Source organism: Malaclemys terrapin, chromosome 10 (assembly GCF_027887155.1).
Source record: "Malaclemys terrapin pileata isolate rMalTer1 chromosome 10, rMalTer1.hap1, whole genome shotgun sequence".
NCBI lineage: Eukaryota > Metazoa > Chordata > Testudines > Emydidae > Malaclemys > Malaclemys terrapin.
In genome coordinates this window covers 83,988,721-84,425,976 of record NC_071514.1, presented here as the reverse complement: position 1 = coordinate 84,425,976, position 437,256 = coordinate 83,988,721, and the positions used below count along the sequence as shown (strand labels likewise).

General features: G+C 47.8%; 8 protein-coding genes across 26 annotated transcripts; 3 read left to right on the top strand and 5 right to left on the bottom strand.

Moving 5' to 3' along the window:
• Positions 1–322: 322 nt before the first annotated feature.
• Positions 323–135,401, top strand: PKD1 (polycystin 1, transient receptor potential channel interacting). 5 transcript variants are annotated; one of them, XM_054041460.1, is made up of 46 exons: positions 323–842; positions 55,430–55,501; positions 57,003–57,074; positions 58,690–58,859; positions 61,016–61,684; positions 62,491–62,674; positions 68,098–68,312; positions 71,204–71,319; positions 71,404–71,530; positions 73,816–74,090; positions 74,660–75,409; positions 77,638–77,769; positions 79,580–79,755; positions 80,577–80,710; positions 81,576–85,201; positions 86,247–86,393; positions 89,113–89,256; positions 90,497–90,776; positions 93,706–93,922; positions 95,558–95,717; positions 97,273–97,425; positions 99,631–99,775; positions 100,737–101,336; positions 102,541–102,697; positions 104,601–104,853; positions 105,629–105,824; positions 107,131–107,301; positions 108,087–108,230; positions 108,975–109,185; positions 110,308–110,434; positions 111,407–111,523; positions 112,117–112,166; positions 112,602–112,804; positions 114,203–114,302; positions 115,656–115,774; positions 117,165–117,367; positions 117,977–118,171; positions 120,901–121,040; positions 122,787–122,914; positions 124,443–124,617; positions 125,389–125,514; positions 125,907–126,081; positions 127,220–127,507; positions 129,254–129,388; positions 129,839–130,153; positions 130,815–135,401. In XM_054041460.1, exons 1-46 carry the CDS (start codon positions 589–591, stop codon positions 131,451–131,453), a joined length of 13,185 nt encoding a protein of 4,394 aa, XP_053897435.1. In that variant the 5' UTR covers positions 323–588; the 3' UTR covers positions 131,454–135,401. The 5 variants fall into 5 exon arrangements, with proteins under 5 accessions (XP_053897435.1, XP_053897432.1, XP_053897434.1 ...); XM_054041457.1 differs by having other exon boundaries at positions 112,602–112,810; XM_054041459.1 differs by having other exon boundaries at positions 86,244–86,393.
• A 936-nt stretch (positions 135,402–136,337) lies between these two features.
• On the bottom strand, positions 136,338–179,217 carry TSC2 (TSC complex subunit 2). 13 transcript variants are annotated; one of them, XM_054041346.1, is made up of 42 exons: positions 179,198–179,217; positions 177,148–177,312; positions 176,467–176,553; positions 175,254–175,364; positions 174,338–174,482; positions 173,520–173,637; positions 172,263–172,311; positions 171,511–171,636; positions 171,139–171,212; positions 170,398–170,524; positions 168,686–168,829; positions 168,186–168,323; positions 167,548–167,651; positions 166,675–166,756; positions 165,499–165,654; positions 165,033–165,149; positions 163,945–164,067; positions 163,486–163,592; positions 162,708–162,861; positions 161,303–161,425; positions 160,261–160,395; positions 159,371–159,560; positions 158,804–158,897; positions 158,362–158,464; positions 158,040–158,134; positions 155,683–155,814; positions 153,950–154,114; positions 152,956–153,108; positions 152,643–152,755; positions 151,971–152,168; positions 150,901–151,116; positions 149,109–149,177; positions 146,652–146,809; positions 145,711–146,213; positions 144,737–144,812; positions 143,609–143,695; positions 142,873–143,059; positions 141,616–141,755; positions 140,426–140,504; positions 139,191–139,282; positions 138,832–138,930; positions 136,338–138,154 (listed from the first exon to the last, which is right to left on the bottom strand). In XM_054041346.1, exons 2-42 carry the CDS (start codon positions 177,283–177,285, stop codon positions 137,984–137,986), a joined length of 5,478 nt encoding a protein of 1,825 aa, XP_053897321.1. In that variant the 5' UTR covers positions 177,286–177,312; positions 179,198–179,217; the 3' UTR covers positions 136,338–137,983. The 13 variants fall into 13 exon arrangements, with proteins under 13 accessions (XP_053897321.1, XP_053897323.1, XP_053897322.1 ...); XM_054041348.1 differs by having other exon boundaries at positions 153,950–154,111; XM_054041347.1 differs by having other exon boundaries at positions 155,683–155,811.
• A 124-nt stretch (positions 179,218–179,341) lies between these two features.
• NTHL1 (nth like DNA glycosylase 1) lies at positions 179,342–194,034 on the top strand. 3 transcript variants are annotated; one of them, XM_054041358.1, is made up of 6 exons: positions 179,342–179,456; positions 181,107–181,357; positions 186,440–186,610; positions 187,366–187,525; positions 191,108–191,213; positions 192,333–194,034. In XM_054041358.1, the coding sequence occupies exons 1-6, from the start codon at positions 179,342–179,344 to the stop codon at positions 192,454–192,456; spliced, it is 927 nt and encodes a 308-aa protein (XP_053897333.1). In that variant the 3' UTR covers positions 192,457–194,034. The 3 variants fall into 3 exon arrangements, with proteins under 3 accessions (XP_053897333.1, XP_053897334.1, XP_053897336.1); XM_054041359.1 differs by lacking the exons at positions 179,342–179,456; positions 181,107–181,357 and adding an exon at positions 181,365–181,459; XM_054041361.1 differs by lacking the exons at positions 179,342–179,456; positions 181,107–181,357 and adding an exon at positions 184,943–185,013.
• A 634-nt stretch (positions 194,035–194,668) lies between these two features.
• On the bottom strand, positions 194,669–291,866 carry NHERF2 (NHERF family PDZ scaffold protein 2). Its single transcript, XM_054041411.1, has 7 exons — positions 291,198–291,866; positions 281,057–281,317; positions 211,933–212,112; positions 205,185–205,338; positions 202,525–202,568; positions 201,610–201,672; positions 194,669–197,671 (listed from the first exon to the last, which is right to left on the bottom strand). The coding sequence occupies exons 1-7, from the start codon at positions 291,405–291,407 to the stop codon at positions 197,513–197,515; spliced, it is 1,071 nt and encodes a 356-aa protein (XP_053897386.1). The 5' UTR covers positions 291,408–291,866; the 3' UTR covers positions 194,669–197,512.
• Positions 291,867–318,337: 26,471 nt separating this feature from the next.
• On the bottom strand, positions 318,338–322,190 carry NPW (neuropeptide W). The gene is made up of 2 exons (XM_054043099.1): positions 321,444–322,190; positions 318,338–318,705 (listed from the first exon to the last, which is right to left on the bottom strand). Exons 1-2 carry the CDS (start codon positions 322,028–322,030, stop codon positions 318,684–318,686), a joined length of 609 nt encoding a protein of 202 aa, XP_053899074.1. The 5' UTR covers positions 322,031–322,190; the 3' UTR covers positions 318,338–318,683.
• Positions 322,191–344,500: 22,310 nt separating this feature from the next.
• Positions 344,501–365,091, top strand: ZNF598 (zinc finger protein 598, E3 ubiquitin ligase). The gene is made up of 12 exons (XM_054042688.1): positions 344,501–344,867; positions 348,312–348,424; positions 350,448–350,577; positions 352,795–353,006; positions 354,307–354,524; positions 355,090–355,207; positions 357,132–357,310; positions 358,178–358,259; positions 359,023–359,771; positions 361,068–361,203; positions 362,538–362,682; positions 362,864–365,091. Exons 1-12 carry the CDS (start codon positions 344,685–344,687, stop codon positions 363,209–363,211), a joined length of 2,613 nt encoding a protein of 870 aa, XP_053898663.1. The 5' UTR covers positions 344,501–344,684; the 3' UTR covers positions 363,212–365,091.
• Positions 365,092–365,099: 8 nt separating this feature from the next.
• SYNGR3 (synaptogyrin 3) lies at positions 365,100–404,121 on the bottom strand. The gene is made up of 4 exons (XM_054042689.1): positions 403,807–404,121; positions 386,498–386,735; positions 375,486–375,628; positions 365,100–370,731 (listed from the first exon to the last, which is right to left on the bottom strand). Exons 1-4 carry the CDS (start codon positions 404,107–404,109, stop codon positions 370,522–370,524), a joined length of 894 nt encoding a protein of 297 aa, XP_053898664.1. The 5' UTR covers positions 404,110–404,121; the 3' UTR covers positions 365,100–370,521.
• Positions 404,122–419,622: 15,501 nt separating this feature from the next.
• Positions 419,623–425,706, bottom strand: GFER (growth factor, augmenter of liver regeneration). Its single transcript, XM_054042037.1, has 3 exons — positions 425,494–425,706; positions 424,372–424,583; positions 419,623–421,807 (listed from the first exon to the last, which is right to left on the bottom strand). Exons 1-3 carry the CDS (start codon positions 425,704–425,706, stop codon positions 421,645–421,647), a joined length of 588 nt encoding a protein of 195 aa, XP_053898012.1. The 3' UTR covers positions 419,623–421,644.
• Between the last annotated feature and the right edge of the window lie 11,550 nt (positions 425,707–437,256).

Genomic DNA, 437,256 nt, shown 5'->3' with positions numbered 1-437,256 from the left:
TTGTGCAGCCCACAGGAGAGACGGGATCTGGGGGGCACAGCACCGGCGGGCAGAACTGCCTCTTTCTCCCTCTCTTTCCCTCTTCCCTGGCGGAGGAGAAGGCAACTTCCCGGGCGTGCTCGGCTGTGAGCTCCCGCCGGCGAGGGGCCGGCGGGGGCGGCTGCTGCGGGGGCAGAGGGGCCAGCAGGGGCTCGGAGCAGCCCTGGCCGCCGAGGGCCTGGCTTCCCTTCCCCACGCCGGGCGGAGGGCGGAGCGGGGCGGAGCGGAGCGGGGAGCTGGCGGCGGGCCCCGGGCAGAGCCGCGGGGCACTGGGCTCCAGCTGTCAGGGCGGAGGAGGATGCTGGCGCGGCGGCCCGGGCGGCGGGAGGAGGAGCCCTAGCCGCGTCCCAGGCCAGCGCTGCAGCGGCGGGCAGGACACAGCGCGCAGCCCGAGCCCTGGCCGGAGGAGCGCGATGCGTCGGGGCCGCGGAGCCCAGGCAGGGGCCATGCAGCGGGCCGGCCGGTGCTGAGCCCAGCGCGTCCCGGGCCCGGGGCTGTCCGGGCCGGGGGGATCGGCGGGCCGGGGCCATGCCCTGCCCGCAGTGAGCGATGCCGTTTGGAAATGGACACACTGGATCACAGCGCAAACATGGCGTCCCCGTCTCGGGCTGGTGCCTGCTCTGCTGCCTCCTGTGCGGGGGGCTGGCCGCGGCCAGGGGCCCCCTCGCCCCGAGCTGCCAGCCCTGCGGCCCCAGCTGTTCCTGCGCCGGCGGCAGGGCCCCGGGCTCCTGCCTGGTGAACTGCTCCTCGCGGGGGCTGGAGCAGCGCCCGGCCAGCGGCGTCCCGCCGGCAGCCACCGCTCTGTAAGTCCGGCTGCGCCCTGGGCGCACGGGGAGGGGGCGCACGGGGAGGGTCCTGGGGGGGGGGTCCCCCACCCGTGCACGAGCCGCCTGCGGCTCATGAAACAAACTCCCCGCTCTGCTCCCTGCGTGCCGGGAGGTGGCGAGGCTCGGGGAGCTGCTGGCACCGCCCGGCATTGCGGGGTGGTAGTGGGGAGGTGTGTGGAAGGCAGGTCTCCCCCTCCTCTTGCCCCAGCAGGCGCTAGCCTCCGCCGGGCAGCCTTGCTTTGTGGTCAAAGGAAGAGGAACGCGGGGGGTACCACTGACCTCTTGTTTGCCACCAAAGCTGCGGTTGGCACTGGCCTGGCACTGACGGCCAGGGCTGAGAGCTAGATTGCACGAGGCATAAGCATTCCTTCCACGGTGGAATAATTTTCTTTTAAAGCTGTGAACGTTAGCAACCCCCATCCTCTCCCCCACCCCAGCGGGGCTGGGATCTTTCCAAGTGAGCCGGGTCCTGAAATCTCACCTTGAAGAATTGGAGGTGCTCTGGCGGTGTTAGTAAACTTTTCTTTCCAGCAGTAGTTTTCCTTGTCTTGCAGGGGGGGTTTTGTAATAGAACTTGCTGTGATTTATGCTGGCACAGAGATCATATGTATGACAGCAGAGGCAAATATGGAAAAATCAAGGGAAGATTGCTTCGTACTAGGTGTGCAAGAATTTGAAGGTGTGCAGAACTGTACTTAGTGAAGCATGTGATTTAACTAAGAATGATACAGTGGCCAGGTGGAGAAATCAAAAGGAAACAACTCCAGCATCTGTAAATGAAGGCGGTCCAATGCTGCATGTAACTTCACACAATGGCTTCAGTGGGACAGCTCATGTGAATTATGTTACTTGTGTGTAAGTAACAGGGCTGCCAGCAGGAGCAGGACACTGGATTTGATGACCGAGGAAGCCCCTTCACGTCCTATGTTATATGTGTAACTTTGCTGATGACACCCACAACCAGGGCTAACATGCATAAACTTACTCACATTCATAAGTGTTGACAGAATCAAGCAACTGCCTTGCGACTGTGGGCTTAGATCTTTGCAAAGACTTCTGCATGTGCTCAACTTTTTGCATTTTAAGTGGTGTGCAGACTTTGCAAATATTTGCAAGCTCAAGACCATAGGCTTCTACCAGGATCCTGAATAACAGTGTTATGGTTACGCCAAGCTTTTAAGGTGTTCTCTGGTACGTTAGAGAAAAATAACAGGCCGTTCCCTTTTGCTTTGGGTTTAAGGAGGTGTGGTACAGTGGGTTTCAGAGAACCCCAGTGGAAGTTACGGAGTGAAGGCCCTATCTATAAATGGAACCCCGTGGCCATGATTCGAGCACTGGCTGCGTCAGGGGCAGATACACAAATTCAAATGTTTGATCAAAACTTCTAGAGAGAAGTAGCAGCAATGCAAGGTGATTAGTACGTTTCTAACTGGCTTTTGATTCCATGACGTTAATGACCAAGTCAAGTTTAAGAATCATGCTGATCTCTAGAACGGTTCGGTCCGTTAAATAAACCTGCTAGTCCAGCCTTTTAAACAGGTTGAAGAGGAGCTGTGGGAATTGTTATTTTTTCTTTTAATGAGTGAGTTCAGATCAGTAGTTGTCCTACATAGATAAAACTTTTCAGGGAATAACTTTTCTGTTCTTCAGGGGACAAAACCCTCTCATAGGTTTTGTTGAAAAGGAAACAGACACCTAAATGATATTTCCCTGTGCAGGAAAAAAGTTTCAGTTTATCCACATCCTATTGATATTGCAATAAGGTAAATATCAGCTTTAGTGTTAATGTTGCTTAACAATGATTTTTAAATCTGTGAAGCTTTAAAAAGCCATTGTTTTGCATAATTCTACTGGCAGTCCCGGAAAGCGTGCAGTATTCGGGAACCTATACAAGCTGTAAGTCATTCACCTTTTTGTACTTTTTTTAAGAATTAAAAAAAAAATCACAAACACCTTTGAAAACTTTATAATGTGGATCAAGGGGACAGACCTAGCGTAGCTTCGGAGAGAACGACAGCTTTTCATCTAGAAGTGGAGGTGTGTGTTTTAAGTATTTTCCTACAACAAAATTAGAGTATTAAGTGTTTCTTTTACTGGGAGATTTAAATTGTAGAAACATACTCTGGCCCTAGGATATAAAAACACGTTCCTTGAAGTTGTACATCTTGCTAAGTTTTTACATTTATTTCTTAAAATAAAGTAGAGAGTGAATTTTGCAGAAATCCCTCAACTGGGCAAGATTAATTTTTATTGATTTACTGGTTGCGCGAACTGCACAATAGGCAGAGTTAGACATATGTGATGGAGGTTCTGCAAATGTAATGTTGCTTTGGACAAAATAAGTGGTGTATAAAATTGGCCTCTTCTCATAAGGATCTTTAAAAGGCTTCTGAAGACAGTGATGAAGATTAAAAGTGTCACTGGAACGTCAGTTCAAGCTTTCTAAAACCGAGTTGGGGTTATTGTGGCGGCTTTATGGGTATTACTAATTTTGCGAGTGAGTGCTTAAGACAGCTAATTATTGTTCAGCTGTGTTGCGTGGTAAAAGCACCCTGAACAATTAGGATGGGTCCTTAATATATACAAGAGCTACTGGACATCATCTAACTTAAATACTCAAAGCATGTTATACATTCCACTGGAGCAAGCACATTGAAACCTCAAAGTAATATTATTAGCAGCAGGATTTTTCCTATTTTAATTTATGTGAAATTATTTGTTTACAGCCCTATTAATGCGAATGGTTCACAAGAAGAGTGATCTTTGGAATTCACAAATTTGAGCGATATCTGAATTTGCAAAGGGATCTTTGGCAGGAAGTGGATCATTTAGGTGCACAGTAAAGGCTCTGTTGGGGATCAAAATATGTGTTTTTAATACTTTGTCTCTTGGCATAAGTTGTGGTGAAGTTGTGCCCCTCCTTTGGAAATGCACTACAGAATTTGGATATGAAATACAGAAAGATACAGTGTAGGAAGATTGGTAGCCTATTTGACCTTCTAACAGGGAGAAAGCGTGAGCATGTAATTATGGGTGTCATAACTGTATGATAAGAGCTATAAGAGTTCAATTACTCCAGGGGTGCATTTAGCCCCCCATCTTTACACCCCGCAAGATAGGAGGGAAACTCTACAACCTAACCATTATGTGCTTCCTTTATCGACTATTGACAGATAAGACAGTTGGACTTAAATATTCTGCTTCCTATTCTCATGTAATGGCTTGCAGTGATATTTTGTAGCAAGAAAAGTTGTATAAATAATTTTTAAACACAAAATGCAGCTCCATCAACCTTTATGAAAGCAGTACTGATCAGCAACTATGAACCCTGAAGGAATTATATAAACTTTGTGGTGAAGTCCTCAATTTAGCAGTTCTGCACATATTAACAGTCCCACTGAAGTCAATGTGATTACGTGTGTGCAAAAGTGTAGAATCAGAGCCTAGGATAGGAATGCTCGTGATAAAACCTCTTTTGGCCAACATAACAGACACGGCCTTTTCTTATTCTGAATTGCGAACACTGAGGGAACGGTTACCATGAATACAGAAGAAATGCCACATCCAAAGACTCACCAAGGAAAACAAGTACTGCCAGAAATAGAGTATGCACACCTAGATGAAAGCAGTCTCCTGATCCACTTAATAGCAACATCAAATCAAAGTTAGTCACCCTATAAGGCAAATAACTTGAAGACATCTCATATAAAATGTCTAAACAAACGTAAGAGGAAAGGCTATTGTGTAAACTGATCATCTTCAGTCCTTAACGTAAAAAGGTACTTTAAATGCAAGAGTTTTCAAGTGGCAACCCTGGTCGTTTTGTATGTTCACCCCAATTGAGAGGAATTCTGATACTATCTTAAAGTGTTCTTCTCCCATTGGTTGTGGATTTATGCAAACTTTTTGTTTGGGATCTTAGATCTTTTTGGTGAGACAGATAATCCTGATTTAGATTTCAGTTGAGATCAGAGACTTGTTTTCTTTCCCCTGTGAATATTTACTGTTTCTGACACCTCTGCAGTATCTTCGTGACTCTTTTTTTAAATACAGGGATTAGAATCTTGTCCATAGAAATGCCGGTCTGGAAGGGAACATGAAAAGTCATCAAGTCCAGCCCCCTGCACTGAGGCAGAAAACCTAGGCCATCCCTGACAAGTGTTTGTCCAGTTGGTTCTTAAAAGCTTCCAGTGACAGGGATTCCACAACCTCCGTTGGAAGATTATTTCAGAGTTTCACTACCCTTATTGTTAGAAAGTTTTTCCTAATATCTGACCTAAATCTCCCATGCTGCAAATAAAGCCCATTGCTTCTTGTTCTACTTTCAGTGGACATGGAGAACAATTGTTCCCAGTCCTCTTTATAAACAGCCCTCAGCATATTTGAAGACCGTTATCAGATCTCCTTTTCTCAAGATTAAACATGTTCAGTAGAAACTCATGTATTTGTCCTTCGGTGATCCATAATAGTAGTAATTCTTGGGTGATACCACTATCAGAATGCTGCAGCAAGGTCTTGTTGTTGCTCTTACGATCTATGGGCCCAAACCTGCCGACACGCACATTTCAGTAATTCCATTAGCTTCAGTGAGACGGCTTAGGCGGGTAGAGTTACTGACGTGCGTTAAATCTTTGCAGTTTTGGGACCCTGTATTACTAATTTAACCCTGCTTATTATAGGGGGATGTGTCAGCAACCCCTATTTTTATGTTGCCTAACAAATCTAAGCAAACCCTGTCCGTATAAATGTATTTTAAGGATGCAGGCACATATATTTTTTGTTTTTCCTAACTCGGTTATTTGCATGACTTGGTAAGTTTCAGTAGGTCTCCGAGTCATTAATAGAATTTATTTATTTCTATTTCAACATATAAACATAAGAAATTCCTATCCAAGATTCAAGTCATGCTTGACAGGTAATGAAAAATGAAATCCAATTAAAACAAAGCAGCGGTAGCAAAACACTCTCTCTGTACAAAAGCAGCTAGCCCACAAAACCAAAACGTCCCTACGTTAGTCATGAAAAACCTGAATTTCACTCAAAGAAGTATCCGTATCGCCACCTAAACGAGAGGTTCTGGTTTCCTTTTTTTTCCCCAAAGACAGACTTTTTTTTTTTAATTAAAAAAAACGAGCGCACAAGTTGAGGTGCAGGAATAAAATTAATTAAAAACAAAATGAACTCAGTCTATTGAAAGGACAAAACTGCATGAGGTACAGAAGGAAAACATGTCCCAGTTAATACATTGAACAAGGTAGGGATTATGTAGTACGTGATTGACGCCAATGAGCTAAGATATTAGTGCGGTGTCACTGTCATGTCTGTTTTGTTTAAAGCAATGCCCTACAGTGGACTACAGAGTTTGCTACTCTCCTTCCAGATGTTTCAGACAAATTACCCCTATATCTTAAGTGTTCGTTGGCTTTTTATTCTGACGTCTAACTTTGGCTTTTTGTCCGCTGCTGGCATAGAGCATTTTAGTAACAACAACAACCTACTGTTTGGGGAAAACACTGTCAGTCTGAGAGATGGCGTTAGAGCGGTTTCTGTGTATTTGGTTAGAGAATTTGCCAAGCTGCCATGTAGAAACTGGGGCGACAGAGAAATCTCTTGCCTCCTCGACTCCAGCCCAACCATTTAAGAATTTGCACTTAGTAATTCAGCACAACCAAATGTGAACAAGAGCAATAATTTAAGGAGACAAACTAAGAAACCACAGCTAGACACCTCAAATGGGTGGAGTGAATACAGAGCTCACTAGAGACCCAGTTCTGCTGCAATTCAGTGATGCAGGATCAGGTCCTAAGTATGTATCAGTGTTTGGGAAGAGGCTTTGGAGGTACCTGGTGGTGTTTTGCTCCTATATATTTAAAGAGTTAAGAAACAGAATTTTAACACCATTAAAATAAATCCAGCTGTGGGACTTGCTTGTTCATTGTTTTAAAATGATTGTGCTAAATAATTTCTTGACCAGTTAATCATTCCTTGCAACAATCTATTGGGAGGGATAATGGGTAGGGTGAGTGTGAGGGAACGCCTTATCTTTGTACAATTCATGTGGCTGGGTTATCCTGAAATTCAGGTGATGTTTAGAAGGTGTTTTGCTTTTGTGTCATTAATTTTGTTTTTCTCTTTCTTTCTGCAATTCATTTTCCTTGTGTCACTTCCCTCATTTTAGAACTAATTGCATTGCTTATTCCACCACCCCTTTAATGCAGCTCCTTCTTGCTTTTGCATTTTGAACTGAAAGCATGGGCCCAATCCCAAACCACTATTCACGCAGGGTGGCCCACTGGTAGTCTACTCACATGAGTAAGGCAAGCGAGATTTTTCAGCTGCTTCGTTCTGCTCTCGCACCATGGGAATCTTTGCTGTTTTTAATCCTACATTTTAATCAAGCGATTTTTAAAAAGTCACCGGTTAATGCTTTGCTCCCTGTTTGTAGTTGAATGGAATTCCTTGTTGTATCTCATTGTGAATTATTTTCCCCACAGTGGTTTCTGTATTGGATTTCTGTGTTTCCCCTCTTCTACTTCTCCAGGCCCTGTTCTTCTTCTTTATGGATGCATTATCCTTATTTAACACTGCTTCCCCATCACCTATCTATGGACTGCCTCCTGTCAACTTCAAAGACCTGAGGGCCAGATCGACCCCAGTTCTATTGATTCGCCTAGCCTAGCCTAGCCCAACATGCATGTACAGAGCAGGTCACCTTCCCCTTTAGTGGCTGGTCCACAAAGAGGATGAGGCTTTTGAACTAGACCCTTCTTTCTGTAAGTTACATTCACATTCAGGAGAAGGCTAGCTAGGTTTACATCTTACAAGGCTCTTTTACTAAGGGCTTGTATACACTTGAAAGACTACAGCGGGACAGCGACTGTAACGCTTCAGTGTAGACGTTACCTATGCCAAGGAGACAGGTTCTCCTATTGGTGTAGGTAATCATCTCCTCAAGAAGCAGTAGATTGACAGAAGAATTCTTACATCAATTTAGCACTGTCCACATGGGAACTTAGGCCTGGTCTACACTACAGAGTTAGGTTGATGCAAGGCAGCATACATTGACCTAACTATGGAAGCGTCCACACTAAAATTTCACTCCCACTGACATAATCATCCCGCTACGCCAACTTAATAACTCCACTTCCCCGAGTGCCGTAGAGTCAATGTCGATGTCACTGTCAGTGTAGACATGGTGTTGCCTACATTGACTGTTACTGGCTTTCAGAAGCCATCCCACAATGGGCCACGCTGACAGTACAGTCGGTACAAGCGCTCCGGGTGAGGCTAAGCACTGCCGACACAAGGAGCGTAGTGTGAACACGCAAAAGCGATTTAGTTAGTGTGGCAGCCGTATGCCAACGTAACTTAGGTCAACATAATTTTGTCGTGTAGACATACCCCCTTAGGCTGTCTTAACTACATCGCTCAGAGGTGTGGCTTTTTCACACCACCGAGTGCTGTTGCTGGGTTGATCTAATTGTCTAGTATAGACCAGCCCTAAGATACTGATAATAAATTCCAGTTTAGCTTCAGCAAGACTACATGCGAGGTATAAATATTTTACAATGCATTGCAAGCCAAAAACTGAATTGTAAAGGGTAACAAAAAAAAAAAAATTAAAATCATGAAAAGAGATTTAAAGCATTTGGTCATCAGTAACAGTGTTTGCAATTTCCAATATAACCATGGGTAGCATTTCTTGTGGTAAAATTGCAGAAACCATGACTAGAAACCAGAATTTTGTTGTTTTTGTATTCATCAATTTTTAAGAGCCATGCAGCTGATGGATTTTAAAATAGAAATAAACATTATTTTCTAGAGAGTCTGACTGGGAGGAAACTTACCTATTAACCCTGTAGTGAATAGGTTAGCCGAAAACACAGACCACCACTGGTTGTGGTCTCATATCTCAGAAGCTAAGTAGCACCAGACCTGGTCAGTACTTAGATAGCATGAGAGCCCAGGAAAGTCCCATATATGGCACAATGGTTTTAATTTATTAGATAACACTTCTCTGTGCCAGTGCTCAGCCTGGTGTTACAGTGCACTGGTTTGTACCAGTGCCATTTTTGGGCAGAGATGAAAAAGGAGGTGTGGACTGTGTGTGGTAATGAAAAGTGCCAGGGGGATTTTAGTAAGAGCAGGGACAGTAACCATGGTAACATGCTGTAATGCCAATTTGGTTTATACAGGCTGCCTTCCTGAAATCCCCACTCAGGTTTCAACTGATTCAGTATTCTTCACTTCCTGTCCTCAACTTCAGCATAGCACTGGTGTGTGCTGCTAGTAAAACAGTAGCAACCTCCTCTGGGGTGGGCATGTCAGAAGCTATGGGCTGTGCAGGGAGCCAGGGGCCCACGTGGATGGAGCCAGTTGCAGGATTGGGAAGATATCCCAAAGCTATTTACAAGTTCTCTCAAGCTGAGAGGCATCATAGAAGTTTGCCTTTGTTTTTCCTATCCCCAAAGCACAATTTAAACAACGTTTACCAAAACGGGAAGGGCAGAGAACATCTGGCTGCACAATATGGAATTCAGGACAGGAACAGCATGCACCGCTAACAGCTTAGTACCCTAAGAAAAGCAAGTTAGTGTGTCATCATGGGATGGGAGAGACTGGACTGGCTGACTTTGACAATAACATAACAGAATCTGCTGAACAGATTTTTGCAAGCTAAGACCATTCAGAAAAAAACAAAAACAAACCAAAAACTCATGATGAAAGAAGCTTTGAAACCCCATGCCAGGAACTCATAACTGTCTTACCCATCTCAAATTGCGTTCAAGTCATCATTTCTTGTCTGATTACATTCCAGTTACTGTTAGGCAACGGGGACAGAAAATCCAAACACTAGCCATGTGTTCTAGGCCAGAGCCTGCTAGCGTGTGAGTAACATTTTTGTATTGAGGGTACACGCTATAATGGGAACCAACCAAGGGTGCTGGAACAATGTGTATAGTGTGGGTGCTGAGAGCCGTTGAACCAAACTGTAAACCCTGGATATGATGGAAAACACTTCAAGCCAGGGGGTGCTACCGCACCCCCAGTTCCGGCACCTATGGAACCACACGCGTTCCTCGGTTGGAGTTTGCATGCGTTGAGTATCGGAACTGGGATAATTTGAAAAGTGTTCATGCCAAGACACTCAACCCCCTCTACCCTTTGACAGAGAGTTACAGATTATGTGTGACCAGACTCACACTGGCTCAGATTTGTGTCTTTTTTGCAGTGTTGTGGGAAAAGAAGAAAACTGTGTACAGAAAAAACTAAGACACCGGGGGCTGGATTCCGCCTTCACTTACAGAGGCCTGCTGATGTCAATAGGCAGAATTTGGCCAATGATGATACCACCGTCTCTGTAATAAAGTCATTGTTAAGGCACAAGGCTACCTTGCTTCTGCTTTGAAACTGGGGTTCCCGGTGAGGAGTTGGCAGGATGGGCTAGAGCCAGGAATCTTGAAAACGGCTCTGTGCAAGTTTCCCAATGCAAATGTCACTAATGACATTCTACTTGGACTTGCAGCCCCTTTGCTGTGCCAGCCTTGGGCGCTACACAGCTCTCTACCCATGCACTGCAATCCCTTGCCCTCCTTGTACCTTACCAGTAGGGCTTCATGGTGCTCAGAGCTTCCCCAGTTGCAGCTGCCTCAAGGTCTTCCTTGAAAGGGTGGGGGGCTTGCAGACCACTGAGAAGCTAACAGCGTCATTTACAGCAAATTCTGTAGGCAGTGATTTGAACCTGCCTTCCCTGCAGTTTTGGTGGGGCAGAAAATGCTGCACACCATCCATTGTGGCCTTTAGTTTGTAAAATTCTTTGGGCTCTATAACCAGCAGTCAGTATTTTTCAGAAACACCCCATCCTGTTAGCAGGTGTTGATCCTACTAAGAATGGGTTAAGTGGGTTCTGCTGAGGTAATTGGCTTGTAGCCCCCAAGAGATGGGAGTGGCTCTTGGAAGAGAGGATGTAGGGTGGGGGCTGAGCAGTTTCAGAGGAGGTACCCTAGAAGCACCCAAACTTGGGAAGGTCTGAGATGAATTTTTATGCTGTGCAGATAATTTCTTTGTTCAAAAAGCCACACCCTAGGAAGGAAGTGAAGTGATTTTCTGACTCTATAGTATGTGGAGTTTTAGATCAAGTTGGTAAAAGCATCTGTTTACAGGTCCCTTCAGGAGTATGCTTGGATGTAGCAGTACAATTCTCACTTGGGGTGCAAGTGGTCCTGGGTTGTATATTTAGATACCAAGGTGATGGGTACATTGTAGAATCATCTAGTCCAGTCCCCTACACTGAGACAGGATTAAGTATTATCCAGATCGCCACTGACAGGTGTTTGTCTACCTGTTCTTAAAAACCTTCATTGACAGAGATTCTACAACCTCCCTAGGTAATTTGTTCCAGTGCTCACAGGTAGGAAGATTTTCCTGATGTCTAACCTAAAATCTCTCTTGCTGCAATTTAAGCATGTTATTTCTTGTCCTATCCTCAGAGGCTAAGGAGAACAATTTCTCCTCCTCAAACAACCTTTTATGTACTTGAAAACTGTTATCATCAAGTCCCCCTTTAGTCTTCTCTTCTCCAGCCTAAACAAACCCCATTTTTTCAATCTTTCCTCGTAGGTCACGTTTTCTCGACCTCAAATCATTTTTGTTGCTTTCCTCTAGACTTCCTCCAGTTTGTCCACATCTTTCCTGAAGTTTGGAGCCAGAACTGGACATTATACTCCAGTTGAGGCCTTATCAGTGCTGAGTGGAGTGGAAGAATTCTGTCTCGTGTCTTGCTTACAACACTGCTGCTAATACATCCCAGAATGATGGTCCCTTTTTTTTTTTTTTTGCAATGATATTACATTGTTTACCAATATTTAGTTTGTGACCCACTACACCTCCTAGGTCATTTTCTGCAGTGCTCTGTCCTAGGCAGTCATTCCCCATTTTGTGTGTGTGCAACTCATTGTTCCCTCCTAAATGAAGTACTTTGCATTTGTCCATCTTGGATTTCATCCTATTTAGTTCAGACCATTTCTCCAGTTTGTCAAGATCATTCTGAATTTTAATCCTATCCTCCAAAGCACTTGCAACCCCTCCCAGCTCGGTATCAGCCGCAAATTTTATAAATGTACACGCTATGCCATTATCCAAATCATTTATGAATAGATATTGAATAGAACTGGACCAAGGACAGATTTCTGCGAGCCCCCACTCAATGCACCTTTCTGGCTCAATTGTGAGCCATGGACAACTACTCTCGGAGTATGGTTTTCCAACTAGTTGTGCACTCACCTTTATAGTAGGTTCGTCTAGGTTATATTTTCCTAGTTTGTTTATGAGACGGTCACGCAAGATGGTGAAGATATATGAAATCTGCTACTTCCCCCCCATTCACAAGCTTGCTACCCTGTCAAAGAAGGATATTAGGTTGGTCTTGATAAATCCATAATGACTGTTTCTTATTACAGTTCTAGTGCTGACAAACATTGTTTGATTATTTGCTCCATTATCTTTCCAGGTACTGAAGTTAAGGTGACTAGTCTATAATTCCCTGGGCTGTCCTTATTCCCCCTTTTTATAGATAGGCGCTATATTTGCCCTTTTCAAGTCCTTGGGTCTCTTTCCCACCCTCCATGACTTCTCAGAGATAATTACTAATGGCTCAGATCTCTTCAGGCAGTTCCCTAATTAAATGTCCATTATCTGTCTAGATATTTGAAGGGTGCTGTTCTGCAAACACAAAATCATTGCGTCCCTGGAGAGACACCAGGAGTTATTGTACTGACAAGAACACATGGGCCCCTCTAGTAGCTGAAGCCAGATATTGTTCCTTTTATTTATTTATATCTGGCAGGCTCGTGGCGCTTGGAAGAACGTTTAAGTGGCTATTTTTTACTTCTCCGTTCATCTCCTTGTCTTATAGCTGGGCTGGTTGTGGTCAAGGGTGGCATCCCGTTTCTCCTTTCCCAGCATGGCTTAACTAAAACAGATGTTCCCATTCCTAACACTCACGTAATGCATTTCCAGCATTAGATCAACACTGGCAAACAGGCTGTGACGTGTGTGGAGGGAAGATGTTGTGTAGCCCCTTTGGCCCTGCGTCTCCCCGCCAAACTTTGGTTGTTATTTTCGGAGTTAGCCACACTTCTCTCTCTCTGAAATTAACCAGAGGGGTGTAGCTCACTCCCCCAGTCGGCTTTGAAAATTGCCACCTGTGCGTGTGACACAAAGCTGGTGTCTCTTTCCTCCCCCTCCTCCCATCTCTGGCAGCGGGGACAGACGCGGACTGTTCCTCCAGCACGCATGGTTGATAGGGGAATGTTCACGGGTTTTGCCTCATGAGTTGCTTCTGTGCTGTTGCCTAATGGTTTTCACATGCAGAGGGAGGCTGCATTTCTGTTTTCCAGCAGACTGAACTGTCTGAGCCGTGTTCTCTCGCTGGTGCCAGGCGGGTCCATGGAATGATAATCATCATCATCACAGGCCTCATCCACCCAAGTTCTGAGTGCACAGCTGCCGCGGCGGTCTAGGGGCTCTCCAAGGGCAGCCCCGTCTTTGGGAAGCATCTCCCCTTTCGCTCTAAGGGGCTGCAGGACTAGTACCACAATTGGGAACAATTAAAACTGCATCACATACAGACTATACAGTCCCAGACAGAAGGGGAACAAGCCAGATCCACTCCCAGGGGGTGGGTTTATGACCTGGAATTGCCCAGCCAGCCCCTCCACCGCCAATCCTTAGAGGTCTCAACGCCCCCATTTTACTCCTTTAATCCCCTCCCTCTTTCTCATCAATAACCCTCTCACTTGCCTTCCTTTCTCCTGAACTGTATTGTGCCTTGTCATGGTCTACAAGCATAGATCGCTCCTCAAAAGAGCTTATGTAGCATTAGCTATAGGGCAAAGTCAGTCCTGTACACAGGGGCCTATGCTCCACCTAAGTCCTCAAGATAGGACTTAACTGGTGCCTAGCTCTGCAGCTGGCCCTCCGTACAGGGGTGAATTTCATTCTTACCCTGCTACAGCAAGCACCGAACAGGGTCAGAAAGCTTTGTAAGAGGGGCAGCTTTTTAAAAGGAGGAATTGGAGTGAAGAAAGGGGGGGGGGTCAGTTGGAACGTGGGAATTCATAGCTTCCAGGGCCAGAAGGGACCATTATGATCCTCTAGTCTGACCTCCTACATAACACGGGCCAGCGAACTGCCCCAAAATAATTCCTAGGGCTGCTCTTTTAGAAAAACATCCACTCTTGATTTAAACATGGCCAGCGACGGAGATTCCCCCCCGACCCTTGGTGAGTTGTTCCAGTGATTGATTACTCTCACCATTCAAAATGTACACCTTCTCTCTCATCTCAGTGTGTCCAGATTCCATTTCCAGCCTTGGGATTGGGTTACACCTTTCTCTGCTAGACTGAAGAGCCCAGTATTACATATTTGTTCCCCAGGTAGGTACTTACACAGACTGTGGTCAAGTCACCCCTTAACCTTCTCTTCGGTAAGCTAAATGGAATGAGCTTCTTCAGTCTATCACTAGAAGGCAGGTTTTGTAATCTTTCTCCTGGCTCTTCTCTGAGCCCACTGAAGTGTATTTAACATTTTGTATTGTGATAATACAATAAGGGATCAGGCCCCTGTTGGGCTAGACACAGTATAAACCCAGCAGAGAGATGGTCCCTGTCCTGAAGCACTTACATTTTTGCACAATTACTTGCACTGTAAGCCTGGCACGTAGACAGTTTTGCCGGTTTCACAAACAATCCCTTAAAACCACACCGCGACCTTCTTTCAGTTATTTCTGTCTTGCAAACCTGTCTTTGCACCCAGCTGCTTTCAGCCCATCATACAGTTTCAAACTTTTTTAAATTATCCCCCCCCCCCCCCCCCCCACACACACACACACTTGAATGGGTTCCTGGAAACTGGAGATTTAAAAATGGGAAGTGCTTGTCTGAAATCTGATGCAGTGATTCCCGAGGAGAATACTTTCCATTTGGAAAGGTCTTGGCCCCTTTCCAGCGCTCTGTTAAAGTTGTTCTAGATGGTAGCTCATTATTGCTACCTCAGTGGGTTTTATTTAAAAAAAAAAAAAAAAAAAAAAAAAAAGGGACTGTTACATAAGCAACAAGTTGGCGAATCTATTAGTTGTGCTCACTTCTCAGCTATTCCACTACATGAAGTGACTGGGGGGGTTGAGACGCACTGAGACAAACAGAGTAACATTGGCCAGAGATTCATAAGTAATTAATTAAATCTGTGCAGATCAAAGGTTTCTATCAGAGTGTGGGAATGTTAGTTTACTCCTACAGAAGGAAAACAAGATCAGTGGCCTTTATGGAGCAAATTCTGTACTGACGGGCAACCCTGGAGTCAGTGCAGAATTTGCCTCAAACCTCTTTAAAAGTCTAGTGCAGACAAAGTGGAAGTAGCAGAACTGTGAGCTGCAAGGAGAGTTGCACTATTTCATGTTAAGAATGCAGGTTTTTTTAAACCTCCCCTGTAGTTTATTTAGGAGAGTGAAAAGTGGATTGGGTTCATACAAATAGTAATGAATGGCCCTACATTTACAAAGCTAACTTACGATTGCTGCTCCCACTACTGAAATGCAGCCACCTCTGGGTGCAACATGGCGACTGTTTTATACTGCACGTGGCGCATGCCAAGGAAGTTATCCAAATGGAACGGGAGAGGTTTGTTAGGTAGGCAGAACACAATTCCCCCATGGGATTTGGCAAGAGCTGACAGATCTGTTCTTACAAAGGATGCTACAAGACCTTCACAGGTGGTCAGGGCCTCCATTCAAACAGTGGCACCTCCAAGAGGTCCAGGCCCCAGCACCCTACCCTAGAATTGATTCAGGATTGAATCTGGAGGCAAGGTCACCCTCTCCTTAGTCACCACATGTGAATATCACCTTCCCAGTATCTGCTAGTAGAGTTACAATTTTGCTATTCTCCGTAGAATTTATTCCTGCTCACTTGGTCGGATTGCACCTAGTAACTCCATCGATTTCAATAGTGGCTCTGGATTTGCACTGAACCGAGAACAGAATTGGGCCCACAGACTGCAGTGTCCAAAGGGTTAACTCCGATTTGCCATCTTTTCTGGAGAATGAAACACTAAAGCAAACCGCTGTGTTCTGTCTTCCCATGGATTATGTTAGACACCTCAGAGCTTGCAGCCTGGTCACATGAAGTTAGAAAAAATTGGGAGAGGAAACTGTTTGACAATTTATAATCCCCACCCTCCCCCCTGAGACAGAGCTTTCCCCAAACTAGAAGCCTGCAGTAACTGCTGAAGACAGACCTTCCACAATTCGAGAGCAGCCAGCACAGAGGCCAGAAGTCTCTTCCGGCTGGCCGATGTCCCTCTGCCCAGCAGTACGGGTTCCTTTTCTCAAGGAACTCTGATCTCTTCCACGTAGCCCTGGAGTTTAGCTCCTGTTCACTCACACACAGACAAGGAGGCGAAAGCGGGGCCTGCAGTATTTTTAAAACTCAGTTGCTGCAAGTCTGTGGAGAGGCAGGACTGGGAATGGAATACTGTAGTGAGCAAGAGCGGTTGTAAAACAAAAACAAAAAACGAGGAGTCCTTGTGGCACCTTAGAGACTAACAAATTTATTTGGGCATAAGCTTTCGTGGGCTAGAGAAGCCGTTAGTCTCTAAGGTGCCACAAGAACTCCTTGTTTTTTTTTAAGCTGATACAGACTAACACGGCTACCACTGTGAAACCTGTCACCATGCAAGAGCGGTTGTGCGTGTGCACATTTGAATGTGCAGGGATAAAATGTAAATAGGCAGCAAGAGTTAGGGACCAACATTGCTCTGAGCAGCCCGCTCTTTTCCTTCTACCAAACAGAAGTGGTATAGCTCATTCCCTGCTCTGTGCTGGGAGGTAGCGCTGTCTAGTGGTTGGAGCAGGAGGGGAACTCAGGACACCTAGGTTTTGTTTACAGTTCTGCTGCTGACTTGCTGTGTGGCCTTGCAGAGGTCACGACCTTTTGGGGGGTCATTTCCCCATGAGGATGATGCTTACCTGCCTCACCGGGCTATTGTCATGATTACTTACACAGTATTCATGCTTAGATGCCAGGATGCTGTATAAAGGCCAAGGATTATGAATTCCTGTTTGTGGAATGCTTTGTGGCCCGTTGAAAGGTGCTTTGGAAATACATAGTGTTGTCACGTACTAAGTCCTGGTCCAACTGCGGTGAGCCCCATGAGAATGAACCACATATCCCAGTTTGTCTTGGGCACACTCACCCATCGCTGCCTTCCAGCCTCTGCACTAGTTTTCACTCATGCCTGGCAGCTTTCTAGATGCAAATAATGCTGTAATTCCTTTCAGTGGCACATGACCACACATCCAAGCACAGTTGCCCAGGGCAGAATAATTCACCAAGCCCTCATGCCTAGAGAGATTGATTTTTCTTTAGCAAGTTTTAACACAACTCCAGGTTGTTTGGGGGCAGGACAAGGTAAGACAAATGCATTTCTGAACGAAACATCCCCCATCCCCTCTACCCCACCTCCCCAATTCACAGTCAGATTTGATTTAGCCCAGGAATATCTGCTCCCCAGAAGAGACTGTTCTGTTGCTAGCTCTGTCGGCTAGGTGGAGATGGCTTGCTGGGGATAGAGAGCATCGCTTTCTCCTACATCCCATTGCACCAGGGCTCCCCAAGCAAAGCTGTGCAGAGGAATTGCTGTAAGCCAAGGCCTGGAAGTGGGGAGCTTGAGCTGAAGATAGCCCTGTGTGAGTTGTAGACTGGGGTTACTGGAGGAGAGGTGAGAAGAGCAGGAGCACTGAATTATACAGCAGCAATGCATGCTAGGACACTAGGGGGTTGTGCCCTTTTATTTCCCATAGGTAATTCCCCAGTGAAGTCAATGGGATGTGGGGAGTTTAGGGTTTCCCACGCCCAGGAGTACTGAGGGGAAGGGTTTTCAGTTTATTCCTCCGTAATGGGACTTACCTCAGTTATCTAGTACATCTGCTGCTTCAGTTTCCATTCTGGTGTGCCATCTGCCTCTTGGGGTAGGCTACTTTATGCCTCAGTTTACCTTCTGGCTGGCTGATTCCATGCCATTTAAGTGCTTTGGCCATAGGGTCAAAGCAGAGAGACTTTATCTTTGTCACACTTCCTTGGCCCTCCCTAACCTGTCACCTGCACGCCATCTGGTGCCTCCTTCCACCCCTCTCTGAAAACCCCAATGATGGAGTCCCAAGCAGGAAGCTAGCACTCAATTGCCCTCCCCAAACCTCTCTGCTTTGCTAACAGTTGCTTCCTTCACCCTTCCCTGGGGTCCTTTTATAGGAGCCTGCCTCTCTCTCGGCTTTTGCATGCCCTGCTTGGGTTGCTTCCCCAGCTGACCTGGTAGTGAGCCCCACCTCACCCCACACCCCTTACAATACTTCAAAGAACAACCCCCACCTAGTTAGCTAGCTCACTCTGTTGGTAGGGCAGGCTTCTCCTTATATTCCCTGGCACTCCTTCCCAGAATGCCCTTCTGCCCCAGCCCACAGTCACATGGTGCCTGGAGGACATGCCCCACCAGTCCTTGTGGACTACATCCCCCAGAGTGCCCTGGTGTTGTGCTGGTCCCCCACCAGGGTAGGCCAGTCGTCTCCCTTAAAGGAACCAACACCCCATTGCAATCCCCACAGTTGGAGAAATTTCAAAAGTGCAGCCCAGTGAATTTTGGGCATGCGCTCTGTGTAGTGGTGGTGAACAGTGCGGTGAATAAAGCTGGGCTGAGGTGACAACACACAGTAATACACGCTCGGCCTGTCACATCACACATACTGTATCTGTGAGCCTCTGAGGCCCAGTCTTGGCAAGCGCTTATGCATTCGCTTGCTTGAGTAGTTTTAATGGCGCTATTATGTGAGTGAAGTGAAACTGGCTAGGCAGGCAGTGTTGTCTAGTGGATTGAGAACCAGTTGTACTTCAGCAAACCTGGGTTCTGTTCCTGGCTCTGCCAGTGAGCTGGGGTTGTTTTCTGCACGGCTGTTTCCCATCCCACCCTTTACTTGTCTTGTCTGCATAGATTATAAGCAGCACCAACCTCCCCACAAAGAGCCCTTTGAGGCAGCATCTACCTCCGTGCGTGTACAAGGCCTAGCACGCTGGAGCTGTGATAGCAGTTATTATCCTTTGAACTGTGGGGGCACCTGGAAACGCCAGCCCTGGTGCATGGCGCACTGTACAGAATCACAACAAAGAGACAGGCGGTTACAGACGAAGGGCCCACCCGTGCTGTCATAGTATAAATAATCGGCCTGTGCGTGTTTTCAGGAGCAGGCCCTAAAGTGGCTCACCAGCTTGCGCGTCTGATATAGAATGTATTACCGTATTTAAAAGCTATAATATGGAATAGCTGCTGCGTGTAATGTCACATTCCTGCTGGGAGCTGCTTTTTAACGATAGCTGATTAAAGCGAGAGGAGAGGAACTTGTCCTCTAGCGAGCATGCCCCTTTCTGCTCCCGGACAGGGGCTTTCAGTACTCTTCCTGGGCATTTGATAACGTCTTAATCTTCTGCCTAGGTCATCAAACAAACTTTAAGGTGGTAACGGAAGCTTCACTTAGCATCTGGGACACTGGCTTCCAGAATGGAGTTTCTTTTGCCTTTTCAAATGTGAAACACATTGCAGCAGCAGTAGCATTGTCTTATTCATAGATTCATAGATTCTAGGACTGGAAGGGACCTCGAGAGGTCATCGAGTCCAGTCCCCTGCCCGCATGGCAGGACCAAATACTGTCTAGACCATCCCGGATAGATATTTATCTAACCTACTCTTAAATATCTCCAGAGATGGAGATTCCACAACCTCCCTAGGCAATTTATTCTAGTGTTTAACCACCCTGACAGTTAGGAACTTTTTCCTAATGTCCAGCCTAGACCTCCCTTGCTGCAGTTTAAACCCATTGCTTCTGGTTCTATCCTTAGAGGCTAAGGTGAACAAGTTTTCTCCCTCCTCCTTATGACACCCTTTTAAATACCTGAAAACTGCTATCATGTCCCCTCTCAGTCTTCTCTTTTCCAAACTAAACAAACCCAATTCTTTCAGCCTTCCTTCATAGGTCATGTTCTCAAGACCTTTAATCATTCTTGTTGCTCTTCTCTGGACCCGCTCCAATTTCTCCACATCTTTTTTAAAATGCGGTGCCCAGAACTGGACACAATACTCCAGCTGAGGCCTAACCAGAGCAGAGTAGAGCGGAAGAATGACTTCTCATCTTCTTTTTTCTTTATGAAGCTAGCCCAGGAAGGCCCACAGCAAGGATTGTGAGTTTACTGTTCAGATGAGACGCGAGGCCTCAGACAGGAGGGTCAGAATCGCCCTTCTGGCGGACTCAGTATTCACACCGTTTCTCTTTTAGCTTCTTAAATTCCTTCCTCTTCCCAGCTCAGGGACTGGTAGGCCACAGGCCTTAGACAGGTGTTCTGCTTCTCCCCAACAGTGGTCAATGCTGGGTACTTCAGAAGAAAGTGTAAAACCCTTTCCTTTGCATAATGCACCTACTTGTGCAATGCTGCACCCTGAGGGAGAAAGGTTTTCCCAAGCCCAGCTAGGGTTCAGTTTATGCCGTGAAATGTGAAGGCATCAGTCCTGCAAGAGCCAATATCCAAGCCTACTGCCGGGGAGGGGGACAAGGGGGTAATTGCCCAGGGGTCCAGGCAATTTAAAAGGGCCAGGGGTCCCCGGCCACCACAGCTGCTGCAGTAGCGACCGGCTGGGAGCCCTGGGCCCTTTTAAATTTCCTGGGGGTGGGGGCCGCAGGGCTCCTAGGTATGTGTGGGGTGGTACCGGTGGCAGCAAAGGCAGCCAGGCGGGCATGTGGAAGCCCTGGCCGGGCCAGAAGAGTGCACCGCGCAGCTGGCAGCAGTTCGCTGGGCACCAGCCAGTGCGGGCGCAGCACTGCCCAAATGTCCAGCGGCTCTTTCTAGGGGCCCATTGACTGTTCTGCCATGGGCAGAGCTGTCCCTAGGGTATGGCGAATTGGGGCGACCGCTCCGGGCCCCGCGCTTTTCGAGGCCCTGTGGGCTGGTGCGATTGGCCAGCGCGGTCGGTCCTGGAAGTGACAGATTCGTCACTTCCGCCCCGCACCCCCCTAGGGACGGCCCTGGGGCCCAGAGTTGCTGTCGGCGGGCCTGCTACTATCCAAGCTTTGGGACACTCCGAATCCCTGTGAGACACATGCTCGTGCCAGCAGGTGAACTGGCCATACGTACTAAAGGTCCCAGATCCTCATTCGCCGCTTCCATTTGACATCTGTGTTGACATCTACAGGAGTCTTGTGTACCCAAATGCTGGACAGGATATGGCTGTTAGTTGCCTCTGGCAATGACTCATAAAGCAGTATAATCCTCCTTGTAAGAATGGTGGAATCATTTATGATCCTCTAATCCTGCATCACTCAGCCCAGGATCTAAAGAATTTCTATCCTGGCAGCCGTGGATGGCAAGCAGGCCAAGGTACCCCCTACTGTCTGTCTTTGAGCAATGAGCAAGAAGCCAGCCAAAGGATTTTATGAAACGTCATCAGCTCCGCTGCCTATTCACTTGTACCAAGTCAGGAGGGAGAGGAGAAACCGCATTTCAAGCCACTGTAAATCCATAACAAAATGGTTCACTTTAAATGCAGACACTAGGCTGCAGCTTATGTGTCTGGGAGAACCAGAGGAGCAGAATCCGGGAATTGTTATCAGTTATAGAGCAGAAGTACCTAGAGCCCCAGCCAAGAATGGGGCCCCGTGGTGATAGGCACCATCCATGAACATCATAAGAGACAGGCACTGCCCTGAAGACCGTAGAATGGAAATCGCCAAGACGAGAGAGAAAAAGGAACTGTTATTGCTGGTCTGCAAAAGAATGGAGTGATTAAGTCACTTGCCCAAGGCCCCACGGAGAATCTGTGTCAGCACCTGGGACTGAATCCAGCTCTTCAGAAGCCTAGTCCAGTGTCTGACCCATAAGGCCACCTTGATACCCCCACTCTGCCCCATTGTCCATGATTGATAGTCAATGCAATCCTCATGGGATGCAGGGATAGCGATGAATTACAGGGACATACCCAGAGCAGAACACTGGTTCATTTGGCCCAGTCTTCTACCTTGGGCTGAGGGCTGTACCTACTGCTTCAGGGGAAACCAATCTCAACCATTTTGCACTATGCCTAACTCAATAGTGGGAGGGAGAGCTCAGTGGTTTGGGCATTGGCCTGCTAAGCTAAAGGTTAGGAGTTCAATCCTTGAGGGATTTGGGGCAAAAATCTATCTGGGGATTGGTCCTGCTTTGAGCAGGGGGTTGGACTAGATGACCTCCTGAGGTCCCTTCCAAACCTGATCTTCTATGAATAGATGAATTTAGGAAGAAAAATGACCTTCCCAAATCAGCTTATTCCTTGCAATGTGAGGCTTGGCTTCCTCAAAGGCATGTCGGCATCCACTGTGAAACAAGCTACCAGACTGGATGGGGCAGTGTTCTGCTAACATGTTATAATTCCCTATGACATCAAAATATAATGACAGAAAGTGGCAACGTGCACTAATATCTCTCCAGAGTAGTACCATAAAGCCATTAAATCAATTGGCAGGTAATTAATATATTAAGCTAGGGCACCGATTCTGGGTCTGCTGAACACAGATGGAAGTTTGTACATTGGCCTGTTTCAGGTAAATATGACGTACATCCCCAGCTACAATATGCAGTGACCTCCCAGTGCATGAGCGGAGCGGCAGCTCCTGAGTTGATGTCCCCACTCAAACCCTGCTCGCTGCAGCCTTCCTGAGCCTTTGGGTGCGGATCCTAAGTATCACCTGTTGAACTTAACTGTGCTTTGGGGAGTGTTGCCTTGTAGAAGTTTTTATATGCTGATGCTAAGGCCCTGATCCTGCTGTGCCGGGGTCTGCCCACACTGGACTTGGGCCTAGCAGATTTTTCTTATGCTGAGATAACTTCTTTGTGGTGGACTCTGGGACACAGGCTCTATCTAAGAGAGCATGGTGTGACATGAGGGCATGACATTTCATCATTAACTTCTTGTGCAGAAGTCCCCGATTAATCATTACCACAGTTTAATGGGCTTCGAGTTTAAACCCAGAAACGTCCGCAGCACCTGACCAGTCCGTTGGCAAAGCCAAAGGGATATCAGATGTTAGCACCCGGAAATGGGGCGCGGCACTCTGCAGGGCAGGAGGGAGTGAACAGCAATGGTTAATATGTAGATCAGAGTTAATCATTCATTGAACGCCATAGCTACAAACCCCCTCCTTGGTAGCTGTGGGGTGTGTGTGTGTGTGTGTGTGTGTGTGTGTGTGTGCGCTGCAAAAAGACAATTGGTCACCAGCATCAGATAGGAAAGGAGATGCAACATGATCCCTTTTTGGATCCTTACAAACCATAGCCCTGATAAGTGGAGAATTTTTGGTCCTCCTCCAGGCAAGAGGCCATCTACAGGAGGAGATGCTTGAATGATCTAATAGGGATGAGCAAACATCTCCTGTTGCTGGACCTTGGCCAGTGCTGGGAAACTTGTTGTACCTGCACTCAGGCACATCCCACTTCAGATACAGTTGCTGATGACCAAAGAGGAAAATTAAAGGTCTTTTACTGGCCAAGATCTGAAATCAGGGATCTGTGTTTCTCCTGAAACAGTGGATGGCATCATCAACACCTAAAGCAGCAGCAGAAGAATTGGTTTGAATTAATCTGGTGGGCAGGAGGTGCTTTCTTAGAAGAGTGCATCATCCCACCTCCCTCAGGTGTTCAAAACTGAGTTGGGATCCCCCAAATCATGAGACTGGCTTAAAAATTATAAGACTTTAAAAAATAATAAGATTTTGGGTTATTTTTCTTTGCCGTCTATTTTCAGAGTCTTCGGGTTACACTCAGGTCATGTTTTCAGGCTTTTCTTTGCAACCAGGAGGGCTAGAAACTTACTTTAAAAAAAAAAAAAGTGAGAATCTCATGTAATCACAAGACTCTGAGAGCTGGAGCTTTAAGGAAAAAAGAACATCAAGTATCATGAGACAGCATCACAGAGTACGTTTTCTGTTGGTGATCTGCTGTTGGGTGAAGGTGGGGCAGCCAGCTGTTGTTCTGAGCTAGATATAGTTACAGCTCAGGTTTAGGCTGGATCTAAGGGTTCAAGACTGAGGCCAAGACAGTGCTGTGTCTGAGTTTGGATTAAGTGATGCTGAAGCCCTTGAGGGCCATTCACACAGAATTTCTCAGGTGATCCGCTAGATCTTGTGAGACTTCTGCTATCTTGGATGGAAATCACATCCCCATGATACTTCAGCACTGTCTAAACCGGAGCCGGATAAGATCCAAAACTGGAAGGAGCTGGGCTTGGATCCAGGGCTTTGAGTCTAAACCACCCCCACTCTCCTCCCCACCCCATCCCCCAATGATATACCCAAAAGCTGAAGATGCTTCGATCTGAAGTTCTGGTTTGGGCCCATCTTTGCTTTAAAGAGAGTGTCCTCCAGATTCAGGGTTTGTTACCTTGGGTATACTCAGGGGTGAAAGTAACTTAAAGGACTTACCGGGACGCTGGAGTCCTGAGCGGGGGCGTGGCCTCAACGGGAAGAGGCGGGGCCTTTCAAGATTTAAAGGCTCTGGGGCTCCGGCTGTGGCTGGGAGCCCCAGGGCCTTTAAATCACCCCGGAGCTACCAGCTGCAGAGGTGAATGGGAGCCCCGGGGCTCAGGGGTGAATTAAAGGGCCTGGGGCTCCGGCCGCCGCGGAGCTCCGGGCCCTTTAAATCACCGCGGGAGCCCAGCTGCCAGAGCTCCGGCGGTGCTTTAAAGGGCCTAGGGCTCCCCGCACCGGCTGGAGCTCTAGGCCCTATAAATCCCCACCCGAGCCTGGCTGCCGGAGCTCCGGCAGGGACTTAAAGGGCCCAGGGCTCCCTGCAGCAGCTGGAGCCCTGGGCCCTTTAAATCACCACCGCAGAAGCCGGTCCAGTCTGGCACGGCGCACTGGCTCTTGCTGGTACCCCGTACCGGACCGGACCGGCTTACTTTCACCTCTGGGTATACTCCAAACCTGGTCTTTCTTTTGGAGGGGGTGGATTGAGGGAGTGAGCTGGTTAGATTTGGGGTGTATGGGCATTCCCTGGAAACTCAATGTCCTGTAGCTTCAATATACGTTTTGTGGATATTATTCTTTGTATTGTATATTTTAATTATTGCAGAGCACCTAAAGATGAAGGATAGATGCCCCCCTAGAAACTCACTGTGTAACCGTTCCCTCTCCGTGCCTCAGTTTTCCCACCTGTAAAATGGGGATATATTTACTAATATTTAGGGCTTGGCTACACAGGGACACTCAGGAAAGTTCATCTGAATTAACAAAAGATGTGAATTTAAAGTGGATTAGTTAAACTGCACTAAACGCCTGTGTGGATGCTCTGACTCAGAACTAAAGTGGCCTTAATTTGATTTAGCTTAATTCACTTCCAAAGTGTGGTTTAACTAGTCTCCTGTAAAAGTCAATTTGGATTAACTTTCCTGAGTGTCCCTGTGTAGACAAATCCTTATTTCCTGACATCCAAGGCAGATTGTGGAAACGAATGATGTAGGGCCTGATTCTGATCTGACTTATAGCCATTTTAGATCACTGTAACTCCATTGCCTTCAGGGGAATTACTCCCAATTTGCACTGTTATGAACGCAGAATCGGGCTCTTCACGGTTGTGTACACTTGGGGGAATTCTCATGCCAAGTCCTCCTGCCATCTGTTGCTCAAACAAATGCTTTGGATGTGTCCGTCTAATGGACGTAGACTGATTGCCTGTGTTGTTGGTCTTTTCAAATTTGAAACGGCAAACCCTAATTGCTCCCTGCAAGTTACCAGGGCTCCTTGGGCAGATTCTCATTAGACAGTATGGTTAATGGGGGGATCAATGAAAGTTTTAAAATGCCTTTGACAGGGTGTTGAACTAGGGAGGATTTCTCTGAGATTACAGGCTCCAGTTGGCAGGGAGAAGTTTTGCTTTATTATATATGCAAAGTGTGAGAGAGCTCAAACATCCTCCCTCTGCGTTTCCAACCCCGTGGGCTAGGAGCAGAGGGTTTGGGAGAGCGCTTTCAGTGAGACGGGTTTGGTAATTACAACAAAGTGAAAGGTTTCATCGCTGGCAGTTTTCCTCATATTGCTTTCTGGAGACTTGAGCAGTGTCAGGCCAGAGGGTCAGGGAGTGACATGGTGTTAGGGGAAGATTGCACAGCAACTTGGGTGGAGGGCACTGTTTATGCTGGCCCTGGCCCTTTAATGCTCTGGGTACTCTCAGTGTCCAGTGAGGGGAGTTGGGAGCAGCCCTTCCCACCTGTGCAATGTGCAGCATCTGAAAAGCATCAGAGAGAACCTTTGAAGTGAGACCATTTTGTGGTGCCAGGGGTGGCTACCCCGTGTCCACTCCCCTCCCATCACATTGTGGCTGACCAGGCTGCCTGGCAGGCACTGGGCAAGCCCCAGTGCGTTGACTCCCTTTTCAGATCCCAGGTAGAATGAATATGTTGCCTGTTTCCAGCATCCTCTCGGAGCTGCGTCTGCGCTGGGAGGAGCCCCTGGCAGCAGCTCTGTGGTTGCAGTGCTCGGGACGTCTCTTCCATTCCTTTCCATGCCATCAGGGATATGCCCGCTCCAATTTGTCTCCAGCAATAAGACGAAGCCACATTCTGGCATGAAGAGGAAGGAGAGAAAACGAGAGGATTCTATAATCAATTCGAAAATGGCCGCAGTCTGCAGCTCGGAGGCCTTTGAGTGCCAAAGACTTTGAAGGAAAGTGCCGGTTCCAGAGGGCGTTCCATGAAACCCGCTCTCTTTTTCTGTCCATCTGTCTCACTTCCTCTGTTTGTCTTGCTCCAGATCCCACTTCGTTAAGTGTGGGAAAGTGACCAGAACTTTAAAATAAAAAACCGAGCCGTGGACCACCGGTGCCAAAGCCCGTCCTCAGCAGCACTGCTGTGAATGCGGTTGAAACCAACTGGCATGAGTGGAGTTTCTCCAGCTGGATGCTGGTGTTGCTGACAGTGAAATACAGCCCTGTGGTACGCCCTGGTGTCATTTCTGCCCTGACAGTAGCAGCCCCCTAGCGCTCATCAATTCCCTTCTCTGACTGAATTTTATCCTTCCATGTCATTTTCCATTTTCCTGGGGAGATGCCATGTCTGGAGACGCTGTGGCTCAGCGCGACTCGGGCCAGGCAGCAGACTTGTCTCTGGGTCCCACCTCAGCGACGCGGCATCTGGATGGGTCCCTTCCCAGCTCCCCGCCCCACACATCCCACAATGTGCAGGGTACATCATTCAGCTGTTGTTTTGCAGCTCCACTCCTCTCCTTCCTGCCATAGTGGAGGGAGGGAACCAAAAATAAGCCAAACGAGAGTGAAAAATAACGTGATGGGTATTAGTCACATCACACAGTGTGTCAGCAGTCAACCAGCACCATCAAATACCTAGGGGGATCCAATTTAAACGCCTAAAAGCCAGAAAATCTGGAGTTAAAGCCTGATTCTCTGCTCCTGGAACTGGCCCATTGTAAGGTCAGCATTACTGCAGCCCACCTAGGCCAGGGAGGGGTAGCATTTTAATCCATTAGACCACTGTCTCTGAACCTTTTTGATACCAGGGATTGGCTTGCTGCCTTCCTACACTGTGTCAGGAAGATCTCAGGGACCAGCGCCGGTCCATGGACGGGTCATTGAGAAACACTGCATTAGACAGTTATTTTCTAGTCAGTTATTTTACTGGCTGACATTTTTGCACAGCAGGAAAATAAAAACAGCCTCAGAGACTAATTGTTATTTACTCACATTGGACTGAATGTAGGAGTTGGGATTCAGCCACAAAAGTCATAATATTTGATGATCGTGATATTCATTTTGTAACGTTTTCTCTCTCAGTAGAATGGAATACTGAATTCCTTGACAGCAACAGACACACAAACAGAGCCTGCCAGACACAGACAGTACACCCTACCCACAGAGATAGAGTATAATTGTGAGTGCTTTGTCCAGCCTGGTTTTAAACGTCCCTTCCCTTGTGGAGACTGTTCTATGCTCCATCACATCCCATTACTAGTAACATTCTCCAGATTTCAGCTGTGGTTTTGCCTTGCTCCAATTTCATCCCATGATGCTTGTTGCACCTCGTGATGTTTGTTCCATACAGACACCTGTGGGGAGTGAGGGCTTAGCCGAACCTGGAGTTACTCTGGAATAGCTAGTGCGCTTTAAATTCACACCCGACCTTAACCTGAATTAACTTTCCAGTGTAGCCAAGCCTTGTCCCCACCCCTGGACATTCCTGGAGAGGAGCTACGTTGCTTTTCTAATGATGACATTCCCAAGAGGGAAGCCCTCAAGGCTTTGGTGTTTCTGCCTGGGCAGGCGGTGTCCAGGAAGGAGAATTCACGCGTTTTGTTCTGTGCAGAATGCCCAAGGCTGCAGCTCCAGGGCCTGGAACAGCTCACCCCTGACTTGTGCGTTTGCATTTTCTCCAATGCGTCTGCGCAGGTTAAAGTGGAACAATTTACCCAGGCTCACAGTAGCTTCTCTATCACTGACGAGGTTTAAATCAAGACTGGATGTTTGTCTAAAAGCTCTGCTCTAGGAATTATTGTGGGGGAAGTTCTCTGGCCCAGGCTATGCAGGAGGCCAGACTAGATGATTGCAATGGTCCCTTCTGGCCTTGGGATCATCTAGGAATGCCAGACCGTCTCTCCTGGCACAGGTGCATCACCACATTTCACAGCAGAGAGTTCCCATGAGCACATCCTGCCAGATGCTGACTGACTCCCTGATTTCAGCCAGAGATGGGGGCTGCCACCTCCTGTAAACTGATTGTGTGTGATATGCTGACCTGGGAATGGTCCCACCAGCTCAGCAGAGGGAGACGAAGTCTATCGCACTCCCCCATGGGGAAAAGCACCTTCCCAGCCTGAGATGGGAGGATCAGCTTTAACCCAAGCCACGAGAGCACTGGCCATCCCAGTTAGCACCTCTCTTTACAACCCACGGTGCTGAGAGTGTGCAGCTAATCCCTGTCCTGCTTATAACAAATTGCCTCCACTCTTCGCTGATTCCTGCTGTACACCGCTGAGTGCCTCCCACTCCGTGCCACGTGATCCTCTCTTCCCCGAGGCCTCCCACGGCGCATGGGAGCGGAGCAGCCTGCTTGACTATGAGGGTCCCTAAGCGCAGAACCAACCCCCACTGATTCTCCTCTTTCTACACACGTTAGAAAGGGGGTGTCTCGACTGGTGAGGCTGGAGCAAGAGAAGAGCTTTGCAAACCTCCTGGCAGCTCAAGGAGTGCCGCTCTAGTAGCAGGCAGCCCCAGAGTGGGTGCTTCCTTTGCCTGGGTGCTCGCTAGGGAGGAGGTTTATGCCAGCCATGCAGGCAGCGTTTGGAGTTTTCTTGGCAAGACAGTGTTGTTGGCTTTATCCTTTCAAAAGGAGAAGCCGTGGCTGGACTCTGTACTGTGTATAACTGTAGCGCCTTGGGCAGAATCCGAGTGGACGGTGCTGACGTAACAGGAGGGCAGGTATGTCAAGCTAAAATCTGTCAGGTTCGCAGGGAGAACCTGATAAAGCCTGGGTAAAATCCTGTCCTTCCTTGTCAGACAAATTGGGGGTCAGGGCGGCATGAGAAGAAAGGAGCCGTGCCCACTGTGTAGTAGGTATAGGAATCATGACCAGGCACAGTGGCTCGGGACATCCTGTGTCAATCTCAATGAGATTAGCAATTCTTCTTCGCTTCCTGTCCTAAACCCTCATGTCATGTTGCTCTGTGCTGTTATCCAGCAGCAGCTGCATTTTAGTTGTGGGTTACACAATCCCTGTGTACAGTTTATACTTCAGTAAATAGATTTGCAATGGTCTTTTGGGTCTTTGAGGATGAGCGGCGCAATGGAAACATAAATGGCTATTATTATATGGGAAGGAAATCTGTTATTTCACTGTCCTGACTGTGATTGTGATTACACTGCCGAGTAATTTTTAGCTTTGGCAGGAAGATGATTTAACTTAAGACGACCAAAGATGTAGCTTAATGGAGAACCTGCCATAAATCTTGTAAAACGATGACATCGTCTCAGGCGCCATGCTCCGTGAGAGCCAGGGCAGATGTTCTTTCCTGCCATACGGCACTGATGTAAGGTCTGATTTATGAACGTGATGGTTCTTGATGAGGTTTCAAGATGGCTGCGAGGTCAGAAGATCACCAAGGGCATTTACAAACAAAACAAAACCAACCCCTCCATATGAAGCAATAACAGGGAGGCTGGGGAGATATTGGGCCCCATGTTTACATTGCCCACCATATCCTGCCTACGCTTGGTAGCTTGCCAAACTCGATGGCATTGGTGCTTAGAAGATGACACTGCACTCATCCAGACTGGTGTCCCTTCTGAGTGCTACACAGCTTCTGGGGTACATGCTACAGGAAAGCGTGCTGCATTGCTTGGCTTGGTTGGAGGTGCTCTGCGTTTTCTTGGACTTGAAAATGCTCAGGTTTAAACTCTCCTTTCTATTTTAAACCAGGCAAAATTTGCTAACCCTTCTCATTTGTCACCAAAGGCCTCTTGCACAACCTGGTTTGTTTTTCTTCCTAGTATATTAAGACTACGTGTGCTAGGTTAGATTTTTATTCAGAATCGTTAAAGGGAAAAGCAGCCCAAGATAATCACGGGAGCCTGAAGCGAAGTGCGAAGCTGAAAAAAAAAAATCATGAGTTAGTTATTCCCCAGTTTTGTACTGACCACAGCTGAAAAGGAATTAATTTCCTAGTTTTCTTTTTTACTTGGCAGAGAATGAAAAAAAGAAAAGAGATGTAAGTCACACTAAATAAAATCTGTAATAGGGAATGTGTGTGATTTACCCAAAAAAAAAAAAAAAATGTGATGGTCTTTGTCTCTCCCCCCATGGGACCTGTCTTTGTGGCTCTCTGAATGTTTGTTTATCCTTTCTTAATCCTCGTGCTGTGCTGCATGACAACTGCGGGTAACAGAAGTGGGTGAATACCAAGAATTGTCTGGGGCTGTCCCGAGAGTTGTAACTAGGAAAATGGGGTACAACTTGAGCAAGGGGAAGATTGACACTGATTTAACAGCCTATGGACTCTTCTCCCAAGGGAAGGGGTTGGGGGAGGAGGGAGAGGAAGTCTCATTGCTTGAGCCATTTGTGATTAAAGTGGACAGAACTCTGCCAACTAGACTGCAGGCGGCAAACCTGCCCCGGGGAAGGGTATGGATTAGATGCCATCTCTGTTTCCTCTGGGGCTTTGGATGAAGTGTTGTGTTTTGGGCTGTTGCATTCATTGACTTCAATGAATGGTTGTGTGCGAATGCCAGAGGGCAGAATTTAGCCCTCTGAGCTACAATAACAGTTCCGATGAACTTTTATTTTGGGTCCAGACAGCAGTTTAAGCTCCCACATTGACCTGCCTGTAAATATTTATCTGGGAGAGAAAAAGCCTTTTGGATTTAAATAAAAGAATACATAATGTGCCCTGGGTGAGATTCACCCTTTGGCAAACGGCCGACACAAACAAAGGCCGATGAACCATTTAAGCCCCATTTTGAAGTCTTAAGTAGGATTTAAGTGCTGTGTAGGCCTTATGCTTGTCTTCAGCACAGGGGAGAATTTCACCCCGTCTGACTAAAGCACCGCCTCTTGTCACATTGCCCACCATACAACAACCCCATAGACGCCATTTGTGTAGAAGCTATGCAGAAATCATGTGCTCTGCTCTAGGGCTCCCCCTGCTCGCTCTTCACAGCAGCACATGTTCTCGCTACTACGGTTAACACATCAGAAAACAAATGCACCACCAAAGCCGTGGGGAGGGGAAGATTGCCAAAAATAAAGAATACTTTTTTTTAAGGGGGGGTGTGGGGGAAAGAAAGATTCTGGTTGTGAAACATCAACTTTCCCGCTGTAGAAGGTTGAATGGTCCAGTCTGTGTATTTATGCTGGCAGTAACCGATCCCTGCAATAACAGCCGTACCCTGTTTAGCTTTGCTACTCTTTAGCGACTCTGTGCCAGGACTTATTGGACTCCCCCGGACAGGCATTTAGAAAGTCTTTAAAGAACCAAGACACAAGAAACCAAACCAAAACAAAAACAACCCACCGAGTCTCTGGAGAAACTGGATTTGTTTAAAACGAAATCCACCGTAGGGTGATCTAGTGCAGTAGATGTTTAGCATGACAGCTTTTAACAAGATCAAGAAAGGGATATCTCCCTGTAGCATTTGCAGGAATTAAATCATTAGAAAGATGAGTGGAGCGGCGAGACTATTTTCTTTCCCCGAGGAGGTTTAGTCCATGTTATGATGATAAAAAGAAGGGGTTGCAGGTTTCAATCCTGAGGGGGGAAAGAAACAGACCTCGTTAGGAAACTTCCCTTGGAAGATCTGTAACAGGATTTATAATCTTGGGGTAATGAAATTATCCTTTTTACGATTCACTGAAGATGGAATCAGATCAGGATTGATTTAATTTAGGGGAGCAGTGTCCCTTTCAGAAAGGGGTCCAGGGACGGTAGCTTGCAGGAGTGTACTCCCACCTTTGAAGGAGAGGGAGGTGCGTAAGTGTAGCCACAGAGTTATTCTCTCTCCCAGCCTCATTCCTGGAGCCCCCGTGCTCTGAACGGGCTGACGGCATCAGAATAAAAAAGGCAACAGGACTCTAGAGCAATGCACCCAAAGGGCAGGATTTCCAGATGTCACTGCGGAGTCTGCAGCCAGGGCGGTAGTATTTCTCACTCAGGAGGGGCAGCTGAGTCTCTGAGCACTTCCACCAGGGGACAGACCAGCCAATTGCCCCTGGCTGTCTTTCCCCTGGGAATTTGCTGATTTAGGCTCTAAGGAAAATCTTGGGTTTCTATCCCAGCTTTCGTGTCTGTTGACTGAGAAAAAGCCTAGCGTTAACCATGATCTCCAATCCCAGGAGAAGCCAAGGCCTGCTTCTTAAGATGAGTTTCTGCTGCATGGCTGTGTGCTCCTGTCCTCTCTCCCCACTGCATTGCCCCCTGGCCAGAGGGGAGCTGGATAACGAGGCAAAGGCCTGCTGGTGTTTGAGAAAGCCCAGACCTGCCACACCAAAAGAGAACAAACTAGGAGATCAGACCCTGGCCTGAAAGATAGTGCATGTGGGAGGTAGACAGAAAAATGGGGATGGAGAGAAAGTGGGGAGCAGGGGCAAAAAAAGACTCCAAGATATCCTTTTCCTCCCCCCTCCATCCAACATTTCCATCTCCCCGTCTTTCCCTCACTCCCATATTTCACTATTTCTGCTCTCCTCCCACAGTGTCATTCTCCCCACAGCCTAACCTTTCAGAAGCTGGCGGGGGCAGCAGGACAGAGATCCCCCTCTCCCCCAAAGCCTAAGGGGAGGGGAGGGGGAGGCACCAGCGGGTAGGAGCAGCTGATCCCCAGAGAGTTCTTAGTTCACATGGTTCCCAGGTGGCCAGTGCAGGGCCAGAGCTCTGCTCCTGTTGCCTGGAAGCTCCTGGGTACTCTACTTGATTGCAATCAGCATCATAATTGCTCAGTGCTTTGGAGGGCCAGGCCCCCTGTGGTCACTGGGTGGCGGAAGGAGTTGCTGAGCGTTTAGTTTGGGGTTGTTTTGGTAGGCTTGTGAACAGTGTTGGCTTGACAGGGATAGGCCCCCTCCTCAGAACGCCCTGACCTGCATGAATCAGCTCCGGGGTGAGAGCGGAGTCTGTACTCCGTGGCTCGTTGGTTTCATGGTCCCACTGATGCGGCTGCCAGCGAAGATGCTCGTTTGTGCCTGCACTGATGGCAGTTTTGTGATGTGGACATCAGTCTACTAGGGACTGGGCTGAGGCCCACCCAGCCCATTACACCTAGGCCACCAAATAATAATAATATATGGAGATATACCCATCTCCTAGAACTGGAAGGGACCCTGAAAGGTCATCAAGTCAAGTCCAGCCCCCTGCCTTCACTAGCAGGACCAAGTACTGATTTTGCCCCAGATCCCTAAGTGGGCCCCTCAAGGATTGAACTCACAACTCTGGGTTTAGCAGGCCAGTGCTCAAACCACTGAGCTATCCCACCCCCCTGTCAGGCAGCCCTGACTTCCTCCCATTACACCCCTGGGCAGCTTGAAACGGATGAGCAGGAAATGAGGGGGGAGACATGCCCCTCATCTGAGGTTAGCTGGTGCCTGTGTTCATGTGGGCCACCTACGCGCCAGGATAGCGAATGATACGCAATGCCCTAACCATGTGGATCGATAACTGCTGTATGTGTTTGGGGCCCATGGCCGTTTGGGTTCAGAACCCCCAAAGAAGGGCACCTCCAACCCTTTTGTTCAGCGCGAAGTAGGAAGAGAGCACCGTCGCTGAGGCTCTCTCTTCTCAGGCACCTGTCCTTCCCCCTCCACCCTATCCCCAGATACTTACTTGAATGCACAGCAGTGGATTTATCAGCTGCTAACATTTGGCAGAACTGCGGCCGGTTATTCTTCCCAAGCAGATCTTGTTAAAATCTTAGCTCTCTCCTATCTGGACTTTCAGCTTCTCAAGAAAGTTAGATGTGCAACTCCAGTTTAACCCCTGAGCTCCAAATCCTCCCTTCCAGCAACATCGGGATCTCACCACCCCCATTGCAGCACAGCAGATGTGCTAGCGGTGCCATCCGGGCCTGTTGCACATCAAAGAACTGCGAAGGTCTCTCTCTAACCCCCGGAGCACATGGAGCTAAATTGATCTTTGATGTAATGCCATCAACTGCTATTTGACAATTCTTCCCTAAATACCCTGTGTTTCCTGCTGCATTTACCTTCCCTGTCATTGTCGGTTATTAGGGTCCTTTGTGTGAAAACAGCCTGGATTGGTGGGTGGAGTCCACCAGAACAACGGATGGCCATCCTTGCTGAGCTCCGGCATAAGGGACAGATTGGTTATGGTTTCCCATGCTTGAGTACAAGATGCTTTTGTAGGACGCAACAGCTCCTCTGAATTCATGCCCCACGGTAGGGTTGAATGAACGGCTAGTTCCTTTTGCTTTGTACTCATTGTGAGGCCTAGCCTCCTGCACAGTGGTGTTTTTTTTTTTTATCTAGAACATTCTGACTATGTCACAAAAGATCTTCTAGTGCTAAGAGGAAGTAAAGCAACCACCCAGATTATTAACGCCAGAAGCATGCAACGTCATTCTGTCCCTAGAACCAGCCGATCTCTATTCGGTTCTGATCGTTTCTTTTTTTAGAGGGAAGATATTTAAGGATCCTCAGCAGACATATTCCAAATACATTCAGCGTAGAACCCGCCAGCTCAAACAACCAGATTACAAATACCTGGGCGGGGAGTTCCTATAACTCAGTGAACACTGGAACTTCAGAATTAAAGGAAAGGACTGTCATGAATAGTTTTGTAAAAACTGTTTTTAACCTGGTCTCATGGTTCAAAAGCAAGCCTAGGAGACAAGAGACCTGGATTGCAGTCCTCATTGCAGTCCTGTGGTTTTGGATAAGTCACGTAGGCCAAAATTATTATTGTTTAATACATTAATTTATGAATTCTATTCTGGTACCAGCTCAAGGTTCTGACTGTGAAGCAGGGCCCACTGTGCCAGATACTGTGTGTGTACACACACACACACACACACACACACACACACACACACACACACACACACACACACACACACACACACACACACACACACACACACACACACACACACACACACACACACACACACACACACTCTCTCTCTCTCTCTCTCTCTCTCTCTCTCTCCCCCTGCCCGTAGAAACCCTCTTTACATATGATGAAACAACTAGTGGATAAAACAAAGAAATGGGTAGAGAGAACAAGGCAATCACTGACAGAATCCCAAATGGCTTGATAGGTGGCAATGACAGCACACCAACTGCCTAGCCATTCTCAAGTGGTTTGTAGGCATCATGGCAAAGGTGAATTGTAAGGGTTTGAAAGAGGACAAGGGAATGGGCTGTTTTTGTAAAATGAGGTGCTCCTCCCAAGCATAGGGGGCTGCAAGGGAGAAAGCCCAGAGATGTCTGATTGAAAGTTGAACTCGGGGGTAATAAAGGGACATTTATAAGCGTGAACATTTTCAATTTGAGCCGCTTTGGGTCTACTGTTCAGATGTGCTGGGCCCCCAGAGCTCCTATTGGCTTCAGCTGGAGTTCTGAAAAATCAGGCCCTGGGCATTCCAAAAGAGAAGGCCACTTTTGAAAACATTGGCCATCCCCTCTGTGTGTCGCTCCCGTTCCCTCTGGGCGATGGGGTTAATCACTCACCGTCACACTTCTGTCCTCTCCCCCCCTCCCTGCCCCAGTATTTTGTTGTTTAAAAAAAAAAAAATCATCCCAGGCAACATTTCTACTTGCATTAGGTTTTGTTAAACCTAAAGAGAATTTGGGGTTTGTAGCATTTGACTGTGTGCGTTAGGGGCACTTTGCTTTTCGGGAGGAGAAAAGAAGAACAGCTGGACACTCTCATGGGTTGACTGACAGCAGATTTCATTGCAACATCATGAGAGATCAAAAACTGCAAAGCTCAGTACAACTCCAGGTGCTGGAAAGCAGCACAAGGACAGTTGACTAGGTCCTTGTCGGATCAGTGGAACAAGTCCTTTGTTGGAGAACGGTGACATCATGCACGGATAGAGGGCAAGCACCTGGGTGAAACAGATCCAGCTTGGAGCAGGGACTCACCTGGTCTGTCCAGTGCCTCAGTTTCCCTCCTGGTGCTGCTTCTGTTGTGACTCACGGCAGTCATCTATTGGCTCCCAATGTGGGTAGGTCACTGAGGTAACTTAGCTCGCTGGCCAAGTCACAAAAATCCCCCCTTTCCAGAGTTAAGGACAGTCCAAAAGAAACATGGCACCAAATCTTCCACCCCAGAGTTTGCCAGACATAGCTCTTCTTCTCAGGGACTGTCCTCTTCCTGCACAGTCTGTAGCCCTTCTCCTGGGCTCAGCTTCCAGCCTTCCTGGGCTCCAGTCAGGCCCTTCTTCCCCTCATTGACAGGGGCGGCTGTAGTACCTCACAAGGCGGTAGCATAGGGAGAACCCACACCCACCTTCTACTATGGACCACCAGCCCTGGGACCTAAGCCATTGAGTTCTGTGCTCGATAACTCACACTGCTCTGACTTTCCTTCCCAGGACCTCTTCCTGTGTGCTAAGCCTAATCTTCTCACTGCCCTTTTCCTGGCTGGTTTCCTACTCTTTAATAGAGCACTCGCTCTAGGTCTGTTCTCCCTGGAGTCTCTCCTGAATGCCCACAGGCTGCCCTTATATCTCTCAGCAGGTCTGTTCTCAGTCACCTGTTGCCAGTCACATGACCCTCCTACTCATTCTCATCGCCTGTGGAGGTAGCTAGCCAAGCACAGGCAAGGCTGAGCCCAGCCCTCTTAGAAGCCCAGCTCACCTGATCGGCCCATCCTGACTGTGATATAGAAAGGCGAGCAGCATAGGGCCTGGCTACATTCCAGACCTCCTCCTCCTGAGGGATCCCTGAACAGGGATCCCAGCCACCGTTTAGCAAACACCCCGTGTTGCAGGGCACTAGGCCTTTGCTATGGTGGGACAGTCCCACAGCCCAGGCTTCTGCCTGAGCCTCAGTGTCTGTGCTGTAATTTTCTAACCTCACAGCCTGAGCACCGCGAACCCAAGTCAGCTGACACGGGCCAGCTGTGGGTGTTTCATTGCAGTGTCGACATACCTACAGATGGCAGACAGCTCTGAATCAGTCTTCAAAATCAAACGGCTTCCCACTCCATGACCATGCAGCTGCCCAGACGTTTGCAGAATGAATGGCTAAAGCATGTGGCCCAAAGAGCATTTTTAGGGTTTGCTCTGCTGTTGTGAGCTGTGAAAACACTTCCTCGCCCAGGTGATTATAAGAAGCTGAGTCCCTAGCCCTGTCTGTCCCAGGGATTTTCTGTAATTAAAAAAGAAAGAACGCAGCTGGAAGAAATATTTGCTTAAGTGCTGACTGAAGCCATCGGAAAGCAACCCATTCTGGAGGTGGGCACTTTCCCTCTGGGCCAAGCCTCAGTGTGCCGGCTTCAGTGGGAGACACATGGAACCTGTGGAGGGGCTTCCAATCCCGCATGGCTCTCTTTGTGGGAAATATAAAAAGTGAACCGAGAAGTGTGGGGGAGAGAGAGAGGAGCCGTTTTCTAAACTGGAGGTGGATGAATGTTACATAACGCACCGAGCTGCTCCAAAGACACATTCTAATGATTAATTTGAGGTTCTGGCAGCCGCTTCCCTGTAATAATATTTTAAACATTACTTTTCCACTGCTGCTTGCCAGGGATCGTTATTTTGTGCCGTGGAGGCTGTAAAATTTCACTTCAAGGATGGGTTTCACTCCCGTTACAAAATGTGTCTGGAATGTGCAGATGTTTCCTTCGGGGAATAGAGAGCCAATCCGCTGCAACACAATGTCCCTATTGGGAGGACTCAACATGCTAAAACGGCCCTATTCACAAAATCACAAACAAACATAGGCACACACGACCCTGTGGGGCTGTACCAGTGCTGGGAATGTCGCTCGGTGCCTTTTAAATGTACAAAGCCCACCGGCTCTGCTGGAGCCGCAGAACGCTCTGAGCTCGGCTTCTGCCAGCACGTGGACAGACACATGTGTTGGCCTAGCCGAGAGTCCATATTGCTGCCTTTTGTTAGCTGGGAGTGTTGTTTGTATCATTGGACGTTTACACAATGCTATACGTCATTATTTTATGGGGAATGGCTGAAAGAACCATGAATAATTTGGCTAGCAGGGCGCAAGGTACCTGAAGAGTGTAAAGATGAAGGAGGGAGAGGAGTTGTTTAGGATAGTCTGGAAGGAGGTAAAACAGGAAGGAATGAACAAAAGAAAGTTTTGGTTTAATTCAAGAAGATTATGACCTGTTTGTTCCCGCAAAGGAAATGGACGCCCCATCGGTTGGGACATTTTAAACAGGGCTAGACCAAGCCCTGGAGAATTGTAGGGAACAATCTCGCATGGGAAAGAGATGACTTAGCGGCTCACTCCGTCTTTCATTTCTGTGATTTTCTTTTTCAATAGTATCTGTACTGCGCAGGATCAAAACACGCTGCTGGGAAGTCCATCGGTGTCATTGGAACTGGCCCCCATGGAGCTCTGACACGGGGTCATGAACACTACACTAGAAAGCTGTTAATGCTATAGGAATCCTCCTCCCAGCCCCACTTTCTTGCTCCCCATGGCATTGAGCATTTTGTGCTTTTTCTACAGCTGCATTTGCATCTGCTACAAGATCGGAAAAGTCATTTCACTACTTCGTATAAAGAAAGCATCGTCTTCACCGCCTGGGTGGTGCTGGTTGCAACTTTCAATGATCGTGCTTGGATTGTTTTAAACCTTGACTGGCTACTGATCCCAGCTCCCAGGGGCCCTTTTCTGTTTGCTTGTGTGTTTCTAAATTATTACTGATGAAAGGCACCGGATGAGAATATTTTTCATATGGACAGAAGAGATGCAACAACAGAGCCAGATTCTATTACATCATGCCTGTCCTGAAAGGACCCCACCTCTACGGGTGATAATGGAGTTCCATCAACTTGACCTCTTTGGGGAGAAGTTCATTTGGGGTGTTGGGATTGGTTTTGTGATGGGGACACCTCATTCTTTCTGCTCAGTACCAGAGTGACCAGTATATAGAGCTATCCTTATCATTTACCCTTATTAAAAAAACAACTTGACTTAGAGGGGAACTGAAGGCATTTACAAATAAATAAATAATATGTAACTTACGGAAAAAAGGAGAAGTTGATAGCAATGACTATCAATTAGAAGCTAGGAATAGTAGAAAACTGATAAGGGAAGCAAAAGGAGACAAGGATAAATTTATGGCCAGCAGATTTAAGGACAATGAGGAGTTACAGTTTATTAGAAACAGAACTCAGAGTTAATAAAGAAGTAAAGAAAGGTAATCTAATTAATGCCAATCAGCATGGATTTATGGAAAATAAATCTTGTCAAACTAACTTGATATCTTATATATGTGTCTCTGTATATGAGATGACAAGTTTGGTTGATAATGGTAATAGTGTTGCCGTAAAACTTTCGACTTAGTACCACACAACAATGTGATTAAGAAACTAGAACAATACGGAATCAATTCGGCACACATTAAATGGGCTGAAAACGCCTAATGATATGCCTCGATGATACGCAGGGATTGGTTCTTGGCCCTATGCTGTGTAACATTTTGTATCAGGGACCTGGAAGAAAACAAAATAATTACTGATGAAGTTTGCAGCTGGCACAAAGATTGCGGGGAGTGGTGAATAATGACAAGGACATATAGAGCGATCTGGATCGCTTGGTATCCTGGGTGCAAGCAAACAATGTGTTTGAATACAGCTAAATGTCAAGTCAGACATGTCGGCTATACTTTCAGGGTGGGGGACTCTGTCCTGGGAAGCAGCGACTCTGAAAAAGACTTAGGGGTCGTAGTGCACAATGAGCTGAACATGGGCTCCCAGTGCAATGCTGTGCCCGAAGGGGCCAATGCGATCTTTGGAGTCATAAACGGGGGGACTCTGAGTAGGAGCAGAGAGGTTATATTATCTCTGTATTTGGCACTGGTGCGACCACTCCAGGAACACGGTGTCCGGTTCTGGCATGTCCACAAGTTAAGGATAATGTTGATAAATTGGAGAGGGTTCAGAGAAGAGCCAAGAGAATGATTAACGGATTCGAAAACCTGCCTGATAGTGATAAGCTCAAGGAGCTCCATCTCATTAAACCACAGTCTATAAGAACCTACATGGGGAACAGTAATCGGATAAGAGAGGGCTCTTCAATCTAGCAGACTAAGGTATAACATGAGCTAATGGCTGGAATTTGAAGCTAGAGAAATTCAGACTAGAAATAAGGTGCAGGTTTTTTTAACAGTGAGGATAATTAACTATTTGATCAACTTACCCAGGGTTGTGGTGGATTCTCTGTCACTTTCAGTCAAGACTGGATGTTTTTCTAGAAGCTATGATCTAGTTCAACTGCAGCTATTGGCTTCGAAGCCAGAATTAATTTATGGAAATCCTATGGTCTGTGTTATATAAGATATGAAACTCAATGATCTCAATTGTCCCTTCTGGCCTAAAAACTGGATGAATCATCCTCTTTGCTTCTTGTTACTGAAGAAAGCAGATTGCCAAGGAAAGGGGAAAAGGGAAAGGGTTCCTAGCTTATCCCCCCAGCTGACTAATGTACTGGGAAGGTCGGGGTGTTTTAGAACATCTGGAAGACCTGTCTGTCATTTATTAGACCACAGAGAGTAGACATAACACTCCGACTGCAAGGAAAACACAAGCTGGACTTCACAGCAGCCCATGGTTTGGCTTGTTCTAGTGACCTGAACATGCAGCCGCTTGTCTCTTGCTGTAGCGTGGCTTTGGATTTGTTCAGTCAACATAATTGGGGGCGGGCTCTGTGTTTGTTCTCAGCATCACTGTTTGCCCAGAGTGTGGCACCATTTATGTTAATCTGTTTTTAGATGGATTTAGTATCGGTCTGACAGCCCTGAAGTCTTCTGTCTTGTATATTTGCAGGGCTGACGTTTAGCTGGAGAAAATTGCAGATAGCTGAGCACTTGTCCAGCACAAAGTAGACTGCAAGACATTTCCAAAAGTTATTCTTGGTCACTAGCTGCCCGGGGCCATAAATGAACCAATGACCTGCAGGTAGACGGCACCACATCTCTATTACCAGTCCTAGCCTTTCCACTACCTCAATTATTTTTAGGTTACTGCCCAAGTTTAGAGCTAAATGGCATTGGCAAGAGACCTGAACAGAAGAGCCTTTTAAATCAGAAGAGAATAACGTTGATAAAAGGTACCAGAAATAAAATCTGCTTGCCAGACACACTTAAAATAAATACAACAAAACCTGTCTTAAGCAATACCCTAGGGGTGTGCAAAATGTGATTGCCTGGTGGAAGTTGCCCTTAACTAAACAAAATTTTACTGGAAACCACGTGAGGAAGCTTTAGAGGGGTAGTTTGAGATGGGGTTGTTACTTTGTTGTAGTTATTTGGCTACTATGCCAATATCCCCTCTGTCCGCTGATGACCAGAAAGTCAGACCTGCTTAGGTTCTTGTGACTCTTGTAAAGAGAACCTAAAGCACTAATATAAGCACAGATAACGAGGAGTCCTCTTGATCCCAAGTGACAGGCACTTGTGGTTTGGGAATTTTGGAGCAGATCTCACGTTCTCCATGTGACCCATGGTTTGCAGAACAGCTAATGAATAAGTTGCCACAAAATCATTATGTTAGGTCTGGTTCTCTTTAATAGTCAGGCCACTTTCCACCACTCTGGCAGTGTAAAGGGGTCTTAAAGTGGGAGTACATTATATTTATACCCACTTAGGGCCTGTTGACACAGCTAGAGTAGTACAGGGTGGTCTTAGTGTAAACGAGAATCAGGTCCGTTGTCCCTAGTGCAGGTGTAACCGTATCTTGAGTAGCTTCTTCCCCTGCATCTTCGTTACAAAAATTTTGAACCAGGGATGCCCAACTTTGCCTGTTGTTAGTAGATCAGTTTGCTAAGAACTATTAACTTCTCAGTCCTTCATGAGCTCCCCCTGAAAGGAATAATCTTGCTGCTTTGTGGCTACGGCTTTCCTCCCTTTTAAGTATAGTTAATGTCAGATTATATGCTAGAGATGCCCTCTGATCTGTTATCACCTGCGCACTTTCCAATCTCACCCCTTTCTAGCAGCCTTTCCGTTTTAGCTCAGCCACAAAGTCAGTTGGACATTATTGATTTAAAAATCTGCTATTAAACTAAAAACCCCACCGTTGCATTTCAGATGAGCACGTACCAGCTACTCAAACCAATGATATAGCGGAACCAGGGGGATAGCAGAATTACATGGTTCAAAGGTCTCATTGCATGTTAATATCTAAAGTATCTTAGTGTTCCCCTGGTGAAACAAAATGTGGATGTCCTAAGAGGTTTCTACAGTAACAGGCTATGCAAATATTTACTTCGTATCATGTGGGGATGGTTGCCAACTTGATGTGTTCTTTTTGAGAAGATTTACCAGGATTTATCTCCATTTTCTGGAGTTAGCTCCTTCCATTTAAGCGAACTGAGGTCCTTTTTATATCCTTTAAATAGTCTCTGAAGCTTCTTGCATCTTAAAGCCTTGTTTCTGGTGCTCATTCATTATATATAGCAATGCTCCTGGGGCTGGGGAAAATACTACAGAATTTCACATTATTTATTTCAGGGAGCCCTGCTTGTTTCTGGAACCTAGAGGATACCGCTTCAGCCAACCTGGCTGCACATTACCCTGCTAAGTCTGGTCATGCTGAAGGCCATGCTTCACTTTTAACCAAAGGACGTGTAGATACAGTTTTCTTAGCAGCCCACCTGCATAGCTCCTAAATGGCTAGTGTAAGGTAACAATCTAAAACATCCCCCAGCTCCAGGAGTTGAGCAGACTGCCCTCTTGCAACCCTCCTGGTTTTTGAGAGAACAGGGCTGGGCATTGGGAAGAGAGCACATCATCACTATGGGGTTCTTCCAAAAGTTCGCTATTGGGGGGAGAAAGGTGGATATCTTCATGGAAAACTATTGGGTTCAGCGTGCAGGCTTCTAACCTTATTCCCACCCCACCCCTCTTCCGTTCTGCTGTGTCTGCTGGGAAGAGACACTGTTTTAACATAGCTTTAGTTTCTTTGCAAACTTTTGGTGGAACAAATGTATATTTTCAGGGCTGACCCGTAGCTGGATAAAATTGCAGACAGCTTGTTTATATGCAGCTCTAACTGTGACTGTTAACACAGTTTAAATATTTGGGTGGTTGGATTTCCAAACTGTAAGGTCCTGTCTGTTTTGGTTTTAAAACATGATTTACCAGGGAGGGGTTGGGCCATTGGAGTGTGTCTGTATGAGTGAGATGAATTAGGCACAAGCTCCGTTTCATGCTAACGAGAGTCACCTGGTTAGATCTCCCATGAGAGAACAAGCCCTGGAGATGCAACAGTGGGATCATATTGTTTGAGAATGTCTGGATGACCAATCAGGTCACATGATTGGCGGAACAATTGGGAAATGATCTTAAAAGTTGTGAAAACTACATTTTTAACAGGGAAGGTTCCAAACTTGGGACTAAAAGTCAATAGCAAAACTCTCAATGACCTCCATGGACGTAGGAGGCGCTCAGTGAGTCACCAGTGTCCTGTTGCATTTGGCTTCATTGTTTAAATGTTGGGAACAAGAAGATGAAGGAAATTATAATCTAAAAATAGCTTGGAAAATGAACTGCGCTGCAGGTCCCGAGCATCTCTCCAGTTCCTGGGAGGGCATGCTGTGAAAAGTCACCCCCCTCCCCATCTAATTTGGGAGGAGGAGGTATTGCATGGTGCCCTTGCACCCAAGTGAGTGAATCAGCCCTGCCAAAGATGACATCACTCCATGAGGTAACATGTTCCCTTTGTCCGAATGGCTTCATCTCTGATCGCTCTCATAACCATATTTGGGAAAGTCTGAGAAGTGTTCTCTGGCCAGAGTGACGTTCATAACCGCTATTTAAATCTCAGATAGACTTCAGACAGATCCCACCTGGAATTACAGATGTGTCACTAGCTTAGGGTGACCAGACAGCAAGTGTGAAAAATTGGGACAGGGGGTGGGGGGGTAATAGGAGCCTATATAAGAAAAAGACCCAAAAATCAGGACTGTCCCTATAAAATCGGGACATCTGGTCACCCTACACTAGCTTGCCTTTGCCAGACACTTAAAGAATACAATCCGAGGTTTACGCTGGGGAGAACACATCGGAGCATGCCTGGCAACACACCAACATCCTGTCACAATGCAAAGCGAGGGAGGGAGGGGTGGTGAGCACAGGGGCTTGCAGGTCAGGACTGCTGGCTTCCATCCCTGGCCCTGCCTGTGTGTTGCTCTGTGATCTTAGACGCTAGGCTTCTCCGTGTCTCTGTTTTGCTATCCGTGAAATGATTACTTAGTTGTAGGATAGTAGCACTGAGAGGGTCTGTAACTGGTTGCCCTTTCCATAATCAGTCATTTGCTGCCTTAAAGTTTCCCTACCTTTAATGCTCTGTCACAGGCTTTAAGTTCTCCCCTCCCCAGCATAGGAAAGAGGCAACAACTCCCAAAACAAAACCTCACAGCCCTTCCCAGGCTCAGACAGCCCCCTCCAGCCCTTGGTACAGGGCTCTGCCGACAGCCTTTTGCCCTTAGTGCATGCGTCATCACAGCCCTCTCCCTAGGGAAACTTCAACCAACCCTTCAGCCTTGGTTAGGGTTGTCCATTCCCTTCTCCAGGAGGGGCAACTGAAGGTGCAGGGGAGCCCAGTCCATCTCTCTACCCCAGGCTTCAGCCCCAAGGTCCTTACTCCAGCCTCACCTGTCCACAACATTATTCCATCAGGGCTACTCCCTGCCCTGCTTGGGGTAGGCCTTTACCCCAGCCCCACGTCAAGCTGTGCCTTCCTATGACTCACAGGCTCTAGCCCTAGGCCACTTCACTGGCTGCTGAGAAGCTCACCTCCTCTTAGATCTTGCGTCTACACTAGCTTCCTCCTGACTGAGTGGAGTGTTGCTTTATATAGTCCCCACAGGCAGTCACATGACCCTTCCCAGCTAGATCTTAAAGGATCCACGCCCCAGTAACAGGAAGGCTGCTAGCACGTAGCCTTGCAAATCCAGCTCACCCATTGCACTAGATGCAGTGTAAACAGAGAGTAATAGATGGTCCCTGCTCCAGAGAGCTCACAGTCTAAATAGATAGGCCGGACAAAGGGTGGAAGAAAGGATGTAGCATCATCCCCATTTTACAGAGAGGAAAATGAAGCCCAGCGACTGGCCCAAGGTCATACAGTGAGTCTGTGGCGGAGCAGGGAATTGACTCCAGATCTCGTGCGTCCCAGCGCAGCCCCTCAACCAGAACCCGTTCTTTATCCCCTACGGTTATAACAGCTACCTTGCAGGGGTGTACGTCAAGTTCTTTGCAGTCCTCTAATGAGCGGTGCTGTCCGAGTACAAAGCGTACAGAACAGTGCAAAAATTGCTGTGTCCTTGCCTTGAATTTTCAGGCCAGGAACTGCGATTTTGCTGTGGAAAAGTTTGCAGGGGAACATTGTGAAAAAGGTCTTCTTGGTCAGCACCCTTTCTGAGAGCTAAACATTGGGCCAGAATTTGTGACTTGGATTTTTAAATAAAAATGAACAAACCTGTTTGTTTGGTTTGTACATTAAATTGGCATTGTACCGTGGCTGCCTTGGGTGAAAGATGGCCCTGGTCTCACAGTACTGTTGATCCCAGGAGGCAGGTGTCCAAGCCAATGCTCACGCTCGGCAGTTGCCCTGGTCTAGCCCCAAGTCTCAATATATGTCTCTTTTCCTTTCTCTGCACCGCGCTCTGTCTGGTACATTTAATCCCTACAGATCCAAACATGCTTTAGAAATTGATACCTGTAATAGAATCACTGGGATTTCCCTGTAGTGAAATGCAGCCACCTCTGGGGTGGAATGCACAGCACACAACAACGCTATACAATAGTTTGGGACAGAAAGGGTGAAGTGTGCAAAGGACCCGCACAGGGCATATGCATAAATTCCACTTCAGCTCTCTGACGTGAAATGGGATTGAGCACCTTAATCTATTAACCTCATTTGGTAGCCCAGCCTTAGCCAGTATCTACCTGAGTCGGACTGAAACCAGCTATCCCGTGGTGAAAGGCTCCACATCCTACCCCCACCTCCCCAGCTTGTTACAATGCCAAGAGAGCGCCATGCAGCACTACTGCTGAGAGAATATTCGTTTCCAGACTGGAAGTGGGGACATTCCTATATATAGCATGAGTCCATAAGTGTCACTTCCCCAGGGCCCAGCTCCAGATTTGTAACGAGACTTATTTTTTTAAAATTTCAAAGCCGTTGTGGCATAAATCTGGAACCTCCCTGCTGCACACAAGCCCCGTTGCTTCCTTTCTGCATCGTAGGAGAGGCGCAAGCCAAAAAAACAAAAAAAGAATCGTCAGCTAAAAAACACATTTTCCTGGCTCAAGTGTGCAAAAAACACCTAGGTTTTTTTCCCTCCAGAAGCCCTATTTTCTGGAAAGGCTATTATGAAAGTGAGGCAGCACCCGGACATACTCTTTTTACGCAGGGGCACTGGCCTGCATTTTCTTCCCATCTACTACAAAAGCATTTGCCATGTTAACACCTACTGCGGCATGCCTGCTGTGTAGGCAACCTTAGATAGCAGTCCTACGTGGTCAGCTGCTCTGTGTGTCTGTATTTTAAAAGGGGGCATTTCAGACAGTTTAAATATTTTGCATTTCTGTTCTCCCGCTCCCCTCCCCCCCATGCAACTTGTCCTCCTGGGGGCTCCATTATTGTGTATCACATAATTGTGCAATCTCACTTTTGGGAGGGAGTGTGAGCTGATGGTAAGCGCAGAGGACTGGGAGTGAGGACCCCCCCCTCTGTCAGTGTTGTGCTGCAGCGCCTTGAACAAATCACTTAACTTGTCAGTGCCTCAGTTTACCACTCTGTGAAACTTTGTTAAGGAGAGCTGAGTCTTGCAAGGGGCTGCGTGCCCTCAGGATTCTGAAGGAGCAACTCTGGAAATGTTTGGGGAAATAAGCAGAAATTGCTGGTTGATTCTCCTCCCTCCCCTCTATTAAGCAGGGAAGTTACATTTAAATAAACCTTCCGTGAACAGAATGTTAAGGTTACAGTTTTAAACTCTCAAAAGGGAGGCAATGCACACATCCTGGGGCTCAATTCTCTTGTCAGATACACCTGCACAGTTTCCAGTTTAACTTCAATGCGGTTCCCCTGATTCACAGCAGGACCTGGACTTATCTGCACCCTGTGAATGAGCTACAGTTAGTGCAAGCACCTTACCACACTATATCTTTGCCATGCCTTTTCCACCCATGTTGTGGGGTGGGGTGTGTAAATACCCCTTCCTCCCGCTGGGATTTTCCAGGCTCTACTGACACTGGAGTTGTGATCTCACTCACGCGGGCTGCCCCACCCTGGCCGTGCTGAGATGAGATGTGTTTCTCTGGGCTGAGACATGCAATGGGGTTTTGTTGCTTGTGTGCATGTATCCTGGGGGCTAGGAGGAGCAGGGCAGTGTGTATGTGTCGGGGGGGGGGGGGGGGGGACGACGGACGACGGGAGGTGCGGGAGCCCCATTGTGGGGACATTAGGAAATGCATCTTCAATTGTTCATTTGGGAATTACATGAAAGGAGGGGAGACTTTCTGGGATGGGGATGCAGTCATGGGGAGGCACGCCCTGCCCTCCAGGTCTGCAGGGAAACCCTAGTCTCTCCCGAAGGACAGGGAGCCCAGCTGTTGAATGTGTGCACCTACTTGGTTCCTTGAACTGGCACTTAGCCAGGGATGTGCTCCTCTTACCCCAAAGCCCTAGAGCAGGGGTTGGCAACCTTTCAGAAGTGGTGTGCCGAGTCTTCATTTATTTACTCTAATGTAAGGTTTCGCGTGCCAGTCATACATTGTAACGTTTTTAGAAGGTCTCTTTCTATAAGTCTATAATATAGAATTAAACTATTGTTGTATGTAAAGTAAATAAGGTTTTTAAAATGTTTAAGGAGCTTCATTTAAAATTAAATTAAAATGCAGAGCCCCCCGGACCGGTGGCCAGGACCCGGGCAGTGTGAGTGCCACTGAAAATCAGCTCACGTCCCGCCTTCGGCACGCGTGCCATAGATTGCCTACCCCTGCCCTAGCGTGTCCTGTAGGGACCAGCCCTATCCTGCCTGGGAAGATCTAATAGCTTTTTCCCCTCTGTAAGCGGCCTATGAGCTTATGCACCCCCGGGTGCTCAGAGTTCAGGCCCCGCTGGCACTAAGGGCCTCTTAGCAGCAGCCACGCAAGGCTGAATCTCCCTCACTTTCCCTAATACTAGGGTGACCAGATAGCAAGGGTGAAAAATCGGGACAGGAGGTGGGGAGTAATTGGCACCTATATAAGACAAAGCCCCAAATATCAGGACTGTCCCTATAAAATCGGGACAACTGGTCACCCTACCGAATACTGATGGGGCTTTAATGGACTCTCAGAGTCCTGACTTGCTGGTGGGTCTTTTAATGAAACAAACAAGGCTTGACTGTGGCTGCTTCTGCTTCTGAGTCCCTCCAAACCCTGCCCCCTGCTCAGGGTCGTGTGCTCCATCCTGCTTCAGAAGGGCAGGGAAACTCCTTTCTCTCTGGGTTTGTTTTCTTCCCTGGCCCAGTGGCTTTTATTTTTGTAGCTTATAAACTCGAAGCTGGTTTATTAATGAATCACTGCAGCCCTCTGTCAGCCTGCACACAAGCCTCTATCTGTGCAGACAGTTCTCTGTGGCCGTGGATGCTTTTCCCATTACTGTTCTGGCTGGATTCCAGGCACCAAAAGGGCTGAGAAAGGAGTGATCCAGCGTAGCTCTTTTTTTTTTTTTTCCCCTGCCCCTCTCTTCCCTCCCCTTCTGCTTCATGAAAGGAAGGCGGGATGGGCCTGTGAATGACATAATGGGGGTATGACATCAGTCTTGGCAGCCAGGGGAGGCTATATTCTGTTTAACATTATGTGTTCTTTGGACTAGGGAAGACGGAAAAAAAAAAACACATTGAAAAAGTCTTTTCCCCACAATGCTGCAGGAATTAACGCAATGGCTGCCCCAGCCCTGCAGAGCATTAGTTGGCCAGTGTAAACCGAACAGTTTGACCGCTGCAAACCCTCCGCCTGTCTAAACTTTATGAATGAACAAAGCAGCCACCAGGCACCAGACCCTGCTGCTGGTTTCCTTCTTGGTCTGCTCAAGGGGTAGCAGATAGCAAAGGGGGGTTCAGATAAAGGGACCAGCTATCTCTCTCAAGTGTGTAACTGGTCCCCATCCCTGGAGTATCAGCACCTCACAATCATTAATGTATTGATACTCACAGTCTGCCTGTGCTGTAATCCCCACTGTACAAGTGGGAAACTGAGGCACAGACAGACTAAGTGACTTACCCATGGTCACACAGGGAGCCTGTGATAGAGCAGGGAACCAAAGACAGTTCTCCCAAGTCCCAGGCTAATGGCCTAACCACCGGCCCATCTTTCCTCTCTACAGCTTTGTCTGTCCCATTTGAACCCAACTCCAATGGGCTTTCGGCAATTTTGATAAAATTTGCTTAACTACATATGTTTATTGCCTCAAGCATCTCTGAGCTTCCTGGTCATTTGGGGAGCTGTGAAGAGAGCTCTTGTGGTGTAGTATTTCCAGCTCAGTTTTTATTCCTTCATAGTAATAACTGCTCTTTTACTGTGCCTTCCAGCTAAGGCTCACAGAGCATGTCACAAAGACAAATGCATTGATCCTCACAGCCTCCCCGGGCAGTAGCATGATCCCCATTTCACAGACAGGGAAACTGAAGCCGATGTAGTGACTGCTCAACCCCTGAGCCATTTTGTTACCCAGGAGACAATTGAACTAATACTCTTTTTTTTTCAAATGAGGGCACGTGACAGCCTGCATGCTGGTGAAATTTCAATGAAGAGCCTTGTTCTTTTGCTGGCTTTTGCTTGGCTTTGAACCTGTTCCGAATTTCCTCGGTCCTGGCAAAGAGATGGGAAAATGTAGCCATGGCGGTTTGTGGCACCGGATGGCTGCGTTTTGGTCCCATCCTGCAGCCTTAGTGTGGGGTTTTATTGGTCGGTAGTTTCTTTCCTGGCATGTTTCTTTTTATGCTGTAACCTTGTTTGGTTAAGAAGCAGCCCTTCCCATGCCGGTAAGGCATCAGATAATTTTCCATACGTGCTGCAGAGAAAACAGTGGGAAAAGACGATCAGTCCTTTGGAAATGCAGCTGACCAAGAGTGACCTCCTTGTGCCGGTGGGACCGTGTGTAATCTCACCATTCTTCTCTCACCCATTATTACCTGTCACCAGGAACCTCGCTGCTGTCACAGGCCTTGCACAGAAGAGATCTGGTGCTGCTTAAAGTCGGGGAGATTATTTTAATCTATTGTTGGCTCAGCGAAGCCATGGGCTGACCAGTAGCCAGTGAGGGAATAATGTTTTGGCTTGGCCGTGGATTGTGGTGCCCTCTAGTGGTAGGACTGCAGGGAGGATAAAAGCCTTACTAGCAGGGCTGGTTAAAGGAGCTATCTTTTAACTCAGGTGGTAGAAGTCTGGGGTTCTGGAGTCAAAGGGGTTGGATCTGTTGCCCATGCTGCAATATGTGAGGTATAATCGAGGACTCCGAGTTGGCGGAGCTGTAATCCGTCTGTAAACAGCATTACACGCTGCCTGGTTGCTTATGCTGGGCAGTTTGTCTGGAACTAGCCCAGGTGGAGAGAAGCTTCTTTTGACTCCCTGCCCTTTCATGGGGCAGGCCAGGAGGGTTCATCATGCCCAGTCTTGGTACAGGGCAAGAGTGAAGTGTAATAATCCTGGGCTCTTCGCCAGGGCTCTTCGGCTGTATTCCTTGGGCTGGCCACGGAACCGCTCTGTGCTCTAGGTTTACTCTTTGACAAAACAAGGAGAATGATGCTCAACTACCTGAGGGAGGGGGGGTGTTTGTAGGGCCTCACAGAGGAGGTGGAGGGCCTCAGCACTGAAATAACATTGGCAGATGGATGGGTAGGAGCCATGTTGCTTTCCCAGAGTGCATCATTTCCCTCAGGGGCCTGTCTGAGGCCTGAAAGAGCCTGAAGCAATGAACTGTATGGTGAGGAACACCAAAGGAGCCCTGAGCAGACACTAGGGTGTGGAGGATAATGGAGGGGAAGCCAGGAGGTTTGGGGCACAATAGAGGGGAAGCCAGCTAAATCTGTCAGGTACATTAGGGAGAACAGGAACATCAGCAGGTATCATATGCCGCCTGCAACCCCCACCTTGACAATGACGTTATCCACAAATCTAACAAGGCCGGGAAAAGCCGTTGCCTCTCTGCATGGTGCAGGCCAGGCAGCGCTTTGAATGGCCAGTCATTGACTCTGAAGGTGCGACTGTGCGGCAGCACGTCAGTTTGTCTGGGAGGTGGCTGTAGTTTTGGGGAACAACGTGTGGGAGCTGTCAGGGCTGAAACACTATCTCCCTCTGCCCTGCGCCTGAGGTGCTGTCTGACAGCATAAGCGGGATATTTCCAGACATCTCAAAGGAGAGAACTGAAAAAGAAATACTCTAGCTGTCTCCTAGTTATTGCAAGGAAATTAATTACCCACTGTGTGTGCACCCCTCACAGAAGGTACACGGTGCTTGCTAAAGACTTGGCTTGCTGTCAAGCCCATCCTTTCACTGAAGGTATGTAGTGTTTATGCACAGAAATCCTTAATAGCCTGGCTGTTTTCTCCTGTAGGTTAGCTGGGGTCCAGTAGCAGTGAGTAGATAGGTGGGGGCCAGGGGGATATCCAATACTAGCAATGGTTTTGGCTAGAGGCCAAAGGGAAATCAACTAAATAGTCTAGGACTATTTTGGTGAAAGTGACTGAAGTGGCACGCAGCCAATCTCAAGCTAACCAGCCTCACGTGGTTTCAGGAGAAGCTGAAGACGTTTAAACATTTGAGTGCTAGGGGCCCAGAAGTGGAGTGTATTTTGAAAGCGTGTTAAAGGAACACGGTCAAGATAACAATCCCGTAGTTGAGAAATATCATCCGTCCCTGTGTTACACGGGGTTGAGGAGGGGAGGGGTGCGTTAGGGTCCTACAACCAAAAGGATTTCAAAATTGTAAGTCACTTTCCACCACTGATGCTGGGGGGTTTTTGTTTTGGGGTTGTTGAATTGGTTGGTTGGGTTTTTTTGTTTGTTTGTTTTTGTATTTTACTTGTTATTGGAGCTGGTCACATAATGCAAAAAAAAAGTTATCCGGAATTTTATTGGTGACATTCACTTCAGTTCAGAGGGTTCGTCACAAGGCCTATATACCGCTTAAGTCCCACTTAGCCCATAGAGCTGGCTGGCTGCACAAGGATGAATTTCACCCTCCCTGCATAATGGCAAGTTTGGTGAATACACTGTCAAATAACACCAGATGAGCTGTGCTCATCTTAGCATCATTTTGTGTTAATAGTCAGTTCCACATTTTCTCTGCTGCACTGGCACAACACAGCTGGGTTTGGGTTGCCAACATCTGTGTTTTATTGCAAGTATCATGTTGTTAGATGTGTTTTCTTAAAGCCCCAGACCCTGGAGTCATGTGATTGTCTGAGAACCTCTGCTTTCATTTTAAAAGTTTTCAGCTCTCTTAGTTATGGAGAAAAGCAAGAACACTTGACCCCTAAAGACTCAAAAGCCAGGAGGCAAATGAAACCAAAAATATTTTTTTAAAATGGCATCATATTTAAATCAATCTTTCCATTTTTGGAGGGGCCTGACTCAGAGTTTTTGAACATTTGAGATTGGCAGTACAAGGCCTCCAGCACTGAAGGGAGAAGGTTTAAATCCACCCAAAAGTCTTATTTTCTTTTTTTAAACCTTCATGAAGCTATCTTTTTCTGTCAGGTTTTGTAAAACTTTTTAGAAAGGGTAAACTAAATTTATTCGCAAGCCATGCAAAAGCCCCCTTGTAACTCTCTATACCTGTCCTCAATGAATCAGATTGTGATGCAATGATTATGGGTAATATGGGGACAGAGGTGCAAAGCAGAGACCCAAGGAAGATAAACTAGAGAAATAAGACAGCATCTCCATGGGGAAGGGATTAAACCTGTCTTGACTGGAGCAGCTGGGATCCAATTCCAAAACTCATTTTTTTGTCTTGTGAGTAGGAGTTGTAAATGGTTTTGGAAGTAACTTTGATGTCTGGAAGTTAAACGCCTCCTACACAGAGTGCAGCTCATGCATGTTTGTGAGAGTTTAGCTTCATTTTCTGCTATTATCTGGCTAGCCTGAGCAAAGGAAATGCATATTGATTTGACAAACATCGCTGCTGGCTTCTGCCTTTGTGCATTTCTTAATTGTTGTTTTGCAACACTCATGTTCCCTTCAGTGGGCTGCTGGAAATTTCTTCTAAATGTGCTATTAGCTTGGAGGAAAAATCCCCCACGTAAAGACACCCCAACTCCCCAAATAATGCCCCTTCCCTGTTAGGCATTCCTGTCACTAATCTCCCAACAACCCTACATTCCTGTGGTTCCAGGACAGTTTTCTGTCTGTTATTTGAGAGGATTGTTGAATTTTGGACTGTGATTTTACCTTGTGTGTTCGGTTAAAAAAATATAGACCAAATGTAGGTGTCAGATCCATCAGGAGGATTAGAACTTGCCGAATGAACTCAAAGATGCAGCAGCAAAGGGAAATTGCAAGGAAAGAATTCAGGGTAAAAAAAAAACGGCTCTGATTTTTATTCTTTAAGTGGCACCTCTGGAACTTAGGAGAGCTGTAGAATGGGCCCAGTCCTGTCAGGAAAGCACATGACACCTTGAAGGATCAGCCCATTGTGCTTATTCCAACCCCCTTTTCAACCTGATAGTGTAGCTGGTCCACCATTCAAACAGCTAGGAGAACTGTTGTATTTACTATTAGCTTGCTAGCTAGGTTATTGGTATTATATTAGTGTATTAAAGGGTCCCAGTCAAATATTTTAGGCTCCCAATTTAGGTTTTGTCTTGTGTTGCAAAACCAAATATAAATAGTAAGGGGTTTTTGCTAATTTTTTAGACCATAATTGCAAAGATTCTCTCTCTTTTTTTTACTTAATCTTTTTCTTGCTGGTGTGGTGTTGAACCCATTTCATTGGGTAAGAAATGAGACTCATCAGGAACTGAAATGGAAACTGACTAGTTTGTTTACTTTTAAATGTCACTTAGGGAGGACAGTGAAACAAAGGACATAAATTGAACAGTATAAATCTTGTAAAGTGAATGGGAGGGTGGAAATAGTTCCAGTTTGAATAAGGTGCAGGTTATTAGTAAAACAGGGAAGGGTTTAAAATGGTTATTTCCCCGGTGTTCCTTTATATAGAGTTCAATACGGCCCCTGTATTTACTTTAAAAAAAAATATTTTGTTACTTCTCCTCTTCTAGGTTCTGCAGTCATTAAAAAAGAAAAAAGATTTTTGTATTTAATTTGAATGCGTCACTCCTGTAATTAATTACCAGTTCTTTGGCACTGGCAACAGTAGATGAAGGTTCCACAGAAAATTCTATGTATAACTTAATAACTACTTTGTCAAAATTATTCCTTAAAGTAATTTCTTTATGAGGCATATTTTAGACTTCAGTTTTAAACTGGTGCCTGAGAATTAGTAATAAATTTGTCATGCCTGTAATTATTTTACTTTAAAAATGTTATGGGGGTATTTTTTTGTGTAGTGATAGGCCTAATTCATATCGACACATAGTGCAAAGCTTGGAGCAGCGGATGCTTTATAGCTGGGAAAGGTGTTATTTTTGGCTGGGAGAACTGTTCCGTTTTAATACACCAAGAACTTACTTTCTGTCTGGAATCTGGATGGAGTTTGGAGACAGTCTTTTCTAAGCCTCCATGGTGGAAGACAGACACAATGAACTTGCATGATAATAAGCTGCACTGTTTTCTTTCTTTAGGGATCTTTCCAATAACAAGATCACCATTTTAGATGTTCAGGCTTTTCAACATCTGACTTCCCTGGAAGAACTGTGAGTACATGTTACCCCTTTGTAGTCTTATGGCAGAGTTAAGGCATATTTGAGCAGTTATGTAAAAATCCCTTTTGGTGTCTGGCAAGTTACCCTTGTTCCATAACACTTGCTTTGACCTTCCTGGCCCTATATCCCCTATGCCCAGGGCTCAGATGCATCAAAAGCCCTTTTTTTACTGTTTGACACAAGCCTAATTTGGCCAGTACAGAGTATTTGCACAGTGCATTTAACTGTATGAGCTAGTGAATTACTGATTAACTCTCCTGGCATTCAGGAGTTCAGATACAATTTGATTCAACCCAATGACCAGGCTGGTCGATGGTAGAATGGTCCAGTATTGTAAATGGAGACATAATAAAGGACTAGCCCTGGGGATAGTGGTATCTCAGCATGTTGGCAAGGAGTTTTAGAACTCAGTGCCCAAATCCCACTGAATTTCTTGGTCTTGGGCACTTAACTGTTCTGAAAAGCCCAGCTGCTTTCTTCTTCCACGTTGTCCCATCCACTGATGTCACCAAGACCGCTTGGAGAGGGAGACGAAGGTGGCTTGTTAGCGAACTCCCTGGTTTGAATGCTGCTCAGGTCAAAAGTAACAGAGTTGTTATGAGCTGGTGGATTTTCACTGGCGAAAGGGAAGGCGCTGGTGTCTCTCAGTCCAGTCCCTGCTAGGAGGTAGGGACCCAAGAGCCACCATCACAACCAGCACTAAAAAGCCCATTTGGCAACCCCAGCAGAGAGACCAGGGTGGAGCAGCCCATGGAATCAGAGCACCCCTTTTGCCCCTAGAAGTGGGGTTCCTCCCAGGGCATAGCTGAGATGAGCTGGTGAGGCCTGTGCCAAGCCTGATCTTTGGGTGAAGACAGGCTTCTGTCTCTAGGATGCCAAGCCAGCATCTTTCAGCGGCACAAAATCCACATAGAAAAATAACAAGAAATGGACCCATGATAAGGAAACAGAGAGGTCTCGTTAGACCAAAGAGAGACCTGGGACAAGATGGTCAGCTTACCTTGTCCCATCAGCTGACGCTCTGTGCCTCGGTTTCCCCTCTTGCCCTGGGACCCTCCACCCTGAGCTCTCTCCTACTGGCAGCAGGTTGCCTCTTTTATAGCAGGTCTTGTTCCCCTGCTGAAGTCACATGACCTGACTGAGTCATGCACTCCATCTATAGACTGCCTCTCCCCAAAACTCCGCCTTAAAGAGGCCACGTCCCCTTAACAGATGTGCTGCCTAGGGCCCGTAAGGGCCAGCACCTTTTTACATCTGGTTTATTGACTTCTTCACCCCCGAGGGTCTGTTGGCTCCTAGAACCAGAAAGAGAAGGTGGGCTGATGGCAGCACTGTACCGTTAATGACTGTACCTTTGAGATGAAAAGTCCTAGAGCCGGGCCCCCAGCTATCCAAAGCTCAGATTGGATTTTCATCCTGTAAGAATGGCAGAAAATTATTTTTATAATTATGAATGATTAAACTTTCCTTTCCCATTTTCCCTGTGTTACAGAGATATAAGCCACAACATGATTTCTACGTTAGAAGATGGAATATTTGATAATTTATTTAATTTAAGTTACATGTAAGTTCTTGTTCCTTAATCTTCAGCTCTCTGAATATGGCTCTTGTTTTCAGAATTCCCTTCCCCGGGCTCCTGCTGTGTCTCAGCTCACTTAGGGTCTGTCTACACTGCAATCAGAGGGGTGACTGCAGCACGGGTAGACATACTTGAGGTAGCTTTTATCTAGCTAGCGCCAGTATCAATAGCAGGGAAGCAACAGCAACATGGGCTAGCTGCTTGAGCACATATCCAGGGTCCTTGGGTGGGGATTATACACCCTGTGCTGTTGTGGCTTCACTGCTCTCATTATTCAAGGTAGCTAGTTCAAAGCTAGTGCGGTACGTCCGTCAGACTGACAGCTGCAGTTGTGGTGTAGATGTACCCTCCGGCTATGTCTACAGGCCCCGCCGTTTGGTCTGGGAAGCTGTGAACAGCTGTGTGCACAGAAGTGCTGCACCGTAACTCCCCTGTGTGACTGCTGTGGCGCTAACTAAAATGCTCCTAGTTCACATGAATGTGGTCGTGTTTCAAGAGGACAACGTTAACACCAACTAGGAACCTTTTCGTTTGCGCCTGCAGCATCCACAGGGGGAAGTCACGCTGCAGCACTTTGGTGGGCAGTGCTGTTCTCACCCCTGTAGTCAATGGGGCAGGGTAGACGAGCCCTCAGGGAGTTTGCAACAGCACAAGTTTTTTAACTCACTGTTAGCATTTTCAAAGCACATGACTCCAAGAAAAACAAAATGGCTGGGAGTGGCGAGGCTAAATCTCTGCTTGACTTCCTACTGTGGGGCAGGAGCATGGACCTGGGACTCAAAGAACTGCCTGCAGCGGGACTGGGACCCACAAGACCTGCAGCCATAATAGTGGGAGCGAGATTAAAGAATAGTTGCACGCAGGACTCTACTATCTAGCTCTTACATAAATAAAACCCACACTAGGAGCATGTGGGTCTTTGTCTTCTTCTAGTGGCTGGGCCACAGGTTGAGAGATCAGTACACTTGCTACATGTACCAGCAAGGGGATTTAATTCTTTAGCTCAAGCTTGTGCTTTTAAGACAAGAGAACTGGGTTCAAACTGGCAGCATAACTACAGTTGGTTATGCAAACATCTTCCCAGCTCTGTCCTCTTTGCAGCTGAATGCCAAAGGCTGTAATTTAGGCCAAACACAACTGCAGTTAATGTTTCCATCTTTTCATTAAACCACCACAAGGCAAAACTGCCACTACGTTCGCATTTCTTTTTTGATAGATCAATTTGATTCTCGTAGATGTTTTTTAATGACACTGTAAAAAATCTCCCTTAGCTACAGAGGTTGCCGTTGCAACCAACTGATGTTAGAAGGCAGACTATTTTGAATATAGGATTATGGCTGTAATTTACTTCTAATTGCAACAATTATTTGTATTGTGAGAAAAAAGTGCTTGCAATACTTGCCTAATTCTAGCCTTTAGAAAAATCATGTTAATTATTGCTTGATTCTCTATTCATTAACTCCCCTAGTGAGTCTTTATGAGACATTTCCTTGGAGTCATGCAGATGGGAACAGGGGGATTTTTGTGATGGTGTAATTAACACTTATCGTAAGGTTCCCATTGTCAAGTTAATGCATAATCTTTCTCTACTCTATTCTAGAAACTTAAGTCTGAATCCATTTCTTTGTGACTGCAAACTTTCCTGGCTCCCCCGCTGGGTGGAAGAAAGAAAAGTTAACGTTAGTCGGCTGCTGGATACAAAATGCGCCCAGCCTCCTGAAGTGGCAAACCTTCCGCTTTTCAATGTTTCATTCACCAGTGTTACTTGTGGTAAGGAAGGAGGATGGGCTCTGGTTTATGGTGAAGGTAAATCTAGTGGAAACGTTGAGATCAAAGAGGCTGATATTCCTCTAAGGACTCTTCCATCCTGCAAGTCATCTCAGCTAGTTCTCTTCTAGCCCACTCAGTAATGATGGCTCGTTGGTGAATCTCAGACGAGGTCCTGGTAGACTGGAATCCGTATCAGTAACGGGGCTCCTCTGTTGTCTGTCTCAGCAGAGAGGCTAAGGATTGGATGGACCGGGGGCAGGAAGGAGATTCCTCCAAGCTACCTTAGAGGCACATTGGTGAGGCAGTGAGGGGGAATTTTGTGCTCCGGTTGCCCATGTCACACCTGTGGCATGGACAAAGAGGGCTTCATCTTCCCAGCAGCCAGCACCTTTCAGCAGCACGTTTTTGCCTAAATACGCGCTGCATTTCACCTTTATTTTTATCTCCGCTTCGCTGCTCAGACCAGAGATCAGTGCCTGCCACGCTGGTGACTTTATTAAGTGAGACCCCATTCACTGAGAAGAGGGCTGAGACCAGTAAACTCATTACTCACAGGCTACCAAAGCAACCACCAGATGGTGGCCTCTATGTCCTTTTTCCTTAAGCCCCAATTCATCAAAGCAAGTAAGCACGTGCTTAACAAATTGAAATCCCTCTGAAGTCAATGGGACATTAGCATAGGCTGAGTAGGGATGGAGATGAGCAACTGCATAAGTGCTCTGCTGAATCAAGGCCTTAATCTGGACAATAGACTTTCCTCTAAGGCAGGGGTCTCAAACTCAATTTACCTTAGGGCCAGGGCCAGTCCTCAAATCCTCCCAGCGGGCCATTGTCACTCATGCTGCCCAGAACCCGCCCCCACCAAAAAAACCTCCGCCCTCCACCTGCCCAAGGCTCTGGGACGGAGTTTGGGTGGGGAAGGAGGTCTGGGGTAGGGGATTGGGGTGCAGGCTCTGGGAGGGAGTGTGGGTGTGGGAGCAGGTCTGGGGTGCAGGCTCTGGGATTGAGTTTGGGGGCTCGAGGGGTGTGGGGAGGGTGAAGGAGGTGCAGGCTCTGGGAGGGAGTTTGCCCCAATTTTTTTTTTGATTGGGGCGGCAAAAAAGCCAGCGCCAGCCCTGGTAATTGGGCTGGTATTTTAAACAAAGGTACTTTCTAAGCATCTATAATCGTAACAAGGGGCTTTTCTCGTGCATTTCTAAATAGGTAGCATGGCTCAATGACTGTACTGAGCTTTCAGCGAGACCAGGGCAGGCAGAGGGGATCGTTATGGGAACCGACGTGAGGACAGCAGTGTTGAGATGTTTTGGGAGCGATGTTGTAGCAACAGTCAGAAACAGACCAGTAAACATGCCTCGATTGCGTGGGCAGAATTGGACGGGAGGCAAGGAAATCCCAGCTGGGCTGAGGCTGTGTATGCTGCAAAATAGTGTGTGTTTGTGGCAGGGAAAAAACCCCCACCCCTCTTAGGCAGGTCAAAAGTTAGGGAACACAAGTGAATAAGTTACTGCCCTGGGAATGGGATCTGGTGTGTGTGTGTGTGTACACCATGTGACTATGTGTATGTACCCATGTGCCTGTAGGTTTATATCCTCTGCTTTTCCACAGCACAGGTCTGGCATGGGTTAGGGCAGCAGAAGCTTCACCCCGATACTGCCCTGTTGGGGTGCCAGTGTGCATGCACCTCTGCTTGGCTGGGTCCGGGCTTATTGCTCAGATACCAGTGAAGTTAAGTGAATGGCACCAGGAGGTGCAGAGAATTGGTGGCAGACCCAGGAGGAGAACCCACCTGCCACGTGCTAGCCACACTCACTCCTAAGCAGGGACTCGGGATGAGAGCCGCTTCATACTCTGTGGGAGTGGAACATTCTCTGTGGTACTCTTTATTTACTGTGCCTTGCTGCTCCATAAATCTGTGCTGATGGCCGGGTATTCCTGTTGTCACCGCTACAAAGGGATTGGCAAACACCACGGGTGGATTAAAGGGTTCCCAAGCAAGACTGCAATAGGAAATGCTCAGAATAGAAACCCTCCGCTGTGTAGTCTCCCTGCAGCTCACAGCCTGGGGGAAGTCCACATGCAGAGGTGTGGTGTCTAACTGAGGGTTATGGCCTGGCGTGGTTAGTTTGCAGCAGGCTTCTCTGTTCTTTCCCCTCTAGGAGCTCCTTACATAGCATGCTTGACCGACAACTCCACAGGGGCAGCCAATTCCGTCATCCTCTTCACGTCCGTACTTTCCGCAAACCTCAGCGAGGAGACCTGCAGCGCCCTCTGCTATGCTAAAGCCCAGGAGTACGGCGGCTTCGGCGACCAGGAGCAGTGTCTGTGCGGCGTGGCCCTTGAACCAAATTCTTCCTCCGGTTGTTTGCCGTTTTGCACGGAGGACTCTGCTAGGCGAGCCTGTGGTGGCCCTTCCCTTGTCCGCTCTATCTTCCCAGCACGGCTGCACGCCTCTTTCCCAGGTCCCCGCCGCCCTCACGGCCTTCACCACATGTTGGCCTTCAATGTCAGTATTCCAGTTGCTGTCAGCACTTTACAGTGGGACTTCGGGGACCAATCAGGGCTTCTCAACACTACCAAAAACGTAGCGCTCCATCAGTACGCCTTGCCCGGGCGCTACAACGTCACCGTCACCCTCTTCATGGGCGCCAGGGTCACCTCCGTGCAGACGGACGTCGAGGTGGTGGCTCCCCCAGAGCGGATAGACCTGCAGTGTCCTACCCTGGTCCGGACGAACGAAAGCCTGGACCTACGGATCAGGAATAGGGGCGGCACCGGCCTAGCAGCTGTGTATAGTATTACTGCAGAGAATGAAGAGCCAGGCAAAGGTGAGTCGAGTTTGGCTGATGAGGTGCCTGCTGAAGTTGGGTTGGGCTGGGTGGAGGGAAGAATTACACTGAGAACTGGTTCCTCCAAAAATTCCTTCCTTTCGAGGCCCTGCCAGCACCGGGAATGAAGGGCCCGCGTGACCGCTGCCCTACATCTTGAGCACTTATACATTACTGCCAATTGGAGTAAGAACTTCTGGTGGCATTTTGCACCCACGTTGCACTGGTGGAAAGGAGTGCACAAGACACAGGGCACCGGAGAACCAGATAGACCGGGCATTCTCAGTACCCAGGGTTTCTTCCACGCCCCCAGCACCTTGTTAGTCATCTAGTCAGTCTCACTAGGTGTGCCCTGGAGAACCCTTGTGTGGCCATGCCCATCTGCACTACAGTATCTGAGCACTTCAAGCTTCTTTTCTTTACATCTTCCTCATATCCTTCCCTACCGCATCCTCATTCACTCTTCTCTAAATTCCTCCTGCCTTAGTCATGTTTTCACATGCCCCAGATTATGTAACAACCTCCACTCACTACGGCCCATTCATAGGGTAAGAACCCACGCCTCTCAGCACCAAATGCACAAGCCCCTGCTGTTGGAGCTAAGGGAGTAAGACAAAGGGCTGGTACTTCTAGTTGGTTCCTTATCATCTATGTAGGCCAGCCACTAGAGAGAGACATGGTCACACCTGCCGAGCTGATGTCTTACACTTGCATTATGGGGTCTTGCCAGTGGGTTGGGCGTCCCACCTTCCAACACGTGTCCACCTAAGGGGCTTCAAGCTTTGTTTTTCTTCCCGCTCATACAGTGATTCACCCAATGTGCCCGTCAGATGGCCTGGTCTTCCCTGGCAACAATCACTGCTACCAACTGGTGGTGGAGAAGGCCCAGTGGCTGGAGGCCCAACAGCATTGCCAGGTCCATGGTGACGGAGAGCTGGCTTTTGTGAGCAGTCCTGAAATTAAGAGTTTCTTGGTCTCTCATGTCATCAGGTTAGTGAGTGCAGTCACAGCTGGGATTTGCTATGGGCAGGGTTGTCGCCTGGTGCATCTTCATGCCATTCTCACGGTATCCACAGTCCAAGGGGCACCTGTGCTCTGCAGGGATCGGCAGCAGACAAAGGAAGGGGTGTTATGACCCCAAGGTGAATTTACCTGTTGGCTGGGCATAGCTGGCTCTGCTGATTAGCCCCCCCCTTACTCCCTGGAGTGTCCGGGACCATAGAATCATAGAGTATCAGGGTTGGAAGGGACCTCAGGAGGTCATCTAGTCCCACCCCCTGCTCAAAGCAGGACCAACCCCAACTAAATCATCCCAGACAGAGCTCTGTCAAGCTGGGCCTTAAAAACCTCTAAGGATGGAGATTCCACCACCTCCCAGGGTAACCCATTTCACCCTTCACCACCCTCCTAGTGAAATAGTGTTTCCTAATATCTAATCTAGACCTCCCCCACTGCAACTTGAGACCATTGCTCCTTGTTCTGTCATTTGCCGCCACTGAGAACAGCCGAGCTCCATCCTCTTTGGAACCCCCCTTCAGGTAGTTGAAGGCTGTTATCAAATCCCCCCTTACTCTTCTCTTCTGCTGACTAAATAAGCCCAGTTCCCTCAACCTCTCCTCGTAAGTCATGTGTCCCAGACCCCTAATCATTTTCATCGCCCTCCGCTGGACTCTCTCTAATTTGTCCACATCTTTTCTGTAGTGGAGGCCCCAAAACTGGACACAATACTCCAGATGTGGCCTCACCAGTGCCGAATAGAGGGGAATAATCACTTCCCTCGATCTGCTGTCAATGCTCCTACTAATGCAGCCCAATATGCCATTAGCCTTCTTGTCAACAAGGGCACACTGTTGACTCATATCCAGCTTCTCATCCACTGTATTCCTCAGGTCCTTTTCTGCAGAAATGCCGCTTAGCCAGTTGGTCCCCAGCCTGTAGCAGTGCATGGGATTCTTCTGTCCTAAGTGCAGGACTCTGCACTTGTCCTTGTTGAACCTCATCAGATTTCTTTTGGCCCGATCCTCCAATTTGTCTGGGTCACTCTGGACCCTATCCCAACCTTCCAGCGCATCTACCTCTTCCCCCAGCTTAGTGTCATCCACAAACTTGCTGTCCATGGGTGCAATCCATCCCATCATTCAGATCATTAATGAAGATGTTGAACAAAACCGGCCCCAGGACTGACCCTTGGGGCACTCCGCTTGATACTGGCTGCCAACTAGACATGGAGCCGTTGATCACTACCCGTTGACGCAATGATCTAGCCTGCTTTCTATCCACCTTATAGTCCATTCATCCAATCCATACTTTTTTAACTTGCTGGCAAGAATACTGTGGGAGACTATATCAAAAGCTTTGCTAAAGTCAAGATATATCACGTCCACTGCTTTCCCCATATCCACAGAGCCAGTTATCTCCTCATAGAAGGCAATCATGGTCAGGCATGACTTGCCCTTGGTGAATCCATGCTGACTGTTCCTGATCACTTTCCTCTCCTCTAAGTGCTTCTAAATGGATTCCTTGAATACCTGCTCCATTTTTCCAGGGACTGAGGTGAAGCTGACCGGTCTGTAGTTCCCCAGATTCTCCTTCTTCCCTTTTTTAATGATGGGCACTATCTAAAGATGGGAGAAGTAGTGCAATATGTCAGGGTTACTGCAACCATTCATCAGAAACCCAGCCTCCCAGGGAATGTCTTCTTGGTGCTTGGGGATGGCAGAATATAGTTGCATCAGGGTTACTGCATCCAATGAGGAAAGCGCTGAGGTACGTCTGGGTGAAGGTGGAAGGTCGTCGCTGAATGAATAGGAGGAAGGTACTGGAATAAGCACAGCCGTACCGCAGCATCCCTGTCTGTGACCTTGGAGTGACGACTGAGTTTGTTAGGAATTAAATCCCGCTAGAGAAGCATTTTATTCCGGTTTATTGCATATGGATTATTTGAAAGAGACCTTGGAGACCCCAGACCCTGTCTGCTCTCTGTGGGCATTTAAGAACTCAGGTCCTTTTAGTGAGGATCAAAGCTTGCCCTATGTTCCTTAGCTACAATTTCCCAGCTCCCCTAACTTTGGCAGCGCCCTCCACCCCAGACGTGGCAGCAGGGCTCTGCATGTCCAGTTTGCAAAGTGCTTCAGGAATCGTGGGGACAGGAGGCAGGCGCCATAGAAAGAAAAGGTTGATGCTGTAAGCCTGCCTCTCTCTGTTGAGTCTCACGCTGCTGCCCAGTCACATGGTGTCCACCTCAGCCAAAGACCCTTTTGAGACAGAGCAGCCCACGTCCCCAAGTGTTGGGCTTTGAAGGCATCTGTTCCACTTCACAGCCAGCGCTTTCTAAACAGGCAGCATGGAACGTGTCAGCCTTTGATGAAATCCACCCCACAAATGCCCTTTCTGCAACCAGCCATCTTAAAGGGGAAGTGCTCAGACCTTCCCAGGGGCCTGACAGCTCCATGCAGATGCAGATATTGGCGGGGGCTTCTTAATAAACACGTCCCAGAAAGCACACGAGACTGGAGCAGCTGCATGTGATGTAGCCTTTGAACAGGCCTGCCCTGGGCCCAACAGCCTTTCTCCTGAACTTGTTTTCTTGTCTTGCTCCATTCACACTGGGATTGATCCTGAGATTACAAACATGTGCGCCCGGCAAGGCCAAGTGAGAGGAGCCCATCCTTTCCGAAGGGTTAGGAGCTGGTCACTCGATGCACTGATTTATCTCGCATTGCGTGCAGGGCTTTTGATGGACTGCAGTGGCGATGAAATCATGAGACCTAGAAAGGAGCGAGCCGACCAAGCTGTTTCCCAGCTGCCGCACCTCATTGTTCTCCACTCCGGCTCCCTTATTCTCTTTATTTATTTATTTATTTATTTATTAATCCGTTCAGATAAACATGAATGAGATGATTCCAGGATGTGATTTCCCTGGCGATAAGAAAGAAATGAAGCATAAGCCATGTTTTTTTGGAACGCGTGACTTCCAGGGTTTCTTGTGGGAAAATGACAGAAGCAAAAATCTGTTTCCCATTAGCGCACCCGGCAGTTACGGTCACTCTCTTCTCTTCCTCTCTACTGTCATTTGATGATCTTTCCCAGAACCTGTGTGCTCTGAACCAGTTCTCCCCACCAAGAACCAGGGCCCTGTGAACCAGTTCCCCCACACCTACAATCAGTGACTCTCCCCTTCCAAAATGCTGGAACTTTTCCTCTCCCTCCAGTGACCCAAGGCAGACAGATCATTAGTTCTCAAGAAATGCTGCTGGAATAAAGAAAGTGCAATCCAGCTCCTACTTCAACGGAGAGAATTTACCCTCATTTAGAGACACTGGACCCACCAGCCAGGGAGGGGGCAAGGGAACTATCCAGCCAATCTTGGTTTGTTTCTTTCTTTTTTTTAATTTTTTATTTTTGATGACTTGCAGTTAGATCATAGCTGGAATTAGAAAAGGAAAAACTCTACTGGGTTTTACTGCTGACAGCAAATAGGCTGTTTCCTAGCCCGCTCTCCTTAATCCCTTCCAGTGTTTCAGGAACAAAGCACAGCAATTATTTGTTTTTTAATCTGATTTGTGATAAAAATTACTGATTCACAGAACAATTATGTTCATCGTCATTTTTCAATATGACCTCATTAATCATAGCTAAGGCTACAATTTAATGACGGGTATTTTTAGTAAAAGTCATGGACAGGTCATGGGCAAGAAACAAAAAATCATGGCCCATGACCTGTCCATGACTTATACCATAAATACCCCTGATTGAATCTTTGGGGGGGGAGGGGCACTGTGAGGGGGGCAAGTCCGCGGCACCAGCTGTGTGGGGAGCCCGGGAGGCCCATTGCCAATCCCGCCGCTGCCTGGGGGGGAGCCCCGGGGACCCGCTGCCGATCCGGCTGCAGCCTGGAGGGGAGGGAAGCCCCGGGGGGCCAGCAGCTGTTCTGGCCACCATGGGGGGAAGCCCTGGGGCCAGCCGCTAATCTGTGGCTGCTCCCGCCACCCCTGGGGCCAGCCACATCGGGCGCTGCTCGGGCAGTCCTGGGGGCCAGCTGCTGGGAGCTTCCAGAACAGTGGCTGGTGTGGCTGGCTGCAGGGGCATCCAAGCGGCTGCCTGCAGAGCTGCTCCAGCAGCGGCCAGTCTGGCTGTCCCCAGGGCCGCCCGAGCAGCTGTCCCCAGGGCGACTTTGGGGTCAGCCACACCGGCCACTGAGGAAGTCACGGAGGTTGCAGGAAGTCACAGAATCTGTGACTTCCGCAACCTCCATGACAAACACGGATCCTTAATCATGTTATCTGGTACAGACTTGGTGGTGGAGAGACACCAATTATCTCCTTAGACTGCTCTTTGCAAAGCACTACCTTGTGAGCATCTCAGATTTCAAAAGTGAAGCAGTGATGGGTGCCGTTTGGAGGGGATACCTTCGAGGTGATGGTACAGGTGGTGCAGGGAAGGTCGACGAGCGATGGAACAAAGGCCTTAGCATACGAGCACTATCTTTTGGGTGAGATGTAAAGCAGAAGTTCCTGGCTGCCTTTGACCAGTGGAGATCCTACAGGATTTTCCACAAGAGCCAACTTTGGTGGTCAGCCAAAATTCCAAATTGGGCAGTTATATTCCATTGACCTAAAACAATACTGGTGGTTTCCATTGTATGGGACATTCTTCTTCACTTCCACGTCCTACATTGCTTTGCTCTTCTCTTGTATTCTACCCCAGATGTTGCTGTTTCAGTGGTCAATGATGCATAATCGATATATTATTATATATTTCGGTAGTGCAGCGGAACCCCTGTCGTGGGCCAGGATTTATCAGAGTACGGTGTTAAACTCTGCACCAATGCTATTCCCAACTCCAGTGTTACTGGAGAATACTGTAGTAGCTTCTCTTAATGAGAAGTTCGTATAAGTGAAACGCGAGGTTTATAAAAGATACAGGCAGCGCTGACAGGTAATGGAAATTCTCCTTTATCTACAGTGCAGCTGTTCAGGAGAACCCACGTTCTATCCCTGGCAACATCAGGAGGTTCCGAGTGCAACTCAGTGACGTGTGAAGATGCTACATGGTCCCAGCTTTGCTATATTATTATATGGCAGATTCTGGTAGCGCACCCATCACCGTGGCATCTGAGCTCCTTACGAGGCAGCTTGCCTTATGAATTAAATGCCTTTAACTCATCAGCAGGTCACAGTATGGTTTGCTACTTAGGAGACTGTCTTTCAAGAAGCAGGTGCTTGAGATAGAATGAGTATCACAATCATGTAGTAATTAAAAGGGCTCTTTGAATATTGACTGACCCATGGATGGAAGCTGTTGTTGTTATAGTTATTTTCATCAAGAACCCTGGATGGGTGGAGTCTGTCCCAGATCCTTTCAATACTTGTGATTTCCTGAAAATTCTGGCATTCCTTTGCATTGTTTTGAAGGGGCCTTGACGTCTGGATCGGATTCAATGATTTTGCAAGTGCTGGAGCTCAGCAGAGGGGCGAAGGATTTAATCTGGAGAGCTGTCAGAACTGGCTACCAGGGGAGCCCCATCCATCAAACGCTGACCACTGTGTCCGGATGGGCCCGACGGGCCAGTGCAACACCGACCTGTGCATGGCCAAGCACAGCTATGTGTGCGAGTACAAGCCAAAAGGTGAGCTCTCCCGCTGCCCTGCTCTCAGCAGGCCTTCTGCACCTGGGTGCTGGTTGGAGGTGGCATGTGTCAGTCCAAAGGGAAGGGCCTCATTGTTTTTCTGGTGAACCATCATCTTTGTTAGATGGAAGTTGGGAATTTCCGAGCCTCTTACAAATGTTCTGGACATAAAAGCATGTTCTGTAGAGTCCCCAGAAGGAAGGCAGAATGGGCCAAATGGCCTATTTTATTGCCACCTACAATATTTGAGCGCGCACTAGTTTGGAAGCACAGATACCAGTCTTGAGTGCATAGAATAGGTCATTGCTCACTTCAAGTCTGACCCAGTAAGTAGGACAACCCATTGGTTTGTAATTCAGACACGACTAGCAGCCCTAGGAGGGCAGCCAACCGACTCGCCATCAATTGGTGTTTCTCTTGTGGGTTTTGAAGCAGGAAACGTGCACACTGATGGAGCTGCAGCCCAGCCCGCTAACCCTTCCCAAATGTCTCAAATGTTCTCTAAAAATACGCACATACTGGGTTATCGCCCAAAGACACGGCCTCATATTCTGAGTAAAACACACACAAAATATCTTGGAGAAACATGCCCTCAGGCCGTGGGTCTTGAAGTGTATAGTCGCCATATGTCACAACAAACTCCCTCTCACTGCTGGGAAGTTAGGGAGGAAGCAGGGCTGGCTCCAGGCACCAGGCACCTAAGCACATGCTTGGGGTGGCACCTGGTAAGGGGCGGCGGGGGGATCGCGGCGCGGCATTCCGCGGGGGGGGGGGGTGAGCTCCGGCAGCGCGGTGCTCTGGGGGGGTAGGTTCCGGCGGTGTGGCGCTCGGCGGGGGAGGGAGCGCGGGGCTCGGCGCTCGGGGGGGGGGGGGGTTCCAGCGGCGCTCAGCACGCGGGGGGGCGAGCTTCGGCGCACGGGCGCGGCACTGGAGGGGGGTTCCGGTGGCGCTCGGCGGGGGGGGGCGGGCTCCGGCGCGCGGCAGGGGGGCGGCGCTCTGGGGGGGAGTTCCGGCGGCGCTCGGCGGGGGGGCGGCGCGGTGCTCGGCTGGGGGGGTTCAGGGGGCGGCGCTTTTTTTTGCTGCTTGGGGCAGCAAAAAAGCTAGAGCCGGCCCTGGGAGGAAGACAGAACAAAACAGGGCTGCACCATGTTCTTTTTCATGCTTTGTTCTTTTTCTGTGTTAGCGGCTTGTGCAGCACCCCAACGGTCTCAGCCTAGAAAGGGGGGGCATTTTACACAGGCATGTCCTAGGATTTGATTGGATATTTTTTTCAGTTTGCCCGTTAAGGGCAATAAAGGAACCAAGGCGGCAAGTCTCAGAGCCCGGGTCAACAGATTCAGACTCATGGGGCTCGGCTGCGGGGCTAAGAATAGCAGTGTAGACCGTGGGGCGCAGGCTGCAGCCTGGGCTTTCAGACCCTCTCCCGCGCGCAGGGTCTCAGAGCCCAGGCTCCAGCCCAAACCCGAATGTCGACACTGCTGTTTTGAACCCCACAGCCCCAGCCAGTGGACTCTGAGACTTGCTGCTGCAGGTTTTTTAGTGCCGTGAATAAGCTGAATAAGGAAAAGAGGTGGGGGTTAAGTGAGGGTTAGCTACACTCCTGGGTCAGCTTTGACCAGCTAAATTGAGGTGAAAAAGGTGGAAAGCTGCATCTACACTAGGAAAAAGTCAGGGTTAGCTAACCTCGACTTCCTTTCCTAATCTAGAAATATCCCAAAAATCTGCTAGCACAGAGGACCCTCTGCCCTGTCCCTGACAGTGGTATATCTGTACCCCAGCCTGGGATGGAAAGGAATGCCGGGATGCACAGGGTTACCGTCTCTGAGCTCACCAGGCCTTCAGGGCTGGTTCAGCTCCTGTCTCTCCTGGAGCCGCCAGCTTTGTGGGCACTTCAGGGCGGCTGCCTTCCTTTCCTGCACCTGCTAGAGCTGCAAATGTTTCCTCTGTTTGGAGAGCCACGGTCAGGTTCCCTGAAGTTCATGAACATGTTGGAGAGCCAGGGACAAGCTTTGGGTGTGCCCGTGCCAAAGCTGGAATGTGCATTGGCTCCAGGCATAGGGTGGGTATCTGGCCGCCTAAGGTGCCACCTTTCAGGGTGACTCTGAGTGGAGAGTCCATTGCGGGAAGAAGCCATCTTAGCAGAAGACCCCACTCTCATGCAGCATAAGAACCCCCCCCCCCCCCCCATCACACAGGCAGCAGGAAGAAGCAGACTGGCTGGAAGACACATTCCTCACCCCAGGGAGAGGGAGTGGAAGACAGAGGAGGAAGTTGGGAATAAGAAAGAGAATAAAGATGGGAGGGGGCTCAGATAAAGTGTAAGGTAAAGAGATGGGGGGGACCCACCCTAGCTGTGAAGAGAGGTCCCAATAACTGCTCCCTGATACAGTACCCCAAGGCCTGCCCTGGTTGTGAGCAAACCTGAGCTAGGTGAGGTTATTTTGATGGAAACCAGGTGGCTTTGGTTGAGTTTTACGTAGAATTTTGGGGGCTGCATTTATACCCAAAAATTCAACGCAAACCTCAGGGCGTGAATCCCGTGTGAAGGGGGACGGGCAGCGTTTGCAGGATTCCCAGAAGCCGAAGCCGCTGACCGTTGCGCGGCTCTGTCATCGCGCTGGGAACGCTGCAAACATTAATTACACAGGCTGGGAAGGGAATCAAAACCACAGCGTGGAGAGAAAGGTAACTGAATCATAACCGCAGCTGCCTCTCCCCCAGAACTGAGGAATCATGTGATTTGAACTGCTCCAAAACCCATTTTGTAATTCCCCCTGTGATGGGTGTTACCGTTCCGATATGTGATGTGATCTAGCGCGAGCGGGGCCGAGGCACAAACACAGGCCTTGCTGGCTCTCACCGGCTTTGCCTAATGCTTCCCTTGAAAATAGGAATTCTCCTGAACGCTGAAAACTTTTACGTGGGCGACCCTGCGTTTGACACACCCAGGTCTGTGAGATACGTGACAAGAGACGCATCGCTGCCGGCTCCATTGGACACTGTGGAGGTAAGAAGGGCTTACATCCTAGCCCCGTGGAAGGAGCTCTGTGAGCAGTGCAGCAAGGTGAAGGCCTTGGGTTTTGTTTTCCAGACGATGGTGTTCCCCAGTTTGGCGTTTCAGCAGGAAGCATTTTTAACAGCCCTTGAGTTTGTGACTGAAGAACTGCAGCGGTCTATTCACGTGAGGTTTCAGGTGCACAGACCAACACGCAGTGAAGGTACAACATCTCCTCTCTTTCCCTGACTCCAAGTTATTTTAAAAGTGACCCACACTGGGTTTGTGGCCTTTCCTCTTCTTTTGAAAGGAGGCCTGAGAGAGGCTTTATGGTGTTTATTTTTTTTAATCTTGAGCAGTTTCAGGTGAGGTCTCATCTTCCTTGGTTTTGCTGGGGAATGTCCTGGGGGCATCTCAGTGCATGTGTATCGTGAGCTCTCGCCCTTCGATTGGAAGTTTGAATCTTTAACACAGTCGCCTGTTCCGCAAAATCTGTGTTGGGCTTTGGCGTTAAACTGACAAAACAAAGACCCTTCCCCTTGCCATGGCTGCGGCTTCCCACCGCTTCGCTTCTGGGATACCGCTGGCGTCACTCGCTCTCTGGTCCCGCGGCGCCTCCTGGGCCAGATAGGACCTGGAGTTTCTGAAGCAGACATCAAGTGAGAACCCTCCCCACTCCTCACACAACAACCAATGGAGCCATTCCGGCCTTCTCTCCAAACCACAGAGCAGCTAAAAAATGGGCCAAGCCTCCAAAGCTCTCCAGCCTCCTGTATTGGCAGGGAGTCTCCCGCTTGTGAATGAGGGGAGGCACTCTAGACCATGTCTCAATGGTTAGAGCCCTGGAGAACTGAAGCTCTAAATTATGGAGACCCCCAGGAGTCCTCCAGGACTCTAACCATAGAGATCCTGCCTCCAGGATAGCCCCCAACCCACATGACATAGAGATAGGAATAGAGCAGTGGGCAAATGTGAGGGAGAGACAGACACTCTAGCTGCCAGACACTCTATGGCTTTGGGCTGGTTGTGTGGGGAATATTCTTCTCAGAGTCTAGGGTTAGCGTGTGTGTTGCGTGGGGCAGGGGGAAACTTGAGGTGAGGTGAGGAGAAGCTGGGGAGTGGGGAGTGGAACCAGGACAGCGATGGGGAAGATGGAATCAGTCAGAGAAAGGGGATAGGTGGGGAAATGCAAGAAAGGATTTGCAGTGGAGAAGGAGTCATAGAGGAAGTATCTTTGGATGGTGAACAGAAGAGGGGATTTATGCAAAAGAGAGAACGACTATTTATCAACTATAAAAGTCAGGGCATTACATCATTAGCATACGGTCTGCAGCTTTTGGGACCTCCCCCCCAAACAGGGGTGGCACAAGCCCATTTGCTTTCCTCTTTAATATCCAGGTGGATAATTATTATTTAATTATTCAGAATGCACCATTTCCTGTAAGCTCGAGGGGGAAACAATGCTGATTCCCAGAGCAAGACACAGAACCGTGTTGGGAAAGGCCTAGAGTGCTGCACAAATCCCCTTTCTGCGCATGCTCCTTGTGTCTGCCTCACAGTCAGTCAGCGCTCGTTGGACAAGAAACCTCTGTAACACCCAGGCACTTTAATGCTGGGACAGTTTGTAGGGGAATTACTCTGTGGCCGCTGGCATGAAAATAGATGCTGCGGATTCTGCCGAGCCGGTTCATACAGTAACTATGGCAACTGCACTGAAGTTGCCCCAACTTTCGCTAGGTCTGCATTTGGTCCAAGGTTGAAGCCATGGGATGATATTTCTTATAATGGATTGCAAAGGTTTCCTTGAGGAATTGTCGCATGTCATGAAGTATGAAGACTAACCGGATCTTGGGCAAACATGAATTCACCTTTTCTACTTGAAAATGTCACACCATGATGGATTGTGCTCTATCTGTCCCAAAAGTTAACAGGGGAGAAAAATTTTTCCCGACCGTGAAACAGGACAATAGATTCTTATAATTTTGGCTGAAGAGGGATGAATAGTATGGTCTAACAGGCCTTTTCTATGAGTCTCAGTGCAACTGTGCAGAAGCCACAATTTTTGTGGGAATGAATTTTCCCACAGGAAGGTTTGATGCAGTCACACAGTCCACAGTTGTGGGGAAAAAAAAGATATTTTGACATTGGAAAACGGATATTCTGACATCTAAGCGTTAACTTGTGAAAACTAACAATGCATTTTCAACGTTCACAGCCAGCTCTGCTCAAAAAAATGGGTCTGCTTTTGCTTGGAAATAGCTCTAAAATTGGAAAAGGGACCATTTTCCCCCTACGAACTGTGCAATCTTAATGAAATTTTCCACTAACATGGTCAATTTTTGGCCCAAAGAGAAAATGCAGTTGATTGACATTTTTGACTTTTTCAAATTCATGGAAAAAATGTGAGAAAACCTTGAATTTTGAGTATTTGGGGATTTTATTCTTAATTTAATTCTACACAAGTATGTGCCTGAGCTATCAGATTTGTTCTTTCCTCCCGCCTTCCAGGTTACAAGGAGGAAAAAAACGCTACATATCCATTCCGCACTTCTCAGGATATTGGGAACTGGACACTACTTGAATGCCCTGCTGGTTTCCAGTGGTGTCACTTGACTAACACATGTTTGTCGCTAAGCAGTTGCTGCAGCCCAGTGGAATGTGCCAATGATTCCATCACCAATAGCACCAACTCCCTTTCTTGGCACAATGAAAGCCAACTCAGCTATGAACTCCTCAAAGAGTTTCTCTTCATTATACCAGCTAACACCTCTGCTCAGTATCTGGTAAGTGCAAATTAACTGGTATAACCAATGTGTGGACAGGGCTATTTTCCTTGGGTACTGAACTGTGGGTCCAACCTGTGTGGCACGTGTTCTCCCCATTTTACATATGGGGAAACTGAGGCACAGAGCCGTGACGTGACTTATTCATGATCCCACAGCAGGGAAGTGGCAGAATCTGGAATAGAACCCAGGAGCTGTGACTCCCGTTTCCTTCCTCTAACCACTCCCCCAGTAATTTGTTGCAACAATAAAGTGGATGGAAGGGTCAGTTTTCAAAGCTTTGTGCAAGATTTTAACAGGGCCACGCTCATTGCATTTAACAAGAAGGTTGAACTGTAGAATAAAACGGATGTTTATCTCAGTTTTCAGCACATCCGATTCATAGCGGCAAAGAGGGTGACATTTTAAAGAAAGCTCCCTGAGCTACTGGATTTGCTGTGGTCTTTATCCTGGCGGTAAATCCAATGGTAAACTTTCTCCCCTGCCCAAATTTGGGACTGGTGATGGGGATGGCGGTGCCTGCTGAGAATTTAAGCCATGGAATCAAAATAATCTCTACCCTTTCACAGGTGATGTTTAAAGGTGAAGACACCTTTGTCAGGCCTAAGGATGTCTTCAGCATCCAGCACGATGCAGCGCCAGGCTTGTTCCTCCAGTGCCGGCCAAGTACACGATCACCTTACAGAATGAACTACTTAAGCACAAATTCTTCTGACTGGGTGCCCAGCCTGTCCGCCAACCTCAGCGGTGCAATCTGGAAGAATGATACCGTGTGCTCTCTCAGGGTTCTCTATGCCACTGAACAGGTGATGCCGCTTATCAGTCAACACAATCCCGGGCTGGAGCATCACGGCCTCTACACCGTTAAAGCCACGGTAGACAATGGAGTCTTTAGTGCCAACTTGTCTTGCAGTTTCTGGGTCACTTCTCTGGTGTCAGGCCTCCGTGTCATTTACCCCTCTCCTCACAGTGGCAAAGTCTATGTGCCAACTAACCACTCTTCGCTGGTGGTGAAGATCTCCTCCGGGGTGAATGCAACGGCAAGCTGGCTTGGCGAGAACCAGACCTTCCCCTTCGAAGGGGCTTGCCCCCCAGCCATTGTTCCACTGACAGCAGACTGCACCAGGGACACCAACGATACGTGGTTCTCGGTGGTCAAGCTGAGTGGCGGTGGGGAGAGCGTGAGCACCAGGTTGCTCATGGTGGAAAACTCGGTGAGCTCCCAGAACATCACTGTGGAAGTGAAAATGGAGGAGCCCATTAGAGGACTCAGAGCGACCCCTGACCCGGAAACCAGAGTCTTGCTAAACACCCGGGTGGTGAGTCATTGCACTGTTGTTAAATTATTAATAATGTTTTCATTGCGACCTTTAATGCGAATGCTTTGGGGTTGGGAAACAGCCCTGATGTAAACAAGGTGGATCACCGGTGCACTACTAATCAGGACCTGCACCTCCATGCGATCTGCCCCATTTTATGCATGTCAGATAGGGCTTTTCATCCCATGGCAAACTGCCAACACAGCTCCTCACTAGGGAAGATGTGGATGCCCCTGAATTAGGCGTGTAACTTAGCAGTACACCACCCTAAATACCCCAGCATTAGGGTAGGAGAATGTTAGCTCGGCGTTTCTTTCCTTGCTCCCATAAATTGCCCAGATGACCAGGTGTATTGTGGAAGATCAGGGTTCATGTTCCTCTGACTTCCTTTTGAAGTTCTGATTTGCTATCACAAATTCCGTCCACCTGCCAGCTGGAGCTATATATACTTCCTTTGCCTACCCAAGCCCTGTAATTATCCTGGTGTCTTCAGTCCTTTTCCCCACTGCAAAGTTAAACCCTGCTCAGAGGCCAAGGAATCGTTGTTTGGTAACTACCCATCGGATCTGTCAAATGCTCTGTTTTAATCTTTGGCTGCTTAATGGCAGAAAATATGCAAGGTTGTGCCTGTCAGTCTCACCTCACCAGCTGGTCTCTGCAGCTGTTGGGTTAAGAAGTCTGATTGTGCTAATGAGACATGTTCTAGAGGAGCAGGAATCCAACCCCAGCCTGCCAAGTGCAACTGGATCTATTTAGGCTTTGGGTCGGGTATTTCCTAGTGAAAAGGGTCAGAGGTTCAGTTCAGCGAAGCAGCCAAAGCGTGGCAGCGTCTGCAAAGTTATCAGAGCCTCTTGGAGCAGGAAGGAAGCATAGTCTTGTGGACAGATCTCCAGGGAAGGGGGGTAGTCAGGAGACCTGGGTTCTGGTCCCAGCTGTGCCACTGGTGAGCTCCGTGAAGCATCAGTCTCTCACTGCCTGAATTTCCCCATCTGTACAAGGAGGCTAAGGAGGCTCACCCACCTCTGTAAATTGCTCTGAAACCTATGTTTGAAAAGTGCTCATTACTATTATCTGGAAAAACAGGTTTTCTAGAACATCCCATTAAGTGGGACTCTTTCCTTTTTTAAGGCATGACAACAGTGGGGAAGACTCGACAGCAAAATAATTTAGATTGTGAATTCTTTGGGGCAAGGCCCTGGTCTGATTACTGTATGTGATGTAAGAGCCATGCTTACCTAAGGAGCTGTAGGCTGGGATTTCAGCAGAATTTAGCCCCCCAACTCCCACTGACTTTTAGTGGGATTAGGGTATATCCCTCCTGAAACCCCTTGGAAAGTCCCAGGCATAAGAACTAATTTTAGGAAAGACTACTTTGAAATGACCTTGAAAGGAAACCCAACAATAGTCACAGTGTTGTTGTTATCCCCTCAGCTGAGAGTCTCCAAGTTTCTTTCCCTCTCTTTCGCTTCTCTGTTTGGAGACTTGTACATTTGATTGAACTAGCGGCAATAAACAGGATTTCAGGCTCCCCAGTGCCGACCAGGAGCTGGAGAGAGAAAGATATCTGACCACCTGAGGAGGGGAGATTAGCTTGGACTATGAAAGAGCTAAAGGGACTAAAAATAAATCCTACTGTTTACTTTCCATTCACACTAAAAACGGAATCCCCCAAAATACAGTAACTAAAAGGCAGAGTCTAAAGGATGCAGAAACCGTTTCTTGTCCTATCAGCTGCTTTCAGTGAATCTTGGACTAGCCTGGAAGATTGAATCTGTTCCGTCTCCTGTTCAGTTGGGAAGTGCCATGTATGCTTCTTTCATGCCCTAGTGCAGAGGTTCTCAACCAGGGGTCTGGGGCCCCCTGGGGGGCCACGAGCAGGTTTCAGGGGGTCCTCCAAAATACACCAGAAAGCAAGGTTGGCGTTAGACTCGCTGGGGCCCAGGGCAGAAAGCGAAGCCCGAGTCCTGCGGTGCGGGGCTGAAGCTGAAGTCCGAGCAACTTAGCTTCGTGAAGCCCTCTGTGGGTTGGGGCCCAGGGCAATTGTCCTGCTTGCTACCCCCAACACCAGCTCTGGCTTTTAATCTCCTGGATATGCAGAAAAACAGTTGCTGAGGCCCAGGGGGCCCGTGGAGTTTTTAGAGCATGTTGGAGGTGTGGGGGGGAGGGGCTCAGAAAGAAAAAGGTTGAGAACCCCTTGGTCTAGTATGAAGTGTCCTCGTACCTTTCAGAGCTACATCCCTGTGATGGAGGCCGGGTCGGATGTGACTTTCAGATGGACGGTAGACGATAAGCCATCTTTCACTTTTTACAACGTCGTCTTCAACGTTATCTACCAAAGCCCAGCTGTGTACAAGCTCTCGGTAAGCCAACGCCTCTTCCGTGGCACCGTTTCAGGTCTGCTTTTCCATTGGGGTTCCACCAGCTGAAAAGGGAAAACAGTGGTTTGATTAATTCTGCCAACGCCCTGCTCCAGTCGCAAGCCAGTTGGTAACGCAGGCTGTGCATTGCAGCTTCCTGAAGAGGTTTTCGCTGCACTTGCAAAACTGCTTAGTCTTTAGTTTTGCTCTGGTGAGAGCTTCCTCTTGTGTCCTCCACTCCACTGCTCTCTCCTCTCCTCCCTTCCCCTCTCCTTCTTTCCTCGCCTTTGTTCTTCTTTTCCCCTCCGCTGTTCTTTGTTCCCCACCCCCTTTCTCATTTTCTTTTCCTTTGTCCCTATTATCTCCGGGTCTCTCCTCTGCCCATTTCCTTTCTCCGCTCCTGTCCATTCTCCTCCCATGTTGCTTTGCTCCTTTCTCCCAGTTTTCACAGTTCATCTTGGTCCCCTTTTCTGACCGTTCCGATCTTTCTTCTCAGCTCCCCTCCAGCTTTGCCCCCAGCTCTCTCCTCTCCTCCATCCCTGCCTTGTCTCATGAGAAGTGCTGAAGCTGCACTTGGCACGCTTGCGTCCTGCGCCCTCTGTTATGTCTGGAGCTACTCACCGGAAGCTGCTGCTGCTCCATCAGTGGCTCTGAATGCCTGTGCACAGCAACTTGCTAGCGACAAGGCTCAGACAGAGCCAGCGAATGAACGATCGGTAAGTTCAGGGCTGGAAGAGTCTCCTGGGTCGTGTGCACTTGTTGAGTTTCAAGGCACCAGGGCAGAAATTCCTCTCCCTGATTCCAGAATCCAGTTCCCCCTTGAACAGACCTAGCAGTGGAGCCATGACAGCTTCACGGGGAAGATTATTCCACTGGGCATGTGACTTTGTGGTCATGGATGCTTTCTAGTTTGAATGGGCCTCTTCCGACTGCCTATTACCCTGACTCCCTCTCTTTCCTTTCGTTACTCCCCCTACCACAGTCACACTTTCTTGCCAGCTCTCCCCTGAGTTGCTCAGGCCCTGTCCTTTCCCTCTCCCCAGTCCCTTTCAGTGTTTTCCCCTGGACTCTTTCTGGTTTATTGGAGTCTGTCACGGGGGCACTCACCACCAGGGGTGCCTCCTCCTGGCTGCTCTGGGGATTAGCTCTTTCCAGGTCTGAGATCCCCTTCTGCCACTCAGTCTCTGCAACTGGGTGCTTGTTCTTTGTGACTTGGCTTTCCGACCAGGTCACTACACGTATTTCCCCTTTCTGGGGTATCAAAGTATTACTAAGTCTCTGTCCACACTAGCCATGTCAGGCAGTCTGCCCACTCACTGCCCCATGGTGCCACTCCCTCAGGGGCTGGCCGGGGAACCCGGGCCCGCCCTCTGCTCTGGGGGCCTTCTCCTCAGCAGCCAAGGTCTGCCCTATCCCACACCTTGCTGCTTTTCCCCTGAGTCTTCCCTACCTTTCTGGCTCTCCCTCCCAAATTCCCTTCTCCCTTTATAGTCCCAACCACACCTTCCTTCCCCCTGGAGCCTTCCTTCTGTTGCCAGTCCCTTGGCTTTAATGTAAGCCCCGCCTGTTCCCTCACAGATAAGTTTGCTTCCAATTAGTGGCCTCTCGCCTAAATCTCTCCCCTGTTTGCCGCTTAATTGGCTGATTGGACCCGCCTGGCCTAATTCCGCTCGCTTAAGGCCCGTTTGGGGAGACGCCCCATCCCAGTGTCCCTTTAGCACCGTGAAACCAGATCCCTCTTTGGTGCTGTACTCCCAGGAGCGTGGTGAGGTAACCTCAGAGCCATTCCATTTGTCCTGCCTGTCCCTAACAGCTCACCGCGTCCAATCACGTCAGCAATGTCACAGTTGATTACAACGTCACAGTGGAGAAGATGAATAGGATGAAGGACCTGACCGTGTCTGAGATCCCACTGGTCCTCCCTCAGAACTGGACCGTGGAGCTAACCGCCAGAGTACAGATCGACTCGGCTGTGGACGCTGCTTTCTTGTGAGTCCTTTGCACGTTGCCTAAACTTAGGGTCTGACCGTGCACAGCTCAGGGGCTTTGCCATGGCTGATTTCTCACCCGAGGGCCCATTGATTTCAAATGGGTATTCGGCCTAATTCACAGGCTCTGGCTTATTCTTTCCTCAGTGCTCATTCAAGGCAAATTCCTATTGATGATGTCCCCCAGAGCTTGACTGAGTGAGGCCTTTGCTAGGTGATCCTTTGGCTCTGTCTTTGTTCCTCACCTGCTCAGAACAGAATCATCACAGAACTCCCTGTGCAGTGTCTCTGCTCTCCTATGGGATGTGTTTTGGCACCAGGGAAGGGCGTGCTGGTATTTGTAATGCCGGGTTTTTGGAACAGGAGCCGAGGGATGCTTAATTGGAGCAGGACCGAGGAGTCCTGGTAAAGAAATCTAAATACAGTGGTACCATAACAACAAAATCTGGTATTTACAGAGACTGATTTTGAGAGGGGCTTAGCATCCCAGCGTTCCCATTGGTTTCAGCCGGGGTAGTGGGTGTTCATTGTTTCTGGAGGTCAGTCCCATAATGCCTTTCTTTCGCAACACTTGTTATTTGGTTAGTTAGAAGTGCCTCCTTCCCTTTCTCTAACTGCCACCATACTCCTGTCACCATGGCACCACGATGGGATTAGAACAACTCACGTTGTGATACTCGGCAGTACCCGCTGCGGTAGCTCCCTGGGTAACCACAGTGTTGTGACTGTAGCAGAACACTGGGAATAACACTGGGGCTGCTTACAGGATTCCACTATGTAACGACCACCTCATGATCTGCATGTCTGCTTTCCTCTCCCCAGATGGGATTTTGGAGATGGTGGTCATGAAATTTACCAGTTTAAACCTCCATATAATGAGTCTTTCCTCATTCCTGATCCCAGCGTCCATCAGGTTGTGATCGAGCACAACGTTTCGTACACCTATCAAGTACCAGGTAAGCTCTGTTTGCATAGCCTGGGAGAAAGAGGCTTATGCAGTTTTACTGCACTGGGGGCTACAGGGGTCAAGAGCTTCAGAAAGTCCTAGCACCTCCACACTAGAGAATGATTCAGAGGCCTGCATGTATCGTTAGTTTCTTTCTTGATTAAACGCCCTCCACTGTTGGTGCTGCTGGTCATTGGTTGTAATAAACAACAGACGAAGCCCTGGCAGAAAATTAGTATCAAGGAAGGTGCTGATGAACACAGGAGGCAGGACTGGATGATCAGACATCATCTCTGACTGTGAGAACCTGTTCACAACAGCAGTTTAATTTCTCCTCTGGATTGCTGGTTCAAATCTAGCCCAGACTGGAAGTGACCAGAAAGTGTCACCATCCGATAATCTCACTGGATGTGTGTTCACATCATAGAAACTATGCTCATTGGCCCAGGCAGATTTCCTTCTTGGCAGTCTCAGGAGATAGGCCAATAGCAGAATGGCCCGTGGAGACTGAACTTCCCTCACATCCAGGGTTCGGGTCAGAGATGAGGCACAGTTGCAGGGCACAGGTAGAAGCAGCATGCATGGCTACTCTCTGTTCGTCCACTATTATATGGATGAACAGAAAAAGAATCAGTCTCCAGAATTGTCAGGCTGGCCTCCTATATAGGTAGGCTGGCCACACATGCATGTCCTATTTTAATGCACCCTTAGTGGTAATGGGAAAAAGAAGAGAAATACAGCACATGTGTGGTGCAGAAGCAGAGCAGTGTCTACCTGGAATGTTTTTAACCTTTCCCATGAGGCCGTTAAGGCCTGTGGTGGTCGCATGGACCCCTCCAACATGACTGCCCATGTTCTGCTCTCTTCATCTGCAGGAGAATACACCCTGGTTGTTCTAGTGTCAAACAGTTTTGAGAACCTCACCCACCAGATCCCGGTTCATGTCCACACTTACTTGACTGACTTGACTGTAGAAGCAGATGCAGATGTCCTGGTCGTAGGCCGGCCTGTCACCTTCAGAGCCTGTCCGCTGCCATCCCCCTATGGAGTCTGGTACACCTGGGACTTTGGGGATGGCTCCTCGCTGCTGTTGGAGAGTCAACCTAGAGTGACCCACAGCTATCAGACCAGGGGGGTATACAACGTCAGCCTGACAGCCAACAACACGATTAGCAGCGTGGAGACACACCAGCGTTATCGTGTCTTTGAAGAGATCACTGGGCTGAGAGTTTCATCTGACGAGGTGGCAGAGCAAGGCATCTCAATATCAATAAATGCTTCAGTGGAGACAGGGGACAACATCACCTGGATATTTGACATGGGGGATGGGACCATACTGATGAGCACGGTGCCAGAGGTAGAACATAGGTATGAAAAGGATGTCAACTGCTGCACTGTTAACGTGACAGCTGTGAATCCCGTGAACTCTGTTTCGCAGACTGTGCCTGTCCGAGTATTCGTCCTGGAGGTCCTCAAAATAGAGCCTTCCTCTTGCATCCTGGAACACCCCAACGTACAGTTCACCGCATATGTCTCGGGGAACTCCGAGAACTACATTTTTGACTGGACCTTTGGAGATGGCTCGTCCAACGTCACTGTTTATGGGGACCCCGTGGTAACACACAACTTCACCCACAGCGGAATCTTCTCTCTCTCCCTGATTCTCTCAAGCAGTGTGAACAAGGCGCACTACTTCACCATCGTCTGTGTGGAGCCGGAAATTGTCAATGTCACGCTCCTACCCCCCAAGCAGTTTGCGAGCCTTGGCAAAGAGAGCAATTTCCAGGTCAGCGCCATGCCTCTGTACCAATACAGGTACCTCTGGGACTTTGGAACTAATGATTCCGCTAGGTCCGGTGGGACTGAAGTGAGTTACACTTACAAGAGCACAGGGGTCTACCTGGTCACAGTAACTGTCTCCAACAATGTCTCGTTCAACAATGACACGGCTTTTGTGGAAGTCCAAGAACCAGTTGGGGTAGCGAAGATTGAATACAACGGGACAAGGGTTTTGGAGCTCAACGAGATCTATCTGTTCTCCGCCCGTGGGAATGGGACCAAAGTGAGCTACCGCTGGGACTTGGGGGATGGCAGTAACCAGCTTGGACCGATCATCACCCACTCTTACAACAACACCGGCAACTACACTATCAGCTTGACTGGCTGTAACGATGTAAGCAACAGTGAGACCAAGCTCAACCTCACTGTGAAGAGGCGACTCCAGGGGCTTACCATCAATGCCAGCAGGACTGTGGTGCCACTGAATGGGTCAGTGAGCTTCGTAGCCACTCTCCTAGCCGGCAATGCTAGCCGATATTCCTGGATCCTGTGCGATAGGTGCACACCCATCCAAGGCTCCTACACCATTTCCTACACATTCCGGTCCGTGGGGACTTTTAATGTCATTGTGACGGCGGAGAACGAGATCAGCTCACTGCAGGACAGCATCTTCGTCTACGTCTTGCAGCAGATCGAAGGACTGCAGATCGCCAGCAGCGACCTCGTGGAAGATGCCTATTTCCCAACCAACAAAACGCTTCATCTGCAGGCGGTGGTGAGAGATGGGACAAACATCTCTTACAGCTGGACGGCCTTGAAGGACAGCACCCCCGTGCAGACATTCAGTGGGAAGATCTTCTCCTTGAGCATCCTGGAGGCTGGGAACTACACTATCTATCTGAGAGCCACTAACATGCTGGGAAGCACAGCTGTTAACAGGACAGTGGAGTTCATTGAAAGTATCGGCCTTTTAAAACCTTCTGCCTTCCCCAATCCGGCTGCCATAAACGCCTCTGTTAACATAAGCACCAGCGTAACCAGTGGCACTTGCCTAATATATATTTGGCACCTGGAAGAGGATTTCTCTCCTGTTACCATTGAACCCTTCATCATACATTCTTTCCAAAGACCTGGGGCTACAGCAGTCACTGTCACCGCTGAAAACAAGATTGGTTCCACTAATGCATCGGTTTACATCTTTGTACAGGAACCCGTGGTGGGGTTGAGGATTGGGACTGCAGAGCTGGACTGCAGCTACGTCCCATCGGGCTCCATGGTGACCTTCAGTGGTGAACTCGAAAAGGGGACCAATGTGACATGGCTGTGGGAGCTGCCAAAAGGCTTGCAGACTGGACAGACTGTGGCGGTGATGTTCCCTAAGGCGGGCTTTTTCTCTCTCCGTCTGAATGTGTCCAATGACATCAGCTGGGCTGTGGCCAGCAAGAATATCACAGTGCAGGACAAGATTGACGGGCTGGAGCTTTTTGTGAGCAAGAAGGTGGTGGAGCCTGGGGAACAAATCGCTTTTGTGATCAGCATGTCTTCTGGTTCCTCCGTGAGCTATTCGGTGAACATAAGTGGGGGCTACTCCGTGGTGCTCAATGGTTCTAGGTTCACCCATGAGTTCACCGAGAGCGGTGACTACCTCGTGATGGTGATGGTGCAGAACCAAGTCAGCCGGGAATGCGCACAGGTGCTTATCTCAGTACTGGAAGCCATCCATGACCTACGGCTTGTGAACTGCTGCGAGCTGGGCATCCCAACGGGAACAAAAAAGACCTTCACCGCCCAGGTTGGGAGTGGCTCACGGGTGTCGTACTCCTGGCAGTTCTCCTTGCAGAAAGAGCACGGCCGTGCCCTGGTCAGCTTGGCGGGCAGAAGTGTCTCCTACGCTCCAGCGGCTCCAGGGCTGCTAGAAATTCATCTCAGTGCTTACAATGACCTGGGGAGTTTGAACATCACCAGAGTGATCCAAGTCCAAGACCCAATCGTTCAAATCTCCCTTAAGCCGGCATTGTCCTTTGTGAACAGGACGGTATTGTTTGAAGCTTCCGTGCAGCCCAGCGCATGGCAAGTTGTTTTCTGGTGGAACTTTGGCGATGGTTCCCCAGCTCAAACCACAGAGGTGGCAGCTGCCAACTACTCCTACCTGAAGGCTGGAGATTACCAGGTGGAGGTGAACGCCACCAACCATGTCAGCTTCATGACAGCCCATCTCACAGTCACCGTCAGAGTCCTGGAGTGCGAGGAACCGGAGGTGGAACTAGCCCTGCCACCACAGGTAGTCATGAAACGATCCCAGAGGAACTACCTGGAGGCGCAGATCGACCTCCGTGGCTGCGTCAAGTACCAGACCGAGTATCTGTGGAAGATTTACAGAGCACCCAGCTGCCTGCACTTCGATGACGCCGACAGGGTCCACCTGCTGAGCGTTGACGTGAGCCGGCCCCAGTTGGTCATCCCCAAGCTGGCCCTGGCAGTAGGAAACTATTGCTTCGTCTTCTTTGTCTCCTTTGGAGACACCCCACTGTCCAAGAGTATTTTTGCCAATGTGACTATGACGCCGAGTAAGCTGGTCCCAATCATCGACGGGGGATCTTACCGCGTGTGGTCCAACACTCGGGACTTAATCCTGGATGGTGAGAAATCCTATGACCCTAACCTGGAGGATGGTGAACAGACGCCACTGCTTTACCGGTGGTCCTGCACGTCTTGCTCCAAGGTAAGAGAATCTGCACTGAAAAAGACGGTGATAATTAGTTGCCTTGCAGTAGTACCTAGAGACCCCAACCAAGGATCAGGGTTCCATTGTGCCAGGCGCTGTGCGCGCACACAACCCATTTTTGTGTCTGGGCTGGGAAGGCATAGAGGGAAGAGTTCGTAACTGACTCTCAGTAGGATCACAAGGGAAGTGGGGGTGGCCTGGTACCCAGCTCAGAAAGATGGCACAAGATTGGTCGCAGGCGTCTCGGTGATGGCTTATCATGCCTATATGCTATTCGTATGCACCGCCCCGAGCATTTGCAGTGAGCCAAGGAGCATTCCCTGCATCTGCCATTGCACCTGGCCTCTGGTTAACTGTTCTGGTGTGGCTGCTGCTTTAATCTTCTGAAGGCATTACAAGGACAGGGGCCAATTTACAGTCTAGCAGGCTCGAGTTACATGTGTGTTCTCTAATCCTGCTCCCATTAGAGTCATTTCAAAACCTTCCACTTCAGCAGGAGCAAAATGAAGCTTTTGAAGGATAAGCACAAATAACAGTTGGGTACAGGACACTGTTCCTCTCTGGTCGGCACATCGAACCAGTCTTGGCCACCAATAAAAAAAGATCTCCCTTCAGAATCTCATGGCAAACTCTCTCGATGAATATTGTCTTGTTGACCCCGAACTGTCTTGTTTATTGAAAGACCTTTTCTTCGGTCTTTTCCACTTTCTAAATGGAGGTTTGTGCATCAGACTTAGCGTAGATGTAAGCACTCTCCTTTTTCTGCCTTCTGTTAGCATATTTACAAGGTATTTAATCAAGAATTAATTTTTAAAAAACGTGGAGGCCAGCCAAAATATAGGGGTGTTCCAAGAGTTGTTTACTAACCTGATGGCAAATACAGTGTGCTTACCGGTACCCCACCCTACCTCCCCAGCCACAAACAAGGGGTAATTTATAGCAAGAACTGATTGTGTCGGAAACTGAACATATTGGCTACAGACAAATGCAACGTGCATCAGTGCAAAGAAGGGTTTGAATGGTCTTTTCTCCTCGCAAGCAGAGCTCGCCTGCAGGGTGCTCGCTGCACTTCAGTGCCACAGAAGGGGTCAACACCATTTCCAAGGTAAAACTAGAAGCAGATGTGGAATATACGTTTGACCTCAGTGTCTGGAAGATGGGTCTGAATCCCGAGTCTACGAATCAAACCGTACGTACCTCTGTCCTCACTGTGCGTGTGTGTCTGCTTCTGGGCACCAGGACAACACGCAGGGTTCACACTCTCCTTTCCAAGCAAAACTCCAGAGCTAGCCAGCTTTTGGGATACCCACAGTCATAGGTAGGTCCCGAGTCCTGCTCCTCTCCTGACCCCACTTTGCAGGACAGTAACAAACGTAACAAGGGACTGTGAGCTTGCTGTTGTCTGCATTAATTGGGGAGGAAGCAGAGAGAGGTTGAAGGAGAGATTTGCCTTTGATTCCTCCCAGAGTCCTAAGCTCGGTCCACGGCCCTCAGGGGGACATATACCATATACTCAGTGATGGACACACTTTAAATTTCCAGGGGGCAGCATATCTGCTGACAACGGTAAAGTGTTTTGTTGGGTTTCCTACCGTAGGCCTTTTATGAAGATCACGCTGTCTCTCGCTCTCTTTGTCTGCATGCGCCATGTTAATAACCGGATCATTCATGGGTCCAGTTCACAGCAGATCAGATTCTGAATTTGCAGTGGTTGAGCTGCCTTAGGAGAATATGAGGATCCTACAGCCCACGGGATTAAGAACTGATCCAGCAATGTGCCCAGCACTGTCGTGCCCCAGCCCTACTTCCACTTAACAGCCCTGTGCCCTTTCCAAATTGGCACCAGAAGGGCGAGCTTTAGGAGGGCTGGTACTCGCTTTTGCTGTCAATCGTTCCTACCCCTTTTTTCCTTTTTAAAAAATAAACAGAAGGTTTTTTAAGGGCATGTTGTTTATGTCAGATTAAACCAAACACTGAGCGCATCTGCAGTCCGACAGCACTTATGGCTTATGTCAGAAACATTCATCATGGTGCGTTTGGCAATTAAGAGACGTAGTTAGTCTGAAAGTGGAAACTCTTACTGCCTGGATTTTTAAACCAAAGCCGGAGGATAAAGAAAAAAAAATTTAAATTGATAGTCTTTCAAGGACATTCCGTACTATCAGCTTTCCATGCATGAGCGCAGAACAATGAATCCAGTGTCATAGGAAATTTGCAAAGGCTGGAGGAATGAGGGAACCTTCAATGCTCTTCCCCTTCAGTTGGTGGAACACTTCGCTTTTAACAGCCTGCCATGTTAAACAATGTCTTTATTACTGCCTTTCTTTACATTCAGAATACTCATTATGCTAGGGCCCAGGCAAACTCCGCACCGTGCTGCTTGGTAGGGGATTAAAGGCGTTTAGGAGAAGTACAGAGATAATACTACACTAGCCAGGGGCTCTGAGGGAACGGGGATCCTGAAGTTCTTATCCTGCACAGTGCTTTGTAGGAGAGGCGTGTTAGAGGTAACCAGTTGTAGGCGGTGAAGTTGAGAGGAAAGTCCGGGACAACACACCGTCCCGTGGAAAAACTGGCTGTCCTGCACAGCAGAGCAAAATGCATTTGATAGCCAGTAGGAGCTGCTGTTCTAGCTTCTTTATCATTTCTCATGTCTTTCAAGGGCATTTTAAAAATGTACACCTCTACCCCGATATAACGCTGTCCTCGGGATCCAAAAAATCTTACTGTGTTATAAGTGAAACCGCGTTATATTGAACTTGCTTTAATCCGCCAGAGTGCGCAGCCCCGCCTCCCCGGAGCACTGCTTTACCGCGTTAGATCCGAATTCGTGTTCTATCGGGTCGCGTTATATCGGGGTAGAGGTGTATTTAGAATGCTGACGGTTTATACAAAGTAGTGACAAAGAATGCACTGAACAGAGCCATGCAGGCCCAGGGCCAGATCCTGAGACCCAGCACAAAGGCCCAGGCTGAGGATCTCAGCGGGAACAAGAGAGGAAAATGCTGCTGCAGGACCAGGGCTCACTGCATTCCTCTTCCATTGGGAAGAATGCCCAGGGGCCTAGGCAGGCACAGAGCCAGGGCCTGCCCTGCACCCTCTGTGTATTGGAGGACAGACAACTCCCATTGTTCAGGGCTCGGTGGCAAGCAGGGGGCCAGTCCTGCCTCCCCCTTTTCACAGCTAGTTTCACTGGCTCAGGGCTCGCTGCAGAGGAAGGGCCAAAGATTTGGCCCAAAGAAAATCAAGGCGAGTTGCAGAAGTTTCCAGGGCCAGATGCATGCCAGATGTTTGATCTCAGATCCAACTAGACCTTCCCTCTCCCAGTTAGATGTCTTCTCTACAGAGCACAGGTTAGTCTTAACTGGGATAAGAGTGATTTTTTTTTCGAAGGATGCCTAATCTTTCAGAGAACCTCAGTTTAGTAACAGATGTACTTAGTAAAACCACAAGAGCCATCTTGGCATCCTACCCAGGACTATACACAGAAACTTTTAAAGCAACCCGTTAAAAAAAATACGGAACAACAAAATCACCTAGTCTAGCCTGGATCAATGTAGGGAAGTTCTAGAGATCCCAGCAGCGTCGTATCTAGGCCCTGAAAGTGAAATCCCTATGTGGCTTATTCATGGCTTGTCCCACTAAAGCCCTGTGGGAATCCTTAAGTGAACTTGCGCAGTGCACAGGCCCCGTGCTGGTCCCTCTGCAGTGGGGTGAATTTCACCCTAAATACGTGTCATGCTGAAATGGAGTGAGCTCCCGTGCAGAGAACTGGGCACAAGGACGTTTGCAAACTAGTTAGAAGTTGATAGCAATATCCCCTTATGCTTTTGTGTGTGTCCTAGTTGCATCAGGCATGGAATGGACGTCTCCTGAGTTGTTCTCTTGCCGTTCTTCCCTCCTCGTAGGTGTTGATCAAGAAGGGAAGGGTCCCCATTGTGTCCCTAGAATGTGTTTCCTGCAAAGCCCAGTCTGTCTACGAAGTCAGCAAGAGCTCCTATGTCTACCTGGAGGGCACCTGCAGGAACTGCCAGAACGACTCCAAGCTTGGGGTAAAGTGGTGATGGGGAAGCCGTTGCTGTTGGAGGCAAAATCGATCCCTTTTGTGTTAGGGGGAGGGAGGGGTAGAATTAAGTGAAAAATAACACGATCGATGTAAACGCCCAAAGAGAAACAGAGTAGCAGGGCTCTGAGGCCTTGCTCAGCGTGTCCCCTTCATCCAGTGCAGTCCCCTGTGAATCTGCAAGAAGCCTGACCTCTTAGAGCAGGGTCTGTTTGTAGTGAACCTGGGGGAGGGGCTCTGACCCCATCACAGAGCTCCCCCCCCCATGTCATGCCAGGCCTTGCCACTGTAGAGCCCGCAAGTTTGCTGCAACTGCCGTTCAAACGGAGCCGCTCAGGTTCTGTCAGCAGCAACTCCACCAAGTGAGCCTTCCCCTAGCCATGCCCATATGGGCTGTGTGAATTGTGTCCCAGTGGAGAGATCTTCTCAGTAACTGCCCTGGGAGTTGCAGGAAATGTGGCCTCCCTCCATCAGAGTGGCTCACCGCTACCCAAGGGCCATTCAACCCCTGATGCCCCTGCCACGGCACTGTCAACCTGGGCTCACGTACCAGGAGCTCATTTCACGTTCCTTTTGATCAAGATTTTAAAGTGTTTTCGCCTCTCTGCTCTGTGGCCTGCGTTATTCTGGCTCAGGGGGTTGAAACATAGATCGCTCAGTCTGTTTTCTTCACCTCCAGCCACATTCCCCTCCCATCCGCGTACTGGGCTATATGGTGTTGGATGAAACAGGCTTTGTAAGTGAAAGTCCCACTGGAAACACCCAGTGAGCTGAGCGGTTTCCTGCACGGTGTTTTCCGGCCGCCTGTCTCGGTGTGTCTCGTTGTCACAGTTGTACGTTTGTACGATTGACAGGAACAATGCAGGACACAGTCAAAAAGCAATTGTAGCCTGTAAAAGCAATGTTATCCTCAGGAGATTCCACCACTGTTTAATTTGATTTCCTGTGTTTTGTGTTGTGTATTATGAAATATTTTGTCAGTGGATGATGTAATCCCAGAGACGAAAGTGGATCTCACAGTGGAAATATTCCCACCAGACAGTTTGGAAGCTTTCCAGTTCTTGTTGCTTCAGCACATGAGAACAAAGCTGAATTATCAACTGCAAATTTGGCAGCCTTTACCTCGAGATTCTATTTTTTCCCCTATAGACTCAGTCCAAAAACATTTTAGGGACATTACTTCAGATTAAACCAGAATTTCTCCCGTCTTTCTTCCTTCATCTCTGTAGAGATGGGCAGCACATAGCTTTAAAAACAAGTCTCTCATCTTGGACAAAACCACTACCTCCACTGGTAACACCGGAATGAACCTGGTCTTACGGCCAGGGGCCTTAAAGGATGGGGAAGGATACACCTTTACCCTTCACATCACTGACCTCACAACGGGGGAGGAAGGTTACGCCTCCATTGACCTGCTCCCGAACCGGCCCCCGATTGGAGGATTGTGTCAGCTCTCTCCGACCGGAGAAGTCAGGGCGCTGATGGCAAAGGTTCACTTTGAATGTGCAGGTGAGAGTGTGGTCATGACAGTGCCAGAGATTAGCCTGGCATCTCTACTGTTCATCGGTGAGTGTGTTTCTCACACCAAGTGAGTTATCCAGATGCATGTATTCCTTGGTCCCACAGAGTTCTCGCTCTTTACTCTCAGCTCCACGTCTATTCCTAAGGGTACCTGTAGGTAGGTCAGATTTTTCATAAGCAGACCCTTAGGTTTGCAAGTACTAGACTGCAGGCCCCACTCAATTTTGGTACCCCAAGCATGCACATTCTAAAATTCATTTATGCACACGTTTTTCACATCTAAATCAAGTATCCGAATGCCTGTCAAGCTAGTTGGTGCGAGTGGATTGGCTGTATAAACCTGGGTTTTGGGTGTGGGGAAAAAAGTGAGTGCCCAAACTTACATCCCCACATTCACACAACTCAGAAACTGGACACCACTTAGAGGCCACTCTGAAAATGTGGCCTGAATGATTTCATTTGGCTTTCCCCACCCAAATATAGTTTCCTTTCCTGCAAGTTATTTCTGACACAGTCACAGAGACAAAAATATCTAGCCCAATGATGCAAAAAGCTGACTGGTCCCTGTAACATATTGCTGTGGGCCTGCAAGTAAGTGTCTCTGAAACTCCCCCACTTCTCCCCCAAATGATTAGTATTAGAGATTCATGCTTTATTGTACGTGAATGCTGGAATTCCATGTTTCCGATGGTAGGGCAAATTGGTTTCTAGCGCTAGTCATTCTTGTGATGGTGATCACATTGCAGCTTAAATCAGGTGGAAAAGCAAGAGGGTAATCCGAACGATGCGATTTTAATGTCTGGTATATTTTGATCTGCCAGCGCTAATTATGAAAACTTTGTACCTTTGGCATTATGGGGTTTGTGGCTATTAGTTGTAATATATGTTAAGCAGGGACAAACTGCTGGATACAAAATACAGATCAGTGGGCTATATCCAGTGTAATAACCCATTCATTCCTAAGGCTGGTGGACTATAACAGGCTTGCACTGAGGTCTCAAGCTAATAGCAGCTTTTACAGGGCTTTTGTTTAGGACATTATATCTAGTCAGGGACCTTGGCTCTGCAGTACAACAGAATCGTCCTTGTTTTGCTGCTCTTGAGTTATGGGGAGTGCGTGGCTATTCCCATGGTGGCGTGTTGATTTCTCTAGGGTCTCCTGAATTGTTAAAAGCTCATGCTTCAGGGTTTCAACTGGCCACCTCTAGGGGGACAGGAAAGGATATTTGACCCCCAAGGTATTCTGGGTTGTTTGGGGATTTTTTGTTAATCTCCTTCCTCTGAAGCATCCAGGCTGGCCACAGCCGAAGCTGGGCCGTGGGGTGGGCTGGCCTGGCCATAACTCTGAGGTGGCACCGAGCAGCCTCTCTCTCAGGGGCTTGGTTGGCTGGTTCTTGCTCACATGCTCAGGGTCTAACTGATTACCATAGGTGTGGCCAGGAAAGACTTTTCCCCCAGGTCAGACTGGCAGGGACCTTGAGGAGTTTTTGTCTATCTCTGCAGCGTGTGGGCGCGGGTCGCTTGCCAGGATGATCTGGGTATATCATCCCTGCCATTGCAGGGGCCTTGGTGAACCTTGGTCTTGCCTATCCTCTGCCCATGACACATACTAGACTAGGCTCCTGTGGGCTGTGATACTTTGGTCTCATTTCAGTGGTTGGGTTTAGAGCGTGAGTTGATGGCCTGTGATATACAGGAAATCAGACGAGATGGTCCGGTGGTGCCTTCTGACCTTAAACTCTATGACCAAATGTTCTGGGGCCCAAAACCCACAACAGAAAACCCCTCAACTTGAGAGAAATCCAGCTCAGAGCTTTGTACCTCAGATCCCTCTATCAGTTCTCTGGAGGCTTTAGTTCAGCCTGTCCCACCCTGTCAGGGCAGCAGGGACACTCGCTGTGGAGGGGGTGATGAGTAGGGCTCTACCAAATTCATGATCCATTTTGGTCAATTTCAGAGTTATGGGATTTTTAAAATTGAAATGTCACGATTTCAGCTATTTAAATCTGAAATTTCACGGTGTTGTAATTGTAGGGGTCCTGACCCAAAAAAGAGTTTGGAGGGGCGGGGGGGGGGGGTTCGCAAGGTTATTGTAGGGGGGGTTGGGACCGCAACCCTTACTTCTGAGCTGCTGCTGGTGATGGCGCTTCCTTCAGAGCTGGGCGGTCGGAGAGCAGCAGCTGCTGGCCGGGAGTCCAGCTCTGAAGACAGAGCCACCACCAGCAGCAGCACAGACGTAAGGAGGGCCTGGTATGGTATTGCCACCCTTACTTCTGCACCGCTGCTTGCAGGGTATTTCCTTCAGAGCTGGGTTCCCGGCCAGCGGCCACTGCTCTCTGGTTGCCCAGCTCTGAAGGCAGCGCCGCCGCTAGCAGCAGCTCAGACGTAAGGGTAGCAGTACTGCAACGCCCCCTACAATAACCGCCCGGCCAACAGCCTCTGCTCTTCGGCCACCCAGCTCTGAAGGCAGCGCAGAAGTACGGGTGGCACGACCATGTCCCCCCTAAAATAACCTTGTGACCCCCCTGCAACTCCCTTTTGGGTCAGGACCCCCAATTTGAGAAATGCTGGTCTCCCCGGTGAAATCTGTATAGTATAGGGTAAAAACACACAAAAGACCAGATTTCACGCGGGGGGACCAGATTTCACAGTCCGTGATGCATTCATGGCCATGAATTTGGTAGGGCCCTAGTGATGAGGGGAAAGAGGCAGGGGGAGTCAGCAATGTAACTCTGCACAGTATTATGCAAATCAAGGGACAAGAGTAACAGAGGGGAGAAGAGAGGGCACGGGCCGCTGTTAATGATGGATTTAAAAGCCTGATCCCTAGTGGTCAAGACAATGGCTGCAGCTACAGGCCTGGCCTGGGGGGTGCGCTCGGATCCCATTGACACTGCCCGGTGTGCTTGGCTTGCAGGCTGGAGAGACACGGAGGACGAAGAGGCCCCCTTGGTGTACATCCTCCTGGCCACTCGCTGCAAAGCGGGGCAATGTGAGGAGTTCGGCATGTACAAAGGCAGCCGCTCTGAGCACAGCGCCTTCCTCCCACCAGGCTTCAGTGCAAACAGCTTCCTCGTGTATGTTTCTGTGCTCGTGCAGGATCAGCTGGGAGCTACGGTCGTGGCCCTCAACCGGTAAGGTGCTCCTATTACAGACAGGGGAAGCAACAGGCCCACGGCCGCATGGTGAAGTAGGGGCCGAGCTGGGCACAAAATCCAGGAATCCCAAATCACAGGCCTGTGCCCTTGGCGGGATAACAAAGTGCGGCTTAGCAGCTGTGCAGTGGGCATGTCTGTTCAAGGGCTATGGATCCTTCGTCAGCTGGGTTCCTGCTGCAACCGTGCCCAGCTCAGAAACCCCCCCAGCACTGGTGGCAAATACAGCATCAGTGAAATATTGGGCCACAGAGACTGAGCTCCAGGCCTTACAGGTGGTCTCTCAAGGACTGAGTTAAGGCATAGTGGGATGGGAACTTGCATTCCAGCTGCCTCCGTCATGCCTCGGCTGTAGGTGGAGGAAGAATATCACACTTCCTCAGGCCCTCACAAGCACTCACTTCTCTGATAGACACACACAAATTCACTCTATTTTTAACCATCTGTCGATACACACTTCCTCTCCTCATTCATTTTAATCAAACACAAGCACCATTTGGAAATCATTTAAAGACCTCTTCAGGTACGTCTTAAGTTTTACCTCTCCGCTAATAGACGTGCCTGCTAGACCAGTAAAGCTCGATGAACGCGACCTTGTTAAGAAAGATCAAAAAGGCCCCTGCACACACATTTCCCCTCACCTGAGTTACTGTTCCCGTGGCCATTCATCTTGAGTCACAGGCACGCTTCCCTTTTGAGGCAGGATGTCATTTTCTGGGAGATCTAGCTATATATTTTTTACGAGTAATATTGTTCGAGGGCAATGCATCAGGCAAAGAGGCTGTGACTGACTCGCATTGCAGTTGGGTGGGAGAAGAATTTAATGTTCCTTTCGTACCCATAACAAATGGCTGCATTATTAGTAATGGCTTACAGGGAAAGACAAATGAATAAAGGACGCCTGGGCCCATTTATCTTGGAGATCTCCCTGCTTGTGCTGCGAGCGTGCTCTGCCTCCTGCCCCTCCTTTGCAGCCAGAACCCTTTAAAGAAAGTTGGAAGCAGCAGGGAGCTGTGCTCGGAATAACCTTGTGTCCCACTGCGGACAAGCAGGGGCAGAGCTGTGTTTAGCTCAGGTGGGCGCACTCCTGTGTTTGGAGCTGGGGGTCGCTGGGGCAGGTCCCAGCATGGGCTGATTTCTGACAATCTCATCTTTCATTCAGTAGTGAATAAACACAAGCCCCACAGTGCATTAACCTCATGCATTGGGCCCCAAGGGACTAAATCCAAGCTGCAAGTGCCCCCTGGACTCTAGAAGATCGACACCTCTACAATCTACGTGGACTGAAGACAGTTCTTGGGTGCTTCTTAAACACCCTAAAACTGAACCCAGATCTTACTCCCAGGGTCAAACACCTCCCTTCTGCCAATCCAATGGTTACGTGGAGTTACGCAAGGGAGGAATTTGGCCCCTTATCTCAACTATTCAGAAACAGGCCTCCCCTCTCTTGTAAGACAGGGGTCTGAGAAGAGCCGGTCCATGCCCGGGGTCCGGTGACGCTGAAAGGACATTCTCTAGGCACTGCCGGGGGGAGGTGGGGAGGAATATGCCCATCGCCCTTGGTTCCATTCGACAGTCTGCTCTTTACAAACCGAGCGCTTCTTCCCCTTCCAGCTCCATGACCATCACCCTGCCAACCCCCGTGGCCGGAGTCCACAGCCTCTCTCACTGGCTCTACAATCAGACCGACACTGTGCTGCAGGGCTTGGTGAAGCAGGGGGACCCGCAGCACGTCATCGAGTACTCTCTGGCCCTCATCACCATCTTAAATGAGGTAAAGCAGTGCTGTCTGACCTGCTGCCTGGCTGGCTACCAGCTCTGGTTGGCTGGCCACTCGTTATCCAGTCCATGAGCTCACCTGGGGCCTGAGGTAAACTGACCGTTTCACCCGGTCTCCCAAGGAAGTTAGGAGATGTCGGAGACCTGCTGTGGGATGCTGGGCTGTGCTGGAGATCTGAGTGTGTCCCAGTCACATGACCTGTGTGAGAGCAGGGGGCATCAAGGTAGGCCCAGGAGAGGGAAATGTACCCTGTACCCACTCTCCGGCCTCATAGCCTACTTTCCTCCTCCGGATGCAGCCAGCCTTCCCTCACTGTCTTTTACCCCCAGTTTAAACACTGCACTTACCAATAGAAACCTTAGTCTGAGCTCCCCCTTGGGCTGGCTGTTGCAAAGCTCTCCCTCTCTCACTAGCCTTTCATGCACCTGAGTGGGTGCCACTGAGACCTGCCTGGCCCAGCTGCCAGGATGAGTCAGCAGAACGGCTCTGCACGTGCACACAGGGCCTTCCACGGGTGCCCGACACGTGGCCACAAAGTACAACTCATGATTTTTCTCTCTTAACCATCATCTTCCCAGGCTCCCCCCACAACTCCCCCAGCCCCTTTGTTCATTGTCACTCATATCTCATTCAGGGCCCAGTCCTAGCAGGTGCCCAGCTCCCATAGATTTTTGTGGATCCCTCTTTCTTGCCGCAGATGAGCCTCGTCCCATCCTTTAGAGCCTATCAGTGTTGGTCCCTCAGGGAGTCAGCACAGGGCTCTCCCTTCCCCATCCCTGAAGGACTGAGCACACGGCTTCCTCAGCAATCCCAGACCACTAGGTGAATGGGGAACAAGAGAACAGGCCCTGAACTCCAGCCTTGGCAGTACAGTGGGCACAGATGCCTGTGCCAATCTAACCCACCTGGATTGTCCATAGCCTAAAATTGTGTATCCCTAAGACACTGTAAAGAGTCACTGTGCAGCCGGGGAGCCCAATTTTCAAAACATGGCCACTTTCACAGAGCATCCGGATCTCCACCTGGGTGCCCCGCTTTGTGCTTTGCTGGGTAAATGCCAGTTGTATGCACCTAGGTACCAGTTTAAGCCTGCAGAACAGGGGTGCCCTATTAAAGTGCCCATTTGAATCACAGAATTAGACTGGAACACTCTGTTGAAAGCTGGGCCCACCGAGTGGCCCAACAAACAACAGCACAGGCAAGAGAGAAGATCTGGTACGATCACACAGCAACGTTGAAAAGTGACCAGATGGAGAGACACAAGAATGTTCTCGTAGCTGGCAGAAGCTGCAGAGGAGAAGACTCTTTCACGGAGATTGTTTCCTGTCCTGCTTCCAGTTATATTTTCCACTGGCAGCAGACTGCAAAGAGGCTTTTTAACTTTCAAATTGTATCCAGCAGCAGCCCTGGCTGTGCCTGCCGAGAACCCAGATATCAGAGACTCCCAGCTGGAAAGTCATTAAATGCTGCAATGGAAATTTGTGGTTGAGTGCTAAAGCTCGTGTTCTGCAAGCTTCTGATAAACCCCCCTGCTTTTGTTTCCCCTAAGCACGAGCACTTGATGCGCTCAGAAGCCAAGACCGGGGACGAACTAGATCTTCGCACCTGGACGCGGAGAAACATCACCGAGACCCTCATCTCCCTGAATGTGAACACGGTGGACGATATCCAGCAGATCTCCGCTGCCCTTGCTCAGTGCATGGTATGGGACCCTCCGGCCTCAGTCTGCTCTGACGCTGAGTGATGGAAAGAAAGGGTAGCTCTGGCCTTTCCTTGTTCCGTTTCAGCTTCGCGCACATACACACACGTTGATCATATACAGAGGACAGGTATAATTTGTCGGTGACATCTGTAGGGCGTGTGTGTTTCTAGCCATCCATCTTTAAGTGCAAGCATTATCGTCGCTACCCTTTTCTCATCTATCATTCTCGAAAGGCAGCGAGAGATGAATGCGCACTCATCCCCTGCAGATGTTACCGAAGAATTTATACCTGTCCTCTGGAAACAGCCCTAGCACAGTTGCTTGGCAGCAGGAGGCGGAGCCTGTCATCATTTGAAGTATTGCATTCCACACTGTGGCAGCCTAGCCAGCGCCGGCTCCAGGGTTTTTGCAGCCCCAAGCGGCGGAAAAAAAAAAAAAAAAAAAGCCGCGATCGGCGGTAGCTCCACCGCGCCGCTTTCTTCTTCGGCGGCAGGTCGGCGGCAGGTCCTTCCCTCTGAGAGGGACCGAGGGACCCGCCGCCGAAGAGCCCGACGTGCCGCCCCAAGCACCTGCTTGCTGAGCTGGTACCTGGAGCCAGCCCTGAGCCTCGCCCGTGGGCCCCACTTCCCAGGGCTTGGGCTGCTCCCTGTTGGATTCAGGAGGGGCTTTTTATGCTTCATCAGCTGGGCATCAAACGAATGAGCCCAGCTATTTAATGGGCTTGGCTTTGGGTGGCCAGCCAATCAACCGCCTGCTCTTCTTCCCCTACCTCTCGAAGGGAAGCGAGGCTGTGCGTGCCCATCACCGTCATTTCTGAGCACCTCCCTCACACCCATAAATAGCTCCGCAAGCTCGCCCATTGACAATGCGGCCTGCCATGAATCCAACAGCCCGCTGCTCTCAAAATCCTTGTCCCAGGACCCCCTTTGCTTCGAACAGCTCATCCTGGGATCCTTCTCGCCAAAGCCACTGCTTTCTCTTCTGCCTCTGTCCCCGCCCTGAACTCTGGCCCCATGCATCACTTTCCTCTGCCGGATTTTACTAGCACAAGACACACTCGACCTCTTCTCGTGAGCCTGCAACCCAGCACCTCATCGGACTGCAGTGGAGCTGGTCAGGGAATGGAAGTCTTGTCCCGTGGTCAGGTTTGACATTCCCAGATTAGTTTTGGCTCCGAGCCAGAGCAAAAAGCCGAAATAGCAACCCAAAAAAAAAAAAAAAAAAAAGGCTTTTTTGCTGTTCTCTCCCTTCCTTCCTCTGCTCTGTGTAACTCGTTTTCATCTTACATGCTGCTGCTGTCTCTTATTTAGATAGTAAGATCCTCAGGGTAGAGAGAGGTCCTCTTATATCTCTGTAAATGGTGCTGTATATTAATGTACAAATACAAGCCCATGGGGGCTTTCACACCCCTTTGTGCTGCAAGTCGTTCTGACATCTGTGGTGAAACCTCGGATGACAAAAAGAAGAGGAGCTAGGAGATGGGTGGTGGTAACTGCTTCCATGTGTTTCGTAGCTTATTCCCATCGAGCCCATGCTTTAAACGTAGAACATTCTGTTTCTTAGACACATCTGGGAGTGGATGGGAGGGACGGTCATCAAAACTGGGTGGTGAAATCCCTCCCACAGCTCTAGGACATGTTTGAATGTTGGAGATGGATCCACTTAGAGCCAAATCCTGCTCCCGTTGAAGACAATGGAAAAAACCCAACCGCCTCTGGTTGTCTTCAACAGGAGTAAAATTCAGCCCTGAGGTAACAACTTGAAAGAAGCAACAAGAGACACATTCACTCCTGGTGTCAGAACCCCAGGGACTTGGGTGCCCTGCCTTGCGTTGGTACCACTAGACAGGCTATTATTGCAGTGCGAGTTGCCTAGGAACTACAGTGAAGGGAATTCTAGACGTCCAGTAGGTAGGTGGATTATGGTAGCAAGTGAGAGGGGTAAGTAGATGATTGGGGGAAAAAATGGACTTGGTTGTGGATAAAGTACAATCTGAAGAGAACTATTAGAGATGTGGCACACAGGGTGCACGGTCCCGATCCAGCAGCGCTCCCAAGCACAGGTTGAACTAGACACATGCACGTAGTCTCAGAGCCAGAGCGCTCAGCACTTGGTAGGACTGAACCCAGTAAGTACCATGCACAGCTGCTACTGCCGTTTATACAGAGTTGATTTCGCTGGATTAGCCTGCATTTCTAATGGCAGGTGGCGAGCAAGGAGCTTCTTTGCAGATCATGTCTGACCGGGACCTTGAGCAAGCTGGAAAGCATGATGGCCATCCTCCAGGGCGAAACCACTCAGGGCATCATGACACCGACAGCCATTGCGGACAACATCCTCAACATTACGGGTCAGTTCTGGGGGCCCCCAAGCAACGGGGACGTTCTCTAGGCGGTGTTCAGGGCATGGACGTCACTGCATGGGCGGGGGGTAGATTTTAAAAAGATGATCAGGGAAGGACCAGGCTAGAAAAGCTGGGAAAGGTTTCTTAGGCCTTCTCCCGGCTGGGAGATGTCCTGAGCAAAGGCTGCCTACAGCTAGTGTTTATCACAGAGGTGGGCCAGTGCCAAGCCCTCCATTTGAATAGCATCCCCCCCTCCAGGCGTTGGGGGAAAATCTGAATCTGTAGGTTGGGTCCACCTGTAATTTATCATCTCTCCGATTTTCCCACTGTCATCCTGCTGGTGCCTGTTCCCTGCTGGGGCATTTGAAACTGACAGCCCCTGAATTAATGAAGTCGTTGGTACTCTAGGGAACAGCCCGGTTTTAGGAAGCTTGAGGATAACAGAGGCAGCTTCCAGATGTGTGGGCTGCCATGCACAGCATCAAATTGGGCTTCATCCTTGACAGATGTGCTTATGGAAACTTCATTGGCCTCTGACATCACCTTCAGGTTACCTTTAAAGAAAGGCCCGTTATTGGCATGCTTGCAATGGGCTGCGTTTGTAATGGCATTACTCTTTATAGTTCCAGCGGTTTGTTATATCGGTTCTATGTGTCTATTTCCCTCCATCCACTTTTCTCGCAGCCCTTTCACAGAAGGAAGAGGAAGCCCACATTAGGATCTTGTAACTTTAGATCTTAACCACACCATAGGTTAGAGAAAACACAACGATGCAGAAGAGCGCTGTATGTTTAGCTATGGACGATGGAGAGCTTTCATTGTGGAAGGTCCTGTGTCACAATGCTGTAGTCCAATAGAAAGCCAGTAAGGAAGGAGGTTTCCTGATGGTTGTGGGAAGGAGTTGAGTGTTGCCTAGATTGTGGTCCTCACTGCTATTCCGTTTGCTATTTTACCTCTCTCCTTACAGGGGACTTAATACAACTCGTCAACACAGTTCCACAGGAGTCAAAACTCCAGGAATTGTGCAACGATCCCCACCGTGTGCTGGTAGCTTCCAAAGCCTACAGCCTGTCCTCCAGCCTGATGCGCATCCTCATGAAGTCCCGGGTGCTGAATGAGGAGCCCCTTGAATTGGTGGGAGGAGAAATCGTGGCCAAAGGCAAACGGTCTGATCCCCTCAACTTGCTCTGCTATGAGAACACGTTGGACTGCCAGTTCTCCATCCCCCAGGCCTTCAACACCACCTTCTCCGACCTGACCGACGTGATCCAAGTCATGTTCCGGGTGGACTCCAACCCCTTCCCCTTTGGCTACATCAGCAACTACACCGTGTCCACAGAGGTGGCCTCCATGGAGTTTCAAACCAACAACGGGACCCAGATTCCCATTGGGAGTCTGGACGCAGAGAAGGCCATCACTGTGATGGTACTGAACAATGCCATGACGAACATCTCCGCTGGCTCCGCAATCATTCAGGGAAAGACTTCGGTGAACCTAGTTGTTACGACAGAAAACAACAACAGAGAAGCAGGATTGCATTTCCAGCTCACCTACAGAGTCTTAAATGGTAGGTACCGCACTTTTTCTGCTGTTCAATATACTTTTCATCTGAAGGCCAGAGAGAGCACAGGGCCCGGGGCCTGCATGCTAAACGGGATCTGCTACAGGGCAGGGACCAGTCAAGCACAACACACGAGCATGGTGCAGCAAGGGATCAGGATTGAGAGCTGCACTGCAAGTCACGGCCATATGGGAGTCACTGTCCCCAGTGGGACTAGAGCTCAAATCCTTTGCTCTCCAGGAGCACTGGCCTGAACCACTGGAGCCAAAGGAGAATCCTGTTGGCATATAGCAGCCTCAAAGCTTCGTCCGTGTGTTCCAGTGACATTGGGCAGGGTAGATGCTTTCCAAATGCTTGGAGTCTAGCTGCGCTAGGACTGGTATATCATAGTCTCTGTGGACTTCCAGCCACTAGAGGGTGAGAGGATCATGCTTAGGATTCCCATTCCCTGCTGCAGAGGGGAGGGGGGATACCTAATTAGGGAGCCAGTCGCACTCCTCTGAGCCCAGGAGCTGCCGTTCCACCCGCCCCTTCCGCGAGGTGCACAAGCGGTGGAGGAAGTTCCTTACTCTCACCCCTGCGTCCCTGCAAGAGCCTGGCAGAACCTAGCCCCAGGTTTTACTAGGGCATGTCAGACACTGCAAGATACGCTACCGTTGTCTGGCTGCTCTCGCCCTGCACACCTGGTGCCACTCTCCTCTTGCAGGAGGAATGTCAGGCGGGTCTGGGCCTGTTCCCGCTGACTTCGCTGACCCAGGGTCAAACCCCAGTCGAGCATTTCCCCCTTGGAACACAAATGCGAATTGAGCTGCGCGGCGAGAATGGTTCGTGGGTTACCTCTGGCGTTAGTGACATGCTAAGATACAGCGGGACTGAGCATTTGTTCCTGAGCACCAAAGGCCCAGTCCCGCGCTGTGCAGAGCCACCTCCCTCCCTGCTGAGGGCAATGGGAGCGGAAGGCATGTAAACCCTTAGCAGCAGGTGCTCAGCATCTCTCAGGATGGATCCTTCCAACCAGTCCTGTATGGGCTGCTGACACTTGAGCATGGTACCAGGAGCAGTAGCACTTAACATTCACTTCTGTAAATATCACAGGTCCAATCTAGCAGCCCTCACTCAAACAAGACACCTGCTGAAGTCAGCAGGATTGGGGCCCACGCTGGGGGTTTGTAAAGGGCTTTCCATTCCCTCTCTTCCCCTTGCTGCCCAGATCGTTACATCTCGAGCGAGCTGGAGCCGTTCATCGCAGCCTACCTCTCTCCCTCGCCTGCGCCCAACGAGCACAACTGCAGCGCGGCCAAGAAGATCGGGCTGGAGGCCGTGGAGAGACGGGACCACAAGCGCTACACTTTCTTCATTTCCCCAATGTAAGAGAAAACAACCCCCCCCCCCCCCCCGTGTAACCCCTAGCCCTGGCTCTCGCTCGTGGCTTTAGACCATAAGCTTTTGGGGGCAGCTTACCCATTCTGGCGTCAGGCACATCTGCTGCTCCGGTCGCCCCTCGCTCCAAGTCTCGTTCCTGCCGGCATACGTGTCCCTCTGCTGGTAGGGCAGTTCGGTGCTTTTCCCCGTCTGGCCAAACTGAGGAGGTGTCTCCTTCCCGGGAAAGCAGCATCCCAGACAGAGTCCCAGTGTAATTACTATGACCCGCCCGCTCAGCTTCTTTACTAGGGCCCAGCCTCCCTTGAGCACCTGCCCAACTTCTCCTCACTCCAAGGGAACAGCCTCTCAGCGCTGCAGCTCCTTTCCCTTCAAAACCCCCTCCCTCCCCCCCCAACACCCCCTCCAAGCAAGCCTTCAGCACCCCTTCTCCAAGGTCAAATTTATTCACAGTACTGAGGCAGGGGTCTGCACCACCTCCCTCTCTGGGGGTCACCACTGCAGGGGGCTCATTCCCCAGAACTCAGTGGCTCCTTCACCCTGATGATGCAAGCTGAGTAAGGGGCTTCCTTCCACCCTCCCTTTCAGGGAACACCTACGTGAGCACCGGTGCCAACCTAGACCTCAACCCCACATCGCGAACGTGCTGCCCACGCCTCTTCCTTCTCATGCTCCAGTCACCCCCTGGCCCCATGTGGATTCTGCTCCGAGGCCCCAGCCGGGCTCCTTGCCCTTAGCCCATCCTGGCTGTTGCTCCAGGTCTGCCCGTCCGTGGACAGCTATTATGGGGCAGCCTTATATACTGCAGTCACTTGACTGTCACCTGCCCCTTTCCTAGCAGAGCTTGCTCCCAGTTTGGTCATGTGATCCAGAGAACTACACATCCCAGAATGCCTGTGCCGTGGAACTGCCCTTAAAGGGAACAGATGCACAGATCCCCTGCTATACAGTGCCAAAAACTTTGGGTGTGGAGGAGTGAGCTAGGCACTGGGTGGTCCTGAGTTCTAATCCTGACTCTTGACTTACTGTGTGGCCTTCCGCAAACCACCTTTGGCCTCTGTTCCTCATTTACCCCATCTGTAAAATGGGGCTATTGATATTCACCCACCTACCTGCCCACGTAGATCACTTGGCACTTTGAACACGTAAAGTTCTATATAAACGTTTAGTATTATTATTGTACTGTTAGATTTTGGGATCCAACCTTTCTTGTTTATTGCATTAATCATTGGTACAACTTCAGTAGTTGAAATATTTCTTTTTTTTTTCCACAGCAATAAATGTTTACGCCTCCCGTTATTTATGAACCACTCCTAGGTGTTACCCAAGAAGAAAGTTGGTGGACTGGGAATAGGTGGGGCCAGAGTAGAGCCACTGCTGTGTAATTTAGCACGGCTTCCAGGGCTTTTGGTAACAAGATTCTCAAAGAGGGATTCATAGTCTTAATGAACAAATCCTTTCCCAGGCCCACTATGAAAGTGTCACCCGGGTCAGGGTAACACAGTTAAGGGGTGGTGGGGTAGCTGTGCAAGTCTAGCCACCGATTCGCTTTTGCAAAAGAGGAGAATGTGCACTATAATTAGTGCATCTACCACACCGGGCTCCTAGTCCATGACTAACAGACATACAAACAATAATAAGTAATAAAGCCTTGGGGAGCCCATGAGTTCCCCCACAGCAAAAGGACTCTGTAACTTACTCACTATTAGTAGGATCCGTTTTCCTATGTCGCTTTGCACAGAAGTTGGTACTGAGTCAATTGCTCGCCACGCAGCAGGGCTGTTTGCATGGAAAGTCACTTGTGTGCCATAGATCGGCTCAGGATAGGGGTTCGCGGCTCATCCAGGGGCTGGCGGGTAAGCAGCCCCGTGCTTGCTCTTCTCTTTTTAGTACTGATGACACCACCAAGGACTATTACTTCAACATCACAAACCATTTCAGTTGGTCGCCGGTGGAGGTGACCCTGAGTTTGTACACCTCCTTGTGCCAGTACTTCAGTGAGCAGGAGATGCGGTGGAAGACGGAAGGCATCATCCCATTGGAGGACACCAGCCCGGATCAGGCTGTGTGCTTAACCCAACACCTGACAGCCTTCGGAGCCAGCCTGTTTGTTCCCCCAAACTCCGTCCAATTCATATTTCCTGTGAGTAAAAACAAAAACCAGACACTGGCGCTTTCCTGCACACTGGATAAATTAGCAGCTTGCTGACTTTTGAATGTGCCCGCTTGAAAAAACAACTGCTGCTCTCAACACATCTCACAAGCTAAGTAGAGTCATGCCTGATCTATGCTTGGATGGGAGACCAACCAGCAAGACCAAGGCCCCAGCATAGCCCCCTTGGGAACTTTGCTGCTGGAGGTGCCCTGTTTCAGAGAGATGTACACATCGGTCCTGACCAATTGTAGTCATTAAAAATCCCATAGCACTTTTACTGAGCGTAGGGTGGTTAAGCCCCAGGGTCCTGGCCAAATTCTGGTTGCATTTTGCTTACCTTCTCATTTTTGCCACAGAGTTCTTCCCTTCCTGCCCAAAGCTGTTGCATAGTTTTGTTTTACACTTTTAGAGGCTGCTCCTGCCAGGTGCTCTGTGCCTGAACTGATGGAGTTCAGGCTTCTGTGTAGCTCTGTAAGTGACGTCAAGGGGAGCTACAGGCGTTCAGCACTTTCCTGCATGAAGCCCTGGAGAACAGCTGAATTCCACTCCAGAGGTGGATGCATTTCAGCAGTGGGCAGGGTGATTGATGTGCATACGCATAGTCTGTACTCCAGTTAGGGAGCCTGCAGGATGGACGTCACTATGTAAGATGAAGATGTGTGTTACTTATTGTTATTGCAGTCAGTGAGGAGCGAACGTGAGGCTGTGAAGGGAGGAGGTTGTGGAGGGAAAAGCATCTTTCAATATCTTTCATTTTGCTTAGCCTCCTGGCCCAGGTCTCAACTACATCGTTTTGCTGACATGTGCCGTCTGCTTTGTGACATACTCTGTGGCCATACTGATTGTGCACAAACTGGACCTGATCGACATTAACCGAGTGGGAGTGATTCCGTTCTGCGGGAAGAATGGGATGTATAAATATGAGATCCTGGTGAAAACCGGCTGGGGCCGAGGATCAGGTCAGTAACAGCGTCACTCTCTGGAATGGCTGACCGTGGGGTAGCTCCATATTAGTCCTTTGAGACTTCTAGGCACCGCATCACAGCGAATCGCCCTGCATGGCACAGAACTTTCCCAGGGTTCTCCAGAGCAGCGAGGGAGGGTTGCCCCTGAGGATCTGGACGGTGTTTCCGGCTCTGAAAGGGACTGAGTTATTCTGCCATGGTCCGGCTCCTTCTTGCAATTCTGCTGAAAGCGTCCTTGTATGTCTTTGAGACGTTTTCAGTTCAGGCCAATTCAATGCGACTTCAAAAGGAAACAGCCCTCAGGTAAGTGTCAAATATAAATATGATCCACAGAGGACGGGTCTTCATACTGGGCTTGGGGCTTGATCCCGTGTCCATTTACCAGCCCTGCCTGTTCCTGATCGGGGGCGATGACTCCGCAGCACGATGCCCTCTTGCTCCTTTCTCCCGGGATTAGGCACAATTTCTCCTCCTCTCATTTTGTGGAGATGTTGCTCGTGGTTCCCGATCGTTTCAGGGAGAGCGTTGAATTTTACTCCAGCTGGCCCTTTGGGGCCAGCACTGCTATAAGACAGTGAGTTGGATTCTCTCCTGCTTTCTGTGCGTTGCCAGCACAATTAATCGCTTCACTCTGGTCCCTGAGTCTCTCTTAGCAGCGAGGAGGAAGGAGGCAGAAAGCTTGGGCTGGGATAGCAGCCACAACCGCTAGAAACATCATCTTTGGACTTTGAAACGCGAGCGGATATAATCTGGGAGCGTTGATTGAGCGTCTGTACAGAATGCCCTGGTGTCACTGTCGGATAGCTGCTCTCATTGGCGCCAATGGCTTCCCTGGGAGCAGGCTCATGCCCTGTCACCATGTCTGGGTCCTTATAGGCGAGCAGGGGACATTTAGGTGGCCCAGGTGAAACAAGGAGTGTCTGGCAGCTGGTCCCGGGGAGTAGTCAAAGAAAACAAGCCGTTCAGCCACTCCGTGGAAAGAACATCCAGAACAAACATCTCCTCCCACCAGGATGTCAGCAAGTTAAAGAACATTAGCTCACATCCCATCTCAGAAGGAAATATACTAAAGCCCATGTATCAATCCGATCTCACCAGCTGACTCTTCCAAGCTGTGTGTAACCCTATCTCTGGGTGTGGGGAGGCCAAGCCGCAACCATGGATACAAGCATGTTAATTTCTTACGGGTCTCTGGGTGGCCTCTCAAAAGGGCCATTTCATTTGGTCATAGGGTTGGGGGGAGAGAACTCTGCACTGGATGGGATCTGCCAAACTGAGCCCTCCTATTAACTCCTGCCAGGTACCACCGCCCACGTGGGGATCACCCTGTATGGCGTGGATAATAAAAGTGGTCACAGGCATCTGGATGGGGAGAACGCTTTCCACCGCAACAGCCTCGATGTTTTTCAGATTGCGACGGAACAGAGCCTGGGCAGCGTCTGGAAAATCCGCATCTGGCATGACAATAAAGGTGAGGCCTGGGCAGGTGTGCCAGGTTTGGACAGCTGGGACGATCACCATTGGGTTGGTGATTTACACTGGTGTAAGATCTGAATCAGACCTATGGTATTCGATATTCTTGCAAGGTTTCTGCCTGTGCCACTCTTGGCTACCCCCAGAAATCCTGCACGAGCAGCCATTCTTGCACGGGGGATTGTGCTGGGAAGCTGATGAACTCTGATGGGTAACTAAGAACATTCACTGCCTTAGGACACACCGCACTGTGGAGAGACATTATTGTCCATTGGCCACGGCCTGGGGCTGGCAGCCAGGGGACTTGAGCGCTTTCCCCAGCTCTGTCACTGCGTTTCCTTGGGAAAGTCTCTTCAGGCCACGTTTGCCAAAGGATTCTAATTCTGAGTGCCCAACCATAGACATGTAGGCTGACGTTTTCCAACGGGATTGCCTGGAATTAGGTGTGTAAATCTATGTGCAAGCCCCAAAATGATTTTCACAGATATCCTTGGTGCCTCAGCTACCGCAGATTGGGGCTATATTCTAGTTACCTACATTTGTAAAGTGCTTTGAGATGGAAGTGTCTGTCTTAGGCCCTTCCAGAGTGGCCCATCCCATAGCGCCTGTGGGTCACCCAGTCCCGTAGGGATGAGGAGTGCGATTGATACGCATTACTGACTGTTATTACTCTCCTGAGCTCATCCCCGGGGCTGTGCAGCTATTGATACTACGTGGCAACCCTGTGCAGCTGCAGAGGGATTGTCTGCCATGAGCCACGTCACTCTGTTTCCCTGCTCTTAGGACTCAGCCCTTCTTGGTACCTGCAGCACGTCATAGTCCGAGACCTGCAGACCAGCAAGAGCTACTTCTTCCTGGTGAATGACTGGCTGTCCGTGGAGAGCGAGGAGAATGACGGCATGGTGGAGAAGGAGGTCTATGCCGCCAGTGAGTGCTTGGCTGCTGGGACACGCGGCCTGGAACATTCAGTGTTCATGGGATACAAGGAGGAGGGCAGGGCAGGGCAGTTCCTGGGATTTTGGGGCTTGTTATTTTGTAGGGAATGTCAAAAGAGTGACGGTATGGACGACATCATGGGCTCCCAGTCAATGCCCTCACGCTGACTTGAGATTGGAGGTGCCATGCTGGCTTCTTTCTGCCTTTTACCTGCTCTGGCTCGGTCTTCTCCACTACCAGAGCATACATGGCAAAGAAGGCGGCCACAATGAAACCCCAGCTCTGAGGGATGGGTCCTGGCCTCACCACACAGACCCCCGTGAACCCCAGCTCTGACGGATGGGTCCTGGTCTCACCACACAGGCCCCCGTGAACCCCAGCTCTGACGGATGGGTCTCGGCCTCACCACACAGGCCCCCGTGAACCCCAGGACTGAGGGATGGGCCCCGGCCTCACCACACAAGCCCCCATGAACCCCAGCTCTGAGGGATGGGTCCCGGTCTCACCACACAGGTCCCCGTGAACCCCAGCTCTGCGGGATGGGTCTTGGTCTCACCACACAGGTCCCCGTGAACCCCAGCTCTGAGGGATGGGCCCCTGTCTCACCACACAGGCCCCCATGAGCTCCAGCTGTGAGGGCTGGTGGATCTAGGGCACAGAATGGCCTCCTCTGCAGAGCGTGGCTGTCACCTGCTCATCTCAGCCTGACCCTGGCTCTCTTTTCCCGGCATTCAGGTGAGACGGAATTGAGGAGCTTCCCTCGGATCTTCGTGGCGGAGCTGCAGCGGGGTTTCTTCGAGAAGCACGTTTGGCTCTCCATGTGGGACCGGCCCCCACGCAGCCGCTTCACTCGGGTGCAGAGAGCCACCTGCTGCTCCGCCCTCATCTTCCTCTTCCTCTGCGCCAACGCCGTGTGGTACGGCGTGGTGGGAGACGTCAATCTCAGGTGGGCCGCACATCCTACCGTGCTGCTCCTGGTCTCTCGGGCTCACCTTACCAAGCCTCTGCCCTGGTCTAGCACCACCCATCCCATGTCCTGCCTGGTAACGGCCTGCGCAGTCACCTGGCTGTGTGGCACGCGGACCATGATCCTGTGACGCCCCAGACCCTTGATCTATCACCTTCCTACGATCCTCCATTTCCACCAGTGTAAAGGAAAAGGAGCTCCCCGACCTCCCTATCACAAGAATCTGTGAATTGTTCCCATGCTCAGATACCACTAGGATGGGCATCATAGAATAGCCTGGATGGAGAGATCTTGCTGCTCCCTCTCTCTCTTTGGCTCCACCCCCCCCCTCTTATTTTTGCCTGTAGAGAAATATTTCAGACCTTGCCAATATTCTCCCTCCTGACACTTGTGATGGGGCTAAGAAGCAGCTGTGAAGGTGTCCCGCTTGCTCTGGACACAAGTGCCAGGTGTGGGGACTCCTGGCAGAAAGCAGCAGAGAGACACAGCTCCTGGGTGGAATTTTTCCAATAGCCCAACCCTGATTTGTTCTGTGGTTCGGGACTTGGGAGGCTTTTTATATCCTGGGAAAAAGCAAAGTAACAAAGCATCTAAAAATGAGCCCGAGAGAGAGAGGGACAGAGCAGGTCAACAGCAGCTGCAGTCGTTTGCTGCATAATCAGAATTTCACCAGACCACAACAGCCCTTCACTTTGGTACTAATAACGCCATGCGAAAGGCTTTCTGCTCCAGATCCTCCAAGTTAGGCAGGTACCTTTGATACGTTTGAGGTACCATCCATTTCAAATCAAATCCTGTTGATTTAGGACCTAAATACCTGTGAGGATCTGAGCCTAAGCCAGGGCTCTATTCTGCGCTCCTTGCACACCCAAAACTCCCAGCAATGTCTTCTCGACAGTGTCCCTTTGAAAATGGCTTTTCCCTTCCAAACGCTGGCTCCCTAGTTCAAGTGTCAAGTATCAGGGGGTAGCCGTGTTAGTCTGTATCTATCTGTATCTGTTAGTCTTTAAGGTGCCACCAGACTCTTTGTTGTTTTAGTTCAAGTGGTGATACAAGTGATGTTGGTTCTGACATCTTTCTCCTTTTCCTGACCTTCTCCAGTCACGTGGCTGTTTCCAACCTGATCCCACTCAGCGTTGACACGGTGGCTGTTGGTTTGGTGTCCAGCGTTGTGGTCTATCCATTGTACCTGGTCATTTTATTCCTCTTCAGGATGGCTCGTAGCAAGGTAACAGGGAAGAAAAATCACTGACTTTCAAGGGGTGTTTTATGACAACAGATTTGCTTATAGCGGGCCAGCATCTGTCATCCTTACTCCCATTGTGTAGTATCTTACTTCAGGAGTAACAGCATGGACAGAAGTAAGAGGCACAGAATCTGGCCCATAGCGATGCTACAGAAGCGTTCCGTGCCCATACAAATAGCAGCTTTGATTCTCCTTTCACTCACACCCTCCTAAATCAGGTGTTGCTCCTCTGCGTCCAGTAGGCTGCCGGGGTATAAATGATAGGAGATCCAGTCCCACAGACACATCAGGCAGGTGAGACCAGAACAAAACTCCAAGTGGGAATATGCCAATTGTAATGAAGAACGATGGGAGGCGAGCACCATAGGAGAGACTCTCAGAAAGTCGTGGGGGGTGGGGGAGGGGATGGACCCAACCGGAATCAGGACAGGAGAACTTGTGGCACCTTAGAGACTAACACATTTCTTTGGGAAAGGTGCTCAGCAGGCGATTGCGAGCTGTCCCTGTGCTGGTATGCCCTTGGCGGGGGGAGACGTCAGACTCAGGGGCACCATGCAGGCACCTGGTGTCATTTGACTTGTAAGCATTGGCCGGTGAGAGCTGCCCTGGGAGGTAGTTGAAAAACCCACGTGGGTTTGGGGCGCTCCCCTGGTTTTGCTCTCACTGTTGCCAGGCAGACCAGGGTTGCCCGTTTCAGGGTGCTGATGGGGTCACGCGCACGGTTGTGTTACCAAGCCATTTATTTGCTGGTGTAACACGTAGGGCAAGTCAAGAGCGTCTGCTCGCTGATCTAATGGATGGGGCAGCCGAAGGAGGGGCTGCGGCCTGGAGCGCCAGTGTAGGTGGTGCCAGACCTGAAGGGGAGGGAGTGGGGCCATACATTAATTATACAAGCGAGACCTATTTCTTAGCCAGAACAATGGCCTCACCCTCCCCTCCCCGCCTCTTGTGCAGGCGTCCATCAGCCACACCCTGACCCACTCGGACCAGCAGTCCTTAGAGATCGATAACTACCTGGACTCCTCCTTCCTGGAGAGCTCCTTCCTCACCTTCCCCGGGATCCGGGCCGAGGTAAGCAGGCGACGGGACAACTCTCTTGCCTAACGGAGGCACAAAGCAGGCAGTTCCGAGTGCTTCCCCCGGCCCATCCGCGCACCATTCAGCCTCCTTCTGTCCCTGTGTGTGGCTGCGGAGCGGTGTCATGAGTTAATGCGGCGGGTACAGGGAAGAGTGGGAGCTGGCACACGGTACGGCCCCTGGCTGAGTCCCTGATGCGTAAGGGAGGGGTGGAAGCCATGCAGAGTGAGAGCAGCATGCTCTCAGGCCCCCACCTACCCAAGGCACTTAATGATACTCAGCATCCATCCAGCGCTTTCTGTCCGATACACGTTAATGCCCCGATCGGCCCGGCGCCCCCTCGCCTTCTACAGTGGGAAATGGAGGCAGAGGGGGCTGTGAATTGCCGAAAGACATAGAGCGAGTCAGCATCGGGGCCAGTGAGTGACTGAGTGCCTGGCTTCCAGTCCTGTGCCCAGACCGCGAGGCTGGCCCCTCCCTGCTGCCATTTCCCCTGCCTGACCCCCCTGGAGAGCCCCTGGCCCTGCAGTGTTGATCAGCTCTGATTTTAACCAAAACCCAGCCAGCATTCTGCTCCTTCCCCACAGGCCTTTTCCGAGCAAACCAAAACCGACTTGTTCCTGGACGATTCCAAAAGGTGAGCAAGCTGCCGGGGATGAAAGCCAGTAGGGATTCTGCATTTGTACGGGCTCTGGGCACGTATGCAGACACTTCCTTTCATGGAAGACAGTCAGTTGTGGGTGGGGGAGTCTGAGACATCAAGCCCTGATTAATGTCAGTGGGCAAAAGGCTCCATTTTATTGTGGTTGGTCATTTTTTGTGGCTAAGAGGTGAGGCGCATCTGCCAGCTTTATTGCCACCACAGGCTGCATTTTGATTTCTCCCAGGGGTAGGGGTTCTGCCCTGCTTGTGTGTATTGATTAGCAAACGCAATAAATCAGTGCGTCTGGAAGGCAGGATGCTGGCTTCTGATACAAATCCCCCTGGAGAACATTATCCCGGCTATTAATACACAGCGCTCTGTCTCCCACTGCCAACCTGGGAACATCCCGCTCTGCCTTCTGTCCCACAGTCTGATTCGGTGGCACTCCAACGAGGCCCTGCTCAACTGGCCAGATCTCCTCAGCGACCCCTCCATCATGGGCAACACCATCCAGAAGCTGAAGCGGGGACGGGCCAGCCGCCATCTGGGGCTCGAGGTGCCTCTGCCGGCCGAGGAGGACAGCTTGTCGCTTGGCTTGCACCAAGGGCAGACCAAATACTTCTCTGCCTCAGGTGGGGGTGAGCAGGGCGTGCTTTGCTCCGGTAGTGCTGTAGGGAGGGGCATTTGGCCTTAGTGATTCCCTGCTGTCTAGTACTCGCTACCGTGGTCAGTTATGCCTGGACACAGACTGAGTAGGGGGAGTTTTGTGCATCAGAACCCCGCTTTATTTCTGGTCCTAAAGTCAGTGACTCCTCCAGTTCCCTGCGTCCAATGCGCCAGCCTTCACACCCCCTGCCCTTGACCACTGTGAAAGGGGACGGTGCTAAGATAAAAGTCCTGGGCCCAATCCCTTGACTCCTACAGGCAATTGGGCTGAGCGAGGGCGTCTGGATTCGGCCCATCTATCACCGATGGCGACCCTCATAGCCACAGGGTTATCGCTGCCTCCTTTGGCCAGGGCACCCTGCGATGACTCCTCAGGTCTGGCTGACGGAGCAAAAGGCCATTTGGTTCAGCCCAAGTGTTGAATGGACCCATTAGACCTTTCTCCTTATATTGGGAGTCCGAATCCAAAAGCGATCAGAACGGGTCAAGGACTCGGGCCTGCAGCAAGTCACTGGCTGCAAACCCTGCTCAGAGCAGGCGGCCCCAGCCCTCAGGGCATGGGAAGGAGGCACTCTGGCCCTCCGACATCACACTGCTCCCGTGTCTGAGCATGGCCTGTTCCTAGCCTGGCTTGCACCCCCCACCCCCACCTGTCCTGGGCCACCAGCCAGCTTTCATCCCAGCAGAGGAGGCCACACTGCACTTTAACTGAAAAAAATCCCCCAGGTCCGGGTTTGCATTTGCCTCGGAGCTCTTTAATACGGGGCCTTTAAAAGCAGAGGAGCTAACGCCCTAGGAGATGGGCGGCAGAGAGCAATCCTGCGCTGACCCAGGGCAGCGGAGCTGCAGACCTGTTTGCTGTCACCGCCTGGCCCATCGTCAGGGCTATTGCAGCGTGGGCAGGCAGTCAGACTCCGGGCCCAGGGGCAGCTCTTACGCCCGGGGGGGAGTCCACTGAACCCACGGCATTACCCTGCTGTCAAACCCTGGGAGCAAGGGGAGACTCTCACACCCAGGGTGTCTGAATTCCCCAGGGACCTGCGCATCCTCATCCATGAGCCCCTGAAGTGACCCTAAAAGATTGTGCTCCCCAATTCGTGCATCCATCCAGGTGGCCAAGTAGGTTCACACTGGGCGCAGGAGTGATACTGGGGGGCAGGTGGGGAGCCATAGGAGGAGGTTCAAGGTGGCTGTGCAGGAGGGGACCCCTATAGCTTCACCTGTGTGGAAACTGGCCTGAAGTCCTCCCCCATTCCACCGAGAGGTGCTGGGAACAGATCGAGCAGCCCCGTTAACAGGGAGAGGGAGTTGGTTAACGCTTGGGGGGCTAACTTTCCCGCCCTGCTGTTGTCTGTCCCTCTCAGATGAAGATCTGATACGGCAGATCCTAGCCGACGGAGCTAGCGGCATCTCCCAGGATACGGGGCAGTACGCCAGAGCTGAAACGGACTTGATCTCAGGCCTGTAAGTACACAGGGAGAAAAGAGTGCTTAAACAAGGTGTGGCGCTTGAGCGCTTCCCGCCGGGAATGTGGGGGACAGGGGCGACGGATTCTGCCTAAAAGAGGGTGGGCCACGAGGCTCTGCCCCCTCCTTGGCCCCGCCCCGCCCCTCCTCCTCCCCACGAACCCCCCCACCTCAGTCAAGCCGGAAGCCAGAGCCGGACTGGGAAGCCCGGGCCCCTCTACCTGCCCAGTGTGGGAGGGGCCCGAGAGCAGCCCCTGGCCCATGTCCCCGCCGCCCCCCATGTGGCTCCTACCCCGACCTGGCTCCAGCTTCTGGCATGGCAGGGGCCCCAGAGGGCAAAGAGCCGCTTCCGGTCCCTGGTAAGAGCCACGGGGGGCTGCAGGCGAGCACCTTGGTGAAGGAGCCTCCAGAAGCAACAGAAGCGTCTCTGTAGCCATTTCCTTTGAGCTGCTCCGCGAGTGCCGCTGGTGCAGGTCAGCTCTGCCCGAGAGCAGCTCCACAACAACGACGCTGGGGAGAGAGGATTTGAACCTCACCATGACTTTGATCAAAGCCCCTCTGTCCAGAGCCCATCCTAGCCCGGATACTGCTCTGTGCCTGGCTGACTGCGATCTCCCAGTGTCTGGGTTTATAGCCCAGTTTAAACAGTGCCAGGAAAGTAGCAGGGACTCTCTGCCTCGCCATGCCCCTGTAAGATATAAAACAGAGTCCATCAGTCTGACCCGGCTGCGCAGGGTCTGCGTTGGGGGCACCGTGGGCAGGCTGCTGGAAGAGCAATTTCCAAAAGTCAGCAGCAGAAACCTGAGCAGCCTTGCACTCCTGCTGTCCCTTCTCTGCAGGCGGTGACTCAAACCAGGTGGCCCAGTGGGACGTAGGCAGATCCCACTGACTGATGCTGCCGTAACTTGTATCTTGCCCGTGACTGCAGGGCATAACGGTAGTGATTCCCATTGAGCAGGCTGGTAGCAGGGAGGACTGGCTCTCTCACGAAGCACACACCTTTAAAAAGAAGAAAAGCTTCTAATCAGCCACAGAGTTGCCTGAGGCTGGTGCTAGATTAAATGTCACATTGCTTGGGCTCAGAATCCTCTCTCTAGGGCCCTCCGAACCAGGCTGCCGCTGGTTTGCTTACCACAGAGATAGGGTGACCAGATGTCTCGATTTTATAGGGACAGTCCTGATTTTTGGGTCTTTTTCTTATATAGCCTCCTATTACCCCCACCCCCTGTCCTGATTTTTCATACTTGCTGTCTGGTCACCCTACACAGAGACCGCGTGTCTGATGGAGTGTCTCTTGCAAAGCAAACCCGGGTTTAAGCCCCATGCTAATAACGTTGATTTGCCCTGGCAGATCCAGCGTGTTTGGGGAGAAGACAGAGACCATCATGCTGCAGCGGCTGAATGAGAAAGGACAGAACATAGCAGCCCCTCCCAGGGAAGTGAGCAGATCTGCCAAGTCTACATGGACAGGTACTGGGCGGGCAGGGCCTTCTCTGATGTCAGTGCCCAGTGCAAAGGACATGCTCCCTGAAACAAGCTAGGCAAAGAAAGGAGCTCAGATGTTATGGAAATAAGGGGTGGATAAGCAGATAGACACAGACAGACAGGCTGCCGTGAGGTGCACCCCTTTATGAGCCAGGTTCAGAAGGGGGCATGCTACTTGCATACAATTCTCCAGCTCTCTAGTCCTTACCATGTCAGGATCTTTTTCCCTTTGTTCCCTGGGCTCTCGTTAAAATCATCCTAAAAACCCCTTCTGGAAAAGCCTTAACTCGGCATGTTGTGCTCAACAACAAAGCCACCACTCCCCACTCCCACAGGGGGGTTGATTGCAGGAGCAGGTTACCAAGGTGAACTAATTAGACCTGAAGGTAGGGGAGGGTCCTGATGTCAGCGCAGGGGAAAGGGAGTTAGAACTCAAATGAAAACTCAAACCAGTTAAACAAGAGCGAGGGAGAAGGAAAGGAGACTTCGTGCTGTGACGTATAACATGGGCAAACAAACAGTCCACACCGTCTCCCTACAGGCCAGCCTCTCCCATGGCCAGGAGGCGGAGAGCTGAACAGATGGGAGACGGGTCATGGGTGGTGATAGGTTCTTGGCTTCTCCACTTAAGGGTCCTGGTAAGGCGCTAAGAGCAGTGGCTTTCTTAGCACGAGCTGTCCTGCTTTCAGAGACACCCCCCAGAAATTTCTTGCACTACAGCCTCTCTTCTCAGTGCAGAAAACTGAACATGGAGCCGGGGTTCTTGGGCCTATTAAAATCCATCCATTGGTTTTACCTGAACTACTGTAGTATCTGATTTGTACAGCATAGTCACACGGCTGGAGGAAAGCGTCTCTCTGTCTAAGCAGCCCCTCCTGGACAGGGTGGCTTAGAGGCATAAGCAGCCGGTTAGGAGGAGTCAAGACTCCCGGTGACGTGCGGGTTCAAAGCCTCGCAGGGTCACCCTTGTCCTTCCCAGGTAAACGGAACGAGCTCCTTGGATTGGGTCTTCCGGGTGACACCTTAAGCCAAGGCTCTGGCTGGGCATTAAAGATCCCCTGGGCCTTTGGTAAGATTTGGTGAGTGAGGGCCAGTGTCTGGGTCAGAATGGCTGCCCTGCCCCATGTCCACACGGTGCAGTTTGCAGACGGGTGGCTACTGCCCTTCGCTTCAGGGAGGGATGCATTCCAGCAGCGAGCTATGGATGTGGTCTGTCCAGCATGGTGGGGGAGAGGGGCCGCAGAAATCCGGACGATCCGTCTAAAGAGCACCCAGGTTTCTGAGGGCTCCCCACAACGGCTCGGGTCTCTGGTAGGGCTGGCGGTTGCCGGCAGCACCGTTGTGGGATTTCAGCCCCTTGCTTTGCTCCCTGCAGTTGCAGACCACGCGTTCAGGAAGCGCCTGCTGCCGCATTGGTGCTCGTACCTAGCTCACGCCGTCAGCCTCCTCCTCTTTGCCACCTCCATTGGGGTCTCCGTGTGGATCGGAGTGGGCTTCACCTCCAGCGTTGCCCTCATGTGGCTCATCTCAGGGATATTCAGCTTCCTGGCATCCTTCTTGGTCTGGGAACCTCTGAAGGTAAGGAGGGGTGTGGAGAGAGAGAGAGAGAGAGAGTGTGTAATTTCTTTTCCAGGTAGCTGAAATTGCTTAATGTCTCATGATCTTCAGTATCCACCAGTCTAGGCTGCACAGGGTCCTGCTTCTCTCTCTTTCATTCCCCTAAGTTACTGCAGATTTTGAAAGGGGATCAGCTCTGATTGAACTGGCACCGAGAAGCCCTCGGCAAGCCGTGAAATGGTTCAATCTCTCTGCCTGTGGCAGGGAAGCATCTGTGGAAATTATAGCGGTGTAAAGCTGGACCCTCTATCACTGTTGTGTATCAGGCCGTACAGCATCCGGCGTTGGGAGAACGGATGTTCTTCCCCACCCCCAGCACAATTCGATGGGGCAAACGGAGACTAAATCTCAGATGGCAACAGTCAGACAGGCTTTACCTCAGCGAGGAGAAATCTGTTAGCACAGACCCATGGTCGGCTGCCATGGAGATGCATGGATCCAAGTCGAGGCCGGCTCCTCTATTCAAGCTTGAATCCATGTTGGGAACAGCGAAGATGTTCCCTACATGGCCTTGTGCTGGTGGGGTTGCTATACAGGTGCCTTAAAGCCCGTTGATTTCCTGGGTCACAGGTTTTGCTGGAAGCCCTTTATTTCGCACTGGTTGCAAAGCGCCTGCACCCGGAGGAAGACGACACACTGGTGGAGTATCCATTTGTCGAGCACGTTTCAGAGAAGATCAACAAAGTCCGACCTCCTCAGGGATTTGCCCTTTTCCAGGCCAAGGAGGAGGCCAGGAAGGTCAAACTGCTTCACAAGATGCTAAAGGTAAAGTGCCTGGCAAACTACCTGGAGATCTTTTTTTGATGAGATGACAAGTTTGGTTGATAAAGGTAATAGCGTTGACGTAATAGACTTTGATTTCTGTAGGGCACTGGACTTGGTACCACACAAGACTTTGATTAAACAACTAGAACGATATAAAATGACCGTGGCACGTATTAACTGAATTAAAAACTGGCTCACTGATACGTCTCAACATGCAACTGTAAATGGGGAACCATCACCGTGCAGGTGTGTTTCCAGTGGGCTCCTGCAGGGATCGGTTCTTGGCTCTACGCTATTTAACATTTTTATCAGTGACCTGGAAGAAAACCTAAAATCAGCCCTGATAAAGTTTGCAAGTGACACAAAAATTGGAGGAGTGGTAAATAATGAAGAAGACAGGTCACTGATACAGAGCAATCTGGATCGCTTGGTAAACAGGGTGCATGCAAACAATATGCATTTTAATAGACTAAATGTAACTATCTCAGAACAAAGAATATACTTACAGGGTGGGGGATTCTATCCTGGGAAGTGCAGACTCTAAAAAAGATTGGGGGGGTGATGGTGGGTAATCAGCTGAAGCTGTCCAAAAGGCCTAATGCAATCGTGAGATACATAAATAGGGGAATATCAAGTAGAAATAGAGAGGTCATTTTACCTCTGTATTTGGACTGAGTGCAATCACTGCTGGCATCCTGTGTCCAGTTCTGGTGTCCACAGTTCAAGAAGGATGTTGATAAATTGGAGAGGGGTCAGAGAAGGGCCATGAGAGTGATTAAACAAGATTAGAAAACCTGCCTTATTGTGCTAAATTAAATAGATTGCGCTTCTGGAGTCTAAAAAGAGATGTTTAAGGGGTGACGATTACAATCTAAATACCTAGATGGGGAACAAATATTTAATACTGGGCTTTTCCATCTAGCCGAGAAAGGTCTAGCACAATCCAATGTCTGGAAGTTGAAGCTAGACAAAGACAGGAAATAAGGTATCAAGTTTGAACAAGTGAGGGGAATTAACCATTGGAACAATGTACCAAGGGTCGTGGTGGATTCTCCATCAGTGACAATTTTGAAATCAAGATTGGATGTTTTTCTAAAAGACCTGCTCTAGGAATGATTGCAGGGGGGCAGTTCTCGGACCTGTGGTATTGAGGAAGTCAGGCTAGCCAATCGCAATGGTCCTTCCTGACTTTGGAATCCATAAGTACCCTGGATACTCCTCCCTGCTTTCTACCTTACTGAGACTCTGAGCTTGGGCCCAAGGTGCGGCCTGGCCCCTCCTTGCATCAGAGTCCACCTGCAGTAACGGGCCATGGAACGTGGGCTGCTCCAAACACCATCTTTGTGACTGCAAGCTGCCCAGCCTAGCAAGTGAGCACCACTGAATGGCAAGCAATAGCACTGCCCTGAAAGGGTTAGGAACCACTGACCTAAAGGACACTCCTGCTACGAACCTTATATCAGGTTAGAAGAACAAAGCAAAGAAACTAACTGTGCCTGCCTGTGCGGCTTATATGAAGGGCTGGGTGAGTCTTTCCAGACTTGGAGGCCCACCGCACAGGTTTTGTTTAAAAGTGGGAGGAATGGCTAGAGCACGGGACTGGGACTCAGGAGACGTGGGTTCTCTTCCCAACTCTGCCACTGGGTTGCTGGGTGACCTTGGGCAAGTCCCTTCCCAGGTCCATGCCTCAGTTTCCCCATTTGCACAATGGAGTGATGATCCTGACCACCTTTCTAGAGCGCTTTGAGATCTGTGAATGAAAAGCATTACGTCTGAGCTACATGGTGGGGTTCCAAATCTAAGGGCATGTCTACACTTACCTCCGGAGCGATCAATCCAGCGGGGGTTGATTTATTACGTCTAGTGAAGACATGATAAATCGACTGCCGAGCGCTCTCCCGTCGACTCCGGTACCCCACCGGAGCGAGAAGCGTGGGCGGAGTCGATGGGGGAGCGTCAGCCGTCGACCTACCGCAGTGAAAACACTGTGGTGAGTAGATCTAAGTACGTCAACTTCAGCTACGTTATTCACATAGCTGAAGTTGCATAACTTAGATCGATCCCCCCCAGTGTAGACCAGGCCCAAGAAGAACGGAACTATATCCTCCCCGTGAAATCAGTTGGTTTGGAGTCAAAACATTCCCTTGCAGGGCTGGAGACACAACAGCTCCGGCCTTGGGCACAAGAAAATGGAACAGGCCCAGTGAAATGCAAACAGCCAACCAGCTGTGAAAAGGAGCTTCCATCGCTTTAAAGATCTTTCCCTGTTAATACTCCCAGCTGGTGCTAGCAACACAGCCGGGGTTTAAAAGCTGTGCTGTGTTGAACTGGGCGCTATCCCTTTCAAGAACGGAAACCCCGCTAAATGGGAAGCCGTTACATAAGCAGCGCTGTCAGCATGGAGCGCGCCAGGATGTTGTGCAATCTGTATTGACTTGAACATGGCCGGTTTGAGGAAAAAAATTGTTACGAGGCCATGGTCTGGGTCTGGATTTCATTTAACGGCAGCTCCCATATGGAAAAAAAAAAAAAAAAAAAACATACCAGGATGTTGGGGCCTGCTCCTGCTCCCAATGGGGGTCTTGTCATTGACATCCAAGGCGAGCAGGGTCCAGCCCATGGGGCGCAGGACAGCTTCATGTGCGCAGCCCTGCTTCTACTGAGGTAGGCACCGTGCCCTAGGCTGAGAGCAGCCCCCTTACTGCCTGCCTCTGTTTTCTGCTTGCCAGAGTTTCCTGATCTATATGTTGTTCTTGCTGGTGACCTTGCTCACCAACTACGGCGACGCCTCCCGCAACGGCAGGGCCTTCCTCTTGCAAAGCTCCCTCAAGCAGCAGCTCGGCAGCGAGGAATTCCTCCGCATCAAGAGGTAATTGCAAAGCCCCGTGGGTTGTTCCATCCTCCGGGCCAGGCAGCCTCAGGCTGTGCACTGGGGGGTTCGCGCTGGAAGTCAGTGAGCAGACGCGTTTCTATACCTGTCACAAATTACACACATGCAAATACCAAATCATCTGTGGTCGCTGCTCCCATTCGAACGGGACAGTCACCGGTGCGTCCAGGCTCCTGGTGTTAGACAGGAGAGACTGTCCCTTCACTAACTGTATTGCTCGGGTTCCTTCTCCCATCATTAGGCACCCAGGGATGCACAAAATCCTCAGTGCTGAGGTGATAATGTACGTGTCCGAGTTGCCAGATGTTAATTTTAGAAATTCACCTTGGGAGGTCAAGGATAGTTTTATGACTGACACCCAGCGCAGGAATTCAGGAGGAGATCTGTATTCTAGTTCTGCCTCCATCACACCTTCCCTGGGGGGCACGTCCTTTCATTGCTTGGTGCCTCCATTTCCCTGTCTGTAAAATGAGGATAGGGATTCTGTGAGCTTTAATTCATTAATGTTTCTAAAGGATTGAGCTCCACTGTTGGAAGGAGCTATACAAATGGGGGGGGGGGGGAAAATCAGTTGATACTTCTCTTTCTGGTATCTGAGCAACGAATTCAGAGTTGCAGCATCAGGACAGACTGAGACGACCTTTAAAAACCACAGCTTTAAAGAAGATTTAGCAATAAAGAGGCTCATGAAAACCAAAAACAATCATCTATTCTATAAATATTAAACCCTATCATTCCTTGGTGCTCGTAGCAAGAGGACGATTTCCTGGTGGGGTTTTCAGGATGTTATCATCCCTGTTGTCCAGAAAGGCTCTGGTGCCCTTCTTAGAATTAGTTCTGTCCTTGTATCAGCCGTCTTGATTGTTCCACAGACAAATGAGACTTAGCGAAGTTAGAGCCAGAATCCATGTTACATCTGATTCACAAAGATAGATCCCACTGACGTCAGTACAATTACACTGGTTTACAAGTGGTGTCAAACGAGAGCAGACTCGGCTCCTAGTGACAGGGAGACCTGGTTCATTTATACTGCACTGGCAGTGGACAGGGGCCTTGCCATGGGAGCCGATGTCTGGCTACACCCCACTGCAGGCCTCTTTACACCACAAGAATGCTGTGAAGTGGCTTTAATGTAAATGAGAATCAGGCTCAAAAGATTTCTGCGGGACACTAATTTTGTGAGGTTAGAGCGACACGGGATAAAACCGAACAAAAGGAAAAATGAGATCTAATGGCCAGATTCACTTTGTCTGTGGGTTAGTTTCCCAAAGGAAGTGGTCGAAGCCTCATTTCTTCGCTCATTCGAAGCGAGGATGGATAAAATCACTCCAGTATAACACTGGAGATCAATTGTGCATTGGCCTGGAACTAGAGCAGATGTTCTGATAGGTCTCTCAGCCCAATCTTCTGTAAGAATATTCTGAAGCAGGGGACTAGTTTTACCTTGAAGGGTTTTTGCATCCCAAATGACTATACTGTGTGATCGCTCAGGGGATAGGATAGCAGTCTGGAGGATAAAGCCTGCCTCTGGCTGCGCTGCTGGGCCACTGAAAAGCAGTGGAGGTCACCTTTCCAAAGCTCCGTCTCCCCCCAGTGGCAGGATGCAAGCTTTCGGACAGAGAACTCCTCAGAACCAGAGCTGGGGGTGGGGCTGGGCTGAGTGGAGACGCTTTGTTCTGCATTGACCGGATGAACTTTCCTCTCTTCTCCTCCCTGCATGCACAGATCCGATGAGTTTTGGGCGTGGATGTCGCAGGTCTTGTTGCCCTCTCTCTACAATAACCAGTCGGGGCGAGAGAGCTGCAGCACCATGCTGGGAGTGCCACGGCTGCGTCAGCTCCGCCTACAGGAAGGTGTGTGACTGCCGGCGTCCCTGGTGACACCGTTGTGTGTTTGGGAGCAGTGGCGCCTCCCCGAAGAGATTCAGATCAATTAGACAGGGAGGGACAAAGCTGAGAGCCGGCTCTAGTTTTCTAGCCCCACAGTAGCCGGCTTGCACAGCGCTGTTCTCTGCAGACCTTTGGCCAACGAGGCTGCAGGTTTGCTCCTGGTTATCCTTACGCCCAAGAACACATGCCAGGTACGGTACAAAAGCCAAAGACCCGGGCCCTGCCCGATTTCAGACAGGATGCAACAAGCCAGGGTGAAAAGAACAGGAGTACTTGTGGCACCTTAGAGACTAACAAATTTATTAGAGCATAAGCTTTCGTGGACTACAGCCCACCTCTTCGGATGCATATAGAGTGGAATAAATATTGAAGAGATATATATACACACATACAGAGAGCATATCTCTTCAATATTTATTCCACTCTGTATGCATCCGAAGAAGTGGGCTGTAGTCCACGAAAGCTTATGCTCTAATAAATTTGTTAGTCTCTAAGGTGCCACAAGTAATCCTGTTCTTTTTGCGGATACAGACTAACACGGCTGCTACTCTGAAGCCAGGGTGGTCAGCCGTCAGGATGGGGCAAGCTGAGAGGGAGCCAAGTCTGTGCCACGTGACTCACGTTCTCCGGTGCTCAGCCCAGTAGCTCAGTTATGGATTTTGCATTTATAAATAAATGATGTGGACTTGCTCCTTCTCTAGGTCTGGCCGGGGAAGGGGGAACTGGAGGGGAGGGTTTAACTGAAGCAGGAGGAGGGAGAAGCTGTAGAGGACTAGCTTTCTGAACGGGGATGTTCATATGGCCTGTAACGGGTTTCCCTACTCACTGGTGGCTGGGTCTGGGGAACAGCTCTCATCTGGAACAGTGCCCACTCCATCACTCGCTCACCCCGTAGCCTGTCTCGCTCTCCAGAATGGAGGGTGCTCTCTCTTCGTGACTCAGCCCTCCAGCCAAGTCACTAGGTAGTTTTCCCCTTCCGGAGTCGCTATGTCCCACTGGACAATCCACCCGGCAGTCTTCTGTAATTCCCGGTCTGTGCCATTTCCCCAGTGGCTGGTAGGGGAGCCCGGGCCTGCCCAGTACTCTGGGGTCCAGCACAGGGACCCGCTATCCAGCAACGACGGTCTGCTTATTTCCAAACCCCATTGCTATTGCCCTCTGCTCCTTCTTACTTCCCTTCTCTTTCTCGGTGTTCTGGCCTGCCCCTGGGGTCCGACTCAAGCTCCCAACTGCTGGGGAGTGGCTGCAGCCTCCTTCCCCAGCAACCCCTTCCGGTCTCAGCTTCCTAGCTTTGTACCGGCCCAGGGTACAGCTGAGCTTCACCTTCCATTAGCGCTTGTCTATCCAGCCTAGTCCTCCCCCAGATGCAGTCCACTAGGCTAATTACCCCTTCCAAGGTACCCGAACCCCTTCAGCTAGGTGCAAACACCCCAGCACAGGCCGTCTCATGTCTCGTCACTGCCAAGATAACATGATGCTGGCCTCTCTTCAGCAGAATGCCTGGATACCATTCATGATTTCCTTAGCGGGACGGATGCATCTGCTGCTGCGAAGAAATGCACGTACGAGTCTAACGGCTTTAATACTGACGATTATGCTGTTGGCTGGAAGAGGGTATCTGTAAATTTGACACAGCCGTGGTCCTACTCACCGCCTGACCTAGCAGGGTACGAAGCTGCGCGTTCCACATGTACATTTCCTGTTCTGGCTGCAAAATCCAGTCACAGTATTGGGTTCTTACGGCCACTCCGTTTCCAGCGGTCATGTCAATTCAGCCAACTGCTGCCCCCGAGCGCCAACCGAATGAACAATACGGAAGGCCTAGTGCTGTTCTGACCACCTGCCAGCTGGTTTTGTTCCTTAGCCGTTTGATGGGCATGAATCATGCAGCCCCATTTGTAATTTTCTGGCGCGCGCACTGCATGGAAGATAGAGTGGAGCGCTGTGTGGGTAAGCGAGTGCCACCGTGAGGTACTTTGCCAATGCAGAGGAGGCACGTGCCGGGGGTACCGATATTTCAAAACGTCCGTTTAAGAGCAGGAGGGAGTTAGAGCAATTTAAAACCTCAGCAAGGAAAGTTTTGCATATTGGCGGTAGCTTCCCGTTACTGCCGGTTAGAGGGGCTCAGGAGACCGGTATAAAAGCTGCTCCTTTAGCTTCGGTTCTAGCATTCGGTTGGCTCTGGCTCATTTCTGGGAGGTGTGTTAAGAGGGATTTGGACGGGGCTGGGCTAGGGCCTGTTCTAGTTGTTATGGTTTTTGTTTGTAATTTCTCACATGCCCTAGATGCATTAAATAAGACACTTACTGTCAGTTCAAATCCTCCGTTTGCCATGAAAGTAAAACAATGCAACTCCTCCTGGCTTTGCCTGAGTTATGACGCCAGGTCAGCAACTCCCCACCCCCAAAATGCAACCAGCGGTTCCTCTTCTTTTGCAGAGTCTGGTACTGGGGCTACGTCTCTATGTATGACAGCGGAGGTTACATCCAGGAGCTGGGACCCACACTGGAGGAGAGCAGAGCGCAAGTGGACTATCTTCAGCAAAACAACTGGATCAACAACATGTAAGCAGCTGGCAAGGCAGCAGAGGGGGGAGCCCGGAGTTTGGCTGTAACCTGGGAACGGTACCAAGCCCTAATCTGTATTTTTCAGTGCAGGTAGTTGAGGTGCTGCCTGCCAAGCCTAGAAGTATTTCGGGGGGAGGGTGGGGGAGTTATTCAGCCAGAGGACCTCCCTTTATCTTCCCTCATTGCGCGGTCAGGCTGTGTCCATCCAACCAAGGCAGGCAAAATGTGTTCCCCTCTGCGGTTCCTTGGTGGGCTTCAGATCCACTCACGGTGCACACCCGGCCTCTCCTGCCCCAGACAGGCCCTGAGCTGCTCTGGCAGCCCTTGCCCCTATAAAATGGTGCCACCTGACATGACGGACACCATCGCCCGCGTCTCTGTCCCCACAGGAGCAGAGCGGTCTTTGTGGAGCTGACGCAGTACAACCCCAGCGTGGACCTGCACGCCGCCGTCACCCTGCGACTGGAGTTCCCCATGGCGGGGCGAGCAGTGGCCGCTATCGCAGTGGGGCCCTTCCCCCTGCTGCGTCTCAGTGGGGGAGTCACGCTGCAGCTTGTCATGATGGTCAGTTCAGCAGCCTTGCTCCTCTCAGTCAGGCCTGTGGAGAGAAAATTGGGGCTCCCATCACTTTCGTTAGGCCCACCCCCATTTCTCCCCAGTTACAGGCTTTTGCGGGGGCCCTGCGCTCAGGGTCCTGGTCCCATTATCCCTCCTTGGCAGCCCTGCTCTCAGTTGCAGCCTTAGCACAGTGGATGGACATCACTGGGATCTGGCTGTCGGAGAGTTACTCAGCCCTGTTCTGCCTGCTGCTATGATCCTGTTTCCCAGACTCACTCAACAGCTGTGCTGTGGAAGGGCTGTCGGGGACCCCCTTTTTAGGTTGTGCTGTTGGCTCAGGAGAATAGTTGCCTTTCTCCCATGGCTCAGAGTCACCTGACTGATGGTTTCCCACCCCCATTGCTGGGCCCAAAGCCCGCACGCCCCCGTCACCACTTCTAGTACAAGGGATACAGTCACTGAATACCTCCCTTTTGGAGGAGTGTTCTTTGGGTGGGAGAGGGAAAAATCCCCCCTCAGGCAGAATCCAAACACATTTCACCCTCTCCTCTCATGGGCGACTGCTAACAGATGAGGCCTATGTACCGATGAGGGACACTTTGGGGCTGTGGCATGGGCAGGGCCCTCTGACAGACAAAACCCCAACTTCCCAGGAGCCTCCAGGTGGGCACGGTTTGCCCTGGGGGATTGGGGGAGAGTCATGAAGCCTTGTGCTTTGATCTAACCAAGGCTGGGCAGGCCCTGAGGGTCTAACTGGAACTGCTGCTCGAAGGCGAGGCCTGGTCCTAAGTTAGCTCTCTGGGCTGGGAGCGCTGAGGTGACAGTACACTTGGCCCCTCAGGAGCCAGAGAAAGGGAGAGCCCTGTCTCACACTCCAGTGCTCACCTATCACCAGCAAGTCAAGGGAGTTACACCAGGGACAGATTTGGCCCCATATTCCAGTGGCAGGGTTGCAGCCATAACAACATCATGCGAGTTGAAGGCCAGTAATATGGGCCCCATTGTGCCATCACGGGACGATGGCCCCGCCACTGCTCCAAGGGGCCAGTAGGCAGTGCTGTGAGGAAGGACTGACAGCACTGCGGTTCTGTAATTGCAACCCACCTCTTTCTGGATGAACTCTTCCTCCTCCCCTACATTACAGGTCTTCCTCATGGTGTTTGTGGTCTATTTTGTGGTCTCCGAGTCCCTCTTCATCAAGAAGGAAGGCAGGGCCTACTTCGCCTTGTTTGGGAGCTACAGCCAATGGCTGCTCACCCTTCTGACCACCTGCACCGTGGTGGTGCACTTGAGCCAAGCCACCATCGCTGACCAGCAGTGGGCAAAGTATCTGAAGAACCGCAAGGGGTTCACCAGCTTTTACCAGGTGGCCTTCCTCAACTCAGTCTTCAACAGCCTGGCCGCCTCCCTTCTCTTCCTGCTGACTGTAAAGGTATGGCAGTGGGCCTGCTGTGAGGTAGGGCTAGGTCTTGAAAGCACTTCATGCAGGTGGGGTAACACTTGAGTCAGCCACGCCTGTCCCAGGTCTCCTTTCCTGTGCAGTGTTCGTTCCAGAGCACGAGTAGTAATTAGATCCTTGTCTCTCCTTTATTAAGAGTAGTACAGACAAGTTAGACAAACACGTGTCTGGGATGGTCTAGATAATATTTAGTCCTGCTATGAGTGCAGAGGACTGGACTAGATGACCTCGCGAGGTCCCTTCCAGTCCTATGACTCTATGATACTGCGGTAGAGCCGAGGAACCCCAGCCATCTCACTGTCCAAAACCCAGCCTTGAAGATGAAGGGGTGACCATCAGATGCCCATTTGTGTAAACCAACCAGACAGATACGGAACCAGTGAAACACAAACATGGAGTCATGTTCGCTCACTTCTCAAAGGAGAACTCTGCTTCACAGGCCAGATTGTCAAAAGAGCTCAGCTCCCAGCCACTCCCCAAATCTGATTCTACTTGTTGGTACTGAACTCTTTTGAAGATCTGTCCATGAGAACTTCGACAGTATAATGCAATACACCAGCTCTTATAATATTCTGATCTATAAACCTGGGTTAAATTACATAGTGCTCAGTCCCCAGTTTGTATAGGAGATGAAAACTTGACCATATTCTCTTCACTAGATTTACGTACTTGGGACTCTGGTACCCAACCGTATTTAATGAATAGTAATGGTAGTGAGATGTAGCTTAAGTGCAGCTGCAAACCAGCTGTTCAGAAAAGGGCTGGTGATGCTCAGCAAACCCCCAGAAATGTGCGCTAGGCGCTGTACAAATAGAACAAAGATACTCCCTTCCCCTTAGACCGTACAGGGTCAGACAAGAGACAGACAGGGGAACACACCCACACAATGCGACAATGCTGGCCAGCATAGTAGGCCAATCATTTCTACACACCAGCTGCCTAGCCATTATACTGGTCTGTGCTCCAGCAGAGAGCCACACAAGGGGTTGGTTTTATCCTTTGAAGCCTCCCCCTGCCCTAGGCCAGGCTGTTACAGTTGAGGAAGTAGCACTTGAATTAGAGCTCCCTTGTTATAAAGAGGCAGGGCTGCTGGCAGGACGTTCTCTGCAAGGGGCCCTCGATGCGGAAACGTCCTCCCCTCCCGCCCCTTAACCAGAGCCTGGATGTATGAGGCTAATAGACACATTACAAAGCATTAACATGAACTAGGTACCTTTTAGTTCACACCCCCAGCATTCACGCAGGGGGAAGAGAGTGCAGCACTGCAGGTCACGTCTCTATAGTCTGAAGCACAGGGCCATGCAGACAGCTTTAGGCTCTCAGGTCACTGATCAAAACTTCACTCACAGTTTGGGGAGGGGACCAACGTGGCAACAGACTGGCAGAGTGTAATGGTTACCCAGGGGGCCGGCAGGAACAGCACACGCTGGGGACTCTTGTTCTGAAGTTTGCTGTGTTTATTTAAATGAGTTTGAACCCCTCAACCGAGGGCTGCTTAAGCCAAAGCAGATGTTTTAGTGGCTGGGGTTGAAAACAGACTGAGGGTACGTGGACCTTCATCAACCACATGCCAGCTGTGTAAGTGGACCCTGAACACCGGGCGCGCAGTGTCTGTTTCTTTGCAACAGTGCCCCGGGGTGGAAAGCTACCCCCGAAACACATGCAGCAGATTCCTTGATCCACACGGGTATAAACCTGGCTTCTCTTCTTTGGTCTCAGGCTGCCCAACAGCTGCGCTTTGTCCGGCAATGGTCCGTGTTCGGCAAAACCCTACAGAAGTCCACGAAGGAGCTGGCTGCTGCAGGGCTGGCCTTCGCGCTGCTCGTCCTTGCTTATACCCAGCTTGGCTTCCTGGTAAATATTTATTTGTATGATACAGTCAAGACTCACCCTACACTGTGCATTGCTGGGGGAGAGCTACTTGAGTAGCTACAAAGGGAAGGGTTAATTAGAGAGACCTCCGCTCCGATCCAAGCCAGAGCATTCTGGTGAGTGAGTCTCAGCTCCTCTGGCCACACTGCAGGTGGCCCCTTCCTGGCCTGCTGCAGAGGCATCAGTGACAGAGGGGACCATGGGGATGAAACTCCGAGAACTCCTTGAGGTGCCATTGGCTGGGGACACAGGGGCAGCCCATCAATGTTGTAGCCGATCGATGGAGCAGGTACAGCTGGGGATGCTGCCGCTTGCCCGCCTTTGCAAGGCGCTCGGAGGTCTGGGCCCGACAGGCAGTCTCGAAGGGGCAGTCTGGCCACTCTGCCATTGAGACAACGGCCTTCCGTTGAAACCCCTGCGTTTCCTTCGCAGCTTTTCTCCTCCTGCTCAGAATCCTTCCACAGCTTCAGCAGCAGCCTCCTGCTCCTCTTGGCTGCGGTCCGCGGCAGCGTGAACCTCCGGCTCGGTCTGCCCGAGCCCTCGGGGCTGTACTACCTGTTCTGCGCCAGCTACATCGTCCTGGAGATGTGGATCGTGCTGAGGCTGTTCGCCGCCGTGCTTGTCCACAGCTACCGGGAGATGAATTTCGAGCTGTACCGCCCGGCCTTCGAGCCCCAGGACTACGAGATGGTGGAGCTCTTCGTCCGCAGGCTGAAGTTGTGGATGGGCTTCAGCAAGGTCAAGGAAGTAGGTGCACAGTCCCAACTCAGTGCAGTGTGCTAGCCGGGGGGGAGGCCCAGGCTCCTGGCTGGTGGATCATGGCCGGAGGTGCAGGTCCCCTGGGGGCAGCCTGGGATGCATGGTTTTGCAGTGTTTTGGTCGGCCTTTGCATTCACAGGACCATGGGGGCCGGTGATACAAACACACTGATTGTTTCCCCCATTGCAGTTGGCAGCGGGGTGGGGGCAAGCTGTGACAGGCCACTGCCCACAGCAGTATGGGTCACGGGCCACCACTGGCAGGAGCCGGAAGGATTGGCAGCAATAACTGGTGTCCCAGGTAGAGGAATGGTGGCCGTGCGCATGCCCTGGCTGGCAGGAGCAGAGACTGCCTCCAGCATCGTCCCCGGCATGTCCATCTTGTGCCACCCGCACTGTTCAGTTTGGTTTCTAATCAGGCTGGTGGGTATATAAACCCCCCCACCCCCTCCTCATTTGGGCCACCCCACCATCCGGCCAGGCCAAGTGGGGAGCACTCTGCAGTTGGAGACAGTCATTCAAGGCTGACATGAAGAGCTCACTCCCATCCCTCCTGCTGGGGTGGAGCGGGCGCCTACAGGGCGACAGGCAAGGGTTCACGAGTGCCTGTTTTCTGCACTAACCCTCTTTTGCTCTCGCTTCCCTTCCAGTTTCGGCACAAGGTGAGGTTCGAAGGGATGGAGCCATTGCCATCCCGATCCTCCAGCGACAAGTCCTTCCGGGGTCCCACCCCCAGCGCAGCCTCCGACAGCTCCAGGGCCTCCACCTCTTCAAGCCAGCTGGATGGGCTCAGCCTGGCGCTGAGCACCAGAGAGAACTCAGAGGTGGATGCTGATGTCCAGCGGCTCCTCTCCCTCTTCGAGATGTTGCTGGCCCAGTTTGACCGAGTGAACCAGGTGACAGAGGACGTCTACCGCATGGAGCAGCAGCTGGAGGACTCTCAGAGCAGGAGGACCAGGACGAAGTACATCCAGATGACTGAGGACCTGCTGAGTCGGTACCGCCTGGGTTGCACAGATCAGGGGCCACAGGGACTTTATCCTGAGAACTTTTCCAACACCGACCTGCACCCTCCCCGAGACCCTCTGTTGCCCTCCCATCCCGCCAGCGCCCTGGGTGTCCTGCAGAGCAGCACAGCCTGTGTGCCCAGCCGGATAGTCCGAGCCAGTAGGGGCCTCAGTGTGGCTTCTCTACTCTCCCCGCACAAGACGTATGCCACCACGACGCCAGTGGTCAGGAAGAAAAAGCCACTGCGGGCAAAGAACAAGGTCCACCCCAGCATCAAGTAACTGGAGACCACGTGCAGTGTCTCTGGGAAAATACCTCACTGCGCCACCCCTGGAAAGGCGGAGAGATCCTCGTAACATGGCCCGAGAAGGTTCCACCACAGCTCCGGGTCAGAAACGGAAGTCGCAGGGAACCGGCGTGGAAAGCTGAAGCACTCATGCCACACCAAGGACTGGGGAGCCACTGTGCCTTCCTGGGTTCTTGGCCAGCTTAGATGCTAGCAGCATCACTGCCGCCTCGGGACACGCGGCTAAGAATACAGGCGTTGCCCTGAGCCTCCCAAGTGCCTAATGGAGATGGACACAGCCACTGTGTGTTGTACATACTGGCAGCTTCTGTTACCTAGGTGCCTCCGTTTCCTGTTTACTTTAGCGACGGTTTCACAGCTTTTTGGTTTCGTTGGAGACTGTTTGGCCCTTCAGTCCAGGACAACCTAAGAGACCCTGCTTCACCAAGGCGGCCAGATGAGAGAAGCCGCAGGGGTCTCACCTAATCATATTTAGCGTTGGCAGCAAGAGGAAAAGCAACATTAATCAGGGCCATATTAAAAAGAAGCGTCTCTCTTTTTAAGTGACCCTAGCTTCAAACAACATGAACAGATTCCAAAAGCAGAGGCCTGTTATTGTTCAGATGCTTTATCAAGAACTGCTGCGAAGTAACGTGAATGGTGCGAGGAGCAACTCAAGCAGGATTTCCCGTGCTCAGCTGGCTGCGCCAAAACGGGAAGAGAGGAGCTGAAATTGCGAGGCATTAGGGTTTAACGGACTTTTGGATTCACAGACCAGACACACTGTGGGTGGAGGAAAATGACAGGTTTCAGGGGGCTATTTAATTCAATCGTTGTACTGGCATGAAGAGAGAGAGACCGTATCTACACCCAGATCAGTTAGTTTTCAGTATTGGCTAGTGTTATCCTCCAGCATTTGGTACTGTTATTTGTATTTAAAGAAATTCAATATTTAAAGAATATGAATGACCATGAAATCCACATTAAGCCACCGCTTCCAATAATCTGCCAGTCTTAGGACATGGCAATTAGTGACAGCTCAACCAAAAAGGTACTGGAGACCTAGGGGGGGGTTCTTCTAATTGGTCACTTAAAAGAGGGGGCTGCCGGCATGCTGGCTCCATTCCGGCCCAGCTCCCCTTTAGCTACTGATCTTCCCCCAGCCAGTGGATTGAATGGGTAAGTATGGTTCGTCGGTTGCTTGGTTTTTATAGTTGAAGGAATGTATTGACATATGTATTTTTTTTTGGTTTACTTTTTTGTATGTACTGCCGAGCACTTTAACAATGCTTTCCTTGGCTAACAATGACACATGCGACCTTTTTAACGAGAATGGAATAATATATCATGAAAGCAGTATTTTTTTGTTAAAAAAAAATCATAAACGGAAATGAGCAAACGGTAATGTGAACGCAGTTTCCCAGTGAACCATCCCCAGCTGCGGCCCCCCCCTCAGGGGCTGGGTGCCAGCTAACAACTCTCAAACCTACTCCCCAGCACTCTTAGGCGCTTCCAAAGAGGAACAACAAACGCATTCAAAAAATAAATGCACCAGGTGATGCAGGGAATAAGCCACCTGCCGGCAGAGGCAGGTGGTGAGAGATAGGGGCGGATGGTTCTTGGTTTGCTTCTGTCTGGGACAGGAAGATGTATCCGCTCCTACTCCAACCTGCTTCCACTCCCCACTTTGCTGTAATCCACAGTATATCGAGCTACAGCTGTGCTACGCTTGCTATGCCATGGAGGTACTTGTCCAGCACTACCTTTTAGAAAATTGGCGTGGGTAACAATCAAATGCACCTATTCTGGGCAGCCACAGCCTATGTAAATTATTTCCAGCTATGCTAAGTGGTGCAACCATCAGCCAAATCTCCCTGGCAGCTAGTGCCCATGGAAACCCCCTGGCCAGCCCGTGTTCACCTCACCCTTGTCATTCCGTGTTATGTATATTGTAAGTAATTTATACGGGGTTTTGAAATGTATATATTTGCTATATTTTCATAGCATCGGTACCATGTTTGACACATGTAGATAGGAGACAGAACACTGTTGTCAGAGTTATTTAAAGGATGTATTAAGTGCTTCTTTCTGGGAATGTTCGTTGTATATAAAGTATTAGGTGTCAGAGTGCATGTGGTGTGCGTGCTCTCGTGCCAGATGAGGTGCGGGCCGGGCTGGCACTACGGTGGAGCTGAGAGTGGCAGTGGGATCTCTCGCGATGTACTAGGTGTTGTTCCCACCACATCTTGCTCAAAGCTTTTGAAAGGTAATGTTACGCTAGGGAGCTCTTCAAAACCAAAGGCCAATATTAGCAGGGGCCATTGTTCATGGTTAGCATCTCGTTAGACTCCATCTAGCCTCCATTGCTGCCGCTCTTAGAAGACACTTCGCTTGTAACAGAGCTCCCCTTTCCCAGCATTGCAACTACCTAATCCAGGGGAGGAGAGAGCCCTAAGCCGGGAAGTCTGTGCACCTTTCCAGCTAAGTAACTTTACAAAGGCTAGAGACAGGGTTTCCCTAAAGACACTTCCATTGGAGTTAGTTCTTCTTACCTTTTGCTGCTTATTCTCGCCCCCCTGCTCCTGATGCCTCTCTCCTGCTGTGCGTGTGAGATTGTTTGCACACAGCGTTGTATTCCAACAATCCACAGACTGGATCCAGGTTGACTTTCCTTGTGCTGCTCTCCCCACCTGCTTCCCTCTCTGTGGAGACTTGAGCAGCAGGCCTGGGGTTTACAGCCATGGAAGTTACTCTTGTCGTTTTGTACTTGTTGAGTTAGTTGCGCAGAGGACGGAACTAGGCGAGCAGTTGCAGAGGGCGTGGGGGAGGGATTAGCGGGATGTATAAAGAACGTTCTCTTTACAACGGCAAGGTGGTTTGGTGGTGATAGGAAGGGGATGAAAGAACAGCAAGCCAGGGGTAAGTAGAGCATAGACGGAAGGAAATGGAAGCAGGAACCATAGGTGATGGAACAGCTGTGGTTAGGGCAGGGCGGTGGCAAAAGTTAAGTGTTTGGAATTTTGGAAGCGGCATCTGGAGTGGGAGGATACGAGTTGGAAAATGGCAGGTGGATGTTATGGGCACCCATCCCTTAGCTGCAGGTACTACAGTCACTAAGGACAACAGTGCCAACAAAACGGTTGGCACGGCCTTTAGTAAGCTCGTAGGTGGCAGCAAAGGTTAACGTTAGGATGCTCCCAATGTGAAGAGCCAGGTTTTTCTTAAGTTAGGCCTTAACGTGAATGAGTTTCTTATCCAGCTAGCTGTGTGCGCGTGTGTATGGTGGTGTGAATGAGTCTTACCAAGTGCTTCTTCTAACTGCAGAAGAGCAAAGATGGGTTAGGACAACTGCCCTACTACTTTCCTTGGATCCCAGTAGGTGGAGCAGCTCTAGAGCCCACGCAGGTGTTTCAGAAAAGCCGGACACTTCAGTCAGACAGCTTTAAAGCGATCATAGTTCTCATAGGAGAACTTGTTTGTACAGAGCCTTTAGCCACAGGTATGGGGTTCCTTGAAGTGTCACAGTTAAGGTAGCAAGTATACGAAATCTGAGCTTAGCTGCAGCCAGAACTATTAGTCATGAGATTATACTCCTTGTCAACAGCAGTACGTTTGACTTGCATCCCTAACTCATAAATACTCTTGAATGTATATTTCGTGTTTATAGTCACCAAGAGATGGTTTCTTATTTATTGCCTTAAGTCTCACAATGATGCAATAGTATCAAGCTGCTTAATACAGAACCCTATCAGCTAGTTACGGGGTGGGGGCTGGGGGTGGGAAATCTAGATCATGCTTTTTGTAGCAATGGATGATCAGGAAAGGAAGGATGGAAGGAAATAGTGCCTTCTGGTCAACGTTACATTTGCAAAAATAGCCTATGTTGTAACTGTGGGAATGTTTCTTCAAAATGACAATGTCAAATAAAGACCATGGACTGCTAAGTAAATGTCTGCTATGCGTTTCTTGAAAGCTGCCACGACATCCTCTTTGCCTCTTAGCAATCCAGATGCACCACTGTCTGAAGTGTGCATCTAGGAGAGACTGTGCTGCAGTACGACAGACAGGTCTGAAAGCCGTTCGCTTCAGAGCTAGTCCAACTCGGCAACTTCAAATACTGAGTAAATTCAAACCCGTGAAAAATACCTGGTTTTGTTTATTGGTAACAAATTGGTAGCGGGGTAATTAATCCATGTTACTTCATTAAGGAGCTTTGAGATCTTTGATAGATGTTCTGCTTCAAAACAAATTCAGAATTTGCTCTGTGTAAGAGAGACTCACAGCTGCTTGCTTGTGGCTGAACATGTATCTGGTGCATGGACTCAACATAGGTCACATGTGGCTCCATGTATGTCACTGGGAAACACCAGCATTCCTGCAACTTCAGCAAGTGGTTACACACCATTATGTATTTTAACATCTGAAAAATTCATAGAAGGGGAGTCAGCATCTTACTTCTGTGTCACTGTTTCAAATCCAGCCCCAGGTAGCAGCACCCAAAAACTTTACCAAGTGGTGCGTCTGGGAATGGAGTCCACAGGTTTTCAGTCCAGTGCTGCTCAGACACGAGTCTACACTTCACCACTGGCCTCCTTAAAGACAGTCTTGAGAGGCCAAGGACTGAACAGGCCATGAGAACTAATCTATGCTTATGCCTAGCGATCCCTCCCAATCAAGGCTGAGGCAAACTGGCAAGGTAGTGCGGGAGTTTGTCCTGCTGCCGTCGCCCATCCTGTACCTGTTCTTTGGAATGCGTATGGTACCAGACACCTTTCACAGGTCAGATGGAAACGGTCTTATTGTCAAATGACGGAGCAGATTCATCTGGAGTGGTTCTAACATGCAACACAAGAGGTTGCCCATCCCAGTAAGAACCCAGTAACCATACAAATACTTTTATTTCATTTACAATTTATAAACACTCAAAACAGGACGTACACATGAGTTAATGGACAGTCCCACATTGGTCAGTAGCTCCCCTTTCCCTCCCTCCAAAAAGAATTCTAGCTTTTGATTGCTTTGCCTGCGATTCCATTCAAATTACTCAGAAGTTACCCAGTCACTAAAAACTGCTGTTATCCAGTCACTGAGTTTAGCGAATTAAGAGCTCGTCACTCGTTTGATGAGGACAGCAGTCACTGAGGAGTGACAAAAGCACACAGTAAAGTAGTCACAGTACGTTCCAGCTTACATAGCTTCTCCCATTATGGTAGTGTAGTGTCCCATTATCTTTCACCACAAAACATGCTACTTCTGAAAGACCTGGTGCACATCTGCATTAAAAGGACCCTTTACATACAATCCAAACTGCTGGCTGCCAAAGGTGGGACCGTCACCATATGACAAGTCCAATATGGCGATGCTGCCAACCAACCAGAGCCAAGGGTCATTTAAAAGGGAAGAGGAAATTTTGCATTTGAGGAAAGATTTCTGGCAAGGCCACATTATAGACCAGGTTAAAGACCAGTCAAGTGCAGCCTGGTCACACACTGGGCTACCACTCACCTCTCTGAAGCGTGTGTGAATACGCACAAACAGGTCAAGTTACTTCCTAGCATCCTGGCCACATTCTTGGGGACCATCTTGCTGCCCTTGGAGTCAATGGAAGCTTTGCCACTGACTGCACTAGAAGCAAGGCTGGGCCTCTAGCTAAATCCTTTGCTCATAATTTCCAAAACTGGGCCCAAATTGTCTTTGGAATCCTGGGTTTAACGGAGTGTTCATTACAAGACAGTTTATTCACGGTCAGCGATTTCCATACCAGCTTTGATTACCATTCTGCCTCTCTCCACTGACCTGCAGACATCTCCCTACTTATATCATTAAGGTCTGAGAGAACAATTTCACTGGAGTGGGAGGCTCATGGAGATGTCCTCAAGCGAGGAGATCTCCTGGGAAATAAAGGTAGCTGCAGTTTTTACAGGTAACTTGTGAAGCTAGTGGACATTCCTATAATTAGAGCTGGTGTTAAGAACTAGTTGGAAAGTGCATGCAGCTCTCATGAATGCTAATGGAGCTTTTCCACCCATGTAGAGGAAATGGAGATCTCAAGTGTCCAGAGACTGTGAAGGAAGCTTTCATTTGGTTGGGTTAAAACACCATTTGCTTCTGCATCGTCCCACCAAGTGATGAGTGGGGAACCGTCTCCTGGCTTGCTGCTTTGCCTCCTCCTGCTTAGAGAAATGCTTAAATTTTGCAAGAAAGCTGCTAGCAGAGATGGATCCCTTTAAACTTCACTGCATGTCTCTAGCCAAATAAAGACCAAATTTATAGGCTTGGTCCACTCTGGGATTCTCCAGCTAGGGTTGAAAATCCTCCTTTCCTGATGGTGGGCGACTCAAAGTCAAGACGACGATGTCTATCAGAGTCACACGGCGGTCCAGTAACTAGTTCACACGAAGGTAACATAGCCACACCGAGTTTGCCAAGTCCCAGTGCTGAATTAGTGTGCAGGGTCAAGAGCGTTCACTCCCCTCTTCCCCCCTCCGCCGCATGCCCGAGGGCAGACGCTGATCACATGGGGATTTACACAAATTCTGTGAAGTCATCCACCGAGGAGATCAGCCTCTTTCTCTGCCCAGTTTCATAGGTTGATGCTGGGTCCTGTGGTACCTGGGGAGGGGGTTTAGTAAGAGCAGAAGGGTGCATTTGCATCAGGGGGAAGCCAGGTGTCTGGTACTGGGTTTCCTCTCGGATCTGAAAGAGTGTCACAGAGGAACAGGTCAGCAGGATATCCCCACAATTCCCCGTCGGCATGTTAGTAGGTACAGCTCCCCCTATTGCCACTTGGATCTGAACACTGCATCACACGCCCAACCCTGCAGGACCTGGTGTCCTCAACTCCCACTGTAGCCAATGGAAATGGAGGGCTCTTTAGCTGCCTGTAGCTTCAAACCCTATCTCCCCACATGTCATTCTCACTAGAGTTTGGTTAGTCTGAGGGCTTGTCTGCACTTACGCGTGGCAATCGATGCATCGGTGGTCAGTTTAACGAATCTAATGAAAACCTGCTACATCGACCGCAGATTGCTCTTCCGTCGACTCCTGAACTCCACCGGATCAAGAAGAGTAAGGGGAGTCGATGGGAGAGCGTCTCCCGTCGACATTGCGTAGTGTGGACCCAGTGGTAAGTAGATCTAAGCTCTGTCGACTTGAGTTACGCTATTCACGCAACTCAAATTGCGTAGCTTAGATCGACTTTTCCCTGTAGCGTAGACAAGGCCCGAAGCTTTCAAGGCAGACATCCCTTTAACTTATTCACAGGCCTTTGACAGTTCATTCTTATTTTTTCCAGATATTTAGAATTGTGCTTGCTGGTGCTAAGCGTTCCAGATGTGCAATATGTCAGGGAAGGAAAAACAAACTTGAATTACCCGGTGCCTAAGCCTCTTGATATGACGAAGCCTCGCTATCCATTTGGATGGGTAAGTATCTGTAGGATTCGATCTGCTATGGTGAACCTGGGAAGCCATCTGATTCAAGGGAAAAGAAGTTTTAAACACAGCTCCCATGACAACAAGAGTAATAAATTGTTACACAACATAATTAGTTTAGTCGTTGAAGTTCAACTCAGTCTGTGAAGTTCAGATGCTTCTGACTCGACTGGTTATTCAACAGATAGAGCTCTGAGAGTTTAATTTCTTGGCCAAGTTGCATTCATTTCCCTGGGGTGGCAGAGCGTGATCCTAGCAGAAAGGTAACAGTCCTTGAAGAGAACCCAGACAGTACTCACATTAGCATGCAGGGCCATCTGGCGGGCTACAAACGGCAGGTTCTTATCCGAGACAATCTTAGCAACACTTGTGTCCACCAGCCCTTCCATGTCTGTATGTTCAAACGGAAAAGATTTAAAGATCGTCACTTTAAAAGGTGAAAAGCCAGAATTAGCCAGTAGTTATATGTACTGGGATGTGATAAATTCAGCTTCATGAGGATTTCCACTATGAGAGTCAAGGTAGTGAGAAATCAGAGTACATTTTACTCTCCAATCGACTGCCTTGAAAAAAAGGTCTCCATAAAGTATTATAGCGTCTATTGGAACACTGCTCAGGGCACAAGGGTGCAATACTCTGGGGGCTCCCGAGCTCTGACTGCTCCACAGAGAAGGCCTTTCCCAGGAACCCTAGTCACAATCCATGATTCCCCCAAAACACAGAGGCAGGGGCAGAATATTCATAGCTATGTTTCTCAGACTGGAAGGGGGTTTCATTAGAGACATGCATTGTGGTGGGGCGTGGGGTGTATGGTTGGCCTCTTGTTTATTCTACATGCTGGGGATCCATGTGGGATCCGGTAAGGCTGCAAAAGTCCCCCACACGGCCCTAAACGAGGGAGTACGCCCTGAAACAGTTGCGACCCCCCCTCCAACTGATGTTCAAAAGAGCCAGGAGGAGCCATGTCCAGCTCTCAAGGGCCACTCACTGCACTGCGGGGAAGGGGGACTAGCCACCAGGATTTCTTCCTCCAACCTGCCAAAAAAATGTGTCACTATATCGGTGTGCAAAGCAGAAGCCAAAATGGGGGCGTTCTGGTCACCGGCTGGGACTCCATGCATCCCCCTAACTAGAAGATAGCTGTCTTATGGTCCAGTGGGGAAGAATTACTGATTGGCTGCATCCCCAAATACTAGGTGGTGACACAATTTTGGAGCATTTCTCTTAATGGGCTCCTCTAAAGGGAGCTGGAAAGCTTTTATTGGGAGTACAAATCACTGTTCAGGAAGGGTCTACCTAAGCCAGGTAAAATGGCAATATGGGATGTGCGGTTACAGGAGGGGATTGGCTCTGAATACTTAGTCCTGCCTCAGGGCGGGGGACTGGACTAGATGACCTATATTGAGGTCTCTTTCAGTCCTACATTTCTACGATTCTAAAGTTTTACCACCTGGAGACTTGTACAAACATTCCAATGAAGTTAAGGAAGTTGTCATGCGAACCGGTAGAAACATTGTTCGAGAACTAACCCTACCTTTCCGACACTGTAAAGTCACCAGGTTGCAGTCATAGTCAAGCGGTGTGATTATAACATGCACAAAGTTGAATTGGCCCTAGGGAGGAAACAAAATATTGTAACACAGAAGCATAACACACACTTACAGGCATATTTTACTGGCAACCATTATGACATCTACAGATGCAATCCACTGATGCAGTCTGAATACAGCAAGGTAAAAAGTCCCAGTTCATAACCAAATAGTCTTTAGACCAGCGGTGCCAGTTAGGAGGCTGGGGGAGGGGAAGCATTCCCCCCACCCCAGGTATTTGCACTCGCTAAAGTTCCACAGGCCATGGAGCCGTGCAGGGCAGGGTCCGACCACTTTTAAGCAGAGGTCCTGTACTAATCAGTACAGCTGTTGGCGGAGTGGTCTGGAGTGTCGCTTGGCTGCGTGGTTGCAATGCCACTGAACTAGGACCTGGATGCCCCTCCATGCAAGCAGAGCCAAATTTCAGTGAGTGGGGTTGCAACCTGGTGCCTAGGTTGTCTGTTCCTGTACAGCAGAGTGCAGGGGAGTCTGCCCAGAACTTGGCTCCTGGCGACACTGGCTCGTGCACTGTGTGGGTAACAGAGAGGAGAGACTCCCTGGCTGAAGGAGAATCAGGGTCCCTGCGGGAGGAGGGGGTGAGGGGAGAGACCAGGACTGGAATTTGCCCCCACCCAAAGAAATATCTGAATTGGCGTCACAGCTTTAGATGACACATCCAGAGATTAACAATTTTACAAAGAACCCATTGCTGCCACGCAAGTGGAAAGTCCTGTTCATCTTTGGATGCTTTCCAGTGAGCTGCATCAGTCCAACAGATGTTTAATAAGTAGGGCAGCCCTACCGAATTCACGGCCATGAAAAACGCGTCACAGACCGTGAAAGCTGGTCTTTGGTGTGCTTTTACCCCTATACTATCCAGATTTCACAGGGGAGACCAGCATTTCTCAAATTGGGGGTCCTGACCCAAAAGGGAGTTGCAGGGGGGTCGCAAAGTTATTTTAGGGGGGTCACGGTATTGCCACCCTTACTTCTGCACTGCCTTCAGAGCGGATTTAACTAGCTGAAATCATGCAAAGTATGATTTTAAAAATCCTACGACCGTGAAATTGACCAAAATGGACGTGAATTTGGTAGGGCCCTATTTATACACAGACCCAAGTATAAACTCTTGTACCTTTATCGTTCCCAATTTAAAGTCTTCACCAGAATCGTTATAAACTATGGAAACAAAGTCATTCCCAAGGTGCCTCTTCTTGTCGCAGCGATATTTATCCAAATCCTTCGTGGGCATCAAAGTCGCAATGTGAAAAATGGCTGGGGGGGGGAGGGGAAAATCAAGCAAACAAAACCAAGCTGGGATAGAAAATAGGAGATGCAACTAATAACTTTACTGCAGGTGATGCTGGAATAGACAGATTGATAGGATACCTAGGATCCTATTGCGATAATGTTCTGTACATGGCATTTGTCTGAAAGTCAAACTGACAGCCGAACTTTCATGCTGTGCTGCTTTGACAAATCTGTGCCGCTTTGTAAGAGCTGAACACTGTCGGCCAGCTCCTCAGACCCCATCCTATGCTTTGCACTGCACTGGGGACATGTCAGAGTGCACAACGCTGCAGCCAATTCTCAGGCCGTGGAGAAGACCTTATGGGACTTCTGAAACTGGTGTAACTTGGGAGCAGCCCTTAGTCTGCTCCCAGTTATATCAGGGCCAAAACGGCCAATCTGGCCCGCAAGAGTTAGCCTTCTCAGATGCATTCCCTGTTACCCTACATTTATTAGCACACTTATCCCAATATACACGAGAGATTTAAGGAAAAAGTCCCTTACAGCAATTTCTGTAGGACCACAGCAGCATAGATGAGGAGAATCTGCCTTGTACAGAAAGAATTAAGTACCTTAGACGTTTAAATGTATTTCTTGTCACTGCCGATTGTGTGATGCTGCTGCGTTAACACCCAGTTACGAGATTAACATTGACAACAGCACCCAGCTTTAAATATCATTCTCTAAAGAAACATTGGCACAGTTTCGATGTGTGCAGCTGCTAGAATACCTCATCTGGTTTCTGGTAATCCAGTGGCCCATGAAACAAGACTAATTTGCCGCAAGGACAGACATAAAGCCATGTCTCATACGGTCTGTATGGTCAGAGTAAAATGTGAGATTTTTTTGCCTAATATAAATGTGTGTGTCAACCTCTCCCCAATCATCAGTGCAGAAGATTAAACATATTAAACAATACGGAAAGGGAGCCCAGGCTGCCTCAGGAAGCGGGTAGGAAATCCCTCTCTTTACCACACCCCGAACACAGAAGCAATCTGGCACCACAGGGTAAAGTTTAACGGTGTACAGACCCACTGACTTGTGCATTAAGACATCATTCCTGTCCCCCAAGAAGTGTAACCCTTTACTTGGGATGCCCTACCTTGCATAATGTCATCGTGCCAGCAGTAGGTAAACTGACCATCCTCCCCAGACACGTCCAGACCACCAAGGTAAATTTTATCAGGCTGACAATCTTTGAGTTCAATGAGCTTCCCTAAGCCAGTCAGAAACTCCGTATATCTATAGGAGCCATGTTCATTCGACAGAATAGCGATCTCATTGTTGCTCTAGGAAAAAAAATGGAGTGTCTCATATAGGAGGTTCAAGTACCTCCTCGCACCTTCTGACTGTTAAAACGTATTCACTTCCTTACAAGTTCTGTGAACCGACTCCGCGACTGGCAAGCGGAGCACAAGGGCAGACTCCGTACAGGCAGAACAGGTGGGTGACAAAAGTGTTCACCGAGTCTGGGCTGGGCTAGCAGAGTATTTGCTTAAAAGCCTGAAAAGCTTCTAGAGCTGGCCACGTGGAAGAAAAGCCAATGTCACGAAGAGTCACTCGGAAATGAGAGTAGCAAAAGATACAGTGGACTAAGTGAAATATAAGCCCCGTTGCTGTAAAGTTGCACAGTCGGGGCTTGAACAGCACTATGAACAAGTACTAAGGTGAAACCTCAGGCCTCAAGGCATTTTGCAATCGCTTGGGCACTCTCTGTATAAACTGGGAAGCCACAACACAAAAAGAAGCTACTTTAAAATGGGTAGAAATGACTGCAGTTCAAGTGAAGCTGCTTGGCCTCTAGTGAAAGTTATACTTTTGTATGTGTCAGAACTCACCTGTCCTTCTCCTACATAGAGCACGGCAATCTTGTGGGTGTCATAGGAAGGAATTTGATCTAGGAGCTGCACCGAGCTTTCAAATGTCTACAATTAAAACATGTCCACTTTGAATTAAAACATTTCTTTGAATGGCACTGATAAGCAGCCCCACCATAGACCTTGAGGGCATATGTAGTAAGAAATTCCTGATCGTCACACAATTATTCCTTGATAAACTTCTTTAAGGTATTCAGCACAGAAAGGCACATATAATATTAGCTTCCTACTGATACAAATAAAGAAGCGTTTAATAGGGTGTATTATTCCTTTTTCTGTTTTTTCTGTTTCATAGTAATTTAATCTCCTGACAACTGAATGTATTTGAAGCACCAGCCATGACAACTTCTTACCTCTAAGCACAAAGAACTCACTGCAGGGTCAGTTCTAGAAAACACCTTTCTTGGGTACTGTCACACAGAACAGTACTTTAGCTCACACATTATTTGTGCATCTCCCAGCTGGTTTGCTACTTGGACCAAGGAAATGACAACCCAAACTCGTATTTTACTAGTAGGTTCTCTACGCTTTGTGCCATCTCTACAGCGCTGTACTTCCCCACCGAACACTGGTTTTATTCTGGTCTATTTCTGTGATGGATAACTCCCCTTGGCCACTCCCAGTCTGTCATATTGGTCCCCACCAATGTTTTAGCCACCTTCTCCAACACACACTGCCCAATTTCACCCAGTGCGATTACCACCAAAGAAACAACACGCCTACTTGTTTGGAAGCTAGTACTATGGGGGCAAAAACCCTGCCCTTGGAGAGCAAATATGCTGCTTGGCAAGCTAATTGGTCGCTGTTAGCTCTAGGAGTGGGAACTGAGCCATCTCATTATAGCAGTACATCAGCATTGTGAGAAACGGAGAGGGGAGGGAAATGACAATCCATAATTACAAACAAGGGTCATCAGTTCATCGGGGATAGCCAAGATTTTACATCTCCAGCAGCCGGGCCATTAAGGAACAACCCATAACTGCCACCATCCAGCCTCTTGATTTGTTAATTAGTGTCTATGTAGCTTTTTAAAAGCAAGTGTGATTAAAGCAGTCATTCCAAGTGTGCATGCTTAAAATCATTGCCTACCTCATTTGGCAACAAAAGGGGCTTGTTGGATTCATCTCCAAAGAACGGGGAGTGGTATAACTGTAAAAACACAAAGCTAAGAAGAGAAATTAAATCCTGTTACCCTACAATAAAGCCCACATCAATCAGTGGCATACAACCGCGCTTTAGGAGAGCTCTGAGATTAGCTGCTCACAGTGCAGAATCCCTCCATTGACGGCACGGCAGGTATTTGCTCCAGCTACAGTTTCTGTATATGCACACACTGTACCATAAAATCAAATACCTCAACAGAGGCAGCAGCATGGCTTCCCTACACCAGGAAGTGCACTGGATCTTTATGAAAGACAAAGGAGTGGAAATCAAATCCTGTCTCAGGGCCATTGTTTTATTTCAGACTTAGAAGATTAATGAATTCTCTTAGGCTCTCGACTCCTCTGAATAAATCACAAATTAATATACCACCAGCAAGGTAAAAATCTTCAAATTAGTGCTCTGGGATACTACTAGGCTCAAACCACCAATCTAATTTACGTTTCCCCCCACTGTTCATGCTGCTTACCATTTTGCATTTCATTCATCTCGGACAGAGAGACTGCTCTGGTTCACTGGTTTATAGTTAATTTGCTTTCTAGCTCTCTTGCATTCAAATTGCACGGGTGTGTTTTGATTCCAAATGGGGAGGAATGTTAATCCAAATTAATTGTTTTTAGCAACAACAACAAAAAGTTTAGAAGTTGAGATGTTTGCCACATTTCTTTTTGCCCAAAATTCAGGTTACAGGTACTAAAACACGGATTCAATTATAGAAAGTTACACCTCCTGGCTGTTCAGTTTTAGGTTTTGTAAGATCCAGAAAACCTTTTGTGTGTTGGATTTAAACAAGTTTAGCTAAACCTCTAAAAATCTTAGTTCTGAGACATGAGTTAAAATGAAGTTTACATCTGGAAACACCATAAGCCCTTTTTAGGAACCTCCCGCAACTACCTACCCACCTTGGGTTTATTCCAGGTACTTTCTCGGCATTGGAGGCTGCTGTCCTGCTCTTGAAGGCATCTCTCTCTATCCTTTTGCCTCTCCTCGAAGGGGCTGAATCCGAGATGGTGTACCCTCTAGGACGGTGGCCGTTGGGTGAGCGGGGAGAGGAAGAAGGGACGCTACAATCCAGTCTGGCTGTGCCAGTTATTCCAGCGTCATCCCCTCGGCTCAGCCAGCTACTGGCCCCTTCTCCTTCAAGGTTCCCAGACTGAGATTTCGATTTCAGTTCTGTGCTCAGCCTTCCAGTTGCTTCTTTAGTGTTTGTGTCTTTGAGGACTTCCTGCAGCGTCTGAAGCTCCGGGGAAGAGCTGGATTTGCTGAGTGGCTGGGAAGGCTGGAAGGAGAGTTCTTCCAGAGTCCTGCCATCCTCTGAAGGGACAACCCTGCCGATAGGAATTCCGCCGGCCACCAGTTCGTCGGATTTCAGAGATTTCTCTTCTTGACTAGATGTTGAAGAGGACTTAAAGAAAAAGTCAAAGAAAAGCTGTTTTTCTGAGTAGCACCTTGACAAAACCCACAAGAGAACATGCACGGAAAAGGCACCAGTGGACAGGGAGAATATCGCCACCACTAAATACACGAGACTAAAGTATTACCGCTTCAATATAGGCAGAGATGGCCTAACGACCAGAAGGACAGAAGTCTAAGCCCTGAGCCCATACAGTTACCATTTCTCCTGTGTGTGCAAATGGCCAGCAAGGCCTTAGATTGACCATCTGAGCACACAATCACTGCACGTGCAATCTACCCAAGTTCAAAGTCTTTTGCTATAGTTAAAACAATAAAAAGTGCAAATGGAGAACACATACAAATCTGCAGTGTATATTAAAGCCCCTTCTCTGGCTTGGGACAGAAAAGTTATTAGACTGGTATTCAGCCAGCTGCGTGACAGCCTTACCCTGCTGTAAGCCTTGTGCGGTTTGCTGAATTTCTCCTCAGCCATGGCTTGCTCAGAGCACACAGCCTTAAAGTCTTCAAACTCTTGAGACACCAGGGAATCGGTTTCTTTTAAATCCACTTCCAACTGGCTCCCCTCTTCCAGAACTACCGCCGATTCTACCAAGACACAAACAGAGTAACTGAGGCATGTAGAGAGGAGTGGCACGATGGGACCCCATCCTTTCCTCTGAAGTACCAGCCTTTTCCCTACTAGGATTTTAGTGGAAGGCCATATTCAATGTGTGATACATCATATATCTTTGATCACAGAGTGAGGACTTTAATGGCACACCAGACTTGCTAGAGGTCTCCCCTCAATAATTGGTCGACTTACCCTCAGACCAAAGGGTTGTAGAACTGCTTTGTCACACTAAACGCAGTGGTGCCAAACTGTTACTAATGGACAAGTAATGGAAAGATAATGGAAAAAACGGATCCTTGCGCATATTAATACTCAAGTATCAGGACAGACAGTAACTAGAGAGATGTAAGGAAGTGCAAGGCTAGCATTAAAGTTTGTTATTAAACAGGCAACGAAAACATAAGTTCTATGCAATTGTGGAAAAGAATAAGCCTTGTATTCATTCTTGTATATAACAAATGCTCTCGTGCCTTATACGGAGGGGGAGACAAGAAAATTTACTAGAAGCCATTTACTTGCATTTTGACCGTTTTCTCAGTATGCTTCAGTAGAAGCTAAACAGTTTAGCCTATGCCTTATTAAAGGACAGGAGGACATCATTAATGCATGTATTGCAGCAATATTGGAAAAGTTTGCATGTGGTTTCCAATCAGACAAATAGCTAATTATATAGACCAGACTGAAAGAAAGCTCCGTGTAAGCGCTGTGTATGGCGGAGAGGTTAGTGGAAGGGGTAACCAAGTGTCTACTATACACAGTAACCCTGAACACAGGACTGCATTTGACTGATGACTTCTGTTTGCCTTGGTTTTTTTGTCCTGAGGAAAAGGCTGAAGTACAGGAGGCTTCCCATTATGTACACACAGAATTGGAAGACCAATCTGAAAGGCTAAGATTTGTTTTCCAAAGTAAAATTAAAAAAAAAAAAACTTTAGCGCACACACACACAAAAAAGATCAGCAAAAAAAAAAAAGGCACGAAAGCAGCTTTTCCTGGATTGATTTCAGCTCGCAGGACCAGTTATTTCAAGAAGCAATTAAGAGTTAGCATTGCACACACATACCTTCTAAAAAACGTGCTGATCTGGTTAGCTGTCCAAGCCAGAACACACCTGCACATACTCTGTGGTTTTCACTTCCCTAGTTCTAATATTACTGCCAATTTCGCTGGTGTTTTTAATTAATTTGAATGTTCAGTAATTGCACTGTAGGGGGAAGTAGGATAATATGAGCAAAGAAGAGTAATGTATTGCAGCTTCTGTGTGTCACTTTAATAGCATTGTGCCAATACAGTAATCCAGTTATGACTAACCCAGCTATTCCACATAGGATTTTCCACTGAAGGAAGGTGGGATTTAATTCATCTAATTAAGCATTGCAGGCCAAATGCAATGCAACTGCTGTGCTTAGAGGTATCCATTTTGATTACCATCTACAGGTCTGATATATTTAGGAAATAGATTATAGTCCCAAAGCAAGAGGAAGATTTTACACAGCTATTGAATTTACAGAAAGCTACAATTTGTTATATATTTCTCCTTGAAACAGATTTTGGTTTTTGTTTTAAAAAAAAAAAAAAAAAAAAAAAAAAAAACTTGTAACCAGCAATTATACTGTAGTTTCAAACTTAGACTTTCTAACCAGCTTCTCCTTTCCGATTCTTTTCCCACGGCCAGTTTTGGTTGAATGCTCAGTGCAATGAGAAGCACTGGATTTCATTTGTGTGGAGTTGTATATGCAGCATCGCAGGAGCTATTCCTAGAAGGGGGAACCTTCTGAATTAATAAACAGAACACAAACCCAATTACAAGATCTAACTGAAAAGTTAGGAAACACAGATCTTTTATGATGTCACTCTATAGTCTGACTTCTTCAGATGCAAGACAAGTGCACTGAAGAAGTGAGGTTCTTACCCACGAAAGCTTATGCTCCCAATACTTCTGTTAGTCTCAAAGGTGCCACAGGACCCTCTGTTGCTTTTTACAGATTCAGACTAACACGGCTACCCCTCTGATACTCTATAGTCTAAGTCTCATGAGCTATGATCTCACTCAACCCAAAAAAAGGGTTCCATTAAAGTTACTCGTGCTTGCAAATGTCGTATCTGGCTTGGACTTCTTCATGCTAGTCAAGATCCCATTCGTCGAAGGTAATGAGACCAGCAGGGACAAACAGGAAACATGGCAGGGTGATGAGGTATGAGGGAGACAGTTTCTATGAATCAGAGGTGTTCTTCTATGGCAATATTTTTTTTTCCTTAAAGATATATATATACCTGCCCAGGATATGCTCCTGTGCAACTTTCCTTGACAACTGGACTGGTACATGGAAGAGAAAGAAGCCACTGCAAAGGGAAATCAAGTGAGCAGCTACATCAAAAGGAAGGAGAGACTATATGAAAAAATTAAAAAGCACAGAGTTTAATGTAACCAGGAGCCTATTTAAAAAATAAAATAAAAGCAAAGAACAAGCTGGGAAAGTCTCACTAGATGTAAAAAGGGAAAACTTAAGGGTCGAGGGTCTCATTGACACAAATAAAGAGGCATAAACACAATCAAACAATCAGACTCAGAAATTGTTCTCTGGGAAAAAAGGAGTTTCTGATTTGTTTGTTTTAAATCGACAAGAGGGGTCAACTTTACTAGAGTCCCAGCATAAGCAAGAAATGAGCCCAGCCAGCCAGTTTCTGCAGTACACAAATTTTGCAGGGGTCATTTAAGTATGTAGGAGAATTTAAACAGCAGGATATGGATAAAGGTTCACACAGAGAGAGATTTAACCTCTTTAAAAAGAATATATACATTGGCATTACAATCTCAACACTTCTTAAATAGAAGTCTTTGTGCCAATTGATTATGGTAAGTTTGTAGTAAGACATCAGCTGAACATGAATATGGCTGAAACAATTCACTGCAGATTCAAAACTCGGTGTGAGTGGTAGTCAACAAGCGGGTCTCAAGTTGGCTGCTTTTAGCTTTTCCAAACTGATCAGGCAGCATTTGTCTAGACACCAGAATCTGCAGGAGTTCATAAAAATCAAAGAGCCTGCTGGAGCAGATGAGTGTTAGAGGGGAAAAAAAAATTTAAAAATTCACCATTCAATTTTGCCCTCCAGTTTTAACTGCCTGGGTTTTTGCATGCACACGTTTTGAAAGACTAAAATCAGATCCTGCATGTGCAAGGCTTAATAGCGAAGCTGAACCTGGAAATTGACATTTTTACTGGGCTCCCAGACAACCTGCACTACGGCTGACACCAGACAGTCTTGTCCACTGCTTACATGGTTCAGTCTCAAAGTTGGAAGCAGCAAGGCCATTAGATTTGCTCTGAACAGGGTTAGCTCACAAGGTTTTAAATGCCAGCGGTCAGTCGACATTAGGACTCCCAACATTACTAACACCAGTGGAGCTGTACCAGTGCTAGTGGCAGTGTAAAGCATGCCCAAGGCCTCCTTGGTGCAGAGAAGTGGATGTTTAAAAAGCCCACCACTAGAAAGTCAAATGAATAAAACACTCAGGACTCGAGACCGAAGTCAGTGCAGAGGCAAACACCCCCGCTATTAACATGATGTGCGCTCTGCCACATCATCCTGAAGACTCTTGCGAAAGAGAGCAACAATGACTCCTGAGCGGGAGGGTTTGTAGTAGGCCATTATCTTAGTAACCACTGCCCAACAGAGAAATCTATGCAAGAGGTAATTAAAAACACGAATGCTGGAGAAGAAGATCCATCCAGACACATGGACAAGCTTTGGCTCAACCTTAAAACAAGCAGTAGACCAAAAAATAGGCTCTGGTCAGTTTCACTCAGGACACGTTTAGCTTGAGACCACTAAGAAATAGCTAAGGGGAGCTTAAGGAAAGGGATTACCTCACTTCTAATGTGCCATGGGAGATCAGGAACGGCTTATTTCACTGAATACTAAGCTCATGAGGAGAGCTGAGCCGTCCCCCCATCTTGTGCTTTGCAGCCTCTGCAGTAACTCATGATAGAAGACTGCTGTAGTCTCACCACGTTTTATACTAGCGAGTGCCGGCTCTCTGGGACACGCTACGTTAATCTCTCACCTGTATTGGAGCGCTGCAGAAGGGATGGTTTGGACGTCCCGGTGGCCAAGCTGGAGGAAGGGACTGAGAGGGACTTGTACAAAGCCGTCTCTCTGTGCTCCTTAAAGCGCTCTGCAGCCATGAGCGCGTTGGATAGCTCCTGCAGCGGCATGTTGTTTATATCTGACGAGAAGGGGCTGAGCGGGTTCTCCAGGCTCATTAACCAGCTTGTGTTACCTGGAACGGAGGGGAACAGTCAGGAAAGTTAGATATTCTCTCCTTTCGGAGACAGAAAGTTCAAATAGCCGAACTCAGCAGCATCAACGGCCCTGGGACTTGCTGGTAAAAAATTAGGCTGAGTAGTTCTAGGGTTTTCTTGACAGTTAGCAGCTGACTTGGTTAATTTCACATTTTAAATGAGAATCAGTCCCCAGTGCCGCATGCTTCTCTCCTCCCCAAAACTCTTTAGCCCTGACGTTTTAGCTCAAAGCCGGCTCCCTAAAGGTTTTCAACTGCTGGAGTATTTTAATTAATGATAGAGCAATTTTAAATGATTCTCTCACAAGACAACTTCAAGCTGAAATATGCAAGTCTTGCTTCCATGTGGCTTTTGGAATGTATTGGTGTCCAGGAATTTTGGGATTGCCCTGGTTTTTTAACCTTCATGCCTTCAACACCATTGCTACTCCTTCACCAACAGCAGTCGTGCACTTATTTATTACTCCAGCAATGGGCCTTGTTCGCACTTTGGAAATTAGATTTAGAAGAAGGAACCAGCGGCGCTCAGAAATGTCAGTACCATAATGAACAGATAATTGAGTGCCAACACAATGCCCACACCCACCAGTGCAGCAGGATTTAGTTTACATAAGGATTTTACTCTTCTCACAGGAGCGTCTTACAACTTTGCATCATTAAAAGGTGCGATTTCCAAAGACCTGGCTGACAAATTAAACACGAAGAACGGAGAGGTTAAGCAGCATGGAAGAATTCCATTTACATTTAATGACACGGATATTTTTTCTATGTAATCCCAATTTCTTAGCAAGCCACAGCTCAGAAGCCCCTTTGTGCAGTTGGTTAAGGCGTACCTGTGGGCCTCCGGACTAATATTTCTGCCCAGCCCTGTGTCAGCAGTGGGACATATGCTGCCAGGTTTGTTTTTTCTTTCTGCAGAGGAGCGTGGGCACCAGGAGTGGCCTTCTCTGTTCGAGGTGCAGAAGCAGCAGGACTCCGTAACCCCTGGGGGGCTGAGCTGTCTAAAGCACCAACACGTAAGGCATGACCACCTGGCAAAACAAAAGACATGGAGGGTAAGAAAGGAGGAACCCAGGAGCTCAGTTTAGAGACCCATAACTGGACTCAGTGCCAAGAAAACACGTAATAAACAGTTCTCTGCACTTTGATAGCATATTTGATCCCTATATCTCACATGAATGAACTGTACATTGTGCTGGAAACCTGGCAGAGGTATCCATTGGTCTCTTAAGCCAGGGGAATTGGCTACTAGAGATGGCTTTACTGCAGGTTTCACCATGCAAACAACGGCTAAGGCCAGCAGGCAGAAATCAGCCATTCAGGAAGCCAGCATTCATTGCTGCTACTCATTCTAGGTCTTCATTACTAAGTACTGGGTCCTGTGATCAGACCACTCTGGCCTTTTTACATGGCCAGAGTTTAGGTCTGAGAATGGACACGCCGATCAAACGTGCCCACTAATGGCTGCAAGGCTCCCAGGACAGAGATGCGCTGAGACTGCTTACCGGACATCGACCGGACTCTGTCGCGAGCGCCTCTGCACACCTGCTGGCCGGCTTGAGATTCCAGTTTTGCTGGAGCTTCTTTAGTTTGTCTCACTTGCAAAACAGGGTCTGGACTGTGGGGGGGGGGGGAGGGACGGGGAACAGGGAGAAAGGAGGAGAACTAGTAACGTGGTGGGTTATAATTCATACCAGACTGAAATAGATCTGATCATTCCTTGTATTTACAAAACAGTTCCTTCAAATCAGTTCTAACACAATGATTTTTAACTGGCTTCATTAGGGAAAAGAATGTTAAAATAAGAGTGACGTTTACCTTGACTCTGTGCTGGTCTGGAGCTCTCCAGAGTCCAGGCCCAACAGTGACCGGGTCCCTGTTCCAACACTTGTCGTGATGGTCACTAGCTTGTTACCAACCAGCCACGTCTTTGTCCTTCCTCCAGCCAAGAGGAACTCTCCCACAGGAGACCTAGAAATACAGGCTGGAGTGAATACAACTCACATACGTTGCCCAACACCTGAGATTCAGCCGGGAAGTTATTTTCTGCATTGGGGTTGAAAAAATTCCTGCTCTTTCCGCATTTAAATGACATTTCTTGCAAACTGCACCAAGGTAAAACTGGTAAAGCATAAAAATTCTCCATCAGGATGAAGGACGCACTGCCTCCTATGTCAATTACTTCTCTGGCTTCTAGACAGCATTGCAAATGTATTCCTGACCTCGATTCAGCTGACCACAGCGCAGCAGGCCTTATCCCTGCTACACGACTCCTTCCAGGATACCAAGTTAGACTAAAACTTCAGTGTTTCCAATTCATGCGGCACCTTTCATCCTGAAGGATCCCCAAACACAACACACACAGACACACAGTCTCCGATGGGAAGGAAAGTAGTCATCTGGCAAACTGCATTACATTGTGGGAGATGAGGAGGGTGAAATTTGGCCCACTGGAGGCAAACCTCTGCTCATAGGGAAAGCGCTTTGGGTGTCTCTAACAACCTTTCTGCTCTGTGTGGTTTTTGAAGGTTTCATGCAAAAAGACTACATGGTTTTCAGCATATCTACTCTGGAAAGGCTCAATGCTGAGGCAGTCCTGACAGGATTTGATCCACAGTGCTAGGGGAGTTTTGTGTCGCCAGACTTCATGCTAAGTCAATGAAGGTTTTAGCCAGAGGGGATGGGTTAAGCCTATGAGACTTGCTGTGCTCATAAGAACCTGACATTGGATCCAGCAATTTCCTGCTGACGAGGCGAGACGTATCTTTAGGCCAAAGAATAGTTAACACCAGAACAAGTAACTGACTCCCACCTCTTGGGCACCGCAGTGAAATTTGAAAAGACATATCGGGCCATCATATCCAGACAGGTCTCTGTGAGTTCCAAGTGGAGGTTTTTTAAGTTGTCATCAGCCTGAGCCATCGAATTCTCATCTGCAGAGCCCAGGCTTGAACTAGTGATGGATGTCTGTATCCTACTGAGAGAGGGAGTTTAGAGTGTGTCAAGTTACACTGCAAAACAAATACAGTACTGTCATCGGATCAACACTAAGCCACGGAGCAATCCGCAATACATGCACATGCCACAATAGGTTTGACTACGTCCATATGCATCAAACCCAGGGCACATCAGAATCATTCTCAAATCACCGATATCATACAGTCACTGAAGATGACAGCTATGTCACCCCAGAACTGACAGCTCATCTTGAGAAAGAAACGGAAGCATGGTTGACGTTTGTGCAATTTGAGCAGGGTGAGCTTTAGGAGGGACGTGGTGCAGAATAGCAAGGCAAACAGCAGCGTTACATATATTGATTTTAAATTGCAGAAATAAAATTCAGAGTTCTGTAAAATCGAGCTAACCCAGTGGCAAAAAAAATTGCACTCTGCACACAATTAGTGCATTGATATAAAGCAATTCTGTCTTCAGGTAATTGTATTTTAAGCAATGCAATTCTGAAACAATTGCAATAGCAGGCTGCGTTACAGAACTTGTTAGAAGGAATGCCTCGAACCCAGTCGTTTGCAAAAAGACTTGGCTGCACCTCAGCTGGGTTTATATTACGCAGCAACTTCTTTGGCATCATTAGATAGTAATTATTTAAATGTTTTGTTACCTATAATTTAAATATAAATAGAAGAGAACCATGTAATACTGTAGTAGACTAATAGGGACATTAGATTTTGAAGTGTCAAATGCATTTTCACAATAGTCACTTCTACGCCTCTCCCCCCACCCCTAACATGTTATCACAAACAGGGAAAATATTTGCAATGCAATTCCAGTGACAGTCTGATGCTTATTTCCTGTAGCCTAACAACATTCATTTTCAGGTAAAGAAACTTCTAGCCATCATATTCCTAGCCAGCAATTTAATATTCATGGGACAAATTCAGAAACAGGAGAAAAGGATTTACAATTTTTAAAGATGTGATATGGCCAAATCAAGAGTCAATGACCAAACTATTTTCTTCGGTCATGAAAAAATTAACCATTTTGTAAGGCCTGCCCTTCACGGCTTTGTCCCTTAGATACAATATCCTGGAGATGCGTTGATGGTGAGTCACTTTATATCAACAGACTTCTCTGTGCCTTCTTCCCAGCAATAATCAAATGAACCATTCTCTCTGCCTTGCAGGGAAGGTTTGCACACAATCCTAGCAGAAAACTGCGACATTCATGCTTCAAGTTGCCTTTGGAAGGCTGTAATTTAAAAGCCATTTAACAAAGACTCAAACTTGCACAGAATGCAACCTTTTTATCCTTGATTTTTACTCCGCAATAAAAGCAGCTTTCGTGAATAGAACACCACTGAATCAAAGCACAGGGCAATGTAACACCACCACAACCAGCATTGGTAAACCACAGGACCTCCATGAAGCTTTTCCAAAGCACATTTTGTGGACAGGACCCAATTTTTATTTTCTGAAGAGGTCATGCAAGCATCCCGCATGCAAGCCCACCCTGCCCCCACCCACCCTTGCAGCAAAGTTTCCAAGTGCAGATTTGCTCTTGGATTCTCCCCCTTTAAAGTGCCACTACCTGCGGACCACATGTTCTGACACACTGATGCTGCGGGATCGGAAGGCATCAACTGCAGAGGGTTCTTTCAGCTCTTTCACTGGAGGAGAGTTATTCAAGCCTTGCCTTGCATTTTTGGCTATTCTTAAACTACTAGGTGAAGAAGCACCAAGCCCCGAAAGAGGTGTAATTGCACAGGTCACAGGAAGGGAAGAAATCATTGTAGGGATGGAGGTTGAAAGGTCACAGGTCACAGGGTCAATATTGGGGAATCCCAGAGGGTGATGTAAAACAAAACAAAAAAATGTCAAAAAGGAAAAATTAAAACATAAAACCAGGCAGAGTTGAAAGCATAAAAATCACTTTTGAAAACAAGATTTTAACAAACACTACAAACAAATGAAATTAGTACAAACAAAAACTGATGTCCATGATAGTTGGAATACTACACTGCACTGAGGAAGAGAAAATAGGTTTGCACTCAGATTTGGTATCAAGGTTTCTCCAGTCTGAAGAGCTGGGCTTGTTTCAACTTCCCATTGTGTTACTCTAACCAGGGGCTCTCCTGCAATATGATTACCATTAAATAAGACTTGCATAGAGACTTTATCATAGTGCTTTTCATACACTAAGCCTCAAAATATCCATTTGAGACAGGCAAGTATCTTTGTTCTACCTGTCTGGAAACTGAGGCAGAGAGGTTAAAAGTCTTGCCCAATGTCTGAAGTGAGCCAGTGATTAAGCTGGAAACAGAACCCAGGTGCCTTGACTAACCAGAAATAGTTTCTCTCAATTGAGAGAAATGCAGACACTCATTTCAAGTGATCTCCTGCCTTGCTTATGTGTAATTACAAGCATGAGGAATGAGGTTCTTTTCCCAAAAGGCTTTGGGACATTGGACACGAACCAAGCTTTCTAATTTGTCCTCAATGAAGTCAGACCCATGGACCTGATCCTGAAAACCCTTACTCACAGAAACAGCATCACTGACTGGGACTTCTTCCATAAACAAGGGTTTGCAGAGGAGTCCACGTTACTATCCAATTATAGTTTGCTTCCCCTAAGAGAATTTTGCAGAACTAGCCATGCTGATCCGATTATGTTAACAAGGGCAACACCTTCCAGAATTAGTAGTATTCCAACCCAATGAAATTAAGTAGGTTTTGGGAAAAAGACAGATTAACAAACTGCAAAATGAGAGATGATTGGCAAAGGTGTCTATTCCAAATTTTAAAAATGAAACAAGGAGATGAAGGATTAGAGAATATTAACTTGCAAACACAAGACAGAGTTTACAGCTATGGCATTAAAGAGAGGATGGTGTTTCTTTGTTACAAGATCCTTATTATACTTCGCAATTAAAGGAGAGGCACTCTCCCCAGAGCATTTAAATGTTACTATGGCCTCACTGCAGAGAAACGCTGACGCAAGGTCAGTGAACCAACGCAAAGAGGAGTCCAGTGGATAAGCCACCTTTGCAAAACACTGAGTGACTTCCAAACTACATCTTCCCTTCCCTCTCTGCAGATGCTACTTCAAAATATCAATGGCTGCTTCGAATAACATGAATACTTGAATGGACTTCAGGGTTCTACCTGTATTGATGTACTGATTTCAAAACACTCCTTCCTTGTGGGATCAATTGGTTAAGATACTTCACAGTGAGTTGCCTGTTTTTAAAAAGTGGACACTACCGCCTCTCCTCTTATGAAACTGAAATCTAGACTCTACTGCCATATAGAAACTTTCCACGGCAGACTGGTTTGTCATTCTAGTTTTTTTTCCTTTCAGAAGGGATCAGAGATCCAGCACTCTCTTCTTCATAGAATAATAGGGCAGCAATAGGTCAGATTCTGGATCTACCAGAGTTTAGACTGGGCAAAAATAAAGTGGTGGCTCCCATAATCCACCCAACGACTCCAGTTTGTCCACATTGCTATTAAAATGATCCACAATGAAAGAATTTAAGCATTCATTATTAAACTATCATTAAGATGCAGAATTAACAAACCACTGAGATGAACAGAGCATGCACCCCTCTCGCTATTTTTTTTCAGCCAGCACTATGTTGATTCACATTCAGCTGACAGAATTATTTTTAGAATGTAAGCTTACATTCTGCAGAAGTGGATGGGGGCACCCAGTGATGTCTTAGTACGAATACATACCATTAACCACCAGCTCGTTCTGACCTCAGGTTTAACAACAACCACTCAGACTGTGTCTTAATGCAGAACATTCTGGTTATCAGAAAGATTACACAGCACCTTTAAGGACACAGACAGTTCTCTTCACAAAGCACCGGAAAGCATTTGGCATTTAAACAGCTCCTAATGAAGAGCTACCCATAGCCCCAACTGGAATGGAATACAATTTACCTTTTCGGCCTCTCGTTCAGACTTGTACTGCGAGCCCTGAAACTGTCCTTCTCAGGGGTGTCATCAAATGAGAGGAGGACGTTTGACCGCAAGCCCTGCCAATTTGGACACACAGAAAACGGTTCAAACCGTTGGTATTTGCAGCCCACTTGCCATGAGCCAATCCTCAAGAGCTACATTTGATTTTGAAATTCTAATGTAATAAGTACAGGTGAGTTATTTTGATGTCAAATAGAATCTCTGTAAATTGACAGCAAGAATGCCCACAGATTGCAGTTCTCAGAGCACTCTTTGTATTGCAAGATCCAGCCATAGCTGTTACCTTTGTAATGTAGGGAACAAAGTCTTTCCGGAAGGGCAGGCGACAGCGGATGAACCACATAGCGATCACATGGTGTGCCAGGCACACGATGTACTGGTTAAACCTGAACAGGGGAAGATTTCAGGAGTTTAGTGGGGCAATCTGAACACATTTCAGAAGAGATGCAGTTCAATTTTAATATTACAGAGGTGTGGGAGAGAATACTACTGTACGTTCAAGGGGAAAAGGAACCTGGAGTGCAATTAGCAACACACACTATTTGTCTTGAAGCTAAATCTGGCCCTCCCTCAGCAAGAAGACCCATATATAAAGGTATCACAAACAACTATATTTTTCCTCTGTAGATCTTAAAACACTTTACAAAGGTAAGTCAGTCATTTCCCCCAATTTACAGATGGGGAAAAGGAGAGAACAACAACAACAAAAAGACTGGTGAACTTACTTGGAAGGATTTGTATAGGGCAGAGAGATGGCAAACACGCTCGCATACTGCTCAGCTGCAAAGTTCCTATAGAGGTGAGGTAGCCTGGCTAGAGCTGAAACAGTTCAATACGAAAATCATTTGCGAAGTCTGGATGAGAGCACTTTGTTACTGACTCAGAATTTAGCTGAAGCATCCAGCGGTTTCTAAACCATTGGTACCAACAGGAAAGTTAACGTTACATTATGTTCTGTAAATAGTATTTTGCAAGGTGTAAGCTATAAGGAGGGAAAGATAACCGCTGATTTTCCAGTTCTCTAATGTTTTAATATGTAAAGCATGTCTCTTTTTTCTCCGTCTGCATGTGCATTAGGTTGAGCAGCTGGGTTACGTGAGCAAGAGTAGACTATCTGTTAAGATTTTATGGCAGTTGCAGCACTGTTACAACCTGTTCTAGGGTTCACTGTATTTCTGGTATTTGACCTTAAACTAAACCAAGATGATGATACTCATGCTAAATAACACAGTTAGCCTTTTCACAGCCCCACTGAAGAACATAGGTAAAACACAATTTCCACTGCAACTTACTTGAAAGAAATTCTAAGAGAGGTATTGCCATGTTTGCTGTAGCAGAAATGTGGGTTAACTTGACTATCAAGACTGGCAGTGCCTTTATGATGATGTCAGGCATCTCAACGCTGCATACTGATAGAGCCACAACGCACTGGTTTGCACAGCGATAAATTAAGCCATGTTCCAGGCAATAAACCATTTCACGCTAGAAGAATAGAACAGAATATGCTCGGTATAATAAAATAAGACCAGGATCCATCTGCACTAGCCTACAACAAATCTCTAGCATTTCTACATACTAAAATGCTAGTTGTGTGTTGGTAATTGCATTGCTAGGGCCAGCAGCTAAAAGAATTTTTACCAAAAATGCACTAGCAATTTGAGACTACAATCTCAAGAGAGAGAAAAAAAAAAATCACAGGTATTTCTGCACTGCTGGACACATCTTGGCTCTAAATCTTAGATGAGACATTTGTCATCCTGAACTTTTTGAAATAATCAATTTTAAGATTACAGTTTCTGACAGAATAAAAAGGGACAAAATGTTTAAGGCTTTTCTGCTCCCTTCTGATGGTTATCAGGGTCTTTCAGACAGGGAGAAAGAACAGAATGACTATGCAGGGGATGGCAACAACAAAACTGACTATACAAAGTGCTATTAAATACACAAAGCTCAGAATGTGAATAGAGTTTTACTAACTTCTCTCAGTTACAGTCATCCTACATTACTTTTACTTACAATGGGTACATTGTTTTCTGGCAGAACTGCCCCTTTATATGTCCAGTGCAAATGCTTACAGAGCAACTGTACATTTAGTCTCCAAGTCTGAGACAGGCTGGCATTAGAAAGTGCACTGGAGACAGACTCAGATTTCACCTCCCACAGCCCATCCCATTGATAGTACCTGTTTAGCTTTATCCAGGTAATTATGGTAAGATATCAATGCAGTCAACACTGGAACCACAGCCAGGTGCAAGTCATTGCGGGAGAACCCATCTGGAGCGCCACGCAACCTCTCAGCTGTCTTTTTGTCTGTAAGCTAATCAGTTACACACAGGGCTTGAGTACATTGTGTTTCACGTGCCTTTTCAATTCAGGTCTTTTGGGGCATATTTTCATAGTACAAGAGCAGTACAGGGTTCCTTATGAAACAATACTAGCTTCCAGGTCCCAGAGCTCAATCATATATGTACTAGGATCTGGATGCTGTATTTGGAGCATAATCTTCATAGTAAAACTATGAAATAAATCCCTTAGCTAACTTTGCACAGTTTTAGGGCTGGTCTACACTGTGGGGCGCGGGGGGGGAGGTCTGATGTAAGATACACAACTTCAGCTACAGGAATAGCGTAGCTGAAGTCGACGTACCTTATTTTGACTTACCTCCCATCCTCACGGCACGGGATCGACAGCCACGGCTCTCCTGTCGACTCCGCTACCGCTGCTCGCCCTGGTGGAGCTCCGGAGTCAACGGGAGCACGTTCGGGGATCGATATATTGCATCTAGACTAGACGCGATATATCGATCCCCGAGAGATCGCTACCCGCCGATCCGGCGGGTAGTCTGGATGTACCCTTAGTGTGGGGGAATGGATTTTCAGGAGACCATAATATACACCTAGAACCCCAAAGCCTTACATGCAGGTCAGTTTGTTTAGGTTTAGGCTCAAGTGTCCTCAAAACTCACTCAATTTATGGATACACTTTTACAACTATATTCTTTAGCAATTGAAACATATGGACAGTTAAATATCTAAAGGGATTTAATTATCCCTAACCCAAAGTTTTAAGCTAAAGGAAAGGGGTCAAGTTGCTGGTGAGGGGGAGGAGGGACAGATTAATCCCAAAAATATAGGGTATAAAATAAGGAAGCCTTAAAGCAAACACATTTCTATTAGAAGTGAAGTTGTGGTGTCCAGACCCCAGGAGGACACACTGGTTATTACCATGGAGCAGAGTGCAGAGCACAGCTGGTCCAGGTTGCAAGGGGAGGTTAAAAATAGGACTTTGTAGCGGAGAGACTCCGGTAACTTGTTGAGAACCAGTTTCAACACCTTCCAGTCTGTCTCCTGGAAAGAAGGGAAGAGGGTTTAGTAAGGAAGAAAATAACTTTGCATGATTTATATGTTAAATTTGAAAATAAAGCCCATCAAGTGTCAAACAATGATTTGTTGTTTATTTCTGTGATCCCTTGTTTCTCCAGCCTTGTTAGTTAACAAAGATCCTGCTCTTATTTGATGCATGGGTTGCTTCCAGGGTTCCACCCAACTGCATCCTCTAGCTCAGATGTAGCATGGACATTTTGATGCCATAAAATGGACTGATCTCCAAATAGATGGTGAAAACAAGCAGAAAGAGTCCAACCCAGGCCTTTTCTACATATGCTTCCTCCATCCGCCAAAGCAAAAACATGATTCTAGCATTCAAGACAACTCCTGGTCCCAAAAAACGAAAAAGTTACTGTCCAGAACCAACATTATTGCACCTCATTATTTCCTTTCCATGCTCAAATATCTAATGGTCAACAGTTTGTCAACTTAAGTTGAACTTCTAATTTTGGGGGGGGATTATTATTAGTTTTAAATCCTCCTTGAGAAGCAGGGTGACATTTTTCCTACTGGCTTTTGGCCTCTGTTAAATGGAAAAAAAAAATTCACCCTTATTTCCTGTGAAGCAGAATCCAGTGTTGGTCTGCTTGGATTAGGAAGAGTTTTACTTGTGGCCCTCCTGGTGGCTGAAGAGTTGTAGAATCACACACAAACAATTTTCGGATGAAAGTTCTGGATTTCTAGAAGCTATTTAGATACCCTCGGCTGGTGTTGGGCATCCTGGATAACACTGATTGCTAGATCATTTTAAAACACAGGCCGGTCACATTTTAGGTTTAAATATAATTGATGATGTTCTTTTAAGAAAAATGAAGCACAACAGTGTATTAATTGGCTACACTGTGAAATGGTGGGTAAGTCTCAAAGATTATACTGTTGAGAAAAGATTCAAAAAAGCATCCCATCAGACAATTTTTAAAGCCCTCTTTGAGTAAACAGATTAGGCTCAGCACTACATATATGCCGTTTAATCGGCCACCACAAGTGGACGAGTTAAAAACTCTATTCCTGATTCTTAGTGTTACGAGTGTCATGATCTTCCTCAAGAAATATCCATTTTAAAAAGATTCAATGGGAATTTTTTTGGGCATAAAGGGGATAAAAAGGTGACATTTTGGAACATTTCAGCATCAACATTCCAAACGCTTGAGTTTTAGACATGTTTCTGATGTCCTTCTTATCAGTACTTAGAGCTCCAAATGTGTGCACAGAACTCCACTGTAGATGGAGTTCATCAACGTACTTGCTTCAAACACTGCAGAAGGACTCGGAAGAGCAATGAGTAGGGCAGGTAGCCCATCCGAAGAGTGGCATTCTGGGAGGAAACGCTGGGGCTTCCTGATGGAGGGGAGAGGGTCCCAGCAGGTTTTTTCTCAGACACCCTCTTCTCTGGTTCTCTACGACATGGAAATACAAACCAGGCCAGCGTTTCAGTAGCCACACCCAGACACGAAAGCAAGATGAGAAATGCATATGCAAAGCAACAGATTTCAGGGAAGTGACCAAGCCAACTAGTCAGACGCACGCATCGCTTTATTATCTACAACAAAGGCTGCTTCTCTAAGTTCCTTTGCAGAGATCTCGCTGTTAAGAGGGTTAAGTTAAAGAGTCAGTTACTACCAGACTAGGCTGTGCAACTTGAAGTAGCAGCATTTCTACAGATCACTGTACCGCATCTTAGTGTAAAACCAGATTTCTCAGTCTCCTGGCAGGAAATTGCAAACAAGGGATTTGTAATCTTTTGCAGAGTAGCTACGTAAATCGCAAGGCTCCAGTACACAGAACTCTGAGGCTCCTGAGAGCTCTGCATGCCAAGGATTTGCAGGACTGGTTCCGAAGTTATTTACTAGAGGGAACTGCACCCCCCCACGCCCCCCAGCCATAACTATGAATGTGGTCTGATAACTGCTGATCAGAATTTGGGAGATGAGAAGAGTTGCTTAGAGACTGTGACAGACTATTAAATACACACGTGAGAATGTCAAGATTTCAAAGATACTACAATGCAATGAGAAACATACACCAAGTCACAGAGGCAGTAGGGGCTAAATCTCACTGCTCCATCCTTGTTGGTCAGGCCAAGGCGGTGGAGGGAGTCCGCTCGAAGCATCAGCAGAAAGTCAAATGCCTGCAAGAGAGAAGATTTCTCACTGCATTCTGGAATGACTCAAAACCTCTGCTGATGGAATATTCCCCCCGCTTCTCACCACTCAATCTGCTGTCGTTCCTGGCCAGCAAGAAGATTTGCTCTGCATTGGGGCCGATTCTGTAGGGGCTTCCACTCCCTGAGCTCAACGGCTATGGAATTTATTAACACAGCTAACGAACATTTTACTCCAGCACTGATTGTTCTACAGCTACAGAAGTATGCCGCAGAGTACGCAGTAATAAATTCCTACCAACGCCCCATCTTCTACCCAACTAAAACCTTAGCTCAGCCCCTCCTTCTATCATAGTGTTAGGAGAGAGCCTATCCATACCTGCAATCGGATGCTGCTAGCAATCGGGAGGCGGTACACGTTCTTATAGTGGAGCTCGATGTGATTAATAAGCATATCATACACCCGAGTGGCATGGCTGGCAGGCAAGCTGTACAGCTTCGTCTACAGAGGCACAGAACAACAGTCAATAGATGCACTGAAGGTTTACTTGTTAACAGAATAGCCCATCTTTGGTCAATCGGCATCAAAGAAAGGCAATGTGAGCTGTTCCTGAGGCCAACACGAACAGATGAATCCTGGGGATCTCACACACACAAAATCCCCAAACAGATCCATCTTCCCGCTTTTAAGAGAGCGCAGCGCGTGCGCATTATGGACACCGACATTTCTATGAAAACTGTTTGAGTGGCAAATTTGACCTTTAATTTATGAATGACCCGATAAAGACGTTGCTTGGGGGTATAACGCTATACTCCACTGACGCTGCTAGTAACATCAATAAACAAAGGGCAGGGCAGGCTTTGAGACGGCCTGAGAAAGTGGTTGGATCCTGAGAGGCTAACGTCACTTAAGTTGTTCTTGTAAAATTTCCACCATCTTGAATGGTGAGTGTCTGGCAATACAAGAGATCTGTGTAGTTTTTGCCCAAGGTAGCAAGTGAATTAGTGAGATTTCTGCTGAGAAATTTCAGTCACATTAGAACTCTTCTCATTTTTTATCTAATCTAGATCCAGAAAGTTACAGGTGTGGGTTTGGATCTGGAGATCTGAATTTCTTTGGGGTTAGGATTCAAAAAGATTCGGATTTGAGAATCCAGTTCTGGCTCCTTTTTAGCTGGACCTTAGGAACAGATCACCAAAACATTTACATTTATGACATGCTGGCTATTAGTAGATAAAGATTTAATATTTAATACATCATATGCAAGGTACCCAGTCAAGAATTGAACTAACCCAATCATGGCTAAAATATCCCCTATTCTGTTAGTTTAAAGAGTGGGACAAGTGAATTAGTCTATGAAGTTACAGAAGAGAAAGAATTTGTTATTGGGAATTGACTGGCCAGTAAACAAAGCCCTAGAGAACATTGTTTTAAGGGAGGGATTTTTAAACGCTCCACAGTGTTACCTGGAGAATTACCAGGAGGCCTAGAACAGCTGTCTTCACATCCTCTAAAGCAGCAGAATGAGATAGAAAGTCTCTCTCCTCCAGATCAACCGGAGCCCAAAGAGAACGTGCAGCCACCTTTTAAAAACAAAAAGGAGAAATGCCCTTTAAAACCCACATTGGGCACAATGAGACCCTGACTTAATTCCATGCCAACAGGTCAGAAAGGCACAAAATAAATGGTCCCACTGAAAGTCTCCTAATATCGTAGATGAGCTTGGACGTGCATTAGCAGAGCTGGTTCCAAAGCACCTTTTTCCTTTCCATTAGAGCTCTGGTTTCCTCCAAAAACCAGGAGTCCTACACCACCCCCTTGGATCATATAGATAATTAACTGTTAGCCAATCGCTTTACTGGAGACCAAGGAAGGCGAAGAGATGGAGACGAAGTTACTGGAAGTGTCACTACCGAGCAAACGAAGCCTCACCTTTTCTATGATATCAAGCAAGCTGTTAAAGTGATGCGTGTTGCAGCCCTCGGCCAGGTCCACCAAGAGCTGAGTAGCCAGTTTCCGGACTTGGTGGTCTTTATCCTCTGGAATATGTGCCAGCTGTGAGATCACTACCACGTTAATCAGCTCCTCCTGTAATAGGATAGACTGTTCAGCAAAATGTCTCCCCGCTCACTCTTATTAGTGAGTTAACACAAATGTATATCCATGATCAAGGAAGCACGAGGTCATACTAGCTTTAGCCTTCATTACCTAATTGTTTAGTCTGCTGGATTTCTTCCTCCAGCCTATTTAAATCTCTTTCTAGGTCATCTCTCCGAACAATTAGACTATTGTTGAACTTGGACTCGGCAGCTTAGGTCTTTATCAATCTGCCAAAGGCTCTGTAGCTCAACTTCAGCCGACCCATTCACATGGGATTCACAGGCCTTGTTTTTCAGAGAGGCAGGAAACAAAGAGGCAGCAGCAAGTTTAATAGAACTTGGAGGAATCTGAGCAGTGCCTCTCCCACTTTCCTTGCATCAGACACACCGAGCAGACATTCCTTTGAGTTAACAAGCAAATCAAGCAGGGTTCACTGGGCTCTGCTCTATCACAGCGCCTGCCATCTTGGATTTCAATTAAAACAGAAACACTGAGTCGAGTCAATCCACTCATGTCAGATAATATCTTGGCCTCATCTTGGTACAAACGAAACTTTATCTTTACCCAAACCAGATTAAATCTCCCATCCCCAACACTAAATATATATATATATATATATATTTAGTAAAATGAATGGAATTGACAACCTCTTTGGGAAACCTTAGGACAGAGAAAGAAGGTATCCACAAGATGCACAAGGTGAAAATTAAAAAAGCACATTGTCAAAATAGACCTGCTAATATCAACTCCCATTATACATACACCATATCAACAACAGACTTAAAAAACGCAACTGTGGACCGCATTTAATAGGCAGGTCCTTCCAGTCACATTGCAGAGAAACATAATTACAGTGTCCTGTATTCTCAGAACCATTGGACTAACTCTTTAGAATGGCAGAAACTAGGCCTGATGAACACACACAATTAAGCATCAGAAAAACATTTCCACCACCCATTCCAGATCTCCAATTCCAACACCCCAACTAAATATCAATAAAGTACAAACCTCATAAAACTGTCTGTTAATGCTCAAGACAAAAGACAAGACATCCAGAACTTTAATCCGAACTGCACTACGACACTCGTTCCTAAAAGGGAAAAAACAAACCCAAAATGGACAAAAGAGTTTAGGTGGAGGACAGAGAGTATGTTGTGACAAACTCCCTTTTTTCTGGGTTAAAAACGTTACAAGCAAAGGCCACGTGAACCTTCAGTGAATGTTCTCTCCATATGAAGTTGCAACACCAGGCAGACAAGGTGCTACCATCAAGAAAAACCTGGAGGCTGTCTACAAAAACAAGAGCTCCTGTGGTAGCAGATGGGCAGCCGGACCCATCTCCAAAACTTAAGAGTCAACCAGGGAGAGCATGTGTGAATGGGAGACGGACTCTGTGCCCCAACTTTAGAACCACATACACAGGGGTGAAGTGGTCTTTATCTTAATTTTTTAAAAGGAGCCGAAAGCTCTGGAGATATGAGGGGATCATTCTAAAACAAGAAAGCCTGTTCTAGGGAGCGGCCATTGCAGAACCCCACACTACAGGATATTGTCAAATCAAAAGCATTCCTGACATTTAGAAGGTAGGGTTGTAGTTCTGATACCAAGGAAGATACCATGCAATGGAGCACAGGATAGTTAATTAGAGAGGTGAAGCAGCCAATGGCCACCCTCCACTTTGTTAAAAGAAGAAGGATGATAAAGAAGCCTCAGTTGGACAAAAAGCAAATCCTGCATTCTGGAACCACCCCCATATTTCAGCGGCCATTACTAACATTAAAGAGATCCAGAGAGGAAGATTGTTTTAAACACAGACAGTTCATTAAACAGACTGCACACACATTGAAATAACCTTTTCTTTTTAGAGCTGCAGTTTCCTACCTGAAGAACCTCTCCATTAACATTTTCAGGTTATGAATCCAGCCATCCTTGGCAGGGTGAATAGACTGAGCTTTGTACGTTATTAAGTTTAGTAGAGAAGATTCCTTTTAAAAAAAAAAAAAAATGTAAGAATGGTCCAGTGCTTACCTACAGTGCATGCATCTCCCATCCTCCCACACAAGGGGCTGTGAAGTCTTCACTGTCGCTTTATAACATGCACTATTTTATAACTCCCGCCGCCCTTGGTTGTATGGGATAAAAATCTAATATTGATGAGGGCAATAAGAGGAAGGATGGTCTTGTAGGCACTCAGATTGGGACTCTGAAGTTCTGGGTTCAATTCCTGGCTCTGCCAGACTTCCTATGTGACTTTGGGCAAATCATTTACTATCCCTGTACCTCAGCTCCCCATCAGTAAAATAGGAATATTGAATGTTTCCTGTGTGTGTCTTGTGCAATTTGGGACAGGGACTGTTCCTTACTATGCATTCATGCAATGGCTCCCAAAATGGACCCCAGATTTTGGGTGGGACCTCTAGACATTACTATAGTACAGAGAAACATTTCTAGGAGGTTTAAAGGGGGGGGGGGAACCCACAGTAGGCCACATTGACTTGAGATGGGAGAGAAGGTCTTACAGGTCTCTGATCAGCACATCTCTCCACCAGCTCAAAGTATCTCTCCTCAGACCCATGGAATTCGTTCTGGTCATAGAGTTCTTCTACAGTAGTCAACAGAGCATGTACAATGGACTTCAAATCCTGGTTCTCTATACTCTGAAACACAGACAAGGCCGCTCTAAATGGTTTCTTTTTAATTACAAAGCATGTCACAATTGAAATAAGAGTGTTGACTGAGAAGTACCAGAGTCAGAAGTTAGGCCAGACCCACACTCAATCCTCTTCCCTTCCAACACCAAATACCTCGCCACCTCCATGACAAGCACAGCTCCACTGACAAGAGAGCCCCAGGGTCAGACATCAAGTCTATAGGCTGTGGCAGGGTACATGCTACCCCCCATTAACAGCAGAAGCCGTACAATGCTTTTCGGTATTAAAAAATAAGAACATTTTATAAACCAAAATACTTCCTACAAGATGTTTTTATAACGTATATCAAGATTTGGCTCAATACCTACCTGTAGCTGCTGGAGTAATCGCTCAACGATATCCAGAAGAATATCCCAAGTGACAGCCTGCAGCTCCTTCCCATACTTCTTGATTAATCTGGTTATGGACAGGACTATTTCATACGATACAACTGCATTGGGACAAGTCATGGCCTGGAACACAAGTTCCTCAGGTCAGTTAATGATCTGTAACCTTCTTAAACTGAAGTCCATCAACATCCTACATATTAAGAAGTTTAGCTGAAGGGCTCAATCCTTCCATCAACCTACCTACTGCCTCTCAGGGAGGTGGTTTAACAACAGGAACAGAAACCCTTCTGTTGCTGTAGTAAGTGTCTACACTGAAATGCTACAGTGACACAACTGCAGCATGGCCACTGTAGTGTTTCAAGGATAGACAAGCTCAAAGTCTGAGGCTACAGCTGCAAAAGCCAATCAAAGATGGCCATTTTATAAGCACAATAATGTATTCCCAACAGGTGCAAGTCAGATGTTAAAATGCATCCCTGGTTCCACATGAACAGGGGGTTGGAGACAGTGCTACCAGCTGCACATGACATGACATACACCCCTCACTGGAGTACGTAGTTCAGTTTAGAACATGGTAACTCTCGTGGTTTGGCTGAAAGGTCCCCAAATGCTGAAGAGACAGTAGGATTTTGTAATGAGACAACTCAATCTGGTCACTCATACCAAGCCCATTATAGGAAACTTCTAATATTGTTTCAGGGACTCACTCTCTGGCCTAAAGCATAATCTACAGATCAAACATACAGCGTGGCCAGCCAATAAGGGAACCTTAACACCATTCCTTTTGTTGTGGTTAAAATCCATTACAAAAATAGCCTTGCCATCTCCTAAAGTACAGAAGAGGGGGCCCGAAAGGTGGGCAGGCTGCTCCCAATTTAATATCGTACCAAGGGTTTAGTAAATGCCCTGGTAGAGAGGTGATCACAGTACAGCTTCCAGCACTAACACCCAGCCGGTCAAATGCTTCGGCCGTCTCTCAAATAGCTGCAGTTTCCATTAACAGGCACTTCTGCCAACAAGCTCATAAATCTTAATCCTCCCCTCAGGGTGTCTCTCCATTTAAAAAATCCCGGCACTAATAAAATAAATAAAAAAAAAAAGAAGTGTCACACTTCACTTTTCATTGATGCGGACTTTGTCCCCTCTCCCTGCATTTGTATGCTGTAGACTGGAATCTACTTGCAGCAGGGATAGGATTTTTTTAGCTATCTAAACCATCTAGAATGTTGTTTCTGGTTCCTCTGTGTCCAGTCCTCTGCCTGTGCACACAACAGTTCACTCTGCTGAGGACTGAAATGCTTTAGGTTCAACCCACGTTATGGGGTAACTGGGTGAAATTAATGGCCTGTGTTAAATCAAGTCAGGCTTGATGTTTTAATGGTCCCTTCTGACCTTAAACTCTAAAGAACTATGAAAAATTCAAGAATTGCTACGTGGATCAGTAAAATATTTCCAAACGAAGCATCAGTTTAAGCTTGAAATAGCTATTGTCTCCTTGTTTCATGTGTTCCCCCATCTGTCTCTATCCAACTGTTGGCTTTGGTCTTATAATTAGATTGGAAGTTCTTTGGGGCAGAAACTGTCTTGTTGTTCTGAGTTTGCACAGCCCCTTGCACAGCGAGGTGCTGGTCCACGACTGAGGCTCCCAGGCACTATCACAAGATAAAAGTTCCTCCCAAGTACCACTTTACCTTGAGAAATGAGGGCAGCACTGATGTAGGTGAGTTCTTGAGAGAATACAGTCTGTGTGCACCCCACAGAGCCATTCCGACAAAGAAAACTGTTCCTCTCAGTAATGCTGCATCCCTCATGTAGGCTCTAAGACAGGGTGCAGAAGGTAAGCCAAGATTTTCTTAGATCACACTATTGCAGCAGGTTTAGTTTTAGAGTACAAGACTCATGCAAAGGGAAATGAACAATACTTAGTACTTCTAATTAATCAGAGCATCTTAAAGGACTTTAAAACCATGAAGACTAACCATTTAGGCTCTGTTCTCATTTTACTAGTGGGGAAACATAGGTAAATAAATAAATATAAAAATAAAATAAATATATGGAGCTATACCTATCACCTAGAACTGGAAGGGACCCTGAAAGGTCATTGAGTCCAGCCCCCTGCCTTCACTAGCAGGACCAAGTACTGATTTTGCCCCAGAACCCTAAATGGCCCCCTCAAGGATTGAACTCACAACCCTGGGTTTAGCAGGCTAATGCTCAAACCACTGAGCTATCCCTCCCTATCCCTGAGCTATCAAGGTTAATTAACTTGTCCAAAATCACAAAGCAGTCATAATTTCTAACCACTACACCACACATGACATTTTGGGTCTGCTCCTGCTCCCATTAGAATCTGTACGTCATTTATTTCAGGCAAAGCAACACTGACTTAAAAAAAAAAAAAAAAAGCTATTTAATAGCATGATATTCCATACCTGTCTTCCATGATGCGGCACATGTTGTATATAGCACTGTGCCCCAAATGGGTTCCCAAGAGATTGCGCATAAGCTAAAAAGCAAGTATTAGAGGATTTTCAGAGAAGGTTTTAGTAGGTCATTATACAGCTTCAGGGTCCTGTCAGTCAAGAGAGGTTACATTTGCAATTTAATAATGGATAGTGTAGCATTTAATAAACTAGAGAAGTGTGGTATATGCTCTGCTCTCCTCTCAAAGAACTATTATAATCATAATAAAGGTAACTGGAGTCTAGATTTTTAACATACTAATATCCAGAACAATATTGCTTTAATGAGAAAACTGTGCATGGTACATGAACTCATGTCAAGGGAAACGAAAGGATTCTGACCTTCCAGCATGGCTCACAAAGCTCCTTAACGTTGATGGTGCGGCACAAGGTGATGATAAATACCGGGAGGCTCTCCGAGGGCAGGCAGTTGTAGCAAACCACAGCATCTAGGACCTGCAGGGAGACCTTTGTGGGGGTGAAAAGCACAATGGTTACTCACTTCTCCCTTGACCTAGCATTGAAATACAGCAGGTTAAACTCTGTCTTGACTTACGGCCACAAAACTCCTCAGAAGTCAATAGGGATACACCAGGTGTTCATCAGTTCAGGATGTAAACCAAACCATGACAAGGATGGTTAAGCAGTGAAGGGAATCCCTTAGCAAGATCAACCTGGTTCCTTTGTCCCAAGGTTTTATGACTAAATTAATAACTTAGTAACTGTACAGTGCTTTACTCAACCCCAAAGTGCTTTACAGACTTAGTTAATCCTCACAATATTGTACTGTCCTCATTTTATAGGTGGTGAAACTGGAGTAAGAGAGGGATAAGTGACTTGTCCAGTTAGGACTGCGACTCACGATATCCTGGTTCCCACCTCTATGCTCAGACATGTAAGTCATAATGCCTCTCTCCACCCAACGTCCAACAATATAGTAAGCTCCACATTTTGCTACAGCAGCTTTCCCTAAAGGAAGAAAATCCTTAGGAACCCTAGAGAGTTTTGGTCTAGCTACTCAAAAGCGGCCTGATCTGTAATGGATACAGTTCTACAGAATGTAATCGATATTAGAAGAGGCTCCAATTACTGACCTCTATGTCAACCGATGAGGATGTCTTAACGCACAATAGGCAGATCATACTGTTGGAGGAAAACGGAGTTAAATATGTTTATTTTAATCAAATTTAACAAATGACCAAAAAAAATTGTCCAAAAGTAACACAATTAGATTAGTGCAGAAGTTTGCCCTGTTGCTTTCCTGACTGTGGCTCAGTTGATAATACTTCGGGGGATATGCTTAGTGTCACCAGCCCTTTTCTGAACAGTTTGCAGCTGCACTTAAGCTACATCTCACTACCATTACTATTCATTAAATACGGTTGGGTACCAGAGTCCCAAGTATGTAAATCTAGTGAAGAGAATATGGTCAAGTTCATCTCCTATACAAACTGGGGATTGAGCACTATGTAATTTAACCCAGGTTTATAGATCAGAATATTATAAGAGTTGGTGTATTGCATTATACTGTTGAAGTTCTCATGGACAGATCTTCAAAATTGCTCAGTGCCAACAAGTAGAATCTGATTTGGGGAGTGGCTGGGAGCGGAGCTCTTTTGACAAACTGGCCCGTGAAGGAAAGTTCTACTCTGAAAAGTGAGGAAACATGACATTGAGAGACTCCACATTTGTTTTTCATTGGTTCCATATCAATTTGGTTGATTTACACAAATAGGTTTCTAAACTGTCACCCCTGCATCTTCAGTTCTGGGTTCAGGAAAGCGAGATGGGTTCTTTCAGGTTTAAGCATCACTGAGCCATGACGACTAAGCCAGCCAAGTTCTACCTTCACATACACCCACTCACCCCGCCATCTTCAGTGCAGTTACACAGGTATAATTCTGGGCAGAATTTGGCCCTGCAACTGGAATCTATTGAATTATTCTGCTGACAGGAACATAATCCAGAAACAGGATCATTTTCCCATAGCTCTTTAGAGCCAAAACAGCTAAGAATAGCAAAAGAATACATTTGCCAGAAAAGTCAGCTCTGACAACCACATACGTTCTGAAATAAAAGCACCTTGGTGCCATTTTTAATCACTTTTCTGACCACAGCCACACTCATTCTATTTCAACCGATACCCTTTCCACACCTTTCCCCCCACAAAGCACACTTGCAGAGGCTAGCTGGGTCATTTGTCACCCAACTGGTCAGTCTATGTATACAAAACAGATTTGCACGTGCAAATAGATACACCTGGAGGTCTGTTGAAAATTTAGACCACTGAATTTATCCACAAACACCGCCCAGCAATTTAGAAACAATAAGTGTTAATAGTTTAACCTTACTGGACCATATCAGCAACGTAATCTTCCAGGTAACAGCTGTTGAACTTGACCAGGTTCACTAGAACTAGAAGGAATTCTGAAGACAACCCGACATCCATCCACTGCAGGACAAACTCAGCTAAAGGAGAAGGAAGTGGTGGTGTTACAACATGGTTTCAATCCAAAAGTGCTGCAAATTCCCTTCTGGCCCTACTTGCTGAAAAAGAGATCTGTCCTTTGATGTATTTCCAGCTACATAAACTGCTCCCTGGAAGGCAATAATAAAGAGAGAGGGTCGATTGACCAAGGCTGCTATTTGATCTATCACACTCTTCTTAGCTGTTGCTTACAACTGACTTGCTCTCATATCCCTTATCTTGCTATAAACTGCCACATGCATTGAATTCACATTTTTTATGAATTTGCTAAGTTTGCCTGGAACGAAACACATTGCAGATGTAAAACAATGTCAGATGGATTGTATTAAGTTTGCCACAAGACGGCAACAACAGAAAACCCTCCAAAAATAAACAGGCAACAGTTTAAAATTAAGAGAACTCCCCAAACTCAGATGCAGAACATCCACTGGTTCGTCACTACTATAAAATTGTTTATCACATCAGCATGGGAGAATTTGTACCCTAAGACTTTACACAATAATGTAGAATAGTACATAATTTTTATGCCCTATAGAAAAGCCATGGAATTTTATTTTTAAAAGGTAAAACCAGCATAATTTTTCAGCATGATTTTAGAACAACGGCATTGCAACTTTTGGACAATCCTATGTCAGAATCTGAAAACAACAGCAACCCTCAGCATTTGTATGCAACACCTACCCAATTCTTCCTCCAGGTGAGTTATGGATCTTCCATTATCCGTGAGAGCCTTGAATACTGCAAGCCGTTCATGAAGATCTTCGTTAGAAGGATAATCCTTGATAACCTTAAAGAAATGTGCTCTGAGGATCCCTAGTCTCTCACCCTGAAAGGAGAAAAAATTGTAGTGTGAGACACAATAGCAACAGAAAACTAGACTTATTACAGACCATGATTAGGAAACTATAAGAATGTTCTTCACACTTTAAAAGCAAACGTTTTCCCCCTTGAGCTGTGCGAGTGTCTACTGAAAATCTTCCCATGGTCTGCTGGGAAGGCAGTCAGTTCTCCTTAGCCTCTTACAGACGTTTATCAAGCTGTCCCCACTGACCCCAGACAGCTTTTCCAACGTTCAGCAGGCCCAGAACCCCAGATGCGGAAAGTGGCCCACGTAGCAACAGCCAGACCACTAATTCCAGGACTTGCAAAGGAAATGCTACAGACAGCACTGCTCCGTGGGGTGCTGTAATAGCTTGAGGATTCATAATGAGCTTGACTGGATCAGACTGAAGAAAAGGGCTCATGTACAAAATTTGCCTCGATGCTTGGCATACCTGCCTGAGCAGGGATGCTGCAGGTCAGGAGTAAGGTGCTTGACACAGCTGTCTAGATTATACAGTGCCTGCCGCATTGTGCTTGAATTCAGCCACTGCAATCACTCCCCCTTTTCAGGAGTACAAAATTCCTCCCAAATTAAAAAAGAAAAAAAGGTTAAACTGAGAGTCAAGAGAATTAATCAAACTTGAACGCAAAACTTTTCCTGTTCACTGTGCTGGACTAAGCTAAAGAACGAGAAGAATGTAAATGGCAGGAGGCAGCCAGCCAGTGCTATTCATCTTGCTCCATGCAAGCCCTATTTGGAAGGGGGAGGCTTTACCTGTCCTTGAATGATGGCCTTCAGCAGGTGAAGCACAGCATGTCTGGCTTCTGCTGGTAGCTCTGGCTGCAGCATATCAGCTACCACTTTCCATATTGCTTCCACCGCATGCTGTAAGTGGACATAGAAAGCAACAGCACAATTTATTAGATAGCTATCGTTAGCAGGGTTAAGCTTCTTCTAGGGTCTTCCCCCTACGATGCAGTCACTTCTTGAATTGGGGCAAGTTACACTGAGAAGAGTTAACAGGATTCATGCCTCCTAGCTTCCTAATGCCCTCCTCCCTGAGTGCTACTTCTACCCACCTCTCTTATAGCCAGAGTGGACTTTGTGAGCCACATCTGCCCAGCGAAAGTTGGCCTACACAAACAAAATGACTGGACTGGCTTCATTCATACCATTAGCCATTTCCATGCAAGTCTCTGTGTGGACGCTTTTGTTTTGAGTTTAACCAACATGACAATCTGATATAAAGAGCATCTAATGCAGAGACTTGCACAGACATAATTAAGAGTGTGAATTAAAGCGGATTTAAAGTTATTTCAGTGCCTGTTTGTTCGTAGAGCAACTCTAGGTCAAAAGGAACTAGTGGACACTTCCCTGCAGGACTGTAACAGCTACTAATAAGGTTAGGTCAAGAGCAGAGTTCCACCACCCTACAACAGGTGTTATAACTTTGGTGTCTTCTTTTAAGCACCTCTTAAACTACTTGTCCTGGAAAGCCTTTCAATGATGCTCTCTCTGCTTTGCTTCAGAGTGTGAGCTCTTTGTTGTACAGTTTATGTTTCCACTGTCCAAATCAACTAATTCAAATTCATAGATTCTAAAGCCAGAAGGGACCATAGTAATCAACTCATCTAACCTCCTTCATAATACAGGCCATAGAAGTTATTTGAAATAATTCGAGGTTGAACTACAGCCTGTCTTTTAGAATAAGATCTAATTTTGATTTAATAATTGCCAGTGATGGAGAGTCCTCCACTACCCCTATTAAATTGTTCCAATGATCTTTGCAGCAGGGATAATTGATTTCTTATAGGTTTGTACAGCACAATAAAAATGCAAGATATAACTTTCTGGATTACAACGATTATAACAATGTTAAGGTAGGCCAAATTACCTAAGCGTCTTGTGACAAAAGAAGTCCAAGGCTGTTGCTTAAAGCTTATCTCAATCCTCCCAACATTTACCCTACACCTGACAGCAAACATACCTCTTCAAATTTTTTGGTTTTTGCTACTTCACAGATCTGACCAATCGCACGTATCCGGTTATGTAATCCACACTCTACGCTCAATTCCTGAAAAGAAGAATGGAAATAATTAAGATAATCCAGGCTCTGCCTTTCTTCATGAGAAATATCCCTCTCCATCTCTCAAAATGACCACTTGGACCATTATAAAATTAGCTCCACATTGTCTAAACATTTTTTTTTAGAGCCTAACCATTAGTCACCCCCACAGAGATGCACTCAAATGAAGCTGTAACCAACATCAGCAGGTTAAAACTCATGTAAAATGATGAAGAATGAGGGGAAAATGGAAAGTGTGCTCTAATTTAGACTAATATAATTGCGTTTTACACTGACACACCACCTTTCAGCCAGGCATCTCAAACTACCCAGACATGTTAACTAATTAAGACTTGGCAATACTATGAGGTACGTAACCTAACCCCCATTTTATCTATGATTGACCTGAGAAACAGGTAGGATAAGTGAATTGCCCTAGGTCACAAAAGGAGTCAGTGGCAAAGCTGGAAAAAGAACTCAGGAGTCCCGTTTCCCTGTCTCCAGCTTTAACCACCAAGTCACCCCCCCTCCATTTTTGTGCTCATCGCCCATTAATCTCAGTTTATACTCTAAACTCAGTCCTCAAACCTTATGACAATTTACCTTGAGTATTTCCGCAGTGATGATAAACTCTGTTTGCTTGCCCTCTGATGATTTGGAACTAGCCCGGGATGGTCCCAGACCTAAGAGGCTCTTAAACTTCTCCTTTAACCCAGGATCCTTGTTTTGCTGCTTCGCCATGGTTGACAAGAAAGCACCAAGAGGCCCCTGCATGCACAAAACAGTTCTATATAGAGAGCTGTAGACAGAACCTATGAACCAGCAAACGCTGAAATCCATCTCACTTTTCAGTGGGATATTTACACACAGCTCTACTGTCGCAAGTCTTTGCAAACAGGCTAAGGATTGAACTCCCTTCAGATCAGGGAAGAGAGACACTGGCAGGTGCAATGCTGTCAGGTATGTGGGACACTTGTGCCACTGTAACCATTGCTGGAACATGTCCTGGAGCTGGCTAGGGGACTTCCTTGTCTAGGGCAGCACTTTCCCAGAGGGTTGTATGTGCAATAAAGCAGCACCAAATGCCTGACCAGCACACATGTCAATTTTAAAACTGCTGACCTGTTTTATTTTATAGGAACTCATAAGGTGCTTTGCTCCCAGGCTAAAAACCTTGTATAGTAAATTTCATCTCAGAGCAAATTTTGAAAGTGGCTATAAATGAAAAAAGGAGGAGTGATCACAAAAGTGTTAAACTAATTAAATATTACATCACACCAACTAAATGGGGTGTTAGAGGGAAACAAGGAGTAGGTGTGTCAATCTCAACCAAAAACAGTGAAGGCCTTCAGATGCCATTTCTCCCACAGCACCACAAAACAGACTCCCATTAGACCAGATACAGTTTCAGTGGCTGCTACAGAAATACTGCACGTGCTAAATAAATATACTCTTCATCACATATGCCTCCTTTTTGTGAGAAAGAGGGTTCCAACTCCATAATGGGTCTGTTGTCCCATGAGTACTGGGAACAAGTTAATCCCCAACATCCACCATATGTATTTTGTGCGGGATCCCTTTATAAATCCCTCACAGCCCCAATATCTCACTTATCTAGGTGGGGTTCCCTGTACAGTTCCTGCTCTCCCCCCACCACCGCACATATCCCAGCTCCCTAGAGGGACAGGCCCCTTCCATAATCCCTTCCCACATAATCCCCCATCCTATCTCCACTAGACTTGTCCCCTACATGTCCACTCCCTAGTACCCATAGAACCCAGCTCTCATGGGAAGACCACTACATAACCCCCTCCAATCCCCAAGATCCCAGCTACTTATAGGGGGTCCTTGAACAATTTCCCCCAGAAAAACCTCACTGCCTCCATGGGCGGGCCCTGTTATGATCCCCAAGTACCCACACCCCAGCTGCTCATGGGGGGGGGGGAGGGGAGGGGAGGAGATGCTCCCATAACAAACCCCACGCCCGTACCCCAGCTTCCCAGGGGATACCCTCTTCATAACCACCCAGTGCATCAAGCCCCCCAAATCCCCAACCCCTCTGGGGGGGTGACCCCACATACCCCCCAAACCCCATCTCCCCAAGGAGAGACCCTCCCCCAGCCCCACAGGCAATACCCCCCCTACTGCCCTCCCCAGCCCCTCTGGGGGGGTGACCCCACATACCCCCCAAACCCCATCTCCCCAAGGGGAGACCCTCCCCCAGCCCCACAGGCAATACCCCCCTACTGCCCTCCCCAGCCCCTCTGGGGGGGTGACCCCACATACCCCCCAAACCCCATCTCCCCAAGGGGAGACCCTCCCCCAGCCCCACAGGCAATAGCCCCCTAGTGCCCTCCCCAGCCCCTCTGGGGGGGTGACCCCACATACCCCCCAAACCCCATCTCCCCAAGGGGAGACCCTCCCCCAGCCCCACAGGCAATACCCCCCTACTGCCCTCCCCAGCCCCTCTGGGGGGGTGACCCCACATACCCCCCAAACCCCATCTCCCCAAGGGGAGACCCTCCCCCAGCCCCACAGGCAATACCCCCCTACTGCCCTCCCCAGCCCCTCTGGGGGGAGGGGCCCCCTCCGCGTAACCCAGCCCCCCCGCTGCCCGGGCAATACCCGCCAGCGGGGCCCCGGGGACACTCACCCCTCCGGCCAGCAGGCCCAGCCCCCTCCCCCCGCACACAGCTCCCCGCCCACTCCGGCCGGATGGGCCCGCCCCGCCCCTTCCGGGTAAGGCGGCGCACGTGACTGCCGCGCGGCATGCTGGGGCGTGTAGTCCAGGGGAGCCATGTGCGCGGCAGCCCCGCGTCCCCTGCGGGCTGGCGGCTGCGGCGGGAGGATGGTGGCCAGGCGGCTAAGCAGGGCCGGGGGGGAGGCGGCAGCAGCGGCAGCAGCTGCAATAGGTACGAGGGGTCAGAACCCAGGCTCTCCCCCCCTTTGCGGGGCTCCCCCAGTAGGAACTGGGGCTGAGGGGGAGATGGAAGTGGGGTGCATGGAGAGGGAGGGGATAGAAGAGGAGGGGGAGGGGCTGGGAGATGGAAGTGGGGTGCATGGAGGGGGAGGGGCTGGAAGAGGCGGGAGAGGGGCTGAGAGATGGATGTGAGGTGCGTGGAGAGGGAGGGGATAGAAGAGGGGCTGGGAGATGGAAGTGGGGTGCATGGAACGGGAGGGGCTGGAAGAGGCGGGAGAGGGGCTGAGAGATGGATGTGAGGTGCGTGGAGAGGGAGGGGATAGAAGAGGAGGGGGAGGGGCTGGGAGATGGAAGTGGGGTGCGTGGAGGGGGAGGAGATGGAGGGGGGGAGGGGCTGAGGGGGAGATGGAAGTGGGGTGCATGGAGAGGGAGGGGATAGAAGAGGGGCTGGGAGATGGAAGTGGGATGCATGGAACGGGAGGGGCTGGAAGAGGCGGGAGAGGGGCTGAGAGATGGATGTGAGGTGCGTGGAGAGGGAGGGGATAGAAGAGGAGGGGGAGGGGCTGGGAGATGGAAGTGGGGTGCGTGGAGGGGGAGGGGATGAAGGGGGGGAGGGGCTGGGAGATGGATGTGAGGTGCATGGAGAGGGAGGGGATAGAAGAGGGGCTGGGAGATGGAAGTGGGGTGCATGGAACGGGAGGGGCTGGAAGAGGTGGGAGGGGGCTGAGAGATGGATGTGAGGTGCATGGAGGGGGAAGGGGAGAGGACTTGGGGAGGGAATGGAAGAGCTGGGGGAGGGGTGAGAGATGGAAGTGGGGTGCACAGAGGGGGCTGGGATGTGGATTTGGAAGAGGCTCCGACATGGGGGGGGGTGACTGGCTGTGAGGGGATGTGAATTCTGGGGGAGGGTCTCCCCTCCTGGAGCTGCTGCCTGCACCCACCTACCCCCGGACCCTGTGCCGTGACTGTTGTGGGAGCATTGGCCCAGCTAATCCACCTCTGAGCTTCCACTCACAGAGGCTACCGGTGGAACAGCCCCATCGGGTCACCAAGCCATCCCCAGCCAGGAGGGCTGTCCTAGATAGGGTGACCAGACAGCAAGTGTGAAAAATCGGGATGGGGTGGGGGCTAATAGGAGCCTAAATAAGAAAAAGACCCAAAAATCGGGACATCTGGTCACCCCAGTTGTAGACCCCACAGTAGGGGACATTAAACTGCCCCTGGCATGACCCAGGAGACAAGCCTGCTCCAGCGTAGCCCTGGACTGGCAGGTACCCGAGCTAAGCGCTGCAATGGCTCAGAGGGCAGCCCTTTGCCTGTGGTCCAGCCCTGTGCAGAGGCCAGAGACATGTGATCGCATCTCATGCCGTTCTGCTGTGTGTGCGCGCTGTTACGTGTGAAAGGGGCCGTTTTCCAATAAGTCCTTAGACAGTTCATGAGTCTACACTGGAAAACTTGCCTGATGTGTATGTTGTGGACATGGTTGTGTTCCTGATGGGAGGGCTTGGGGGACAAGCAGGGGAGTGGTGGAACCTTAGCCCCACTTTAGGCTGCATGGCTCCGCTGTATTGGTGTAGGGCGGAGCTTGGCTCTGACTCTTCCAAAGGCTATGGGCTGAAAGTCCCTTTTTCACCTCTTTCAGGAAGTCGGGCCCACAGCACAGCAACCGTCCCATTAAAGAGCAGCGGGAAGGGGAAGAAAGTCACCGTTCTGTATGACTCTTCGGAAGGAGGCGTTACTGAGGAGGAGGAGACTGACTCCAAGAGACTGAAATGGGAGCCGGGGAACTGGAGGCAGCAGCTGGATAATATCCGGGAAATGAGGCGGAAGAAGGATGCTCCGGTGGATCAGATGGGGGCTGAGAAGTGTTTTGACAGCAGCGCGCCTCCAGAGGTAAAGCACGCAGCTCAACCTGAGAGCGTTAGCGGAGCCACAGACGATATTGTGCAACTTTCTCCAGCTGTAGAGATCAAACTCCTTCATGCTGGAGGGCAGGTATCCTACCCTAGTTTTACAGTGGTGCCGCGATTTGCCCAGGGTGTGTTTGAAAGGTGTGAGAGCTATAGGCCATGAGAAATGGCGTAAACTCTCAGAGAGTGGTTTATTTTGCCAGATGAATGATGTGTTCTCCTTGGCGGTTCTTTGCTGGGCATCAAGGATGAAGAACTGAGATGAAGAAGGGCTGGTCCATGGGGTGGTCTCTCATCCCATTACCTGAACTTGACCATCCCTTTCATCAGCCCTGATCTTGATGCCTCTGCTTTGACCGTGAGCGTTACACCAAAAAAGAGACTCTCCCTGGTGGAAACCAGTATGATGAAGGGTTGCTGTGCTCCGACTGAGCTTCGGGAGATTTTATCCTTTGGTCTGGAGGCCCAATGAGAGCTAGTGGCAGGTCACTGTAAGCTAAGGGGTGGGCGCTGTTTCAGTGGGGGGGGCCAGTGACACAGAGTCCAGCTGGAGATCCATGCCGTTCGTTTTGCTCCTCGCAGCCCTGCACACAAACAAACTTTGTATCCCCTACTGCTGCGTGGTAGGAGAGCACGTAGACACACAGTGAGATAATTGTATCCAACAACCATGTGCTTAGAAGCCACATCCAACAAAGGCCAATGCAGGCAGCCCTACCACACAGAGCTAAGTATTTAGCAAGTCAGAAGATGAGAACTGGGGGAGGGAGGCTTGTCCTCACCTCTTGTTCATTCTGCCTCTACGAGCATCTGCCTTTGTTCATTCTCTAATAATATGTTAAGTGTTAGGAACTCTAGGGGGGGAAAAGACACACCAGAGGAAAGGGGCTCGGCAGCTGTGTGGATGCTGCCTTCTCCCAAGTGCAACGTGTGTGAAGGGAGCTCCCTTCAGTGCCAGGTTCTGGAGACATGCTATGGAACAACAGTGTGAATTCCCCCAGCTGTTCTCCACTCAGGCAGCAGCTCCGACATAGGGAGAGAAGTGGAGTGGCCAACAGAGCTGTGCAAAACAGTCCTCCTGATCTGGAGGTTCATTTTTCACTCAAAACTTGAACCAGGTTTTGTAGAGTTTAAGGCCAGAAGGGACCGTTAGATCATCTCCCTTGACCTCCCACATAGCCCTGCTAATTAATTTCACCCAGTTACCCCATACTGACCCCTTAATTTGGGTTAGACTGAAGCATGTCAGTCCTCAGGAGACTGAACTGTTGTGTGCCAAAGGCAGAGAATAGGAGACCGAGGTGCCACCACGAACATGCTATATGCTTTAGATGGCTAAAAAACGGTCCCTGGTGCAAGTAACTTCTAGTCTGCAGCCCACAAACACTGGGAGGGGGACAGTCAAGGGTAACTGGGGACAAAAAAGAACTAGATAACTTCATGGAGGATAGATCAATCAATGGATATTGGCCAAGATGGGCAGGGACTTAACCCCACACTTGGGGCAACTCTAAACCTCTGACTGCCAGAAGCTGAGAGTGGAAGACGAGTGGATCACTGCATAACTGCCCTGTTCGGTACACTCCCCCTGAAGCTCTGGTACAGGTCACTCTCAGAGACAGGACACTGGGCAAAATGGATCATGGTCTGATTCAACATGGCAGATCTTATGTTCTTAATGAAGAGTGACGTATGCCACATACGTGGTTTTTATTAGTGACATGATTTTTTTTTTTAATTCCATCTTAAATGGAGACACTTGCTGATGGGAAGATTAAGGTTTGTGAGCCAGGGAGCAAGGTGATGTCTGGTTTTGAGTGGAAGCCATGGAAAAATATTCTGGTGGTCCCTGCCAATTGCTGTAGGCTGGTGGCTCATAAAGGCAGCTCCAGAAATCCTTTTGGGAGTCGTGGATAAGTCATATCTAGCTGACTGGTCTCCACAGCCTCCAGCAAGGGGAACCAGCATTGAGAGGAGCCGGGAAACCCACCTCTTCCCAAAACAAATCAATGTGAGCATTACTAATGGGATTCTCTCAGCATGATTGCTGATTGTTACACCGGTTTCTAGCAGGGAACTACAATGAGGCATCTCGTGTAAAGGTGATAGGGAGGGAAGGAAGTTGTGTGTCCCTTTTGCTCTTCTCTGTTGGATAAAGGCAGCCTGCAGGTCTACACACACTGATGCCCCAGTTTAATGTAAGTTCTAAAGTGACTTCAGTTAGACCAGGGCAAAGGCTGGTTGGATGCTCTTATTGGAGGTTAGCTGAAGTTCATAAGGGACAGCTTTAAGAAACTGAAATAAGCCCCTCCAACCAATTTAAGAGCACCCACCCAGGAGTTTGCAGCAATTTAAATGTGTTTAAAAACTGATTTCAAGTTAAACTGGTGCCACTGTCTCAGGTGGACAAGGCCTAAGTGGGTTATAGGCTGTTGCCCTCCCCTCAGCCCAGGAAGGATTAAATGCCTCGCCTAGAGTCTGTCCAGACCCTTCCTTCAGGGCACAGTTTATTATGCCAATACTAAATTTGCAGAGTAACACAAAACCAAGCTGTTCCCCTGCGCAAAACTGGCTGCAGGGGCCCAGAGGCCTTTCTCCTTGGGTCTCTTCCTCCTGCTGCAGGACTTGTCTTTCTGCAGTTTCTCCTCGGCTGAGCTCTTTCAGCCTTTATAGGAAGCACTGGGGGCCCCTTTTCCAGCTGGGTCTGATTATCCCTTTTACCAGGCCCAAACCCTTTTTCTTAAAGGGGCTCTGCCTCAGAACAGGGCTGGCTGACCCCATTTCCCCATCACCCATAAAGGGACAGACCACCCAGTTACACACAGCCACAAAGGAGTCTGGTACTGGTTTAACTAAAGAAGTGTGAGTTTGTACCTAGAGCACGCAAGATCTTACAATAATAGACTTGCCGTGCCCTTTGTGTTTGGCTGAGTCTAGACATGTGGTTTGGGAGAGCTCGCGGCCTGTAACGGAAGAGGCACAGGTGTTGTGTTGGCCCTCTACCAAAGGAACTTTTGATTCCATGTCTAGATATTTGAGTTAGATAGTAAGAGTTTTAAACAGTCTGTGTGCAAATCCCTGCTCAGTTGTGTTTTTTTTCTTAGGTGGCTTATCTGATGATGTAATCCTGCCAGTTCTCCCATCAGCCACAGAGTTTTGCAGGATCTAAAGAGCAGACCAGACTTAAATCTTTTAACACAAAGAACAAAGCAGAATTTTGGCGGGGGGAAGAAGAAAACTTTCTAGGCTGCTTTTATGCACTATAAAGGAGCAAAAAAGGACACAGATCTAGTATTTCTCCCCCTTAGTTCACCATTAAGAAAACATTTGTTTAAAAACGCAGGCGTGCTTGGAATGGTGCTGTGCTTCCCCAAGTCGCTGGCACAGAATCAGAGGCCCAGAATGACGCCGTCCTCCGAAGGGAACATCTGCACACGTTTGCATCGGTACAAACAACAAACCGTGGTGCAGCATTGCGATGGGAGGCTGCAGGGAGACTCTATCAAATGGCATTGTTTGTGTGAGAACATTTAGATTAAAGGGCAGGCTGACTCTGGTGATCTCTGCATAACAGCTGGAGCAACGTATACTTGAGCAGCCCACAGGGCTCCAAAGGGAGGCCATTGAAGATGCAACTGGGTAGATTTATTTGACATATTGCTCTTCTTGTAATCTCTGGCCCCAGGACTGGGGTCGTGTCCTAGTCTGAAGTCCCTAGTGAAAATGGTTAGCTTCTGCTTTAGTCTGAGACAGCGTGTGACGCCGTAAAGACACAGCAACCAGCACAAAGTGATACTCTGGGGTTAAAGAGAACCACAAGTCATCACTGGGAAATAACTCTTTTCCCTAAGGGAATAGACTTATTCCTTCCACGATAAAGCTAGGCATTGTAATAACCCCTAGCACAATAACCCCGGGCTTTTCCGGCTGCTGGCCAGAACTTTCAAGGGCTGTTTTTAGGGGGTTGAGGAGCCTGAGGCTGGAATTGTAGCCCAAATGTTCTGCAATCATCTTAGTCGCTACTCTAACCCCCAGCACCGGGTGCCTGGCTGGGAAGACGGGGTCTGCAGTGCAGAGTCACAGGGAAGGAAAGTCTAACTCAGCAGTAAAGCAGGAAATAGACACCAGGTCAAATCCTGCTCCGTTACACCAGAGCAACTTCACTTATTTCAGTGACGTGCCTCCCGACTGACGCTGGTGTGAGATCAGAATTCAGCCAATGAGGGTATTTCTGGTGACCGTGCCGCACACTGGACAGTGTTCTGAGGCCTGAGTCTGGAGAAACACATTCATCTGAGTGAAATGCTCTGTCCAGAGTAGTCCAGCAATTCAATGTCTCATTACATATTTGATTTTAATTTCTAAGGGCTTGTCTACATGGTGAGTTACTGTGCGGCAAGTCAGCATGGGCCCCTGCAGTGCACTAGTTTGCTGCACTATAACTCCCATGTGAGTGGTGCTACAGCGCAGTGACTTTCACTGCAGTGCCCATGTGGGATGTTACTGCGTGGCAAGCTGGTGCACTGTAGATTCATGCCCTTAGGCTGGGACTTTCAAAGAGGCCTGTGGGAATCAGGCACCCAATCCCATTGAAATCCAATAGGAGTCAGGTGGGTGTGACTTAGAAGCACAAATCCCATTGAAAGTCAAGGGCACGTGCTCCTAAATCACGTAGGCATTTCTGAAAATCCCAGCTCTATCTTTCGCTGTCAAGCCTGCGGAGATGCCGATTCCATGGATATGAACTCCAGCAAATTATTCTAATATCGCCCCATTGCTTTTCTGTAAGCCATGATTACCTAAGAGGAAAACTTTAGGGGTTCTGGGGAAACAGAAGTAGATACAATTTCTGACTCTTTTCGACTGCAATCTCTTTTATTTAAATAGTAATAATAAGGTAAGAGCTGAGGAGAGGCCCATATGGCACATATTGATACGCATGTCACATGTGTGTATGTGTCGCTATACCCCACTGACTTGCAGACCCCAGACCCAGAACTTTCAGGATCCTAGCCCTGTCTCGTCAAGGGGTCTCTGACACTCCATCTCCCATCTGATCCTCTAGGTGATGCGCTATCAGGTTCTGCTGTCGCTGATGCTGTCCAGCCAGACCAAAGATCAGGTGACCTCGGCAGCCATGTTGCGCCTGCGGGAGCATGGCCTCACGGTGGACAACGTTCTGCAGACAGACGACGTGACTCTGGGGCAGCTCATTTACCCAGTGGGATTCTGGAAGGTGAGAACCAGACCATAGTGGTTGGAGATGGCCGTGTGTCTAAGCAGAAGTCGAATGATGCCCCTGGTCCCAAAACTGTTGGCGTTGTCTCAGGAATATCCGAGGCACAAAGCTATGAGTCGGATCGGGGTGGTTGGATCGGCTTTTGCAAGCTTCACCCCCTTCTTCCATAAAAATTATCCATATGACCTGTAATGGCAGTTGGGAACCACCTCGGTCCTTGCCTATTTATTTCTCTTGACTTCTCCCAAAGCAATGCCCCTTGTTGTCCCGTTCATGTTCCCTACCTCTCTTTCTCTCCTTTGCTACTCTCGCCTCTTCCACTCACCTACTAGCAAGAACGCCTCTCTTTTCTCCCTTTACGTGTATTTCCTTTTTTTTTTTTTTCAGCTCACCATAGACCCTCTTTTCTTCCCCCTTGCTGCAGGCAATCATGCATCATGTCCTGCTTATGAGAGACTCCATACTAATCTGCTGTAATTTGGAAGCTGTATTTTATCCCAGTTTTAGCAATCTGTATCCAGGACAAGAACGCACTCATTGGTATCATCCCAAGCATGGTTAGAAGTTAGAGCCGATCACGTTACAGCTTCTTGCTTTTTAGGATAAATCAAGGACATCTTTTGTATTTTCCTCTACAAACTCACGTCTGTTCCCTCAAATTAAGGAACTAGTCCTATTGGCTGGTACATGTTTCTCCTTTCCATTTCTTGGATGGGAACTTAGCTCCTATGCTGTTTGCTTTCGTTTCCCAGAACAAGGTGAAGTACATAAAACAGACGACCGCAATCCTGAAGCAGCAATACGGAAGTGACATCCCCAGTACCGTTAGGGAGCTGGTGAACTTGCCGGGAGTTGGGCCCAAGATGGCCCACTTGGTCATGAACATTGCCTGGAACAACGTGACTGGGATCGGTATGTTTTTGCAGTGTGGAGGGCGCTGGTCTACCATGATCTGCCCACTCTTCCCAATCCTAATCTTTCCCGATCCATTGCTTGTAACATAATAATACCTTGCTCTTATAGGGAGCTTTTCATCCATAGATTTCAATACCAGAAGGATTCTAAGGCTGGTGAAGTCACTTGGGCTAGTCGCTTATTCTGCCTGGATTTACTTATTTGCAAAATGGGTCTAATTGCTACCTCCTAGGTGTGCTGATTAAGAATAAAGGCATTGCTTAATGAATAATAACTAGGGATGTGTGGTGACATGTATCACGCTTTAAGGTCCCCTGATGAAAAGTGCAAAGCAACGGCGATGTAATTCCACGATACCTCTGTTAAATAACAACATATTTTTTGTTTAAACAAATCTCACTTCGGAAACAGTTCTTTCAGGCCAGCTGGAGAAGGGACCGAGGAGGTCTGATTTTTGCAACTATACTTAGAAAGAGCTTAGTTGCTGACGGTCCCTGGGAGGATTTTGTTTGAAACTGGCTGTTTTAGGCTGAATTGGCATTAACTTGAATCCCTAGGCGCAGGGTTCCTTGTGGAATTGTCAGACAAGAGGTTTGTGGTAATCAGTGTCTCTGTTTCTTTGCCCCATTTCTGGTACTGGAAACTTACAAAAGTTGGAGGCCTAGATAGCCCTGTATTCAGGTCCTGTTTCGATGTCTTCAGGTGATGGGGCTTATCATTTGAAGCTTTCTTGAATTTATAGTGGGGATGGGCCTCAGAGGCTGGGTTGGATTGGAGTGAGGTTCTGGTAGCAATTGTACTCCTTCATTTTAAAGGAACAGAATCTGGGTAAGGCAGGATTTTGATTTAGCTCATCAAGGCCAGCAGGTGGCACTGCCGTACTGGCTTTTCTGTTCGGCTAAGACGGAGCTCCAGGTATGCATCAAGGTCTCTGGGGACAGATTAATATTCAAAGTGTGTTTGCTGCTTAATCCGAGAGAGTCATGGGAAACCTGGTAATGCTACCACCTGATGAATGACGCCCGCTTGGAGTGAAAATTCAATACCGTGTTCAACACAGGCTACAACGGTGTGGTTGAAACTCGGCTTTACCGAGTGTAGTTCTTGCACTAGACTGGCAAGCTTTTGAGTCTGTTGTTCCTTCTGAACAGTTAATCCGCTGTTGGGGAGGAGAGTCTAGAGGGAGCTCTGATAGCTTTCCAAGGAATTGTACGCACTGTTTTGATTTAGAAGCAAAGCTACACACTTCCTGTTTACAGCAATTTCCTGGGTTTTGTTCAATTAGCAACAGAAGGACCGGTCTGTCACTGCTGATCTAACAATAGATTACTTTTGTGCTAAGAGCCTTTCATCTGAGAGTCTCAAAGCACTTTTCAAACATTCCCTGAGCCTTCCAAACTCTTTGTGTAGCATTATTAAATGCATATCCTGGGGAAAGTAGGGGGCAGCGTTTGCAGCTTGCCTACTGTCAGCTGAGGCCACTGCAGGAAGAGAACCCAAAAGTCCTGGCCCCCAGTCCTGTGCCCTGACCTGCTAGATCACACCACCACAAAGAAAACTGTTTATGATGAAACAAACTAAATCAGATGGGGTGGCTGTCTCACAGTGTGCAGCCTGCGGCCCCAGTCTGCTCAGAGTGACATTGTCCTGGGGAAATCATGGCTTCTTTCAAAGCCACGTCCCACTGTCCCACCACTTTTGGGCCATGTATCGAGAGAGGAGCCACCTCGCTATAGCATCCTCGTAAAGTTCTTGAGATGATCAGCGACATCTCGTGACTTAATAATCGTGATCCCTGCAGAGAGTTAACCCCACTTGATGCTGAGACCCACCTAGCAAACCCTCGATGCAGAGAACTCCCCCGCTGAAGTCAAAGGGACTTCTTGGATCAGGCTCCCAGGGAAGAAAGGTCTTTTTGATTACGTGAATGTGTGCGCGTGTACACACCTCTGCCCCTTCCCCCTGATTTATCATAAGCTAATAATCATCCTTCAAGATGGAAGGAAAATGGCCAAACTCCCGGCTGTGGACTTTGGGGCTTGGCGGCTGCTGTTTCCTAGCCCTCCCATATTAATCCATTGGCGGTGCAGATGTCATGGTTGCAGCTGGAAAGGGCTTTGACTTCCTGGTTTGGAGCCATTCTGAGCTGGCTCGCATCCTTTCCTGACACCCTGTCTGGCCGTCCTGCTTAGACACTGTTCTGTGGCTTGGCAGGGCTCATCTCTTACAGTAACCCTCAGCCTGGAGTGCTGCTCGCCCTGGTAGATGATCAGTGCGAGCATCTGGGAGCTCGGTGCTTTGGTAAATCAGTGCACTTCTGTAGGTTCCGTTCCTTGAGGTTCCTGGATTTGAAAATCCTGCTCTAGCACTTTTTTCCTTGCTGCCTACTTAAAGAATAAAGTACCGGTAACTTAATTACTGGGACAAAGTACATCTTAAAACACATGAGTATTATTTAATTAATGCTGTAAACATTGGCTACTTCATCACTGAAATACAAATATTGTAACAATCCTGACCTTTGAGGGCTATATAGGACATGCGCTGGCTGCCTCGGGTTCAGAATGCTGCTAACGATGCTGGTTTTGTCCCACAAAGCCCTAAAGGGTCTGGAAGCTGTCTGAAAGATCAGCTGTGTCCCCTGCCTGCTCTGAGATTGGCCTGGTAGCTACCAGAGCAGGGAGAATGAATAACTCTGCCTCCTCCACCCCCAAGATGTTTAGTCATAACTCCAAGCAAGTCTTGGTTTAATCCATGTTCTCATATGGAAGTGCCCAAAATAAATTGCTCTGAAATATGCCAGCAAGTAGCCCCAACACACGGGCAAGACACCAGGGACATGGACTAGCTGGGCAGTGTTAGGGGTTTCTCGGGTTGGCAGAAAATTCAGAGGAAAAGGCAAAGTCTTACCTTGCATTTATCCGAGAACTCCGGGCCAGGGTCCTTGAGAGAGGCAGATGGTCCAGTGAATAGGGCAGTGGCCGGAGAGTCGCTCTCGCCTCTGCTGCTCAGCTGTGTGACCCTGGGCAAGTCACTTCCCCTCGGTTTCCACAGCCACCAGGTGGGCATGACGACGCCCCCTTTCCTGTGGAAAGCACGCTGAGCTCTATGGATGAAAAGCACCCTACAAGAGCGTGGTGGCATCAGTGAGGCCAGCTCACGCGCTCCTTGCCGTCTCGTTGGTCAACTTAGTGCCGGGGATACATAAAACTAAGGAAATATCTTCAAGCCATCTCAAGCCCCAGATCTTGGCACTTCTGAATGGCAGACTGAGAGGTGGGGGGAAATTGTCTGTTTCACACTTTCACCATTGGCAAGACCTTGCTGTTCCTTCTTTATGTGGATTTGTGACACACACACACACCCCACACACTTACTCCAGCCATGGTACTCTGCCTCCCAGGGCCCTACTTTTGGACAGCAAAAACCCACTTGGCATCTGCCCTCAGATGGCAGAACCTCCCAATACAGACTGGTGCATCTGCTGTGGGTCCTGAGTTGACTGCTTCTTTAACGCCTTAGACCCTGCTCCCTCCTGACCAGCTGTTCCCTCCTGACTCTAACCTCTCTGCTCCCCAGGTGTGGACACCCATGTGCACAGGATTTCTAACAGATTGAAATGGGTGAAGAAGGAAACTAAAACCCCCGAGGAGACCAGAGTGGCGCTCGAGGATTGGCTGCCCAGGTGAGGTGTCTCATGCAACAGGGGAATCTGGGCTGGTTTTCAGCTGCTGCTTGGCTCTGAAATCCTGACAGACACAGACACCCCTCCCCTCCCCTCCCCGTTGTAATCTTCACAGGAAGCTGCCACTGGCATTCCTTTCCCCAGTACCAGCTTGAAGCATCTTTTGGTCGTTGCTGTGGTTTATGGCAACAAGCGGCTGCCACATCCAGCACACAGAACCCTGCGGAGCTGTTTCCTTCCCTGCCCCGTGGCGTTTTCAGTGAGCCTGTCCCCTCCCCTTGTCACGGACGCCGCAGGGAAGGAAGCCTGGCATTGCAGTGCCTGGGCCTAGGACTTGGCCTTGGGTTATTTCTTGTTTCCCGGGGAGCCGCATTCGTTCAGCTGTTTGGACGGTTCAGAGATGGCAGAGACTCTAGTCTGTGCTGCTGGACTTGTTCCCTACAGTGCATTCTCTACTGTCCAGTTTGGTTTAACACACCCAAGGCCATCACTTCCCTTGGGAGGCCATTCCACCATCCAGTAGTGGTGATCTGTCTGCCAATCTCCTCAGCTGCAATGGAGTATGCCAGGGATGAACTCTGGCCTATACCTTAAATGATCAATTAGTTTCTCTGTGTATCAGAGACTCATAACAGGTGCTGAACAGGAAGGAAACCCCACCAAGTGCTCCAGCCCAGCACTCCATTCTGTGTGCAGTGGCCTCTGGAATTTGTATGCTGCAAGGCCCAGCTATGGGTGCAATGGGGATTCGGTGCCGGGCGGTAGCACAGCCCTAGTGTGAGCTCAGGTTGAAGCCTGTCTGCTTCATCCAGCGGTGGGAGTAGCTGTGTATGTGCCTTTCCCCTGTTTGCACCGGAGAGAGGAGAAAACACAAAAGTTACTTTGGCTGCTCCAGCCCACAACGGTCCTGGCCCCCAGCCAGCATAGCAGGACTGGGCTCTGGGAAAGTCTGCGGGGCGGACGGGAGCTAGGGCTGGAATATTCCTCCGAGAGGCTGAGGAGCTAAAACAGTTGAACTGTTGGTAGGAAATGAATTAAAAACCTGAGCGGTGCTGGGCTGCTTTTCAATCCTGCTCCGCAGCAGCATTTACCAAACTCCTCTCCCTTCTGGGTCTGTAGGGATCTCTGGAGTGAGATAAACTGGCTCCTCGTGGGTTTCGGCCAGCAGATCTGCCTGCCTGTGAACCCTCGCTGCAAAGAGTGCCTCAACAGACACATCTGCCCGGCTGCTAAGAGATGCTGAGGGGATGGCTGCTCCTCCTAGAGCAACAGCTCTGCACCGGGGTTGTGAAGCCGCTGGACTCTGAGCCCCAGTAAGACTGCATTGGGCTTGGGGAGAGACATAGTGCTGCAGAGAGATGGGATGGGAATGCAGCAGCTACCCAGCGAGAGCAGATCTCTGAAGGGGAAAAGCGCTCTCTGAAATGCAGCCGTCCTGCTGAGCTCTGCAGGAATAGTCCCTCGGTGTGGGTGTCTAACACAAACACTGCACAGAGACAGTGGGAACGGGGAAATGTTACACACTGCGGTGTCTGGTGCAGCTGGAAGGAGACTTCCGCCAGCTCGGGGACTGGCCCTGCCCAGAGTCCCTGCCTCAAGCTGGTTGGGCACAGACTGGCTTAAGAAAGGTGGTTTTTTTCATTAAGGTTTTACTGACAACTCTGCAGCGCAGGAGGGAGCCGTGGTGGCCTCAGCCACCACTGGCGGGCATAGGGACTGAGCATGGCAAGGGCCAGCTGGAGGCAGGGCGGGGAGTATGGGGCAGCCCTCCACGGGGAGGGATATTACATTCAAAAGGTACAATTCAGGCTTCACAAAGATGAGCCCAGCCACCCCGACCAGGACGTTGGGGCTTCGCTCGTAGCCAAGAACGGGGGAAGCAGCGAGAGCGATGCAGAGACTGGCCAGCAGGGCTGCTCTTAAGTTCAGCTTTGACAACGCTGCCCCCCTCTGAACACTCTCTCCCCATGGGATCTCCTTTGATCTTGGGCCCTGATTCAGGACAGCACATAAAGCAAGTCTGCCGGATTTAAGTACATGCATAAGTGCAGCACTGGGGATGCTAAAATAGCTCTGTTTCTGATCCTGGGGCCCTGTCTGCCTTTCAAAGGGTGCCGGATTGCGAAAGCATTTTTCAAATGGGTAAGAAATTTGGAGTGGTCAGGTATTTGAATTTCGGGTGGGGTGGGAATCAGTCACAGAACCACCCGTTCCAGTAGCAGCTGTGGCGCTTTGGCTTAATCAGATGATAAATATTGTTTTGACTGATCCTTCGTGTGTCCGGCTTTAACCCCTAAAGAATTGAGGGCCTATTGGATTGGAAAGAGGAGAACACCTCAGCCAGCTCTGTCACAGCTGGGGGTGGGGAGAAGGAAACAGAAAATCCCCCTAAATACTGCAGGAATTTCCCATAGGACTCCAGTGTGCTTCCAAGCAGCTCTGCACTGAAGTCCAGAGTGTCAAAGGGATTTAGGTGCCTTTGAGGAGTTGGGCCCAAACTGGGGAAAACTTTGCTACTGAAACTGTTAAGATTCCAACAACTTGTTCTTGCACTAGTATTGCACACGCTTTGCCTGGCACAGGGGCAAAATCAGCAATGGGCTGGAGTGGAAGGGCTGCTTTATTCTGATTGCATAATACTACGTAATCTTGATTACAGAGCGGTTACCCACAAAGCCTACACCTGCGGTGCTCTGACCTGACCTGGCCGGGTTCTATGTCTCAGGCATAAGCACTGCAGATTGGGAATTTCAGTCTCTGTATTAAAGGTGGGGACATACAGAGAGGGAAATCTGGCTTGTGCTTTTTTTTTTTTTTTTTTTTTTTTGGCTTCTTTCTAATGTTTAAAGGATGGCTGCAAAGTTATGCTCTCCCTCCCCCCCTACACACACACACACACACACCCCGAAACTGAAGTCTCATCTACGCTGAGGCCTACTTAAAACTGGAGCAGTAGCGGGTGCATAACATCAGAAACACCAAGGAAGAGAGCTGATAGAAGTGATTTTTTTTTTAAATAACCTTTTAAAATGTTTAGTTTATGCCTCTTTATCCCCAACACTTGGGCAAAAAGTTCTTTGTGCTAAAGATTCACCATACCCAGCTTTTTCCAATTAAGGGTTGAGAAATATGGATTTCAGAGTCATGAAATGAAGCCAATACTAGACATTCCTAAATTTAAAGTAGTAGTAAACCAAAAATCAAACCTTTCAGACCCCCTTATACCTCCAAGAAGCTAAAAAGGGCACCAACAGTTTTCTTCCGTTGCAAGTCACCGTTCTAAGCAACGACAACTATTAACCCATCGCAGAACTGCAGCAGTTGTTTGGCCCACTCTTCTAACTAGCCAGTGGAGGGAATGGAATTTAATATAACACGCTATTGTGCTTCCTTTCTGATGCTCTTTACAACACCAAGACTGAAATGAAGAACAGACTAATTACCCTTTTAAGCTGTACATGGCAAAACAAAGTTTATTATTGACATTACAGTATCCATTGTCTTTACAATGCAGATAACAACTTTATACTTGTATTGGTTTTTCAAGTTAAATGTACAGAAACTGAATAATTATTATTACAGAGCTACTAGATGTCAGAAATAGCGATAAGTGCTTTAACCATGAGCCATTTCCATGGACTATGCAGCGATAATTTTAAAATCTTATTGGTACATATTTGCATACCTGATTTATTTTGATCAGCATTAAAAAGAAAACACAACCATGCTATTTTCCCCTCGACTACGTTGGTTCTGACTTATTTACAGGCTTTTCGAGAATGACTTCCTTGTTTGCTACGCTGTATTTTAACACCTACCTTGCAATGTAACTGGGGAGGTTTTATCCCTAGCAGACTCGCATACTGTAGTTGGAAGTACAGGGATTGAAAGCAATCTGCATATCGTGAGTGTAAGATTCTTGTGTTACGGACTTATTAGAGTAGCAACTGTTTGTTGTGGCCAACAGCAAGTGGCCCCCTCCCTCCCCCCCCCCAATCAAATTTTCTTCTGAAACGCAAGGTAAGAGGCCAATGTGAGACTCCTGTAGGGAAGAAAAGCTCTAAACTTCTTACTAACCCTCTCCAACCTGGTATCCGTCCCAGGGTTTACAGCCAAACACTTGCAGAGATTTCTTTCCAAGATCCTATTTGCATCCATTTGCCCCACTAACACTGTACATCCTCCCTGTCTTCAGTATGGTCACAGCCTCGCCCTTCACTGGTCCCTGCAAAGAAGCTGAACACCCCCTCCGTCCCCTCCCCACAATGCTGCGATACATCCATCTACTGAAAGGAACAGTAAATGTTATAAGGCACCTTTTTTAGCTCAGTATTACGAAATATACACAGAACCTTCACAAGACCATAGTGCACAAAGTCAAAGGCCACTTGTTCATTATACAGAGTCTGAGGGTAACCTGGGGCAACAAAACTGAACCATGTGCTTTATCGTAAATAACTATTGCAAATCTTACATTCTTGCCCTAGTGTGTCGTTAGCTGGAGGGTGGGGGTGGGGAGTGGTCATTGACCTAAACTGTCTGCTCTGCCCATCCCCCACCCCACCTGCTTTTTTAATACTATTTTTGCCATTGTTACAAAATACATGTCAGCCAAAAAGGCTGTTTTGTTAGCTTTCAGTAAAAAGGCAACGGGAATCGTCCCGCTCTCTACGGCACAGATCCAGCCCCAGTACAACTCCACTGCCTGGAAGCCATTAGTACACGTTTAATTTAATCTTCGTTAGTGTCCCTCGTTTGAAGCCCGAGGTAAGTAGTGAAGATTTTATACTAGTTTAGTCATGGCTATGTCGGATAGCTTTAATGGTACATTTTATGGAACTCTCTAACATTGAGAGCAGGGTGTTTTCAAAGAGGGGCCTAAAGCCAAAGCAGTTGTCTGCTCCACCAACCCCGCTGCCAGTTTAACGGTTAGCAATACGGTGTGGACCAGCGGATCGTATTCCATCTTCCTATAAGACAATCCACATGCCAGATCACATTGCTACAAGGGGCCCGGCCCAGCCCAACATAAGACAACAGAGAGCTTGCTTGTTATTTTTCCAGGTTGGCAATGCAGCTGGTGAGAGATCAGCAGGAAAATGTGAGAGGTTTAAACCCTGAGTCAGGAATAGCAAAGCAGGTTCGGGTTGGGGCTTGGTTCTGAAGCCAGCGTCTGAGTGGACGAGCCACCGCTGGGTTGCTCCTGCTTGAAGCCCTGTTTTCATGAGGGCCTCTCAAAGCAAGGTCTTCAGGGATTTCAGTTCCCAGCTGATGAGACACTTGGTTGTGCTTCTTTGAAGTCTGCCTGAAGAACCATGTTTCCAGTGTCTCATTGAGTTTGTTCTCGCAGGGCTTCCAGTGGAGATCGGGGACAGAAAACCTTGCGTGTGGATGTGCTAACAGGAATCACAGACATTCCTTTATTGTCGGGGGGGGGGGGGGGGGCTTATTCCCCTCCTCTCCTGCCATTTCTGCATTTTATTATGCACATCTGAGGCCTGGGTTGTTTGGGCTACTAGGTTTTGTGGGATTTTTTTGTTTTGTTTTTAAGTCCTACCATCTTCTCAACACCCAGAGTTTGTTTTGAGGGGAGGCGGGGGTGGAGCACAGAAGGGAAAAGGTTTGCTGAGAAAAGGGCTTTTATTGCACTGGTTAAAGGGATCCCGGGGGAGAGCGGTTCCAGCATTAATGAGAAACAGATGGGGAATTTTCTTTTTTACACCAAAAACAAACAAAAAACCCCACCAACCCTTCTAAATCAATAGAGAAGCCAACGAGAGAAATGTATAGCCACTGACCAATCTCCCACCTTGTGAGTATTCAACACTGTAGCTCAGAGTGGGATTTTTTTCAATTTTTTTTTTTTTTTTTTTAAAACAAACTAGATTATTTTGAATTGAAACGAATAAGAGTTTGCCCTTTGGGAGCCCTCGGCGCGAGGCTTTTAAACAGGAATGCATAATATCTCACCGGGGATTCTGCGGCTGGGGGAAGCTCAAAATAGTAAAAACTGAAATAAAGCAGGTAAGAAGGAAAACTGAAATCTTTCCAGTCTTTCTTCAGCAGCAATGTGGGAACCGCAGGCAGCCGGGTAAGTGCTGGGAGGAGCTTTGGTCATCTTTCTACTGGAATCACTTGTCCATAAACGACCCTTTTTTTAAAAAATTTGCCTTGCAAAAAGCGACCAATGAAGAGCAGAGCACAAAGCGTCTTGGGTCGACAGCCAGGAAGGGGGCTGGTGCGCGTTGGAGATGTTCAGTTTGGAGGGTGGGGAGAAGGGGAAGACCTGCCGTCCTGGCTCAGAAGTTGCTGAAAATCTCCCGTTTCTTGTTCCAGTCCATCTGCGGAGCCCTCTTGTTCACCCGCTTGGCGCGCGCTTTCTCCTTGGCCTCTGCCGCAGTCGGGCTCAGGTTCAGGCCACTTTCCTCAAATGGGTCCTTCTTCTCAGACTCTCCCTCCTGCAAAGAGGAAGAAGACATGAGAAGCTTTCCTGTTACGGTGTATTGCGGTGTAGTATGTTGGGTGGTATAGCTGTGACCATGGAGTGAAATGGGCATGGTTGGGTGCAACAGTGCCCCCTGCAGGAATACAATGGGCTGACTGGGGTGGGTGTCTGTGTGTCCGATTACATCCCCCGCTGGAGAGCACATCAGGCCTATGCCTGTAATTGTGGTTCTCTTGCCCTCTAGTACCTCATCTACATAAAACCTTACAGAGAATTAGGGCAGATTCTCCTTAAGGGTATATGATAGGAAGCCCGTGTTTGTGGAGCAGACCATCGAGTTTGTCATGTTTGTGGTTTAAGTGGCGACCAGGGTGTCTTTGTGGCCAGAGATTTAATTACAATACTGGAGGGGAAAAAATGCCCTGAAGAATGTGTTGCTGCTGTTACTGGAACTGGAAAAGCAGAAGCACAAAAATGCGGTGCCGTTGCCAAAGGTGAGACGAAACCACGTTTGGAAACACAACATTAAGCCCCTAGTGACAGTAAAAGCTTTTATAAGAGAAAGTAACATGGAATAATGGCAGGCTCTGTGGAAGCACAAACTTGCTCATTACAGTAGGGCATGTTTAACTGAGGACCACAACTGAGTTGCTGATTTGGTTACATTACAGGCTTGGTTCACTATAGCTCTGGTGTTCAGAGTGGATGTGAACCCTCGCTGATTTTTTCCAGCTAGATGGCTGTAAAAAGGCCACACCTAGCACTGCATCTCAAAGCCACCAGGTATTACAATGCAAATATTTGCTTACAGGCGACAGCTCTGCCACATGTAGTGAGAATAGCACCTTGGGAGCTGCCCAATAAAAAGCATAACAATCCAACATTCTTTTTGCCAATTCAGTGGGATATCTAGGAGAACTGGGTCCAATGCGTCTTGTATGAAACTTGATTCATAGCTTCCTCCTCATACTACTGATGGCTGCCACCTCAATAAACACTCTGAGCAAAACCCCAGTGGCCTGTAAGTTCATCTCAGCCCTCTGATTTCTGTAATGGGCAAAAGCTGGACTTCAACTCCTTAGGGAACAATTCATATGCAGGATGAAGTGCTTTCAGCTAAATATCTATTAGTCTTCTGAAGAGACATTTTACTGCAGGCCTTAAATTGCATTACTGCACTTCCATCTTCATGCTAAGCACAAAGATTATTTAATTGGGACTCAAAGTCCATTAACTTGCTGTGGCAGAGCTTTGGAGCACAAGGAAGTCTCTTTTCTGCTACGACATCTTTAGTTAGAACGTTCGTATAATAGACGGGCTGTATATGGAGCTTAATTTAAAGCGGACAGCTTCAGTAACCGCATTTGCATTGTGTAGGTTTTTGTGAGAGATCCAGCATTCAGGAAAGAGCTATAAAATGATGCTCAAATGTTGGCAAGACATTCGCATTTTCAGCACGGTCATAAAAGCACGAAGCTCTTAGATGGAAAATGGGGCTAAAGGCCTGATTCTTCATTGCCTTGTGCAGTCATTTACATCAGGAAAAAGTGCCAAGTGCCACCTGATCTGAATAGTAGCTCTGTTGGACCTTCTCCCCTGAACCCACCGAACCGAACTGAACTCCACCATGAGGGTCATCTTATCCTCATTACCCGGCCCGCTTATCTATACCTATGCTTGCCTGTAATTCCTGTATGAGTGATGTACCCTCACTGCTTGCTGACTGTACCTTCATTCATCCACCTTATACCCCCCCATTGGGGATATTGCCAACTGTATGTGTTATGTGCTATCCAGTATCAAAATACTAACATCCCCCCATACTCTGTATGTTACCCCCGATGACTAATAACTGAAGTTTCAACACTCTGTATCATCTATTTGTCAAAATTTTGTACTCACTTTGCCCTGCTGGAAGTGATTTCACCTGGTGCAGTAAAATGGAGAAACACACCCTTCAAGTTTAAGGGAAGTTTTTAGAGCCATTTGTCTGCACCACTCCCACTGACACCATGCAGCTGAAACTCCAACCGACACGTCAAACGTTTACCCCCAAATGGCAATGGCCACTTTTTTCAAATGGAGGTGTCCGAGTTAGGCACCTGAATGAAAATGGCCAGATTTCAGGGATACAGATCACCAATTCTTCCACTACTTCAGTCCCTGAAAATCAGGTCACTTTTATTAAGCGCCTAGCTATGAATTCAGATGCCTGACTTTAGGCACTCATGTTAGAACACTTTGTTCATGATTTTTTAAAAACTGATTTATTTTGGGTGCCTACATTTTTAGACATGCAATTTATGACACCTTAAAGGGACCTGATTTCAGAAGGTGGGTGCTCAGTATTTTCTGAAATTTGGGGCTCGTGAAGATATTTCTAGTTGGGCACAAAAATCAGAGACATCCAGACGCAAGTCACTTTTCAAAATCAGGGCTTTTGGCCAATGCATTTCTTTATTTTTAGTGAACAATTCCAAGGCATGACAAGAATGAAAGTTAAAGGACACTCAACTCAAAACTTTAGAAATCACTTACTTCTTTTACTAACCACATGCTAAATTAGTAAAATGAGAAGTGTTATAAATCTACTCTTTTCTCCATTTGAAGCCATGTGTTTGCTTTTAATCTTTCATTCAACTTGATTAATGAAAGAGTGGTCAATTTCAGTGTCCTATTCTGATTCTCAGGCCCTAGCAGAATGCTACAAAGTCTAGCTTTTCAATACGCAGCGAACTGTTTAATTAAAAAAAAAAAAAAAATCCTGAAATTTGTATTCAATTTTTTAATTCACGAAACAGGGGTTTAGTCCGGTTAGATATTGTGAAATCTTTCCATGCAACTATTTTTAATGTGATTATATTTGAGACCTAAAATTAGCTGAATGTATACCGTTAGCTTAAACCTTACACCAGGCTAATGCAACGGTACCAGTGAACCCTTTTAATGAGGTTACCAACGGTCTCCCTCACTTATTACTCTACCTCTCACCTGTCCCTTGTTTTAGGCCCAAGTTTCCCTCTAACTCATTTATTTTCCTTTTGGGTGCTAAATAATTGAGTATAAAGCGCGACTGGTGACATTTAGTTATAGAAAGTCTTGGTTCTGCATTGTGCTTCCTAAAACTGCTGTTTTCTCTGTGTCCTTTACTGGAATAAACAGGCTGAGAAGTCCAAATACTACAGTGTAGTAAAGCCCTCACGCTTAACTTTACACACCATGCCTAGTCTACTGACTTCACAGTACACAAAGTTAAGTCTGTTCAGGATGGGGGCCTAACTAAGTAAACAACTAAGCAGCACAACAGTGCATCAGAATCCTTGCAAAACTTGTTGTCTGTATTAATCTGGGACATCTGCTGCTTCTGGCAGAGGCCACATGAAACCAGGAAGCTTTCCTGCACCCCTGACAAAGAGTGGAAAGAATGCACAGTTTGGACTCCAGCACGTGGAGACAGAAGCAATCCAAGTAATTTGAGCCTCTCAATAGTCCTTTTAAACTCCATTTAATCAAACCCTGCACATTTCAGCTTCTGCACATCTTAAAGCAAGAACAAGTCATAGGGAATATCATGGTTTTTAGTTTCTTCCCCCCCCCCGCCAAACATAATTACATGTTTTAGTCGTGGGCTTGGGGTTTTTTCATTTGCTAGTTTTCAGTTGATTATTTTCCCTGCATTAACATTTTTTGCAATAACATCATATTGAATTTCCCCAACTCCTTTCATCCCATGGGATCCTAAAGCTACTTCAGAAACTAGAGAGATTGCTCACCCATTATAGAAATGCAGCCATCTCTGGGTTGGAACCTGGAAGCTGTTTAACAGCTCACAAGAACACTACATGCTAGTTTAGGGCAGGAAGTGAAGAAGAAATCTTGTTTCGAAAGGGTATTTAATATGCATGTTTATATAATATGAAAAAATAAAAATTTGTAAAAATGTATTTTTACCTCTGATTCCTTCTCAGGACTTTGAAGATCACTATGGGATGAAGACATGGATCCTCCGTTCAGCTGTTGGAAATGGAAATGTTAACATGTACATTATATATATATGTATGTGTGTGTGTGTGTGTGTGTGTGTGTGTGTGTGTGTGTGCGTGCGCACATATTTTTTTATATATAAAGTGAGATGAAAAATGCTGTGTGGAGTTTACAGCCTTAAGAGATCAGATCAGAGCCAATTCTGCCAGGTGAAGAATACTGTGGGTTTTTTTCCAAACACGTGGCTGGCTGCAAAACAAAGACTGAAGGGGGGGGAAAAACTGTAAATTCAAGTGACAAAAAACCGCAAGTGTTTACTAGCAAATTACACAGATGCTCTCCTCCAGTGCAGACCTGGTGGCGGCAGGGGCCAGTTACAATTATCGGAGTCAATGGAGCTCCACCCACTTACCCCAGAGCAGAGTTTGGCCCTGTGTCTCCACTCTCATTTAGCAACTACTCCTGTTCCATGCACGTTGCAGGAGCAGGAAACTAGGTAGCAGAGAAACCAGCATTGTTTTGAAGCCAGCCTTGAATTAAAAACTAGAGAGGGAAGTAATCAAATTCAGTATCTGTTAAGTAAGCTAAATAAGCCTCCAAACCCTCTCTGAGGTAGTGGTCATCTTCACTTCATAGCTGGGCTAACTAACTGACTCCAGATCACAAGGTGAGTCAGAGGTAAAGCTGGGGTGAGAGTCCTGACTCCAGTTCCCCACTCTGATTACAAGGTCACATGTCGTCCCAAAACAAGGTGAATTGGGATGTTGACATTGCTCCTTGGACAGATTTGCCTCTCAAAATAGCTAGATCACTGCTATGCTTTTTCCATCAATCAGAGTCTATTTGATTAATAAGAATAGGACGCCAATGACAGACACTCACCTGGGTTTGTGCAGACCCGTTAGTAATAGGCTGAGGCACTCCACCTATAGACCAAGAAAAGTAAAGCCCTGGTAAATACATTTAACCGGAGACTGACGTGTCAGACAGAGCTTCCTCTAGCGTACCCACCCTGGGAACTCACATGACTTTCCCGTTTCCAGGGTTAATGGAGTGGAGCACTCTTTGCAGGCCACATGAAGTGAGGCATGTATATTCTCCTGGAGTCATAGTCAGACTGCACCCAGGCGGTTTATGAGTCCCTACAAAAACCTATTCCTTCCCTTGGGTTTCTCTTCTGTGACCCAGCTTGTTTTTAATTCCCCCCACCCCCCGTTTCATTTGATTTCACCCCCCACCAAAAAAAAAAAAAGTCATTTCATGGATCATTTGGGGATGAAGTAGCTTCTTTTCTGAATCAAATACAACATATGGCCATTTCTGCTAAAAAAAAAAAAAAAAAAAAAACAGACCCCCCTTGTCTCACAATACTCACATACCCAAGCAATATTCTTTGCTGCAATTGTCACCTTGTCAATTTCACAATAAAATGTGTGTGTGGCGGGGGGGTAAATCTGTTTTTGGAGTCATTTTGCATTTTTGTAACATCTTTCACTGCCCTCCAATTATCCTGCACTATTAACAAAGGACAACAACTTGGATGAGCTGCCAATCAACAATTTCACATCCCTGTTAGCAACGAAGGACAGTACAGATGTGCCAATCACAGAACAGCCAGTATTAAATAGGTAATCCCTCTGTGTAGGCTGTACGTTTCTTGGGCAAGGACTGTGTTGTGTGTGTGGTTGTGCAGCACGCAGCCCAACAAGGCTGTGGTCCCAGTAGAGACTTCTGGAGGCTGTCATAATACAAATAATAAATATTAATAATTAGGCGCACGCACTTCATTGTGTAACACACAATCTAGTCAAGCAGGAGCTAACAGTGCTCAATGCCAATGTGCCGTGGGTAAATTCGGGGCAATAAATCCAAAGTTGCCACTTCTAATACCAATGAGCTGCATCACCATGTCTGTCGTGACCTCATGCCAATGCCGAAAGTATTTCAGGACTGTTCTAAAGATCTACAAGCCTTTCTGGACTCAGCCAAAAACAAGAGCCCTGCAAAGTCTGCATGAGTAGCAGTCAGTGACCCCCAGTGAAAGCCAGTGTGATTTCAAACAAAAATCCTACTTTGAGATCTAGGGTGGTACAAAAACCCAAATTGCATTGTTGGGTGTCTTTAAACTCAATCTGTCTCTTTATTAGCAGCTGTACGGGCCCGATTCCTAGTGATCATGAAATCCGCAAAGAAAAGGGGACAAAACACACTCCAGTGCTGCAGTCAGAGTTTTGATGCCAGGATACGCTGCTTGAAGAGGCAACTGAACATGATGCGTATCGCAGTAACACTGGCTACATCTCCTCAGGCGGAGAACAAGGGCTTCATTATCATTGTGCCAGCAGCAGAGTCTCTCTCGCATCATCTCCTGTTTGTTCCAATTTTGAATTCTGAGCATCTGACACCACTTTCTCCGCGGGTGGATCTTAGAATTGTTTGACCTGGTTTTTTGGACAGCTCTCTCCACTGAATACTTGAAAGAGCAAAGTGATTGCCTGAGCTAGAATTCAGTTTAGATAAGAAACAGCTGTGTTGAAAAACAGAGCTCCCCATTCACACAGCCAGCAAGGAGGGAAATATGTGTTTGGTGGAATGCAGAGATCTCTCCCAGCATGGGAGTCTGCAGCGCCACAGGTCAAATAGTAGATAGGCAGCTTTCTCTGCCAGTTCTCAACAGCAAGGATAATATTTATTGCACTACTTATCAGAGCTATTGCTGTCCTGTGAAATGTCTTCCTTCACATACACATGACACTTGCTCTGTGTGGCTGTACATATGCATACATGCTCATGCTTTCGAAAGGCTACGAGAAGTTAAAGGATCTTTAAGTGTTTTCCTCTGGTGTCCAAATCCAAACATATTAAGTAAGAGAAAATACGCCCCAGGACAACAATGGAATAACTTGCAGGCGCCGCTCTGAGTCCCTTTCCAGACTTCCTTGCCCCTCCCTCATATATGGGACATGTTGTCTTTGGGACTTAGGTACTGTCATCATTGGATCAGATCAATGGGTCACCTGGTCTGATAGCCTGCTTCTGACAATGCCAGATGCTTCAGAGGAAACTGAAAGAAACGCCTGGACAATTGTGTAATAATAATCTGTTATTAGAGGAAGTTTCTTCCGAACCTCAGGCAGTTAGTGTTCAGCTGATGTCCTGAAGTATGAGGATTGATGTCTCTTAGAAACATTTACTTTAGCTAGTTATACATGACATGCCTATTATTCATATCAATGTCTGAGTCTCTTCTGAATCCTACCTAAGTTTGTCTCAACACAATCTTGTGGCAGGGAGTTCCACAGGTTAATTATGAATTGTTTAAAAATATATAAATGTTTGGATTGCCTGGAAAATATTGTTATTTCTATTTATAAAAAACTCAGACACTCAGCTAACTAGCAAAAGGGGCTACCTAAGCACCTAGACTGACAGAGGAAGTCACTGGGACCAGTAGTTCTAAATCACTTTTGAAAGTCCGATCCCAAGCTCATAACAGTGGAGAGCAGGGTACAGTCACCTGGGGGGAGTAAGGAGGATCTCACCTTTGATGTGCTCCTCCGTGGGGATTATCCCCAGTTTCTTGAAGTATTCATCCGTTTCGGGATCCACCACTAGGAGCTTGGCTTCGTTCTCCTTGGCCTTGATGTTTGACACAACCTCGGAGTGTTTCATGCCTTCCACATTTATCCCGTTCACCTGCAAAGGGACAACGGGGGCGTGAGTGCTTCTGGGCAGGTCACACACCGATGCAAAAAGCACCATCCCTAGGGCGCCAGCAACTTTAGAGGTTTATCTCCTAAGCACTCCTGGGGAGCAGCTTTTAGCTTGTGTACCTGCCTCAGTGCAAAAGGTGAGCATCTCTTCGTAAAATGCTTGGTGCTCCACCTGGCCACATCAGGAACCTCACCTCACCAGCTGGAATGACGCCACACGTGCATTTTCCCAGCTAAATTAATAGCCTCAAAGGTAATTTTTCCCCCCAGGAGTTATGCTGGTTCTCCAGTTCTTGGCCCTCAAACCCACAATTGGCTCCCCCCTGCTTCTGGGTTTGAAGATAGGGGGACACAAGGGCTAAAAGGCTCTTCTTTCTTTCATGCTAGCCACCATGTCCTACCAAGCTCGTCCTAGGTTTTGCCTTGAACGCACAGGCAGGTTAGATAGGACTGTACCCAGAGAATAGCTTGGTGAACTTTCATTCGGATGGCCACCAAAAGGTCCCTGGAAGAGCATCTTCTCTTAGGTCCCATCAACTCCCAAGTCACCTTTGCCTTTTACCCGTGTCCTGAATGTGCATGTTCCACTCGTCCTGGGAGCAGGTGTCTCTGATACTGAACTCAAGTCTCCCACCAGCTGAGCGCTTTCGAGGGACCATTCTCCAGCATACTCTCAGAGAGTTGTTATTAATGGTTCCCAATCCTGCTGGAAAGGCATAACGAGTGGGGTACCACAGGGGTCTGTTTTGGGACCGGCGCTGTTCAATATCTTCATCAACGACTTAGATATTGGCATAGAAAGTACGCTTATTAAGTTTGCGGATGATAACAAACTGGGAGGGATTGCAACTGCTTTGGAGGACAGGGTCATAATTCAAAATGATCTGGACAAATTGGAGAAATGGGCTGAGGTAAACAGGATGAAGTTTAACAAAGACAAATGCAAAGTGTTCCACTTAGGAAGGAAAAATCAGTTTCACACATACAGAATGGGAAGAGACTGTCTAGGAAGGAGTACGGCAGAAAGGGATCTAGGTGTTATAGTGGACCACAAGCTAAATATGAGTCAACAGTGTGATGCTGTTGCAAAAAAAGCAAACATGATTCTGGGATGTATTAACAGGTGTGTTGTGAGCAAGACACGAGAAGTCATTCTTCCGCTCTACTCTGCTCTGGTTAGGCCTCAGCTGGAGTATTGTGTCCAGTTCTGGGCACCGCATTTTAAAAAAGATGTGGAGAAATTGGAAAGGGTCCAGAGAAGAGCAACAAGAATGATTAAAGGTCTTGAGAACATGACCTATGAAGGAAGGCTGAAAGAATTGGGTTTGTTTAGTTTGGAAAAGAGAAGACTGAAAGGGGACATGATAGCAGTTTTCAGGTATTTAAAAGGGTGTCATAAGGAGGAGGGAGAAAACTTGTTCACCTTAGCCTCTAAGGATAGAACCAGAAGCAATGGGTTTAAACTGCAGCAAGGGAGGTCTAGGTTGGACATTAGGAAAAAGTTCCTAACTGTCAGGGTGGTTAAACACTGGAATAAATTGCCTAGGGAGGTTGTGGAATCTCCATCTCTGGAGATATTTAAGAGTAGGTTAGATAAATGTCTATCAGGGATGGTCTAGATGGTATTTGGTCCTGCCATGTGGGCAGGGGACTGGACTCGATGACCTCTCGAGGTCCCTTCCAGTCCTAGAATCTATGAATCTATGGTTTGCCTAGTGCAGTTCTAAAGGGCCTAAGCCCCCAGTATTACTTTCCCCGGGAGACTATACACCACAGCCCGACTGATCCCACTAGTATCTTCCCCTTCCCAGTCCAAGCCACTGGTTGGTCCTTTCTGTCCACAAGACCAGGTCTCCACAGCTGGGAAAGCGGCAGTCAGGTCTTCACTGCAGGTCTCCACTCATGAGCCAATGCCATGTGGCCATCTTTAAAAAATGTGACAAAACCCTCACATTGGGGGAAAGGATTGCCTATTTGCTCCCACGTCTGCTTTGGCTAAACAGAGTGGTGCATCTCTCTCCTAATACTGGATGCAGTGATTAGTTGCTGTCCTTTGTTGGATGCTAATTGGTGCCTGTAAAGGACTGAGATTTATTCTCTTCATTATTCCATGCAACACAGGAGGAACAATTGTAACTGCGAACCATTATTCCTGGTGTTGAGTGAGTGCACTCTGCGTCCTGAGTGAAGAGATCCTGATGCTCCCGTGCCACTCATCGCTTATAGGCACAGCCGCCTCCATTGGTTCCGCTCAATGAACCATTTTGAGCACTAATGGTTTAATCGCATTCTTTTCATGCGGTTACAAAAACTCAAACCGCCAATTCCTCGTTGGTTTGCGCTTTGCATCTTAAAAAGAAGGCTCAATAGATTTCAAAACAGATGTGTTGATTTAGTCTTAATAGTGGCACAATAGATACAGTCGATCATCTCACTGTAAATGCGAACTACAAAGACAATTGGTAATGAAATTATCCAGCCCTCTAAAGACCTCCAGCTACTACATCACAATGAGTTTTGAAGGAGCTAAAGCGCTCGGAGATATTGTTCGCTGCAGAAAGGTCGTTAGCTACTGTAACTATGTTTCTATTAAAAGGCCTGGATAATTTTATAATCAGTTATATCTTTATCACGCATGTATGACAGGATAACTCAATTGTCATGTTTCAGGGCATTAGCTGATTCCTTCCTGACCCACTGAATCACTTTTCCAGCCCCGCACCATCACAGCACTCCAGTTTACTCTCCTGCAGTGCCTTTCCTACAAGGATTTCAAAGCACTTTACAAATATTAACAAATTTTGTCTTCTCCCGCTCCCGCCCCCTCCCTCAAGGCAGGTCAGTATTACCTTCCCCCAGCTATCGATAGGAAACTGAAGCAAAGAGTTGCAAAGTGACTTGCCCAGCATTATACACCAAGTCAGTAGCAGAGCCTTGAGTGGAACCAAGGAGACCTGAGTAAGATCTAACTCCAGATTCACTTCTGAGAGGCTAAGTACCTTTGAGTGGGGTTTCACCTTACCCTAAACATTCAGGTATTGGCGACTGCAAGAATCAGGATACCAGACTAGACAGGTCATGATATATATGGCTGGGTAAAACTTGTCTTCCCCCAAAGGCCCAGTTATATTGCCACATGGACACCCAAAGTCTTGGTGCATTTAGCCGTTTAGCATCACATCATGAGGGCACCCTGTCAGGCAAATGGGTGAAGACCCCACCGAGGGGCTGGGGAGAGAGAGAGAGAGAAACACCTAGAAAACAACAGCGGCTAGTTAGTTCCACAAAACTAGAGATAGGGGCCGACTGGGAAGCTCAAGCTTCCCCCTACATTTGGGAGGGTTTGGCTCAGAGAGGTGGATGTTCGTGTCCTGGCCCACTGGTAGCAGGGCCAGCCATGGCTGGAACCAACATATCCAAGGCCAACACGCACCTAGGCTCTCGCCTCCTCTCCATATCCTAGCAACGGGGGCTACCTTCTCCCCCATAACTCTTGCTGTGGAAGCTTTCCCTGCTGTGAATTCAGGTCTCAGGACACGGCTGGGCATGTGGGCCTAAGGGCGGCTAAGGCTGGGAATGGGAGCATCTTGGATCACCCGAGGCTCTGATCAGGGAGCTCTTGGCTTTCTTAACCCTGGCTACCCCTGTGAGACTTTGGCGAGACTTTTCAGTTCACATCAGTTCCTGCCTGGCGCTCCCCCCCCCAGATTAAACAAACATCTGGGCCAGCTCATAGAGTCCCATGGAGCGGGGAGGCTGATGTGGAGGTGAGGTTTGAAACCCAGCTCCCTGCAGGCTCTGCCTTACCCACAATCCCTGGCTCGCCACTAAAACTCCTCAGCACAGGGGAGCTGTTTAGCATCAAATATTTATTTAAGCCCAAAGAGCCGGTGCATGGATCAGGTTTCCGGAGGCTCCGGGTCACCTCTTGCCTCTTTGTGCGCGTCGGGGACTGTGCCAGGGACAGATAAATAACTAATAAAATGCCACATAGTGACATAATGATGGGCCATAAAGTGCCACCCCCCGCTAGTTCTCCCCCTCCAGACACACACGGCTATATGCATTAAACATCCAGGTGCCAGGAGAGTGTGTGGTCAGCCCTCAATGAACAGCTGGTGTCAGGGAAGGGTTCACAGCAGCCAGGCACTGGTGTTCAAGAGGTATTTACAGCACGGCTGTCTCTCCAAAAATCAAGATAATCTGAGCCCCCCAGCACCAATTAATACATTCCTTTAACGGAGACAGACTGCAGGCAGGCCCCGAGTCAGCAAAGCCAGTTGGCACGTTGAGGTCGATGGGATTATTAATGGGGTTAAAGCCAGGCAAAGTGCTTTGCTGTATCTCAATGCACACTCCTACCCCTCACCCCGCTGGGCCTTTAGAACTCACTTCCACTGTTGGTAAGTAATAGTTGGAGTTTGCGAACCTTCCGAGTGTGCTGCAAGTCCCATCTTTGAGCCCTAGCCTGGAAGGCGGTTGCTAGGGCTGAGTAGTGGTGGTGTGGGATCCCGGGGGAAAGGTTTAAACTACATCTTTGGAATTTACTATAGGCTTGTACAGCACCATGCACAGTGGAGCCCCGACTTGGATGGTCTCTAGGTGCTACCATGATATAAATTTTAAATAATAACAAAGTAAGTTGTTGCTGGGGAATTTGATCGTGGGTTCATGGACAGCTCTGTTTATTTATTAGTGTAATTTTAAAATATTGTCAAGAGCATGCAGAGCTTTCGATGGTCATTCTTATAGAGTAGTAAAAATTACATGAATTAAATTATAGCAATTACATCTAAGGGAAGGTGGTTCTTTCATTTTAAATATTTCTATTGTTCACAATTAAGTGAAGAGCAAATTCCTTTAAAGGATGATTTTTGTACTAACCCACCACAATCCACAATTTCATGTTTTAAAGCTATTTGCATAGTTTGTTACTACAGTTTCAACTGGAAACATTAAGCTTCATTTCCTGTCCTAAACTGTGGTGTGGTAGCAATGTTGTGTGCTGTTAAACAGCTGCCATACACCACTCCAGAGGTGGCTTCATTTTAGTGACAGGTAAAGCGATTGCTACTCATATTCTCCTATATGTCCGGCATGGCTTCTCTAGCCACATTTGGCCAATGCCACTTCACTCAGGTCAGTGGAAGCTACTGCATGGAACCTGCAAGAGACCTTTAGTGCAAAGCAGAGAGAATTCTGTCCATCATCTGCAAAATGCATTGGGTCTTCTGGGGATGAAAGAGGCTGTGTAAGATGTTATCTAAAAGGATCAAAGGTGCATCACGGGGCAGCCCAGCAGATGACACTGCAGAAGAAGCAGAAAATGTCCTGAGCTTTGCTCCACATTACTCCGGGGTCTGGCAGGCAAATGCTACCAAAGATCGGGCTTATTTCCTGCTGATGACTGGGCCCCGGATGTATTGAAAGCAGGGATGGGCTCAAGCCAAATCCCTGGATCCAGACACACACTTCCCCCAAACGAGGGAAGTTCAGATCTGGACTTTACAGCTCATCCCCAATCTCTGTGTAAAAGGGGCACTCAAGTTTGGAGATCCCAAAGCGGGTCAGAGCCCAAAAGGCACAGCTGAGAAAAGCAGAGAGGCTGGACGAAGAAAGCCCTATGGCAGCGGCTAGCTCTCTGAAGGCCACTTAAAGCATTCCACCCCCACCAGTGGGCAGAAGAAGGCTCTAGCTAACCAGGGCAATTAGCACTGTTCTTTAGAATTCAGACCAGTGATTAAGACTGGCTGCATTTAATCAACTGCAGAGCTTAATCCAGGGGAACGAGACGGATTCCCTCCAAGGATACGGCGCAGCCAGACAGCTGCACTGGCTGAAAGAGTGGAGCATCATTGTAGGATTGCAAAACCATTCTCTGCAGCGGCACCTCCAACAGCCAGCCAGCTGCTGCTGGACCCTTGAAAGGAGTAATTCATTGTCCCGGAGAGACTCCTTCACTTTCTCTGCCATGGGAAGGTTTGCTGGGTTTTCATACCACAGAAGAGGAAGTGGAATGACAGCCTTATGGGTAAGTCACTGGATGAGGTCTCGGGAAATCCAAGGTCAGTTCCCATCTCCACTACAGGCTCCCTGTGACACGCTGGGCAAGCCACTTACCTTCTCTGTGGTTCCCATCTGTACAGTGGGGGAACCACTGATCTGCCTCGGAGGATTAATTCACTGATGTAGGCCCTGTGCTCCGAGATCCCTGTGTGGGAGCCCTAGGAAGGGTAGTGGGTTAATGGCGGTTACAGTTCATAAAAATTGGAAGCGGATTAGTTCCTTTCCTGCCAACCTGCCTCTTTGCAAAGTGCAGCAGGTGGCATTTACAAAGCAGGAGCCCAGGAATCTCTCCAATGAGTCCACTCAAGCCCTGCTCACCGCTCTCAACCCAACACTACCTCAAAGGTGCTCAAGCGCCTGACTTCGGCCCTCAAATGCCCTTGAGGATCTGGGTGATGACCAACATCTTTGGGAGAGAACAAGGATTCCCTCCCTGCAACACTCCTTTCGTCCCACAACAGAGCCCCCGACCCACCGCCCGGCTGCCTGCCAGGAGCCGTCAAGCCCGTACCTCGACAAGCTTGTCCTGGGGTCGGAGGCCCGCTTTAGAGGCTGGTGAATCGGGATCTACCGAACGGATGAACTGCCCAGGTCTGGACTTTTCACTGTGGAGGTTGAACCCGTAGCCACTGGGGCCTTTCTTAAGGTGACAGAGACGCGGACGCAGCTCCTGTGTTGGTCCATTGACATCCTGGTGAAAGAGAATAAAAGCCACAGGGTTATATTTGCTGCTTTAAAAAAAAAAAAATGCAGATGCAACAATTAGAAACAAAACCAAACACGGAAATGGCCGATCTGAGATACCGACCCCCTCCTCTCCCAGCTACACAGGGACACGTTAACATATGTATTTCCTCTAATTGAGTCTATTTTAAAAGCCAATTGTCCAACTCCATTCTGATACAAGCAAGAAAAATGCATTTCCTGAATCACAAACTGCTCGAATAAAATACACCCATTAATTTGGACTCCCACCTCTAAACACGAGTCTGACACTCCCGCCCCAGCAGAACAGGAAACAGAGAAACAAGGGCCTGTTTGAAGAACACAGGATTTAGGAGACAACGTATTAACCTTACTTATTTATTTACGGGAGGATAGTGCCCTTGCGCACATCAGCAGCCCTTGCACGTGGCTATAGTAATATCTTCCCGTTACCGAGCTCCTTTCATGCGGAAGGATCCTGAAGAACCTAACAGCCAGACACACACCGTCTCATAGGATCACTTCCCTCCTCACTAGGATGTGCCAAGGTGACTGCACAGGAATTCTGTGCAATGGGTTCAGGACTGGCCATGGAGTAATTGCCCCTTCTCCAATGGAGAGTGCAGGCAGAACTTAGGGAGGTAGAATGGCATTGGCCATGGTGGAATTCAACCAGTACACTCACTCTTGCAAAAAGTGCCCGAAGTTGTCAGGACATGTGGATAAAGGGCATGCTATGGACCTTAATGGGGCCCCTGTTACAGGGCCTAATAGGGTCCATCCATTTCTGAGACAGTCCTGAGAAAAGACACGGAGAACTTACTAGTGTTGCTTTGTAGGGATCTGTGCAAGTCTCTTCTTATTGGGTCATGATTAGGAAACAGAACAAGACCTTCCAAAAGAGCGAGGTCGGCGTGCAATGAAACCTGACGTTGGCGGTTACGTTGAACGTGCTGCCCTTGCGTCTGGCACTGAGGAAACCCGTCCGCTGATAGAACCCTGGCCAGGGAGGAGTGCCAACTAGCGTCTGTGAAAGCGGGCTAAGAGGGAGGGAGTCTTGGGGCTAATGCACAGTGGGCCTGGACTTTATTCCTGGCTTTGCAGCTTTAGACCCAACACTTACCCACGCCATGCCTCAGTTTCTCCATCTATAAGAGGCAGATTATACTTCCTTAGCTCAGAGGAGTTGTGGAGCATCATTTATTAACATGTACGAACACTTCGAGATCCTTGGGTTTGGCAGAGGTGTAATGACACCAGCTGTAAGGCCACGGACTATTATTGCCCAGTAGTTTAGTGTCCAGTACAACTAATGTGTCCAGACATCCTTAGTGTGATCTTTTATGAGTAAAGCAACCTACGCTCTGATAAAGAGAGAGGTGGGGGGGGTCTGGGTACCGTGGCTTGAATTACTGCCCAAAGGGGCTTTCCGAACCCCTCTGTCCAGCCCTTTCCCGGACTCTAGCCGCGTCTCCCACAAGAACACGGAAGAAAACGGTCTTCCACAAGCGAAGAAGGACTAGGGAGGTGCTGACTCAGTGCTGGCGATGTGTCTGCCAGGCCAAGGAGAGTCATTGCAGCTTTCATGAAACCAGGTCCCCTTTGCTTCCAGCAGGGCTGAATTCTAGCCCAGCCCCAGCCCATCTCAACCCGCCAGGGGCCCATGGATGTTGGCTCGCCTGCTGAGTCTAGGCCTGTGAAGTCCATGCTAAAAGCGAGAGACGCCTGGGTCTGCGGAGGGCCAGGAGTGAATGTGGGGCTAGGTCGAGGGCCAGCCGTGACATGCCACTGCCCTTGTTAGCAATCGGTGCAGCTGACCTCTCTCGACTTTGGCGGGGCCGAGCGTGCTGTGGAGCCCTTGTCTTCCCTGATGAGATAGAAATCAGGGCGTGCGGCTCCCGTGAAACGGCCCACGAACCTGGTGCGGAGCCACACGCAGCTGCGGTGAGCAGCCGGGGACCAGCCCCTCGCTCCCCCACACAGTGGCCATGTTCAAAGAGGGAACAGCTCCGCCACTCCGCCGGCAGCGTGACTGCCACCACTGAGCAGCCAGCCCTTAGGGAGGCTTAGGGACTGACTGGGCACCGATGGGGATGTCACTCATCATGGCAGCTGACTATCTGCCGCCCCGCCAGCCGGCAAGAAGCAAAGCATTTGGGGTTGAACAGCAAACCCCGTTCCTCCCGCCAACAAACCCCACATTAGGAAGGTCCCGTCTCTTGCTCATTTTTGCAGTTTCCACGCCCCTCGCTCGCTGCAAAGCCTGTTTCTGCAGCATCGCTGGACTGGCTGGGGTCAGGAAGCTCCTGAAAAAGCCCAGCCCGACGCGCCCTTTCCGGCCCGTTGGGCAGATCCAAGAGGAACGCAGAGCTTGGAGAAATGTCTAACCGCTGGGTGCCATATCCCAGCCCACCTGCCGCGTGGGGAGGGTGGAGCCTAGTTATTCGGGGGAGGAACTCAAGCACAGGACGGCACATCAGGATTCCTGGGTTCTCTTCCCAGTTCTGCCACTGACTCACAGTCAAGCAATTTGCCAGGCAGGCTTGGATGGAAAGGACTGTTTGAACCAACAGCAGACAGCGTTAGCGGTCACTGCAATGGTTTCGACTCGCCACCCACATCAGCGAGCCCATGACATTTTCACCAGCTATTTTTCACTGCGCTTAGTCTGGATTGACCACGGAGCGCTGCTCACTCGCTGTTGCTGCTCTATCCTCTATCCCAGGGACTGGGTTTCTTCTGTTTATTTTGGTGTAATTACAGGTGAGCCTGTCTCGCCAGTGCAGCTCGAACAAACATGTCGGTTTATCCTCTGGGGTCCCATGGAGCTATTATAAGTCCGTGGAAAGTAAACATGGACTATATAAAAGCTTGCTGTGGGCAACAGATTAAAATTTCAGGAGCATGTGGTATGTTTAGCACTTTCCCTCATTCACGTTGAGCACTGAAAGAAATTGCTTTATTGCAATAACTGGGCTCATGGGGGTTAGCTCAGAAATTATTCAAAACCAGCAAGGGGGGCAGCAAATATTGGGGTTTCGCAATGACCGTTCTCTTTTTAATCCATTAGCAATAGAGTGGTGATGGATTGATATGTATATACATTAGAGCTGCTCCAAAAATTGCAGAAGTTTCCTGTGAACTTTCTTTGATTTTTCACTGAAAACAAAACAAAAGATTTTTTTCACTAAAAATTTTCTAGTTTTCCTTAATTTTTTTTTTTAAATCCGGCTTTAGTAAAGTATTTTGGGTTTTGTTTCTTTATGAAAAATCAGAACGTTTCAACCCAAATGGAAATTTTCAGTGGGAATTTTTTTGTTTTAGTCAAAAAGCAGTTTTTCGGAGGAAAAAAATGCAATGAAAAATTCTAATGAGATCTGATTTGTAGATTTAGAAACCAACTGAGCTTCCCTATGGGGATGAGCAGGTGCGGTCAAATTCATCCCCATCTCTCTGGCTCATTCAATGCTTGGCACTCCTGCGGGGCTGCCCAGACGGGGAGATCCACCAGTACCCAGGGGGGCTGGAACAATGTGTATAGTGGTGTCCTGAGAGCCATTGAATCAAATTGTAAACCCTGCATATGATGGAAATCACGACAAGCCAGGGGGTGCAGCAGACCCCCCCAGCACCCTTAGTTCCAGCACCTATGCTAGTACCAACTACAATGCGGACAATCGGTCTGTAAGGCGCTGGACTAAAGCCACCAACTTTTTTCACGCAGGTCACCAACCTTGGTCTGAAGTTACCCAGCAGCCTGGCATACCATTCCAAATCCCCTGAGCGACCCGTTCCCCAACAACCGACGGCTTTGTCTTTAGTGCCGGTATTGGATTGTGGTCTGCACACACAAGGGGACAGCCTCCTTTCAAACCATGATATTTAGCTGCAGTCAGAAGGGGAGCTGGAAACTCAAGCAAACGCCTCCCACCTTTGCCTCATCTCTGCATGAATTACTTTGCAGTCCTTGGTACTGACGCCCTATAGCAGAGCACAAGCAGCGGATTAACGGTCAGCAAAACGACGCCGGTGCTGGGTAGAAAGCTGCAGACTGCTCAGGGTAGGGTGCAAAGCACTGGGTATAGACACAGTCCTCTACGTTGAGGGCTTTACTTGGGTCTCCAGGGGTGCATAGGTCTTGTGCTGGGCCTCTGTACAGGAGTGAACGGAGCCTATGCCCTACAGTAGTTTACAGTAGTGTAATTATGATGTTTGGATCATTATTATAAAATACCCATTTTTTAAATATTGTCTGCTTCCTATGCAACAATACTGATACCTTCCAGAACCCATCCTTAGTAGATCTAAGCACTTTACAAACACTAGCGGTGTGTCCTGAAGCAGAACTCAGGAGACCTGCGTTCTATTCCCGTCTCTGCCACTGGCCTGCTGGGTGACCTTGGGCAAGCCACTTTAACGCTCTGTGCCTCAGTTTCCCCAATCTGTATCATGACAATGACCTCCCTTTGTAAAGCACTTTGAAATCTATGGATGAAAAGTGCTCTATAAACGCTACCCATTATTATTAGCTGATTCAGTCTGACAATTCCCCTGAGAGGTGGCTAAGCATTATCTCCATTTGCAGGTAAGGAAAATGATCATAGGGAAACCCAGCTGCTACACAATTTAAGCACGAGGACAGATACACTGACATTAGAGCTGGTGACACCATTTTTTTTTTTAAAACCACAATTAAAATTTTTCCACAAAAAGGCATCTTCGGTCCAAAAAAAGTATTGTGTTGGGGAGAGTTTTCAATCAGCTCTGAGCCGATAATCAGTCAGGGATGGAATATGACCCACTGGAGCTCATTAAGATGTTGTACAAAAGAATAAAAAGTCACCACATCAATGATCAGGGATAGCTGTAGTGGAGGTGGATCGTTGTTACTCATGGGACTGCTTAAAAGGAAAGGGGAAATAACATAACACCTTTACCTAAAGCAGTTTGTTGCCTCACTGCCAAAACAGACTGGGGGCAGTGGGGTGTAAAAAGAAGCCATTGCTTGTGTCTAGGGATGGACTCAAATGGAAGGTCAACCCCTGGTCACTCTTGTTTGCTAGCAGCCCCTTAGCACCCGATATAAACACACAGGGTGAAGCAGTATTTTCCTCTCTGGCTTGCATGGTCACTGCTGTCCCTTATCTGAGAGATAAGGACCGCTCCCCCAGCACTCAGAAGCCAGAATCCCTCACTGCTCTCATCCTGCCAGGCTTATGTGAAATTAAATGTACCATAAATGTCTGCAGTCGCCTTTTCCCCTAACCTCTTAATCACATCAGAAATATCTCCAGATACAGGCGGTGGAGCAAGAGGCAGCAAAACTCTGCCAAAACTCCCCGCAGAGGCACGGGGGACCAGTACCGCAGCTGCCCTCCCTGAACCGAGAACGAAGCAGCCGCGTGCTGGCGATGACAGGGGAGTGATAATTCCATTTGCCAGATGATCTATAACCTATGCCTCGATAGCAGCCCGCCTTGCTCACCATGCTGGATGTCTGCAGAGCGCGACAAGGCTAGCGTCACCTTGCACCAAGGGCAACTTCATGGCAGAGCCATCGCAGATTAGTCAGCTCAGTAGATTGTTTTTCAGACTAAAAAATGACATCAGAGCGGAGGAGAATTCCATTCTTATGGCGGGTCACTTTGTTCTATGGCACTTTCAAACCGCACAAAGTAAAGATAATTGCTGCACATTGAGGGAGTATGTTAAAGGGTCACTATCAAGATAAAAGTCCTTTTAAGGGCAGCGCTATCGCCTGGAGCAGCCAGCACAGTGTGGGGAGCTAGAAAGTCATGAGGTCTCTGCCACCACCTCCCAATGTGCCCTGGGGCAATTCACCCCACTCCTTTGCCTCAGTTTCTCCATCTGTAAAGCTAAAATAATTCGATAATTTATATTAGTAATCATGTGATACAATTCGTTTTCTAGTTCTTCTGCACTCCTGGACTCAATGCTCCAGGGCTTGCAATGCTTTAGGGAAACATATTTGACAAAAAGAGTTTTCAGCCACATTTATGAGCACACATTTCTGTTCGCATTAGGGTTCGTGAAACCAATTCATTTTCACAGGGGATCTAACATTTGGTCCAACCCTGTTTGACTGGCTCAAGTTAATATGGCACTCGTACAGATCTTCAATGAAGAATATGGAAGGCAGTGAAGAGACCAATCAATTTTCAAGTCTTCTCTCATTTCCCGGCACCCTTGTCAAGACAATAATTACCTCTTGATGACACCCCCAGGGTTCGATGTCTGGAAAAACATCATGTAAACAATCCAATTACTCAAGAAGATTCTATAACGACAGAAAGCTACACATCCCTTAGTGGAATGATGAAGCTGGGAATTTATTAACGGGATTCTAACCTCTTCTCTGTTATCCTTTTAAAGAAGGGATTTTTCTCCCTGGAAAATAATACGGGTCTGATCCAAAGCCCTCTGAAGTCAGTGGGACAGTGAGCTATTCTGAACAGGAACTGCTTTGTGTGTGTTTATATAGGGCCTATCACAATGCATCTGGGATCTCTAGGCCCCAATCAGGGCTTAACTTTGCAGAATCGTTTTTGTGAAAGAGCAGCTGCATATCACCACTTCTTCAGGTGTTTGTGTTTGCCCGTCTTTTAGTTTTTGGACCTGAACATCAGCAAAGAGTGCTCCTTAGAGCTGGGTGACATTTTTTGACCGAAAATTTTTTTTGGCAAAAAAATGCAGATTCAGCAACACCAAAACATTTAGCAAATTCATGTGGATTTTGAGGAATTATTTTGGCTGGAAAAATCCTTTAACAGTTCTGGAAAAAATTGAAGTGTTTCAATTTGTTTTTTTATTTGAAACAGCTTTTCATTTCAAAATTTCCTTTAATTTTATTTAAAACATTAAGAGTGCTTGAAATTGAAACAATATGTTTTGTTTCACGACAAACAAACAAAAAACAACAACACTTATTTAACTTTGTCATGTCCCAAAAAAAAATCTAAAAGTTGTGTTTTCCGTTTGACTCAAAATGAATTTTTTTCTGATTTTTCAGAATTGCCAGTGACCCAAAAAATCCATTATTCCCATCGCTCTGCTCCTCAGTGATACATCACAGCAAGACAATGGGAAATGACAGATGACTATAACCCATTCTGCTTTATAAAATATATCTTAGAGGGGCCAAATTAGTAGAGCTGGGTTTGAGAATTTTTTTTTTTTAAAGCCCTGAAATCCTAGAGTCCATTTTCATTAGAAATAACAAAAGGACAGTGTCTGTGAGATCTCGTTTGAACTGTATTCCTGACCCTGAATCTGGTGGTCACCATGACTCTGAGCAAGTACACCCGTGTATACAAAATATTTTACTCCTATAGAGCACCAGGGAAGTCTTCCTGAATAACTTGTGAATGGGACCTAATCTGGCAGTATAACCTTACAGGGCCCTATTTTTGTTCTCTGGAAAGACAGCAGATCACTTGTACTGTCCACTAGTGGGACAGCTTTAATCAGGTATTGCATTCAAGCTTTGGTCTGTTTGCAGACCTTGCTTGAACACAAGTTATGCATGACAAATTTAATAGACATTATATTTACATACCCGCCCGTAAACGGGGAAGGACTGTGGATTGAAGACTAAACATGCTGGATTACAGGCTTTTATAAAGCAACAAAGTGATGTTCATTCAAAACAATTTGTTACACACACACACACACACACACACACACACACACGGCATTCCTAACAATTGCCTGGGCAGTTAGCAATATGAACTGGATAAAATCATTTCACACCCTATCCTTTACGGCTGTATCTTTACAGAGCCTGAGGCTGTTGTGGGGAGGGAAGTGACATGACATGGCTTCATTTTTCTAACCAGTACGTGCCTTTTTCAGCTTTGAACTAAGCAAAACTCATAGAAATCAAGTTCCTGGCCTGTCTGACATCTTAAAACAAAACCCACCAGAGAGGACTCCCAGATCCTCCTTTAAAGCACCCCAGGAGTTTCGGCCTGGGGAACATGAGACAGGTTCTACAGCAGAAGCGTTCAAGTCTCCCACGAGCGGACGACGAAATGCTACAGTCAATGCCCGTTTGTTGTCTTTTAGCAACAGCCAGCGCCGGCTCTGGGCTTCGCACTGGGTTCTGACGGGGCTGGAACCAGTCCAGGGAATGCAGCCCTGGGACAGTCAGCTCTCTCCCCCTCTTCTCCACAGCACCAAGCTTTGGTTCCAGGAGATATCGCCTTGTGCTGCAGCTGGTTTAATTACCCTGCCCGGGCACGCTGGGAAACAATGCGGCTGAAAACACAAAATAGCAAAAAACAAAGGACAATCCGTGGGCGGTTTGGTTTTTTTAAACTGAGACGAAGCTGCCTCCAGCGGCAACTGGCTCCAGCTCTCACCCGGCTGCAGTGCTGCGTCTCAGCTGGGCTTTTCACTTAGCCCTTAGCCCTGGAAGGCTCATTTCTTTCAAAGCTGAGAATCTTCGCCCTAGACTCACGCAGCCAGATCCTGAGCCGGATGCAGAGCCGAGGAGCCGGCCCTGTCCCGACTGCGGCAAGTTGCGGATCTAGCCCCGAGTTGTGCCCGCTCCCTGATTTGCAGCAGTGCTCACTACGTGCTCGGGGCTTTCCAAACACTGAAGGAGGACAGCCCAGGAGCCGGTGCGAGGGCTGAGTCCTGGCACCTCTGGACTTGCTGCATCACTTGTGAATGTAAAATATTGCTTCAGCCCCGGCCCCTCTTTCATTACAAATGAAGCACTGCCAGTCGCTTAAAGTCCAAGGACAAGTGAGTCCAAGGAACCACGCACACAAACTCCCCGCAACTCTGAAGTCTAGACTGCGGATAACCCTACGCGGGTGGGCAAAGGGTGCAGGGCCGGGAGAGGAAGCCCTCTCCTTGCTCGCTGGGATACCTGGCCAATAGCACCGCCAGCTCGGATTCTGGGCTCCTGTCAAACCTAGGGTGACCAGATGTCCCGATTTTATAGGGAAAGTCCTGATTTGGGGGGATTTTTCTTATATAGGCGCCTATTACCCCCCACTGATTTTTCACACTTGCTATCTGGTCTCCCTAGTCAAACCACTCAATGCCAACAATGGCATTTCAGCTCCTCTGGGTTCTGTAAGGGATGGCGCAAAATGCCTCCAAAGGGGACTGGGTGGTCCGCCCGGCCCCACCTGTTCTTGGCCAGGAGAGCAGGACGAGCACGAAGCATGGAGAGGGGGTAGGGACCATGCTGCTCAGTGTGGGGTGGAGGTGTTACAGCTCCCGCTCAGACAGGCGACGTTCGTCCCCCGGCAGAGGGCCGGCACACCAGCTGCGTGAGCCATCTAAGCCCTGTTTTGAAGGCGAGTGGGACAGAAGTGGGGCACCGACATTTTACGTGAACTCCCAGGGGAATTCAGAACCAGGCTGCCAGGACACCTCTGGGCACAAATCCCACCACGGCCCTTTACACAATGCAGGTTCTAACCTCCTGCACCCAAACGCAGCCCTACTCCCACGTCTCAGTCCCTTCCCCTGTCTCTGGCATGGCTGGGAGACAATCTCTCACCCAAAACAGCCCCGTCTTCCTGCCCCTACAGCTCTCTCACTGACAGGGCCACAGCCCATGCAGACTGCAGCATCTCTCCCGCAGCCGCACGCTGTCCACAGGGGAGGTGCGCTCTCACTGCACACTAGCTCTCTTTCCAGCACGCAAGTCACAGGCCTATTAGATTGTTAGGGTGAAATCCTGGCCCCACTGAAGTCAATGGGGTTTTGCCATTGACTTCAATGGCAGCAGAGGATTTCACCCATAGATTTAAGGCCCGAAGGCACGAGGCTCATCTGAGGCCTGGCCTCCAGAAAGAACGGGGAAGAACAAGTGAATAAAGACATGACGTTGATGGAGGCAAAGCCAAGAGATCCCAAACTCGGCACACAGAGAACGTGCAGCGAAACTCCACACGCTCCACAAGGGGCTTAAAAACCCGAGCGGCCGGCTGGTCAGCCTATCTCCAGATGGGGCCTGTTTGGTTTTGTGGGCTGCAGAGACCAGCTGCAAGCTGGAACTAAATATTTACAGGCTTATTTTAACCACATTGCGAGGTTAAAGCGAGGAGGCTGCAGCGGGGATCACAGAAGCTTCAGTAATTACTGCTCGGCTACACACACACAGTGAAGGAGGGAGAGTCACCTCCCAGACAGAGACACACACGCTGTTGTCTAGACTTGGGGTGACATTTTCACAAGCACCTAAATGGCTTAGGAGACTAAGTTCCATTTGCAAACGTAACTCGGGTCCAAAACTGCCAAAGGGATTTAGGTGCCTAAATCCCTTTGAGGTGCTGGGCCTGCATGACTTCCAGTGAGGCTTAGGCTCCTAAGTCACTAAGGCTCTTGACAATTTCACCCTCGGGCTGTTTAAGGAAACTGACAGGTCTCTCCCTCCGATCACTGGGCCCAATTCCACCTCTGCGGTACTCCAGTTTTGCACACTGGTGACTCAATCATTGGCACTTCTGAATCTGCCTAGGGGTATGTTAAGCTCTCCCACAGGGCTGCACTTGCTCACATGAGGAAGGCTTGCAGAATCTGGTCTTTTCGGGCTTTGCCTGCACTGGGAGTTCCTCCCCCCTTGCAGCACCCCTGGGGTGAGCACCAGTAGGAGCCGTAGTGTAGGCAAGGCTTCCGCAGCCACTGACATTTCTAATACCAAGACTTGGCCCTATTCTGAATGGGGCTAAGTGATACAGCATTAAAAACCCCAACAGCCACGGAGTCTTGGCTACAGTAGGGCTCCCATTGCTAGCGCCAGAGGAGAGGTACTCACGGTGGAGAATTTTTTGCTGTTGAGACCCAGCGTAGACACGGCTATTGCAAAGACTCTTCATTCGAGCCTGGTATGACGCCACTGCCCTCTCCCATTCAGCTTTGCCTACTCTCCCATGCTATGGTGCTTGAACCAATCCAAGTCCTAGCTGTAGGAGTAACCTAAGTATCTAGCTTGGATCCTGTGGATACATCAGCAGACGAGGAGTCAAGAGACATCGGCTCTGGACCCAGCTCTGCTATGGACTTTCTGGGCACGTCACATTGCCTCTCCGCACTTCGAGCTCCCTACCAGTAAAACAGAGATGACGATACTCACCCCGCTTTGTTAAGCGCTTTGAGAGCAAGGGCATAAAGTGCTAAATCTTATATGATCTTCCCCTACGGCCTTGTGAAACAAAGACAATCGTTTCCCTGAGCTCCCTACAGTAGCCGAGATCTCCCGCTACGAGATAGGGGCTCCTTTACTGTCCCCGTTCTATTCCGAACAGCAGCTATTATTTCTGGCGGTAAAAATTTGGCTCTGATCATGAACCTGGCAATAAACTAATTTAGGCAAAGTTATGAAATGTAGTTTACCAGGAGGGATTCAAAAGGTTCTGCCTTTTTCCGCTGTTTCAATGTATGAACCTGAGTTAATTTAAACGGGAAAACATTACAATTCTAAAATCCACTGATAAAATGCAGGTACCGAAGACGCTAGCTCTATACTATTGACAAACAGTGCTGTAACTATTGGACTTCTGGAACAATTCAATTACCTGATCAGTGAAAACAACCATAAGAAATGACTCTCACATTAACAATTATACATAGTCTGATAGAAACACCCACACATGGCTCCTCTTTCTTCACAAACTTAGCAACCCAGGATTTTTCCCATGGCCTCAGAGCACTAAGTTCACCCGTATCTGCAAATGTTTCCAGCCTGCCCTACAGAATTCTTCAAAAACTGCAGAAAACAGGAAATGATTCAACGGATTGAATCATGTCAGAGCTCTGAGGCTTCTAAACGACCCTAAAGGATGATTAGGGCCTGGGGTCAGGAAAAAGCTGGTCTCTTTCATGTAGAAGGTACATGCCTGGGGTTTTCTTTTCATGACTTTAAAAAAAGGCTTTTAAAAAAGAAAGGATTTGAAATGTTTTTGCTCTTTCTCCTTAAAGCATAGTGTAAAAAAACCCTGCAGTTTCCATAGCCGTGGAAGGTGTTGAAAAAGTGAAAATCGGCAGATTTCTCTTAGCACCTGTTGCCCCACCTTAAGGGGAGCTCCTAAAATCAAAACACAGACTCAGTAATGAGATACATAATTATCAGCTATATTGATTGTGTTCCCACTGCCTGCCTGCCCACAAAGTCCAGAATAAACTCCCAAAGACCCGATTCACTGTATTACATTCGCTTTGTTACCGATCCCAGTCTCTTCCTCCCCAGACCACTGGTTTCAGCAAAGGACGCGGTCGCAGGTCTTTTAAGTGAATGCAGAATTATCCTAGGAATAAGATCTAGGAGAGGAGACTATTATTGTGCAGGGAGGAAAAGCCTTGTTAACAGGGAGGGCAGTTAACCAATGAAAGAACTTGTCAAAGGTTGTGGTGGATTCTCCATCACTTTAAATCGAGACCAGATAGCTCTTTGTAAAAAAATATGCTCTAATTCAACCACGTGATATGGGCTTGATGCAGAAATTACCAAGTGAGATCGCCCTGTGTTATACAGGAGGTCAGACCATATGATCATAATGGTCCTTCTGGCTTAAAAAATATACATATTTATGAATCCATGTATTCGCTAGTGGTTAGAACAATGGGTGTCGGGACTTTGATCCCAATTCAGTAAAGCACTGAAGCACACGCTTAACTTCCAACACATGCTTACGTCCCCTTGTCAATGGGAGTCAGGCACATGCTGACATATTTTGCTGAACAGTGTTAGATTTAAGTGCATCAGTGCTTTGGTGAATCAAACTTCAGTTTCTACTGTCGGCTCTGGTATTTATTTCCCCTATGACCTATGCCTCTGTTTCCCCATTTGTGTACTGAGAACAATACTAGTTCCTAGCTCACAAGAGAAGCTTGGGCTTTAGGAAAGCGCTAAGGCCCAGATTTGGACAGATGTTGCTGTGCTCTGCGTTGCAACGCCTAGCCTATTTAGGACCCTATGTCTCAGTTTCAAAAGGAATTTAGGCACTTGGGATCCAAAATCCCATTGACAGTAAATGGGATTTAGGCTGCTAAGTGCATAAATCACTTCTGAAACTGAGATGGGGGTGTTGCAACATTAAGCGCAGCAACACCTAAATACCTTTAAAAATCTGGGCCGGAGACTCTTCGATGACTCTCTCTAGGAGGACGGTATTTTATCTGGTCCCGGTAGGAACACATGGAGCAGACTTACAATGGTGCAAAAGTGATCTCCATTAAGAATAACCTTTCAGTCCTGGTTTCCTATTATGCTCTCCCCAATACCTACTCACGGTCTCTTTCACATTCTTTGAAACATAAAAGCCAGTTCCATACACATTCTTATCTTTATGTACGTGTCTAATAGATCAAACAGAGTCTGCTGGCATTCTGTCAATAGGTATATATTGTTTAAGTGACATTCTAACTCTAAGTGTCCAAAGGCAAGTGTTGATCACTAGGTTCTATAAAGTGGAATATAAATAAATGGTGTTTCATATTCCACTAATATAAGCATTAAGTTTGTGTCCACACACACACACACACACACACACACACGCACACTCGCACACACTCTCCCGTTCTGAGATTTTCAAAGTCACACGAGAGATCTGGATTCTCACTGCATTTAAATTTTTATCATGAAGCCTACAAAAAAATCGGACAGCGGTTAGGCAGCTGGTGTGCAAAGGTCACTGCCTATCATGCTGATTAGTATCGTCTCATTGTTTCCTTGTACTCCCCTGTCGGTCTCTCTGTATCAAACTGTTGTCTCTTGCCTTATGCTTAGATTGTAAGCTCTTTGGGGCAGGGAGCAGCATTTTGTTCTGGGTTTGTACAGCGCCTCTCACAATTTTATCACAACTCTCATGAAGTCTCATGATTGTGGGAGACTGACTTGTAGTTGGCAATACTATTGCTACTGATTTCATTAAGTCCTGTCAGGCCTGCTCCAGGCACATTTTGGCTCATTTCTGGCACCTTAGCGCTGTTCCCTTTGCCAGATTTATAGGGCTCGCTATGGCGACTTGGGCTCACGAGCTAAACGCTCATTCATTCCCACTTTGCCACTAAAACCCCCAACAGCACATTCCACCATGGAATCAGCATCATAAACATCACCCGCCTTGATTAACGAGAGGTTTCAGTACAACTAACTAGTCAAGTGTCCGGCTCTGTGAAACAGAATCAATTCTCAAAAGCACCAAATAAACCTCAGCTGAGATTTTAGTCTTTGCTGCTTCCCCAAGTGGAAGTTCACTTTCTACCTCTATATTCTGGGAACCAGTGTTGAACTGCAGCCTAGCTAAGCCCAGCCCAGCACTGTTACACCACCACCCCAATACCCTGCTGTGGAAACTCAACAGAAAGATTGACACTACACAAGACTAGCTGCTTCAGTGCCTATGGTTGCCAGCCTCCATTCAGGGCACAACACACAGACTCAGAGCTCAGTTCTCTTGAAGACTCTCTATCATGCACCCACCACTGCGTATAGAGAGTGAGGCACCCTTCGGTTCACTTGAATATCCCAGCCACAGTGTCCAGGCACTGATAGACCACCTGTTCTATGCAACCTGTGGAACTCCTTGCTGGAGGATGTTGTGAAGGCCAAGACTAAAACAGGGTTAAAAAAAAGAACTAGATAAGTTCATGGAGGATAGGTCCATCAATGACTATTAACCAGGTTGGGCAGGGATGGTGTCCCTAGCCTCTGTTTGCCAGAAGCTGGGAATGGGCGACAAGGGATGGATCACTTGATTCATCATTCCCTCTGGGGCACCTGACACTGAACACTGTCGGAAGACAGGACACTGGGGCTAGATGGTCTGACCCAATATAGCTGTTCTTAAGTTCACTTTGGAAGGTGAAGTTAATGGGATACTCATGTGCTTAAGGGTAGGCACTTGCTTATATGCTTTGCTGAATGCAGACCTTTTTGAATAGGGAGTTAAAAGGGAATACTTCCCAAGTTAAAATCATATATTAAAAATATTCCTTCCACGTGTTACACACCACAACTTAGATTATTTAAACTGCAAGGATATACAGATCTGAATACACTTGTTACTTTTCATGGAGTTTGTGTTTTATTTTGTGCATTTTGCACAGCTTGGAGTACAAGACTAGTTTAATCAGTTTCACGTTCTGCACGTTGCCAGTTTCACTTTCTGGTTCCCCTCCAGGGCTTGTGTGTCTAAGTTCCCAACCATCTACAAGCAGATTAAAGAAACACACAGAACCACACCCTGCATTTTGGTCCTAACCCACCAGGTAGCATCCCTTTATCAAATGCTTTATATTTTCCTATTTCGACTCCACCTTGCTTTGTACTGAAACTTCACACGCTGAAAAGTTTTCAGCAATAGGAAACAGGACATTCTGTATGCAAGCAGGGAAATGGGTAAGTGGTCAGTCATCTACACTCAGCCTTTCTGTAATGACCTCTTCAGGTCAGAGTTGAGGCCAACAATGGTGTAGGGGAGGTTTAATTTGTCATGCACTAAGAATAGCTGTGTAAGATTGATTTTAGTGTCTATCACCCTGTGCACCTGGCTGAGGGCAGAATGAGATCAGAGCTGGAAGATGACAAAGGGGAAGGTCTGTGACGGGAGCCGGGACAGTTGCTGAAACGCTGGGGTCTGAATGAGGAAACCGAGTTCCTCCAGGACTCTCCAAAGGAGAAGGAGAACTAAACAGGGATACGCAGGTCGTCTGGTCTAGAGAGGAACTAACTCACTTAAGTCCCATTTACACTATGACATCTACCAGGTTGGGGGCACACCACTTGGAACACAGCTTGCTCTGGCAGTACAGTTGGGACTGAACTATGTCTGAATCACATTTCTGCACCATCCAGGGCTGTTGCATGAATCGGGAAAGTGATTCAAACATAGTCGAATGGCATTTAAAACATGTCAGGGGACTGCTAGGTCATACCTGGGCCTGACTCTTTCCGGGGTTACCTGAGGTGCCTGGGATGAATCACCATGACGTGCTCGCAGCAGGAGGGTACCTTGCATGCCCACCAGCAGAAACTCCCCTATTACCGGATACTAGCAACACAAGCACTCCAGGTTCTGCAAGCCCTGCTCTTTCCCGCTGCAAGTTAGCAATTTACACACCCCGCTTCGTTACATTCAAGTGCCCAGCCCCTCGTCCTCTGAACACCCACGAGGTACCCTGATCTATTGCCTCCATGGAATCAGTGCAGCCCCGTTTACTAGTTTCACCTCAGTTCAACACACTCCTTAGCACAAGGCACTTAGATGTGCCTATAACACAACCAAATGGAAGTTTATTTAACAGAGCTTGAGATTCAAGTACAAGCAAGTGTCAAGTTTGGAAACATCAGGTTACAGGTAAAAGAGAAACACAAAAGCCAAACACCCTTTACTTATTAACAAGTTACTTTCCTGCCTAATAAGACATCGCTCACCCACCGGTCAGCCTTTACAGTACTTGTCCAGTCCAGAAAGCTGGGATCCACCTTTCATGAGATGCTCCTACTGGCAGTCTCTCGCTGTAATGGAGAACAACTTGTGCTCTTTCTTCTCTTATACACTTATAGACTATTGTCTCTTAACCTGGGTGTCCCCCAGTCATAGGCTTTTCTTGGGGTTCTTTTGTCTTTGTAAATGCTCACATCTGCCTCTTTCCCAGACTGCACCCAGGGGCAGGGCGGGCTGAGTCGAAGGATGTTGATTGTTCTCAAAAAGAAGAACAGGAGGACTTGTGGCACCTTAGAGACTAACAAATTTATTAGAGCATAACTCACTGTTGACTGCATCCGTTTGACATGCTTCACTTCCACCATTTTGAAACATGCCATCCTACACGTTATGTAACTCTACAGTCGTTTCCTATATAAACATCTCACAAGAACAGTGACAACCTTAGTTCTTAGCTTTTGGCCGAGCCCACGCATGACCCGTTTTGGTGAAAACTGAGAAGAGGGTCAGACCCGGGTAATATACATGTCTGGACATGTCTCTGTCACGCTGGGTCTCTCCCTAACCACCCAGTAGGTTTTAACAGTGTAAACAGGAGCTCAGATCCCAGAGTTCCTAGTCTTCTGAATACAGAGATTTGCTCAAAACCATCTGATGAACTCTCCCCTTGGCAGGGATAATTGGAGGTGTGAGACCAGAACAGATCACTTTCTAATAGTCGGGGGGGGGGGGGGGGCGGGGGAGGGGAAGAGATCCTTTGCTGAAGGAGATCAAAGCTATTCATAATCACCACATAATTAAAGTGCTCATGTTCTCCCACATGCTAGGGTTTTCATTGCTGCCTACAGACTGTTTTACAGAGACAACCTGGTCCTGAAACAATCGGCCAGTAACGTACAAAGACGCCCCCGGGTGACATACGTCGTTCACAAGGAGCCCGGGGAGGTTTGGTTATTGCACTGTCAAGGCAACTTTTGCATTTCAGTGCAGAGGTTCTGATCCATTGACCTCGGCAGGCCTTTGGGGTCAGGCTCAGAATGCACCAGCCCTAGGCTAGAGGGTACGGTGGGTGAGCCAAAAGTATTGAACAAGGCCATTTAGACAATGCACCGGCTGAGAGAAGCCCTCTTAAACAAGGACAGTTTTTTATCTGCGTCTCGAAAGACACAGCTCATTCCCGGCATCGGGTGGCAGGCACCGTTAGTTACTCTGGCAGAGAGATCATGGCTGTCTGAGAGGCCAGTTTAGCTTGTCATCGAGACCAACTTATACTGCTAGGGACCCTCGAATCAAGTGCTGGGGCTCCCGCAATCCAATTATATCCCCTCCCTGAGGTTCCCCTCTCTTTTTCAACAGCGTTGCTAGGAAATTGGCTGTTTTAGCCTCAGTCCTAAATCTCAGAAAGGCCCAGCGCCGTGGAGCTTGGGAAGTTACTGGTTGCACAAGAACACTGAGGAGAGGCGGGAGAGAGTGATTGGATTTTTTTTTTTTATCTTTAAGATCTCATTTTAAAAGCACATTCAGCACTGGGGAAAGGTGCCAGCTTCACAGCCCTCCCGGCTCTCGAGCCTCATCCTACGCACAGAACATTTACAGCACAGGGAACTGCACCTCTCCATGGGCCGCACTCACATTTCAGCGTAGAATACTGCAACAAACCTGGGGCAGCCTCGGACTTCCTGGTTGTCACTGTGCTACACAGCGTGGCCAGCTGGATATTCGCGGCAGTAACCGGGACAGAACCCAGATCTGCCTGCTCCCCAAAACAACAGGCCCCTGCCACTTGCACTAAGGGAGAATCTCCACCAACTATTAACAGCAGAGGGTCTATGGCATCACAGTTCTGATTCCATCCAGGACAGGAGAGCGGCACACACACCTGCCCACCAGTCAGTTCTTTACAAAGTTTTCATTTTCTCAGCAGAACAACATGCAAAATAAATCAATAAAATAAACAGCACCAATGACCCTTAGGGGAATCAGATTTTTAATATTCTCTCACTTTGAATCTCAAAGATGTTTTAGATTAATTAGATAAGGAAGGTTGGTAAGTTGCCAAACTAAGGAACGTTTGGGTTTTTTTTAAAGAAGACCTGTGTGATATTTAACTTGGCTCTTTCAATTTCAATCACCTCAGCCTTCACCCATCATCCAGAAGACAAACAAGGGAGCTCCAGCATCAGCCGGAGTGGCTTGTGCTCTTTCCCAGAGCAAAATCCAGCCCAGTGTTCCCTTCATGCCGCAGTTAAGTGGGTTTTGCTGTTTACTTTGCACAGCTAAATAGGGTCTAATCACTCCCATTAGGAATCATGCCGTTTTTGGAAGGATTCCAAGCTTCAAAGCGCCCTGCGACATTTCAAGCTTTTCCGCCTTGGCTTAGGCAGAGCTGGAGAAAATGCAGTCAAGAGCATTCTTGGCTAATTTACATTGTTAACATATTTTCTTTTAAGTCAGCTCCAGTGGCGTTTCCTTTCCTTGTACATGTGCCTCTGGTCAGAAAATGGCTCCGTGAAGCCTCCACTCAGTGAACAAAAGTCAGACACACACAGACTTCAAACCGTGCAGCAAAGAAGGAGAAAGCACCGGAACCTCCCAGGGTGTCAGACTGATCCCAATCACCAGCCAACACCCATGCTCACAATCCTATTTTAGTAACATCTGCCATGTGAACAATAGCTCAGATTGGACCACAAGGAAAAATGTAGTATAAACCTTACGCAATTGATCATCATTCCATATTTATATTACCGTAACATCCAGAGACCCCAATCAGGACCACGGTCCTAGCGCTAGGTGCTGTACAAACACACGCACTGACCCAGGTTGCAGTTATCAAAGCTGCAATGGGAGCCATTAATTTCAATGGGAGCTGTGGCAAAATCCCCTAAATTGACGTTGGAAATGATAGCAGTGGTCCCTGCTCCACAGAGCTTACAGCCTGTTCTCTTCCTTGCTTCGCCTTTCATGGGGAAGCTGGACAGGATTGTTTAGAGTAAGCTACATGGTACTTTTTAAAAAAAATTTAAACTAATTTGTTGCATTTATAATATGCTCACCCCCAGGGTCTGAGTGTGTCAATTTTCAGTGATCCTGTGTTAGCTCAGCGCGGTTGGTATTTACCGGCTGATTTCATGGAAATTCATGACAATGTTTGTGTCCACATAAAAATGACATGTGGGGTCTAAACTCCTGAAAGTCCTTTTTCCTTCTCCAGGAAAAGAAATAAATAGCATCTCATCTCTCACAACAAACCCATTTTCTCACTAATGTTTATAACCACTCTTCGCACTCCTCCAGGGATAAATTTTGCCTCTGATCTCCCGCTGCCCCTGTCCTCTCCAAGCCTGGCTCCAAACGCAGCAGAATCAGTCTGGTTCTGCCCAGCTGGGAAACAGAATGTGGGGAGGTCAGTCAGGGAAATAGCGCCCCCAGCGTGCGCGGAGGGGGACAGGTCTTTGGGGGATGGGTCTAAGGGGGACGGGTCTTTGCTCTGGTGCACAGGGGAGCGATGAGGGATGGTTCCATGTGGTAGGAGCCACATGGCAGGGGGGCAAGACCTACAAGGGCTCATCAGTGATTAACCTGGGTCCAAGAGCTCTGCGCCTGGGGATCATTGTCACCAATCCTGTCACCCCATTATACAGATCAGAGAACCAAGACACAGGGAGGGGAAGAGGTCCCTAGTAGTGCAGGAACAAAATCCATCAGCGACACCCTTCCATATACACACACACACACACGCTTCAACCCCCGGCTCCAGCCTCTCGCACAGGAAACAGAAGACATCTGCCTGCCAACTCCCAGCACAAGTCACACACCCCCAACAGCCAAAACACTCAGGGCGAAATTCTGATAGTGGATCCTTAAGAATTAAGTGCTTACAAAGAATGGAATCAGTTTAGATCAAACGCCGGCGTGAAGAGCTGCCCTGGGCAAAGGTCGGGGCTAAAATAAAGTGTCACGAGAACACGACCCCGGGCCGCAATCCCGCTAGAACTAACCAGCCCCCTTTCAGTTCAGCAAGAACATCCTCCTGCCATCTTCTAGTGTGCAAAATAAAACAACGCAGGACTTAATAGAAGAGAGCAGTAATCCGGACGGCAGCTCGCTGCTAAAACTGTTATTGCTGCCTGCAGCCGCGTTCATTGTAAGAACCAGAGAGAAGTTGGGTTCCTGCCATAGAAAGGAGTGGAGATTATTGTCTTCATTCATATTAGTGCCAGCAATCTGCCGCGTATGGCAGCAGGACTGGGTCGCGTTCTCTCTTGCTCGCTCTCTGTAAGAGAACAGCTCAAATTTTCCCATTAAAATAGCACATGAAGGGGTTCATTGTAGTAGGTCATCCCGCCAGGACACAGAGAGCTCAGTAACCCACGATTGTGTATGATGGAGGAAGCCCCTATTTACCAAGTCTGTAGGGTCTGAGTCACGGGTGCTGGAATGGGGGGGCCGGGGGCCATGTCCCCCCCACTTTTTACTGGCCATAAGGGCGAGCGATGGGGGGGTTGGGGGCGGAGAGAAGTGAGTGGGGAGCGGGGCTTGGGGGAAGGAGTGGTGCGAGGGCGGGGGCTCGAGGAGAAGGGGCAACATGAGGGTGGGGGTCTCAGGGGGAAGGGGCAGGGCAAGCTCACACACACACACACACACACACACACACACACACACACACTTACTTAAGGGAGCTTCTGCTGCTCCTGGTCTGAGTTAAACACAATCACGTAGCTTACTTGGCTGGTGAGTCTCAACGACTCTCGAAACCCAGGCAGAAGCTTCTATAGCCCACAGGTGGATGCTGGGACTTGGGGGCTGCATTAGATCTTTTGGGGACATCTTTTTGGGGGACCGCTGCTACCGCTGGTGGAGCTGCACTGGCAGAGATTTCCCAAACAAGCCAAGTGTAGACACAGCAGAAAGGGGTGGGTTCAACTGATCCTTCCCTAGAGACCCTTATTATCCTGTTCACCTGATTCGATCCTTTCCCTCCTAGAAACCTAACCAGATCTCAGACTTGCCTGTTGATTTGAAGAAGGCAGCATGGTCTAGTGATGAGAGTAGGGGACTGACAGCCATGATTCCTGGTCTCTCCTGAGGACTCACTGGATCACCCAGCGCTAGTCCTTCAGAGGCAATGAGAGATTAATGCCTCTGTAACATCGGGATCTTGATATTTCCTCAACACACAGCTGGGCGGGGAAGATTCATTCGTTGTTTGCGGAGTGCTTGGAGATCCTCAGGAGAAGAACGCTGGAGATATCAAAAATGGTTCCTAAACCTTAGTACAATGGTGTATTGTTTTCTACAGAGCTTAGGACGCTCTGGCACCTTCCGGGATACAGCTGGGAAAGGCTCCAGGGGTTCTCCCCCCATTTAAAGAACACCATCTTCGCTGGCAAGCTCTCTAGCGACAGCACCATTGCAATCCAACTTAATCGCACGGCTAGAATTTAACATCACTTAAAATCCAGATGTTGGTGCTGGTGAAAAGCTATAAATAAAACACAGAAATCTTGGCTAATGGGGCCTCAGTCCCATGGAAACATAACCAGATGTTCCCCTTTCCCTCACAGAACTGCACCGAGGTTCCACAAACACTGGATTCAGAGCCGCTCCCGGGTCGGCCAGTACAGAGCTGGCTCGTTCTGCCTGGTGTCAGTTTCCAAGCAATTATGGAGGAGCTGGGAGGAAGAGGAGGCGATTGGGGCAGGGGTTTTTGTTTATTTTTAATGCACAGATGGGTTGAAATCCTCACGGGGCGCCCAGGCGGGAGAGAGCTGCTGCAAGCTTCCCTGCCACTATTTCATTCAACAGTATGTTTTTAATAGAGCCTGGCTGAATTTACTGCTTGGAAGAGAGAAATCGATTTTACCGCTTTCTAATGTAAAGCAAAGCCACTGTCCTTCCCCCTGTCACCATGACTCTCCTTTCTCGCCATCATTCTTTTCCCGATGCTCTAGTCCAGTGGTTTTCAACCTCTGGTGACTCTGTCTAATGCAGGGGTTCTCAAACTGGGGGTCGGGCCCCCTCAGGGGGTCGGGAGGTTATTACATGGGGGGGTCACGAGCTGTCAGCCTGCACCCCAAACCCTGCTTTGCCTCCAGCATTTATAATGGTGTTAAATATATTTAAAAGTGGTTTTAATTATAAGGGGGGGGGTCGCACTCAGAGGCTTGCTACGTGAAAGGGTCACCGATACAAAACTTTGAGAACTACTGGTCTAAGGGGTCCGTGAAAGCTCGCCGTCACCATAGGACAGGGGTCTGCTGACTGTGTGTACGATTTCCTAAGGAGTCTGCACCGCCATTCGAAATTTTAGGGGTCTGCAAATGAAAAAAAAAAACCCTGCTCTAGTCCACACCCTCTCCCTTTTGGCCTCTCCCTTCTTGGACCATCACAATCATATTGTAAAGGCCAGGGACCACTGGAGCTAAGATAGGCCCCACAGTCATTTAGAGCATGTCTACACTGTAATGAAACACACGCGGCTGGCCCATGTCAGCAGACCGGGGCTCAGACTGCAGGGCTACAAAATTGCAGCGTAGACATTCAGGTGTGGGCTTTATTGCAGTGTAGACCTGCCCTTAGAAGAGAGGCGCACTCGAACTCCCCACACTTGGGAACCTGGGGCTAGAGTCACCTTTGCATCAGCATCCTACAGCCGCAAGAGTGAGTTGTCTCTGCTGAGCTGGGAGGGGCTTTGCTCTGTGTTTTATGGGCTTCTGAGACGCCCAAATTCAACCACCTCAATCAGGCTTTTCAAGAAATTCTGCTTCCTACTGCAAAGCCCCAGGGGATGAGTCTCGCATTTCCCGTGTCCTGTGCACCGAGCTGCTGGATTTTCAGAGCCAATCGGCATATTTAAAAAGAAAAAGTCCCACCACTGTATTGACTTTTGGGATGCAGTCCTCAGAGCAGTGCTACCTGACCCTTTGACCGCAGCTTGTGACGGACTCGAACCTTTACAGATATGAGAGCGGGGTAAAAGTTTGGTCGGCATTTTCTTCACAAAAAGCGTGTTTGTGTGACTTTGCTCTGCCCACATGGATGGACCAGGGGAGTTGAGTACCACAAAGAAAGGCTGGCAGTTCTTTAAGGAAGAGATCAATTGCAAGTCCTGGATGCCTACAGAGAGAGGGGCTGCTCTTGGGAGTAGGGTGACCAGACAGCAAATGTGAAAAATCGGGACAGCGGGTGGGGGGTAATAGGAGCCTATGTAAGAAAAAGACCCAAAAATCAGGACTGTCCCTATAAAATCGGGACATCTGGTCACCCTACTTGGGAGAGTCCTTGTCACTGAACGTATGGCAGTCACCCAGCACTGGGTGAATCACATTCAGAGGCGTGTGGATGATCTTCCATTAGTTTAAGACTTTGCTCTACTCTGACAGGCGACTCGAAAATTGACATCGTTGGAGTCCATGTCTGTCTTCTCCCACTGACTCCAGATCTAATCTGCTCTGATTACAAAATATTCTCTCCGCCATGCCAGCCCCGGGCTCTGAGAGTCAAGCAGGTTCTTTCTGGCTCACGTGCCAGCCGCAGGAATAGGAGATTCTGAAATGGGAAGTTAGCTAATGAGGCTGGCGAAAAGAATCCTGCTTAGGGTACGTCTATACCCAGCCGCTAGTTCGGCGGCTGGCAATCGAACTTCTGGGTTCGACTTATCGCGTCTTGTCTGGACGCGATAAGTCGAACCCGGAAGTGCTCGCCGTCGACTGCGGTACTCCAGCTAGACGAGAGGAGTACCGCGGAGTCGACGGGGGAGCCTGCCTGCCGCGTGTGGACCGAGGTAAGTTCGAACTAAGGTACTTCGAACTTCAGCTACGTTATTCACATAGCTGAAGTTGCGTACCTTAGTTCAATTTGGGGGTTTAGTGTAGACCAAGCCTTAGTCTCCCAGATCAGTCTCAACTCAGTAGTAAATCCTCGCTCAGAATACTGGTTCGCTAAGACTCCACATGCCAAATAATATGCTTCCACATTTACATAGTCACTTGTCATCTAGCGGGTAGGCCGTGCTCACACAAGGTATTTTAACACAGACAAAAGCATTAAAAAAAAACAACGGAGTTTAATCCTTTCAATGGAAGTCTGACAGTTTGACTGCCACCTGCTTTTAAACCTGGCTTCCTCGTAGCATCTCATCAGTACCAACAATTTTTATTACTGCTTCATAACCTCCAAAAGCCAATCTCAAACATTCCCTCAGGATAAGTACCGATTCTGTATGGATCACTCACAGTAATTACTGCTCAAATAAAAAGAAAAAAGGATGAGCTTAAAAACAAAACAAAACACACATTGCTGCTAAACTACAAATATCCTACCGCAACAGAACCTGAGGTCACACTGAAACTCATCAAGTTATCCTAAATGTCTCCAGGTGAGTGTTTAAAAAAAGAAGGTGAGGGGGGAAAAAAAAAATAGTAGAGACCACTACAGATTTTTAATTACAATCTGACCTTCCCTGCAATATCCCGAATAAACTTTATTGAATTCAATTAAACTTTGTCAATAGGGCCCTACCAAATTCACATCCATGAAAAACGCGTGAATTTGAGAAACGCTGGTCTTCCCCTGTGAAATCTGGTCTTTTGTGTGCTTTCACCCTCTACTATACAGATTTCACAGGGGAAACCAGCATTTCTCAAATTGGGGGTCTTGACCAAAAAGGGAGTTGCAGGTGGATCACAAGGTTATTTCGGGGGGTTGCGGTATTGCCACCCTTACTTCTGCGCTGCCTTCAGAGCTGGGTGGCCAGAGAGCAGCGGCTGTTGGCCAGACACCCAGTTCTGAAGGCGGCACCCCACCAGCAGCAGCACAGAAGCAAGGGTGACAATATCATATCGTGCCATCCTTACTTCTGCACGGCTGCTGGCAGTGGCTCTGCCTTCAGAGCTGGGCTCCCGGCCAGCAGCCGCTGCTCTCCAGCTGCCAGCTCTGAAGGCAGCCAGCACCAAAACAGAAGTAAGGGTAGCAATACCGCAATACGCCCTACAATAACCTTGTGACACCTCCCCCCCCCCACAAACTCCTTTTTGGGTCAGGACCCCTGCAATTACAACACCATGAAATTTCAGATTTAAATAGCCGAAATCATGAAATTTACTATTTAAAATTACCGTGAAATTGACCAAAATGGCCCGTGAATTTGGTAGGGCCCTATGTACTGAATTAGGTTAATACCTTTGGGGCCCCATTATGTTAAAAATACAGTTGTGTATGCGTTATTGTGGAATTGCATGTACTCCATGAGCAGGGTAAATGGGAGAATAGCAGGGGGTGATTAGACAAATTTACCCAAGTTGTAACATCTCCAGAGAAACCACCCATCTGGAGAGGTGCACATATACTGGTTCAGATTGGTTTCCCCAGGGCCCAAGAGACAAACAAAGGGTTTTTGGATAAATAGTCTGGTTTTAAACAAGCAAAGGGCCTCCTTCCTGATCCTGAAAATGGTCCAAGGAGCGCCCCAATTCTTAGGATGGGGTTGGAAGGACTGAACCTCCCTGAATCCATGTTAGGGGGCGGAGTTAACTCTGATAAGCTTATTTGCAGGCATGCAGGTTCTTCTATTATTTTTAATAGATTTTCTCTGTGATGGACCTTTGGTCTGTCCCAGTATGGCCGTTCTTATGTTCTTGTGCTTTTTACCTTAAGAATAAAGCAGGCTTGCCTAGGATGTACCATGGGGTACCTTATAACTGTTGACAATCACTCTATTACGAGTCCCTGAAGAGAAAGACGGCTTGGGCTTGGGCTTCAGCAACCTGGCTGTGCTGAGGGATCTGTGCAGCCTGGGAATACCCCAGTCAGGAGGGAGAGAGATGAGGGTCTCCACCCAGAACGGCAACAGCTGGGAAGCGAGAAGCTGAGAGCGGGTGCAGTTGTTGAACCCCAATGGGGAAATACAGCTGCAGTTGCCCTAAACTGTGACAGAAAACGCTCCAGATCATTTGTAATCAGCATCTGTTCAGGATGCCAGAGGATAAAGATCTGTGTGTGTTTTGGGGTGGCTATTTATGCTGAGCCAGGTCACAGAGCCTTCCCTCTGAAAGGAAATGGACATAGGACTCACTCCTGCTTCAAGTTAAGCACGTGCTTACGAGTTTTGCTGGGCTGGGGGTCAGAACGCTCCGCACTTTGGAGGACAAAGACCAGAATGTGATGCAAACTTAAGGGTCCCTGCAGCTCAGCTCGAGTTTGGGGGCGGGGGGGCGTTTGTTCTTACTTTTGACTCAAACCCAGCATCTCTAGTTACTCCAGCGTCTGTTGCTCAGTCAGTCGGGAAGAACAGCGTGATGGTGCAAGCTGCTATGAAATCCTCCATCTACAAAGCTTGAACAGCACTGGGGCGAGTTTCCTCACTTTGCCCTAAACGCTGATGTGCAGGGAATCATCTCGAGGAATGAGAAATGATTTCGTTTGTCGTGGCTTGTTCAACCCTTGAGAGCCTCTTTGCTGAGCCAGGCAACAGGGGGGCCAATGAATGCCACTTTTGTTTGAGCTTTTAGCCACGTAGGCAGTTCTCCCCTGGGAGCTAACCTGAGACCCACCAAACTTCACTTCACTTCACACAAGCCAGCAAACCATCATCAAGGGTAACAATCTTCAGTCACTGTCAGCTTGACCTGGATTTGAGTCGGTGACCTAGCGGTGAAAGGCCAGAGAGCTGACTGCCCTCCCTGAGCCGCTCCTGGCTACGATCTACATTTAATGTCGCAGCAAAACATACACCAAAACAGAGGGAAGGAGTATTATGCTCCGTTTTTCACTTGCCAATAATGCGGGACGACATTTTAGATTTGTTCCCTCTCTGTTTATCACAGGCACCATAATCTAGAGGAAAAATTATGGCAAGGATGAGTAAATCATTAGGGACGGTCTTAAAGTGCTATTCTACTCAGAAAAGGGACGACGTAAAATGGTACCAGATCTACTCCATCATGTGCATGTTCAGTCACCTCTGCTCACTGGGTGACCCAGGGAAGTTTTTACTTCTGTTTCCTACTGGTAGCTCTGAAGCGCTGACACAGCTCTGAGAGCATGAGCTGGGCTCTGATCCTTCCTGTGTCTCCGCGGTAGAGCTGTATACTAAATTCCATTCGCAAATATGGGGTTTGCATGAGGAATTCCCACATATTTTGCACATGCAGCTGAGAATCCGGATCTAGATCTCGGTTCACATTGTAGTTCTGAGGCAGCTAAAGCAGTGTTCTGATATGCACGACTCGTCAGCGACAGACCTGCAAACAGAAAGCCTGGCCACTCTGAACAGCTGAAAATGCAGTTAGTCACCTTTTCAATTGGTCAGCCTGAACCATGGAAGTAGCAGAAATAATTGCAGGGTATCAACACACACTTTGCTTCACCACGCTGACCAGAATAGAAACAGACAATGCACTTTGCACCTCACATCTCCATTTGCTCAGCACGCAACAGGCACATTCTCCTCTCACTTACTCGAGCTGTTGAAATTCCACTGAAATTAACAGAGCTATTTACACCACCGTCACAAGACTCAGCATCTGGCCCAATGACACTAGCTATGTTGCCTGGAGTACAGCAGGATGAACAACAATATAACAGAAAGTGGTAGTGGAAAATGATGTATTGGGGTCACCCAACTCTGCCACTGACCTGCCCTGTGACCTTGGGCAAGTCATTTTCCCTCACCGTGCCTCAGTGTCCCCTGCCGTCCTATGTCCATCTTGTCTATTTAGACTTTAAAACGTCTTTGGGGCAGGGAGTGTCTCTTACTATGTGTGTTTACAGTGCTCAGAGGGGCCCTGATCTCAGTTGGGGCCTCTAAGCACTTCCGTAATACAAATAAATACAATTTTGTCCGCTCCACAATCAATGCAGGATCGGTCCCTGCAGTATATCCTCTGGTGATTTATTCACTTCAGCTCCACAAGCAAACTGGCCAGGGCATGCAAAGGATTAAGGAGGCTGCAGATGTGTCAGACTGGAGTTTGGTTATATGTTGTACGGCTAGGCATTATCATATCAAACGAGGAAGGGCATTAACATTTGATCCTAATTAGCCTTGCAGCTCATTGTGCTCTAGGGAGTCGGGACCACCACAAAAGCGCACACACACACACACACACACACACACACACAGTTTATTGTGGAATATACGGGAGCATGCGGCCTGGAAATTATGGATCTAGCTAGATGCAGTAAGATTTGATCGAATAACGAGGGGAAATAAACTGAAAAGGGCTCCAGCTAACTACCTTCTTTGCTGATTGGTGGAAAAAAGGATTTTTGGAAAAAGCAGGCAACCCACACAGAGGAGACACATATGAGCAACAGATCATCCCTGCTTTGGGACTACAGTTTTCCAAGGACTCTAGAAGGAAACAACCTCGTTTTTTATTCGGAACTATCTTGAAGACACTGGGATGCGGAAACGTTATCCTAACAGACTGCCAAGCGTGGCTGTGCGGCATTCCATCTGCGGCTCATTGCTTTGATTGGACTGTACCAAGTGTCAAAGAGCAAACCTATTTCCACTGTAAGTTCCAAACTATGTTTTCAATTAAAATCACAAAGGTTATTTAAAGTCCACAATTCCCCTTCGCCACCCCCACGTCCCCCAAAAATGGTTTCTCCACTCAAAACGTCCCATGGGACTCTCCATTCCCAGCATGCATCTTAGAGTATGTCTAAACTGCAATGTAAAACCAGGGTTCAAACTCAAGCCTAACCCTCCTTCTGTCTACACACAAATTATGCTAACCCAGTGCTCGGCTCCCACACTGCACCACGAACAAAGGGCTACAGCAGTCACATTTTGGGAGGGAGCAAGGAAGTTTGGGATAGAGGTGGTTGGACTCAGGCCCACATAATGCAGTGTAAACACAATTCCTAACTTTACAAAGGGAGTCTAGACACTCAGGTCCTAGGTTAACAAACCCGGGGTCTGAGAACTCAAGTTCTGCTAACCCTGGGCTTTCACTGCAGTGTAGACAGACCTTTAATGGCACTCAGTAGCCCTGCGGGAGCGGAGGGTCCATCAGCATCCCCATTACAGCTTAACCCGCCCACCTCCCTGCTTTTCAAAGTTTAGTCTCTTAGCCATTTCAAACTGCACTGCACCTAACCTGCCCACGCAGGCTGCCAAACTGGAACGTGGAGCTTGTTTTAAAATGATTTAAATTGCTTCCATTATTCCAATTGCTTCAATTATTTAAATTGCTCCTGCTGAGTTTGCGAGAGAACCCCAAAAAAAAAAAATTTTTTTTTAAAGGCTAAAATTATTTTTTGCCTCTTTATTTTATTTTTTTACTGGAGACGTCATTTTTGAAGCTATCCTTAAAATAGACTAGGGCCAGACTCTGCCATCCTTGCTCAGGTTGAGTAACACCTTCTTCTCATGGAGGAAGGCTAGGATATGGCTCTTGGGAAAACCTCCCGTCTTTGTGTGATTGGGTTTTCCCTTGCAAGAGAGATGTGGCATATACATGCAAGCAGTGTATAAAGAAGGATGTGAGGTGGCTACGTACCATGATCAGGGGCTTGGTAGGAAATTTAGAGAGATGGATCCTTGGAGAAGAAGGATGGTCCAGTGGTTAGGGACTCAGAAGATCGGGGTTCGATTCACTGCCCTTCTACAAGCTTTCTGATTGTAGGTAGATGCCCTGCAGAGCTAGAAATGGGGCTTTTATGCCTGGAGAGGAGAAATTCCCACTTCCCAATGGGACTTTCAGACCTTCAAACTGTGGCATATTGATGCACTGACAAGCTCCTTAGGTCACTTGCAGGCCAGTCTACTCATGAGTCAGGAACATCCCAGGAAGATGCAGAGTATTATGGTTTTGTAGAGCATCTTATGTGCCAACAGAACATGTTATTCAGTTCTAGGTTGGAGTCCTGGATCCCATCTCCCTGCCCTTTGTCACCGCACTCCTTAGGAGTGCGCGCTTGGAGGATTCAGCTTTTCCCCCCAACCTCCCACAACATATGATGGAAAAAATGTTTCATGCTAGAAGCAAAGCTTAGAAGTGGCTAAATATCTGAATACGTTAAATATTTGAAAGCATTGATCCAAAGCCTCTTGCTCAAATAATTCTATGTCCCCAGTGTAAGGGAATAATACTATTTCACACCCGGAGCATTGTGATCCCTGACTGATTTACAAATTGACAGCGAGTCAGCCTGAACCCCCTTGTGAAATAACATCTCTGTTTTAAAGATGGGTAAACTGAGGCACAGAAAGGCGAATTGTCTTACCCCACAAAGAGTCACTAACAGAGCAAGGAACAGAACCCAGGCTTGTCTCTGAGTCATTAGACTACAACCCCGCCCATCGTCCAACACCAAGTGAATGATTCAATTAAGCCTGTCCATGGTTCAAGGCTGGAACAAACCCAACATCACTGCTGGACTCTACAATGGTCCTTGTGTTTGGATTGAACAAAGCCCAGAAGCAGTCCCTAAAGCCACCACTTACGGGACTCCTGCACTAAACAAGCGACAGGATCCGATACGCACCAACACTGAGGTGAGTGTTCCAGGCCCAACAAAGAGACACCACTCAGACACTGTTGCGCTTGTCTGCCAAGGTGAAACACAACGGGAGCAAAAGAATGTTATAAACAAGCTCAGAGATAGAAAACTGATTCCAGTGAGTAACCAAAATCTCCCTGCGAAGGCACTCGGGGTGACTTAAAGCCAAGGCAGAAAGAGAAGGCCATTCACAGCAGATGTTGTCATTCGGTTATTTTCAGTAACTGAGCTTTAAACCTCGTCTGGGGCTGCCTTTGCGTCAGCTGGGAAGGAGAGAGATCACGGCTGTCCAGACATGGTCGTGGAGATACCACACCTCACCAAGCTTCTCACTTCAGTGCTGCAACCACGCGCAACCTTAGTACGGTATGCAATTACCAAGCCCCAGGGCCACCCAGCTAGAGAACGATGGGGATTGACTGGGTGGCTCTGTAGCTTGGTAACCGTATACAACGCCTCTTGCTTCTAGGTCACTGGTTCAAATCCCGCCCAAGCTGCTCATGACAGGAGGTTGGTGGATCTCACTCCTGTCCTTAGACACAGCAGCACAATGGGCAATCTCAGCAGGGGGCCAGGAATAGCTGTGCAATAGAAATCCTACCCTCTATTTACTTTGAGAGCGAGTCTCTCTAGAGCAGTGGTTCCCAAACTGGGGTTCACGAAATGTTACAGGGGGTTCTTGGGGAAAAATTCCCTAATGGCGGACAGAGCTGGCAATAGGGAGCACGGGGCCCGGAGCCCCTGGACTTCCAAGAGCGAAGCAGATCAAAGCCAGCGTCTCTATCACACTGAGGAGATTGAAACTTCAAGACTCCTTAGAAGAAATGGAAAGGGAGGTGGATATTTTTTGCTGTTTTTAAAATGAAACAGGCAGCTAGGATTGTTTTTAAAATTATTATGAAGAACAAGTTTAAGCTTTGTTGTAACGTGCGTTGTTTGCCTGGACTGCTCAAGACCTGAATGCTTGTGTAGGAGGAACTCTTTGAGTTGGCTTCTTAAATACCTTCCTGCTGTTTCACATCTGATATTCCTGGATGAAACATAGGAGCCGTGTCTTAGAACAGGCTTATTCGAAGTGATACAAGCTACGAAAGTGAGATCTTGGAAGAGTGTTGCCGTTTTCATAAGGTAATAAAAATACTGTAATGATAAATAATAATTAATAATAAATAGTGTGTAATAAGCATGTCATAAAAACAATTTATAGTTCCAAGATCACGGCTTTTATCATTTATACTCAGGTAAAGGAGAAAATCCCTGGAAATATTCCTTTTTAGGAGGGGGTTCGCGAGATATGACACTTTAGTGAAAGGGGTTCACAGGTTGTTAAAGTTTGGGAACCACTGGTCTAGGGCAGCGTGGAGGCACGTTGGTGGGGCAGCGCAGAAGAAACATGTGCTGTACAGGGAGCAACAGCATCTCTAGGATGGCTAACCAGACACCTTCAGTCCCAAAGGCTGCGTCAACCCAACCATCTTTCAGCAGCTCTAACGACAGATCAGAATCAGATCTCGCTGATTGCCATTGACCCAGGAGTAACTGGGGATCTCGGCTTTTCAGTGTATGCCAAAAGTAACAGAAGAAAAACGGACCCTTTGAACTCTGAGAGTTCTGGGTCCCATGTCAATGTCATTCCAAGCAGCATCAGAGGCGTGTGAATCCAGGCAGCCACAAATACCCATCCAGAATCACGGGGCAGCCAGTAGAGCTGCAGATCCTCATATGACATCCTGCAGGAGAAACGCCTGCCAAAGGCTTTGGAAAGAATAATCCTTAGTCACCACCGTATTTCTAGGGCACCCAGCACTGAATCATCTGGACCGCAGACACCTCCTTTCATCCACCCTTCTTCTGCGGATAAACTGAGGCACCAGTCACCAGCACTACATTCGCTTTGTAAACAAACCGGGATGAATCAACCACGCACATAAAGCACGTGAGAACACATGAGAAAGGATAATAACCATCTAATTCACAGCCAACGTACACACCGCTCTCTAGGGTAGTTATGTGTCCCCCATTATCATAGACTCTGAGCACCTCGTTAATGCAGCTGTCCTTGCAGCACCCTGTGAGGCAGGGAAGTGTTATTGTCTCTGTCAAACTGTCTGGAGTGGCTCACGAGCGGGAGTACCAGCCTCAGGGCGGACTGTTAAGAACCCGGGCACAAACTTGTTGGGAGTTCTATACTTAGATTTCACCAACCAAGTATCAGGTGTGAACTCCTCAAGCACTAAACCTGCCTTGCCATGGAGTCACAGACTGTCCCCTTGGGTACCCTGCTTTATCTTGCCACCTCGATACACTTGCCTTTATGATTGATGGTCCCTTACACCAAAAATCACAACAATATTCAGGGTACTCCCAGTCCCAAAGGACCAGTCGCTTACCCCACGTCAATTGCACTCTCGCTCTCTCACCAAAGACAAGGCATGTAGCCAATGCTATAATAAACTATCTAAGGATTTATTAATGAGGAAAAAGAAATGAGAGTTATTTACAAGGTTAAAGCAGGTAAACAGACATACAAATGAGTTACAGTCTTAGGTTGATGCTTTCCCCAAACTTTGCAATTAATTATATCTCCAAGTCCCTTCCCACACTCTGGCGGCAGAATGCTAATCCAATTCAAGATGCTGTGCTTGCAATAGGGTAGCAGCATTTGCTACACTGTTAGCAGGTGTTGATCTTAACGGCAAAGGGTTAAGTGTTCTGCTGAGTCACTGGGGATGGTGGGAGTGGTTCTCTAGGGAGACAAGATCTAGGGTGTGGGCTGAGCAACCCTAGGGAGGAGCCCTACAAGCAGCTAAACCTGGGGAGAAAAACTGAGCTAAATTCTATGTCATTGCCAATTTCTTTGCTAGTGAGGACAAGCCTCAGGAAGAGGATGAGAGTTTAGACTCTACACGGCAGGTGGACTTTGTACAACGGTTTGGGAAAGGCACCTGCTTACAGGACCATGTTTAGAAGTTCTCTACACACAGCACATCTCCTTTACAGATTATCTTGCAGCACTAACTGTACAGCAAGTCCTGACTTGGTTACGTAAGAGAGCCAACCTTCCCCTCACAGCTCCATGCAGTTATCGCTAGGAGCAAGAACAGGCTTACAAAGTATTTAGGAATCACAGATAGACAGTTTCAGCAGAAGGTCTGTTTCGGGGAGATTATCCAACCCAGGGCAATAGAGCCTTGGGGCCCAAGTATCGCAGAAGGTCAGTGCAATGAGACTGAGACAACTGCGAGACTCAGTGATAGCTTTATGAGGTGATAAGACCATAACTTTGACATGCATATTTAACAACGCGCTGGAAAGCAGCACATGGCCCCTATCGGGTAACACTCCCTTTTCGCTGCCCTCTCCAGCCTGCACAGAGAGCTGACAAAGTGTTACCAACTCTCGACAGCAGAAAACGTGCCAAGGACAAGAAGGCTCAAAATGCTTGTTGCTTTCTAGAGAGTAGAGGGCCCGATGACAGGCTGGGAGGGAGGAGGGTTCCCAGCCAGAAGGTCCCTGGTGAGACGAGGACTTGGGCACAGGAGGGGAGAGAGATGTGGTTTGAGCCATGGGGGGCGGGTAGGAGGGTAAGTGCAAGACAGCAGAGCTGGGAAAAGTAAGAGAGAGAAAGAGTTTGGAACTGGGACAAAAATCATGAGGTTCTTTCTAGACTAGTTCTCGCAAAGAAAGAGTAATAGTCTCTTCTGGCTTCAAAGTGTCCCTCTGAGAGCGTCTACGTCATAAGCCGCGATGCTCAAGTACAACACATCAGCACCATCATTTTATAAACCAGGCACCCGATCCTGAAAAGGGATCTCTATTGGTGGCCCTTATTTCCAAGGGCTCCACGTGGCAGTATGGGTCCACGCATGAGGAGCTCTTTGCACATAATTGTCCTGGGAGCAGATTCGCTAGTACTGACCCAATCAGCTGGAGGTGGGGGGTGGGTACTGGACTCTAGAGAGAACTAGAACTAGATCAGCAGCAGAAGTTGGAACGGGGAGTGTCCCAGGCTACCACCAACACTGTCATTTGAAAGAAACCTGGGAGTGCTAATGGCCGGCTCTTCTGAAGTGCTGGTCAATGGGAGTGGCAGGGGCTGAGCACACTTGAAGAATCAGACCATGAATGTTAGATCTCCACAGTGCCCCAGCCAGGGCTCGGGCACTATGGAGAAGTTGTTCTCCTGGGGAACTGCTGGGCAGGAAGGCTATGGAGGGTGGGAGAAGTAACTGGTTCAGAGCGCTGAGAACGACTGCTGCCAGTCTCCTGCTGGAAAGGGTCGGCTTTAACTCTCTGGAGTAGCCTGAGCCTCTGTTCTGCCAGGGGAAGCAGAGGAGTTGAATCTCCAGTGCGCTGCACCATGTGCAGTCAGTGCAAAGCCGGGATAAAATGCTCCCATCCTGATGCAGGAGGCTAGAGAATCAAGCCCATTGACTCTTGCGAGCTCCTCAGGCAGGGACCGGATGCTGATCCCAGCTACACCGGTTTAACCCAAGAGGAACCCCACTGCGAATTCCCTGAGCGTAACGGAGATCAGAGTCGTCACTCCGCAAAGCCCCAGGCCTGCCACACTCTGCAGACACCATGATAAGACGGGAGAATCCAAAGGAGGTTTTAGCCTTTCATTTCCCTACAAAAGTTTTCCAATATTTTGTCTTTAAGCAACATGCTGCCAAAAACCGAGTGTTCGAACTTCAGACTGATCAGCTGCTGACGTTTTAGGAGGAGGAGGATTACAGAGGAATAAGCCTGGATTTTCCACCTTTCCTAAATCCCTCTGGAATGCATGCCAGCCCCTTCCTTAGTTAGAAAAATCCCCAGGCACAAAGGCCCCTCTCACTGAGCTAGTCACAGCCAGAATCAGCGCTCACCCCGGCTGGAGGGCAGAGTCCTGGAGGAGAGATCTCGGACTGACCAGGGAATTCGGCTACGGAACAGCATTACGTAAACAAACGGAGCAGGGTCAGCTGCTCCGACTGGGGATTTGGGGGTCACTTACATCCCAGCAGGAGAACTTGCCCATTCACAGTGAGATAAGACTGCACAGGACTCCCGCCGGTCCTATGGTGTGGGGGGTAGAGGAAGGGCAAAACAGAGGCTGCATGTTGATACTCTCCTTGCAAATAGGTAGGCAGAGCCCTACCACACGCCAGTCAGCAAAGCTTGCCCAGTGCAAGGGGGAGAATGCAGCTCCCCAGAAAGGGGTGCAGGGAGCTATTTACCCCCACACTGTGGATCCAAGGGAACACACAAGGAACTGTGACTCTGAGGTAGGGGGACTCCTTCTGAGACCTCCTTCCCAGGTGCAGGAAAAGGGAAAAGAAAAATTTCCCTTAAAAAATGATTCCAAGGAGAACAGGTTTGTTTTCTTTAAAGGATTTAAATAGTGAAAGTCGAAACAAACCAGCACTGGGTTAGTGCCGGGAACCACAAAGGGAAACTGACTACTAGAAACAGAAGGTGGAACTGATCAGGCCTGGATTAATTGATCAAGAGTGAAGGGCAGCAAGTAAACAAACAATACTAGAGAGTGAAACAGATGATTAGATTGTTCAATTTGAGTAACCCCAGGCGAACACAGGGCATGCAGGCATGTGCACACTTTATTTTTACAGTCCCTTTAAATACAAATAGTATTCAAAGAAATTCGGATGCAATAGCTCACTAAAAGTAAACATCAGGTTGAACTTTCTATGGGGTACCAGCCGTGGACCCTAAGGGGTAGAGAGATGGACCCTCGGGCACAGAGCTGGCAGGAATAGCTGTAAAGCTACGCACACAAAACTCTGACTCCTGAACGCACCATTTTATCAAGAGGCGGCAAGGAGGTTCCGGGTGCCTGCATCCGTCCTCTGCCCGCAAGGGTGTGTGTTCTGCAAAGGCCTGATGCCAGCGGTCTCCACCCAGTTTATCAAGCTGCAACAACAGCACGTAGTAAAGACAACATGACCAAATCCCTGATCAAATAAGCAACCCATCCTAGAGTCAGGCTCACCAGCCCTTGTGGAAGGTCCCTGCAGGGGTGGGAGTGCGGCTTCTTCATAGTCTCAGTTTTAGAACTGCTGCAAATCAGAAGAAACAGAGTATTTGCTCCTCCTTTACTGCAGAAATTCTGTTATGGGACCTAACCCACCTTGGGACGGGTAAGGCAGGACTTCAGGAAGAGAGCCAGCTTCTTTCCAGTCACATTCAAAGACTCTGAAAACAGCCATTACGGTCTAAGGTTTCAGCTCTTGGCAACAGATTTGCTAGCAAAGGGGTGAGAAAACCAGTTTGGTCTTTTTAATGGACCCTCCCCATAAGGAATTAAAAGTCTGCTTAGCATCAGCAGTTTCACCCAATAAAACAGGGCACGTCAGGTGGTTAACAGCAGCAAGGCATCAGGTGAAAAGAATGCAGGTTGGTATCCGGGAGAATGCAGACAGCTGGTTTTGAGCGGTGCCGCCTGAAAACAGAAGGTTGGAAGGAAAGAATGACACATGCAATACAGGATTTGATGCACCAGGTCAGATAAGCAGGGCCTAGGTTCTGCCTCTGCCATTGTCCAACGCTTGAGGTTTTAGAAGTGTGCAAAGGGGAAAAAATGCACCAAATAATCAGGCGCCTCCTGCCACTGAGAAATGCTCTTGGGCTTCTTCATGGCTGCCTGACCTCGACCACCATCAACGTAGGGGCTGCCTGAACTGACAACAAGATTGGTTCTTGCTTTCAACAGATGGGGAGGGGTGAGTCAAACCTTAATCTCATACGAAGTGAGGTGTGTCCAGCTCGCTGAGTCCGGCTCTGTCTACACGAGAGGTACTTTACAGCGCAGTGTAAGAATACTGGTGCACTGTACCGGCACAGCACTGCTGGGGTGATTGCTGCTACACCAACAATGCTGCACTACGCACCACCCCCGGCCCCAGGAGAACAACAAGCTAGCCAGTAAACATGCCGGGTAGGTAGTACAACGGCATCTACCCTCGCGGCTCTGCCAGCGGAACGCTGTAGTGCAGACATAGGCCAAGTGTAACAACGTTGCCACGCTGACGGGGAAAACAATGGCTCCTTCCTGTTCACCCAGGCCTAGGCTACACCATTGTTGTTCCAGTATAACTATGTCGGTCTGTGGTGGAATCCAGTACAACCCCTAGTACATGCACAGTTATACAGATATAAAGGAGCCTGCGATGGGGTGTCCATGGGGCGTGATGGTTAAAAAGGGCCAATTAACCTTAGAGGCTGCCTGTGGAGGAGAGCCAGAGATGGATATCTGAAGATGATGCCCAGGGGGGCAGGGGCGGGCGGGCTGGCTTGTATAAAGCCAGGAAGTTGAGAGCAAGAGGGGGTTGCAGGCAGGAACTCTGCAGTCACTCGCGAGAGAAGGGAGTTGTGGAGGGATAAGGAGGAGTTCTAGAGAGCCTGCCCTGGACTACAGAGTCTGGCGAGAATCTGAGAGGGGTGAAGGAGCCTCTGGGAGCCAAAGAAGCCCAGGCTGGTAAACCCAGAGCTGAGCGAGGAGCTGGAGAAGTGAGGTACGAAGGAGCCCCGAGTGGTCGGTGGGCCCAGGTTCCCCTACCAGTCTGATAGGGCATCCGGACAGCTTGTCCAGTGGGACTTTGAGACCCCAGAAGGAGAGGACTAAATAGCAACCTGGCTAGAGGGCTGAGTCAGGAAGAGGGAGCACCCCAAATCCCAGAGAGAGAGAGACACTCACCACGGTGCACTCTGCCGACAGAAAGGCTGGGTGAGAGCTGATCTCCAGCCCCAGACAGGAGGAGGCGCCCCAGTGGTGAGTGAACCCCGTTACGGTGCCTCAAAGCAGGATAGCGTATTCCTCTTCCCATACGCCAGCATACACACCTTTACACTGGGATAACCACACCCCTGCAACCCACCATGCATTCCTTGTTTCTGCAGCGTACCTCACAGGGCCGCCCTATAGCCTGAAGCACCAGCACGCAGCTGGCCCAGAGGAGGGAGAGGACGGGAGGGACAGAGAAAGGCACGTACGTGTGTTTTCTTTAAAAGATCCAGCTTTTCCAGTGCAATCTGCCAAAAACAGCACCTTTATAGGTGCTGCTTGCTTGCTCCTCCCTCGGGGAAATAAGGGAGGAAAGGACAGTCGTGGGACAGAGTGGGGAGACAACGTGAACACCCCCACGCCAGTGAATGTGAACGGAAGCTCTGACAGGATGGCCAGTGGGTGCTGCCTGCATGAGCAAGAACACATGTCCAAGTTCTAGCCTCTGTGCCTAGGAACGGGTGGGCTTTGACTCTGGACAGGAATGTAAGGAATTCCTGTTCTGGACAGTGAAGGATCCTGCCAGCCAGGCAGCAATTTCAATCTGGTGCCAAGCTGCATGGAGGGGATTTAATGGCAGAAGGACAACACCCAGCTCCAGGGTGGATACAAATCCTTTTTTTTTTTTGGCCGCGGGTGTGAGGGGGTAAAAAGATTGTTTTGTTGATTTAAATCAGGTTTATTTTGTTATTTAAATTATAACAAGTTTTTCCTTTTAAAAATAAACCTGTTCAAAATGCAATCTGAATTTAATACAAAATAGGTTAAGGCCTAAACTTATTATAATCTCTTAAAGCATTTAAATAAAAATATTTATGTTGAATCCATAAGCCTCTATCAAAAACTTTTCAGTTAAAGGTGACTTTTCTGTATAAAGAAAGAAGAACAGGAGTACTTGTGGCACCTTAGAGACTAACAAATTTATTAGAGCATAAGCTTTCGTGGACTACAGCCCACTTCTTCGGATGCATAAGAAGTGGGCTGTAGTCCACGAAAGCTTATGCTCTAATAAATTTGTTAGTCTCTAGGTGCCACAAGTACTCCTGTTCTTCTTTTTGCGGATACAGACTAACACGGCTGTTACTCTGAAACCTGTATAAAGAAAGAATCAGGGGGGAAGCATCTCACTTTTGAGGCCACGCTTTATAAATATGGTACAATAAAGCATGTGCTGTATTAAGGGCTTGTTTTGATTAATAGCAATAAATGTTATATGCTGTTTTGTGTTTAACTAAATTCCAGTTAGCATCCTAATGCAGCCTGATACAAATCATGAGCAAAAAGTTAAGTTGTTAGTAAATAAATAATATATCGTTCACCATTTTCTCACATAATAAAAATGTACAATTAATAAGAATCTGAAAAAATTAAGTTATATAATTGCTTAAATAAATATATAAAATTACAGTGTACACTCCTAGGTCATAAAGAGATGTACCAAATCTAGTGTAAAGGCTCTATTTAGTTGTAAATCAACACGTTTTAATGATTTTATCAACCAAGGAGAATGCACCTCTCTCTCTAGAAAGTAACTGACGCACAAATGGAAACGTTGTTTAAAATCGATGATTAAATCGCAGCTTTCCACTTGGTGATTTAAAGAGTTGATTTCAATCAATCCACCCTGCCTGTTGCACTGTTCAAGCCACTCAATGGACAGACATGAGGGTTTCCCACTCACTATCTGATTTAGTGATGCCCATTGGATTTGCTAGGGCAGCTCTCCAGAGACTAGCTGATAGGCGAGTGGTCCGGCAGGATGGGCAGGTGAAGGGAGTCTTTTTGGAACCATTTCTGCCCTGACTTGGCATCCCTCCCCCGCTGAACCAGCCCCACTATGGTCACTGGGCCCTAGATGCCTATTTGAGAAGGGAAAGAACCACAGTTCATACCACTGCGGGTGAGTGTCAGAGTGGACAGCTCGGTGCTCTCAAGTGTCGGGCATAAAACGTGCCGATTCCCTCAAAACATGGGTTCCAACCCGGGTGGGGGTGACTGTGTCTGGATCTTTCAGATGAGACCATAAAGATCAAAGAACTGTGTAGATTCTACAGTGCTATCTCCAAGAGCAGGAGTTTGCTGTGCAAGTTGTAGTGAAAATTTTTGCCTGCCTGTTGTGTAGCCTGATCTGCCTTCACCCCAAAGGCAGTCGCATTTCAGTGGCACTGCACGGCATGGCCAAGATGCCATCAGTATGGGAGGCTATAGAGATCAGTGAATATTTCAGGGGTTCAGCCCTGCATTTGCCCTAGTGACTCTTCCCCATGCAAGTAGCCCCATTAGGTAGGGCGTTCCCATGAGACTACGTGTGTGAGTAATGGTTGCAGGATCGAGCCTAAGAACTAGGGGTCACCAAATGAAATTAATAGGCAGCAGGTTTAAAACAAATAAAAGGAAGTTCTTCTTCATGCAGCGCACAGTCAACCTGTGGAACTCCTTGCCTGAGGAGGTTGTGAAGGCTAGGACTATAACAGGGTTTAAAAGAGAACTGGATAAATTCATGGTGGTTAAGTCCATTAATGGCTATTAGCCAGGATGGGTAAGGAATGGTGTCCCTAGCCTCTGTTTGTCAGAGGGTGGAGATCACTTGATCATTACCTGTTAGGTTCACTCCCTCTGGGGCACCTGGCACTGGCCACTGTCGGAAGACAGGATACTGGGCTGGATGGACCTTTGGTCTGACCCAATATGGCCGTTCTTATGTTCTTATGAGCCTGCAGTTTGGGAAGTGCCAAGGTGTTGGATCCACGTGACGGTCTTATTAAATAAAACAGGCCTTTCCAATGAATATGCAGCAATCACACAACGAACCTGTCCCGGGACGCTCCCCTGCAGGCAAGCTAAAGACAGCTGCAGCCGCCATGAGGCAAGATGCTCCCTGCTGTAACAATGCAAGCCCATTTTACACGGGATGGCAGAGCACTGCAACGCACATCACATGTGTGCGAAGAGACGGACTTGCCCCGACACGGAGTCATGTCCAGCACTCAGCAGCAAGCCCTGCCCTAGCTGAATGCCTGGGAGCCACATGTCAGGCTACCCACAGCCAACAGAGCACAATTCCTCCTTGTACGTTTCACCAACATACCAAACCCTTGGACTTTCACGCCCAATCGCACTGGCCAGATACCATCAGCTGATCAAACCAGTTTTGACCTCTGGTCCCACATGCTGCGTGTTTGTAGACACCAGGACTTGCTGGCTTTGCACACCAGTCGCTGAGGGCAGCGCAATTCCCCGCAGGATGTTCGGGGACCGTTTTCCTGTAGGAGCCTGGGACTGATTCCCTTGCTGCCACGCTCTGCCCAGCAACAGCTGGTAGGCAGGATAAGCTCTCCGAGCCTGTGCGTCAGAGGGAGTGGGCAGCCCGCTGGGCACAAGGAGGAGGAGAAACAGGGGCTGGCCTCTTGCCATCAGGAAGCCAGGCTGTCAGGGAGGGATGCAGGCATTTGAGGATAGAAGCCAGCGGGGATGGAGCCAGGGCATCTGCCCCCAGCTGCGCAGCGTATCAGACAGAAGGCTGCCCTATGGGCCTAATGCATGAGCATCACCCTCCTGGCATCCGTTACAGCAGCAGAGGGGACAACTGCGATTGCTTCCTCTGGATTTCAGCAGCATACGGCGCATCACATGAACGAACTCCCTGCGTTCCGGCTATTCGGGCGAACGGGTCACACCTGCTGGCTACAGTTCCAGGAGTTTATTCCGCTTTGCCCATCACCCCTCTGACAGTCTGGCTGTACATGAGGATTTTCTATTTTGTAGTCAAAACCAAGCTATTAACCCCACACGCTTCCACAGACAGGGACAGAGCCTCACCACACCAGCAAGCCGCCCAGATTCACCTGGCTGAATCAGACTAAAACCCAGGAGTCCTGATGCCATAGCCCTTGCTCTAAGCACTAGACAATGCTTCCCTTCACGTGGCTTACAAAACCGCTGAAAGTGCTGAACACAGCAATGCAAACCAGATCTCACATTAGTAAAGCGGGTCGTGTTCCTGCCATACGAGCTTCCCGGATCCAGCACCCGTGTGCTGTATACGAGACAGTTCACTCTGTGGATGTAGCATCCAGCAGTGGATAGCCTTGGGTGCAGCATTCAGGGGCGATGATGCACTACTTCTCTCTAGGTATGTGCCTTGGGAGCTTTCCACTCCCCGTTCAGAGAGAACAGTCACTGACACTGAAGGAAGCTTTCAGCCCTGAAAGCAATGGGGTTTGGCACCCGAATACCTTTGACGACCTGGCCCTGGGGGCCTAAACCCCATTGTCTTTTCATTAAACTTAGGCACCTCAGTGAGGCACTGTTGAAAATTGTACTATAAGTGACTTGACCAGGATCGCATAAGAAAGCTGTAGCAGAGCCAGGAATTGAAGCCAGATTTCCTGGGCAGCTCCTTAATCACAAGGCCATCTTTCTCCCAGCGCCTCGACGCTCTGGGGAGGTAGGTATTATAGTCCCTATTTTACAGAGGGCCACAGAAAAGCAAAAGCCAACAGTTTAAAAAATGGATCCCTAATGTTACGGCACTCAGACCATCCACAGGACTAATCTGAAGAGTTGCTGAGCACCCACTTCCTCTCTTGACTTAAATACCTCAGGGAAAAACAGGCCCCTTACTGAGGTGTCCAACCTGAGAGGCCCAAGGCGAAGATTTCTGCCCTATGTGGCTCACCAAAGGCCAGTGTCGCAGCCTGGCATGGAGCCCAGATCTCCAAGCATGAGACCACCCACCCTTCCCACGCCGCACTCCCTGGCCTGGGCCTTCTCATGTAAAAAAAACCAAATCCACTTTTATGGAGTCTAAGGATAGACTGAGAGCGCCCAACGGAACACATTTCGGAAGAGGAGAGGCCTCGCAGACCAGTTGACCAGCCCTTTGTGGTTCATCTTAATCTTTTTTTGCTCCACTGCCGGTATCCTCGTTCCCCTCGAGGTCCCTTATACCCTCTGCTCCAGTTACGCTCCTCCGGGATCGCAGCACCCTTTGCAGGAAATCCAGAATTTCTGAGCCCTGTCCTACTTCCCTGGCTTTTAGATGACGTCCCCCCGTTGCTGACACCCGGAAGCCTTCCTGCCTCCTGTTTCCAAACGACGCCACAAAGCCCAACGCTCTTCACCTTTCCTCATCTGTAGGATTGTCCAAACCGGCTAATATCTCACTGCCCAGTGCTGCCCTTGCCACCTGGCCAGGACCTCCCTGCACACAGCACCCCCGATGGGCCCTAACAGGCGCCGTACACAGCAAATGTACCCAAAGCTGCCGTACAGCCCATCTAAAGGGATGCTGAGCCCAGCATTCGCACAGCTCCTTCCTCCGGGATTCTCCCTCACACCTGCACGCTCTCGGAGTTACCCCGCTACGGCTCCATTAAGCTCCACACCTGCACTGGCTTTAACCTCAACACCCTTGTTGGCCATTATCCCCCTATTCCAACAACAGGATCTGCTCTGTTTATATCCTCCCCTGCTGCTAATGCAGCCTCGGATCTTGTTTGCTTTCTACGTCTGCCGTGGCATTCAGACAATTGAATGTTGACCATGTGCAAACACGGTTCCTGACAAAATGTGCGTTAATCCCCATTCAAATGACAGCTTGATGCGCAGACAATCCACAGAGCAATGGGAAAAATGACGGTGATCTAAATGTGTTTTCCTTCTCTCTTTTACCCAGTGCCTTTGTGTGTTTGCTTGTTTTAACTCACAGCTTTAGAATAGAGGAAAGTGACAACATGAACCGAGCGGAACGCAGCTGCATCACTTTCCGTGGGTAGAAATATCCGTCACCTGATGAAAACAGGCTACGGTCAGGATTTACCTTGGCAGGGAGGTGCAGCTCTCTGGAGAAGAATGGGGGGGGCTCTGCACAGCCTCAGCAAAGCCAACTGGTGCCAGGGGCATTTGATATTTTATTTTAAAAAGCCTTTACATTGAGTGATGCACGTAGACTTGCGGTAAACCGTCTAGCGCTGCGATTTTCAAATGAGCCTAAGGAAGTTCAGCACCTAACTCTCCCTGGCTTCCAGTGGGAGATGGACACCTAAATCCCTTAGACCCATTTGAAAATTGTAGCCCAGAGCAAATGTATAGGGTGAAAGCACTTGGGAGAGACTTCTGTACAGTGGAGAACTTTAAAATGTGGGAGGTGGGTCTGAGCCCAGATCCAAACACCCCCAAGTTCCAATCTAGTGTCAGACTTGGTCTGCTTCGACGCATCTCTAGCACATAAGCAAATAAGAATAACTTCAAGTGTCATCACCCTAGAAGGCCAGGGCTAGGTTCATTTCTAAGGGCTCCATTTACCAGGCTGGTTACGGACTCCTAAGGTACTGGGGCAAATTCAGACCTGGTGTAGTCAAGTTCAACGTTCTCAGAGCTGCATCCACTTACCCCAGGTATGAAGCTGGCCCATTCTTTCCAGTTGGTTTAAATACTAGGGGGTTTCCATCTGCTTTAAGCCAGAGCCTTAAAAAGAGAACTACAGTTAATGGTCCACTGGGGTAAAGAGAACGGTTGTGGCAAAGGAAACCAGCCACTTCCAAGGCGCTACACCCGCTCCCCCCACCTGAGAGTCTGACCCGTTATCGACAGCAATACGCAGCCGCCCTTTGGGACCTGGCCTGTGTGAACAGCACGTGCATACAACCATAAATAAGGCAGAAAGAGGGAGAGAGAAACGGTGCAAGTGGTCATGGAGAAAACTCCCAAATAACAGTGATCAAGAGCTGACGTGTATTTTAAAGAGGCGGAGCGAGAGGGTCACCTGGATAACCTTTGCTGCTCAGCCCCGGGACCTGGGCTGTATATTCATATAATCCTCCCAAGAGATGCTAGTGAGCTGAGCCTGCCGAGGGTTTCCAGTGCTTTGCTATCTCAGCACCAGACATCTCCCCACCTGCACCCTCTCCCCACCCCAGTGCTAGCTGGAGTCTCTCTCTGAAGGCAGAGCAGACAGGCACTCCATTTTCCTTCCTATGGGATGCAATCAAGACCTTTCCAAATGGAAATAACACAGTCTAATGTTTAACTGCAGAGCTCGGAGGTTTCCATGGGAAGAACAGAATAGCAATGGAGATAGAGGAACAACAAGAAAAGCAGCTAAAACCAAGGAAAACCCCAAACAGCTAACTGCATTTGCAAAGACAACACAGGCTACCCATACACAAACAGGGCAAACGCAGTGCGTGAAACGTGCAAGAAAAAGACATTCAAGGCTTAATGGAAGGAGCATGGCTAGTGAAGGACAGCCTTGCTTATTCCAGGAACAATCCTTGCCCACCTGCTCGTATGAAGGCGTCTCCAACCATCCCAATATTCATAGGACGCTGCCTAATTTCCCTGGGTCCATCCTGCGCCCTTTGAGCCTAGCTCTCCCAAAACAATGACAGGGGCCTCTCTCGATTTGCAGCATAGCAACGCAGCGACTGCACTAACATGCAATGCTGCTGCACCATGATGCACAGCCGCTAAGCTCGTACATTGAGTGCGTCATGACGTAAGAGGGCGAACACTACCATGCGGGAGCACACGCTGGGCCTGAGATCTGGAGTACATGCTGTCCAGGTGGGACCGGAGAAGAAAGCTGGTCCCATTGTGATCAGGTCTTGGTGAATTCAGACCTTGGCCAACTCAACACAACAGTGCGGCGGTTCCCGGTCATTATTTATGTGGCCCCAAGCGAAGGCTAATTACTTATCTACAGTTTGTGGTAAGCTGCACAACCCACGCTGGGTCTGATCCCAGGCCCCGTGAGCTCAGTGGGAATTCCATGGTCTTCAGACCAGGCCCAGAGACTAGAACAGAAGCAGCGGCTTCGTTGTTCTCCGGGCAAAGTGAACTGTCCACCCTGACTGCAATTAATTAGGGCTCCACGCTTAATTAAAGCCTGCGTGAACTGACTTACTGTGGGCTGCCCTTTTGTCATTCTCTGCATAAAACAATCGCCGGGCTCATGGGCTAAATACACTGGGGATGTCAAGGCAGGTGTGAGCCACACCTGGAAATACAGTGGCTTACACCTGGAAAGAGTCACTGTGCTGAACATGGTCTGTGGAAAGAGAACAAGGCAGTAACTGTTAGGGCTTGGAGAAAAGGAGAGGATCTGCAAGGAGCACTGGACCGGGGGAGGGAGAGGAGGAGGGATTCACATCATATGCTATAAGGAGGGGCACCATAGCTCGGCCAGTGTGACCTGGAGCAGCCTCTGATGCAGGCCCGCAGCAGACAGCGTCAGAGTTATTGCAGCTGACAGGCTGTAAGCAACACCTCTGCCATGAAGTTGGCACTGCTACCGGTCAGGGTCCACTGGTGGACTGTGCAGAGTTCGACCTGCCCAGAATTCAACACACTCACCACGCCACACAGTGACGTTTCACCCTGACAGCAACCACCACCGAAACAGCCGCCTCTGACCAGGATGGCTCGGAAAGTCACAGCCCCCCAAGCTGCGTGATAAAGCATCAAACGTGATGGACGCACTGCACCGGCCCAGCTCTGCCTGTGGCCTTTTGTGCTGTTAAGGAAATTAACTGGCTTGTTCCTAATAAGTATTTCAGAAGGTTTAATCATAGAACTCTACAGGTTTAGATTTGGTTATTCCTTTGATGCCTATTCATTTCAATGACCCTCACTCAACAGGATTTACCGGTGGCAGTAAAATGCAGACGCGAGAGCAGGGACTGGGAACCAGGAGTTCCGGGTTCTGGTCTAGGTTCTGCCCTGGATTCACTGTATTATCTTTGGCAAGTCATTTCCTCTCTTTGTGCCTCTTTTTCCAGCTGTCAAGTATCAGAGGGGTAGCCGTGTTAGTCTGAATCTGTAAAAAGCAACAGAGGGTCCTGTGGCACCTTTGAGACTAACAGAAGTATTGGGAGCAATACTAACTAACCTCGTTATCTCCACACTGATTTATACCTGCCTCTGGAGATTTCCATTACTTGCATCTGAAGAAGTGAGGTTCTTACCCACGAAAGCTTATGCTCCCAATACTTCTGTTAGTCTCAAAGCTGCCACAGGACCCTCTGTTGCTTTTTCCAGCTGCAAAATGTTTACTCCCAAGCAAACTGTTTACAAATATTAATTTGCAAAGAGCTTGGAGAGCTAGAAGAGTAACGTATTATTTGAAACTAAAGAATAAAGCCCCAGCACCACATTAGCCCATGCTTTGCCATATGATCCACATGACTCGGCCTTTGCATACGGTTTGGAAAGGCTTTGCTGTCGGATTTGTAAATAGCACTTGCAGCTCCCTGCAGGCAGGGCTGATGAGAGGGGGGGACGGGAGGGATAATTGTAGTGGAGCCTCAAACCCGGGGGGCTGGGGGAGAGCCAAAATATCAGTAACTGGGGTGAAATGTGATGGAGTGGGGCCTCAAATTTCTCTTGATGGGCCTGCATCTGTGGTCCCTCACAAAACTGGCTCACCTTTCTCTTGACAAGAAATAGGGGGATCTGTTAAGCTCCTACATAAGCATTCTGATAATACAGGAATGGGGGTCTGTGTAAGACCCGAGATAGACAGCCACGGAACAGAATTAATGAAGCACTGAACCTCAGGGGAATATTCATTTCTGTACCTCTCTCTTATGCAAAAGAAGGACTTTGCCAGAGGTTTCAGCTTAAGAGTGTAGCTGCAAATAGAGAACAAAAGGTATTTCGCTTAAAATAAGTCACAGTGCACATTGTTTTACCTTGAACACACACTTGCAAGGCTTCAGAGGAAAAACAGACATAGGGTCAACAAAATTCAATTCCAAGTCTAGTTACAATTTAGTATAAATTGATCCAGCAGTGTAAATAAAATGCTACAGAGGTTCATGCGAAAGCTGTAATGAAATCAGATTATGACTTGAATCCTGCCTTAGAAATATTCTCCCTAGAAATAATCCTGTTGGCCTGTTACGTTTTCTTGCTGTTTTCCTCCTCTTATTTATTAGGGACATCTGGATTTAAAGACGATCATTACTTCTTGTGAGTTTCACCTCCTCTCTTTCATCCCAACCTGAAATCAACTGAGACTCAAGTCTGCTTGTTAGATCACAGTAATTAACGAGCACAGGACTGGGAGCCAAAACAGCTGAGTTCTAACCCTAGATACACTGGCTTCCTCCGCCATGTTGAGTAAATCATGTCACCCTTCTGCCTTACTCTCCCTCTGTGTATGGTAGGGATTAAAAGTACTTGGCTACCTCACTGAAATGCTGACATTGCTATCAAATGTCACTAACATACCCATTACATTGTAACCAGTACGTAGACAATGTCTTATGGATTATGTACAAACACTCTGAAAATCTCACTGTGCGTGCCTTGCCGATGACTGGAACGCCACTGTCCCCTCTGCAATTTTGGAATACTTAATTTAAAGTAAAAATATAGATTTTTACCTTTGTTCCACATGTTTCTATTCTGGAAAAGGATTATATACAAATAGCACCTTCTTACACAATCATCTGCCCGGTGTGTCTGCTCAGCACCAGATCTGCTTTGGATTTCTTTTTCAGTCCCTCTGAGCCCTGCAAGGGCCAACCCAGCTCTGGGGGAGCGAGTGGGATTCCATTCCAACCCACCCATTAACAGAATGATCCCTGGAGGGCAAAACCCAGTGTGTGGTCTTGAGGACAGGGCACTGGACAGTGAATCTGAAGACTTGGATGCTACTTCCAGCTTTGTCCCTGAGCCGCAGTGTGACTTGGGCAAATCACTTCCCCTCCATTTCCTCTCCCACCCTTGTCTATTTAGACTGTAAGTCCTTAGGGGCAAGGAGGACTGTTTCTTATTGGCGTATGTGCAGCGTCTAGCACAATGGAGCCTTGATCTCAGATGGGGCCTCTAAGCATTACTCTAATACAAAAAATAATAGCAGCAAATTCTGCCCCTTGTTTTTCCTGTGCGCTCTCAGTAAAGGTCATGGGGATGTACAGGGATGACTGGTGACAGCATCTGGGCTGCAGAATCTTTATTACTGGTGATGGTAGGAGAGTCAGAAACAGCCCAGCTTGACTCTCAGATCCCACACTGCAGCCTTTCCCCTAGCCTTTTGCAGGCACGTTGCCTGTTTAGATTGTAAGCACTTTGGGTTACAGGACTGGAGAGCAGCGGTTCCCAAACTTTTTACCAAGGGGACCCACCAGCTGCATTTTATCCTTTTTGGGGACACCCAGCATTACACAGATACAGTGTGTGTATGCACATGCCCCCGCATACACACACTACTGTTTTAATGGTTTTTCTTAATTCCACCACAAAAAAAAATCCCCTCCCCTGACCCCAGCTCCCCACTCCACCTGTTCAGCTCCCCTCGACCCTCTGTCTCACTTTCCCAGCCCTGCCCACTCCTAGGGGCTAGCTTGGGACTGCTACCACGCTGCGGGCCATCTGCTCGCTGGCTCCAGCTGCTTCCACTGCCCGGACTGAGCTCCCCACACCGCTGCCCAGTGTCCGGGGCAGGGAGTGCATGGAGGGAGGAGCTGCCAGGACACGCGCAATGCACAGCTGTAGAGCGCTCTGGAGTGCTAAGTAAAGAATATCTGAAAAGTACTTTAAAGACAGCAAATCCAATGCCACACACAACACACAACACCTGGGGGGCGGGGGAGGGGCAGAACAAGGACTGGAGATCCAGCTTTGATGTAAATGCTACTACTAAAAATCAACAAGGAAAAGGGGAACAGAAGAAAGGACACGAGTTACGGACAGAATCGTTTCCAAAGAGAACAAGACAAAAATCAACCCTGGTGTAACTCCATTAAAACCCCCAAGGGTGTTAGGCACTCAACTCCCACTGACTTTTGATGAAATTGAGCACCTTATTCCCCTAGGCACATTGGAAAATCCCACCCCACAGGGCTACACTGGGGTGAGCATGGTCCATTGACTGGGCAGGTTGGGAAATGACAGGCTCCCTCCCACAAAAAAAAAAAAAAAAAAAAAAAAACCACAGTGGGATTTTCAATCACAAGACGGAAAACTGAAAATTCCACCAAATCCCGCCCCCCCAACCGAACAATTGCATTTTTCAGTTGGTGACACCACCCCCAACAAATGTTCCCCTTGGGGCTCTGCACTGAAAACACAACCCTGGCAACAAAAACGGGAAATTTTCACTAAAACGTTGGCTTTGTGGGAAAAGCTGTTTTCGGTCGCAAATAAATTTCAGTGCAAAATTGTGACCCGCTGATTTTCAAAGGTTTACATGCTCATCTGGGACTTTCAGAGCAGCAACAGGGCCTCTTGAACCATTACACCTATGGGCAGGCAATCAGAGTTCTTACAGGACTTCTTTGTGCTTCTCATGTTCACTCCACCGTGGAGCGAAGTCCCCAAAAGTACAGGGCTTGTTTGGAAGACTCACTGGCATAAAACATCGCATAGAACGTAAGTACTCGCATCAGTGTAAAACTGCTTGTCAGACAGTCAGAACAGTCAGGTGTCAAGGATTAGAACCAAAGCCGCCACAAAGGGAATATGCACGAAATCTAGATTTGGCCAAAATACCTTTAATTGGTTCAAATCCATTTAATATTCTTACTCGCCAATGGAAACATGAACTAGTTGGAAAGGATCCAGCTTGTAACTAGGTCTCTTACTAAAGGGAGTTGTGTTTTATAAGCAGCATAGCACTTCTTTTCTTCCAACCAGCCAACAAAAGCATCCTGTAGGTGGTCATAGGATTGGCTGAGGCTAATGGCTGGACAAACTGATTTTTCAACCATCGCATTTAACACAATGTTAACATTTTTTAAAAGTCACATTGAGGGAAAACTTTTCTTAACCAAGACTTTGTTACGGAGCCAATTGCAAAGGGGAGTTTCGCTGGCTCCGGATTTGATACTACCAGTACAAGTACAAAACCGTCTTGCTGTTTACACTGCCGTAACGAAGACCTTCAATAACAGATAAACATTAGACTGCACGATCTTCCCATTAGCCTTCCTCCTGTAAGCAGCATTCTCAAGTCTGGGGAAGGGGCTGTGAGTCAGGACTCCTGGGTGCTAATCCTGAATCCCTGCGTGACCTCAGGCAAGTCACTTCCCCCGCTGTGCCTCAGTTTCCCCTCTGTAACATAGGGAGAACTTTGACATCAGAGGGGGCTGTGAGGAGGAGTTCACAAGCTCATACTTTAAAAGCCTTTTAAGTGTCTCTATGTCCACCCCCACCCCAGTGTCCTCAAGGCCTCAATAGGCGGAGGCCAAGCTCAGCGCATCAATAAGACATTTGAGCGTCAGCTTTCCAAACGCTTTCCCATGGAGACGGCCCACGAGTCTTCTGCTCGAGGATCTGAGATGCGGCAGCGGCACCCACCCGTCCGTGGGATCAGGACTTCCTTTGGCCAGAAACCCAGGGAGTTTGTGTCCCCGGGAACAAAAGGGGTCTTGGCAGCCGCACAATTCATCCTGATACTAATCTAGCTCCTACCTCCAGCTCATTTCCACTTGCTTTGTCTTTCACTAAAAATATCGCCGCAGAGGAAGTAACTGCCACGGGGTGGATACCTTCCTCGTGAGGAGGGGCTTCCTGCCAACACCCCAAGTCAAAAATAACCAACAGCCAGACTCTCTTCCAGACAGCCCTCAAGATGCCACAAAGCCCCACGCATCAGCCATCAAAACTGCACTTGTCTCACATGAATCCCTGGGCCAGATAAGGGCACCCTCCCATGCATGCACAGATTTCCCAAGGAGGTGAACCAAAGTACTTTGGGATGCCAGTTCACATCCGTTTCCCACTGCCTTAAAGGGTGAAGTACAAAATGTCGGGCTGTTTTTAAATATCAATGCATTCAAGAACCCAACTCCCAGAAGGTGGATGTGGATGAGAGAGAGGCATGATCCAAAACACTGCTAACACACTGAGATTTTAAAACCCAATTGTTTTATGGTCTTGTGGGGATAAAGCACTGGGCTGGGACTCTGAAGGTCTAGGCCAATTCCTGACTCTGCCAGATTCTCTGTGTGACCTTGGGCAAGTCACTGAATCTTCTGTGCATGAGTAAAATGGGGATAATGCTCCTCCCTTTCTCCCACCACTTGAATGTTTAGACTGTAAGCTCCTTAGAGCAGGGACTGGCTTTTATTATAGGTCTGTATGGCGCTTCACTCTACTTCTAAAAGAACATCCAGTTTCTGCATTGTCAAAAGCACGGATGATCTGACAAATCAATTATTTTAAAAATAGACGCTGCTGATATTGATCAGATCTATCAGAATGCCTGCAAGCCCCAAAGCAGGGAACAGCAGAGAGGGGAAAAGAAATGTTCAGTCGTTTGAAGGCTAATGGTTGAGCTTTGCCAAGACAGGGAATTATTTTGATAGGAAAAAAGACATTTAAGGTTCTCAGATCTATAATCTCGGATGCTGTTAGTACCACGGGGAACGGTGATAATGACGCTACACGGGGGAGCCCTGGTACCTCTCCTTAAGGAGCTTAATAAAAGTGGCCTTCCTAATCCTGAGCAGCTAGGGGAGGAAGGAGGGTCTTTTAGTTCAGGCACAGGTCTGGGATGGCACGAAGGGGATTATAAATAAATTAATGGAGATATCCCATCTCCTAGAACTGGAAGGGACCTTGAAAGGTCATCAAGTCCAGCCCCCTGCCTTCACTAGCAGGACCAAGTACTGATTTTGCCCCAGATCCCCCAAGTGGCCCCCTCAAGGATTGAATTCACAACCCTGGGTTTAGCAGGCCAACGCTCAAACCACTGAGCTATAATCCCAGCAATTGACGCTCTCTGTGTGGCCCTGGGAAAGGCACGTAATTTCTCCATTCCCCCAATTTACCCATCCGTAAAGTGGGGATAACGACATGGATCAGCCTCCCAGGGAGCGGTGGGTCACTAAAGTTTGCAAAAGACTTTGAGACCCTCCAGGTAAAGATGCAAACGCAGTGTAAAACCATGGGGGGGGGGGGGTGTGTGTGTGTGTGTGTGTGTGTGTGTGTGTGTGTGTGTGTGTGTGTGTGTGTGTGTGTGTGTGTGTGTGTGTGTGTGTGTGTGTGTGTGAGAGAGAGAGAGAGAGAGAGAGAGAGAGAGACCGACCAAAGCTCACTGGAGTTACTGCATCCACTTCCCGGGGCTTCCGATCAGACCCCTTCTCAGGTTATCCGGGGGGACCCAAGTTTCAAATTAATAATGCAGCGACTTCAAGCCCTTGCCAGGTTTGCAGCGTTTCTCTCTCTATCCTCCAGCCTGCAAACTGTCTGTCCCTACAGCAAGCCTGCTCAGGTCGGTTTCACAACCCCCACTTCAGAAATGGATTGGAACATGGTAATACAGCCCCCAGGGGATTTAGCAAAGTAGGTTGCTTGCTTATCCAAGCAAGTTACCGGAGTGGGGTAAATACAGGGTCTCACACACAGTACGGTGTATATACTGGCACTCTTACAGCTACCTGAAACAGATCGCCTATTTCTTGGGCTAGATTTTAAAAAGAAGCAATCATCTAAATGGGAAATTTGGCTTTGCAGAGACACATACTGCAGCAAGCCAGGCTTTGATGCTCATTAGCAACACTCTTCGAATAGGGGCTGCTTTCACTCATTTAGAAACAGCTCATCCTCTCTGCGCTGGCTGCTCAGTTATAACTTTGTCATTTCATAGACGCACAGACGCTCATTTGTCCTGAACCCTCCTCCCTCCGGCTCCTTTTGCTCAGAAGCCGTGCAACGGAGGTCAACAAGTTTTGTTGGTTTTTCCCATGAAGGTTACAAAGGGACTAATTAGTGCTGGACACTGAAATCCCGGACATCTCTGCTAAGCCAGGTAGGCAGGCAGCTGCCATTTAACTTCCTAGGGCTGCCCTGCTGGTGACCTGCCCTGGACATTTCTAATGCAGCTCCGTGGAGCAGGGCGCCAAGAACTAGCGGAAACAAGTTTGTAAAGGATTTTTTTTTAAACCAGGGTGGAGTGTGTTTGCGCTCCAATGATTAGACTATATATACACACAGGTATACATGATGGAGGTCTTCAGAAAGCTCTTGTCTCTTCAGACATGCACTTACTCAGACGTACAAAAAGCGAGCTAACCCCCGAACAGCTCCCATTTCAGCCAACACCAAGGAAAAAGCACAAGCCTTTTGCAGCTGCAGCCAAGAGCGGTAGCAGACCCACACGCGGATGGGGCACCAGGAGGGGACACACAAGACACTAACTTGTGCGTTACATACCGGTACTTCCTCTGGACTGAGGAAGTTTGTCCCAAGCATCTAAGGACTGGAGCAGTTCAAATTCCAGACGAGGCCCCATTTACGTGACTGCCTCTCTTGGCCAACTGCAGAGCTGGAACTGGGGATTTCCAGAGCTAAAAGCACAAGTAGCTACAGCTTGAGCTAAAGAACTGACCTCCCAAGCGGCGAGCTGTAACAGCCCCACATCGTCTGTGGAGCACAGAGCGGGATCCATAACACACACTCCCCAGTGCGCTACAAACACGTGGGCTTTCTGCAATAGCCGATGTTGGGAAATCTCCCGTCACTGTATTAGCATCAGTGCAGATCCGCCACGGCAACAGGAGAGGTTGCAGGAGTCCTATGCACATGCAACTTCCACTGATGCTACCACCAGCCGATCCGTGCTGAGGCAGCAAAAGGCGGATTAGCTTTGCCAGCATAGGTGCCACCAGAGAGCACCTGAGTGCAGACACTGGCAGAAGGGGAGAAAATATATAGAACCCCAAGCAGGGAAATGTATTTAATCCTCCCATCAAGTCTCTTCCGCTGCTCAATGCCAAGGTTATGATTAAGCTCCAGCCTCAAGGAAACCATAACAGAAGAAAAGCTACGACTACCGTGCAACGTTCACGACCAGAACAGCTACAAAAATAACAGATCTTAAAGGGGCACTGTCGAGATTTTGCATACAAACAATATCCGATGTAACAGTTCTTTACCTGGGCTGTGGCAACACCTTCAACAGTCAACACGGACGTGATTTTAGAAAAATCGAATTTGCCTTTCGCTATTTATTATTTCTATTGCTGTAGTGCCTAGGAGCTCCGGTCGTGGGGTAGGATCCCATTGTGCTAGGCACTAAGCAAACAGAACCAAAAGACAGTCCCTGCCCCAAAGACTTTACAGTCTAAGCACTGAGGCCGTTTCTTTAGCTTTGCATTTCACCCCACTTGGTCAATGAATGGAGATCGTTCATGTTCACACTGATTGCTAGCCAGTTTCACTTTGCAGTTTGCACGCTAAAACTGGGAGATCAGGGCATGTTTTAATTTAAAAACCATGCATTTCTTTTAATGTGATTTCATAACATAATTACTGCCGACATTTCTGCTCAGACGAGGAGGTGCTAAATCTTTCTGGCTACCCTACAAACCCTAAACTCTGGACCTCAACTAAGATGGCAAAATCCTTTTAAAACATTCATTGTTGCTCAATATTCTTTCAGTATTTGGGGAGAATTCTCGTAAGAGAAGATATTGCCAGCCTAGGAGGTTTATTTGCAAAAGGAAAAACACTCTCATTCCTGACCCAAACCGAACTGTAAATATTTAGGGTCTTGATGTAAATATTTTATCTACACCTGGAGTTACTGATACACTCTTGCTAGCGGCACACAAAGCTTGCACATTCTAAACCAGTGTTTCCCTAGCAAAGAATGCATCAAGTTTGTACCCGGGGTACTAAACTTTTCATGGGTTTTTATTACATCTCCAGCACATAAAAGGTTTAATAGCCACTGCCCCATCATGCAGGGCCAGTCAAGAAATCCACCAGAGAAACCTCCTTACTGACAGCCTAGTGCAGGGGTCGGCAACCTTTCAGAAGTGGGGTGCCGAGTCTTCATTTATTCACTCTAATGTAAGGTTTCACGTGCCAGACATACATTTTAACATTTTTAGAAGGTCTCTTTCTATAAGTCTATAATATAGAACTAAACTGTTGTTATATGTAAAGTAAATAAGGTTTTTAAAATGTTTAAGGAGCTTCATTTAAAATTTAAAACAACGCAGCAAGAGGACGAAGGTGTTGGATGCTTGCAGACAGACTTGGAAACTGGAATGCTGCTTAGCCTGGATGAGCAGAGGGGAAAAATCAAGCCAATTACAAACTAGGCTGAGGCAAGTCTATCCCGGTTGGCCTCTAATTTCACCCAACTCCCATCAATTTCCCATCCCTGCAAGAAGCACAAATAAAGGGTGAAGTCGCCCCACTGAAGTCAGGGCAGGATTTTTCCCCTGGTGGCCAAAGAACATTAACCAGTTCTTCATACTGCCCGAATTTTCCAGAATGGACTGATAAGCTGGGCCCAGGGTCAGCTTGCTCATCTGAATAAATAACCAAAGGTAAAGTCATGTTTCTAGGAGGGCAATAACCCTGCACTCTTCACTCATATCAGCAAACTGCTCGTCTCCACCTGGCAGGAGCAGAGAGTCACCGCCCGACACTCACAAGCACAAGAGCTTCTTTAAAACAGAGTTCTCAGGCAGCACAAACACAATAATACAAATCCTCTTCAAACCCCTTCCAACCAAGGGTCCCAATGTGTGATACAACCATCAATTCGTTTGGCCTCACAGCCCCCCCGAGGCAGGTAAGAGCACAAGAGACAATGTGATGTAGAGGACAAGATGCTGGTCTGGGAGTCAGGAAACCTGGGTTCTGTTCCTGGCCCTACTGCTGACCTGCTGTGACACCTTGGGCAAATCACTTCAGCTCTCTGTGCCTCAGTTTCCCCTGCCACCCTTGGTCAGTCGTATCAATTTAGACTGTACGCTCATCTCTTGCTATGAGTTTCTACCATGCCGAACACAATGGGGTCCTGATCTCATCTGGGGCCTCTACTGCAATATAAACAGGAATAATTATCCCCATCATACTAAACAGGTAAACTAAGGCACTGTGAGGCTAAAGGGCTTGTTCGAGGTTACACAGTGAGCCATTGACAACACTGGGAATAGAAACACGAGGAGGCAGGTTCTTTCACTAACTAGTAGGCAACACTGCCCTCATAACATTCTTGTAGAGGCCCTGGAAAGCACGGTTTAAATTAAGAATCAGATGTTAATTCCTACACATTAAAACATTGCATTTTGCAGGGTTGTGCCTGGTTGTTACAACTCAAGACTTGCCACATGAGTTACCAGACAAGACACAAAAGCCAATAATACAGAGCAGAGATTGGGGCAAGTGGGGCATCTGGCTGCAGTGATAAAAAACAAAAAAGCGAACGTTTAAGAACAGACGTTTAGCAGCCACAAAATCCTGAATGTGGATCGATCCTTTTTGTATTCAGATATGTAGTATAAGTCACGGGTCGGCAACCTCTGGCATGCGGCTCGCCAGGGTAAGTTTGTTTACTTGCCGCATCCACGGGTTCGGCCAATCACGGCTCCCACTGGCCACAGTTCGCTGCTCCAGGCCAATGGGGGCTGCGGGAAGCGGCGCGGGCTGAGGGATGTGCTGGCCACGGCTTCCCGCTGCCCCCACTGGCCTGGGGTGGTGAACCGCGGCCAGTGGGAGCCGCGATCGGCTGAACCTGCGGACGCGGCAGGTAAACAAACCGGCCCGGCCCGCCAGGGTGCTTCCCCTGGTGGGCCGTGTGCCAAAGGTTGCCGACCCTGGTATAAGTAATAAAATGGCCAATGCATTTACCCAGGCAAGCAGGCACTATGCAAACACGGCCTTTGGGATGGTTTCATTAGGGGCGTTCGGTACTCGACTGGCAACTCAGTTAAACAGAATGCCTCCACCTACACACCAGGAACTGGAGCAAGTGCAGACACACCTGCTCTAACTCTGATGTAGGTTGGTGAGTAACAGCAGCATGGAAGGCAGCGAAGGCCTATGTGGTATATACTTGGTATATACTCAAGCATCCACCGCCCGTGCTGCTGATGCTTCCCTGCGATGGGCATTCGAGCCAGCTTTCATTTAGTTAGAGCCAAGCTCAGGGATGTCTACACGTCTTGCAATCACACCTACTGATTGCCGGGCTGGCGTTATGTTAGCACAGGCAGTGCTAGGCTTCCTCCACGAACACTGGCCCAGCCAAGATGCCCCACTCCTGACCCAGTTGTTCATAGACAAGTGTTTACAGCAGCAACAAGACTTCACCTGCCCCTGCACCATGGAGGCAGTCACAGCAGAGATGCCAAGGGTAGGATGGGCCATGGAGACTGAAATTTAGTGATCAATGGCTCCATGTCTAGTTGGCAGCTGGTTTCAAGTGGAGTGCCCCAAGGGTCGGTCCTGGGGCCGGTTTTGTTTAATATCTTTATTAATGATCTGGAGGATGGTGTGGACTGCACTCTCAGCAAGTTTGCAGATGACACTAAACTAGGAGGCGTGGTAGATACACTAGAGGGTAGGGATCGGATACAGAGGGACCTAGACAAATTAGAGGATTGGGCAGAAAAAAACCTGATGAGGTTCAACAAGGACAAGTGCAGAGTCCTGCACTTAGGACGGAAGAATCCCATGCACTGCTACAGACTAGGGACCGAATGGCTAGGTAGCAGTTCTGCTGAAAAGGACCTAGGGGTCACAGTGGACGAGAAGCTGGATATGAGTCAACAGTGTGCTCTTGTTGCCAAGAAGGCTAACGGCATTTTGGGCTGTATAAGTAGGGGCATTGCCAGCAGATCGAGGAACGTGATCGTTCCCCTTTATTCGACATTGGTGAGGCCTCATCTGGAATACTGTGTCCAGTTTTGGTCCCCACACTACAAGAAGGATGTGGAAAAATTGGAAAGAGTCCAGCGGAGGGCAACAAAAATGATTAGGGGTCTGGAGCACATGACTTATGAGGAGAGGCTGAGAGAACTGGGATTGTTTAGTCTCCAGAAGAGAAGAATGAGGGGGGATTTGATAGCAGCCTTCAACTACCTGAAGGGGGGTTCCAAAGAGGATGGAGCTCGGCTGTTCTCAGTGGTGGCAGATGACAGAACAAGGAGCAATGGTCTCAAGTTGCAGTGGGGGAGGTCCAGGTTGGATATCAGGAAAAACTATTTCACTAGGAGGGTGGTGAAACACTGGAATGCGTTACCTAGGGAGGTGGTGGAGTCTCCTTCCTTGGAGGTTTTTAAGGCCCGGCTTAACAAAGCCCTGGCTGGGATGATTTAGCTGGGAATTGGTCCTGCTTTGAGCAGGGGGTTGGACTAGATGACCTCTTGAGGTCCCTTCCAACTCTGATATTCTATGATTCTATGATTCTATGAAATACCTCCTGTCCCCTCGCATTGGTCCTTTCAGTGCAAAGATGGAAACACTGGCTGGAGACACCGTGAGGGAAGCTTGTTTTCTGGACACAAGATGCCTCCAGTCTCCACACTGTCAATCTAGCACCTGCTACCACTCTGCTTTCAGGTTTTGTCCTTGACGTCACTTTTTAGTTCAGTGCATTAAGAGTCAAACCCTGGCGCCACTCAAGTCAAGGAGAGAATTGCCTTGCTTTCAACAGAACTAGAGTAGGGCATTCCTCTGCCACATTCAGGTCTAGCTGTAGGTCATAGTTTGGGGGCCAATGGCCCAGCAGCGGTTCTGACCTGAACGGTGAACGGGTCGTGGAGTTGGCCCGACCATTCCCACTCTCCAAGGGTTTCATGGCAGGAAAGCGGCAAGGAAAGCAATACACATGTTCCAGATGTGTGTCTTTACACAGGCAGTGCCTGTGTGCACCATGAAACCTGCGCTGCAATAAAGCAGAACCCCTGCTCTGTTCCTTCGGGAGTGCTGCTACGAGTTATAGCCCATCCACATCTGGTTCAACATTCCACTCTCCCGCCGCGGCTCTCATGGCCTGCACATGAGATTTGGTCTCAGAACATCACTCTGTGTCAGGCCTTGGCCCGGCCCCCGCAAAAGAAAGACTAAAAGGCAGCTTCACACAGTGGAGCTCTTGCAGAAAGTCAAATATCCGACTGTTTCAAACAGCTAGTTCTGTGCAGCTGAATCTACTGGGCGTAGTTAGCCTCTGGTGTAACCCCAATGACTTCAGTGCCTCTACACCAGGGATCAGGTTGGCCTCTTAATATTCCCCCGGGGGAGTTCTGGTGTCAAAGAGACGTGTCCAGCTGCAGTTGTGCACACCTGGATTTGTGATCTCAAAGGGCAAAGGCTCAGGTTTCTCACGCTATTGAACATTTCTTCATACTACAGCGACATGCGCATTTTGAAGTCACCCACCCAGCTGAGCAGCATCCGGGCCAGAGCCCTGCAATTTCGTTTAGTACAGCCCCGAGCAAAACAGGGGCAGTGCTGTAATAGAAAAACAACAAGCCGGCCTTTTACACACACTGGATTTGGGCATTTTGTTAGCATCTTATTCCCTACTCATCTATTTTTCCTATAGGATGAGCCTGCCGTCATCCCCAAGGTGCATTTACAATAAAAACAATGGAATGGCTCGGCTGAAACAACATTAAATACACACTAACAGCTCCTGCTGAGGTCACACGCCCCACGTGCGGCCCTCAGCACAAACATAGCGACAAGCTGGGCCTTATATGCTGTTTTAGGACCAAATTGCAGAGATGAGGGCCCTCTCCTAATGCATCTGCCTGCAGCCCCACAAATCTAGGAGTCATCAACTCAAGCGTCCTAGCTGATATGCGAGCCACTAAACGCTGAGATACTCAACTTAGACAGCACATGGGTCACCCGGTCTAGTCAAAATCAAGAACCATCTGAACTTGGAAAGAATGAACATTTCTCCGAGGAGCTCCACTTCCTACCAATACTTTGCATTTCTAGGACCCTTCCAGCAGGGGATCTCACTTCACTAAAGCATAGACTTAAGTCTCACGATCCCGCGGTGAGGCAGGCCAACATTAATAACCACGTTTTGCAAGGGGAGAAATGGAAGCAGAGAGGTTACGTGACTTGACCAAGGTCGCACAGCAAGACAGTCCAAACACGACGGAGAAACGCAGAGTCCCATTGATCGGAGTTCTAAACAACAGCATCTTAGAGTAGCTGTGTCCTTTCCTCTTCCAAGTTGCAAATGGCAAATTTCTTCTGTATCCCTCCAAACACAGATTGCAGGGAAAGGTCCAAATATACACACACGCTCACAAATTATATGGTTCCTTCCGCCAAGAAATCAAGTTGTAATTTATGGGGTTTGACAGAGCGAGCCACAATGTATCAGTTAAATCTTATATTAATTTTACCTCCTGGGGAGAAATTTCTTGAAAGCCAGGCAAACAGCACACAGGCGCACACCCCCTCTCCAGCTAAGCAAAGCAACCACTGACTTCAAACCAAATGACCGTAAAAAGATGGATTCCCCTAACACCTCACAGCAGTACAGGCGAAGGGTGATGCCAGAGGAGATAGCTTAGTGATTTAAGCAGCTGGCTTTAAACACCTACATTCCTTGAAACTGCTGGCTTAGCTCCAGCCCCGTTCCTTCCAGGGCAAGGAAGTTGAGGACTTTTGGACAAGACCTGAAAACCCAAGGTATTCTCAGCTCCTTTAGGTCAGCACTTTAAGATCCTTAAAGGGCGCATTTGTCCCTGTGCATCTCTGCCAAAATCTCCCCTGTTTACCGGTGTGAGCTCCAGTACTCCAGAGGTGGTATACATATGTAGGTATACAATTCGCACCATATTTTGAGATCCAAGGTGCTCCACAAAGAGATGTTACTACCATGCTGGGGAGGGGAGCTGATATCTGAAAATGATGGTACCCAATGACATGACTCCATACTCACTTCTTTCTCCTGCAGCTGGCCACAATGGAAATGGAACAGAGCTGAATCCCATCCTAATTGCTCTAATGATAACTTGGGATAATGGCTGAGCACTGGGAGATGCAGGGGTGTTTGACAACACAGACTCACTATGGATTAAGGATCCTCGCTGTTACTAAATAGTTTCTGCCGTCACGGGGAGAGGAGTCCGTATTGGTTGTTGCCACATGACGCCATCCCTGACTTAGTGGGAGAAGTTCTCCTTGGAGATCTGCACAGTAGATCTGGACTGAAATTCCCCATTTTCCTCACAGGTTCTGCATCCTGCATCCTTGAAGGTTTGCATGAGTCAAACATAAGTTATTGGGCTCAGTGCAGAGGTAAGTGGGTAAAACTCACTGGCCTGTGTTATACAGATGGTCTGACTGATCTAATGGTCCCTCTTGACCTTACAGTCAATAATCTATTAACCCCCTGCAGCACAGAAAATCGGGGCTTGGACCCCTCACGCTGCTCCACAGGGAGACATGGACCTTTAAAAAACAACATTTAAACTCAACTGTACTGGAGGATAAAAAATTCCCAGCAGCAGTTAGAAGAGACCGACCTCCCAAACACGGACATCCCAGTCACGGACACCCCAAACTCTGGTTCCAGAGCACAAGGTTCCCACCAAAGGGATGGCTGACCTGGGGGTGTTGGTGTCAAGGGGGCGAGTTATTACTGGAATGTATCCGTCTCCTATTCTTGGATCGTTCTCCTGCACTCTGGCCATTTTTTCCCGTGGAATGAGTAGGGACAGGCGTTCTGCTTTAATTTCTGTCCTACCAGCCCCTAATGCTCCTCCCCATCATGTGTCTTTCCCCCACGCACTCGGCTCGGTTCTGCCCAGAAAGTGTCTGCGGATAGGATGTATGAAGGACGCTACTCTAGTCCAAAGGAATCGCACTGTATCGGATTGTGAGAGAGAACAAACCACCGGGGCGGCCTGCCGAACAAAAGCACCCTGCAACAACGCCATCCCGTTTATGTGGCTCTCTGTTTGTTCCCAGGGCATGGAATGGCAGGGCTCACTCTAGTCAATGACATAACCTTCTGGCCCGCAGCCCTGCCGATCGGCTGTCTCACGGCAGCCAGGGTGATTGTAATAAACGCTGAATTATTCAGCACCCTGACGTGGTTATTTCAAGGGACACAGTCCTGGGCAAGTTGATCTATTGGGGGGACACTTTCAAATGACAGTTGTTGCGGGTGGGTTTTGGAGGCGAGAGGGTGGTTTGTTCTTCCAACATAAGGCTGCTGCAGTGTGAAAAAGCATAGCTCCCAGCCCGACCAGCCCACCTGCACAATCCCCCAGGAAGTTACCATCCCCACTGCATCCATGGACATTGCACATGGCGCTGCTCCCCACGCCGGCTCTGCTGACAATGACTGGAACTGGCCGGGGGAACAGAGCCACTGAGCAGGACAACTCTGTGTGCTTGTGTTGCATGACTGTGCCCACCATCAGTTAAGGAGTACCATGCCACGCGGCCCAAAGGGAGCCAGGTCTCAAAAGCATTCATGTGCCGAGGGAAGGAGAGGTGTGTGGGTGTGGGTAAACAATTCCCCTCCTTTACAGTGCTGGATTCAACCCGTCCAGCGTCTGACTGCTGGCACTGCCTTGATGCGGCCAAATCCTGACTTCACTTGTACTGGTGGAACCAAGAGCAAAATTTAGCTCATATAAATTAAAGACCAATTATGTCCCAACTACTCTCTTCCCCTTCTACCAATGCTAGATTATGCCCTACAGTATATTCTCCAGTCCAAACAACGGGGCTTCGACCACTTCCCTTGCAGGACCTCACAGGGATTAATTTTTTTACTAATATTCAACCTAAATTTGCCTTTTTCCCCCATTTCAGCCCATTACTTCTCAGTATAGTCCTCTGGGCCCCACTGAGCAGTCCCGTAAAAGAACCATGTCAGTAATACCTGCGTGGCTGTCGCTCTGCGTGCCTACAGGAGACGCTGAGGATACACTCGTGTTACAACAATCAAGCCAAAGTCAAATACACCATAAAAGACACAAATGGATCAAGCCCTACCCTGAATCTGTCCCACGGGGGTTTTGCCACTGACTTCAATAGGAGCACATTTGGGCCACGTGGTTTGGTATAATAGAAATATTGCGTTTTCCTCCCCCTTATTCGTTCCACTTCTTTGACAAAAAGTCATTTAAAATTTTTCGATCAAAACTGAAATGATACAGGGCGACACCCGTTCCAGACACGCCGTGTCTCCAGGCTGCCAACACAACGGCAGGGCTTGCCGTCAGACACAGCGCACATGCCTGTGGGTGTCCGTTATTAAGCAATTTGCTATCCTCTTTCATGGCTCGCCTGGCAGAGATGGAGTACCGTTGTCCTGCCACGGATGCCCAGGGCTTCCCACGCCTCCATACTATTTATCCCTGCCTGTTTACCTCTTTCTGCCCCCCGAGCTGAAGCCGTGTGGGTCCTGAGGCTGTCAGATGGGTCGGAATACCAGCATACGGTGGTTAAAATCACGGCTTTGCCTCTTGTATGTCAAAAGCCACCTCCCCCACGCCAGCTTTCATGAAACATCGAGGGGTCGTTAGATCCCCATCGCCTTAATTCTTTGCTAGCTGGGAAAGGGAAATCCCACTGTGGTTTCAGGCAGACACTGATCCAATACTGTATCTACCCAGCTTCCCAAAGCTCTGGCACGGGGGGAATCCAGTAATAATACCTGATCACGCACTGACAGGCAACCGTGCCTCCCACAGAGCAGTGCCAGCACAATGGGGCAAGGCTCGTATTCCCTAGAGTCCTGCAGCCACACCGATCATGAATGGAAACTCCCCTGGGAGCCCCAGGACCTCTCTGCAGAGGCATGGTGTTTTCAGTGGGTGGTGCCTGAGGTCCCATGGCAGCTTCCTGAAAAGCTGATTGCCAGCTGGACGGGCCAAATCTAATCTCACCTAGAACACCACGAGCAAGCGAATGAAGCAGGGCAATTTAGTGGCCTGAACATGGGATTCAAGGCCCCGAGTTCTAATCCCAGTGCTGAGCAATTAGTTGCTGTTTGACCTTTGGCCCCTTCAGAAACACTTCCCTCCCCAAGAATAGTTATTTCCCCGTCCCGCCATTTCCCCTTCCATCAACTGAGGAGAACGACATTCACTCCCCGTCCCCCAAAGGCGGCTAGTGACGGGCCGTAAAAGCGCTTTGAAGCCGCTGTCAAGTGTGAAGTGTTGTATGAAGAAGTGATGCAGAAACCACCCGCAGCCTCAGAGGTGATCCCGAGGAGAGGACGGCAGAGCAACGTGATTAGAGGCGCTCGCAATATGACCAGGAGCCTCCGTTGTGGGGGCCTGACAGCTGACGGGCATTCACCACAGGACTCGCTGTGCCAGGCTGGGCAAACAGCACACCCCACTGTCCCATGAGCACGCGGCTCCCTTCCCCAGCAGTTCATTCCCTGCCCCACCCAGGCCATGCTCTTTTCAGCACACAATGGGTTTCAGTGCTGGGAGGGGGCGGGGGAGGATCAGAGCTGCTGTTTCCCGAACAATGGGAGACGGGAAAGAGGTTTCACTTTCAAGGAGGCCGAGCAGGGAGCCTGGGAAGTCACTCGCTGTGCTTTGCTGCAGCCTCATTCGCTTTGCTCACGTCGGAGCACAGCTCCGTTTCGTCCCAAGTATTTATCGACTCTCCTGCTGCACCCAGCAAGAGGCCCCAACCGTCAATCTCTCCAGGCTGGGTTGTTTTGGTTCCACGCTCTCTCGAGCCGTTTCCCTTCATAAACAAGGAGCGGGACCTAACTTGTGCTGCTCTGCTCCCCTCTGACCCCGCCCCCATCAGGGTCACCGATAGACCCAGCGACTTTGGGCGGAGGTGGGTCCCCGCGGTGCTCATTCGGAGAGGGGGCAAGAGGAAGAGAAACAACATTTTAACTGGAGCCGTTACACACGTCAATCCATCCTCAAGGTCAGTTCTCTCGGCTTCTGGAGACCGTAGCGATCTGCCTCAAGCCACAAGTACATACCCACAGCCACAGGCATCAGCAGGCAACCCAGGGAACAGAATTCGTGACCTCAGGCTGATTCACACACCCCTTCCTGCTGCCTGACCCGTTAACGGGAACCCCAAATACCGGAGCAGCCCTGACATGCTCCATCCAGTAGAAGGCAGTGAGGCACACACCACACCACCAGGCACGTGGCATGGACTTTTGGAAACTGGAGCCCTAATCTAGCAAAGCAACCTGTGCGGTCTGACGGCAAAGCCATCTCACTGGGCTTCGCGCACCATCGAGCTGTTCAGTTTTGCTTCTATTCCGGGCCCCCTCTATTACTGTGCTTGGCCCGGGAGAGCAGAAGCCAAGTCTAGAGGAGGCCAAACTAGAACTGCTTGGAATCATTTCTTGGACACGCTTCATAACTTTTAAAAATAAATTCTTTGACAAGTTTCTCCACCCCCACCCCTTTCTCTGCTCAGGTCTCAGGAGAACACCCACTCTTGGAACCGACTGGTAGATTCCAAGGCTGGAATCATCTAGTCTGACCTCCTGGATAACACAGGCCAGATGAACACAGTAAGCTTATGCTATGCTGTGACCTAACACAGCACCTTAGACGGCCTGGCTACCCTGACCCTCTGCGTCTCACAGACCCGCTCCTCTGCGGCAAGGAGCTCAGGATGTTAGGGATAATGCTGCTGACCTCCTTTGGAAAGCGCTTGGAGATCCATGGATGAAAAGTGCTAGATAAGAGCTAGAGATTACTGTTATCCGGGCCTTCAAAGCATTTCAAAGTGAAACCACGTTGCCTCTGGTCTCCCTAGGAAAAGAAAGGCGAGTCCCATAACAGAGCCGAGGCAGCTCGCAAAGCCTCCAGGAGAGTCTACAGGCCTCTGTATCAAAGGATGCAAGGCGGGTCACCGGGACTTTATACTAGGAGCAGGGAAAGCACGTTACCCCTCAAAGGAGACAGGAGAATCTGAGCTGCCGCTTCCCTCTCTCCCTAGAGGGAACAGCACCACAAGTCTCTTGCTCCAACAAATTCAGACACGTTCACTTGTTTTTACTAATTTAAAAAAAAAAAAAAATTCCGCCGACTTGAGGGCTGATCAGAAGGGCCCTGGAAAGCGGAACCTGCTGCTCAGAGATAGGACAAGATTTGCACACCCGGTGCCCCAGTGAACCTAAAACCTGAGCGTTCGAGCTCTGTGATCCAGTCAGAGCGTGGCCTGTCTGCTGCCAAGGGGAGCAGGACAAAGACCCACCAGTCATCAGACGGTTCTGACCTTCAGTCACTAACAAACGGGGGTGGTTGCATCGTGCAGTGACTGAGCTGAGCTGGGAGAAGGGGTTTCCCGGCTGCGGCAGGGATGTTTGCAATTAGAAGTCCTGGGGGAATTACAGCCCATGGATGGGTCATAAAACAATCAGCTCAGTGACACGCAACATCCCTGTGCCGCTTCTGCCAACATCCAGAGTGAGCAGCCTGGACATGAATCCCTCTTGCCACTCATGGAGCGCAAGCCCGTACCGCCGCCACGAAACCCCGTACCGCCACCATGAAACCCCGTACCGCCGCCACGAAACCCCGTACCGCCGCCACGAAACCCCGCAGCCCTGGAAACCACCTCCAGTTCTTTCCCTCTTCACGGAGTTAATAAAAGAAACTTTGCCGAAGATCTAACAAGGCAAGAAACATGCATCTTCTAAAGTGGCTAATTCCCTCCCTGTTTAAACAGAAACAGGATCACAATAGCCCCCCTGGTTCCCTCCCCTCCCCCCGCATGGAAATACAAGGAGAGGGACAAACTCATCATGAGCCTCACGGCTTCATTACATGCCCAAGGTCCCTACATTTTCCCCGGTGGTCTGCAGGGTAGAGGAGGGAGCAGAGAAGTTGGGATAAAGGGCAAAGCACAGCAGAGGGCCGTGGTTCTGTGGGTAATCAACCCTCCAAACGCAGCTAACCCTATAGCTCCCTGCTCCCTTCCACCCTCCCCAAACAGCATGGCTGGGCCAGTTACCGCACTGCCAGCTCCCGCCTATGCTCCTTCACGACCCCTGGGACCAGAGTACCCAGCAGGAGGTAACGTAGCTTCAAGCAGTAATAGCTTTCCCCAGGTTTTAGGGGAGATCGCCCACTGTCCGGAGAAAGGAAACAGCACAAAGCCCAGCAGGGGAGTGGGGGTTCTTCCCAGCTCCTCCCCTGGCCGCACAATTTTTTCCAAATGGCGGATGAAGCACACAGAATTTCTGCAGACAGGAAAGCGGCTGCCCTGGGTGCAAGGGGTCTCCCAGGCAGTCACTTCCCCTGGCACATGGGCCCAGCACAAATCTCAGCAGGGTTTTGTCATTTCCCTGCTAAGCATAACTCGATGCACATCTGGTGGTAGCTGGGCAGAGGCCCGGGTAACACAAGGCTGCAAGAAAACAGCGGGGGACTTCACTCGGTAGCCATCTGCAGAAGCACCAGTTGGACCAGAGCCATCCCACTAGAGCGCCCCCCCCCCCCCGCTATTTATCCCTGTCCATTTACCTTCTTCCCGCTCTCCGAGGTGAAGCTGTGCGACGAGTGACTCCGGAGGCTCCCGCCGCTCAGCTCCAGCTGCGGTTTCCAAACGTCTCCGTTGTCGCTGCCGGGCGATTTGGCTGGCGACACGTTGGAGTTCACCGGGATCCCGGCGTGCGCCATCTCCTCAGTGCACGTCAGCCGCAGGCCGCAAAGGTACTCGTCTGTCTCCTTATCCACCACCAGCAGGCGGGTCTCAGACTCCACCGCTTTGATGCGCTGCACCACCTGGAAGGGAACAGAAAGGAGGAGAGAGATTTAGCCCGGCAACTGCAAACCAAATGACATGATCCACAACCCCCAGGCCACTCTCCCGATGCAGCTGCTCTGCAAGGCCGGGGTCTCAGCAATCTTAACGAGAATCTTTCCTAGGAACTGATTATATATATATATATATATATATATATATATATATATATATATATATTGTGTGTGTGTGTGTGTGTGTATGTGTGTATGTATGTATATATATATATATATATACATATACACACACACACACACACACACACACACAAACCCCCCTCTCTCTCTCTCTCTCATATATATTCCCCAGGGTGCTGAAATATTTGATTGTCTCCCCCCACACACACACATATTTATGAAAGAAATGATCTGATTCTGTGCCTTCATCCTGGCTTTGTGCTACCAGACACCAGAGCTGAGGAAAGCAAATGGCAGCTAAAGGGGCTGAGAATAGGATCTGGGGTCCGTCACCCCTAAATCCCAGCTCAGAATCCAGCTCAGGTCAGTAGGGAATGAATTGCTGTCAGGAGATGGTTTGCGGGACGGGGTTTGGCTGGGTTTTGTTCTTTAAACTGAGGGACATGGTGAAAGGAGCTGGTGGCATCCGGCCAAGCTAGTGAGAGGAAGGACAGGCTAGTGGTGGGAATGGGATGCTTGGGACCTAGTTCCTACTCCTGGCTCTGCCACAGCCTCCCCGTATGACCTTGGGTGAGTCTCTCTGTGCCTCAGCTCTGCCACCTGTACAATGGGAATAACAGCTCTGCCCTCCTCATGGGGGAAGGATAAATACATTGATGCTTGTGAAGTGCTCGAATACTATGGTGACAGGGCCAGATAAGTTCATGGATAGGAGCAGACAAGACTCCACCCAACAAAGCCATCCAAACAGCTATCAGCTGGTCCCTTTGTGGGTGATCTCAGAGGACGGACTCTTATAGACTGAACATCACTTGACCTTCTCCCGGGGTCTCCTGTTTAGGGCAGAAGGGGCAAGGATATTGCTGGGAAACTTGCCCTCCAGCTGGAGCGAAGCAGTCCAGGCTCCGGATGCTTATAACCCCCAGATCCTTTTCAACGGTATGACCACCTAGCCAGTTAGTCCCCATTTTGTGATTGTGCATTTGATTTGTCCTTCCTAACTGAAGTAATTTGCCCTTATCTTTATTGAATTTCATCTTGTTGAATTCAGACAAGTTCCCCAATTTGTCAAGGTCATTTTGAGTTCTAATCCCGTCCTCCCGAGTGCTTGCAACCCCTCCCAGCTTGGTGTCATCTGCACATTTTATAAGCACTCTCTCCACTCCGTTATTCAAGTCATTAATGAAAATATTGACTACTACCGGACCAAGGACTGACCCCTGCGAGACCCCACTAGTTACGCCCTCCCACACGCCCTAGTTTGTTTATGGGAACGTTATGTGGGACTGTGTCAAAAGCATTGCTAAAAATCAAGATCTATCATGTATACTTCCTCCCTCCTATCCACCAGGCCAGTAATCCTGGTCTGGCATTTTGTTCTTGACAAATCCATGCTGGCTATTCCATATAATCCCATTAACCTCTAGGGGCTTCCAAATTGATTTTTTAAATAATTTGTTCCAGTTTCTTTCCAGGTTTCAAAGTTAAGATGACTGGTCTATAACTCCCTGGGTCCTCCTTGTTCCCCCTTAAAGATAGGCAAACATAGTAACCTTTCTCCACTCCTCTGGGACCTCACCCGTGTTCCATGATTTGTCAAAGATAATTACTAATGGTTCTGAGATTGCTTCGGCTAGTTCTTTAAGTACCCTAAGATGAATTCCATCAGGCCCTGTGCCAACGTGAATACATCTAACTTATCTAAATATTCTTTAACCCGTTCTTTCCCTATTTCGGCTTGCGTTCCTTCCCCTTTGTTGTTAACGTTAATTGCCTTGCATATCTGGGCACCATTAGCCTTGTTAGTGAAGACTGAAACAAAACAAGCATTAAACACCTCAGTCTTCTTGATGTCATCAGTTATTAGCTCTCTTTCCCAACTAAGTAGATGTCCTTTGTCTTTCTCTTGCTCTAATGTATATAAAGAGCTTCTTCTTATTGCCTTTTATGTCCCTTGATAGGTGTTTCTGATTTTGTCCCTACATGCTTGTGCTGTTCTTGTGTACCCCTCCTTAGCAAGTTGTCCATGTTTCCACTTTTTGTAGGATTGCTTTTTGAGTTCCAGGTCATTAAAGAGATCCTGATGAAGCCATATTGGCCTCTTCCTATACTTCCTTCACATTGGGATAGTTTGCAGTTGTGCCTTTAATAGACTCTCCCTGAGAAACTGCCGGCTCTCCTGAACTCCTTCTTCCCCTTCGGATTTCTTCCCAGGGAACATTACCGACCAGTTCGTTAAAGTCTGCTTTTTTGAACTCCACTGTCCTTATTCTGCTGCTCTCACTCCTTCCTTCCCTTACAATCAGGACATGTATCATTTCATGATCATTTTCACCCAAATTACCTTCCACCTTCAGATTCGCTACCAATTAATGTTTAACCGGGCTATGGCCTGCAGCTTCAGTTGTTCTGCTCAGGGTACAGGACATGTTACAATCCCCAAGGTTACAAGTGACAAACAACCCCACTGCTCAATTACCTAGCATACCCCAGGCCAGGTCACAGAACCTGCATCCACAAACGGAAAACAGCCCGATGAGAAATTTATAGACTGCGGACACAGCTGCTTGTCCCTGCACCAGCGACTCCACTGCGCAGCAAAAAATCCTGTCACTCTCTGCATTGGCTCGTATCTGGAGGCAGCACGGCCGGGGCTCCCATCCATAACACGGAGCCAGCCTGAGGAGCAGCTACCCAATCAATCCCCAGAAAATCCCTGCTGCTCCCTTTCAGATCTGCTTAGACACTTCATCAGACTCAGCTGCTCAGAGAAACCGGAGAGGCAGGGACGGTGACATGAGCTTGTCCAGAGACAGAATTAGGGCCAGAGAGACGGCCCTGCCGTGACAGGCAAAGCATGGGGAGGTGCCACTCCAGCTGATCCGCTGGCTGGTGTGCAATTAGGGGGCAGGCTCTGGCCAGCCCCCATCCAATCCTGGTTGGGGAGATGGCATTATCACTGTTATCAGCAGGGTTCTTGCTGCCCTGCATGGTCCGTGCAGTTTATCTTAAAGCTTCAGCTCGCGGAGGTAACGGATACCATGAGAAGATCAGCTTTCATTCACAAAGTTTCAGCCCTTCTGGCTGCAGAAAAAAGACAAGGCAGCATTGGCCAAGTGCACCCAAAAGGTTCAGAAAGCAGAAGGCAAATTAAGAAGAACATAGGGTGACCAGACAGCAAGTGTGAAAAATTGGGACAGGGAGTGGGGGGTAATAGGAGTCTATATAAGAAAAAGACCCAAAAATCAGTACTTTCCCTATAAAATTGAGACATCTGGTCTCCCTAGAAGAACACAAAGTTCTTTTTAAAAAAAAAAAAATATCTCATGATTTTTTTAGACCGGACTTGTGATTTTTTTAAACACTCAGCACTACTCTTTGCATGGGAGTTGAGGGGAATGTAGACAGAGCACTTGGGGGCAAAATCAGTCTTCTGCTCCGCATTTGTACCACACCCAGTCCAATGAGATCCTGCGTAAGGCCTCTGGGCACTATTGTAACACAATTAACAGCCAGCAGAGGGAAAGGGAGCTCTGGTCACCTTGACATTTTTATCATTTTCAAAGGCTCGTGTGGAGTTCCTCGCTTCACACTTCCCCTCAAAGGGCACTGCAGGGTTCCCTAGTCTGCTCTCGACCTGCCAGAGCCAACAGGGAAGCACCTTAATAACTACGGAGGTGGCAGAACTCTGTCACCACAGCCAAGCTCAAAGGAGATATTGTCCTGTCCAAAAAATCCACTGTATTGTAAGTGCTTCTGTGCTGCCCGGCTGCAGGGTCCGAGTGTGACAGGTGCTCCATAGAGGCACAAATCAGACAGAACAGCAGATGGCCGAAAGGTACCGTGCTCCACTGCAGCACAGAGGCAGAGCCCAGCAATTAAGGAGTTAACTCTGTAATGGGGCAAGATGGCTGTTCTGAATGGTCAGATTGCATCACACCTTGCAGCTTTTTTCATAGGGAGTTCAGTGTTGGTGAGAGGTGCAAGCCCTCTGCTTAGCCAGAGAACGGGTCCCCCACGAGCAGCATTTGGGTACGCTTCCCTCACACACCCTCCCCCAGCAGTGTCTCTCGACCGCGAGCTGATGGGCCACACACAAGTAAACATCCTCTATGGCCCACTCGCTCCTGGGTCACTGCCAAGACCGACAGCAAGAGACCCAAATGGTACTCATTGTGACTGGGGTTTCTGCAGGCATTCAGTGATGGGACTGAGGCCTGGTCTTCTCTAGAAAGATATGGTGAAGATACGTGGAGAAAACCACACCCCTGACTGACATCCCTATGCGGACTTAACCCACAGCGTAGATGCAGCTATGACAACAGAAGAGGTTTCTACTGATGTAGCTCATGTCGTTCAGGGAGGTGGGGTTTCTATACCGACAGAAAAAAACCCATCTGTCAGTGTAGGCTGCGTCTGTGCTACAGTCTTCATAATGTAGACATACCCTGAGACCACAGCTCAGTGAGTGTCACTAAACCACCATTACCTGGGCAGCCACTTCCACTCACTCCCAACCTGGACTAGACGGGAACCAAGGACCTTGTGGTGAAAGGTTCCACGTGACCTTCAAAACCTCAAGAGCCACTCTGTCCCGCCGGGCCTTTCACCTTGGAAATCTGAGCCCCAACCGACAACCACTTCCAAAAGAAAGCTATACACTGGCCTAGCAGACAACAGGGGACTACAATCCAAGTGCTCTGGTTTCTAATCTAGGCTCTGACACTGACTGTCTAGGGGGACTTGGGCAAAGCACTGCACTCCCGTTCCCTTATCTGTAAAACTAGGGTTATAATAGTTACCTACCTCACATGAGTGTGGTCAAGAGCAACAGATTACAGATGTTAGAGGTGTAAGTGACCTATTAGTTCTGCTAGTTTCTCCCCCCGAGACCCAGTTGGGATTGTTCCCCATAACACAGTTTCTATAATTTTGCCCAGTCTAGATTTAAACATCTCAAGCAACGGGGCTCTCACCCCTTCCTCAGGGAGAGGATTCAACCACCTCACAGACCTCACGTCTGCCTCAGAATCGATATAATTAGAGAGCACATGAAAAATCAGGAAAACGAACATCTTCTCACTTCTGCTCAACATTACGTTCCCAGCCAAACAGCTGTTCCTGGTGTCAAGGACAACATTCACAGGCAGCCACCCCTATTACCCACCCTCAAGAACGATGGGCTAGCAGCGTGAGGATTGAAAGCAATCGCTCCATGTCTGCAGTCTATGCACGTGCCTTCTAGAAGGCCTAACAAACAGACTTGCCTTATGCATCTGTGTAATTATGCAACCTTCATTAACATCTTGAAGTGCCACTGCAATGAACAGAAAGGCTGGAAAGGCTCACAAGGAGGGGTAGTGATGCAGGCTCACCAGGGCTTCAATGGTAATGTTTGCCACGGTGACCTCCCCCACACTTAACCCTCGATGCAGAAGGGCAGCTCGAAACTGGCTCTGTTAAAATGACATTGCACCGTGCCAGTATGTCCCTTTTTCAATGATTCCTCAGTTTACAACTCAAACGAGGCTATTCCAGCTGACACCACTGCAACCTCAACCTGGGATCTAAACACCGAGGAGAGGGGGAGTCAATAGGCAGATGATGGGCCAAATCTGGACTGCCGGACGCTTTGGAACGGACCGCAAAATCTGTTCATTTATTTACTTATTATTATTATCGTTATTGTTATTGTGGTGTGAAAAATGTTTCTCTGGCGTCTGGATCTTGACTGGACCTTGACTAAGAAATCTGGACCTTGACAAACAATAATTGAGTACCTCTGATCTAGGAGGTTCCTCTCTCTGCCCATATTAGCATGGGCGGTGTTAGCTAAGAGGGGCGGGGGCAAGAGGACACCTAGGGTTAACCAATTATCAGGTGTTACAACCACAACTTGCCTTGTCTACACTAGGACTTCAACCTGTGTTAGTCAACACAGCAGGGCGAGCACGTGTTAAGTTGCCCGTCCCACAAACACTGGGAAGCAGGCTGCAATTCTTCAATGAAGACAGGAGCAAAGCACCTTGAATCTACTTCCTCTGTTTGCGCTTTCTGCTTGCTTTAATCTACAGTTAGAAAAACAATGAAGGAATAAATAAATACAATCAAATGTCATCAGCTTCGGCTTCCTGAGCTTGCAACAAAATTATAAACAAACAGGGGAACGGGACCCCTCCTCTGCAAAAGGCTCTTTGCTCCTGGCTGTTTCAGATGTAGGCATAAACCTGTTATTAGCTCCAAGGCTGATGTCCCTAAGAGAACAGGAAAAGCCCAGCAGGATCAGACCAACCATTCACCGAGTCCAATATCCTGTCATCAACAGAAACTAATGTCCGACACATATGGTGTAACATTCCCACAATGTACATACTTTTTCAGCACTTTGTCATGGAGGAAGTTTTCTCCTGACCACCAGAAAATTACCAGCGTATTGTTTTGAAGCATAAGGATTGGCAGCCCAGCCCTGTGTAATGTCATCCCAGCTAATGTGACTGCAGATGCTAACTCAGTTCATATAAATGTTGAATCGTTCTTGGAACATACTAAGCTATCTGCGTTAGTAATACCCTGTAGCAGTGAGTTCCAGAGGTTAATTATGCCTTGCTTAGAAGAAAACATGAAGAGGATGAAGTGTCTCTAGTTTCACTTGACCTACCCAACCGAAAAGCCCACACATTTCATACATGAAATTGATGCCTCAGCAATGTTGAATCAGCCTTCACCATCACATCAGATTTTAGTATACAAAGTCTTGACGATTTTCTGGCGTGAAACACCGCTCTGTATGTAATAAGAACACCCTCATCCACCCAGCAATTAGAACAGAGCGATAGATGTACCCTGACTCCATTCCAAATATAACTGGAGGGGCAAGTGTTAACTTCTGCAGAGGGTGCTCAGGTCCACAGCATTGGCTTAATTAACGACTAAACAATAAAAGCCATGTCCTGGCGGGGTGTCAGTTACATAGCACTTTAATGGCGTTACCACTGCTTGCACCACTACTGGGGATGGCTCTGTATCTCTCAGCAAATCAGTCAGTCATTCCATATCTTTAGGACTCACTGTCGGCAACTAAAAACGGAGACCCACTAATTCCAAAGTGCTGTTGGGTCCATGAAGCATGCAGACGACAGATCACCAGGCTGCCCATAGAAATTATTACGGGAGGCGCCTGCCATATGCTCTAAGCTACTAAAATATTCAACCCTGCAGTGCCCTGACAACTAGACAGATAGACAAAAGAACTGCCCAAATGGGACTCGAAAGCACCAGGCTCTTGAAAAGCAAAGAGATCTCCAATTCAAGCTAGAAGCTGCTTGTTTCTGGCCATTCTTTTTCCAAAGTAAATTGGAGTGAATGCAAGTATAAATTATGTGAGAATAGTAATTATTGTGAGCATCTGCACAGTCTTTGCATCAGTAGATGCCGTGGCACTTTACACAGGTCAGTAAGCATTACTGACTGCATCGGGAGTAAGAGAAGCGCAGCAAGGAGAAGTGGCTTGCCCATGGTCAAAAAGTGAGTCACTGGCAGAGTCAGAAATAGAACCCAGGTCACCCGATTCCCAGTACCATGCTCAGAATCACAGAATCGTAGGACTGGAAGGGACCTGGAGAGGTCTTCTAGTCCAGTCCCCTGCACTCATGGCAGGAGGCAGTATTAAGACCATCCCTGACAGGTGCTTGCCTAACCTCCTCTTAAAAACCTCCAATGACGGAGATTCCACAACATCCCTGGATAAATTATTCCAGTGCTCAGCTACTCGGACAGGAATTTTTTCCTAATGTCCAACCTAAACTGCCCTTGCTGCAATTTAACTCTATTGCTTCATGTCCTAGCCTCAGAAGCTACTTTCTGCTGGAACCTGTTCACCTACAACTCAAAAAGAACAACAGGAGTACTTGTGGCACCTTAGAGACTAACAAATTTATTAGAGCATAAGCTTTCGTGGACTACAGCCCACTTCTTCGGATGCATATAGAATGGAACCATTCTATATGCATCCGAAGAAGTGGGCTGTAGTCCACGAAAGCTTATGCTCTAATAAATTTGTTAGTCTCTAAGGTGCCACAAGTACTCCTGTTGTTCTTTTTGCAGATACAGACTAACACGGCTGTTACTCTGAAACCTACAACTCAGTGTTTGACTATGTCACAGCAATGCCCTGACCATGTCACAACACCCTTTGCTCTTTCCTACCTTGCCTGGTCTTGGCAGGGACATAACATGATTATTGCGCAGTCAGATGTTGTCCATACAGACAAGACCAACCATGCTATAACACACTGTCCTCGTTGAAACTTACGAGGGTACACTGGGTGCTCCAACATGGTAAGATAATGTTGCTGTGTAGAGCAAACCTAGAACTGCGTGGGAACCTATTTTACTGTACTATCTACTGCTGGTCATTTGGCAAAGGGAAGCTTTTAAACAAACATTCAGAGGGAGGATCACCCTCCTAGCTTCTCCGCCAGCCCCCGCCCCCCAACTTTAGCACATTCCTGAAGACACCTTCCAAGGAGCCGGGGGAGCAGTGTAAACTAAGGAGGTTTCAGGCCTATGTAGCAGGCTCCGTGCTCCATTTGAAGAGTCAAGGAAAGACTCACCAGGGTTAGAGTTCTGGTCCCTGTCCCAATAGGGATCTTACCCCCAATAAACTGCTTATCTCTGTGTGAATTACTCTATCCACCTTGTCGTACAGGAACCATCACCCAAAGAGAGACACTTTCCATCATGCTAGCTTCACTTGGAAACTCGCCTGGAAAATCCAGCGGAGAATGGGAAAGCTACTCAGAGTCTTATCGTAAATTCACAAGCAGTTTTAGTGACCAAACCGGACACTGACAGGTCCCCAGAAGAAAAACAACACCTGGACAACCCAATTCAAAGCTGCTAGTGTAGGGCTCTGCGTTTTACAGCTAAATAAAAAGCCTTGTTGCTAGACTGGACACAGCATTAGGAAATATAATGTAGGGAACAATCCTGCACCAGCAGGGGGTGGGTTAGATGCGACTTGATAGGACTTTCCCGACTTTAACCTCTCTGAATATTAATACATAAAAAGTGGGGGCAGCAGGGGGCATGTGAACCATAGGAATTACAGGAAACAAGTTAATGACCCAACATCAGGGCACCTCATTCCACCAGCAGGCGACACAGCAGATGAAAAGCAGGTGCTAAGGATTATTAACAAAAACTTTCCATGTCACTCTGGCTTCCCCACGCCCAACCTCCAGCTGAAACCCACTAGCAAACAGCTGGACTGCTCAACCCCAGATTAGCTGTCACCTGGCGGTACCTCTCGTTCCAGCTCTCCAGTCAGACAGACAGAGGGATCCAATATGAGTTAGACCCTGCCCCAGCACCCACCGACAGACCATCTGTCCCTGGGCAGCCCCTTACCCCAGCACCCACCGACAGACCATCTGTCCCTGGGCAGCTCCTTACCCCAGCACCCCACCGACAGACCATCTGTCCATGGGCAGCTCCTTACCCCAGCACCCCACCCACGGACAAAAAGACCATCCCCAATTCCCACAGACAGACCGACCATCCACGGGCACCCCCCTGCCCCAGCACCCACCCAGCCACCCAGACCGTCCACAGGAACCCCCTGCCCACGCACCCACCCACCCACCATCCCCGCCCCAGACCGACCGACTGTCCACGGCCCCCCGCCCCACACCGACAGACCCCTGGCGGGAGTTCCCCTGCAGACCTGGTGGTGCGTCTCCTTCTCCACGTTCACCCCGTTCACCTCCACCACCCGGTCCCCAGCGCGCAGCGCCGCCGCCTCGGCCGGGGAGCCGGGCTCCACTTTGCGGATGAACTGGCCGCTCTTGCCCTTCTCGCCGTGCAGGTGGAAGCCGTAGCCGGTCTCCCCCTTGATCATGTGGCAGAGCCGGGGCTTCAGCGGGTCCTTGGCCATGGCTGGGGCCCTTCCAGCCGCGCGCAGCGGGAGCTCCCCGGGGGCAACCTCGGTGCCCGGGCGCCGAGCCCGGAGCGCCGCAGCTGGAGGCGCAGGGCTGAGGGACCCCGGCGGGATGAACAAGTGGCCGCAGCTCCCCGGCCCCGGGGCGGTGCTGGGCGGCTGGCGCGCTCCCTGCCTGCGCCTCTCTCCGGCGCACCTGGCGAGACGGGGCCCCTTACGCGCGGAGAGGCGCAGAGGCAGGAGCCAGGCTGCTGCTGCCGCCGCCGAGCGGGGCCATGCTGCGTCCTCCGCCCGCCTCTGGGGTCCCCTGCACCAGCCCCCCGGGTGTCCCGCTCGGCCCCTCCGGCTCCGGCGCACCGACTCGGCTGCAGACCCGGGCGGCTGTTCTCCTGCCCGCGGCTTTGACTGCTCCGGCCCCCGCCGCCGTTACTGGGGCTGCAGCGCCTCCTCCCCGCTGCTTACGGCTCCCAGTGACATTGCAGCCGGGGGAAGAGCTTGGAGGCCAGATGTGACCAGGGCACCTCCCCCTGATGCAACCCGGAACCTTCCAGAGCTGGCTGGGGTGGGAGTGTGTGTGTGTGTGGGGGGGGGCATTACTATAGACTCCCCACCAAAAAAATAATCCGGCCACCGCAACCCAGCCTAGACCTCGGGGCAGGGGAAAAGCTGGCCTATCTGTCTCATGCTCTTGTGGGCGCTGTGTAAATTGGTGCTAGTCCCGTCCCCTCCCATGGGACGTCGGAGGGGCGCACCTGGGTCATGTCAAATAGGGGGGCAGGGAGGTCTGGCTGGGTCACCCTCATTCCAAAACCTAGTGAGTTCTTTGCTGATCATGCCAGGGGCCAGGGCCGGCTCCAGGGTTTGGGCCGCCCCAAGCAGCCAAAACAAAACCAAAAAAAAGCCGCAATCGCGATCTGCGGCGGCAATTCGGCGGGAGGTCCTTCGCTCCCAGGCAGAGTGAGGGACCGTCCGCCGAATTGCCGCCGAATACCTGGACCGTGCCGCCCCTCTCCGGAGCGGCCGCCCCAAGCACCTGCTGGTGCCTGGAGCCGGCCCTGCTAGAGGCCCAGCTAATCACTGAGTCTTGGTGAAAACCACTTTGTGAAGGGCATGATTAAAACTAGTCTGTATTTCATTCCAGCCCTTTGCCAGGTGTCAACGTGCCACCCAGAACCAGTTAAACGTATCCAAGAGGGAAGCCAGCTGGTTTCAATGCGATTGCAGACCCCAGGGAGGAAATCAGACATAAGGGCAAGAACGGTCCAGTGATCTAGCTGTACAAAGAATGGGAGGATAGGGGTAGCCGAGGCCAGAGAACATGAGTCCCAAAACTGGTGGTGAATAAGTAACTAAAATAATGGATTTGTAGGGTGATTTCCCATTGGACTTTAGTGGGAGTTGTTGGATCAGGCCTTAAAAACAGCCAACATGGGACTCTGCCTGGTCTTTGCCGGGAGAGAGCTCCCCAGCCCATTCCAAGCAAAGGCTGGTGTTTGACCCCCATGAGATGCAACAGCACCTTATCCCCCAATGGCTGGTCTCTGCACTCAACCTCACACCTGGAAAGGGCCCAGGGGCTGTAGGCTGGCCAGATAGCAAGTGTAAAAAATCGGGACGGGGGTGGGGGTAATAGGAGCCTTATAAGAAACAGCCCCAAATATCAGGACTGTCCCTATAGAATCAGGACATTTGGTCACCCTAAGGGGCTGTAGCTTACTTAAAGGTTCCTGCGGGGCTGGGAGGCTGGCATGGTTCTGTTTCATGAGATGGTGCTGAACAAGCCCATGGCTTGAAAGCAGGTGCAGCTGAAGTTTCCTTCTGGTCATATACTAAGAGCATCTCTTTCCCAGAGCCTATTTATTTGTCTATCATTGGATAGGGCAGATTTCTCCATAGGCATTCAGACCCAGTTCCTCAAAGGTATTTAGACTCCTAACTTCCATTGATTTCAGTGCAAGTAACAGCCCAAACACCTTTGAGGAACTAGGACAGATACTACAGTGATGAGGGGCCTTGCAGTAGAAAGATAGCTAAAGAGATTCCTCACATCTATGCAAGTGGCGATCTAGGAATAGATTACATTATTATTCTAGATCAAGCCTGCCAGTCCAGATCGCATATCTAACCTAAGATCTTGCTATAACTGTAAGAGGAAATAATGTGGCAATGAATATTGTTCTGATCAAGTCTATGGGAGGCACATCATTTCCTTAAAGTGAGGTTCCCCCTGATGCCATCAGCCTGAAAGGAAACAAGTGCAGCTGATTTCAGTTCCCAACCTCAGCGCTCAGCCCCTCATCGCTCTATGTGCGGTGTCTTTGTGGTGAGCATTTTAACCCGTGAAGTGCATCAGACCTCTGGCAATATGCCAGCTGTCATCAGACCTTGCTGCTCTGTAGTTAGCCGCTGCTCTGCAGAAGAATCTCTCTCTGCCTGTTTGCACAAAGCCGTTGAATGATGTGAAAGCAGGCCAGAGAGAGTCTGGAAACGTTGGGATTTACTGTGTTACCTGAGGACTTCCCTGAGCCTCTCTCTGGAGTGATGACGTGCTGTCATCGAACAACCCGACCAATACCTGAGCCACAGATTCTGAAAAACAGCTGCTGGTACGTAACCTTAACAGCTATATAGGGGCCCTATCCTGCAAACCCTGCTCCCATGAGCCATCCCTGCTCACACACGTAGGAATACGCCTGTGAGTACACTTGGAGGACCCACCCCTGTTTCTGTGCCACTCCCTTTCTGTAGTGTTTCTAGATCAGAGATGACATTACCCATACTGCGAGGCATCTTCCTGCAGATCTCATTTTACCTGCTGCTGCTGGTACAGGCTGGGTGCAGGTAGCACCGGGAGGAAGAATTTCCTGTGAATTGAGGACTTGGGTAAGGGCCCAGTTCAGCCAACTATTTATTCAGGTACCTAACTGTAAACATATGCATAGTTCCACTGACTTCATATGCTTGAAGTTAAGCATCTGCTTAAATACCTTGCTAGATTGGGGCCTATCACTCCCTCCTTCTTGCATTTAGGAATGTCCCAAGTGCTCCTCACCCATTCCCTAAGTGCCCCTTTTCTTCTGCCCTGTTAAACTCTAATCTGCAGGGGAGGCTTCTTCAGCCCCAAGTAACATCTGTTTGGAATACAGGTGTATTGAGTTTTGGGGCATCCTGCGCTGTGATTGGTGGGAAAGGTTCATGTTTCTATAATGGAGCTGGAAAAAGCCTGAAATCATTCCTGAGTCAATGACCATCTTAACACTATAGAGAAAGAAATGCCTTCAGGCTCAAGAAGATCTTGCAATGTGCTTAGGGGGAGTAGCTAGATTTCAATCCTATTTTACATTCCCCCTCACCCCCATCTCCACGCAAAAAAACCCCACTTGAACATGGAATTGCTGCCTTCAGTGAACTGAATATAACAGAGCCACAATTAGAACTCAATAGCCCTTGAACAGCTGGAGTTTTGCATTTTAATTTCTAAGTTCTTTGATTTGGGTAAATATTTAAGTCTCGTTTGAGGGGGAGGGAAGGGGGGGGAAGTTTACAGTAGATTTATGCTTTTTGGCTTAGCAGAATTTGAAGCTACTTTTATTTGACATCTGCTTCAAAGCAAATCGGTTTATTTAGAATTCATTTATTACAATTCATTAAGCACTTACATAGACTTTTACCCGTGTGCTAAACTCTGTTTGCATTGGGTTTTAGACTATTGCATAATTAATGCAATGTACACCCAGGATAAAAAGCCTGACACTTGAAAGATATTCCAATTGCTGGACAGGCTTCCTAGTATATAATGGTCAGGGCTTCCTACAGAATATACAGCATAGCCCACCTTAAACCACTGCTCTGGGGACCAGCAAAAATCAGTGGCTTACTTGTTTTCTAAAAAAGGTAGAGTAGGAATATGTATTTGAGCGTAGTTAAGAATGGTCTCTGAAAACAGAAGGTGGCCTGAAAAAAGTTGATAATCCATTCACTGTCCTTTGCCTTCTTTTTCTACTTACACTGGTAGAAATAAAAGTTCATGCACGACCGCCTTTTGTCCATCTTCTCCCAAAGAGGTCCCACGGGAATCACGAGGCCTAAGATCTAGCTCTCCCTAGATTTGCTCTGATCTTGGGCAAATGACTGAATCTCTGCGTGTCCTCCTCTTTCAATAGAGTGCAAAGCAGAGGAAGCAGCTAAGGTTTACTATCTATGGATGAGGAGTATGCTATAAATGCTAAGCAGCATTGTTTTTCTGCGTGGGGGTAGGAAACACAGACAAAGGCAGGAAGGGCGGATGTTCACAGAAATCAAAAGGTCCAAAGTGCCAATATGCCCCTCAATTCAATTCCTTCCCAACCCCAAAGCTGGGCATCACCTACACCCCTGTGTTGTCAACATAACTCACCCTTGTTACACACCAAACTCCATCTCAGCAGTGGGTGAACGAGGATTCCCGAGGACAGGGGGCTGGTCTTCCCCGTGCACATGGCACTTTGCTCAATTGCTCATACTCATGCTCGTACAAGGGCTCAGCTCCTCTGTTGCCGCCTCTTTCCTGGGGCTGTGAGCTGCCTGTTTATTCCTTGCCCTCCATTGTAAATTTTGCTCTGGCCAACGTTTGTCCATTTTAAGTTTCCCAGGTAGTCCCATGTTTTCCTGTCCTGTTTTCAGGTGGTGATGTACAATGCGCTGGAGTCACGGTCTGATGGAAACATCAAGAGGTGTTTGGGTACCCCTGGCACTTGTGGGTGTCCCGGGCCCGGATGGTACACCTCTAGGGCAGTGGGCCAGCCTAGAGGAACCCGTACATGCTGTACTCGGGTTCTAAGGAGGGTCACTGCTTCATGTTCTTGAACACCCTTGTACAGAGTAACACGGATGATTCTCTGGCTGTTGTTCTCTACGAGTATTAAACCCTTTAACCCCACTCAGCTCAGGTGTCCATTTTGGGAGGAGCCTGGGAGCAATGTTTAATCAGGTCTCTCGTTTTACCCGAACTCAGGCTGTGGCTGGTGATTAAGACAACTTCAAGAAGGCAAAAGCCTCAGGAGGTTTCAGCGCCTGGAGAAAGGCCATTGATTTATTTCTGCAGCAGGAGGAACCTGTACAATGAGAAGAGAGCTCATAACCTGCACAGTCTTTTCTTCTCGAGCCGGATGGGAGGCAATATTAAGTTGTAAGCCTGTTCCGGGGTAGATGTATAGAGGTAGAATAACCTGTAGAAGAAGGGTTAGGCATATGCTTTATATATTTTTAAAGTGCGGCGTGGATTTAGACAGGCTGCCTAAGGCTGTGAGCACCTCCTGTTTCATAAGCTAAGCAGATGTGAACCTGCTCAATCCTTTTATTACCGTGGCAGCACGGTTTGGGCCTTATTGTATTAGGTGCTGTACAAACACAGAAGTGGTGCCCCCCGGTAAAGTTTGTAATCTAAATACAGGACAGTCAAAGGATGGGGGGAAAAGAGGTACCAAAAAGTGAAGTGACTAATCCCAAGCTCCACCAGGGGTTAGAGGCCAAGCTGGGACTAGAACCCCAGTTTCCTAAATATTAGACCCGAACCCCCACCCCTGGCCATGCCTTCTCTCAGCTCTTTGCTGGGGAAAATGAGGATGTGCTTCCCTTAGGGTTTGTATCTAACCAGTGCTCCAGCAGGGCGGGGGAGTTTGCGCTGTGTTGTCTTTAGAGGAAATATGAATGTAGGGTCCACATCATGTGGTGCCCATGGTAATTTTTGCAAGTCGTGGAGGCCTGGCTGAAATGTCAGGATGGAGAATGCCCTTCTCACACTCCAGCTGCAGCTCCCAATAGGCACAAGATTCCTCTTTGTTTGCTGTTGTGTAGTATTGCTGTGCCCTTTTAGACAGCTGTGCACCTGCTTTACCAGCCTAGCCCCCCCTGCTCGGGGGGAGGGATAGCTCAGTGGTTTGAGCATTGGCCTGCTAAACCCAGGGTTGAGAGTTCAATCCTTGAGGGGGCCACTTAGGGATCTAGGGCAAAAATCAGTACTTGGTCCTGCTAGTGAAGGCAGGGGGCTGGACTCGATGACCTTTCAAGGTCCCTTCCAGTTCTAGGAGATAGGATAGGGTCCCCATGCCCCACACAATCTGACCTGCCACAGCACATAGTGTCATCACTCCCCTCGTCATCTAGCAGCATGCTAATAGACAGCCTGATGTCGAGCAAAAGGAGCCGGCCACTTGCCCTCAGAGATGTCACTGCCAGGCTGTACACGGTGGCACATGGGGGGGGATTGTGTGACTCAGGCCATGGTGAGAAGTCATCTAAACCTAACTGAGAAATGGCATCCGTCCATGCAATACAATAGAATTCATTCCTCATTTGTCTTCCAGGCTCCTGATCTCACCCTCTTTGTCTCAGCTTCTCTTTCATTTACTTAAGCCCCTTCTTCCCAGAGTGCTACCCAAAAAAACCACACTGGTCAAAATAGCTGCCATGAAACCAAAGCTCAGAGAGGGCTTGGTGGGACGCTGAGCTGCGGTGGGGATCTTCCGTGGCTTCCACTGGCCGCCCAGCTCCCGGGACTTGGTTTCAGCTCCCAGAGGAGGTAAAAAAGGTAAGTAAGTTAGCTGGACTCAGTCTTTCATCTGAGAACATCACAATCCCACCACTGAGGTAAATGGAACTGGCAGCCTCTGTTCAAGAGAGGCCCTGGCCAGGACTAGGATTGATTGCTGCATGATTGGACAACCGACTGACAATGGGGTCTTATGGTCAGAGCTTTGGGAGTGGGGTTCAGGCATCACAGAGAAGTGACTGGCCCAGGATTCGGTTACATTGCAGAGCCCCATCCCCTGTCCTCACCCCACAACCACCATTGCCCTGGTACACCATCCAGGGGGGTTGTTAAGCAGAGTCACCACTCTGAATTCCTGGTACCTTCACCCTGGATACAGTTATTGCATTCATCCATGCTGCATCCGGAGACCTGCTCTGGAGGTTAGGATGGAAAGATCTCAATGCAAAGAAACTGCAGCCAAGACAAACGCAGTACTCCTTGCAGGCATGGGGAGAGGATCCCTTCCCTTGTCCTTCAGTTATACAGGGAGCACTTGCTCTAGTATTTGTAATCCACCATGCACTCGCTCACTTAACCTTCAGGTACATCTTTGGAGTGGAAACGCTCCGCTGAGCTAGGACAAACACTATTTGCATACCTGGGGTGTGAAAAGAAACTTACCCGGGAGGCAATTTTTAGTCTCACTGCCTCCAACAATTTTTTCCATACAATTCTACTTGCAAACACAGATGGGAGGGGCACCTGGATATGGAAATTTCCAGAGACAGTCGAGACAGGCTTTTTACTGGCGGCCAGTTAAGTTCATGCCTCAGTTTTTTCCCCCCTAACTTGGAGATTATGCGAAGTTTTGTTTGACCCGATTTCCTCCCTGAGCCAATGCCAGACTCCTCATGGGTTTGCTCATTGTTCTGTAGATTCCAGAAACGTTAGGGCGTATTGATTACAACCAACCTGACTGCCTACCCTGGGAATTATATGGGACTAACGAATACAATCAAAGTCAGGGAGGGAAGTACAGGCGCCGAATCTCTCAGCTCATGGTGAGCGAATGCAAGAAACAGCCTCAGGAAGAATTACTTTGCAACTCCCAAGCATTACAAGACACTTTGCAAAGTTAATGAATTAAGTCCGTAGCATCCCTGGGAGGGAGGTAGCGATTCTTACCTCATTTCACAGGTAAATGTCAGCCAGACACGGAGGCTAGTAACCTGATTCCCAGTCTCCTGTTCCAACCTGTAGCTCCTACAGCTGCAACAGTTCCAGCACAACTCAGCCAGGGGGAATTCCTAAAAGGGCCCAGCCCTGTCAGCATGATAATCTCCCCACACCAGCCACTGGATTGCAGGTTCTTAGTCTAGGGAGTGGCTCCCTACCGCCCCAGAGAATTTTGTTTGGTGTCTCAACTGTGGAACACACAAGATGTAAACTTAGCAGGCTTTGTGTTCTAAAGGACAGGTGTGCAAACATAAACATGTTTCTGTACCTAATTTGCACATACAGTTGCCATGATTGTGCACACAGCCTGGTTATGTGTCTGTACAAGCTCCCTATTGTCCGGGTACAGTCACGGTAAGTGAGCACATGAATACACCACTGATTTTTTACACACGTGAAAATCAGACCCTGTGAGACCCAATGGGTTGACCATTTGGGCAGCTTCAGGGTCTGGGCATTGGTTGGTGGATGTTGCCGCATCCAGGCCCAATTTTACAGCCTCACCCTAGCGAGATGTGCTCCATAAATTTACAGGCAAGTGGAGAATGATTCCTATCAACTGTCAGTGTATTGGGGCATTATCTTTTTTAAAGGCACAAGTGGAAGTGAGTCGTGTGCGGCAGGAAGAATCCTGCATTTCACTTCCCCAGCTTCCTGTCCCATTTTTCTTCTCTCAACTGTCACCAGAGCAAACAGCCAACCTACTCCTTCTGTCCCCCACCCCACCCACTGAGCCCAGACCCAGGGATCCACTGAGAGAAATCACACTCCCAGGTGAATGATCGGAAACGTGGATATTCCTTTCACTTGTTGTGCAGAATCCCATTAGCTCCCCTGGAGTCAGCATCCTCCCTGTTCTAGCATCCTGGCAAGGAGGCCAAAATATTCCAAAGTCCTCAAGAGGTGCTCAGGCAGCTAGTTCCCGTGGATTTCAATGGAAGTTAGGAGCTAAATGTCTTTCAGGATCCGGGCCCAAATGACTGCAGGAATGGCTCTCCTAGCCCATCCATTTTGTACTCCAAGGAGCCCAAAGAGGACAAGCTCATCTCACTGAGTCCTTGCCACGACCCCACGGCATGCCTCTCATGCACTCCAGAAGGAAAGGTTCACGTGCACTTTCAGAGGAAGGAAGGATCAGTGCTATCTACAGCCAAAACTCCGGGAGGCTGTTAAGTCCCTGTGGCAGAGTCGGGAAGAGAAGGTGGGAGGCCGAACTCTAACCACTGAGGTCACTGGGAGTTTGGGGTGTACCCAACTTTTGTTTTCCCTGAATATCTGAATTCTCTTATTCATTGTACTCCTCTGTCAGTGCCCAGGCAGCAAGTTCTCCTCTCAGTCACACTGAAGTCAACAAGATGGCTGGGTGCCATTGAGAGAAGTACACCTCTACCCCGATAGAACGCTGTCTTCGGGAGCCAAAAAAAAAAAAATCTTACCGCGTTATATCGAACTTGCTTTGATCCGCCAGAGGGCGCAGCCCCACCCCCCTGGAGCGCTGCTTTACCGCATTATATCTGAATTCATGTTATATCAGGCCGCGTTATATCGGGGTAGAGGTGTATTTTGGACTTGATTGCTTGCCAGCTGAGTCATCTCTATCCAGTATCACCCTCCGTGACATGGACTGAGGTACCAGCTGTGGCTTCATGTGTGTTGAAGTCTGCATAAGCCTCCAGCACACTGAGCTGCAAGGGAAGGGTGCCCACGAGAGGGACCCCCAGCACCAGCCATGGGCCATTGGTCTCTGGCACAGGAGGATTTGGGGCCAGACAGCCTTGTGGGGCACTTGTGGTGAAGTCCCGCTAGAGCCCCCCAGGCCGGTTCTGATCTGAGGCAGGTGCAGTTAAAGCATAGCTAGGTCCGGCTTCTTCATCTCGGCGGATGGGGCTGTGTGCTTTGGGAAAGCGTCTGTCTAGAAGCCAGGCGGGGAGCCTGGGAGGTAGCAGTGCTCTCCCTTTTATAAGGGTTGGTGATTCTAGAGGCTGGAGTTTGAGGGAGGACTGAAGCTGGCCTAATGCTGCAATCATTTGTTTGTTATTGCTGGTCACACAAAAAGGCCCAGACCTGGAAAAAGGCCCTAAACTCCAGAGAGCATTTATCCCTGCTTAGCCCTGGGCCTGCTGCTCAGACCCTCTCCAGCAGCTCGATTCCCAGCCGTCAGGGTGATTTTTAGAATAAAAGCAGGCCATGTTTTCATCCCCGTTGTCTTCTGCTGTCCTTGGGCCAAAGGGTTTGTGTCTTGCTGGGCTGCATAGTGTGTGTATCTAGCAGGGAAAGTTACTACACACTGCCATCTGCTGGGCCCAAAATCTGGTGTGGGACCAAACCCTGAACAGCTCTTCAGCCATAGATCTCAAAGCACGTTACAAAAGAGGCCTGTACCATTGTCCCCATTTTACAGATGGGGAAACTGAGGCACGGAGGTGCAGTGACTCGCACCAGGTCTCCCAACAGCCAAGCCAGGAACAGGGCTCCTGTGTCCCAGTTCAGTGTAGCTCATACTGCCTCTCAAAGTGCGGGGACACATACTCACCCTGCCATCCCATTCAGCTTAATAGGACTTCTTGCATCATTGCTACTCAGGGTGAATAAGGGATGCAACACTGAACCCTTCATTTCCACTCAGTTCTTAGGCAAAACTCCCACTGATTTCAGGGGTGGTTTGCCGAACTTAGGAACTGGTCTAGAATGGGGGAGAGAAGAAAAAGGAGAGAACATTCAACACCAGAGATGCAGGGCTGGCTCCAGGGTTTTGGCCGCCCCAAGCAGCCAAAAAAAAAAAAAAAAAAAAAAAAAAATCCGCGATCGTGATCTGCGGTGGCAATTCGGCGGGAGGTCCTTCGCTTCCAGGCGGAGTGAGGGACCGTCCGCCAAATTGCCGCCGAATACCTGGACCTGCCACCCCCCTCCGGAGGGGCCACCCCAAGCACCTGCTTGAGAAGCTGGTGCCTGGAGCCGGCCCTGCAGAGATGCCCAAGTCAAATAGAAGGAAGAGAGACAAAGAAAGCTACTAAGCGAGCTCCTAAGGGAGTATCGGTATTGAGTGGTTAGAGCCAGGACCCCTGGGTTCCATGTCTGCCCTGGATGTAGAAATTATTATTACACTTTGATCCTGGCAAGTCAGACACACAGTACAAGCGAAAGCAGAATTTGGATCCATTTCAGCAGGTGCTAAAAGTTCAGCACACTGTTTGCTGAATTGGGGCCTAAATTGGTGTCGCTGAGAGCAGAAATTGGGCCCCCACATCAGAAACTGGGTAGCCAGTGCTGAGAGAATTAATCCCCAGGGCAACAATGAAAAACAACACCACACCCAGTCAAGAGGGGAGTGCAGGAGACCGGCCGGCTGTCACCCAATGAGAAAGTCGACATTCATTCATGCTGATCTTCTCAACAGCGGTTTCCTCTCTTGTAAGGAAAAGAAACAGACCAGAAGCCCTGCCCCCAGTCCAGCAGGCAGGAACCGCACGGAGCCAAGGGAACGAATTGGTTCTGAATAAAGAAATGGCAGAAATACATACAAGAGGCTCAGGAGGGGTTTAAAGTGGAAGCAGCAGATGAGCTGGGCTGATCCCGGTTATCTTGGATCCTTTGCAGTCTCATCCTCTTTGGCCTGGATTTTCTCTTTGCCTGTGAAACCCGTAGCTGGCAGGTGCTTGTTGGAGTGAATTCAGAACATAGCAAACTGGGGACATCAGAAAGCAGCCACTGGGAGCGGAGATGCCGTTGTACGTTGGTGAATGGGGTTAAAGCCTCTCCACAAACATCACAGGCCAGATTCTGCCCTGCCAAAGCAAGGCAACTCTTGTGTTGCCATAGCCACCCTTGGTGGATCCCCCCAGTGCCCAGAGAACCTCCAGTGGCACTGAGACCGCGCCAATGTCACTTCCCCAGCTGCTGGCATAGGGGGCATGGCCAGGTAATGGAGCAGCCCTGGGGCTTCCCTGGTGACGTCCAGCTGTCCTCTCGGCCCCTCGCTCTGGAGTAAATTAGCGCAGCCAACCCAGGAGCAGGGGAGTGCAAAGCTGGCTTTGAATAAGTCTCCCTTGCTTGCCCACAAGTGCGCTCCCTGGGCCAGATCCTCCTGAGCAGGTTCGGGCTCTCGCTTGCCTGTGGATTTCACCACAGCAGCTTCCGCTCTGGCAAGGAAAAGAAACAGATGGAAGACGTAACAGAAGATGGAACCTTGCGGCCTTGAATGGGCTTCCACTGGTGTGCCAGAGAGCAGAACGCCCCCGATAATTTTCACAGCCCTTCAGTTTCATCCAAACCATGACACAAGTTCTGTAAAGCTTTCCGCCTTCACCTCTGGGAAGGTCCTATAGAACTGAATGGAGATGAAAACCAACAGGGTTCTACAGAATCAACTCAAACTCTATAGAGGAGGCTATCCTTTCTGCAGGCTATTTAACCCAACCTATAGGATTGATGCAGAGAGATTAGTATGCCCAGACATTGTTCAAATAGTCTGTAGAGATCCTAGTTCTCATTTTGCTGAACAGTTCTGTAGAGCTTCCCCATCCGGGTAAGTTTAGGACTTTCACCAACGGACAATACCCAGTTCAAATCCCCAAAGAGCACTGTATCAGAGGGGTAGCGGTGTTAGTCTGGAGCACTGGGATCCATCCCAAGTAGGCAGAATATGAACTGGGAGGGTAGAGGACAGACTGATGTGACAATTGCTAGGGAAGTGAAGAGATACTTGATTATTTGACTGTGATCCCCTCACTACACAAGTATTCATACCAAAGTGAATGAGACTAAGTGGAAAACACAACGTGGCCCTAGATACAGAGAATGTCCTGCTGGGGCCTTGGAGTGCCAACTGCTAATGGGTTCAAAGGAACTCATTTGGATTGGTAAAACAGGGCCGAGCCGGTAGCTTCATGAAGCAGAGACGGTTGTTTACAGTGGCACGAACACAAAGGCCAGGGAGGTGGGAATGACAGGTGAGCTGGCTTCAAACACAGCAGCAAATGCAATATTCAAAGACAGCCCTGTGTACTGTCAATACAAAGGGAGACACATTCTCCAAAACAGCATTTATTGCTTTAATAATTCCACTGGCTGGGAGCTGGAAATTCTGCTGAAAATTCCAACATGGGGGTGGGGAGAAGGGGGAATCTGAAATTTAGGCTTTTTGAACAAGCTTTCCCATGAAACAAATTCCCAAATAATTCCATTTGAGACTATCAAAACATTTTGACTATCATTTTATTGGGACTTATCTGCATTGATAGAATAATATTTGAAATGTTAACCTAAACATTGTAAAGTCAACACAAAACTAATCAAAATGATATTCCAACCAAAATGCTTGGACTTTTTCCCTGTCAAGTTTCATCAAAATCAACACAGTCGTGTGAATCATTTCAATTGCAACAAGATTGCATTTTTTGACAAAAAAATTTTACCAGAGCAGTTTTCTGACTGGCTGTAATTCCACGCCCTAACAGTGCTTGTGTCATCAGAATCAGGCCCACAATTCTTAACCAGACAGGAGTGCCTCTGCACATCTTTTACAGTAGTTGAGCAGGGGCATGGACCGGAGTACATTTTCTTTTGTGAAACACCTGGAAAAATAAATATCACAGGGTCTGTCCTTGTAGAAAATATTCCGCTCCAATGGAAAACCATCTCAGTGCTGCCATCTCCGACGAGTGCTTTTCTAGGCCACTGCGTCAAAGCCTCTGCTAGAGCACTGCAGCAATTCTTCTGTCCGCAGAAGGGCAGCACAATGGCAATGGAGCAAGCTCCCAAAAGGGCAAGAGGCAGTTTTCTGCCAGGCTAGAGCAGTCAGAGGCACCTTCTATTGGCCGTTAAAAACAGAATTGAGAAAATAGGCTGCAGATTCAATTCTGAAATCCAATCTAGCAGCGCACGAGCGAGTCGCCTGCCCCATGTGAGAGGAGCACACTATTGCCCAGGGGAGTTTGTAGAGATTTATTTAATGCAAGGCTGCAGGTTCTCAGCAGCTTCTCTAGTCATCGCCGCCAACTACAGCAAAGATGGAGATTGGGTTCCTGTTATTTGGGGGGAGGGAGGAGGCAATATTTAAACATATGATTAAAATAGAGACCTGAAGAAGGGCTCTGAGCCTTGAAAGCACGTCCACCAACAGAAGGTGGGCCAAGAAGAGGGATTACCTCACCCACCTTGTCTCACATATTAAAATAGCCAGCCCACGCCCCGTCATTCCTATCACCCCCACCCAGACTTCACTCCAGAGCTCTCAGCCCCCATAAGAGCCTGGGGAAACATAAGAGCACCAGAGTTTCAAAGCAGCTCCGTGCTCAGTTCCCATTCAGGCACCCAAGTAGGCAGCCAGATTTCCCAAGTTGCACCAGAAGCTCCCATTGCTCTCAGGGGGAGGTTGGGAATTCCCCCCCCTTTGGGAATTCCCCATTGCTCTCAGGGGGAGGTTGGGAATTCCCCCCCCCCTTTGGGAATTCCCCATTGCTCTCAGGGGGAGCCGAGCACTTTTTGAGAATCTTGCCCTTCCGTTACATTTCTTTAGATTTAAAGCACGACAGATGCTCAGACACAGCGCTAGGTGGTCTAGCAATTAATTAAATGTACAGTTCTATAATGGCAGCCCCCCAGCAACACTGAGCTGTCATACAGGTGACAATGTAAGCCAGTCAGTCAAGGCACTGGATCAACAGAAAAGACCCTTTCATCCCTCTCCGCCTCCCCAGGGACATTCACTCAGCCTCCTCCCCAAGGCCTGTCAGACAAGAGGCTTTTGCAGCATTCTGATTAAATGCGCAGTTTAACTTCCGCTAGTGGAATGTATCCTGTAGGGCTTAATTTGCCTGTTTGCACAGCACTGCTCTGAGTCTAAACTGCTGTTATCTTATCAGCGGCCTGGCCAATTTGGAAATGGGCAAAGTGGAACTGCGGAGATAGTTCTCCTAGTGGTTTCTGCGACTCCTACCTGCTATCTCAATTGTCTCTTAATTGCCCTAAGTGAATTTAGTGCCAGGGCATTGTCAGCCCTGGGGCTGGTTAGCCTCAGAGCAACACAGCACAGCGGTTCTGCCTGCACCCACTGATGCCTGCCAGTGTTCCTCAGCCCTGCCCTAGTGTTACATTACCAGAGCCGCCACTCAGGGCAAGAGGAAGATTCAAGCTCCATGGTTGGCGGTTGCTGAGAGGGAGCCAGATTAGTTAGAGGGAGTTCTGTGCGGGTCACATTGTCACTGGGACTCACCAAGGCATTGCACCCAAAATGCCTGCAGACCACTGCCACCCTGGGCTGCAGGGAAAAGGGCCAGCATCCCGGTGAGACACCCAGGCCCACACGGGCAAGATGCAACACGCTGTTGGGTAAGGAATTGGTCTGGGCAATGCTTGGGCAGAGTCAGAGAAGAGGAAATTCCTTGGGGAGTTTTCTTCCTCCAACTGTACTTTAAGGGCCCTGCAGACATTGTTTGCGTGTAGACACAGGGCCCCTTCGGGAACTTGGGCAGGTTCCTCTGAAAGCTTTTGATTCTTATCCCGGGGCCCTGCCCACCACTGACGCAAAGGGTCTCCAGTGCTCTGAGCACCAGGCTCAGGCTGCCCTGTGGGTGGAGGTTGCTCTCCGTTGCGAGGGGGCAGGGAGACTGGGAAAAGGAAACTGCTCCGCCCCAGGTTCAGCCTGGGATCAGGGTGGGCCGGCTTCCTGGCTCAGCCCTGAGCACTTATAGGGCTTTATGTGGCCTTTGGAGCGGAACAAACAGAAAGCGTATCTGCTGGAGAATGGATCAGATAACTGGGTGAACCTTAATAAACTCCCGTCACCCCTTCCAGGAAACCCTCGCTAACCTCAGTCGCGTTCCATCCCCCACAGCTGACACCCGCAAGATAGGCTACACGGGTACAGGATCAAACCTCACCACGGAGCAGCCCTGTCAGGGATGGGCTCAGATCACAATCCCAGATCCAAACTTCATGTCTCTAAAACAGACAGAGCCAAAACCCTGCACGTGAATGCACCCACCCACACCTCAGAACCCAGCTCGGCCCTGGAACCATCTCAAAGTTCTGAGACTGGTTCAGACTCAGAGCTCCAATCCATGTTTGACAACCATCTCGAGTCCAAAGGGAGGGCAATTGGCAAGTGACAGGTACAAGGAAAACAATCTGGCATTGTTTAGCTTCGGGATACACCCAGCTGCATCAAACAGGAAACCTCCCAGATCAGACACACAATGAAGTGAATGCTCCACCTTGCCAGGAGAAAGCATATAAATACCAAGGCAGGTTCTAATCGGCCCTAACTGGCCCTCCCACAAGCTGTGCTGTCTGTCACCTGCAGCCTCAGAAACACGTGAAATTCCTGCCTGCCTTAGTGCCAGCAGCCGAGCCAAAACACCAAGGGGCAACAAGCACATCCAAGTCTCCAAAGATCAGGGTGATGTCTGGGCTTGCCATGTTCAGGACATGGGCCCAGATCCCCAAAGGTATTTAGGCACCTAACTCAGATTGAAATCAATGGGAGTTAGGTACCCAAGTACCTTTAAGGATCTGGGACATGATGCTTAGATACGACGTTGCTGATGGATGCTGTCGGAAGCCTTTAGGTGTATTATGTGGATAGACAGGCAAATCTCATCTCTTCACAGAGGTCTTCCGCCAATAGCAGAGAGGGGCCAGGCAGCATGCGGATGGGGGGCTATGGCAAAGGAAAGGCCAGGGCCGGCTCCAGGCACCAGCCTGGCAAGCAGGTGCTTGGGGCGGCTGCTCCGGAGAGGGGCAACAGGTCTAGCTATTGGGCGGCAACTCCTGCTTGAAGTGAAGGACCTCCCACCGAATTGCTGCCGCAGATCACAATCACGGCTTTTTTTTTTTTTTTGGCTGCTTGGCGGCCAAAACCCTGGAGCCAGCCCTGGGAAAGGCAGAGGCATTTGGTCCTACTTTGGACAGAATTCACAGCAATTCTCAAAGAGCAGAGCCTTGATGGTCTAGTGGTGGGTGCATTCACAAAATAGACAGGGGCCCTGACCCGCCGCTGCCCTGCGGTATGTACAGTCGTTTACACCGGTGCAAAGTGGGGATGAATTGCTACCTGCTCAGAATGAGATTTGCTTCCCCCACTTTGCACCAGGGTAAAGGGCTGCACAAGGCAGGGGCATGCGCAAAGGAGGGCAAGGTGGGCCACAGCCCTTCCCCCAAATCAGTGGGAGCACAGAACTCTGGGGCAGGGAGAGTGAGCTCCTCCAGCCCCAGCTCCTCCAGGAGAAAGTGCCCCTCCAAAAGCAGGCAAATATTTATTCCTGTGCACCCCACTGGTGTAAGGCAATGGAGAACCAAACCCAGGCAGGGTAATGAAGGTCTGACATCCATTAAGGCAGGAATCATCCATCCACTCTGCTGGCTATAAACAGACAAACTAGACTAGATAACCATGTTAAAGGCATCATCCCCAGATGCCCACCTCCTGTTTTTTGACCCATTCATCTGGCTGCAAAACCTAGGATCAGGTCCTAGGTCCTGCGACGCCATCGTCTGAATAATGACTGTCAAAGTAGTCTCCAGTTTTCCTATTTGGGTTCTATACTCACCAGTTCCTCCAACTCACACAGAGGTTCTTCACCGGATTGGCATCACAGTATCTGCCAGGGCTCGTTAACAACAGACATGGAATCAACCTGGCATGACCACCAAGTTCAGGATCTAGTCGAGCTGTATCCTCTCCGTGCTGCTCTGAAACATGGACACTGGGACACTCAGACGGGGCAAAGCTGGAGGCTTTCCACACAAAATGCCAGTGCCGTATATTGGGCGCAAAGTGAAATGGCTTCATCTGTAATGCAGATGTTTAGTCACGCTGCTCTGCGGACTACTGGGCCATTGTCCGCAGACAGCGTCTTATGCTTTTTGGACATGTCGCCAGAATGCTGCAAGAAATGCCCTCCAAAACCAACAAGGAATAAAAGGTGAAACCTGGCCATCATTCCAGTGGTTCCAATTCTCTGTGGTATAACTTATTTACAGGTTTCTTAGGTAGCTCCCTCGTGGCGTAGGATCTCACACAGTGAAGAGGGCTCCCACCCACAGGACGAAAACACTCGGTTCTCTGAGCGCATTCCCAAGTCTGGCCATGAGATGGCACTCTACACCTTTCACAGGTTTCCTTTCCCTGGAGGTTCTGGTTGCGCTTTTCACTGAGTTTACAGGTGTTTGCACTTGATTTGTGCTAGACAGAAAAGTCTCCCTGAATTCCTCAAAGCGCCACAGTCCATCTGATGGGGGCAGGGTCCTACCCTTATTTTGTAGGGCTTTCCCACAGGTAATCAGTCGTCTTGAAAGTTGTTGGCAGTCAGCAATACAAATAATAGAAGTTGGTGACTTTCGATCCAGCTGTCTGATTATTATTAATCATGTTTGTTGTGGTAGCATGCAAGCAGTGCCACTCACTGCTGTAGCACCCCCTAGAGTCAGGTCGTGGCATTGCAGGGGTCTTCACCACTAGCACCCCCAGCTGGTCAACTCTCTGGCCTTGTATTGGCCTGTTTTCTTCCACAACTCAGCCCTCCAGCTGAGTCCAGACCCCTTCTGGGGTAACAAGCCCAAGTAAGACTCCAAACATCCCAACAAGAGATTCTCCTGCCTCCTCCTCAACCCGTCCTCGGGGCTCAGTTCTCAGCTCCGCTCTGGGCTTGTGTTGGGGCTTTTACGTCCCCTTCTGTGGTGCTGGTAGCAGATCCCCACCTCTGCTTTGGGTGCCAGCCCAGGTACCCTATGTTCAGCAGTTGCTTGCTTCTTCAGACATGCTGCTGCTTCCCTGGGCCACTTGCTACCCCCCAGCCCCTCGTGCTGGTTCCCAGTAGCCTGTGGTTACTACATCCTCTCCTCTGGTCCCCAGGCCTCTCCCTGGCTCCCCATTACTCCCACAAACACCAAACCACAGGGCAGCCCCACTGGGTCTTGCCCCTTTTCCAGGGCCCACCACAAGTGACTAACTCCATGCCTGGGACTCTCTTCAGCCTGCCTTCACCAGGGCTTTCCCAGAGCACAGGAATGCTTCTCACTTCGTTCTCTCCCCTCTCGCTTTAGTTCTCCCCAGGGCTTAATTTCTCTGAATATTTCCCAGGCCCCCATGGGGCGCGCCAGGGCTAGGGGCAGATTTGAAAATATTTACCAGAGCTCCGCTTTGGACAGCTCTGGCTGAATTTAAGTCCTGGCTCTTCCTTGTCTACAGCTGAGATGACTCGGTTGCAACTGAGTCCAGACCAGCTGGAGGTTAACGGCTATGTCACCGATAAGGCTGAGCCCAACTCCCCTTAAAGGGCCAGCCAGCCTGTGACCTAGCCCCAGATCCTCAAAGGTACTTAGGCTTCCATGGAAGTTAGGAGCTTAAATACATTTGAGGATCTGGGTCATAGAGCCTAGGGATACCCAGGGACCAAACAAGTCTGGGGTCCCATTGTGCTAGGTACTGTACAAACACAGAAGTACACAGTCCCTGCCCGGAAGAACATGCAATCTAAGTAGATGGGACAGACAAAAGGAGAGAGAGGAAAAAGGGATGTAATTTATACCATGCTCATGACCATGGAATCTGAGCATCTTCAGTTCTGAACACACACTCTTGAAGACGCCCAGCACGCTACCTAGAAGTCACCACACTATGAAGAAGTCCCCTTCTGGAATCTTTGCTTTGTGATGATGCTTTTGGCTGAATCCAGGTGGTGTGTGCCCCAGAGTCACATCTGGGTGCGCCCTGCTCTGCATTCGTCTCCAAGCCCAGAGAGCGCCTATAATAATAATTATAATTAATGGAGATATCCAATCTCCTAGAACTGGAAGGGACCTTGAAAGGTCATTGAGTCCAGCCCCCTGCCTTCACTAGCAGGACCAAGTACTGATTTTTGCCCCAGATCCCCAAGTGGCCCCCTCAAGGATTGAACTCATAACCCTGGGTTTAGCAGGCCAGTGCTCAAACCACTGAGCTATCCCTCCCCCCTAACATGTTAAAATCCCGTCTGCTTTTTTGTAAACCTGGCTATATCTGAAAAGACTGATAGCAGGTTGAACCAAACCAGATGGACTAATGCTGAATATTACAAAGGAATACACAATCCTTCCCAAGATTCCTGTAATTGTGCAAGACTAGATAGAGGGGGAAATTCCTTTTTGTTCCCAGGCTGGTGATCAGCTTATGTCTCTGAATAGAATCATAGAATCTCAGGGTTGGAAGGGACCTCAGGAGACCATCTAGTCCCACCCCCTGCTCAAAGCAGGACCAATCCCCAACTAAATCATCCCAGCCAGGACTTGTCAAGCCGGGCCTTAAAAACCTCTAAGGAAGGAGATTCCACCACCTCCCTAGGTAACCCATTCCAGTGCTTCACCAGCCTCCTAGTGAAATAGTTTTTTCTAATATCCAAGCAGTAGAAAGAATCATTTTACAAGTTTATAAGTGAAGAAGCCCCTCTGCTATTTCTGCCCTGGTAATTGGCGAGTAAACAAGTGTTTCCTTCACACACACTGGACTAGAACACTCCAATTCCTCCTCTAATCACAGCCTTTCAGCAGCCTCTTCGTGTGTTCTCCCATACAAAGCTGACCTTTACATTTTGCACCTCATTTTATCACTTAACTCCATCAAGAATGGTAATCTGCCTCTATGGCCACTCCAGGCACTGATTGACATTGTTAACAGGTACAAACTCCAGTCCTCTGACAGCCAGCGGCCTAATGGATTATTTTTAGTCATTGTGACACAGTATTGATTGCAAACAGACTCTAGAAACTTTACAGGTTTGAAAATAGGGGAGAAAAAACTTCAGATTAGTAGGGAGTTGAATTTGTGAAATGAATTTGGTGACATGTGTTTAATTCCCCCTCGATAAGTGCTCACATCACAAAATCCTCAGCCGCCATTTGGCACCCCCTTGCTACCCCGGGACTTTCTATGCAATATTCCTGGGGAAAGCACAGACTGTAGGGGAAAACATTCTGGGAAGGTTTTATCTGCCTGTTCCAAACATCCTGCTCTTGTCTGATGCGGATCAGTGCAGCTCAAGGATTCTTGAGCCCCCCCCCAAAAAAGAGTCATGCTGCTCCCACAGGTTACGAGTCAGCCACACAGATTAGATCTGTCTGAGGCTGGCACCAGGGTTGAAAGGGAACATCTAACCGCTGCATTCGACATTTACGTGACTAGGCTGTTCGCGTTGCAGTTTAACATAAGTACATGGAGAGCGATGGGGAGCCAGCCAGCCATGTTCAGCACATTCCCTGTCCTGAAAGGCAGGGAACGTGTCTTCTTAGATACATACACAGCAGGGCATCCAGGGGTTTGTGCTACATACGCTCAGGCATGTCTTCCGCAATGATAGGCCAACTTCCCCACCCCCCTTTCCGCTGATGCCAGCTTTACTTGTCAGCTGAGCATTGTTGAAAAGCAAGAAGTTCACTACAGGAGAGAAAAACTACATTGAAGTCACCTGCTGTTGTGTTTCGTTACACACCTGAAGTTCAACACTGGGCCAGCGGAAGATTTATTGCTGAAGTTTCCAGACGTTCCAAGGCCACCTGGACTCGGTTTCCCACAACGTCAGGGATGAGGTTATAGGGGCAGGTTGAGGCCCCAGCCGTTTGGGGTGTCCGTGGCTGACAATGCCAGCTTGCAAAGGTCAGTGTGAGACCACCACCAACCACCTCAGAGCTGCTGCAATAGACACTCCATTGACTCAAACTCTGCTCCTGCACGTGCAGAAGGCTAGAGCACTCATGGTGGCATAAACTAGTATTACATACGCTACCCTTCCAGGTCTGCAATTCCAACAGCAAGGGGTTGTTCTGGGCACTATTTGCATAATTCAGATCTGAATTTGAGTTTCAAACGTCCCCAGAGCTCAGGCGTGCTTGGCTTTGGGCTCAGGCCAGTCTTTGACTTCTAGTTCACAGGACTCCCTTTCACTGCACAAGGAGAGGGGCAAGATTTGGGGGCACACATTGGGTGTGACCATGCAGTGAGCTGGCGTATTATTGATCTAGGTATCCTCAGAGTTCCCAGGCAAGGTAGAGGAGCATTATCTCCATGTTCTAGATGGGAAACAGGCATGGAGAGATTAAAGGCCTAGTCCAGCAAAACACTTAAACATGGAGTTAAGTTTACACACACAATTGCATTGACTTCAGTACAACTACTCCTGTGCATAAAGTTAAGCAGGTGCTTGTGGACTTTTCCCAAAGGCCACATGTAATGAGTTGGCCACACACACCCCCATGTGCGTTCTAGTGGCCCAGGTACCTTCATGCTCCCTCTTCTACAAACACCACACACTACTCATCCAATCATCACCCTCCCCTGGATCAGGGTTTCTTCAGACAAATAACTCAAAGTCCCAAAAATCTACCCCAAGGCCTGGCTCTTACCTCAGAGCCTGGGCAAGCGAAGGGTTCCTGCAGAAAGTCCCTTCTAGGAGTTCTTAGGGGGTGGTCTACCCTGTGGCTCAGGTTGCAGCTGGCCTACTCAGAGCTGACTTCCCAGTGTCAGCCTACTCAAAAAGCTGCTTTGGCTCTCTCTCATAAGGAACCAGCTGTTTGAGGGTCCCTCCCTGTGCCAGGTGTCTTTGGTTAGCCCATTTAGCAAGCCTGCAGCCAGGGTTCAAGTCTCCTGCAGGCAGTTCCTTCACTCTCTCTGCTTTCTCACCCCACACATTGGGAAAGATGTGGACAAACCAGAGAGAGTCCAGAGGAGAGCAACAAAAATGATCAAAGGTTCAGAAAACCTGACCAGTGAGGAAAAGTGGACAGAGGGGGTGGGGACCTGATAACAGTCTTCAAATAAGTTAAGGGCTGTTGTATAGCAGACAGTGATCAATTGTTCTCCATGTCCACTGAAGATAGGACAAGAAGCAATGGTCTTAACCTGTAGCAAGGAAGATTTAGGTTAGACATTAGGAAAAACTTTTTAATGTTAAGGGTAGTTAAGCTCTGGAATAGGCTTCCAGGGGAGGTTGTGAAATCCCCATCATTGGAGGCTTCTAAGAACAGGTTAGGCAAACACCTGTCAGGGATGGTCTAGGTTTACTTGGTCCTGCCTCAGCGCAGGGGAGTGGACTTTATGACATCTCAAGGTCTCTTCCAGGCCTCCACAGCTATGATTCTGAGGATAGCAGAGGACTGGGACCTGAATGACTTGCCCCCAATCACACAGGGAGGTTGGAGAAGGGGTGTGAATCGGACTCATATTTTCAGCATCCTAGCCTAGGGCTGTAAGCACAAGACCAGCCTTCCTTAAGAAGATGTTTTGATTGTTCAGAACTTAAAGGGATCAGTAATGAGACTCATCCTGGAAAATAGCTTCCCTTTGTAGGAATGTTAGCTCCTAATCTGCTCTGCCCTGGACACCATAGTGTCTAGAGCTCAGAAATTGCCCATAGTGACTTAGAGGAATCCTGGGAATTTCTCAGGGAATCCAGAACTATGGGTCATCTTGTTACCCCTCTGCCTTAGCAAAAGAGAGCCCTACCTGGGCTAAACTGTGTGTCACTTCCCTGATGCTCACAATCAGTTAACCACTCAAACAATGGCCTCCAAAGCTCTGCCAGCCTTTACTTTGCCCGGCAGGTAACCTTTGGTGCCCTCCTCTTCCCAAGCCCCCCGGAAGAACGTTCCACTGCAAACAACAATCAGAGATCTAAGCTGACGGGTAAATCAACATTCCTTTGTCTGGGAAAAAATTGCTTATCGACCCTGCCTGGTTACATAGTAATTAAACATATTTTTAGTATGTACATACAACTTCTTGCATAACACCTGTACATACATCTCACAATGCTTATGATAACCAGTATGATATAAGCTTTTATTTGATACCTTACCTGCCATTCTTTATAAATAAATATGATGACAGCAATGTGTTAGGTGCGGTGAGTTTGTGAGGCCTGATAGGCGTTGTTGTTATATGACAGTGAACCCTTTGGCAGCTGGCATTTAGGAGTTCACAAGATCACGGTGAGGTGGAGTCACAGTCACAATATTATAAACTTCAGACCAGCTAAGATCTACTTCATTCAGGGGACCACGTCAAGGAGATGGCAGCTGCGGTACTTACTAGCGCAGGTGTCTCTTGTGGCGCCGCTGCGAAGATGGGGATTTCCCACGGAAAGGTGGCAGAAGCAGCTGCCATATGGCTGCAGGGAGGGAATTGGCCAACACCGCCCCCGTTGCAAACCAGGAGTGATTGATCGGGGACACTCGGCCATGCACCGTGTACAGAGCAGGACTCTGATCTCCGCACGTAGGGGGAAATCCAGTACCCTCCCTCTGTTGGAGTTCACATCCTGGGGTGCAGTGGGGTCACTGTGGTCCTCCTGCAGGGGCAGAGTATGGGAGGTCGTGCTGCGTGCAACTCTGCTGCGTGCTATGGTGTCTCCAGCCCACGGGGAGGGTTCAAGGAGCATTGGAACTGGGAGATTTACCACTGTGTGTACCCACCTACTGCTGTGTGTCCCCAGGGAGTGGGGGTGCAAAAGCTACTGCAGACCCTGGGTGCAGCTGCTGCCTGTGAGTGGGACTTCTCTCCCCTCACCTTAGCACACAGGCCAAGTCATTGCCCCGTGGCTCAGTGACTTCACTGGGAGCTTTGCCTCCGTGAGGGCGGCAGGACTAGCTGAGATTCAATTTCCGTGGCTCATTACGCAAACAGCTGTTGTTTCAGTTGTGCCGTGAGAAACTGGCCAGCCCCTGATGCCAGAACGTACCATCCCGTGCAATAGTTATAAGAAGATGGCTGGGCAAAACAGGCGGGTGGAGAGGGGTTTCTTTCGCAGCTGCACAGTATGCAGCAAGACCCCGTTGAGTGTTTGCAGGCCCTTCGCTCCTTTGCTTGGGCGGCTGAGAATTCTCCTGCCCTGGCACACCGAAGGCGGAGGTTGTAGAGTCCTTGGGATGGTCTGTCAAGGCTTTTGGAAGAACCAAAGAGCCTTTCTCCCAGCGCATGCGTCCGGGAGTTTCGTGAGCACTGTGCGTGGACACACTCCCGCGCATTGCAGACGTGATCAGTGAGGCTCATAGCGACCGAGTGAATCAGTGCCTTGGTTTAAGGAGCTCTCAGTAACATGGGGGTATAATGGGTGACTGTTCAAAGGTCTGTTAGGTTATTGCTAATGCTCATGGCCACCTGGGAGGCAGACCCATCTTGTAGCTGTAGGGAAAGTGACATTTGCATCTGTGCAGGTAGTGGGCGGTCATTCTTCCATTTACACCCATGGCTCAGACTGGGAAGTGAATGTTTCCAAACAAGAATTTAAGGTCAAGCGCTTGTTCCTAAAGCACAGGCATTGGAGTCAAGAAATCTGGGTTTTATTTTTGCCTCTGCTCCTGACTCACCGTGTGCTCTTGGGTAAGTCACTTACAACCACATTTTTGAACGTGTTCGCTGACTTGGGGTTCATAAGTTCTTGGATGTTCAGTCTGAGAAACTCTGGGCCAGCTGACCTCCTGCAGCTCTCACAGGACTTCAGTACATTCCTGTTCCATCTTTATCTAAAGCCCGCGGGCCGTATGCCGCTCTCTGTTACATCCACAATGAACTCAGATCTGTTACAAGGGAGTAGCTACGAGTGGGTTTTGTCCTCAATTCTATTAAGCAATCAAATGTTGATGGTCCCATAAGTGGGCACTTGAGACCAGCCTCCGGATGTTCTGTGGCCTCATCTAAATTATAAAGATGACCAGATGCTGACATGGAATGCCCCACAGCCCCCTTGACCGGTATTAACATAGTTTAGCTGCTATTTCATTAAGACAAAACAAAGCCATATATGAGGCAAAATAATTGTCAAGATGATCACAGGAAGCGTGATGAGAACCTCTCGGCCACCTCTCTTCAGACACTCTGAGGTCTGGTGCTTTGAGAAGTGTGCGTGCAGGGGAGTTTCAGAACTCCTGGTTGTGGTCACATTTCTCCTCCTAATTCACTGTGACCTTGGACAAGTCACTCAGCCTCTCTGAGCCTCAGTTTCCCCATCTGTAGAAGACATATATAATAATTCCTACCTTTCTGAGGTGTTGAGAGACTTGTTTGTGTTAATTGCTCGTTGTAAAGTGCTTTGAGCTCAGTGAATGAAAGTGCACAACATTATATTTCTTCTAGCAGACAAAGGAGCCATCCTCCTTTTCCATGTGATGAGAATGCGATTGCTTGGACTTTGATCTAGGCCAGGGCCAAAATTGGAACCTTTAATACTAATCTTTTGAAAATCCAGATTCCCAATCCAAACCCAATTCTAGGGTCCTGGAATGAGTTCAAAACTGGGACGAGATTATTTTCCCAGCTATCAGTTCTGATGCAGAAACCTGGCAGGAACAGTCAGTCCAGGGGTGCTGGAACAATGTGTCTAGTGGGGGTACTGAGAGACATTGAACCAAATGGTAAACCCTGCATGTGATGGAAACCACTTAAAGCCAGGGGGTCGGGAGCCCCCCCAGTCCCCCTAGCTCCAGCACTCATGAGTCAGTCTCACAAGCGTTTAGCCCAAGCTAGTGGGAGTCTCACGAAAACAGCTCATCTGGCTAGACTTATCTAGGGAGTCTGTGACATCTCCACCACTGGAGGTTTTTAAGAACAGACTACACAAACATCTGTCAGGGATGGTCTAGATATGTATTCATCCTGCCTCAGCACAATGAGATGGACTAAGTGACCCCGTGAGGTCTCTTTCAGTGCTAATGTCTATGATTCTGTGATTTGGGATCAAAATCTGCCAAGAACAACTGATGAGATTTCAACACCTTTGAATGCAGACCCAGACCCTGACCCTCATTTAGTCTCGGACCCAAAACCCGCCAACCCCAGCTTCATCTAGATCCCAAAACCTCATCTCAGCTCAGCTCTGGTTTAAATGAATCAAGGTCCAAGCCCAAAAATAAACATTAAAAAAGTAGGAACTTACAGCGTCTTCGCTCAACCAAGTCCGGTAAAGATTTCTATATACTTATTTATTATTTGAGTGGATTCTTAGCATGATAGTAAATAGATAATGGGTCATACAATAGATTCATGGTAAAGATGTGGAGGAAAATATTCCAAAGAGTTGAAACATCACATCGGAAAAATCTGGGAGAAATCAAACTACTGAATTATCTCTCCCAATTCTGTCCCAGCTCAGGTCTTGATAAAAACGTGCAACACAAAGAAGCAAACATTTCCTTTGATTCGTTCAATTTTAATGAGTGCAGGTTCCTAGAAAGCAAACAGTACATATTGTTGTGATATTGCTAAGACGCTATTACAGAGATCTAAAAAATAAAGAAAATAAATATCTTCTCTTTGTCTCCATGGTTATAGCACTAGGTCAACTTGAAAACAACAGGAATTTATCACTGTGTTTGCACAGTTGGTATAAAACCAAAGAGATATTTTTTTTAAATGGCAATTGTCTATATGTTTTCATAGAAATCAGAGTGTCAGGAGAACCAGCTTTGAATATCTTCCCCGTCCGCTACAGGAAACAGTTTCCAAGTCAGGCAACCATTTGCTCTTCGAATGTCTCTGTTGGGCGAGCTCAGCAGATCAGGAACTATATCTCGGACTCAGAAAGACTGTAGGGAGAAAAAGAAATCATGTGTTTGTCTTAGGTCTGACTGATATGTCTCAGTTGTGCCAGTGCTCAGATATGTTGACCTGGGCAAATCACTTCCCCTAACCATATCTCAGTTTCCACCATTGTAATATGGGGATAATGATACTTAGTCTTTGTAAAGTGCTTTGAGATCCTCTAAGAAATGGCGGTGTATACGGGTAAAATATCAGCATCGATGGAAGTTCAGCTATGGATTTAAATGGGATCAGAATTTGATTTACGTTTATTACAGACTTGCTTGCTTGTTATAAATTATCATGTATACAAACCAAAACCCCAGATCCAAGTACCCCCAAATATCAGGCTGCTCTAAATTGGACCCCCTTGATTGTGGCTTGGACGGATCTGTAATATACATACACACAAATCTCACCCTCCCACTGAAACATACTCACAGAGAAGAAACAGAATTACAACCTTAGCACACACATGTGAATTCTGCCCTCAGTTACACCCAAGCCAATTGCAGTGAAATGAATGGGATGGCACAGGTGCAGTTAAAGGCTGAAGCGACCTCTGTTTGTACTTTCCAGGCTTGTAACTTTAAACCTCTTAATCAAACCTGGCAGATAAAAAAACTAGGGCTCCCCAAATTATTTGTAGGGAAGGGTGGAAGGCAAATTGGCAGAACACTTCGGGAACAAATTCTACACCCACCAAACTCTCACAGACTTCAGAGGGAGTCTCCAGGGAAGACAGAGTTAGATCCCACCATAAATGTGAGGAAAAGGTGTTTAATATTTGAAAGCAACCCCCTGCCCATGCAGATAGATTGAGTGTTGCTTTGGTGTTACTATAGTCCGAGTTAAAAGCTGGGCTTTAAGGGGAGGGAATGAACGGAGGGGTAGAAATTTAGATCCACGTTCTCAAATGGCTGTGGCCCCTTTGAAGTCCATGGAGCTCCTCTGTTTTACACTAGCTAAGGGGCTGGCCGTTCAAATGGGGTGGGACTGCTGCACTTTGAGAATCAATGAGAGATGCACTCTTGGAATAGGCTGAGCCTGTAGTGCAGAACGTACCTAGTTCATTTCTATGCTTTTAAAAAGAAGCACAAACCTTTTCAGATGTAAATATTGAAGTGGTGAGAGAAATAGCATTATGAACCAGATGTTGCCAGGTTAAGCAGCCAAACTAAAGTTCAGAAACCGACATCCGCCGCACATAGTGTGTCATGCAGAGCGAGTACTGGGGTTATTTTTAAAGGGTAACAAAGACCCTAATGAACTTGGTTAAATAACGTCCATCAGCTGCCAAGGGAACACATTAGCTGGAGATGGAAAAGCCTGTGTAGGTAATGGGATCCACACCCCTGTTTGGACAAGCACCTTAATTTACTTTACTGTTTGACTGCAACTTCTGCGCATACAGTCCAACATTTCAGCAACAGCAGCCAGACGGGCTTTGGCTTTTTGCATTAGCTTTAGTGAAGCATCAAGTGGTACCAAAACCCACCATCTCTTGAGTAACAGAGGGGTAGCCGTGTTAGTCTGAATCTGTAAAAAGCAACAGAGGGTCCTGTGGCACCTTTGAGACTAACAGAAGTACTGGGAGCATAAGCTTTCGTGGGTAAGAACCTCACTTCTTCAGATGCAAGACATCTGAAGAAGTGAGGTTCTTACCCACGAAAGCTTATGCTCCCAATACTTCTGTTAGTCTCAAAGGCGCCACAGGACCCTCTGTTACATCTCTTGAGTGTTCAATTTAAGCTCCCGAGCCTTGAGAAAGAACGGGACAAGTCTTGACTGCGGCGTTTTGGTGCCTTTCCTATACACACCCAGATAGGCTCGGTGCAGCGGTAATGCTAGTTCCCGGAGGAATATTCACGGTAAGTGCTGTGAAGTACCTGACCTGGTCATCTTGCTTTCTTGCTGCCCAACCCCCTGCCAATAGCGCATCATTTAATAATCCCGAGTTCTCAGCACTGCACAGAAATCTTTGTCTACAACTAGCTTCTGTGTATGCTTCCTTCCAAATAGCCTGTATCCCCAGCCACCAAACCAGAGGAAGGTACAAACCAGAAGCGAGCAGCCACCGACCAAGAGGTTTCCAAGAAAATGCCATTGTTCGGCTCAGAGCTGAGAGACAAAACTGTTCATCTCAGTCTCCGGTTGAATCGCTGGTTTCAAGAATTTCCTGGCACCTCCAAAGCTCTGCTGTGATCAGTAAATCCGCTGATTTCCCTTCTCAGGTGGATTTACAGCAAACAGCGGAACTGCGGCTGCTTCTGCCTGGTCAGGAAACTCTCACTAGGTCACAGCTTTAAACCATTTGGAATAAAACCATCACCTGATCCCCAACCCATTGAAATCCGCGCCAAGGACGGCCATGGGGCTTAGCATCAGGCCCTCAGAGCAGGGTGAGTCCGCGAGAGAGGAGCGGAAATTGATCAGGGGACAGGTGAGTGAGACGGGGCCTGGGAGGGATGTTGTGCCGGTGTGTGTCTCTGTTGCGAGGGCAAGGAGGGCTCTGCTGAAGCCCCGGCAGCGGGTCCCCGCTGGGAACCCATCCTCCCCAGCATGCCATTAACGCAGTAAAGTGCTGGCCGCTCAGCCGACCCCCTAGTTCAAAGCATGACCACCCGGGGAAGCCCGGCTCCAGGGACCCTGCAGCCCCGTGAGGGCTGGTTTCTCTCCCCCCCCCCTCCCCCGGAGTAGCGAGATGGCTTTTCTAGCCTCATACTTACTGGGGGAGATTTACCTTAAGTCCCCGATCCCCTCCTCGCTGCCCTGCGGCTGCTGCTTCATCACCGTCTCCAGGAGCTTTGGCCTTTTCTTCTCCCGGGTCCCTCCTCGGCTCCAGGGGCCCTGCGGGGCGGGCAGCGCTCGGGCTCGCTGCGGGAGGAGGCTGGCACCTGTCTGCAGGGGGCCCCGGTGCTGAGCGATTGTTCGCCTGGCTATTAAGTCCTGCAGGCCCAGCCGCGTGAGGGCCACGGGTTCTCTCCCACGGAGCTCGCCTCTGGCGGGGCGGGGGGCTGGCACCCCGGATGCCTGGGTCCGCGGCCCGGCTGCTCTGAGGTCTTGCCTGCGGCTCTGCAATAACCTGGGCGCCCTGTTCACAGCGGTGGGGGGCGAGCCCGGGCTCTCTCCTGGCTCATCCCCCAAGTCCCGGCGCCACAGGTACGGGGAGCGTCTGATGCCCATCAGCAGCCCCGAAGCTCGGCCCACCGTGTGGTACCGGGGGCTGGCCACGTGCTTGTACCAGGCTCCTACCGGATCGAGCAGCAGCATCAGCGCCAGCAAGCCCAGGGTTTTCCATGCGCCCCCAGACGCGTGCCTTAAATTCATGGCGAGCGCGGAACAAACTTCGCGGGGCTTCAGCTGGTCCAGGCGGCGGGGGGAGGAAAGAAAAATCGTGTAACTAACTAAGTAACTAACTCACTAACATGGGATGAGGGGTCCGCTGGCTCCCGGCGGGCGCTGGCCGAAGCCTGCAGAGCAGCAGGGGCCGAGGGCTGAAGTTAGTTCCCCTTGGAAGAGTTGCTGGAGTTTGGGAGACTCTGATGCTTGGGGGTCTCTCTTCCCCCCTTGTATATAGCCACCGAGGGGGCGGAGCGGCCAAGCCAGAGTCCCCGCCCCCAGCCAAGGTAACCGCGTGGAAACTGAACGAGCATCCTCAGCCCGTCAGCCCCCCTGCTGACTCCCCGCCAGCCACCCCCCTGAAAGTGACTAAAGCATCTCCGAGCCGGCTCCTCGGGGGGGCAGCAGCCACTCAACTTCTCCTCCCCCCGCTTTACCCGTCCAGCCCTCCTTCCCCACAGCCCGGGGCTGCCTGCCCGGTGACAGCAGCACCAGCTGTTTCATGGCAGCAGAAGGGAAGGGGCGAGAAATCCAACCCCAGCCGCCCCATCAATGCCCACTGCACACACACTCACGAAACGTAGGGAGTCCGTGACTCACAGCTCATAGGAACCGCAAGCAGGGCTACATTGCTGTGATTTTCAGCAACATTAGTCCCGAGCCCGGGGCTAAATGGGCGTTGATCTGGCTGGTGTAGATGAAATTCCTGCTTTTGTGATCTCTCTCTTGCAGAAAGGAAGTTGACTTGTAATCAGACAAGGATGATCCCCCCCACACACACACACACTTCTCCCTCTCTTACACCTACACACACACAAACCCCCACCCGTGCAGTTCATTTGTCCTCGCAGAACAAAACCCGCTTGTGTCCACAAAGGGGTAATACATCATCAATCATTAATAATGCAAAACCTAGACTCCAATCCTGTCTCCTGCAATTCACTAGCAAATATCCCAGCCTAAGGATGCCCAGGAGATTTCAAAGGCCCAAATGCTCACTGACTTTGGATGCATGGCATTGCTTTGGGACAGGACAGTCCCAGAATAATTAGTCAATAGTTGCAAAGTGATTAGATAGATAGACAGACAGATAGATAATCACAGCATAACACATATCGAGCTAGCTATCTATCCCCAGACACCCCATCTATCTATCTATCTATCTATCTATCTATCTATCTATCTATCTATCTATCTATCTATCTATCTATCTATCATTTTTACATCACATCTTAAAACAACTGAGAAAGACTGCCTGTCTCCCTATATGAGCAGCTATCTGACTAAATTATAACTTCTGATTTCTCATTTCTTCCTGGGGAGTGGGGGGGTGGGAAAGAGCCTAGCATTTGTTTAGTTTGGAAAGTCTATTAGTTTGCATTCTTTCAACCTTATAGAGTCATAGAATCGTAGGACTGGAAGGGATCTCGAGAAGTCTCCTAGTCCAATGATGGAGATTCCACAACCTCCCTGGGCAATTTATTCCAGTGCTTAAGCACCCTGACAGTTAGGAAGTTTTCCCTAAAGTCTAACCTAAACCTCCCTTGCTGCAATTTAAGCCCATTGTTACCATCCTCCTGATCCAGAAAAACCAGGCAGACCTGACGTTTTCTGCCCAGTCATCGTTTAGCTCCTCTAGAACTCTGGGTCAGGCAGGCCCGGCCTTACAGGTGGGTGACATGGGCGACCGCCCAGGGAGCCGTGATCAGGGGTGGGGCACCGTGGTCAAGAGGCTGCAGAAGGGCTGTGCCCACCTGGGGGGTGAGGGGAGGGGCTAAAGGGCAGGAGCCAGGCAGCATGACACCTGCTGCTGCTCTGCCTGCTGCGGGAGTAGTACTTAAGGGGTGCCAAAGATGGTCCAGGGCACCATTTTCCCTAAGATCTTCAGCTGATGTAAACTGGTGTATAACTCACCTCCTCAATGGAGCTACATTGATATCCCCTGCCTGAGGATCTGGCCTAGGCCTCTCAGTTCACATTTTCTGTTGTGTGAGCAGCTACTTGGAAGCAAATTCAGACCTGTCTTTTGTCATACAAAACGACATTTCATTCCTGTATATTTTGCCTGCTATGTTTTTATTATTAAAAGGAATATGTAGCCAGGCGCACAGACACCACAGCACCCAGCGAGGCTGCAAACATGCAGCCTCATGAACAAGCTTTCTGCTCCAAAACCACTGCCTTCTAGCCTTCGGATTAAAGGAGAGTCTCCATTATCCGCCAATACTATTTAGCCTGTTTGTCACTTTCCATCCCAAAGAAGGCCAGACAGTCGCAGACACTTGTCTTGAGGCACTCTGATTCAGTGCTGTCCATGCCACTGTGGGCATATTGCTCTTCACCAGAAGCAGTGCGAAGGCAGGTACACGATTACTGCTGTGAATTTGGTCCAAGGATGCCTGTTCCTTATGCAGCCACGTGTCTGATTGTGCACCCTGTTTATTCATACAGGATTTACCAGTCCTTACGTGAGTACTGATGCATTTGCATCAGAGCAGGAAACAGATTTCACTTTAGTGACTGCTTCTCTTGTTGGAGTTTGTTCTTTCTAATGTTGCCAAAGTAACAATCCTTTCCTGTAGCTGAGAGAAAACTCCAGAGTGGTCTGGAGAAGAAGGAGGGTGAGGGATTTGGTGAAAAAGCAAAAAGTGGGAGCGAGACGCAGTGAACTGTAAGAGGACTGGCTTGCTGAGCAGCGTGCCTGCTCCTATTCCGAAACTCTCTCATGTTCTGCAAAGGATACAAGTCAGTGACAAAGTGTTCCTGGCATGTGAGAAGGGAATTCTGAGCTTTTCCTGAGCAGAGCGCACAAAAATTACATGTGTACATAAGATGAATCCGTTTTTAACTAATCAGACTCTGAGAGCCAAGTCCACTCCTGGTGTAATTTCATGGAAGTCAGTGGAGTTGCACTCAGGGTGAATCTGGGTCGTAGTTTTTAACAGTGGTCATTGATGAAGGTGCTATTTCTGGATTTTTAGCCCTTTGAAAGTTATGAATGAATCCACAGCTTTCATTTTTAATAGAGCCATTAAATGAATGACATCAGTACTGTACACAGACAATCACGCCTCATCCATCTCTGATCACCAAATACTGGCTCACAATCAGATATGCATTATCAATTTTATTTCATCCAATAAAGAAGTCATTATTCTTCCTTCTCCCTGCTATAGCTGCATGGACTCTGAAAAACCCTGGGCTAGAAAATCATTCGCATTTGGAAAAGTTGGAAGCTCATTTCTAACTTTGCCCCAACCTCCAGTCTAGCAGGGGGTTGGCAGTTTATGTTGTTTTGTAATGGTAAACGGACACAGGTTAATAATACCTATCTCTCATATAACGTTTTTCATCAGAAAGTCTCAAAGTGCTTCACAGTCTTTACCGTATTTATCCTCACAGCACCCCTGTCAGGTAAAGGAGTGTCGCTATCCTTATTTTACAGCTGGGTAACTGAGGCACAGAGAGGCTAAATGATTTGACCAAGGTCACACGGGCCGGAGTAAGGTCTTATAAAATAAATAAATAAATGGAGATATCCCATCTCCTAGAACTGGAAGGGACCTTGAAAGGTCATTGAGTCCAGCCCCCTGCCTTCACTAGCAGGACCAAGTACTGATTTTGCCCCAGATCCCTAAGTGGCCCCCACAAGGATTGAACTCACAACCCTGGGTTTAGCAGGCCAATGCTCAAACCACTGAGCTATCCCTCCCCCCCCAGGTCTTGAACCTGGGTGTCCCAGTCCTGGGCTAATGGCCTAATCACCAGATGATACGGTGTATAACCCTATTCCAATTGAGTCATACCTACCTCTGACAAATACATGAGGGTCTGTATTTTCCTTACACTTTGGCAGCATTTGTATAGTTTGTCGTGCCAATAAAATCTCATTTCACTTCTGCTGGTGAAAGAGACAAGCTTTTCATCACAGAACTGAAGTGGCCTGAAGAAGAGCTCTGTGTAAGCCTGAAAGCTTGTTTCTTTCACCAGCAAAAGTTGGCCCAATAAAAGATATTCCCTCACCAACCTTGTTTCTCTAATGTACATGTGTACATCTAGGTCATACTGCCAGGAAGGGGGACTCTATCCTGGGAAGCAGAGACTGCAAAAGATTGCGGGGTGGATAATCAGCTGAAAATGAGCTCCCAGTAAATTGCTGTGCCCAAAAGAGCTAATGAGACCCTTGGATGCATAAACTGAGGAATCTCAAGTAGGAGCAGAGAGGTTATTTTACCGCTGTATTTGGCACTGGTGTGACTGCTACTGGAATCCTGTGTCCAGTTCTAGTGTTGACAATCCCAGAAGGATATTGATAACCTGGAGAAGGTTCAGAGAAGAGTTGCGAGAATGATTCAAGCATTAGAAAACCTGCCTTTAGTGATAGACTGGAGGAGTTCAATCTAGTTAGCTTAACAAAGAGGAGGTTGAAGAGTGACACGATTACAGTCTATACAGTCTACCTACATGGGGAACAATTTGATAATGGGCTCTTCAATCTAGCAGAAAAAAGTATAACACAATCCAAAGGCTGGAAGCTGCAGGCTGACCAATTCAGACTGGAAATAAGGCATAAATTTTTAAGTAAAGGTAATTAATCATTGGAACAATTTACCAAGAATCATGGTGGATTCTCCATCACTGGCAATTTTTAAATCAAGATTGGATATTTTTCTAAAAGATCTGCTCTAGAATTATTTTGGGGAAGTTCTATACCCTGTGTTATATACAGGAGGTCAGACAAAGGTCCCTTCTGGTCCCTTGCAATCTATGAATCTATAAGCGCTGAGGGGAGGGCGGAGAGCCCCCGGCGGCCAGAGCGCCGGGAGGAGGGTGGAGAGCCCGGCCGGGGCTCTCCGCTCTCCCCGGTGGCCAGAGTGCCGGGGGGGGGCGGAGAGCCCCCGGCGGCCAGAGCGCTGGGGGAGGGCGGCAAGCCTGCCGTGGCTCTCCGCTCTCCCTGACCAGCCGGAGCGCCGCGGGGAAGGCGGCGAGCCCAGTCGCAGCTCCGCTCTCGTGCCGCCCCCCTCCAGGCGCCGCCCCAAGCACATGCTTGGTGGGCTGGTGCCTGGAGCCGGCCCTGGCTCCGCATGTGCCACGGCTCTGCACAGCTCCAAGAAGCAGCGCATGTCCTCCCTCTGGCTCCTACATGTAGGGGCAGCCAGGGTGCTCTGCACGCTGCCTGCGCCCCAAGCGCCACCCCTGCAGCTCCCATTGGCTGGGAACTGCGGGCCAATGGGAGCTGCAAGGGCGGTACCTGTGGACAGGGCAGCGTGCAGAGCCACCTGGCTGCGCCTCTGCGTAGGAGCTGGAAGGGGGACATGCTGCTGCTTCCGGGAGCTGCTTGAGGCAAGCACCGCCCGGAGCCTACACCCCTGACCCCCTCCCAGGCCCCAACCCCCTTCCCCAGCCCTGATTCCCCCCAACACCCACCAAACCCCTCGATCCCAGCCTGGAGCACCCTCCTGCACCCCAAACCCCTCATTCCCAGCCCCACCCCAGAGCCCGCACCTCCAGCCACAGCCCTCACCTCCTCCCGCATCCCAACCCCCTGCCCCAGCCCGGAGCCCCCTCCCACACCCTGAACTCCTCATTTCTGGTCTCCCCCCAGAGCCCGCACCCCCAGCCAGAGCCCTCACCCCCTCCTACACCCCAACCCCAATTTCATGAGCATTCATGGCCCGCCATACAATTTCCATACCCAGATGTGTCCCTTGGGACAAAAAGTTTGCCCACCCCTGGTCTAAATGAATCTGAAAGAGGCATTTGGAAAATAAACCACTGTCGTTTAAAGATAACTTTCTTCCATTTTTATTATAATGACTCTGGTATTTACTGGGAAGGTTCGCAACTCATCCAAGCATGAAAGAAAAGCAACCGGAGAGGCCAGGCTGACTGCAGGGATGGGTCGCTATTATGGTTTGGTTGTTAATGCTCATTTCATACTTGGCACTTTGGTTTTTGCTGTCTGGGGATTAAGTGTTCTGGTGATTTCTACCATTCGGGCTCCACTGCAGCTCTTCCTGGGAGTATAATGTGGTGATGCAGATGCAAATGTCTTGGATGAAGGACCTTATGGATTCTTATGAGGAACATATGTTTTAAGCAGTCTTAACAGGATGATACTACTTTGCCCTTCTCTAGCACCTAACACCCAAGGATCGCAAAGCACTTTGTAAGTCTCACAACAGCCTTGTTAGCTATTATTATCCCCATTTTCCAGGCAGGGAAACTAAGGGCAAAAGAGGTTAAGTGACTTGTTCGAAGTCACACAAGCTAGTGGCAGAGCTGGTAAAGAACCCAGAAGTTCTTAGACAAGGAACTGCTCTAATAGCACACCACACTGCCTTCTGACACAAGGAGCTACATTCATCTGTAGGTTAAATGGGAGTGCAAGTCACACACTGGGTGTAAGTTAGTAAGAAAATCTGTGTAAGTGCCAAAGTACCATAAGGTGCACCAATATGGAATTCATCAAACGTGCCGAAGAGGCAAAATTAATTGAAGTCTTTGGTGTTACCCTGGTGATGAGTTTAGTTCATTTTGTCTCCTGCACTCACACAAACATATTTTACAAATTAACACTAGTTTGTGTATCTTAAAAGGGTTAATTGCTTCCCGCAATTCTAAGTGTTTATGTGTGTGCATACCTTTTTATAACAGAATCATAGAGATGTCGGGCTGGAAGGGACCTCAAGAGGTCATCTAGTTGAGCCCCCTGTGCTGAGGCAGGACCAAGTAAATCTAGACCAGCCCTGACAGCTGTTTGCCCAACCTGTTCTTTAAAACCTCCAACAATGGAGCTTCACTATCCTTATAATTAGAAAGTTGTTCCTAGTATCTAACCTAAATCTCCTTTGCTGCAGATTAAGACCATTATTTCTTGTTCTGCCTTCAGTGGACATGGAGAACAACTGATCCTCTTTATAACAGTCTTCCCATATATTTGAAGACCATTATCAGGTCCCCATTTGACCTTCTTTTCTCAAGATTAAACATGCCCAGTTTTTTTAACCTTTCCTCATAGCTCAGGTTTTCTAAACCTTGGATCATTTTTATTGCTCTCTGTGATGTTGTGCAGTCTCTATGGTTTTATAAAAATATGGTAATGAGTGAATATAATGTAACTGGAATATGCTTCAGGCAAAAGGTCTCTTGTAAGGTATCACTACAAAGCTTATAATCTACTGAGTGTGATCATCCTATTTGTACAAATGTACCACTCTTGTATCTGGGAATAGAAATATTAAATATAACTCTGAGGGCCTATTGTAATTATGCAAAGTGTGGGTCATTAATGGTGGTTTGGAATCTTAATGGCTCCCATCAGCCCGGACAATTGACCGTGGATGGCTCTGTTTGCAGGCAGGCCTTCCTGTGAGTCAGGCTGGGAGGAATGAAGGATTGGGGGTCTTACAGTGACATGTGGTCATGTCACATGAACTGGAATCCATCTTTAACCTGGTGCTTTTCCGGGGGGGGGGGGGGGGGGTGGAAACCCAGAGAGAGACAAAGGATTATGCAAAAGATATAAAGAGGGGTGGAACAGAACAAAGAGGAGAGCGATCATGAAGAATCCCCTAGCTACCACCTGAGCTGGAACAAGAGTTGTACCTGGGGAAAGAATTGTGCCCAGGCCTGGAAGGCGTCCAGTCTGAGGAAAAAACTTACTGAAGCATCTCTGAGTGTGAGATTATCTGTATTCAGTTTGATTAAACATAGATTTGCACATTTTATTTTATTTTGCTTGGTGACTTACTTTGTTCTGTCTGTTACTACTTGGAACCACTTAAGTCCTACTTTCGGTATTTAATAAAATCACTTTTTACTTATTAATTAACTCAGAGTATGTATGAATACCTGGGGGAGCAAACAACTGTGCATCTCTCTCTATCAGTGTTATAGAGGGTGAACAATTTATGAGTTTACCCTGCACAAGCTTTATACAGGGTAAAATGGATTTATTTGGGTTTAGACCCCATTGGGAGTTGGGCATCTGAGTGTTAAAGACAGGAACACTTCTGTTAGCTGTTTTCAGGTAAACCTGCAGCTTTGGGGCAAGCAATTCAGACCCTGGGTCTTTGTTGGAGCAGACGGGAGTGTCTGGCTCAGCAAGACAGGGTGCTGGAGTCCTGAGCTGGCAGGGAAAACAGGAGCAGAAGTAGTCTTGGCACATCAGTTGGCAGCTCCCAGGGGGGTTTCTGTGATCCAACCCGTCACACTCTCCTCTGGACTCTCTCCAATTTGTCTATATCTTTCTTAAAGTATGGCACCCAGAACTGGACCCAGTACTAGAGCTAAGACCTCATCAGTACTGAAAAGAATAAGACAATTATTCTTGTGTCTTACATACGACACTCCTGTTAATACACCCCCAAAATGATATTAGTTTTTTTTTGCCACTGCATCACATTGTTGACTCGTGTTCAACTTGTGATAAACTATAACCCTCCAGATCCTTTTCAGCAGTATTACCACCTGGGCAATTATTCCCCATTTTGTAGTTGTGCGTTTGATTTTTCCTTCCTAAGTGTAGTACTTTGCACTTGCCTTTACTAAATATTTTTATTGATTGAATTCCATGTTTTCTTACTTCCACAGTCCTACAGAATGGTGGCTTTTAAGATTTGGTGAACGAAAAATCCATGGAGATAGCAGTCAATAATGACTGCTCGTAATGAAAAAATGAGATTGAAAAAGAATGAATGTGACTTCCCATTATTTATTATTATTATTTGTACTCAGGCAGCCTCTAAGAACCCCAACTCCATGGTGCAAGGTCCTGTACAAACACAGAATTGAAGACTGTCCTTGCTTAATTTCTAAATTAACTGTCTGTTTGCCATCAAACCCCACCCCACCCCCTATGTGCTGGCAGCACACTCATCCTGCAGCTATACAGCCCTGGAGGCATGACCTCTTCAGACCTCACAAGAGAAGATGTGTCAGGCCTGATTAGTATGTAGATGGAAGACATGTGAAACCCCAGATGCTGCAGGACATGGTAGTGATTCAGTAGGTATCATTTCTGAGTCAGTATCAAGCATGGAGCGGTCTTCAGCTGAGATATACAGCTCAGGATATGAATGACTGGTCATAAAAGCTCCCCTGGCCCTTTTCACAATAGTCGTGGTGGTAAGCATGCTGGTCAAACTAGAACATTCTGCCTCTCTAACCTCTACCTCCCTCCTGAAAGTTTCGTTTGCAGATGGTGTTTTTCACTTCCTCCCCTAGATTTAAACAACTGCCACGTGTTTTCACCTCACAAGTGATTGTATTTTTTAGTGGTAGAAAACATCATTCCTATATATGTGGTTTGCGAAGTGCTTTGGAATCATGATCATTAACCACCCAACTCTGGTACATTCCCATGCACATCCCACATGAGAGTTTTCTTGGTGAATCAGAATGAGTGCATTTTGTTAATGGATACATATGAGCCACTTCTTAGTGATTGGAACCCAAACTGGCTAACCCAATCCCTAAGGTACCAAGGTGACAGGTGTCTTAGATAGGTAGTCCTAGGTATAACAACGTTTGCCATTTTCTCGCATCTAGCATGTGTCCTAGTGTAATAAACTCAGATTACTCAGTGGTTCCTTTCATCAGTGATTCAGAACTTGCTGATTAAATGCTATTTCCTTGTTCCTTTGAAATAAAGGAGCTATAGCTGATACAAACAAATTATGATTTCACACTTTGAGGCAAGGAGCACCTTGATTTCATTCTAAAGTCTCCTATGTATTTTGTTGTCTCTAGAGAGAAAGAGGGAGAAATAATAGGTGTCTCATGATGTTTTAATTCCTCTTATTAAAGTCCATTAGGTTAATCACTAAACTCTTAACAAATGTCTAACTCATCATTACTTTACAAAAAAGTCAGATGCTGCTTTGAGAGATTTTTCCTCCAGGGTCCGTGAGTATGGAAGTTGAGTAGCAAGCTACAGAGTCTCCAAAGGATAATAAACTCTCCCAAATTACTCTCCTAATGGAACAAAGAGTGTTATAAATGTCACACACAATGTAGCAAAAGCACTGGAAACCTTTACGTGAAACAATAGATCCATTAGCACTAAGTTAAAACAAGCCAGTCTCATAGGACCGTTGCATGGTTTTATATAGCCTGCTATTCCAAGCCAAATGAACCTGTTTGCTTGCTCCGAAACTCTGGAGCTGATCTCACGCCATAGCACGTGGCAATACTAAGAATGTACATGCTTAAACCACCCTTCATCTGAAGATTTCAACGTACTTAATAGACAGTAACTCAGCCACACTACACCCATGTGAGTAAGTGTCATTATCCCCATTTTGCAGATGAGAAAACTGAGGCACAGAGTGGGAACAAAACGAGTCAGTCATTGGAGATGGAAACTGAGCCCAGGTCAAGACTCAGTCTTAGGCTCTAACCATCAGACCACACTAACAGGTCACACCACCTGTCCCAACTTTAATGGGGCAGACCTGCATCTTACAAACTAAGGGCATGAACTTGTAAACCTTACTCACATAAGTAATCCCCACTTAACTTACCTGACTGCAAAGGGACTACTTGCGGGCACATAAGAATTATCATACTAGATCAGACCTGTGATCCATTTTGTCCAACATCCTGTCTTCGACAGCAGCAGCCAATATATGATTAAGAGTGCCCTTAAATACCTCAGGGGCTGATGCAATGTCATCATAGTGTGATGCTGATGTGACAACTCAATGCCACAGAACCGTGATGCAAATATCATGAGACTCTGAGGTACCGATTTTTGTCCTAGAGAAACAAAACAGAACAACAAAGACAAAGATAAAAAATGCAGGTGAAAGAGCAGAAGGAAAAGATGACGTCAGGTGGATATCTCTAATGCGAGCAAACTTTTCAGCCCCCTCTGTTCCATGATTCAACCTTTCTCCTGGAAACAATTTATAATAATAATGAAAGTGAGTTAACACCTACCTGTATGGAGTGCAGAGTAAATATGGCTCTGACATGATGCATGTTTTCTGTAATGAAGGACACAGCTGAGAAGCGAACCCTAGACTTCAACTGCTCTAAGAGCCCTTACCTAAAGCCCACATGGCATTGAGCTTATTTAGCTGCAAGGCTTAATTAGTTGAGGTCAAATCCTATGCTCAGCTCTGTTCATGCAACTTAATTAACTTCAGTAGTGTCAAGAAAGATAGCTGAGGACTGCATCTCTGGCTCTAAGACCACAGTCCTGTAACTGGATCTGCACTGGTGGACCATGTTTTGTATAGCACAGGGTCTGCTGCATTGAACTGACTGACAGATTGGGGCCTATATTTGTAAAACCCTTTGCGATCCTCAAATGGAAGGCATTCTAGCAGTCCTATATGGTAACAACCATTAAAAAATGGAATTCAGTACACCCAACTGCGTCATAGTAGCAGGAACCAGGGTCATCTCCTCCCTTTGATGCATGTAATTTCTAGTGACATTTAGCAGGAGTGATTTGTGGAGACAATGAAGTCTGAAAAATCTAATGGAAACGGACAAAATCAAGTCCATTCAGAGGCAGTATGGTCTGGTGGACCAGATAGGGAGCCAGGAAAGCTGCGTTTTATTCCCAGGTTTATCAGTGACTTGTTATGTGACCTCAGACACTTTACCTCCCTGGGCCTCAGTATCCCTTTGTGTAAAATAGGGATAAAATGTTTATCTCCATTTATAAAGCCCTTAGAAATATACAGATGAACAGTATTATATGCTAAGTACTATGCTGGACCCGGTTGTAATGACACACACACTTAAGGTTGAGTTGTAGATCTGTTTCACATCTGTTATATTACTAAGGCTGCCATTCTTTGCTGAACTCAAGGCAGAGTGCCCCCGAATGGCTGCCCATCATCTGTCTGATAGGTGAGATCATGTGCTTTCCTTAGATCCTATGGATATTCAGACATAAGGCAGTGAGGGAGCTCTTGAGACTGAATTGTCTTGCTTTTGCCTGCTTAAGTTAGCTCCCTTAATATCCTTTGAAAGCAGAGCTCTCTCCAAAGGTTGGATTCTGTTCTGGGAACTCGCATATTGACTCCTTGACACCTAGAAAGCTCTTTCTTTCTCTCCCCCCCCTTTCCTGTGTATGTATATTTTCTCCCCTATTATCTGCTCTTATCATGCTCTCTCATCCTCCAGCAAGCAGTTGCTAAATATATACGTTTGCGAATTCCACATAAGGCAACTCTCCTTTACAGCATGGATCACTCTGCAAACTTTGCTTACACGCCCAGCACTCACGTGAAGGGCTCACTTCAGTTTTGGTTTGTTCAGAAAAGTTAGTGCCATCAACTTCTATAAAAAACTCCATCATGTTTTGAGAAAAACATTCTGTATCTCACCCCAGAATCTCAGTGGCTTGATCTAAAGGACCTTGCCAATAACCCGGAACACAACTTCAACTCTTGCAAAAAGTGCCATATGACCAGGACCTTGATTTAAAGTTTCACTTGAAATATGGTACATCTGGTAGCACATCTCCTGTAGCACTACCATGAGGAGCTGTTCAGTATTGACTCAAAGGGAGGAGCAACACCTACTGAACACCAACAACCGTTCCTTGAATATTGTTGAGTTTTCTTTGCAGGACTCCTATCCAACTGCTGCCCAGGCTTTAGCTGTGAGATATGATGAGATTACAGCCAGAGGTGGCATAGCTACAGACTCTTTACCACTAACACACTGAGGGCCAGACCACTTTACTACTAAACCCGCCGATTAAACAGTAACAATGGCAAGGGAAACACTGAAAGAATGATCATTGTTAACAGAAAACTTATACAAAATCATCTCTGGCACTTATTCCCTATTTATTTAGTATTTGCATATTTGCCGAGCCAAGCCATAGCGTTCTTAGTGGCCAAGTGGAGCTCTCGGACCCCACCCACACTCCTCGACAATGCGTATCACTGTTTGCTGTGCCGCATGGATTGTCTCGAAGACCCCAATGGTGCTGATTGGCTGCACGGAGGCCGGAATGGTTACGAAGGGCCCACTGATGATGTGGCAGGTTGAAGCCGGGCAGGTGAGCAGCAGGGTGTGTGATGAGGAACTGATTGGTGACTGATGTTAAACCCCAGTCTTCCCACCACAGAGACTCGCTGTCACATCCTGGTGTGGCAGCCTTGACCGCAGTGGGGACCATACTGAAGAGCTCCTCATTGTGCTGCTAGTAGGAAGCGTACTGCCAGAGGTACCATATTCCAGGTGACTTTAAATCAAGGTCCTGAGATCGTATTCACTAAATATATCCATTGCACATGTACTGTCTCTATTTCAAGTTATAGAAATTAACTTAATCCAAGACGTGACCTTAAAATTTGCACTTTGACAATATTTTGGTGCTAAATTATAAATATTTGATCTGTTGCTCTTCTAAACACGACGGATTTGTTATGTTCATCTGCACAAATATTAATTATTTCAGAGAACATTGCTGATTAAAGTGTCCTTTGCAAGAAGTGTCCTTTTCCTCTGACATTATGTAGTGTTCGGTTAATAAACATGGAAATTAACCAGCAGTAGCATTAATATTAGCTCTTTATCTTTGGAGGCATATATTTCCTGTTAGCCAAGGCATAAGACTAAATACCAGCTGAATTATTTGCACTGCACATTGAGCATAATTAAATATGCATAACTATATTTCTTCATGGCGTTGGTTCACATCAAGTGCTAACATCCAGATTCCATTTGTAATTAGTAGGGGAGTAAGAATGACTTCTTTAGGTTATCAGCGAAGAGTGAGTCAATCCACTGAGAGGACATTATAAACACCTCTTTGCTTTTACACTGTGAAAGAAATTAATCTAAATCAGGACTCACATATTGTAGTAATACCATTTTTCATAATCATAATGACTCTGAAGTAGGCTTCAGAGAGAACTTTAAATATCAGCTACCTGGAATTTCATTTTCCAGCTTGCTCTGGATAGGGACTGTGGTGCTGCACTCCATATGTCTCTGGGAATATGATAATGAGTGTGAATATAATGTAACTGGAATATGCTTTATGCAAAAGGTCCCTTGTAAGATATCATTATAAAGCTTATAGTCTACTGAGTGTGTTCATCCTATTTGTATATATTTGTATATATGCATCATTCTTGTATCTAAAACTAGAAATATGAAGTATAACTCTGAAGTCCTATTGTAATTATGCAAAATGTGGGCCATTAATGGTGGCTTGGAATCTTGATGGTTCCCATTAACTAGGACAATTGACCATAGATGGCTCTGTTTACCTGGAAGCCTCCACTGCATACCTGCGGGACAGTCCTGGAAGAATGATGGGGGGCTCACAGGACATGTGAACATGTCACATGATACTGGAATCCATCTTTAACCTGGTGCTTTTCCATTTAAAAGGCTGGGTGGGAACGCAGAGAGAGACAAAGGATTCCTGCCTTGTGCCAAAGATATAATAGGGGGTGGAACAGAACAAAGTGGGCTGCCAGTCATGAGAAATCTCCTAGTTAACACCTGAGCTGGAACTAACAAGGACTGTACCAGGGGAAAGAATTGGGCCCAGAGTAGGAAGAAGTCTAGTCTGTGAAAGAAGTTTATTGGAACATCTCTAAGGGTGAGATTTACCTGTATTCAGTTTCTTAATGTATCAGGCTTAGACTTGCGTGTTTTGTTTATTTTGCTTGGTAACTTACTTTGTTCTGTCTGTTATTACTTGAAACCACTTAAATCCTACTTTTTATACTTAATAAAATTACTTTTGTTTATTAATTAACCCAGAGTAAGTGACTAATACCTGGGGGAGCAAACAGCTGTGCATAGCTCTCTATTAGTATTATAAGGGCGGACAATTTATGAGTTTACCCTGTATAAGCTTTATAAACGGAAGTATTTGGGATTTGGATCCCATTGGGAGCTGGGTGTCTGGGAGCTGGAGACAGGAGTACTTGCTGAGTTGTTTTCAGTAAGTCTGCAGCTTTGGGGGCGTGGTTCAGAACCTGGGTCTGTGTTGCCGCAGGCTAGCGTGTCTGGCTCAACAAGACAGTTCTGAAGTCCCAAGCTGGCAAAGAAAATGGGCTCAGAGGTAGTTTCAGCACATCAGGTGACAGTCCCAAGGGGGTCTCTGTGACCGAACTTGTGACCGAAACTTCAACAGAACAATAATTAGCTCATCGTAATTATTACTAGTAATTGACTAATATGGAACCTAGACAGATCTATGTTTATACAGCTTCAACATATGGCACACAGCTATGGAAGTCACTTACAATATGCATGTTTGGAGCAATAGTCTGTAGTACATCAGGCATAAAGGGCTGCTCAGATCTTCTGTCGAGCAGGGTAACAGGGAGATAACTGTATTAGACAAAGAAATTGAGGGGGGTCCAAATTTTGTTTCACTGAAGACTCCTTTGGCAGCTTGCTAGAAGTCTGGGGACTGGACTTATTTGGCATATATGTGTACATACAATTAAAAATAAAAAGCACAGCATGCAGCAAACCTGCTCTCTCTTGTTCTCTCTCTCTCTCTGTTGCATCTACACATGGATGACTACGAAGGGCCTGATTCAGCTTCTAGTCAACACACCAGTGATAACTCTATTAACTTCCAGGGAATCACACTTGATTTACATCAGTGTATGTGAGAGGAGGATCAGGCCTCTTTGTTTGATGAGCATAAAGCTATGGGATCTAATTCTCTTCCCTTAAGGGAGAATCATATATTTCAGGAAGGGAATTGGGCCAGTGCAGTCAATCATGTTTGCTGTCCACCTTATGGTTATCGGTAGAGGATGGCTGCATTTGGCCTTCAGGCTGCATTGAGGGTGCCCTAATTTTACTTGCCCTTCCTTCAAGATCAACTCCTTGGCTTCACTCGTAAAACTCCAGAGCTAGGTGAGTTTGGGAAATCTAATCTGATGAGCAAAAAAAAGAAGAAGTTCTCTACATTCAATGGCTTGTTAAATCTGAGAACATTAAGCCCTTAAACAGCTCCCCCTTCAGGCCTTGATCATTCTAAAGATTAGCAGAGAAGCAGAACATGTCACAATTGATCTGCTGGCAGAAAATGTTGCCTGCAAGGCGCCCTGATTATGTAAAACAACATACTAGTAAATGGCAGCTTATTTCCCCTCAGCAGACCTGGCCCTGCTCTCTAGAACACCTGAAAGAGACTAGTCACAGGGGTAAGGTAGACTTTATATGAGGAAGGTCTGTAGGCCAGGCAGGGCCGGCTCCAGGGTTTTGGCCGCCCCAAGCAGCCAAACAAAACAAAACAAAACAAAAAGCTGCGATCGCGATCTGCAGCGGCAATTCGGCGGGAGGTCCTTCGCTCCGAGCGGGAGTGAGGGACCGTCCGCCGAATTGCCACTGAATAGCTGGACATGCCGCCCCCCTCCGGAGTGGCCGCCCCAAGCACCTGCTTACCAGGCTGGTGCCTGGAGCCGGCCCCAGGCTCAGCCCCCGGACACTCCAGAACCAGCATTCAAATAACTGGTTTACACTTAAAAGTTAGAAAGACACAACTACAGCACTCAGGGGTGTGAAAAATTCGCAATCCCAAGGGCGGTAGCTATGCCAACCTAGCCCTGGTGTAGGCATGGCTAGGTTGATGAAAGATGTGTTCGATCTACCGCTGCTCAGAAAGGTGGATTACCTACGTCGACGGAAAAAAACCCTTCCTTCGCTGTAGAAAGCATCTACACTACAGGTCTACAGAGACATAACTGCAGTGTCATAGCTGTGCTGCTGTAGTGCCCATAGCATAGACATGGCCAAAGAGTTCTAGATGACTGTAACAGGCATCAGTTCCTACTGACATAACGTGAAACCTTTGAGACAAGAGCTGAAAAGTACGACTAGTGGTTCTGCCCAACTGCTTTGTCACAATGATCATTATGATGAGTAACGTCATTTTAAAGCCTAATTATGAAGGTATATTTATTATCCCACACTTGGCCGTATCACTGGGGTACTTGCGTAATTTCACAGATGAGTGACACTTAAGGCAGCCCATTACTGTCAGCAGCCTCCATCTCATTTCATGCTAATTGCTCTCCAAAATTGGTAGGATGCAGTTTTGACATGAAAACATTTTCAACAGTATCATTAATTTAGGGGGGAAATTTCATGGCGTAATTACAGCCAACATCCTCAGCCGTTCCTCATTATCTCCCCCAGCCCCTGCACACTTTAATGCTGATTACCAAAAAGGCGTATATTATCTACTCCTAATTCTGAAGTACCATAAATGGATCTCTTTAAGCATCTTCAAAGAGAAGGTAAAGGTTACCTGATATAGCTAATGGCCTGAGTCGCCAAAATACGTAGTTTTTCTTATGGTCAAAAGACTTAACTAATTTATACTCTCCCTGCCCCCCCGCCCCCACCCATAGATATTATTAAATGCTATCAGTGTTGAATTGGAGAAGAACAGTATGTGTAGATTTTCCTTTAGCTCAAGTGTCCAAGCCCAGTCATTTTTGGAGCAGGAGGATCTGAGTTCTATCCCTGCTGCTGCTTCTGCCATGAAGTTCCAAGTAGGCACTACGTGCAGCAGAATGATGCCTATCGAGGCCTACGTAGCCTTGAATTTCTTAAAATATTTAATACATTAACTTAATACATTTCTGCTCCTCTTGCTTCTTTCACCTCTGTAGAAAATCTTCTTCCAAGGAAAAGGTCTGCTCTCCAGTTCTTGCAAGTACATAACCCAGTCCCAGTGGGGAACAATATCTTATCTGTATTTGTCCAAATAGTCATGCTGTGACATCCCATCTCAACGTAACAATATTCATTTCTTTATATTGTGATGTCATATTTTCACATGGGAATACATTATTGCGCGCAGCCACAGCAGGCAACATCTACATGCTTCACTGCATCATCATGGGGCCTTGAAACATTTTTGAATTGTCCGGTGATTGCAGGTGCAGGAGGGATCCCATGGAAGTTGGGACCATCTTGCCAATGCGAGGAGAGATGGCAATCCTTGGGTTAGTGGGAGTTAGACACCTGTATGTCAAGTGAGGTGGGGAAGCAGATCTTTGGTAATATCCTTTATCCCGAGTGAGCTTGATGTCTCATCTGATGGTGGCAGAGTGAGAGCTTAGAGCACAGACCTTTGCTTTTTTTGAGACACTACTTGGAAAGACCCAGGAACAGAAATGATAGGCTCTAAAGAAATCTGCTCCAGCCCTCCACAAATGGAAGGATAAGTCAGCCCAAGATGGGTCATCTGAAGGGGACTGGGGAGAAAAAAGGGGTGATTCTGAAAGACTGAAAAAAAATATACCAGTATCGCTCATTTTATGTTAACTCCCAAGAAGATTTTATATTTTCAGATTAACACAGCTGTTCAATCCATGTTAAATCCATTCTCTGTATTACTCAGAACCCTCTTCAGAACCACAAATTTCCCTATTAAAGAAACAGACACGTTGATGGTTAATTCTGGCTCACATCACTAGCTTACCTATCAAAGCCTTAAAACAAAACCTGACCTTCATTAGATGTTCTGATTCTGTGTCACTCTTTGTAGCATGTATCTAAACAACCTCTTAGTGGCTCTTCACACTACATAGTTCTTAGGATCTGTAACATTGGCACTATTGTAAGTAACATCTTTTCTATCTATTTTAAGTTCAAAGTATAGACATCCTGTAGATCAGTGGTTCTCAACCTTTCCAGACTACTGGACCCCTTTCAGGAGTCTGATTTGTCTTGTGTACTCCAGGTTTCACCTCACTTCAAAACTACTTGCTTACAAAATCAGACATAAAAATACAAAAGTGTCACAGCACACTATTACTGAAAAATTGCTGACTTTATAATTGTTACTATATAATTATAAAATAAATCAACTGGAAATAAATATCGTACTTACATTTCATTGTGTAGTATATGGAGCAGTATAAGCAGTAATTGTCTGTATGAAATTTTAGTTTGTACTGACTTCGCTAGTGCTTTTTATGTAGTCTGATGTAAAACTAGGCAAATATCTAGATGAGTTGATGTACCCTAGGGTTACCATTCGTCCGGATTTACCCGGACATGTCCTCCTTTTTGTGCTAAAAATAGCGTCGGGGGGGGGGAATTTGTAAAGCACTCACAATGTCCGGGATTTCCCCCCTCCCCCGGAGCGGCTGGGAGGGCTGCAGGAAAGTCCCGGGCTGGACTCTGGAGCAGCTGGAGAGGAGCTCCGCCCTGCATTCTGAGCAAGTGTCTCAGCACAAAGTGCAGCCCTCCCCTTTTGCAACTGGGAGCGGTTACTGCCATGCAGCGTAGCAAAACGGGAGCGAGAGCACTTTGTGCTGATACAAGGGCAGCTCTCCCCTGCAACCCGGTCCGGACCAGGGACCGGGTTTTGTTGTGCAGGGCCAGGGACCGGGTTTTGTTGTGCTGGGGAGCTTAGCCACGTGTCCGGCTGGCACAGAGCCCAACACCCTGTTCTGAGCAGCAGGGTAAGGGGGGCAGGAGAAGGGGCAGGGAGGTTCTGGAGGGGGCAGTCAAGAAACGGGGGGGGCTTTTTGGGGGGAGTGGAGAAAGTTTTGGGCAGTCAGGGTACAGGTAGGGGGTAGGGTCCTGGTGGGCAGTTGGGGGGGGGTCTTAGGAGGGGGCAGTTAGGGGACAAGGAACAGGGAGTCTTAGGTAGGGGGTGGGGTTCTGGAGGGCAGTTAGGAGCAGGGGTCCCAGGAGGGGGCAGTCAGGGGACAAGGAGCGGGGGGGTGGAGAGCTGGGAGTTCTGGGGGGGGGCTGTCAGGGGGCAGGAGTGGGGAGAGGGATCGGAGCAGTCAGGGGACAGGGAGCAGAGAGGTTTAGATCCAGCTTAGCTCTGGTTCGGCTGCCACCATTTTCAATTGATTCCCTCCCTGGGAAACCTTGAAAAACCTTCACCAAATCCCTGGTGAAAACAAATCCAACCCCTTGGATTTAAAACAAGGGGAAATTAACCATTCCCCTCCTTCCTCCCACCAACTCCTGGTGAATCAAGATCCAAAACCCCTTTGGATCTAAAACAAGGAAAAAATCAATCAGGTTCTTAAAAAGAAGGTTTTTAATTAAAGAAAAAGGTAAAAATCATCTCTGTAAAATCAGTATGGAAATCAACCTTACAGGGTAATCAAACTTAAAGAGCTCAGAGGACTCCCCTCTAGTCTCAGGTTCAAAGTACAGCAAACAAAGAGAAACACTCTAGTAAAAGGTACATTTACAAGTTGAGAAAAACAAAGGAAAACTAACACGCCTTGCCTGGCTATTTACTTACAAGTTTGAAATAGGAGAGGCTTGTTTAGAAAGATGTGGAGAACCTGGATTGATGTCTGGTCCCTCTCAGTCCCCGAGAACGAACACACTCCCAAACAAAGAACACAAACAAAAGCCTTCCCCCCCCAAGATTTGAAAGTATCTTGTCCCCTTATTGGTCCTTTAGGTCAGATGCCAGCCAGGTTACCTGAGCTTCTTAACCCTTTACAGGGAAAAGGATTTTGGAGTCTCTGGCCAGGAGGGATTTATAGTACTGTACACAGGACAGCTATTACCCTTCCCTTTATAGTTATGACAGATGGGTTGGGAGTTCTGGGGGGGAGCTGTCAGGGGGCAGGAGTGGGGAGAGGGATCGGAGCAGTCAGGGGACAGGGAGCAGAGGGGTTTAGATGGGTTGGGAGTTCTGGGGGGGGCTGTCAGGGGGCAGGAGTGCGGAGAGGGATCGGAGCAGTCAGGGGACAAGGAGCAGAGGGGTTTAGATGGGTTGGGAGTTCTGGGGGGGGCTGTCAGGGGGCAGGAGTGGGGAGAGGGATCGGAGCAGTCGGGACAGGGAGCAGAGGGGTTTAGATGGGTTGGGAGTTCTGGGGGGGGCTGTCAGGGGGTGGGGAGTGGTTGGATGGGGCGTGGGAGTCCCAGGGGTCTGTCTGGGGGTGGGGGTGTGGATAAAGGTTGGGGCAGTCAGGGGACAAGAGGCAGGGAGGCTTAGATAGTCCTGGGGGGCAGTTAGGGGCAGGGGTCCCAGGAGGGGGTAGTCAGGGGACAAGGAACGGGGGGAGGGTTGGGAGGTCAGGGGGGGCGGGAAGTGGGAGGGGCAGGGGCGGGGCTAGGGCGGGTCTTCTCCCGTCCTCTTTTTTGCTCGCTGAAATATGGTAACCCTAATGTACCCCTGGAAGACTTCTGCGTACCCCCATGTTGAGAACTACTGCAGCAGATTATATATGCTAGTCAGGATTTGTATTCAGTATTATATCAGATTGAGAGGCAGAATTGCTGATCTTGTCCATTGTGGCTAAACATATCTGTCAAGTTGCTGTGTTGATCTTTCACAGCACAATAGGATCAAAACTTGTTTCAGAACATAATCATGCTATGTTAACTGGTCATCACGCTTCAATGTGGTGAGGATGCTTCCAAAACCATCACCACAGGTTGTGAAAAATATCATTGTGTCATAGACTGAGTGCCATATGTATCCTCACCAAAAGCTTGAGATACAGGATTTCTGTAAAAAGCAACAGAGAGTCCTGTGGCACCTTAAAGACTAACAGATGTATTGGAGCATAAGCTTCCGTGGGTAAATGCCCACTTCGTCAGACTTCTGCCCACTTCGTCAGACGCATTTTTGGGATTTCCTCAGCTCTCCAGGGCTGCCTTGGAACATCTCTGGATTTTTGGTAGTGCCAGGGTGGATGCCAAACTGTGAAAACTGCATTGGACCGAATAAGGGGGCAAGGATGGAGAGTCCAGGAAGGGCACAGAGTGAATACTCCCCTTTGGAAGTATTGCCTGGATTCACTTTACATCGAGGGCTGGTCACTTTTCTCATTAAATGTATTTAATGTCAATATTTTCTCTTCTGTCCAAAGGCAGAGAGACTCCTCAAGGCTGGGTGGGGTATGGGAGGGTTCATCTGAGGAGAAAATCCCAAGCATTTCACTAGCCCATTGTAGGCAGGGGGCAAGGTGAGTGCCCAGGCTCCCGAGTGAGAAAGGCTGAGGCTGGTTTTTAGGTGCCAACCCCACACAGCACAAGGCCCTGCATGTGGCTGTTGCCTCACAGGCCCTGAGGCCAGGCACCAAGAAGGTACAGGCCACCTGTGGGCAGTCCTGGTGCTCTTTGGCCACTCCCAAGCCCCCAGGCTGGGTCACCCAGATGAGGGGTCCCTTCCCTGGGTGGTCGTCATAGTGACAGTGGGTTTGCATCTCTTGATGGTAAATATTTGATTCCAGCCCTGGAGTCCCCAAGGATTGGGGTGAAATGTCCCTATGGGGAGGACTCCAGTTTAGTGGAGGTCTGTCAGCTGGGGCACTCTATAGTCATTCTCTATGGTTACAGAGAGTGATGGGTAGAGAGACGCTGGGCTGGAGGGAGGCGCTCTAGGTTGCGTCTCTATTGTCAGACTGCTGGAGGAGTACTGGGCAGCGAGATGAAGGGGCGGCGACGCTCTAGCCCTATCCCCGTGGCCGCGAAAGGGTTGGAGCTGGTGCTCTAAGCGGGGACTCTATGGTTAGGCGAGGTGCTGGGAAGACAGCGCTCTGGGCCGGCCTCCGGGATCTCTATGGTCGGAGGAGCGCCAGCCGGAGAGTTGCGTACGGTTTGGAGCGGCGCTCTAGGCCGGCTGGATCTCTATGCTCCGGGCCGGTTGCTAGGCTGAGCGGGGCCTAGGCCGCGGCGTGTCCGGGGCGCCATGGCCGCCTCCCCGTCCCCGGCGGCGGCTCCCCCGGACGGGCTCTGCGTGCTGTGCTGTGGGGAGCTGGAGGTGGTGGCGCTGGGCCGCTGCGACCACCCGATCTGCTACCGCTGCTCGGTGCGGATGCGGGCGCTGTGCGGGGTGCGGTACTGCGCGGTGTGCCGGGAGGAGCTGGGCCAGGTGAGGCCGGGGAGAGCGCTCGGGAGGGGCCCGGGGCCGCAGGGCAGGATCGGGGCGGGGCAGGGTGGACACGCTGCCCCGGGTGGGTCCGTCTCGCCGCGGGAGGAGGCCGGAGCCGCTGTCGCTCGAGGCGCGGCTGGGGTTTAACAAGCGCTCGCGGTAGTTTAGACAGTGCCCTGCCGGCGCGTGGCCTAGTTCCCGCTTCACGTGCGCGGTGCGGGTCTGGCTGGCTGCGGGGGAGGGTCTGGAACATGGGACGAAACCTTTGGGGCCCTTCAGACTCAGCGCCTGGGGTCTGAGACCCCTGGCTGCAGGGGCGGGAAGAAATCCCCCTGGGCTGCCAAGTGCACAGCCAACAGGGTGCTAGCGAGGACACGGTGCCTCCCTCTTCCTTGTGAAGGGTTCTCTGGCAGGCTGAGCAACCCAGCTAGATCGAGAAGAAGAAGTGGGCTGTAGCCCACGAAAGCTTATGCGCTAATAAATTTGTTAGTCTCTAAGGTGCCACAAGTCCTCCTGTTCTTTTTCTAGCTAGATCAAGGGGCTGCTGATCGAGTATGGAGAATCCGGCATTGCTAAATATGGTAACATGTTCCCAGGGAGAGGGGCTAAGTCTTATTTATCATTCCAGAGACCATCTGTTTGTTCTACTCGGGGTTTGAAGCTGTCACGGCTATAAAAGCTAATTAATCTCATAAAGAGCAAAGACCGCCTTATATGTAGAGGGTGGGGACCCAGATCCACCCTGTTTGTCCGGTAACACCCTAGAGACCAAGATACACACAGCTGTAGCACAAAAGCCGGTTGAGCTTGAGGAAGGGAGGTTTCTGTCTCACTCACAAAACCACCAACTTGGGAATTAGTGTGTTGGGACTCATGGAGTTGTAGGAACCCTGCCAATAAAGTTTACCTGTTCAAGGAAACTTGAATAGAAAAGAGGATTGATGATGTAGTCCCATATGGTGTCACAGCTGTTCTGGACACGGGTTCTACTTCAGTGGGCAACTGAAATGCTGAACAAATTTGTGCTGGAGGTCAGACTGTGGAAATGATGGATCCTAGAATAGTTTATGGCTAAATCAGATCTGTAGCTAGAGAGAAATCCTTTCTATTTCTTTCACATAGAAAAGCTTTCTAGCTTCACTTCTGGGTATATTACTTGGCCTTGAGCTCTACCCCAATGATGCAGCTACTGTTCAGGTGCAAAGAGAAGGATATTGAAAAGCAAGATATTAAGAGATTATTTCTCCTCTTTGATTTTTATTTTAAATATTTAAGTAAACCTATCTTTGTTCTCTAGTACTAGTATTAAGGAGACACTGAATCAGTCTGCCTGTCACCTTGCTGGATTCTTGCTTTGATTTTAAGCTTGGGGGAAGGTGTTTTACATGCTCTGTTCTGGACTTGCGCAAGTCCTGAATTACAAAACATCGTGATGGTGACGTATCTACTTTTACAGCTCCTTCAAGTAGGAGGATTCTGCAGTGCTTTCTTATCTGAACTTTATTTAATGTGCTTTTATATGTTGAAATTGACCCCTTCTTTACAAATCAGTATTGTGAACTCCTGCTGCAGTGCACAAGAGCAAGTCAGTCACACCCAGTTTATCTAATTGCATAGTCTGAAATGTCTCTTTGGAAGGGGAGCAAGAATGTAGCAAGGTGGCAAACCAGCTTATTTTTGAAACCTAAGAAAACTTGCTCCCACTTGAGTTCTTCAGAGAGGATGAGATGATTTCTGGGTCAGTGCAAAAGGCAATATAAATAATGCTTCAGCGTGTGCAATATCCTTTTATTATTATTACTTCGAATGTACATCCTGAGACAATGAAATGTGTTGGGTTTTCAGACCTGTGAATTTATGCAGGGTGACTTTGGAGCAGCCTCTGTGTGTTAGTTTTCTGCTGCTCAACAAACCTCTTCTGAATTTCTGCCTCTCTTCTCAACAAACTTTTGACTTGTCCAGACATCATCCTGGTATGTAGTTGTGGAGATAAAAGATATTGGAACCATATTGAACTATCAAGGTAGTTGGCCCTGAAGATGCTGATCTTTTCCCATGGTAGAAACTACTTGCCACTTATACATGCTATATTCTTTGCTGTCATGGTTCCTCACTGCTTTCCCAGTTCTCCATTTTTACAGACTTAATTCCCTGTCCAGCCACTGGATTGCCCTTCCTGTCTGCACATTTCATCAGTAGATCTCAAAGCTCTTCACAATTTTTAGTGTATTTAGCCTCACAATACCCCTGTGAGGTAGTACTAGGGTGGCTAAGTGACTAGCCTAAGGTCACACAGGAAGTTTCTAGGGGAGCAAGGAATTGAACCTGGGTCTCCCAAGTCATAGGCTAGTGTCCTAACCACTGGGCCATCCTTCCTCACTCATAGTTGCTCCAGATATCGTCTTTGTTTTTTAGTGGCTACAGACTTCCTTTTTAGCCCACCTGTAGTACTGTTGTGTGTGGAAAAAAATCAGGATAGACTGTGGCAAATGACAAGTAAGTCCTTGATTTAAAAGAGTGGAGCTCTAGGCACTACAGCTGGGTTGCTTTGTAGAATAGGTCTGTTAGTAATATAGCGTTTGTGTGTGATCAGAAAAGGCAGCTAGGAATGTCAGTATGACTAAATATCCTCTGGTGACACACTAATGCAGACTGAAGTGGCAAAAGTAATGGTCATAGATAGAATCAACATAGTGTTTGGGGCGGATGAAAGTAGGTTTAAAGATGAACGACAGTGTCATATATAATGGAGTAAGAAAACAGGCCATACTTGTTTGAGTCATGTGCACATTTAGGGATATGTCATGGAGAATACTGTTTTGGTTAAATGATATTACTTTGGAAGAAGCCAGTAGACTCATGATGATCATACTACACGCACACACAGTACCTCAGAACTGCTATTGAGCTATTGTGAGGTATTTCATGAACAATAGCAGTCCTAGTGTCAACTGAAAAACAATTAGAGATCTACTGTAACTTGTCTGAATTGATGCAGGTGATTCTGACTGTTGCATTATTGGTGTGATTCCTTTGTGTTTCTCTGTTCTTGGCTGGCTGTTTATTAGGGAAGAGAATTATGTTTCCTTTTTATTGGGCTGCTCATTTCTTTGTAAACAATACTTACACAGGATGCATCTGAATTTACTAATCCTTTAACAAATCTTTTTTGCATTTTTTTTTCTTATTGACTCCTGTTAGCTTGTTTCCTTGATGAGACTCTGGCTTATGTCACTGAGCACTTACATCATAAAAGTTCATTGTATTATCTCCCAGCAGCACATAGGGAGTGGGGTGGGAAACAGTGTTCAGTATGTCTGGGATTCAATACACACTTACCAATATTCGTAAAAAGTTTAGGTTATAGTGGTGATCGAGTGTAGACCACAATAACATACAACTTCGTAAGTGCTTTCTCTAATCTTTCCTGTTTGTTGTCTGTAGGTGGTCTTTGGAAGGAAGCTTGCATCCTTTTCAACAATACCAATCAACCAGTTGCAGCATGAGAAGAAATATGACATCTATTTTGCTGATGGAAAAGTTTTTGCACTGTATAGGTAAAACTTAGCATTCTCTTCTCCTTCCTAGCATTATCCTATTTTCCCTTCCTTTTTTCCTTGGGTCATCTGAGCAGTGGGCTTTGAAACAGGAAGCACACCTAGGAGAGGACTTTGATTATAGCTGTGGTTTTTCTTAGCCTAACAACCCTGGCTTCTTCGGTTGATTTCTGGGTATATTGAGTTCAGAAAGATGAGGGTAGTCAGATTAGAAAAAGGGTCCTAGGCAGGTACAGCAGGTAGCCTGTGGCTCTAATATGACATCTCTAAAATAATACCTTGTCCTCAGTATGTAACAGGAAATGCATGCTGCCCTTAGGTAAAACAGTGCAGACTCGGCTTGTGGAAATTTCATTGCAATGTGTGTATTTTGTACCATGCTGCAGAATGGAGAAAATTGAACATGTGTTCCTGGAAGTGTCCAAGAGGCCTGGGGCTGCAAAACGGACACATCTTTAAGTCTGAAATCCTAGGTCTTCAGCGGCTTAATATGTGATTTGTCATTAAAAGTCACTTTTCCGTCTTTCCCACCTGCGGCCATGAGCAAGATGCTGAGTGACCTCTACTCCTTATATTGGTGCTGTCTCTGTTAGTAAGAACAATATCATCCCCTGATTTATTAATCATGTTTTTTCATAGTGTTTAAGAACCAACCAAGAATGGGACCGCATTGTGTTTGTATAGTGCCTCACACGGAGTAGTAGATAGATTGTAAGTCCCTGTCTTGGAGAGCTAATTAGACAATACAGACTGGTGGGGGAAAGGAGTGTAACACAAGCAGAATGAACAATGGGATGGCAGCAAATGTCATGTTAGTTCAATGTTTGGGTTTTTTGTGTGGATTCAGTTAGGAGGGGGATCAGCTAAATGGAATGATAGTGGACGGGAGATGGGACATGGAAGGGTATAGGGCTGAGGAGTAAATGCAGCCAATGCCTTTTCTTGGAGACTAGTGCAATGCATTCAGTCTTGTTTGGCCCAAGGATGGGATTCAATAGGTGCATTGGTATTCTCTTACGGCTTGGCGTTTGCTGGATTGGATAGTGGGTGTGGTGGCCTTCTGACCTAGAATGGAAAATGGAAGTATGTTGTGGGATTTTGCTATACTAACCATCTGAGGAGTTTTCAGATAAGTGAGATACGGTTCCACTGTACTAAGTGTTTCCAGAAACATGTTGCTTGCTGGCTCCTATTATTAGTAAATGACTACAGGATAAGTAGGAAATGCATCCTGATGAATTAAATACGTTTGCTCTGAGCAGTTGTATTTTGTAATGATGTGTCTGGTTAGAAATGTCACAGTTTTGGAAAGCCAAACCCAGTGATTTGTTGCTGAGGTTGCTGAATGCCATGAATAGCTGCAGAATGACAGTCAGGAGCTAAACCCATTAAGCTGTTCCCTAATAGCCAGGCCTGTGTTTCTGCTTCTGCTATCACCGTGGAGAATGGTGCTTTACTTGTTTCCTCTTTCAGTACTAGGGCTTTTCCTTTTTCCCCCCCTTACACTCATATTGAACTAGCTGCAGCTTAGGTCACTGTTCGACTATATCAGGTAGATACAATATTGCATGAAGTTGTTGCCTGTCGAAGAGATTTAACTTGATTGGATTTTAACAAATCACAGATTAAACTGCAAACTTCGTACCATTACCTTGGAGGAAGTTGAGAACACACCCTTGTGTTAGAATCCTCTACCACATTACAGCCTGTTCATAGGCCATGCCACTCTAGTATTGTATCACTTTTCAAGCAGTAGCTGTACTGCTCCCCTCCTGATATTCGAGCTTCCATATAGTTTACTTCAGTTTTGCTCCTGGAATGATCGAGGGGATTTTTGGAATAAGCATAATCCTAACCTCCTCGAGTTAGAAATTGCTGTGACTGCTTAAAAAAAAGTAGCACTGTTGCTTATAAAACATTTTTCTTTTCAGTGAAGTGTAGGTTCTTTTTCTGAAGTGTAGGTTTTTGGGATGGGATTTGAAATAACCTTGATAAACCTTCCTCGAATATCTTGGTCCTTTAGGAAGCTACTGCAGCATGAATGCCCTCTGTGTCCAGATGTGCGGTCATTCAACACAGTTGTGGACTTGGAACAGCACATGAGAAAACAGCATGAGCTCTTCTGTTGTAAACTGTGTGTTAAACACCTGAAGGTGAGCCATACAAATGTGCTTTAGGGCAGGGAAAAAGAGACTTCATTGCATGGGAATCTGTGTAACTAAGTTTGTAGGAGACTTGCTGGAGAGGGAGGGGCAGAACGGAACAGAGGACACGGTGGAGAAATGAAATCAATGACCCAGTAGAAGTTTCTTCCACCCCACCAATTCTGTTTGAGTGACTTGCAGCATTTTATAACCACCGCTTGTCATAAATTGGTTAATTAAGGAAATCTAAGGCTTTCAGTCTGGATTCTATTTTAAATATATATATTTATAGCCCAGCCATCTCAAAAAAACCTTATGACGTTAGCTCCACCCCAGGTGTGGATTAATGCCATGGGTCTAATTTCCTGCTTGCAGTCACATCAGAAAGTCTGACTATAGAGATCCGCTTTCTGTAGAACCACTTTAAAAAAACAAACAAACAAAAAAACAACCCAAAACTAATTCCAAAAAAGTTCAGCGCCAATTCAGAGAGCAAGGTGCATAATAGGACCTGAGAGTCCTCCTCAAGAGCAAAACCAACTCAGAGGTATTTAGAATTTGCAGTGAGCTCATGTATATGATGAGAAATCACCTGAGCAAGTTAAAAGGAATAGAATTGTATTTCATTACCCTGTGTGGCTGTGCAGAGGCAGATCTGTTGTATCTTGCTATAAAGTCGTGGTGACACGGGATGAAACAGCAGTACTTAACTTGCTCACACACAATGCGATAACTGACTGTTTTAACACCTGTTTTGCAACACTAGATTTCACTGGAAAGCTGAGTTGTCTCTAACCTTGACAGGTCACTATACAGTGGGCCTTAAAACTGCATATTGCTATCTTTTTTTTCCTACATGGATTCTGTTTTTAATGGCCATTGTTATGTGGCCTGCGATGTGCAGGAAGTCAGATTAGATTATCATAATGGAGATGATCATAATGGTCCCTTCTGGTCTTAAAGTCTGAGTGTGTGTAGAGCTAGGCAGTTAATACTTTATACCATCTGAAGGGTTAAATTTGAGCTTTCAGAGTAGAAAGCAGCACTCTAGCCGAAGTGGTTCAGCTAAAACCACCAGCTGCTGCTGAAAGAACACTTGTAACCTCTAACCTCCAATATGACTGATACTCATCAGCACTGGTTAATGCAGAGGGAAGGAATTCCTTCAGAGCATGAAGAAAATATATTTGGCACTCTTCACCCATCATTTTGTGATTAAGTTTTTTACTTTCACTGACATTGAATAAGAAATACCAGGCTGGACACGGGCACTTAAGTAGACAGTAGATAGAAAGAATGGGTCTGTTATTGGTTATTGATAAGAGCCCAGAGCAATAATCGTATTGAGCACTTGCACAGTGCTTCACGCTTTCCAAACACTTCATAAACATTTTTATTCTGGAGAACTAAATGTGGATTGTGCCTGTGGAAAAGAAGGTCCTAGTTCCATTGAGAATTAAAGCTGCTCCAGCCTGTTGATGTTAATGAAGCCAAAGTAATCGCTGCCCAAGATGAGTTTAATACCTTCGGTCTAGACTAGATATATATTCAATATCTACCACCAGTTTTTGGAGAGTATTTGGCAATGTTAATTTTTTGGTTTGCTTTCAAACAGTTGTATCTAATCAATGCCTAATGTCGTTTGTATAGATGTGTATTTTGTTGGTATCCTCGGTTTTATAAGCTCTCTTCCTAGAGAAACAAATTCCATGCCAGTAGTGACAAGATATTGGCAAGTGGTGCAGCAGTTATGGACTGAGCCAATGTTTGTGTATAGGCATGGCACCCAGTTGCTGTATGAGGAACGTTACCAAATGCATAACAGCTGACTCATTTCATTTTACATTTTCCCAATCTTGGGTAAGCAGAATACTAAGTGTTTTCAGAAGATGGTTTAGGTTTAAAGACTTTTCCTACAGATTTGGTCACCCAAATTGCTACATCGTTAGTACATGAAACAAAATTTACTAGGAGAAAAGTGAAACTGACTGGTCTGTTTTCCTTGTTCCGGGTGAGTGAAATGTAAATTAGATTTAAGTTGGAGAGGGACTTGAATTCTTACACCCATTCACTGAACCATTTAACCATAGATTGTTCATAGCCTGAAAGTGGGAAATGGCTTTGACTAGTAACGTTGGCCAGTGACATCAAGACTGGTAGAACCCGATTTACTCCATCAGTAAACTGCATAGTTCTCTGTTGACATGAGGTAATTCTTTCTTTAAGATCTTTACACATGAACGTAAGTGGTATTCCCGCAAAGACCTCGCTCGACATCGAATACATGGGGACCCAGACGACACATCTCATCGTGGGCATCCCCTTTGCAAATTCTGTGATGAGCGTTATTTAGACAACGACGAGTTATTGAAACACTTGAGACGAGATCACTATTTCTGCCACTTTTGTGATTCAGACGGTGCTCAGGAATATTACAGGTTTGTGAGAGTGGCTGACGTGGGTTTCTTTTAATTCAATTAAAGATTTCAATCTTGACGGAAAGGTGGCTGCATCTGCTGTCAAGCTCTGAGCATAGGTTGTCCAAAGGCACCCAACGCAAGAGTGAGCAGAGTGCTTTTAATCTTGGTTTGAATTTGCATTGAGGATGGAACGCTGGGACTGACAGACCCACCTTTTCTCCTGTTCGGTGGCTTGTCTCTTCTGAAGCTAACAGCCAGGCTGTACTGAAAATGGGATGTATGTATTGCTTAGCACTAGATCAGGGCAAACGGAGCCATTGAGCTTTAAAAGTTGTATAAAACTGTATATATGCATGAGAGATACTGATTATACCATGTGCTGTGCAGTGAATTGCCCTTAAATGCTGTGGCAAGAGGCAATCCCGCTGAACTCAGCAGCAGTCCTCCGTGGCAGGCTGGAAATGCTAAGCGGCTATGGCTACATTTACATTTAATAGAGGAAGGGAGGTTTGTAAAGAACTATTTAATCAGTGCAGCAGCTGGTCTCTATTTTTGTGTTTAAAATCAGTGTATTTATTACTGCTCCCTCGCTTTCCGTTTTTAAGTGAATTTGCTGGTACTTAATTCTCACGGGGGAGCCTGAGGGTTTGGCAGGTATCTGAGCCATATTTGGGAAATTCGCCTTTGAGACTTAGGAAGACACGATGGATGGTTTAGGATTATTGGACAGATACATCAGATGGATGTTTCTGATGATTATTTCACTACAAATCATTTTAACCGTTGACATTTAAACTGTCCTCTTTAGGGCTCACATTAACGCACTAAGACGAGTGGGACAGTTCACACGTCTGAGATCTTGCTTCAGACTGTCTGCAGATTCAGACAGCCCATCATCCATTTATATCCCGTTCATGCTTTTAAGGTTTCTTCACACTTGAAGGCTAAAAACAAAAATTAGACTCTGGAGTGCAGTTGTGTGGCAATTTCTGCAGCTCTGCTACATAAGCCCATAATAGCCAACGGTCTAAGATTTATTTGGGGAAAAGCAGGTCTGAATAAAGTTCCTTTTATGGAGGAGATTTTGTGCAGGGCTAATGTGACAAGGTCAGGGAGGCATCATGCAGTGAATTTGGTTTAACTTCTCTGAGACATTCAATAAACTGTTCTGTGTCTTGACACACAGAGAAGCGAGTACAGAAGGTCGCTATTCTAGAGTTTGTAAAACTGAGTGGCAACACTCAGTGTTTTTAAAGAATGAACAATTCTTTTAAGTTGACTGCATTGCTGAACTAACCAATGTCTGCCCTCTTCCCAGCGATTACGAATACCTTCGCGAACACTTCCGTGAAAAGCACTTCCTTTGTGAAGAGGGACAGTGCAGTACAGAACAGTTCACTCATGCTTTCCGTACAGAAATAGATTACAAAGCACACAAAACAGCCTGCCACAGCAAAAACAGGGCCGAGGCCAGACAGAACCGACAGATTGATCTTCAGTTCAACTATGCTCCCAGGCACCAACGGAGGAATGAGGGTAAATCAGATTGGAAAGAATAAGTTGCCAGAAATACCTTCTTATTTCTTAATGCTTTGAAAGTTTTCAGGAACTCGGTGTGTAAATTGGCCATTTGTGGACTGAAAACTCATTACATCCCATTTCAAAATAAGGGGATTATTTTCACAGCTGACTTTCTGGTCTACCTTAGAATTGTTTGGGATACAGGTAATATGAAGGAAGGGAGTGATAACCATGGTACTCCGAGGGGTACATCTGGTACTAAGAGTGGGGAGATACATGGATATTTTTTACTTTATTGGAAGCTGTACGTGGAAATCTCTGCACATCAAGATGAAACTTGTCCTAAACTTGAATCACAATCCCATAAAATATGGAATCCATATACTGCTAAATGTGTTTTAATGCAATAATGGTAAAGGCTAGCTAGTTTTATAAAATCAGTGATTGCTGATTGAAAGATGCTAAAATATACTGGTACAAAAGGACTTTTCCTGACTCTCAATCACCTATGGAGCGATGGGGTTACGTTCCTAGATTAGAAAAACAACATAGAGAATGATTGGACATGTCTCCTGGTCAGGTATTGTAGGTGGAGAGGACTATGAAGAAGTTGACAGATATAACAGACAAGGACGACCAGGTAGATCGGGACTCCGAGGAGGGCAGCAAAACAGAAGAGGGAGCTGGAGATACAAGAGGTGAGTAACCCAGTGTGTTGTAGAACTTACTGCTGAATATTTTCTTATTTCTTAAATGATATAAACTTATAAAGTTTGTAGACGATACCCAGGTGGGAGGGGTTGCAAGTGCTTTGGAGCATAGGATTAAAATTCAGAATGATCTGGACAAACTGGAGAGATGGTCTGAAGTAAATCGGATGAAATTCAATAAGGACAAATGCAAAGTACTCCACTTAGGAAGGAACAGTCCGTTGCACACATCCAAAATGGGAAATGGCTGCCTAGGAAGGAGTACTGAGGAAAGGGATCTGGGGGTCATAGTGGATCAAAAGCTAAATATCAGTGAACAGTGTAACACTATTGCAAAAAAAGCAAACATCATTCTGGGATGTATTAGCAGGAGAGTTGTGAGCAAGACACGAGAAGTAATTCTTCTGCTCTACTCTGCGCTGATATGGCCTCAACTAGAGTATTGTGTCCAGTTCCGGGGGCCACATTTCAGGAAAGATGTGGACAAATTGGAGAAAGTCCAGAGAAGAGCAACAAAAATGATGAAAGGTCTAGAAAACATGACCTATGAGGGAAGGTTGAAAAAATTGGGTTTTTTTAGTCTGGAGGAGAGAAGACTGAGAGGGGACATGATACCAGTCTTCAAGTACATTAAAGGTTGTTATAAGGAGGAGGGAGAGAAATCATTTTTCTTAACCTCTGAGGATAGGACAAGAAGCAATGGGCTTAAATTGCAGCAAGGGAGGGGTTAGTTTGGAGATTAGGAAAAATGTCCTGACTGCCAGGGTAGCTAAGCACTGGAACAGATTGCCTAGGGAGGTTGTGGAATCTCCATCAGGAGACGATTTTGTCTAATCTGTTCTTAAACACCTGTCAGGTGTGGTCTAGAGTACAGGGGATTGGACAAGATGACCTGTTGCAGTCTCACCTCTATGATGGTATTTTGGTGGGAGGGAAGTGAGAAAAATGAGGAAACTGCAGTACCGACTCCTTAGATAAGGATGTGACTAGTTTTCGGTAGAAGTCTGGGCACCCCATGCACACAATTAAACAAAAGTATTTTACTCTCTGCACTTGCCAAAGTAGATGAGCATTGTAATCTTAAAGCTATCCTGAACTCTCCAACATGTGGGTTGTATAACGGAGAATTTTCTGGTTTAAGATAATTATTTTCATTCCTGACTTTTCTAGGTAGGATTTTCTGAAGTAACTGACATGCCTTTGCAGGCTTAGGGAACCTTTTTAGGTTTGGGCAATCATTAAGTTCCTGTTCTAAGGACTGTGCTTTTTTATTGAACTAACAGATCTCCGGTGGGTCTGTGCTTTGGAAAAAGAAGAGGGTTAAGTATTAAAATTAAACGGCACTTTGTCTCCTTTCATCCACACAATATCTAAGAGCTTTGTACCTACTGTACATCTATTTTTCTTTCTTGCTGGGCAATCAGTGGTGTGTTTGTTACCGGTAACTTCACTGGAAAAATCCATCTCCAGGCACCATATACGTTGGTGTGTCGCATGTGGATCTTGCATGTGTTGGAAGTTCATGATGAGTCATATTACACTGAGTTACTTGGACTAACAAGTGAGGTTTTCATACCTTGAAAATGAATGGGAGAGACTAGCGTTCCCATGCATCTCTGATTTGCTCATCCTGCTTCCTGCTGTACGTAGATATTGGTTATCACCATATGTGGAATTTAAAAGGCCGGTGAATGAATGTTGCCTGTTTCATCAGAGCCTGAACCTGGATGTGGTGATACGAATTAAGTTGAGTTTCAGTTGTAACCTTTCCCAGCAGGTGGCAGCATAAGGCAGTTGACATAAAGTAGTTTGAATGTGAAATTTAAAGGTGAGAGTTGGAGTGAGAGACAAAGGTGCTTAAAAGCACATTAGTCGTTTCTGTTAGACCTAAAAAACCTGTCCTGTCCTATAGGGAAGAAGAAGACCGAGATATTGCAGCAGCAGTCAGGGCATCAGTAGCAGCAAAACGGCAAGAAGAAAAGAAACAATTCGAGGATAAAGAGGATGGCAGTCGAGGTAAAAAAGAAGAATTGAGGGATCCAGAAGTGTCCAACACTAAGCGAGTGCCAAAGCCTTCAAATGAAGCCACAGGTTAGTTGTGTGCATGTTCTGATGGCTGTCGAGAATTCCAACAGGCATGGGCAAAGGTGTGAATGGTTATGGAACGCATGGCAAAGAATTGATTTTGGCCATTAAAGAGACCAGCACAGCTAGCCTGCCTTGAAACATGTCCAAATGTAATTCCTTCCTTTGGGATTCCGGCAGCGTGTTCATATTTTCAATGGATCTGGGCAGAAATACTTGAACAGCCAAAATAATCAAACCAAAGTGTGCACAACATCCTGATTTGGCGTACAGACACTGGTAGGTTTAGATTGCATTCCTCTCTGAGTTGGATATCTCCCTTAGCGTGAAGAATTTAATTTCCAATATTGGTGTAAAATTGCTAGAATCAGAAAGCTAAGGCCTGCCATGTGGTACTTTTCCAAGTGAGGTCATTTGGGGCTTAAAAAATTATATACTAAGTCATACTAAGTGTTTTAATGTCATTCTGTAACCTAAGAGCGAAACATTGTGCATACAGTATCCTAAAATACACTGAAGACTTGTATAGCATTAACATCTCTATTTATTTGGATTATATCTGGAGTCAAGTATCAAACCTGTCATACATAAACCAGTGGCTTAGTGTCACTCTTCTTGACTATAGTTAATGTGCTGCAAGTTAAACCCAGGACATGGGGAAACAGTAGCAAATGTAGTTATCAGAATGAAAAAGTGCATTTTTACATTTGTTTAAAGTGCGCGTCCATTTTTCTGAATTAGACTATCACCGTTAACAGCAGCATAAATTACCAAGAACGGAATTAGTCGTGGTGTCCTGATGCTCGTTGATAGAGCCCAGGCAGAACTGAATGAATTTTAGTTAAGAGCATTTCTTTGGTCTTTTTGTCAAAGTTCCAAAAGAAGCAGCTGCTAATGGTGCTTTAAGCCAAGATGACTTTCCTGCGATCGGCTCAGCAGCAGGGCCCCTACAACGGTAAGTTTGTGCAAGATCACAGCAAAGTGAAGTCTGGTTTATAAACTCACTTGGGTTCCGAGTGTGGCAGATAATAGTTCTACAGATAATTTGAAGTTAAACTATTTCTGAGAAATGACTTTTCCTCCCCGCAAATTCTGGCTACCCAAACCACCCACGTGGCCTCAGTGGGACTGCTTGACAAGGTGTAGGCTGTCACTTCCCATGACTTGCTCGATCTAAAGGTTGCTTCAGATATGTTTCTAATCATCCCATAGCCCATCCTCTTGGACCACTACTCCTTTTCTAGCCCTGCAGTTTATCTCCAGTAGATACACATCCACGCTCCCACAATACGTGCTGGCTATCTTCCTCTGAAGCCAGTGGTGGTCCCTAAAGTGGCTACCAGGCGACCGTCTCAAAGCTGGTGGCTACTGGAGTGCCCCTCTAAGGCTTGTGGTTGCTTCTGCTTTGTACCGGTCTGGAATGTGAGCCTTCTAAGGCAGCTTCCAAGTCCAGGCCCAGACAACGTGCTGCTGAAGTCTCACTAGCCTTGCAGTGTGCCATCTCATGGGAAGGCTTTTGTAACACATGACCTATTTGTAAGCACGCATGCATTTTAATTTTACCCACAATTACTTGCGAGTCTCAACGCCTCCTCTAAGCGATAGTATTTTTGAGGGAAAACTGCAGTTAGACGTTGAGCTCTTTCTGCCCAGTGGATTTGTCTCCTCTGTGCTGACCGTGTGACTGCTGTACACAATGTTGTTTTCCCTTCCCACAGCTCTGCTCAGCCAGCATCCGTTAAGCTGAAGGAAGAAGATTTCCCAAGCCTTTCCTCCTCTGCAGCACCCACCATCGCTTCTGGGGTGTCTTTAACATACACAGTTGCTGCCAAGAAAACAGCCTTTCAAGAGGAGGACTTTCCGGCTCTGGTGTCCAAAATGAGGCCTAATGCTAGAACAGTGTCTAACATTACATCTGCATGGAGCAACAGTTCCAATAAAAGCGTGGTTAAAGCCGTCACTTCCCTCAGCTCCAGTTCAAACCATCTGGCTAAAAAACCAGCCCCCTCGAACAGCAATAAAGGAAGCAGGAAGAGCGGTAAACTCTCCCTGTCCGATGACGAAGACAGTGGCAGTGGCTCGACGACCCAGGAGATCAGAAATACACCGACAATGTTTGATGTATCCTCCTTGCTGGCAGCTTCCACCTCACAGACTTTTACTAAAGTGAGCAAGAAAAAGAAGATGGGAGTTGAGAAGCAAAGAGCATCCTCTCCCCAGCTGCCAGAGGAGACCTTGGAAAAACTGGCAGAAGCTGAGCAGACTCCAAGTGCCCCTGCAAATCTTCACCTCCCCGACAGATCCGCAGCTGTCACGAATGGTCACGTGGAAAAATCAGTAGCAATTTGTAGTGCATCCAAAGAGCCACCTGGCCTTAAAAAGCCTCCAGTGACTAACCAATGCCCTTTATCTCAGGAAGACTTCCCAGCGCTTGGGAGCTCGGGACCATCTAGAATGCCACCACCAGGTAACCCCTGCAAAAAGTCAGTCCCATTCTGACTAGCTCAAATAAATGGGGTATGTGAAACGCACAAGAGAGAGGAGTGGCTTCCATGGGTAGCCAAAATTACTCTTAAAATGGGAACAGTTTCCTGTAGATCGCAGGGCTAGAGAGTAAAGTAGAAACATTTTAGCCCAGCAAACCTCATTGAGCATTTTAAACTCCTTCCCTGCAGCCCCGTCCTGTTAAAATCCATTGAATGTTGGGACATACCTGCCTCATTGAACAGCAGAGCTGCTGTGTTCGCTCTGACACTTAGGGTAACTTGTAGATAAGCAAGTTCAGCCTCTGAACACTCCTGCTTGTCTAATGAGTGATACCAGGTGTACCTGTGCGCTTGGGTATTCCAAGGGCTAGTTCGGAAGCTCCTTGGTGGAGGTACAGTCTGTCTTTCTACTGTGTGTGAACAGTGCCTAGCAGCGTGATCACAGTATAAATACACGTAGGCTTCATTGGTCGGTTACTCTGGTTTTACACTGATGTAATGCCCTTGCTTTTAGTGGTGCTATGATGGGTGTAACACAATAGTGAATCAGGCCCCTAGAATTGTGTAGTTTAATGTAGTCTGTGTGTATAGCTAATAGATAGGGCAGTTCACTCATAAACACAGTCCTGCTGCGTTCCTAGTGGAAAATTCATGCTGAGAGCTCTCCCAGAGCAAAAGAATGAACTAAATGGCAGGGAAGAATCTGCGCTTTGGCGGAAAGTATCACTGAGAGGTTGAGAGTTGGTAGTGACTATTTCAGATTGCTGTAATTCAGTGTCTCTCGTACACCCAGTGCACCACATGGCACTTACATCTCATGAAGGTGGCAACACAACAGCCATTGGTAGTAGAGCTCTCTGTTACGTGTAATGCTAGAAAATGTCGGTTGTGTGGTTCAGGTGAAGTAAAGCTGTGATCTTGCCTTTTGTTCCATTATGTAAAAAATGTGTTTTCCACCAGTGCATGTTTGTACTTCACTTTCTGTGGAAGCAGTAAATCAAGAGTTAGGGCTTGAACTTTGTGTCGGAAGAACAGCCAGTTCGTAGCATCTCTTGGTCTGACTAGGATCAGTGGCTTGTAAAACAGCAGATTAATCCCTTAATTTGAACTGTCTTCAGATACATTGGTACCTTTTGAGCTGTTTGGATCTTATAAATGGTAACGTATCATCTCTGCAGACTTTTGAGGGAAGGGAAGGAGTGGATTTGAGAGATGATGGGCTGTGTAGCATAGACAGTGCACTAATTTCCTCCCCATTCTGTGTTATTTTAATCTAGGCTTTATCTCTGTGGCGCTATTAAAGAGTCCCCCTCCGCCTCCGGGGCTGTCAGTGCCTGTTAGTAAACCACCTCCAGGTTTTACTGTTATTCCATCCACCAACGTCTCTGATCCTGCCACTACATCTCTGAACGAGTAAGTAAAAGCGCTTTGAGAATTCACATTAGTCTACACACAGTCTGTGCTTCAATTCCTCCATGTAGGGCTTCTTAGTATTGCATGCTGCTTTGGGGCGATTAGCCTGAACAGGTGAGGTTTAAGAGGCCGGCAGTATACAAAGATTCAGATCTCTGTTGTAGGGTCTGAGAGTCAGATTCCTGCTGATGTGTAGAGAGGGAGGTGTCAGTTACATTTTGGTAGATAGGTCTGAATCTGAGCAAGTCTAAACAGATGCAACATGTATGTTTTTTTTTTTTTTGGGGGGGGGGGGGGGGGGGGGAGGGAGGGAAACCAGCTCAGAGTCCCTCATATTTGTCCCTAAACCTACAACAAGAAATCCTTAAAAACCTTGCATAGTGACTCCATCTCACCAGGGGAAGCATGACTTGCTGTCAACGAAAGCGGCTCACTTCTAGTGTTGCACAAACATATGAAACTTCCCTGCATAAGACACCCACACCCATGGTTTGTAAACACCAAGCTGAATTTGAAAGTGGGTTTTTAATTACCTGGGATTTGTGGAGTTTCCACCTGATGCCACCATGCTCTTTAAGTAACTGGGGCAGTGGGTTGGGTTATGATAGTAGATCAGAAACCTTTTTCCATTCTGCTTCCATATTGCTGGAATCCTTATTGCTGGAGCAATAAGCAGAGTCTTGAATTTGCCTCCACTCTAGTAGTTGCAATATGCTGCTGCCTTGTAATAGTTCACTATGACTCACCTATGCACAGAAATATTTGTCTGTATAGGGGAACTTGCTTTGGGGGGGGAATTTACAAAGTACCCATAGCCCCTAAATGCCACTCTTAGTTCTGCTCCTTTCCCAGGTTGGTCTCTTTGCCATGTCTGCAGTGGGATGGGAGAAGGGGCAGTTTTCTCTTTGTTTTCCATTAAGATTGCTAACCCGAGATAACTGTCCTCCTCATGCAGACATCTTGGGTTGTAAATAACTCCCCTTTGGTCCCAGTATGCACAAGGCCTTCGTGACTTGTATCAGTTAGTTAACACAGTTCATGAAGCGTGTTTCAGATCAGACCAGTTTGGATCAAGAATAGATTAAACTTGCATTTTAAGTGTTCTCCTCATCCAGGAAGAACTGGGAGCATATCCCCTAATCCTTAGGTGGTGCCATTCCAGCATCTCCTTGGGATGGGTGCATGTTGCCAATGGGAGTTCCGTGTATAATTGGGTGAAGCGGGTAGCATACCCCATGGTGAGAGAGTGGCCAGAGCCACTGTAACAAATCTAAGACATTTTTCAGTGACTTTCCATTGCATGGAGTGTTAATTCACTTTCTTTCCAAATGCAGGCCAAAACCCTGTCGAGGATCTTACTTGATACCTGAAAATTTTCAACAAAGGAACATTCAGTTAATACAGTCTATAAAGGAATTTCTTCAAAGTGATGAGTCTAGATTCAATCAATTTAAAACTCATTCTGGACAGTTCAGACAGGTAAGTAGTGGAAACCCTTAGAAATATTTGAAGTCCTACTTAGTTGTCAGCTCATTGAGGGTTGAGGCAACAAATGAACAGTGAGGTTGAGTGGTTAGAGGTACCGAGGGATGAATTTCACCCTCGGTCAGTAGACTCTTCCTTTTCGTTGCTAATTGTCCTGATTCTCTTTTAAATAAAGGGGCTAATTTCTGCGGCAGAGTATTACCAAAGCTGCCGAGAGCTGCTTGGAGAGAACTTCACGAAAATCTTTAATGAGTTATTGGTCTTGTTGCCAGACGCAGCTAAGCAGCAAGAACTGCTTTCTGCTCACAATGACTTCAGAATCAAGGAGAAACAAGGCTCAAACAAACCCAAAAAGAACAAAAAGAATGTCTGGCAAATGGACTCCGCTTCTGCCCTGGACTGCTGCATCTGCCCGACGTGTCAGCAAGTGCTGACCCAGCAGGACATAGCCTCTCACAAAGCTTTGCATATTGAGGATGAAGAATTCCCTTCCTTACAAGCAATCAGCAGAATCATCAGTTAGCTTTCACAAAGACCAATAAAACAGTCTCAATCTTAAACGTGCACTTTTTGGAACGAGGTTTGACAGTGTAGTGCAGCCAACTGTGAGGGCCAGTTGAGTAGTCTTACGCAGGTTAGCATTGGGAGGTTCAGTGCAGCCCTGCCTAAAAGTGCTGTGTAAAGGGATCACTGGGCTACAGCTGTATCGAATTAACATCCAAAATGTTAGCGTCCTAAACACCTGATTAGAAACAGGCTAACACCGCAGGTTCGTCAGGCGAGTGGCCACCTTCCACCTTGCAAGACACTACAGTTAAAAGGTGGAAATCTATCATTGCTATTGGTGGAAATTGCTCTACAGTGGTTTCCTTAATATTCTGGTTACAGCTAATATTCTGTCTTTGTGGCCACAAAGAGTGAGGGAGGTAATTGGTGCAGAGTTAGGGAGACAAATGGAAGCTGCTACATTGGTGAATAAGACCATTAAAATGTATGCTGTAAACACCTAGCTGTTTATATAGCAAAGAATATTCCTGGCTGAAAGCTAAAATACTACTACTACTACTTGAATTGGACTGATTTTTCTCTGTGATTAGTTGAACCTGGGATTTGAAGTTGCCTCTGACTTTCTATGTAATCGTGTTCTTTAAAGAAACTTATTTTGTAGTACTGCATGTAGTAAAGTAGCATTCAAAGCTGTATTCTCTTCAAAGGGCATTTTGTTCACCATAATTTTATTTAACAACTGCCGTGTTTGATTTCTTGGATGTGTTAATGGTGTTAGCACAAAACAAACAGCACATTGGAACATGAAATGCTGCTGGTCGCTGACCATTCTGGTATTCTGCAGTGCCTTTAAGTGCATTTATCTGTTTGCAGTGGTCTGCCCTGAAGAGGATAAGCTGTTAAGAATTGTAGGAGTGTTTTACTTCCTGGGACTCCCTTGGTGACAACAGTCTGGAGGAGTTTTGCTCCTACCACATGGCATTTATAAATCCCAATTGGAGGGGCTGGGGGGATCTGTCAATCATCTGAAGCAATTCCTCCAGCAGCAGCGTTAACTCGAGGGAGTGTCGAGAAGCTTTCCTGTGGTGCACTTGCATAGCTGTAGCTTCTTAGTGTCTGACGCACACCAATCATGGCAGCCCATGTTTAATTTTTACCACATAGGAATACAAACGAAAATTAATTTTTGAGCGACAAGACACTGCTTTTATTTAAGCAGCACTTCTATAAAACTGAGCTTGCGCTGTTGAAGCATTAGTCTTGGCTACAGAAATGATTGATCCTTGCCTTCTCTTTTGTTATTGATTTTGCTTGATGCCAGACTGCACTATCTGTGGGTTATTTGTTTTCATATAACTCAGGATATTTTTGAGTACCTGATCTTGTACCAGTATTCATAGGGCCAGGCTATATCCCCTGAAATGGAGAAGAAAAATGATTTTCTAAGGGGTGTATCTTGTTGCATGATTGTGTATATTATGCATGTATATATAGCAAAGGTTAATGTTTTCAAATTATTGTTCCTAAGTTTTAAATCTCTATTTCCCATGCAGTAGAGATTGGTATTTTTACGTTGGTGATGCTACCACAATTAAAAAGTACTTTCACTATGAAAGCACTTACATGCTTATCTGTTAGCTATTGACCCATGATGTAAACTGCTTTCCCCTTGTCGCTTAATTTGGTTTGTAAAGTTCAGAGGTGATGAAATGCATATTCTTTGAAAGAGCATCTTATGTCTTCCCTTTATTTTCAGTTAGTTTCTTCTGTGTTATCAAACCGTTATGTAGTCCTCACCTAAGGGATTGAGAACTTGAAGTGACCCATCTATCTAGCCCGATGCAGGTTCATTGTTCCATGTGCTCACATAATTAAATAAAGTATTATTGGAGTTTTCAGGCCACTTCTATTAATTTTTAAATCTTTATTGAAAATAAGTTGCAGTTGGTACACGGACACTGAAAATACACAATCACAGATTGTTCTTTCAAAAGATCAATACAAAAATTGTAAACATTTTTATTTACTCCCATACATAGTCCACTCTATACTACAATGCACGTAGGATTACTGACAACTGCAACTCTTTGAAGCAGTCTGCTTGTAAAGAGGTATCTGCAAAAAATTAAATTCGCAAACCACATTTGGTATCAGTTTGATATTAAAAACTGTTAAAGAATCTGAGGTTTAAATGCATATTGCAACAAAATACAGGCAGCTAAATTTGGGCTTCAAGTTGATACATTAAAAGGCCATCGTTTAAGCCTCATTTGTAAGGGTTTTTTTTGACACGAATGGCCCCAAGAAGCACTGTTTGTTAAAGTACCATGAATAAATGTATAATGGAAATGGGCTAACAGGCTCCCTACACACACACGCACACACACACTGTAGAAAAAAGGCCAAAAAGTGAGTTTGTGAAATTTTAAGGTAGTTCTATATGAAAGAAATACTGATTCCATGGAAATGACTTCGTGATAAATGATGTCCTTAAAGTTAGCCTGTATCACACCTGCAGCATGTAGAACTGAAACGTAATCTGCAAACACTAACTTTTTGATTTGTGGTGGGAGAGAAGAGGGAGTGTGAATTACTGGGAATGCAGACCTGAGGAAAAATAGGAAATGTACATGCTAGAATAGTAAGTGCTAAGTATTAACATGAACTGCTCTTCAACATAGCTGTGAAGTAGGGTAAGTACTATGTGCACTTTACAGGCCAGGAAACTGGCCTACTTCAAAGCATCTGTGCAAAAAACAAAACTTAACTCCGTGGTGGTGATGACGTTACTAGCACAGGGACCAAACTCTGTACACTATTTTAAAGACATTTTGTTATGGACAAAGAAAAAAACCAAACTTTTCTACTAAACCTCAGTTTATCATGTCCTCTTTACTCACTGGGAATAATGAAAAGATAGGAAATGATACTTTTTCCTCAGTGAGACATTGCCAATATACAGCTGTTCTTTCGACCCTACGATATTGACCATGCGAAAACAACAATGAAGCTTACACAAAAGCACGCTGTTTGCTTGTTAACCTCGGTGTTGAGCTGTATCTCTGTTGCTGCACCAAGGCATCCTCTATCAAGGCTATTTCTATAGAACAACTCTCCAGCAAGACATAGGTGACTTTTTTTTTTTAAGCTCTATTCTTTACACCCAAACTTCATGCTAACACTAATGCAGAAGCTTTCAGCAGACTAGCCTGAGAGCAGCATAAACTGGCCCCCTGTATGGTAAATTACGGGGCTTTTGGAGATCTCTAGGGAACACGACGCAGTATATATGTAAACAGCCTGCAAGAACAGCATATGGAGAGCAACTGGCATGACTCAAATTCACAGCAAAATCCTGGCATGCTTATAAGATCTGGTCTGGATCGTTACAAGAAAAGCAGCTAATATCTACTGAACCACAGTGACTTTACAACAGAAAAATCGGAAAGAGAAAGGGGTGATCTGAATAAGTAACATGGGAACCCACAACTAATGTACTACAGTTACTACACCTACATCTAGTAATTTGCTATCCATAGTCCATAAGAATCTATTTAATTACATCTGTATCTGTGTACTAGTCTACTTCACAATTCACTGATACATAGATGTGCTACCACAACAGTTAATAAACAGCACTATTAACACTAAAAATGGCTACAGGGAACGCCTTGGAATCTTGGAAACAGGATTTAATGCAAGTGGTAGGCACGTCTCATTACTGGCTGCAGTGAGGTCAGATGTCTTACGCTACCTTTAAGCATATCTGTTCATTCAGAAGGTTCTTTAACAACTAATAATCTATGCTACTACCCAGTAAAATAGAGTTAAACAGGAAGTTCACCATGCTGGCAAACAAGCCAGGAAAAATGTCTTTAAAAGTTTTGTAAATACTGTTTCCAAGGCAGGTGTGACTTGCACATTTCAATACACCATGAATTACACTTCTCGGACGTGACTGGCTAAACCAGCCTCAAGTGTAATTCATCACTGTTGCCTAGATAGGGCAGCAAGTGTGCAGTGACTAGCCAGGCTTCCACACTGCTGTCCCAACACTAAAGGCAGATCAGCGTTGAGTCCAGGGAGGCTGGAGCATGGCACTTGCTTTTATTTTCTTAAGCACCAGTGCAGCAGGGAGTGGAATAATTGAGGGACAGGGAAAGGTTTCAGCAGTAGAGAGAGCGGGGCAGGACTGCCTTCAGCTGAGTGAGTGCTGCTGTAATCTAACCTTGCCCTGACTAGTAGGTTCTAGCTTTGTACGCCTCTGATTCTAAACCAGTAGCAATCTGCAGCCATCTAAGCCACCACTAAAATGTCCCTGGTGCTCAATCCACCTCCCCAAACCTGGAAAAGTAGCTAGTTTCCTAAGGGGGGTTTACATTAAAAGTGTCATTAAACAGTGACTATTTGAGCGAAGATTGGAAAATGAAATGTGGCCCTGAGGAGAGCAAGGGTGCCCCTTGATTGTGAAGTTAATGCCTGCAGGTGTTAAGTCACAGCCACATTGTCTTGCCTCTGATCCTCGTGCAATACTTTAGGGTTGCTGCCCTCAAGGCCAGTCGTTATTGGTGTGTCTGTGTGCAGCTATATTTTTTTTGCATTGACTGTACTCTTGCACAGACCTCAGCGGAAATCCATTGAGTGTTCCATTTGGGGAGGGGAAAATGCAATGTAGGTCTCAGGTGCTTACATTCATATTGCAATAGTTAGCACGTGTACACCACTGATCAGGACAGTTCTAGCAGTCAGACAGAACTTAGTTCTTTACAGTTACAAGGAAACTCTGGAACAGGTATAGAGTTAGAAAAACTACAATGTACTGAACAAACATCTCACGTGTACAATCAATTTAAGTAAACATTTAAATTGATTATAATTTTGCTAAAATATTAACACAAGTATGTTTTGTGCTGCTAAATTTTCAGTGTTCCCTCTAAGGAAAATATTGCTACGGCTCTACTGTACCCTGTAGGAAAATAATTTGATTTTTCCCCCCCAGCAAGGCTGATTTGGTAGAGAATCACAATGGTCATATAATTAACTTAGGAGTATAATGTACTAGGATTCAGATGTTCTCTGTCCTCTTAATGTGAGGGTTTCTCAGTGCGTTCCTGTCAACTGCAACCTTCCCTAATGCATTTGCCTGTTGCATCTCCTTGCTTCAGGCCAGCAGGAGGCGCCTGGCTTAAAGACTACCAGCAGTGTGTGGCTTGTCCTCAGTTCCTTTGCTGTTTGGGACAGGAGCCCCTTGGCAATGGGATTGAGTCATGCACAAATTCTCAGGTGTTTGGGTGCAAATACATCTCAAAGCAGAGCCAAAAATGACTGAAGCTAAACGGGGAGACGTTTTTAGTTTGGTCACTGTAATGTGAAAAACGTGCTCTGGTTTATTTTTCTCGATACTGGCAGCGAAGCTTGCGTCTTTCAGGTGCAGAAAATGTAACTTTCACTGGAAATGCACATTTTAATCCTTCCTGAATAGGCAGGAGTTCAACTAACTCCATTTTGTCAGTGACAGAAATGGCTTATGACTGTATGTCGCTGTTAATTAACGTATTTATTTGTAATTTAAATAGCTGTTGAAATGAGCTGCATTAATGACGACAAAATGTTTTTTTACTACAAGAAAAGTGGGGGGAAAGTCATTTTAACTAGTGGCTCATCATGAGGTCAGCAGTCATAAGACCTTTCAACTGCCTCACTAACACACACATTTTGCAAATAAGGAATATACTTTTGAACTGGCTCTCGTTTTAAAGAAAAATATTAACCAAATAAAATTGATCCAGATTAGCAATGGATGATACATTAAATACAGAGCAAAGCTCCCATCCTGGCACTAGGAGCATCAACATTTAACTCATCCAGATGTGTCTGCTATCCTTGAAGTTTGTTCTCAGAGAGAAAATGCCACACAACCACCACCATTGGTCAGCTGGATAACCTGGGACGGCGTATTACTGGGATAGACTATCTGCTGGATTTTGTATGGTTTACATTCATTTGATTCTAAAAAGCCAATCATTTTGCAAATGATAACTACAACTCAGGCATTTTCCCCTTCACATTTTATATGAACTCACTTTGTTAATTCTCTCACATTAATTGAACATACAGGTCATGGTTTACTCTTCATTTACTGCTCATGCTATCAAGCTGAATGACTTTTCAGTCTTCTTTATAACATCTGAATGGTTTACATATTTCTAGCAGCTGCAATGTAACAATATATTCACACCTGAGTTTATTTGCTTCTGTTAATGGCAGATGGTGGCACTTGCCAATATCAAAATAAAGGCCATGCTTTCCAATTGATTAGATTTAAAGTTGAGTCACCGTGTTTTAACACGCCCACGCCACTTGTGTCGGCAACTTTAAATGATAGAGTAAATAGCTGTTCAGTATCACTGGTTGCAACCCATTGTAAATTTGCAAACTGTTTAGTATGACAAACTGAATGTTGGCGTTGAACAGTAACTTACCATATTTCCCAGTAATAAGTGGTCTTTCCAATTAGCAGACAATCATTTGCAGAACTGTTTTCCAAACCAAGTTGAGAACAGTAATTTTTAATATCCTAAACAGATACAATGTTGAAGCAGATAAGAGATTTGGTTATTCAACATTTTTTTTTTTAAAGTAAAAAGCAAAAAGAGTGATGCCTGAATCCTAAGCTAAAGTTTGCGACATCGGTTCAGTTTTTTATACAGTACATATATACACACTAGAAACAATACAGATGATTCTTTTTTCTTTTTAAATTTGGCACTTTCCATAGACTCTACTTTCTCTGCAGCACAAGAAAGCTCTGTAGTGGCTTCTCGCAGTGGGAAGGTTTGAGGCTAGAATGAACAGGCGCTGTGTGTGCAACCCCAGGTTCATCAAAACGAGAACAATTCTGTGTTAGCTCTGGAAGAACGAGATAACCATCAACTCATCAGCTATTGTGTTTTCTAACAGGAGAATTATTGTCTACTTTCCTGGGTGCTCAGCAAAATTCAATGCTAATGTTTGGCATTCAAACAAGTCAAAGAGAATTGTGGTGTTGTTTTTGTGGTTGCCACATGTATTTTGGGTAGTAGCAACCTTCCTTCTGTTTCAAACTTAGAGGGAACACTGCTTTTATAAAAAAAACCCTTAGGTAAGACAAGAACCAATACTACTGTACAGAATTCACTGCACAACTAGCTAATAGTAAGTTACCCAGCACTGACTTGCCACATTAAGGAAATGGTACTTAATACACTTGCAATCAACCAGTTAACTGTACTGCACCATGAGGAGACTTTGTCTATTTTTACATGACCTTGCTGAGCCCGCCGTCCTTTAGTAAGTTGGCACCTGGTAACCTTTTGGACTGGTGTCTAAGGTCTCAGAAAATGGTGGGCTCTGATAGGTTTCCGTGCTTTCAATGCCGCTGCCAGTGGGGTATCCTGGGTATCCTGTATTGGGGTCAGTGGCAAACTGATCCGTGGCAAAGAGAGACATGTCAGTCCCCAGGTGGTATCTCTGCATGGCCATCACCGTCAGGGCAACCTTTAATGAGGATTAGGGAGTTCAGAGAGTTAGTGAAAGCATCAGCGGTTCATGAGACCATGTTCCTAGACAGATGTTCCCACCCTCATCTGCCTGTTCGTCACCTTACACGGGGACGTGTGCGCCTTCTCCCATCCGGCCCCCTACGCGTGAATGTGCGCACAGCCCCTACGGCCGAGCAGGACTACAGCCTACCTTGCCGGAGCCTGCCCCTTGCGTGGTAACCAACAGTTCAACTGCACTAACAGGAGGCTAAAGGACGTGTTCTCCCACACCACCAGGGAAAAGCCAGAGTCTGTTTGGGGCTGGTAGGCCTTGCTGCCTGGGGTCAATGGAACCAGCTCTCCAGAGCCAGGAAGTGTTGGGTGATGGTCCTTCCCCTGGCTGGCCAGCCAGGTATGGGGGGCAGTACAAGTCCCTCTGAGACTGAGACAGCCTTTATTGTCCTCTAGCCCCAGAGAGCCACTTGCTCTTGGGCTTGTGTTGCTGTAACCACCGGCAGAATTCAGGTCATTGTACTGGGGCAAATCTTGGTAGTCTCAGAAACCCAGCAAGTAGGTCAATTCTGCAGAGACTCCTTGACCCTTTTTTTGAGGTTACAAATATTCAGGTCATAGACCGTGGGACATGTGCACAGTGGCGCTGCAGGAATGACACACCTGCTTTTATTTCAGGCTGGTTCATTAACAAGTCAATTAGTTTACACATGACAGGCTTGCGGAAAACTGCCCGCGGAAGCTGCGAGCCGCTGCCTTGCTGCTGAGAACGTCTCCGCCACGTCTCACTTTGATATACTAGCAGTGCCCATGGAATAGCTGTTTATTTTCTGTGTATTGATTATGTAAAGCACAAGGGTTTATTAGCAACAGCAGCAGGCTCAATGTCAGAATAGCTCTGCACTGACAGGAGGTGGGGGGGGGGGGATCGAGTGGCAAAGGAGTCCAAGCACTTCAAACTTGTGACAACACCTGGATAATTGCACAAAACTCAGCAATGTTCTCGGCTTCACCGGATCGTCTATCGGCCACTTTCATTAAAAGGATGGCAAGGATGGCCGCAGATCTATGCTATTCTCAGTCTTCACTCTGAACTCCGCACTGACATCAGGATGGGACCCACCCGGGGAGAGAATAAGGACCCAGCCACGTGTACCGGGGAGGATAATTTTCCCAGTGCTTCTATGAAAGGCTCTGTTCATCTTGGGAAAGGATTTCACAGGGAGCCGTCGAGCTGGCTCTGGTATGAACTTCTAGGCTTGCTCGAGGCACAGGGCCAGCGCAGCGACAAATCGGGCCTGTGCACACAGGACCAGAGGTCCAGAAGCACTCAGCCCCCAGCAGCTTCCGCTGAGACCAATGAGGACTCCCCAACCCTGAGCACAACAGGTGCTGCCAGGACCTGCACTCGACTGCCAAACTGTCCAAAAGGCTCGGGGTGTGGCCCGGAGAGCGAATTGTTTGTGTCCAAGCTGGACAGCTAGAGGGAGCCTGGCTGGCGGATTGGTAATGGGGCAATACAGCCCTTCCCTGCTGGGTCACTGATGCTATTCCAGCCCCCAAAAGTTGTTATTGCTGGGAGGCCCTCGCAGGAGTGAGTGGGTTGCCGTGAATGGCGCTGTGCATTGCGGGGGGTATTTGGGCAAGGGACCGCACCATTTTTAGCAAAGCAGCTGCCCAAAAGTCTGCCCGTCATTGGGCATAAATGGAACTAACCCAATCCATGCAAAAGCCCATCTGGGTCAGCCCCCATCCATCCGACACATCACACGCAACAGCCAGGCTGAGTGGTGGTGGTCTGGGCAAGGAGGAAGTTGCCCAGTGGCCGATAGGATGGGGAGGGCGTCTCTCCCAGTGCACCTTTGTGGACTGCTGCATTAAATACAGAGTATAGCAATGAAGAGATCAGGGCCTGTGAATTAAGTGGGGCTACAGGGAAGCTGGGATGAAAAAAGTTTGATTGGGATAATTATAGAGCCAGGGAGCTGGAGAAGCCCAGACTATCCTTTGCGTGAGATGATCCATTTCCTATAGTGCAGGATGATGGAATTACTGCAGATCTTACAGGGCAACATAATCAGGACCCCGTATAAAGCTTACATGGGCAATGACAGGAAGCGTGGGGGAGCACAGACTCTCCCCTACACACAACCCCGAGCTCTTTAGTAAGCACACAGAGTATTGTCTGACAGATCATTTCAGCTGGAGGGCCATGCCCGGTCTGGTTGTGTTACCAGTTGGAGGTGTGAACGCCAACAGGGCATCCTAAGGAGTGGGTCTGAGATTAGCTTTCTGTACACGGTGCCTGTCGAATTCAGGCAGTTCTCAGTTTTGCTGTCAGATTTGGCACATCTTCTGGGTAAAGTACTGCTGCAATTCAACATGCCACGCATGTACCAGAGGAGCGTCATGCTGATAGATGACTCCTACCGAAGGAGACAAGCAAAGCAGCTGGTTCTTGCTATTTGCAGGCAGGACACCTTGGGCTGTGAGCTTGTCAGATGTCGCAAGCTAAGCTGTGTTAGGCCTGGGCAGTTCTCGGGTTAGGGGCATGCACTGCTGGGGGTGCTGCTGACTGGCTTGCAGAGGAAGGTGTAAAACTGAGGTGCATTTGGACGGTGACTGAAAAATCGCCTGGCACTCTTTGCAAGAGTCCGGGTATCCTGGACCAATTCTACCTTGGGGGATACATTCTACTTGTCCAACCTACAGCTGCTAGGCTGTCTCAATGAATTGGCTGCTCTGAGGAGATCAGTTCTTTCCATGGGATTGTTACGCTCTGAGGCACAAGGCAGAGCAGGGCTTGCAGTATCTGTGCTCACACTGGTTTTTCATACCATGTGTTTCGTTCTTTCACTTCTGTTATTGCCTTCTTTTATGGGAAAAGGAAGCACGCTTTGCTTTACTTTCATTTCTCTCGCCCCCGGGGTTTGCAGGAAGAGCTGACAAATCAAACCCAGGGCCTAGAGGCAGCCTGAGTCACTAATTGGCAGAAAATGGAGAATATTTGTCCTGGAGGGGAGGGATTTTCCAAAGCACTCAGCACTGGGCTTGCTCTGCTCCCCAATAGGTCAATGATCAGTGATAAAGCCTCCCACTGGTGCAATGAGAGCAGAGTTAGGTCAACCCGGAGAGCTGCTGCACACTGTTAGTCTTAAAGGTGCCAGAGGACTCTCTGTTACCCCACTCAAAGACAACTTTCCTGCCAGAGGAGGCTTCTGGGAGGTGGACGGGCTAGTAGCTGGGAGGTATTTCTGTGGGTTTGGGGATTTGTTTCTTGAACTTAAATCACTCACGGAGCTCTAATTACAGACACTGAAATGATGGTGTTTCCTGGCTTGCTCGCTAGTTTCAGAGGCAGGTGGGGGCACTCAGCACTCCACAGGACTGGGGCCTAGGGAGGCCGGGGGAAGTTTGGAATTCCCCAGACTAAAGGGAGTTATCCAGCCAAGTACTCACAGGTTTCAGCCTTACTCCTCAGGGGTTAGCGGTTTCACTATAGTTGTACTGCAATTATTTCTTTACTACAAACCATCTTTGTTGGGCAGAACCCCGGTTCCCCAAATCACATTACCTAATTCCCCTTTCTGCCGCTCGGCTGTGCTCAGATCGGATTTCATTTCCCTGTTTCTTTTCCCTCGTGACCTTTGCTGTCTCTCACTCTTGGGCCCTTTCTGCTGCAAACTCTTTGTTCCTACCAGGGGGGTGAATGATCATGGAGCTGTACGTAGCCCGGTTACACAGCTAAGGCCCAGCACCACGCTTGGAAAGCTGGCGTGGGAGGGGCACCTTGGAGGATGACGGCTACCAGAGCTCCGACCTCACAGCACAGAGAAGGCAGGACGGGCACAGACTTAGCGCTTGTCTATACTAGGAAAACTGAGACAGGTGCTTCTTCATCTGCTCAGCTCCTATGGCGGGAGCTATTGCGGACACGGTGCAGGCGTCTTCCCCCACCTGCTCAGACCCCGGTAAAAACCCTGCCAGTCTGCACTACAACTTCAACTACTGCTACGCCCCTCCCCGGAGAACTAGAAGCCTGGCTTTTCCCAGAGTCACTGCACTTTTGAGTGATCAGGGTGCTGAAATCTCAATGTGATAACTGACAGTGATGGCAGGGTGAGTGCAGTACTGGTGAGATCTCTGGAGTATTCCATTGCTCCATGGTGAGATTTCTAGTGATCCTGCTACTTCATCCTCTTGCACTGTGGCAGGACTGATTTTGGGGTCCCCAAACCATAACTCATACATGGGTATCTAATCGGTCCCCGAGACAATGATTCCAACTGCTCTCTGGACAATGTGATTTGTTGGCCCCAAATTGTTCTTTTGGCCATAAAAACATTCCTAAAGATTTTCCCTGATGAAGCTTAGCTATGAAAGAGAATCAGAGCCCGGATTTCCCTCTGTGCCCAGGAACTCCCCGCACAGTGACACATCCCTGAATGAAATGAGAGACACACTCTTAACTCCATAAATCATTAAGATCTCGGCACTCAGTGGCTGAAGGCACAAATCCACTTACACTGAGGCCATGGGAGTCCTGCCCTTCGCTCCACTGGGTGCAGGACCCATCGCTGAATTCACATCGCCAAGGATGAGGAATAGGACGGCCCTGGTAACCATGTGCCTCCGATTAATCTAATGCAGTGGGCATTGTGCTGCAGTCCCTTGTCCCTGCTGGTTATTTCCAGTTGGCCATGATTTCCTCCCACCCACATGTCTGTGATCGGCTAAGCATCTGGAACCTAAACTCACCCAGGAGAGGATGGAGAAGAATGAGAAGGCGATGGCTGCCCGGGCGGCATCTGCTCCTTGAGACACCTCTTTGCTGACTGTTGTGTGCTGCCACTGGTTGGCCAGGAAGCAGAAAGCTATGAACCACAGGAAGGACCACAAACCTGGAAGAGAAGGAAGGTTGTTAGTGGGGGCCACAGCCAACTGGCACTGCTGTTACGCACCATAGAGAATCGCAGACCTTCCAGCTCTCTGAAAACCAGGCCCCTTTTTCAGGGTTTCACGGGAAGCCAGAACATAGGACTGGAAGGGCCTTCGGGGGTCCATGGAACCCAATCCCCTGCTATTGCAGACAACCCCCTCATATCATCCCCTGCATAAACTTACTGAGCTTCATCTTAAAAACTAGTTAGATTTCCAACTGGACCCCCAAGGACAGAGGCACCTCGAAACACCTGTCCCTTCTGACAATCCTGGCCAATGCTGGTAGGTGTGTCTATAGCACCTTTCATCCCAAAGGCCCTCAAAGAATTTTAAACAAATTTAGAGCCAGAGCTCAGAAATCCCTACCCAGGCAGGAAGTCCTGTTGTCCTCAGTGGGTCTAGCCACACCACTAAGGATTGCAGCCTTGGGCTGTTAAGCTCATGTTCCTACCATGCTCGGAGATGGCTTCACCCACCTATCTAATGCAGCCACCTCTGGGTGGAAAGTGGCAGCTGTTTTAACAGCTGACTGTACCCAATGGAAATGGCAGCGGGTCCTTAGAAAGCCAGATTGTAATTCCCTGAGGTGGAATGTGGCCAGGTCAGTGAGGTCAACGCCCTTACCCTTGACCCCAAGGGTTCAGGGCCTTGGTTCTGTGTGCTGCATAAGGAACAAGCAAAAGCAGGAAAATGAACTGTTCTTCTTGTGAACTGATCCCCCACGCAGCACCAAGGGAACCACATGGCCTCAGGCTCCCACTTCTCTGCTGCTCTCACGTAAACGGGCTATCGTTGTGTAGCCTGACGGAGACAGGGAAGACGAAGCTGGTGATAATTTCCTACTGGCATCTAAGGCTGGCTGAGACTGCAGATCCCTCCCATCCAGTCACTTGACAGCATCAGTAGCTGGTACTAAGGTCTTGGGGGAAAGCAACCCCTATCAGGAAGCAAACACCACTGTCACTCCGTTCAGCAGATCTCCGGGCCCCAGAGTCGGGAGTCCGTATTCAGGGTTTCAGGTGAAACCCTGACTGTCCATGGCAGTTACCATCCCCACCCCCGGCCCCTAACATCTAACTGACAATTTCAAAGTGTTGGAGTACGGCGGGAACGTGAACCCTGGGAATTGGGCTGCAGCGCTGTCAGGCAGGAGTCTGAGGAATGTAGCAAGTCACTGTAAGGATACGGACTATAAACCTGTGGGGCCAGTTAGCTGCAAAGTCACTCTGTGATGGCGGGGAGAGAAAAACGAAGCTTGTTTTGTTCCTATTTTACTTTGCCAGAGGCTCTTAAGTACAATACAAAACAGTGTTTTTCTTGGCGCAGAGCTTTGTGTGTGCGCACACGCCCAAGTCTTTCAGTTCCTGAGATTGTGTTAAATATACTTTGAGGAAACAGCACAACAATTTCTCCTGTTGCAGAGCATGGAAACCCCCCCCTTACCAAACAAATCCAAATCTTCAGCTGTCAATCTCCCCCAGGTTCTGTATGATTCATTTGTCTCCGGGGTGGGCAAGGTCTGTGGACCTTATTACTCAAAGAAAGGAAATTCCCAGGTGAAAACAAAGACATTTTCCTATGCTTCATCATGCTAAGGGCCACAGATCTGTTACAATGGGGGTTTCACAGCAGTGCCTCCAGGCTGAGAAGTAGGATCATCCTTGAAATATGGACAATGAAAACAAGGTCTATTATATCTCCTCCCTCTTCCCCTGGACATTGAGGCTTGGAGAAGACTTCTGCCAGAACAATGGCACTGGCTAAGATCGGATGACCAAGATAGAGAACTGGGTGAATCTATTGTGACAGACCCAGACCAGTGGGATACAGGAGTCTGGTCGAGGGCAAATATACTGGTCACTGGATGAGTAGTTTTCTGTTCCCTGAGTGACCAGAGAAGGGGCTGCACTAGAGTAATCAGGAACCTGCTAGAACCAGTTAAGGCAGGCAGGCTAATTAGGACACCTGGAGCTAATTAAGAAGAAGCTTCTAGAATCAATTAAGGCAGGCTAATCAGGGCACCTGGGTTTTAAAAAGGAGCTCATTTCAGTTTGTGGTGGGAGTGTGAGGAGCTGGGAGCAAGAGGCACAAGGAGCTGAGAGTGAGAGCTGCTGGAGGACTGAGGAGCACAAGCGTTATCAGACACCAGGAGGAAGGTCCTGTGGTGAGACTAAGGAAGGTGTTTGGAGGAGGCCATGGGGAAGTAGCCCAGGGAGTTGTAGCTGTCATGCAGCTGTTACAGGAGGCACTATAGACAGGGCCCTGGGCTGGAACCCGGAGTAGAGGGTGGGCCCGGCTTCCCCCCAAACCTCCCAATTGACCTGGACTGTGGGTTCTTCCAGAGGGGAAGGTCTCTGGGCTGTTCCCCAACCCACATGGTGAATCTCTGAGGCAAGAAAATCCACCAATAAGCGCAGGACCCACCAAGATAGAGGAGGAACTTTGTCACACTATGTATTGATGGCTGTGGGGCTGCCCAGCCGTTCTCAATGCAAGGGACAGGCCTTCTCTGCCTGGCTGTCAGGACTCGTAAGGACTGGACTTTGAGGCTTAACACACAGAAGACGACTACTTGAATTTCCTTTGGGCCGGGAGGACCCTCAGTCTGAATTCAAAGTACAGCAGTGGGGCTCATCACTTTGAAAGCTAATCTGATTGGAGACTGTAGCTACTGGGACGTCTCGACAGGTGGAGAGGAGAGACAGTGACACCCCCCACAGGGGTTCAGTCTGGAGAGCGCTGCAAGGGGCCAAATGAGGTTCCAAGGTCATGCGCTCTGACCTGGGGGGCGGGGAATAAGGGTTGACACTCTTACACCATCACCTGGCGGCCTGCCCGGAGGTACTGGAGGCCGTTTCACTGGTTTGACGTGGCGGTTGATTGAACTATAGATTCTGCACCGACCAGCAGGCTCCGTTTATTGGTGATTCTTGTTGGGGTCCCTGAGGGAGATAATCACTTCCCCCAAATATCCACTTGGAACCCTGGATAGCTGCTGTGGGGTGCGGGCAAGGCCTGGGAGGCTGCTGCAGAGCTGGGAAGAATAACACGGACATTAGGGCGTGGCCGTGGCAGCTGGGGCCGACAACCTGATGCCTCCCCATTCTCTTCGGAGTGGCAGGAAATCCCCATTCTACTATTCCGTTTCCCCAGGGAGCGCGAGAAGGGAGACCGAGCAAGAGCGTGTCCAGGGCAGCTGTGGACGTCGGAAGTGTCCTTTCCCAGTCCTCAGCGCTCTGCTGGGAGGAGGCTATGCTCTGACACTCCTTGTTCCTTTTCAGTATATATTTTTTCATATACGCCCAGAGGAATCAGCACAGGCCTGTGACCTGCTCCTTCCCACGGTGATCCGCCACGCCGCGCACTGATTTTATTTACTTGTTTGTTTCCCCCTTGGCGTTTGCCCCCGTGATCCGGCTCCGAGTTGGGTTGGAGAAACAGAGCTGGGAGATGGCTCTGGAAATATTTCCAGTGGCTAGCCATCTCCCTGCCGTCAGAGACCAGCCACGTCGTCTCTCCTCCCCTACACTGGCCCCTTCTGGCTCTCTCCGGGAAGGAGCTGACCTGGGACAACGGACCGGCTCCCCAGCAGCTCCAGCTCTCTCTACTGCATGGGAGCCACATGGGTCTGATAGGTCAGTTTCCCCTGGAGGGCCAGCCTGGGATATCAGCAGGGACCCCCTGGGAGGGCTGTGATAGAGGAGAGACCTGGGCCCGTTTCCCCACTTCTGTAACCCAGAGGGAGCTGAGCTCTGCAGTGAGGAGCATGCCGGCTGGTGCAGGCTTTAGGGGCTCAGGCATGAAGATCTTCCATCTGGTCTCGCTGTCCCTCTGGGGGCTGCTTGTCCCTGGAATGAGTTTTTCCAATCCTGCCTGGCCTAGTACAGTAGCCTCAGCCCTTGCAAATGCCCCCAAAGGGGAAGCGGAGCTGAGGGGACAATCTCCCGCCCAGGGGCAAATGCAGCCCTGGAACACAGCTAGGAATTAGACGGACACTTGACTGAGCCACAGGGTTAGTCAGAAATCTGAAATCAAGTTTGAAATTTCCCTCCTAAAAGCTCGGCAGCAGGAGAGCTGGGGAAGCCGCTGGGACAGGACGGGGACACACACAGACAGACAGGTCAGGGGCCAGGCAATCCCCTGCTGCTAGCGTCTGACAGGGCTGGTTCTGCCCCCCCCCCCTCCCCGAGCTGTAAGCAGGCCGAAGTATCCACTGAGGACCGCAGCACGATGAAGAAAAGGAAGGTGCTAAGACGAACTGTAAAAGTCAGTGGATAATTATAGTTTTGGGATCTGCAGACATCAGAGTGCAAACACCAGGGAAGAGATGTTACCGCCATAATTACAGCCTGGTTTTACCCGAGCTCACTTCTAAAGGAGCAGCTGTAAGAGCAGATGGAAGAGAAAGCAGCAAATGCTGAACTGTACAGCTTCAGTGTCTTTGCTGCTTGGGCCACAATACACTATTCCACCAACCTGTCAGAGGGATTCGGGTGTCAAAATTCTCTGCCCCTTTCCAATAACAACCGTTCTGCCTAAAAACAGGGAAAGCTTGGTACGTCTGCACTGCCCACAACACCGAGCCTCCCAGCTTGGGTTTGCACTACAGCTCTCAAACCAGCTGTGTAGACATTGCCGCTCGGGCTGGAGTGTGGGCTCTGAGACCCCCACGAGGAGGGAGGGCCCTGAGCCCAAACATCTACACCACAACAGCGCCAAGCGGGGACAAGCATTCCAGGTCCACCATAGATTGAATGTCCAGTCTTCATCCCAGTGTGAGAAACCTCCTGGGTTAACTCTTTCCTGGCTACTAACCCTTCCTTCCAACCCTCAGAGACTGTAACCTGTCCTTCCTTTTGAGTCGCAGGGGCAATTCTATTTTGTGTCGGTGTGTCTATATATGTACACAGTCGCGCACACACACACACACACACACAAGGCTAGTGTCTCAGCTGGAGTACACTGGCGTAGCCCCATTGACAGAACAGAGCTGAGGACGTGCCTCATAATTAGAGCTGGCCAGAGGACGACAACTCTGTTTTGTGACAAATTTAGAAATTTGTTTTGTTCTGCACTGGGATGGAAACCAAACCTTTGGCAGGTTGTCCTTAAGTGGAATTGTGTCAAAAGGCTGGTTTTCAGATCGCAAAGATCAGGTGCTCTCGCTCACCTCCCAGAAGGTTCCTCCTGGACCTGAGAAACTTTCATCAAAATTAATACATCTTCGTGGAACGTTTTGATGTCGACAAAACGGCATCCTTCGACGCAAAAACATTTCATCCAAGTATCTACGCATCTATTCCTTCTTGTATTTGCATTTTTGTTTTTGTCACTTGCCAGGTGCATTTTCATTGTTTGGAATCAAACCAAGTAACGATGCAAACATTACACATGGAAAGAGCAGGGTAAAGCAGGAGCAACAGTCTAAAGGGAAACAAGAAACCCATCCTCATAAGGCAAGAAAAAAATGAAAGTCCAGATACCAGAGGGGGCTGGCTGTAAAGTCTCCAGTGGACTAGGTGACACACCGACAATTTCTTTCCACATCCTGAATGAACTTTACGGAATTAAGTTAACCCTTACTGAATTCATTTTAACATCTTTGGGGTTCATTGGATTAAAAAATCCAATTGTGCACGTGTTATTGTGACACGGTATGCACCTTCTCAAGTGAGGAGGGGCCATGCTAATGTACTTCCTCTGCTATTAACCTGCTGAAGCCACCCCCTGGAGAAGTGCGCAGATTAGTTCCAACTAGATTCTCCAGGGCCCAACAGACAAAGAAAGGAGAAATAGCCTGGTTTTAAACTGCCTCAGGGCCTCCTTCCTGATCCAGCAAACGGACAGGACCCCTGCTCCACACAGCGCTCCAGTCCTTAGGGTGGGTTGGATGGACTGAGCCTGCCAGAATCCATGCTAGGCAGGGGCGGCAAGCCGCAGGGGGCGACCTGCTGGTCGCTGTGAGGGCGGCAGTCAGGCTGCCTTTGGCAGCGTGCCTGCGGGAGGTCCACCGGTCCCGCGGTTTCGGCGGCAATTCGGCGGTGGGTACCGCCAAAGGCACGGGACCGGCAGACCTCCCGCAGGCATGCCACCAAAGGCTGCCTGAGTTCCGTGCTTGGGGCGGCAAAATACATAGAGCCGCCCCGATGCTAGGGGGCGGAGTTAACTCTGATAAGCCTGTTAGCAGGCACGTGGGTTCTTCTATTGTTTTTAATATGGTTTCTCTATAAAGCTTTTTACCTTAAGAATAAAGCAGGTGTGCACAGGAAGTGCCGTGTGATACCTTATAACTGTAGCAATTACACCTGTTAACCGGTCTCTGAAGAGAAAGCCAGCAGGTGTTTCAGGCTACCTGGCTGTGCTGGGAAGTGCAGAGTGAAGGCAGGGATCTGTGCAGCCTGGGAATACCCTGGTCAGAAGGGTGACAGAGATGCAGGTCTCCGCCCAGAAAGGCAATGGCTGGGGAGTGGGTGTGTGACAGATTTTCGTTACCAATCCTCGTCATCCTGGCTGAACCACTGAGGGGAAATACAGGTGCAGCTGCCCTGGACTGTGACAGATTAATCTGGAGATGTTTAAAAACCATAACTGAATTGTAGAGCTTGCATGGTGTGTCGTACAGTCCAGCTCTGCTCAGCTCACCGGCTGCCACTGGCCGGTTTCATGCCCAAGGCCTGTCAGAGCACAAGTGGATATGACAGTCTTTGATCTGTGGGACTACAGAGGCTGTAAGCTCCAGTACAATGAAGCCCTTTCTTCAGTCTCTGCTGTGAGAGACCTGTCTGTACACATGCTGGTTATGAAAGCAGCTAACTGCCTGCCATTTACCTGTGAGAGTCTGGGGGGATGGGGCGGGTGTGTGGGTGCAGGACTGCGTGTAAACAATGCTTTGGGCAGCAATCATTTTCGAAAAGTGGAGACAGAGAATATCCGAACATGGTAAAAAATAGCTGGGAACTGCAGGGTTCCCCAGCCACTGGCCGTGGCTGCAGCTGGGCAGTGTGGGGAGTCCCCACTGCAGCTGGGCAGATGCAGGAGATCCGTCGGCCGCCCACCGTGGTTGGCCAGCTGCGGGGAGTCCCCACACCTGCTCACCGCAGCTGGGCAGCCGCAGGGTCCGCCAGCCCCCTGCTGCGGCTGGGCAGCTGCAGGGTCTGCCCACCACGTTGGGGGCTGGGAGCTGCGAGAGCGGGGCTGGCTGGAAGCTCCAGCCCCAGGGCAGAAAATGTCACAGAGGTCAATGGAAGTCACAGATTCCGTGACTTCCGTGACATAATCGTAGCCTTACTGATCACGAAGAGGAGATCCCATTGTACGGTGGCACTGAAGAAACAAGTGCCTAGGGACCAAGATGATGGGCACAATAGAAAAACGCCTAAGACAGGTACAAATGAGAACACTTTCCTGCATCATCTTATACTTCTAGTTCTAGGTCCACAGAGGGTTTGCAGATCTGCCATGTAAGAGTCTCCCAAGAAAGGAGGTTAAATCCCCATCACTTAGGAGAGAGCTTCACAAACTTTTTTCATGGGGTAACCCCACTTCAGTCATCTCATGGACAACTCCCCTCCCCTTGGTGAGCTCATGAATCACTTGCCCCCACATTGGTCACCTCATGGATCACCTCACTTCCCACCGGTCACCTGTTGGGTCACCTCGTCTCCCATTGGTCACTTCATGGATCACCAGGTCTCCCAATGGTGATCTTGCGGACCCCTCCCCTCCCAGTGATCACCTCACCTCCCTTCCCACCGGTGGCCTCATGGATCGCTGCACCTACCAGTGTTGACTAAAAAACATCCCTGTAGTGACGACAACCGTTGCTTACAAGGAAAAATCCTACTGGATAAATGGATTCCTGGGTCTCCATTAATGTAATGAAGGAGGAGCCAAAACCAAGAGACCAGTCAGTTCTGCACAGACCACCAGCAAATTCTCTGAGCACCAGCAGTGGCCCATGGACACTGCAAAAATCAGTACTTGGTCCTGCTAGTGAAGGCTGGACTCAATGACTTTTCAGGGTCCTTCCAGTTCTATGAGATAGGTCTATCGCCATTTTTTCAGGAGGGAGGGATAGCTCAATGGTTTGAGCATTGGCCTGCTAAACCCAGGGTTGTGAGTTCAAATCCTTGAGGGGACCACTTAGAGATCTGGGGCAAAAATCACTACTTGGTCCTGCTAGTGAAGGCAGGGGGCTTGACTCAATGACCTTTCAGTGTCCCTTCCAGCTCTATGAGATAGGTATATCTCCATCTATTTATTTTGGAAACCTCTGATTTAGGCCATTATAGAAATAGCTTAGACAAAGCACTACAGGGGACATTCCTGCCCTGGCCCTCAAGGGGATGGAGTAGACTGTGTAACAGGTCTGAGCTAGCTCTGATTTCTAGGATCTCACTGAGCTCCACACCCCGCTGATCTCACAACTATGTGCGCTCTTGCTTAATAGGCCTGACACAGTAGCTCTCATTTGGGGAAGTTCCGCTGAAGTTTCGCCCAAGACGGGACTGAAGACCCAGGCTCTAAACGTGGAATTCTTTAATTTACACTGGACCCTGTGACAAGCAGCCCCAGATTCTGCTCGCGCTTCCGTCAGCTAAACCCAGAGCAGCTTCTCCGCTGGCTTTAGCGGAGTGACTCCGGATTCACTCCCATGTAAGTGAGATCCAAGCTTAGCCCAACGACTGCTGTTCAGCACTCTGCCTCTAGGCTCCCACTTATTGTCAACACTCCGGGCGCTCAGATGCTCACAGCCACGGTGGTTATTACTGTTTGTTTGCATATGATAAAAGCAGCCGCCAGGCAGGGCCAAGCACACTGGTGCTGCTGGATGGTTTCAAATCTCTCACTGATAGTTGATGCCGTGTCCCTCACAAGCCCTGTAGCCGCATGACCTGCATTTAAGGGGTTTGTGTAGGAGGCATAAAGTGGCTATTTTCCACTGTAGGTGTTCATGGGGGGAAAAATCTCTCTCCAGGAAAAATTAAGCTCTTTGCAATCCATACCCAGAAAACACAAAAAGGACGAAATGGGGTAATTTACACCCATTGACATCTACAGAACTACATCCCCAAGCCTTCAGCTGCCTCCTAGCAAAATGTCTTTTCACATGATCCCTGTGCATTGGATTGCAACAAACATACACCAGTATAAAGACTTAGAACCAACCCTGCGGCTTTCCCCCAGGAGTAGGCTTGAAAGGATAAGATTTTTATCAGTAATTATGTGGGTAAACGTCAATTTCGCCATAAACACACAAATCAACAAAAGAACATTTCCATCAATAATAATCGAAATGTACAGCTAGGCCAAGTCAGAAAAATGCTGCTTGAGAACTTATTAAAGCTGGCTTTAAGGATATTTACTTTTGTATCGTTTGACATGTCATGTTGATAATTTGTGTTTTCACAGTGACAAAGCTTTAGCTTTTTGAATCTCAACTTCGATCGTCATTAAATAATTGTCTGATCTCCCCCCGTAATTTTCCCAAACTGAACATTTCAGTCGATTACAAACGGAAAGAAATGCATAAAAATAAACATAAATATTGTCTGTTGAAATGATAAGAAATTAAAAATCAAATTCTGCCAGGTCTCTCTCCGAGTGACTCCCTTGGAAATCAGCGGGAGGTGTGCACACACAAGGGAAGCAGGATCGGACCCGTCAGTGGTAGAAACCCAACAATTACACAGGTTATACACCTAAGGAGACCGGTGTAAGTGAGGGAAGAATGAGGCCTTGAATCAGAAGGACAGCATTTTACACACACCTTGCACAGAGTCAATGGCTATACAAGATGGTGCAGGGTCAGACCTTGACTCTGAGATTTTCAAAGCAGCCTAAGGTATTTATTTGGATGCTCAATGAATGGACCCTAGGCATCTAAATCCCTTAGGGGGCATTGTAACTCTCAGCCTCCCTAAGCATTGTACACTAGCTTTCTGATGTCATAGAAATAGAGTCTTTATGGTATATTTCCAGCTACCATGGGTACAGAATAGTCCCTCCCACACCCCTCTGGAGTGTTCTACCTGGCACTTTTCATTCTTAATGACAAACACTGATGGTGATGTGACGATGCACTGATGGGTGCTTTCATTTGGGATCAGACGGTTGCAAGCTCCCTGGCGCTGGAAAAAATCACCCTCAGACTTTTAAAATATGAGGGCTGGAAATCCAGAACCTCAAGCCAAATGCATTGCCTTTGAATATAGGAGACGGGTCTGACACTGTACGTTTTCCAGCAAAGGACCCAGCTACAGTAAACACCATAGCCCCTGCTCCTGGAGTCAGGTGATTATATCAGAATCTCAGTTTGTATTAAAAAAAAGTAAGTCTCTAACCCTCATGGTTGTGGGGGAGAAAAGCTTGAAAGCATGACCCTGGGTAACTGACCCAGAGACATCTGCCTGAGTCTGCAGAGAGCCTGAAACAATAGCTCTGAGAGGAGTGAACTTCCCAATGTGTCTCAAAAGAGAATTAACTCCTAGATCCATTGCTCCAGGGGGCCTCGCCAATTCCACCCAGCAGAGGGCTGTGAATGGCAGGGGCAGAATGCAGTGGACGTGGCCCATCCACCCAAGCAGATAGACCTTGACTGCTGAGCTAATTACAAGGACTTGCTGCCACCCTTACTGCTTCAGAGGGTAGGGGGTCCTGTTGTCCCTGCTGGAGGGAGAAAATGGGACCCCATACTGCTGCCCTTGCCACTTCAATTGAGGGGCAGCGCAAAGGGGGGCCCCCATATGTTGGTGTGCCTAGTGCCTCGGATTGCCTTAATCCAGCTCTGGGCAACCTCCACTGCCAACACAGCCCAGCCAATGGCATACCTGAAAACCCCAGGTCCAGCAGGACAACCCGTTTCCGGTCCTTCACGCTGCTGATCTGCTGGAAGTAGAGGTCGACGATGAAGAAGAAGATGCAGGCGAAGAAGGCAATGATGCCGATGGCGATGCCATAGTTGCAGGCATCCTCATTCTGTTTGAAGATGCACCTGAGTTCCGCATCCTTGCTATCGTTGACGTAGCCCTCGTTGACGATGGAGCCGAACACCACGATGGAGAAGACCTAGGAAGGGGAAAGCACAACTGCCAGCTGTTTACACTGAACTCTGTTTCCTAACAGCGAGATAATTGGACTCAGTCTTCCATTTGATTCCAGGGCAATGCGGCACTCATTAGAGGGATCCCTACGCTTGCCTGGTTGGTGGCTTAAAAACAACGGGCTGGTGAAAGGTTCCCAGTTCCTCCATTATAGCGATTTCGCCTTTGCTTTGCAGTGAGTCGGTCTGCAATGCAATTTAGGGGACGTTCTTCTCGATCCACACCAGGCAGAGGGAGACTAGATCACCCAGGTCCAAGCACAGCCTTTTTGCCTGCATCACTCTCAGCTGTCAGGCTGCGCTCAATAAACCGCCTTGAGTCACTAGGGACTGGAGAGAAATGAAGTTACAGAGAATAATTGAGTTGCCGAACACATTGCTCCTGAAAAAGCCTAAATGCGCAGGGTGGAGATGAGCGGGGAGCAGACAGGGAAAGCCCAAGGGAAACTCAGCTGCTGCCAGGAAGGAGAGTCAGGGTCATGCCCTAAGTGAAGGGCTGGTCAACGTTATGCTCAGCACTGCTGGGGCTGGAGACCGCAAGGGGATAAATCTGTACCTGCAACCAGCTGAAGGACAAAAGTGAGACAGGTTTGCTGGCCTCCCTCTGGTCCCTAACAGCGTGGCTTGCAAAGCTGCTGTGGGTTTGGCAGGCGCTGCTCGGGAGAGGCCCTGGAACAGGATAATAGGGGTCTGACAGATCAGGACTGAGGCGGGACAGCAGAGCTTTGGGGTAGAGGGGAGAGCTTGCATGGTGTTCGGATCTACCCAGGATCAAACTCCTTTGCAATGACCTTCACTGAGGAATTACTTTAAAAAAGCCACTTCTCCTGATGCCCAAGCCCTTCCCCTTCTCAGCAGACACACTGGGGTCACTGCAGGGCTTTCAAGGACACAGATGATTTCTTGTATGGGGATAGTGCACATAAGGGGGAAGAGAACCAGCAAAAAGGCCTAGGCACCACTTAAGTCTCACACCTTCTGCATGGGGTGAATTTCACCCAACCCGCTCAGGGTTGGGTCTCTGCAAGATGGCTGGATGGGGTCTGGGGATGGAGCCAGAGTTGGCTCTCTACAAGGCATGACTCACTTTGAGCCTGCCGGATTCCTGCGTTCTTCCCCACTGACATCGTTTTCTGGCTCCGTACCTTCCACCTAGAACAGCAGGAGGCAGGTACTGCCGGATAATCAATGTCTCCTCCAGGAGGCACGCTCCCGTCCTGGAAGACAACTGGGACCCCGGAGAGTAGTGCAGAAACCCCTGCCCTCTGTGCAGATGCCCCGAATCCCTGCAGATTCCAGGCCACATTCCCTGTCCTGGCAGGCAGGAAAGCACCACGGCCTAAGTGTGTAGCAAGCCATGGGCATGTGGATATCACTGCTGCATGTTAGGGTTACATGGCACATGAAACCAAAGAGACAAGGTGTATCCACGGGGCCGACTCCATTATAAGGCACTGCAGAGCCTCGCCTGTCTTTGCCCAGACAGCACTGCACTGTGGTTTCGATTCAAATGCTGCCGGTGGAGAGCAAAGCAAGGCCTGCCAGTGCCCCTCATTCAAGCTGTGAATCTCTGATCTTGTCTCGTCACTGCCAATGCGCAGGATCCTTGTCTGTTTCGATGCCCCGCTGGCTCATAAGGATGCAGCAGGAGGCAGAGACAAAGAGCTTAACTTGAGAGCAAAGGCAACACCAGGGCTCCTGGCCTGTCGTGGCTCAAATTCCCTAGCTTCTCATAGACTCATAGACTTTAAGGTCAGAAGGGACCATTATGATCATCCAGTCTGACCTCCCGCATGATGCAGGCCACAAAAGCTGACCCACCCCCTTTCCCTTGACTCAGCTGTTGAAGTCCCCAAAGCCTGTGATTTAAAGACTTCAAGTCGCAGAGACTCCTCCAGCTAGCGACCCCCGCCCCATGCTGCGGAGGAAGGCGAAAAACCTCCAGGGCCTCTGCCAATCTACCCTGGAGGAAAATTCCTTCCCGACCCCAAATATGGCGATCAGTAGAACCCCGAGCATGTAGGCAAGATTCTCCAGCCAGACCCTCATTGACCATTGATACTATTTACCAGCGATGGCACGCTGTTGATTTGACTAAAATCACGTTATCCCATCAAACCATTCCCTCCATAAACTTATCTAGCTTAATCTTAAAGCCAGACAGGTCCTTCGCCCCCACTGTTTCCCTCGGAAGGCTGTTCCAATATTTCACCCCTCTGACAGTCAGAAACCTTCGTCTAATTTCAAGCCTGAACTTCCCCACGGCCAGTTTATATCCATTCGTTCTCGTGTCCACATTAGTACTGAGCTGGAATAATTCCTCTCCCTCCCTGGTATTTATCCCTCTGATATATTTAAAGAGAGCAATCATATCCCCCCTCAGCCTTCTTTTGGTTTGGCTAAACAAACCGAGCTCCTCGAGTCTCCTTTCATACGACAGGTTTTCCATTCCTCTGATCATCCTAGTGGCCCTTCTCTGTACCCGTTCCAGTTTGAGTTCATCTTTTTTAAACATGGGAGACCAGAACTGTACACAGTACTCCAAATGAGGTCTCACCAGCGCCTTATACAACGGAAGCAGGACCTCCTTATCCCTACTAGATATACCTCGCCTAATACATCCCAAGACCGCATTGGCTTTTTTCACTGCCACGTCACATTGCCGACTCATAGTCATCCTGCGGTCAACCTTCTACGAGGGCGACTAGTGATGCTGCAGCTGTTGGCCTGGTGGCCTCGTGGCCTTTCTGGTACCAATGACACATTATAAAGTAGTTGACAGACAGAGAGAATGACCGTGATAACAGAGTGCCCCTTTGACCGCTTCACCTGCACTCTGGCCCCTAACCCAGCTCCCGTATGACTGAGCCGACACTCCGAACCTCGGAGCAGCTTTCAGATAGCCGCCTTTCTCAAACCAATCAACCCACCTACCACAAACCCTATTTTGTTCTATCCAGGACCTTACACCGCGCTCAGCGCTGGACTAAGTGACAGGACTAACATCTGTTACAGGGTTGGTTGGTTGGTTTTTTTGCTATTGTATGACACTGTCCCACGGCAACATTCGGTTCTGTCCCACTGACTCACAACCCCTTGTAAGGAGGGAAACTGAGGCACAGAGCAGTGCAATGATTTGCTGAAGTTCATACGTGGAGTCAGTGGCAGAGTTGAGAACCCAGGAGTCCTCATTCCCAGTCCCCTGCTCCAACCACAGACTGGACACTCAATACATGATTCTAACTTTCTCCTTTTCTTTTGCGTTTTCCTCTCTCCCCTGTTGTGTGGGGTTGAATCTCCCTTGCTTTCCCTAATGAGCTGCTGGTAACACACCAAGTACAAAATTCTGCCCTTGGACACACACACTCGGTAGCCTGTGCAGCAAAACTGCAGAAGAAATTCATAAGGGTCCAATCCTGCAGCGAATACTCTCAGGAGTCAATGGGGCTACTCATGTGAGGAAGGATTGCTTATCTCCATTTATTGGGGAAACACTCACATTGTTACCCACCCATATATTCTAGGCACACTTGACACCATTTAAAAACACAGCAACAGAAGACAACCCACCATAAATTCCCCTCCCCCTCTGACTATTTTCCACCCCAATAATTATAATCCCAATTTTCAAGCGTCTGGGCAAACAAGACGAGCCTCGCAGTTTGAGTCAAGGTTACAGGATCGGGTCCTAATGTCGGGCGAAGCCAGCAGTCCTTATTCAGGACTGTGCCAGCGGAAATCAGGTCTAACTCCACTGCAGCCAATGCAGGTCCAGCAGAGCAAAACGGGGGAAATGAGAACAAAAATCAGGCCTTTAATTATTAGCCAACTGGCTAGAGAAGCCCGGTGACTGTTCATTCCACCCACCTCCCTCTATTCCCACCTCACAAGAGGACTCTTTCCTGGATGTGCTTTAAACTGGGACAGGGCTTGTTCTTTCGGAAGCTCGTCACGAATGCGAGCATCTCGTTAGCAGGCAGGTCTCAGAAGGTCTCCATTAAACTCCCCCAAACTGGAGGTGACAGCAAAGAGGTGGGTCTGAAGCCATTCCAGCAGCCTGTGCAGGGGAATGACGTGATAACGTTGGTGGGTTTTTTTCTAAAGAAGGTGCAAGTTGAAATAAACAATGGCTAGTACCAGCAAAAACCATCTCCTGAGAAAGGGCACTATTCACACATACGGTAGCGTCCTGAACTTTCATGGCTGCTTTGCCCCTGACTTCCATGAACATAGGATCAAGCCCTGGATGTGTAGGCTAGTAGTGGACGTGAAGAATGCACTAGACCACCCCATTCCCCTTGCTTCAAATGGATCAGAACCCCAGCTTCCCTGCTGTGGAAACAGGGCTGGTGGATTCGTTTTGATTTTTAAATAAATTAATCTCAGAGCTCAACTAATGGTGGCAGCTTGACTTAACCGCTCGTGCTTTAAATACAGGACACACCGTGGCCATGGCCTGTTTGCCTCGGGCGTGTACCGCTCCCCAGGGCGTCCCAAGGGGACATCGTGTCATTTATGTCCTAGCAACTGTGTCAGGAAGTAGCAGTGCAGCGTGATGATGCTTCGTGGAAATGTAGCCATGAGGCTGAGGGTAAAGGCCATCGCATCCTGCCTCAGTGCTGTGACACAATGAAGTCGTGTGAGATTTTGGTACCCAGGAATGGGAGCAGTCCCAGTCCTCGACAATCCAGCCCTGACCCTACAGGGCCTGTCTTCACCGCCTCTATCCATCTGTCTGGATGAGATGCTTTCCACACCCTGTAAGACTGACAGGAGATGGACATACAGGTTCCCGGCTGCCTGCTTTTCAGATGACCTGGTGGCCCCTGTGAGGCTGGTCAGAACTCTGTACAAGGCCCAGCAACGATAGGCCAAAGAGCTGATGCTTTCGATAGGCAGGTGAATAACTGAGGGCTCAGGCCAAAGCACACCAGGGGCATGACAGTTACCCCTTGTAGAGGGGTGACTGAGTTATCATCCCCCTAACAACCCAGGCACGAAGCTTCCGCCTTGTGCTTCTGCACAACTCTGAAAGTCCATCATCTCATACACCCCTCGATAAGCTCCGTGGCGACATGGAAACGTGGCCTGAACCCTTGTTCTTCAGCTCCTCTCACAATGCTCCACCCCAATGTGAGCTCCATCTCCCTCCCAGCTCCTGCTCCAGCCCCCTGAGCGAATGAGACCCCTCATGCCACCGTCAACCCTGCCTCCCCACTGCTTGCCTCAGGGCTCCTGTCTTCTTGGGCCTGATCTACCGATGGGACCAGGTTCTCCTGTTGCTGGTCCCCGGCTGTGTGTGTGTTTGTGTGTGATCAGAGGTGGGATTGTGAACTTTGGATCTGGGTCTTAATCCTCAGCACATTTGGGGTGTTTGATTCAACCCATAGCACAGACCGTAAGAACATAAGAACGGCCAGACTGGGTCAGACCAAAGGTCCATCTATCCCAGTATCCTGTCTTCCGAGAGTGGCCAGTGCCAGGTGCCCCAGAGGGAATGAACAGAACAGGGAATCATCAAGTGATCCATCCCATCGCCCATTTCCAACTTCTGGCAAACAGAGGCTGGGGACAACATCCCTGCCCATCCTGGCTAATAGCCATTGATGGACCTATCCTCCATGAACTTATCTAGTTCTTTTTTGAACCCTGTTATAGTTTTGGCCTTCACAACATCCTCTGGCAAGGAGTTCCACAGGTTGACTGTGCATTATGTGAAAAAACAGATAACAGCCAGCTGCACAATACACATGCAGATTCTCAACCCCTCAAAACCTAAGGGTGTCTGGGCCTGCAGTTTTGGCTCAGGCTATAAACCAGCAGGCCCTCCTTGCCCCTCCTTGTTCTCCTCCATTCTCCGTCACGTGGGAGATGATCAGATCCTGCTCCCTGAGCTTTCCTTGCTCTTCCTGCTCAATCAATCTCCACAGCTCCCTGCTCCAACCCGGCCCTACCTACCTTGACTCTGAGCATCAGCCTTAAAGTCTATTGCAGCCTGCCTCATTCGCTTTCACTCGCACGTATTGCCCAGATAGCAATCTCCTTTGTGGAGCACTCCGTTGTCACAGCGCGATGGGAACGCCACCACGCAAAACAGAAATATGCTGCGTTGAAAGAAAATCCCCAGCAATCAGAATTCTCGCTCTGCATTGGCAACAGCTGTAATCTCAGCATTTGTAAAAATCTGTTCATAAATAATGTAAAGTTGTTGGTTGCCTTCGGAAATACCAGCAGCATTTAAAAAACAGGCCCTGACAAAAATAATGTGAGCCTGGACAGCATGAATAATTGAGAGCATCTGATTTCACAGGATTATTTTGCTGGCAGGTCAGCGGATAGCACGGTGTGTCTAGCATCTCACTCTACTGTCTTACTCAGTCCTTCCAGGAGTAACAACCTGGATTTCTCCTTCATGCTATTAACTGTCTAATCAATACTCCTGGAGTTTTAGCATGTTACGAATCGTCTGCTTAAAATGAGACATGCCTGCCCAGTGTATAATATGCCCAGTGCACAAGGCTGTAAGCAAGCTGTGGTGAACTTTTAGAGCCATAGCCATTTAGCCCTGATATGTGGGCAGTGAAATGACGACTCCCTCCAGCACTTGAGAAATGCAACAGAGCATGCGGGAGTGTATTATTACTGGACTTTAAAAGGACCTCTGGTCAAATCCAGCCCAACATGCAGGTATGGGGCTGAACCAGCATCAACAGAAAGATTCCCAATGGGCACTGGACTGGAATGTTCGAAGCTAACGGGTAAAATTTTCAGATGTGCCAAAGTGACTTGGGAGCCCGAGGCTTATGCTACTAAGTACCTAAGTCACTTCTGAAGATCTAGGTTCCTAAGTCACTTAGGTGTTTCTGGAAATTTTGCCCAAGATCATTTTAAAAAATTCACTGATTTACTTTCAATTCCAGTGGCAATGTGTTTTTTTTTTTAACAAATAAACCTCCCCTGCAGCCTTTGTGAGCCAGACATGGCACCATAATGAGAGCGCATGAGAACGGGTCTGAATATCTCACTATACACCAAAGGGACATTGACGGATGATGAATGTATCGCTGTACGAGGGGAAAGGGATCCAAAAGAAGTAAATTCCATTTTTAAAACCCTTCCAGTTTCAATCATCTCAGGATGTGGCCAGTAACGCTGGGGAGGAGATTTGTGTTTTTAAAATATACAAGTTTTCACCTGAAACTGTCCCCCCAAAATAGGTAGATAATAATAACAATTCAGGGCTATTTTCACCATTTGGTTAATGAGTTCTGACCAGCATGGCCTCCTAATTACAGCTTGAATTCCTCAAGAACCTGCCTGCACAGGGACAGCTGCTTAGCACCTCACCTTTATGATTATTATTTGCTACAGTAGCACCTCTCTATCTATCTATCGCGTTACCGGAATATCTGAGCACCTCACAACCTTTAACATATTTACCCTCATGCCCCCCCCCCCCAGGAGGGAGGTATTATTATTCCCATGGTACACATAGGAGAGAGACTAAGGCTCAGATCCTCAAAGGTATTTAAGGCTCCAAAGTCCCATGAAATCAGTGGCAGTTACAAGCCTAAATACCTTTGAGGATCTGGGCCTAAGTGATTTGTACACTTAGAAATCTGTGGTGGAGCAGGCAGGCTCCAAATGAATTCAGGCCCTCCCTGGGGTAGGTGCTGTATATTCAGACAGTAAGAGTCAGTCACGAGCCGGCACAGCTTACAGTCTCACAGATAAGAGGGGAAATGCCCAGGACCACCCAGCAATCCAGTGAGAGAGTCAGGAATGGAACCTAGCCCTCCTGACCCCCAGTGCAGTGTCCTATCCACTAGACCACACTGCCTCTCCACTTACAAGTACTAAATTCACCCCCAAGGCTCCCCAAGGATGATGGGGCTGCGAGACAACACAATCCTCCCGGGAGAACCCGCACCGGCCTCCTCCTCCCGACACTCTTGCCACATCAGGCTGCAAACCTGGGGCGCGCAGAGTGGAGGGGCTGGAGGCATGGCCGAGTTCTGGGGGAAAGGGGTTGTGCTCTGCTCTGAAATCCACTCGCTTTCCACCAGGGGTGCCTGGTCATGGAGCCTCTAGGCCTCGGCGCCATGGAGCTCAAGTTCAGCCCCACAGCGAATCCAGAGCTCTGCCATGAGCCCCAGCTTCAGGAGCAGAGACACTCAGGAGTGACTTGCAAGCAACCAGAAGGAGCGAGCTGACTGAACGCTGCTTGCAGCTCCTACCGCCCCTCAGATGGCCCGGATGGCGTCGCCTTGGTGGGCCTCAAGCCAGTACCCAGAATACCCCAGTGCTCTCCTCACTGAAAGCACCTGCCCGACTGGCACTAATTGGCATCCATGTTGGCCAGGTGTGGCCGATGAGCATGTTGTGATCATTTAGGATTTATATCCAGTGCCATCAGCGAGCAGGGTGCTGTACAGAGAAAAAAAGATGCTGGGTGCCATTCTGTGCCTTGCCCCTTGGGTTTAGCACTGGTGAAAGGGACTGGATCGATGGTCTAGAAGAATGGAGGCCTTCATTTTCCCACAAACCAGGGACAGCAAGGACAGAAACAGGGCAAGCTTCCCCCCACACCATCCACTGCCCCAGGGCCTGTTCTGCCTGCAAAGGGGAGAGGGGATCAGGGTTCATGGCCTGGATTGTAATCTCCTCAGGGAGTTCATGCCTGCCACAGTCCCTGCACACTGCTGGCCATGAGAGCAGGCCAAGAACTAACAGGGCCATAGAGTCCAGTTCACCCCCCCAAACAAACACCAGTTGGAAGGGCTTTCTCCAAGTCATGGCTGAGCGTGCACACTGCTGGCCAGGCAGCACCCATTCTGCAGGACTTCACCTTCCAGGGCTGGCAACCTCTGCAAAATCCAATGTATGGAAGAACAGGCTGCCTGTGTTAAAGCAGATGGCAAGCACCAGCCCTAACATATGCGACCAGCACCTACTCAGCCAATCCCCGGCGGTCTCGCCGCTGCCCTCCGTGCTGGTCCTTTCACATGGATGGATGGTTTATGGAGACAATCAGGCACAGATGAGACTAGTCTCCAACATCATCCATTCAGCTCCTCTCTTCCTATCTGTGTCAAGATTCCGTACGTGACTGTGTACCCTCAGGGTTACCTTGTGCAGGGATGTGCACTGAGCACCAGCAGTGAAGGACGGGGAGACTGCACTTGTGTTTCATGCATCAGAAGTGACATTCCCTGCATGCCAGTTCAGTCTGCAATCGCCCAGGAATCCAAGCCATTCCTGGGTGTTGCTCATTTCATGCTAGGGAATGCGGACAGCGCCTTATTAGGGGCACTTGCAGTTTCCTCTCATATGGTTAAAAAAAACAAATTCAAGTGTAGGCATCTGAAAGCTATGCTTCAAAAGCAGAGCTGCCTGAAATGTTCTCACCAAAACCTTTTTTTTTTTTTTCAACCAAAACCAAAATTCTTCACAGAAAAACTTCATTTGGGTTGAAAATGTACCCTGAAATTCGAGGTAAAACAGTTCAGGGTTTGGTAAAATGTTTTACCAAAAGAATCATTGTTGAAAATCAACATTTTTTTCATTTTCCAGCTACTGGTTGAAAAAGTTTTTGAAAAAACCAACCCCCACCATCACACGATTAAAAACAAACAAACAAACAAACAAACAAACAAACAAAAATCAGACAAAAAAACAACTGGCCTTTCCCAAGCAGCTCAATCCAACAGCCGCTTTGCCCACAGTGTTCATCAGAGAATTGTCACAACCATGTGGAGGAAAAAATGAAAAGTCTGAGATTTTCCAACCTGCCGGGTGATTATCAAGTGTCCAACCTGAGACACCATAAAGGCCCAAAGAATGGATGCTCAGCACTTTCTAGTTGGGTACCCGAAATCACTAGTCAAATGGCAAAATAGTGACCTAAATTCTCCCCACTTCTGGCTTTCAGAGTGCACCCTGCTGTGCACGACTGTAAACTCCTGGGGGCATGGACTGCACCCAGGCGCTGCCGTAATACAAATAATAAATTATAATCATAACAATAACAATGGAAAGTGTGCCTGTGATGCTTGAGCCTGGAGTGGTGGGTTTTTTTAGTCCCATCCTAAAACTCTTCCCTTGCTGAAGACCTGACTCAGCAAGGAGCTGAGCACTTCTTGTAAGGTGCTGAGCTCCCTCGATCACATTCGGACAACACCTGATAGGAGGTACGCAGCAAGACTGGGCCTTGGTAGGGATGCCACAGCACAGTTATCTCATGGGCCCAATCCTGCAAAGGATGAAATTCACCCCTTGCATAGGCCCAACACAATGGGCACTGGCCCTGGGGCCTATGCACCACTTCAGTTCCACTTAAACCCTGGTCTTAAGAGGGGCATTGTGCTGGCACGCTGCACAGAGGTGATTTCACCCGTGGTGAGGTGCTGAGTGCCCTGAACTCAGACCCCTGGAGGATTGGGCCCCCTGTTACTCTCCTATTCCTCTTTATTGTTGCCATTTCTAGGGAAGTTCCCACCCCAGAATGGCTCAAGAGCATTTACAGGCAGGATGTGAAGCCTCAGAGATACTTCATGCGCTGCAAGATCTTTCAAGAGGGTCCATGGCTAAGACTACAAAGCGAAGATTTGACTCCAGACTCTGGCACAGAAGAGGCTGCTAGACGATGCTGATGGCAATATGTTTAGGGGCATGTCTAACCGACTAATCAGCTCATGAAAGGTGCACATTGATGAACACATGACCAATTCTTGCTAAATTTATGTTTTGTTATATGGCAACGATGTTGGCAAAAACTGATTGTCCATTCAAAGGTCCTAATCTAGTAACGCAATTTGAGCACATGTCAAGCAGACTGCATTTCCAACCAGTGCTGACAGGAAAAAGGGAATTTAGTAACAGTTTAAGCTCAGACACAAGGGAACTTCTGTATAATTCAATTACCAAGGAGTTATATTTAAGTTATGTAAAGTTCTGTATGTAATCTACAAAACAAGGAAGTACAGAATTAATACAGAAAATCCAGACTTCCTAAACCAAACAGTCACGTAGACCAGAAAAAATCCAGAAGTTAATATAATAATACTTAACATAGACATGGGGTTAAATGCTCAACTGATGTAAACTAGGATTGCTGGAAACAGAACCCAGAACTTCTGAGTTGCAGTAGAATATCATAAGCACAAGATCATCCTTACCCTCCCCCCGTCTCTGATTTAAAAAGCAAGGAGCCATTGGTGGCCTTGGAGACAATGGGAGCAATTTAACAGCTTGCTGAATTGGGCCAGACTCTCCTCTGTTGTCACTGTCTCATAGGAGGTGCCCAGCCCACTTCGTAGGATGGGGCCAGCCAGACCACCTGAAGGATCTAGCGTGCCATCTGCAAGGATCTTTGTGGGATTTGCCATGACGATAATGACCCCAAGTGATCAGTCCAATCTGCTCGGCTTCAGTAGCACTCTTTGAATGACCAAGACTTACTCGGGTGAGTAATGCTTTGCAGGATCCAGCCCAAATCACTTGGAACAATTTTGTTTTCAAATGTTGTACAAAACAAACCACCACCCAATCAAAATGAGGAACCTTCCACTCCTGGCCTCCCGCAGCTCCCCCTGAAGCCAAATTTCTGTCTGCGTGATACTCCCTAGGAAGGGAGGACGTGGACAGCACATCCCAGCAGATCGCTTAAATACGGTGACAAGAATAATGCTGGCACTGTATTCTCCTTGTTTTGCTGCCCATCTGTTCTACTACCAGGCATGGGGTTTTTTTTCCTACTAGACACATCTTGTACCAGGAGCACAAATAGAAGCCAGCTCTGGCCCTATTCTCCTTCTGGCAAAACAAAACAAACTTGAGCTAGGAATAAAGGGAAAGACAGCAACTTCTGTCATTCAAAGCATCATCAGCTTTCCTTAATACAGCGAAACCCGTACAGAGATCTCTTCATTAGGGCCACAGTTCGGCAAAGCACTTCAGCACATGCTTAACTGCTTTGCTGCGTAGGGAGGGTTTGCTATAACCGGGCATAGGCAACCTACTGTCAGAAGAGGCCACTCAAAGGCACTTCTCAGAAACTATAGAGACCGTTACAATGCTACTCCACCTCTGTTAAGCAACTGATTTTGGCCTGTCCCCTGTCTGGTTGCTTAAGACAGGTTTCACTCTCAACAGTGTAGAGAGGGTTGCAAAAAAAACCCAAACAAGTGAATTCACTACAAAGGAGAGGCTTTCTATATGGAACCCGACAGCATAAACTAGAAATTAATTTTTATTAAGAAAATAAAAACAAATGGGACCAACTATTTAAGGGTAGCTGTCAAGAGTCACAGGGCAGATCCTCCCCTGGTTTAAATCAACAGGCTCCAAAGAGGCTGATAGTGCATTGCTGTGGAACCTCCATCATTAGCAGTTTTTAAGCACAGGTTGGACAAACACTTGTCAGGGCTGGTCTAGGTTTACTCGGGCCTTCCTCAATGCAGGGGCTGGACTTGATGACCTCTCGAGGTCCCTTCCAGCCCAGTATCTCTATGATTCACACCAGATGAGCATCTGGCCCGCCAATATATTTTTTAAATATCCAATTCCTTACCTGTGTTACTAATCAACTTAGGCCCTGCTCCTGCATTGAGATTCACTCTGGCAGGCCTTGGAGCCCAAGTGAAGCCTATGTGGTTCCATGCAAGCATGGTCATTCAAAGCACCCTGGGGAGCCCTGGGGAGCTGGATCAGGACCTTAGGTTATAAATAATTTCAAAAATTATACCCTCCCCCCCCATTTAGACTATTTCTGTTTTCATACCTATCTCATAGAGCTGGAAGGGACCCTGAAAGGTCATTGAGTCCAGCCCCCTGCTGTCACTAGCAGGACCAAGTACTGATTTTGCCCCAGATCCCTAAGTGGGGGACTGAACTCACAACCCTGGGTTTAGCAAGCCAATGCTCAAACCACTGAGCTATCCCCTCTGTGTCTCACGGGCCAATCAGTTTCATTTTCCACTTACGATCAGTTTCATTTTTCTGGTTCACAGTGCATAGAGAAGGCAGAATTTGATTTTTTTATCATTGCAATGGATAATATTGATGTTTATTTTTAAGCCTTTTGTAGATTTTTATCTATTTAAATTTTCACAGTTGCAGGAAATTATGCGGAATCAGAGAATGGGGTGAGGTCAGAGTGATTATTTAAGGACAGTAGACACTGAGATTCAGAAAGTTAAAGCTTTATAACCATTAAAACACGAACTGCCAGTATCATATGTCAAAATACACAAAGTAAACTACCTTAAATCAAATTCTAATCAGTTCTCAAGCAGCATTTTTCTTAGTTTGCATGTACTATCTGTACATTTTGATTATTACGAATGGAAATATTTTTTCACTGGTTTGTGTGCACACAGTGCAATCAATGTTTATCAACATTGACCCACAACAATCGAATCCTTCCAAGTCTCCATTTGCAATAGTGCAATGTGACTGTGCTTGGGAATTTCCAACCTTAGCAGGGGGGGAAAACCCTTTACTGAAATTCAAGAGAATTTGTCAGAATCTTTCTATCCAGACTAGGTTTGTTAAATCTTATTTTAAACATCAAACATAAATGTATGTCTACATTAAATTGAAGGTGTCCCATTTTCGACTATACAACAATTTTAAAATGTCTATATTAATAATAGGACAGATGTAAAAAAAAGGAGCAGGTGACCGCATGAACTCCTGTTGACTCCCAAGTTCATTTCACTCCATAAAAAACAAGTGTTATCATATCTTGACTCACAAGCTGCATCAGCTGTGAGTGAAGAGACAAATGAGGAACGGTTTCATGGGGCTTTCCAGTTATGACAGCCAGAAAGTTCTGTGTATGCCAGGAGCCTTTTTTTCTTCAGAAATTAATGCTTAAAGAAATCATTTTCATTCTCCCTGGAACTGTAAACTTCACTGGGGATTTCTGAGCTGGTCAACAGTCATCAGTAAGGCCCTCAAATGTCAGACGAAGGGCTCAATCCTGCAGCCCATGTGTAACTCTGTACTGCTAGAATCCCACTAGGCTCTGCCTGCTCCCAGTGAAACCAGCAATGAAACTCCCATTGATTTCAGTGCTGGAGGATCAGGGCCTGAAGTGGGACATACATAATGCACAGGTCTTGCATTGCTCTGCTGCACCCAAGGCGGCTTCCACGGACTCCAGTGAAACGACTCCGATGAGAGAAGCAAGCAGAACTGGGCTCGACTATTGGCTGAACAGTAAAATGACTCTCCTGCTCCCCTCTGTGCCCCCACCCAAACATATCCAACAAGCCACTCTGCATCTGATAGCCAACCCTTTGGTGTCAGGGCAATTCCACACTGGAGGAGATTGGGCTGAACAGTTGGAAGGGACTGAATCATGGAGGAGTGGTCCAATTACTTTAACTGCATGCTTAAAAATATATAGGAACACGTGTTTTAAGGGGTATAAAGAGAAGGAATCATCCCTAGTAAACAACAGATAAACTCTGCTCTTCCTCCTACTTAGATTACAAGTCCTTTGGGGGCAAGGACAGTCTTTTTGCTCTGGGTTTGTACAGCACCTAGCACACCTCAGGGGTCCTGGTCCATGATTGGGGGTCCTAAATGCTACTGCAGTGGAAATAATAAATAATCACAATAATATTCTATGCCAGGATAGCTGCATTTCATACCCCAAATCCAAGCAATCTGGGGTATGACTGCAGCAAAAATGGCTGAAACAAGCTGGAAGGCAAGAACTGTCTTTTGTCTTCTCAATGTACCCTTCACGCAATGTACCCTGGGCTTACAAGGTCTGCAAACAATGTTTTAAAAATGTAAGGTACAGTGAATGTGCTTTCTTGAGGCTGTAGGATGCAATAATGTTACGGAATTTGACGGCTGCCCACACACAAGTGGACAGGCGTTCAAGAGGAAAACTGACCCAACAAATGCAGCAGGCTAACTCATCAGGACATGCGAGGCCACAAGGAAATTTGTCCGTCTGCACAGGAAGTCTTGTTAACTGAAACATGGCTTTAAGCCAGTTCAAGCTGATTTGATTGACGCACACTTCAGCTGGCCACTGTGAGCAAGACCCAAATGCGTACCAGCCGTTGCCCCAAGCCTGCAAGCTGATCCGTGGAGGTGCAGGGTTCCCTGCAGAGATCAGCTTGCAGAATCAGGGCCTATATTTGGAAAATATGGCTTGCATCATTTTCCAATGAACTCATGCAGGTGTTTGGAGCTTCATCCAAAGACCACTGAAGTGAGCTGAAAGATGCCCTTTGACTTCGATGGGCCTTGAATCAGGCCCTTGACCCTGCAAACAACTTATGCTTGGGCTTAAATTTAAGCACTTGAATAGATTCAAAGTAAATGGGGAGACTCACATGCTTAGAATGAATCTGATGTGTAAGTGCTCGCGGTTTCAGGCCCTTCCTTCTCCCTTTGGGACAGATCCCCCTTGTGGTTTAAAATTTTCCGAAGATTCCTGTTTGATCAATCAGCCACTGAACATGTGCAGGAACTTTTTCTGAGCTGTTTTTTAATGCCATATTCTGTATTCTGTTCCTGTTTCCCAACTGTAGTACCCAAGTCTTCCATGCTGGATCCAGGTGACGCATCATAAGCATCTATGAAGATGTCACTGCCACGCACTGTGTCAATCATGTGCAAAAGAACCGATCTACAACTGGCCTTGACGTTTCGTGCCGGCAATCGGCCTCCATTTTCGTCCACGCAGCATCACATTCGGATGCTTTCTCAAAGCACCGGAGAATGGGTTACGGCTCTGACCCAGCAAAGCCCTTAAGCATGTCACTTCAATGGTTTTACTCAGGTGCTTATGGAAAGGTGACACATTGACTGTTCTGGACACCGAAGGCCTCCATTCACAGGACAGGTAGAGCCAGGGAACAGCAGTGCAAGCTTCTCATATACACCACGGTACCTCACCCTGAACCTAAAAGGACCCTCCCTGCCTTTAAATCAGAAAAAGGGGTCCACCACCATCTCAACCCCTGGCCTCTCTGCTGAGGCTCCCATCAAGGGAGCCGCATTAGAGGTGCTTATTGTGAGGTGGGCTTTTGGCTAAGGTCTTTTAGGAGAAGGCCTGAGGCGCCCAATTCACCAAAGCGCCGTCAGCACAGGCTCGCAGGTCTCAGCCCATAAAACCTAAGCACAATGAGGCAAGTTATGGGTGGAGTGTCGGCCTTAACCCTTGTACCTCCTGGCATAATCAATTTAAGCAAAGCTCTTTACGTAGCTTTCCATGTTGCTGCCCAAGGAACCCCAACCATCAAAGCCACCCTAAAGCAGGCGTCCGGAGAACATATTCAGCCTGGTGCTTTCGGCAAGGCAATAGGAATTTAAAATAAAAAATAGCCAGCCAGCAAACCATTATATCATTTTGCATTAACATAGGGATCTAGGTAAGGATAGATCATGAAGTATAGAAGAAAAATGTCTTCTGACCACTGATTTCTACAGGATTTTCCTCAACATCCTACCATTCGTTTAAGCATCAGAAAAGACAGAGACCATGAAAAACGACCCATCTACAGTTGCAAAATAAAGCCCTAAAAATACCCTCCTTTTTACAGAGAGGAGGCAGAGACTTCCACTTCCCTGGGCAAACAGAAGTGATCTTTCCATTCTGCAAATACTGTCATAATAATACAAAAATCAGCATTTGTGACTACTGCTCCTGTCATTTTGACTGGGGTTTCGCGAGGAATGACAACACCAACTGGTCAGAAAAAAATGGTTAGCCGTTTCCCCCTGACACCCTTCCTGATCGCTGTCCCCATTTCCCCTCCCTCTTGCTTAGCCAAAAAAGAAAGAAAGAACATAAAGCAAACAGCCTAGGCCACCCAACATTACAAGAAAAAACAAAGCCATGCATGCCAAGTATTGCTTATTAACACTCCAGCAGCCCCTTTTTGCACTGCGATCTTGCAAGGCTGGAGGGTGCCAGAGAAAACGAGGACGAAGGGAGCAATGTCTCCCCGGGGGGGTGGGGGGGGAAATAAATAAATGACCATTTAAAATGACGACGCTCTGCCTTACCCAGGACACTATCCTGAGAATGGTCTGAGGCTGCTTGAGGAAATCCACAGGGTCAACGGCCCCCCCTGCCCTGCCCGCTCCAAAGGAGGCTCCTTCCATCTTCCCCAGGCGCTGGGCTGCTTGCTTGCTCCGGCTCCTGGCTGTGCAGCAGAGACCCAGCCGGCGCGTGCGAGCAGGGAGTGGGGGAGGCTCGCGCCACCGCCTGCCCGGGTGCCCGTGTCTCGCGTCTCGCGCACAGCCCTTGCCGCGGCGGGTGCAGCCAGAGCCTGCCTCTCTGCCGCTGACCCCTGTTCCTTGCCGCATGGGCTCGCCTGGTGTCGTGTGCGCGTTAGGGAGTGGGCGGTACCATGGACGCGGGGAGGGGGGGGGGGGAGAGTCTGGGTGAACATACAGGTGCATCCTTCTCTTCGTCGTCGCACCCGGATCTGTTTCGATTTTTATTCCTACCTTTATTTCCTTATTGCACCATCTCCAGCTTTGCTCGTTGCATGGATTTCTGTTTGTTAACTGGGTGCCTCAGGCTGCATGCCCTGCCAAGGGCCTGCTGTTTATCTGCCTCCCTTATTGCGATGGGGCTACTGCCTTGAGGGGGCTAGTTCAGGAGGTGCACAGGGTAAAATAGGGCAGCAATGCAGGGGGGGAAAGCAGCACCACCCCCTTCCCACTCCCATCCCTCTGCAAATGTGCTTCCTGATTTCTTCAAAGCTACCCCACCTTCTCACCCTCTTCCCACAGTGGCCCACACGTGCAAAACTGCAGTTATACCAGAAGCCCAGCAGACCAAGCTTTTGTTCTCTGCCCTGTCAAGCAGCTCAGAGTCAAGAGCCACCAACAGACACCCCGGTGCAGTCTTTGGTGAGCTGGAAAGATGTGTGTGAGGAGCACTGACAGAACCTGTGCTGGGAGGGGGCATTCCCCAGTCTCCTTCCCATCCCAAGAGGTGACAGGCTCTAACAAAAGAGGCTGGGACCCTTGGTTTATATCTAAGGGGAGTGGATGCAAAGCAGAAAAGGGTCACCGTGTCAGGCATGGACTAGTGTGACTGATCGCTAGGCTGGGTGCATTTACAGGTGCATTTGCTGGCTCTTGGGTCAGTGGAACCCCTCCTCCACACTGCAGGGCTGGGTTCTAGTCACTAAACTGCTATATACCTGTTATCTGGCCTAAAAATAGGAAGTGAAGGGCCGCTGGGCTGTAGCTTGTGTTTTCCTCCCGCAGGAAATGAGAAACTGCCTTTTGCCAGCCACAGACTCTGTTAGACTGGAGACGTCTCTTCCCCTTCCCCCTGCTATTTCTCTCCCCTCCCCTGCTAAAGGATGAAGAAGAAAAAAGAAATCAGGTACAGGTCCTGTGGAGGGAAAACCCCATTGATTCCAAAGGGAGTCTCCCCCCCGGCAGGATCATGTCCTTATTTAGTTTTTCTTACACGATGATGATGATTTCGGTTCCATAGATACTGATGCCATGACAACTCTGACATCATCCTTTGGCTCTGGCCAGAAGCAGCAGGAAAAGTAACGAAGAGGAATCCACCTGCACACTTTTGACCTGAACAGGCGTATGGTCAGGAGCTCCTGGGTTCTGTTCCTGAGTCATCTTCTGATCCTGGGCAATCCACATCACCTCTCTGTACCTCAATTTCCCCATCAGTGAAATGTGGATAATATTACTGACCTACCTCACATGGTGCATGTATGTGTGATACGCTTGGAGATCCTTGTGTACAAAATGCTATAGTAGTGCAAAGCATTACCCATGTTCTATGCTATCCCTGCCAAACCAGCCTGGCCTTTGGGTTGGTCAATATCCTCCTTCTGGCAGATGGAGTCAGGAAGATTTAACTTTTAAATCTCATTCTGATGCCATTCACTTTTTCTCGATTACAGGTGAGTCATCGTCTCTCCAGATCTATTTCTGACACCCAGCAGGAAGGGTAGGACTCAGCCTTTCGTTCCTCAATGTCACCAGCACAGTGAAAATCACATTTTAGTATGTAAAAAATAAACGGCTATTAAGGGAATGCCGGGCTAGCACCTAGCACCTGTGCTTCAGCTGTATGGCTCATTGTACTGGTGCAAAATAGTCAACAAGGTGTCTAAAGGTGTCACAGCTGCAGACTGGTCTGCAGAATATTTATTTTCAGTGTCACCATGGGGGGGGGGATGTTGAAAGGGGTCCAAGTGACTTAGGAGCACAAGGCTTTCAATGGGATTTGTGCTCCTAAATCACTTGAGTGCTTTTGAAAATCCCCACCCCTAAATGATAAACCCAGAGACATTTATGTGTGTGGGGCCTGATCCTGCTTCATTTGGAGTCATGGGCAAACTCACATTGACTTTAATAGGGAAAGGATCAAGTCCATAGAGACCTCAAGAAGTAAAAGGCAAAGATCCAGATCGAGTGGCAAAGGCTCAAAGGGAGGAAGAAGAAGACAGCTCAGGAAGATTTGTTGGGTACTCTGGAGCCTTTTGTTTCTCGGACACAGACCAGATTGGTCGTGGTCAAAAATTGCAACTGACTTCAGTGGGAATTGACAACACTCAGCACTTTACAGGACTGAGCCCTCTGTGAGCTGAACTGGCGAGTCTCAGTATAATCCTTACTGTAGCTTACCTGCCTACAATGTACCATTGAAAAGCCAAAGTTTTTCCTCTCTGCCTAACCCCACCACTCCCACATACTGGTGCGATTTGTAAAATAAAACCCTTTATTGTTTGATGTGCGTAACCAATAACGCATCTAACACGCACACAGATTCAAAGATGAAGACATAGTCCTAAATACACATTTTAATCGACACCTGAGAGGTGGTGACTCATCAGTGAATCAGAAAGCATACCTAATAATTGTGCACTAGAAGTAAAATAAAAACCATCTGAGGGTTCGAGCCTGGGCACCGGGCGGGACAGTGTGAGATTGTGGAGGTGTGTCAGCAGGTCCATAGTTAAGGTTGCATTCAGCTCTGTAGTGAAAGTGGTTGATAACAGCCAGGCAGGTGGGAGCTACATTGTACACACTGCTAGTTATGCAGAAATGTGGTATTATTATTGTTACAAGTATTATTGTTACACCGCCTTTCTCCTTTTGCCCCTATCTGTCACCACAGAACTTACTATGTGCAATGAGAAAACAAGGAAATTCACAATCAAAACTCCACACCCTGAGTGACGATGAAGGTTGCTGGCCTATAGCTAATACCATCCACACAAGCATTCAGAACAGAGGAATGAACAGTTACGCAAATAAACTCCAAGCAGAAATCTCAGACATACTACATGCTCCTCCCAGCATGCAATCCCGATACTCCCGACACCACTGCTCAATCCAACAGCAAACCAAAGTCACAACCTTCCCACCCACCCACTGGTGGCCTTTATGGGTCAAAGGTAGAACGTGTTGCCTTTTTAGAAATAGTTGAGGATATATGGGTTGTATGGATGGGTATGTCTACACTGCAATTAAAAACTCTTGGCTGGCCTGTGACAGCTGACTTGGGATCACAGGGTTGGGACTAAGGGGCTGTTTCATTGTGGTGTAGATGTTTGGGCTCAGGCTGGATATGGCTCCAGGACACTGCGAAGTGGGAGGGTCCCAGCAGGCTACAGCCCAAGCCTGAATGTCTACACTGCAATTTAAACAGCCCCTTAGCCCGAGCCTGAGTCCACTGGCACAGGCCAGCCGCGGGTGTCTAACTGCAGTGTAGACATCCCCTCTGTGTTTATGGGATGTGTTGTGTGTTTATATGATCTATTGTACACATGTATTTATGGGATGTGTTGTGTGTTTGTGATGTATTGTACATGTGTTTATGGGATGTGTTGTATGTATGTGTGTGCCAGGCTGTTCACCCCACACCAACCCTGAAGGGGTTAAGTTGGTGCAGCTAGGACCAATTAACTTTATTGGCTGCACCTGGTGGAGAGTCTGGCTTAACTGAAAATGACTAATGGCTGATAAAGCCCCTCTGGGGGAGAAGCTGGCTAAGGTCTAAAGCCAGGAAGTTTGAAGAAGCAAGAGGCTGCAGTGTAGAAGCTGATAGTCACTCTCTGGGCTTAGAGAGGGAAAAGAAGGAAATCAGGATGCGGGGGAGAGAAGCCCTTGGTTCCTGGCCCTGAGGGAAGGGTTTACCTAGAAGGGTGGAGAAGAAAGCCTGTAGGAGGTGGACTAGGAAGCAGCCCAGGGAAAGAGCAGCAAGGTTAGAGATTGTGCATATGCTGACTGCTGATTTTAAGGTCCCAGGGCCGGAACCTGGAATAGTTGGCAGGCCTGGGTTCCTCTACCAGTCACTGAGAAGTGGCACAGGATTGTGGGAGATGCTAACCAGACAGCTGGTCCAGAGAAACTTAGATACTCCAGAGAGGTGGGATGGGGGGGGGGGCTGTATAATGACCTAGCTGGAGGGCTGAGTCCTGAGGAGAGAGAGGCTGCGGGGTGAGCGAATGACGGAAGGGGGCGCCAGACCCAATGAGAGCTGATTCCCCAGATGCAGCCATAAGGAGACGACTCAGGAGTGAGTATATACTGTGACAATGTGTTTATGTGATATATTGTACACATGTGTTTATGGGTGTGTGCATGTAGCAGAAACTACCCTTCTTTGGACACTGTGCAAAGTACCCATTTCTTTATATATCTGTACCAGAGATCACATACTTTCTAAGTTTTCACACACTCCACTGAGGACGGGAAAATCAATGCATTTAGTGAGTCATGAATTAGAGAATAGGATTATATTTACATTTAGTGCGGTGCTGATGGTTTAAGAGACATGTTCATGGATGTAGGTCAGAGGTAAAGTTGCAGTTTTTGTTTGGAGCTAGACTAGGGAGCTGTGTTTGCAATATCGGTGTGTGCTGGAAGGTTGAGATTTCTGCCTGGAGGTTGCTTTCTGGTGATGTAACTGTTCATGATTTAGCTGTTTTACATTTGTTAGCAACTTATATGTTCACACAACATAGCTCTTTGTTTTTGAATGTACACTTATGATCCGCTACCCTCGGTGTAGTGATGCAAGTGGTCATGAATGGGTAAGATCAATACTAGAGTAGCTTTTAACATGAACCAAAAAATTCCCCCAAATCACACTGTGCCCTGATAGTCAACTTTGTACCTGTATATTATAAATTAATCTTTCTAAGGATGCATCTTCACCTTGGCAGTCCCTGTTCTAACTGTTGCTGTATGATCAGTGTTCCACTGACACAGCAGTAACCTCTTTGCATAAGACAAGGCTGTGAACAGATACTTTCTCAGTCTCAGAACAATGGATGATACTAAAACGTGGCAGGATTCATTGTGCGGAGAGGCAGCTTGGTCCAGTGAATAGGGTACTGGACTGCGAGTCAGGAGACGTGGTCATTGTTCCTGGCTCTGTGTAACTTTGGGCAAGTCATTTCACCTCTGTACCGCATTTCCCCTTTGGGTGACCAGATGTCCCAATTTTATAGGGACAGTCCCGATTTTGGGGTATTTTTCTTATATAGGCTCCTATTACCCCCTACCCTCTGTCCCGATTTTTCACACTTGCTGTCTGGTCACCCTATTTCTCCTCCACGCTCTGTCTTGTCTATTTAGATTACAATCTTACTATGTATTTGTACAGTGCCTAGCACAATGGGGCCCTAATTTTGGCAGGATCCTCTAGGCACTACTGGCATTAATTTCAGGACAAATAAATGTCCAGACCAAATTAAGTTTGGAGTCTTTGGAGCATGACCAAAGCACATAAATTAAGTTCTGCAGAAAGATCCCAGATCTGTGGCTTGTCGCTTTTCGCTCAAGTCTCATCTGTCTAACTTCTGCAGAGTCCAGTACATCCTGTGCGATAGTTTATCATGTAGCGGCTTTAGCTTTCCTTCCCTGCTGGTTTTATGCTCATAATGCAGAACCGCTACCCATTGTAAACTGTACTTGTTATCCCATTTAATTTCATGTTGCTGAAAACCAGTATCAGGGTATACATGGCCAACCAACAACAGATAAGCTGGGGTCATGTCTGAAATGTCAGGCAGAAATCCAGCCCCTTCCCTATGTTGTAATATTGCATGACTGGACGGGGTCTATTTGCCTCTGAAGCACGCAGGATAAGTCTCTGTTGGAGAGAGGGTAGCAGACTGGCTAGCTCACTGTCCTGCCCCAGCATGACAGGTCCCATGTTCCTTCATGGCAGACCAGGATGGCTTTTTTAGAACCACAGTGTACTAGGTAAATACTCCACAAAAGCCCTGTGATATGTATTTACCCTGTACAGATGGAATTCCCTCCCCCCAGAGAAGGGGCACAAATCGTTTGCACAGCCATGGACTAAAGCAACCACAGCCCACTGCGCCACTTCTATGTAGGGTTATGGCCAGTAGATCCTTGCAGACCGACCACGTTTTCATCACTTAGCTGATCCACCCCCAACAGCCCTCCATGTTTCTTGCAGCTAGAGTTTCCACAGGGCCCAGCTTCACAGTCCACAGGAAGCTGTGGAGTTCCAGCTCCCCGTTGCAGGGCAGGAGTGGAGCAAGCTCTGTAGGATTGCATCAGTTCTGTTGTATCTGTTTGCTTTTCCTAGAATGCACAGCATTGCCAAACCATAGTGTTCAAAAACCAGGAGCTAGACTGCCCCCCTCTCCCCCAAAATCATGAGCCTTGAAGAAAAAAGGTGAGATTCTTTTTATTCGTTTTTTATTTCTGAGCTGTCAGAATGTGCTTGTCACATTTTCAAACTTATCTACAGACACAAGGTGCCTAATAATTTACCTCTCTTAAAAGATAACAACTGAGATGCTTACCTAATCACATGACTCCTGGAGCTGGGGCTTTAAGAAAAAACACCGAATATAGTAAGACTCGTGATAAAATTATGAGAGTTGGTAACACTGACTACATTGTGGTGGGAGATGAGACAGGTCTCCCCCCTCCACCCCTAAGATGGAGATAAAATGACTGCCTAGGAAGACTGCCTTCTGTGGAAAGGGATCTGGAGGTCATAGTGGATCAGAAGCTAAATATGAGTCAACAGTGTAAAGGTGCTGCAAAAAAGCAAACATCATTCTGGGATGTATTAACAGGAGTGTTGTAAGCAAGACACGAGAAGTAATTCTTCCACTCTACTCCACGTGGATATGGCCTCAACTAGAGTATTGTGTCCAGTTCTGGGCACCACATTTCAGGAAAGATGTGGACAAATTGGAGAAAGTCCAGAGGCCAGCAACAAAAAAGATTAAAGGTCTAGAAAACATGACCTATGAGGGAAGATTGAAAAAAACTGGAGAAGACGACGACTGAGAGGGGACATAATAACAGTTTTCAAGTACAGAAAAGGTTGTTACAAGGAGGAGGGAGAAAAATTGTCTCCTCCTTAACCTCTGAGGATAGGACAAGAAGCAATGGGCTTAAATTGCAGCAAGGGAGGTTTAGTTTGGACATTAGGAAAAACTTCCTAACTGTCAGGGTGGTTAAGCACTGGAATAAATTGCCCAGGGAGGTTGTGAAATCTCCATCATTGGAGGTTTGTCTACCCTGCTCTTAAAATCACTTGTCAGGGATGGCCTAGATAATACTTAGTCCTGCCATGAGTGCAGGGGACTGGACTAGATGACCTCTCGAGTTCTATGATTCTATGATTGGAGCCTTAACAGCCTGCACACCCACAGTGCTCTAAGACCTGATTTGTTTTTGGGCATGAGCCCAGCACCTGGAGTTACTGCTTTGAAAGTAAGATATGGGAAGGAAATGTCAACATTAACCCCAGAGACTTGACTAATTAATCTTTCAGTTGGCCTGATGCAGATTTTCATGGCTGCAGTAAACTAAACTTAGAGCATGGGATAAAACACTCAGCAGCAACTGTTTTGCACTGAGATAAAATTCTTTGAGAGGAAAAGACATTGTAAAACGCATTCTTAGGCCTGATATGAGTATAAACGAGACCAATTGTTCTAAAGAGCCTGGTGCTGTGAATCTTTCATTTCTTAGAGGGTTTTAGACATTCAGAAGGCTACATGTATATAATACAAGACATTGATTATGTAATTACTGCAGGCCTCCCACCCTACTGACTGCTGAGTCTGGGGGCGTGTATACACTTGTTCTTGTCAATCCATAATTTATTCTTCTATCATTAAGAATTGCAGTTGTTTATTTTTTATTGATGGGTGCCCAATACGCGCTCCTGTCCATTGGGGTGAATTCTGCTCCTAGCTATTCTTATGTAGCTTTCAGTGAAGTAGTTACTCCTGTGTCACTGAGGGGCTGGTCTACACTAGAAAATTAATCAACCCCGGTATGTTGCTCGGGGTGTAAAAAAGCCACACCCCAGACTGACGTAGTTAAGCTGACCTAAGTCTCCATGTAGACAGTGCGAGGTTGACAGAAATTCTTCCCTTGACCTTGCCACCACCTCTCAGAGGTGGATTTACTGCAGAGACCAGAGAACCCCTCCGATCGCTGTAGTACATGTCGCCACTGAAGGACTACCATGGCACAGCCGCTGCGCTGCAGGTGTGCCGCCGTAGTGTTCAGTCTAGACACAGCCCGAGAAGGGGATCTGCCCCTTCATCACTCAGGTCTTGTCTATATGCAGAAGTTATAGGATAGTTTATATCCCTATACTGCAATGATTGTGTCCATTCACACTGCTGTGCATACACGGGTCACTGGGGTAAGCGCCATTGCTTTTGAAGCAGTATTCACATTAGGCAGCCCTGTTTGATAGACGTGTGGTGTACACCGAGGAGGTATCCCAGGGTACCCAGTGCTGCCTTTAGGCTCTAAGCCTTCTGGAAAAATGTTGTGGCAGATTATGAGATACCACCCAGAGGAACTGTGAGACTTGGTTTAAACTCATTTGATCCCTCCTGCTGTACCCCAGAAATCATCTGGCTCTTGTTGGCCGACACCAACACCTGGAGATGTTCAGATATCCCTGTCATGGGGGCCTTGGGCGTTAGCAAAGCTGCCACATTGAAATTCTCCTGTATATTAATATAATCCATTTAGCTCCTGGAGTGTGGGATCTTGCTCCCATTGAAGTCAATAACCAAACTCCCACTGACTCTCATGGTCAGGCCCATAATGACGCCCTGATCTCCTCTCATGCTGCTTTTTAGGCTATGTCTATACTACAGATCTTACAGTGACACAGCTGTAAAGTCTCCCGTGTAGCCGCTCTTTAACGGCCGGAGAGAGCTCTCCTGCCGGCATCATTAACCCCCCCCCCCAATGAGTGACATGAGCGATGTCGGCAGGAGAGTGTCTCCTGCCCACTTAGCGCTGTCCACTCCAGCACTTGGAAATGTATGTCAGACTGGGGGCTGTTTTTTCACACCCCTGGCTGACAAAAGCTTTACCAATGAAAGTACTAGTGTAGAGAAAGCCGTAGAACGGCTTGTCCATGGAGTGTAAAGGGCATCATCCCTAAAGACCAGATTTAGCACTGATTTCACTGGGCACAGGATCAGGCCCATATGAAGTATGGCAGCAGGCAACATAAGCCAATGTAACCAAATCTATTAAGGTCCTTGACCTCTTCCCTGCACCAGAGTCGCAGTGGACGATGTTTTTTTCTCTGTCCCTGCTCTTACTCGAGATTAACCCAATCTATGGCCACATCTGCTTCATTGAAAGCCTAAAAACAAATTACCGATGTGAAACTCTTCAGCCCTGATGGCAATGAATTTGCAGTGAAACCGATTCAGATCGGCACTCGGAATAAGTTAAGAGTAAGCACTTTTCAGATGCTTGGCCCCTGCCAGCCAATGGGCCAGATTTCATCCATGGTATAAAGTCCAGTGACTTCAGCTAAACCACATCAGGCTGAATTTGACCTGGTCTGTTCAAGCAGGTGGGGATGGTGATACAGCAAGTTCTCTGTTTATTACTGGACTGGCACATACAATTGCAATGCTTTGCCCTTTAGCAAATATAAACATGTTGTTGTTTATGATCATGCTGCTCTGAAATGCTTTGCTTGGCACCCACCAGCGTCTGAATAAAATTGCCTCATACAATTAGCCTCTGGGAAGATGGAAAAGAGCTAATGGAAATCTTTTCAGGGAGTGTGTGGGAATCCATGATGCACAGTCCCAGAGCTAATGGATTAGTCCACTGACAATACCAGAGCACGCTGTTATTCTAGAACTACATAGCGTCTTCCATTCCGGAGCATCCCAAAGTTACCTTAAGGCTACTTATATAATGTTCACTCGTCCACTGCTGAAATGCAGCCACCTCTGAAGTGGAATTCAGCAGCCATTTAATAAGCAGAAAACACAAGATGATATTTTTGTAAAAGGAGGGGAAGTGGAGAGTAACTTCTCTAATGGAAATTGCCAGGGGAATCTTGGTTCATTGCATTCTGCATCCCTAAGACGCTATTTGCACTAGACAGATGGGTTCACAAAACCCCAAGACTGGCCAAAAAACCCCCAGAGGATTTTATAACCACCACGGCGGGGGGGAGTTCTGGGGGTGCAATTCAATCCAGTGAACATGGTGTTTGTTCCTTCACTAAAGGTTTCAGAGCACAACACATTTTTGGGGGAGTTCCAAATATTGGATTTTCCAAACCTTTAATCTAGCCTGGCATGAGGCCAGGGCTGAATGTTGGTAGGGCAAGAAAGAGCTCAGATTCATCCGATTCATCGTGAAGTAAGGGAAAGCGGATCCCTAGCTGAACTCCATACACTCCATTAGATCTAGGGCAGCAAGTCCCATTCTGTGGAGAGCCAGTCCAAATAGTTGCTTTTTGCACTAGTCACCTGCTCTCTGTTCAGAACTCCAGCGAAGCAGGGATGGTAATGAGAACAGAGATGGACAGCTACAAAGACAAGGGGCAGATTCATGGTAGCCTGAGCGGTGATCTGACATGTGTAGCTACTACAGCTCTCATCTGAGCTACAGCGAACCATTAGGAACCCTTGCAAGAGGAGCATTTGCAGTTCATTTGGTTTTGTATTTTTCTGTTGCCTGAGAATACAAGAGCTGCCAGGCGAGGTCTGCAAAAACCTAGACATGGGTGATGAGGATGGGATCTGCCGTTACATTTTGAAAATGGGGAATGGCTATTTGTGTTTTAAATAATCATGCACTGTGAATACTAAAGGAATCCCTGGAGTTCAGAGGAAAATTGCAGCTTGACAAAAAAACTTGTGGAGCCTACTTGTATTACAATAGCACATACTAAGTTCAGGACCCCACTGCGCTAGGTGCTGTACATACTCAGAGAGAATCACAGTCCCACTCCCCAAAAGCTTATAATCTAAACAGGAAAGGCAGGGAGAATTTCCCTCATGTTACAGATGGGGAACTAAGGCCAGAGAGACTGACTTACCCAAAGTCACACAGGGAGTCTGACAGTGCTGGGAATTGAAACAAGATCTCCTCAGTGCCAGCCCTTTTCCTTACCCCCAAGGCCAGCCTTCTCCACTACTTTGCCCTTTGTCTTGTCATTTAAACTTGTCCAAAGTGAGCGTAAACCGTACCCAGTCACAATTCTCCACTTATTTACAGCACTGGTAGCGTTTCACACCAGCTGTAAATGACAAAGGCAGAGAAAAGCTGGGTCCTGTCTACACCTAGTTAAGAGTCAAAGGGGGAAGTGCTCACTGTCACGGTCCAGTGCTTGTGTTTTAGAAAATACAGCTCAGTGCTTTAACAAAAGGGAGAAGCACTCTGCAGGGGCTGGGTGGAATGCCTGACTTGGTTTTTAAAGGGGGGTGGGGTTATTTAACATTGCCATTTGCTCTCTATCTCTTGCACCCATGCAAACTCAGAGGTTCTTCCACACAAAGCGAGCTGTGGTCACTGCTCCTGGCTAAGAATGGTACACATCCTATTACGTTTGTTACCATCTCACCCACCTGTTATATCTGGTCTTTAGCCTGCAAGCTCTTAAGGCTAGGGACTATCATTTTCTGTTTGTACAACACTCAGCACAGTCAGGCCTGGCTTGTTTGAGGTTTCTAGGTGCTGCTGCAATATATATAAATATATATTTAAAATAATAATGAACTTCCTTGTTCTTGTTGAGACCTCAGCACTGTTCGCTGGTGCAGAGACAGCAAAACAGTGAGTTGACCAATGACTCTTATTGTTCAGATGAGATCCTGGTTGCAGCACAGGGGCTGAATTCAGCCCTGGCCTAGGCTGTCTTCAGGAAAAGGTAGGAGGCACTGATTGGAGAGGAATCAAGAGAGCCAGGAAACATGCTGATTCAATTGATCTCTTCTGCAGCCTCTGCCATTGGGCGAGGGATCTGTGAAGCAGACCATAACTTGAAGCTGCTCTCTGGCAGCAGGCCACCGAAGGGAGGAAGAAGCAGGACAGCCCTTCCCCCAGGGGTGGGAGGAGCTGATACAACACACAAGGTAGGGACCATTAATGCCAACATTTATTTAGTCTGTAAATTCCTTGGGGCAGGGATTATCTAGGTAGTGTGGTATAGTTGCTAAAGCACTGGACTAGGACTCACGAGACCTGGGGTCCATTCCTAACTCTGCCAATAGCCTGTTGAGTGACCCTGGGCAAGTCACCTCACCCCTCTCTGCCTCAGTTTCCCCATGGGTAAAGCGGTTTGAGAACGGATGCTAAAAGCTATTATTATTTTTAGTTGTCTTTACAGAATCTAGCACCATTTGCAATGCAGCAAAAAATAAATACACCCCAGAAAAATCCTTTAGCTGAGAAAATGATTATAAAATGAGTAGATGAGGCAAATGCTTTCGAAGTGGCTTTTCCATTTCCTTATTTGCCATATGCTTGGAAGCAGTGGCTGGGTTCTTCAACATATTGGGAATAACTACTAGGAACACCAGGTAGAAAGCACGCTGGACATATTGTCTGGATCCTGGTGGGTGTTGCCTATGGTGCTGAGTGCAGATTTCAGCGACAGGCAGGGGAGTTCCCCCTCTCTCACTTCTCTCCATAAAAGGGAACAATGAAAGGAGCAGTGCACATGGCAGGTAACCACAGACTCAGGGTGAAAATCAACATGTCATTGGTTTGAAGAGTAACAAATGAGAAATTCCCTCCCACCATCCACAGAAAGGGGACAAGTAGCAGGCAGAAACCCAGGGGTGGCTTGGACAGTTTCTGTGGTGATCTAAAAGCATGAGAAAGAAATGGGGAAGTCAAGGAAATATATGCTCTGTTGCCCTCCAGTGGCTACTTGGTTGAAATGCAAAAGAACTCTTCTGCAGAGCTGATACAAACTTCAACATCATGGTGTAGCTGAGATCCTAAAGGGGGTTGGGGTGGGCAGTGCTGTAGGGGCAAGCGTGATCGTGTTTCACGCATGAGAAGAAAACTTGGCCCAACAGAGCTTTTACATGGAAGGATGGATTGCTGTAACATCAAGGAAATGCAAACACCTGTGCCGGCACAATGCACAGAAATAACACTTTGCGCTGACAGAGCATCTTTCAACATGGGGCACATAGCGAGGCAGTGAGCATCAAGAACAGACCCCAGGAGTTCCACCTACCGGGCCCTGATCTAATCACTACCACTCAGGTTGCAGGGTTTTCCACTGGAGAAGTCTTTCATGCAGCGTACCCATGAGGGCTCCATTACAACTCTTGGTGCTGTAGAAGCTTCTGATTCACTAAGCACTGATAGACCAAGATTATCACGTGCCCAAGGCAGGGAGAACAGTTTCAAAGCTAGGCAGATAAAATACTGGTGCTGCTGGTTATCTTTGTTACTGGAAACTTTAAGAGGAATCATAAAAATGAAGTTGATGGCTCAAGGGATTAGTAATAGCATATGAGCATTGGTTTAAATTTGACCTAGGTTAGTAGCAAGCAACAACCCTCAACCTGTTAGCTGCTTGGTGATCGACATGAATGAGTCAGTGTTTTCATTCCCAGTGGATACTGCCCACATCACAACTACCTTGCAGGCAATCTCCAGAGAAGTGCTGGGTATTGGATATCCATGGAGACAGCGCTTGTGCTTTCATTCCTGCAAGCAGACCCTCCACATCAATGCACAGTGGAGGGGGAGCTTGCACTACCATCCCCTGTGCTGTAGGCAAAAGAGGCTTGTAGGGCTAGGAAACCAGCACTCTTTTTTTAAAAGCACAGAGCATAGTTCCTGTCTGCAGCAGTCAACAGAAGATGGATATCATGAAATTGCAGCAGGGAAGAGGAGATTCCTAACATTCGCTGACACAGGTTTAAAGGGTAAAAAAAATCAAGAGGTAGAACTATCCCCAGTGCTCTAGCTGTAAAGGAGAATATTTACACCCAATACGCTGCACAGAAACAGATAATCCTTGGGAAAATCGTAGACATTGTCCCTCCCAAAGCTTCAGTCAGCATCCCCACGGATTACTTGCCAGAGATGGGAGGCAGAGCGGCCTTATTCGGGAGTTAGAGGATTCCCTTGTTGCTCCGATCTCTGTTCTGCAAGCCCCACAACCATTGTGAATGCAAACTGTTAAGGAGCACCTGCCTCTCCTCACCCTAGTTCATCGCATAATGGGAAGTCCTGTTGGGGCTGCGGCCTCCCTCATTCTGGTGGCAGCACAGGGGAGCTTGAAGCCGGGCAGCTTGCATGTAGTTAACATGAATATCCCCTTTACATGGGCTACTAGCCATGATGGATGAAAACTCTGGACACCTGTCTGCTTGAGTTGTGCCACATTTCAGTTGTTCTGTGGTGCAGTTACAGGTCTGGTCCTGAGAGGGTGTGTTGAATCCACAATTTGTCTTCCACTGAGTCAATGAGAGTAGCAGGTACTCTGCCTTTATCCAAATTAGGGCAAAAATTGACAAGCAAGAACCTTGCCTAATGAATAACTTAATGTCTATGGCCCCTTTCACTGAAGGGAATCACAGCACTTTACTAGCATTAATGATGCCGTCTAATAAGCCTGTGGGGTAGGTTTAACTCCATTTATTGTTTCTCAGCTGGGGATACAAACACAGGCCAGGGGGGAGGGATAGCTCAGTGGTCTGAGCAGTGGCCTACTAAACCAGAGTTGTGAGCTCAATCCTTGAGGGGGCCATTTAGGGATCTAGGGCAAAAATCTGTCTGGGGATTAGTCCTGCTTTGAGCAGGGGGTTGGACTAGATGACCTCCTGAGGTGCCTTCCAACCCTGATATTCTATGCTCTGTTCTCTTCATAGAACCCCATGGAGTGGAGAAATCAGAGGTGAAATAATTTGTCCTATTTTGAAATAGATAGGAATACTGATTCTTAGAACTACATTCATCATATGCATTAAAAGATTAAAAACTCATGCTTTTTCCCTCCCTACATGACTACATTATGCATCCGAAGAAGTGGGCTGTAGTCCACGAAAGCTTATGCTCTAATAAATTTGTTAGTCTCTAAGGTGCCACAAGTACTCCTGTTTTTTTTACATGACTACAAACATACTAAAGAAATTACACAAACAAGATCAAAATGTTAGATGTGACCTTCAATGAGAGAAAAAAAACATGAAGCAAAAGCAGAGATATGAAATTAGGCTTGAGAAATACATGACAAATCAAAGCAGTCATGTAAAGTGTAAATATAAAAAGAGAAAAGAGAACACTAACTTTTGCTATTGTTACCAGCTAACCACTCAGCTCTGTTACAATCTGCTCTATTGACAAACAAGTAGCCAGAATTTGCTGATGAGCGAATGCACTAGGCAGATGTTAACTGAGAATATTGAATTAAGCACCGTTTTGAGATCTGCAGAGGGATGTTAGTGGTGCACAGGCCTTGTGCTGATCCTCTGCCCAGCTATGAATTTCACACTATTGTAAATATTTGATTCTGAGGGCGAGATATTTGGAATGTATTGGTTACAAGAAGCTAAACATACACTGAGACACTTTTAATGAGCTTTTTTTAATAACCTGAATCATGTCCTGAAGTCCCAATTCAGTTAAATCATAAAAATGATATGAAATCAAGCTTCAGTTTAATTAGAATGAAAGGTTACACATAGGATCAATATTGCAGACAGTGAGATAAAATACACCACCTGCTGAATGCAACTAACTTGGGAAAAAACACAGTATGGTATTGTTTTAACAGGTCTGGGTTGAAAGGGTAATAGAGGGTCAAATCATCTGAACACTTTCTCAAAGCTTTGATTGTTTATATGTTCTCCAAGGAGCCCTTGGTACCATAGTCTCGGGATCAGATGTTTGCTAACAGGAGGTATTAGCGCCCTGTTCACTTACAGAGATGCCACCCCTGATCTACTTCCATAAATCACTGCTTATGTTGAAGTAGCTCAGGAGACAACACACTTAGGATGCTCACCAAAAAACCCCAAATAGTTTTAAAACATCAGCAGAAAATAGAGACCCAGAAGATACTGTCACAGTTCACACAATGTCACATGACAATTTGGTACCCAGAAATCCGTATAAATTTAAGGAAAAAAGACTGCATGCTATATCTTTAATATCTTGCAATAATTCTAACAATTTAAATCTGTCTACATAGACAAAGTCCAGCAAAGCAACTAAAGTATTTTAAACAAGCGGTTTTTATTTCACGTTCATCTGAAATTCTCTCACCACCACCACACACACACACACACACACACACACACACACAAAGAGTGCAGACCTAGCGGCCCAATACACAGTATGGAACTTGACCAGTTACTAGGAGTGAATTTCACACCATGCACCACTTTAAGTCCACAATGCAGGGCCTAGGTATTATTTAAGACTAACACAAGACAAGTGGGATTCAAATGCTGCATAGAATTTAGAGCAAAGGGCCTGCCCAAGAGAGAATTTCACCTTAGGAGCATACAGACCAGTCCAGTCTGTGATTATCTATCAAGGATTTCAGAATACAGACAGTATTTTACCACTCTTATATGTAAAACTCATCTGAATTGGCTTCATTACAACCAGATAACACACACACACACACACACATATCATTGCAACCACTTCTACACACAACAAAAGTTCACGGCAGAGATTAAAAATAAATATTTACGTTAAAAGCAGGTGGTTCCATGGGAATTCTTACATCATGCGCCTAATGAGCCCAAACAATTAGCAATCAAATCACAATGTTTAATATCCAGCTAATTAATTTGTGCCATTTGTTCTACCTGAGGTTTTTGTGCTTCTTTCTTTTTTTCTTCCTGCAATGCCCTCTTGAAAGATTAAATAAAGGAACATACAAAATGAGGATATTCATCATGGCTGGAATGAGAGACCTGGAGTCCATGATTTGTAATGTTTAAATAAAATCTTCCTGCCTTGAGGCCTTTTAGCAAGTAAGTGGGCGGTAGGTGAATTAATGGTTAAATAGCATTAACAGACAACAGCTCATAGACTTTGGAAGAAGAGATCAAGGATGACACAGAAGGCACAGAATGGAGCAGACTTATGGATTTGTATTGGGGTGCCAGTTGTAAGACCAGCAGAACAGGCTGAAGTGACACAGAGGAAGAAAGGCACTGCCTAAAACTTGAAGGCAATGTTTGCAGATAAACAAAAAAGTAGAAGAGGAGGAGGCTGAGACTATGTAAAAAGTGAAAGGAACAGGAGTCACGAGGTGCCCCTAGAACTATAGAAATTGAGAGACTTACTGTGAACTGTCCCCAGTGACAGAGTTTTACAAGTTTCTGGCAGTTCCTGTGGCACACATATGGTCCCAGTCCCAGCTGGGTCATGACCATATATTGTTACCCCCTAAAAGAATATTCTGTTGGGATGAGATCTCTGAGTTGCCTTTTAGAGCAGGAGACACATTTATTTCCACAAGTCATGGCAGCCACACAAACTATTGAGCTGCGGCTCCTTGTACTGAATTCACATCAGGGATGATTCTTATTATACTAGAATTGGTCTGATTTCCTGTCGAGTCTCTACAGATTAATCACAGGAACCATCTTTCCAACCATCTCGCCAGCGTTCATCCACCCGGGAGCAGTCGAATTCAGACTTCCCCAACTTCCTGTTGATGTCATTATGAAGCAGGCATAGCCACTGGGATAAATTATTCCTGCTTCTGGCATCAGGCTGATTTGTGCGTAATCTGCAGAGGGAAGAGGAATCAAATGCTGTTTACTACTTTATAAGCAGTGATTTCACTCTCCAAAGCAGGTGTGTGGCCCACAGATGGTCAGAGCCTTTCTCATCCTCTATTTTGAGATGTCTCACAGAGACCATAAAGGCCAGCATACCGAGATCTGTATTCATTGCAGGCTGCACCTCCACATTAACGGCTGCAATTGGCTTGGATGCATGTGAGTTAGGGGCACTCCTGAAGCTCCTTATCAGTCACATCCTTGGTTGGGAAAAAACTGGATGCCAATCAAAACCGTTTATCCATGGCAAAAGTATTCAGGCTCATCAATAATTTGATTTGAGAGAATCTCTTGGCAAATTAAGTAAATAATAATGAGCATCTTTCCTATATTGGGCTCCATCAAGGTGTTTTAGTCACTAACGAGCTCTCAAATACAAAACTATCTTTTTTTGCACTAGATAATTCCATTTGTGGGTAATGAATTGGCTTGGGTGTACAGAAGATGAAGCTCTGCCCTCTAGCAAACAGAATATATATCAGCCCTCCTCATGTATTGTATTCAACCATTCCTTCTATTGCCTGAGCTAGCGTAAGCTGATTCTTTCAGTCACTGAGGCAAGGCTGTTTTGGGAAGCTCAATATCATTGATTCTATTTCCCCAATGTGACACAGGCTGGCTAGCAAGCACAGACTCTGCATTATGCAGCTGCTAATGGTGATAAATTGGTACCCCTCCACAGCAGTAAAAATATCATTACTGGAGTAGCTTTTTAAGATCTGTTTGCTCCGGTAAAAGACAAGAGGATTTCTCATCTCCATGTAACAAATATGAAGCTCTGTACTGAATCTTCAGTCACCTTTTGAAAGAAGCACGCAAACATTTCTATAAACTTCTTCGTGCAGTTCACTTTTCCGGCTAGGTTAGGATATTGATTTGATACCAGAGATTCTTAGCTTTGTGTGACGCTGTATGGAATATGTGGAACACTTTATAATATTGTTAATAGCAATATTATAAAATTGCAAGGAATCTGACCAGATATGACACGTGGTATCTGTTAAAATGTTATGATTGGCCAAGTAAGTTAATCTTGTTTATATGTTTGTATCATCTTTTTATTGTGAAAACAACAAGGAGTCAGCATAGAAGTGAGGATGCATAGAAGTGAGGTTTTTACTCATGAAAGCTTATGCCCAAATATATTTGTTAGTCTTTAAGGTGCCACCAGACTCCTTGTTGTTTTTGTAGATACAGACTAACACGGCTACCCCCTGATACTTTTTATTGTGAGTTATAGATATGTATGGTATATCCATATTTCAAAACTTGTGCTGTGTTTCTGGGTGATACCCCCCAGACAGATTGGCATCAGCACTGCCTAGCCTGTCATTGGTGTACAATGAAGCCATGGAAAGGAGCCTGGGGATACACCTTGTGAGTCAGCAAGACATGTAAGGGCATGCCTGTGGACAGAGAACTCCAAGGCTTCTCCATGCCATGTGCTGTGAAGCTTGTGTTTGGGACAAAGGAAGTACAAGCCACCTGGCAAAAGAATATAAAGAGTAGCTGCATCTTCTCCATTTTGTCTTCGTTCCTGCTTCTTACCTCTGGAGTAACTTTTCTACAAACGAAACCTTGAACAAAAGACTGAATAATATAATATAAGATATGGAGATATGCCTATCTCATAGAACTGGAAGGGACCTTGAAAGGTCATCAAGTCCAGTCCCCTGCCTTCACTAGCAGGACCAATTTTTTTTTGCCCCAGATCCCTAAATAGCCCCCTCAAGGATTGAACTCACAACCCTGGGTTTAGCGGGCCAATGCTCAAACCACTGAGCTATCCCTCCCTCCTTGAATGACCCATCCAAGCTGTGGATGTGTTCCAGAGGGACTTTCAAGCCAGTGAACTCACCAACACTGCTAAGAACCTGATAGATGGACTTTGTACTCTCATGTATGTACCTAATTGCTTTACCGTTTAACAACTCTCTTCTTGTTCTTTTCTCTTTATAATAAAACCTTTAGTTTTAGACACTAAAGGATTGGCTGGCAGTGTGGTATTTTGAGTAAGATCCAACCTAATATTGACCTGGCAATGTGGCTGCCCTTTGGGGTTCAGAAGAACGTTTTGTATAGTGAGCTGGGAATGAGTGACAGGGGATGGATCACTTGATGATTCCCTGTTCTGTTCATTCCCTCTGGGGCACCTGGAATTGGCTACTGTTGGAAGACAGGACACTGGGCTAGCTGGACCTTTGGTCTGACCCAATGTGGCCATTCTTATGAGCCAGGTTCGAACCAGCAAACAAACAAAACTCCTTTCACTAGTTCTTGGAGCTACTGTGCTGTCTGACAGCAGTAGAGTGTTTGTCCTCTGAATGTATGTGTCCTGTGTCCTTGTTTATGATTTATTCAATCATAAAACTACATTTTTGCAACACAAAATACAATACAGAATAGGCATAAAGATACCAACTACTGGAAAGGTTGATCTGCAAACCAGACCATTAGAGTCCAACACTATAGGTTGATCTCTTACCTGTAGATATATTTTTAAAAGACTTACCTTTCCCTCAGATCTTCTGCACATTCATCACAAGGGAAAAACTTGGAAAATAAGTTAATGAACTGTGTCATATCTTGCTGCTGGGAATTGCTTGGGTGATCTGGGTAATATGCTGCCATAGTGTGAAGGAAAGACCATGTGTTTCTCCCAAGTTCTTCTCTGTCTAGAGGACAATCTGGAGGCTTCTCCTTCTCCTCTTCAACATATGCTTCCTGGGTCAGAAAAATAAGAGGGTTATATGGGCACATTAGTACTCGGGATAAAAAATGAACATATCTTATACTAACCCCATATGCTTTGTGTTTCTAGCGCACCTTCAATTCAAGGCCCACACAGATATTAGCTAATTAAACCTCCTTTTAAATTAGGTGGACAAATATGATTACTCCCCTTTTTGTTGATAGGGGCACAGGGAGGTTAAGTAATTTGCCTATAGTCTCATACTCCTTCTGTCCATCAACCATGGCCTGAGAAGGGGAGATTCTAGGTGAGGGGGGGGGGGGTGTCTCATTCCTACCCCTTGTCAACCATAGCCTGTGAAGGAGAGTTCGGGGTGTGTGTGTCTCATTTGGACTCCCCCGTTAACCATTGCCAGTGAAGGGCTGTGCTGGGGGTGTGTGTGTGGGGGGAGAGGTTCTCATTCATACTCCCACATTAACCATTGCCGGTGAAGACAAATTTTGTTTTTGTTTTTGTTTTTTTTGGGGGGGGGGGGGGGGAGATCCTCATTCATATCCCCCCATCAACTATTGCCTGTGAAAGGGAGTCTCATTCCTATCCCCATCAACCATTGCCTGTGAAGGGCTGTGCTGGCGGGGTGGGGGGGGGTTCTCATTCATACTATCCTGTAAGGGGAGTCTTGGGGAAGTGTGTGTCTCACTCATATGCCCCCCTCCATTACTGAGTGAGGGGGAAAGGGGGCTCACTCGTACTCCCCTGCCAACCATTGTCTGTGGGGAGAGGGATTCTGGAGAGGGGTCATTCCCAGGGGGTGGGGAACTCGTGACGGGAACCATCCTCCCCCTCGCGGCGGGAGGGGCAGGGGGATCGCTGGGGCTCATGTCTCCTCCCAGCCCCTCCCGCGCTGGGGAGCGGGGCGCTGCTCCCCGGCCGCCCCCTCACCCCGCTCGGCGAGGCCGTCTGCTTCCGTTGCTCCCGGATCCAGCTCCTGAAATCCGTGCAGGCCCGACACGGCTTCTTCCGGGGCTGCGGCTCCGCCCCGGCGCCGGGCGGCCCGGGCAGGGGGAAAGGGAAAGGGCCGGGGCCGGCAGACGGGCCAGAAGCCGGGTTTCCTCTAGGCTCACTGGGCGCCGCCATCTTGGAACCGCAATGCATGTTGGGCCGGGTGGCTTTCTTCACCCCCTGCTGCAACTGCTCGCCTGGGGCAGGGGAGGCGGCTGGGGAGAAGGGAGAGATGCCTCTGAGTGAGGGATGGAGGAGGAGGGAGCAAAGATGAAAGGGAGGAAGAGGTGAAGGAAACAGAAAAGAAAAAAGAGAAAATATTCCCTTGGGGGTTTCCCTTTTCCACTGGCCTTGGCCCACCCTAGAGCAGCAGCTACAGAGAGTGAAACTGAAATAGGATCGTATCAGAGGGGTAGCCATGTTAGTCTGGATCAGTAGAAAGCAACAAAGAGTCCTCTGGCACCTTATAGACTAACAGACGTGTTGGAGCATAAGCTTTCGTGGGTGAATACCCTCTTCATCAAATAGGATAAAAGAATCCGCGGGAGCCTGCGCAGATTTGTCTGTAGTTAGAACCTGAGCAGTATAGACTGACTGTGAATAACATCCTTGCATCCATTTCTTGCCATAGGTGAAAAACATAAAATAGTCTCATTTACAAAATTCTGGTTATCCAAGTTTTAGACAGGGCTACCCAAAATGGCTGAAGTTTGAAATTTGGTTTGGATGTGATGCGCACTGAGGCTTTGTGCCTTTGCTTGGTTTAGAAAATAAAACTGTTTTGAGCATGTACAATACAGCATAACCATGTACATCCATGTTTGTAGTTAGCAGGGAGAGACCCATGTTTAAGTTTTTAAACAAAAATGTTACAGTCCCCCATGTTCTCAAAAACTTAATTGAGGCTAAAGGTGATTTCATTATTCCAGTCCCCATTAATTGGTCTGAGATGCTGGCATCTCTGAGTAAAGGAAACAAAAAGATGGAAAACACAACTTAAGGTCATGCTCCTGTGAACATTTATTAACATATTGACATCAGTGGACTTATGGAATATTTAAAGGCTTGATCTGATAAAACTTGCCACAATTTCTGTCATGACTTGTGACCGTGTTCCCATGACAGACCTAAAGTCCTAGTCTTAGCAGCTACATAATCACTTACAATTGGGTTCTTTCCCTGAGAATTCAGTTGGGAATGAGCTCTCTGAGTTGCAGGTGAAAATAGGAAGCTTCTTGAGAAAATAAAGACATTTCAGACACATGTACACATATGTTTACTTGTATTGTTTTTAATTATATTGCACCAGTTTCAGTTCTTATTGTATTTAAATCATCATAACATCAGTCTTATTTCCAATGGCATCTCCTTAAACTAGACACAAGAACCATCTTTCCAGCCCTCTCGCCAGCGTTCATCCATCTGGGAGCAGTCGAACTCGGGTTTGCCCAACATCTTGTTCACATCGTTATGAAGCAGGCACATCCACTGGGATAGCTTCTTCCTGTTGCTGGTGTCTGGCTTTTTTATGCTTAAACTGCAGAGATGGAAAAGAATCAAAACACTAATTACTCCAGTCCAGAGTCACTAATTTCACTTGCCAAACAAGGAGTCGCTAAAGTGCTTGCAGAGTTTATAGAGGTGGCCAGAGGCCACCCTCATCTTCAATACAGAAATTGTTCTTACAGAAAATTTAGGTCCCATGCTCCATCTTGGTCTGAGCCACCTCAACTCATCAAGGTGAAACACACCACGCAGATTCTTGTATCCTCTATAGTTCATATCTTAATAACTGATAACTCTCATTAATGATGAGGCGTCTGCAGTCTGTTCCATTTTATAGCCCTTCAGGCTCCTGGCAAGTTATTGATGCTAACTCAAGCTACGCAAAGTTTGGATGCCCCCGTCCAAACTGCTTTGCCTCTGCAAAAACCATCACATTCTCGGAGCTCACTAATACTTTAAACTATTCCTATTGATCAGTTCCTTACAGGAGAAAACCTGTTGGCAGATTTAATAACATTTAGCTGATGTGTATTTCGGGCTCCTTGTAATTCATTTTTTCAAAATCAGTATCTATGTCTCCAATACAAACCCCCGCCCTCTCCTTGTTGGTTTTGTACATTTGTCCAGCAAGGACTAGGCCTTCATCTATAGTTAGAGAGCACATTTTGAGTGCTACCGTAATCATAATAACAATAGTAATATAATACAATTCCCATTGTGTGTAATGAATAGGCTCCAGGTTACAGTAGGTGTAACACTGCCCTCTAGAGGAGGGAATATATACCAGCCTTGCTCAAATGTTTACCGGCTTTCAGCTGGTTAAGCTCGTGGAACTGATTATTTTACTTGCTGGGTAGAAGTTGTTTTTGGAAGCTGAAAGTCACTGTTTCCCCAGCATGACACAGGCTGACTGTATCCACAGTGTCTGTAACAGGTTCTCACGGATTGTGATAAACTGGAACCCATTCAAAAGCACTGAAAACACTGCTGGAGGAGTGCTCTCAGGTCCATTAGCTCCTGTGAGCAACAGGATTCCCCACCACAGAGCCTGCGCTGTCTCAGGAGTTGTGTGTTATTCGTGATATGTCTTATGATGCATTTAAACACAGAATATATCATTTGGGGATGGTGAAAAGGCATCTGCACCCCTGGGAAACAAGCTGATTTACATCCCGCATTAACAGAGACCAGTACCTGAAGCCAACTTCCTGCATGTAGATTGTCTTGATGCTTGTCTATATGCAGGGTTGCACTGGTTGAATGTAAGGTGTGATTTTTTTAAACCAATTTAAATGTAAACCAGTGCAAGAACAGGTTTAAACTAAACTTAAATAAGAATATCCAATTAAAGTCTAGCATTGGTTTAGTTCAGGGGTCGGCAACCTTTCAGAAGCGCTGTGCCGAGTCTTCATTTAGTCACTCTAATGTAAGGTTTCGCGTGCCAGTCATACATTTCAACGTTTTTAGAAGGTCTCTTTCTATAAGTCTATAATATAGAACTAAACTATTGTTGTATGTAAAGTAAATAAGGTTTTTAAAATGTTTGAGAAGCTTCATTTAAAATTAAATTAAAATGCAGAGCCCCTTGGACCGGTGGCCAGGACCCAGGCAGTGTGAGTGCCACTGAAAATCAGCTCACGTGCCATAGGTTACCTACCCCTGGTTTAGTTAAACAGGTGCATGTTTGTGAGCAGACTAGACCTTATTCCACAAGGACTCACCTTTTCCTTAGATTTTTTGCACACTTTACACAAGGATAAAACTTGCTCAATAAATCCATGAACTGAGCCATCTCGTGTTGCTGGGTGTTGCTGGGATGCTCCGGGTAATATGCTGCCATGGTGTGAAGGAAAGCCCATGTGTTTCGCCCCAGTTCTTCTGTATTGAGTGGACAATTTAAATGTTGCGCTTTCTTCTTAACCTGGGGTCAGGAAAACCAAAGGAATTGCAAGCGCATTAAGACGGTGATAGAACAGCCCTTTCCATCAGCTTGCATTTAAATCCGCTTGGTCAGTCTAGCACAGGGGTTCTCAAACTGGGGGTCGTGACCCCTCAAGGGGTCGCAAGGTTATTACTGGGGGGTCGTGAGCTGTCAGTCTCCACCCCCATACCCTGCTTCACTTCCAGCATTTATAATAGTGTGAAATATAAACAATGTTTTTAATTTATATGGGGGTGGGTCATACTCAGAGGCTTGCTGTGTGAAAGGGGTCAACACTACAGAAGTTTGAGAACCCCTGGTCTAGCACCATATTTAAGGGAACAAACAAGGACATTTAAACTCCAAAACAATATGGATTTATGAGGGAGCCACAGGCCTGGTCTATACCTAAAACGTAGGTCAACCTGGCTACATCGCTTAGGGGTGTGGGGAAAAAATCACACACCTTGTGTGACATAATTAGGTTGACCTCACCCCCGCTGTAGGTGCAGCTAGGATGATGGAAGAATGTTGCCATCGATCTAGCTATTGCCTCTCCAGGGGGTAGACTCCCTGCCTTGATGGGAAAACCCCTTCTGTCTGTGTAGGAAGCATCTGCACTACAGCGCTACAGAGGGACAGCTGCTGCATTGGGCCGGTGCTGCTGTAGTGTAGACATGTCCTAACATTCCAATGCTCTTCATGGGGACTCTGAAGACAAAGAAAAATACTTCCAGTACCTAGAAGCCTCATTAAAATGCATTGGCTAGATGAGTTTGTTTGGAGGGTTAGAACTGGGAACACAATAATTTTTCTCCCCAGAAGAGAGGAGGAGATGTTGACCAGGAGTGACTGTGGAGCCTGCAAACTGTATGTACAAGGATGGTTAACGATCACAGGGTTTGTAGCTCAGCCTTAGCTGGGTCATCTATAAAGCTAAGAGCCCCTGCCAGGGTCTGCAAATAAAGTGAAATTAATCTGGCATTTTTTGAGGACAAATGTGAAATGTCCCAGGAATGGAGGAGGAAAGTGAAGGGAATGGGGGTGGGAAGTAAAGAAAAAGGTGAGTGGCCATTTGGTGGGGAGGGGTTTGGGGGTCATACACACTATCAGAAGGATTTGCATCGGTCATCAGCCATTCTTGAGGTTAGCGGGGTGTGACTTCTAGCTATGCAATTGCTATATAGGTAGTTCATGTTTCCCACATTAGCACTGGCTCTCATGGAAGCGGCCTCTTTTGAATATTACAGAGACGGAACGTCTATAGAAGCATGGCATTCTCTCTCTGGATATGGAACGCCTACCTACTTCCCATGTGGGGCCCAGCCTCCAATTCCGGTCCTCCATTGCCACCCACCCATAATCCCCACCAGCCACTCCTTTGGGCTAATCCCTGCCCCCTTATCAACCTTTCCCCCGGCATCCCCATTATCCCTTCCTTGGGAGGCTGACCTCCCCCACCCATTCCTGTCGGGGAAATGATCCCCCTTCCATCAATTACTCCTCGGAGACCATTTCAGATCCCCCTTCAACCATCCCTATGCGGTGACAAGAAAACTCCCCTTACTCCGTCCTGCCCCGTCCAATTGCCCTTACCCTGGCTGCTGAAACCGAATCCCTCCTCTTCTTGCCCAGGGAGTCTTGGCAGACTGGGCAGTCTTTCCTCTTGAACCTATTCTCGGCCACAACAAATGAGGCTCCCCCGAGTAGACCAGGCAGAGCTCCGTCCTCCGGGGCAGGCCAGCTGGACGAAGGTGGGCTGCCTTTCTTCTTGCGGGGTGCTGTCAGCTTAGATCCATCAGGCACATGGGGCTGGGGGCTGCTGCTAGGGGCAGTGGTCTCAGTGGGACTAGGAGAAGGTGAAGATGCGGAAGGCTCTGAGGGAGGAGAGGGCAGTTTCTTCCCTGGCTTGTTCTTTTTCCAGTAAAACACCAGCATTAGGTGGCTCTTTTTCCGGAGCTTGGCCTGTGCTAAAGGCTTGGTCTGCCGTGGCGGTGCCATGAAAGAGGGTTTTTACACTGAGGCCACAAGATGAGTCTTTCACCTCTGACGCTGCTATTTAGAGTGTGGAATAAGTATCTGTCTTCCCCCTTCACATCCTACAGTCAAAGGAAACAATACACTACATTTGTTGATAAGCTCTACCGGGCCTGTCCAGAACAATCTCCCTGACTCCTGCCCTAGGGCTGGGCTGTTACTGGATCAGTACAATGATGGATGATGGAGAGGGCGGGAGTTAATTGTATAGACTTGATGTGGCTCCAATACAGTCCTGAGCCCTTAGCCATGGATGCTGTGGCAGCCCAGGGTGGAATATGATGACAGCGTGATGTGACATCACAATGCCTCTTTGGGACTGGTGGTTGCATTTTGGCATGAGCAGGTGAGTCAGGCGGGAGATGGAAGGCGCTGTTTGGGTGGATACAGCTTTGTGTCTCCTAATCTATTCCTGGCTCTGTCACTAACTCACTCAATGACCTCTGGGGAGTCACTTCACCCCTCAGTGCCCACATCTGTAGAACCAGCGTAATTATGGGAAGTGTGTTGTATAAATAGTTAGCTAGCCCATGCAACCCTCGACCCCAGAGAAGTAGGGAAGTGTTTCCCCATTTTACCAGTGGGGAAACTGAGGCACAGAGCTGAAATGACTCGCCCTCACAGTGAGTAAGCGGCAGAGCCGGGACTACAACTCAGATGTCCTGACTTGCAGTCCCCTGCTCTAACCACTAACTACACTCTTCCCATCTTGGTGAGCAGATATATGGTTTCCCCGCAGGAAACTTTTAGCTAATCCTACAGAAATGCTAATGGATAATGGAGCACACTATGCTATAGAACTATTCTGTCCGGGTTTCCCATCGCCTAACTGCCCTTCTTGACATCAGCTAAGAGAGGACACAGCGAGGCTGGACACCAGAAAAACCATTAATACAAGACAGGACCAATTAGTGTGTGCATTGATCTGCGCAAAGTCTAACTGAGACCCCAGCACTAGCGTGTGTGGGAGTCAGTAAAGACACACTAGCTGGACTGAGTGGTGGAAAATTCTGCACATGTCCAGGAGTTTTGGTTCAAACAGGGTTTACAAACCCTGTTCTTCCTGATGAGCTCTTCCCATTTCAACACAGCTGAAACAACAGTAAATACCAGGTGAAAAAACAAAGTCTGTCTGCAGAGTCTCTCAGTACAAGTCAAATAGTACAGAGCCATTCACCCTCTCTGGGGGCCTGATCCAAAGCCCATTGAAGCCAATGAGACAACTCACTGATAGGCTCATCCAACCTTGGGTAGGAGAAACCTATTTAAAATGATGAAGACTGTTTCAAACATGAGATGTGACCTTCCAAAGTCAGCCACTGTGTCTTTAACCCTTGCAAGGATGGGTGTGTAATGACCTGAGAAATGTGCCTTGTCCAACTGGGGGAACAGAGGCTTGAATCCTGAGATGGATGAGGAGTGTCACATGTTGCTTACAGGTCCCTCGTCTCTGGACAGAACCTCGGATCTGACGTGGGGTGAAGCGCTGTCTTTTATGGGATTGCTGTGGAGATGGTATTTCACTCCAGCCGGGGCACCTGCCTCGCAAACGGAATAGTCTCTATGGAGTCCTCGTCTGTAAATCCCCTGCGACAGCACTCATAGCTGCAGCCTCTGTGTCTTGTATAAGAGCGTCTCTAGCTGATCTCAGAGGAATATCGCTGCAGGAAGCTACATGACAGCATTCTGGGGTGGGTCCTTGCCCCCTTTTCCTCTCCCCCTTCTACTCGTCTAGCACAAGCCTCCTCCATTTCCCCGGGCATGAGAGTCTTCTCCTCCGCCACCCTCACCATCTGGAAACAGCCTGCCTGTACTTCTCCGTCTTGTCCTTCTTCCAGCTCATTTCTTACCTCCGCTGAAAATACCTTTCTCTCCCCGCCCCCATGCCCAAGCTTCTAAATGGTCTTCTGCTGGTAGGGTTAATTCTGTTGCATTATGAACTCTGCAAAGTATTGTGGGGGGGCAATTTGTCTGAAAGCTGCTGTACAACATGAAGTTCCCTGGTAGAGTGTTATCCTCTGATGCTAGATAGTTAGCACCATGCAAAGTAACGTTTCCAGTAGGAAACGGGCCGCCCTCAGAAAAGTTTGGAGGCTCATCTTTGACCAGCATTCTAAACCTCCTGGTTTGGTTGGCTCTGACCTGGATTCCTAATATGCTCTAGGCCTGATTTGTTTAAAGGGGTCTTCACCCATCCCCCCTTTATGAGGGTGCAGTTTTGTGGGGAAATTTATTTGACACCAATGAGGAAATATACTTGTTACTATCTTTCCTGGTTAAATGTAGGTGCCGTGGGTGGATTTGTTTGGTTGTTTGTTTTGGTTTTGGTCCAGGGAGTAGAGTGTTACACTTAGGCCTTATCTACACTACCAAGTTTTGTCACCCAAAACTGCCTTTTGGCGACAAAACAGCAAGAGCGTACACACTACAATGGGACTTTTGTCGCGAAAAACGCCCAGTTTTGGTGACAAAAAACTTCCACCCCCTGAGAGACTTTTGTCTTTTCCCCTCCCTTTATTGTCGACAAAGAGCCAATGTAGACGCTGCTGATTGTTTTGTGGACAGAACTGGCTTCCCCCAGTATCCCAGAGTGCCTGCCCTGATCGCTCTGCTCAGTGTTTTGATCTCTGCTGCCCTGCAGGCAGGCACCCCTCTCCTTTCAAAGCTCCGGGAAGTATCCGTGTGCTGCTCCGTGTGGCGAACATTGGACTGCTCCTGTTCTGCCCGGCACTAGGGACACAGACTGCTGCTGCCAGGGGAGGGGGATAGACTGTGGTGCTGCTTTGCCAAACCTGAGCCCGGAGAGCTCACAGAGCTGCCCAGGATGCTGCTCTCGGCAGCTGAGGGGGCTGTGGGAGAACTCATGCAGCGATCAGCTCGTCCTTCCCACAACACTGCACTGTGGGATACATCCCCACGGCGCATTGCTCACACTCTCAATGTGGACGTGATCTGTCGACAGAGGGAGCAAGTGTGAACACCCTCTGGCGATTTTTGTTGTGTCGACTTTTGGGTGTCGACATAAGTTTCAGAGGGGTAGCCGTGTTAGTCTGGATCTGTAAAAAGCAACAGAGGGTCCTGTGGCACCTTTAAGACTAACAGATGTATTGGAGCATAAGCTTTCGTGGGTGAATACCCACTTCATCAGATGTCATGTGTCTGATGAAGTGAGCATTCACCCACGAAAGCTTATGCTCCAATATATCTGTTAGTCTTAAAGGTGCCACAGGACTCTCTGTCGCTTTTGACATAAGTTTTGTCAGCAAAACTTGGTAGGGTAGACAAGCAGGGTGGCCAGAGGGGACTTTCCCAGAACACTTTACAGTCCAGTATTACAGTAGTTAAATACAGGGGAGAGGATGCCTGAAGGCCAAAGTGATCTCAGTGGTGCATAGTTAATATCCAATATGATCATCTCTCTACTTCCTGGTCTTGGATTTTTTTTTACAGGAGTGGGGACACATAAATATGACTGACTGCTTTAAAAACAAAACCGGCTGCATTAGACAGAGGGGTCTGGAGGAGAAGAGGATGTAGCAAAACTCCATTTGCGGGGGCAAGTGCTTCATTCTACTCCAGAGTGCCTCCTTCTGGTCGGCGAAAGAACAGTATGTGCCAACTGGTCAGTGCAATATGGGACCTACAGAGTGGCCAGGAATGTAAAGGGGTAAATGAAGAGGCCTTCACAGCTCCAAGGGAGCCAGGAGACCCACCTTACCTCTAGGAAAAAAGGAGCCACTTGAATTCAATCAAAAATAAAAATATAAACTCTTGAGATTTTCCCTGTAAGGGGAGGAATGTAGTCTAGTGGATAGCGCAGTGGCTTAGCCATCAGGACTCCTGGGTTCCAGTCCCACCTCTGCTACTGACTCACATTGTGACCTTGGGCAGGTCAGTTAAACTTTATGAGCCAAATTCTGCCTTCATTTACAACCCCCTTTTGTCCCATGGGCTTAAGTGGGTTCTCCGGGGTGCAAGTCAGGACAGAATTTTGCCTTCAATTTCCCACTTGCTGACCAGAGATAATAATACTGGATAACCGCACGCAGAGTGATGGGAGGAGTAAGTAAAGCTGTTCACAGCCTCTGAATGAAATGAGTTCTAGAAATGCAAAGGACTGATGTCGGTTATTTATTAACAACAATAAAATGACTGATGAATATTAAAATAGAACTAAGAATGAATACTAATATCTTGTTGTCATAGAGTGACTTATAAAACATTATTTCACCCCATTCCTCCCACCTTTGTTTCTCTCCATTTCATTCAGTCTCTTTTGGGCCCATCTGCTGATCTTGGTGTTTTACTTGGTAACCCATTAGAATGGCACGTCTTTACGAGTCGCTTTTCAGATCTATTTTAGCCGTGATTTTCTGTACTGCAGCCAGCTGGGGGTTCTGCCACTGGAGTGCAATCTGACCTTCCAACCAAGCAAAGCATCTCTAAGCTCCCTCCCAGGCAGCAAATTGTTTCACTGTCACCTTTTTTAAAATATTAAATAAAGCTTCTGGACTGAACAAGGTGTCGAATCCTGATCAGGACTTTGGGCCAAGCAGTGATGATTAAGTTTGCAGATGACACAAAAATTGGGAGAGTGGTAATAATGAGGAGGATACAGAGTGATCGGGATCACTTGGTTAACTGGGTTCAAGCAAGCAATATGCATTTTAATATGGCTAAATGTATCTATCTAGGAACAAAGAACATAGGCCATACTTACAGGATGGGGGAATCGATCCTGGGAAGCAGTGGCTCTGAAAAAGATTTGGGTTGTGTATGTGTGTGTGTGGATAATCAGCCGAACACGAGCTCCCAGTGCAATGCTGCAGCCAGAAGGGGTTCATGCGATCCTTTGATGCATAAATGGGAATCTCAAGGAGGAGCAGAGAGATTATTTGACTTTTATATTTGGTGGTAGTGTGACCCCTGTTAAAATACTGTGTCCAAGTCTGGTGCCCACAGTTCAAAAAGGGAGTTGGTAAATTGGAGGGAGTTCAGAGAAGGGTGACAAGATTAGAAAACCTGCCTTATTGTGAATGAGCTCCTTGAGTCTATCTATTTAGCGGAACAAAGAGAAGGTTGGGGGGGGTGACTTGATTACAGGCTGTAAGTACCTACATGGGGAACAAATATTTAATAATGGGCTCTTTGGGCAAGTAGAGAAAAGTATGACGTGATCCAATGACTTGAAGTTGAAGCTAGGCAAATTCGGACTGGAAATAATGTGTAAACTTTTAACAGTCCAGTAATTAATCATTGAACATTTTCCCAAACCTCTGGGTGGATTCTTCATCACTGATAAATTTTAAATCAAGACTGGATGTTTGTCTAAACGATCTGTCTAGGAATGATTTGGGGGCAGCTCTCAGGCTGGTGCAAAGCAGGAGGTCAGACTAGATGATCAGAGTGGTCCCTTCTGGCCTTGGAATCTATGAAAGAAGCAGCCAGCTAACCCATCACCGTTTTTACATTGAGGCCAGTGGAACTTTGGTTGCTTTAGTCCTTGTTTCTCAACCAGCTCTGCAGTTTAACGAGCGTCCAATAGATGCACCTAGCGCACGAGTTCAGACACCGCCCTCTCAGATCTCAGGGCTTTGATTTCAGGCGCTCTCAGTAACCGGGGATATGACACAGACTGCTGCAAACTGAGGGCTCTTTGTTTGAAAAAATTGCTTAGGGAACATATTTCTTGGAGTCAATAACCAGAGGGCTCCCGTTTCTGCATTGTTGTCCTCCTTCGCGTTACCTGACCCTGTAATTTAGAGCAGCTGGGTTTAGTGAAGGCCTGTAACTTTGAAATGCAGGGGACTTGCCAACAATGCATCTTTTTAAATCTAATTTATATCTAAAAGACAGGGCCTGGTGAATCCTGTTGAATAGGCACCTCTCTTCCTAACTACCTGTTAATCTGAGTGAAACGGCAGTAATAAAACTCAGGGCTGTGATGAGACTTAATTCAATAATTGCTGTTATTATTATCTGTATGACTAGATTGCCTTGTGTCACGCTGTCTGGAGTGGCTAACAACTGTGAGTGCCGACCTCAGGGCAGACTGTCAGAAAACAAGAGCAGATGCCACACCCTGGTGGTATGTTCTATCATTAGATTTCACCACTCCAGTAACAAGTGTGAACTCCTGGATCACTATCCCAGTCTTACCAGGGAGTCACAGACAGTCCCCTTAGACTCTCCAGTCTATCTTGCCACCCAGACAAACAAGACTTTGTGATAAAAGGTCA

Bases quoted from the DNA above. Each gene is read 5' to 3' on its own strand.
- PKD1 (XM_054041456.1), top strand. From the start codon at position 589: ATGCCGTTTGGAAATGGACACACTGGATCACAGCGCAAACATGGCGTC. The intron at 86,394-89,112 runs GTACGTACCTCT...CCCTCCTCGTAG, and splicing joins CCGAGTCTACGAATCAAACC to GTGTTGATCAAGAAGGGAAG. The intron at 129,389-129,838 runs GTAAATATTTAT...TTTCCTTCGCAG, and splicing joins ATACCCAGCTTGGCTTCCTG to CTTTTCTCCTCCTGCTCAGA.
- TSC2 (XM_054041345.1), bottom strand. From the start codon at position 177,318: ATGCAGGGGCCTCTTGGTGCTTTCTTGTCAACCATGGCGAAGCAGCAA. The intron at 168,324-168,685 runs GTAGGTATTGAG...TCTGTGTTTCAG, and splicing joins GATTACTCCAGCAGCTACAG to AGTATAGAGAACCAGGATTT. The intron at 159,561-160,260 runs GTACTATCAATG...CTATTCTTCTAG, and splicing joins ACCTGGATAAAGCTAAACAG to CGTGAAATGGTTTATTGCCT.
- NTHL1 (XM_054041358.1), top strand. From the start codon at position 179,342: ATGTGCGCGGCAGCCCCGCGTCCCCTGCGGGCTGGCGGCTGCGGCGGG. The intron at 179,457-181,106 runs GTACGAGGGGTC...CACCTCTTTCAG, and splicing joins AGCGGCAGCAGCTGCAATAG to GAAGTCGGGCCCACAGCACA. The intron at 186,611-187,365 runs GTGAGAACCAGA...TTCGTTTCCCAG, and splicing joins ACCCAGTGGGATTCTGGAAG to AACAAGGTGAAGTACATAAA.
- NHERF2 (XM_054041411.1), bottom strand. From the start codon at position 291,407: ATGGCCAAGGACCCGCTGAAGCCCCGGCTCTGCCACATGATCAAGGGG. The intron at 281,318-291,197 runs GTCTGCAGGGGA...GTTCCCTTCCAG, and splicing joins AGAAGGAGACGCACCACCAG to GTGGTGCAGCGCATCAAAGC. The intron at 197,672-201,609 runs GTAAAAATACAT...TCCTCTTTGCAG, and splicing joins GTCCTGAGAAGGAATCAGAG to GAGGGAGAGTCTGAGAAGAA.
- NPW (XM_054043099.1), bottom strand. From the start codon at position 322,030: ATGAATTTAAGGCACGCGTCTGGGGGCGCATGGAAAACCCTGGGCTTG. The intron at 318,706-321,443 runs GTAAATCTCCCC...TTCTCCCTACAG, and splicing joins GAGGGGATCGGGGACTTAAG to TCTTTCTGAGTCCGAGATAT.
- ZNF598 (XM_054042688.1), top strand. From the start codon at position 344,685: ATGGCCGCCTCCCCGTCCCCGGCGGCGGCTCCCCCGGACGGGCTCTGC. The intron at 348,425-350,447 runs GTAAAACTTAGC...TTGGTCCTTTAG, and splicing joins AAAGTTTTTGCACTGTATAG to GAAGCTACTGCAGCATGAAT. The intron at 359,772-361,067 runs GTAACCCCTGCA...ATTTTAATCTAG, and splicing joins ATCTAGAATGCCACCACCAG to GCTTTATCTCTGTGGCGCTA.
- SYNGR3 (XM_054042689.1), bottom strand. From the start codon at position 404,109: ATGCGGCAAGGAACAGGGGTCAGCGGCAGAGAGGCAGGCTCTGGCTGC. The intron at 386,736-403,806 runs GTAAGGCAGAGC...TCCCCTTCCTAG, and splicing joins TTCTCAGGATAGTGTCCTGG to GTCTTCTCCATCGTGGTGTT. The intron at 370,732-375,485 runs GTGAGTTTAGGT...TCCTCATTAAAG, and splicing joins TCTTCTCCATCCTCTCCTGG to GTTGCCCTGACGGTGATGGC.
- GFER (XM_054042037.1), bottom strand. From the start codon at position 425,706: ATGCATTGCGGTTCCAAGATGGCGGCGCCCAGTGAGCCTAGAGGAAAC. The intron at 424,584-425,493 runs GTGAGGGGGCGG...TTTCTGACCCAG, and splicing joins AGACGGCCTCGCCGAGCGGG to GAAGCATATGTTGAAGAGGA. The intron at 421,808-424,371 runs GTAAGTCTTTTA...TTCCCTCTGCAG, and splicing joins GCAGAAGATCTGAGGGAAAG to ATTACGCACAAATCAGCCTG.